This window comes from Limanda limanda, chromosome 14 (genome assembly GCF_963576545.1).
Source record: "Limanda limanda chromosome 14, fLimLim1.1, whole genome shotgun sequence".
Classification (NCBI taxonomy): Eukaryota; Metazoa; Chordata; class Actinopteri; order Pleuronectiformes; family Pleuronectidae; genus Limanda; species Limanda limanda.
Window position 1 is genome coordinate 22,092,033 of NC_083649.1, and position 513,465 is coordinate 22,605,497.

A 513,465-nucleotide genomic window follows, 5' to 3' on the forward strand; every position below is an offset into this window, starting at 1 on the left:
ATTGTATACGTTTTTGCAAATGGGCCACATGCTGAAAATACTTTTTGGTTTCAAAAATATCTTTGAAGAATTTAGTTATACTCTGCAATAGAGGATTATATATTTATTCCACATGAACTTTCCCTTTATATTATCATAATTTTATGAAAAAAACTGGTTATTCCAACCGACACAAACCAGTTGCACCACCATACAATATTGCTGCAGTCAAAGGCTATTAGTTTTATTTGGGTAATTCAATTTGAAACTGAAGACCCATAACAGAGACTGCAACATACACTGCCTCTTTTGATTGTCAAATCTCTCAACTTTAAATAAGTGCCAGAATAAATCGCTGGAATACCCTTTTAAAGTCACATTATCTGTACATGGCTGGTTAGCTTCAAATCCTTTCATATAACACTACTGTAATACAATTTCAGGATTACAAATTCAAATTCAATTCATGCAATGTGTATTTTTTTTATCAGGAAAAGTTCAATGTGGGTTTGTCTTTTAAAATGGGAGTTGAAAAAGTGTTTTTATATGTTTCTGGAACGGTTGATGTTTTCCAACACACAAGCGACCACAGTCCTCTAAAGTAAACCGGAAAAATCTTTGGAGACCTCCCAGTGCGTTTGTGGACTCTAGGATTAGGCCTGTTTCTCTGGCTGAAGGCTTCTCTCCCTGTAGAGTGAGACAAAAGGAATCTTCCTCTCTCAGTTTGCTAATGATGACCTTTTTTGAGCCATTCACTGTCGTTAAGTGAAGAGCCTGTAGCCAGGGCCTTAAAACCTATTACAAGTTCTGATTGTTTCATATATTTCACTAATTGAAAGCCATCCCTTAGCCACTTTTCATCAGCGAAGAGCCTGTGCTGCTTAACTGATTTGGATATAATTTGCTCAACGAGAGCTTCAATCACAAGAGACAAACATTTTCCCTCTCATTAAGGAGCACATTAAAGATTATCTTCTCTAGTTGCCACAGTGACTCTATCTAATATGATTTGCAGGATGTGTGCAGAGAACAATTTCCCTGTGTGATCCAGCGAGACTTTTCTCTCGTCTCTCCTCTCGCCTCCTCTCTCGTCTGCAGTAAGTGAGTCTAAAGAGACCTCTTTGATCTTGTCTCATTGCTCTCAATACCCCAGTCTGAATTAAAATCACAAGGCCGACTATTTCAAGAACAAAGCTGCCGTCGTGCTGAACAAGGGAAAAGAGGCGCTCACTTTTATTTCTCCCGCTATCCTGTCAGAATCAAATTTGCTCGACAGTAGGAGAACCTGTGCTTAGAAGGTGTCGTTTGAATTAATCTCTTGATCATTTGAAAAATGAGGCCCCTTATTGTTAGCTGTGATGACTGTGATTCATTTTACATGTGCGCTCGAGACCAACTGCTTAGACATATACCGCTGTAATGCTTTGACTTTCAACTAATTCAGGGCTGCTAATGAATAATTTATGACCAGCTCTCGTCAACTAAGACAAGCCTCTTCATTTTTATGATCGTTCTTCTTTGGTGAATTTATCACTATGAGCGCATATAATTTGTATCTAAAAGTGCTTAAGTGGTCAGTGGTTATTTTATATTAAAATATTTTAAAAGCATTATTTTGAAGAAGACCTTGAAAACTTTTGACAAAGGTTTACTTACTCCATTCTAATCTATGCCAATGGGATGGTTTACTTGCTGCTGTCCAAAAATGCTCAATGCTTGGATTACTGTACTTTAAGGAATTTACTAGTGTAGCCTATCCTAAATGCATGTATGCTTTTCAAATGCATGGCCCAGATTTAAACTGCTATAGCCCTGTGGCAATGTTGGCAGTATTCTCCACAGACTCTACTACAGAGCTTATTACTGCCAGGGGAGAACCTATTCTGTGACTATTCACTGTGAATGTTTCCTCTAGTCTAGCCCAAAAGAGTTTGCAGACATTTTCTCAGACTAAGAAGTAAAAATCTGAAGATAAAAACATTAAAGGAAAGGTGGTAAACATTAAAAAAAGCATCAGATGGGGCAGCAATATTGGGATGTTCATGATTAACGTCTAACCGTAATGGACATTAAGAATTTGGACCGATTGATACGATCAGTTAAACAGTAAAAAATGTATATGTTTAATGTGCTTCCTGAGGCTGGTCACTCTGACAGGGTATGACCTCTAAATTCCTTTATATTGGTATTCTCTGCTGCTGGTCTCACAGTAAACAGATTGCACCAGACACAGCATGTTGAATAAAATAGCAGCAGACAAGCTGCTATTTCTAAATAGGGTTGATTATTATGATTGCCCACTGAACATTTCAAACATTGGCAGCACTTCAAAGCCTTTTCAAGGCTCGATTCAATTTTTCTAGGTTTCCTTTTTCAAAAAGCCAGGAACCATGCCGTGAGAAATGTCCGTGGGATTTGAATAACATTCATTATGGAGATATTCACAGGCTCTCTTCTGCTTTTCCCAAACATCCCAAAAAAGACTTCCATTTACTCCTTTCTACAGGTAGAATAACAGTTGATGGTCTAGCTGTACAGTAAAGTGCTAGTGCTGACTCTGGCCCTGACAGACTCTTGGCACCTCTATTGCTTTTATTTTGCTGACTGACATTGAGTTTACTGGCAGGGGGATCCTCGCTGTAAACAAGAAAGGGAAGTGTCAAAGGTTGGAGGGAGAGGGATTTAAGCTTGACAAGGGATCAAGGCTGGAAGCCACATAAAGCCGTACTCATAAAAGGGCAAAGCTTCCCATAGCAGGTGTCAAACAAGGAAGATGCACGTTAGGCTCTTTGCTGACAGACAGACACAGGGCTGCCATGGGAGAATAGGAAAGGACGGGTTACAACATACACCGGACTCATCTAGATCCTCTCACATGGGGGCAGTGTTGGACCACCTGTCACACTGCCTTCCTCCTCTCCCTCTTCCTCTTCCTCCTCCTCCACTTGTTGATGTGTTCTTCATCTACCTCAGCTATCAGCACTTTTGGCATCAAGGGGAAAGTGGCACTGGACCTCATACTTTGTACACAGATTAACATGTTATGCACTAAATTTTCTTCAGAATCATTATGTCTAACTGCTGATAGAGCAACAACTCTCACTCGAAGAGTGATGACATTTAATATTTAAAGACGTACACTTGTGAAGTAATAACCGCAGCGCTCACCTTGCTCAAAACTGATTGTGCTATTAACTTAGTGTTTTAATCGATTTTTAGGTTGAGGTTAAAGTTTTTATCACAGGCTCAGGATGATCACAATTGTCTTTTGCACACCCATTGCCACATGTACTGATGTTAATTGTTTATCAAGGAGAGAGGTGTGTACTATTTGAGTTAATCATTCTGTTATCGCCAGAATTGATTATTATAGCAACAGAAAACTACAGTTCTCCGGATGATATCTATATACATTTTTGGTATTTGTACTGCGATACAGTCATGCCATGTTTAAAAATAATGAGTGGCCACCATTCATTTTGTCAAGGTGCTTCAGCAAAGAACATGCAAACCATAGGAGAAATAAGCTGTACCTCATTTCACCTCTTTCTTCTTTTTTTCTCAAGCTACAGCTGTTTTTGAGGCCAAATTGACAACCTGAAACAGCCCCATCTAAATCACACACTCTCCTTTAAGTCTCCTTTTTCACAAATCTGGTCCACAGGTGGTAGACAGCGTACCCGGTCTGGTTCAGTGTGTATCACAGCGGGTGGCTTCCCCCCCCCCCCCCCCCGTTTCACAATAACTATTGATTTGTGAGACGGTGCTGCGCCGGTCCCCCGGCAGGTATCTCTCTTCCGTCTGTGTTTGCTTAGCTCCGGACTGGCAGCAGTCATCTAAGGACAAGTGCAGCGTGAGAAGACGGCAGTACATCACCAGTGGGTGGACTGCTGTGTTTTCATTAAACATGACCCTAGTTCACCCCGGGAGCGGCAGTGCATACGGACAGCATGTACATTTATCTTGTCTGTGCTGGAGGGAAAGAGACGCAAACAAATGGATTTTGAAAAAGCCTTAATGGTTGTGCATATGGATCCTAATGAGAAACTGGATGTTTGGAAAATGTGCTCAGCAGGAAATATTTCTTATAAAATATTCCTTGGAAGTCATATCTGGTCGGGAATTCCTTTTACATCACATGTTTATTCATTACATGTAACTCAAAAAAACAGTTTTATAATAATACAGACTACTTCCAGTCATCTCAAATAAATCTTACATTGAAATTAAATGTTTCATATTCATACTTAACAGACATTTTCTGAGCTGTGTATTTTCCTCCTGCTGCCCGTCTTTCCTCTCTTTTGTTCATTCTCTCTCTCAGCCTCTGACTGTACAGGCTGGCACAAACTCTAGGATCTTCAGAGTGGATGGAGGGATTTTAGAGATAGGCCGACTCTAGGAAAGCCAAGATCAGGAAGCGGGGGATAAAATGAGGGTTTGGTATAAAGGCTGTATATCTGACAAGGAGTGAGACACTGATAAGTTGAGCCTCTTGCTCCTTTTCCATTTCCTCTCATCTCTGTCTTCCTGCCACCAGTTTTCAATTCCTCTTCCCGGGAACCCCAACATTCCTGTGGTGAGAAGTCAGTGGTGGATCCCATTTCCTGCAATTCTCTGCTCAGGGCACATAGAGACAAACACACATGGATATTGTTAACCAGTCAAAAGGCCATGTAATCCAACCGGCTTTCTGTACGACCTTGCCTCTTTTCCTCCCTCACCATTTATGTCAATACAGGTTCAGTCTAAACACCGCAATGATTTATGTAAACTAGAGGAAGCACACTTGTGTTTAGAACCAGCTAAGTGATCACAACCTTTGCTATCCTGAAAACCCTTGACATCATAGGTTGAGTATGGAGGTGTCAGTCATTCAGAACCAGAGTAGAAGCCTGAACAGTTTTCCTCATGGGATTTACTTGACAATAATGATGGACAGATGAATCTCATTAGAGCGCAGAGGGCAGAGCAGAGCAGACTGGAAAAGAGGATAAACTCTGAATCTTTCTTTGGTTTTATTCAACAAATAAAAATCATGATTTCCAAGAAGCCATCCCATTCTCAAGTCCTTGTAGATTCTCTCACAGTATTGTTTGTAATGTATGTTGCTTTTGCATGTACAGTAATGCATACATTTATGTAATTATCTACAGTTTATTAGTAGATATGTCAACATGTACACGAATAATCCAATACTTACCAGTCTGATGAAGACGGTCATGTGACCACCATTTTCAGATCACATTGACAAGAAAAAGGTAATATCCTGTAGACATGTTTAATGTCTATTACATTTATTGTGTTTTATTGGGGTTTTCACAGTATTTTGCGACTTTGACATACAGAAGTTCCCAATTGCTTAACAAAGCATGCCCTGGGTTTGAGTGTAAACAAGATGGAAAAATAAGCTACAAAATAAGAAAGTATACTCAACACTCAAATGGGTTTACAAAAGGATCGTACATTAAACCGTGTCTGCGTTGGATTTTGAAAGGCTGTAGGGATGGTGTGAGTCATTATCAGACTATTATCTGTAACATATAAATTGGAAAACTAATGGACTAATCTACAGTTACCCACAAAGTGGATAATGGATCCAAATAGATAACACTTTATTTCTAATGTTTTGTATTACTATATTTAGCAGGGTGTTCACCATGTAATAGTAGAGCTATGTTATTAAAGAACTAGTCAGCACAATTTTTTGAGAGTGTGGAGACAGGTCGAAACAATATAATTTAAATATGGGTATAATGGTTTACAATTTAATAAAAATGGCGTAAATTGTAGTGTAATGTGCTTTAAACAGAAGTTACAGTCCTGCTCACATTCTCAGCACCACACCGCTGTTCTATCAGTGTCTTGTTTGATTTTTCAAACATTTTTTATTTAAGTATTAAGAACTACAGCCCTCTCCTTTTAAACACTAGTTTTAGATATAGACTGTATTGTCTTAGAATAAAAAACATATTTTGGCCAATTGTCAATGGGCTTGAAACAGAAATGGTAGATCAACAGTACATGAATGAAGTACATTCTTTGGCCGGACTGGAGCATTTCTACAAACATCCCTAATTGGCTTCAGTCTTTATTGTACACGTTGCAAGAACAAGGTGCATAATGAGAAGCTGGTCAATGTGTGGGAAACAGATCTCACTTCAATGCTCTGTATGCAAATATATAAGAGCGTCAGTTTTTGTTCACGAAGACATAATAATGTTGTTCTTACCTAATCAGAGTTTACACATGTGTCTCTTGAGGGTATGTGTGGGTGTTTGCATCAGGGGTGTGAATCTCTAGGCACCTCACAATTCCATTCCGATTCAGAGGGCTAAGATTTGGTTATGAAACTAATATTGTTGCATCAAATGATTTTATTACTGAAGATGATATATTTTTATATCACTGTATGACTACTAAATATGTGCACAGTTACTGTTATTGTGTGCTGTAATTTACTAAATCAGCCAATCACTGATATGAAGCTACATTTGTCCGAACCTCCAACCCTAACACCATCCTGTTTGTTGTTGAAAACAGCCAGAACGACAGTCAGAACGAGAAGTCAAATGTAGTGACACAATTTCTGTGGGGTGTGAGGCTTTGACACAATTTTGACCTAAAATGTGAAGTTATTTACTCTTGACACAAGTGATCATTTTGAGGAAGTGGCAGCCTTGGTATGTTGTACTGGACAGTAAACAATGCTGAAGTTTCAGAAAACATATTTAAAGGTTCAGTGTGTAGAATTTAGTGATATCTAGTGGTATAGTTGCATGGTGCAGCTGAATTCCCCCCACCTCATCCAAACATGAAAGAGAACCTGTGGTAGCCTTCAGGATTATTTTTGTATTCAATTCATGCCAATAGATCCCTTTCTCCTAAATCTTACACACTGAACCTTTAAGCAACTGAGGAAAAACTCTAGCACTGATAGTCTGGTATTGGCTTTGTTTTTGAAAAATGTTATATTAAGAAACTAACCTAACTAAGTATAGCAGTTAAAGTTAGTTCCTCCAAGGCTTTTATTCAACTTCTTCTTCTATATATTGTGTTGAGTGTTTTGAAAATGACTCTTTCATCGATAAGATGTTACAGCTTTTAAAAAAGAGTGCTTTAGTTCCTGGCGCTTATTGACTAAATGGTGCAGACAAAAAAATGTATCTGTTCTTATATCATTTGTACACATATGACAGGTATTCTAACTTTATTCAGTCATATATTGACATACTCTATACAAAGTGGGATTTCATGCAGTATTACCTAGAACTCCAGTGAAAGAATCTTTACATTGAGTGCCTCTATCTAATGAGTGTGGCCATTATTACCCTATTGTTTGATCACCCACTCGGGTCACTTACTGCCCACTTAATCCTCTCTATTTAAAGTCTAAGAGGGTGGAATGAAAACTAACAGGCCTCTTACTCCTTCAGGACAAGAAAAGTCCATCTGTTCCATAAAACTCCCCCCATATAAAAACAGAAAAAACCCTTCGCGCCTCTGAAGCGCTGCAGCCCAGAGACTTCTCAGAGATTATTATCCCTCTCCTTTCCCCCCTGTAATATAAAACAGCTGTTGTTTTGAAATCTCATATTTGGTGTGGGGCTCTGTAATTAGAAATAATAGCATTGTTGTGTCGTACACACTGTTGTGCTTTAACCCACACTGTGCATGTGCATGAAGAGTATGTACAGGTGTGAAGTGTTGACTGCAGGTGTGTCTGCATGTGAAGATTAGATGGATGTCACGTAGCTGGAGGTTGTGGAGGTGAGTGTGGAGGCTTTTAAATTGTAAACTGCAGATGATTGCGCAGCACATTTCTCCAATATTATCATGCATAGCATTCCTCTCTTTTTCACTTATAGCTCAGGCTTTGCAAGAAGTTGACATTGTATTAAATAGTCATTTATTCTCACATCAGCTCTCTTTAATTCAATCAATTCTTAAATGAGTGAAGCAGAATTTGCCAATGGAGTGTCATAATTACATTTATCTCCACTGCAGTGCAAGTTACTCTTGAATTAAGGCTGTTTTCAGATGAATATCACTTGACCCAAAAATATTCTTGAAAAGAGTTGATTTGCTTTGGAGTGAAGTGGAGTTATTGGACCTTGTTAAAGTGTCCTACTTCATGGAAAATCAGATTTGAGAACCCAACCCCTTCGGAAAATAAATCGTTATGGGCATTTTCTGCAGTGTGAACAAACAGAATTGTTTGTCTCTTTTTCTCTGCCTTACTCTCAGGATATTTTTTCTTGAGCTTAATGCTTCCTATCTCTCTCTGCACAGTGTTTTGTTCAGAGAGACAATTTTCTCCAGGATACATTGGCCTCAGGAGACCAAAGGAAACCTTTCCCCAACCTAATCCCTCACACTTCCAGGGACCCTGAGTTTACAAGAAGCACCTCAATCTGATAAACTCCCTGCAGGCTCTTGTTGTATCTCCAAGGCAACACAACACACACCTGCATATCTCTGTGCATTTCAAAGTGTCATGGATTGAGCTCTATTAACTTTCTCGGTAATGTGAGGAGGGGAGATAGAGAAGTTTTCCAGAAAAATAAATACACAGTTTGTTGAACTATTATGTCGCTCACTATGAGCACCTTAGTGCAGAGTCAAGGACTAATGAGATAATCTACCAACTAATTCCACAACCATCTGTCTGTCTGATTGTGGAATGCATATCTCGAAAACTGTTCATCTTATCGGCTTCAAACTTGGCATGTGTATTTTAAAATTGCCTCAGGAGGTGATGGATTTTCTGGGATTTGGACACGTGATACATTCAATATTGATACAATTATTTGAATAAACAGGTGACCAGCAGTCAGTGAGGTCGCGGCAGTGTCCTGTGCACCGAGTTAAATCTTATCATTTTGATAATTTGTGGCCCTCCAACAAGGCAGCAACATTCATGAAATCAGTTTCTCTTTAGCAAGTTGTCTACAAAGTAAAAGCACAATGTTTGTTTTGTTTGCTTTACAATTAACTGAGTTGCAGAGGTTTTATTTTAATAAGTTGTGAACCTGGGGACTGAAGATTGTGTTTATTTCTTGTTTCAAATATGTTTATTGAGAAACCAATCACATAACAGAAAAATTAACAGTCGACAGTTTTGTTTCCTTTATTTTTAAAGAAGGTGAAAAAGTAATCCCTGACAAAAAAGACTAATGACAAAAAAGAACAGTTAGTAAACAAGCAATGCCCTGCATCAACAAAACAGATGAAACAAAAAGGACAGGACAAAAAAGAAAAGAAAAAAGACAACAGTTTGTACTCTCCCATCACCCCCCCCCCCCAATGCAACATAGATTGACTGTTATATTTATCGTCCTTTTTTTTTAATTGCTGTAAAACCTATTTAGACTAATTTGGTGCTGTTAAGTACTTAACAAACCTAATCTGGCAGCAGATCACTTATGGGTTCAGAGCTGGCTGAAGTTCAGTGCTGTTACCCGAACATCTTTTCAGAACATTCCGTCTCCTTAGAAGTGAGTTTTGAATAGAGGGTTATGGTCACATTTGGAAAATATGTATTACAATGTTCTGTAACATTGAAAATAAGTTTGACTAATAATAATAATTAGCACCTTGTGTTATACAGTAACAGTTGAAATGAGTGGTATGTGAATTATTGATTAGTGCACATTTGATGTGTTCATTTACAGCATATAGACAATTTACTGACCCTAGGTTTAATAAAGAAGCTTGCCTTAACCAGACTGATCAAGAACCAAGTTATTTTTTAGACAATATAAATAAGCAAAAAAAAAGCCATGTGGCAATTGACGATGCCACCGTGTTCCCTCGACAGCAGCCAGAGACAAACCACTCTCTCACAGCATTCTTATAAGAGACCGGGTGCAAACATTATTTAAGTACAAACATAAATCCACCATTTCTGCTGGTGTCGTGGCACCTCGGCTCAGCTGTGTGTGCCTGCGTCTTTTTCAGTTTCTCCTGGTGTCTCTCCTAATGTTTCTCCTCATGTCTCTCCATGTGTCTCTCTCCTCATTTCTCTCCACGTGTTTCTCCTCATGTTTCTCCTCATGTCACTCCATGTGTCTCTCTCCTCATGTCTCTCCATGTGTTTCTCTCCTAATGTCTCTCCATGTGTCTCTCTCCTCATGTTTCTCTCCATGTGTCTCTCTCCTCATGGCTCTTCTCATTTCTGTCCTCGTGTCTCTCCTCATTTCTCTCCATGTGTCTTTCTCCTCATGTGTTTCTCTCCATGTGTTTCTCTCATCATGTCTCTCCCCTCATGTGTCTCTCCTCATGTCTCTCATTGTCTCTTTTTGTGTCTCTCCTTATGTCTGTCCTTGTGTCTCTCCTCTCATGTCTCTCTCTCCTCATGTCTCTCCTTGTGTCCCTCTCCTCATGGCTCTCCTTGTCTCTCTCTCCTCATGTCTCTTATTTTGTGGAGGGATGGGTGAAGTGTGTGAGTCCAAAAAACACTTTAGGGGTCTCACAGTATGAATTTCGGGGCTTGCTTTGATGGCACCACAGGAGCAGTATGGAGGCATGTTGTGTTTTTTGTACCTCTGAAAAAGGGATTCCATTACCTTCAATTGTATTGGATTTGGCTGCAACACTGTTTACCCCTGAAAAGTGTTTTGTGAACTCAAACACTTCACCCACCCCTCCATCGGCATAGATAATGAGTGAATTTTCATATTTCTGTGAACTATCCCTTAAAGGAAGGATTTTTTTTCAAGCTTTGTGCCGTGGAGACACACAAGATGCATTTATTTTACAAATCTAGTCGTCAGCCAGTGTAACACAATTGGACTTCAATTAAACTGTGGTTAGTAAATTATCATGTAAAATTTTGTCTGCTCTGTAATGGTTGTGCTTCAGCTTAATGACGTGCCAGTTGAGAAAGAGAGAGGGAGGGAAAGAAACGATAATATGGGAGTCTTACAATAATCATTAGATTAATGTCCTCCACATCAACTGCAGGTCAATATGTGTGAAATTAAACTTGACGTTTCTTTAAGCAGCCATTAAACAGTCAATCCAATTAGCCGATTGGACAGGGAAATGTCTCATTCTTTAATTTGATCGATTCTAAATCAATCTAATTATAGATGTGTGAACAAATGTGTGGATTAGGCAATAACTGCAGCTGTGTTATCATCGCAGCAATAATGATTTGGCATTTCCGTCACTGTGGACTGTTATATATGAGCTTGTCTGTTGTGTGTGAGTGGACGTGTCTCTGTAAATAAACACACAGAGTCTCCAGGTGTAGACAGCAGACACAGATACAGAGATCTCCTTCTTGTGAAAAACCTGTCAAAGCAATCATCCCCTGCTCTTTATCAATCTGTACATACAGTAGGTTTTCCATCTCCTGTCTCTCATTTCACGTCTGCTTCCCTGTCATGTAGCAGAACACCCATCACTCCACAAGCTAGTTTGACGAATGTCACATCTAATTAGTATCACTGCTCAAATCAATGTCATAAATTAAAGCTCCTTACCTCATTACACAGTCATTTGTGAATTCATTACATCGTTGTAACACAGAAGGATTCAATGTGTATGGGGTAATTTACTGTCAGTGTGATATACATGGGGAGTGGAAGGAAAATATACAGTTATAGGTGTAATTCAGTGGTAATGACTAGTTCATCAGTTCCATCCATTAACTCTTGCTGTGGTGGTTGGATGCATATTGAGGTAATGATGGTATTGCATTTGATGATGAGACGGAATTGTCACTTTATCAGCATTTGTTTTATGAATCCACTTCCTGCGGATTCTTCAGAAGTCATCTGATTTACGAAAATTTGTAAGTAGCACAAAAAAGATTCAGAAAGTAACCTGATATCAAGTTGAGTTAGCAAGGTGTTTCAGTGTGAAGGCAACATTGAGATTCCTACACTGAAGTGAACTGATTCTCTTCTGTCTAAATGGATATGAATCTTAGTTTGACATCGGGGTAATTGTGGTCTGAATACTTGTCCCCATACAGTATATCTTGTAGCAAATATAAAAGTAAAACAACTCATTTCCATCCACTTACATGTAAGTGTTTCTAGAAGAGGGAAATGTCAGAGACTTTCATTTACACTTGCTGAGTGGGGTCAGAAGTCAAACAGTTTATATGCTAAGTCAACAGGTGCTGCCATCTGTCTCTTCATTAGCATTGACTTTTAGTTGTTTAAGTGGGGTCACACTGAGGAGCAGAATAAGAGCATGCTGTTCAAAGTAAAGCGACACATAATGGTCTGCCTTCTGTTGTGTGGGAGTTTAACAAAGGACAAATATTTCATTATTCTGTTATAGTTCATTCCAATCATTACATTTGGATACCAAGGAATTTTTACGTGGTAATTTCAAAGTATTCTCATGTTGCAGGTTTTTGTTTGTTCGAAATGGGGACCTCATTTCAACTGTAAATTAATGAATGAATGAATATGTAAACTATACATCCAACTATGCATCTCCTTCCGACCTTGTTTTGCTTGATAAACTGTTTCTTGACTTTGTGCATAAACAGTATGGTGAAGGAGCAAGTGCAGAGTCTTTGCTTGAGGAGTGTATTGGAGGCCAGTTGACACATAACCGTCTACTGACAGCATACGGTGTGTGTGGTCCTGCACAAAAACACACATCTGCACACACATCATGTAGTGATAGTGCAATGTTGGACCTACCTATTATCAATCCTCTAATACCCGGTAGTCGGACAACACACCAGATAGCTGTAACAGCCGCAACAAGATGAGGATTTACTGCTGATACAGCGGAGTGAGGGGAGGAGGGCAGATTGAGGAGTTTGCCCAGTGTAATGGCCTTCACCTCTCCACCTGGTCTGATTTTACGGAGTCATGCGAAGGTGAGAGAGAAGGCAAGAGAGCGAAAGGGAATGAGCAAGTGATATTTCCCATCCTGGCCAGACATGAGTGATGGGAGATGAAGATAGTGCTGATAGAGGGTAATGATTGTGATCTTTTTTTTCTCTCTGTCTCACCAAGCTTGTGTCTGGGTTAATGGGAGTCAGGTCAGGGGGTCCAGTGTGATGGCCGTCTGGTTATCTGCTCCGACTCTTAGTGGAAGGAATGCATTCTGATACTGCGGTCACCCACATACAGGGTGGATAGATTTTAGAAATGAGATTTGGGTCAAGTTTGGTCACATCGGTAGAACAATCGAGAGCAATCATTTGACGCCTGAACCATTTATTAGAATGAGTATATTCTACTTGACTTGGTGCTTTAATGTGGTATATTTTTACTGATCATTATTCTGAGGCAAAAATGTTCGTTTATTAATATCGACTGATCATATAGAATCATCATAGATTATACGGTGTGGGCATTGGGAAAATGTGCATTTTCACATCTGACTGCTATGACCTTAAGTAATCCTTCAAATTTTGGTGAGTGATCACACTGTGCACCGTACAACATTTACAACATTTGCTTATCAAGCTTTTTGTGAATGGATTTAAAAAGCAATTTTCTTATCCTCGTAGCCATCTGTAAATGTAACAGCATTTTGCTCCTTCCCAAAATCTTTGTTCAGTTGCACAGCTCACTGAGGTCACTAGTCTGCTGACTGAGTTCCTGTGGCATGTCGATCCATCTCTCACTCTCATCCCTCTCCCATAACAATTTCCTCTGACATTTAACATTCTTCCTGCTTCAGTCTTTTTGAGCTCATAATCTGTGACCAATGGCTTGACAGATCTTTTTCAGTTTCATCTCTGCAGTGAAGATGTTGGGGGATGTTAGGAACTCGTTTCCATTCGTCTAGAATACATTTCCTCCGTTGGAGAGGCTTCACTAACCAAAAATCTTTGCAGCAGAAATGATACCGTCACCATCTTGGTTTAGTGTGTTAGCATGCTAATGTAAGCTTACTAACACCGAAATGCTGAGTACAGCTGAGGTTGAGGAGAATGCCATTAGTTTTACAATTATTTTCCATAAACTAAACTTTTGGACTAACTCAAATTTTGACCTGATGATGGTGATTAGAGAAAGCAATATATCTTATGGGAACCATATATATCTTTACCAATTTTCATCGTAATCAATCCAATAGTTGTAGAGATATTTCAGGTCACCCTCACAGTGGCGCTAGAGTAGATATCAGGGAACCAACAATGACAGTATGTGTTCCCTCTTCTGTGACCGTCCCCTGGAAGAAAAAAATGTAGTAAAAATGTAACAGATAATTTGTCCTTTGGTTGTATGGACCATTATAAAGAAGGACTTTTCTATCACTAGAACCATACCTCTAGCATTACTAATAAGGTCTTGTTAAATTTATGAATGTTTTGAGAATTTGAATAACGTTGAATGAAAATGTAAGTGAACTGTCAGTTTTAGATCACAGGTATTTACATGTCAAAAGTTAGCCCATGAATTGTATTCTTTCTAAGAGCACGGCCAAATAACCACAGCTTATAATGATCTTTACTTCATGAGACGTATGGGTATGTGTCATGTGGTGTCAAATAACCCAAATGCATGATTTTCATCATGACCTCCAGACATAACTGGCTGAAACATTTGCAAAGTCTTACTCTATAATATATTATATTACCTACAGATCAGACCATGTGGGTAATGAATTTGAATAAATGAGAGATGTTGAGCCCTGAGCTCTTCAGAGAGAATAAATATGATGAGGGTAATGGATTAATTTACCTGTCATCCATTATGTCTATAGATTTAGTTAGAGAGCAGATAATATAATATGATACAACAGAAGAAACACATATATCACACTGAATTCATATATATTTCTCTGCAATTGTATTGTCAGGAAATAAAGCTGTCTTCATAAGCTGAGGGAGCATAGGTGTAAATGCATTTAGCTCCTGGTTGCACTGGTACCCAACCAGAAAATCAGATTTCATTCTCATAAGCTCAGACACATAAGCTCAGAGGTTGTGATACTTTTACATTTTCTCCATGCCAGAATGTTGAGCCTATCTCTCCTGTCTTATGCCATTATGAAAACAATTACTCTTCCCTCCATACCTCAACTGGGCCGACGGGCAGCAGTCACAGCCACCACATGGTGTCACTGAACACTGTACAGTATATCACAGACACACCAATGTTAACAGAACAATAGCGGCCAAACTGAAGTTGTGATGCTGATGGTTAGCTTTGTTTAACAACACAATATTTGACTGAATTTTGGTTGGAACATGTTAGAAGCTAATGTTAGCTAATTTGGGTTAGCCATGCTTCCCCGTTATTCAGCCGATAACATGCAATAGTATTAATTAAATATTAATTATCGTTAACATTGATGTTAGCCATCACACCCCGAATGCGCCTTCCCTTGAGGATTGTTTGCAGTATTAATTGAGGTCAAAACTCCACCAAAACTTTCCATGAAAGGACAACTCAGAAGAAGGCCACAAGTCCAAAAGTGTGTGAAAGTGTTGCAGGAGCTTCGGCCCCTTTAGACTTTTTATTGATTCTCCTTGTAACTTAGATAAGGTTGTGCCAGAAACCTCTTTGTAGTTTTAATTTTGCTGATTTTGCTCGCTAAATAGCATTTTACTCTGTGTTAACTAATGGTAGCTTGCCTGTTTCCGCTATTACGATGGCTGCACTGCTTTTATGAATTGTACTTGAGCACTTTGGTTTGGACTGTATTTGCAAAACAATAACATTTACATAGTGGGTATAGGCAGTGGTTCCCCAACTTTGCATGCCCCCCCTTTCCCTCGAGTGCAGACCAACTGGGACATTTAAGCCTCTTACTGTAATTTAACTACATGGAACGTCTTCAAAAGAAAGGAAACACTGAATGTTCTGGCCAAGTTCAGTCAGTATGCAAGGAAGGCCTCCACTTTAAATGTATCACATGTCGGACTTCCCAGAATTGACTTCAGAAATTGTAACGGCCTTATCAGAGGTCCTCAGACTAGGGATAGACGACACTGATGCTGAAAATACTAGCAGTACTGTTGACAGTGTAGCTGTAGAGATGGGGCATCCTAGTACAATCTAAAGGAATTGGAGATTAATCTATCGGTGGACTTCATTGCAAAATGACTGTGTGTCTCAGTGAGAGGAGTTAATATACTGATACAGGATTTCTGTCTCTCTGCCAGGTGGAGCTACAGCAATGCTACTGTCACACTATAATCAATATGCTGTTGTGTCCAACACATAAAAAATGAAATGCCCACAGCAGCAGCACAGCAGTCAAAGGGAGGATGAAATCCATCGGAATCCATGTCTTCTAGAGGAGAGTGACTTAACACACAAATCAACCTGGATTCATTCCAGACAGATGCTCTGTCAAGGGGCCTCGTCACTTCATGTGGTCAGGTCAGCACTATTGTTCAGATGAATTACTTTTTTGTTGAATATTATATCAAACATTATGATCCAAATAGGAATAGCAGTCTGTTACCACAGCATTTTTATCCATGAGGAAACTAGCAAAGTAGCTACATCATAGTGTTTCTCATGCAGCGGGTGGCTCCTCCAAGAAGGACAGATTTAATTAAACTGATGATGAGTTGACATTCTCTGTGGAAGGAAATATGCTAGCGGGTGGACACTGAATAAAATCCATGCTGCATACAGATGGTTGACAAATTAAAGGAAACACTAAAGCACTCGTGGACAGTGGCGGTTCGTCATACAGGGCGCTGGGGCGCCGCCCACCCTACAATTTTGAGATGGAAAAAAAAAAAAAAAAAAAATGACATGTCAAAAAACATTATATATCAAATAATTTAATAAGAAATGTACTGTTTTAAAGCGTTAAATGTGTGCCGGAGACCGTAAACCCCTGTCAAAACCACTTAATATATTATATTTGGTAATATATTTGCCATTCATTATCACTGAGAGAGAAGCCACTCCTCCCTGTGGGCGCCGGGCAAGTGGAAGTCTATGGAAGCCAACAAAAGGGGCAGGAACATTTGAGCAAGGACAGCTTCTCAATGGCGGATGACAGTTCGAGCCATGGGCGCACTTCACTTGCGCCTACAGCCAATGAAAGGGTTTCTTATACATCATGCTGACAGGACTGTCCAATCAGAGACCTTATCACTGATCTACAGGAGCTGCATAGTTAGCAGATACTTTTAATCTGCACGGAGGTGCAGCTCCGGTCCCGGAGCACTGAGTGAGACAGGTAGAGGACAGACAGTGGACAGATAGAAGCATTGTTGTTTACTGTGTCGTGTGTGTAGTTTTATCGATCAGTAATAATCAGCTGAAATTTTTAACCACATGTTAACGTGCATGGGGACGTGCTCCTCCGGGACCGTCCCCGGGGACGTCCCGGTCTCGGTCCCCGGGGACCGGAGCACCTCCCGGAGCACCGGAGCACCTCCCCGGGGAGGTCCGGGACCGGGCCGGGACCGTCCCCGGGGATGTCCCGGCGACCGGAGCACCTCCCGGAGCAGGGAGGTGCACCCGGGGAGCACCTCCCCGGGGAGGTGCTCCCCGGGTGCACCTCCCTCCGGTGCTCTGGAGACCGGGACGTCCCCGGGGACCGGAGCACCTCCCGGGGGACCGGGGGACCGGAGCACCTCCCGGAGCACCGGAGCACCTCCCGGAGCACCGGAGCACCTCCCCGGGGACCGGGACGTCCCCGGGGACGGACCGGGACCGGACCGGGTCCCGGACCGGACCGGACCGGAGGTCCCCGGAGCGGACCGGAGGTCCCCAGAGCACCCCGGAGTTTTTTTTTTCTCATTGCGGTGGGCTATTTTAACCGCGCCGCCCAAGTGCGCCCCCCCCAAAAAAATGTCACCAGCCGCCACTGCTCCTGGAGGTTTGACAGCCAGGTTTTTCATTCTGTGTTCACATGTTAGCATGGGAGAAAATATCATTGAAAGGCTGTTATCACCTGATAGCTACCTGTAACGATTTTAAACAGCCAAACCAAGAGGATCTTGGGAGGTTAAGTGTAGGGGATGTAAGGGTTCTGCACAAGAATCAAAAATGAGATAACAAAGACTATGTGCTCAATAGTGGGAGTCACAGTCATGCTCTGAATTAACCGTTATCTTGAACACCTCTCTGTCGAATTCAATCAATGAACATGTGTCTGACCTGAGAGCCACTGGAGGAGGCTCTGGACTGACAACACGCCTCCCTCTGCCAGTTGTTCACACAGCTGCCAGGTAACTGTGACCTACAGGACTCCTTTTCTTTGAGGCAAATACAAAGAACAAATTACCAACATGTCTGCTGGCGCAATACCTTTCCAAAGTTTCCAAAGAGTGATTAAGAAAGAATCAATAGTTTTTACAATGTATATCATCAAACATTTTTACAGAAAACACATCTGCATATGAAGCTTAAAGCCAATTCAACTCTAATGCAGAGACAAAATGTCCATATTTCAAGGGTTTTCCTGCACATTGTCCTGAGAATTGCCAGGCGACTACCTCTGTCCAATTTCATTCTGCCTCTCTACAAAATTCTAGGACGGTGATCACGTTTGCCCTGGGGCCAAATTTATTACTATGAGCAGCTGATTACTAAAGCTGAATTGCGTAGCTTCTATATTAAAGTCCAAGAACTTTAGGGAAATGTTCAGCGATTTTTAAGATAAGGGCGATTTTGCATATGCTCGAGCACACACACACACTCACCTCTCTCTCTCTCTCTCTCTCTCTCTCTCTCTCTCTCTCTTTCTCTGTCTCACACACATTTGTTTGAAATAACTGACACAATATCAACACTGATCACCACAATGATTAAAACTTATATTAAGTGGGTAAAAAATTTCCTTAAAGCTGGCCGCATTCATTCATTAATTCGGCTCGTCTCACACACACACACACACACACACACACACACACACACACACAGTTTCAACGTACACATTTTTAAACTTGGACTGGGTAAAAACAACATGTGTAACAATGTGTAAACTTGGCAATGAATGCAGAGGAAATGTTGGTGTGATATGCTCAGTTTGGCTTGATTCAGTTGGCAGTGCGCAGTGCGAATGATAGAGACACAGAGTGAAGCAACAGTAAAGATTGTAAAACAGTAAAATTTGGAGGTCAAAACATGTATGAAAACACCCAAAATGAACATGAAACTATAACCAAATTATTAGGGCAAGTTAACTCGTTTTAATCGAGTTGACTCATCACTTATGTAACTCAGACAATTATTTTATCTCGCATTAACTCAGGTTTGATTATTTATTGTTTTATTGTGAAAGTCAGGCTTTTATTTTGTGAAAGTCTGTTGCTGACTGCTGCGGAACCGGAATAATTGGCGGATAAACAACCATGGATAAGGGTACGGAGCTTTTACATGGCCATTTTCATTTTAAAGTTCTTCCAGACAGCGGAGTCGACAGAACCAAAATTATTTGTAACCACTGCCAAGGTGAATTTTCTTATCACCGGAGTACTTCCAGTCTAAAATATCACCTAAATGCAAAACACACAGTTGATATCAGCAAATCACTCAACAAAACAGCGAGCGGAGCGAGGCTTCGGCAGACTATGTTAGACGCAGGGAGGAGTATACATTTTTGATAACGAAGACGATAACATTAATGCCCTGGCAGTGGCATTGAGCTTTAATTTTGTATTTGCTTTGATAACATTGTTAAGTTGAGATTTACACTGAATATTTTATTTAACTGCTACTGTATTAAATGCTGATGTTAAAAGTGTTTGCACAACAAATGTTATGGCACTTTCGTTCATATGGCAGAACATTGAAAATAAAATTGCGCTATACACTACTTTTTAATTCATTATTGGCTTTTGCGTACACAAATGCGATTAATCGTGATTAATCAGGGAAATCATGCGATTAATCGCGATTAAAACTTTTAATCGTTGCCCAGCCCTACAAATTATTTAACCTTCATTTGTATTGGAACGATTCTGTCCCAAGCTTTTTGATCAACGTAGATGGTTGATATATCTGTGATGTGTTCATCCACCTAAAATAGGGACACAGCTGAATCCTTTGGTTTGGATGTTGTTCAATCCTTTGAACAACATCCAAACCTAGCTTTGTCTAGTTGTGCAAAAGCCCTTAAGGATGCCTCTGCAAGTACAGAGTCCTGCTTTGTTACGGTCACCTACTTGGTGACTGTGTAGTTCTCTGTCCTTGAACTTAATTTACAATGTATTTAGCATAATGAATTCATCAACATTCTGTAATTACTGTGGTGCTGTAGGTGTACGATAATGACAGCAACACTCATCAAACTGCACTTATGTTGTCTGTTGCGGGCAAACTTGTAAAGATGGCAATCCAATCTTTTTTTATTGAACATTTAAATACCATTAAATGCTCAGAGGAGTACCGTAATCCTTCTATTTTTGTTGCATAATTAGTTAAGCTTGAGTAAGTAAGACATGAATCAAAATGAGATCTCTTAATCACAAAATTGTTTAAGCAATACTGTGATCTTTATGTTAGCTAATTACTAAAGGTATATGCAAAGGATCCCCACAGACAATTAAACTATTTAAGTTTGTAATTAATGTTCTTCACAACCTTTTGAAATAACTGCCATGAAAGTAGATTTGAGTAGTTTTTAATTGACACAAGATATCGTACCAAAAAACTTTGTTGTGGCTTTTTCTAGTCTTAAAATCAAACATTTTACCATGATTTCTTGACATACGTGAGTAAAGTAATTGAAACCTAATTAATGTCTTATTTTGAAAACCTGGAACTTCACCAAAAGTACTGCAATTCTGTTTCAAGCAAGAAAAGCATTGTAATAAGACTTCAATGATGATTTAACAGTTATGTGAATGCATCAAAAAGTATGGTTTCAATTATATGACATTGCCTTCTAGCTATTACCCATGCAGGACTTGCCCCCCACCAAGAAGATACAAGCTTAAAAGAAGCATTGTACTATCTTTAATTTATTATTGACTTATGGTTATGATAAGATGTAACCTTTAACAAAACCCACATCCTCTGTTTGTGACAGCAGATTTGTGGGGTTGTGAGTTCACATCGTATCGCTCTGCACCATCCAAACAATTTGATACCCTGGAGAAACCAGAACTGTCATTGTCATGTGTCACTATGATTGACAGTTTATTTCCAGAGAAGTAATATACATATCTTCATTCACCACATTCTCTGATCAATGTTAATGGTAATGGGAGCTGAAGGTAAAGTCGAAGGTCTATGAACGTGCAATATAATTAGCATTTACAGTCATGTTGACCATTTAATACTGATCATATGATCAAGATATTGGTCTTGGTGATCGGTCAGAAAGGGTCACTATTTCAATTTTTTCATGTGTTTACCGTAGTACAATATCATTACCAATATTAGTGTATGTCCTGTCAAAATGTTTGCTAAAACAGTATCTCATGCAATGTGTTCACTATTACACATTTTCCATTTTCCATGAAATTACCTAATTGTTATTTTACAAGGTGATTAGTTGTTGATGTTTGATTCATAAAATACATATTGCTTTGTAAATGAATCCGCATCCAGACCAAAGTAAATGTAAGATGGGTCAGTGATCACTGGCTATTGATAACTTATGTTTTGAAAAATATCTTGCATCATTGTATCGTTCAAAATCTGTATATTTAGTAACTTAGTAATACTTAGGCAAAGCACAGTAAGCTAGTTGAGTTAGACAGTTATGAGCTTGCTAGTTATCTTGACTCAAATCAGATTTGGCTGCTTAATGTTAATATCCAATTTGTTCCTTTTGTTCATTACGCAGTTCATTACTGACCTGCCAGAAAGAGTTTTGCAAGAGGTTCAGTGTGAGAGTGACATTTATAGAGAAAGCCAATATTTGCTTACTATGCTCATGATATTTTGAAAATGTTAAACAACACTAGATACCTGCTAGATATCAAACAAAGCGTTATTTTTTATTGAGTTCCCAGGGGGAACCTCAGATTCCCCCTGGGTTTGGGGGCAAACTTTCTTACACCCAACAGTTTCATCAAGCAGACAGGACTGCTTGACGTAGTGGAATGATTTGACCCTGAAGAGGAGCATGAATGTGAGGAGGGATTACTCTGCAGGTATGTCTGCAGAGTCCACACTAACTGAAAGAAACAAAACAAGAACTTGAACAAAATGGGACGACCATATATGGTCAATGCCAGCATTCATTCAGACATTAATTCACAATTTAAAACTCTGTGTTTATATCCATATCCACATAGGTCTCCAGTTTAGATTTTTTCACAGGACTTACAAAATGTATTGTCTAAATGTTGTTCGTTTCTCTCCCTTGCTCATTGACTTCTTCCTAATTATCATCACTGGGTAAAAAACACATTAAATGTTGATTGTTCGTCTAATAATGGCAACATAAAGCTTTTGTGTATGACGCAGCATTGTAGACCGGAAGACATCATCCCCTAGGAGCGTTAGCAGGGATCTTTCTATTGACAACCAAGGGATCAGAGCACTCCAGCTGGGCTAAGCAGCCCACCAGCTCCCCTGTGACCGGAGCCATAATAGCGCTGTCAGTTGACTCTCTCTCCTGGTTGGATCGTCTGGTCCCATCAGGTTTGTTCCAATGGGAGAGGATGGTAGGGAGAGAGTCTGAGAGCAAGGGAATTTAGTAGTTTCTGAGTCACTGCAGACCAGACCTCCTCTCATCTTGGGGTCTGGAGAAATGTTTCTGATTAGTGGGGAATATAGCTGGCTCTCTCTGGGTTGCAGTATGTGTTTCTTATGCAGGGGGGGCTGGAATATGGCAAGCCGATTGAGCATTTATTCAAAATCCTTGATATCAAATTTCAGTCCCCTCCACTAGTTCGGTCTTTGTCTGCACTAGTTGGACGTTTGGTCGCACTAGTTCAGCATCTTACTGAACAAGTTGAAAAAAAAATCTAACTAGTCACTCTTTTTCAGCAACTAGTGGCACTTTTGGTCAACTAGTTACAACAGAAACCTTACTAGTAACACTGTGCGCTGCACTAGTAGAGCCAAAGTCTCCACTAGGGGGCTTTTTGCTGTACTAGTGGCCCTCTGGACCGAACTAGTAAGGCTGAAAGTGTTACTAGCTAACAAGTGAGCTGCAAAAGCTCTGACATGTAAGCTAGTCAAACATGGATTCAGCTCACTTGTTAACTAGTGGCCTCCAATTTGCTGCAGTAGTTAACTAGTGGGAGCCCAAATGCACACTTGCAAACTAGTGCAGCCAAAATCTTCACTAGTTAACAAGTTAACACCTTTTTTGCACCTTGCTAGCTAACTAGTGAGGTGCAAAATGTTTACTAGTAAGCTAGTGGGCTTGAAATGTGCAGTAGTTTGCTAGTTGCAGTGTTTTTTGACTGTACGAGCTAACTAGTGAGGCTGTAAGGGCTTACTAGTATGCAAGTGGCAGCCAAAATGCCTACTAGCTCACTTGTTACACTCCTGGACACACATGCAAATGAGGGGATTAAAATCGAAGCTTCCTATTGGCTCTCCAGCAAGAGCTCCACCCAGCAGAAATTTAACCCTATAAAGCCTGATGAGGTTTCACTGCTGTGAACGGCCAGCTCCTTGGTTACTATCCAAACAGAATAAAGCACGTACATGTGTGTGTGCGTCAGATTCATTATTTTTTTTGAACAACAATGAAACAAAGGTGAAAATGTTTTAGCACTTATTCTTATTTTGAACAGATTCCTAATAGATGTACAGAAAAGTCAAATCTCAGCTCTAGATGAACATTATTAACAGCTTAATCAAAATATCCAATAAATCGTGGTACTTTACAGAAAACACTTCAAGTCATAATCTATATTCAATCTAATAAGTGACAGGGATTTCAGTCCGTGAATCCAATAGTTTTCCCTCCTGCCTCTTTGAAAATCCCACATCAGTAAAGTCCATTTCAATTATATTCTGCTGGCATTACAGGCGCCTGTACTGCCTGCAGAATATAATTGAAACGGATACAAAAAAATTATCTGAAGGTGCAGAAATTATCCAAATACAGGAATATTCCATTGTAGGCCCACTGAAGGTATAATGCTATTATATTATGAACAACTAATCTGATTTTATTTGGAGGTCAGTGTATGTTGATCTGCTGCAGTATTTGCTATCGCCAGTAGATGGCAGAGTAGATTTTCTTTACTACTTTTCAATTGAAAACTTGTATTATACAAATGAATAAGGAAATGACTAAACTAGTGATAATAAAATACTGTGTTCATAGGAATTACACATCTGTTAACATCCAGAACGCTATTTCATATATCTTAGGATGTCAACCATTAACTGTATCATAAAACATGAGCACACATGAGCACTGCTTCCATTTTTAACCTAAGGAGTAGTATAACCCCCCACCAAAAGGGGGCGCACTATGCGTTTTAGCAAATGGAACCCCCCACGAACAAGAAGCCCTTTTCTCCTAGGATTTCTTCATGATACCTGAAGGTCCCGGATTTCGGTATGAGATAACATTAAACACTCGAAATATTAACATAGTCTACCTGTTATTATACTAATAAGGTTATTTTTCAACTAGACGTCCAACTTGAGAGTGTCAACGGAAGTGATTCCATAGTTATCTGCTACTGAAAACTCAGGTGAGTGAGGACACAAGTAGTCACTGCTAGTCACGATTAGCATCATGCTAGCGAACTATTAGCATCATGCTAGCGAACGTGGGCAAGAACTAATACTGCTGTTAAGATGCTATTTGAAAGATTACCTCTTTAAAACCAATCGGAGTAATAATATAGTGATTATTAATGTTACAACGAACTTTAGGCAGCCTGTTAAAATAGTATGCCACTAAGTGTTTAAGGTTCAGCCACGCAGCTTATGTTAAATAGCAAATAGATATGGTTTAATATGCAAGTGCACTGCAGGTGCATATAATTTGAAAAGCCAATTCATATGTGAATGAAGTTCAAGTTATACTGTGAACTATTGTCATGTTTAGTTTCAAGTATAGTGACATGATATTGTAATGATGTTATCATATAACATATTAATGAAAAAGGATAAGCCCTTTGTTTAGTGATGTGCAATACTTTATTGTTTTGATTTGTATATTATTATTCAGTGAAGCACAAGTTGTAATGTTATACTAGTGGTAACTGTGATGTTGTTTTATCATCTCAAGGTAATCTGAGTGCACCCAGGTAATGGTTACACATAAAGACAAGAAGTGAATGAGATCTCATGTTAGAAGTAGAATAAGAGAACAGACACTGATTATTCTGCACTGTGTGCTGATTGTTTTTTTATTTACACTAGAAGAACCTGAATCTGAATGATGAGATGGCGCACTTACCCCAGATCGTGGATACGGTGTGGCCAACCGTGTAATCCAGATCGAACCTGATTCGTGTATCGAGAAGACATCATACCCCAGTCCTGCCCGTCGCGTAGACGGGTAGTACTGAGTATAGAGACCTAAAGACCCGGACCAGAACGGAACCATTGAATCCTCAAGCACACACACTATTCAAGGACTGTACGGACGATATCCAGGGAACTGTACATATACACACTGACAGGACTGAATTATTGACAAGATTTATATAATATTTACTGTTTCTATTTTGTGCTGTTTAATACTGTTTTATACTTTATATTGTGATTGTTCGGTGACTGTTTGTGAAACAATAAACTGGTCATTTGTTAAACTTGTTCTTTGAAATAAGCCTACCTCTCCTTCGAACCTAGGAAGATATTTAGTACTTTTTCTAACACTAGCCCAGACAAGTGCTACACATGGAATGCAAGCTCTGTCAGAATTTGAAAATGACAAATGAAAGGTTATTAATCAGCTGTCACGCTTCCTAAACAAGCTTTCTTATCTCTTACACATTTTATTGTTCTTATGTGTTTCTACGTTTCATTTCTATCTTTTGCCTGTGTTATTTGTGTTAGTATACCTGCTCTTGCTACTTGCTGCCTCTTTCGTTAATTATAAATTGTATTGCTTCGTTTTATCTTGCACTATTTGCTTTGTTTTAATAAGTTTTTTTATTTTTAGTTGTTTCTTCACTTTATTGTAAAACACTTTGAGCTATTAATGAACCCTAATGAATCAACATTTAATCAATACAACGTTTTAGGCATGGCTGCTAAATAACTCACATGCCATAAAAGAATGTTGCTAAAAGGTTTAGATCATCACAATTCAGAGCTGGCACTTTAAGGCTTTGAAACACAGTTTGAACACTGACCAATCAAAATCCTTGTCCCGCCTGCCTCATTTGCTTACAGTCCACTTGTTAACTAGTGGACATTTGCGCCCCACTAGCTCAGTAGTGGCTGCATTGGCAGTTTCCATGTTAACTAGTGAGGCACAATTGTCCACTAGTCAAACTAGTGAGGTTTTTTTATACCTTACTAGTTAACTGATGAGGCTCTAAATGGCTCACTTGCATACTAGTGAAGCCTAAAAGTCCACTAGTGAGCTTGTTGGGGTCTTTTTTTGCCGTACCAGTGAGCTAGTTACAGTCACATTATTTCACTTGTTAACTAGTAAGGTCCAAAAAGAGCCACTAGTTAACGAGTGACACTGATGTTTCCCTGACTAGGTGACTAGTGAAAGACATTTTGTCTCACTAGTTCGACTCTGAACAGAACATGTAGGGACTTTGACCGAACATGTTGAACATTTTTCTTACATGTTGGGCATTTTCTTCAACTAGTTGAGCTTTTCTCAGAACTAGTGAACGACTGTACGCAACTAGTAAGACATTTGATCGACATGTTGGGCTATTTGTCCAACTTGTTGACATTTTGGGCACACTAGTAGCCGTTATCATCTTACTAGTTTGACAAAACTCCTCACTAGTCGACATGTGCACGCAACTAGTTAACTAGTGATGTGATTAAAGGTTCACTAGATAACATGTAGGACAATACAGAATTTCACTAGTCAACTAGTTGCGTACACATGTCGACTAGTGAGCAGTTTTGTCAAACTAGTAAGATGATAAACTCAACTAGTGTGCCCAAAATGTCAACAAGTTGGACAAATAGCCCAACATGTCGATCAAATGTCTTACTAGTTGCGTACAGTCGTTCACTAGTTCTGAGAAAAGCTCAACTAGTTGAAGAAAATGCCCAACATGTAAGAAAAATGTTCAACATGTTCGGTCAAAGTCCCTACATGTTCTGTTCAGAGTCGAACTAGTGAGACAAAATGTCTTTCACTAGTCACCTAGTCAGGGAAACATCAGTGTCACTCGTTAACTAGTGGCTCTTTTTGGACCTTACTAGTTAACAAGTGAAATAATGTGACTGTAACTAGCTCACTGGTACGGCAAAAAAAGACCCCAACAAGCTCACTAGTGGACTTTTAGGCTTCACTAGTATGCAAGTGAGCCATTTAGAGCCTCATCAGTTAACTAGTAAGGTATAAAAAAACCTCACTAGTTTGACTAGTGGACAATTGTGCCTCACTAGTTAACATGGAAACTGCCAATGCAGCCACTACTGAGCTAGTGGGGCGCAAATGTCCACTAGTTAACAAGTGGACTGTAAGCAAATGAGGCAGGCGGGACAAGGATTTTGATTGGTCAGTGTTCAAACTGTGTTTCAAAGCCTTAAAGTGCCAGCTCTGAATTGTGATGATCTAAACCTTTTAGCAACATTCTTTTATGGCATGTGAGTTATTTAGCAGCCATGCCTAAAACGTTGTATTGATTAAATGTTGATTCATTAGGGTTCATTAATAGCTCAAAGTGTTTTACAATAAAGTGAAGAAACAACTAAAAATAAAAAAACTTATTAAAACAAAGCAAATAGTGCAAGATAAAACGAAGCAATACAATTTATAATTAACGAAAGAGGCAGCAAGTAGCAAGAGCAGGTATACTAACACAAATAACACAGGCAAAAGATAGAAATGAAACGTAGAAACACATAAGAACAATAAAATGTGTAAGAGATAAGAAAGCTTGTTTAGGAAGCGTGACAGCTGATTAATAACCTTTCATTTGTCATTTTCAAATTCTGACAGAGCTTGCATTCCATGTGTAGCACTTGTCTGGGCTAGTGTTAGAAAAAGTACTAAATATCTTCCTAGGTTCGAAGGAGAGGTAGGCTTATTTCAAAGAACAAGTTTAACAAATGACCAGTTTATTGTTTCACAAACAGTCACCGAACAATCACAATATAAAGTATAAAACAGTATTAAACAGCACAAAATAGAAACAGTAAATATTATATAAATCTTGTCAATAATTCAGTCCTGTCAGTGTGTATATGTACAGTTCCCTGGATATCGTCCGTACAGTCCTTGAATAGTGTGTGTGCTTGAGGATTCAATGGTTCCGTTCTGGTCCGGGTCTTTAGGTCTCTATACTCAGTACTACCCGTCTACGCGACGGGCAGGACTGGGGTATGATGTCTTCTCGATACACGAATCAGGTTCGATCTGGATTACACGGTTGGCCACACCGTATCCACGATCTGGGGTAAGTGCGCCATCTCATCATTCAGATTCAGGTTCTTCTAGTGTAAATAAAAAAACAATCAGCACACAGTGCAGAATAATCAGTGTCTGTTCTCTTATTCTACTTCTAACATGAGATCTCATTCACTTCTTGTCTTTATGTGTAACCATTACCTGGGTGCACTCAGATTACCTTGAGATGATAAAACAACATCACAGTTACCACTAGTATAACATTACAACTTGTGCTTCACTGAATAATAATATACAAATCAAAACAATAAAGTATTGCACATCACTAAACAAAGGGCTTATCCTTTTTCATTAATATGTTATATGATAACATCATTACAATATCATGTCACTATACTTGAAACTAAACATGACAATAGTTCACAGTATAACTTGAACTTCATTCACATATGAATTGGCTTTTCAAATTATATGCACCTGCAGTGCACTTGCATATTAAACCATATCTATTTGCTATTTAACATAAGCTGCGTGGCTGAACCTTAAACACTTAGTGGCATACTATTTTAACAGGCTGCCTAAAGTTCGTTGTAACATTAATAATCACTATATTATTACTCCGATTGGTTTTAAAGAGGTAATCTTTCAAATAGCATCTTAACAGCAGTATTAGTTCTTGCCCACGTTCGCTAGCATGATGCTAATAGTTCGCTAGCATGATGCTAATCGTGACTAGCAGTGACTACTTGTGTCCTCACTCACCTGAGTTTTCAGTAGCAGATAACTATGGAATCACTTCCGTTGACACTCTCAAGTTGGACGTCTAGTTGAAAAATAACCTTATTAGTATAATAACAGGTAGACTATGTTAATATTTCGAGTGTTTAATGTTATCTCATACCGAAATCCGGGACCTTCAGGTATCATGAAGAAATCCTAGGAGAAAAGGGCTTCTTGTTCGTGGGGGGTTCCATTTGCTAAAACGCATAGTGCGCCCCCTTTTGGTGGGGGGTTATACTACTCCTTAGGTTAAAAATGGAAGCAGTGCTCATGTGTGCTCATGTTTTATGATACAGTTAATGGTTGACATCCTAAGATATATGAAATAGCGTTCTGGATGTTAACAGATGTGTAATTCCTATGAACACAGTATTTTATTATCACTAGTTTAGTCATTTCCTTATTCATTTGTATAATACAAGTTTTCAATTGAAAAGTAGTAAAGAAAATCTACTCTGCCATCTACTGGCGATAGCAAATACTGCAGCAGATCAACATACACTGACCTCCAAATAAAATCAGATTAGTTGTTCATAATATAATAGCATTATACCTTCAGTGGGCCTACAATGGAATATTCCTGTATTTGGATAATTTCTGCACCTTCAGATAATTTTTTTGTATCCGTTTCAATTATATTCTGCAGGCAGTACAGGCGCCTGTAATGCCAGCAGAATATAATTGAAATGGACTTTACTGATGTGGGATTTTCAAAGAGGCAGGAGGGAAAACTATTGGATTCACGGACTGAAATCCCTGTCACTTATTAGATTGAATATAGATTATGACTTGAAGTGTTTTCTGTAAAGTACCACGATTTATTGGATATTTTGATTAAGCTGTTAATAATGTTCATCTAGAGCTGAGATTTGACTTTTCTGTACATCTATTAGGAATCTGTTCAAAATAAGAATAAGTGCTAAAACATTTTCACCTTTGTTTCATTGTTGTTCAAAAAAAATAATGAATCTGACGCACACACACATGTACGTGCTTTATTCTGTTTGGATAGTAACCAAGGAGCTGGCCGTTCACAGCAGTGAAACCTCATCAGGCTTTATAGGGTTAAATTTCTGCTGGGTGGAGCTCTTGCTGGAGAGCCAATAGGAAGCTTCGATTTTAATCCCCTCATTTGCATGTGTGTCCAGGAGTGTAACAAGTGAGCTAGTAGGCATTTTGGCTGCCACTTGCATACTAGTAAGCCCTTACAGCCTCACTAGTTAGCTCGTACAGTCAAAAAACACTGCAACTAGCAAACTACTGCACATTTCAAGCCCACTAGCTTACTAGTAAACATTTTGCACCTCACTAGTTAGCTAGCAAGGTGCAAAAAAGGTGTTAACTTGTTAACTAGTGAAGATTTTGGCTGCACTAGTTTGCAAGTGTGCATTTGGGCTCCCACTAGTTAACTACTGCAGCAAATTGGAGGCCACTAGTTAACAAGTGAGCTGAATCCATGTTTGACTAGCTTACATGTCAGAGCTTTTGCAGCTCACTTGTTAGCTAGTAACACTTTCAGCCTTACTAGTTCGGTCCAGAGGGCCACTAGTACAGCAAAAAGCCCCCTAGTGGAGACTTTGGCTCTACTAGTGCAGCGCACAGTGTTACTAGTAAGGTTTCTGTTGTAACTAGTTGACCAAAAGTGCCACTAGTTGCTGAAAAAGAGTGACTAGTTAGATTTTTTTTTCAACTTGTTCAGTAAGATGCTGAACTAGTGCGACCAAACGTCCAACTAGTGCAGACAAAGACCGAACTAGTGGAGGGGACTGAAATTTGATATCAAGGATTTTGAATAAATGCTCAATCGGCTTGCCATACTGGCAGCCCATTGAACTCGTACTTACACATGGCTGGCCTTGAGCTCACTGCTGGATCTTGGAGTTCTCTTTAACTGTGGTAGTTAATGAGTGTTTCTGCTGCCCGTGCTAATGCTCTGACCCAGGAGCAAAGCTGGTGGTAATTGGATGACTCTGAAGTGCTTGCTTGCAAAATAGAATTAGAATCACAAATGTGCCTTTTGAAATCAGTTTGTTTACAGAATTGCACAAATTAAACCTAATGAATGTTTTCTTAGTTTCTTGAACTAACTAACTTTATTTGTAAAATGGGTCCAAATGAGGTGTACACATGAAGCAAGTACCATTAGCTGTGATAAAACTGTACCATTCCCACTTAGCTTGTGCTGAGTTCTCAATAATTCAATTCCCACAGCACAAATGAAATATTTAGAAATGCTTTCAACTCAATAATGGGAAGCAGGAAACGGTATCCCACTAGATTTTTGTAGCGTGATTCCTTTCAGACCTTAAGCTCTACCATCAGGTCCACTGACGAGAGCCATATCAACTTGTTCTTGCTTCATTTTGACGGTAATGCCGGTCAGCCCTAGTGTCGGCTTGTCTGCCTTTCACACTGGGTTGACTCTGACCACCAAGCTGAGAAGAGCTCTCCCTGTGGGGCACTGTAGAGAGAGAGCCTCAACTCTTATCCCCCAAAGGCTCATCGGATATGAAGTGGGTAAAGCCTCCAGAGAGGCTCTCCCTAGAGGAAAGGGATCAGTTTCTTTGTGCACCTTCTTGTGTTTTACCTTCTTCCCCTCTCTTTATCTTTCATTCTCTTTTGCTCTTCCTCTATTTGTCTTTCTCCAGCTGCCTGAGAACAAACCCTCCCCAGTGTCTTTGACGTAAGGAAATCTCAGAAGTTCAGAGTATAAAGATGTGATTAATTGATTGATTAGTGGTCAGTGATGTTAGCTTGATTAGAAATTGTTCTGAAGCACTTCACAGAAGGAGTAGTTTCTGCGCATCATACCAATACAATTCTCTTAGTGCTGAACACCTGGTGGACTTGGTGAGCATGTGTTAGAGTGTATAGAGACACTTGCTATTTTACTGCAGAACTGAATACCAGATACATCCTGTACAAGCTTTTATTTTAGCTTTGACAGTCATCACCACACCAGCATCATGCTATTATGCTGTGTTCTATATTTCCAGTGTTTTTTAGTTTCTCTACCTTATGCAATAGCTCAAGAGAGAGTTGCATCACACACCAGTTTTGCTGTTAAATCTATCCTCGGAATTTGCCTGGTAATTATTTTGATATCAAAAGTGTATTCAACAACTAGGAAGATACCATCTGACTGCTTGGAAAGATGGCAAACATGGAGAAATGAACCCCAATGGGACATCATGGGCTGACAATTCAAGGCAGCTGATTTGCTACACGAGCACTGATACAATTACACAGGGAACAAGAATAGCCTTCAAGGCTGCAACAGCAGTGGTGAAAGATGACTCACAGCGAGAACATGTCGAGCCAGACAACAGCGTGGCCACGATAACAAATGGGATGAGCACAGACCAGGGAAGCCAGCAGATAGGGGAGGAGAAAGTATTTACTGCAAAGGAGCTAAAAATACATGTTAAAAAGGCCAACAACCTTTTAATTAATTATGTGTTAATTCAAGTAATAGCAGGACTATTGTATTGTATTTAATAGAGTGACCTTATCAGAACTGCCGTACTTCTTGTAAAAGTCAGTGTATCAAAAGTTTCTTGAGAGTACTGGGGTTGCACTGAGTTGAACATTTGTGCTACTGAAACGAGGATATGCAGCATCAACAACTGAAAGCAGGTGTTATCAGCATTTTATATTTTTCATTTGAGAATACATTTATCAAAAGGCAAACATTGTATTGACACAAGGATATGCTGAAAAGGTTCAATAGGACTTAGGATCAAAGTGTGAAAGAAGGCAAAGGAATTAGGTCAGGTACAGGTGAGGTGATAACAAGTATGAGAGTCTTCAGAGAGCAGAAACAATCAATGGATTTAAAATATGGTGCCTAGAACATCACAGAGAGCACAAAGAATTATTTCAATGAGAGGAAAACAGTCAGAGGTCAAGCTGGGTTCAGACGAGGCTAATTATAGCAGAAATATAACAATACATTTAAGTAATTAATTAATGACTACACAATTAAACTCAAGTATACTGTGTTTCTGTGGTAACTTGAAATAATACATGAATATAATCACAAACCAGATCAGAAAATATTTTTTGATGTTTGGAAACTCAAATATGTTTTTTGTGATGTAATTATTAAGAGGTTATAACATGTTTTAAGTGAGAATTACTCAAGTGAATGCACAAAATGTGTACAAATAGTGTAGTGCTGTATTTTCTTTGAAGTAGTTGTGGCACACTTTTTCATACAGAAACAAAATGTGCATAAAGTTTCATTCTAGACGCTGGAGAGAGTCTTAACAGACGAGTGGCCAACTAAAGCCGGCTGGGAGACTTGGTGTCAGAGCAACCTGGGAGTCTTTCCTCCATCTGTTCAGATCAGTCTCATTAAGTCGAACAAGCGGCCCACTGCTCCTCCACTCAGCGCACTCTCCTTATCTCTCATAGCCTACTGCTGTCCTGGGGCAATGATTACATGAAGCCTAACCTTGTAGAAAATGACATTAGAGAATGCAAAACTATGGTAATGGCTCAGCCACACGGTCCACTGGCTGTCAGTTAACCCTGGCCTGTATGAAGGCAAATGCTAATGTGAACATCTAATGGAAAGGATGTAATAGTTTTCCCCAATTTTTATTTTGTCATTGTTTGATTATGCATAAATTGTCATGTTTTATGCTTGTGTATATTTGCCTGGTTGAAAAGTAAATGGACATGTAACTCATTTCAAATAAGCTTTGTATGGAAATCAGAATGGCTTTCTGAATTAAATTCAGTTTCAATGTTGTTTTGGGGACGGAAAGTGATCCCTTCTTGTAATATACAGAAGAAGCATAAGGTGGCCATGGTTGTATGGGTGGTGTACGAAGCACTGGATTGTGATCCTGGAGTCCAGGGCTAGCATCCAATATTGTTGGCTATGGGTATTATAATGCCCATGAATGTTTTGCACATATGTTATACTCTTTTGTGACTTGGCAAAGAGATTCTTTAAAAAACATTTTTGTTGAAGAAAAAATCTTTTCTGATGGAAGCGGCTACTGAGAGCGACAGTGAAGCACCAGCACAAAAGCTCTTATTGTAATGAGAGCAGTGAATTAGAGCAGTGGGGTTCATTCTAAAAATGGACAGACAAAGCTTGTCGTTGTAATTTCTGTGCCAATATGTTATTTGTATAATGTATAAGCTGTTGTAAATTTGGATATTATGTAATTTTATGGAGACAGACGTGCTAGTAGATAAAAAATAACTGACTAAAGATAGAGGTCTTTGTAAAGCAGGAAGGCAGGTTAACAGAGAGTAGGAACAGATGTTTGATGAAAGACAAAGTCAGGCTTCGGATCAGGCTGTCGGTGTGTGATGAAGAGACTGTTTGAAGAGGTGGATGACATGACCCCTCAGGGAATTCCTTATTGAACTCTGAATAACAGTAAAGGAGAAGTGGAGAGTAAGGAATGGCAACATGAGTTTGATTTTTACATGAGGTGTTTTTTGCCTGATATACTATTCAAGGACACTCCAGGAGAAAGGATGATTGCAGTCATAGAGGATTGGAACCCTTCCTCTCGATATGTCCCCCACCTGCTTCCCCTTTTGGAACTGTTTCAATGATCTCCAAACTGTATTCAGTTTCAACAGAATGCTGTGTGGTGCAGGAATGACAATGGGGAAAACTGACTTTCTTCACAGTAGAGTCAGAGGAACTATTCTGAGCTCAAGTGTCTTCTTTATTCCACTTTATTCAGCATCTCAGCGGGGGTTGAGAGTAAAGTACGGACTCTTTCAGAATACTCAGTCATGAAGAACAGAGGAAGGTTGGTCACTTATATATCAGGACTGAATACAGCTCCTCGAGTTTCAAAACAAGCACAACTGATATACCTTTTACAACAAAACAATGTACAATAGGGAATGTTTTTTTTGTGAGATCACAACCACATGGAAAAACCTGGAATTTAGTGAGAATACAATTGATTAATGTGGCTTTGAACACAGCATAGATGTGTACTGTGTTTGATGTGAAGATGCCTGACTTATCCCTCTTTCATCTCTTAACCCACGTTTTCTAGATTCCATGAAAACACCATAAGAAGGCTCTTGAAGACTTCACACAAAAGGCTCTTCCTGCACAGTATGTAGTCTGAGCCCTGATAGCTCTTTAATGTGAGCACTGCTTCAGATATGCATCATGCCTAAAGATCAAAGAGTAGACTTGAGATTTTAGAAGGAAACTTCAGAAGTGCACAAAGGTCCATTTAGTTTCCCAACATCTATGTTCCCACAGTATAACGTTTTATTATCAAGGCTGAGAACATGTTCTATCAACATAAGAGTTAATACATTCTATTTGTCTAATACTGCTCAGAATCTTTAGGTTTGATTTGTGAAGCTTTAGTTGCAGTGAGGGGATTGAGCTGATTCTTGTTGACACACAGAAATGCATCCGAGCACCAATTTGTTTGGCAAGTTCTTTATGTAAACCTTTTTGCTTTTTGAAGAATTTGATCCCATATCTGTAAACCACGTGTGTTTGTAGGTGAGAATCCAGATCTGGTATTTCAATAACAAGCTATTTTCTCATGACTGTAGCAGCCCACTTCTCACGACATAAACAATCTTTAAAAAGTATTGCGCTTTTGTTTCATTTTAGATTGTACAGTGCTCTGCGTGTAACACCACTAGCACCAACTACCACGGCAACCCTACTATTAAGTGTCTTTTATTTGCTGTATAAGCTGTGGAAAAGGCAATGTTGATCTTAGGTGTGGGGTGCAGGTAAATTTATGATATTGTTAATGCCTCAGTATTAACAATAAACAAAACAACTTTTGTTGTGATTGAGCAGACTGACTGTGGACAAGTTCACTGCAGTTGTGTTTTGTGGAAGTTTGCAGCCACAGTGTACTATGGCAACACCCCCTGCACACACCAGCGGAACTGCAGCCACCCACTGCCCCTGCCTGACACTTCCTTCTCATGCCATGTGTGCAGCAGAGCAATTTTCTAATCAAGGTTTAATCAGAGAGGTAAATCTTGGCATCTCCCCTATTAATGATTAAAAAAAGAAAAACAGCTACACATCTTAAATATCAAAATCATCTTAAATTGAATTATTAATCCTATATTTCATTTTTGCCAATAGATCCCTTTCGCCTAAATCTTTCACACTGGACCTTAAATTACCGACTGAATCATCAACTATGTAGCAACGCAATGCAGCCAATGAACCAACAGCATTTAAATAAGGGTCATGAATCTCGTCTCTGAAGCAATTACAAAAGCTGTTGGAGTTTCTCTAACCATTTATCCTCATAAAAGCAACACAACCCACCTAATTGTGATTTAATCTGACTTTGTGTTTCATAGCCATCTAAACGTCAGTGCAACGTGAAGAGGAAGTTCAGAGAAGACAGTTTATAGATAGAGGGACGGGACTCGGCAATCATTTGCTTTTTGCTCGAGGAGCCACATGAAACAATGTGACAGATGTGCTTGGAGTGGGGCTAATACCCGCTGAATGCCATTGCACTTTGGGTAATGCAAAGTAGCTTGACATTTAAGGAGCAGAGGCTGCGTGTAATTGGAGCTTTGGCCTTTCGGCAGCTCTTCTCCTCCCACTCTGTCAGAACAAAGCCAACAGAGCACCTCTCTGAAAAATGCAGAGCCCGCTAAATGAACAACTGAGAGCCAAGTCAGGGCAAATTGGTCACATCCATTATGTTTTTAATGAAATGTGGAGCAGCAGATTCTGCGGCTCAACAGAGGAGAACAAGTTACAATGACTGCTCTATTTTAAATAAGGTACATGGTTTAAACATCTGCTTTATACTGATGAGGAATTTGTGAAGTTCATGGATTTTAAATGAGTTAAAGCCAGGGCAGACATGTAGCAAGAACGCAATGCTGATCGTTAACCCTGCTAAAGACCTCTGTCTTAAGACCTTACTCAGCTCTTTCCTGTTTAATTTGTCATCAAAGAGTGTCACAAAAAATTAAATTTCAAAGGCAAAGTGCAATAAGCTGCTATAAAATAGCATATTCATATGTGGTCCTGGTCGTAAAATGATGTAGATTAATTGCCCCTCTCTCTGTGATGAAAGGGCATGGGGTAAGAGAGGATTTACTGCCTTAATGAGTAAAGTGACATAACACTGTCTGTCTGCAGGCTACTGCTGTCCGTATGCCATCCCTGGAAAGTTATAGCTCAGCCAAGTGAGCAAATCAAGGACAGTGATTACGATCGTAGTGAAAGTTATTATTTCGAAGAAGATATAGGTCTGTGAACGCCAGTGGCTTATTAACCATTTCAATCTTCCTGCTTATTGTGGATGAATATTAATGCCATATTTGAAAAGCCTGCATACGTTTTTCTCTTGAATTTCATAGTCACAGTAAAACTAATAACTTATAGCTAAAATATTAATGGAATTGTGATTGGTGTGTCTGTTTAAGTATTGGATTGATAAGCAGTATTGGTAAGAGTTGTCATATTCTAAGTAGTTATATAAGCCTTTGAGCTATATATACTTTATATACTAATTCCAGAGATCTGTCTGTCTGTTGAAAAATTGTGAACTTGGGTCCGAAGAGTGTGTCAATTAGCTAACACACCTGTGAAATATAGTAGTCAAGTAAGTATTTTATTAATTTATGAAAAATTCACATCAGTTAAGTCACGTCAATCATTCAAACAAAACAATTAAGTGGAAAGTAATGAAGCTAATTCTGTTTCATTTTATTAAAAACATTAACTATGAAATTTTCATTGCAGATAAACGAGGTGAAGTTTGAAATCTTCACTCTGGACCATAGACTGCTCTGCAGACAATGTTCAGCACACAAACCATAAAAAGTGACAGTATAATAAAGGTTATATAATAGTTTCAGGAGGACTCACTAATGAAAAGGATTAATTCTGAAGTAGCTGGTACTGGCAGGTTTAGAGTGGGCACTGTACTAGTTTTTTAAAGAACCCACAAAAATGAAATGCTCTCAACAAGGTTTCAAGCTTTTCCATTAAAAGGTTCATTAGCAGTGGGTCAAAGACACATTATATATGAATAGATGTAAATACATATATTAAATCATTAGTTTTTGCTCTGCAGTGTCAGTTTATTAAATAGTTTTTCATTCCTGATGGTATTCAGTCTGACAAGGTTATGTACATGCACATTTCAGACACAAAAACCTTGGAGCCTTTATTGGTTTCATCCTTCTGCTGCCAGTAAGCAGTTATCCCAGCACCATGATACAATAATAATTTCTATTCTCATGTAAAGCAGTCAACAGAAAGTTTATGAAATACCTATTTAGCACACTTACTCGTCCTTTTAGAGCTTTTACAGTTTGTTTCCAATCAATGTTGTTTTCTAGCTTAGTCACAGTGGAGACCTTGTACCTCAATAATGTAAACCTATGGCCTGCATGCTTTTCATCAGAAAGGTTCAGTTGCTGTAAATGCACAGAAGCAGCTCTGCTCTCTGATACGTTATGAATCCACTCTGTAAAATACACAACTGATGAGTTAAAGGCTGTTAGAGTGCATGACCCTATAATTTCCCCTCTGACTCTTGGAGCAGCCCATCCAATTACACTTTTACTGACTGCTCCAGACTCCTGTTGCTTGGCTCAATTTCCCCGTCTGTCAATATGAATTGAGATTTTGTGCAGATGGCCCCATTGTGGCTGTCAAAATGATATATTATATTCAACAACTGTCATATCAAATTACCTGCAAGACAACAGCTTATGGAGCATGCCAATAAAACGTAGACTGTGCCCAAAGGCTGTCACTGCAGCGAGAGTACAAAGAGAGGCAGGTAGAGGGATAGTATTCCTCTGAGGACCATAATGAGATGTTCCTTGTATAGACTGTAATGATCACTGCTCTTTGAAGCTCTCACATTATTACACCTCCTCACTATCAAATAAAACTGCTGCTGGCTAATATATTAAAACAACACGGGGTCTGGCCCCCCCCTCCAACCTCATGCCCAAATCAATAGTGTCCCCACTTGGCTGACAGCTTAATCGCCTGTACAGCCTGAACCAACAAAATAAAAGCCCATTGTGCTGGCCTGGCACTTTTTCTCCTCTCTCCCACTCTGACCTTGCTAAAGCCAATAAACTCCTCTCCTCTTCCTCTCTGTCCCCCAGTGGTGTCTTACTCAGAGGTCGCAGACCAGATGACATGTAATAAGTGTGTCCATTCTCTTTATCGATGGGAGTGCTGATCCAAAGTAGGTGTTAATAAAGAACCAGGGCTTGACTGAGGCGAGACAATGATTTAGCTTGATACAGATATCGATAAGAAATTCAATTGAGGCCGTTGTCAGTAAAAGTCGGGCCCTGGATTGGTCCATTGTATGCCCAAGATCCTCTTCGGCTGATAGCAAGACAGAAGTGACCCCAGTACAGAATCAATGCAGCTGCTGTGTTCTGAGAGCAATGCTGTTTTTTCACTTGACTGCCTTTTTGGAAAACACAAACCAATCTGTCTTCATTGGCTTCACAGTAATAATAATAATAATAATTCATTTTATTTGTAAGGCACTCTTCATCCGAGGATCTCAGAGTGCCACAAGTACATAGTTAAAAACAAAGTCCTAAAAAAAATTTAAAAAAAAAAAAAAAAAAAAGTAAGTGTAGAGGAGATTACTGCTGATCTCATCTTTTGGTTAGTGGAGCACAAACCTTAGATTTAAAGAGGAAATCAATACCTTTCCTCCAACTACAGTAAAAATGTGTATAGGGCTGCCTAATTTTTATTAATCTTCATTTTTGTTGGTGTACCATGAAAATGACATTTACAGATCAGGTGAAACAAACACCAGATGAAATTGTGGAGCAGGCCTCATCTGTGCCCTTTTAACTCACAACCACACATCCTCAACAGCAGGTCTCCGACACTAGTTCACCCACAGACGGAAAGTATTATTTTGGTTTGTTGTTTGAAGATTATTTCAGTGAACAATTGTTTTCAGATTATAAGACTCATTGTCCAATCTACTGTAAATTTAAGTTAAGTAAATCCAGTGAACACATTGAGATAACATAATTAAACAGTACAAACAAAATATTAAAAGTGATGATATAAGATAGTCTAGCAACACAATGAACTTTCCCACAATCTTAAACCATACACACTTTCGGTGTTTGAGACACACTCATGTTACATTTTAAACAAAAACGTCATAATGTTTGTATGTGTCATGTTTTTCTCCCTCATTTGTTTGAGGTTTGACTGGGGCTCTTTTAACTGACCTCCAGTGGTCTCTTTTCTATGCACCTTAATTCTCTTTTTATGTTTGTATGACCCAAATGTTAACACATAATTAGCCATCATGTTGTTTATCATTTCAGAGGACGTCTCCTTCACACAGCACAGGGCTGATGTTACATCTCAGGGAGCATCTACTGTACAACACTGTTGTTGTACTGTTCAACACCACAGCAGGTTTTCTTCCTGTCCTCACACAGATTGATATACTGAAGACCGATGACACATTATACACCTGTCTCACCTGTTGGCCAGGGATGTGCTGTGTTGTTTGCCTCCAGATATTGGGGATTTTCAAACCCTTGTGATGTTTTCAGTAGAGAATTGCCAACGTAGCAAAAGGCGTCCACTGAAATGAGACACTGGTTCTAGTTCCCAGTTGTTTGATTGGACAATACTTCCCATGGGGGGATTCTGATTGATTACCATGTGCTCCTTAGCCCACAGATACTAGTGCAGTCAGAGAAAGGATACTCTCATCTTTCTTCCTCACATTCTTTCAACGTTTTTTGCTCCAATTAATACCCTGCTAATTCTATAAATATAACGGCGGCTTTAATAAGGCCTGCTTGTAATCTCAGCTCCATTAAACAGATTGCAACAGTTTAAGAACCACTCCGTAGAAATGACACTACATTCTGCCACGGGAGGAGGGGACGCTAGGAAATGAAATAGAGCAATAAAATTGAAATGTGATCTCAGCGGAAATCAGCATGCTAAAATGAGTCTGAAAATATTTACGGTCCCATCACAGCTGTTTGTTTGTTCTTTTTTTTGGTTGCTTTTTAATTACCGCCACTGCGGACAATTCTTCATGCAGGAGACCATTTCATGTGTACAAACACTCAGACTGACTGATGCTCACCAAGGTGTATGTATATTTACATTGAGTCGTGTTAATCATTGGTATTTAAGGAGCCAGCACTCTGACAACAACCACTAACAAGCCTCTACAAGCTACTTACAAGCTGAGACTCTGATTTAATACTGAAAAGCAAAGCAATTCATCACTTTGTGTGATTTGCAGGTCAGCACTAAATTAGAGTCAAAGCATTTTCTAATCTGCATATGTTTCAACTCCTTACAGAAGGAGAACCACAGATGTTATTCATACCGGCAACAATGGTTCTGTTCTATTCAAACACTCCAGCAAGTCAGGGCAGTGTGACAGCATGAGACCAAAAGAGCCAAATGGACTTCAGCCATCATTCATGTGATGCTTTACACTTGCATTCCCCTAAAGCAAAAACGAAGAACACTTTTGATTTACTCTACTTTTTTCTGTGCGTTGACTTTTATTTATTGTCATTTTGTGTGTGCTCACTTACAGTTAGACCGCAAAAATACAGTGGCTGCTATTGGGATGCCCCTCACAATCTATTGGCTTGTTAAAGTTATACATTACAGTTGTTATGTTTCCTGCAGATTTATCTTAGGCTCATTGTTTCTCTTTTCATAGAAAAAAGAAAAAAAAGAGATGTCATCTTCATTCTTCCAGTAAAGAGTTCACTATCATGTATCATAGCAACACAAGACTGTGAGAAATATTCACACTTTTCAACCGCAAATGGAGTCATTAGAAGAGATGACTGTAATTAACATATAGTAATCAGCACAGAGGAAGACACTGAGACCTCGTACACACCTGGTATTAACATGTGGTTTTTGTGATCTGATCCCAACCAAGCTTGGAGGTGGTCTTGGCCACATGTGTCCACCGCAGTGTGAACCGATTTGCGTTCACACTGCTTGTTAACACAGGGTGTGTACAGGGCCTGGCAGTTGCTTTTAAATAATTAAGAAGCTGCTTACTTATATATGCATTATATATTATCTAATTTCAGCTGAGTGTAAGTTATTTTCCTTCTGTTTTGGGTTGGTATTTTCTTTAATCTGATAACTGAAGTTAACAGTTACTCCTTATGAGTCCTGGAACCATCTGGACTGGCTTCAACGTTTAATTGCTGTTTACTTTTTGAATCTGTGAATAATTCAACACTCTGCCTTTCTGCATAATGACTACATTTAGTTTTGACTCTCATAAAGGTTTAATTCCTGTCCATTCAAACAATTAATACATGCTTACGGAATATTTTCTGTGGTATTTATGCAGAAATATTTAGACAAAACATATATTTGTGAGCTAGAGTTTATGACCTATCAGTTGCGTAGAACCAGTTGATTTTAGTCCTTTTTGCTGCCCTCCTTTTGAATATATTTTGGTGTGCATTCTGAGATTTAGTTTAAGAGTTTTAAACATTTCAATTTAGAGTATGGACTTTTTATCCATTCCTCGAAGCAGATATTTAGGTAAGTTAAAAAATAGTGTATTTACATATTTTATTTTAGTGTATTAAAATATGTCAAATATAGGAAATCCTTGCCCAAGATTCTTTTGTAAAATGTGATTTATAATGAAGAAAAAGTTTTGTAAAATGAATGTCTTGAGACTAAAAAACCTTGAAGCACAACCTTGTGGCTGTAAACGTGGATACGTGGTCAACGACATGAAAGGTGCTGAATGAGGTAAACAAGGTGAACAGTTAGCCTGGGAGCAAATATGGATGAAGAGTTTTCAACCATTTATATTTAATTGAAAGACATAAAATTCCCTCGTGACTCTGGCTTTTTGCCTTTCAGAGTCAACTTAATTGACTCCTGTTTCATTACCATTGGTCCGTCAGACATACACAATGCATGTCTCGTATTGTCTCTGGCAGAGTCTCCCATGTGTTGCTGCCCATAGATTTTCTCAGAAACTGCGCATTGAATATTCATCGCTTAGAATTTGCCTTCATCTCCCAGGAATATCTGCAGAATAAAATGCACTCTCTGCCTGTCTCCCTCCAGCTGTGCTGCTCAGTCTTGCATTGGCTAAAAACACAAAAAGGATTTTTAATGTGCCGAACGCAGTGCCCCCTGCTCTCTCCATGTTAATTTGCCAAGGTCAGAAAGAGTCCGCAGCTTGGGCTATTTTGATCCCACATTTTAACCAGAATGGCCGTCCTTATTAGGCTCTGGTGATCATGTGCTGGTTAATATTCATAAGGATGGGGAAAGGAAGGGCCTCTGACTGCTATCGTAGCTGATCCTACATGGGTTTTATGTAAATGCTTCCACTGCTCTGTATACATTATTGAGATCAACATGGAAAGTTAGAGGACATATGCTCACCCACAGATGTTGTTAGGACTTAATGGAGACAGTGCTTACGTTCTTTGCTGTCACATTAGTTTTGCCTGCATGTAACAAGCTCTTCATATCCTGCAGTCCCTGGCACAATAACCTTTAAGTGATATTTTACTGGTGAGCCTGTGTGCTGCTATTAAGTATTTGTTCAACACCAACACTTTAATCTCTTCGCCACTGCTTCTCTTTCAGAGCATGCACTGAATGAAAAGCATTGGTTTCAGAACAATGTTAGTATTCTGGCATCATTCACTCCGAAATAGTTATGGCTGCTGGTATAAAACACTGGTAAAAGGGAGCCTGAATATAAATGGTGATGACACACTGCTGCTGTCAAAGGTGAAACTGCTCTCAAAAGTGAGGTTTGTTTGTAACCAAAGACAGAACATATATAACATGTGTATAGTATATGTAGCTTTGTAGTGCAATATAAATCATCACAGGAGTACGTATGGGCAGAAGTATATGATAAACACAGAAGTTGACTAACAAATTGAAGATGTGACGGGCAGACACACACACCAGAACAGCTTCAGTGGCTTTGATTCTACAAGTCTCTGAACTCTAAGTATTCAGTATCCTGTACAGTTATCATATCATGTACATGTGTGCCGCACATGCAGGAGCTCACTGGTGGAGAATATGAGAGCCATATCTTCAAATCACTGGACCTTCAAATGTACTGACATCTTTGTAACGAGGGGTTTATCCACCGCTGCCTTATTATAATATCCCTCTCATTTGTGGTGTGTTTAAATCAAGGGGCGGCATCCTTCATCAGCTGAATTCGCAGACCAATTGCGTCCCAGCAGGGAGACTCGACGGTCCCAATTCAGAGGCTCCATTAGAAGGATCCTTCCCGGCCCAACATATCCCCTGATTCATTGCCCTTAATTGACAAACCGTTTTTCAAAGAGGTTATGGTGGTAAAAAGCAAGGAGAAATTGTTGGGAGAATTTATTTTTATATGTATGTACTCAACCAAATAGCTAACTGTACATATGTTAAATAATCATGTTTTTTCAACATTTTTAATTAAGCAAAGAACATTTAAGTGCCTAGCTTTGTTGCTAGGCGATGGCCGTAATGGTGGGACAAGCTGGTGACACAATAGGAAGACCAGGCAGTCTCATTTTAGTTTGGCAGACGGAGTGTATGCGGCCATTGGTGGATGCAGCCAATGTCGCTGAATTGAGACACAGCTAATGTGATTGTCAACAGACAAACATGTTTTGCTGACACTGTTAGGTCCTGCATTGTCACCTAAAGACATACCTATACTGCATATCTGAACTTTGTTAACATGGGAGAGTGGTGATTATTCAGATGGGCCCTACGACGTCTCCCAGCAAGCTACTCGACTCCAGCGTCAGCGTCACCCGGAAACAGGCTGACTCCGGTTCGGCGTCACCTGAGCTAACAGGCTACATCGTTAGTGGACACCACCCGGGTCTGTGGAGAGGTTCACTCACATCAGATGAATAATACATTTTGAAGTTCTGCTTGTTCTCCTGGCAGAGAGGCTAAAGACGTGTGAGCTCCCGTTTCTGAGGTTAGTCAAGTTTAGTATTGTATTTATCTGTAAGTTTTGATTCAAAGGGACGTGTATCTGGTGGTTAGCTTAGCTCGGCGGCTAGCCCGCAGGCAGGCTACATGATCCGGTCCACCCAGCAGAGAGAAGCGTTAGTTTATGAGGATGAGTGTGTTTGGAGAACAAGCTATGCAATACTAATAATGTGGAAGAACGCCATACAGTACATGCATTGTCTTGGTAGTGCACAGTTAAATCCAAAACCATATTCAAAATCAGTAGTTGAATATCCACAGAAAATAAAGATACACACTTTGTGTAACACTTCCTCTACAATAATGCCATATTTTATGTTTCGAATGTAGCAGGATGCGCCTTTAATTAGTGCTGCAGTACCGGCCTACCACGGTTGGTTGCGCTGTCTATAAAGGTGAGTGGTTGTGCACTGGGAGCCCTCTTGCCTTGGGGCTACAGACTGCCCCGCCTCCTGTTATCACCGCACCTGGCCGCCTCTCCTGATCGCCTTTTCAACTGAGTCGTGCAGCTCGCCGTTGTTTGGTATGTAGTAGTTGTTTGCGTCTGTGTACCTTCTAAACTTTGCACAAGTCCTCAACATTGGCTTCTATCCCTCAGGCAGTTCATTGGCCGGGTCTTCCTTCTCCCGTATCGGCCCCAATTGTAGGGCATGCGAGTGTTTTCCTCCTCTGCCGGTTGCAGCGGGGAGTGATCAGCTGATCGATCGAGTGCACGTAATTGTGCTGCTCGACGCAAGTGATCCCCTTCCTCTTCTTTGATGTTCATTCAACTCCTGACGGTATGTGGATAAGATGACGCTAACTCAAGTTACCACAGTTGTTGTTCAGCCTCTAGAATAAATGTATTTTTCTATGGCAGGGTTGACGTGTGTGTGTGCGGTTTCTGCCAGCACGTTTCCCCCCCCCCCCCTCTTCACGCTGCTGTTGGCCGGCTGCTGTTTTGCCCACTGGCTTATACAGTATAGCCAACACATCCATCCTACTCTGCATCTCCTACTGTGCTGTACATGCTTTGCATGTTTTTGACCGACTTCTAACTGATCTTATTGATGATATTATTTGTGTGTTGTGGTTTGCTTTGCATGTTTTTGGTTTAATTCGTTTTCTTAGTTATTTTGGTTTGGCTAAATGGCTTTACTTAATTATTTGGATTTATCAGTTTGGATAAATCTCCATTACTTTTGATTTAATTTCTGTTTTTGGTTTAATTCGTTTTCTTAGTTATTTTGGTTTGGCTAAATTGCTTTACTTATTTGGATTTATCAGTTTGGATAAATCTCCATTACTTTTGATTTAATTTCTGTTTTTGGTTTAATTTGTGTTCTTAGTTATTTTGGTTTGGCTAAATTGCTTTACTTAATTATTTGGATTTATCAGTTTGGATAAATCTATTACTTTTGATTTAATTTCTCTGTTAGTTTTCTTTTGTTTGCATTTACTGAGTTTGTTTAAGTTGAACATATGTTATTGTGAAGTCATGTTTAAAGATTATATATATATTAATTAAAAGGAATTGAAATTGTACGCTGGACCCAGTCTCAAGCTTTCATTAGTAGTGAACTTGTGTGCTTTAACTTTAAGGTTAATCTAACTCTCCAGGTGAAATTCCTGGGGTGGCGTTGCTGGCAACTTGTCACTAGTTCAACTAAAACTTCATCTTATTGGTCCCTCAAAACGTCGAATGCCACATTATCATTTTATTAGGAACGGACGAGCCTGAGGGACACAGCTGTGCTGACCGTTTTCTGTCTCTTATTGGAAAGAAGAAAAATAAAACACTAGGTTCTTATCTAAAGTGTATCAAATCAGGAAGCATTTTACTTTAATGCTCGACTATAGGCAACATCTTTGTGTCGGGCTGAGCGCTAAAGCCTGTGAAATGTATTTAAATAGGATTTCTGCTCCCTGCTGGCACTCAAACTGCAGCCCATGGTATATCTCACTGGTCTATATAGGCCTACTGCTTATAATAATCAGCTACCTCTATTTTTGTGACGGTGACATGACGTCATACAAAATTGCCCCACCAGAAATTTCAGGCTAAAATCGCCACTGATATTATCAGTCACTGTTCTCTTTACTCACTGGCCAGTTGAGCATCCTGTGGCTGAAGCCAACTGGCCATCTGTTCCCCAACAAGACCCCTCTTTCAAAGTCACTTAGATCTTCATCTTCATATAAAGTCGGAATCAACTGGGCCAGCTGAGCAGTTTTATACACAACACAGAGCATGATAGGATGTTAATTGCCTAATTGTACCATGCAGTGCACCTGTGTTAAAGCATCTGCATTCGTTATGTTTCTCATTTCATTCCGATTTTCCGTGAATGAATGAGATGCGCGCACACACAAATATATTTATATTACGATGAAATTAAAGGATGTAGTACATATAGCATGTGCATACATTTCTGCAAAGTGCTTACAATTTCACCTGTTCCTGGATTTGTGCACTCTACATATGCCTGACTTTTTATGATGATATCTGCATAATTTGTTGAGAAATTGAAAAACTCCATATCTTGCAATACAACAAAAATGGAAATTAAACTTTCCAAATCCACACCCTTAATCCTTACTCAACCCTTCCACCACGTTTCAAGAAAATTGCTAAGTAAGACTATTAACAGACAGGGGACACATTACCTGCTTGGCTGATAAAGGAATCATGGAATCTTAAATTGACGTATCGAGTTGCCGAAACACACTTGTGAAGTTCTTTCTACAATTAAAATGAAACATTGCTTGTAAAGTTAATCTTAAAACTGATATAAAAATGTCCATGAATGTGTTGCACTTTTTGTCTTTCACCTTCTTTCCAGTTCATCCCTGACCATCTCCATGGAGTTTTAGACTAGAGACCTGACTGCTCTTCATCATATGAAGCCTCTGTGTGGTCCTTATTTTGTTTCATCATCTGGCTTTAAAATGCATTCTCATAACTATGATAGGAATATTCCTTATATCATTTAAATCGAGATCCAATGAGGATCTGACTGAATGTTTCAGTGTTTGACACAGTATTACAGGAAAAAATAACTATCTGGGCTCGACACAAGTTGTAAAGTTTTTATTAAAATATTTAAGACCTTAATTTAAATGAAATAGAAATCTTGCTTTATCACATGATACATTTACATATTATAAAGGTAGTGAAGTATTTTATTCGGGAGAATCCGAGATGTCAACAGTTGTGAACACGCTGCTGATGAGGCTTGGTGAGGCCGTTGGTGCGGTCCCTTGGTTGCTGTCGGTATACCTGGAATCTCTTTGGGACTTCACCTTTTGTTTCCTTAGAGAAAGCACACAACTCTCAGTCAGCTCAGTTCAAAAGATCAAATTGCAGCTACACTCTCCGAGGGGCCAAAACTTAATCAGCTACAATAACTGTGAGAAATCTGAGACCCACTGTCATGAGAGGCCTCTGATTTTCAGGTTTCTGTTCAAATGGTGAGAAACCTTGAGTCCAGACGCAAGAGGGCAGAAATGAAAAAGCTTGTGTAATGGAAATTGACTTACTAACTTCTTAGTTTATGCTGACAAAAGACATTTCAATCTAGGGTACAGCTCAAACTTTATGGTGCACCCACTGTCTAGCATGTGAGCCCATTGTCTACTCATGTCTTACAGAAGTTGATGTGACTGACAACACCCTAACTATACATGATACTATTTCCTCTCCAATACATTCAGTCACACCTTATCAGACGATAAGTTCCAGACACAGAACAATGCATTCATACAACCCCCTCTGCATGTTTTGGGGTCAGGAGGTCCCCCACACAGAGACACCTAAATATGAGCACAGTCACTTCACATTTCCTCTCACTTGCAGCCTCCACCTTGCCTGTGTGATACTTTCTGCAGAAAGCTTTTTACAATAAAATTTACAAAGACAACTTGTCTCTGAACCTCGTTTGTCGACCACAATTTTTGCCACACATGGTATTTTTTAGGCAGCCCGTTCTTCACTTCCCTCCACACTGTCCATTGATACATTACACCGTGCAGCATTGACCCAAGCCAACTGATGCTTCTTACAGCAGAACATGAATCACCTAAACTGTGAAGCGATCCTGAAAACCCTGAAGAGCAGTTGTACTGGTTTCAGACGGTACGTTTTTTATTGATGGGATGTCCCTAAATGACTGTATCCAATATTGACCTACTGTTTGGCAGTGTTCAATGTGCTGGCGCTTTGAGAATGGGCTTCAGAGTCGCTTTAACCAGTTTGCTTGTGTTCATTTATTGCCTAAACTGCCACAGCAATGAATTTCAATATTGTTACTGAGTGGTTCCTTCCCTTGCTTGTACAGACCACACAGCTCCGCACACAGGATACCTGCAGACAGGCACGGCGTAAACCAGAGGCGGGGGAACAAAAATGGTCCAATTCAGATTTTATAGAGCAGCTTATGTTTTGTATTGTATTCCATTATCGGGGGGCTTGCTATAGTGGTTCAGTGACCACTGATTTTCTGCCAGAGCCCATCACATTCAATATAGGCCACGGCTTCCCTCCCCCCTCCAGATAACGACAGAAAGCATTTCTCAGGGCTTTTAAACACTTCTTGGAGACTTATCTATAGCCCTGATGGCCTGTCCACATTAATCTATTTCAGCTCTGCACCTCCCTTACCTTCTTATTGATAAAGTGGTAGTATTTTATTAGACTAGAAGCTGGCAGAACATCTCTTATGGGAAATATCTTTGTTTTTTTTTGTTTTATTTGAAATGGGTTTAGAGAGCACGGAAAAGCCATTTGAATTATATGAGCTTTTATTTCATAAACTCAATTTCCTCCTCTCTAGCTTCCTAATGTCAGTCAAGGCATATAGCATTTTAATAGTCCCTAATAAAATTCTTGTTCAAGTTAATGTATCATTAAATTGAAATAGAATGGTTTATACAGTGTAATTTTCTCTGTTGTGCTTGAGGAGCTGTTGTGCTGTCAGATCCTGTGTGTGTGCGTGTGTGTGTGCCTGTGTGTGTGTGTTTATTGACACTTAGCCAGAGAAGAATAATTGAAGCTCTGAAGAGAAATGAGAGAAAGGCAGAGAGATAGAGAGTAAATGCAGGGATGAGAGGGAGATAGAGGGTCTAATCTATGTGGTGTCAGCCCAATGCCAGATGAAATCCACCACTGCTTTGATAAGGAAAGGCCTTGAGGTGCAGATCTAATAGGAGGGATTGGGAGAGGGATGGCTCCAATCTACAGGTCAATCCTGCTCAGATTTCTCCACCACTGAAAGCACAGAGGGGTTATCAGAGCTGCAGGCGCAGGAGAACCTTTTGGGCTATCCACACATTATGTGTCTGGGTGACTTTAAGGTGATTTTGAAAATTCATATCACCGAGGCAACAATTAATTACCAACATGCCATCTATTTGTCACATGAGTAAGGTCATGGCAAGAGGAAGGATGGACGATGGAGAGCTTGTCCGGGGCCTGCAGCTGGCTGCGTCTTGAAGGAGCTAATGCTGTTATCTCAAGGAGTGTACCTGTCACTAATCTGATTGTGGTCCCTTTATTCTCTCCATGGCAGATTGATGGTGAATAATGAAAGGCGGTGGTGCCCAGACAAAGCACAGGGCCACAGGGATTAGTTCCTATCCAGGAGCCATTGATTTGGTTTTAATGCCCGCAAATATTGATGGACTGCAGAGTTGAAGGGCCCAAATACTTGACTGGGTTTCTCTCACAGCCAAGGCTCTCCATTTCCCCCTCTAGAATCTGTCGCTCGGACATTAAAGAGGAAAACTAACCGGAGCTGTGAATCCAAAAAGTGTGTTATTACAGTTCCACTCAGACCTACGTCCACTGTGTGTCTTGCTGTTTCTAATGCCTGCAGACTGTGGGTGGCCCTGCTGGGGCTCCAGAGGAGTTGGTCTGCTGCCATGTTTGCACACTAACTGGCAGTTGAGAAGGCACACAGGGGCCAAAGATCTTTGATGATCAGCTGAGCAAAAAAGAGAGAAAGCCCTCTGGAGGAATGGCTTTCATCCGTTCTCTCTCTCTGTCTCTCAATCTCCAGCAATCTCTCTCGTTATGATGATGCGTAGCAACCGGCAACACAGAATGCACTGAATCATTGAAGAGAGCTCTTAACTCTATTGCATGTCGTACAAAGAGGTTTTGTGCTCACTGCGTATGAGCAAGCTGCACATCAAAAGACCTCATTCAGCTCATTCATTCACAATCTACCCACAAGCCATGCCTCGTTGTGCTTGTTTATGCTCCACCTGTCTGTGAGGCAGCTTGTGTGTGTGTAAGTCTGTGTTTGTGAGGGATGCTGTATCTGTCTGCCCTGGGAAACTGGTGAGACATCAAGCATGGGAGCAATGCAGGTCACTCCATGGGAAAAATGGATGGCTTAATGGAATCAGGCTGCCCTGTCCTTGAATCTTGACATTCGTCTCTCGTTCTCTTACTCATCCCCAGAGACAGTTCAAGCCAGTTATCACAAACTACATCTGGGAATGACATGCCAAAAAGCAAAGGAAATTGTTTATTACAACAGATTTACCTTCCGTTCTTTTCATGGACGTATAATGTTATTACACTGCAAGTCTGGGCCTCTGTGGCTATCCTTCTCAGAACTACCAGTCTATGTCCTGTGGCGTCATCGCTCAGCTGCAGTGATGAACTGATCAGTTGTAGCTGTAATGGAAGATGCCTGTCAGTCTCACGGGTTGGGATAAGCTCTTCAGTCGACCTTGAGGAATTGTAAGAGTTCCCATTTGTATCCACCCACAAAACAAAAGAGCCATTATAACTCAAAGTGAGAGCTGAGAAATGAGTCCTTCACTCGCACAGAAGATTGACCGCTAGCTCCATTAGCTCCAAGATTGACCACTAGCTCCATTTGCTCCATTTGACCAAAGGGTTTGAGCTGTGCAGACTGAGGTCGGTTGTACTGAGCAGGACAGGCTGAGGAGCTCATCTCCAGGTATTGAACCTGAACGATGAAGTTTCGGTTCAGGATTCAGACCAGACTGACAGACAGTGCAGGGGTTCGGAGACAGTTAGATGCAGGAGTTTCCAAACATGCATACATGATTGGCACAGGCAAACAAGCAGGTGCAGTTGTCAAGTTTTATCACTGTAGGTGAGTGAATAAGCAGATTGCTACCAGACAGTGTACACAAATTAGAATACACATATTTAAATATTTATAGTTATAACTATACAGAACATTTAAAAAATGGTTGACGGCATGTTTGAGTCCAGACCAAAATGTCACTGCCATTTCGAGAGCCATCAAAGTCACCTTAATATAAAAAACAAACCCAAGAATAGCTGATTGTCAACATTTCTGTCCTTGAAAACCACACAGATTAACTTCAAAGTCTTGGTCAGTATTTATGCATCTTTGCATGTGTGTGTGTTGTGTCTCGGTCTGGATATACTAGCTCTTCAAGACACTAATTACACTTTTCATATTTCGATTTCTTGTCTTCAAAGTATTGAATTACTCTTTGTCAAGACCTTGTTGACTTTGACGTACAATATTCTCCATGCCGAGTGTGGCTGCATCAACATTTTAAAATGCAGCGCATGGAGAAAGTTTTTCTGCCTGAAAGCTTAAAGTTAACCAAGTAGTTTTGTTGCTTAAACTTGAGCAAAGTGTAACTGCAAACTAAAGCCAGAAAGGCTTTGTGGAAGTAAGCCCTCAAGGCAAATTTCTTTCAACAGCCCAAAAACTAGTGCCTCCAATGGGACCTTGTGGTTCAACCTGACAAAAATCTTGAGTTAAGTAGTGGGTCTCCTGTCATCTCTGTGCCGAGGAGGCCTTTGTAATAATGAAAGCTTTATCTGACATCTAGGAGAAGAAAGAGCTCTAGCGGTACTGAGACCAAATCTGTTTCAAGATAAAGCTTCCCTCAGGACCTCGAATGTGTAGAAAAGAGAAACCTCTTTTCATTCGGGTTCAAAATGTTTTATGTCTTCTCCCCCTTCTTTGGCAGCCCCTGTCCATTTGGTAACAAAAAGATAAGAGGGTCATTCATCTTTAGTCTTTGTAAAGTAATAAAATGATTAAGTCAATTAAAAACTAGCCAATTTTATCTGTTTGGAAGAGCTTCTGTGGCACTTAATTATGAAGCCCTGGTGCTCTATCTTTACTCTTACTCTCTCTCTCACACACTCAAGCACACATTTTTGTTCATTCATCTGTATTTATTTGTATTTTTAATACACATGAAAAAGTTGTACTTCACTTTGGCACAGGGGGGAGAGAGGATCGTCCACTAAACAGAATGTAGGTGTTTCAATCCCCGGATCCTCGATCTTTTTAACATTACAATTGCAACTTTCAGACATGAACTGCGGAGAAAGTCAGTACCCAATTCTTTGGATATGCCTTTCACACATGAACAAGGCAGCAGGAGATTCTCCAGTCAACACACACATTTCCGGAGTGTTTTGGTGAGGGGTGGCGCAGAAGGCGGAGGCAGGAGTCACTTTATTTCCACTGAGAGACTGTATTTTTGTTTACAGCACGTTGACACTGGCGTCGGCCCTTATCCCTTAAATCACTTAAAATCTTCGTCTTCGTGTATGGCATCGTGTGTGTGTGTGTGTGTGTGTGTGTGTGTGTGTGTGTGTGTGTGTGTGTGTGTGACATGTTAGACACACATCAACACACAAACTTGCTCACGGTTATTCTCCTGCTGTATTCTCACATGGGGACATTATCCGGAGAAGGCTGGGCGGAGAAAGTCTGGAAACCCTCACTGAGACATCTGCATACTTCTCTCCCTCCAGAGAATCTCTAGTTCATTTCCCGTCTGACAGCAGCTTATATAACTTTCAATGTTAAGCAGTTATGTGAGGTCGATAAAACTGGTGTAACACGATATAAGTTCATTTTTAATTTGACCGTACATTAATCATCACTCCATTGTAATAGTTAAGCTGTCAAAGAGTGATTTTCTCAAATAAAAGATTGGCCAAAAATATCTACCCCTGTTTCATTAACACAAAACTGCATTGATGTTATTGATTAAGTAATGACTACAAACCTGGGAGGAGCACCAAAGCAGCCTCACCAACCTGACACCGGTGAAACAAATAGGTACATACTCAACAAGAATGTTTTAATTTGCAAAGGTCATCGTCAGTCTTTGACTACGTAAAGGTCCCCCCACCCTGTTTGTCTGTCTCTCTGTCTGTCTTCTTTGGTTCGGTGACAGAGACTTGGCTGGAAGACATTAGTCCAGATGACAACAAAAACCATCTGTCCCAGTGCTCATCATTAACCCTGCTGGCTGTGTCTCAGCCACTGTGCTGACACAGAGGGAGCAAAGATATGGACGGGACTCACAGCTGAAATAACTGGCAAAAGGTTGACATATCACGGCACAGACGAACGATTGCATCATAGCCTTTTTTTTTTTGTGCTTACTGCCTGTCAGGAATGTCATCATGCTGGAGCTGACATGGATATTTCTTTTAGGAAGGATGAGGATTCCTATCTCTAGTATGTATTGTTAAACCAGCTCTACACAATCCAGTCACTGACAGGTTTTAGTACCATATACCGCAATTTTTTCATCATCCTTAACACCACAAAACAGAATTTTATCTAAATACAGATGTTTGTATGTGTTATTTAAGCTTGCAACTAAACAACACACTTGTGATATGCAGTCAAAATGAGCCTGACTACTGTCCTCCGATGCCTTGTGTGAAGTGTTCACTTTTCATAGTGTCATGGTGGTGACGCATCACGAAACCCACATTCAAACATTAAACAATGTGATATTTTTAATAAAAATCACACTTGTCCCTCCAGTGTGATTTCAGGCATCTTTGCCTACAGTGCATATGAGCATGGCAATGGTGCTGTTGTACATATCAAATAAAAAACAACAAATGTATTGCTTGATTAAGCAAAGCAATCTGATGCCTGACACTATGACAGTGCAAGATGCAGAATACTCAAGAAAATTTATAAAAGAAGAAGATGAGATACAGTTTATTTAGATTTGTGTTGGTATTTATTCATCTGAAGATATCGGCCATTTCAGATATGCTAGTACGCTTCTTTTGTCCCTCTGGAAAATGCTGATGCATAAATATTTATACAGTAGTTGATAATATTTAGAAATTATTCATAACTCTTATCTTTTGTCAGAGGCAGTAATGTGATATTCATGATAAAAACGCTCCACGAGAAATGTGGCTTTATCCTTTAGAAGAGGATCCAGTGCCTGAGAAGAGTAAAGCTTTTAACTGACCATTTCAACTTTCTGAATCTATGCACAGAGGATTTGCCACATGCAAAGTTTCTATTTGACACAAACCTTAAATCGAGTTTTAGTCTATCAAACAAAATGTAACAATATAAAACGCTGAGGATTTCACAGCCATTGAGGCAGCTGTAAGAGAAAATGCCCTTGAAAAGAAAAGGCCTCGGTGTGACATACGATCAGCCATTGAACACATATTTCTTTCAAAAAGCTCTGCTGAAACTCTACAATTAATGTCATGATAGCATAGCAGCAGTCATTTAAGACACCCAACATGTTGCCACAGCCACAGATATATGTCCACGCGTTGCCATCAAGCCCCATGTGAACAGACCCTACTACTCTCAATACAGAAAAACCTCTGAATGGGTCATGATGTGTAAAGTCAGAGGTTAAAATCTCTCAATAGACAGTAGGACACAGCCTGATGTTTCAGACCTAACACATATTGCTTGTATTAATCTACTGACACAGTTTTTCAATATCTTTTTTTTGCAGGGCAGACAGGCACACACATTATTAAAAAAAATACCTTTTTGACTTATGACTCAATCTCTAATACACATACAGATTCGAGGAAAGTATTTATGTTTTATTTGTATTTACTTGAGCTGTTGTACGGAGAAGCAGCAAAATGATCAACTGACTTTGAAAGGCCACCAACGCTGTGAACCACCAGTGAAGCTTTCTCATCATGTTTGTCATTGTTCTTTTTGCATGTATTGCATTGCACCAGATTGGCATCATGTCTGATTAAATGGAGCAACATCTGTGATATTTTAGACATATTTACATATACAGGTTGATTTGTGAATATGGTAATGCAATAAAGTCCACATACAGATGTGATTGTGGTGTATGAATGGGTTAAACTTTCACACAGGATTCTGGGCTTCAAATTATTATAATATTTATCTGCTGTGTAAACAACGAATCAAATATTTTACAAATAGATTAATCCAATATTTTTTTTTTTGTTGGCTTTGAAAAGGCTGTAAGCTGAGCTCAAAGCCAACGTGCACACACACACACACACACACACACACACACACACACACACACACACACACACACACACACACACACACACACACACACACACACACACACACACACACACACACACACACACACACACACACACACACACACACACACACACACACACACACACACACACACACACACACACACACACACACACACACACACACAGCGAACACACACCGAACACACACACACACACACACACACACACACACAGTATATAGTTGAAATATAGTGCCTCTCGACATGTTCATCTAATGTTATGTTAGAAAGCCAATTACCAGAGTTATTAGATCTTATTACATGCATGTTCCATGCTTATCAGCTCACTGACACTAATAAGATTTAGTTCATGGATAGAACACTGTCATATTAGAATAGAATAGAAAGAGAACAGAGAGCTAGCTGTGAAGGGGAGTGGGGGAGGACATGCCGCAAAGGGCCACGGGTCGGAATTGAACCTGTGCGGCAGCTCTACCAGGTGAGCTATACGCCGCCCCGAGGTGAGGAGGTCATCTAGACTTCAGCCACAGAAACTACCTGTTTGGCCAATACTTTCTACGAATACAAACTGGGCAAAGGGGACCGCAGGTGTGTAGGGCATTTCAAAACAAAATGACATTGCTTATTTCCTGGAATAAGCCCAAGTGTTGTAGTTCACTGCTTTAATCCTTACAATAAAATAAGAGTCATTTCAATGCAACAGACACTCCTAGATGGACCCACTTCATCAGGTCAAAACAAACTGTTGTTTGTCTTTAGGTGTGGTTTTTATTCAACAATCAGGAAATAATATAATAATAAATATTAATTTTGTTTTATGGTGTATGTTCCATTTTAAGTGCCCTGCATGGCAACGCCAAGCGGGGAGGCATGATTAATGGAAGCAAGAGCTGGAACAACACCATATTACATCCTGAAGTGCTTGGGGAATGTGGAGTGTGTGTGCGCGTGTGTGCATGTGTGCGTGTGTGTGTGTGTGTATGCGTGCTATATATGATAGCATTTCATATATTGGAGATTTCATTCTCCATCAGTCCCATTTCAAAGTTCATGTCTACCTTGGGTGGTTCAGTGATCGTTCCAGTAGAAATTAAAGCACAGTAAATTCAATGTAGTGGTTTCAATGTGATGCTCAAAACAAACAGAGTCACATCTTGTATTGAGAATAATCCTTGTGATCCTTTATTTGACTGAACTAACCAGATTTTCTCTAGCTTAATGCTTATTTAGCAAATTTACAACTATTGGCTTTGGATTAGAACTGGACAATAATTGAGTACTACCGACTATCAAATTATTGTTTACAAGCACATTTTAATAATACACAAAACAAAATCAACAGTGGGACATAGTTAATTATTTTGACTATTTTGTAAATTATTTTGCAGATAATATTGTGATATTGATCTGTGAATATTGTACCTATTAGATATATAATATTGATTTCAGGTGTTTCACCCAGGTTAACTGAAAACACAGGACTCAACTTATCTGTGCACGAGAGGATTTCTTTCAGGGAATTATCTACCAGACCCTGGATGGTTCAAACATCATATGTAATCAACATATGCATATTGATTATAAGGCAGATATTGGTGATAAAAAACTCAGATGTGCATGACTCTAATTGGTCAAATTAATTGATGAATCAATAAGTAGTTTGTCTCCCTGTGTTAAATGTGTAGAGTTGAAAGGCATGTGTATTTGTAACAGATGTATTTTGTGTCATTGTTGCAGAGACAAAGTAACCCCCTTGCTCCCAATGGTAATGTAATGATTGAAGCAAATAATGGCTTTCCTCCGTCTGAACCTTCCCAAGTGCACACTGGAGAATGTCAATCATCCCCAGAATGTACAAAATATGATTCACTGCTATTGAGACTGAATAAAAACTCAAATATTTCCCAGAGAAATAGGATCAAATGAATAACTGGAAAGGCTCCTTAAAAGGATTGCATTATAAACACAGCCATTTCCGTCAGCAAGAGAAATCTTATAGTGAGCCAGAGTTGCATAATAAGGCAAACAGACTGCAGGCTACATATTTACACAAACTGGGGTCATAAAACCATCTCTCCTGAGTCATTTGTGCTCAGGGCAGAGTGCTCTCAAGGAGAGAGATTTATTTGGCTTCATTATGTTTGCATGGCGAGGCTGGTGCAGCCATCATTTCTATTAGACACTTTTCTGGCCCATTAAACCTCATTACATATTGATCCTGTTCCCCAGGATGATAATGTACCATTTATTTCCATTGGTTCCACTTCCGCCTCTTTATGCTTTCATTATTCATAAAGTGTAATTTAGTGCCAGTGGAGATACACACAGCCATGTTTGGATTACATGACTCTTTGGCCTCCTAGGTGGAGTTTAGAGCAATACACACATTGGAATCATGTAAGTAAAGATCTGCAGAGAGTTTTCGACCCATCTCAATGTGTCCTTGTTGACTTTAACTTATTAAACAGTCATCTCCAAACAACTATGATATTGAATCAATGGATTGAACCGATTGAGATTGTGGGTACAGTGTTTGAGTCCACAAAATACTGCTGGAGTTTCAGGGGCAAACAGCATTGCAGCAAAATCCAATACAATTGAAGTAAAAGGAACTCCTTCTTCTGATGTCAAAAAACAAAAGGAAAAAACAAGCCTTGTGCCTCCATACTGCTCATGTGGTGTCATCCAAGTGTCCGCAAGCCTCAACATTCATACTCGACTTAAAACTAAAGGAAGGATATAGTAGAGGCTGCCTGCTCAGCTCAGTGTGGACTAGTTTCATTTACAAAAATGTAATTCTGCATTAAGTTAAGGGTAGTAGGTATATAGTTAAGATTAAAATGAAGGCCAAGTTTAAAGTTGGGTGTGACATGACAGAAAATGACTGAGTACTAATGTAATAATGTGGTAATAACCACAGCATATGCATGGGTTGGAACATCAACATGTTGACAAGCATTGCAGCTGGTGTGTTGTCTTTGCTGAACATATCAGCACATTCAGCTCATATGTGCTCCCATCTGTGACATGTTAATATTCATCCGTCTTCATGCAATTTGCATGTTTACATTTGCACCCTGCTGATTAAACAATAAACATCCTTCCACTTGTAAAACTCTTGATACATAAATATTTATTTTACTTTATTTATTGTGTTGCTATCTGCATCCCACTCCGTGCTTCTTGCCATCACTGTCTACTCCCGGTCTTTGATTTATCTGATGTCCTGTTTTCTGCACTTCTGCTGCTGCTGCTGCTGCTGCAACGATGCAATTTCCCTGTGGGGATCATTAAAGTTTCATTTCATCCCCCTCTTACATAAACCTGTTTTACTCCCCCCACCCTTTTTAAATTGCCCTCTGGTTGTCCCTCACGAAGCACTGAATCATCGATGTCCTCTAGAAACCTACCAGAAGTAAACTTTTTAGGAAATCAGAACAGCCAAACAAACTAGCATCAATTCACATTTTCAGTGGATATGGACAATTTTAAACTTTAAAAACAAAATGTGATTCTTTTCCTACTTGGTTGACTCATGTGGAAAGTATCATTGTCCAAACCCTGCTATGCTGTAAAGTGTGTTCAAGTCTAAAAATACAATACTTACACTTCAGTATCTGTGTAGTTTCACCTTCTTTATTTCAACCACGTTCACAGATCATCCTGAAACCCCTCTGATTTGTTCAAATAGAGTTCTACAGCTCCTAGATTCGACAGAAGGAAAAAAGACTTTACAGCTGCTTCTAGGTTTCTGTTGCATGTGCTCTGCACCGGTTGTACCAGCTGAATAGTTTGCTTCCGGGCTGTCAAGTCACTTCACCCCCAGCCTTTGTTGTTTGTCCGCTGCGTGATCAGCTGCCTGCAAAACAGCATGCGGTGATGTTTGTGTGCATGGCAGGGACAGGAACACGGTGACAGCCCCTCAGTGGTCGTTCTCACTGTCACCGGGGTGAGGTCTCTGTCTGAGGCCACCTGGCTTCCCTCGGAGGACATAATTTATGATGCTAATGAAATGTGAGCATGCCTAGCCCATCAGAAGGCAGGTGATGAATCTGCTGCGGCGAGCTCGTCATCCATCACCGAGGTCCCCCCCGCCTGTAGAACCCTACAGGAAGCCTGAGCCTGTTCCTCTCTGATTAATGTTGAGACTGATGCACCTCCAAGATTATCTCCTCTGATCGTGTCATCTCTTTGTTATTGCTGCTGCAGGCTTTCTCGATTAGATCATGGACTCGGGGCTCTATTTTAATACAAAGTCATTGTGAGAAATGTTTGACTTTGCCTAAAGATGAACTAAATCATCAAGGAGAATAACACATGTACTGCTGCACTGCGAGGCTGCTCTGTGGAGTTGAAGTTAGAGTAGATTTTCCTTTTTGCTTTCCCCTAATTTAACCTTGCTTATTTTCCCATTGGAGAAAAGTTTAGTTACATGCAAGTTATGCCAGATAAACCTATTGTTTAAATGCAGATTGGATCCATTTATTTTCACTCAAAGACAGAACTTTTGAACAGGCAGTGGGGGAATTTGCAATTACATTTATCTGAGAATGTTCGTTGCTTTGTACACTGAAAAGTAATTTTGTCCAGTGGAGATTTGCAATCACTGCTACGGCTGCTGAATTTAAAGTCTTTTAGGCATGTTTATTAAAGCCCGGCAGTGTTTATCTGTGGGAAAGTTTTCACCCTCCACAACGGCTGCCTTAATAAAGGTGCTTCAAATATATGCAAATATATACCCCTCCCCCTCTCTGTCCTCACCTATCTGTCTATGGACAAATTTCATTTTCCATTCAACAAAGGATGGAAGCGAAGATTCCAGATAGCTCAGTGGGGCAGTGTGGCTCTAATATTTCAGTTGCAACTGTTATGTTCATTGCAGGGCTACAATAAAACATTACTCATTATAATGTTATCAACAAATCCTTTATCTGTTTAAAAGAAGTTAATTGCGGAAATACTCTGAGCCTAAGGTGAGACTTCTAGGGAGGCTTCAGATTTTATGCCACGCTACAGGCACAGCATGACACTGGACCAGACTGAAATATTTCAACCAGTTGCATGGATTGTCAAGATATTTGCTCCAGACATTCATGTCGTTATTTGATGACAGCCATCTTCAGGTCAAAATCTGAAAACCCTCTGATGACAGCAGGATTATTGTAGGGTGAAGGTTTAATCTTGTGTTATTGCGCTGTATCTACCAATATCTATATGAAGGTAACAAGCAATAAGATGATAGTGTATGGAATGAGGGGAAAGTAATTCAAGATTATACAAATAATTTACACAAATCGAAAATGTATTTAAACATGTGTTATTTTTTTCAAATTCTCATCTCATCTCATCGTCATCCGCTTATCCGGGGTCGGGTCGCGGGGGGAGCAGCTCAAGCAGGGGGCCCCAGACTTCCCTTTCCCGGGCCACATTGACCAGCTCTGACGGGGGGATCCCGAGGCGTTCCCAGGCCAGTGTTGAGATATAATCTCTCCACCTAGTCCTGGGTCTTCCCCGAGGTCTCCTCCCCACTGGACGTGCCTGAAACACCTCCCAAGGGAGGCGCCCAGTGGGCATCCTTACCAGATGCCCGAACCACCTCAGCTGACTCCTTTCTAAGTAAAGGAGCAGCGGCTCTAATCCGGGAGACGCCAGCCACCCTTCTGAGAAAACTCATCTCGGCCGCTTGTACCCCGCGATCTCGTCCTTTCGGTCATCACCCAGCCCTCATGACCATAGGTGAGGATAGGAACGAAGATCGACCGGTAGATCGAGAGCTTTGCCTTGCGGCTCAGCTCTCTTTTCGTTACAACGGTGCGGTAAAGCGAACGCAATACCGCCCCCGCTGCTCCGATTCTCCGGCCAATCTCACGCTCCATAGTACCCTCACTCGCGAACAAGACCCCGAGGTACTTGAACTCCTTCACTTGGGCTAAGGACTCATTTCCTACCCGGAGTAAGCAATCCATTGGTTTCTTGCTAAGAGTCATGGCCTCAGATTTAGCGGTGCTGATCCTCATCCCAGCCGCTTCACACTCGGCCGCCAGCCGATCCAGTGAGTGCTGAAGGTCACAAGCCGATGATCCAATGAGGACCACATCATCCGCAAAAAGCAGTGACGAGATCCTCAGACCACCGAACTGCAACCCCTCCCCACCACGACTACGCCTCGATATCCTGTCCATGTATATCACAAACAGGATTGGTGACAAGGCGCAGCCCTGGCGGAGACCAGCACCCACTGAGAACGAAACTGACTGGCTGCCGAGGACCCGAACACAGCTCTCGCTTTGGGAGTACAGGGATTGGATGGCCCTGAGGAGAGACCCCCTTACCCCATACTCCCGCAGCACCTCCCACAGTTTCTCCCGGGGGACCCGGTCATACGCCTTCTCCAGATCCACAAAACACAAGTGGACCAGATGGGCATACTCCCAGGCCCCCTCCAGGATCCTTGCGAGAGTGAAGAGCTGGTCCGTAGTTCCACGTCCGGGGCGAAAACCGCATTGTTCCTCTTCAATCTGAGGTTCGACGATCGGCCGAACTCTCCTTTCCAGCACCTTGGAGTAGACTTTACCAGGGAGGCTGAGAAGTGTGATACCCCGATAATTGGTACACACTCTCTGGTCCCCCTTTTTGAACAGGGGAACCACCACCCCGGTTTGCCACTCCTTTGGCACTGTACCCGACTCCCACGCGATGTTGAATAGGCGTGTCAACCATGACAGCCCCTCAACACCCAGAGCCTTTAGCATTTCTGGCTGGATCTCATCAATCCCTGGGGCTTTGCCACTGCGGAGATGTTTGACTACCTCAGTGACCTCCACCAGGGAAATTGACGACGGAACACCATCAACCTCGAGCTCTGCCTCCAACATAGAGGGCGTGTTATTCGGATTCAGGAGTTCCTCAAAGTGTTCCTTCCAACGTCCGACGACCTCCTCAGTTGAGGTCAACAGAGTCCCATCCTTACTGTACACAGCTTGGATGGTTCCCCGTTTCCCCCTCCTGAGGTGCCGGATAGTCTTCCAGAAACACTTTGGTGCCGACCGAAAGTCCCTATCCATGACCTCTCCGAACTTCTCCCACACCCGCTGCTTAGCCTCCGACACGGCAGCAGCTGCAGCCCTTCGGGCCTGTCGGTACCCTGCAACCGAGTCAGGAGTCCTCCAGGATATCATATCCCGGAAGGCCTCCTTCTTCAATCGGACGGCTTCCCTGACCACCGGTGTCCACCACGGTGTCCGAGGGTTACCGCCCCTTGAGGAACCTAAGACCCTGAGGCCACAGCTAGCCGCCGCAGCTTCAGCAATGGAGGCTTTGAACACCGCCCACTCCGGCTCAATGTCCCCAACCTCCACAGGAATGCCAGAAAAACTCCGCCGGAGGTGTGAGTTGAAGATACCTAGGACGGGGGCCTCCTCCAGACGTTCCCAGTTCACCCGCACTACTCGTTTGGGCTTACCAGGTCTATCCGGAAATTTCCCCCATTCCCTGATCCAACTCACAACCAGATGGTGGTCGGTTGACAGTTCCGCCCCTCTCTTTACCCGAGTGTCCAAAACATGCGGCCTCAGATCAGATGACACGATCACAAAATCGATCATTGATCTTCGGCCTAGGGTACTCTGGTACCAGGTACACTTATGAGCACCCTTATGTTCGAACATGGTGTTTGTTATGGATAATCCATGACTAGCACAGAAGTCCAATAACAAACGACCGCTCGGGTTCAGATCAGGGAGGCCGTTCCTCCCCACCACGCCTCTCCAGGTATCTCCATCGTTGCCCACGTGGGCGTTGAAGTCACCCAGCAGAACTACGGAGTCCCCTACTGGAGCCCCATGCAGGACTCCATTCAGGGTCTCCAAGAAGGCCGAGTACTCTGAGCTGCTGTTTGGTGCATACGCACAAACAACAGTCAGAGTTTTCCCCCCTACAACCCTTAGGCGCAGGGAGGCGACCCTCTCGTCTACCGGGGTAAACTCCAACACCGCGGCGCTCAGCTGGGGATTTATGAGTATCCCCACAGCCGCCCGGCGCCTCACGCCCTTGGCAACTCCGGAGAAGAATAGAGTCCAACCCTTATCCAGGAGTACGGTACCAGAGCCGAGACTGTGCGTGGAGGGTTAACCCTAACCCTAACCCTAAGCCCCACCAGATCTAACTGGTAGCGCTCCACCTTCCTCACAAGCTCCGGTTCCTTTCCCCACAGCGAGGTGACGTTCCACGTCCCCAGAGCCAGCTTCTGCCGCCCGGGTCTGGTCCGTCGAGACCCCTGACCTTCGCTGCCACCCATGTGGCTGCGCACCCCACCCCAACGGGTCTTCCCACAGGTGGTGGGCCCATGAGATGAAGAGAGGGGGGGTGCCACGTAGTTTGTTCGGGCTGTGCCCGACCGGGCTCCGTGGCAAACCCGGCCACCAGGCGCTCGCCATCGAGCCCTCCGTCTGGGCCTAGCTCCAGACGGGGGCCCCGGGCTTCCTCCGGGCTGGGTCCCATCTCCTCTTGTATCGATATTCATTGAGGGTTTTTGAACCATTCTTAGTCTGGCCCCTCACCTGAGACCACTCTGCCATGAGAGACCCTACCAGGAGCACAAGGCTCCAGACAACACAGCCCTCAGGTTCACAGGGACACGCAAACCTCTCCACCACGATAAGGTGACGGTTCCAGGAGAGGTTTTTTCAAATTCAAAATGTACAATCTACAGTCGAAGGGCTTTAGTTCATCTTAAGTACTTTGCCTTGTGATTCAACAGAGGGCGATCACTATCTGCTTGACCTATGACATTGCCTCTCGACCAGTCAGTGACATAGGCCAGTAGTGATACGTTGTTCTGTCTATCAGCCTCTGTAAAATGTCTCTGCTGTTGTTCACCTGTAGTAGCTATTAACTGGATGCTCCTTTATGGCTATGTGGCTCCACCTGCCATGGGCAGACAGAGTTCACCAACCCCTTGATGTCATCCACTTGTTTTGGTATAAATCACTTGACCGTTTTGATGTTGTTAAAATGTTGCAAGTGCTCTCCCTGGAAATTGTGTTGGACCAGCATCACAGCTCCTCCAGGTCCCAGATTACAATTTTACAGCTCTGTGCACCACCTCTTTTTCTTCCCAGGAAATAGATACAAATATATAGCTCAGTAAGGTATGAATCACAACACATATATAAGGCTAATGTACTTTCCGGACTGGAAATTTGATTAGTTGTATGCCTCTGCTATGTTGCTCGTTTGTTTCTCAGTTGGCGGATTACACAAAACTCTTTTGATTCTCTCAAACCCTTTGTTACATTTAGTTACAGTGTAACCGCATATAATTATTTGACCTGAAATATTTAGCATGTTAGTTCCTATTTTCACAATGAAAGAGAACATGCAGAGCATACAGAGCACTCTACATTTAAACATTACAGAAAATTACATAACAAAATAAAAAAAATACACACATAGATGAAATAAAACCATTTAAATAAATAAAGGAAATAATTCCCCCCACCTAAAGAGAAGAAAAAATAAGGCTGCCAGATTTTCAAAAATAACTTATATTTCTTTCTGAGACTTTATGTAATCTTTTCAAGAGGAAAACAACTGTTCATTTCCACAGACCATCGGTCTATGAGAGTCGAGGAATCAGACTTCCAATTTGTCACAGGGTAAATACAGTTTGACAACCACAAATTCATGTCCAGTTTACATCTGCAATGTATTATTAACAATAAAAATCAACCTAGAATATAAAATAAACATTAGACTTCACAAGTTTATTCCAAATAACTTTTGTGAACTAAGAGTGACATGAACATGGAAAAACAATATATTTGCCAAATATCCATATATGTATCAGTGGTTTTGGGAAAACTTTAAAATGTTTTAGCTATGGTATTATGTAATGGCTAAAATAATTATTTGGCAACTTAAACCCATTACTTTAAAAAAGGAAAACATATTTGAGTGAGAGAAAGCACAAACACATGAGCAGAGAAGTTTTTGATATAAAATGAACAGAGTATATTTTTCACTAAAAGCTTTTACAATTTTAAATCACATTAGAGTAATGTTGTGTCCTTTTTATATAATAATGTGTTTTAATTTAGCTCTAGCACATGATCAGTTGACGACATTGAAATGACACACAGATAAAATCAAAGGCTAAGAAGCGACAGTGTCTCAAGCGTGACTTAATTAAGACGGTCAACATTTGCATTTGTGTCTGCACGTTCGCTGTATCAGGATCCATGACTGCATAATTAAATAGTGAAGTACTTCAACTGGTGTTAGTCGCGTTCTCTAGATATCGGTGGTTACGCTCCTCTGAGCCGCTCTGTCCCAGTTCTCCCAGCATGCACTGGTCTCTGTGGTGAGTCTACATGAAACAACCGAGCGAGGACCCCCTGCTCCTCCACCCCCGTCCTTCCACGCTGCCGTCATCTCCAATAGCTTTCCTCCTTGCCATGATGAAGTGTCGGGCTCTGCCCCCGTTGCTCTCCTCTCTCACATGGAGACTGGTACGCCAGCACAGGAGAGAAAACAGGCCCAGCTGGTGTGAGACATGAGGCAACACTTTGTGCAAACCACTATGGATGATATGTTACTGGGCTGCACAGCATGAAAAGAAAACCACTTCTAAATTAATTAGCTGCAGTCTGAAAGGCAATTAGTTTGAAAGTGTCAGGGATTTACTTTGTGTGAGACTTTCTTTCTGTGAAGGAACAGAGTTAAAAGAAAAGCAGTATTTGACAAGTACCGTGCTTATGCCTTAAGGCTCTTATATACTTCTACGTATCCGTTTCTCGGAGAGGTCTCAGCGAGGGACAAAGAGTCTTTTTGATTTTTACTTCTCCGACGACTATCCGTCTAAAAACAATTCCCCGCCAAACCCATAGGTGGCGCAACGGAAGACGAGCTCAGAGAAGCCTACCCCATTTGGGAAGAAGAAGTCCACGTGTCTCTGTTAGCTTGCGTCCCACACACTGAACCATGGCAACTAACAGAACTAAATAAAGTGACACCCAGCGGGTCAAGATGCTGATGTAATCGTTTCTTAGCAGCGGTTCCCCGGTCTTGTTTCCGAACTGTGTTGCTGATTCCACAGCTTGAATCTGCTTGAGGCTACATGTAGCTAGAAGCTACCCGGAGCTAGCTCCCCCCCAGCTTCCACACACAGTCAGCAGGGACTACCGGCACTAACAACTACTATCCAGTGTTTGCTTCTAACCTGACGGTATTATAGAAACAGTGTCATGATAGAAGTGGAATTAAAGTCGTGACGGCGGGTTCTTGCACTGTTACCACCGCAGTTAGCATGGTGGCTAGCCTAGCCTGCTAGCGCCGTTTTGAAAGCTCGTTATAACCGTATGTGACCGTGCACACATGCCCTCAGTGCTCGAACGAGCCACCGTCAGCCGGACAACTCCGCTGGCTTAACACACACGTCACATTAATCGTAGAATCATAGTTATGTTCATATCTGTGGTTGTGTTCGTGTTTGTGGCTACAAGTAAACAGGAAGTTTGAGGTCCGGAAATACGGAAATGACGTCATACGGAAATTATGTCGTTCGCGGACCAATCACAGCCAAGAGCGGTCCGTCGGGTCTCCAACATGAAGACGGATAGTTAGAAAAAACGGAGAGGCATAAATTGGCCTTTATAGTTCTCTCTGATTTATGTTTGTCTTTTAAAAAAAATCTGCTGTTATCATGTCTCATAGCAAAGCTTTGGCAAATCACAGCTTCCATTTCTCATACACCCTTGAATACTTTGTACTTGTTTACCTATGCTGATAATGTTTCTGAAGATATAACAACCTTGAGGCTGACACCAATTAAAGAGTGCGAGAAGAAACCAAAACACCCGCTCCTTTGTAAACAGATTTTAATGAATTCTTGTGGAAATGAGATGCGAAGGGGAAAAAAAACCTCATCATTAAATACTCTAGGTTTTCTTTTTCTCTAAGCATCTTGTTTGTCGATAATGTAAGCACGTGTTTTGTTAGCGAACACCACAGAGTCGGATAAGTAAATAATTGATCGTGGGGGTTTAGAGTTTGTTTGCTCTTGCTGAAATCAAAGAGGAAAATTAACACAAGAATCAGCCACATTGTAAAAATAATTCTGGTTTTGAACCCTGGGCTCTCCAGAGTGAGCACACATAAATAACCACGTTTTTTTGGTTGTGGCTTGACATAACACCTACACATACGCAATACATGGAATCAAATGCCATGTTGACCTTTAGATTCTTGTTAGATGTGTTATTTCATCTTTGTCTCAGCAGCATTGCATTTACCTGCATTATTCCCACACAACTGCCTCCAGAGAGGGGCTTATGCCGTCTGTCAGGCTAATGTAAATTTCTGCTGGCCGCTTACATCGTGATTTTATTCACAATGGCTTGTGGCATAACTCCATTTTACAGCAGTCAACCCCAGTCTGTCACCTTGTACAGAAGGAAATTGTAAATGTGAAAAATAGGCTCCTTGCTGACATCTTTAACTCCACTTCAGATTTGAATAGCCGTTCCGAAACACACAATTTAACAGCCACTATACAGCTCACACTGACAGCTTAATTCTTATTCACCCTGTCGCCCGTGTCTGTATTTCTTACTGCTGCCAAAAGCTGCAGTGATCACTGTAGTTATTTCAAGTAGGCCTCTGTTAGGAGTTCTGATGAAAATGAAAGTGCTATCACCTCAAAATACAGTAGTACATCTGATCTGTATAGGAGGGGCTGTGGATCATGGGGACTTAGACACATCTATTCTGGGACTGCCCAAAGCTCCTGGATTTCTGGAGGAACAGTCCAAAAGAGATTAAACTGATTTTTGGTATTTACTTCGCTCTAGATCCTGAACTTATATATTAGGAATACTACTCAATAATGTGACGGACAGGGACTTGGTATCTCTATTGAGAACTATGCTCTTTTAAATGATAACAGTTTCCTGGTTGAAGCTGCAGTGCCCCAACATATCACAATGGAGAGGCAGACCTGTAAAACAAGTCTTTTTCATGGAGAAAATCACAGTAAGATGACATCTGAAAACATGCTAATCTTTTTCTTTTTTCTTTTCTTTCTCTGTTATTTTCATTTCTTAATTTAAGTTATTTCTCAGGGATAAGCCATAAAATTCAGATCAATAATTTCATGAAAATGCTACGCACAGACAAAGTTGGCTGTTGGCTAAAAGCAGTAGCCAGGCTGATAACGATAGCCAGGCTAGTGGCATTCGTCAAGCTGATGTTGACAGGTTGTGATTGTAAGTAATCTTTTTCCACCGTGGACTGTATATAAAGACTGACGACACAAATGCTCCCTAAAAGTGAGGCCAAAGTGTCATCATTGCCGCCCGGTGGCTGGCTGCTGCCTCCACCATGTTAGTTAATGGGACATTGACCAGATCAAAAAGTCAGGTCTTTATTATCACAGTATGTCCAAGTATACATTTTCCTGCTAAGTGCAGGTTTAATAATGAGTGATTTAATGATGTCATGATTGAAAGTTAAGACTCATGATTGATGAAGCCTGTGTGGTGGTGGGTCCTCCACTTCTGCACCTCCATTCCTCAATCGCCACTGAACAGTGTCCACATGCACAAGATGGCAGGGTTCATGTCCAGCATATGTTGGCTTCATTTCTGGATAGTGGAAGGTAGTGATGACTCATCATCCAATCTTTATATTCAGTGTATGGTTTCCAATTAAAACTTGCTGAAGTTGTTCTAAACTAGAGTGATCTGACCTAATTTCATTCCTTTGTTAGCCAATCAGGCTTCTGTGTTAGACTAATACACTTTGTCTAAACTACACTTACTCACAAAACGTTATGCCGGCCTTACACTACATCTGCAAACAGCATCAATAAACTTTATAATATTTGACTTAGAGCTCTCATTTTGCCAGTGTGAAACCAAACAGAGTGCAGCTGGCATGTCACAGTGGGCCAACACCTACCAGTGGCCTGCAAACAAGCCATCACATCACAATTAATAACATTGCCGTAGCACACAGCTTACAACATGTCAAAATATTATTCTTCACAGCTTGTGTGGAGCAAATGTATTTTGTCATGCTCGGCATCCTGCGGTATACAGATCTGACGGGTGGAGGGGAAACACAGACTGTGTAAAAGGAAACAGATCTTTGTTCAGGCTCAGCCGACAAGGCTTTGGAGCTGTAATGCCCCACTGCAGAGTACCTGTGTCCAGAAATCCACTCAAAGCTAAGCAGCTAGCCCTCATGTGGTCAACGTGATTAGACTAATACGATTATCTCTTGCTTTCATATCCTGTCTGGATTAGGATATCGGATAGCTGAGTAGAGAGAAACATATTTTAGACCTTAGCGATTTAAGAGATTACGAGCTCCAGTGGGACTGCAACGTCCTCAACGCCCACATCCACACTGATTGTGGAACACATGTAGACCTGTATAATACACTTAGGGCCTGATCTACTGAGATCCCCAAAAAAGACTGCTCAATGTCATGTGCATTGAAACAGATTGCATATTTGGTTGGTGGGCGTTTTATGGGTGATCAAGTGGAAGAGATGCCTCTGACCAATATGGCTCAACAGCAGCAACAGTTTATTTTCTGTGGCACGAGCGCTCAGGCACGACACTCGGGCCATTGCAGCGCACAAGGAGCACACACCAGGCAGCTGGTCAGCCTGTATCTGGTGTGTCGATCAGTGCCCTGACAAGAGAGGGATTATTTTAATATTTTTGCTTCTGTCAATCCAAACATGCAAACACAAGCAGGAAAAACCCTGTTCTGTCCGTCTTCTTCCTGCCATCTCCTCCTCAACAACTGCAGCCATCTGTGCGTATCTCTGTGCCAATTAGCACCTACCTTGGAAATGTACTAATTATAGACAGTCACAACCGCTGCAATTATTTTCAGGTTTGGTAAATTACATAGCCTGTTATAAATTAAAGTATTCGCATGTACTTCTTTGAATATTTTGCACACTTGGGTAGAAACACCCGATGTTGCATATTAATTAAGGCAAACGTACTCAAAAGACAGCCTGTGTTATTCTGCACGCAATCCTCAGTGTGATCAGGTCCTTACTATGCTTCCCTAGTGGTTGACTGAGGATAGGGGCCTCATATCGCTCCATCAGTACCTTATGCTTCTTGTCAAGGAGGATTTGGAGCTACGTATGCCCGCATACGGGGAGATATGTGCAAGATTCTTGCTTTTGCATTGCCTTGCCTGATAAGCAGTTTAGTAGCGACATCCCTCCACAGATTTTTGTCATGCCATCGATTTTATATTTGATTCTGTTTTATCGTTGTGGTTTTCTTTTCATTTTTTTCAAGCATATCCCGTTGACCTTAAATCAACTATATATATATATATATATATATATATATATATATATATATATATATATATATATATATATATATATATGTGTATATTGTTAGGGCTGCAAGAAACACTTATTTTAATTTGGTCAAGGGTCTTTAAATTTGATGTATCAATTATATTTAGCTATTGATTTAAAGATTCAGCTCTATCAATGCTCACTTATAAAAAAAAAAAAAGCTTAGTTTGAGGACATCTTGTATATTGGATCCTGTTTTGCTGTACATTATCCCATCTTTTATGCTTTCTCTACACATTTGGTAACCAGACACACACTTCACCAGTGTAGCTCTCACTTATCACGACTGCTGCCTCAAACCTGCTATGTACAAACCTGCTGATTATTGACTTGGGTTGCGGCTAAGAGAAAGTGACTGTGCAATGGCTTCTAAACACCATGCAGCATCTAGGGTAATGTCTATATTTGCGGCCCAGCGGGCTGACACATAACAGTTCCCATTTAATAAGCAACAGCCTGCAGGGAGCCCTGGGTTTATTCATCCTCCAGTAGCTCCGTGCTGGATGCAGGAGCAGAGCCGGCGGCTGTGAACTTCCACTGGACACAGACACAGTATCAGCACTGGACTGGCTGGAGAGTCATTGATGAGGCTCATAGTGTGTCTTCTTGTGTAGTACACAAGACTGACTCATGTTTACTTTTGTCATAAATACCCACGTGAATACATTTATACACATAGACTGTCCTGTCTTTTAAGAAGCAGGGGTTAAGCTCTTAACATGTTGACCTCTGACCTCATGTTCACATGAATAAATCAACAGAATATGATATGTTGTCTACTCATGTGTCCTCCCCCCTCTGCAGCGTTTGACTTACCCTGAATCATGGTGTCTAGTGTGATGCAGCGTAAGGCCAGTGTTGACTCCTTGAATGCTTTTCAAATACCTTTTAGCTGAGTTACTTGCAACCAACCTTTCTGACTACCTGACTACTGGCATAAATGTGACAAATCAAATGTTTACCTTAATGTACAGTTGTATGCTAAGATTTCAATCAATGTAATATTATATTTTCTAAAAAAGACAGACAGGTCTCCGTGCATATTTCTATTTTTGCAATTTTTTTTATAAATATCTGTATGTCAGAGACTCTAGATTTGTGTTAAATGTGTGTCGTGATCCATGGGTTTCCAGCTTTAGTTAAAATGTTCTGTCCAATTGTAGCCTGTTAATTCTGAATAATAAGATGACTCTCTGACTCTGACACAAATATTTGTTTCCAAGTTTTCATCACACTGTCCATGACACAATTGTGTCTTGTAGAGTTTTTCTTGTTTTCCCAGAATACAGACACGAGCAGTGTAGGAGGCTCTGACTCAATCTGTAGCATTGAGATGCTTTTGTAAACCCTCCACACTTCAGGATTATTTGGGCAGATAATCGGCACAGTGACCTCCTGTCGGAACGGGCAAATCAGGTCAAAAATCACTGTGATTATCCTTCAGTGTGCAGCAGCCTTAAGGGGAGCTCACCTCACTGAAAAGGATATGAGCTCCCGTGAAAGCCTAATCTGAGATATTTAGAGCGAGCTCTGAAACACTGTGGTTTTATGTTAAGAATAACTGATGTTCAAATTTGATGTACAATGAGGATCCTGAAAGAAATAGGAGCTGCCCATGCAAATCACACATGTCGCGGCATTCATTTGTTGTGTATTGGTTGCACAGTGAGAGCCACGCAGAGAGAGACACACATTCATTCACTTTTTTATACCCTACTAGTGACCACTGCCACACACTTTCATGTGTGTGTATATGTCACTGAAAGTCACTGTGTAATATAAAAACACTGCTAAATGTAATTTTCATAACATTGATGTAAGAAAAAAGCCACATTAAATTGTTCTGTGTTGTTTCCACTTGCTGTAGAGGTGATAAATTGTGGGCTATTTTTGGAAACTATGGGTTTTCTTCATAACAACCCCAACATGTTTCCTTGATTAGGCTGCCAGATGAGGCTCAGTTTTTGCCAGGATTCATCACAGAAGAGTCACCCTGGGATTCTCTTTTAGCCAACCACCCTCTTTTCTGCAGTGATGTCTCATCTCTCCTGCTGTCGTTTCTTGATGCCCCCTGCCTCTTCTCTTCTGTCCTCTGTTCTTTTGCCCTGGGCAACATCTCTCTCCTGTAAGACAGAGATGTGATGGGTGGTGCAGATTGATGTAGTACTAGCGACACAGCAGACATAGAGTAAAAGCAGCTTATCAGACCAGGTAACCCCCCCCACCCTCTAACAGATTTGCTATCACAAGCTTTCGTCTTCACATCTGAATGAGAGATGGCGCTGTTCAAACATCCACAAACCTTTAGGATTATATTCTCTCCTTTACATTGATGATATCACAAGAAATACAATTTCATGGCATAATTGTCATCATCTGCTTCAGAACTACATGTGTTTTACAACATGCTGACAGAGCACAGTTTACCCCGTCATTCCCTTTATCCAGGCATTTATCCTCCTCTTCTTTCTTCATTAAACTGCACAGGTAGATACATGCTGTTTTGTTCCAACTAGGCTGAAACTTGTTATGTAAAAGCTGTTCTTTTTCACTCTCCCACAAGGCCCATTTCCTCGTCTTTTCTGAGGCTATAAGCAAGGATAAAGCACTTGTAGAAAAAATGCTGCACAACTATGACTCAAGGGCCATATTCTCTCTCTCTTATATAACGACAAGGCATCCCAAACTACACAAAGTGTATTCCTCTCTGCACAAACACAACCTACAAGTACAAGGAATACGGAGCTGAATTTCCTAATGGCTCTTATCCTCAGTTCAGGTTCTTTCTTTATCGACAGACTCTGGTATGCCATCCTATTACATTTGTTGCTAGAATTAGATTAACTTCTTATCCTGTGAAGCCTAAGTCCTGCTAAGTTTCACCTTCCACGTATATGTTGTCTGGGTTGGAGCACATCTTACTGCTGCTAAAGCATGCCAGAGAAGGATTTGGCTGGTCTATCATTGGAGGTAAAAATCAACCCAGGAGAGCATTTTATACAGGCTTTACTGACCTTTACCTACAAGTCTGGTATTCAGTAATAAGAACGGCTGAGTCCCATACCGATGAAACAATGTCATATAAACACTTCTCTCAGGTTTGAGTAACTCAGGCTGAGAGATTCAGGGTTTTTAAAGGTCTCGCTGCAGTTTTTTCTCATGTAGCCATGGATCACTGCCAAAAGCCGCCAGAGCTGAGAGAGACTGGAGCTGAAAAGAGGTATTGTCTGGACAGAGACAGATATTATATAGTCATTGACTATTAAATTCAAAGACACACTGAAAAGACTTGAAAGGTGAAAAACAGACCGGATTCTGTACAGCCCCATTTTGATTTGATGGATGAATAATCTTTTAAACAGCAATGACATTCTTCACTTCCCAGTACACTTCATACACTCTGACAACTGCTACTGTCACTGAACTTCCCTAAAGGTCTGTGTTGTGCAACAGGGTGAAATCCTATCAGAGTGAGCCTGGATGACACACATAGGAAGCTTTGTTTGGATTAGACGACCACACAGCTTCTCAGCCTTGATGACATCACTTGGTTTGTTTACACCTTGTCCTTGGCTTAATGGTCCTTTTCCCATTGTTGGTAGCCAATGGCAACACGATGACCAACTAAGATAACAAAATATCCATTCAATTCGTTGTTGGGGTTCTGCAATCTGTGTCCAGCTTCACCAAACTGAAAGAAAAGCTGTAACCAGCATTACAACAAGCAGCCCAATCCAAACAGGCAAGTGTAGAGGGGACAGTGTACTTATATAGAAATCTTCTTCAGAGCAACAGGAACAACTCCATGGTGGTTTTTATGGTAATCTGTGTGATGATTGACACAAACATATAAAATTGGTGCATTGCCCTTTCAACACATTTATCACATGTTGCCTACATTGGAGGATTTAGCTCAATAACAATGGAGCTGACATTTTCAGACTTGTATTTCAGGTGTCTTTAGTGCCTGCTCAGCACAGATCATGTAAATATAACACTTTTTGACTGTGAGTCAGTCATGGGAACCTATTTACGTGGAAAATAAAAGCCTGCACCTGCCATGCTTTTGTCTAAATAGTTTTTTATGCAACTCAAGCCCTTTTCCTTGCAGAGTATACACGAATAGATAAGTGTTAGCAGCTGATCTGCATACATACATTTTTATTCATAGCACTGTGCTTAACTTATGCTGCTGCTGTCAGAGGAAAATGTAATACTTGTAATATTATACAGCAAATTGTTGCCTTAGAAATAGCCTTCGGGTTTGGCACAAAGCCTAGAATTGCTACAGTATGTGTGACTTTATAACACTCCAATAAATTATACTTGGTCATAGCCAAAAATAGGAAAAGAGCTTTAAAAACAAAAAAACCTGTCTATGTCTCAGACACAATTATTTTAGTAAATTTATTTGTATTGTCTTTTTTGTGTCACGACTAGAGACAGAAATGAACCTCAAAGCACGACAGCAGACAAACTCAAGTGCCAAGAAAAAGGTGTTTTATTAATCGGAGGTCAAAAAGACAGGCAGGAGGGTCAAAACCAGGATATCCGCACTGAACACGTTTTTTTGTTCTGCCACTAATGTTAGTTTTGTACGATGTAATGTCTTTGTCTGTAGTCTTTATAGTTGACTGCAAAGCTGAAGTGTCCCCACACAGCAGACTTAATTGATGAGGAAGGGCCTTCAAACTCCAGTTTGTCTGTTGTAGCCATGACTACGAGCCAACAGCAAATGGTCCTTCGCTAAAGTTGTCCCTCTAAAGGCCTGTACCAAAAGTTTTTGGTTCTGAGACATGTACCGTTACATTCCAGCTAATGTTTAAATGCATGCTTGACAACATGCAAGTGGATATCTGAATTAAAGCTGGGGTAGGTAATTCCTGAAAAGCTAGCAAGAGCAGGCTTATATTGCCGATACTTCAAACCCCCCTTACTTCGACCCTCTAGTCAAAGCTACGCCCCAACACAGAAATGTACAGCTACTATAAGCTAAATTCTGGCTATCGTATCTGCTTTAGTGGTGTATGTCTCACAGCCTGAAAACTCTAGTTATGCAAAGTGAGACCACGGGCAGGCTGAGAAGATTTCAACAAATGTTACCTCCTTTGAGTCTGCAGATTGGGGGAACCAAATCTCAAAGACCTTAGATTAATGGAGTGGGTCATGAACAAAGTTTAGAGACAGTAAGATAAAATAAAAACCTGCAGGCAAAGCGGCACACTTATGAGCACATGCATGCAGACACACACAAACACACACGTCCATGCCCTCGGTAGCTGATTAATAAGAGCACAGCCCAAGGCATTTACCACCACTCCATTATTCAGTTTGATTATCTGGAGGAAATGATAGAGTATTAGAGCTTTTAATGACTTTGGCATCCCCTCGTGTATTACTTGCTGATGAGGACGGTTTTAATCATTGTGCTGTGCGAACTGGGTCCAGAATCGCAGCAGCATATTAATGCAGTGTGCTGCAAGCTACACACAAACACAGGTTAACAGGCCTCATAAGCAGAAAAATGGCAACATGGGGATGCAAGCAAATTAAAATACATGATTAATATGCCTATTCTTTGGAGGAGCTGGGAATTTGTTCTATTGGACCTCTGGCACTACTGGCTGGGAAAATTATCCCACCTGCAGATGTAAATAAGATAACAAATGCTGACAGTGGATGCACACATCATTTCCAATTCCCAAGGTCTGACAATTTATAGGTTACCCAAGAGTGCGAATAAATAACATGGCAGTCTGATAGAAGCGCCAGGAAAACAAACTGAAACTTTGCCTTCTGTCAAAGCATCAGAGTTGATTTGAAAAGGGAAATAAAATCAATAGTTTTTACAGCAGCTGGACATTAAAGTAACAAAAGTGTCACGTTATTTCTTACTCGTAATGGTGTTATAAAAGCTATTATGAGCTCTTCTGTTTGCTGGACCAAAAAAAAAGCTGCTTGCTGTAAAATTCTGGTCAGGGGCCAGATCTGCAGAAAGAGACTTGTCGCCAGAAGAATTACCACTAATGGATTCAGGGTCACAAGGCCTAGTGTAAAACAAGTTGGAGGGGATGTACGCAAACTTGAATTCTCCATTTAGCTCACTTATAACCGGAACGTTTCACTCCATCACATCAGTCTGGTCTCTGTGGGAATAAGAAATTATGCTTTTACTAATGTGAAAAGATTGCAGTACAGTACTGCATGTGCACTTTACACAACCACTGATCAATACGCATATTTTTCAAAAGGTTCTAGGAGTGCTTGCAAGTTTTGCTCAAATATCCGGTGAGAGCTCAATACTTTAGCTAATTAAGAACACTAAAGCAAATTGACAAAATATAAGCAAAGGAAAAACCATCTCTGACAAACATTTGACAACACATGCACAGATTTAAATCCATTCATCAATCAATCAACAAATCTGTACCAAGGAGAAAAAGGTGGAAAGATAATCGACAATTCATCCAAATAAGTCTATAACAAACAAAAAGAAAAACTGTACTCAAGCTGACACAGCCATAGTGATGGATGAAATAGCTTACAACTTCAGTTCTAATGTAATGGGAGATTTTTGCTACAGAGCAGATTTATAACAAACATACTGCCTTGTACAGTATATTTCCAGACTTGCAACCCGTCTATAGCCTGTATCATTAAAACGTTCAAGTTACAAATCTCAGCAGTACTTAGTGATAATCTGTTGTCTGAATTTGGCTTTGATGTATTCATTTGTGAAAATCTGCGGTTTTGGTTTGCTCCATATGTGTTGTCAAATAGGGTAAGAAGATATTTTTTCACTTGATTTTGATTTAGTTGTGTTGAGCTCTAAGGGACACTTTACAACATTCAAATTTCATTCAGGTTTTTGCGAACTGCTCCCTGTCCACACGGGGGTGTACTCATACTTTAAAAATTAGAGTCGTCCTTTGACAATGTCGACTACTGTTTCTTCAATTAGTGATTTGAAGGATTTGGGCTTCAGTGATGTGGCTCAGGATCAACAAATAAAGATATCGTTAGGCTAATTATGACAACATTTCCGAGAAATTTCTTGCAGGATAAAATAATGATAATATTTTATAGCCAAATAGTCAACTCCACTGCATTATCATCATGTTTTCTGGCCATTATTCAACACCAAAACTGCAAAGTAGATGGGGGAGATTGTAGAAGCATTTCCTGTAACTTAATTAGTTGGCGCAGGTATACAACCATGAAATTGTAATTTTAGTTTTATGTTTATAAAATGTTTTCTATATTTTTACCATAAAGCATTTTTGAAAGGCACTATACAAGTAGTTATTTTTGGTGATTTCCTCTGTTCCCTGTGTTTTCTTGGGGGTCATGAATACTGAGTTGGCCTGCATCCTCTAACAGCAATTACCCACTTGGAAGACACAACTCACTTTTTTGTGTTTGGTTTAATCCAGATACAGTTTATAAATGCAATCAAAGCAGACACACTGTTTTATACACTTGAACATGAAATAACTGCTCTTTAGTTCTACTGTAACTAGGAGAGAGGCTCCAGCACATAAAACACACTCACCATGGAGGTGGCATCACCTCAGGCATGTCTGCCATCATCATAAACATATCTGAGCAGGAGCCGAATGATAATGTAGCCTGGTTCTGTAGTGACATACTGCAAATCATTCACTTTGCCTCAGGCTGTAAAGATCAGTTTGATCTCGGACTATAACAGTGATGGAAACCTCATATAATTGACTGATGGATGATTTGATTGCTTAAATGTGACATTCATTTACACAGCCAAAGCGATATAGAAGGTAATTTTCACAGTTCAGTCAGGTGGATGCTGTCAGCCCACTGACAGCAGAGCCGTTAGAGGTTAATCTCAGCTTCACTCACTGGGACAGTGGGGCAGGAATTAATGTGACACGTAAATGACAGTAGTATCCTAAAAAGGGCTGAGAATCAATTTTCCTTGTGTATCAACCTGGTCGTACCCACACGGGCAGGCAACACCCCTCCCCCCCCGCTGCTCCCAGCAGAGTGTGTTAAATCCAGTCCAAGCATGGGGCTTGAATAAATCTACATTCAATTAACGGATTAGCCACTGTTTAAACATGGCTTCCTCTCTTTACCACTAATCCGCCCAAGTGGGTGTCTGTGAATTACACAATGCAGCATTTCAATATGTTTGTATATAAAATGGTTGGTAGGTGATTTTCCCGTGTGTGAGGCGGCAGGACGGCAAGATATTCAGCTGTAATATAATCAGGAATAAAATTATATAATCTTTTAGATATTCTGTCAGGTAATGAAGGTAATGTTTAGAAATTACAGGTAATAAATCATTTTGGACAGCTTGGATGTTGAAACGTAAAAGAGCTGCCCGACGCGGAAGGTTATAAATAAGGATGTCAGAGTCATTTTGGATTGTTTTAAAGCTGTGTCCTCATTATTTCTTCACGCTGACATATTTTCTCCAAATTCTCCAACACTTGAGCCATTTTTGGCCGTGCAAACGTCAATCCTATTTCAAGCTCCGGGTGTGATGACATTTCCTCAGGACATTAGTACACTATTATAAATCCCTGTTCAGAGCTCATCTATCCTTACCTCTGACCTCATCTCATTGGATCTCTACCCTTGCATCAACTCAGCTTTTCTTTGGGCTCACATTCATTCATCAGCCTCTCTCTCTTCCTGCTTCCTCTTGAGTGAATATAACAGTGAGCCTTGACATCATCCATCCTCCTTTTCAAGGAAAGCATTGTAAAAGACATTACGAAAAAAAAAGAATTGTCATTTGAAGTAAATGAAAATGATAGGTGAGCGAGAGAGTTCTTTGTATTGGTATTTGCAATGGAATAAATAAATGTCTGCTTCCTCTCGGATTCAATACCCACTGTGAGTGGTGGGAATCTCAGACCGGAATCTGAGACAACAAGACATTCTAAGATTCTCTTTCAGCAACACTGTCGCTGTGAATGGCCGTGTCTGTGAGCTGAGCCGTCACTCCACCACTTTTGTCCTGAGTGATATGTTTTGTTGTATTTTCTTTTGCTCAATGTTGATCCCTAGCCATGGGGACCACTGATGCATCATTTCTTATCTCTGCTAGTGCATAAAGGCAAAATGCTAAAAAAGATCTTTCTTGAAAAAGACTGCTTGCATTTATGTCAAAGTGTCAAAGCTGTGCTGTGTCCAAAGCTGGATTTATGGTGGGGGTGGGGTTGGGGTTCAAAGATAAATCCAGCCTTATGGTTTATTTAAATTAAGGTCCTCAGTCGCAGTTGAAATAGGATCACACTGTATAGTTTTTTTTTTAGACATGAACTCAGAGTTGGGTCCGGACTTTCTCCTGTGTTTGCATTTCACACAACCCAACGCAGCAGGAGATTCTTTACTCAGATGAATTCATGATAACACAGACATCTCCAGAGCCTTCAGGTTTAGGGTGGTACAGCATACAGGAGGGAGGATGTAACGTATAATTTGGCATTAACCCTTGTCAGCAAGAGCTCTCTTGACATCTTCGTGGGTATCTTACTTTGTATGTCTCTACTTTTTCATTTTTGCGCCTTTTTTGCGTTAGAGACGTCAACAACATAACCACTTGCTCGGCGTGAACCCTACAGCGGATCTCCTGGTGTGTTTTCACCTCGTTCATTCGGACATTCTTCTGTCTCGGTGTGCAAAGTGGAGAAACCCAACAGAAAGTCAGCAGAGGCTGAGGCAGAAATTTGCCTTCTCACATACAGCCCTTCCAGAGATGGGAGATTCCAAGAGATCATCCAGAGTTTATGTTATAAGCAGTTTATAGTATGCGTCTTAACCCGTAGGGCATCACTACCCAGTTTGACTTGTGTTTGTTCTTTTTCGAATCCCCTGCCGTGACAAATATACACACAGTGTCAGAGGTTATTCTGCTGAAAAACCTTACAGTGTTTAGAAAGACGAAGCCCAGTGTAGCATCAGACGTAACTAAATGTGATGGATTTTATAGCTCAGATAAAACAATGCTGTGAGAGTGTTTGTAAAGGTGTAATGGAAGAGACTGGGATGTTGGAATCCTTTAATCACCATGCCAATATTAATGAAGCCTGCTGCTTCAGGCCCACTCTACATCGGCACTTCAGCTTTCCAATAACAGCTAATTAATAGAGCACCTATCTGCACACCAGGATGGAGTTAAAAGTGTGTCACACTCAATTTATTTCTTCAGTACAACAGTCAATAGTGTGAGGAATGGAGCCAACATGCACACATTTACATGGACAAGTATCTATTCACACATCCTAACAAATCCGTTCTTTTACACAGGGACACACTCTCATGCGTGCCTTTTTGACAGCGTGCTTCAAACAACCACTGAAACATACAGTATATGGGCACGCACACACACACACACACAGACACACTGTGCCCGTCCTCATTGAGAAGACAGATCTCTTGAGCTGTAACCGACATCATGTACTTAGCGTGTCATACAGATGTCACAGTGATGCTGCTCAGACTGCCAGAGAGTGCAGTCAAGTATGAATGGCAGAGCCTGCAATGAATTCCTACGTCTGCCACAGTCAGTGGACCGTCTCACACCCCCGCAACCCCCCGGTGAATTACTGAGATAAGTGGCTTTCGCAGGCGTTGCACGCTGAGTTTATGTGTGTGCGTGTGTGTGTTGGGGGGGGGGGGGGTGACACACATCTGACGATAAAAGATGACATATCCTCCATTGTATACAAGCATGGAAAACAAGCGGAACCTGTCAGCTTACCTACTGTATGTGCTTCATATATTAATGTGTGTGGGAGACAGAATAACAGAGAGCGAGGCAGGAAATAGATTAAGTTACAAAGTACCTTGAACATATCTTGAGCACTGGAATTCACCACAGAAATGCATCTGTATTCAGGTGAACTTTCTCAACGTATTAACTTATTCATGCTGTGGAGCTGCCATGAAGCTCACTCTAGTTTCCCAGGTATTTGCCGTTCTGCTTCTTTAAAAAACTCTCTTTTTCCAACTCTGATAAACGATTACCCAAACAGTGCCAGACAAATTGCTCTCGGATGACTCAGAGCAACAGCAAAATAATAACACAAATAATCCCCTTGAGTCACTTAAGGAGTAAAAAGAATGTTTCTTGGAGTAAGAGGGAGGCTGAAGGCAGGAAAAACACTTCCTTCCCTGCCATAGATCTTGACATATAGACAAGTGCAGTGCAGTGACACTGTAATAGGAGCTAATGAACCATTCATCAAGGGAGATGATTTGCTGCCTTGGTGTGGTGGTAATATTGATAGCAGAGGCGAAGGTAGCCACAACACATCCGACCACCCATAACATCTCGCTGCCCCCAGAGGGAGGAAGTGACCAATTAATTACTGACTGTTTGTTCAATGGCAATTAGTGAGCTTGTAAACTGGTATCTACTTTACTCCATGCCACTGGTTTCTTCCCCTTAGTGCCTCTACACCAACCTCCTAGGGGGAACATGATCCAAGCTGAACTTGAATGAACCTTGTGGAAAAATCAAGTAAGCATGTTCTGAAATTCAATAACAGAAAACAGGAAGCTAGCGAGAGAGAGAAAAAAAACAATGTGCACGGACATATGGATTCCCAAAAGAAAGCTCTTTAGTCATCCCTTGGCAGAGTAACAGTGGAAATGATGTCGTGGAAATTTGTTGTCACATTTAGGTTCATCACAGAGAAATGTCTGTGGTAAAATATAAATAGATCCGAATGTTGTCGACTTTTGTTGTGGGCTATAAAATCCATTCTGTGTTTATGTGCGAGATTACAGAGTTTCACAGCCTTGGCTTCCAGAAGCAGAGACAAAGCAGCAGCTCAAACAGCTGTGTCTTTTGTCAACAGGAACCCAGACTTGTCCCACCTTAACCTCAGCCAAGTCTGTGGTAATGAGACAAAACACCCATAGCTGCTCGCTGACGCTGCACTTTGGCGCTTTGCATTATTGCTCATGTCATCTGGCCAACAGTGACAACGATATGATGCTCGTTCTGATACGGTAAAGCCATTGATAATGTTTACCATCTTTGTCTTTTTAGTTAGCATGTTTACATTTGCTAATTGGCACTAAGATAAGTGCACCTGTAGCAAATTTCATGGCAATCAGTACATTGGTTGTTGAGCGTGAGAATGTTTAGTTGACTGGCACCGACTCCGGGGTAAATTAACTTTCATGCACATTAAGTAACCTTAATTCAGAAGGGGTGTTCATCATTCCTCCTTCCTGGCTGGTGGTGGAGACAAGGATCCGGATTGGAGCAGCATCAACCTCAAGCCTCCAATCATCGTGAAGAATCACCATGGGATGGCAGTATACATTCTGTCCAGATGTGTCAGTCGAGGCAGCTGTATAGTGCGTGTGTGACCAGCTCGCCAAACTAGCTCTATTGATACTACCTCTGTTATTGAGATACTTTTTGCTGGTGTCTGATAGTCAGAACAGAATTGTGTATTTGAGAATTTATGTTTAAAACATTAGGAGCCGAGTGCTACAAATTGCCAACCAGTTGTTTTGTTTAATAATGATTTATTTTCATTTTGGTTTGCATTAGATCTGTGCAGCTCTTGTTAAGAGTCCTCTTTTTGTTATCTTTGTTTCTTTGATTTGAAATCGCTCCCTCTGGCTTGTTTTCTGTTAGTTCTAGTTACCTGTGTTGTCATTTCAATCAAAGTCTCAAAATAACAACTTTATTTACCAAAATCAATTGTTTTTTATGTTACCTCCTCTTCCCTAGCTAGCAGGGTCATAACACGCCCCTTGATTATGTGACCCTATGGGGCAACCAACATTTAAAATCACAGATACAAACTGTTGAACCAACACACACACAAATCCCAGGAGCACATATGGGAGCTGAGAGACAGAAAGAGACTGAGCCAGCCGGGTTGTTACGCAATACACACAATGTTAAACTCCCAGGCTGAGGCCCAGCAGAACCAGCAGTCCCCAAACTGAAAGCCACTCTTCTGATCCTGACACAGGAGTTTTTAAAGAACCTAATTTCATTGGCCAGTTGCACCTCAGACTGATCAGTTTACTCAAGGTGGAGCTAGAGGAAAGACAAGAGAAACAAATGGACACAGAACAGGGACACATACAGAAAGGATGAATTATCAGCCTCCCATCTCTTCGTGAGTCTTACATCACAGTCGTGTTACAATGCAAAAATGATCTTGGTTTCCTTAACTCAGTGCTGTGTGAATATATCTGAAATAGCGTGCAAGATGTTTTTGTGGACACTAATGGTAAATTGACTGTATTTATCCAGTGCTTTACCTCTCTCATCGACCATACAAGTGACTTTCACACATTCATAAACACATTCATACAGCAGTTCTTTATGCAGCATTTTTTTTGTATCACACCATTAATACATTACATTACACAAAATGTTTGAGCAGTGTCCACAGAATATTTTCATCCCCATTATTGGAATACAAGAAGTTATGTGCATAGAATAAATTGATATTTGTGCGAGATGTTCAGATTTTGTCCAAATCAGGGTGAGGTAGACGAAATACTCTATGACTAAGAAAACCAATAAGCCACACATGTATTTACTTTGTTTGTCCTTTGTCATTTGTTTTGTCCTATTTCCTTTCTGCAGACAGATAATGGGACAAAACAATATTTCGATTTACTTGCTGCACCTGCCTCCACTCCCGAGGGCAGCGTGGTAACATCGCAAGTTACATTTGAACATGCTGCGGTTTAGGTGATTGCTTTCTGGAGACAATATTGACAGTGTGCGTGGGGTCTCAGTGGGGTTATTGATGATATGAATTGTACTGCAGAAAGGAGTAAATGGGAGCTGAATTCGCAAACTTGCATTTTTCATGGTATTGGCATTGTTGTAACAGTTGATTCCATTCGATTGTCTGAGCTATTGTTAATGCGATACTGACCCTCATCTCCAGTGTGTTAATATGGATTACTTTTTATGTCTGTGCATTACACCAGTAGCCACTAGTAGTGCAGATGCTTTCAAATCTGCAGCCGTTCTGTCTGTGATGACTGAGCCACAAACCTGTTTGATCCTTCTCTCCCATGGATGCAGTCTTCTCTTTGAAGCTCCTTCAGCCCAGCCTCTTATCATCTGGGTGAGTCAGAGCAAGAAAGACTTCATTAATCCTCCACCATGATCTTCCAGGTGTTGGTTTCAACAGGAGGAGGTGAAACGCAGCCTGTTTCTGGCAAAGAGCGAAGAGCCCTGTCACAGGTGTCCAGAGAGCAAAGCGTTGAAAATGTACAGTAATGAATCATAAATTAAAGTAGACCTCCCGCTTAAATAAGATTACTCTCCAGATACTGTATCACAGGACTTCACATATAGCTCATCCTTTTTAAGGTCATCTAAATCTTTTATAGTAACTGGCTGTTCATTCACATTGTGTGTTGCACACACCAAGTTAGAGATCTCTTATGTTGTAATGAGTGTGAAACACTTTTGCCTCATTATGAAACTTTGGCAGGACAGAGTAGAATATGACCGGTCGCCACAGTCAGATAATTAATGGGAAACACTTGAATTGTGTGTTTTGTGTCTGTCATCGAAGAAGGGGTTTTAAAGAGAATTCTTTAAATGTGTGTGTGTCTGCTTTCTTTGTAGAATTTCTCCTTTAACTCTCAACAAATGTTAGACCTCCCAGTGTCTCACTGATAGAGAAGGTGTGTGACTGAGAGGAATCTTCACAGATAAAGTCAGATTTTCACTTGGTCAGCTGAGACATTATGTATACTTCTACTTTACTGCCACCCAATTAATTCAGAGGGAGATATTTCATTTCATATCAGTACAATTAATGGAGGATATATGCTGACTGGTCATTCAGAAAGTTTTAATCGTGTAGAGGATGACGAAGGAGAAATTGAAAAAGAGTTTTGGATTATTTCAGACTGGATTCTGCTATTTCAAAGAGAATAAGGTAACGAGTGCCAGCTAAAGAGAAACCATTCTGTATTGATATCATGTCTACACTTTATGCACACTTGATTTATATGATCTGTAATGTTTGGCTTCTTAAATAAAAGCAGGAGAGTCTAATTATTAAATGAATAACCTAGTGTGTATGGATGTGTAAAGTGTTTTTCGGTTTTCCAGCACGTGCACCTCACTCGCTGTGTGTCTGTGGGTTTTCGACCTGCGAGCCAGTGCACTAATGTGAGGCGTCTAAGCTGAGTGCCATCATGATGTATCTGGGCCGACCACCTGTCTGTGCAGCTGACAGGGGCGTGTTCTAATCTGACAGGTAATCTGCCCAGTAGACACGGTGACAAACGAGTCCCGGTGGCACCCCCGCCCTCTCCTCGTCTCCTCTGCAGGCTCGAGACTAAATCAGTCACACAGTCAAATCAGCTCCCAGGTAGAAACTAACAGACACTTGATGCTGTATCGAAGAAGCATGTGTGTTGAGTACAGCCTCTGAAGTCCTGTTTACTGTGTAGATAAATACCTCTCCTGATAATACCCTTATTAATAGAAGCAGGTAGATCCAATATGATTATGTATGTTTATGTAAGTTCATTTATTATCCTCAGGTCTTTATAAGAGAGGGTGGAAAGAGAGAGAAGGAAAATATTCTCTCGAGACATTTGATGTGATCTCTAATTGGATATTTACAGGCTGTCATATCAAAAAGAGTAGCTCAAGAGGAGAAGTTAATCTCAGTGTTCTCTTTAAATCCATCCTAATGAGGTCACCACGGCTAGCTGCACAGGCTTTACTCTCATTTCTCATCGTTTATTGAGAAACAATGATCTACCTTCGCTGTGTGACTGATGGCCGAGACCTTAAGAGATAAAAAAAACAAAAAAAAAAACATACCCTTGAAGCGAATGACTGAATACTCGTGAATAGCATTAGTGGGACTCCTTGGGGAGAGAAGGGAAGCTATCTCGTGTAAAGCAAATTGAACACGGGGACTGGCGTTTCTAAATTTACTCAGCAAAGGTAAATTACCCAAGGGGCGAGCACTACCACAAGTTCATTCTTCCAATTATGAAGTGAATCACCAACAAAAGCCTGCAATTTTTTAGTTAAAAATTGCTTGAGGTGGCGTTGGAGTGTTTTAAAGAATCTGCTAAATATTGTGGTTTTCCTGCAAGCCCTAGGGATAAACCTAGACTTTGATTAATAACTAATATCGAGGTTGGCTGTAAGAGTATCTTCTATTATATAGTCCACTGCACTTGTATAATGAACAAGATGTAAAGGATACTATGGAAGACAAGAGATGTTTTCTAATCCAGCAACTGCTCTGAACAGCTGGAAATTATTATCGTCACGATGCAGCAAAGCAACACAAGATAATACAAAAAGTAGCGATTAGAAATGTATTTCAAAGATGTAAAAAAAGGATAAAAATAAAATGAAAAAAATAATGACAATTGCAAGAATAAAAGTAACAGTGCAGTGTAACAAATGAGTCATTGTTTGATATAATAAAAGGTCTTGGCAAACAGGAAAGTTTTACGCATTGATTTTACAGAACTGAGAGTTGCAGCCGACCTTCAGGTCTCCGGGAGCTTGTTCCAGATATTTGATGTTATAAAAACTACACGACCCTTCTGAATGTTTTGCTTTGACTCTGGAGACAGGAAGCAGACTCCCCCCAGACGACCTGAGGGGTCTAGGTGATTCATAACGTAGCATTGGATGAAATATGCAGTTTGGCCCTGAACCCACAGTACTTTATACACCAACTGTTGGATTTTCAATTGGATTAACTGAAAGCCTGTGTAAGGATCTTGGACTGATATTATCATCTTTCTCAGTATGTTAGTGAGGAATCAGGCAGCAGCGTTTTCTAGCTGTCTGATCGAGTTTTTACAGAGACGTGTAAACACAACATTACAGCAGTCGAGTCGACTAAAGGCAGACACATTGGCAAGTTTTTCCGAATCCTGCTGTGATATGTCAGTGAGAAATGATTATTTGTGAAAGGAACATGAGTGTATGTAAAAGGAGAACATATGTATGTAACAGGCTCAGAATATATTATATCCTGTACAGCCTTTCATGTTTTAAGCCCAATGCTGTTTATTTTGATCCAACTAACTTCACTGTCAGTTCACCTTGTTTGCTCCTTATAATCGCTGTAGAAACATGACTATGGGTTGTAACAGTCGGCTTGTGCAGATGACATTTTGGACCGGTTAGTAGAGGAGGACATTCTCCTCATGTGACCTTATCACATTTGTGGTCTACTTGCTGTACTGTTGCCAAGTACAGGCAGCTACAGACATGGTTTACCCTTGGATTAGTGTTCTTGAATCGTGTAGTTTCTGATGTATGTGTTGGTTGAAGTAAAGTCCTTTTTTCCATTTCCCCCAGTCACTTTGCAATAACAGCCTTTTATGTAAGCCAACTAATCAACCTGCACTTCTAGTGATTGTATAACTACATTTGAAACATCATGCACAAGATGGGTGGATTGCCTAACCTGGGCGGTAGTACATTTCTCTTTTTCCCTCTGCGAGCTGACAAAAATTCTCTGCTACTTGCGTGCCAGCACTAATTTGATCAGTTCTCCTGAACAGCACTGAGGTCAGCTGGTTGTGTTACAGATATAGTGGTCATGGTAATTAGTGAGAATGTGTTTGTGTGTTCAGCATGTTCATACATACAGTAAGTATTTATAGTTACACGCCTTTCACTCTTTGAGCTCTGTGCTTCAGCACATGCAGTTTAAAAAATTGATAGTGAAATAAAGTGCCAAGTCTCTTTAGGCTCAGTTTACATCAATACTTAAAGAAGACCACAAATCTTGGGGGTTCAAAAGGAATTGCTGTGATCTCTTTAGCTCCAGTTCCATTGGAGTCATACATAGCCAAGAAATAACTGAACCGCTGCCGTGTTAGTCAGAGGAGGTGGTGGCTTTGGATAAGAGCTTTTCTACACATTTTTCTCATGTTTTTTTTTTGGTTCTTTTTAGATGGTAAACACTCACACTAAAACATTCCTGCATTTTTTTGCTGCTAGGATCATTGCATACATAATTGTTAATGGAGGCAATATCCGGAAAGCAGCTGCAGCGCTGGGAAGACATAATGTTACTATATTGATGTGGTCGGTGAGAAAACATTGTACAAGCAGAAACCGCAGTGAGAAATGAAACCTGAAAAGCAATTTCCATGCTGTAATGCAGCAGGCAGAATAGCAGTCCACAGTGTCACAGTCTCTTTTGTTATGCTTCCCCCTCCTGCTGCTGTCATATGTGTTATGTAAAGCAGCTGCCTGGACAGACGGTTATAATCCAGTAAGTTAAATTATGAACCAGCGATTAGCCTGCAGCATCCTGGTGACTTTCTTCCCTCAGTCTTTAGGTTCTCTCTGTTTTCAGGGTGCGTTGCTCAGACATTGTCTCACATATGCTGCACGATGCGACCGCCTGATCTAATGTAGCAATGCTGCAGGTCTGAATTAGCGAACCATTATTATAAGCACAGAATTCCCAGTGTTACAAGTGTTTGGTCAGGATCAGCCCCGTCGTCTGAAGAAGGAGCAGCCTTATATATTCCTCCCTCGTCTATTGGCTGTCTGAGATTGGTTATTTTCATTAACATATATGGCGAGAATATGCAAGCAAATGAGGCAGGGAAATTAGAAAAAAGGAAGCCAAAGTGGTTCCAGGTGGCGCACTGTGATTTTAACAGGGGTGGAATAATTGGATGTATTATGAAATCATAAAAGATTCATTATAGCCGCTGTGCAGGAAATGGAATGAGAGTCAGGCTGTTTGTTCTGTGCGGTGTGGATGTGCAAATCAGGAGGCACAGACGGGAGGATGTGCATCTCAATGGAGGATCGCTAAGTGGCTATGTGACAGTTTATTTTGAGCGGAGTTGGTAAATAAACTTCTCATCTGGCTCCAATATATCTGCCATTGCCAATACTGATTTGTGTTGTTTAGTGTGTTCATCTTTAGAGATAGGTATGGAACTGATTCTGTCTAGACAGCCAAATTTATTTATTTTTAATAATATAATAAACGCCTTCTTTGTGTGAGATAAACCAGTTCAGCTGCATTTGAAACAACAATGTTGTCCAAAGCCAAACAGTCGACATCAACCGGAGCTCTCTATGTGCCAGCGAGTCAGGAGTTTTTTTTATTTTACTTTGCTAGACGGAAAGCTTGTCAGAGTCGTAAAAAGCTGAAGTACTCGTCTGTGTGGGGTCAATGCCAGGGCCATCTTTATTGGGTATCTGGCTGCCTCACTTGTCAAAATCCCTGCGATGCGTATACATCGGATGCCAGCTTTCTGTCATTATTGAAGTATTTTGACAGGGGATGGAGAAAGAAAAACGAGAAAACACAAGTTCCTCCTGCTTTCGGAAAGACTTTTCTCGTCAAAGTGTAAAGGGAAGAATCAGATCCAGCTAAACCGAAACCACTCTGTGTGCAGCATGATCGGAGAGAAAGCTTTTGTACTTAGATTTTGATAGATTCACCAAACCTTCCTCTCTCTGACAGCTCCCAGTTGTTTAACACACACTGAACAAGATCGGGCTAATGTAAAAATATCCAGCATCTGCGGATTGTGAAGAATTTATGAAACCTAATTAAGTCTTTTCAGTTTAATGGGCATGGGGTACGTTCATCATTAGGAGCCTCATCACATATTAATTTCTGACCTAATTGTGTGTCTTCCTTCCAGCTTAGGTCCAAAAAAAAGCCTCTGTATAAAAAACTGCAATGCTTTCATCTATACAGTCGTGTGTTTAGGTTGCGTGCAGAAATGACTGTTGTTATAATAGTGTTCTGTAACCTCAGGCTTTGTACATCGAGATCTGCTCTGTTCCTGCTGACTGCGGCATCCAATCCTAGGCACACGCCTCTCTGAATCATTAAGTGCCATCGTACACACACAGGAAATGAAAGGAAGGATTCTGTTACATGCTATCAAACTAAGTGTCCTCTGCTTTTAATAAAACCACATGAACAGCAATTACAGTACTTTGTATTTTGTACATGTCGAAATATATCATGAGGCTACCATTGTTTAATTTTTTTCATGTGAAGTTGTCTGTTTTTACAGCCATTTTATTTGAGAACCTTTTATATTATTACAACTCCTGTATAAACACAATGGAGCACACATCCCCATTATGTTCACAGTATTAAAAGTGACAGCAGGCCAATAGCTGTGCTGTTTCCGTGGGCTGAAACAAACAAATGGTTATGAATAAAACTGCTGATCCCTGAAGAGGTGGGGGGTTGATGTGGGATATTGCTCATGTGAAACAACCTTTGGATCTTGCCTCGAAGGCTGGTTAAAGCTCTACACATGCAGGGCCCCAACTCCCCTGTGGATTATGGATTTCCCAGGTTCCCTTGAGCTACGCTGTATTAAAAACACCTCTTTAACATGCTGGTAAATGATAAAACATGAATCTACTTCCTGTAATCGCAATGCACTGTGCGTTACCCAGCACTATGTTGTTATTTTTCTAACCTCACTGCAGAGTGTGCTCACGTAGAGAGTCAAAATGTCCTTTTTAAAATGATTACATTATATGTTTCTTTAAGGATGAATGACTTTGTCAAGCACCATTAGTGTAATAATATTACACTTCTGTCAAGGTGCATAGCCTTGATTTCTCTTTATTCACCCTTTACTGAGAGCTGACAAAGAATAAGTCTGAACAAAGATCACATGGCTGTCGCACGCAATTCAAGACATCCACTCAGAGAAAACTGAACCATGTGAAGAATAAGTCTTCACTCAAGAGACGACACTGAGACAGACTCAGTGTCTTTCTTTCTTGTTCCTCCTGTTTATGTCCTCCAGACTGTCTCCTGTCTGTGTACCTGTCTCAATATGGAATGAATATCAAAATTAATCATTGAGTCTTTTCCAACTGAGGAAAATGCTTGAGACACATTAAAAATATCGCTACAAGCCACCCACCCTAACTGCAGCTACACATACTTGCTCCACAACTGTCTGTCTGTCCTTCTGTCTGTCAGAACATTCAAAAATCACTTCCTGTTTTTATCAATTTGTCTTCAAAGGATAAGCACAATTTGTTGTTGCTGCAATGCTTTATACTGAGAGTTCTTACAGAGTTTTTACTTTGAAAAGTTGTGAACTTGGGTCTGATGATTGTGTCATTTGCTCAACAGACAACATGCAATATGAAAAAAAACACCAGTTAATTAAATCATTCAAACTTATATATAAACCACACAAGTGAACAGTCATTTAAAATATGTGGTTTAATTTTATAAAAAACACGTTGACAATAAAATATCTATTGTAGTTAAAGCAGGTAAACCTCACTCTGCAGTGTTTGAGCAGGACTCACTAATGACAATGAATAATTCTGAATGAGCTTTGGAGCATTAACACAGGACAAGACAACACCCCATTCCTTCTGTATACAAAGACATGAAAAATATGTATTTACCCTGGAGTTGTGGCATACTACAGCATGTTGAACCCTCTTTGCTTCTGTTTTACTCTGTATCATAAACACACAGTATTAGAAGATCTTGACTGAAAGCAAAATTCTCAAAGCAATGTGGCTGTAAAATCTGTGATAACACGACGACGATTTAATTTAATTACCACCCCTATTATCCACCCGGATTGTCGCTGTCAAACTTAAGCACCAGGAATTAAGTGGGTGAAAATTTCCACACATCGCAAGCTCTCTCTCTCCCGACCAAACTTCAACAGAGCGCTCCATATTCATGACACCTTTTAGTATTTACAGATTGCTCGCCGCACACAGACAAGCATTTAACATATGAAAGAAGCAGCTGTTGTTTTCATGGAGATGTGTACAAATCTTTTTCATTTAGTGGCTGTTGATGTTGTCATGTTGCTGCGTATCAAAGTAGCAGGGGGGGGATCCTTCCTGCAGCACCGGGGCTGTGTAAATGCGCTGATGTTGTATTCGACTGATATTCACACGACATTTGTTTTCTTCGCCTCCATGTGCTGGTGTTGCATGAGGACAATACATGAACCTTTATCTTCAGCTCGACCGCACGCTGTAGGATTGTACAGCCTAATGTAAACAATAACTTTGATGTGGCGGTGGAAGTATAAATAATGCATTTTATGAACGAATGCGCAGGGGATTGGTAAAGGTCAGGGAGAGTTTGCACAGCAATATGTGGCAGATGGAGGGCAAAAACCAAGAGTGAATTATTTAAAAGGGGAACAGGCAGTGTAGCGACAGGAGGACAATTCAGAATGAATCCAGGACGCCAACCTCGTCCGACCAACGTAATTCGCACGTCAAGGACCTGGGAGCAAAACTCCATTCGATTTAACCTTCTGTCAAGTTTGTTCATTTTCAATGTAGCTCCATATATCAGACACACAGCTGCGAATGTTGTGGATTGGCAAGACACGGAGCACTGAGAGAAAATGCGACATCAATAGCTGTAAACGTAATAATTGAACCGGCCTGTCATTTAGCTGGCAAGCAGTTATCAGACAAGCAAAAATCCCCATTTGATGGCAGAATTGTGACACCACATTCTCCATTGATTTCAACTGACGTGCTGCGCAGGCTGTGGTACTAGAGAGAACAAGCTGTCTGTCATGCGATTAAATCTATAGCAGCTCATCGATTCTCTCTACCAGCAGAGAGGCTGCCCAGGAATAACCGACTGTGCTTTCTTTTCTTTTTTCATACATACAGCAGAATAACAAAAACCCCAGCAATACATTCAATATGCCAGACTCCTAATGGGAGCTGCTAGTGGTGCGTTCCTTCAGGCGCCATGTAAGGGAAAGTTTGTTTGTGCGTTGACATGAGGTCGCACCCGCGTTTGTCCTTGTCTGCTTCAGGCTGCGACTGCGCACCTGTAACTCTGTTGAAGGATTCTGGACACATGTCGAGTCTTTTCATGTTTTATGAGGGTGCCGGCCGAGGGCTTGTTCGCAGTGTGAGCTAAAGGCATAACAAGGGCACCTGTCACTCGATAACACACCTATTGTGCTCTCCTTTCTCCCAGCCATGTTTCAAAGAGAAGCCCTTAAGAGATGGAGGAGAAGGGAGGTGGGAGAGGAGGAGGAGGAGAAGCCGGGAGGATGGGGTGGAGGAAGAGAAGAGGTAAAGAGATAAAGGCTCTTCTTTTATCTCTTCCCTCCGCTCGCTACTACTTCCATAATTGCCAGAGCTAATAATTGACAGTTAAAGCTTAACAGAGTAAATGGTGGATTAATTGAGATCCACAGTGTCTCAGGCAAGCTGGGAAGAGATTTGATGTTCATTGTTAAGATCTCTTGAAGAAAGCCTCCTTCTATATCATTGTTTAAAGTGGATGGAGACACTTTATATTTTGACTGCTCAATTTGTTACAGTGAGCTATTATTTTAAATCAGTGAGTGTAAAATTGGATTTGAGAACCACATTCTGTGTCCACCAAGGAAAGCTTTCTTTCAGCAATATTTGCCTAATTCCTGCTGTTGATTCATAGCTGCATTTATATGTCTGGATGTCTGGAGTAAAGGATTCAACAGAGAATGTCGAATGATCCGTGTTTAGATACTTTTCCAACATGAGGATGTGTGAATCTGCCATTTAATTTGACAGTGATAATTAGAAAAGCACATTCACATTTTCAGCTCATTTAGCAGGTTAGAATCATGCAGTTTTGATTGAGTGCCTTATTAGCTTCACTCAGAATAAATGGCAGGTTACCAAACTTCAGCTTGTGAATTTGTGAAAGCTGCTGTTCTGATGCAAGTTAGCACTTCAGACGCTCAGTGATTTTGGGAAACCAAAATCAGTCTAGGATTGTTCAAGTTGAACACTGAGCTATGCTAATGTCCCTCAAATCGGATGTAACCTTGAGTTAATGGTGATGGACATGGTTAAGGTGGAAACAGGTCATAATTCCAACAAACTGTAACAGTAATATAATATCAAGAGCAATATTTAGCTTATGTTTGTTAAAATGACTGAACGTTTAGAGCCATAAGCCACTGATCATACATAAGCAAATAACAAATAAGGAAGTAAGGAACCCCCCCCCCCGTTTGTTCAATTAGGCAGTGGTGCATTTGATCTAATAATAGTAATAAAAACACTTTAGGACATGACACTGAAAGATGCATTGCACAGAGGGAAGATACAACATAATTTAAAGCTAATTAAATCAGACATTAAAAGCAGGTATCATAGGGTCTTTTAAACAGGTATGATATCAACCATGTTTACCATCATAGTTTATTGTGTTAGTATGTTGATAATTAGTAATTTGCACTAAACTAGCAGCTGTGCCTGATGAGTATTAGTTTGTAGGTATTCAGTCTCATCTATTGGACACATGAGAACTTTGACTTGATGATGGAGCTGGATGAAAATATGTCTCATAGCCAGAGACCCAGAAATGTGAACCTCTAGAGGAGACGTCGGTGGATCACCAAAGCCAGTTGTCAAAACATATTATTAAAGCCAAACATGTGAACCTGCTGTTTAACATTTTGGGGGAATAAAATCCATCCAACAGTTATTGAAAAAGATGTAATTCTGGACCAAAGAGATGGACTGACTGGCATTACCATCCCATGAACCATGACACTGGCATGGCTAAAGCTCTCTGTGAGAGAGGCTGCCTGTGTCATGCACAGTGTTGCCACAGTTACTTTGAAAAAGCAACTTAGTTACTTTACAGACTACTTGATTTTAAAAGTAACTAAGTTGGATTACTAGTTACTTTCTTAGTTACATTCCGCAGCTGCCGACAACACCCCCGCCGGCTCAACATAAAAATGACAACCGGTTTTGCCAACAGTCACTTTATTAGTGGATTTTTAACAGTAATGTACACAACAACAATGTACAATGTAACTTAAAAAACGAATTCTTGAAAAAATACATGTTTTTATAAAAATAAAAGTCTTCCTTGAATTAACTTAACTTAAATACTTCTTTTTTTTTACGGACACCACCCCTCGGTCCAAGAGAAAGGAAGCCCCCGCACCAGAGACGCCGTGGGGGGCCGCGGATGAGAACCCCCCCCCCCAAAAAATACGTCGCGGCGGGTCGCACACCGAGCCTCCGGCTGTGTGGAGCGGAGGGCGGCTGCTCCCCCATCCGCGGCACGAAATCAAATATATATTTTACTATTAATGACAAAATAGTAACGCACAGTGACTTGGACAAGTAACTTTAATCTGATTACTGGTTTGGAAATAGTAACGCGTTAGATTACTCGTTACTGAAAAAAGTAGTCAGATTAGAGTAACGCGTTACTAAGTAGCGCGTTACCGGCATCACTGGTCATGCAGTACATCGTCACCAGCCTAGTGAGGATGTGTCTCAGAGAAACTCAGAAAGCCCTAAAATCAGTATCAGACTAGTTAAAGTGGAATTAGTAAATGACATCTCATTCTGATATTCAAACAAAAAAAGACACAAGACAAGCAGAGGCCAGGAAAACCCTCTGAGTCTGACCTGAGGGCAGCGGTACAACATGCTGCACTTCTGTTTCGGCACATGCTTCCAGAGCCTGTGACAATGAACCGATCAACTCCTCTCCTCCAATTGCGTGGGAGAGTGAAAGCTCCTCAGGCAAAGACTTGAACGCTCATTAGGAAATGAAGAAGATGACATTGATGGGACTTTTTTAAGAAGCACTCCAGGGAACCTTTAAACTCCCTTGACATGTGTTCTTGTTAGTGCATTGAACACTAACAGCTCTGTGTTATCTAGTTAGCCAGAGAGCAACTGTGATGGTGCAAGCTCATTTGCACGCTTTTCCAACCTAACAGCACATTACAGGCACTGAAATACAATATGCAGGCGATCCAGCCGGCTCTTGTTTCTGCTGTGAACACATCTCTCTCCCAATTGTAATTTAATCCCGAGTGCTTTAAAGTCGTTATTACAAATCATCCACTTTGCTATTAGGGCCGGCCTGTAACTGTGGCGTTTATGGTTCATAAACAGTGTTTTGCTTTCATACATTAATGATCATTATACACCGTTAAAACAAAGTGTCAGAGCATGTCTTGGCACTGAATATATGCAACAATAAACAGTTTTTTCGGTTGCATAGAGCAAAGTTGAATGACTGTCTTAGGACTAAACAAGATGATACACAAGAGCCACTTTATGTGTTATGTCTCCACATTATGATCTTCGATTGGTTTGTTGTTGTTCGTATGCTTGAGAGGTTTGTGCTGCTTCACAGCCAAGCGCATCTTTTAATTCAGTTGCTCAAAAGCAAGAGATTTTCTACCGATGAATAGACTGAACGGATTGAATAGATAGAAGGTATTTCACTTCAGTTGTTTTTCAAATATATTATTTCTTTCACATGAAAAAGAAGCATCCACAGACGTGCGTTAAATGATAAGCAGCTTTTTCCCTCTAATCCTTTGTGATATAACAGCAGCACTTGAGTTTGCTCAGTTGTTGCGGTGTTGAAATGTGTTTTTCATCTTATAGTTACATAGACAATAGTTGTCTTTATGAAGAAATCTGTTAAACACTTCACTCTCACAGAAACCATCACTCACCTACTTCAAACTGTGGAGCTTAAATCATCCTAAACCCAGCTGTCTGTCAGTCTGACAGGCACGATGTACTTCTGTATTAGATCCATGACAGCTGTGACACTGACACATGGCTTCATGCCCAACACAATGGGTGAAATACAGTAGAAAGCATTGTTGGATTCTCTGCACGTCCCTGACACATGAGCACATGATGTCAAAACGCAACTTTGAGAAGGCAAATGGGCTCTTTGCTTCCTCTTTCAACCTGTGAAGAAGAATTACCTCCAGTGACAGCAGCATGTTTGTTCCCCTCTCTTTCTGTCTCGCTCTCTCATTTTCTCTCAGCTGTTCGTCGACTCAGTGCTGCATTGTGGGGAAAGCCCAGCGGCTCTGTGAGGCTACACAGGCATCGACGGGGAGCTCTGAGTGATCTCCTGGAAGAAGATTTAAACTCTGAGCTCTTTAATGTGTTTCTGGGGAGGCAGGCAGGCAGGTGGGTACACAGGCCCTATCGTCTCCCCTCGGAGATGGCGTGGATGGTGCCTGAATTGTGAATAAATTAGGAGGAGATAGAGGCGCTGTGTTGATGCTCCAGGAGATAACCTGGGAAAGTGGTGAGAGATTCTTTTGCAAATAGTTCCCCAAGGTGGAAGCCATGCGATGAAAGGCAAACTATTCATCTTTGCACATTTAAGCGAGGCATGCTTGTGGTCTCAGCCTAGGGCGCTGCGATGGTGATTTGTTTTCATCTTCTTTGCTTTGAGTTATTTCTCACTCACCCTTTTACTCTTTTTCTTCCAGGTAAATTACATCTGGCTTATTGGCGCCGCCCCGACCATGTTCTGTGTCAATTACAGAGACTATGAAATTAATGAAATTAAATCAAAGTTCCGAGATGCTGAAAGAAAAGATTGACACATCATCCATCCACCAGGATCAAAGACCAAATATCTCATTAAATAACAAGGGGGGATGCAAATGACCCGGAGGCATGAGACCATATCAATAATTCATGAGGTATTCCCATAAGCAACAACAAATCAATACTCTTCCCCAGCCACAGTTTGATCTCAGGGAGCTGTATGTTTCTACAGGATGGTTAAACAAACACAACTTCATTTTAAAGTAACAATAAGTGAATGTGCACAAATAGACAATGAATCTTCTTCTCCTAATGAGAAAAGAAAAGATGCCTAAAAAAAAAGTACAGAATACAGAATATGTTATGTTTTTTAAATGGTTTAGTTTAAAAATTCAAAACACCATCAGCACATCTCTCATAACCTTTCTGCACTGCAATTGTACTGTTCTTTCCAGTGTCATCCTCACCCCCAGCATCCTCTCCTCAAAGTCAGAAGCGTTTCGATTGGGATCAGCTCGCCCAGCAGTAACACTGCCGCCCTACATTAACAGGGCAATGCCGTCAGAACCATATGCTTCAGATGCCTCACCTCTAGTCGCACAGATGTTTAGTATGCATGGGCTCGCGGTGGAAGAGTGATAGCCGTCTGCCTCAGGCCTTTTAGCTTTTACTGCCTCTTCCTCTTCAGTGTGTCCCTATCATCCCTAATGATTCACTCAGGACCTGATCTGAAAATCAAATCCCAATGCAAGGTTTGGAATATGTCATTAAACAAGCAACAACACATTAGGCCCAGGGTCAGTCAAAGCCATTAGCAGAATTGGATCAGTTTTTGGGTTCATTACCTCTGTGTGTATTGGATGGCCTCACTGGAACACCGTGCTCTGCAGACTGCTCCTGTGTCGACCAGCCAGCACAGGTGCTTTAACCTAATAAATATATATATATATTACACTGCACCAATTATTTACTCCTAGCCAGATAATTAATTGTTATAATGATGTTTGTCTTTACTTTTCCATGGCGTAAGAAGCCCTTCCATAATGAGAAGCCTTCTCACAACCACTGTACTAAAAAGGTTATTAGGTATGGACATTAAGTCTAAAAAGCAGAAAAGCAAAACAATAAATTGCAATTATTTTGAATGACTAAGACACTAAAAAGGGATCTTCATCCCAGCTAGATTGAGATGTCTAGAATTTAGTGGACATCTATATACGTTCTTGTATTTAAATAATTACAATTAGTAAAATTACAGTAGGCAGCCATGTTGAACAGACACCTCTTTCAGAGACATAGTGTATCACAAATTGGTGATGCAATTTGCTGAGCATTAGAAAATAAGTATTTAAAAAAATCAATCGACATATTATTATTTTTATTCCATTTTTTTCTACCTCATCAAATCCTGTAATTTACATGATCCAGTGCATTGCAGCATTACCCAATGCAACTCGATTGTGTTCTGCTATAAGCAGCTCGTGTAGCTTTGGGCTGGTAGCCTCAAGCAGAGATGAGGTTTGGGCTGAAGATGTCTGGTAAACTGTCACTAGGGCTGTAAAGGAAGTCACATTGGAAACATCCGTTCTGAGGAAAAGCTGCAGTGCAGGCAGAGGTCAAACTTTTGTAAAAGACGAGACTATAAAAACGTAGCTGTCATTTCCATCAATTATTGTGACTGCAGCAGAAGTTGTCCAAGTTTATTAAGCTGGCTTTATCATGTTTCTTTATAAAAGCACGGCAAATCATAACTGATACTAACAAAAATGTATCATTAGTTAGGTAGAAAACCAAGGTTATGGAATGTGAGTAGACACTGTGACCCCATGAATACAGCACACCTTAAATGTCAATATGACAAACCTGACAAATTCATGTGTTTTTATTTTTCTATAGCATGACATAATCATGACTGATGATTCTTTTTCTTAAAGTTAAAACGTGAATATGGATTTCAGTTTGAGTGCAGCACTACACCTACTCTTCTACCATTTTCCCTTCCGCCACAGAACCCATTACAATATTCTCTGAATTTCTCTCACCAATAAAAGGTTATAACTATCAAGTCGATAAAGGCAATTTCACATTCTCCACAGTGGTTCATAAAGTAGCTGTCAAGAGTGTAACTCACACTGACAAAAACTGAAAATGGTATTGCCTGAAGAGAAGTACTAATGTTATGAGTGCGCGAGTCTGGAGGATTTAATATCCATCTTTTCCTGACATGTTCTCGTGTTAACCACGATCACAGTGGAGCTGGATTGTTGCTGTCCTGGGTTTTTCCGTTTTCCAAATCTATCGACATCTTCGTCTATATCGACTGGAATTTATATAGCCCCCATAAACAAAATGCATCATGCTGAAAATACCTGCCTAAGTCAGCATACGTCAATGTCTCACCAAGTATTCTGCAAAACACATTTAATGATGATAAGATGTAATAGTGATATGCTCCAACAAAGCAATATCTCAAAAAAGAATCATGTAACTGCAAGAAATATAAAAAAAACACAGAGTGCAAACCTTTCCCGGCCATATTCACACACATTGTTGCACCATTAGGTTTCTCAGTCTTCTTGTTTCAGGCACATTGCATCATACAAGCTATATATCACCCAGATAGTGTTGTTTCCTTTGTGCACACTGTGCCGTAGATCTGTGCAGCTAGAGGAAACTGGTGAGAAAGCTGTAAAGGCAGCCAAGAGTAAAACATCACACCGCTGAAGAAGAATGATTGGTTCCCAACTTTCAAACAAGATTAAGATGCTCCTCTGCAGCAGTTTGCACTCAACAAACACCCTAATGAGATCCACTTAAATTGTATCTTGAGGAAGGTTTCGTTTTATTTTGGAAATCCCAAAGGTCTTTCTGTCTTTTTCTGGAATATTGAGAGTAGGAGCGGAGACTGGGCCCAGCGACACTGTATTACTGTTTCATCACAGCAAATATATGCAAAGCTATTCATGCACTGCAGCTCCACTGATCCACACAGATGCACAGGCACTTACAGACGCACCAGTCTGGAAATACCAAATCGCCACGCTTGCATTGCATGAGATGTGCATCGATTGCACTTGAGGAGGGGGGGATGATTACTTTCCAAAGTGATAATTTTATTAGATGTGCCATCGAGGGGGGAAACCAATGCATTCTGGGTTTATTTGGCGGTCTGAGAGTGTTCACGGATTCGTCTGAACTCAAGTAGAAAAAATATTGATTTAGATGTTTGGAAAATGACATAAAAGAAGGTCTAGTGGATTGTGATCACAGCAGGAAATGCTCCAGACAGATTAGCAACATGGGTACTGTTAGGGTGTAGCTCGACATGGATAACAATTGATTCTGAGTTTATGTAATGAGATGTCTTTTGTTATTCTTCACATGGGAATAATTCAATTTATCTTAGTCAGAAAAAAAGATTACATTAGGCTTTGATTTTTTTACTGAATCAATTTAAAGCATAGTAAACATTAGTTTCCTGGTGGGATTATCTTTATTGTTCCATCTGTTCTTTCAGCAGTGTGGTCGTCGGTTCTCTGACAGATTTTGCTGTGATGTTGCCCACTGTCCTTGTACTTCCTTTGTTGCACATATGTGGAAATGTAAGTAATCACGTGGTATTAATTACTTATAAATATGGTTGATGTTTTCACTTTTAGAAGTGTGGCTCCAGGGATGCAGCCGTTGCCATTTGGTGTATTGGCATGGAATTTGGGTTTCAAGTGTAATGTGTCAATATGAATTATTATCCCTATGGTGTCCTCTTAACTTTTTTAAAATGATTCCTCTCACAATAAAATATGAAATATATAGACAAATATTTGATTTACTATATGTCACCCTGTTAGCATTGTCATTGTTGGTATGTTAGCATGTTTCTTTCGATAGCCTTTGTGTAGATAGTGTGTTAACCATACATTCACTGTCCACTCTTTTGTCATGATTGGGTTTGTTGAAGTGTTATCGGACACCAGGAAGTCTCATGGCCTGCATTTGAATGCAGCAACTGTTACAGCAGAGGCACACCCCCCCAGCAGTCTTCTCAGTAGGACTTTTATTAAAACTCAAATTTTATTAATGTCGGGAAATGTGCTGTGTCAACACATTTTCTTTACACTTCATTAAAGCAGTAATCGCTTTGAATGACATTACCGAAAGAAATTGCTCACATTCATGCTAAATAAATAGCTGCATGAACACCGACACTTTGTCTGTATGAAGTCAATAAATATCAAGTGTCAAGACCGTTGAAATGTCAAGCAAATCAAATCCATTTTAATACCTAGTTGATTTTGTTGCTTTGAGTCCACTTCTCTTTTCCCATCTCCTGTAACCAGTCTGTGTTGAACAGTGTGGTGACACTCTGACATTCTCCTGTGGTTTGCTGCTCTGCAGGAGGCCTGAAAGAATGCTTCCATAACACGATGTAATGAGTTATTGTGGGTGGATGTGAGTGTTGCTCGGCTCTTATCATTTATTTAGCTTTCAGCTTATTAGATCGCTGACATTTTCATTTTTTTTCTGTAGTTCTCACAGCTTCATTCCCTTTCTTCAATGACTTCCTCGGGATTCTGCAATGATGGGCAAAAGGATGTTGTCAGTTTCACCCTATCCAAGGAGAGGTCTCTACGCAGAATGGACGAGGGCAGCAGCTACGTGGACATCTTCATTCAGCTCCCAGCATATTGGAGAAGTGAATCAGCACATGAGCTCATCATGACTGGAAACATAGATAATTCAGCAGGAATGTACACAGTGGTGATTCTTTTCTCTTACTGCTCAAAAATTATGTCAATGTTTGTAATGAAACTTAATCCAGGCATCGCTGCTTGAGGACCTAAACAAGGGGTTATATAAACACCTTTCCCTATCAAGTGTGTAATGGTAAAAGCTTGCATGTGTGAGGTGCCGAACAGATTTTTTAAATGAAAGCCTTAACCTTAACAAAGCTCTGGTTTTGACAGCTGTAAAGATACTCTTCTTTTGTTCCAACGTGTTGCAACATCTATCACCATAGGCACGAGCTTTGTTGTGCTGACAAACCTGGCCTCCCTCCTGCTGCTTTGTTTCCTCCTGTGTCACTCCTCCCACCATTTTCTCTCTGCCGCTATCTTTCCCTGACAAAGCTCATTACATTAGCATGGCCGGGTTGTTAACATGCACGTACACACACACGCACACACCTGACTCGTTGGACTATAGCTGGGGCGCCGTCACGCACAACAGGGGGGCGGGCGGGTGGGTGGGTGGGTGGGTGAGGTGGGTAAAGGTTTGACAGGAGACAGCGGGCTGTAGCTTAACAGACAAGCGGTAAAATGCACGGCGTTGTAATTGGAATGAAGGAATAATTTGACAGCCGCTTGGTTATGAAAGCTTGCGATTCTCTCATTCTCCCTGACACACACACACACACACGCACGAACACACACATACCGAAGAGAGGATGCAGATGCCAAACCTGTAACAGCGTTCCCCCTGCTCTTACAGACTTTCTTTCTGGTAAAGACCAGTCATTTTTCCTGTTTATTTTATGATCCTTCGTGTTTAGATGTACCGTACAGAATCAGCATCATGACATTTCAATAAACTTATTTCCTCCATGCTATATTGTTTTTTCAGAGAAGTTCCAGTTTCAGTTCTCATTTCGTCGCCGCTGACAACGCAATTCATCACTCGCAGGTCTGCGTGAATGCCTTCTTTAAACAATGCCAGTGCATCATTGCTCAAAGACCAAAGGAATGAGCACTGCATACCAACCAAAACTATCTACATTTCATCTTGTCCTTCTCCTTCTCTCTCACTCTCTCTCTCTCTCAAGCAAAATGAAGCCGTCTCGCTTGTGGTCCTGTCTGCCCATGCCCCTGCTCTGCTCAAGGACATGAATGAAACTGAATAAAACATGACTGGCATCTTGTCATCTCAGAGAAGACGGGCTGAGAATGGGAAGGGAAATATAAAATCACACCTCTGTTTATTTGTCTGTATAGATATAACGGGGGGAGAAAATTGTGTATCCACACATGGAGGATGCCTGAGCCTTTTCTTTAGGCTATGAGAAAGGATTTGGAAGTGCTTGATGTAACATCGGGTAGAAAGAGTTCATTACACGTGTTTGCCAGCGACCAACCTTCTTTTATCGCACCGATCAGTGGTTACTTAAGCTTTTACATTAAATCTGTGGATCCTTTGATTGCCCAGCCAATTGCTCTGCCTTGTCAGGGCTCTGTTAATAGTGAAGCTTGATGTCTTGGTAATCACACGGTAATCTTCTGATCTTAATTCAACACTGATCTTTTCCCTCGTTGATCATTCTCTCCCTTTTATCCCCAACTCCTCCATCACTAATTTCTTCAGGCTTTTTGCTCTGACTCTTCACTCACTGTTAGGGTTTTTTTTTCTTCTTCCTGATACATCAGACAGACAATTTCTTATACACTCCATCCCTGCAACCACCCTCTGAGCTGTGGAGCATGAGCTATGGTTTTACACTGGGTCTTGTGGCCCCATTCCCATCACTGAGGTCAGTATATGGACGATGCTGGCAAGCTGCACACACATGTGCTGGAGTGGATACACACACACACACACACACACACACACACACACACACACACACACACACACACACACACACACACACACACACACACATACACGCACATGCAAGTGGACCTTATTTGAGCTGCAAAGATTCACCCTTTGTGTATAGTTTAATTAGACCATCTGTGTTTCAAAGGACATTTTCAAAAAGCTTTTTCCTGTTAAATCACATTTGTCTGTAAAATCGAATTATATGCTGTTCCTGCTATCATGATGATAATCAACAATCAAGCAGCAGCTGATTTTGAATTTGAGATTCCCATGCACACAGAGAGAACAATTTTCTACATCCATTACCAAGCGCTGTCTAATTCAATTGGCAAATGATACATTTAATGATCATTCTACATGTATTTATCATTGCCTTAATCCATGTAGACTGCATACATGTGATATTTAACATAATTACACAGTGAAAGCAACTCCTGCTTCATCATTTCAGGCAACTTGCTTCATAAAAAATGATCATTGAATCTAGTCTCCTATCCCCAATCTCCAGTCTCTGTCGGTTTTGATGGAACATTTGCATGTGAGGAGGTGATCAGTGTTATGAAACGGCCAAAAACTGGAAGAGAGAATGTCCCACATACTGAGCCCTGAGTCCTGCAGCGGCAACAAGGTCACAAGCCTGTTTCCGACCCGTTCCTTTGCTGCATGTCCTTCATCACTCTCTCTCTCCCTCTATTTCAAGCTTACGCTGTCCTATCAATACAGGCTAAATGCCCCCAAATATCTTAAAATCAAAAAGAAAATTACATAAAAACAGCAAAAGACATAAGGTGTAAGGTTTAAGGGATAATTCACCAAAAACCAAAAGTCACTCATTATCTGTTCACTACTGTGGAGGGGTGGGTGCGTTTGAGTCCACAAAACCCTTCTGGAGTCTCAGAGGTAAACAGTGTTGCAGCCAAATTCAATACAATCAGTCGTGACCTTTTCTTCAGACGTAATAAAACCACAGAAAACACATAGCCTGCTTGTGTGGTGTCTTCCAAGTGTCCCTAAGCCCTAACATTTATATTCAACTTTAAACAGTGTCATTTACACCATGTTTTCAGCCTGAACTATCCCTTTAAATTATGTTTTTTAGCTGTATGTGGCTCTTATTAGAACAAAAGTGGAACAGATCAGTGTATTGTCCAAGTTAACGTCAGACTAATATGATGTGGCAAATATAAATTGACTCATGTTTTTATATGCTTTAATCAACGTAATCAATGTACACAATTCTGTTCAACAAATATCTTCACAGCTAAAAGTCGGCACTTATTGCTTCAATCGGTCCAAACAAGATGAAAGGGAAACAAATCACTCCTCCGCTCGTTCAATTCTTGTCTGATTTAAAGAAATTTCCACACAACGTTCCAGCCATGACTCAATGTTGCTTTTCCCTTGAAGCAGGCCAATGATAGTTCAGTTACGTGAACTTGAGTGTTTATCATTGTAACCGTGACGATGGAGGTCCCCTAACATTGTAGTTCTTTTGACTCAATCCACATGTTTGCTTTGACCTAATCAAAGTTTACCACATGTCAGTTACTCCATGAATCACTTTCCAGCAGTGTAGTGGATTTGGAAGACACAGATAGATCAGGTGATGGGGCAACAGATCAGAAAACCAGTTTGTGTTATTATATGTGTTATATATTGTTATATGTGCTAAAGTCCCGTTTTTTTACATTTCATATAGGCCAAAAGCTGGAAGAGATGCCTGTATCATGCTTTTATTATGAGTGGAGAATAGACGTCATTTTGATCGGAAATCCACCTTCAGTGTGTATCACGGCTTAAAGCAAAACAAACTAGGGATCATGTGTAATCATTCCTCTTAATCTTATGTGATATGTTTGGCTTTATATTGTATCAGAGTGTTGTATTTCGTGTCTGATTTTTATAATGTATTTTAATCATGGTTTATTTATAGTGTACTGTTTAATCATGGGTTTGTTGTAGGTCTTTCTATTTAAAGTTGCCTTGTAAAAATTGGCAATGGATGCAAATTATTTTAAAAAGCTTTCTGTGGCTCATTTAAAGTATTTAGTCTGTTGATTAATGAGCACTGCCCCTATCAAATGAATAAACAAATAAAACAACAAAAACAGGCAGTTTCTTAGCATAAGCCACCCTCATCAATATTGTTCTTTTCACTTCTGGAGGTAGTGGCTGCCGTGTAAAAATGTTCTTGTTTCTGCACATGCTCAGTGGAGCCTTGGTGCTAATGCTGCTCTAAAAATAAACAAAATTTGCTGCTCATATTTCTATCTTCACGAGTCTGTACACTTGGTATGTTGTTATTAAATTACATACATCTCGAAGTAAATTACAAAATCATCCGCTCCCCCGACTGCTTGCCTCTGAAATGGGATTTGCTCAAGTCACTTAAACTCTCTGCAGCAGCTGTGCCGCTGATCTTACAAGTGAGTTGGAGGGGTCTCTGCGACCACAGCAATTAAAAGGACAGCGGGATATAGATTTCCGTTGGCTCCGATAAATGTGGTTGGGAGAATTATAATCTGTGTGACTAATGGTATGCTCACGGTATTTAAGCATGGCTCTCATTAATATGCTAAGCAACTCGCGCCGGCTTTGTCTTCAACCCTCCTCCTGAGATCCACTGTTCAATGGTGAGCTCAAATGATTTGCCCTCCCTTTTGTACATATGGGTGGACATACCCTTTGAGACTTTGCACAGTTCAAATGACTTTTACAAGGTGTTACAGGATATCAAATGGATCCAGAACAGCCTCTTGGGCTGCAGGGTGTTTTACATTTTGCTGGTTGATACTCACTCCAGTCACAGAGGCGAGACAGCTACATGTGGAACTGTAGGAGACTGTAAGAGATGGAATACAATTATCCCAAACATCATTCCTCAAAATATATAAAGAGCTACAGATAGATGACTCATTGCTAATGTTACAGAGGGCCATTCATTCTCATCAGGGCAGAGCTCGCTTAAAGACCTAAACTGCACCTTGAGTCTGGCAGCCAAAAGACAACCTGCAGTATATCTGGTCTATTTGCCAGATTGGACCACTTTGTTATCCATCTGTCACAAGCAGTCTATCAGTTTGTTTTGTGGGCTGTCATTCAGAGCGCTGTGCTGTTTCCTGCACTGCTGTCAAATAGATTGTGTATAGTGGGCCCGCAATCAATGCTCCCGTCCTCCTCAATGTATTCATTACACCATACGAGCCCACGGAAGCCCTGTGATCTGTACCATTACCTATGGGCCTGAGATGCCTGCATGTCTTTACAAGCTGTGTGTGATCACATCCTGCCACCTCAGAGATAAAGAGCACTGAATGCTTGACATAACATCTGAGGCTGATCGCCATGGCAATCCTCAATATGTGTTTAAGGAGGCAAAATTCCCGAATAGAGCTTAATTTACTTCGACAACATAATACTCTAATTTTACCCTCTTCAGTTTTGGAGAGCCAGGGCTTCTGCTGAATAGTAAAAAAATGAATTAGAATCACTAATAAAAATGATTTCAGCCCAGGTTTTCATGTGAAACTCATTTCTTCTTCAATGATGCTTCATAGGCACAAATATTTTCTACCATAATACACCACGGAAATGATAATCTCCTCTAACTGATTTTAATCAAGAGATATCAAACACTTCATATCACAACAATTTAATTAATCATGTCAAGATAACATTTGCTTTGTTTTTATCACAGCTTTATTGAACCTGTGACTGGCAAAACTAAAATTAAATCCCTTAATTACAACTCACTGTTCGTACAATTCTCTCACATTGTCTCTTTCAGAGTATTTTCAATATCATTTAAATCATTTCATTGCACCTAGTAGGGAACAAGACCAGCTTTATCAGAACTAATAATGATGATGATTTAATCAGGTTTACAATTATTGGATTGTCTGATAAAGAGGCACAAAAACCTGCATCGATGTCACAATGAAGTACATTACAGGTAATGGAAAATTTTATTTTAAAAATAAATAAAAGGGTGTGAGTGTCCATTTTAATTCTTTATATTTTCTATCTACATCCACTCAAACGCTGCCTCCCAAACACATTTTCCAGGTTGTAAAAGAGCACTGTTCATTCTGCAGCCAAAGAATAAATGAACCAAAACAACAAACAGTGCAAGTTGACTCACGGTTTACTCACTGCAACGAAGCATCAGTAAGTTTTACACATTTAGCAGCAGATGCCTGGAGGACCTGTCTTTCTGTTCGGGCAGTTTCTCAGCACCCCTCTTGTATTCGTCTCATCCATTTGGCACTGTTCTTTTGTGCTGTTTAGTGAAAGCACTGAGCCCAAAGGATTTAAAGATGTGATTGGGTCAGTTCAAATAGTAAAACAGGACTATTGGCCATTACATAAAATGAGATGTCATGTCATGTAGCTGACACTTTTATCCAAAGCGACTTCCAACTAGTGCATTCAACATCTATGAGAGGCCATTCAGGGTTCAGCATCTTGCCCAAGGACACTTTGGCATGGGCTGGATTTGACTTCTGGTTGGAGGAAGACCGCTCTACCACTCAGCCACAGCTGCCCAAAACCTAATAAATGCCTGGACTGGGTATGGCTAATGGATGTAGTGGAAATCTGTCATGGAACCATTGTAAGCAGTCACTTACAGTGAAAAGGTGATTTATCATTGAGGTGTGTTTGCAGATACACTAGTGTCAGCTGGGTTCAGCCGTTTATCTATTTCCATCTTCCCTGCTTAATGTGCTTACATATAGAGTATTTAAATACAGACACCCCCCATAAAGCTGTTCTGATTTAAGTGTTTTTCCTATTCTGAAATACTACCTGAATTGTGGCCCATTAACACAACATGTTAACCGTCACATGTATATTTACATTTAAAATGATCACTCAGAAAGAGAGAGCGAGAAAGAGGCAGCTGCTGCTCCTCTCTGCCACACAGGGAACGGAAAAAGTAGCTGAGATTTGTCGGAAAGTTCGAATTATGTCTCTACGTGCAGGGGTTGGAAAAGTTGATAAACCGACTGACGAGTGTATAAAGAACACTGCCTGTGAATGCCCCCTGATGATGTTGTGGAAAACAGTCAATCAGGGACATTTGCATTTATAGGGTTTGCCTCTCTCTTGCAATAGCATAAATCCGGTTTTATGGGCCGGTTGCTATAAGAAAAGAAAATGCTCAGATTGCCAGTCTGCCCTATCTGTTGGTTTCATGCATACATGAACACTCTTAATTTCTTAGGGGTTTCTTATTCTGATTGCACAGGAGGAGGAAGTGAGGCAGGGATCCACCCAAAACTGCTTTCTAAATAATTTATGTCATCCACCCATTCATTCATTAGCTATAGCGCTTATCTTTTGCAAGCAGGTTGGCCGTGTGAGACAAGCTGGCATACAGAGACAAACAACCATTCATGCTCACAATCCCTCCTGTGGGCAATTTGTAGTCACCAGTTAAGCTAACATGCGAGTGACAGTGCTAATTGCTGCACCACCGCGCAGCATAATTCATGTCATGTGCCGTGTTATTTTGATCTTTTGCCAGCGACATTCTCCATGTAACCAGGAGCTGTCAGATCATGTCTTTAATTGTTCAGGGTTAGGGTTACTGTACTATTAGCAAAATAATGTGGAAAAATAAAACTCACATATCACATTCAGAGTAGTGTCAGAAACAGGTCCTCTTTATTCCTGGTCGTGTGCAGAATTGCTTTGCTCAGATGTCCTGTCCTTCAGTTTGACACCTTCTCCTCTAGCTCGGGCTCCTTCTTTGTATTAGTGAAGCCTCTCTCTTTCTGGGACTTTTGTGAATTGGTTTAATTCGTGCAGTTGTATATTACAATACATTTCATTTAGAAGACACTTTTATCCGAAGCGACACACAATAAGTTCAGGCATCTGCAGCTGAATTAGCAGATTTGGCATTGGAGCTCATGTACTGAATGTGCCGCTACTTATTGCTGGTGTTCCACTTGACTTGTGGAGCATGGCAATGTCCAGCTAGCCAGCAGAAACAGAACCTGTGAACCGTGCACTACATCACTCAGACAGTCAGCAAGGTCAAAGACACTTGACTCTCCTACAGTGAAACTCAGAGGTGCCGCACTTTCAGAATAAACAACTCCTTTATGCCGTGATGGATAAAAAAACAGGTGTTCTTTTCCAACTCTTTTCAGTCCGTTCACATAGTTAATTTTGATTTAACATGAATGCTACAATTCATAAGTTCATATTTGTCACTTCTTTATTTTGATCTAATCATGACCACTTCTTGTTTCTCCCACACAGCATGCTGTAGATGTCGCCTACTCACCATGGATGTTACAGCATTTAAAACAACAGCAAATGTCCAGGAGGCTCAGGAGTGGGAGAGTAGATGTTTGCTCGTGTACTATGTTTCTAACATGTTCCATATGCTGTGCAATTTAATCTATGCACAACAATACAATCATTGTGTTGTCCTCCTTCATTATTATTTATTTTTCATATGATCATCATTATTCTGTATCTTAATTAGATGATGAGCTTAGAGTATGTCTTGAAAACAAGAGCCTCCCTCTTAACACTCTCCTCTTGAAATGGTAGATGGAACCTTTTCACTCTCATGTGACCTCCATCCCACGCAGCCCAAATGTAATTTGAGTTGAAAACATGTCACGTCAGACATTTTAATGACATTAAAAAAACTTAATTCAAATTAATTTGCCCTGCAGACAACCACAAATTAAACCGTGTCTCCTGGCTGACAGCCGCTGGCATCCTGCAGCATCAGGAGGGAGCTGAAGTTGTAAATACATCACAGAGTTGTCATTTATCTCAATAAAAAAAAGAACATGTGCCTTGAGAGCAGCTCATCTAAACTGCAACACAGCAAACTGGCTCTGTGGAGACGGAGATATTTTCAGCAGCTGGCATATGGGTGAGATCAGGCTGAGACAGGCTGAGCCAGGATACATGGAGCTTCTTGTTGTTCACCAACAGCATGTGCAATCTGCACAGCCCCATGGGAATCTGAGGGGAGATGGATGGCGTGGTGTGTAATAAAAGTTTCATTGGAACCGAAGAACAAACCAGTCACCCTCTGTAATCCGCTTTTAATTGTGAAAGCTGTAGTTACAGTGTTCGGTTGTTAAATTGATTTTCATTTATTTTGATGAGTCATTAGAGGCAAGGAGTGATGCCATTTTGTTGTCAAATTGTCAGAATGCCACTATGGAGAGAGAGAGAGACAAAGAAGGAATACTGTGTCCACTTTAATGTGCTCTCGGGCTGCAGGGGGATGGTTAGCCCTGTCGCCTTAAAGCAAGAAGGCTTGCATTTTCTCCCTGTGTCTGTGTTTTCTCTGCTAGGTTACTCTATAATAACCGTGAGACTTGTCCAGGGAGTATCTCACTTCTCTCCCAACGTCAGGTGGGACTAGCTCCAGTATCCCCTGCGACCATCAAAGGATAAGTGGCTCAAGTTATCCTCCTGTGACCTGACACAACATGGCGTTGTGTTAACAGGTAAGCTCAATGAGCAGTGTCCACTCATACTGTACAGCAGTGGTTCCATCTTTTGTTGTCTCACGTACATTCGCAGCCTGATCAGATAAACTCAAGTTACATACATTCAATTAAAGTTTCCAACTTGTTATTCATCATTCTAACAATGTTAACCGTTTAACATTTATCTTTTGGCTCAGGTTGACGGACCTCTGTAAATTTACCTCAGAGATTAACCCAATTTGTAATCCACTTAGGCTGTTTATTTTTCTTCTTAAGAGAGAGGCAGGACATTGTTATGTAGGATCTGCCCCTACTGTCCCCGTGACACACATATTAAGATTTATTTAATCAAATCAGTTTCTGTTTTCTGGTTGAATTTGTTGAGATGCGGGAAATTGGTTGTGTTCATCGACTACAGCTGCATGTCTATGGAATCACAGTTATACAGTAGAGCATCATATTCACAATATACAGTTTATAAAGGGAATGCAAGATTATTCTTAGCAAATATGTTGTACAAGCTGCATTATAAAAGATTCAGTGAATATGAGCTGATGGATGCTGATCAGATTGCACTGTCCCCAATGGCACGCTGTTTTATCATTGTTTCATATTTTTTCTGTTGAGAAGGCAATATGAAAATGTGTGTATTCTTTTGTTTTTATGATTGTTTTTCTGTGCCTCTGTGATTTATTTTCGTTCTTGTTTCTTCTTTTTGACATTTGGTGTCCTTTTTGACAACATACTTTATTTTTCTGGCACCAAATAAAATCCTCTAAAGGAAAGTATACTGAAAACAGATCATCCTTCAGATTCTCATAATCTGTCAATTTCCAAATCCTCAGGACGAATGTTTCTCCACAATGGAAAATATAAAACACAAGAGTTCCAAGTTTTATCTTCAGGGTTTCACTGCTACTCCACATTATTCATTGAACCAACTGTTCCCTACACCACTTTTATATTAGTATTTATAAGTTTATTTATTTTATTACTGCTAACAGTTTCCATATTTATACTACATTGTGTGTTTATTGCCACCTCATCAAACCCATGTTGTAAAAGCACAGTTGCCCCTGAGGGTTCATTGTGGTGACGCCGGCTCCCTTCATAATGGACTTCCTCAGTAGGTGGGCCTGTAAATTAACGACTGTAAAACGACTCATCTCCAATAATGCAAGCAAGCAACTCATTGCAGTGGGAGGGAAATGAGAACCAAATGGAGACATGGTATATCCGCCTCCCTCCCACTCCTTCCTTTGCTGTCACTTCACCACCTTTGCTCATCAATTGCTCTCCGAGGGAACCCCCACCTCAAAAAGTCTCTCATGTCATTTTGTCTTTTACAATCCACTTCATTTGGAGGCTTACAAATTCTATTAGGCTGAACCTGTGTGCATTGCCCCGTTGCTGCAGGGGAGCAAGAGGTGGAGGCTGCCTGGGTGAGGGGTTGGGGGGGACAAGCCCCTAATACTAATAAAGCAGCTCGACTTTGCCTCCCGCCCTGCAAGATGGGAGGGAAAGGAGGGGGCAGAGTAATTGGAAAATATCTCTCACGCACACACACACACACACACAAACACACACCTCAATCCCTTTTACACTGCAGCCCAGCACTTTTGCTCTTTCACCATGAAATATACTGTTCCCATTTTTGTAAAAAAAAAAAAAAAGAGAAAACAACACAATTTCTCTAATTTCCCAAATCCGCCCTGACTGCAGAGGATCGGGGGAGGCGACTCCAAGGTTGACAAAAGGACAGGATATACAATATGAGGCTCTCTCATGCAATCTGCAGAGTGGGATTGGGGAAGAAGCTTACAAGCCCAGGAGTACTTTAATGAAAAATCAGTGAGAGCCCAACACAAATCTAAAATTAGGTGGAAATGAAGGATCAAGGGAGTTATCACCTTCCTGCTAGTGATGATGTCAATTGAAATAAATGAGCGTGTCGTTCACATTTTAGACGTGAGCCATGTCCGAGGAATAAGCTATGCACCAGGCTTCAGTTAGACTCCAGCTTTAGGTTGAAGCCTACATTATTCATGAATTTGACTTTGCAATAGCAAAAAACCCTACAACACCGCCCCTGACCTCAGAGGCCCCCCGAAGAACCTCCATGACTTTATTAGGTCCAAGTTGAAGCCACATGTGTCTGTCAGGCCTTGGTCGTATAAGCAGGCTGGAAGCATTTTCTTTTAACTCTAGTGTCTGAACTTGATGTTGAACGTGTTGTCGTCTCATGAATCAGTTACAGAGATTTTCTCTGTGATTTCCGTCTTGGTCAGGTTGGTGACGCCTGCAGTCACTGGATATAACAGAAAATGTCAACTAAGATGTCTGGAATTAGTTGATGAATCAGTAGATACTTGCTAAATCTTTGAGACACTTTAAAGGAAAACGATTCTGTAATTGAGCTGTTCTCTTCAAATGAAAATGAGGTGTGAACATATCTGACAAATTGATAGTTTAAGCTACACTTTTCCTTGCTGTCACTCGAGGAACCTATCAGCAGCATTTTATTTTGGTTCCACCGTGCACAGGTAAACATAGAAGCAAGTCAACCTTGTGTTTGTTTCTGTTTCCCATCTTCTGTTTGTATCTTCTCCATGATCTTCTATTTGGAAGTGATTCTGGTTTAGATGACAGATATGTAAAATTGCAGTACTTGTCTGAGCTGAAGGGACAAAAGAAAAATAACTCAACTCAAAAAAAAGAAAAATGCTGAAGTGCTTAAAGTCATCTACTGAAGTAAAAATACATCAGCAAATGATCTGCACTCAGGGCTGAAACATGCAGCGAAAGGTCATCCCTGACATTTCAAATGAGGGGGAGATAATAGAGAGACCTTCAGAACGGCTGACATCAAACCCAGACATGTGTTTAAAACTGAACAATTCAGACAATTCAGCTCTTGAACCGAGTACATTAAACATCTTGTTCATTCTGAAACTCAGGACACCTCATGAGAGCTGACTGGGAGATATGTGTTTGTTTACTACCCCAACAAACCTTTTTTTCAGCAGATATTCACCAGATATTTCCTATGTGTGATACATTTGAAAGTGTCCCAGTAAGCTGTGACACTGAGCCAACATGAACAAAGCCAGGACCCTCATACCCAGGCAGCTAAATAATAATTGATTTGATTATTTACTCCGGTGCTTTTTCTAGAGGTATCAATACAACCAAACGTATTTTTAAGAAAATGACTTGTTTTACAGAAAACTAGCTGATTGTAGTTCATTTAAAGTGCTTTATATGCAGTAAGGGGTTCAGTTAATTAGTTTAACAACTTGGGGTCAGGCCCCCTCTAGTGGGTCAGAAGATGCATCTGAGGTTTCATGGGTTGATTATTGTGGTCAGCGCTTAAAAAAAAACTATTAACTACACTATGACACCCACAAACACACATCCATCTACATATACCCTTGCACACAGGAATCCAAATTAAACAAGAGCTTACTCAAACGTATACAAATATCTCTTCAAAGCAAACCAAACTTAATTAAACATAAACATCACATATGATCTGTAAATGCGTTGAGGTCAATGTCCTTTCCTCATTTCTCTGACGGTGAGAGTTGATCTTATCTTGTGCACAAAAACTCAACAGTGATTGATCGTGTGCGCCGCCTCAACAACCACGAGCAAGACAATTTTGACAGGCCCCATATATTAAGGCCAGAGAGGTTTTTTCAGTCCATGCTGTCATTATTACAGGTTCATGCCTCAGCCATATTGATCCTGTATAATCAATCACTCTTATTCTCATTTCTGATTTACGGGCAGTTTCATCATTCTCCTGAAATCTATCCCCACATTATTCTGTTGTTGCTGTCTTTGCTGCTTCCTTCTTAATATTGACAGCAGCCAAACGTTGACACTGTTCATAATTTAGGTCAGCTTTTGAACACAGGGTCATGTGCCTCAGTTCAACGGTAGCTTTGCCACGCACTTGTCATGTATTAACATACAAGTCCTTAATGATGAATATGAACCCTCCCAGAAGTGTTTGTTAGAGCCACTGGAGAACCCAGTATATCCTTTGATGAATAGCGTCAACAAATTTGCCAAGAGAATATAAAAGGAGAGAACAAAGTGGGACGGCTAGATAGCACTGTATCTAACTCTGTGCAGATACAGAGGGGAATATCCAAGTAAGGAGTACGGTTCTGCGCTCACAGTGCAAGTAATAAGGGCTATTAAAGGGCTTGCAGGCAGACTTGTGGGGGGAGGAAAACGAGCTCATTCTCGTATTGCGATTCTCTTTGTTGCTTTAAGTACGCAGCAATTCAGCTTGCATTACGCTCATAGTATCATTACATTCCACTCGAGTCTGCTTCCCGACAAGCGGAGATAATAACGATGGAGCTGAACACAAATGAGATAAATGTAAATGAAAGTAAGAGGCAGGTGTGAGATAATATGTGGATGTCTACATTTCTATTTTGTGAATCGGATTCTCTAATTACCACCATCTGCTGCCTGAGTGAAACGCTGAAGAGGCGATTAAAGACAAATAAGAATTGTAACAGGACACGCACATTGTGTTTCTTTCCAGTGACTGTAGCTGTTTGGAAAGGTTACATTTGGGGCCGACCAGTTTGTTTTGTTTAGAGCTTTGGGAGCTGGAAGCCATGACCAATGGCCCTGTTACTCTGTCCACTTATGGACATAATGACCTGCTTCATGCAGCCAAAAACAGGTTTGAAATCATATATTTCTCCTGGCGCCAGCAAATACCATTTGTTCCCATTTTCACAGAAATCCCCAGGTGCAGAGGGCTGTGTGACAATGACTGAAGGTGTGGAGGCAGAGAAAGTTAGGGCGAAGGTGTAATTAAAGCTGATTATGGCGAGGCAGAGGGGAGGGGAGCGCAGCACATTTGTCTTCCCGGCGTAATGAGCGGAGGCCGGGAGAGCAGAATTAGCTGCCTCGCTGTCGTCTCTCCCCCACCATGCCACATTGTCACGAGGACACTCCTCCTGGAAGACGAGACAGGGTCAAGTGTGTGCGTGTCCCCTGGCATTATTCTTAAAGGCCGCTGGGGTCCCTGGTCCACCGGGCACTGGGAATTGAGGCACTTTAGCTCAGAGCCACACCACTCAGCCTCTGCATCATTAAACCGGTCTAAAAATACACAGTCCGCCCATGGTCCTCTGTTCTCAGTAGACCAGCTGGTTGCCACCCTGGAACAATCACTGAGTCCTGTTCATGAGAGGTGTGACACCATCATTTTTCACTTTCTCTTTAAATGTGATCTGTGTTGTGAGGTTACGGCTACACAGTAACACCGTGCCCCTTAGCTTTATTAAGTGCTCTTATCCTTTACATACTTATTATATGATCGTTATTGAAACCACGACCACCATTCGATTTAACACTGTTGTGTCTCACACTGCTATTAATGCTCATCCCATGAACATAGAAATCAATACATGTCGGCGCAAGACGGAGTGATATCTGCTTCAAGGCATCCACTCGCTCACAATGTATACACTGTGACATGCAAGTATTGTTATCTTATATCAATTCGTTATATCAATTCATTTTTCAACAATTGGGTTATGTATAAAATATCAGGACACAATCGGATATCAGAAGAATCCGAAATTAGCTTTATTGGCCAAGTATGTGAACACTGACAAGGGGTTTTACATTGTCAGTGTACTTACATATAAATAGACACACAGCCGAGGAGGAGGACAAAAAAACCTAACAAATAAGTAAAGAATTGCATAAATATACCATATATAGTGGTGGATAGTCCGCACTGTACTGGACAATAGAAATGTCCTGAAGCCAATGCGGACACCCTCAAACACACACAGCCTAAAACCCGATTAATCAAATATGAAAAGTGTTGGTAATTTTCTTTTGATTAAGTAATTAATGTTGTAATGGCTCATCAACGAAAATGAGTCACTCAATCAAAGTTATTACTTGAAGTCCTTTTCATTAACACAGACTCAATTGACTCTCTGTAGTCACTATTTGCTCAAGCTTGTTTTTATTCTCACTCGGATGTCGGACCAATTTCCTTTTAGCTCCACTGCAGGGTGTGAATGTTTTCCTGGCACATGATGCATGTTATAGATTTTTGATATCTGCACTCTTACGTGAATGTGTCTCCTCTCAAGGGCAGTGCAATAACAATACGATAAAGCGTGCAGGAGACACTGGTGGAGTACCACATTAACTTTTCTACTTGGGTAAAAGTACCAACTTGCTTTTAAATATAGTCAATGAATAAAGTACTTGCCAAGTGAAGCGTGTTTTCTAATACAATTACCCCACCAGTTACTGTATATCAAAAGTAATTAGTTACTAGGGAAAGTAACTTTTAAGTTACCTTTATGTCTGCTTTTTAAATGTAATGAATATGAACAGTACTGAACAGTCAAACACAATACATATATTTTTTAGACCTATTTATTGTAATCAACAGGGCAACAGGCCCATTTGTGGGTCATTTGGTACCGGGCCGCACAGAAAGAATAAATATTTTACATGTTTTCTGTTTTATCTATTATCCGGTAGTTTTTCAAAATAAAACCGTTTTATTTTGAAAAATTACCGGATCCTCTGCGTTATGACTCATGCTTTATGCATGTCAAGACGCTCGTCTCGGTCACGTCACTTTTTCGCTGACCACAAACCAGCACGGTATTTGTCGGACCCATTTGTCAACAAACCAGGTGAATCCAGCAGGTCTGTTTAAGAAAAAGATCAGCTGCCCGAGATCGCAAATGACGGCGGCCCTTAAAGTATGTTTGAGAAAACAACTCTGCCTGTGTCCTGGATTAAAGTCACGGCAGAATACCCTGAGATCGCCACAACAGCACTTACAACACTGTTGCCATTTCCGACATCATATCTGTAATGACATGATAGATCGTTTGAAATATATCAATTTTCAGTGTGTTTTCCGGCCCGATTTGCTCGCAGCGAGCGAAAAAAATAGAACAGACCCCGGAACCCTCGCTGCAGATCGCGAGCCGGCCGCGGCGCTGCCCGCAGCTTCCCGGCACAACGCTGCCGGTGCGAACAGCCCAATTATTTAACATGGGCGCGGAAAGGAAGCGGACAGCTTTCGTGGCGCCTCGCTGCGCTTCTATCTCCGGTGCGTCCCCGGGTTTAGAAGATGATGTTGTGATGTGAATGTTTTGGTTTATATTGTATGTGTCACGTCATGATAAATCAGTCCCTTGTGCCGCCCTCTCGGCATTTTGCGCCCTAGGCAACCGCCTACTTCGCCTATGCCAGGAGCCGCCCCTGACCTGAATAAATGTCTTAAGTTAAGTTAAGTGTATTTCAGTACATCCGACCATTGGCAGCTGAACTATTACTTTATGGTTTATTTAATTGTGTTATATTGTATAGCGCCAAATCACATACATTATCTCAAGGCATTTTACATATTGAGATTGAGAACCCAACAGTTCCCACAATGATCAAGCACTTTGGTGACTGTGGAATGCAAAACTCCCTCATCAGCAGGAACAAACCTCTGGTAGAACCAGACTAAATCTGGGCAGACATCTGTTTCGACCGGATGGGGGGAGCGGAGAAAAGATGGGGAAGAGAGAGACCAGTACCTCTGTCACATTTAAGCTCTGGCACACTGACTACTATAATGAGCATGATTAAAATTATATTTAGAGATGTAATACTGTTATTAATGATAGCAGCGCACAATCTATACTAGCATAATAACTTAATAATAATGAGTGAGAGAGAGAGAGAGAGAGAGAGAGAGAGAGAGAGAGAGAGAGACACTATGGTAGGGAGAAAAAAAGTTAGTGACATGTAGTAAAATAAATGGAGGACAGAGAGTTCTCCCATCAGTCACTGAGCAGCTCTTATGTTAAACACTGTTAAATAAATCTCTGTAATCTGCAGGAACATCTTGTATTTTTATGATTTCTCTACAGTTCCTTAATAAATGGTGCAGTGTAAAAGTGACAGGTGGGACTGTGGCTCCACAGGTGATCCTCTGATATTAGGGACTGATAGGGAATGACTCTGTGCAGACACTCAGCCGTTCAGGGTAAATAAAGCTCTGTCTTCTAATGTAGAACAGATATACGCTGTGAGTAGCACTGTTTATTATAGTGTCTTATTAATCAGTCACTGTAAAGCTAAGTCGTCTGTGTTTGTTGAATGGAGAGATGACTTATTTGGCCCCGGGTGTCCCTGAGGACACTAGCTTATCGCTGCTGTCATTAGTCAGTGATTACGTAACACCTGAGTTAGCTCCTATATATACACACACACACACATTTTATATATATATATATATATATATATATATAACCTGTGCAGCAGTCATATAAGCTTATACATGATTTTAGATTAATATCAGGCTATCGTGATAGAATTAACTTCATCACTTCATATTCACTGTGAGAATGAGGGAGGCTTACAATGAATATAAGAGAGCAGAAGATTAAGCTTGGTTATTAGCATTAAATGTATAAATTCACTGTTTGCAGTAAAGCTGAATGACCACCACCTACCTCCAAGTACCTTTATACACAATTATTTATTTTGATACACACAACTGTCACTTCATGTACTTGTATTCAGAGTTTTTTTTCTGCCATAAGATGAATGAGAGCATGAGGTAAAGCTTGATTATGAGCATTAACTTGATCCAATTCTCTGGTAGTGTCAGTGGTGAAGCTGAATATATTCTCACGTTATGACCTCCAACTACCTCCGAGTACTTCAATTATCACTTCATGTACTTGTATTTAGAGTTTTGCCATACCACAAATATAAGAGAGCAGAAGATTAAGCTTGGTTATTAGCACGAAATGTATAAATTCACTGTTTGTGGTAAAGCTGAATGACCACCACCTACCTCCAAGTACTTTTATACACAAATATTTATTTTGATACACACAACTGTCACTTCCTATACTTGTATTCAGAGTTTTTTTTCTGCCATAAGATGAATGGCAGCAGGAGGTAAAGCTTGATTATGAGCATTAACTTGATCCATTTCACTGGCAGTGTCATATATGACCTCAAACTACCTCCGAGTACTTCCATCAATCAATCAAGTCAATCAAGTTTTATTTGTATAGCCCACATTCACAAATAACAATTCGTCTCATGGGGCTTTAACATTGTGTGACATCCTCTGTCCTTAACCCTCAACAAGAGTAAGGAAAAACTACTAAAAACCCTTTTCACAGGTAAAAATATGTAGAAACCTCAGAGAGAGCCACATGTGAGGGATCCCTCTCTCAGGACGGACAGAAGTGCAATAGATGTCAGCTGTAAGAAAACATCATCAGGATTTTTAGCAGCATCCATTAGGCTAAACATTTTTCAATACTATGTGTCAGGCAGTCCCGCTGCAATCACAGTCTCTGGCCAGCAGCAAGACCACGATCCAGCATCAGGATGGATCCACTATAATCCACAGTCATTGTCCACCGCCGCCAGTTAGAATCCATTATCAGCTGCCGCCTCGGTCGTGGTCCCTCATCATCTGATGCCAACGCGACAAAGGATCCTCCATTACAACGACGATCAGCTGGCACGATACAGAATCCACCGAACTGGATCCACCATTGCGACCTCCGACACGCGATCCACAATCATAATCCATGGTGCGGCCACAGCTGTGGCCCTGCATCCGCGGGCGCTAAGGCACAGAAACTCCGGGAAAAGGGGTCAAGTTAGTAACATGTACTGATCAGATAAGAATTATCTTGATGTGATAAATATGGAGAAAAAGGAAGGAGAAGCAGGAAAGAGAAGCTCCGTGTGTCTTGTGTCATAAATTCCCTGTGCGTCTTAGCATCATCAGGGGTTTTTGCCATTTAATCAAATTTGGAACATCGCACTAATTAGCTCTAACTATAAGCTTTATAAAAAAGGAAGGTTTTGACTCTACTTTTAAACGAACAGAGCGTGTCTGCTTCCCTAACTGAAAGTGAGAGATTATTCCACAGCAGTGGGGCTTGATGGCTAAAAGCTCTGGCTCCTACTCTACTTTTAGAGACTTTAGGGACAACAAGTAAACCTGAGTTCTGGGATCGGAGTGCTCTAGTAGGTTGATATGGTACTAACATCTCTTTAAGGTAAAGAGGTGCCATATCATTAAGGGCCTTGAAGGTGAGGAGGAGAATTTTAAATTCTATTCTAGATTTAACAGGAAGCCAGTGTAGCGATGCTATACTGGAGAAATGTGCTCTCTTTTCTTAGTTCTCGTCAGGACACGTGCTGCGGCATTTTGGACCAGCTGCAGAGTCTTTAACGACTTGCTGCTGGAGCCTGATAATAATGAATTACAATAGTCCAGCCTCGATGTAACAAAGGCGTGGACTAGTTTTTCTGCATCTTTTTGCGAAAGGACATGTCTGATTTTTGAGATATTACGCAAGTGGAAAAAAGCGGTCCTAGAAATTACTTTTAAGTGACTATTAAAGGACAAATCAGGATCGAAGATCACTCCCAAGTTCCTGACTGTGTCATTGGAAGCAAGGGCAATGTCATCTAGCGCAGCTATATCATTAGATAATGTATCTCTAAGGTGTTTAGGGCCGAGTATTATAACCTCTGTTTTATCTGAGTTTAATAAGAGAAAATTGCAGGTCATCCAGGTTTTTATGTCCTTGAGACATGCTCGAAGTTTAGTTAATTGATTACTTTGATCAGGTTTTATTGACAAATATAACTGGGTGTCATCCGCATAACAGTGAAAATTTACCGAGTGTGTCCTGATAATGTTTCCTAGTGGAAGCATATATAATGAGAATAAAATTGGGCCGAGCACAGACCCCTGTGGGACACCATGGTTAACTTTGGTGCGCACCGATGACTCATCATTGATTTGAACGAATTGGGAGCGATCAGCAAAATAAGATTTAAACCAGTTTAAGGCCGTTCCTTTAATGTTAATTAACTGTTTTAGTCTCTCTAATAAAATTTGATGGTCAATTGTGTCGAATGCTGCACTGAGATCTAACAGAACGAGGACAGACACAAGTCCCTGATCTGAAGCTATTAGAAGGTCGTTAGTGACTTTTGCCAGGGCTGTCTCTGTGCTATGATTGGTTCTAAACCCAGACTGAAAGTCTTCATATATATTATTTTCCTGGAGAAACTCACACAGCTGATTGGCTACAACTTTTTCTAAGATTTTAGATAGGAAGGGGAGATTAGATTTTGGCCTGTAATTTGCTAAAACCTCTGGGTCTAGGGTGGGTTTTTAGAGTAGGGGTTTGATTACATGATCACATTAGCCCTTTTTATATACTATCACTTCATGTACTTGTGTTTTCAGCCATGCAGACATCACAAAGAGAGAAGCAGCGGGGAGGTTTATCCGGAGGAGAACATGTGTGTGACGCTGCTTTTGCATGGCTGCCATTCACACGTGTTGGCGGTTACATACAGTCTGAATAAACTGTCTCCAAAATACCGAGACGCAGCACTACTTGCGCCGAGGAGGAAGCGTGCAGCGTGTAAAGCGGCACTGCGGCATCGCTCGTATCCCTGCGCCCGGTCTCTCTCCCCCCCCCCCCCCCCATACACACACCCCCCTCACCGCCCCCCCCCCCCCCCTGTTCTCCGGGATCCTGAAGCTCGGATCTGGGCAGGAGGAGGCAGCAGGAGGAGGAGGAGAAAACCCTTCTGCTGTGTTTTCAGTTTTTCTTTCACCTTTGCGGGATTTTTTTCCCCTCAGCTTCCAGGACCTGCTCGAGCTCGATCTGTTTTTTTGGGAATAGTGACCGGAGGCCTGCTGCAACTTGTCCGGACGGTCTTCTCTCCCTCCACTCGCAAGGGTTTGCATTTCTTGGTTCTGCATGACGTGTCTTGGAGCAAAAAAAAAAAAAAAAAAGGAAAAACAGAGAAAGAGGCTTGCTTTGCTTTTGTTGCGTGTGTTGTGGTGGTGGTGGTGGGGGGGATCGGAGCTTGGGAAGCAGGAGGCAGAGTGTCAGTCCGCTGCTGCTGCTCCTGCTGCTGTGGGCTGGACTGGATCACAGAGCTGAGATCTCCACTGACAGCACAGGCAGACTAAAAGAGACTGGGAGGAAAGAGACTGGGAGAAAAGAGACTGGGAGAAAAGAGACTGGGAGCGAGGACAAGGGGAAAGAGTCTCGCACAGCCACAGGAGCCGGGGCGAGTACCACTCAGTTTCTCTCTCTCTCTCTCTCTCTCCGGATGCTGGAAGCGATCCGTGCAGTGCGTGTGTGTCATTAGATGAGTGCATGGCACGGGGCATCAGGTTCAAGGCATATAGGTACTGGGAGGGGGGGGGGAACAAGCTCCAGGACATTTACAGTAGAGCAGTGGGTTTTTCCCTCTTTTTTGGGGGTAACATCTGCATGGAAGGAGGATTTGTGAATGGTTGCTGCATTCTTGGATGTGCCTTTGTTATGTGTCCATTTGTTTTTTTTCCTAGCACATGGTTCTGATTGTTCATGTTTAAAAACATGTTTCACTTCACTTGGCATGGTGTGGCAGAGCGTGTGTGTGTGTGGGGGGGGGGGTGGGGGGTGGGTGGTGGGGGGGGGGGGACTGCATGTCTGCTTCAGAATCCAGATGAGCTCCACTGCATGACAACCTGTGTCCAAGCAGACAATGCAAAGTTGAAGATGGTGGTGTCTCTTTTTTAGTTTGTGTGGTTGATGCAGACAAGGTGTGATTTATGTTGTGTTGAGGAATGTCCACTTACAGAGAGGCTTCAGGAAAGGGCTGCAGTTGGTTGATTCAGTTTTTCCTCCACCCAGAAATCCCCCCTTTTTTTCCTGTGATGTAATGGATGACAATTGATATTCTGGACACACGTAGAAGCTATATATGTTTTTAGACTACAATGCCCGGGCGACTTTCCGTGGCTCTAGGCCGACACTGTAAACCATGCCTGGAGAATGATCCAGAAAAAGACTGCAAGCTGTTGAATGTTGCTTCCTAATATAAAGCAGACACATGCCTTCACTGTCAGACGGAGAAGGCATGGCCCCCTGAGCACCACAGTTAAGGGCAGGACAGCCGTATCACAGGCTCTTTGGCATTTGTCATTTTCTTTCTGTTCCATGAGAACCGCTTTTAATGTAGAGAGAGAAATAATCTCATTTCAGGTGCATGGTGATATTTTTTGGAGGGGAAATGACCTATTAATTGAAAGGGACTGTCACGGTTCATATTAAGTAATTTGGACTGAAATGAATGTTTATCAATGGACGGCTCTAAGTCAGAATTGTTTTATTCTGTAATAGCTTTAAAATCACTAATTATCATCAAATACTGTAGGTAGACACATTGATAGTGGAGGCTGTACCCAATGTATAATCATTTAAACTTAGGTCATGATGGATTTCGTATATGTGTGTCAGTGAATTCAATAGGTTATGTAAATTACTGTTATTACCAATCACATAAGAGCAGCAGAAGTGGGAGAGTAGATTGTGTGACAGCTTACTATTAAAACAGCATTTGATTAAAATGATTGAATGATTGAATGAAGCTTTATTTTGGACTCAAGACCAGTCAGTGTAGTAATAGTCGTGGGCCCAGTGTACTGGATGCTACTGACACTGTCCCACTACAGATCAGACACATTCCCTGTACCTGTGTTACCTAAAATCAGCTTCGGCCAAGACAAAAATAACAGCAGTCATCATATTGACATGCTCAAGACAGCAAGTAGCAAAGTGAAAAAAAATGTCTGCTGCGTAATTAATTAAAGGCATTTAATCGTTAGAAACACAGTTTAGGTTACAAGCTTTGGCAAAAGCTTTAGACACCAGTAAAAGAGCACTTACAACACATAATCATCCCATCTTGGGGCTTAACGGCCTGGCGGTGTAAGGAAACACAGTATACCCGGCTGATGAGACCTTATAAAACACTCATCTTGCTTTGTGTGGAATGGCAGGAGCCTTCTGTGTAGTCTGCAGTCCCTTTTTTGAAAATGGCCCATTGACTAAATGCACAGTTGAACTTGCTGAGTGAACATGTTGCAAATGCGGGCTCTCCCTCTCCCGTCTTTGTCTTGCAGGAGGCCGAGTTTGCTGACCTTGGGTAAGAGGAGCAGGTTCCCGGAGAAGAAAGATGTGGCGTCACCTGCCTCGCTCTCCGTGGAGGGACGTGTTCATCGAGCAGACATTCGCTTTAACTTGAAAAGCTTTTCCTCTGCTGGAATCGACCACTTGGTGATATCGTGTTTAATAGATCATTTTACACCTCCGTCGTAGGATTTGATGGACTGCCTTGGGGGATCTGTGCTCGGAACCTAGCTTGGTTCAGTGACTCACTGCAGTTTTTTGCATTACCTGTAAAAGGCTTTATCTTGTGGATATTACGTGGTTGCCCTGGATCTAACACATTGATAACATTCGCTTGGATATTGCGGAGTTAGTCTTGTAGGGTTTTTCACACAAGTGGAGGTCAAGCAGTGCCATCGTTTGGTTTGACGAGTTTGATTCTCTGCAAGAGGAGCGCTTGTTTGGAGTTTACCTATGAAGGACATGGATGGCCCTCGGTCTAGTGGCCTCCGCAAGAAGAGGAAGTCAAGGTCAGAGCGGGGTCTGGGCCGGAGACCACACGGGATAAGGAGCAACCATATTAAGGGTTCAGTCTTTCCCTTCTCCTCCGACTCGGAGCGGGAGGGCGAGCGGAAGCCCTCCTCATCCCGCCCTCGACCCCCGCGAAGAAAGCGTAAGGAGTCTACTTCGGATGAAGAGGACATCATCGATGGCTTCTCCATTACCGGGTTCGTGACCCTGGAGGCGCTGGAGGTAAGTGCTGAACCAGAGGGGGTGGCCTTTTCTGTGTATGAGTGTTGCCTTTCGCATGAGAATCCCAGTTGAAAATGACTGAACGCTGTGAAAGATGTATTTATTGTGTGCAGCTTCGAGCCTCTCTGGGCCGGCCAAGTGTTTTGGCTCCCGCCTGCATACTTGGCTGTTGTGTGAGCTGGAGTTCAACAGATGTAGCTTTAAATGTAGTACTGCGGCCAGAGATTACTATCTGTGTCAGCGAGAGACTGTTGTTGTTGTGTGCACTGCTCGGGATTTGTTTCCACAAGAGTTTTTCAGCAAAGCTTTCGACCAGATGAGAGATGTTCAGCTGCGGGTATAGTGGCTGGTGTGTCTTTTGTACGCTTAGGAGTAGGAGTGAAAAAGCAATTTGATCCATGTTACACCAGTTTATTCAGAGTGGGAGTAATTTATTGCGCACTGGCTGTCCATTTTCCTTGGAATGCAAAGCGGGCACAGGCTGCTTTCCAACTATATGGTTCTGAATTATGACTTTCATGAGCAAGCATTTTTTCACACACAGACCAACTGCTTCATTTCTCGATGATAATAATTTACAGAGGGCGACAGAGGAAAATCTAAGTAAAACAGCTTCGGGCCATTTTTTCCCGACTTGTTGTTTTAATGATGGTGAAGGTACAGCTCACACCTCCCTCCAAAATCTCCTCTAGGATTAGATTAGATAAGATTCACATTATTTTGGTTATGTCAACCAGTCAGTGACCCCTGCATCCTGTATGGAAGCGTCTATTATGTTTCCCCACTCATTAGTCTTAATGTTTCTTTTCATTTTATAGCTCTCTCTCTCTCTGTCAGCTTTAGCAGTTCATTAATTTGACAGGAAACAATACTTGTTCCTCGCTGTTTGTTTTGCATGGCATATCCCGGCATAAATTTTACAGCTTGTTTATTATAGCATAGACTTTGCTCTAATCGCCTTAGAGGGTTATGTGAAAATGGTTTCACAAGGTCAGACTGGGAGATGTCCTGGGATAAAAGAGTGTGACTTGCACTTTCTGATTTATGCAGCGTGATACCAATCTCTTGTTCACGGCTGTGACCCATCTCAAGGATACGCACAGTAGCACTTGTTCTCACTGTATCCCTTTGTTTGTTAGATCAATTCTTTTCACAGCTCAAGAGGGTCTTACCCTCCCGTTGTTTTTTTATTTCTATTCAAAATGACTCTATTCGGTGATGGACTCTTCTTGTGGCTGCATATCGTTTCGTTTCCCTCCTTGTTTTCTTTGACCTTATCTCCGTTCTTGCCAGTGTTGTTATCTACAACAGCCTGTTAAAGCAGTGCTATACTGTATATTGCTGCTAGGTGCCAGTTTTTCAAGTAGAAGTCTGATACCGATCAGTCAATATTTATATATTTTTACACACTCACACTCAAACGTTTGTTCGTTTACCTGCATGTTTAAGTGCCAAGCATCCAATTTTTTTTTTAAATTGGACGCTGTTCATACCTGTCGTTAACTTGTGTATTGGTGATCTGAGTACGTGTGTAAAGGACACATTGAGATCTGAGCCTTCAGACTACATGCGCAGGTGGTCTAGGCCCCATTCAGACACATTTCTTTAAATAATCTCACTAATAAAGTATGTGCTCATGTATACTCAGTTAAATTGGCTCTTAGATTGTTTAAGCTGGCATAGTAAATTACTATTTGGACATTTCAAAAGACCTTAGTCATATCTAATGAGTACTTCAAACAAGTTGGTTGTTGTAGTTTGTGGAGGACAGACAGTACCAGTCCGTTTAGATTTGTTCCCCCTCAGGTTCTGGTAGACTAAGCACAGGAAGTGCATTACAACCTCCTGATGGTAGAAAAACATCAGCAATGTAATTGGTCTTCACAGACATTAATGATGTATGCGTTTGTATGCATTTGTAGCAGGGAAGTAAGATCTGATCACAAGTGGTCTCTCGAGTCGTATGTGGAGATGCATTCTAATGTCTTGTGTCAACTGAAGTACTTTGCGGTATCCACTCGGGATCATATCATCCACTCAGATGATTGGCAGCTATGAATACATGTATGTAATGGCAGATATAAACGTGGGCCATAAACACCTATGCTTATCTGTAAAATACTACTACTGGTCGATAAAATTGATAACTCCTATTCCCAGATAATGTGTAAGTGCTCGAATAAGGAGGGCCAATAATCAAAAGACTTACATGTTTCCATTAGGCCTGGGCAATGAAACACTTTCAGTTATTATCCCTTATAATAATTTAATAACAACATATCTTTGGGTCACCCCTCATCTGCACAATCACCCAGATTGCAGCAACAGGCTCAAATAGGTGACATGTCTCAGGCCAAATACTAAACCTTAACGTGAGTGACAATGTGGAGAATCAAACATCTGCAAATTAACAAAAATTACAGCTAAGAAGAAGTCACACAAAATTTGAGATTTTGAAAGGCTTTGTATTTTCAAAGCTGGATCAAAAACATAACATTGTCCATTGTAAGATATGCAGGATATCTGTTCTGACAAAGAGGGAAACACAGCAAACATTTTCCTCCATTTGAAAATGTACCATCCCACTGAGGATACAGAAATCCAAAGTCTATGTTCGTAAGCTGCAGCAGTAGAATTTGTAAACACCCCCCTCCCTCAGCAGCAGTTACTTGTGTCTTTTTAGTCATTACTTCATATAAGAGGTCTTATTTTTTATAGTGAAAGACATGATACCAGTTAAAATTGAGTAGAAAAAAATGTGTTTCAACAGGCAAATGAAAGTGATTCACTCCAGGTATAAAGTCCCCAGACAATAACAGTGCTGCTGCAGATATAGGCATAATTAAATGTAGAAGGAGCAGCTTTACACACTTTCCACCCCTCCTGTCATATCTCTGCAGAGCCTTCCACGAGCCGAGTAAGTGTAAACATCACAGCGTGTTGGTGGTGCAGAGTATCAAGCTGTTAAGAGCCATAAGTAACCTTATGATTCACTTAGGATTCATTCTTAAACTCAATTATTACCCCTTGAAGGCGCCCCGTGGAGTTAATTTTAAAACAAACAAGTCATGTTCACGTTCAATGTTACTCTGCAAAATGGATGCATCGTTGTGTTTTAACAAAAGCAAGGAGCATTCTTGTAAACTGTGTAAACTGGGATAATGGGAATATCCTGGCTAGTCATGTTAAATCAGACTAAAAATGCTGCTTTAGAAGGCGCGGTTGTACCAGATATGCATTTCAATGTATATTAGTAGACATTATTTTGACATTTTAATACATTTTTCTGCATTCAAGTAAAGTGAAAAACAGACCAATAATCAAATTATATTGCAGAATCAAATAAGATTATTATCAAATCAGCAGTGATTTAGAAAGTAAAGCTTTATGGTGACTATGGTCTATGGAGTAATGAAAGCAGAGTTCAAGAAAAGGCAGGAGGAAAAACAAATTATACTTTATTTTGTGTGTCAATGTAAGTATGCACACCGACCTGACATTGTTTTTTGTGAGAATGTGAAGGGCCTATTCATACATCATATTAACACATCATCTCACAGGGAGATGAAAGGTTTTGGCAATATTGATTTATAGTAGCTTACATCTTTCAGTTCTATGGGAGCTTTATAAGAAAGTTTGTTGCACAGATGTATTGACACTGATTAAACCCGAGGTGTGTAAATATCAATATTCCTGGTTACACAGTCTTCAAATATAAGATCTGGCCTATTGCCCTGATTGTTGTTAAGTCCAGTGCCCTGCATTTTAATACATATTTTACCTTTTGTTCAATCTGATTGGCTTATTGATTCTTAATCCTTTCATATCCCTTATCAAATCTTAGTAGTAATTTGTGTTCTTTGGAGTGAAGACACAACTCACCTTCCTGTTTAATGTTGGATGGTAGATAGAATACTTGTTCCCCTGAGCTCTTTATAGTAAAGTAAAAAGAAAACATAATATATGAGATTCATTAATATACTCAATGAATATATTAATACTTTGATTATGAAATATTTTTTTCCTTGCTCATTAATCATTTATCAGTGAACTAATGGATTACCGGATCTGCTCATAACAACCTGCCTCAGTGCAGGGAAATAACACCAGAGAATCCTAAATGTTGAATCAGGTTTGAGTGGTTCAAACATCAGGATCAGTCTTTTAAACTTATGCCTGCACTGAGAATGAGAATAACTACCTCTGCAGTCACTTTTATTATAGCTGTTCAAAGGCCAGTGATGGAAGACATGTTTTATTTGAATGTGATAACATTGTGACCGAGGTTGAATCGGGGAGTTTCTTTAACAGATTCAAATCTCTAAAGATGAAATGAACTAAAAGATTGTCTTGTTCCTTGCTTCCCTCTAATGACTCAGGATATTGAAATGCATTTTTAAACTGATAAGTAATGAATCAGAAAGACTTCAAAATTACATCCACTCGGTCAGATTTCTAATTAAATTAAGGGAGATACTTTTCTTCTTTTTGATCGTCAATTATGAACAGACTTGTTAAAGTTTGTCTTCCATTACACTGCATCCATAGCTTAAATCATTTGATTTGTGTTTATTCAGCATTGACAATAACACTTCAGTTTCCTCACTCTTGTGTGCGCTGTTGTGATTATCTCTTGCTTCATTCATTCTAATACGTTTATGTCCAATGGTTGAACATTTTTTTGCAATTATGTGATATTCATGTATTAGTTTCAACCACACCATGTTTGAAGGTATGTAGATGTAACTGTGCACAAGTGTACCACTGCACCATTGGCGGAGTCTTTTTCTGTCTGGGTATTAAGTTAAATTCTGATGAGGTCAGAACCCTGGAGGTAAAGTGCTAGTTCTCTCCATCTGTCACCACAGTGCTGGAGCAACACTGCTCCCAGGCATGCGTTTCATGTGCATCCTGATATCTTAGCATTTCTCTTCTGCAGGCGCAGGGCTCAAGCCTCCATGATGAGGCTCTTGAGATAGTTGCTTTCGGTAGATATTGTACAACAGGGCTTTGTGATGTGGATCATTTCATATTATGCTATTGTGTATTTCATTGTTCAAACCACACTCTTACTCTTGCTGTTGATGTAAAAATCTCTAAATTAATGGTTTCGTTCAGAACTTGACTATTCAGCCAGGGTTTGTTTATTGGGGGAGTGGCTCCACAATCTTCTGTTATTATCCATCTAGCTTATTAAACTAAACTTCAACCTCAGGATGAATCACACTGGTGTAATGTGTAAAATATACAGCTAATACTTCCTAACTTTGTATAAAGTCATTATTTGAAATATATGTATACAAGTGCAGAGTATCATCCTCCATCTTCCTGCTTGTTATTCCTCTTCATGGCATGAACAATCAAACATGGAGGAGAGTGAGCATAACACAGAAGGTGGTACTTTCAACCAACCAACCAAGACAGGACAAGGGGCTCCTTTTGTTCAGGAGTAGCAGATTTAATGTGTTGAAACAGAGCAGATGGTTATTATTTACGAGCTTATTTAGTGTAATAACCACTGAACCTTAGTTCACTTGTTGTTTCTCTTTAATGTCAGACATATTGAATATTAGGTCACTGCACAGAGATTAAAGTACACAGCAGCAGTTTTGTTGTCTTTTTGAAGGAGGTGGTTTGGAGACAGATTTTCTTTTTATTAAGAGGCCTAAGAAGCAACTGCTACAGCACTTGATGAAACTAGTAAATTATTGAGAAGATTCTCCTCTTAATCCTTTGCTGTGATAAACCCATTTTACTTAGTTTACTCTGAGGGCTGTATCTTTGAACGACTCACACATAGACAACATGTGAGCCGGATCAAGCTTCTGTCTAATCACACACTCTGCTTTTCCAGCCCTCCTTTTACCGGGGTTTAACGACAACGCATTGTTTTTCAACTGCGATAACAACGTCTCATCTTCTTGCTCAGCGGGTTAACAGCAGTCTATTACATGATTGACTGCCCGTGTTAATACGATGAACAGCACAAAAGCGCTACTGTGTAAATTAGTACATTTGCAATGTCTTTTTGACTCTGATTTCACATTTTAAAGGTCTGGAAAGACTTCTTAATTTACAATGCCCCACAGAGTTCCTGCAGGTTTTGTTATTCCCTCTAAATAATTCCCCCACCCTAACTGCGTTTGTTACACACCATAAAAAACAGAAAACAATAGATTCACCAAACAGTGTACAGAATGGAATTGGGCACATTGCTGCATAACACAGCATATGGGCAACACTGGGAGAGTAGCCTGGTATTTGGATGGACAAGCAGAGCTGATTCCAGGAGCTTGCAGCCTGCAGTGTAAAGTGATGCTTTTTCATTACTTAGTAAACAATTGAAACCAACAAACTTTGAATATTTAAATCTTATTTCAGGTGTTTTTGAGTCTTGCAAATGCTCAGTGATGTGTTTGGGTTTTTTGTAGTTTGGATTTACTCCCTAATATATTTGTCATTATTACCATGATGTGATTGGCTGTAGTTCAGTTTGCTGTGTAAGTTATGTTTAACTATTTTGTCATTTGGTGACTCTGTTGTTCAACTGCTTGTTTCCTTGGTTGGTCTTTGCTTGGTGTCTCTGGATGTTCCTTGATTTCACATGTACTCTAAGTGATGATACACATTTGGCTATATAGCTTTTACCGTTGGAAGCTGTCCATTTGTCGGGATTTTGATTAAATTATTGCCTAGATTTTACACGTTTTTGATTTAAGCGAGAGATGTAGTTACTAAGATGAGCCGGTTCTCCTTGAGCAGTGTCCAGTGAAATTCCTTCTTTTTTTTTTTTTTTTTTTGCAGTGTACAGTGTCTTGAGGGTAAAAAAAGAACCAAACCAGCTAAACCAGTTTTGGGCTCTTGTAATGCGTATTACATCAGGCTGTGCAGCAGCAGTGGATTTGTCACGTCATGGCTAACTGCACCAAACAGCAGTCTTCTCACTGCTGGCCAGCACAGAGCAGGTGGAGAGTCAATCGATTACAATCAGCTTTAAAACCTTTCACTTCGGGCTTCACATCACACTGACAAAAAGTCCATGAGAGGGATATGTATAAAACATGTGTCCGCTGGAGAAGAAATGTTTTCATAAGAGCTGTAAAAATCCAGCCTGTGCTTCTCCTGCCCTTTACATTTACTTTCAGCGCCACTGACGCACCACCAGGACCTTGTTGGTTCCAATTAAGTGCCAGTTTCTATTTATGATTTCTGCTGCTCCCGTCGGTTATTTAATTTAAGGCACCAGCTTCACACCCATCTGTCACACCCACACTGGCTGCGGAGATGTGACATAATAAAACTGGGCCACGGGGGAGCATCATGGCTCATGGATTTAGTTGAGTCAGAGCACGTGGGTGGAAGGTGGATGTGGTACAGAGTGCGGAGTTCAAAAGAACTATTATAGGTTCATTGACGAGTTGCCAGACCTTCAAATAACAACTAGTGGCTGACTAATGAATGGCTATTGACATTTAAAGTGGAGCTAGAGTTACAGGACAGGTCTCCGCCTTCGCTGACAGGATCAACTGTGCCAATTAAGTCAACAAAGGATGTTCCTCTCACACGGCCAAATGATGACGATGGATTGCAGTTCAACACATGGCATTTTGCTCTCGCATGCTGCTCGTGGGTTGATGCTGTCGCCTTTCCAGCATTTAGAAACAATTGATTTTTTCTTCGGCACAGCCCACAGAGGTCTGCCTGAAAGAGGAATTCTAAGTGCAGGCAGAGAAGAGCACATTGATTGGTGCTGGATTGTAAGAAAGAGGCTAATGTGAAATCAAACATATTGACAGCTTGATTCCAAAAGAATGTAATAAAATGGCATTTCAAACGGATAAGACTCATAAGGATCAAGCCAGGTTTTCTTAAAGCTTTGTTCCTGAGAGAATGCAGGTTGATGAACAGGGAGGTCTTCCCCTTGAGCTAAGTTTCCTTGATGGATATTTTTGATTACCAGTTTTTTAACCCTTCTAAACACATTTTCAACCCTCCACACATGTATCTATTCCAGTCTGGCAGATATTAATTTAGCTGCATTTTGGAAGTGTCAGAGTGATGCATTGTGTGTTTTTATATGACAGCCCAGTGACTGACACATTAATCAAGTAAGCTGTCTCTGGGTGTTTTGGGGGTAAAGGTTTTCTGGATGGTAGATCCTCTGTGTGCGAGCAGCTATTTTAGCTGTGGAGGTCTTTATTGGGATATGAACCAAGCCAGGAATCTATTTAAAACCTCAATGATCTTCCACCTGTGTTCATTCAGTATCTTGGTCTCATTGACAACTCAAGCACCCTTTACAAGCACTTACACTGAATATTTTTGCCGGAGATGCAGAATAATTTGTTAAAATTTGTCTGCTGTTATCTCTCGCTGCAGATTCATGACTTTCCTACCTCAGTACTTTAAAAACCTTTCCATATGTCCTGAACATATGTCCTTGGTGACTCAACTGTAACTCCCAAAAATCCAGGTGTAAATCCACCTTTAACATCGGATGAACCAAAGAAGGAGTCTACAGGTTAATTCAGGAGATTAACAAGCAATTCATATTCACGTTGAATGTTTCATCTGAAGAAGAAAAATTAAGTAAGGTAGTTTATATGAGAAAAAGGAAGTCTAATGTCAACATTATATTGTAAACCGAGTTTGTCACCCATATCACATTGTATCTGGAAACAACTTGCATACGAAATGGGAAGCACAAGCGCTCTGATCGATGTCCTGACATGAGGTTGATAAGTGCTCGACTCACTTGCTGGAGCAGAAACTGACACTGATATATTTGTATGAACTCAGGCAAAACAAATGGCACGGCAGCAGAGAAAATGTTCTACAAGCAGCATCGGTGTTTGGAGCTAGTGCACAGGCGGAAGGAATTGGGCTCTGGGATGTTGGAGCTGGGCAGATCAGTTTGTAAAAAATCATTCAAACTCTACACAGACGCTTATCGTGCATCGGTCTCTGTTACTTTATCCACCTTGTGAGTAGGGATGGGTATCGTTTGGTTTTTATCCGATACCGGTTCCTAACCGATACTTTTAAAACGATACCGGTGCCTAAACGGTGCCTGAACCGATACTTTTTTCAAAAAAGTGCACAAAACGATGCTTGACTAAGAAAGGCTTTTTTTATTGCCAAATATATTAACTGTTTAAAGTAGATTATAAATATAAATAAATACAAAACCCTTTTTAACTCAAAACTATGAATAACATACGAACTGTTAACAAAAGTTTACACTAAACTTAAATAAATAAAAATAAATACAAGACACACACACTCTGACTCGTGACTCTGCCTTCGGTGCCTGAGCCAAATGAAGACTGAGGGTCGCTTTTCCATCACTCAGAGACCCCCGTGTCTCCGCGGCTGGGGCTGTCGCAGGCAGGCTTCGGCCCGCCTTCGTCCCCCTAAAATGCGGTCACTTTTATGAAACATTTCTCGGCGTGGTCTTCGTCCCGGAGCCCGGTCCCGGAGCCCGGTCCCGGTCCCGGAGCCCGGTCCCGGAGCCCGGTCGCGGCGCACCGCCACGGAGGAAATGCGCACGGCGGGGGCCAGCCAGCGCCGGGGAGAGGTCTCACGAGGAGATCCTCCCCCCCCTCCACACACCTGCACGGGAGCTCTGACGCACGCGGGGTGCGGGCAGCGCGGGGACAAGAGTCTGTCCACCGGCAGCCGCGTGGCCCGGCGGGAGCCGCCGCTTCCCGTGAAGGAAGGAGCGGAAGTGTGAGGAGGCAGGACGAGCGGAGACCTCAGTCTTCCATTGGCTCAGGCACCGAAATGAGGCACCGAAATCTCCGTTGCGTTTCGGTCCGGGTAGGTACCGGTTGTATTGGAACCGGTTCCATATTGGAACCGGTTCTCGGTACCCAACCCTACTTTTGAGGCTGTGGCGATCTGCGTTGCATTGTGGGATGTGTTGAGAATCTAGAATATGTTTTTGTAATATTGAATTAAAAAAAACTTTGAACCGAAGGTTGTGCATATATTTTTTGTTGAATTCTTAAAATCTAAAGAACGCTACATAAAAATGCAGTTTCCATCTTAACACACAGTTTCTATTAGTGTCTGTATTTCCAACGAGATGCTTCAGTAAACATTCCCCCCCCCCACATGATCACCAGTGTTACCGATTGCACCGGACATTTTACGTGTAAAGTGTCGGCTCAGTATCTGCAGAGCGTTGGCTTTGATCTTTATCAGCCTCACTCTTGTGGCGGACTTGAAGCTGTGTAAATGAAAAGTTTCACATCCAGATGCTGCCACCGTCATCAGACAAAGTGGGATTGCTCCATTAATGTTATCAGCTGCCTTTTGGCATCAGAAGTACAACCACCTTCCCAGCCCCACTCACAAATTGTAGTTTTGTTATTTGATTAACGTTGCCACTTATTTTCAAAAACAAATCAAATGTTTTATATGTATCAAAAACATTGAAATAAAGGGCAGGGCTGGTGGGCAAGTTCTGTAATCGTGTCTGATTGAACGTATAAAACCAGCAACACTGACGACTGCGGCATCGTCTGATATGAACATAAACGAGCAGTTAAAATGACAATGTTTGATTTGTTCTTTAATAGACAAAGTGGCCGTGGTCAGAAACGAGGAAGGTATTTGTTTAAATTGCAAAGACTGAATGCTGTTGTTGCTGAGTTTTATGAAGGTCAACCGATTTACACACAAGTCTTCCATTAGTTTTTGTCTTCATTAACAGCTAATTTGTGGCAAATGGTACTCAGAAAGTGGCTTTGGCTGAAGAACATTGGATTAATGGTTCCACTTCCTTAAGATCTAACACCTCTCCGACACTTGTCAACGCAGCATTCAGCTCTGAGAGCACATCACTGTGTAACTTCATCCAACCATTAGCGCACAGGCAAATCACATCGGCGACTTAAATATAATTGACTTACCTCAGTTGAGCAGTATAAATGTCCCTGTTCTGCGTCCAGCTTCCTTGCTGAGCCCAGGCCATTTTCTTTTTCCATTTCATCCTCGTCTTTATTCTGTCAGGTTCCGGTGACAGATGTGAAGGGAGAAAAGATAAATGTTTGTAGTGGCTGATTGTATAATGTCATCTCTGAAGTAGAGCCGTGGCCGTAGTCCCTCTCTATTTTGTGTGTAATGGCCCCCATGATGATGCATTTCTTTTTTTTCTACTCGAGAGGAAGCCCTTCTCATGCTTAACAGCACAGTGCATACTAATGTAATGCAGTTAGGAAAGCGTTAATGTGTGTGAGTGTGTGTATTTGCAGCACAGGGCCTGTGGACTTGCAGACAGAGAGCCCTGTTGAGATCACTACCTGCAGCTCTGAACCTTTGATCCCCCCCCACCCTCTCTTCTTTCAAACCGAGCCAGCCCGCCACTGTTTCCATTTCCATCTGCTTCCATTCCTGCACTCTCAGATAAGCTCTGCTCAGAAAATACCCGGCCTGCCTTCTTTTTTTAAAGAATTGTTTACACTAACCTGGATTCAGAACTATAATCCATAACCACATGCTTTTTTTTTATCAATATTTAGAAAATTGGTATAAATCACAGCAGCTCACACAGACAGTTTTTTTTTCTTGCTCACAGCACATATCCCCGAGGCTTGGTTCTGTTGCACAGGATGCCGTCACATTTTTCCAGGTCAAATGATATTGAAATATTGATTAATAGCCTCATGGATGTGTCTCAGTATGAAGTCCCCCCCCCCCCCCCCCGCCCTCGCCTGTGGAGCTAACTGTTTCAGATGCTCAGTAGGTGGGTTTATATGGACTAAAATGGCTTAAGCGGAGTGTTGGATCTATTTGATCCAAAGTTTCAGATAGCTGTGTCATATCCTCCTTCAGTATCCATTGTGAAAATAGTTGTAGGCTAATTATTTAGTTTGAAGCAGACGGAAACATTGTTGTTTGGAGATGGCATTAGATAGTTTGCCCAGTGGAAGTCTAGGTAAACAACTTACATACAGCAACTACATCCTGTTTAATATGGTTTTAGCTGTTTCATCTGCGGCCCCCAACCTGTTTGGTCTCTCTTACCCTCACTTCCCTGTCATATGTACTCATCACACCTTTGACCCTGTGTGCCATTTTCTGGTACATTTAGCTACATTTGAACTATTCATTATTCTGGTTGCTTATTTTGATATTCCAGTCACACTGTGGTTATACTGTCTAATCTCCCACACAGACAGTCAGACCTCATATTTTCAGCTGGAGTTGTAGCATGCAATGCAGTTCTCTCTCTCTCTCTCTCTTTCCAGAACTTATCTTTCACTCTTAAGTCTGTGTACCTGTCACTCGGGATCTATGTCGCTGCCCCCCCCCCCCTTCCCCGCCTTCTCGCTTGCTACTTTATTTTTCACTCACCCTGAGTTGCAAAATGTAGTGGACGTAATAGAATATGTGTAGTGTAATGTCTAAATTACGCAAAGTTGGTTCTTTCATAAAAAAATTGACAATTGAAAGGATCCATAGTAAAAACTAAATATGAAGATGTCCATTACAAGTCTATAAGATCCATATTCCTGTAAGGATATTAAGTCGGAAATAGGTGATTTGCTCTAAAGTGATATTCAATGCACTGATGTAGAAATACATGTTCAGTCCTACAACAGCTTCAGTTACTGCTGGCAATGACTAGTTTTAATCTTTACATGGCTGGAATATTAAGCATGAAAGTCCGGGCTCAGGAGGAAGACATGAGGATGACAGTAATACCGTATTTGAAAGATGAAACCTGTGACAAATACTATTGCTGGAAATTCCGGACTGGGTTTGGTGGGATAGTGCAGGGCTGTCTGGAGCGGTGTGTTCATGCTGTGTATGTGAGTGGGGAAATTCTTTTAGCTAATGGTTCAGGCCTGCCATCCATCACCTTGTTACTCGCCATATGTGATTGTTGCTATTTATGTCATCACTAAGGACGAATCCATAAATGCTGCCAGACTCAGAGTGAATAATACATTAACATTTCGTTTTATTTCCCTGACTATTCTTTTAATTGATGCCTGGAGAGAAAGCAAAGTGTGTGTTTGTGTGTGTGTGTTGTAAATATTTGAGAACCTCAACCTCTGCCAGTATTATAGCAAGGTTTATTTTTCACATGTGCCAAACGTATACAGTTTTTAACAGAAAGAGGCTTTTGGTCTCTTTTTGTTAGTAAAGCATTTTGACAATGAAGTGTGCCAAGTGTGTACAACTCTTATATTCTGGCACTGATTATCTACATCATCCGAATCAATTTTAAACTGTGGGATGTTAGTTATTAATCAATTATAATTATTTTGAATAAATAAAGAAGAAGATGAGGAACATAATAGATGTACAGGTGTGTGTGTGCGTGTGTGTGCATGCGCGTGCACTGACCTTTAGGGTTGTGGCTGAAGTTGGTGTTACTGGTGTTCGACAGTGTTCAGGATGATGCCACTGTCAGACCACAGTAATTCATTGGAAACACTGTACCCTTTTTCAAGTGTACGTCAAGAGTCTTGGCAGTAAGTAAACACTCCAAACCTCTGTTTGTCAAACAGGGATCATGTCTTGCTGCGGAGCCGCTTCTGCCAGCCCTGTGGCCCTATGTTTTTATTCTCATGCTAGTGTAGTAGTATCAGCCTTCGCAGATCCAGCTAACCTTGGGTCAAACAGGCTGAGGAGCTTTGTTTTAGCTGTGGAGAGCACTGCTTGTCCTGAACATTATCATAGCAGCAGTGCAAAAAATATATGTGAACTTTCTAAACCACTGGCCTTGGTCTTGGGCAAAGATCTACAAGTGGAAGTGAAATATTTAAATATATCCTTTGCTGGTATATATAAAGGGAGTTGATTGTTCTCTCCAGAGTGACCAAGTGCATGCTCCTTGTGGGAACTGTTGGGTTTCTCTATACTGTTGTGAGGTCTCGACCTCACTATGTAAAGTACCTTGAGATAGGGTATGCTGTGATTTGCCGCTATACAAATATAATTGAATAGTTGGCTCATCTGTATTCAAGAAACATCTGTCTCACCTGAACAGCTGTTTACAGCAGCTGGACAACTCAATGTTACACTGAACAAACAGCCCTTAATTTACTAGAATCATGTAGCTAAGATATAATTATTGTCATAACTTAAATCAGTAAGGGTAACGTCTGGGATTTGCTTTGTTGATATAGGGTTAGGGTTATTTTCTATTATTTTATCATAATAGTTATTTTATAGGGTCAGCAAAGTTAGCTCGTTGTGCTGACATCATTATTTTATGATTACTTTAATATTTTTGAATTGCAACATACCTATCCATTAATTTGTGATGCTTTGTTTCTTTCCCCCAGTGATCACAAAATGCTTTAAATTCAAAAAATATGTTCTGATGATCATAGAATGATTACACTTTGCCCATAGAAATTAAGCAGAATCTGTTCAGTCTTCTATTTGTGTAAGAACTTTTGAAATCTAACTAAATCCTGTCATCCAGTTAATCAGCACTGAATGTATTCAAAAACAGAGCCACAGTGGAGTCATGAACACATTTTTGCATTTCTATGAATTATCATCGTTGTGAACAGCGTGCCACTGGCAAAAAGGAAATGTATATCCTCAATAACTAATCCAGGGCTATTTAGTAAACATGAACAAGCAGTCTGCCTATTCACTGATACTTCCCTGATTGTGTGAGTCTTTGAGTAAATTAACATTTTAGCTGATTTACTGTTGAAACTTTGTAAATCAGCATGAGTTCCACACACATGCAGGAACTCCCTGCATGTGCGTAGCAGGGAGTTCCTCTGGTCTTTCTGCTGCACTGCTTTGGAAACACCACTGAGCCTTGCCTGTGCCTCCTAACATTTCTCATTACAGCTGAGGCAGGTCAGGGTAGCCGGGGCTATTGATGGACTGTCTGTGTGACCCCTCAGGTCTCTGCTGTATCCCTCACCTGAACCAACACATACTTCCTCCTAGATGGCTCCGGTCCCTTCGTACTGTGCTTTCATGCAATTTGTGCTGGAAGGAGGTTTACACTGAAACAAAATGTGCTCTTATGTAAAAGCCAGTATGGTCATTGTCAATTTAGTACAGCCCATGTGAAACACGCTGGCAGACATTAGCAAACACACATGGCGTCTCTTTTGCACGGCAGGATGTGAGGTTGGATTGAGTTTTGCCAGTTAATAGCAAGGTATCAGCTGTACAGTGCACCCAGTGAGTGGAAGCAGCCTGAAGGCTATCCACACAGGCCCTATCACTCAGCCAGCAGACCCCATGATAAGGTATTATGTTTTTCACAATGGTCTGCTCTGCTGTGTTTTCTCCTGTGTTTGTGTGTTGTTTCCCCGCAGTGCATTATGTAATAACCAAAGGCTGCCAATTACACAGACTGAGAGTGTTAGTGCTGCTTAAGCCTCTTCTGTCATATCCACTGGGTTTGAAATGCCGGGGATGATTCAGCCGCCTGAGTGACAGTGAGTGACTTCCAGAAGCCGGACGTCTGAGCCCTCTGCTGTTCCATTTACGAGATTTCCACCCTCTGTGATTTTTTACGAGCAGTTATCCTGCACCGTCATTTATCTGCAGGATCATTCCACGTTCAGCTCTTTCATCCTTTGTGTTTATTTAAAGGTAGATGTCTTCTCAGTCATATCGATTTATTTCATTCAGAGTTGTGGCTTCACCAGTATCTTGAAAAAATTTATATCGTAATTATTTTATCTCGCTTCTGTGTTTACTGGCACCACTGGAGCCCTTCTTAAGAGTGTTTCTACTGTATTATTTAATGTGTATAGTCACTGAACAAAATAAACATTCCTGACTAAGTAAAATTGAAGAATAATGGCCAGTCTTACACAAACACGTCAGAGTTGTCAACCTTCTCTTTTTCATTTTCAGCACATTTCAACAATACCGATAATTAATAATTGTGGTAACTATTATTCACGCTTTTTCATCTCTACTAGTGTCATAAAGTAAACACTTGAGCTTCAGAGCAGTGTTTTTCCTGCTTTGCTTTCATCTCAGCATTGAGATGACAGCTTCTGGATGGCAGCTACCACCGTTAAAAATTAGCTTCCGGAAATATGTTGTCAGTTTTGTTGTGTGAGGCAAAATAAACAAATATCAGTCTGTGTGTTTTGTGTCATTTACCTACTGTAGCTTATTTGAGTGATTTTTATTATTACAAAAACATTATTTACATTATTTGTAGCCTTTGAGTTAGGGGGTAAATATCGAAGTAGAGAAAACCCTTTGATCTGATTGTAAGTAAACTGATGCAGTGAGGTAAATTACTTCTTCTCTGGCAAGTAACCTGATTGTTATGTGACTCAGCCTAATGCCAGGGTCTTTACAAAGAAAGGAACATGTTGTTCATCAAGCTCTTTACAAGCTCCTGTCAAGTGGAAACTAGAAATGTCTGCTTTTCTGCCATTACCCAACTTTGACTCATGTCTGTACATAATTCACTTCGTATGTCAGTATTTATTATTCAACCATGAATATTTCAACCATAAGCTTCCTTCGAGATTTACGGCAGACGTGCGTTATGTTAAATATTTGACATCTTTAACAGAAATGTAATCTGTGTCCATGTTAGATTATGTCCCCCACCGTGTGGAGAGTGTTTGGTTCCGTGCCCTCGAGGCACTTGACATTAGATAAGGCAGCTGGCACAGCTCCACGTGCAGTGAAAGTAATTTACTGCTGGCTCTGCAGCCTGTTTAAAAAGAATCACTGGTGTGCACATATAGAGAACAGTGTCTGCATAAATGCACTGTCGCTCATCACAGCTCCTGCAGTCAGTACATTAGACTACAGTGTATATCGGGGGGGTTTCTCTGTGGTGGCCCTGTTGGTAGAGCGGCTCAAATGCTCGTCTAACTGCAGCACTGGGAACAGGGCTATGGTGGAGAAGGGCGGTGGTGGTGGGAGCTCCCGGTTGCCAACAGCCCGTCTGTGTTTGCGGAGCTGTCGTCATTCCGATTCTCCCACAGGGCTCAGGCTTCACTCCGACACTGGAGACTCGTGCTGTCTCTCTTCGCGGCTGTCGATCTCGCTGCCACTCAACCATCTCTCTTCCTCCTCCTCTGAGGCACTTCTCCCCCAGAAGGACTCCTGTGAAATGAAGCATTGATTGCCCCTGTGCAGACGGGGGATAAAAACCTAATGCTATTGCTCTGCACAAACCCCCACCCTCTTTCAAAGGTTAGACAAACCAAAATAGGTTATTTGGCAAATATTAGGCTGTTAGATTAGTTTTGAAAATAACATTTGGATTCCTTGATTATATACAATCTGAGGTCTGTTCTCAAACTGTTCCCCAGCTGGCTACCTGGCAACCTGCCCGATCATGAGCAAGTCGGAGCAAAACAATAGCTGTGGCTCAGGAGTGCTTGTGATTGGCTGGCTGCAACTGCGGTGCCCCCCTTTCCACTGGCCCCAGTAAAGTGTTGCATGCTTTGTTTGCACATGTGGTGTGTTGAACTATGGTGGTACTGTGGCCTAACAGCAGGGGATAATCATACTGACCCAGAATATTATGCATTGGAAAATATTCAAACTGTATGGTGATGCACTGGCTCTTGACAGATCAACCAAAATATACTTTTCTGACAGTGGGTAGTGAGGATCTGGAGGAAGAAAGGAATCCAAACACATTTAGTAGTGTTGGACTGTCTCCATTCGGCTCTGCTCTGATGGTTCCGTCACTGATTAGAAAACTCCTGCCGCTGCTAATAAATTATTGAACGTCTCTGTGTCCTGGTGTAGTTTTAACCCCAGGCAAGCACTGACAGATATTAAACCTGTGTGAGGTTTGTGAAGGGGAAACCGAGCATCATTATTACTGGAACTACTGCAATTTCCTACGTTTTTCATTAGTTCTTTTTTTTTTTATTTAGTTTCCTGTTTCATACTCTCATTTGAGGCAATTACTAACTTCCTGGGCTTAATTTCTTCCACATATTTGGTAGATAGCTGAGTCTGATATAAAAAAGGCATCAAAGGGGAGAAATTATGGAATGCACTGATTAAAAATTAATTTTAAAAACGTTATGGGACCAAAAGTATTCTATACCAGGATGAATTGGTGGTTACATTTTTTATAACAGTTGCTTTTTTTAGCCTGTAATGAACTGTGAACAGTTGTGTCATTTGTGTTGTTGTAATTAATCAGATTAAGACTGGGGGATAGTGCCATCCAACAAGATAATGAACCTAATTATTGTATTTGCATCAAATTGTTATTATGGTTCCATTTACTTTTCTGTTCATTAGAGGTGATAGACAGCATGCTGCTGAACGCCAGCCAGCACTTTGGCTGCATAGCTTCATCTAGAGTGGTCCAGTGAGAGAGGATATAGCTCCCCAGGGATGTCTGGGAAATGTATTAATGATATGCAGAGTAGAAAGTAACACCCATACACCAACACATACTCACACAGTGTTCATTGCACTGCAAGCCAACAGTCTAGATATGAAAATTTAATTATAACAATACAAATGTGTCTCTTTTCAGACCCACTAAGCACAGCACAAATAGATAAGAAATTGAAGTACAACATTATTCGACAGCACCAATTAATGGAACAAGTGATTTAAATTTGTTCTCATTCCGTCCTGGTTTGTGAGAACATGAGGTTCCTTTTACATCGTGGTTGCATTGATTAGACTCAGGTCAATATGTTGTATATGCATAGTGTACATGATTATATGTTCATACACTCTGTTTGAAATTATTTGGAAAGCCTAAGCCAAATCCTTTGTTTTTGATGTACACTGATGTCATCTGGATTTGAGATCCAAAGATGAATATGGGACAAAAGTTGAGAATTTAATCTTTTATTTCCTTGTATGTATGTAGATGTGTCCAAACTAAATACTGACACATGCCTGACAAGTTTTAATTGTTGCCCTGGTGTCGTCTTCTAGTTTGACTGTTAACGCATTGATTAACACTGTGTGTCTTCCTGGTTTAAGCCTTGGGTTTTATATGTGAAGACAGTGTCTGTGGTGTAAAAGGAACATGATGACCAGAGTGAAGTCTAATGGAGAGATGTCAGACATGTTGAAGCTGAGAAAAGATTGTAAATAAGAGCCAAACACCGTGCATAGCTAATACCAATTTGAATTGTCTGGAAATAAAAAAAGAAACCACTGATTTACTGAGCATCAGACTTCTGCAGTTCGACCAGGACAAACAGCAGATGACAGAAACATTGTGAGAGCATCAGGCATGTATGTGATGCTTGGTTGTTTTAGTGGGGAGAGAAACAATGTCCTGCCATGGAAACCATTACGCACCATCATTTGCACATGGTAGCCAACCGAACAGAGACTCTAAACAGCTCCACCGAATATTTTAAGCCTTTAGTTGTTGATCTGGACATAATTCTTCTCTCAGTAATCATTTTGTCTTTTGTCTTTTTAGCAGAACGCCCATTGTCTCCATTTCTGGACAATTTTACTCACCACTGTGAGTCTGTTGGTGGGAAGAGCAGGTTTAGAGCCTTGGCTACAGTGGTGGAGGGATAACGGCAATGAAAGTCAACCATGCTCGTCCAGAGGCTGTGTAGCAGTAGCGTGCTGATTTGGAGCATTATATCAAAGTTTTATAACTCTCAGCCAAAGAAGTCGCAGCCTGCCTTGAGTAGGTGCTGTGCAAGGATTTCTTTTCCTTGGGAGCTTTTTGCTGTGACCACATTATACTTCTGGTTTGTGAGTGAATGAAAGTGATGATAGAATGGTTAAGAGAAGTAGGCCTATTATGAAAACATAGTCTAACATGGGTACAGCCATAAGCACCGTGTCATTACTCTCTTTCCTTGCTGTCTTTAAAGCAAATCCAGTGATATATAATCTTTTTGGGGGGGGGGGGGGTTAGTACCAACATCGATCAAGGAAAGCTCTCAGCAGGGTTCTCTTCACTATTTGTAAACTCCAGAATAGAAAGATATCAAAAAGGTGCAAATATTTTTTCCCCCCTGGTATTTTGAAGTGTTATAATCCCATAAAAACAGTATGGAAATACATGGAATGCATGTATTACTGTTGCTACGTAGACCGCTGGTTGCAAATGTTGCTTTTGGAGCATCTTACTGTCTTGGCAGGATTAGATTCAAAGTGAGCTGCCATAATACTCTTGCCAAGGAAATGTCATCTGCTCTCCCGTCATCTCTCTCTCCATTACGTGATGTCTGGTAAAGCACAATTGGCTTTACAGCACAATTTAACAAAAGCACTTTTTGACACAAACTGTCCTGTTGTGTCAAAAAACCTGCTGAGAGAAACTTTAGATCTTCCTGTCTGCTTGGCAAACTCCTCGACTATCACACATGAACTGCTAAGCATTAGCTCACCCTTGTCTTTGTCTGAAACTTAAGCCTGTAGTCCTGCTGCCTGCTGAGACCATGGTTTTTACATTTGCATTCTGATTAGAACTGGAAGCGACTGAGACTGACGGAGGTGCACGTGTCTGAGTATGTGTGTGTGTGTGTGTGTGTGTGTGTGTGTGTGTGTGTGTGTGTGTGTGTGTAGGGGCATTGTAACTCTGTGCAAGTGTTGGCCAGATTAAAAGCCCCACTGAGCAATTAGTTCAGCAGTGAGTGGTGCTGGTAGACAGTTTGTATTAGCAGTCAGTGAGAGAGTGCTATCAAAGTGTTCTTCTATGTGACTGACAGTCAGTTATGAACTACATAGCACACAATTTATTTGAAGTTGAAAAAAATATACCTGTGAAAGACAAAGAACAGGAAATTCAAGTGTCAAAATGTGTTGATCCAATACAAGAGATGAGATCTCATAAAGTCAACAGAGCTTTTTGATGAGGCATTTTGTTGACAAATGAACGCAAATAAAGCACATTTCGTCTTTCAATGCAGCAACAGTCAGAGGCTCACTCAGCATCGATATCTATGACTTTCATTAATGGTGAATGATCACGGCAAGTCTCCTCCATAGCTGGTTTCTACTAGGGATGGCACAATACCAAAAAATCGAATGGTTGATACAGATGCTATGACATTTCCATGATTCTCCATAACCAATTCGATACCACGGCAACAAACTAAGAATAAATTTACTTCGACACACACTTCTCTTTTAAATAATATTTTAATTATACAAAAATCTACAGTGGCTAGGAAGACCTCAAGTAATAAATAAAAATAAAAGACTATTATAACATTATAAAACAGAACTCAATGACTAAGAAAACAGCAGAGGCTGCACCCGCAATGTACTCAAACACACACACACATACACACACACACCTACATACTCAGATTACAATAATTAAGGAATTAACTGCAAATACTGTACATATTTAAATACTCATAAATCACTTCAAAGCAATTTGTGTACCGACATCTGACAATTGTAGCAAGAAAAAGTTAAAGGAAGTGTAGTTTCCGAGACATTAAAGTTGTACATGTTATTTTAGTTGTAAAAACATGCAATAGTGGCCCCTGGTCTCCATCTTCCCTCAATCCACTGCCTTGTCAGTCTGCTCCCCAGCCCTCTCGCATTGCGGTAAAGCCTTCCTCCAAAGTCAAGCTATTCCTTGCTGGCTTCAGTGCGTTTCCCAAAGTGGAGGCTGGCTTTACCTCAGTTCATTCTGCTGCCTGCTGGCCATCCACCCGCGCTCAACACTCGTCATTCCTTTCCAGCTCCATTGTGCAAACTGCCACTTTTCCCTGAGCCTTCGCCTGCTAGAACCTCCCCCCCAATTCATTTTTTGCACTTGTAGTTTTGTTCTGCCATTAAGATTCACCCAGTCTAGCAGAATTGATTCTGGGCTTAAACCACAAATCTTTTTTTATTGCTAAATTCCATTGCAAAGTACACTAATTTGATTTGGTCGTCATCTGCAGGTGGTCATATGACAAAAAGTGATTATGACAATTCAAAATTTAGTTTTCTACATAGTCCAGATTAAAATACAGATTCAGTTCAAGTTTTTTGTGCCCATATCTTGACTTAAACATTAATGTAATTCAAGTATATTTGAGTATTTTCATTTATAAAGAAATATTCATATTTTGGTATACACCAAAATCAAGTTCATACTTGTTGCACGTAAAGGTAGAAAATTGCCAATGTTACTATCTGAAGTGTTACTGCAAATAACTGTCTCCCGAATCTCACATTTCATAGCTGCCCGTCAGTTTGCACTGACATCAACAACAGTACGGGAGCTCTCACTGTAGCTTAAAGCCGAGAGCAAAGTGGTGCTGAGTGACATGAGCAGAGTGTTTCATATTTGAAGAGTCCTACTGAGTGATAAGTCTCAAATGATTATGCTCAGCACAGCTTTGCGTGAGAGGGTGAACTGTACACACTTGACACTCCACTTGCAAGCTGAGGGGATCAATTCATAGCAAAGCTTTTTTTCCCCAAACCTATATGTATTCATTTATGGGACACATTGTGAGCCCTTGTGAGACATTTATTTATAAAGACATATCTTTTTGTAAGTTGTGTGTGCCAGTGTCTCTCGTGCTGCTTGCAAATTTGTCTGCATAGTGAAGAGCTCTATATGTATGTACACACTTTTAGTTGACGCTGTGCGAATGTCAAATCCAGCAAAGCTGCAGCCTGAAAGCGTGTGTTGTTGAGTATGTCTCTTGTCATTGCCTTGTCTTTCATCTCTGGGTGTCAGGAAAAAGCTGCTTTTCAGGGGAAATTGGGTTTTGGCTGACGGATCTGTAAAATATAATCAGAGCAGCCAGAGTTGGAACTAGTTAGCTTGCCTACAGTCTGCCAGCTCCCATTCTGCATGCTGTCACCATCATAAATATTTTGTACACCTCACACAATAGTAAAGAAAGCAGTTGACATATGCTGTTGTCATTTGCAGTGGCAATTGTAATGTAACAGTAAAGGAAAAATAATGGCACATGGTTTAACAACTATTACTTTGTAATGAAATAATATTAATGACAATTTTGCTGAGGTTTATTGAAGAGCTAGTTTGATAAGTGAAATTATGTATATGTATGTATATATATAAATATATTATATGTAAACTCACAGACTGAAAAACAACATTTTAAGTCTGGTGGAAACACTGCTACAAGAGGCTCAGATCTAGTTTCTTGGATTCACTCTATATTTAAACAATCTGCTGCAGAGAGCTTTGTTGCTGCTTTAGCTTCTATTGCTGCTTCTTAGGAAGGCTAATGCTAGTTCATCACGGTTAATGCCTTCATTCATCAAACCTCTAGAGACTCTACCACTGTTATGATGTAGAGGACTGTGGAGCCTGTGCCTAAATTAGTCTGGTGGTCTGCGGTATAGTGAAAAACCCTTCTATGCATGCCCTAGATAGGTTCACCCATTAGAAAGGGAATGTACTACAACCACCTCAGCTGTCATATTGCTAGCCTCTTATTGTGGCACTATTCGTTTCAATGTTAGTTGTTTGTAAACTAACTTTGGCAAACAGAAAAATCTGCATTAGACTTAAACTGTCACAATCACTCGTAATGCTGTTATTCGTATTGTGGATGGAATAGTGTCCAAATAAGTATGGGGCCAAAAAACTGAAATCTTTGTTAATTGTGACACAATCAGTCTGTGCAGCCCGACAGTGGGATGATTTGGCACGGACTAACCTCCAGTTCAGAGACAATTTTCCGTTTTGCATTTAATTTAATGCAAATACTATGCAGTCTGTATTTAAAATTAAATTTGCCCTAAAGGCACTACATTGTCTTATCCTTGCCCTCCTGTGTTGGAACATTTTTAGAAAATGTTTGAGTATTTCCTTTTGAAACTACTCGATGTTGTCTTTAGTTTTTTAGTGAGCTCATGAGACTTTTCTTCCTCTAAAAATGTGAGGGCCATAAGCAGCGGAGTAATCCTGTCCTCATCAAATTAACTTCAAGTGTTTTTTAGTTTCAGTGGTACATTCATCTATTATCAGCTCTGAGTAAAAATAAAGACTTTGTGTGTTTAACAATTCTCTGAAACCTTGTTGTTTTTTTGAAGTTTTTAATAGTCTGAATAAGATAGATATGTGTTCATTACAATTCTTCCTCCTTAATACTGGAATTCCAATTAGTTTAAGCTGTTTGCACTTACTGATCCTGAGACCTGAATTAAAACCTAAAAATGATAGAGAAGTATGTATGCACACAGAAAAATGTTGTTTACCCTTATTGGTAATACCTCTATCATTACAATTGTCATTACTGCTCCCGTCATCTCTGTCAGACATTTTCTTACATGTCCTCTCTGAGGTTTCTGTGTTTTTTTCCCGATAGTGTTTCCTCATGTTTGCAGGGTTTTGGGGCAGAGGATGTTGCACCTTTTTACCTTGTTAAGCCCTATGAGACAAATTGTGATATGGAAATACAGTTTGATTGACACATGATTAATAAATGGTCAGACATATTAAAATACTGCTTTTAGTTAATGCACTATTGGAATTCTTCATTGAATACACATCCCAGCCACTTTGTCTTAGCTTTTTAAATTTGAGTCTCTTTCTATTTCCGTCTAAATCCTAAGATGAATTTTCACTCATCTTTCATCAGTCATATAATGCTGTCCGGTCATATAAGACCGGACAGCATATTTTCACCAGCCTGCGTCCCATTTCGACTGGAGGCAACCAGTCAAGACTGTTGTTGTGTAATTACATTGCTTAGAGAGCACGGTTGTAAGCTGTCTGGCAGATCTTTTCTTCCCTTCCCTAAATACATCTTTTAGCAACAGTAATTGATATTGATGCCTGCTGCAGGAAGTGCTTGTAAATCACAGCCAGACTTGGGGGACGGCTGTGGGTTTAGCAGTTCCAAATAGTGTGAGTTATGTGTGACTAAGAACCCGCCGTCTTTAATGATGTGTTGTTGCCTCATGCTCCTACTGGGGAGCTCCGACAGGCCTGATGGATGAAGTGGTCTTGATGTGCTGTTCTGCAATCAGCCCTGTGTGGTTTCAATCTATAGTTCATTAGAAATTCTGATCACTCTCCAGCAGTGGAGGAATTCCATTTATTTATTTGAGATAGTTTTGTTTAGCTAACAGCGCGTGTTTGTTAAACAGTGAATATACAATCGGTCAGTTTAACAATTATTTAACACGTTTTCTGTTTAATCACCTGAAACATTGGCTCAGTTGGCATTGGTTCTTTGTCCAATAAAGTATTGGTGTTATAAATCTCCTGTATCCCTGGGCATTTAATGTATGCTGCTGTCAGTGCTTATGCTAAGAGGGTTCTCTACATTACCGTATCACTCACAGTGAAGCATAGTGTTATGATTTAGCTGTTTTGTAAACATGGATTTTAAAGTACAGTATGTGTTAATCAGTCTGCTCAGCGCCTGTACTAAACAACACCTCCCCTTTCGATTTGCCCTCCATTTGAGTGAAAAGGCAAATTAATCTGTGCTCTCTGCAGCTTACCGTATTGACTTGTTTCCAATTTAGCCTGCTGATCATTGGTGGTGGGTGGGTGGGGGGTTAGGAACCAGGACTTAGGCTTCCCCGCCAGATCCATCCTGTCTGGAAAGGTGATCAACAGGAGGATGAGTGAAGAACATTCACTGTAGTTCTGCCCAGAGGGTAAAGGGTTCATATATCTGTTATAGGCAAATCGCCTTTCCATGTTATGTTGTTTAACCAACGGGAACCAACAAGGAATCCGTTTATACAGTGGTCTGTGGTCGGAATATCCATTTTATCCCTAACTTGCCAGAAATATTTTGTTATCTCATCTGTCCTGCTGTAATATACATTTAACAATAGCCAGGAAAGAGCAAATACGACTCTGGCTGCATTTTAAATAAGGAAAAAAATATTTACATTAGAATGCTAGCAGCATTGGCATCATGTCACCTGTTTGGTCCAGATTGAAATATCCCTAAAAGTGAATGAATTTCTATTAAACTGTGTACACTTGATGATATTTGTAATTAAAAGTTGTTAAACCTTGATGACTTCTCACTATGCCTGAAGGGCCACCATGAGGTTGAAATTTGTGGTTCAGGGTGAAATGTTAAAGAAATAGGGATATCATGAGAACTGATACTTCGGTAACAAGCTGATGCCAAAATTGAGACGAGCAGACACACACACACACACACACACACACTCCTCTTCACACAGATTGTGACGCAACGCAGTCTTTTAACTTCTTTGCTGCAGAAGTAGCAATAACGCTTTTATCCAGGAACATGAATGTGAGTTCAACGGTTATTGTGGATATCAGGTCTGGGTGTGGCTGATTGGAGAGGAGCAGAGGAGGAGAATCACTTGTTGACTGGCGCTGGGAAGGTGCAGGGTGTGAGCTCAGCCTCGACTGTTTTCTTAGTCATTGAGCTACCTGATAACAGTAATCTTCCCATTTTCCTACATGTTTTATAATGTGAATAATCCTTTCTTTTTATTTATTAGTTGAAGGGTACATTGCCACTGTTTTTTTATGTATGTTCAAATATTTGTATCCTTTTTTATAAAGGAGGTTGTGTGTTGAAGAGTTATCATTAGTGTTTTGCCGCGGTATTGATTTGGGCATCGAGAATCGTGGAAACTTCAACAGCCTTCTTGAAGACTTGTTGTCACACTTTTAACCGCTTGTCTCCGCTCTATCATTAGCGGCGTTTGTCTCTGCCATTTTTTAAACGTTTACTCATGAGAGGGGATGGCGTCGTCACGTGAGCTACACAAGGCACGGGATTGGCTGGTTTACTGCCCTCACCTCAGGAGACGCTGCCACAGTGTGTGCGTTATATCAGACCAGAATAATCCCTGACTTAATTAGTTGCCAACTATTTTTATCTATTATAATTGATTAATTCGATTAATTGTTGCAGCCCTAAAGTACAGCCCCTTAAAGCTTCTAGCATGGCTGTAGTCACCTAGTCCTGCTTCTTGTCTGTTTCTGCACAGCCGAACAAAACCTCACCTACTGAGTAAATAGGTCAGTCCATCGCCTGATTTATTGAAAAAAATCTAACTTAGACCCATATTGTGTTTTGGATAAGAATAATTTCTCATGATAGTGTAGCAGCACAGAGGGTGTTCTCCATCGTGTGAGATGTTAATAACATTAGTAACAGCATGGTGGACCACTTACATTTGTTCATACTGGAGAAGATGGAGACCAATTTCTATTTCTACAGATTTGTAGCCAGGTGGTCAGGAAATTACACGTTAATTCTATTCTTTATTGGGATAGGATCCTGTAAATGGTGCACTAATTTCTATTCATTCACTCGAGAAAGGAAATTGAGCTTAATTGTGATATCAGGCAAGAATCAGGATCAAATTGTAGAGTTCGAGCACCGCTTTTAACTCCAGCTTGAATCGCAAGTTACTGTATATAGATTGTTTTGTACATGTGGCAAAAGTGTGCAACATGTTCCTTTGGTATTTTATATAATTCAATCAAGTGTATATAGAGTAAGTATATTGTATATTATATAGAGACATTACTATATATTCTTTTATATGTAACATGAAATAAATCCTGAGGAAATACCTGCATTTACAGCATCATCAATCATTTGAGATGTAAGTTTTTTGTGGCAAGTAGTTGCTCAGAAACCAAAGCAGTGTTCTCACACTAATAGGCTGAGGTTAATTAAATCACCTCTTTGTCTGCCCGCAGCTGCTAATCTGCTCTTAACTCGACGGATTGTGGCAAATCAGGGGAAACGTGCCCCTTGAGCTCTGAATTACACAATCCTTCCTAATTGTGATTGGGCTTAACAGAGTCATTGAACTCCCGTAGCCTGCCCAGCAACAGTGCAGAGAGAGAGAAGAAAACGCTTGATGAGATATAAAGATAAAATACAGTGTTTGAAATGCTCCACTTCCTCTTTAGGTCTACAGTTTGCTAGTTGTCATGCTGACTCAAGGCCGGCGCATGCTTCTGCGTCGTCAGGGGCCCGCAGGCACGCAGCTGTAACGCAGGACTCGTTGTCATTCATGGTTCTCCAACCGCTGCGCGTGTTGCCATGCAATTCCCCGCCAGAACACTAGGCGCAGTAATGTTTTTTGTCGAAGTCGGCTCTTCTTCGTGTGTTGCACGAAGAAGAGCGATTTATTTACATTGCCACGGCGGCTCCTCAGAGCCTTTTTCTGGCGGAAAAATCCGCCGGTTAGTGACGGGTTATACTAGTGGACATAGTGTCGGATCTCTTCTGCCAAGTGCTCTTCTATCTGGTCCATATTCGTTCTTCTAAATCTTCCGTGGTTTCCGGGCATGAACCGGAAATGCGACTCCGGAAATTATGTAGTCAGCAGACCAATCGCAGCCCTCGCGGCCGGGTGACGCTTGCGGGGCTTTGCCGTCTAGTTAGAAAAATTGGCCGACGCACGTAAGGACGTAGGAAGGGCCGTGAGGGGCCCGGAAGGGCTCTTGCGTCTCCGTTCCCGTGAAAACGCAGAAGCATGCGCCGGCCTTTAAGGTTTGTTGTGGTTTGAGGAGATTGTAGGGCGGTGTTTGACATGATACAGGGGGAGGAGAGGAAGGAAGGGATGGAGGAGGAGTGGTGTTGCTGCAGTAGCTCATGACATTATTTGCTCTGTGGAAGGAGGCTCCCAGGGACACTCAGAGAGAGGAGGAAAAAACAATGTTTGTTTTCCTAAGAGGCTCCACTCCGTGTGTGGCAGAGGAGGCCCAGTCAGCAGGGAGGAGGAGATGGCAGAGTGGGTGGCCGACAAACACACACACACACACACAGACACTCACATACACACACACACACACACACACACACACTCACATATACAGACTGACTGACTGAAGCACTGGTGAATGGACAAGAGGAGATAGCAGGAGATTGCAGCAGTTGATTGACAAGCAGACATACAGAGAGAGAAAGGCAGACAAACTAACCGACACTCCAGACAGTGAGTGGAGCTGCGGGTGCATCTCAGCTTGCTCAGCCTCTGCTGGTGAAGATGGACAGATCCTTCCTCTCCACACTGTGTCAACATATCTGGGTCGAGACAAACCCGGTCGGTGATTTTCATCTTATTTGCAGACGAATCAATGAAGCATGTAGGCACACAGCAAATCTCATTTCAAAGTCACATGATGCATTTCTTTTGGCTGAGATGCAACTAACACTTGCTGCTTAGTTTAGCTGCCAAACATTAGCGTCGCTGTCAGTTTAGATATCTGCCATTTCTCTTTTAGTAACATTACAAGTGTTTGATTGGGTGAAGTGTCATGTGCCATGGTATTCTTGATTTAAATTAGAAACCCCAGTTACACTCAGTCATTGACATAATTTTCCGTTACACACAACCTTACACCTCCGCCCATCCACTCCGCTCTGCATCTGCCAATCGGCTTGCTGCTCCCTCACTGCGAGCTAGCCACTCAACATAATCACGGCTGTTTTTCTCACGACTTGATTCTGGTTGTTCTGTTGAACCCTCATGGTTGAATGTACTAATTGTAGGTCGCTTTGGATAAAATCGTCAGCTAAATGAGATGTAATGTAAAGTGAAATGAAGAGGATTTAAACTAGAGGAATTTTAACTTTTATTCTCATCATTCCTCATTGAATTTTTAACTACTAGTCCACAAACGTCTTAGTGTTATTGAACCAGATACCAAGAGCATATATTATATACTGCAAGCATGTATCTATACTGAGCTAAATTGATGAAAAATTGTGCTTAACTTCAGTTACGATAAAAGCAATCTCATATCAATCACATTAATGTATGATGCCTAAAGAGGCAATACGTTTTTTATCACGCCCCTGCAGCAGCAGCATTTATTATAGTCCTTTGGTCTTGCATTGGAGTTTTTAAATTTTCTATTAAAGGAGTTTAGATCTAATTTTATGTATTTTCTTTTTGAGTTCCTTTTTTCTTTTGAAAATTTACGCTGTTTGACTGTTTTCAAAATGTATGAATCATTAATCAGACTGGCTGAATATAAAATTTCTAAATTGCCTACATTTGCTAAATTGAGCATTTTTTTAAACATCAAATTACCACATGTTTGGAAAGACCCAGTCCCCATTGTGGAGGCAAACATGTATGACTACGCACACACACACACGCCGAACACGCACGCACGCACGCACGCACACACACACACACACACACACAGAGTACATGCAGTGCTTTTATAGGTAGAGAGGTGACAGTCCTCTGCAGTGGAGGCTCCCATGCCTTTCTGGGTAATTGCAGTATCCGTTTCAAGTGAGGGGTAGGGATATCCGAGAGATGTGAATTGTGTGTGTGTGTGTGTGTGTGTGTGTGTGTGTGTGTGTGTGTGTGTGTGTGTGTGTGTGTGTGTGTGTGTGTGTGTGTGTGTGTGTGTGTGTGTGTTTGTGTTTGTGGGGGTCCGTGTGTATGCCCAAGTGCAGTTTATCTTGTAAGGTTGACAGGAACCAAGCAGCACTGCGAGTGTTACTGTCTCTGTCCCGCCGAGCATAATGATTAGCATTTCAGATGTGTGATTCGTTGCTTTCATCACTCGGTGTCCTACCATCCATCGGAGAGGCGTCCCTTCTCTCCCACCTCCTGCCCCCATGAGACCATCTCCCTCATATGGCTCCTATCATCACTGGTGGAGGAGAGGAGGAGAGGAGGAGAGGGAGGAGGAGAGCAGAGGGACAACTTTGGCGTACAAGTTTTGTTTTGTTGTGATTACACAGGAATCAGGCCACATATGGTTTTACTGTAATGATGTCTCATACACTAACAGATAGTTTATAACATTCTTAATGCCAGTATATGTGTGTAGTCAGGTTCTCCAATTTTAAATGGGTGTTTTTTTCTCTCATTAGACCTCCATAGGGAATAGGACAAAAATTTGCTCGACATATTTCCTGTTTGATTCCTTTTATGAAAATAGGTCAGAAAAGTTTTAAAGTCATTAGATAAGCCAGGTTTCATTCATACTAAGTATCATCCTGTTTCTTCCAGAGAGAATCCTTCAAGGAAAAGAGCTGAAGCTCATTCATGTGTGAACATAATAACACTGCTTTGCTTTGCTGACCTCCCGTCTTTATATCATTAAATTAAACATGGCCTATTCTAAACATGCCTATTTGAAATGGGCTGTTTTCTTGGCCTGTGTTAGTGTTGGTTTCAGTTTTCTTTCTGAAAGCAGCAAGTAGAGACTGCCTGCAGGACTCAGTCCACAGAACCCTGAAGCCTCTGCTGCCTTTTATTCAAGGTTCAGAGAAACCTGACTCAGTACGCACAACCACGAACTACAGAATCATCAGTCGTTGCCATTTGTCATGAACTTACGTGTTGTCCTGAACACACTGTTGTTGTTGACTTTCTGGAGCCCCACTGCAACATCTCTCTTACTCGAACACACATCCATTATCTTATTTGTTTGTCCTGTTGTTTTCACTAAATGAAAATTTTCACTCATTTGTTAGATAATAAATGGTACCCTGACAAAACTAATAAGTCTACCAATTTAGAGCGAGTTTGGCAGCAATGGCTTTACACGATTTACATAATCTGTGGTTTTCCTGGAATAAAGCCACTGCACAACAAACAACCCAGCACTGTCAGTGGCCCATGAACACAAGTGGCCGGGAGTGGGGCAGACTAACTGCTCCTGACGTGGTCTGTCTCTCTCTCCGTCTAACCTTCATCTTCAATGATGGAAAAATAAAATGTTAAACAAAGTAGGACTGGTCTTGAGTTTAAATGCCATGGTTTTCTTTACTTGAGGTTCTGAGCGGTGCTGCTGGGACTGTCAACTTCTTAGAGGAAAAGAACTGAACATATTCTATTCCGCTTGTCTTCATAATATTACCCCTTGGAACCACAGGGAAGAATGAGCAATACAGCATGGGACAAATCCCATCTGATGCTTTTCTGTTAAGAACTTGAATATTTTGGTCCAGTTGTATAATCTCATGACATTATCTTCCATGCCATCAGCCCTACAGTTTGGGATAGTTTGTGTGAAGGATATTAGGCTTTAATATCGGACACTATAGCAGGTATCTGTGTTTTGGTCCTCTTTTAGTTCTGACCCTATGACACCTTTTTTGGATTTAATTGCTTTATCCAAGGTTTGAGTAAAAGATACTTTCTTGTCAGTATTGTGTAATACTTTTGAGATTTCTATCTATGATTCCCTTCATATCAAATTATTCTTATTGTTGTATCTGTCATCTGTGATCTTTAATGGTCAGACAAGTTGCTCAGATCAAATTCAATGTAATTTACGTCTATACAATCGAAGCATATGTGGGAGAGAAGCTTGTGAACTCTATCAAAGACACAAAACAATACTAATCTGCAGAGAATACTTTTCTGTTTTACAGATGTATGGCATCACCTTCAAATATGTAAAATATTCCGTGGCCAAAAAACAGGTCATGGTATTTAAACATATTTTCAAAAATGAGGACATGGCAAATTTAAGAAAACTACAGTGGCGAAACACTCCTAATGGAGCCAAGCCCACCAAGGATAACCTCACGAATGGTTATTTGCTTAACCCCACAAAAATGTTGGCCTTAAAAGTTACATCAATGGGAAAAGAGTTCTCTCTAGATCTTTTGCATTTTGTTAATATTTGCAACATTCTGTGACGTAAACGTGTACAACTGGTCCGACCTTCATCGTCAAAAAGTGGAAATACATGAGTGGTAAGTGTCATTTATTGATGGTATCAAATTATTTTCAGATCTGTGTTATAATACTTGAATCTTGGGCTGAGCTATGCTTCTTAGTAAGCCTTATAGTGGAGAATACAGTACAGGCATTTTGACTGATCTTTGACTGGAATCACATTCGGCCTCCTTCAGTGTCAATCATGTTCTCCACCTCAGAGATCCCTCCAGGGGGACACACACCACATCACTTGTGATGTGAATTACACAGTTGGACACAGAGCAATAGCCATATAAGCAGACAGTGATTTTTATTCCAAACACTGTGGTAATGCAACATTCCCCTGTCACAGTAAGCTCACCCATGAGTTAAACACAGACAGAGACTCTGCAGACCCAATATGCACAAGCTACTCTGGGTAAATTAAGCTTTCATCTTTAATGTAATGTTGCAACCATGTATTGCTGTAGTTGAGTCAACATCTACTGTGATTGATCAATGTGCTGTTTTATCTGTCTCCCAATAATCATTTTTACAGTTTGTCTCATGCCAGTGATGCGCACACGCTCCTGTATAAGAACATAATGCATGACTTTGTTTTAGGTGAGAGGTCTGGATAGCATAATACTTACAAAGAGCAACTCAAAAATACACGACAGGTATTCCTTTTCTGCAATAAAAGAAAATAACAAAATGTAGTTGAATAACAACAGAGGCGTCCCTTCTGGCTGTAACAAACATCACTGCGACAAGAGGACATGAAAAGAGAGGTGAAATCTAGATGTGAAATCGCCCCCTCTCCAGGAAAGATGGACAAAAGATAAAGACAATTCATGGTGACTAGTTTGTGGAGGACATGCTCACAGTGAAGAAAAAGGACAACCTCAAGTGTGACTACTGCCGGAAGCATTCAGCTTATCTGGCTGAGTTGTGAGGACAAATGGTCTCAGACAAAGTTATTGCTCATCAGAGGTGGAGTTTGGTGACAAACATGCAGCTTTCACAGGACCACATTCCTACAGAAAGAATGTCATACAAGGTTTGTGGTGATCGAGGTGATCGAGGTGATAAGCAAATGAAGGGGAATAAGTAAAGGAGCCTTGTTGCTGCTGTGGAGCTGCTAGAAACAGATATGGTAATATTGTCCAAGCTGTGAGTTTATCATATATAGCTGTCACAGAGCTGATTCCTGATATGATCCGATATTGAACACAAGAAATCTCCAATTCTTGCGTTCGACTTGAATTGAAACAACCAACATGATAGATACCTTGCAACAAGTCTTTTGCAGCGTGCACATCCAAGGTACTACCAAAGGTATGGATTACTTTGAGCATGTTGCTATGACCTGCTGTGTATCATCATCTTCATTAGACACCAGATACATCACAGCACAGAAGGAGTTCCAGGTAAGAGTGATATGTGTTCAATAATTTAGTAAGGCTCTCACAGGACGTAATTAAAATTCAAATGGCTCTTGACGAGAAGAGGGTTCCCTACTCTTGGTGTATATGAGACAGAAAAACACAAACGTGGCAATTACTGGCTAAAGACATATTGTAAATATCCACATTTCCCGAGATAAGTCAGACTCTGCTCCTTCAATGATGTAATTTTAGTGAGTGATAGGATCAAGACTGAAGCAGAGTTATAAATAAATTCATCTTTCTGTGAGATTCAGTGTTTTTACTGCTAAAATCAAGTAAATATGACAACCTGTTATTGCAGTAGTAGTTCAAGTAAAGGAAGAATAAATTCTCCATTTAGAAGCTGCAGGGGCTAAAAAGGTCAGTTTCCTAAAAACATTTCCATCCTCTGTGGCATGAGGCTAAATATTCTGTGCACACCAGTGTTTATCAGACAAATTGGCTTTGTTACTGTTGTTTCTTATTCATATTCCTTTCAGAGTATCAAATAAACCATTTGTGTATTTTAACTTTCAGGATCATAGTAGTTATTATATGGTAATCTTTGTGAAGCAGTTTTCACTTTTCAAGCTTTTTTGAACTACACTATGTGCCTGAACAAGGAACTTTTTCCAATGATGTTTGGCTTTGCTCAAATCTTTAGAGCTGACAATTAACAAGCAATGACTTACATATGACATATAGTTGGCCCCTCTGTGTGAACTGTGGTGCCTTTATGGCCCCTGATTTAGAAAGATCCACCACCGTTGAGAAATGATTAGCCACCCTGTCATATATCTTGAATTCCTCCATGGGCCCAGGATATTTTTGCCATCTTTTAGCACATTGCTATATTTATGTTGGATCAAGATGAGTGAACTGATCAAAGTTGACATGTAGCAGCCGCGCCAGTGTCTAACGTTACTCTGCTTCTCTGCGCTAATTATCTCTCTCTCTCTCTCTCTCCAAGCTGTGCTTGCTGCGACTCCACTCAGTGTTGTCAACACGAAACAGTCTTGTGACCTGAAGTGTTGACGCATCTGTAATTGCAGATGAATAATAATTAATAGCTGGATTAAGAGTCTGTTTACTTTGACACTGGTAATTGTTATATTAACAACTTATATTTAATCAATTGTCAGACCAACATGCAAAAATATTTCATCACCCTGCACCTAAAGTTGGAATTTCTTTTTTAACGGATTTCCTTTAGTAGGGAAACATGCACCTTTGCCAACACAGACACACTCAGAAACTCTCTCCAGTCATTTTTGGAATATCTCGGCTGCTGCAGGTCCATTCAGATGAAGAAAGGCTTTGACTTCACTGTGTGTGGCTGCTGTGCTCAGCCAGAGGGGGACCGGTAGTGCCAGCCAGTCAGCAGCTTACCACACTGTCCTTACTCTGTATTCAGTTCACATGCTCTCAAGGACAGTGCTGCCTTGCCACCAGTACTAAGCTTTGACTTTTCCTTTCCACTTTTCTGACTTATCTCCTTCCTTCTGCCTTTCACTGTGTCCCCTCTCTCTTCCTGTTTCAGGCAGGTATCACTCTTCCAGCATCGGCATTGTGCTGGCAGTGCAAACGAGCCACTAAGATTATATTGCATTCATTGGCGGAACTGTGCTCATTAAAAGCTCATAATCCTTGAGTAAGTATTGCTTTTTATGATGAGCATTTGGTTGGCTTCATTACATTGCTGCTGTGTTTTCCATTCTGCACTGATGTTAAGGTTTGTGTGTGTTTCGTCGTGTGTGTGTATGTGAGTGAGTGTGTGGGTGTCTTTGGTCGCCAAGTGGTGATTCTCAGTAGTTAATGACTATGCCTGCAAAGAGCAGCACTTGATGGGGCCATCTTAACTCTCTAACCATTGCTCATTTTACCCTTTATGTTGAAAAGATGACTGCATTCATACTGCAGCTGCATTTTGCATTCACTGTTCTTTAGAAGAGCTAAGATGCTGTAACTGTGTTGAAAGTGGTTCCAAACTGCTGTGACCACAGTCGGAAGTTGGTGACAGAACTGCAGATGCTGAGGAATTTTTCCAAATACACCCAGTGCAATCCCATTGTCCACTTGCTCTTCTTCTCTTAAGAAGATTAAGAAGACATTTTCCTCTCTCTAAGTTCGATTACATTCAGTGTTAGAGTGTCAGTAAGTACATTTACTCACTGATTATGTTTTCTACTCTCTATCAGAGGGAATGTACTGTACCTTTTACAGCACTTAAGATTTTTGATCTATAAGACAAATGATAAGATTATAAATGAATTGCAGTGTTAAAGATCGAACCAGTGAATTCATCTTTCATTTAAACTACTCACACATTTTCACAAGTTTAAATTATTCAATATTTCATGAAAAACAGTAAAAGTCAGAGAAAAGTCCAAAACATGACAGAGGAGAACGCTTTCTCTTTGCTTTCACATTAATCATCTCACAGCCCTCTCACAACATTTTAGTTACAGGAGCGAATGCAGAGGCAGAACTGTATCCAGTGACTATACAGAACCTACTGCATCTTACATGTATATGGATAAGATCAAAAATACTTTATTGATCCCAGGGGGGAATTGTATAAAGATTACGGATGGGCATAATTAATCGACGATCGATTAATTGATCATTATGAATTTCCTCGATTAAATAATTTTTTCATCGATTAATTCAGTAATTACACATTTGACCACGGGGGGCAGTGTTTGAAAAAAACGCCACAGACCTACTCAGTTACCTGCGAGTTACCGTGTTACCATTTCCAAAGTAAACACGAAGAAGTCACGGCGAAGTTTAGCTTGGGACCATTTAGAATTAAAAAATGACTTGGTTCACTGCAAACACTGCGAAGCTGTGTTTAAGTACAACTCTGCCACGACTCAAATGATGTACCACTTGAAGAACGCACATCCGCCCTGGTTCATGGCGGCGCATCCTGCTCTCGGTCTCACTCTCAACCTAGCATCAACTCGGTGTTAGCACGGAGGAGCTGCGATGCACACCGAGCAGAGAATAGGGTTCCCCAGGCTAGCCAAGTTAGCACGGAGCTACCTGTGTATCACGCATAGACTGTATGGTATCACGGCGACGTCAGTCCTCTCAGAGCGAGTTGTTTCAGCAGCTGGACCGACGGTCACCAGGCTGCGTTCACGTCTGTCCCCAGAGCATGTTTACATGTCATCTTTCTCAACACAAGTCAGTAGGCTGGTGCTGAAGTTGTATGTGAGTTACTAGTTATTTTTATGAAGCTTTCTCGACTCGGTGCCTTGTTTGATAGTCTTAGTTACATGTGGCAAAACCTGTCAGACCTAAGTATTATATATTTGTGGTTAAGTTATTGTTTAACATGATTGTTTTTTATATTATTCGTGTTTAGTAGCACCGGCTTCTGGCTGTCGGCTCCGCTGCTTGAGATTACGGCAGCGCATATTTTGTTCATCTTGTAATAAAGATCTGAATGAGGAAACACGCTTGTTTTTTTTTATTTTCACTGCATTTTTATATAGCCTATAAATAGTGAATTTTTGAATATAAAAATATTAATGATTAATCGAAGATTCGTCATTAATTCTCCCGACGATCGATTAAGACAATTTAATCGAATGCCCATCCCTAATAAAGATGCATGTGATGGTTTTTCTTAGATGAACTTATCAGGTTGTGGTGTACACATTTCTTAATATCATCCCATAGACTGGCCAACAGAGAAAAGATTCAAAGGCACAAGCCTAAAAGGACTGATGGTATATGAACACCTCCACATTTATTTAAGTTTTACCTTATATTAAAAAATGTATTCGCATAGAATGATCCCAATGGGTTTTGTGTTTAGGCAAATTAATGTAAGTCTTGCCTTCTTAGAGAGCACTAACATGAACCACATTAATTTTAAAAAATACATTTAATTGGAGGTAAAATGTAGTTCTACCGAGGCCTACCATGATAAACGTTAGGGACAATATTTAATAAAGCTTGATCTTGTAGTTCAAAGCATGTAGTGGGAAACCAAATACTGTTCCCACACTGACTCAGCCTGTGTATTCTGTTTTAATGACTATGTTTTGGGATAAGGGCCTTCCAGCTGAAGTAGCCATCAAGCTGCTGTACCTTTCTTTTTCCTTCATGTGCTGGATGTATTCCTCATGGCAGCTGTGTTCCCTCTTATCTGTGACAAAGGGTCATCCTGTTATGATGAAAACAGCTCAGCGGCGTGAGTCTCCTGTTTCTGTCTCACCCGGGGCTCTGTAACTCTTCTAAAGACACAAACAGCTCTTTTGCCTCATGGGGACATTTTAATGGCTGCAAACCACACATCCATCTCCTCCTACATGTCACCTTCAAATAGGCTCGGAGATGGCCGGGGATGGGGGAGATATGAAGGGGGGAGCTCTCATGCTGTCGTGCACATGCGTGTGAGTGTGTGTGTGTGCACGTGCGTGTGCTTATGAGGGAAAACGGGGGCAGCCGGGGTGGATTTTTCATTCCTGAGCCCTTCACCCCTGGCAGTCACAACAGAGCGTTTCATCTTCCTCTTCATTCATCTTGGATACATAGAGCCACAAAGAAGAGGAAAGCATAAATAATGCACTTTATACCACTGGGCCTCCAGACACTAACAATGCACATGGGCCGTACAACACATTCAGTTGATGAAGCATTGCTTTGGGTTATGGCTGACCAGTAACACATTGCTATATCGTATAAGGATACAAGATAAAGCCCACAGAGTGCAGTGATGGCTGTTTTAGAAGTGGGCTACTGTGTAAAAGCAGCGATGTGATGTGCAATGTTCGGCTTTGTAGGACAAGCAAAGAGCTCTTTATTGGAACATGAGGCTGTACTGACCTGGGTTCAAATTTCCTCACAATTGGTTAAATTGCATTCTAGCTAATGTGCCTGTGTTTCTTTTTTACTTTTTTACTTAGAGTCCACACTGTTAACATGAAATGAAAACCCCTCTGTGTCAAATATGAGAGTCTGGATGTAAGCACAGCTGGAGTGAATCCAGAGATGAGAGAGGGATCAGTCGATGACGGCTTTTGCTGAGTGGGAATCAATCAAGGTCCTAGTTGCTCATCTGACGGCTTTATTTAGCAGAGTTGAGATCTGCTCAGATTACAGTAATAGAGACAGACAAAGACAAAATATGGCATTATAATGAGTGAGGGGGTGGAGGAGACACCATATTTGTGCTCATTCGCGTATATTTTTACTTGATTTGTTTAATCCATGGCCCCCTATAACCTGAGCTGACAGAATAACCAATGTTTAAAAAAAAGTTAAATTTCTCAGCCTGAAGCAGACAGACATTAAATCAATAAAAACATTTAATAGGCTTAACATTTGTATTTCACTATTAATCATTGCTGTTCTCCTGAACTCTGTGAACATTATTAAAAATTCCTACAAATCTGGCCCCCTTTTCTTCCTCCTCGTCCTCCTCTTCCTCCTCAAACATGTCTCTGAATGACAGAGCCTTGGCCAGCAGGTCAGCAGAAACATCATCTGCTTCTGAATCTTCTTCATTGTTGTTTTTATGGTTATTTCCATCATTTAAACTCTGCGGAAATCTTGGATTGTCAGCCATTTTCTGAAATGCTACTCTTAAAAGTTTTGCAGGCCAAGAGCGCTAACAAACAAACTACATTTCTCATAATGCATTTAGCCTTTCTTGCAAGTATTTCATCAAATTATGATGCATTTCATCCGTAACATGTCTTGTGATGATGGCATCGTTTTCATCTCGGGAGAAGCACCCAAACGTTACATCCAGTCTTAATGTGTTAAATAATAATCTTGTGCTCAAGTTAAGAACATAAGTCAACAAAGTATACAACAGAAATAGTTTACATGTAGTTTCACCTCTGAGCTGTGTGGCCAAAAAATAGTTTTTGAATTCCTGACCAAATCATTTGACATTAAATCATCCTTAGAGGTGATCTATCAGCCTCCAATGATACAACATAGAAGTTGTTGTACTATCTGTATTCATCCATCACTGCATTATTTTGTCCAAACTGGGACCTAAATCTTTATCTACATTTCCTTTCAACATGTTCCCAAGCCAGTTTGTGCGTCATGTCAACCTCACCATGTGTTCATACTGTTGGCTATGATCAACTCATAAGCAGGAAAGCGTTACTTTCCTTAACAGCTTGTCGGTGAGGAAAAAATTACCAAAGCTCGGCAGACTCTGATTCTACTGCTTTATTTCCGCTGTATGTCTGGTTTCTTTGATAGTAACTCTGCCTGTCAGCCAAAATCTAATCAGTTTAGAAAAACATTTTCTTTACAGCTATTGCTTAGAAGATCAAAGCCTGAGATGTAAATGTATGATGATGATGTAGAACATCAGTGTACATAATCACACCACTAACACCGTTTTCACTGACAGCTGCGTTGCTCTAAACAGGCTGTGAACAATAACTGGTGTAAAATCTACATCGGCGCTCATGCTTTGTTACAGTTTCTTGTGTTTGTTTGTTTTGTCAAACGTAGCGACGTAGCTCAGACCTGCTGGATGGCGGACATTGTTCTGTGGAGGCAAGTGTTTGTGTTTACCTTGGCAGACACCTCTCCACTGCAGTCTGATGGGACCTGACTTCCTGGATTTGGAGGGGGGGGGGGGGGGGGGGCTCCATTTGTCTTCATCAGGGGCTGAGCTCAGATAAGGAGAAGGGATTGCTGCTGCAGAAGTGATTAGTTGAATTAAAAGGGCAATATCGCTTAATTAGAGAATTCACTGGCTAATGGACAGTCCAATATTAGTTTGAACACAACAAGTAACCATATAAAGCTAAAACATCCAAATCCAGTTATTAAATGTTTTATACTAAGATAAGTTTACCTAATTAGTATTGACAGTAATAAACCATGGCCACTGATTCCTATGGAGAAGTGTTTTCATCCCATTTTCTTCCTTCATTAATTCCTTTCACCGTTTAATCTAGTTTCATCACCTCCGGATTCATAACTGTATAATTTCCTCTCCGCACCTGTGGAAATGTAAACCTGCCATTGTGGGATTATGTTAATGTGAAATGACTGTTCAGATCTGGAACATTATCACGTTGATTAGCAGATTGGGAGTTGTATTTTTACGTCCCATGCGAGGGATCTCCTATCCATTCTAATCAAATCTCTGCGGAGTGGTTCATTAGCGTGGCATCTCAGAAAACAGACCCCACTCTCATTACTGCTCAAATCTTTGGTAAACAGCTGGAGAAGCAAGTGTCTGAGAGTCCGGGGGAACGGAATGAGGACATTTAAAGATTCAATTCTGTGGCAACTTTCTTAAGTAAAGAAAAACAAAAGCAAGAAAATCAAAGCAGATCGAACAACACGCTGAATGTTAATCTGATTGCTACCTCAAACACTATGTTAAGAAACCTCTTTATTCAGGATGGTTGTTTGTTTTTAAACCAAGTCATCCAACCAAGATTTTCTTATCTTAAATGTCTCCACAGGCAGTTTGACTTTGAATCAGTCTGAAGAAAAAAAGAAAATCACCTTAAAGATGGCAAATCCTTCTGCAGTGTCTAAATAAGCAGTATAACTGGACTAGAGCTACAACTGTCAATCCTAAAGGCCGATTTATGCTACTCCGTTTTTTTCGGATACGGACAGATAGGACCGTCCTCTCCGCCGTGGAACACCCTCTCCGAGCGCCTCAGAGAGCTTTTCGTGCACCTCTGATTTTTCTAACTATCCCTGGATATTTCGGATAGCCTCCGGACAGCCATTGGCTGTGATTGGTCCGCTTACGACATCATTTCCGTACGACATCATTTCCGTACGACGTCATTTCCGTACGACGTCATTTCCGGATTTCACATTTCCGGACCTCAAACTTCCTGCTTCCTTCCCTGTATCACAATAAACACAAACACAACTACGATTCTACGATTAATGTGACGTGTGTCTTAAGCCAGCGGAGTTGTCCGGCTGACAGTGGCTCGTTAGAGCACTGACGGCATGTGTGCACGGTCACATACGGTTATAACGAGCTTTCAAAACGGTGCTAGCGGGCTAGGTTAGCGGGCTAGCAACCATGCTAACTGCGGTGGTAACAGTGCAAAAACCCGCCGTCACGACTTTAATTCCACTTCTATCATGACACTGTTTCTACAATACCGTCAGGTTAGAAGCAAACACTGGGTAGTAGTAGTTAGTGTCGGGAGTCCCTGCTGACTGTGTGTGGAAGCTGGGGTTGAAGCTAGCTGGGGGGGAAGCTAGCTAGCTCCGTGTAGCTTCAAGCTGTGGAATTAGCAACACAGGTCGGAAACAAGACGGGGAACCGCTGCGCTAAGAAACGATTACATCAGCATTTTGACCTGCTGGGTGTCACTTTATTTTATTTAGTTGCCATCGTAGCCTACACTGTGTCTGAGGGAAGTGGGGAGTAAGTAAATAAACAGCGTGGACTTCTGATTACTCGTGAGGTAGGCTTCTCCCAGCTTGTCTTCCGTTGCGCCACCTACTGTTTGGCGGTGAATTGTTGTCAGACGGACGGTCGTCAGAAAAGCATAAATCAAAAAGAGTCTGTGGTCTCCGTGCGTCCCTCTCCGCGACACAGATACGTAGAAGCATAATGGAGCCTTAAAAGTCCACTCCAGGAAGTAGATATGATAGCAGACATAGCGAGTGAACTTGCACCCTGCACGTTCCCTTGGGCGCTTTGACGGTGAGTCATCTCTCTCTGTATATGGTTGTACATGTTGTTGCAGTAGTGTGGTGTTTCCTTGTGGAAGCATTAGCACAAATGCTTGAGAGCCCATCAGCATACCAAACACCATCGTCCTGACGCTAAGGTCAAGACCCGCAGACAACGTGGAGACTTAAAAGAAAATCCCGGCTGCTGAAGGTGTGCATTTGCTATCCTGCTTTATCCGTCTGAGAGCTGCTGCCGATGTTACTCCTCGCCGTTAAAACGTCCTCCATTGTGTTTCTGCCGGCTCTGGCTGGTGAACAATCCCCTGTTCAGGTTCGAGTGATTTTACGGGCCTGGCTGGATGTAAATTGTGCTCCGTTCCAAGACAAACACAAGTAATGAGATAGATCCCGCTGAAAGTAGAGACACGGTCTGTGTCGCCGCTCCCACCCACTGCTCCATGTGAGAGCTTTCTGTGTCTGTCATTGTGTTTGAATGGGCTCAGCTGATGGGAGGTTCTCCAGTTAATCCACCCTTAAGCCATCAACGAGTCCATCACACAAATTATTACAGATGAAAATGGCTGCTGGCTACATCTCTCCCCGTTCTCTCTTCCTCATTATTCTCTGTTCCCTCTGGAAAGTTTTTTTCTGCAGTAGAATCAGTGATGCATTGTTGAGCCAGCACATTCACTGATTGATTTCTCCCTCTGTCTTCAATCTGTCTGTCAGCCAAGCTTAGCGTTGGCTGCTCCCCAATCCATAAACTTGTTAAATTCCCAGTCTTTGCCAGCTTATGTGGCCATTTCCTTCTTGTGCAGGAAATACGCTTGTGGCAATGGAGCAATATTCAAATGCTTCAAAACTTTGTATCAACATTAGCTCTACAAAAAGAACAAGAGACTTTGAAAGACTGAACAGTTTGGTTTGTGGCAACCTGTTGGCGGGTTCGCTTGAAGCTTATTATTTTTTCTTTTTATGTAAAGTGATATTTTGAGAAGAAAGCTGTTAAAAATCAAACGTTGAAAGAAATCAATAATGGTAAAACATCATGGCTTAACGGTTTACTTTATCCAGAGAAGCACATGTGTATAGCTGTCATATCATAATAAACAATGGTTTTTCCTTGGTCCATAAATAAAGGGCTATTAGGAGCCATTTAGGCAAAAGTATTTAATGTATTTGAAGAACAGCTGGTTTAAAACCATATATAAGGTGCTCCTCTGCAAATATAAATCCCTAGTACTTTGTGAAAATAACTGAACAATAAACACCTCAGTCAATCTCACCTGTTAGTTCTGACCTCGCTGGCTTTTTTCTCCTCCTCCACATCTCTCTCCTCATTAGCGACAGATAGTTCTTCCCGACTCCCTCTTGCTGCCGCAGAAAAGATTTCAAACAAATTAATTGGACAATGTAATCACTCATTGTTTACACAGCTCAGTGTTCTTAAGTCTTAAGTCTTCAAGCGAGTGTTTTACTTCTGGTTCAGACTTTCCCTGTGTCTCCTCAGGACGAGCACTTTTGAGCCGTTGTAAATATTTTTCAATATTCGTGAGAGAACATCCAGAGTTAACATCAATGTTATCCACTTGCAAAAGCAGTCGATGTTGACTAGAAGCTATGCCAGCTGTCTTCTCTGCAGGGGAAAATTAACTACACTCTTTCATTCCGCACATGATCGTGTTCTGATTTAGTGATTAAGGAGTGTGCACAGAGAGGGACGGCTGTTCAGACAGTCTGTTGTTAATGTTTTTTGTGAGAGAAAGAGATGATGACAGAGAGGGGCTGAGAGGCTGAGTGGATCAATGTGCTGTGTGCCATGAAATTATTCTACCTATTAAAAAATGTCAAATAAAAAAGCAAATCAATACGTGGCTGTCAATGTTGATATTGTGGCACAACAAATATATAAATTTACCGGAAACAATAGAGGGGCCGTTATCCTTTGACAAGCTGTTCATGCTATTTGTCAGATAATATTGGTTTGCCACAGACAACGTGTCATCCGTGTGTTTGCCAAACTTTTTGTTGAAAATCAAATAACAGAGGCTGCTTGGGCTGAATTCTCTACTTCTCTGTCTCATATTTGTTCTCCTAAATACATTTTACAGTTAGCACACATCTATTTTTAGCCACAGGCGCCAGTGAAATGCTTTCTGCTGTCAAGGCCCTTCAGAAAATAAAAGTACCACTTGAACTGCACAGCTTTTGTAGTTTCAGTATTGATTGTTGTTGTTTTAATCACTTCAAGTGGTGTTCTGCTCTGCAGCAGTTCTTTATAGTTTTCTCTGACAAGTATATTTTGAGCTGTCCTCTCCTCGCCACAGAAGAACCCTGTGTACTGTCAGCGGCTGTGAACTGTATCTTCAAGCCTCCTTAGTGGAGTCTGCATGTTCTCCCTGCTTCTGTAGGTTTCTTCTGGATGCTATGGCTTCTTATTAATCCCAACACAGGGTTATGATAGGATCGAGACAATCTGGATTTGCCATAAGTTTAATGTGTGAGTAAATAAAAGGTTGAGTTTCTCATAAACAAAATCAATAGATTGAAATGTTTTTGTTGATACCCATTTATTCACATAATCATATAATCAGTTATTTCTGATACATTTGTCATCATCATGTTCTGCTTTTAAATTTGCTTTTTTTTCAATAACTGATTTAAAAAGGTGTGCAGTTGAAAGTATCACTAAGTGTTTATAAGTGCTATTACTGTCAGTGTTGTCGGCATTAATAGTTAGCAACAGCAGGGATCAGTGGGGAGTTAAAGTCTCAACCAGGATAAAAAACAAACTTGCATATAATCTGTCCACACACCACAGAGGCTTCAGGATGGTCCGAAGATACAAATGCAAGACAGACACAAAACCATCCAATTCACTAACACTGCAGCAAAGTCAGAGTACAAATGTGTCCTTGATGCCCTTTAAGACTGTAGAGTCGCCTGTGTCTCAGAAAGTGGATATAAGACAAGACCCCAACAATGACCCTTCCCCACCAGTCTTGACTCAAGTAATATAAAATGTGGAAATTTGTGGTAATGAACAAAGAGGAGATCTTATAGATTCTCGAGTGCAGTTTGCTCTGGTGGAAGCTGATGTGGCTGGGTTTTGACTTGAGCTTCAACCTAAACACATTTCAAAAACAATTTGGATATCAATGATGCGGTGTAGTAATGGCACTGGTTAGTATTATCCATTGATCTTTCTTTTACAAGGATATTTACAATCAAATATAATTTTTTCTGACATTTATGAAGGTTTTTATTTGTTCATGCAGGAGACAAAAGCTGTAATCCCCAGCTGTAATCATTCATTCAGCCACTCTCACATCAAGGCGGTCCATTTAGACATGACGCCTGAAAACACATATTAAACAACTATCGGGACAAAAATGTGTTTCCCTGCGAGAAGAGGTGACTTTTCAGGGTTAAGGATTAGAATAAGGTTTAGATAAATGTTGATGGTTAAGGTTTGGTTTAGAGGCTAGGGAATGGAATATGCCTATGAGTGTAACCCATGGGGATAGCGTGCGTTTGTGTGTGTTTGTGTGTTTTGTCAGACCCGTCCACTTGATCTTACTGTGCAATACAGATGTGTGCACAAAAACACACGCAAGAAGGGAACTCAATGTGCCAGGCACTGTAAAACTGCAGAGCCTTAGTTGGGACAGAGATGACAGAGTATGTGTGTTTTTCCACCTACTAGTGTGCATCCTGCTACGTCTGATGTATAGGGACAATGTTTCGTCTTCTTTTTTTCCTTCATGAAACACTGAGGGACTCAGCTTTTAAGTTTGTGCGTGTTCCAGGAACGAGCTTCATCCCGTTTGTCTCCTTTCCAGTGTTCTGTGCCTTCATAGTCCCTTCACTAGCTTTGATCCTCACATGACAGCGCTGTTCTGCGTGGGTGTGCTGCTTGAAAGGCTCCATCATTCATCTGTCGACGAAGCTACGGCAGCAAACATCTGGCTATGTTCAAAACGGTTACTGTAAATTCTCTGGCCTGCTTACTTACAAATAAATTTTGTGTTCTGCCATCGAAGTGATGCTGTTGAGAAATGCTGGCTGACTACTTAGTCATTTGAATTACGACACTGGTGATGTTCGGTGTTGTTTCCTCAATCCTCACCGTGGGTGGAGAATTGTATTTGCAGTTGTGACTCGTGCGGCCATTTTAATGTCGGCACTGCAGGAAGTGATTCATACATCTCATAACAGTGTCGCTGTGTCCTCCACAGAGGTTATAATTCATCCTGTTGGAAGTTATTTACTAAACTTTGTGGCCTCGCACTCCAATAGTTGTCAAGATATTTCACTCAAGGTGGCGCTCGAGAAAAAATCATGGAATCAATAATGCATGTTTTTAGTTTTTAGTTCTACTAAATGCAGTTGATGATGACATTTTTATCAGCACTGATTAATTGGGCACCATGGATATCTGTATCTAATTTGATAGCAATTCCTTAGTAGTTGTTGAGGTAATGAAAAAGCAAAAATGTCCACCAATTTGCGGCACTAGAAAAAAGTCCGGTGATCACCTCAGTTAGTAGGTGAAATCCTCAGGGGATCATGATTCTTGAAATTCTTGTACATATTTCTTACAGTTGTTCCGCTTTTGATCTGGCAAAGTCTGTAACTGTCTTCATTTTAATTCCAGCTTGGACTTAAGAATGAACTGATTTTGGTGGTCAAAGCTCAAGGTTATTCTGAATTCACTTTACAGGTTTTTGGTCATTATTCATATGCACATTCCAAAAAGTATTTTGCTCTTTAATAAAATAGGCTACTGCACCAGTTGAATGATTCTAGAGGGTTGCACTTAGTCTGATAATTAATCATGGGTTTGTTTTGGGCATCATGCAAAAACAAACAAATCAGCTACCGTCTCCCATCCCTTTTAGAACCAGGTGCACTTGCACCTCGGCACATTGCATTATAATGATGCACTTGCCAGTTCTGTGCTGCGGTAAGGGATCTGCACAGCGTGAGAGCATGCAAACATACCATCTGTGAGTAACAAGCAGAGGGCAGATGTTCTGTGCACTAAACTGCAGTTTGTCTTGCTCTCCTGATAATGGGCCCCTAAAATAATAGAGAAATACTGTTCCATTGACTCCAGACTTGGTTTTTGCCATTTGCCTTCCACTGCCTGAGGATAAAGTAATGTGCCGAAACCACACCTGAGCACACTTTATTTTAAGACAAACACCCATGGGCACTCAGATGGGTGCAAGTGGTTTGGCTATTTAATCACATGGAGCAAGATGAGGAAATTACATCTGTGTCCGTCTGAAACCGGTAAAGATACTTGCTCTTAACCCTTTTGTGCTGCTTTGAAATTTGCATATTTTTTGACAGAAAATATGACATGCCACTTTAATGTGTCATATTTTCACAAGTGTAGTCAAAAAAAAAACAGCACTTACCAAGCAGTTGATGTGATCCAGACACGCTTTGCACTTTCATCTGTTGCTTATCTCATTCCTTTGTCCATGAAATGTCAAGTGTCTGGAGAAGCACTGTTTACTTCTCAGACAAATATTCTGTTCATCCTGCAGACTAACTCTTTCTCTTACATCAATTATTTCCCTCATCTATTATATTTCTTAGTCTGTTTTTTGCTACAAACAATGTTCATTCTCTTTAGAGCTGTGTTCTTGTAGTGTAAGAAACAGTTGGAAAACATTATTTTCTGACCTCCTTTATGCTGTCTTAATCTATCGCTATCAAAGTGCTGCTTGGTGAAACTAGAGGAAGCAGCATGTGCTTGGTTCCACTCCGAAGACCTTTGTTGAACTGCGATAGTTCAGTGATTATCACTTGCCTCCCCGGCTCCGCTTCTCCATCTTCCTCTTACACACTATCCTAGGCCTGTCTCCTAGCTTTTACTTATCTCTCACCTTTCCTTGACAGTTTCCTCCTCTCACTGCATCCTTTCCTCTCACACTTGCTGAACACACAAACTCTCCGTGACTTCTCTGTGCAACGGGCGTCTGACAGGTGACAGGTGGCACGGATTTCACCATGACACGGTGTCAGTGCTGGAAAGTGCTGTGTCTTCTGGCTGACGAATGGGGGGGGGAAACCAGCGCCCTGACGAGCCATTAGTTATGCTCAGATACGAAACCCTGACATCATCAGCTGCATGCAATTGCTTTGATAATTTGATAACCTAACTGTAGTGGAGGCAGGTTTCTCCCAAGGCTGACACACTGTGGCTCACTGATGGTGAAAGCTGTCATCTCTGTTTAGCAATCAGCCCGGGGAAGCTTGACAGATAGGTGGAGGGGCAGAGTGGGCTGTCATCGAGGTCACCGAGCCTTTTGGCCGTACCGCCGATCCTCCCACAGGACATCCCACCACAGAGAGATGCTGGAGGACAGTCTCCAATGAGCAAGCGGCACAGAGTGACAGCTCCTTAAAATGTCCCCGATTCCACTTCCCTGCAGACACAGAGGAAAATCCCACAGGATATTGCTTGTAAAAAAAATGAAAATTGCAAAACCCATATTTTCTGCCAGTGTCCCTTCTCTCAGGCCTGTAGTGCATTTCCAAGCAGTTTCTTGCACGCTGTAAATGCCGTCATTTCATTGGCCCTCTGCTCAGCTCGCTTTATCCTGTGAGCTCACTCTCATGAACATTAGTGCTCTGAGCTAAATCAAGCACGCAGACATGCATGGTAGAGCCTGAGGGAGCACGCAGCACTTTGAGTGGTTTGTGAGTACTGGTCTCCCCCCTCAATAATTCTCAGTGGTCTACTCAAGATAAAGATAAAGCCAATCTGAGACCACTGAAGATAAACGCGTGTGTGTTGCTTTTTTTCTTTTAATTTCTGCTGTTTGCTCCAGACAGCCACTAAGCGGATGTTTCATGTTCCCTTTGAGAATGTTGTGTGGTCCGCTCCGTGATGTACTGAAACTTTTGAAATGACAGTACGGTTAAGGAATGTGATTTCTTCCACAGTATGACCATGAGGGTATGAGAAGTGGCCACTAAGGCAATTACTTAAATCCAATAAACTCTCACATTGTGTGTATAGGTCTGTGGGAGATAAGCTGAAGTGCATCTTTAATCCTCACTGATCCTTATTGTCACTTTATTTCAAAATGAATTTGAAAACCGGAGTTTTTTATTTAGTTGTAATACTATATGCTATGTTAAGCTTCAAATCGCCTTGAGAGAAAAAAAGGATATTATTCCTCTTAGTCTAATGTCGCCGGGCTGTCTCACTCTTTGTTCTTTTTGTCATCTTTTCATCTCTCTCCCACAAACACTCTCTCTCCCTGTATCTCTAGATGTTTTCAGACTGTCAGTGGAGATATAAATACACCACACATTCCTGACTCTGCAAACCTTGTCAAAATAACTGATTAAGCTCATTAATGGTAGAGAAAAGCGGGGGAGGGGGGGTGGGGGAGTGTGTGTCATAACTAGTGTCGTGACACACCTCAGTTTTAAGGTCACGGTCACGGTTTGGTACGTTTTCGGTACAGTAGAAACAAGGAACAGGAAAACAGTAAACTGAGTTGTTATTTATTTGTATTCAACCCTGGTTAACTCTGGCTGTGTGTTTCTGACCTAAGTAAATTTTACAACAGCAAAATAACTAAATAAACATTCTCTTAAATAAATAAAAAGTACTTGTACTTTGATGCCCTGTAATTCTCCGCTGTGGAGAACTCTCTCACTCTAGGGACAGAGGTTTATAAAGGCCTGGTGTGACTCGCTGGCTGAAATGCGAACGAGAGGGAACTTCGTAACGGGGGTCGATTACTTTCAGTGTGTGTTTGAACCGCGTGTTCTCAACAACAGAGAACTGTCGCACCTATGACTCTAGTTTTTGCTGTGACATGGTCTTAATTATTTGCAAGGGACAGCCTTAATGCCGCGGGGAGGTGCGTTTGCACTGAACTCGTTTTTTTCTTGTCCCACTTGTTAGTGGGACATCACTCTGGTGATGCAGCTCCAAACAAGTCGGCATGTTGGATGTGCTAACAGCTACATATCCGATTGTAGTTGCGCAATGTCTGATTTGTACGATCCACTTGTCCTCCTCATGACAGGTGACTGTGAAACTGAAGTGTTCCCACACAGCAGACCTAAATGACGAGGGAGGGTCTCCACACTCCTGTTTGTCTGCGGTCGCTATGACCACGAACTGACAACACATCCCCTCCTTCGCTAAAGTTGTCCCTCGGAGTTTGAGACTTACATGCACACAAATAAGTTTTGCAAGTGGACTCGCTTCATTCGTCCGGGACACGTGCTTACCGAGAGCAAAAGGCCTGTACCGAAAATGTTCGGTTCAGAGTCATGGACCGTTACACCACTAGTCATAACAATATTTTCTCATGCTAATTAAAAAAACTTGTGTAACTGTTGTCTGTGACTATTAACAAACATGTATTTCAGCTTTTATTAAATCAGTGTGTTTTGATTTCCAGTTAATGAGTGCTAATATGGAACTGATTAAGCAGTAATTTGCCGCATATGTCTGTTTTGCTAAGAAAGACACATGACAAGTCAATCCATTAGTAGATGTTCGCCAGATGCATCTTGTGCTTCGGTGGTTGCACTCTGTTGGATCGTCATGCTGCTGGGGAAAAAAAGGCTCAGCCTGAACGCAGTCCCCAGGGCCTAGGGCACAATGACTGGCTGAGATAACATAATTATACAGACTATTGACTAATGTTCACATCTGCTAACCTTAGGAGGGCTTATGTCAGAGTGAGGGGGCAAACCGAGCTATAAGGAAGACTTGAGAGCAGCTTTATGTGAGCTTTGAAGGCACAAAGGGTTTTTAAATATTACCTCAAGGAGTGAAAAACTGATTTTATGCTTCATTTCATGTTGTGTAAAACCATGATACATCATATTCAGGATGTCTTACAAGCAGGATTTTTTTGCATTTGACTGAATATAGAGGCTTTATGGTGGCCCCATATCTCTCAAAACACGTCATGCCGTTTCTCATGCTTGGCATCATATGGAGAAAAAGCTTATCTTGCTTTTAGGGTTAGAATGTTGTCAAACGTAGGCCTCCCTATATGAGTCAGGAAGTGGAAAGTGAGCAAATAGACATGTCCCATCCAGGCTCCCTTCAGGGATACATTCCCTTTATGGATGCCATTCATTTTGACACATTCACATCATTGTGTTAAAAGGTAGGGGTTGTATCAGATTTTCGACAGCTCCCAACAAACTGTTGTCAGAATGGCCGAAGACATCTGCTGGCAGCTGCTTTCAGAGCCACTGAAGACAACATTGAACAGTTTACACAGGTTGAGTTGTAATTCTCATCACAAGGAGGCAGATTGCTTTATGTAAAACCAGAAGTTCCTCTTTAACAAACAATACTGAAGTGATTACAGTGCACAGCTGCTGCTGTCAGGTCAGTTCAAAGTGAGTGAGTTAGAAAATATGTTTGCAGAAGTAGACGGATGCTGAAAACCCCTGGATGAATCTTTTGTCAGTTGCACACTAAGGTTAGGACAATCTTATGTGACCGGCCTTTTGATGTACAACTTTATTTGTTTACCTATTCTCACTAAAAAAGTATCTCCATTAGAAGGGAATTAGGCGGACAGACCTTTATGTTCTTAACTCTAATCGTATGTAATGATGACAGTGGGATGAATCAAGAGCAGTATTAAACTCAACGATGAATGTGCCTTTAGAGTTCACTGATTAAAAACTCAAAAGATGTTGCCTTACATGAACAACCTCAATTTGTTTCGGATGTCCTCTTTATAATCACTTTTGTTACCTTGGAAAGTTCCATTTATTTGGATTCATTTTGGAGGGAGTAGGGCCGAATGAGAAAGTGTAGGTGGTGAATACCAAGCAGTTAGACTTGATCACCATTGTAATTTGCAAGCATAGTGTGAATGCATTTTATATTCATATCCCTCTTGTAAGCCTTGGTGAACAGCTGCTGTGCAGTGATCCTGCTGAACTATTTTCAAACACCTTATGGTCATCGATTAAACTTTATTTAAACAATAAAATGCTGGTAATTGTGTAATTAAATGTTGTGGGCCAGTGGGTTTTTCTTTTCACTTTGCTTTTTGTAGGGCAACTGCAGCTGTGTTCCAGATGATTCAGATGGCTTTCACACACCTCTGGTTTTTGCTTAATGCTCTCAAACAAACAACCTTAATCACCTGGGCACAGTGGACACGAAACGGCTGTGACGCTTTTCTCCTGAGTGCCGTACGGTATGTAGGCGGTTCAATCGGTAACGTCTACTGCCAGGTCTGCTGCTCTGTCATGTTTTCTCATATGGTTTGCCTTGAAAATGGCCATAGATAACAGAAATTTTACTATCGTGTCACTTTACATCAACATTTTGTTTCTATCCTTGTAGAGTGGTCCGACATGAGAAGAGGTTTTATACCTGTTGCTCATCATTCATGTGGTTTTGTGTGAGCGTGTGTGTGTGTGTGAGAGAGAGAGAGAGAGAGAGAGAGAGAGACAGAGACAGAGAAAGCCTACTGCTCATCACCTCAAGTTCTTAACATTAACTTTTAGTATAACTACAGCCCTTGTGAGGTTTCTGGTATAATCATTGTATTTTAAAAAGTAGTCCTATGTGCACAAATAAATACTGGTACTATAGAGTATGAAACCACTACTGCAAATATTTCACAATAAATAAAGAAAAATTCTTTTAAATTTAAATTAACTTCTTTAAACTGAATGTGGGTTTTTGGTGTGACCTAAAAGTTTATAGTCTATAACCATCACGAGGGGGAAAAAGTTAACTTAACTTTTGGCCTTTGGGGTTTTCAATTATAATATAGAGCACTGTTGACCTTGAGCCAAGAGAGAGACTGGTAGAAGTCACTGTGTCTTTCTCACTCACACATGTTGATATCGGGGCCGTTCTCAGCCATCAGGAGCACCAGGAGAAATCATGCTGGGTTTCCCAGCAGACTCTGCTCAGCAGGCAGGCAGAACTTGGCATAACTCCCGCATTTCCAATTAAACTCTGGGAATGCTACTCCATTAAAAAGAATTTGGATAGGCTATACTAAAATGTCATGCTGTTTTAGCGTTTTAAATCATTTGAACTGTGTCAGAAACAATCTCCATCTTTTCTAACTCACTAAAACGAAGTCACATGCCCTCCCACACGTACACACGTCTTGCATCACGAACATCAACTAGTCATCCCAGTATCATCTCTTCTATTTGGTTATATTGGTGCTTGGTAAACAGTCTTTGGGAGCATAGCTACAACCCATTGATCTTCTGGACATCAAACTCTACTACTCATACACATAGTTAGTTTTATGATGTGTTGCAGGATTACGTTTCATATAGTTGATTAAGTAAAGATGGAGGAAGCCTTAAGGAATACAGCAGGATGATCATGTAAAAGACTTTAAAGCAGCCAGTCTAGTATGGAGTTTATTTAAGGTAACTGAAAGGTTAATCGAGGGAATAGAAAAGTACTTCTGGCAAATGTCACTGAGTTCAGGTGCACTTAATGTGTTCTCTCAGTTGTTTTATTGCCAGACATGAGCTATAGTCTGGTGTCTGTGGATCCCAAAACCAGACATAAACAAGTGTCAAGCAGTTTGATTTAGAAAGAATCTGTTCACACAGTTGTAAGATTGCATGCAGGTATATATGTGTATTAAAAAAGACTACACCATTATTTATGTATATACAAAGAATTTGTCTCTAAGCCTTGGATCAGCACCCTGTTGTCCCTTTGGCTGGAGAGCTCTGTAGAATCAGCTGACTTCCTGCCTGTAGCACACATGCTGATGTGTCATTATAATATCATTCACCCACTGAAGACAGACCTGATAATCTACCAATTCTCATTTGCCCCAAACACATTCTCCTCATTCAGGATAGAAATTGTTATATCCTGGAAACCAGTCTTTGTTCAGTTCAACCATTGTCTGCTCCTCTATTTATACTGAAGGCATGTTGTATGGTGGAATAAAACGTGATTGTGTGTTTTCTGTCATGAAATTGGGGATTGATTGGCGTGAGAGGGATCACAGACCAGATTTTTTTAAATCACACTTTGAATTTTAAACAAGGCGGAAATGACAGTATAAATCGTTTTCAACCCAGCATCCCATTCTTCACACCCTATTTGGCCTCAGCTCACCCCCTTTACAAATGTATAAAATGCATCTGAAATCGCAGCCCTTACCCTTTGCTCCTATAGTTATTTCACGACCACTGACACCATAGCTCTGTCAGATTGCCAACACATAGCAACCATTTTGATTTGAATGCTAATGTATACATCATCCAGCCTACACTGTCATTTGAACTACTAGCTTGGAGGTTAGCTAGTAGTTAAGGGGCTTGTTGGTCAAGTCAAGACTAATTTGTAAGAAAATGTCAGAGTTTTCCAAGATTTAGCAGGTCAAGTGGACAGATTTGCTGATTTTCTTTACAAGAAAATAAAAGAGGAATTATTTTGTAATTTAGATGGGGCCTAAAATGTGTCTGTACACATAATTTACCAACTCAAAAATGTGAATTTGTTGCTCCTGAAAAAGAAGTCCTGAACCCTTACCGTCTGCAGCATCACCTCTGCTGACAAATCTTTCACCCGACCTGTGTCCTAATAGTAGCAGTTTTCAGCAATGTACTGTGTCAACTCCATCTATATGGTCTTCATTTGTTTTCCTTTTGTTTTGTAAGCTGTCATAGTGTATGCATATTGCTGTTATTGCCTATTCTTGATGCATTGCTTACAGTACCTGATAGACAGTTGAGAACTGGAATGGATTTCTGCATGGAGACAGAGAACATTACACAAGCTTTGCTGCAACATGGCAACAGTTCTAGAGCCAAAAAAGTGCCTTGGATTTCACTTGACTCATGAGAGATGCATGATGTGAAACTATAGCTGAGGAGTCCTGGAAGGGTTTTCTGGCTCATTCTCTCCCTCGCACTGTCTTTGTCTAGCTGTGGAGTCGGTGAGCTTTCACTGGGCTTCTCATTACCAGTGGAGGATCAGGTCTGTGGTCTCTTGTTACACTGTTAACTTCAATGTCCGTGTGCTATAAATAGTCCAGGTGTGGACTCTCTGGTGAGTAGCGGTCTGGACTCAGTCTGTATACAGGTGGAAGTAAACCTCAGTTGCACAAACACATCATGCTCCATTGGTTTGACTTGATGTCAACTGTTTTCCATCATAACCGTTATACAAAAATCTCCATTTTCATCCTGGAAGGAAGTGAGAGATAGTAAAAAAGACATTTTCAACTCAGATGGCCTCAACTGTAAGCTTGACATGTGCTCTACAGTTAATTGCAGAAAGTAAAATAAAATGTTTGAACTGCTGTGAAATGAAAGATTCATAAAATGTGGTGTTTTGCTGCCCTCTTATTGCCCACAAATCCTGGATGACGTTTTTAAAGACCCAAGGAACCATCACTACATTCTGCGCTGCACTTTTGAGACACCCGAGTTCATCTGAGGAAAGATTTGTATTCACTGCTGGTTGGAGCAACAAGTTCTCCGATACATAACGTAGGACTGAGTGAACATCAGAGAAATTTAATGATCTTCTTTCTGTACCCAGTTGCTAAGCAACCTGCACCGCTCTGTCTGAAGCCCCGGTGTCCCAAAAGGAACATCACGTCATTGGTCTGGAGAGCACAGGAATGATCGCACAGAATGCGAGCCATAGGATTTAAACTGTATTTCAGCATGTTGACTCTCTCAGGGTTCCCACATGCTCAGTTTTCAATAGCAGCTCTCTATGGATTACAGCAAATGTTTGAATGTAACCTAAGGTGTGATCATTTGTAGAGTTTATCGTCAGAGCATGAAGACCCGAGTGTTACGCTAGTTAAGACTGGTGCCTATTGTGTAAGCCTGCTGGACTAATCTAACAACCCTTTCCTGGCGGGAGAGCACATGAAGGGGGGTTCTTTCTTCAGAGGTTATTAACTGAGCACCAGTGTAGTGCAGGGATAAAGAAAGTATCAAATTAAACCAACTGCTTTAAGTTTCTATTTCTAAGAAGCATTGCTTGAGTGCCCGACAGCGCTCTGGTTTTGGCAGCGAGCAGGAGAGAAGCTTATTGAGGACAGGAAGACTTGAGCATCGCCTGCTATTCACTCCCTCCCTGAGTCAATTTTCTGCTATGAATCATAGAGGTGGAGGGGAAAAGAGAGAAATAAGAGGGAGTGAGAGCTGCTGCTGCAAGGCCACAGCCTGAGCGAAATCAAGCGTTTCTGTTTCCCTTCTCCCCAAGTCCCTGGAGAGGCCTGTTTTTCAGACTGCTGTGGTTATTCTGACTCCACTGCTCACATAAACACAGGAAAAAATATGTTTTTTTAAAGAGCAGTGGACAGCAAATAGTCTGGGTAAACACCAGAGAGGATAGAAATAAAAATCAGACCTTTTACCCACCTTTATGAGACTGTTATCTATTCTGTATATGACATTAGCTTTTATATGTTGGCAGGTAAAGTAGTTGTTTCCGAAACCATTTAGTTTTCTTTGTTCTTCTTATTAGGTGTACACTTAATTAATATTAAGTACATCCAACTAAAACGGTCTAAGCAATCTAATCTAAAGGTCTTGGAATGAATTCTTCATTCATCAGGCTTACACTGTGTTATGTCGTCTTTAGAGAGATGTCAGCACAACTTCAGGTTCATCTTGCAGGTACAATTTGTGGTGATTTTGAATTGTATCATTAAATATCCACTTGTTTCTTTTATTTTGTCTATCGCATTATTTTGGGATGCTATAACAGAAAGAAGATTAGATGCTGTTGGCCCAGTTGAGTTTGAGAACTCCATGGTTGTGTTCTAGAAACTGAAATTTTTGGAAACGATGTTGTCAACACTCAACCGCTTGTGTTTGGGTCTCTTCGGTAATGAAGGAAGAACATCTGACATCAGCCTCGGCTACCAGTGTAGAACGTAATATATATAATGAATTACAAGTATTGCTGACCCTGTTGTCTTTGTTAACAGCTGTTGTGATGTTAACAAAGATAATTTCAAAATTTTACAATTACACAACTGTTGACACCAGATGCTATTCGTCAGAGGCCTAGCTCTTTCTTCAACTGTGGTAACATCATATGCATTTTCAGGTGTGTTAGTATGGACAGGGATTGAAACTGATTCAGATCCAGAATGATTGTGTGGGCATTGATCGTTTTAGTTTTCAAACTAAATATAGTAGTATGGATGCAGCCTCAGACTGCATTGTTTTAAGTCAGGTGTACCTAGTGCAATGCTTACTGAAATGGAGTCTGCTCTGTTCAGTGTTGTTTAAATGACACTATACTGTTCTTTTCAACAGGCAGAATAATTCAACATTGTTTATTTGCTGCAATAAATCTTCATGGTGCATTCTTTGTTTACTATCATGCCAGTGTTGCTGTCTGCTTTTTATTTCAGCCTGAGCAGACACAGTGAGCCCTGTAGTGGCTGTGCTCCTTCTGCCAGTGTAAACGCTTTCCTTTGAGTCAGCTACACAAACTGTCACTACGTTTACATGATGGCAGAAACCCGATTTCGGCCGAAATCGGGTTTCTTTATCCATGGGGGGTTAACTGCTCTATCTCAGGGTACATGGCAGTGAGAAATCCGACTCTTGTCCGAAAGCATTTCATACCCCGCTACGATAGGTGGCGCTGTTTTCATTACAGCTAGTTGTGATCCTGCCATTTCCGCTTGACCTCGTCACCACTAGCAACACAAAAACAACAACAGCCTTCAACTCAGCATGCGAGAAAGATGACGAACGGAGAGCAAGGTGAAGCTACGTCCCTCTACATGATGTTGTGCATGTTTACTCTAGGAGTACTGCGAATGCGAACGGCGCATTTGATTAGAATGGTAATGGCGAGTGCCGGCCGGCACCGGGCAGCGACATTTTATCTACGTGTCGACTTCCGGGTCACGGCCAGGGAGGGAGGGAGGGAGGAGGGGGGGCAGGATCTCAAGCATGCGCAAAGACGTCTTCTCCAGTTGTTGTCTAGCTTCCAGAGTTACATGCGTGCGTTGTCCGATATACAGCCAAATCCGATCTACTTATCTGGGGGTGGTTATCCGACTTCAGTCGGACACAAGAAATCTAGATTTGTGGAGTTACATGACATGGATCTTCGATTGAAACCCGACAACGCCAGAAATTGGGTTTCAATCGGACACATGTAACCACAGTGACTGATGACCACCTCTAGTCCGACCCCCGATCATTTCCCCACTCTGGCAATAACACCTTCTCAGTATGCTTCAACAAGGCTGTCACCTGGTCTGAGTCCATGGCAATGAAGAAGGCTTTGTGCCTTTCCTGGTTTTTGTTATGATTCCCTAGCACTCAAGAAAATAAATCTTTCTTACATTTTTTATAGATTGATCAAGTGGCTCTAGTGGCTCAGACATTCAAATGGAACGGTTCAGTGGAGAAACTCAGCCGTTGTGTAATTTGTCATTATCCTGACAAAAAGTTTGTCTTGTGTTTTCATAAAGTTGTGAGTAATGTCTGAGCATCTCCACCTGCTGACAAAAGCTCTCAGTAACAAGCATGTAAGGGGACCTTTAGTAAAGAGTTTCTTGTCAGTTCAAGGTTATCAGGCTTTATGAAAGTCCCATTTAGATTTAACATTCAAAAGTGCAGTTCATAGTATGAATTCTCCTTTTACTGACGAGGATGATGACTCTGACCCGACATCTCGACCCTTGTTTAAAGCATAATCACTCCAGGTAACAGAAGTACCATTTATCTCAGTATACTACTACTATAGCTTTCACTACATGCCCCCCTGACTCGGTCATGAATGCTTGATTCCTACTTGTTTCCTGCTCTCAGCTCTTTGTTATCTTCCTTCCCGCTCTTAAGACCTTTGGCTTCCCTCTTTAAAGCCTTTGCTGGAGTTTTCAAGAGAATCACTCTCCACACTGTTTTTGCTGTCACTGTGTGGAGAGCTTGTCGATTGGTAGTGAGCTGAAAACAAGCAGTGTAGTGAGTAGTAGTTCCTCTCTGCTGTGTGCGTTTGGCATACATGTGAGGGAGCCAGTGCTCCTGGCTGTCTTCTCAATCTGGTTTGCGAAACCTGGCACGGCAGGCTTATTTCTTGAACATGGTTGGTTGGACAGAGCACATTGTAGGAAGAAAATTGGCCGTGCGGGATTTGTTGTACTCAATTACTAAATTTTCATTGGTGATGCATCAGACATGGCGCTCTCACTGGGAGATGTGTGTTTATAACGGGGCCAGCCAATGCTGAGTGCATTAGTAAGACATGTTAACAACTACAGGTCATTGATAAAGTTTCATTTGAAGTTAGTTATGTAAAAATATATGTGTTGCCATCACCAAAACTAAATTGGCAATGATTCCTAAGATGTCGTTATTGAACCTTAACGACATAATCATTTAATTTATATTTCACAGTATATCATCAATTTATTAAAAATGAAAAAAATAAGGAAAAAAAATAGAACTGGAATTACAAAATTTAGTTTTTTTGTTTACATAAAAGTTCAAAAATGCACATATTTTTATGCATTGTTTATTCTGTAAAATAAAAGTTTTCAGATCGGCATATCTACCGGCAAACATGAACGCATATATTGATATGTCTGTGAAAGGCTCATATCAGCTGATTTATTTTTAATCAGCCTGCCGATATGGTTGGTAATAATTGAAATGTTTATATATTGAGGTGCATTGTTTTGCTAATCATGAACAACTCAATTTGCCCAGTCATAAAAAATATTTTTTTTTAATAATGATTTATTTGTTGGTTAGACCACTAAATCAATAGGCTCATTCTGCAGAGAGTACATTTTCTTCAAAAATACTGAGCAACAGAATTCAATAACAGTTCTGACCCAATATCTAACCCGTTACCTGTAAACAATCCCTCTGCCTGGTGGAGCTAATGATTAATTTGCCTTTACATCTGTCAGCAATTAAGTGTAATTTATTTAAGGCAGCTTCAAAGGTTGGAATCTGTCCCACTATGCTGCTCGGGTTGGGATAATTTTCAGCCCATTGTTGTCCTCCGTGTTGTTTTCATCATTTGATCAGGACCGTCTGCACTTTATCTAGTTTCACAGTATGATTTGCTTATTCAGGTTGTCACCACATGGCCAGTGTGCATGCTATCAGGCTTTTGTGTGCTTTCCACTGAAACCCTTTTATTCCTATTCTTCTCAACACAACAGATGACCTGCCAGCTGTTGCCTGTGTATGAAGTTTCACATAAATACGGTGCTCTCATTTAGTAACAGAGCAACTCAAACTCTGTTGGTTTACTTCTTTCCACAGCCATAAAGGGCCACTCTGCTTACTCTGTGATTACCACGAAAAAAGCCAGGCTGACAGGCTGTATCTCTGTTCCTCATGTTTATTTGATCAGGGTAAATGTTTTGGTTTCTTGTGGCTCATGCTGAATTTGTTTGCTTTTCATTAAATCTTGTATTCTGCTGGCATCTATGCAGAACGCAGAGAGCCTGATTCCCCTCCAGTGTCACAAATGCAAACACTTGATAAATGAAAGTTTGGTGCTAAGTAAGATGTTATAAGATATTTTCCACAACAGTATTTTTCCTCACTGTGATGTCACTCTGGACATATTTAATATTCTAAGATTGTTGTTGCCACAATGCAGCGATTTGATTGTGTCTTTTATACAATATGTGTGGGCCACACTGCTTTGTTTTATTTGGGCAAATCAGTTGCTTTGTCTCTCCCAGGATTCCTGATAAGAATTAAAGATACAAAGGGAACCCTGTGGCTGAGATCTCCCATTACCCCAGCTGTCTTCAGGCCCGTCGGCTATTCCCAGGTAGAAAATCTGTGTTTGTTGAATAGCCAGACACAACTAGGACATCGGATCGTCACACACAGGATGTCCCCTTGTCTGTTTCCATGCACCTGACTGACTCGAACGGGTTGAAAACTCTGAGATTATTGTCAGGAAATTGGCTAGTGGTCTTTGACTGTCTCTACGTGAGGTGTCTGTGTGTGTGTGTGCGCGTGCTTACGTTTTTAAGGGGGAAATACTTTGTCAGGCCCCACTACTGTTGGAAACGACACTAAAACACATCTTGTGGTTGGTTATATCTGTCAGGGGAATAATTTACTACCTACCTGAAATGCTTTATTACCCCCATCTCTCCACTGTGAAATTGACGAAACTCAAATCCACACCTGAAAATGCTCAGCAGGTGTTTTTATGTCTTTGTACTTTTGTGTGAACTCTGGAATCTATTCTAAGACACAGCATGAGGTAGACTGAATGTTGGAATATGGTTTTAGGAAGGAAGAACTGATCTGAAGAACTGATAGTTTCCTGCTTCATGTTTACAGTCTGTCTGGTAATGTATAGTTTAGAATTGTTGTTAGACATTATGAGATAAATATGACTTCTCCACATGACACTGCAGTCCTCTCACTGACTCACCCTCCATTAGTTTAATGGTTTTATGGTTGAGGGGATTTTGGGAATTCTCTGCAAGCCATTCCTGGTGGCTTGGCCAAAGCGAGACACTATTATCTCTGAGTAAAGCCCCTTATTAAGAGACCGTGTTGTAAAGTACATCCTTTGTTATGCTGCCTTAGCTTGTACAAAAACAATTCGGCATAATGCCGCCCTGTGTAACACAGCAGTGTCTGAGTGATGGTGGAGTATAGCGGTGGTGCCAACGTTCCTCTGATGCAATCACTCGACCAATCACTAGTCTGTTTCAGTCTTCAAACATGACATTTATACCAAACTTGTCAGGAACACAGTGTGATGATTACTTGATATGACAGGAACAATAAGTCAGCAGCCAGCCACCAAGAGGTGAACAACTCCTTTTGGCTTCACTTTTGGGAGCTGTCATGTCAACCATCTTTATACAGTCTGTGGCTCACAAGGACAATATAAGGATTTAAAACCTTCTTATTTGAAGTGTTTTAGACTAGTGTTGCTAATTCTGAAAGAGTAATTGTTTTATTTTGTCATAAAAAGCCCCAAAAGTATTTATTGTTTACTCTGCCCATGAACAGTGGCATGTCTCAGGCCAGCAGATAACAGCTGTTGTCGGGTTGATGTTGTATCTTTACATTATTGTAATGCAATGTGTATTTGTGGGGTATGTGAACTTCAAGGACTCGGGTAAAGGGATGATGGTTTTTGTGTGACACACATTATTTGTGGCTGTCAGTTTTTCAGCTATATTGTGTTTGTGCAGCACAAGCAAAGACACTTCCTAAGAATTGTGAGTTTAGACCTTTCTAAAAAAATTTGTTCCTTTGTGTCTATACTCAAGAACTGGTGTTTCTGTCTTTTTCTCTTGCTTGCTTGAGGAGGAAACACTTAACTTGAGTTCTATAAACAAAAGGTTCAGTGCTGAAGTGCACATGTATATTCATGTGTTTGAGGGATTGTTAAATTCCTGACATGGACTCAATTCAAGAGTGTTATGGGGTTTTTTCAACATTGTTTTCCACAGTCACATCAGGCAGCTTGTTTTCCAGGTTGGTTTGTTGTATTGTAGAGGCCAACACTAATGCTTAGAAGCTTGAGCCACTTTAACACAGCTCTGTAGGCAGATACAAGTGGCTCCTGCTGTTGCACCGTCTGTTCTACAAAGAAAAATAGAAAGAAAGTTGTGTTTCAGAATTGCTCTGTTTAACTACAAGTTGAAATTGGATTTATCATTTTCCTACTAGTTGTTGAATCCATAAAGTAGTGCTACAGTTCAGTAATTCTTCAGAAGTTTCTGCTACGGTTGGTCAAATAGTACTTTTCCATATCTAAACTCAGTGCTGAGTTTTTATTCCAGCCTTATCTTGAAAAATATTGAGTAGAATGCCACCTGGAACACAAGCTGACAGTGAGTGGTTTGTTTATCGTAACAAACAAATGTAATTCATCTTTGTAACATTTTTGTAAAAATGGGGTTAGTCTATTTATTATATTAAATTCCATACAGATAACTTACACTGTCTGCAATAGTGTCCAGCATGGGAATTATGTCCATAAAAAAAAATGATAGTAGGACTGTTATAACATTGTTGTGTCCCTGAATACCATCTAACTTGGTTAAAGGTGACTAGAGCAGCAACCACAATATGAACAAAATATGATTTCAGACTAAATGGATTTTTAAAAATCCTCTGTGCCGGTGACAGCCAGTGGCCGGAGGTATTATGTTTTCGGGTTGTCCGTCCATCTGTTCATTCTCGTGAACGCAATATCTCCAGAATGCCTTGAAGATCAAGAATTTATCTCAAGATCAAGAATTTTGTGGAATTTGGTCTAACATTAATTAAGAATAAAAAATTGATTGATTTTGGTGGTTGAAAGTCACGGTCACAGTGACTTCACGTTCATTTGAAGGTGATATATTAGGATTGCCCATTTTCATCAAATCTGGTACAGTTCAATTGGACTCACTGATTTAATGATTTAGATTTCTGTGGTCAAAGGTCACAGTGGCCTCAAAAAACTTTGTTTGCCTCTTGAATGTGATATCTCAAGACTACTTCAGGGAATATTCAGTGGTCAGAATATATGTACACGGAAACTTTACAGGTTGGCTGAGGCATTAAACCGAAATGCGCCAATTATAGTTTTCTTATTAAGAGATTTTAAATGCTCACTTTATTTGTTTCCACTGTCATCAACATCCCTTATCTTCCTCTTTTCTGAGTTACATGCACAATATTATTTCCATGTAATTTACAGTCCTCTACAGTCACCATTTCTAATTAAATTAAAGAATCAGTGTTTTTCCCCAAAGGCACATTTGCTTGTACAAACAAAAGAGCTCTGAGGATAATCACAATAATAGATGTGTCTAGTGTTGTCTATTAAAATAATAATGATGAAGAAATTGGTGTTCAGACATTTACAGGGAACATACAGTATGAAGTACCACATACAAATTTACAGAAGGTTCAGGTGTTTTAATTCGATTTTTGTTAAATGCAAAGTGTATCGCTCTTATTATAGCCTAAAATGTTATTATAAAGTAATGTACATATTCAGTATCTTATGATCACTCTTATAATGCCCCCTTCATGTTCCTGAGGTTTGCAGAAGGAACCGACTGAGTGACTGTCTCACCTTGGCTTGAAATTTCAACTGTAATTGGTTACATCACCACAAACAGCAGCAGTGGATTACCCTGCAATTTGTCACAGCAGACACTTAAGGCTTTTTCACACTTACTGAAAAAGTGATAATCAGGTCGAGGAATCTCTAAAGAATGACAATTCACTGTTCAACCTAACTAAGTGGATGAAGCAAATATAGGCTGTTGTCCTAGAGTAGCCCGCGAGGAGAGATTGTACCGTCTTTATTAGCATCCATTAGATCTCCAATTATTGTTCAGTCTATCTGAACACTGTAGAGATTTGTGTGTGTGTGTATGTGTGTGAGAGAGAGAGAGTGCAGCTGTACTTTGAGCCGGGTGCTGACTGCAGTTATATCACGTAGAAACGTATTCATGGAACTCCTGGTATGATGCAGTGTTCCTCCCTCTTCTTCTAAGTCTGTCATCATCACTCTTTTCCTGTTTTCTGCTGTCATACATCCATCTCTCTATTTTCTTCTGGAGAAAGTTCAGTTTTTGTCAAATCAACTCTTTGAGTAAGTCAGCCTTTCTCTGGCTCACCTGTTATGTGACTCTACGGTCAAAAGGCTGCAAGGGACTATAGAGAAGGTCCTGCTTGTTAAATCTTCTGCAGTAGACATAGGAATATTGTTCTGTTATTGGCTCTTCTAATTAAAGTTTCAAACACAAAGTGGTTGGCATTGCTGTTGCAGGATTAAACTGCCAGTGTATGAACTTACAGAGCTGGATCAACATCTGTTTATATAGGGGAGCTGTCATGGCGGAATAGGCGCCACTGATGTTGTGTTACATCACACCTCTGATTACTGAACATTGTCATTCTATCTGAACTCACACACAGGGGTGGCTGTATTATATATTTTCTTTGGTTCACTGTAGACAATCACAGCGAGCGTACCAAGGTCCCTTTAACAGCGAAAGAGCAGGATCTCTGTTAAAGACTGAGGCTTATAAGTACACAGTGCTCGGCACATAACTGGGAGGTAAGGGAGATTTTTTACAGGGTGGTTTTCAAACACAAGACAAAGCAAAATGATTAGACAATGAGGATAAAATGTGTATAAACACTCTATGAAGAATGAAAACGAGGTGATGGTTGTCCAAAGGAGTCAGCTAAAAGCAACATCAAATATATCCTAAGAAAGAACTAAATTAAGTTATTGTGAAATTGTACTGATTAATTCACTCAAAGCATGTGTTTTTACCACTCGAAGAGCATAAAAACACAGAAGACAAATGTTTGATTGGATAAGATGTATCCCATTACCTCCACTGATGCAGGGATTATCTAACCCCTCCTGGAATCATCCATTGGCCTCACTCTGTCTCTTCAAGTCACCATCTTTATGCTTTGACTTATTTTATATTTTATTTTTTGAAGAGCAGTTATGTTTTTGGCAAGCAGAGTTTCCCATTGTTTCATGCAGTCTCTCCCTCATTGTGATATAGTTTTAAGGTGAGCACAGAGAAACTTGACACCCTCCACAGATGAAAATGAAAAGAGCCTTGTCGTGTTAAACTTTGCACAAACACCATGCTGCACAGTGAAGATCAAACATCTAAGTGAAGTAACAATAGCCTGAACATGTTTTGGGGAAGTGGGACTTTAATTTAAGACCATACTTCACGCTTAAATGTGTTTTTTGAGCAGGAATCTAAATTATGATTATACTTTGATGAAATACATTAAAGCTGGTTTTAATATCACATTTATTAACATAAATATATATATATATATAAACTGGGTGAACATTTCAGGACCAGCACTTATGTACAGTCAACCTTTTAGGACTTTATCACGTCATGACATTTATTTCTATATTTTTAAAAAGCGGTCACCCTCTAATCAAAGTTGGGTAGCCACCGCAACCAGTGACCGCTTATGAATTGGAATCTGGAAAGATGTGCTAATTTTCTAAACTATGTTAAAACTAAACCCTTAAACCAGCACATCATCATAGCCCTGCCTCCCAACACTGCGTTCTGCAGGAGAGATACTTCAGCCCAAGCTAATGTGTGAAGTTACCCTTAAGTCAGTAAATCATTTTTGTCTGAAACATAACATTTATATTGATTTCAAACTAGCTTAAGGTTTGAAAGTATCATGGTTTTATCTTAAATTGGATGTGATACATTGTACGATTTTTGTGAAAATAAAACAAGTTAAAAAATAGGTATGCCCGATAATACCTCAACAGAAAAGGTAATGAAAGCCAGCAGAGAGTGAGTCATATTGATAAATGTCTTGCCTTTCAGTATCGTCAGGTGCTAAAATGAGGAATTTTCCTGGTATTGTTCAGTGAGCAGACAAAATATATTGTGCATGATTTATTCCGAGCAATCAGTTGGTTTGGAGGCTTAGAAGCACGAGGGGGGGGCAGACACAATGGAGCCTCTCTCAGCCCCATCATAACTTTGTCACTTATTCTGTGCACTGACAATGCATGTCATGTTGTATTATTTGCCTTGGATGAGGGTGTGTGGAAAAGGCAAATGAGATTAGTTGATGCATGCACTAGTTTTTTCCCTGTGTGAATGGGGACCTTTAGAAATGGTTTGGTGAGTCAGTGTCAGTTGCACACTCATTAAACTCATCCTCCTGACAGCAGCGCATATCTGTAACACTGGTAAAGTCATTCTCGACAGGCCTACTGAGGTCGCTTCAAGGTCGTCCATCAACGACGAACCCTCTGGTGCTTGAGATATGGTGGATTTTCTTCTCTGTTAATATTATTACCACTATTATTATGGAAAACTGTGTAGACGTTATTCCTTTCGTGTACTGCACACCAGCTCTGAGGAACACAGTGGTTTCTGTGGGCTCTGGGCTGTGGGATGAATTTGACTGAGGCACAATTTTTGCCTAGTCTAACTCAACTACTGCTGAACACTCGGGCTGTAACAGTTCTCCATTTGTTTGTTTGTTTGTTTTGGAAATTTGGAAGTGTGTATCGCGTCTGGATGGCGACTTCTGTTTTGGTTCGAGGATCGTTTAGTTCCTACTGAACCCATATAAACCACTCCTGAAGGTTTTCCCTCACGCTGAAGTAAAAGAGTAGATGTGTACTTTCTTGATTCTGGTTGCTCTGGTTTGTACCCTCATGGTTTAATGCACTTATTGTAAGTTGCTTTGGATAAAAGCGTCAGCTAAATGAAATGTCTAAAGTGTGGCTGGATGCAGAAGGTGTAATCAGGTATTTTACTTAGGTAAAATTAGCAATTTCCACAACGTAAATTTACTTCACTACAAGTAAAAGTCCTGCGTTCAGCCATGGACAAGAGATTGGGTGAGGAAACTCTGAGAAAATCACAAATTGGAGAGTCAGGTTAAAGAAGATGAAATAACTGATTTCTTGTTCCCAGGGTTCAGGACATAACCTGTGAATTAATAATACAAGATCACAGAGACTTGAAGAAGCTCGTTCTTTATCTTGGGACCAGTGATATCCCCATGGCTTTATTATTCATCTACAGTTTAAAGTCCAGTATGAAGAGTATATCTTTACGGTTGCTGGCGGTTTGGGTCACTTCAGCTAGCTGCTGAGTGAATACACCTCAGAGCCCTGGTGACCCCAATTTTCCATATTACATTCAACTACCCTGAACCCAATCTTGTGGGTCTCTGCCATTTTCTTCACATTTCACCAAATCTTGCTGGAATTCTTTACTGATCAATTCTGACACTGGAGACTTTGTCCTGAGGTGTCATTTATACCAGCACATTATACGGTAAGGCTGCCTGGAACAAAGTCTGTTAAACCTTGAGGATCACCAAGGTTCTTTCCATGCTTACTCATGTCAGTTATTACTCTAGTGTGAGTATCAGAGCTCGATCAATCTTAAACAATTTAATTATTGTCAATAATCTGTAAATCGCTTTTATGAATGAATGTCTTCAATGGTTGTTATCTTTAATATTCCTTGCCAGGCACTATCTTTGTAATCAACCTCCTATCAACCAGCTGGGAATGTCTGTTACATGTATCAGACTTCTTAGTCACTTGACCCCCTCGACCCCCAGATCCATTAGATGAACTTGCCTTGGGATTTATGCAGCAGTTCGCTGCAACACTCAACACTAAAGCTTCTCTTGAAATTGCCCAGGGTTGCTTGGATAAAACGTTGCCCTTGATTACTGACCAAATACATACATTTCGAAAAGAGTGGAGGCGTATAGTCCTTCAAGATGAATTACTAAATAGAGAGTTCATTCTGAGCCTTTGAAAGATTTATTATAAACTGCTTAATAGCACTGTAAAAGACGGAATGAATACTTGACACTGCTCATCCTCAGGAACCTTTTTAGAACCATAACATCTGTTCTCATTCAGCAGCCTCCCCATTCAGGTGAGGGCTGTTATTCAGAAAATATCTGAGATTTATAAGAGATTTTCAGTTTATTTTATTATGCAGTAAGGACCATCAGGTTATTTATTAACTGAATACAATTTTCTCTCAATGACCTTTTTAAAAGCATTTTTAAAAGATATTTCAACTTTTTTTGTATCCAGCGTTCAATCAATAATTAGAACTGGTTTGTGGCATTCTGATGCCCTACTGGTCAAAGACCAGGTTATTGCTTCCTCACTGTTTTGAAATCCTGTTATGGTCTCATTTCACTCTCATTTTTGACAAAGACTATCTTGTGATACCAGTCTGTATCTTGCTAGTCTATTTACAATTATTTTTTGAACCCCTGAGCTTGTTCATGGTCAGCTCTTGTCAGGTATTGACACTTATTGAAACAATTATTTGATTATCGATTGTATGGTTGCAGAGTCCTTGAATGTTTCCAAGTGTTTGTTTTGGTTCTAATCAAAGCTTTCTCATGTGCTTTTTCCTCTTTAGAAAACACTGAAGCCTGAGGAGTGTAGTGACACCCAGGCAGGGCCCCTGCATAAGAAAAAGCCTGCCAGGGTCCCCAACGGCCGGAGCCTGGAGACCTGCAAGAGCAATCGCCATCACCACAAGCTTTCAGACCAGGAGAACAACCCCCGCCTGGCACACACACAAGGCAAGAGGAAGAAGAAACACCTGAACAAGAAGCAGTCAGTGGTGAGTTCAAGATATCTTATCTTTCTATCGCTTATTGAGAAATGAAGCGAATCCTGCAAACTGGTTCAACTCGAGCTGCGCTTCTCCGATCATGTGAAATACATCATGTGACATACCTCACTCTCCGACATACCTCACTCTCCGAACCATCTATAATACACACTCAGCTTATTAGGGGGTGTAGTTAAGCAGAGAGACATTTTCCATCACCCTCTTTGCTTGTACTTACCAGTTGCTTCAGCCCCTCCACCACCCCAGCATCCACCTGTAGGCTCCGGCCTAGTATTTGCTCATCACTCCCATCATTCCTGTGTAATCATATGGGGGTGTGATTAAGTTGGAGCCTAGACGCCAAACACTAAACAGTTTACAGGCACTGGATGTGAGCTGCCTGCAGATGTTTGGTAATAAAAATGTAGCAGCTCGTTCTTAGTCGATCTGTTAAATATGCATCTCGGAAGTTAAATATTTGGAGCCTTTTCATTGCTCCATATGCTGCTGTTTCTTTCCCATTTACTTGATTGAGAAATTGTCTCAGAGTTTCATCACATTTACATATGTGTTATATAATGTTAAGTTTGCATTTTGTCTCTGTTCTGGCATTTGCAGTAACTTACATGATAACTAACATTATGGTTTACAGCTTTTATGTTGGTGGGATATAAGCTCTTGGTCCCACTTTGGGCTTTTAGGAGTGACTCACTGTAATATTTTCAAGTATTCTCTAAAGTTTTGATACATGGTCACATTTGATGTAGAAGCTGTATTATTGTTATTACAAACAAGCATAAGGGGAAAGCATAGTACAGAAACAAAAACGAAGAAATATTCATCTGGATGGCATTTCTGTATTTCATTAAGTAGGAATTTAAGCAACTGAGAAGATGACATCATGATATGTGATCTTCGCTAAAGAGATAATGTTATGGAATTTTCTACAGATGGTTTACGTCAAAACATAGTTGGAACAAAAGTTGTATCAACTAAAAATAACCAGAACACATCTTTACACTTTCCTGCTCTGTGGTTGTAAAGGCACCAGTTTCAGCTAAATGTCAATGCATTGAAATTACCTCACAAATTTAAAAAAAATCTAGTTGTAACTGAAACAAACAGTGTGGCTACAGTAAAGTTAAAATGCTCTTGTCAGTGTGAAATATAGCTTCAAGGGTATGTGAGTGTATATCAGCGTATGTCTGCGTATATTTTTGTCTGTCGCAAGGTGACAAGACCACTAATGAATATTTATGGTACACTGATGCAGTGGTGTATCTCCACCAGCAAGGACTATTTCTAACAGCAGCACCTAGAGTTTTTACAAACACGTCCACAGCTCTGAGCTCCTGCGCATCCTTTTCTCCGATAGAGGGTCGGTCTTCTTGAGCTGCATACTGAAGGACATATTTGTGTGGGTCACAGCAGGGGCAGTAGGGAAACACAAAGGCACAGGCACACCATTCGGTTAAATATTCACTGTTGAATCCACAGGGGTTTTATCTGAGCAGTATGTGTGGTGGTATTTGTTGATTTTATTTTAGCTTTTGTGATGTTAGTCACAAATTTGTAGGTTGTAGCACAACAACTATCCAATTAGATTACTTGGTTTCTTGCTTTTTCTAAATTTGGCTGGATATATGATTGTTGTTTAGAGACATTTTGTTCAAAATCTGCTATAATCTATGGATTATATTCAAATAAATTATTTCAAAAAACTGTGATACCTAAACATTACATTATATGTTGGTGGAGGCAATATTGATCAAGGCATCTTTGTTCTTGTTGTGGCTGTTCAAGATGAATAGAAAATCCTTCAGCCCATGGTCATTAGTTATGTGAATTGTTGTCCCAACTGCTTTTAAAGATTCCTATATTTAACAAGTCACTTGACAGAGAATAAACAGTGTTCGTGTGAATGCAGCGAACAGTAGCCTGAAGCCTTTGCAGCAGCCCTCTGTCGAGAAGGTCACCACTACTGCCTGCATGTTATGTCTGTCCCTGCACTGACTAATGGACAGATGGTGCTACCTGCCAGTTTCAAGGTTATCTTTCTACTGGTGCGATGGCTACAGTTACAGACCAGGTTGCAAAGAGGCATGTACTTCATACTTGAGATTAATAATGCATCAATAATAACAAAAGCATCAGCATCTTTTATTAAAATAAGCTTTGTGCTGTTAAATGTGTGTGTCGGTGTGTGTCGGTGTGTGTGTGTGTGTGTGTGTCTGTGTGATCCCCTGAGTGGGGGTGCGCACGCAAACATCACCAACACATTCTCACCAACCCTCTTTGTCACCTCCCTCACCTACTCACCCACATCAGGTGGTGACACACAAACAATATATCATCATAAACCTCCACACACATCAGGTGGTGTTGACATGACAGCAACAACACCCATGGCTTAAGTATAAGGAGGTTTAGCTTAGTCACTAGTGAGAGCTTAACTACCATGATTACCTTAACCCCTTGGCCTCACTATTGTGGATATTTTGCAAAACAAACTTCCCCACTGCTTTGGGCGAGAAGTCTTTTTTTGGTCGTCCACACGCAAACATTGCTTTGTCACAAAAATAGCAATTTTTGCATATCTCTTGCAAAGTGCAGACTTTCAAAAACTCTGTACATATATAATAGAGTGTTTGAGAAACAAAGACATCACAACTTACTACATGAAACTTACATGAAAAATCTATTATTGTTGTCTTGTAGTGCAACTGATGCTCAGACTGTGATGGTTACCTTTCTGGGGAAAAAAAAAGATTTTTCTGTTCCCTACAAGATGCCGATAGACATTGGTGCTCTATAATGCCCCAATCTGTCACGCTTCATGACATGGGCATAATTGAAAAGATAATCATCTGTGCCCTACACTGCCCCTTTTTGTCCTCTCTGATGAGAAACAAGTGGCAGAGTTATGTAAGACAACTATTATCTTTTCTTTAGCTTAACTATAAATTAATGTGAAGCACTGTCCTCCCACAAGGTTACGGTTAAAATGTCAGAGGTCTTGTCTTGGGGTTTAATTCTCCATTCAGAAATGCTGCAGTCTGGAGCGAGTATTCTGTTATCAGCACTTTTGTTTTAGCTTAGTCTTTATCTGAATGAGGGAGGAAGAAGGAAAGAGCATTTGGTCATAAAAAAAAAGCAAGAGGTTATTTTTCTTCCCCCCCGTCTTTTTCCTCATCCTCCAGCCAACCTAGCAAATGTTTTCGATCCCTGGCACTGACCCAATGTACTGAACTATGAGATATTGTTAGCTCAAGGGGGAAAATAGAGAAATGTTTATGACATATCGGCGAACAGTGAAAATAGGGTTTAGATAGAGAGAGCTTCAATGGAGATGGATGACAGTATAGTAGCAAGCCTTAAGGTTATATGACTCTATAACTCCCATCCTTTTCAAGTTTTTATACATCGGTGTGTGTTAAATTACTGAACCAGATTGATTTATTCCATCTATTGTTTATTTCCCCATAGTGGGACTAATAAAAGACTGTCTACAGTTATCTGTCCTATCTTATTTATTGGCATACAGTAGGTGTGAAGGAGAATAATTTAGTGTTATATTTTGTGTATTCGATTTCTTTGTGTGCATGGTTGTAAAACTCAACAGTGACTAAAAACAGATGGCATTTAATACAGGATTGTTGTGTGTTTATATGAACCTTTGTCAAACAGACATAGAAGAGAATATCAGGGAATATATTGCATTTCCTTGCAAAAGACACAAAGTGTTACTTTAGGTCTCTTGTCGGAATACAGCAGAGCGTATGAACACTCACACAATCATTGCATCAGACTGCAGTTTAAAATTGTTTTCAGAAGCTTAAAAGGAATGTAAAAACAACAGACTCCACCAAGTAAAGTAATCATCTACTCAATGTGATGGAAAAGCATTTGATGTCTTTTGCCTATTCATGAGTTTCAAGTGAGATATCTGTGAACAGATTTGAAACATAAGGAAATCATCATACCATTTAGATATTAATACACTGTTATTGAACTGGATTCAAAATGACATATACAGTGTGGAGGTTCACATGTCTGCTGTCTGGCAGTACTGTAGAGAACATGGAGGTTTTCAGCACCGGTGTGTGTTTTGTGGTAAAGCTCTGGTCTGCTCACTGATGTTGGAGTGGTGGCCTGTGGTGTGTGTGGCTTTGTACGATGGCTCTGGTGAACAGAGGGGCGTGCTGTGAGGCCCATCTGCTCCCTGGCACTGGGGGAGTTGGGAGACGAGGAGCGTGTGGGGACAAGCGAGGAGCGCTCAGGTCGGCCCCACCCTCAAATCCAAGTCCAACCACCTGCCTTTCTGTCTGTTGGTCCGTCTGGCTGCTGGCTGGCTGTCAGTCTCACCCTGTCTGTTTCTCAGATATGTGGGTGCAGTGGTGTTTTTACGTCTTGAGTCACTTTATAAGGTATTGTAGTATGTCTGTGTGGAAAAACTGCCACTGAAAGAAACAGCTTATTCTAAAACGCAGGGTCATTATTACTTTTTTAATTGTTAGAGCTGCACATTCAAATTTAGTAAGATTTCACATCAACTCATGAGTCAATACAATCTTCCTTTTTGACTATGTTTGCATCAGTGGGGGGTGGGGGTCCTCTTAGAAAGATCACCAGCGAAGATACAACATTGTCTGTGGGTCAAAGACTTGAGGAAGGAAAGATTGCAGCTGTGGAAAGGATTGTTCACAGAATTGTAAATAAGATTTCGTTTGATTTCATTTTATCTGTCCAATTATTTTTGAACCCTGAAACTCTGGTCACTATGTGTCTATATTTACCACATGCAGAAAGTTAAAGCTGAGACTTGGCACTCAAGAATCAACTTGAGATTAAATGGAATGTGTTAAAGTCCAGGGCCTGAAGAACAAAACTCCTTACAGAGAAGTACAGTTCATATTTATATGGAACGGATGAAGGCCGTAAATATTTCATAGGAAATGAGAGCTTTTACAGGAAAAAGTTTACAAGTGAAAAGGAAAATATTAAACTTGCACAGTGCAGATTTAGTTTATTTGCTGGTAATACTTAAGATTTATTATTGTGTTTCTTAGCCTTTGTGCTCTCTGTGTCTCTCTCTGTAACGTCGACTTTTAAATGGTCTTGCAAATGTCACAAATACAAGAATGTGTATTTAGTTTATTGTAAGTACTTTGCATGGTGATATCTCTATTTAAACCTCTACAGTTTATTAAATGAACATTCCACAAAATGTGATCTTAGCATCACATGCAGTCAGCAGGTTGTGTTGTTGTCTTGGCTCACATTAAGGCAGCGTACTGTAATGGGCATTGGGATGCATGGGATGCATTGTGTCATCTACACTGGTCTCACACGTATCCTTTGCGTTAAGGCATTACAGGAACACGCAACAAAACAAGCGTTCAAGCCTTGCTAGCTATCAATACAATCCACAACCGCATGAACACACACACCTTTTATCAATATCCTTTGGAAATAATATTAATAAGCTTTTGTTCTCTTTTAACACTGCGATAGTTTTTGTTGTTTGTATTTTGCATAATGATATAGACACAGCCCATGTGAATGCGTATGGTTTGGTTTCAGTCTTGTTGAATATCTGCTGCACTTGCATGACAGTATTCTTTACAGATCATCCATGTGAAAACAAGTGAAAGCCTGCCACCAGCTCACAGCTGTCCCCATTCATCAGTCACACATAAAACATGGGAGGAAAAGACAGTGGTGTTTGGTCTTAGTCCTAGTGCTGAGGAGTAATTGCTGTGGAGACTACTGAGTGGTGTCTAGCCCCCGGGTTTAAAAACACTTCCTTGAAAAGCTCTAACCAGGCCAGCCTGTCAACCGCAGGGCTCTGGCCTGTGGCTCTCTGAATCATCTCACTGGGTAGAGTCTCGCTCCACCTGCCCCGGTGGAGAATCCTGCCCCAGGCCGGCCACAGGCTCTATTATCATTCAGCATCAGTGTCTTACCTAAACTAAACTCTTTACGTCAACATGCGGACGGCCACATGTAATGAGATTAACCTAAAAGCACTTATACCAGATCTCCACTGCTGCTTATGTTGTGTGTGTAAATATTTGGTATGAAACCCTGTTTTGTCAGAATGGAAGATACCTTACATGCTTTTCAATCTGCAGTGAAAATGTAATATAACGTTCAGCTCCTTCAGCTCTGCGGGTCACCCTTAATAGGCTTATCCACTAAGCCAATAAGAGATTCGAAGAAAAGCAATGTCCTGATTGTCAGATAAGATGCTAAATCCATTGTGGTGGGGGCCTCAGCTGTGGGGATGATAATTGTCGCTGTCACAGCGGTGGGTTTATAGCTCTGGATCAAATCAAATCCAATCGTGATGCCTTGTTCTGTGGTCTTTGTGTCGGTTAACATTTTAACGTATGTGGCGGCATGACAAGGCTGTGTGTAATTAGTGTGTATATGTGTTTTTAAAAGCACTGTTTAGTATATTCATGTTAACAGCAAAACTGAGTGGCATAATTACTACAGCAACACGAATGGGTCAGTCTCCTACATCTCTGCATAGCTTCACTAGGCTATTTATACTTGTGTGCTTGTGTGTGTGTGTGTGTGAGAGAGAGAGAGAGAGAGAGAGAGAGAGAGAGAGAGAGAGAGAGAGAGAGAGAGAGAGAGAGAGAGAGAGAGAGAGAGAGATCTCAAATTGTATTTATAAAGCCCATTTTCACAATGACCTGTTGAAGGCCCTCTGCTCAAAAAGTCCTTCAAAAATAAAATGCCACATTTCATGGTCTTCTATTACATATACAGTATATATATATATATATATAAATACATACATAAATATCTTACATCTACAACCAATTTTGAAAATAAGACCCCTACAATCTGTACTTAAAATGATGTATAAAGTAAGGCTGGGACATAACATTATTATTATCAACAGCAGTAAAAAGCAAAATACAGATATAATGCTTATGCATTGTGAAGATACAGTTTAGGAGGTACAACATATACTTGATATTTACAGATGTTTAAATGTTCTGTTGGTTATCTAGTGGTTGTCATACTCATATAGAAGAGTTTCACACCCCTGCCATTCTAACCACACGCATCCACCCGCCCCTGTCTTCATCTGCTTCTTACGACAGTTTACCATGTTCCCTCCTACAACTGCTTGTCTTGAGCAGAAGTCCCTGATACTGTATAACAAGCCTAGGCAAATGTGTCTTTGAAAACACACTCTCTGCTTCCTCTACACTGAGAAACCCTTTCTTTAGAAGTGTCATTGTTCTCCATGGGAGGACAGGAGGAGGGCAGGGGGTTGGACGACCGGCCTGCATGGCAGTTAAACTCATTCCTCTGCAGTCTCTGCTTGAGGCCGGCAAATGAAAGACAGACAGCATCCTCTCTGTCGAGCCTGATGCTGGCTCTTACTCTTGACAACACTCACAGTCAATTCGTGAGAAATTAAGCGACTGCACTTCAGACCCCAGTGTTGTCACTTAAAGCCGGGGCCCACCTCAGCTGTCAGTCAGGGCTGGTCAGGGGGCCCAAGGTGTTTGAAGAAGCTTTTATCGTAGCTGTACAACCACTGTGACAGGCAGACCACTCCAGTCAGACCAGTCTAATCACACACAGACCATCAGATGAACGTTAGATAGTTCAAGTTCATCTGGATATATAAATTGTATCCCTCTCACCCGAAATAACATAGCACAGTGTGGCTGGGTGTAATTCGTGGAGTGTTGTCTCCTCCACCTCCCCTTCTTCAGTCTTTCCTTTTTTATTATAGTTTCCACATGATGAACGAGACCTGTTTTTCTTCAGTTTTAATGCATGTGTGTCGTGTGGGGTTGTGAAAGAGTCAAAAAACCTAATTTATTGGTAGTGTGGTACATGCACACACCCTAACCTCTGTCCTAACTGCTACAACTATCCCACTTCGGCAATTGAGTCCTGTCAACTCACACCAACTTTACCTTTACCCCAAATAGTTTACTGGAGCATTACAGGGTAACTGGTCCTTAATCAACTTACAATCAGCTTCAAAACTAATCGTGATGTAAATCAAATAAAGGGTTATAACTGAGAAAAGCAATTTGTAGAATAGTGTGACTTCACTCCAACCTGCTCAGGTCCAGTGCTGAATGGAAGTGAAGGCTTGCATCAGATCTTCACTTCTGCTGCCATTCAGTGTTTTCCAAAAAGGCAGAAGTAAGTCAGTCCAAGCTGTTGACTCAGACTCATTATTTAGTACAGTCCTGATTTGTATACTTGCATTGATATTGTAGATTTCAAGCAAAGTGTGGTTGTTGTTGTTTTTTTACGACAGATATTTTACCTGGAATGTTTGTTCAGGTGTTTTCAGTTTACTCTCCTTCTGTGTGTTTGTGTGTGTGTGTGTGTGTGTGTGTGTGTGTGTGTGTGTGTGTGTGTGTGTGTGTGTGAGAGGGAGATAAATTATTGTCTATATTTACAGTTCAATGACAACCCAATGTCTAAACAATGACTTAGTCCTAAATGCCTTTAACTTTACCTTTCTCTGTAGTTCTAAAATATGACAGGCACTGAACACTCTCTTGGTCACCTGAGGATAAATCTGCCTTGATTTAAAGAGCAATATGTGACCTTTCCCCTGTAGCCTTCATCTACTGGGACATTTACAGTTTTGAACTTCCAGTTGTTAAAATGTTAGAATTGCAAAGCTTGCTGTGATTTATGCTTCTAGCACAGACACTAACAGTTGTTTTCACTATTTATAAATCATTTAGACCTAAGGATGTCAAAGTCAAAACTGTGAAACAAGTCCCGCTCAGTTTCCCAGATCCCAGAGTGATGTTTTCACATGTCTTATTTTGAACCCCAGAGACATTTGTTTACTATCCTCACATTTTAGGAGCTGGAAGCAGCAAATGTTTTGCATTTGGGCTAAAATAAACGAAAAAAAATAATGATTGCAGATTTTTAAACTAAATTTTGCAGCTATAGATTTATGCTATAAAAAGCTTTGTCTGCTGTTCGTTGTGATTATTTCTGATTGCTTTAGATCTCATCTGCTGAAGTCAAAGTACAAATTCTCGACGTATTGGACCACAAGGGACAGAATATACGAATACATATACTAACTTATTTAAACATACTCTCCCATCCTCTACATTACAGCACACTAATGGGATTTAATGTCATGTATAATTGTCCTATAACATGCTTCTCCTGCTGCTGCTGATGCAGCTTGCACACTGTAAATATTAATAAGACACATCCTGGAGTTCATGTAGGCCTAGATGTAGTTTATCACACATTTGTCTGTACTTTGTGGGGGCCAGGAAGAGGCTCTGCAGATATGCATGCTGGAGTCCTCCCTTTCGTGCTTTTGTTATACTGTGTTACTCCCTGTAAAAGAAGAGGTCAGGGAGCAGGTGCAGGCTGTGAAAGTGGAGTACTTACGGGAGCACCAAAGGTTCATGAAGTGAAATATTCCCATGTGGGGGTAACCTTGACCGCTAAAGTACATCCAGCTTAAGAAAAGGACATAGTGAGGGCTGGTATTTACCTTGCATGTTGCCCACACAACCACAATGTTCCAGCACAGCTTCCTCTCCCCCCCACTATCTTTGCCCGAGTGTTGACAGATGTGTGTCTCAGGCTAACAAACCCAGCGCTTTTCTCTAGCCTTTTTGTGTGTTTCAATAAATCCAGAGGGAGTTCCTCAGTCATTTTTTTCATCTTAACAGACTCTCAGGTGGGATTTTGGCGAGTTGAGGTGAGATTTTGAAGGTTGGGGTAGTCTCCTGCACTGCTTGACCCCATCGGGATCGCAGTCAGGAAACACGTGTTTTTGATTTGTAGCTTGTGTTTCTACCAGTTTCACCAAAAATTACTAATGACTTCTGTCAAGTTAGGGTGTCAAGAAAAGTAAACAGTTGATGTAAAAGAAAACTTGTTATCCTGCAGCTTTCGACTCAAAATCACTCAAAACTGAACAGAGTAAGAGCGAAAAGCAATTTAATCATCTTAAAATACTTAATGTTAAGAGTAATTAAAACCAGCAGACGGTTCAACATTAATATTATGCCACTTGGATCATACCCAGATATTATTAGTTGAAATTTAATGAGTGGATTTTGGGGTAAGATACAGTCTAAAGCATAAGAACAATCTGGTCTGCTATTATTTTCCCATTATTATCTGGGAACCTTTTATATGTATTCTGTCCCAGTTTTGCTCACTGCTGATGCTTGTGCCTTTTCAATGAACTCATAATGGGCTGAATCTTGCTTTTGTTGTTCTCTGCAGATACAAACCACAGTTATCAATTACTAATTGCCCTATCTACCTGAGGGAGACTATAACGTGCCTCGTGGTAGTAATATTATACCTACTTCGTTTTTTTCCGGTTGGAGATTGTCACAGTCTGCTCATCTCCTGTCTGCTGGTATTTTTCCACTCCTCTGTCTCTGCTCCACTCTACCTGTTAGCCACGCCCCCTCATCAGGCCAACTCTCCACACCTGTGACAGCCCTGGCTGCATATAAGCCTGCTCCTGTCTCTGCTTCAGTGCCAGATTGTCTTGCGTAAATGCCTGACCTCCAGCATTTCTCTCTCCGGCCTGCTACCTGTTATCTGCCTGCTACCTGCCTGCTACCTGCTCCGGCCTGCTACCTGCTATCTACCTGCTATCTGCCTGCTACCTGCTTGCTACCTGCTTGCTACCTGCTCCGGCCTGCTACACAGCTCACCACTGAACCTGTCTGCATCTAGGTAATCCTCCTGCTGTGGACCTTGCCTCCACTCAGCAACACCAGACTCACTCCTTGCCAGATCTCGCTGAAGATCACTGGGAACAAAGACTTTTCACCCTGCCACTGTTAAGAACTGTTTAAGACTGCAGTGAAAAATAAAGTTCATTACCAATTAAGATCTCGTCTGCCTGTGCTGCATTTGGGTCCTCACCATACCCGTGACAGTACAATCTGGCCAGACATGGACCCAGCGCACACACCGATGGATCGCCTGGAGAAGGTAGAGGCGATGCTCCAGCAACACGAGGCGCTGCTGCTTTCGAACTCAGCAGATGTTCAACTGGCGGTGACTAAGCAGGAGCAGGCGGTTACCTTGCTAGCCTCGCAGGTCCAACAACTCGCCGCAGCTTTTGCTCAAGTTGTCCCTCTGCCTCCAGAACCAGTCCAGCCTCTACCAGTCCCGGCTGCCTCTGCTTCCGCCTCGGAGCCTCGTGTGGGGGTTCCTGAACGCTACGCCGGGGACGCGGAGGGCTGCCGCCCGTTCCTCACGAACTGTTCCATCCTGTTTGCCCTCCAGCCCCACACCTTCGCTTCGGAAGACGCCAGGGTGGCGTTCACCGTGAATCATCTGACTGGGCGCGCTCGGCTGTGGGGAACAGCCGAGTGGGAGCGTCGCACTCCAGCGTGCTCCACTTTCCAAGCCTTCGCCGCTGAGCTCCGCAAAGTGTTCGGAGAAGCTTCCCGAGGTCCGGACGCTTCTGGAGGGCTTCTAGGTCTGAAGCAAGGGTCTCGTTCAGTGGCCGATTACTCCATCCACTTCCGCACCCAGGCTAGCTCCAGTGAGTGGAACCAGGCTGCCCAGTGCGACGCATTCCTGATGGGGCTCGCTGACTACATTAAAGACGAACTGATTTCGTACGATCTTCCCACCACTGTCGACGGCATCATCGAGCTGGCGTCCCGCATCGACCGTCGCATTCAAGCGAGACAGCGGGAGAGACATCAGGGGCTCGCAGGACGACGCCAGCCCGCCCCTTCACCAGCGGCTTCCGACGTATCGATGCTTTCTGGCTGCCGGTATTCAGGGGAGCCTGAACCCATGCAGGTGGGTCGGGCCAGTCTAACTCCAGAAGAGAGGAGGAGACGCCGCGAGGGGAGCCTCTGCCTGTATTGTGGCCAAGCGGGACACTTTATTTCCAGGTGCCCGCTAAAAGGTCGGGCTCATCAGGAAGGAAGGAGTTCCTGGTGAGTCATACATCTAGCTCCTCCTCCAGCCCACGATCCCTGTGCCAGGTCCGCCTGCTACTGCCTGAGGGATCCCAGACCCTCGCCACCCTCATTGACTCTGGCTCTGATGCCAACATTATGGACTCTAACCTAGCTCTGCAGCTGGGTGTCGGTCAGATTCCCCTGCCAGTTCCAGTTTCCACCAACGCTCTGGATGGCCGACTTCTGGGAACTGTGACCCACCTGACAGTGCCTATACGGATGTTAATTTCCGGGAACCACCATGAAACACTCCAGTTTCACATCCTGCACTCTCCTCGTCATCCTCTCCTTCTGGGGTTCCCATGGCTCCGACGTCACAATCCACACCTTGATTGGACCACAGGGGCGATCCTGGGGTGGAGTTCATCGTGTCACCAGGTCTGCCTCAAGCAAGCCGCCACACCACGACCTTCTGCCACGACCAGTTCTTCTACCGATGTGCTGGGGGTCCCGGCTGAGTATCTGGACTTCAGGGAGGTCTTCAGTAAGGCCAAGGCAACCTCCCTGCCCCCACATCGGCTCTATGACTGCGCCATCAACCTCCAGCCCGGTGCCACGCCCCCCAGAGGACGCCTGTATTCCCTGTCCGTTCCTGAGAGGGGGGCGATGGAGACATATATCAATGACGGTCTAGCGGCAGGCATCATCCGCCCTTCCTCGTCTCCGGCTGGAGCAGGTTTCTTCTTCGTGGAGAAGAAAGACAAGACACTCCGCCCCTGCATTGATTATCGTGGATTGAATGACATTACCATCAAGAACCGGTACCCCCTGCCTCTCATCTCCTCAGCTTTCGAGCTCCTAGAGGGGGCCACCATATTCACCAAGCTTGACCTGCGCAACGCCTACCACCTGGTCCGGATCCGCGAGGGGGACGAGTGGAAGACGGCGTTCAATACCCCCACTGGTCACTACGAGTACCTGGTGATGCCCTTCGGCCTCACCAACGCTCCTGCTGTCTTCCAGGCTCTGGTCAACGACGTGCTCAGGGACATGCTCAACAAGGTCGTCTTCGTGTACCTTGATGACATTCTGATCTTCTCCCGCTCCAGAGAGGAACATGTACATCACGTCCAGAAGGTCCTCCAACGTCTGCTGGAAAACTCCCTGTTCATCAAGGCCGAGAAGTGTGAGTTTCACGTCTCGTCTGTCTCCTTCTTGGGGTACGTCGTAGGGAGAGGGACCGTGGAGATGGACTCAGCCAAGGTTTCTGCCGTCACCACTTGGCCCGCCCCTGATTCCCGCAAGCAGCTGCAACGTTTCCTGGGCTTCGCCAACTTCTACCGGAAGTTCATCAGGGGCTACAGTTCGGTGGCGGCCCCCCTCACAGCTCTTACCTCCTCCAAGGTTCCGTTTCTCTGGTCCACGGCCGCCAATGACTCTTTTCTGGCCCTGAAGACACGATTCACCTCGGCCCCCATCCTCCAAATACCGGACCCTGAACGGCAGTTCGTGGTCGAGGTGGACGCTTCCGACTCGGGAGTGGGGGCTGTCTTGTCCCAGAGAGCAGCCTCCGACCAGAGGTTGCACCCCTGCGCATTCTATTCCCGACGTTTGACCCCGGCAGAGAGGAATTATGACATTGGAAACCGAGAGCTCCTCGCCGTCAAGTTGGCTTTAGAAGAGTGGCGACACTGGCTCGAGGGGACTAAACTGCCGTTTCTGGTATGGACTGACCATAAAAACCTTGAGTACCTCCAGTCCGCCAAAAGACTGAACTCCCGCCAGGCTCGATGGGCACTCTTCCTGACCCGCTTCAACTTTTCCCTCTCCTATCGACCGGGGTCCCGCAACGTCAAGCCCGATGCCCTGTCCCGTCAGTTCTCGGAAAAGGAGGGGGACAGGACCGACCCAGACACTATCCTGCCTTCTTCCCGTCTGGTGGCCACACTCACCTGGGAGATAGAGGAGAAGGTCAGGGTCGCCGCCCAAGACCAGCCCGGACCTAGTGCTTGCCCTCCCAACTGTCTGTTCGTCCCGCCTGACCTCCGGTCCGAGGTTCTACAATGGGCCCACAGCACTCAACTTACCTGTCATCCAGGGATCCAACGGACCAAGGACGTGGTGCGGCGCCGGTTCTGGTGGACGTCACTGGATGAGGACATTCGGGGGTTCGTCAATGCCTGTCCCACCTGCAACCAGCACAAGCCGGCTCATCATGCCCCTGCCGGTCTTCTACATCCTCTGCCTGTGCCTCATCGTCCCTGGTCGCACATTTCTTTGGACTTTGTCACCGGTCTACCACCATCCAGCGGCAACACTACTATCCTGACGGTGGTAGATAGGTTCAGCAAGATGGCACATTTCGTGCCCCTGCCCAAACTCCCATCTGCCAAAGAGACGGCTAAACTACTCCTCCTCCACGTCGTCCGTCTCCATGGCATCCCAGTGGACGTGGTCTCTGATCGGGGTCCCCAGTTCGCCTCAGTATTCTGGAGGGAGTTCTGCTCGCTCCTGGGAGCCACCGTCAGCCTGTCCTCGGGGTACCACCCCCAGTCCAACGGCCAGACCGAACGCAAGAATCAGGAGATGGAAACGGCACTACGTTGCATGACGTCTCAAGACCCTACTTCTTGGTCCGAACAGCTCCTATGGGTAGAATACGCCCACAACACCTTGACCAGCTCCGCCACCGGTCTCTCCCCCTTTGAGTGCACCTATGGGTTCCAACCACCGCTTTTTCCGGCACTTGAGAAAGAAACATCCTGCCCCTCTGTCCAGGACTTCATCCGCCGTTGTCGCAGGACTTGGACCCGAGCCAGGGCGGCTCTACTCCGGGCCGCTGACCGCTACACCGCGGCCGCCAATCGCCACCGCTCCAAGGCCCCAGACTACCAGCCGGGTCAGAAAGTTTGGCTTTCCACCCGTGATCTTCCCCTCCGGGTGGAATCCAAAAAACTGGCTCCTCGCTTCATCGGCCCGTTCGAGATCCAGGAGATCGTCAACCCAGTGGCAGTGAGGCTCAAACTCCCTAGATCCATGCGGGTTCATCCCACGTTTCATGTCTCCAAGGTTAAACCGGTCCAAGAGAGCGCCCTGGTTCCTGCCACACCACCTCCACCACCTCCTCGCCTCATCGATGGAGGTCCCGCCTACACTGTCCGTCGTATCCTGCAGTCTCGCCGGCGTGGGAGGGGATTCCAGTACTTGGTGGACTGGGAGGGTTACGGCCCTGAAGAAAGGTTCTGGGTTCCTGGGAGGAACATCTTGGACCGCACCATCATCAGGGATTTCCATCGACGCAACCCCACCCAGACGTCCAGAACCAGGCCACCTCCCAGACCACATCCTCCGTCGGAGTCCCCAAACGACAGCGACGACAGTCTCCCCGGGACCAGGGTCTTGGAGATGGACGCTGGGCTCTCGGACGAGTATTAGCCCTCCTCCAGGCCCCCGCCTCCCACCCGGTTTGGTCCATTCGTCTTGGGACGTCGAGAGCCGTCCCTTGAGGGGGGGGTTCTGTCACAGTCTGCTCATCTCCTGTCTGCTGGTATTTTTCCACTCCTCTGTCTCTGCTCCACTCTACCTGTTAGCCACGCCCCCTCATCAGGCCAACTCTCCACACCTGTGACAGCCCTGGCTGCATATAAGCCTGCTCCTGTCTCTGCTTCAGTGCCAGATTGTCTTGCGTAAATGCCTGACCTCCAGCATTTCTCTCTCCGGCCTGCTACCTGTTATCTGCCTGCTACCTGCCTGCTACCTGCTCCGGCCTGCTACCTGCTATCTACCTGCTATCTGCCTGCTACCTGCTTGCTACCTGCTTGCTACCTGCTCCGGCCTGCTACACAGCTCACCACTGAACCTGTCTGCATCTAGGTAATCCTCCTGCTGTGGACCTTGCCTCCACTCAGCAACACCAGACTCACTCCTTGCCAGATCTCGCTGAAGATCACTGGGAACAAAGACTTTTCACCCTGCCACTGTTAAGAACTGTTTAAGACTGCAGTGAAAAATAAAGTTCATTACCAATTAAGATCTCGTCTGCCTGTGCTGCATTTGGGTCCTCACCATACCCGTGACAGAGATAAGGTTTTAAAATGCACTATTTTTGAAACGTTACCTAGTGCACATTTGGAAGCCCTGTTGGTTCTGAAGGAGTTGTGGCAAACCTTTATCATGTCAGAGGTATGACAGTGTGACAGGTGGATATCTGTTTTTTTTTTTAAAAACCAGCAGATCTGCTTAATTTTCAGCAAACTGATTACTAATCTTCATCTTCACATCATCATTACACGTATACCTCAAGGCCAGGACAGGGATATATATATTGGCTGATATAGGATGACAAGACGATCAATGATTCATCATCTTGTCTTGATTGAGGAAGCATTGATCTAATGCCTGAGTAAAAAACATCTGTTGACATGTTCCTGTATTGAATCTGCATGGCCTCTGTGATAAACTGAAAGAAACAGACTTAAAGTTACTGCAGTACATACATACGAACATACAGTGGAGATATGAACTTGATGGTTTATATTTTGGTCTTTAATCAGTGAAGACTTCTTGCTATCTTTCACACAAGGACGTGGTGCTCTCTGCTCTCTGCATTAAATTTCAAGGAAAAGAAAGCATTGAAGCTGTGCTAACAGCTCTGACTAGATTTAATTTAGTCATAAAATTATCAGTAATTAACTCTGTCTAACCTGTCCCCTTTTGTTCAAGAAGTAATTTATTTTCATTTTCATCATAAATTACATAATGAAAACATATTTTAAAATATATTTTTCTTCTCCTGCTGCTGCTCTACCAATTACTACTTTAAAAACACAAATCTTTCCATTTTCTTCATTAAATGTGTGACAAGTGCTATTTGTGTCTCTCGTACTTGTACATGTAAACCCTAGCTGGCAGAAATAGTTTTCTTTATAACACTGGAAATGAGAGGAAGGCTTAACTGATTATGGTGAGTAATGGCAGCAGGGGGGAGAAAACCTGAAAGCTCATATTTGCATGTGTTTTAGTCATTGCTGGAGAGTCCTTATCTCTTCTTGCTTTTCATCAGATCATCATTCCCTGATGGGGCAAAAAGAAAATCCATTTTGCTCCTTCCCCTTCCGCCTCATTTCCCTGCTTTTGATAACACGGTCATCCTTCTTCTCTCAGTAATTTGTCCGTACTGGAGTTCAGCTCTTTCCACTGAATTGTCTCAGTTCAGTGCTGATGTAACTAAACGTAGTTCAATGAAATTGAGTGTAATAATGCAGGATAATGTTTGTAGGATATCTTCCATGCTACGCCAGATAAGGGCACGATGATGATTGTATAATTGCTACATGCCATCTCCCAGCTAATTGTCTGTAGTGTCATCCTTTGTTACCCTATCATCTGACAAGAGTTCATGTAGCAACGCAAAACCATATGGCAGAGAGCAAAAATGAGGCATTTTGCACTCAGATAATTCCAGACTAAAATCATATCAGTCTTTGTTTGTTTATACTAAGTCAGGGGTTAATTTTTTAGCCTCACAACAAATGCTTTAAGACCTGCAGTTACCTGGTGGTTCAGCTGCTTTCATTTAGATATAACCAGTATTTACCATCACACATTGTGCTTGAAGTCTAATCAGATTTCAGGTTATTGTTTATCATATAACCTCAGTTAATATAACTCTCAGACACATACATATGTTACCCTGCACATTATGAGGAAAATCTGTCTCTGAGTGTCTCCATGTTAATAGGAATGAAAATAAATACATTTTGAATTATCTGTGTGTACAGTTCACATGTCATTATCAGCCATTGTGCGAGTTAACCTCACAGTGACCACCTAAGAGACATCAGCTAATTGAAGAGGAGCTGATGGTTGGCTGTGGCTTCATCTGATTTGACGAAGGGTTTTTAATCCATCTGATTGGTCAAATGCCCAGTTGTATGTATGAGTGCTGCGTTTTCCCAAGTTTCTGGAGGATTAATGTTGAGGAAGGTGTGAAGAGGCAGTGGAGGTTCTTTAATATAGTCATGTTATGTTTATCTTATCTTATCAATACAATGCAGTTTAACCAGTCTTTATTGATACTTTAATGGACTCTTATCTTATTTTTAGAGAGTACAGTTTAGAACAGGAGTAAATTGGTTGAGCAACAACAACAATATGTACATCAGCAAACAATTTCCAGTGTATGAACTCAATATATCTAAAAATAAATGTTTGGATATCAATATTCTTATATCATATTTCTTACATGGAAACATTGAGTAAAGCTCAATCATTAAAATAGACTTCCGTTACTATATCAGTCATCTTCTCTGCCCTCCTCCCTCTGCGGCTGATGTGGATCCATTTGCTTACAGGTTAGAACCGATAGAGAGATTCAAAAAAATTAAACATTTGAGAAATATGTGGCAAATGAAGCCAGAAGTAAACCTTCAAAAAGCTTTCATTTAAGCTTGTTCATAAAATTGTACCATCATCTTAGCAAGTGTGATTGTGTAAAGCAAGTTGTTTCGGATGGGAACCGTGTAAAATATTCCTTTTTATCCCTCCAGCTTCACATTGACATAACTAGATCTCATAAGGGAAACACACACTCACACATGTGTGCACAAACACAGCCCTTATAAATAGATAAATAGGGGTGAAGAGAAAGCAAACATCCGTGTAAGAGAGATGTCTGGTTCACTCTGCAGCCGATGCTTCAAATTTAGATATCAACTCTGGAACAGTAGTTGCAAATAGCAGGGAGAGAATTGTTATGCATAAAGTTTGTATGAGAAAACAGAAGTGTGAGTGATACACATCTTGTTCTTAGTCTGAGAAAAAGTAAAATACAAGACATTACACCTGATAAAATAAATAATACAATGCGATAAGGAGTCACAAGCTATGCAAGAAGCAGCAGCAGTTCTCGGATAGATCGGCTTGAGCAACAAACATTGTTGTATGCAACAGGCCTAATTTAGTCCAAACGTCAACAAAGCTAAGATGAGAACTCTGTAGAACCAACAGTTTTTCCTCTGGTTGAAAATGTTGTATTTTCATTATGAAACATAGAGTTGGTAATTTAGATAAATCGTATTTGTACAAATCCTCTTTACCACCCACTAGCCATCAATAAATAATGTCATCAGGAAAAACAGAAACAAAGCTTGTGTTTGTACTCTGTGACCCTTAGATGACTTTAATAAAAACAATCTATCATTTCATACAGAGCGAATGTGGGATGCTTCAGTTTAACCCCGTTAATACACTGCCAAACCAACATGTTGTCTTCACAGCAGTTCTGTATAACCAAGCATGTTGTAGTGGTAGATACTCGGTGTTGCTTCAAGAGGACTGGTCTGGAATAAATTCATATGTCCTCCTCATGTAAGATTTGATGGATATCTCTTTCAAACATGATTTGTAAATCTAGAATTTGAGAATAATCTGTAGGTGTAGCTATGGAAGAGGTGAAGATGAAGCTAATTCTAGCCTGAGTAAACCACTCTGCTCGTTCTTCCCAATCCTCGCTCTGCTCCATTCGGTCCCACTCAGCCCAACGTCTCTGATGTGAACACTGACTCAGTAATGCAGGAATCAGGATTTGCTTGCCTGTGAGTCAGGCATAATAACTTCTGCCAGCAGGTAATCTAGCCTGAAGCCTCTGTGTGGGAGGAGTTTGATCATGGATTGACAGACAGTGGTGAGCTCCCACTCCTGAATTTGACTTCTCTGATTGACAGCCCCTCTTTACATTTTTAACTAAAAACATCAGGAAAATACAGCGTTTTAGAGCATGAAGATGAGTTTGTGAAATGAGGGGAGTTCACATATCTGCAGGGGAACTTAAATGTACCCAGACATATTGACTAGCTGTCCTGTATTCCCTTCCTGAGCGATCACCATGACACCATGGCAACAGCAGCTGGAAAAAGAGAAGATGGACAAAGAACCGGATCCGGTTGTTTCCTCTGTCTACTGCTCAGTTTTCTTGGAGGGCTTGAACAAACCGTTCGTATGCAGAGAGTTGTGAGAGCACGACATCTGCCAGATGAAGTCACGGGGCATTCTTTTCATTTGGTGCATTACATCGAGTCCAAATGCAGCCCCCTAGACAAGTTACAACTTTGTTTTTTTTCCTACCTCACCACCATCTCTGTGAACTCAGCACAACACCTTCCACTTGAACTCGGACAGATCTCAAGAGGGAATGTGATAAAGAGTTACTGTCTCCTGACCTTGAGCTCAGCCTCGCCTGCACTCAGCTGCTCTTTCATCAGACGAAGCCTTCGCCTTAACCAGATCTGTTTGAACACTCCTCTTAACCTGGGACATGGGCGAGGATCCAGGGCATAAAAGGTGTATTGATCTATTAATCGTACAGGCCACTGGATAGGAGGCAGGAGAACTGCAGAAGAAGGTTATGATGTACTGTCAGAAAAACTAGATGTACTTTAGAAAAGGGGGAAAAAACACCTCTGGGTCTCACACTGCCAAACACAATCAATTTCTGATGTTTAGCGAATTGGATGAGTTGCCGGTAAAGTGTTGTACAAACACTGAATGCAAATGTGAAGATATCCTGTTATCAAAAAAAAACAACACAGGCCATATCCCTGATGCATACTCACATTCACATATAGTGGAGCGCAAAAGGAAATTGGGAAATCTGTTTACTGTCAGATTTGCCCCAGATGAGCAGATGGAGATGGTTTCTCTGAGGAACCCGCAGGGAAGGCCAGACTTCATTCTCTTCTTTCCTCTCCCTGTCGTCTTGACAGTGCCAGGTCTTTGCCTCCGTGGGCTGAGAAGGTGGCAGTCTCTGCCTGGTTTTCCTGTCGCCCCAGGGCACGAAGAGAGAAATGGCCATCTGTGATTTACCCAGACTTCAGGATTCATCTGCTACTGGCAGAGGGAGAGAACATAAATGTTAAATGTTCCTGAAGAAATCAATACATCCACACAAGTGCATTCTACACGTCTGCAAAAACAAGACTTTCACAAATGCATCTACTCGATCCTCTCATACTCAAATTTATGAAGGACACAGCCAGTCTGACTTTCTTTTTTTTAAGCTGAACATAAAGTTCCAACTAAACTAGAAACCCTTGCTAGCAGAATTACAATATTAAGTCACTATGTGAAACGTCATTATATGGCTTCCTGGAATAAACACATGTCTAGACCATGCTGTCTCCCAGCGACAGCCGTGAGTAGTTGCCAGGAAAGCTGGAATAATTGAAACCTGAGCAGAAATGGAAAATGCACATTGACAGCACACCAACAATGGTCCAGTCTCTGTCTGTCTTTCTTTGTCTGGTATTTTCAGAGGAGTAAACTTGACTTGGATTTGTGTAGAATATGTCATGCTGGAGCATTTTGTGATGTGCTGGCACCCTCTGCTGCTTGCATAAGAGAATGTCTGAAACTCAGTTTCTTCAGGAATCTTGCTGGTTTTAACCACTAGAGCTCTCCTCTTACCACCACTGTTCGCAGTTGCATTGTAAAATCTTGTGTAATTTTCTTTTCCTGCTCCTTGTCTGCAGTGTAGCCTTGCAAGGATGATTTTTTTGCCATTTTCTAGTTCTGCAGGGCAAAGGCAGCGAGGGCAGTGTGAATGATTAGTTGGTGAGTAGCTATTATATAGAAAGGGAAAATTGCAATGCACAGTAATTTACCACTAGTACCTACCACCCTCCACTTTTAAAGGCCACACTCAGAACAGAGCAACATTTTCATTAAAACACACACCTCTGGGTTTTACCCCACCAGATAATGTTAGTTTTCTTTGTGCTTCACTTAATATAGGCACAGTGGCACAAACAAGCTGATGCACACACCTACACACATTCTGTGTCTCATTCTCTTTTATTACTGTGTATCTTGGAGCCAATTTGCTGTGATGCAGGTGAACTGTTCGACCATAATGAAGTAAGAATAAGTAGAGCTTATTATTCAGTGGAACATTGGAACTATGCAGGGCTCGCCACACAAACCTATAATAAGGCATTATTCCAACGAAAATATGCCACTCTGCAGTGATCGACTTGTGGGGACACAGCCTTGTTAGTGTGGAAGGCGTGTGTGTTGCCGATGCTGTCTCAAGCCTATATCTCATGTCTGTGAATGTCACACTTCAGAGCTAACTGTGTATAATGAGCAAAAAAAAAGTTTTGGGGTTGTCAGTTGCTGAGGTCTTGGAGGTGACACAGTGTAGTGCAGTGTGCAGTCTGAATAGATCAAACGAAATATGCAGATTCTTCATTGCTGAGCCCTCACCTGCTTTCAGCACATTACATCTGAGCAGTAGCTCTTCATTTGTGAAGAGAACGTGTCAGTTCTCTTGTGATTTCCAATAACAATTAGTGTTCAGTGACGGAAATGCCTCTGGATGCAATTGGATAGAGCTAATCACCAATTAGAGCAACAAAATGTGTGCTTAAGGTGGGCAGGCACATCTATGAGTGGATATAAACATGAGCCCACTGATTTCCTATCTGGAGGCCATAATGATGTTCACGTCAGTGTTTGTTTTCTGTACTTCCTGCAGGAGGTAATGATAAGATAAATAATCCAATGCAAACAAACAATTGCTTCAGCTTTTGTTGACGACTATAAACTCTGTCTGTATAAAGGCAGTACTGTACCAAACAGTTTTACTACACCTTCGGATGCATTAGTAAGCAACAGTTGCACAGTGTCCTGACCTAAACTCCATGGAGCTGGTCTGGGATGAACTGGGCAGATTGAGAAAACAAAGCAACAAGTGCAACACATTAGTGGGAATTTCTGCTAAAGAAAGGTGTGTCCAGCTGCTTAATTAGTTACAACTTTAGATTAAATTACGGATGTTAATTTCATGATAAATGATAATAATTTATTTGTTCAAGAACAAATTATTTTAGGTTATTAAGTTATTTGTCAAATTGTTTTGACAAATGTTATTTTAAGTAATTGAACAAAGATAATCCTTGTTCAATGACAGAAATACTTTTTTATACTACGATGTATTTTGACATTTTCTGAAACTTCTGACTCAATTTCAATTCAATCACAAAGCACATTAACACATCATGAAATGTGGAAAGAATAGTGGAGTGAAACCTTTTGACCTGTTGATGATGTTCAGTTTAGAATAAATATATCAAATCTTAAAACATTTAGAATAAGGGTCTTAAATGGTTATTAGACAGCTATTTTATCAGTGTCTATGTCAATGTGAATTAATTAATTAAATAACATAGATTTAATGTGTTTTCTTTGCAACAGCATGTAGCATCTGATGATGAACTAAACTTGAAAACATAGTGCGTCATTATATTTTGTTAAGAAAATTGATTTTAAAAAACCACCTCCATTCTAATGCTGCAGCTTGCAGTCTTACCTCTGATATTTGAGCCAGAGAACCACTTCATGCAGTCCATATGTTTGAATACAGTGTTCGACTTCCAGTGGGTCTCCAGCTCCACTTTGTGCCTGAACCATGATAAAATGTGATGCAATACAATTGCACACTGTTCTCATATTCTGAAGGGTTAAGAGCAACCATCATTATTTTTGAAATACAGATTCGCCTTTGCACAAAGGATAAGGTTCACACAGATAAATATGGCAGTTCTAATAGGATCTACCTTTATTCCTTTTAACTGTGCTTTAGATCACTGTGATAGCCCTCCTCTCCGAGCTGCCGTTAACCGTGATTGAAGTGTCTTTGGCTCTCTGCTCTCTCTTTGACTTGACCCGCTAAGAGCTGGGGTGGAGATGGCTGCTTTGATGCCTTTATGCTGTATCGGCTGCTTCACCGACTTGCCTGCAGCTATACAATACACTTACACACAACACTCAGAAGAAATGGTGGAGAGAAACAAGCCAAGCAGCAGGGAGGGTGTAATGTGTGTCAGGGAGCGTGAGTGATGCAACAACGATCTAAGTCAGAGGCCACATATGACTTATCTCTCTCTTGCTCTCCCTGTACACCCTCATCCCCTGATGTATTTCCCCTGTCAACTCTACACATGTAGTTCATGGGTTAATCAATACTTTTTACTCTCAACCCTTCTCAAAGAGATGTGGCCCAACATCCACCAGACCACAGTAATGGCTGCTGCAACGGAGCATGGATAATGGGATGCAGTCTATTCTTCAGGCATGCTTCTAAAATTTTTGATGGGGGCGCTCCCACCCAAGAGCCCCTGTGAGGATTGTGGTCTGTGGAATGAGCAGGTGTCTTCTCCATACTCTGGAGTCATGAGTGTAACAGCTTAAAGGTCGTTATCCCATGCTGACTTATCCTGTGCCAGGAAAAAAAGACAAAGAGGCTCACAAAATCGACTTTATTGCCTGTACTTAAAAAAGCAAGAGAGCGATGACATGCTCAAGCAATTACTACCCTGTGCACCGACAAATACGTGTGGTAGAGTGAGCACCCGCGCGTGTGTGTGAGTGTGTGACATCATGAATACATTTAAATGAAATCACAGAATAACGTCATTCATAGTTAAAAAAAATATCTCTGGAACCTATGGGACCATAGACACAACCTAAAGCTTATACATAAAAAATGATTAATGATCATATGGTAGGAATGACCTCCTCATGACATCAGCCTCGGACAAAAAGACATCAGAGTGTAGTAATGCTCTAACTTTGCAACCTTCACAATTCTAGATCAACAGTTTTTTACCTGTTTCATAGGCCAGTGTCCAAATATTTAATGCTTTAGGCTAAAAAATCATTACAATAAATGTAAAACCTGTGGGCAGAGACGCCTGTGAGCTAGTTCAGGCAACCAACTATCTGCGCTGCTCCAATCATGTGACTTACATCATGTGACATACCTCACTCATCACAACCATCTATAATACACACCCACCTTTTGAGGCGGTCTAGTTAAGCAGAGAGATATTTCCCATCATCCCCTTGGCTCGCACTGCTGCTGCAGTATTGTTACCAGTTGCTTCAGCCCCTCCACCACCCCAGCATCCACCTGTAGGCTTCGATGGGGGGGGGGGCCAAGTATTTGCTCATCACTCCCATCATATCTTTGTAATCATATAGGGGAGTGACTGAGTCGGAACCTAGATGCCGATCACTTACCTGTTCTACTGCTGCAATAAACGTTTGGATGGAAGTTGTCTGACTGAACTTTAAGTGAAGGCAACAAACGTGCCTTTATTTCAAAGAAAACATTTTTTTTCACTTTGTGTTTTTGTTTTCCCAATTATTGCTTGTTGCACTGCATAATTCAGTATTGATTTCTATTAGATGCACATTTTTAACTTAGGTCTGTTTGCCAAGGATGGGGACTAAAATTGCAAAAACAGTTCCATAATAATCAGTGTGTAAGCAGTAGTTAAATTGACAGCAATTATCATGTTGACAGACAAATGAAAAATAATCATTTGTTATGTTTTGACAGACTGAGCAGTCATGTTAACATGAGGCTTTGTGGAGGTTCTGTCAGTTGTTAAATACAAAGTACATTTTTAGTCGTCTGATAAAAGTCCAGTGGATTATTTATCCTCACTGATTTTAGCTGTTGTTTCATGTGGACATATGTAGTGGTTGAGCTGCAGCTCACCCAGGACCACACTCTCCATGTCCTGTCTCCACTCAGCTTGTCACAACTGGCTAAACACACCAGACAACACACATGTGGCTTAGTTTATGCTGTCCTCCCACCAGAGATCACTGTGGATGATTTTAGCTGGAAAAGGTATCTGTCCGTGTGTGTAGAGCTGAACTGTATTTGTGTTCTCTGGAATGCACATTGCTAAAGGAAAACCTCATGGGCCCTTGAAAGTTTGCTCCACATGATCCAAGACAAGTAAAATCAGTAATGTCATGGCTGAGCATGTTGTTGCTAGGCCTGTTACAGTTTTTACATACTTGCCTGATTGCCATTATTGGACTGCAATACTTTTGCATCTCTACAACAGACTGAGGGAATCTAACCAAATTGTTCCATCACAATTTCCATGTTGTTTCCCTTCTTCTGCTGTGGTCTATGGAAAACGAGTGGATTTATAGTATCACCAACTGTTAATAAGATAAGATCTCTTACATTCATGTATTTAACTGACCTCATTTCAATTTTGTATCTGTTTATATCAAAATCACATATTTATCTGCAAAGCCAAACAGAAAATACACATTTTTTATTTGCATTCATTTGTAGGACAATTTAACTTGTTTACCTTTACTATCTCCACTTAAATAATTGTTGAGAACACAGAGGCACACTGTCAAAATGAATATTTAGCTCTAGACAATTCATGAATTACCAATACAGTTGTCATACAGGACCTCATCTAGTTGCAGCATTTGCCTTGAATAGTTCCATTCTGACAGAGGGAAACCTTTCAACCCTTAGGTCAGTTTAAAAAGGGCACATGCCTACCAACAGATCAACTTCTGGGTCTGCACCCATCCTCTTGAACTCAGTCATACAGGTGTGTGCTACTTCTTGACCTGTCTGTTCCTCAAAGGAACATCATCTGGTGTTTTCTTCCCTGCACACAAGGCGGTCACAGTTCAAACTGTTCTGGTATTCTGATTGTAGAACAAGCTGCCAAACGCTTTCAGAGCAGGGGCAGCACTTTATTTTTTATTAGATCTGGATGACTACAATGGATATAGGGCTTTAAGCTTTTTTTTGGGTGAAGTATGCTTCATTTTCTGTTAATGAGATAGACAAGCTGTCATGTATGCAATCATTTCTCCCATAAATTGATTTAGTATATGTACTGTGGCATTCACTATTCTTTATCCGTCCTGGTTAGAGCTATTTTGCTAAGTTGTGAGGGTTCTGAAGCTACAGAGGAAGGAGAACGTTAACTTGAAATCCATGTTGTGATTTAAAAACTTTGTGTGCTGTTTCTCTGGCTGCCAGAAGGTTCTATCCGCTCTTTCTCATGACTCTTGATTTTCATCTGTTCCTCATCCTTTTAATCTCCTCATTAAATCATCAGGGTTTTTTTTCTGGTAATGATTTGGAAGTGTTGTTGTCCACTTGTCTGTGCACATGCAAAAGATTTCTGGGCCCTGGCTAGGATCAGTCGACACAGCAGCATACAAGCTCACAGTGTACTCCCAGCCATCCTGTTTCTGAACCTTTGCTTAACAAGTAACAGCCCCCCACCACAGCCACCACCGCTCACCCATCCAAAGTCTCTGTGAGCAATTAGTCTCTGTTTATCTCTGTTTCCTGCTTTCATCTCATCTGTCTACCAACCAATGGCTGGGACAGCTGGGTCTGTGGCCTGCTCGCCTCGTAGAAGGGAGGAGAGGGCGAATGCGTGCGAAGGCATTCAGACAGGAGGAGGTGAACTCAGACATCATGGAGTTGGCATTGGTTCATGCATCTGAAAGTCATTGGAACACAAAATCATTTCCCCTCCTGTTTCTCTTGCCTGTTCCCTCTGGAGCTTATTTGTCTCCTGCTCAACCCGATCCCTGGCCAAACGGCCTGCTGACTTATGTAGTGAGGACAACCCAGCTTTTACAGTTCCTCAAAGAGGTGGGATGAATTGACAAGAAACAATATATATAGTGGCATGCATGGTTTTTAGTTCTTTCTTGGCACACTGTAATAAAACTATAAAAGACCAACATGTAACCGATAACTACAAACAACCCTGTCAGAAATTAGTGCATTCAACTAGGATTGGCTGTGGGAAAGACAATGGATACCTCCTGTCTCTACCTGTAGTTAGCAGGATAAATGGTATATTGATGGATGTTCGCGACTTGGCTACTTGCCTTTATCTTGAATATTGGGGATGCAATTATTCCCTAAAATGTCTTCATATCGATCATATTTTACATTTTACAGTTCTCAAATTAAATTTGTTATATTCCTATAAAGTCTTGAATCATCTTTTATGTTATTGAGTTCAGTGATATTACAAGAAAGTGAAGAATTAAATTCTCAAAATGTTGTTGAATACGTAACCTCAAATCAATCAATCAAATTGTATTTGTATAGCCCATATTCACAAATCACAATTTGTCTTCTTCCTGCCGTCTCCTCCTCACCACAACAACTGCAGCCATCTGTGTGTAACGCAGTGGTGATTAGCACCTACCTTTCAAACGTACTAAATATAGATGCAGTCACAACCACCGTAAGTATTTTTGAAGGCTTTGTAAATCTGATTGCGTGTGCTAAATTAAAGTGTTTGCATCTACTCCTCACAATATTTGATGCACTCGGGTAGAAACGCCCAATGATGCATATTCATTAAGGCAAGCGTACTAAATGGAGAGCGCGTGTTATTCTGCACGCAATCCTCAGTGCGCACCGTTAGTAGATCAGCTTGCATGTTCTTTTGCAGGTGGAATCAATTTTGAACACGTTTTTAAAAGCATTAGTAGATCAGGCCAATAGATTGCTCCCAAATGCACCCTTACATTCATACTGACTACAGACACTCATTCATACTGCTGCCACACTTAGACTATATTACATTAGTCCGATTGTGTATATTTGTCCTACTTGTGGTATCATCTTAAGATGGTGTTTTCAGAAAAAGAGACAGATATTCACTTGTCAATAATGATGACAAACATGTGAAACATTGCAGTGTGCTTTGGTTGGTTTGCAGAGAGCATATAATGTGATGCTTGTTTCTGCTGCATTTGTTGCAGAATAGCAGGCTTTTTTTAGCCGTGCTGCCGTTATGACTCTAGGGATAATACTGTCAGCTGGTCGACTACTTTGGTCCAGACTGACATTTTTCTACAGCTATCAGTTTGACATGCGACTTTGTACAGACAAGCATATAGTTCCCAAACTGACACAACTGACTCAGGTGATCCTCTGACTTTCCCTGCAGCACCACTTAAAGGTTGATATTATAAGCTTGTACATATATTTTTTATTGTTAAAAGCAGCCAATACAATTATCTATTTTTTTCCATGTAAGCAACTGTGAAAGAAGTGGATTATTTCATAAAGCTATTATTAAATCACACTACACAAGTTTTTGTTAACAATAATAAATGTCTTTTACATTTCCTCTGCTGCCAGTCGGTACACAGCCCTCCCAAAAGAAGAAGTTGAGGTTATTGCTGCACCTCATGGACCTTAATACCAGTTCTCTCACTGTGTTACAGCTGAAATAATTTGTGCCGAAACAGTCTTGTGCAATAATCCCCGGTATTAGCAGGAGGAGGGAGCAGACTAACGTGGTTTCCTGGCTGTGGCCTATATGGGACTTGGGCCTGTATTATCTTCCCATCAGAGACACTAGACTTCAACTCTAATATCTGTGTGTAGGGAGCAGGAAATGGTCTTTGTGTTGCTGGCCAATACAGCCTGCGGAGAGGAAGAGAGGAAACATGCACTCTGTCATGCCATGTCGGGCCGCTGCCTCTCAGAGGAGGAGAAAGAGTTCCTAAGACCATCTGCCAGGTAGTTGTCGTAACTCCTTCCCTCACTCACTCGTCCTAGAGGACACCTAGGTGAGATAAACTCGGAAATTATACTCTCCATTCTTTCCTCTTGTCTTTCCTTTTGTTTCTTCTCATACATTTGATTATATAAGGAGTCAGCATTGCATTTAACAGTACAAAGCTGTGTTAACCCCCAAGAGCTTAATAGATTAAAGTTACTTCCAAGAGCGTTTAAGGAAGTAGAGAGGTCGTTTTTTGCATGAGGGTTTTGTGTTTTTTTCTCGCTCCTTATTTCGTGCCAGTGGGTTTCATGGAAAATTGGTGCAGGGTTGAGGTGTTGTAGCTCAGAGGGGTTGAACATCTGGGCAGCAGTAGCTGGAAGAGAGAGGGGTGGGGTGGGGAGAGGAGTCTGCTGCTTGCGAGCTCACACACAAACAAATACAAACAGAAATTTACTAGGTTTCACGTTCCCCTGAGTCACGCACAAGGATACACCTGGATGAGCATGTGCAGCCACAGATGTCAAGTGCGCAGACACAGACATATCCGTACTACACACACTCATACTCACGTCTGTGTAAACCCCCAGGAGAAACCGTGCCTCCGGCAGGAGGATGTGTGTGTGCGGGCAGCTCCAGGGCCTCTGTAGGCTTTCCAAGCTGCTTCTCTGTTTGGCCCCTGTTGGAAGGAGGAATTCACCAAGGGAGAAATCAAAAGGAAACATATAATCAAACCACATGCACCTATAAGACATATCATTGCATTCGATAGTTGTCCAGAAACTGGAGCATGAAAAACTATTTCTTCCTCCCTCTGAACCCACTGCCTGCTGATTAAGCCATGTGGAAACTATACTCCTTAACCTTGCATTATTTCACTCTGCTGCCCCTGAAGTTAATTGTTTTGATATAATCTCACGCTATGTTTAATTGTCTAACTAGACAATCAAAAGGATTTCATGCTAACCTTATAATCTCCAGCAAGTTGTGAAATGAGACCCTGAGCTACTAGTTCCTGTTTTGTTGGATCTCAGCCCCCGAGCTCCTGCAGTTCTGTTATCCAGGCGCTGCGATGGCCAAGGGGGACACGGCCTAGCGGAGGCATGTGTGTGGGAAGTGAGCAGGCAGGCAGGCTGTCACTTAGCATTATAGCACTGCAGGCTCCCTGTGGGTGACATGAGGAGAGTGGAAAGTGAGAAGACGAGAGAAAGAGAAGAGTTAGGAGCAGAAAGAGTGGAGCCAACAACATACAGCAGCCCACACACCAAAACACAACCAGCCTGAAGCAAGGCCCAACAAGGAAACCTGCTGTTTGTTTGTCTTTTGATTAGACTAACTGCTGGAGATAAGCCCTCCTGACAAAACTTCACTGTCGGTCTCTGAGAAAAGAATCCAAAGTGAAGGATGCTAAAAGGTAGAGGGAAGGGTTAATGACTCATGGGGGGAGAAGACAACAATAATCAGTACATGACTTTTGTCTGGTGGGTTCTAGATCTGACAATGAGGACTTTTTTTTTTTCATAAAAAACAAAATCTCGGTGTACTTTTATTGAAGTTGTATCTTTTATGTTTATAAGATACTTACAAGGTGTCTCTTTCTTTATAAATGATCTTGGTGATCACTTCATGTCAATCTCATAAGTTGTTGGCAGGAAACTGACAGACAGTTGATGGACAGAGATGTTTAACAGCAGAGCTGGTTCAATGACATCCTAGTCAGACGTGACTCATCTACAAATGGTAGCTATTATAACTAATTCTCTAGTGGTTTGAAATACAATAATAAAAATCAACTTCCATTATTTTATCGAGACCTCTGTATCCAATGCTGACAGCAGATAAGCTTTTAATATCACAAAGACACAAAGCTAAAAATATCAGATAAAGAAATTGTTTTTACATCATGGACATCCTTTTCATGAAATTAAAGACGGTTTACACCACAAACTGCCTCTCATCTACAAACTGTTTTAAGGCCAAGGTGTTTACACCAGAGATCACTTTATACAGATCCTAAACAATTGCATGGATCATGAAAAAGATGCAGTCAACCAAGAACACAAATCTTTCATATTGTGAAAGCATCAAAGCTGCTTGACATTGTCTGGCTTTTTATTTTCTTCTATTTGTACATAACTATGTCCCAGAGTAAAGGCCTTGCTATGTTTCCATGGATGCTAATACATTTATTGGCACTAGTGAGTCTGATTGCTTTTGTTTGTAATCCTCTGCTGTCCTATGATAGAGAGGTTCCCTTAGTTTTATTCAGGAGCTGCCAAATTAGGCTAAATCCTGTGGGATACAGAAGCACATTCTAAGTTGGCAGATATCTCAAGCCATAGTCAAAGGTGACAGGATTATATACACAGCAGTGTTGTGTGTATGGGATCAGGGCCCTGTGCACCGAGGGGAGGGGCAGAATGTAAACATTGGCTGGGTGGCCCAGGCTCTGCTCTGGCTGATGTGGCCTTTTTAGTCCTTAAGCCTTCACAGAAGGTGACTGGCTTTTTAAGGTTCCAGTTCATAAGAACATTATTTGATAAGATAAGATTTGATTAGAACAAGTTTGCTGCGCCCGGCTGGGACCCTGTGTTCATACTAATATATGTTGTTTATATTTTGATTTAATTGATGAACATGTTGTACTAACCTCACATTTCCTATTCTCTTAAGCTACCCTGTATGGATTTTTGGGGATATATTTCAAGTGACAAGTCATAGTCACATGATATAATATCACAAGATTCGCAAATGAAACACAACCCCCATGCCCTGAGTAAGATACCAGGGAACGTTCTTAGGTGATGTTCAAATGCTGCAATATTTGCTTTGACAGCTCTGACTGTTAAACCCTGCATCTTTATAAAGCTCTGAGTGTGAAAATGCTTTGTTTGTTTGTTTTTAATATGGCTTTATTACATAAGCTTAGTCAATCAAAATAGATTTTCACCATCTGTAGCACTGGAGAACCATCATCAAGAAGCTCCTATCCAGCAATCCCCTGTTTTCAACATCTACCCTTTACAATGAGTGACATGAATACAGTTCTTAGACAAACTTGACAAAGGTTTTTCACCAGAGATTACTTTGTTTTCGTCTGTGGTCGTGTCCCCATGGTTTTTATTTGTTAAGGCTTTGCTGAAGATGATTTCCCTGCTCCTATGTACTTGAATCAAAATCCGATAATATCTGTCAGTTGTGTATTGTTACCAGACCACAGTGAGTCATTTTTATGATACCACCACCTAGGACTGGGTCATAAAACAATATGAAATATTACCGCAACGCAATGCCCTCAACTCATTTCACCTCACTCTGGTTGTTGCTTATTCAGTCATAAATATTCAAGGTTCTCAGGAAAGCAAATTTGGGTAAAGCTGTGCACCCAAAATTGCTGCTCTGATTCATACTTTAATTATAACAATGTAACCAATGTGTGTAGTGCCAAATCCACAGAGAATAGTTACCCAACTCTTGCATCATTCAAAACCAACTCAGCACCAAACAGAAAGATAAAGTTGGCAACAAGTTGGTAAACACAGTGGAGCAGTTGGTAACTGAGGAGTCATGTCAGAGGCTGAGAATAGTTACCCAACTCTTGCATCATTCAAAACCAACTCAGCACCAAAGAGAAAGATAAAGTTGGCAACAAGTTGGTAAACACAGTGGAGCAGTTGGTAACTGAGGAGTCATGTCAGAGGATGGTAGAGACCCAGACAGAGCTGAAAGAGAGTGAACACTGGACTTCAGAGAATTTTAACTCCTGCAAATTAATGCCTATATTTCCCTATGACTGCTCAGTTTGTAGAAAAGTCACGGTTGGCCAACATTTTCACCACATCACTTTAGTCCAATAATAATGTTACAGCCTGTTGCGCTGCCGACAATAGAGAGGTGCAGGTACATGGGCGGTTGCAGGAAAAAGTCCTTATAAAACAAATCACACTTCATTTAAATTCATCTTTAATGGTTAACAGGAACCTTTTGTTTAAAAACACAACTTTTGATAATGAGTTATAATTTTGGTTATTTTAAGAACACCAAGAATGCATCAAACAGATTCAAATTCATAATAACGCCATAATATATAAAACTCATACACAAACATGTCGTATTAATAGTAGCCTTGAGTTCTATTCAATCTGAACTAGGTATGACTGCACTTGAGCATTTTGGAGGCACATTTGTCCAGCTGTCAGTGTTTATTTGGCTCATGAGAACGCTGTGCCTCCGGGGTCAGGCTAAGATCAGGGGCTGTTGTCTGCAGAAATAATAACACAGGCAATGTTACTTTACAGAGGGCACTGAGAGGCAAGATTGAAATAGATACCCAAGGAGGTTAAACAAGGTCTGACTCAAAGAGCTCAACGGAGCACAAAAAGAGCAATGGGCAGCACTGGGGGGAGACATCGAGTGAATAAAGGGCTAGAAAAGGGGGAAATGAAAGGAACAAGAGAAGGGAGCAAGGAGGACAGACAGGGAATAGAAAGGAGTGGAGATGGAGAGGGCAGTGAGGGAGGCTGGCACTTCAGGTTTTAGACTTTACCCACTCAGAGGGGAAACATTCTCTCTGCTGGCATCTGCCACCACCGCTGAACACAGCTGAAGCCCATCTGAGGAGCTCTTCTGTCAGCCTTCCAAACCCGCCAAGCCTCTCACACACACACACAGGCTGCACACATTCACACACACACACTGCACACTGCACACTGCAGACCACACTACACAGCGAAGACGAGGGAGTGAAAGAAACGGTAGCAGGCTCAGAGGCTTGAAGTCACAGGCAGAACGGGAAAGAACAGCCACAGAGAGCGTCAGGATAAAGTAGCAGAAGCAGTGTAGTGTCACAGCGCTGCACAGTCAACATCACTCTGCGGAGGAAACGTAGACTTTCTCTCAGCACGCTGAATCAGTCAGGAAGAGAGGAGGGAAGGATGATCAAGTCCAGTTGGTTCTATGTCAAGTTCAAGTACAATGAGAAGGTAAGTCCATATGTAGATCTTTTTTTTTCCCTCCGTGGCATGACTTGTGTACTAAGTATCTTGCATTGCAAATATCAAACATATGATATTGATGGCCCAGGAAAACATATAAATTGTTTAGCAGTGCATGGAAACTCTTTCCAGACGTTCTTTATCTTGCTTTCAGTGGTTGTTTTAAATTCATAGTGGAACTTGTGTCTGCAGGCCTGTGGTAAAGTAGAGTTTAAATTTGAATGTTCTCTGTGCAATTTAGCCCTGGGGAATATTGACTACTGGCTGCTGACAGAGATTTTCGTGTAAACACAGAATATCATTGAAAAAAGAGACTAGTACACATGCACACAGCCTATATCTCAGGGTGTTAGACAGTTTTGTGCAAACACTTACACTTCGCTTAAGTGTTTGCCTGTTACAGTGAGAACATGCTTGCAAATGTGTCTTAAGCCATTAATCTACAAAATATGTGTTTTATATATGCTTTTGTGTCCAGTGAACTTGTTGTCTGTATTATAGTGAGACACTGTAGTCTCCAAAACATTGTATACATATTTTTTTCCTATACATGTTAATTAGACACTTTCAACCTGTAGAATACCAGTAGGACTTAAGCCAATGTCCAAATTCACTGGTTGGTTGTTGACTTATGCTTCGGTTCATATGGATTGGCTTGGACTTGCTTCGACACTGTTTACTGGACTCATCTTGAGTCGATTATATATTGTCCTGCAACACACGAAGTCAAAAGCAAAATAAAATGCAAACGACCCTAATACTCTAACTTTTATAGAATGTCAAACAATTCAATGTCAATTAATTCAATAGATTAAAATAGTTTTGTGATTGACATGTGTTGCAGTGTTAGTTTTGAAATGAAAGTATTGTTTTGATACATCAATAAAGTAATCAGATCAACAGGCTACACAGTATTGTGATACAGAAGCTGGATGATTGTAATCTGCCTGGTTCGTATAAAGATAATGTGAAAGAAGATACATTATATTCATTAATTTGGCTTTGATTGGATAATATTTGGTATGTATACTTAAAGCTTGTCTATTGTTGTATGATGAGGGCAGGACTCTGTGCTGTGATGAAGCACGGTACTGAAGCTTTAATGCAGTTGGTGATGTCACTGTCTGTTAATGTGACTGAATCTGATAGGACACGCGTCCTCAGTGTCACTCCTCTGTGTGGATGGTACTCTACTGTGGAATCCAAGCTTTACGCCAGCCTGTGGCACCTTCCCAAAAATGTTGCTACTGTGCTAACATCAACAGCTACAGTTGCAATTACCTCCAGTCAGTTAAACAGTTATTCAGCCAGTGAGACAGTCAATAAGCCAGATGTCAGCCACCAGCGACCAGCTAGTCATTCAGCCGGCCGGCCGCTAAACAGGGCTGTTGTTCATGCCTCGTCTCTCTTTGTGTCACGACTCACGGTCTGCTGGTGACCCCGTACACTGATCAAGTTCTTCTGTTAGCGTCAGGTGTCGGCCCCGTAGGATTGATAAAGCTATCTCATTACATAAAACACAGCGAAGCAGAGCTCTGTTTACTGTTCATGCTTTACTTCACACTTTAGTCCAAACATTTGGCTTTAAAAAACAGTGTGCATGTGTTTGATTGGCTTTGCCTTAATCAGGCTTTTAATGGTGGGTATGTGAGTGTGCGCCAAGTGGCCTCTCGGGAGCATCTGTCGGTGCCTGAGGTGCTCCGTTTCCATCTGGTCTTCCATTTTGTACTTGAGCCATCTTGAGGTTGAAAAGTGGGAAGATGGCGGCTCTCTTTGTCCTTTAGAATCAACTAGATTTTCTCTTTACAGATCAACAAATACTATTTCACAACCATGTGTCTTCAGGTTGGCTGAATTAAGAGCTGACTTATGACGATAGACACAAATATACTGCTATTAAGGTTTGTATCATCTTTTAAAATAGCATGTGTCCATAAGAAGGACATCTATGTATTTCTGAAAAGCTCTAATTTGTTTGCATTGTTGGTGATAACTGGAACCACTAGTGTAATCACCAATCACCAGATGAGCCTTCAAAGAAAAAGAAAAGTTAAACTTAGACACAGCCGTTGAGACAAGTTAAAGCAACCATGACAACAGCACGGGTGTTCGCTAGCAGTGTCTGGTGTCAAAGTAGAAGAAGGAGTTCCATACCATCCATGCTCCTTTCTCCTCCATTCACTTCTGGTCCCATTACATTTGCTTAGAGTTAAGTGAGAACATTTCCTCTTCACATTACATCAAAAACACGCAGGAGGATAATAGTAGGAAGTCAAAAGGAAAAAGACTGAAGATGGCCGGCTGATTTCCTTTCAGTGATCTCTGAGAGAGGGAGTGAATAAATAAAGCCATATAGGTCAAGCCGAGTCGTTACAAGCCCCATTGAATCAGAAAATATCTCTGATTTTCACTACTTGGAACAGTTGTGGAGGCAGAGAGTACGTATGGTTCAAAAATATGAAAAATTCAACAGTGAGATCAGCTGGTGCCTCAAGTCCAGCTACACAGATCCTCACTCCAAGGTGGCTTGGGTTTTCTATTTTTTATTTTCCTCGCTTGCCTGTTTGGTCAGTTCACAGTACACACACAAGCAGGATGTGTGTGTCAGTGCTCAAAGGGGTGCGGGGTGAAAGCTGAGTTTGTTTTGGAGGAGAAGAAGGGCTTATGCAGCCGTCTGCTTTTCCTGCTCCCGGCTGTCTCGCCTCAGGGGCAGCCAGCCTCCGTGTGATTACATGTGATTGACAGCCACACTCTCGGCAGCATGCGGATAGAGAGTGACCTTAAACAAGCTCTGCCATCTTTGAGTGAGTGGCTGTCTCTTTCCTTTCTCCCCCAACCTGCGACGATCTCGGAAGGGAGAGGGTGAGAAGGACATGGGGTCATTCAAGTCTGGAGAAATGGTAATTGCTACCCCTGTGTGTGGGCTCATGTCCTCAAGTGAGAGGGTACGAGAGGGAGGGAGGTCGAGACTAGAGGGGGAGGTTGGAGGTGGGTTACATTCCTCCGTGTGGAAAGAGAACACAACCCTGAAGTCCCGCTCAGTGTCTGCTCGCAGCTTTATGTTCTCTAAGCTAGTGCCAGGACCCCCCCAGTGACCCAGCTCTAGGGCACCGGACTAACAGAGAGCAAACGGCGACCTGACTCACACTGGACTAATTCAGTCCAACAAGGACTAAGTGCCCTGTGATTGGTCCGGTGACCCTGGACTCTTTCTCTGTACTCAGAGAGATACAGTTACATTTTAGGCCATTGACCTTTGCTTTTTATGAGGATACAATGAGGAAGCAATTGTGCAAAGTAACTAATTATTATTGCACAAATGTAAGATTGGGGTTACATCTGTACTATTCTTATTTCATAGTCTGATGTTCAATGTGATCCATGCAGTATGGTGACAGTTGATCAATTGACAGTTAAAATATTAGCTGAATCCATTACATGAGTAGCTTCCAGTTTAACAATGTAAAAATGCTCCCCTAAAAAAGTACTAAGTGACTGATAAACCAGAACAAAAATACAGAGAACATCAAAGATACAAGTAATAATGTTGCAGGAATACTTGCCTCGTAGTAGTTCAAGTACACACACACACACACACACACACACACACACACACACACACACAAAATAGTGAGGCATGGTGAGATAACATAGTCAAAATATTTTTATTACATAAATATGTATTTATATTTGTTTGGTCGGATTTTATTACCTCTTTTGGCCTCAAACAGGTATGGAAATAAAATCCTCTGAGTGGTTTAGAGGAGAAATCCATAACCCTAACCCATGCTGTTTAACAATATAAAATCTGAATCTGAAAAGTAACTAGTAAGTACATCAGTTATATATACTTTGTGGTGTAAAACTGCAATATTGCCCTCTGAAATGTAGTCCAGTTCCACTGATGTTAACCAACAGTTTATATTACATACAGTATATGTATAGTATTGGCAGATAGGTCTCATCCACACCCTCGAAGCTTCAGTTTACTTTAGGAAGGTTATATCACTAAGCCGGATCATACTTGGCCGTACTGATGCTGGTTGACATCTGTTTATTTATGGTGTTGGGTATGTGTACAGTAAATTGATGAAAGGCCTTCTATGGTGTAGACACAGTGTGTCCATGTGGTTGGTCGTTTTTTGTGATTTCTACACTTTCCTACACAAAGCACTATATTTATCTGTAAGTTGTTTAGTTTGGATACAATTTCATAATTCAGACTGTGTTTCATACAAAATGACACACTCTAGGCTTTTCAAGACAATTCAATCCATCAAACAGATATTGGATTTCCTTGTACAAATTTGTGCAATGACAATAATGCTTTCTAATTCTAATAATATATTGACATTCTAAAAAGACTTGTCTGTAACAATACAAATTTGAATTGCAATTATAATGTATCATTTTCATATAATTGGCTGAAACCCAGACGTTACACTGTTGAGATTTGTTCAAACTAAGATTTAGCCCCCTTCTCCAACCCCCCACTTAGAGGGAAGGCTGGAGATGGACCCTGTATTTACTGTTCCTGTGAGCCAGCCTTGGTTTGTTGAATAGTAGGAGGTAATGACTATAATCACTGTAAAGACCAGAGAGTGGGGTTTGGGTTATCATTAAGGGATGCTCATTGAAGTCCCCGGTGATACCACAGTATGTTACATGAGAGACACATGGTGTGGAAACCTCTCTTGGGTGGCATCGCTCGTTTCAAACATAAACGCGAGGCAACCGTTGAAACCAACGCTAAACAATCTTGTGGACTGATCTGCTCTGGGAATTTCCTGAATAATATAATGCTCTATTAGAAGTCTATCGGGACACTGTTGCCGGCTGGCTTCCTTTTAGGTTTGTTGCTTGCGTATAATTGTGTTCCCTGCTTCAGAAGATTCCTCCAGTGGAATGATCCCAATGGTAAAAGCGGTTCCCTTCTTGGCAAATAATGAACGAGTTGATCTGAAGGAAACCTTTTTACCTTTGCCCTCCCATCCTCGCTTGGGGGACTTTAATGAGAGTTTATTGAAGCCATTTTAGCCAAGCCGGTTCAATTTATTTATGCTTTCAAGCTGGAGCGGTAAGAGGCTTACGGTGCTGACCCTGGAGATGCTTGTTGCAAAGCAGGTCCTGTCCTTTTTTTTTTTTCTTCTTTTTTCAGAAAAGCTTCCTTACTTTACAGACACATTGAAATTCTCAGCGAGTGCTCCACAGCTTGCCGAGGGGATTACTGCTAAATCCCTGCAAACTCCAGATGTTTTCCCAGGCAGCACGCAGTGAGGAAACATCGCCCATCCCCTGTAAACATCTGTCAGACAAAAGCCGTCGTCACAGAGGAGACAACAGAAGCTTAGACGGAGTAAAGTAGCTTGACTAGTCAGATTTTCACTCTGTTGGATATGTTTGTTCATGAAGAGCTAAGTGGTTTTGCGGGGCGTCTCGTGCGCCTGCTTATGTTAAGCTTCAAAGTGGACGAGTGTAAAATGTGACACAAAATCTGGCAGCCAAAAACAGGAAGTGGCCGTCAGAGCAGGATGATAATCTCACCCATTTTAAGTATCTTTAAACCCAGAGCTTTCATCCAAGGGCCACCAACAGGGACATCCTCAGACTGTTTTAATTAAGTTTTTTACTGTAGCATCTTTAAAGGACACATTCAAATTAATAGCTCCTTATAAATTATTGTAGCCATCCAGTATAATAAGTGTGGTGACAGGCTCCACTGCACTTGTCTGAGAGGTAGAGCCATGATATCGCCAGTGAGGCACAGGAGCTCGGTGTGTGTGTGTTGTGTGTCTGTGTGTGATGTAAGTGACAGTTGCTGCTGGGTTCAGGCCCCAGGCAGGATCTCATATCCCCCTGCCATGTTTGTGTTAATTTGTTGGATGTAAATACGGTAAGTGAGCTGCAACAAGGCAGTGCCTGCCTCTGTGTCTCCGGTCTCCAGCCTCCTCCGTGGAAGACAGAACGGAGAGAGGGAGCGGATGACCAGTGTCTGGATCACTGAGCAATTGCAGTCTATAGCGAGAGAGAGAGTGGGAGAGAGAGAGCAAGCCCTCAGTGTAGCCACTAGGGACAGGCCTGACAGATGGATGGAGCGAGTGACTGGATGCCCAGCCAACTGGAAAGACAACTTTCACCCACACAGGCTGGGTGCTTTTGTCTGTCTCCCTTTATCTCCATCTCCTATACAAAATCTTAAGGAAACAATGATCTGTGTATATCCATAACATCCATATACTGTTTCTGGAATGGTGGATGCTTTTATTTCAGTTTCTACACCATGGTTCTCAAACTCAAAGAGGTTAATGGTGGCACTTGAGTAAAATCACATAATGCTTTTTCTAACAACAATTCTAAAAGATAGTTTACAGCTATTCAAGTTTTTCATTGTATCATTTCCATTTCCCCCCCTTTTTCTTTGTACTTTGTCAGAGTGTTGTTTCTCAAGGCCATTTATAGTATTTGTATACTGTAATAATCTCTATTTAATAGTGTGCATGGCATGTTGTTGCTTCCAGCAAAGAAACCCCCTCAAAGCTTGTTCACTGCCTCTGTAGTCAAATCATGACACAGTTGTATTAAAGCATTTGCTGCTACCAAAATAAACGGTGTCACTCACTCACAGAACTAAAATCCATAATTTGGACAATCGCTTGAAAGAATAGTTTAACGACCTGGGAAATCCATGTATTTGCTTATGGTGGAGAATAAGATGAGATAATTATTACCACTCCATCTTGATATAAGAGCCAAATAGTCAGTTTTGTAAAAGCCCAATAAAATAGCGAAACTGGTGGTTAACGTATTAGTTTATCTTTGTTTAACGGACCAGAAATAACATGTTAATCATGCAGCTATAGAAATGTTCTGGCAGATGTTATTACTGTTGGGTAGAGCCAGGCACCTGTGTCCCTTTGTTTCCAGTATTTGTGCTAAATTAGTAGACTGGCTGGCTTCACCTTCTTATTTAATGGACAAATATTAGGATGGTATTTATTTGTGGAGCGTTAGACACTCAACAAGTTTATCTCCCAAATCTACTGAACTTTCCTTGTAAAGTTGCCAAAATTGTATCCTTGTGCTTGGAGGTCAATGCGAATATATTCTGGGTAGTTCAGGCCATGAACTTGAATACTGTTCCTGTGAATTTGATAGCACTGATGTGTTTGTGGAGCTGCACAGCAAATGTGTGCTTGATGTTCTCCTCAGAGGAGTCCTCCCAGAGTTCATTACTCAGTTAAATTCCCACTGGAATGCCGGGTCCTGCCTGCCGTCTGCTGCCCGCTCCGGAAGCTCTGGTTTCAGCCTGCTGGATGACTGGGCACAGGGATGGTTCCCATAGTTGAGCTACCTAAGCTGCATGGGCAGACCCTGGTACCCTGGCTCAAAGAGCCCTCTGTTGTCCCATGTGTGCGCTCACATGCAAGGAAGGGTCGCTTCACACAAATCCACGCATACACAGAGAGACAGCCTGGCAGAGTAGGCTGTGGGAATGTCACAGATTTATGGAAGGATGGATCACATGTTCGCAGATGGCTAGAGAGCAAAGCCCAACAATTGCTTCTTGTCTGAATATATACTTGTGTAACTGTCTGGCAGTAGCAGGCTACATTGTTGTGGGCCAAAGAAACAATCCTATGCTTCTTTCCGCAGCCTCCCCCAGAGCGAGGCCTGGCTTAAAATCTGCCTAACTTGGCCAGCACTGTGAAACAGATCTACATACACACGTGGACCCGCTCCCACATTCAAATTCATAATGTCAGAAGATCTGAATTTGCCATCAGGACGTAGGGGAACATTGTTTATTATACACAAATGGCCAACGATTTCTCAGCGTGACTAATTAGCTCTCTCTCCATATAGGAAATGTCACTGTGTTCCATACTCCAGGTTTGCTTTCCCCTAAAACTTTTACCCAGTGTGGGGGTGTGAGGGAGAGCAGACCGGAGGAGAGTACATATCAAAGAGAAGCAGCCATCTGTCAGCACAGGCAGCAAACAGCTGCTGGAGGAGATGCAAGATGTCTGAACAAAGACTGACAAGATGGAAGATGACAGGAAACAGATTTCCTTCCTTTTTTTACCCCTCCTGCAAGAGAAGAGGTTGACCATCGGTGCTGTGATGTTTCGCAGTCTCCAGATGCTCGCCTCTCCTCTCCTCCTCACTTCTCTCATCTCCTCTCCTCTCATCTTCTCGCCTTCTCTCCCTTTCGCTCTCCTCTTCTCTTCTCTCAGCAGAGTGGTAGTTCGTCACCTCTCTGTTGGACTTGCAAGGTTTCATTTTTTCACGACTTGTTACCGGACCAGATTCTTCAGTCTGTTCCCTCACTGCTTACTTTGTTCGTTTGCATAACACACAATGTCTCTCTGCCTCTCGCAAGAAGGCAAATGCAGAATTAAACCCTTTCTACTGGAATTCTCATGTAATAATTAATACATGATGTGCTTTAATTATACTAATTATGATAGCATTTACTTAGTGCTGGAGTTGTGTTTTAAAATAGGATTTTGTGGGACCTAAATATTACGTTGCGTGAATTATTTAGCTGTAGTAATTGACCTGCTGCAGCTTAAGTAGATGCACATCTCTCTGCTCGTTTGCTTAGATAAATGAAGCAGTGTGAGTTGTGTTAAGTACATTTTTAGGAAATGAGCACAGAGCCTTGTGTTAATTAGTTTTGCAGCATAAGCCTTGTTACATCAGGTCTTCTCCTCTCTCTACTTAGCATGGTCTATTCCCCTTTGTGCCTTTTCCCCCCCGCACTGTTAATTTGAACAGAAAATGCAGTCTCTTTCTAAATAGGGCAGCGGTGCACACTAGCCGCAATCATTAAGCCCATTTTCTGCCAGCTTAGAGCTGCTGAAATGCCTGTAATTGAGGAAAAGTGAGAGAGTTTTTTGTCTACCCTCACAGTGTTATGTGTGACGTGTGACATTGGGCAGTGTAATACTGTAATGGCTCTAATTGTCTAATCACTCTAATGTGTGGCCGCTGCTCTTGGACTTGACAAGGGCAAAGTGAGCTAATAAACAGTGATTACTGTCACTTGAAATCAGCACACGGAAGAGGGGGAAATGTTAGCTGCAGGGGGAAGAGTGTTGTTTTTTTTCTCTCCTTTTCTCTGCTCTTGCCTGTGTTGTGCTTGACAGACAGGGGAAGGGCGGTGGTGGTGAAAGGTCAGCTTATGGTTACACACAAGTGATGGAATGACAGAGAGAGGGACGGAGAGAGATGAGAAAGAGCTGTCATCTGTAGATCTTGTCCCTTCGGTGGGTTGGATTGACAAGCTGTCAGCCCGGCCAGCTCGTACTCAGTGGAACAAAGAGGAGACGAGGCAGAGCTTTCACTTTCCCCAGCCATCTGGCTCTCTCCTCCTCTCTCCCTGCCTCTGTCTGGCTCTCTTCAGTACACTCAGATACAATTCAATACATAAGCACAGAGGCCGTTGAAAACTATTACAGTGGGTGCAAATGCAGGGAGTGTATACTCGCTACAACTGGAGTTTCATCTGTCAGTACCATGGGGGGCGGAGGTCAGTCAAGAGATTCTTTCAGACCAAAGATGTTTGAGGTGTTGCTGCTTTAGTTTATAAGAGAGAGGATATGATTTGGATACAGCAGCGGCATCTTTTATACCGTCTAACAAAACAAAAAGAGACTTCATAATGTTAGTAAAGGAAATGTTGCTGTTTTCTATTAACAGAATTTTTTTGTGAATGTGTTGTCATTCACCACATGTCGACCATGTTCAATGAGAATTATTAGTCCCAAAACGTAAGCATCTTCTTTTTGGTATCCAGGTGTATTCAATACTTTATAGATGTTTGACTTAAAGATATGATAGTTTCTGAATATCTGTTCATGGGTTTTTTGATTATATTTGTGCCACCACTAATGTGCTTCAAAGGTCCCTTAGAAAAAGAGTGTGCATGAATTAAGAAGATTATCTGTGATTAGATCTTTATGTATAGAAAGCTACAGTTACCACATTACTGCATGTGTATGGGGCATTGTGAATGAACCTGTAGCTGCACCAAGTAGAAACAACAATAGATTTGGTGGATTCTTGTCTATTAATTCAACAAGTTGCCTCAAATATGTCCATCTCGTAAAAGTCAAAATTATTCCATTCATGAATGATGGAAATAACAAAAACCCTGAATCCCCATAAAAACTAAGACTCGACATTACGTATTGAGATGGTGAAAGTGCAAAATTGGGATCGGTTGTGAAAAGACTTTCACATCAGAGTTCTGGTTTTAGTCACAACACACCGCATAGCATATAGGAAGAAGCTAGTTAAAATGTTCAATTCCACCAGCTTTGGACAGGAGGTCTAAGGCAGGAGTGAGCCAGCAACATTCACAGACAAATCTCTATATGCTCTGTTTGTGCATTGTGATATGAACGTGTTTGTGTCTGCGTGTGAGGAGCTGATATTTTATGCACTGTCTCCAGGCTATGAAGCCCTAATTTCACAGCTCCCCAGAGACCAGTTAACCCCTCATTTCCTCCCCAGAGCATCCCGTGGACCACAGCCGTGGTTCGTGTGTGTGTGTGTGTGTGTTTGTGTGTGTGTGTGTGTGTGTGTGTGTGTGTGTGTGTGTGTGTGTGTGTGCGTGTGCGTGTGTATGTGTGTGTCTGTGTGTGTGTGTGTGTGTGTGTATCTATCCTTGCCTGGAACAGACTTTCTCTACAGTAGTTGGGCGCTCTGATAGCCTCCATTCATTATTCAGTTCTACTCCAGCTGCACTACACCCCCAAGCAGCACAGAAATGAAACAAGGTTAAGAATTGGCATGAAATGTGCCTCAGCGGATCAAGTGGTGGTGGAGGGCGGGGTGGAGGTTTCGGAGACGGGGGAGGTATGGGCCTTTATCTGCGGCGCCATATTTTATTAATTGCCCTGGTGCTTGGATTGCGAGTTTCTCCATAATCATTAATGCATGCACGGAATAACGTATTTACATGTTCTCATGCATTATGCATGGGCAGGGAGGAGGCTACAGTGTTGTGAAGGACCCTCTGCCCACAGGTCCTGTATTTTCTTTGTGTGTGTGTGTATGAGCTGATTTTGCATTCAGCCAGGCTGTAAAAATCCACTCGCTACCAGAACCCTGTGAGCTTACAGAAACGCAAGCGAGTATCAGACAACAAACAACATTTCCAGTGCTTAAACACAGGCCGCTGAGGGTTTTGAGTGTCTGACACAGCCTGACAGAGCCTGACAGGTCTGGGTGTCACCAAGAAGCTGTAACCAGAACAGTTAGCTGAGGGAGGATGGGTTGCAGGTGTAGTGACGCATTTAGTTTCCCTCCTTACTCATTTCCTCATCGGTATTGCTGCCTGGTCACATGAGCTCTGTGGACGTGTGGATGTCTGTCCTGTGCTGATGGACAGTCACTGGAAAGTCAAAGTCCTATTGGTGGTCTGCAAAAAGAAGAAGTCTGAATCAAGCGTCTTTGTTTGTGTTCCTTAAGACGTGGGCATGATCCCTCTCCTGCAGGTTGCTGATTGATCAAGTGAAAGCACACAGGTCCGCACTGGCCTACTCACCTCCATGATCGATCGATCACTGGCTCAGTCACACCCGTAGTTCTTGTATTTCCAGAGCACTTTTTTATGTATTTCCTTGTTCTTCCCCTCTTACCTCTATTATCATAAGTACAAACTCAGCAGAAGGCCCTGATATCGATCAGCGGCTGGCCCCGGTGCTACCTTCCAGTGGCTGTTACTGAGCACCGGGTGTGTCATTTTTTGTGCTGATTGCTGTGAGTTGTAATTGTATGAGATAAATGCTGGTGTGGTTGTAGTCGTTGTTCTGCCCACTGCCATACATCAGAACCGAGCCTGCTGGATAATTGGAATTGATTAAGTTACAAATTAATTAATCACACTCTTAAATCTCTGCTGCCTACTGCAGACGTACACTGTTAGCTGTCTCTGTGCTTAAGAGAGAGTGTGTGTGTGTGTGTGTGTGTGTCTTCAGGGTTTTTAGAGGGCAGAAAAAAGGAAACATTTACTGAAATGAACAGAGCTGAATTAAACAACCAACATCTATCTAATCAATTTATAAATTAACTCTTATCAACACAAATTTGTTCCACTGAACAAATGAAAATAGCAGAACAGAAACCCGATATGAGAAACAATATCCGATCGTTCAGAACAATTAAGTATGATTTCCTTAAGATAAAGAAACTGATTTTACTCGAGGGATTCTCGCAACAGAATAATCAGGAGCATGCGTTGTAACTGGAACAAATGGAGTTAGCATTTGCAAGGTTTGACAGATGCTATGTGTACTGTAGTATTAAATTAATTTGAAATGGGAATGATCAGAGTTATGGATCTTTGTTTTGTGTTTATGGAGTGTAAAGATTTAAAGGTCCCTTAGGTAAGAATGTGTCCGTTCCATGTTGGAAGTTCTACTTGAACATTCAGTTCAATTTGTAGATCCAGTACTTCCACTGTCAGGCCACTGTGACTTTCAGCTTTCCAATAGTTGACATTTGTCTCAAATAGTACAACACAAATACAAAAATATTCAAAATGATGTTACCAGTGTCGACAGCAGAGGAATTCAAAATTCAGTTTTTTGAGCTTAATGACGCCTCTTGACATATATGCCTTGAATGTAAATAAAACATGGCGCTTTTGTGTATGTGTGAGTTGTAGCAGTTGTTGCTGTGTTGTGACTGTGCGGGTGCCTCCTTGAATAGCCACTCAGCCGCGTGTGTGCACTGCTGCGGGAAGCTCAGACAAGGATGAAAACCGCCGCTGTTGTTTTTCTCCTCAGGTTTATTTATCCTGAAGAGCGTTGGGCTGTGTTGTTGCACGTGCGCTCTCCTCTCCTCCTTCACAGTGCCGGAGAAAACAAAGGCATCATCGCTCTTGCAAGCCATGATTGCAGTCATTAGGATGCACAGGCGCTCCCGGTGTGACGGGGCCTCTCCTCGAGGGGATTCAGCTTGCAAAGTGCCGCCGCTTGCCTGTTTTTAATAACAATCATCTAAAATCGCAGCAATTAGCCTGCAGCTACAAGGAGATGGAGAGCAGGGAAGATGTGGAGAGGGCGGGGGGGAGGGAGGGAGGGAGGGAGGAAGGGCTACAAGCTCGGATTCAGTGAACCTTTCGAATGTCAGCTCCTCTTTCACATGGAAAATTCAAGAGGGCCTTTGTGCTCATCAATTATTAGCCATGAAAGTTAAAAAGATCCATTGTGTATTTTTAATCAGAGTTATATGGGGAGTCTTTGAACTGATTCCCAGTCTTGCCCGGGGCTACAAGCAGAGGTAGTCTCAGCCCCCCCACACATCCCCTCAGCACAGTGAGTGTAGCTCAGTGCTGTGTTACAGCTGCGGAGGCCAGACAAACAATTCCAACCAGAGGAGCTGCTGCAGTTATAGATCAGTGGTTGGGCGAGCGCTGACTCCTCTCTTAAGTGTAGGTGTGAACAAAAGAGGTTTCTATAGTTTCTGCAATCGTAGGATATGATGTGAGCGTAGCTTAACATTTCAGTCAGTTGTCAAACAAGATGTGAAGTAATAAACCTTTAATTTAGAGTGTGTTGTTTGGAGTGATGTCCTTGATGCGCTGTGACTTTGTCAGAAGCAAAACTGTATGCACCATGTGGCAGAGCTTAATTTACTGGCAACCAAATTCACTCTAAAAATGCTTAATTTAGCATTTCTCCTTAATTCCTATTTTTATTGTTTCATATCCAGATTCAATGTATATATACAGTATATATATATATATATGAATTGATTCTTTATAATAATTATTTTAAAGTTATTATTATTATTTTAAATTATTATAATAATTCTGCTAGTGTATGTGTTTCTTTCCAGTCATCGCTGCTGTCCTTAGCCCACTCCTCCTCCTGATGATGTGTTGTCATGTAGCACCACCCACAGGTCAACAGGAGGTTGACATGCTGGGGTGCTGCAGGTTTCAGTGAAGACAGTCTGACTGAAGCAGCAGCGGCAGCTCTGGTTGTGGTTTGAAAATAAACTGTGAAAGCTCAAAACAAAGCAGAGAAATTCTCAGTCACGAACAGAGAGAGAAGTGCCCGACTCATTGTTCCCTCTTGTGGGACGGGGAAAGAAAGTGCAGCATACACGGGAGAACCAAGAGCTCTCTCTCTCTCTCTCAGATTCAGTCTTTGTTCAGGCGGTGCTAAATTATTTACCCGTGTGTTTAAAAGACAGCTCGGGGGAATTTCGACATTAGCTGTTTGGGGCCTGCACAGAAAGTCTTCTATTCCTTTCATGGAGTGCCGTAAACACTACTTTTTTACAATCATAAATGAAAAGTTATCAGGACAAAAACGATGAAAAAAAGGCTTGATAAAAGGAATTGTTGGAACAGTACTTCAGTGGCTGCTTGTTTTTAGTATTGTTCTCTGGCTCACATTGTGCTCTCCTGTGAGCCTGCAGGCAAGTAAAAGCACTTCTCACCCAAACCTTCTCTGCTTCTCTTATCTGTCTTAAAAATAAGCCTTGCATAATTCTCATTTGCATCCGCCGAGCTTCTCCATCATTTAAAATACGTAAGTACCTGAACACTGTTTGAAACTGTGATGCTCCCAGAGGTTAGAGGCAATAGCTGGTTGTTTTCGTAACTTAATTAATGCTACTGAAATTGAACTTTTTGTACTCAAAGCTGTTTCAGGAATGAGATGTTTGGAGGTGCACAAATCCATCAGGAATCATTTATTATGGCTAAATAGTTCACAGCCTTGCCCGAGTGTTATTTTGTGCTCGGCAGAAAATACCATTCGGATTATGTGGAGAATGCACTGATGTGCCGACTCTGAGAGATTTTTCAGGGTTTTGTTTTGGGTAATTGTTTCATTGTTGTGTCTTTCTCAGAGTCTGACATGGAGAAACGGTAGATTACCTCACAATGTTACATCACTGGTATCACAGAGGCAGGTCAGCGGCTGAGTCGCCCTGACACAAATATTAGATGACCCCAACAAAATTCCAAACTCTTATCAGTGAAACGCTGCAGCACACCTGCTCACATCCCTATCCAAACAGCAAGTAACTTTGCTCTGAAGTCGTACTGAATTTGTTCAGCTGCTACGATAGACAAGGACTTGTGATGCAGGTTATCCCCCTTTCTATTGCTCATGAACCACAATTATGTGAGAGCCGCCGCCGCTTTGGCCTGTTCTTTTGGCAGGATAATTGATTGTGGCTGAGGAATATGTGTGCAGCAGCCAGCAACAGCAAATCTCCACTGATGAGTCTATGATCCCTTGTTCCTGTTTTGTTTATGCAGTTCTCATGCCTCTGTAGTTCAAAGCCATTTGACACAAAAGCTGTCACAGTGGAAAGCCGCAGAAATGCAAAGTATTACTCCCGCATTAGTTCCTTCGGTACCTCTTTGATTAGACCTCACTGTATTCCTCTGCTGTTTATACAAGGCCATCATCTCTTACTGGCCTGTTTGAGATGATTACGCCAGTTTGGTTCCAGAAAATGCCTGATGTTTAAAGCAATAAACCTCAGGCTGAGAACCCAATTTTCCCCCAAAACCTCAGACATCCACAGGCACACTCCCTATCCTGCAGAGCCTAGCTTTTAAATTGTGTTTTATTCACTGTTTTTTGTGTCCTTTCCACTAAAATTGATACACTTGAGGGTTACAGAAATAATTTTCGGTGTTTCCTCAGGGGGTGAGGGAAAGCTGCATTCTCTATTTTTTTATGCTGCAGCATGACCGGGGCGAACACAAAAGGGAGACAAGCGGCTCAGTATCAGCCCTGATTTCCTGAATAGCCCAGTGGGAGCGCGGAAAGTCAGGGTGCGTGCAGCAGATCGGCATCGCCCTGAAACAGCAGCCATGCTGTGAGGGAGATGGCTTTTCTCTGCGACAGTCAGACTGTAAGCCACGGGTCTGCAAATGAAACAGGCAGAGGAGGGGACGCCGCCTTTACAGATTGAGGGCCCCTGTTCCCTCACTGGGAATGTCTGCTGCTGTGGCCAGGCGGAGGGAAAAAAGGCAGAAATGGATAAACAGACAAAGAGCTGCAGATAATTCTGTTGAAAATACAAGGGGGAGTATTTCCCGCTGTTTGTGAATTCATCAAGCCTCATGCTGTGGCACTAGTGATTTCCAAATATATGCAGCTCATCTGATGTAGATGTATAAACTGTGTGTAGGGTTATGGATGGCTGTGCAGACAGATTGTTTGCTCTGGGTTCTCTCTGGTCCTGGTGGGTGGGATCTGCCAGCTCCATCTTACGTTGTTTTCCACATGTCCTTTATTGAGTTCCCAATTACAATGCTGGTCCTCCTCTCCCGGTCTCACTGCTGCTGCTGAATTGACCTTGCGTTTTTGCGAGAGAGCGCTGTTGTGTATTCAGGCCAGCAGGCCTGTTAGGCAGGCAGACAGCGAGGCAGACTTTCTCTCAGGCCCTGCTCCTGCAAGACCCTGCTTAACAGGCATCAGACTTTCACACTTAATACTTAGCAGGGGAGAGGGGGCTTAGCTCTTAGCTCTCATTGCAGCTGACATTGTATCAGGCAGCCAGACAAGGCCAGACTGCTGCAGCCTTATTAGCCGTGTCTGGATTGGCCTTCCCTCAGTCTGACACTAATGTTCAATGAGAGAGGTTACTTTGGAATTTAATGGAATGATTAGAAATGAGCTGCACGGTGTATGTGGACAGCAGTCTCCTGCTGCTATTTTTCCCAGAGCTCATCCGTCTGTCTGAGCGGCGGAGGAAGGGGCACAGAGGAAGCACTTGCAGTAGGTGGAGCTCTTGTGTTGGATTTTGATGTAGGAGCTTGATTCACATGCTCATGAAAGACGTGGCAGCTGCCTGTGTGTGTGTGTGCGTGTGCGTTTCCGTGCATGGATATGTGTGTGTGTGTGTGTATGTGTGTGTGTATGCACGTGTGTGCACATCTCTCTGTATGTGCCATCCCTTTCAGATGGCATTCATGCAAAATGCAGAGATAGCGCATGTACAAGTCCTGTGAATACACACGTAGGCCCTGTCACATAAACACTGTAGAGCTAATTGATAGCTTTTGATGGGTGGTTCAACACTGCCAACTGTTGGTGTTTACATTACATCTGATTACAAATTGTAATGGATGTTAGTTTTCCGCTGGTAATAGTTAATGTGAACGCACTGTATTTTCTCACTCTGCCTTTCTCCCGCCGCTCTCTATCACCTGTGTGCACTGGAACAAATGTGAACGTATCCTCACAACTCCCCCCTTGCTATATCTGTTTTCCCTCCCTCCCTTTCTACCCCCCCCCCCCTCCCACTCTCCCTATCTCTCCCTCTTTCTTTCTCTCCCTTGCGCCAACCTCCTCCCCGCAATCTACCGCAGGCCCTCCATCTCTCCGGCCTGTCAGCGTGCTTTTTCATTTGGCTTGTTGCTACAGGGGGCTCGATGCTGGCAGATTACAACTCGGCAGCCAGTCATTTTCGATTTATCAGCGCCCCCCCCCCCCCTCCCTCCGTGCCCCCACCCCCGTCTGCCACACTCACTACCCTCGCCAGTATCAATCCAGAGACGTAGCAATTCCTCATCGCCTCGCCACCCAACACACCTCCCCTGTTCCCTCCCGCCTTCCATATCTTCCTCTTTCCATCAGCGCAGAAAATTTAGCTCACAAGCCCCGAGACAAAAAAAAAAGAAATATTGTTGCAATGGAAGCATTTCAGTTAGAGAGGCAGCTAGAGCTGTATTATTACTTAGGCCTCTGTCACTGGTGATGACCCAGGAGAGAGGAGAATATCGATCGCGTGTCACTCAAGGCATTCAGCGGATTGCATTGACAAAGCTTGTCGGGGCCTTTAATAGCAAGGTTAGCAGCCTTGGCTGGGACCCAGGAGAAAACTCTAACTGTGCCCTATTTCATGGTGGCTTTTAACCATTTCCGGGGTCCAGAGAGTGGATTGATAACAGTAAGGAAGTCATTTTACTCTCATAATTGCCTTCCTGTGGTTGACATTTGTGGCTCTCCGTGCCCGTAAAAGCGCCTCTCCAAGAACATGAGAAAGAGGACCAGCATTGTCTGACTGCTTTTTGTCACAGAAAATGGGTTTAGTCCAACAAAGATGTGATAAACTAAACAAACATGGTGCAGGAAAAATGAGGGGGGAAAAGGAAGGAAAAAAAATCAGAAGGAGTGTGCAAGTGTGATTTATTGGTTAAAGGAAGTCCATTACTCAGTAGAGGAAACCCAGACCAAAACACAAACAGAGTGAGGGCACGGTTCGCAAAGAGAGTAATTCTTTTGCCCTGCCAAGATCGCTGATAGCTGCTGAAAACTCTACTCGTCAAAGGAGGAAAACACTGACAGGATTTGGATCTCACTGTAATTCTCAACATGAATAGGAGGACGAAACCACCTAAACACTCTCTCTTTAAGCCAAGTGAAGTGGAACTAGGCTGAAATATAACAGGTCCCCTGTGTGTTGTAATTTGCCGTACGCGCGTGGGGAAACTGTTTCTACAAGAAACGCAGTGGTCGCTGTGTGCTGTGAGCTCTTGTGTGGCAGATCGCTGCTCTCAGTGCTGCGTAGGCCTCAATCCTAAAGCTAGAACATTTGACTTCTTTAGTTTCCACAGGAAAATCTGTGTTTATTTTCCATGGCCCTACATTATGACAGGTTTAACACTGAGCTCAGGCTTTGGTTAAACCACTGGGCTACTAGTACATGCCACTGTTGTACAGACACTTTTTAAATAGCAAACCTGAATTTCCAAAGTTGTTCCAACTTTTAACTGGCACTGCCTGGTTGGGGCAAATCGATAGTTGTTATCTAATTGTGAAATGTTGAGTAAGTAAGTGAAGCAAGTACTTTGCTAAATATTGCTCTATGCACCTCAAAGCACACATCAGCATATGGATGTTAAAGTAGTTTAGCAAAGCTTATGTATATTCCCCCTATATTCCCTCAAAATTCAAAATAACATGTTCTCCTTCCTCTTCCGCAAAGAGGGAGACTTTTGAATGTTGTCGTTTTTTTGCTTGCCTCCTTTTTAGAAAACCTATAATGACCGTTGAGACATTAAAATTGTTTTTCATTGAATTGCCAGCGCTGATTGTAGCATTTAAGTGTATGTGTCACCTTTACAGATGTGACTTCTGGCCAGCTTTGTTGTTTTAATGGGGAGGAAATCCATTACAGCACCTGTGCTACTGAAGAATCCATCTCAGTGCTGCACAATAATGACAAAGTACATGGAAAGAACAAACAGTACGGTAAGAGTATGGGCCTAGCAGCCCGTTAATGGGCACATTCACGCTGCCTTTTTACGACCAGTCAGATGAAAAGGAATCAGGTATACAGCAGTGCGGTTATACTATAATGTTAATGGCCACTGTTGTGGCTTGATGCACCATCTTGCATCAGAAAAGTACAGTGTGTTGTGCATTACACTTGAGTTATTTCCTGTTTCTGTGGTTATTATTTCAATTACAATCATGTTGTTTGGCTGTATTTCTGTTGCCATTGGCTTTTTGCTGTGTCCCATTACCAGTCTGCTAAAGCAGCCAGAGCAGATGTTTGCTGACCTGCTTGTCACGATGCAGGCAAACTCAGGCTGCTATTAATACAGTGGGACCATAGCACTGCCTTGTTTTATGACTTGATAACGACAGATATGAATTTCAAAAGGGTGACTAAATGAGGACATTTACTGCAGGGATTAGTTATACCAGCGCTAGCCACAGGCAGGCACCCTGGGTCAGCCAAATAGGAAATGTATATCCTGCCATCAGATTTTATAGCCCCCTCTAATCCCCCCAACAGCAGTGCAGATGGAGCCAAGCGCAGGTAAGGTGAGACGCTATCATTCTTGTTGGTTTATACCAGCATGTAAGCTTCAGAATGGAGCTTGATAGGCAGGGCTACTTACTCAGTGAGCGGCAATATCCACCTGCTGACCAGACATCAGCTCATGAACCTGTGACCTTCATTTTAACAGCTGCTGGGTTATTGGATACTTTAATTGGATGAGAACTTGCTGCAGATGTGCAAACAGGTCATCACAGAGGGCTTGGATTTATGAGCATTGGCATTAACTGGTAAGGTCATTGATATGAGGGAATGATTTGTTTTTCAAAATAAAATTAAAGGATTTGAGCTCATCTTACACTTCAATGTTAACGTGTGTCGGCTTTGTGATTCAGTAAGTGCAGCCTGTGTCCTTTGCACTAATGAATGTGAACTCACAGTCATGAGTGTTGTTAGTGTAGGTGTACATTAATTACATTTACATGTTTATTGAGTGGCCATCTCTCAAGGATTTGAATGGAATATCTTGTAATTAATGTCAATTAGCTGAGATATTTTCTTCCCCTTTATTCCACACATTCCAGTCAGGAGTTCTTTCACACTTAATGGTTTAGCTTAATGACACAGTATTGACCTATTTAGGTTGTGTCTCTTGTGTCTTGGCCACAGCGCTCTACCATTTGAAGTGTTGGTTGTACCAGGGCTGGACTGGCCACTTTCCAGATGGGACAAAGTGCCCATTGGGCCGATGCATTTTTTTTGTCTGAGCGGCCCATAAAACAGGTAAATGGGCCCATTGTTTTTTTTCCTAATTGACCCTGGGCTGATCTAATCACATCTTTAAACACCTCCCCCTTGGGCCCTGTGCTGGCGTCATTCACGGCAAAGAGAGGAGGAGAGGGAGCGAGATGAGGGAGGGCATGTAGAGCAATAAGAAGAAGTTATGGACTGGCTGCATGGCTCAACAATATGTCGTGAGAGACCACAGGCATCCTTTTTGATTGGGTGATCATCACTGATCATCTGACTCTCTCTGACTTTATCATATAGACTCTCTCACATACATAGGATGCCCTCGCTAGGTTTTTGAGGATTCAGTCAAGACAGGGGATTTCGCTGGATGGACAGGGGGGTCATAGTGAAATAATAGGCATTGAAAGCACTTATGGTAATTACAGATGCAAAATAAAGTGTTTTTGAGTTTTGAAAGACCGAACCCCCCTGTCATTTGCCTCAAAGTGTTTTGGTTTTGGTTGCTCTCTCTCTCTCTCTGTCTCTCTCTCTCTCTCTCTCTGTCTCTCTCTCTCTCTCTCTCTCTCTCTCTCTCTCTCTCTCTCTCTCTCTCTCTCTCTCTCTCTCTCTCTCTCTCTCTCTCAGTGGGGGCTGACCTTCGCAGCTTTAGAGGATGTGCATTCATTCTATCACTCGATAAAATAAAACAAATTCACATTCAATCAGACCGCATCCTGTTTCTTTTACCTCACAGTTGAATCCTACATCTAACCCGGTCCACCTTGGTATGTGAAGCTACGTGTGCTACAGCACATGTTAGGCAGTGTAGTCACACTTTAAATGTTGATAACTAAGGGAATTCTCAACTGATGCCTTTTGATTTCAGATGTTGACATTAAAAATGCAGCTTTTCGTTCCAAATACTAAAATCTTTTGTTTCATTATTTAAATAATATAACTATTCAAACATGCTGGTAACCATCATGCAACCCATCATTTATTGGCAGGGCTGTTTGGATAGGTGGGGCTTGTTAGGGCCAAAATGCCAGTGCTGATTTGTTGTCCCAGTTCAGCCCTGGGTTGTACATATCGCAGCATTGTGTGTCACAGCCAGCACTGCGCTGCTATTCCTGTAACATAAAAAAAAAAACTCTTTCCCTAAACTCTAAGCGTTTGTCTATCATATTACCACCACACGTGAGCCGCACACAAGGCTTGACCCAGTGTTAAGTGTCTGCGCTAAATTTCATTGCCTCCATCTACTGGAAGGCCTGCCAATATACTGGCAGTGAATTCCTGGAGGAAAATAAATGGCAATAAAAAAGAGAAATGATAGCCTCTGCAAGCCGATAGGAGAGGGCTTTTTCTCTGCTGTCTTTTTTCCATTCCACTCTTTATTGAAGTTGTCTAGCTCGGGGAGCTGTGATTTGGCACACTGGTGGTAGCTTTAGTTGGATGGGTCTCAGAAAGCCAATACTAAAGTAACGACTCAGTAGCACAGATTGAAGGGATTGGGAAATCATATAATTAATTGCACACCGATGTGTTTGATGAGAAGGTATGAGGTGATGAGTGCTCAACTGGGCAGTTAGAAGTCTTAACCCCCCCCACCCAGCACCACAGTGTCCTCTTGGTCTGAGCGCAGCCTGCTGTACAAGGAGAGTCCTGGAGATCAGGGAATTGTTCGTAAAGTGGGTAGGAAGGTTATTTTACTGCCACACAGGGCTACTACTACAAGATGTTCTGATATGATCTGAGAGGGTAGAGGTCTCCCACTGCTCTTATGAGGTAGATAGCTCATTGCGTCCCCCACCCCTAACCCACACACACACACTTTTTCTCCACTTGCTCAGTTCATTATTAAATCTGGGAATTGTCCCCATAACTCAATCCTCTAGACTAAAGCATTATATGACCATTTGTGAGCAGGGAGAAGGGTGATTGCGACGTAGGGCAGTGGATGGATGTTAAAAGCATATTGATTCGTCTGTAATGTCGTCATAGATCTGAGATTTATGGCAAAATATAAATGCAGTCACAAGCGCTAGTAGCCTCCAGCCTGTGGTAGAGGAAATGGAGTCTTTAGTATGACTGATGAGATCAAGACAGTGCTCTCAACCACGTTTACCCCCACCCACCCACCCACCCACCCACCTCGAGCCTCCATTTCCCACTCCTCCTCCTCCTCCACCTCTAAGGATACTCTCAGCCTGTGGCTGCTATGACTAGTCCTCAGTGGCTCCATATCTTTGCTTTGGCTGCACATTCCAGCACAGAGGCTAGAAAAGCCTTCCTCTGTGGCCTGAGACTGACCAAAGTGGGTGCATCTGGCCTCACTGATCTCTCCCCTGCAAGAAAAATGATGTCTGACAAGTTCGCCAGAGATCACTGCCACACAGTGATGCTGGCAAATTGAAAGGAAATGGAGCTTCACCATGGTTACATGCCTATGTAATAATAAAAAAACGCCTCACTGGCTGACACTGACATCTTAACCAGAGGCAAACACTAGGCTTTGGGATAAACATGCCAAGAATTTTCATTATGTCATCTAGTCACAGTGATGAAAGAACAGATGATATCCAGGTTACAGAGATACAAAGAGGTTTTAAGGTTTATTTTCAGAATACACGCCTGTGACCTCTTTGCCCCACGAGGATCTAAACAGTAAACATTCTGGGGCAATGGAAGCCCAGCGCTGATGTTCAGTGACAGGCTGTGAGCGAGGGTGGCAGAGGGGGTTATGGGTGACGAGAAGGCCAGGCGGGCTGCTGTCTGTGGCAGTTAAAGCAGCTGGGCCTCAGAGCCAAGCACAGGGTCAGAGCCAGGCCACACTGGTGGGCTCTCCCACATAGCCACTGTCAGATAGATGACGTAGGGTCTGTCCAAAGCCCTCTCTCTCAGGCCCTGAGGAACCCCCAGACCTTCCTTTTTTTACTTGACAGTCTCTTCAGATAAAGCCGGCAGCACAATAAACAGGCCCAGCAGTTTCCAACTGCTGTTGTCGACCAGCCCAGGGTGGTTTCACTTGATAGGCTCACTGTGAGGCCTTTGGGGTGTAGAAATTGGCAGTGACATAATTAGCGATGCTTAATGTGGTCTAATGTTTGGTAATGGAGTCACCGAAGGCTATTCAAGAGTGTCTGTATTAAGTTGACGGAAATTCTTCAAGTTGTTCATTTTAACAGCTGAGTCTTGAAACTCTCTAGCACTTTAATAGCCCTGGTATATATAGACCTCTGAAGGTAGCATAAAGAAGATATTCAAAGTGTAGTCAGTGGAAACCAAGGGCATTTGACAGAGCTGCAGGAAATAGACAATTTATTATCAGTAACACAGCCTAGGTAGTGGATTATCTATAAAACTTTCATGGTTCTCCCTCAGTGGCAAGCAGCCATAAAACTTCCCAAATGAGGGACTTGTTAATTTACTTGTTAAAGCAAATTAAAAATTTATAAGCGCTTTTAGGTAAATGAGATCCTCTTTCATTGCTGCCCTGGTGGGATTCTCTCTGCCAGATCCTGAGAGGACAGGTTAGCTGTTCTGAAAGCCACAGACGCACAATAAAAGCTGTTAAATTGTTCCAGGTTTTATTACCGCCGAGCTCCGCAGCTGCTGTTGTGCGTAACTAAGGGAAACCAGGAGCTGATGGCTACAGAATCCTTCCGAGGCTAGTACAGAAAAGTGAGGCCAGTTTTCTCTCCATTTCTTTTTCTTTTTTTGTAAGATGAGGGATGGGTGTTGGGAGTGGAGTTTCTGGGCCAGGCTGCTTGTGCATGGCTCTGTTTAAAAAGGCCTTTGTGGTTAGAAATGTTAGCAGGCCTACTTTTGTGCTTGATTGCTTTGAGTCTGTCGAGCAGCCCTTGAGAATAGGTCAGTGCACTTGTAAAATTCCACTATTGCGATGGTGAGCATTTTTCAGTAAGTGAGAAAATAATTGACTCGATGTAGAAGACAATGTTGTAATAGCCGTTTTAATGGAGGGGGACAGTGTGAGATTAGATGCATTATCATTTACACTCCGATCAAGGAATGTAGTCACAATTTTGTCAAATGCTATTACTTCCACTAACGCTGAAAGGACAACACTCTATATTGATTTTGTTCTCCTTTAATTAAATCTACTCTATTGTGAAAACAAGCATCTTGTGCCTCTGTAGAAACCTGAAGACAAGAATTTATGAAGCATACGAGACATTCAACAGCATTTCTTGTGTTGCAACGCCAATTTGACCTTGGACAGAGATGTTGAAAGGCAAGGTTCAAGAGCTTTTCCTCGTGTACTTTATGTTGCAATTAAATGAATCAGAGTTTGGACAGTGTAAACAGTGAATGGGTTCACACAAACAGATCATTTGCTTGGATATTATCATTTTAAAGAGAGTTAGCCATCTTCTCTGTTTATCAATAAATTAATTTGGATACCATCTGTCATTCAGGTTACTATTCTTCGCAGATTACTAATGTAAGCCAGTAATATGACTGAACAAAAGTACACTGTTATAGAGTAAAAATAGTAGATTAAATTAACTACATTGGGAAGACCGAAAACAACTTTTGTACAGATTTGCAGATGTCTTTGATTAACCACTGCCCTTATACTGGTCTGTTTGTGAACCCTTAGCTTGGGCTATCTGATCACACATTTGTCAATTAAAACCAATGTGATTCATGACTGATTATTTTGCAATCTAGTTCTTATTACACCAAAGCATATGTCCGTTTCAGCTGCCCTCCTCCACAGCATCACTCTGACTGCAGATTGGAAACAGTTGTTGGTTCAGTAAATTCAGACTTGTAAGAGAGACTAGGAAGAGGAGAAAAAAATCCCCTAACACAGAACAGATTGCAGGAAAACAAGACCTCACTGTGTGGAAATGAATGTCAGATGCACTTACTGGTAGTTTAAATGTTTCATTAGATGCTAATGTCTCGCTGTGTCTTTAAATGTTGTGAAATTAGCCTCTGGAATATTAAAAGCATGTGGTTGTTATCTTCCTACAGGGCCAGTTCTTAGCCAGACTGTGCAGATATAGTGAGGTCATTAAGTGAATGCATCTGTTTGCCTCAACCTGCATCTTAATTAATGTCTGTATGTTATTGCATCAGTACAACACACTGCGCACACGTGTCATTTGCCCTCTTAGATTCCAATGCACTGGTGTTCATTACGCAAATAAAACTGAAGCTTTTTGTTTAAAAGGCTATAAAAACACAGAGAATGACTCACCACTGCAACAAATGGGAGTGATCAGATCAGCACCATTATAGAGGAGGTCACAGGGACGGTCACGGCACCCACAAACATGGGCTTCCCATTTGGATTTATCTTCAGACGGCAGGACATTAAATTTCAACCTCACTTTTTGGTGGCTCAGACTACCAGCATTCCCTCCATTTGCTTAAGAAATACATTAATCACATCATAAAAAGAAATGAATCCATCATCTGAGCCTCGGCAACTGAGAGCGGATAAAAAAAAAGAGGCAATTCTCTGAAGTAATTTAAAGGAGCTCAGGGGGAAATTAAAGGGAACAAGCTGAGGGATACATTTTCAAATAGCTGTGTAATCAGGTCCCAAGCTATGTAATAGGCCTGAAAGATGAACCGCTCTTTATTGCAATGTCTTTATTAGACATGTTCTTCAGACATTACACACAGTTAAATGTGAGCAAGAATTCGGATTTCATGGAGTATGTTCCCCCGGATAAGCCAGAATACAGTCGGTGTGATTATGCAGTTTCACCGCAGCAGAATCAGTTTGATATCACGTAGATTAATAACAGACAAATCTCTACATCTGTCCCACACTTGCTTGGTGATAATCTTTGTAAGCTAACCATATATTAGTTTGGTTCTGGGCGGTGGAGATTTGGTGCAGTGAAGTCTGCGTGCACATTTTTGTATGTGCACATTCATACATGCATGAGTATGCTGGCGTGCACTGACCGGAGTTGTCAGCAGGGGCACTGGCTGGTTGATAAATATTATAGGTCAACATGTTTTGATGCAGGCGCCACAGAGCAGGGCGTAAATAGCATCCCTTGCCCTTTCTTCAAGGATCAGTTCACAGGCCACTGTGGATGAGATACTATTCCCCCTTTTCTCTCTAAAAAATATGTAAACTCCCTTCAGACAAACTGGCATTTACAAGAGAAAGAGAGAAAATATGCTCTGGTTTTTGTGGGAATATAATGTGTTGGAGGTAATTAGTGCTATCACAGTGCAGGGTATTGGTGTGCATGTGCTGGTGCATGTGCCACATTTGGCTGGTGTGTCTTCTCCCTCTACCTTGTCTCAGCGCCGTGTGACTACATAGACATACAGTCACGCACATACACACTAACACACAAATACAGGCACGTGCAGAGACTCATTCAAAAGGGCCCATCGGGCATTCCCAGAGCTCATACTCTCTTATCACGTTCAGCACTCTGGCGAATCCGTCCGCCTTCCACCCATCATGCAATTCTCCCAAGGAATAGGATTCCTTTCACACCGCTAATGGCTACAGAAGAGGAACATTTTAATTTGTATTATCTGCTCAACTCAAGGGTTCATCTGGTATTCCCTCACCTTGTGCCCTTTCATCGCTCTAAATGATGGCCGATACCTGAAAGGAGAATACTAAAGGGGAGGTTTAAGGAAAAAAAAACACACTGTAGCTTTGTGCCCTCCCTTTAGAATAGGAGAGAGAGAGAGGGGGAGTGGAAAATGTGCCATCATCTAAGTCCAAGTTCTTTGTATGTGCAGCACCATGCTCTGCTCTTCCTATTAGGTGGCAGGGCAGCCGTTTACTGCACTGTCCCATAAAGGCAGCTTTTTATGTGCTTTGAAATGAAACCTGCAGCGTTCGTCTGGTCTGGGAGGAGCAGCATGGGAGCTTCCGAGGACATCAATTACACACGCGGACGGGGAGGATAGACCCCATCTCCTTCCACTCAGCGCCGCACTCTTTTTATTGTTCTCCAGATTTTGACGGGACTCAGATGCTCACGAATTGGCACGTCCCACTCTTTATACGTGTCTTTTAGCTGCATCTCGAACAAAGAGTCTAGGGGATGACATTTGCTGAGCTCCTGCTGCCTCAGCATGTGGTGTCTGCTTGGAGAGGATAGTGGCTCCATTTGAAGGCTCTGGTGGGGTCTTTGTCCCTGTTCTCTGTTTCATGGGCTGTGAGGAGTTTCATACTGCGAGATCAGATGGCGTCTGTCATTGGCAAGCAGAGTCATTGGCGCTGAGTAGACTCAGAGACATGACAGATTTACAGAGACGGCGCTGAAGCTCCTGCCAGTTCTCACGTATTCCTGAACCGATTTCTCCGGGATGCCTTTCCGAGGCAGCTCTATCCGAGTGGTGCTCTAAACTGCTGTGTTAACAGTTTTATCTACACGTTATTGACTGTTTTTCTCCTTGTGTGTTGTTTTCTGCAGCTGAAGCCGGGGCCGAACAACTGTAAAGGCAGCGACAGTGAGAGTGTGAGCGGAGAATCCAAGCCTTCGTTCAGGAGCAGCTCCAGAGACAGGCTGACGGATGTGAGTACATTTACAAACAGGCTCCCAGCTTCAGGGGTACTTCATTCAACACCTGATCATAGTCATCCCCTACAAATCATTTCTAACAATCAGAACTTCAGGTCATCAGATTATGAGTCATAGATTCCTCTTTGTATTTCGCGTAATTAGCAGATCGATTCAGCATTTCATAGACAGACACCAAAAAAGAAACCTCCCATGATGATTTTTTGTTTATGAAGTCTGAAAGGTAAGTCCTATACATGTTGAATTCACCACCAAGTAACTAACAAACATTTGTGATGTGTCAAGACTCTTGATTCTATAGTCTACAGGAAATATAATAAATTCTTAAGAAAATGAATCGTCTTAAATAATTCGTCGGATCACTTCTGAGCACAAATGTTTTCATTCTGCTGCTGTACCTTAAACTGGAAGTCATTTTGTGTGAAGGGTCTTGCACCTACATTATGAGGCATCGACAAAAGGTACGTTTTTAATGTGATCAAATGAATTTAGTCAAGACCTCCTTTGGTCTTAAACGTATACAAATCAGCCTAAGCAGAGCACTTAGTGGTAAATCTTTAACATCCTAAGTGGCTCTTGGAGTTCTTCACGTCAAGAGCGCTATTTACATCCTACACACACTCTCTCTCTCTCTGTCTCGCTCTGTGTCTCTCAATGTTTTTTTTCTTTTTTAATGAATGACACAAAAAAGGCTCGACTTGCCCCGCTCCTCATTCCTTGTGGAGCTGAAGGCGAGCATTAACTGACTGAAGAAAGAGCGGCTATGTGTCCCTGCGCCCTTTGACAATATTTCAAGATGTAAAGCGATCAGGCTCTAGGGACCTCGCTGCCAGACACCCACCCCTGCTCTTTGATTTGTGTGGAGAATCCACGGCGAAGCGATCAGATATCTGGCCATAATTAAAGCTGTCAGCTGGGAGGCGAGCTAGTCTTTGAGAAAGACATGGCCGAACAACTGAAGCAAAACTGATTCTGCGTGTAGCTTTGCGATGCTTGACCGGGCATGAAATGAAATAAGTAATTTGATGTTGACAACAGAAAGTGAAATGATACTCGCTGATTTCTGTCAGACTGCACTCTGGTGACTGTGCAGCGGCTCACCAGGGCAAATTTGGCTCAGAAAATGGAACACCTATGGATGACTTATAAGCTTAACTGTGATTCATTGCGATTCACAATAAAGGCATTTACTATTTAATAAATATTCCTACTACAACACAATAAGCAACAACCTATAATTAAAAAATGATTCATGCGTGATGACAGATAGGTTTTATTGTTTGGAAGTATACATTTTCCTTCATTCAGTTGTTTTAATCCCATATGGCTCCATATCATATTTATTCCTAATAACTGCATTGATTACCATGAGGTGATTGACACAACGAACATTGAGTGTGTTTTCAATAAACCAAATGCATTTGGGTGCTACATTTAACCAATCATCATTATTAAAGGGAAAAACAAGAATCCATTTCAAATACTGTGTGTAACTATTGTAATGTGTTGGAGGAGCCGGTCCTTTATATCATTCAGATAATCACCTTTCGAAATTTTATTGGCAACAATGTAATCTGACTTGGCCTCGTTGGACCACCACTTACCTCCGTTTAGACCACATGGGTGTGATGATGTGTACTTTGACTCATAACACACTAATGAAATATGTTACATCATCTTTGTCTGCCCTCATTACTGAGTCACATCCATGTTCCTAACACGGATACACTCATACCATAGCTTCCCTTTCAGCTTATTTAATGTGTATACCGTCAGAAGTCATGCTATAAAATAATTCTGCAACTGTCTGTGTTGACTTCATTTCATTTGAAAATCTATCTTGGATCTATAATTGCTTTTGGAAATGCCAGTATTCACAAGCAGAATGCACTTCCCCCTCTCCTGACTTGTTCTGAGGAAGCATCTTTGTCCCTCCCTGTGATAACTTCCACCTGAGCTGTCATTTCAGCCACTCAGTACACTCTGGAGAAGAGGGAGCCACGGCCCCGATTGCCCCTGCTATGTCTGGTCAAGACACCCCACAGGAGACTCGGCGTGTCTTCTGGCAGATGGGCAGCACAAAGACAGACTTTTAGACCCCCATGTCAGTTTAGATGGTCAAACTGCGTCAGGCTTCATCTTCGGTCCCCACAGGCTTCTGAACAAGTCGCCTCCAGTCATGCTGTAAAAACCCACTTCACAAGCTGCAAGAGGTACAAGCCAAAGCTCCTGTAGCACAACTCTGCTCCCTAGACTGAAACACAGAGGAAAAGGAAAATGACGGGGAACATATTCCATTTTACATAGTTTAGTTTGCCGCAGAGATTCTTTGGGATTTGTTTATTTTGTTCTGGTTATACAGGAAATCACAGCATAAATCCTGTAAAAATAGTATTTTTATAGTTGAAGGCAGATGGCAGAGTATGTCCAGGTGCCTGTGGTGTATTCTATATCCACGGCAGTCCATGTTCTTGTTTTACTGAAATGTTAAAACTATGTTGGTTGCCACACTGCACAATGCAACTGGACTTCTAATTGGGTTCAGCTACACAGAGATGCTCCCTCGCAGCGCAAAAACAAAGAGGAGGCATCTAAGTCACTCGTTAGTTCCAGGGAGCAGTGTGAGGCAGGAGCTAGCTTTGACCCCAACTGTTCATTAGACCAACAGTTGGCTAATGGTATTTGCTGTAGCACTACCTTCCCCTCATAGAGCGACTGCGGCCCAATGAAGCAGATGAACTGAGTTTGCCGACCTGGCACTGGCTGGCGGCGAGATGGAGGCCAGAGGAGGTCAGGCCTGGCAGCCTTCTTTTCTCCCGCTCTCCTTCCCTCCTCACTCCATCCTGCCAGCTCATTAAGGCCTACAAATGGCACATCAGCTCGCCTGTGTCTGCCTCAACCCCAAACCCTCGCTAAATTGGCAGGCTTAGCTGTATTTGCTCTGAAGCACCGGGTTCCCTTTTGGGTTTGTTTGAAGCTGACATGGCAGCCACCCCCCCCACACACACACACACATCCCCCCCACCACAACCCACCCCTTCAGTCTGGGTGGCAGAAATTCGGGCAGGCTGCAGTCGTGAGCAGAGGGAGTCTGCTGGATCAGGGAGGGCAGGGAGCTTGGGATGATTCACTCCCGTTTAGTCTCTGCGGCAAGGGGTGAAATGCCATCATTACCCGGCTGCCTATCAAATAAATTGGCAATTACGGGCCTGGGATTGCGAGTAAACAGCTTGTTACTCCTTTTTTCCATCCAAGGCTCTTGATGAGAGGCGGGTGCAATAGAGAGAAGCTCCGAAGTAGTGGGTCAGAGCCGGCCAGTTGGTGTTAGCCAGCCTGATGAGAGGCACAAGAGGACGACGTAATGAATGCACCCCTACATTTCAGATGCCATTGTTTTGGTCAGCAAAAGGTTTCCTGTTGTGTCCTGCTTCTAACTGTAACACTGACAAAATTCTGCCTGTAAAATCAAAACACATATAATGCTATATCATGTTTTTGATATCAATTTTATATAGTACATGGTGTGGAATCCCTGCTGCAACATGGACTAATGACTGGTGTCTTGGCCAGGGGTGGGCTGTAACACTATTATTTATACTAGCACTTTATTGGTGTTACTCAAGACAATTTTTCATGCTGGTTTTTCCGACTGAAATAAAAAATGTGAAAATTGAGGGGTTCCTGAAATCCATACTCGTGTGTCCTGGCTCCTCGCACGAGAAGGTTTTTCTTGCCGGGAAAGTCTTTGAAAGTTGTTTTGTAATGAAACATCTGGAAGTGATACTGTTTAAAGTCAAGCACATCGTCTACCCATGCTTTTGAAGCGGTTTCAGCCCAAACACAGCTAAAGTCTCTCTAATGGCTAGTAAGACTGAACTCCGTTATTACTGGCTTTCCGATGAAAACATGACAGCCCTGTTCAGAATCCTGTGTGCATGCGGTGAAACCATTTCAAATACTCAAATTACTGCTTTTGGAAACTGATTAATGTCATGAGGAATATTTGTTGTGGTACAGATCTCTATTATGATTAGATTTGCTGGAGCATACCAAGACTGCACATAATGTTTTGTCCTTGACCTTGGAGTACAATCTTTTCCGTAAGCTTCTTGTCTGAACTGAATCACGCTGTCCACGCGAACTGCTTATGTAATGTGACCAGAGCTGGTCTGCATTACACTACGCCCATCCCACCTCCTCAGTACATTCTCCAATTATTTCCTGACACTCTGATGTAAATGAGGTCACAGTCCCCCTACATGTCCAGATATGCTGGCCAATTTGCTTTGACACAGAACTTGTAATTGCTTGCATCAATTATCCGTCTCTTTCTCTCTCTGCTTCTTAATAATTTGAAATGTTTCCTATTAGAGACAAGCATTTAGATATGGGGGTAGGAATGTTGTACCTATAATTAGCTCATTATCACAGGATCGTACTCTTTGCTAAAGCCCTAGTGTGTGACATAGTGACAGTGTGAAATAAGCAGCAGATGCAGTGCAGGGATTACCTGACAGTCTTTTAGGCTGTTCTCTGACTTCTCAGCAGTGATGTAAATAAGTCACTGGTCAGGCAGATTACAGACATATATACAATGTAAATAATATACAGACATACTGTTTTGTATTATGTCCTATTATTCAGACAGATGAGATAAGTCTTGAGAGATAAAAAATATTTTCCTACATGAACTCTGGAAAATGTCCGCTCAACTTTAATCAGGACATTTGTCTTTTCCTTTTACACATAAAGAACGCAACAAGAGATTCTCCGATCAGACAAGTATGTGAAACATGGTCATTTACGACAAGGTTTAAGCCTAAAAGTTCACTAGGTATGCTAGCAGACGTAGCCACATGAACACACACCCCGCGCTTGCCTTTGGGCGAGAGTTTGTGCGATGTTTCGTGTGCCCGAGGGTCCCTGAACATTTCTCAGAGGACATTTTGGCTCAAAACATGCCTACATTTTACCCTTTCAAGTCGAATATGAATGTCGGGGCTTGCGGACAGTTTGAAGATACCACACTAGCCATATGGATGCATGTTATGTTTTTTCTGTTGTTTTATTACATCTGAAGAAGAGGATTCGGTTGCAACGCTGTTTACCCCTGAGACTCCTAAAGTGTGTTGTGGACTCAGACACTTCACCCGCCCCTCCATCTGCACAGTGTTGAGTAGATAATGAGTGAATTTTCATTTTTAGGTGAACTATCCCTTTAATATTTCAGGTTCGTCCCATGCTATGATAAAATAAGAAATAACCTAATGCACAAGGTTTTGACAGAATTACTCATTTTTTGATTGATGCCATCTGGGGTTTCTATTAATTCATAATGAACACCTGGGACAGATTGTGGAAAATTTTTGCCCGACTGTATTTCTTTCTTTCTAAAACCTGTGTGCCGGTGAAGGATCTTGTCCACAATCAGAGCTTTCAACCTTATTTCCCTGGTTCTTTATGCCAGCTTGTGTCGCTGACTCCACAGCCTACTTGCCATTTGACGATCAAGACACAAGATCACTTGAACTGCCTTACACCTTTGACTCTAAATCAACCTGATGAATAGGCTGTGTCCCAGGAAGTATTCAGACATTCTCATAACAACCCCTGGCACTCCGAATCAAGCCTCCTTTTCTCTCCTCTCCCTCTCTTTTATTTCTCTTCCCTATTTTCTCTCTCATCGCCTGCAGTCAAATTGTCAGGAACAGATTGTGACACTTTGTGACATGGCAGTCGGGCAAAATTATGCAGCGCCTCCATCACCCTGCCAGTGGCCCAACAGCCGGATGTCCGTCAGGGGCCTGCGAGAGGTCCCGCTGCATGGCGTGTCTCTGCAAGTGCTAGGGGCACGCCTGCATCCCTACCTACGTTCACAAGCGTTTAACTCAGACTTGGCTGCATCTACTGTGCGTGTCTGTATAATTAGAATTAGGGGAGCACAGTGTGATCGTGTGTGGTAACCTTAGTACAACCCTCACGTTGATAAAACATTCCTCTAATTTATTGCTGCTAATTATTCACCGCACCTTGAGGCCTTCAATACAGAAAAAAACATGCAGAATCAGAAGAACATGACCTTTACTGTTGTTACCAGATACCCAACAAAATAAGGCTCTTTAATTGCTGAAATTGATACAGAGTGAGGGTGGTGTGATAAATATTGTTCAGGCTGATGCTGACTGAGCGCTGTGGATGATAAATCTATTCTCATGGAAGATTAATGGACTGGAGGAGTGGTGTTGAATGTCATTGTTGAAGGTTGAAAGTATTGAGCGCCTGAATCCTATCCATATGTTTTCAGGAATGACATAAATAGGCTCAGCCGGAATCCATTTTGACTTATCAAGCTTAAACCAGTGCCAGAGCCGCGTAGCACTTGCCAAGTATTCAGGCTCTGAGGCTTCCACTGAAATTGGCCATGGCCATGCGCTACCACCCTATTTTTGCGTTTGCCATGCGTCCCACAGCTCTTGGCTACACATTACTTCCGCATTCCCTGTAACCCGACCCTGTTGCCCCAGTATTTGATGTCATACCAGGCCCTGGCGAGGGAGTCTCTCCTCTCTTTGTTCCAGCCTTTTCAGTGTGGAAGCTGTTCCGGTGGGGTAAGTTGAATAAGTGGAGCCCGGAGGAATCTCTACAAAGGTCTCACTCTGATTGGATGCATGCAGAGCCCAAGGAGAGAATGCCGGTTGCCATAGCAATGAGAGCAATGTGGGAACTGGCTGCATGAAGTAGAAAGGGGAAGTGGTGCTTTCTTTTGCGATGGGAGGTCTTCATCGACTGACATCCCTCTTTTATGAGTACACACTGGCCAACATACACGTAAACACGAGTACTTAAAGGCACACAAACAGTATTACATGCACCTTTTTACCCCCCAAGGAGAAGCCGAGCTAGAGTGCATACTTCAATCACAATGGCCTGGTAGGGGTGTACTATGACCAAGCTGGAAGCCAGAGAAAACACAATCAGACACACCAGGAGTCCAGAACCATCTCCCCCTCATAAACATGATTACTGGCCATTCAGTGCTACATATTGCTTACATCTCCTGAGCCAACAAATCATCCGTACCCTCTCTCCTGGCTCAACACAGCCACTATAAATGAAGAAATGATAAAAAAAACATCTCTCCACCATCCTCTACATTGCTTTTTTTGTTGCCTGCATCCCCATCTGACTCAGAGTCGATTTTTTTAATTCCTCAACCCATAATATTCAGGCTACATGAATATCCAAGGAGTGATGCAGAGCTCCCTAAGGAGCATATGTTTGAGTTCACGTGTATGTTTTATATATGTGAATCCCCGGTGTTTGTATGTTTGTGTCAGAGACTTTAGCTGCGGGGTATAGGAGATGTGTGGGAGGATTAAGTTTTATGTTTGTGTTGTTTGTTTGAGGGGCACAAGGGGCTACGAATCCTGTATGGGGATTACAAATGAAGGCCTGCTGGGTCATGAACCTGGTACAGTCTTCACTCATGCATGTGATCCTGCTGCACTTGAGGGCTGAATTGTAATCAAAAGGAATCATAAGGTACCTAGAGCATCCCACAAACCCGCTGCTCCTACAATATCCTTTCTTGTAAATCCTCACATGTGTGTCATAAAGCAACATGCCATGCAACATGAGTCATCTACAGACAATTTCCAAAAATGTCACAAGAATTATAATTCTCCATTTTGCAAATTGCAATAATAAACAATCAATTTAATATTAAACAGATATTTGAAATGACCAATATTACAACCAAGAGAAGTGTACATAATTGGGAAATTTGCTATATATATATATGCCAGATGGTATGAGTCCCCAAAAACTCATAGCATTTAATTGTTCTTATTAAATCATCTCCTATCAAATTATGCATTTAATTACCTTGTTTTTAATTATTAGTTTTAGAACCAACGAGCCCTGTTTTTTGGTGATGGATATAAATACAATGTGACAAAACTCTTATCTCTTAAACCTTTGTCATGTGCTCAATAAAATGTGATTTTCATCTGATTCACATGCTAAAATACATAAATCACTGGTTTTACTTTTGTGTTCTGCTTTGTGCACAATAAAAAAATGGGGAAGAAGTAAAGTACATTGCAGTTGATGGTTAATCATAGTGTTCAATCATACCACTGTTCAGTTAGAATATCAGAGTATCTTGCTAATGTATGTTTTGCATGTACTTTGACTTGAGCCCATGTTTTTCTTTTTTGACCAGCACACTGTACAGTTGTGCTTAAAAATTGAACTTTAGTTGGAAAAGGGCATGCTTGTGCATGAGGCAGGATTGCTGTGAGGTACTGGGTGTCACTTCACTTCTATTTCAGAAGCCAGTGCAATTTCCCTTAAACCTCAAAGCCACAGTGCCAACAATAAATAAATACATAGATAGATACTGTAGATGAAAAGACAGACATACAGACACATAGATATACCAAAAAAGAAAGAGATAGTGCCCCTGGAATTACAGTTGCAGAAGATTATTCCAGAGACATTATTTCCCTCAAGTCAAGGGCTTAAGTCAAATTTGGAAGAGAAATGAAATGGCCAGCAGTGAAAACCCAGACTAGGTAGGAGTTCATGAGTAGAGAAATAACATTTTCATTTGTTTCTGCCCCAGCGGGAGACCAGCAGCCTTTCAGTAAATAGAGACAGCTATGAGAAATGATTTTTTTCTGGTCGGTGGGATATTGTTTTAACGTGCACTTATCCATCTGCAATCTAGATGTCAGGCCCCAGGAATCCACAGGACGGCCATTCTACGTTTGTCTTTATGACACACAAGTGTTGGTCTTATCTCGCCGCCAATTGTCTCTGTTAGTCTCCCATTTCCACCAGATTTTCAGTCTTATGTGACCTTTTTTTTCAAATTCCCTTTGTTAAGAGCAACCAGCTGATGCTCCTCTTTGGAATTCAGGCTTTTTATATTCAGCTTTGCTGTGAACTGAAATGAAAAATTCAGTCCTGGCTTCTGAGATTGTCATCTCCCCATGCGCAACCTGGAGACTGTGAGTAGAGGCAAACCATACAGTATTATTTGTTCCACTGCAATAATAATAAATCAAGTATGGTGCATTTTAGCAGAGATTGGCAGCAGGTATCAGCTTTAGTAGTTGCTATTTTGCCAGTGTTGTTTTTGTGTTTCTTTGTTTGTGTCTTGTGTCTCCGGGTTTGTTGCCCAGTTTTCCCAAGGTAACAATGTGTCACTATGCACTTGTGGTTAGTTTGTGCATGTGAATGCATGTGACAGGTTTTTCCTAAATTGCCACATGCATTGCACAACTTGTCTTAATCTTGACGTTGATTTTATATGTTGCACTGCACCGTTCATTTCCAACAACATTGAACTCGCCTTAGATGAAGGCCATTCTGTATCATCAGAGTTAAGTGTTCTGGTGTCAAAGAGATATTCAAAGGATTATTTTGGGTTAACTTACTCTTCCAAAAAACTGCAGCTGTTGAGAAATCTGTTCATACACTGACTCTGTATTGAAGTTATTTATACGGTGCATTAGAATTCATGATTAATCTGCCGGAGCAAAGCTTTAAGTTAGGAGCTGTCAGTGGTGATGTTCTCCCAGGTGATTACTTCTCCTTCCTGTCATCCACTATCAGACAACAGACAAAACACTTGTCACACGGCCCATTCTGATTGTGTTTGATATTGACACCAGAATTGAATAAATGTACACAATAAGAAGATTAGTGTTTCCCAAGAGGCATGCACCCCCCTGCTGCATTCAGCCCTGATGACGCACGCTGAGCCTTTTGACAGACATTCATATACTCAAATCCCATCTAAGACGTCAACATGTGCTAGTTGAAAAGACAGATGAAATTGATCAGCTGACCATCCTAAATTAAATTGGTGTGCGTTTACAGTGACACTGGGAAACAATTGCATTTGGCCATTTGTTGGAAAATGTTGTATATGCTTTATAACCCCAATTCAGACCGCTTTGCATTGCATATTAATAGACCCAGGCATGGCAGTACAGAGCAGGAGTTTTACTGGAATAAAGTGACGTGCCTTCCACATCATCTCCCATGTGTAGTTGAAATAGAGGAAATAGTGAATAGAGATGGAACTTTTATGAAGTATGAGTATGAGAATGAGTTATTTTACAGTGATACAATAGTTCATTGATCAATATAATTTGTTTCAGTTTTGCTTAAACTACTTTCCCTCATTTGTCCTTCGTCTTCATAATCCCGCCTGTATATTTGACAGTATAATCTGTTTAAGTGCGTGTAAAGTGTCCGTTAAACTAATTAGACGATTGATCGTGACCTGTTCAAAGGGAATCTCATCAGCTGTGTTTGGTTAGCTGTGAGAGGTCAGAGGTCGGGGGCCACATAGAACAGGGGATCGGATGAGATTAACCTTGACCTGCTCCTTTGGCCCCGAGCCTAGACGGCCCAGGAAGTGCAGGCAGAGCCATCTGATTCCAAGCGCTCATCCAATTACTGCCTTATCTCCTGGCAAAATGAGATCAATGCATGGAGGGCAGGGGAACCTGGCAGGCTGGCCAAGGTGCGATAATCAGCAGTAGGGAGCACGGCACTTAACTCCCCCGTGTCCCCTGATAGAGCCAGAGCATGTGTTAGGAGCACCACTCACTGCCATTAGCTCTCGGTGCCTGCTGGAGCCTGACCCGCACTCTGCATGAGGACTAGCTGGCATAGTGCATTTAGGCATCTTAGTGTGTTGTGTTCAAGTGCTGCACTTAGGAAGGTGAATTATCGGCATAATTACAGTTTTACCTCTTATCCCCCACCCAGCAGAGAACAGGTAGAAAGGGAGAAAAACTTCGTAATTGCTTTTTATATGTATTGCATATGAAAAGCACTTTTAAGCATTTTACAGTGGTTAGGAACAACCCTGCAGAGCTAATATAGTCCACTGTTAATTCTCCTGTCAATTAGGGGGGGAAAAACAAATGTTTGACGTTTGGAGCTGTAATTATGAAAATAATTAACCTCTGAGTGAGCCATTAAAGCAGACAATTTTGCTCTCTACCTGCACTTCTTGAAATAGAGTCGCATTTGCCTTAATTAGATTCTGATGTTAAAAGGACCTTGGTTAAATGGAATATTTTTTCTTAATGTACAATTATGTTTTATCTTGTTCTTATTCGTCCTCCCTCAATTTAACAGACGTTATTAACTTACAACTACAGTAGAATAAGAAGCTGTTAAACCTGGAAAGTGGGGATTCATTTTGCGTCATCAAAATGGAAGTTTTAATAGAAAAGTCTTTACTGGCTGAGGCTTTATATGATATAAAGTTGTTCATATTTATTCCTGATACTTCTGCCATGCCAGTGATTGTATTGCACCACTGGTGTTTCCCTTAGCCATCTGGAGGACCATTCTGTGCCCACAATATGGCTGGAGAGGGACCCATTCTGGAGAATTTATGTTTGGCTATTTCTTCTCATGCTTGTGTTCTGGGCACAAGTATCCATTGGAGAGCAATAGGTAGCCTTGAAAGAGTGGCTGTCCTCAGCTGTGGCCTTCCGATTGTACATCCACCACTACCCCGCAGTCCTCCTCCTTCCACCTGTCCCTGGCTGCTGCTCTTCTCCACAGCCCATTTAGATTAAAGTCCTCTTAAATTCACCACAGCAGGCCGGCCGCACAGGGAGAACTGGCATCACAGGGGCCCTCTGACAATCAGCACCGGGCTAGAAAGCACTAATGAGCGCTGGGAGGGGAGGAGAGGGTGTTGGCCGCTTGCACAGAGACAGCAGCAGTGGTGGATAGGATTCGAGGGGGTTGTTAGGAAGGCAGGACAGCCAGACCGACATATTAGTCAGCCAGATTCATTGGCCAAATTACAAGTATTGGCATATATGCTTTCTAATATACACTGATGAGCCTTTTCTTTTATAGAACAGAATGCAGAAAAAAGATGCAAGGGGTAATGTACAAATAAATTAATCTCAAACAAAGAGAACAGATGCTTTGTACCAAACTTAGCCTCGAGCTGTTTTCACTTTATCCCCTGCACAGGTGAAACTATAGAGCTATAAAAACACTGAGCAAAAACTATCATCTCTATTACAAATGACCAACCATCTCTTCAACCACAATATACATACAAAGGAAGTAAAGAATATCAACCAATGTGTAAATATCTGCGTTTTACATCTAAAATATATTAATATATATCTCATATTATATATCCAACATCGTTATCGGCATCAGCTTCAGAGATCCAGTATCGTTCGGGTCTCATAAGGGAAGAAGTGGGCTGGCATGTTGCTGGGCTGGGTCCAGTGCAGCACTGACTAGATTAGCTTCCAGGGGCAGGGCTGCAGTCAGTTTGGGAAAATATCACAGCCCATTAGTTAGGAGCAATGAAATGGAGTCAACTTCTGGGACTCCATTAGGCACGCTGCGCTTAGGCAGACAGCGTCCCTCGGTGTGATGTTGCTATTCTGGAAGGATTGAGCACAGAGATATAATTGGACTGGGGAAATCAAGCAAGTTTCAGTGGTCCTGGTGGGGCTCTCAGACAGAAAATGAGAACAGAGGCCTTTGTATTTTCTCTCCCTCTCCCTGTTAGCTTTACAGCTTTTTGAAAAACAGAAATGAAAAAGCAGCCAGTGTGCTCGGGTTTTTCTTTTCATTTTTATTCCTCCACTCTCTCTCACTCTGTAGCTCTGTCTCTCGGTCTGCCCCCTCCCTCTGTTTTTCTTATTGGATTTTGCCATCTGCTTTAAATTCTTTTTTTTCTTTCATTTGCGGCTCCAGCTCTGGCTAACCCTAAGCAAAACAATATGCATTTATTCATCCGTGCCTTTCTCTTAGCATTGATGAGACTGAGGATTGTGCTTGATAATAAACATGGCTTAGTATAACACAGGCTGCTTGCTAAGCCTCGCAAAGCTCTTTACTGCCTTACTGTTAGTGCCAGCTAACTCCCCTAGTTTGAAATATACAACCATCCATGACGGCAACGCCCAAGTGAAGTATAAAGTAGAGTATCATTGTCTGTATACGTATGTAAGTATTTTTATTTATGGATGAATATGTAACTATTCTTTATATTCTATATTCTTTTAGTTGTCACTGGGTGTCTATTCAATCAATTATCAATCAGATTTTATTTGTGGAGCTCACTCACAAATCACAATTTGGCTCATTGGGCTTAACAAGGTTCTTTAACCCTCAACAAGAGGAAGGAAGAACTACCCCAAAAAAACCTATGAACATTAATATAATATTATTGTTTTTAGTAATACGAATAATTGCAAGGATATGAAAGTATATAAATGTAAAAGTAAGGTATACTATATCGTTCATCTTCGCTTGAAATGCCCTTTCTCCAACTACGATGTCTGGATAGCCAGCTGACGTTTATGTCCTTATAGGCGGAACTGTAGATGTAGATAGAGCGGACAGGCCTCAGTGCTTCAGGTAATTGATGTGCAGTTTTTAGCACCATCATGGGACGTCTCTATCCCTCCAATTTCCAGCAGGCATGCCTCACTTGGTTTGCCTAAAACGCTTCATGTACTCTGTCCTAAATAAAGGACATTTTGCCAGTTCTCTGAGTTAATATACTTCACAGCAGCAGTCCATCATGTTCTTATCGTGCCTTCAGTTTAATGGCTGGTGAATAATTAGATTGAGTCTCGGATTGTTTATTGCCAGAGGTGTCTTCACCGCTGCCTTATCAAGCAAGGAGTCGCTGACATCCCGCCATATTATAATGGTAGCGGTTAAGAAATCTGTTGTGGCACGAATATAGAATATCACTGGTCGTTAAGCCATTTATCAGGTATTTACTTACCATCGCTTTTTCAAGGGATTGGTAAGAGATCAGTCAGGGTCTATCCATTTAGAGTAATTGGCTTTGTTGGGGATTGATGAGAGTAAGTATATTAGAAGGTCAAAGAGGTTTTTCATTGAGACGAGGAGACAGACAGTAAGCTCACTCCAAATACCTGTGTTTTTCTGCCCAATAGGTAGAAGAGAAATCATGGTTGATGTGTCAGGGGCCTGAAACCTGCTAAAATATGATTCACTGTTTAACAAAAGGCGAGGACTGCATCTCTCTTGCTTGAGCTCTTTGTCCTTTCTATTAATAGAATGATATGCTCATAACAAAAGAGTGTTGACATTTGTGCACCTCTTGGGAACACGTCCACATGAATGCTATCAGCACCTTAAGGACAGCCCGGTAGGTGTTCTCAGCCCCTGACTCAAAGGGCACGCTGCAACTCAACCTTGCACCCCTGACCTGTCTGCCAGTCTAAGAAAGAGACCCTGACAGCTGCTTTGATGGCAGGACGAGGGGGTGGCTTGTAAAGAAATCGGTGAAATGGAGGGTAAAAAGGGGGCCAACCATTTGAAATGCCTGCACTGAGATCTAATCAGGGTGCAGTGGCTCTGTGCCCCCTTTTAAAAGTAGCACCACGGCATAAGCCATCAGCCTCTCCCGGGCCCAGGCCTCACAGGGCGTTTCATGTCAGTCCCCCACCCCCTTCTTCCCCGAGTAACCCTCTGAAACACATCATCTACCTCAGTCCCCAGCTCTGGATTTATTCCCCCCCTAAAGCCGCCTTGACAGGTTTGTTATCTATTCACCCGGTCAGCGAGCCCTGGAGAGTCGCAGCACTGGCAGTTAGGAAGGGGAATGCTACAGGAGAAGCGGGGCAAGTAAATGTCAAGTGAACCGCCAAGGATGGATATTATAGCTTCTGGGGACCACAGACAGAGGGAGAGGGGGGGTCGGTCTCTCCAGTCTGTTTTACAGCCCACAGCTCAAGATGGCAGTCTTTGCTGAATTCTATCAAATACATCTCCGGAGCATCAAAGCTTCTTTTATGTGCAGGTTACAATTATATGGTTTTCAAAACGGACTGTCATAGCCTCCAGGTAACTGCCAGTAACAGGCCAGTATCAAGTGATGATTATCACAAAAGGGTTAGAGTATATGGTGTTTTTTTTTATAATTCATAGTCTGCCATCGATAGTTGTATCTAGTAAACTGAAAAAAACGAAATAATATTCAACTCTTTTGGTTGTTTAACTCATGCATCTCCATAGATGGGCTACCTTTATGTTAAAGCTTGCTTGCTAACAACCATTGGTGTCTGGAAGGAGTGAAGGGAATTATTTCCATTCGCAGACTTGCAGTAAACAACCATGTAAAGAGAAAGATGTTTTTTATCATAACCAGGCACCAACATTAAATATATTTATGTACTTCACGGACAGTTTCAACATTCAATTTGGAATCTGTGAGCACTTTTGTGCACCACATGTGAAGTTTCCTATTCGGCCCCTCAACTTTCAATGTTCAGTGGGTATCACTACTTAAATATACAACATACCTGTAATAACAATGTGCATAACATTCACTCACACAGATGATGTTATACTGCAGAAGTTTTCATGTGCTAATATGATTAAAATTAAATATATTGTTCGTATTACTAACATCTTCTTGAAATACCTCAAAAAGAGTTCATAATAATAAACAGAACCCATTATCTTATGTGGATCTGCTGAAAATAGTCTCACAGTGCCAGACTACATTTATACTTTGCATGCGACGAACAGACAGCCGACTTATTTCATGAGTTGCTTTGAATGTGAACTCCAGCCAGGACTTTCTGTTTCTCATGTGTCACAGGGCTTTGCATGTTGTTCTGTATCCTCATGAAGTCTTCACTTGACCGTTGATGAGGAAACATGTCCACCTGAATGTAGGGCTGTGTATTTTTTCAAACGCAAAGTTTGAATGAATCTGGCCCCGTTCTATGTTGTGATTATCCCATTAGCACGACTTTGCTCACTAATGTCCTCCTCCATTCTTACTAATAAGCTTACTGTGCTGACCGGTCAATAGGACATGCAACAGGTCAAGCTTAAAGTGAACTTAAAGAGTGTACTCTGCTAGGCCATGAGGCAAAAGACTTGGGACCCTCTGATGCCTTTTCAGATTGCTGTCCCCACTAATCCAGAGTTGTAGAGCCATTAAAACAGAGAAGTTTGGAAACGCTGATGTCACAGGTTTAGTTTGAAACACCGTTGAGATCTTAAATAAACCAATGCTATTGCTTGCAGTTCCTCAAGTGACAAACCTAATATATCCTAATAACATCCATGCTAATGCAGGTGAATCAATGTCATTCATCTAATGGAAATTGCAAAGCTTGCATGCTCGACATTATTTCATGTACACTGCTTCAGGCTGCTAGCAGTGGTCTAGCCCTGTTGGGATGCATTGTTATTAGAGGAGCAGTTAGGTTCAGTAACATCGCTGCTATACAATGGTTTAATCAAGTAAATCGTGTATATTCAAAGTGGGGGGGATGCAACATGATTATCATGAAGAAAAAAAAACGCGAGCATGCTAACATAAGGATGTCCTGGCTGTTGTGAAAAATATTACCATAATACATCAAACGGTGATATTAAACTAAGATATTTCAATCATTATCCTAATTTGTCAATCCTTCTTATGGAGAAAATACTACTTTTGTTGGTCTCTCTTCAATTTTGCCAGTGATTCGCAAGGCATTCTGGGAAATTTGCATAGCTTTGAAGCGTGGCTCTTAAACATCTCAGTTTCTAACACTGGCTCAGGACACACTACACCTACACTCGTACGCACAAAACGGAGGGGAAGGGCTAACGGGTAGGTAAAATGGGATTGGGCCTTGGTCTACATTGTCTCACATTGTCCCCCTCCACAAGAAAAAAAGTCATTAGCCCTGGTTACCAGAGTAGAACGCAACATTGATCATCAATTACAAGCATTGCTGACCAAATGCTTTCTGTGTACCCTGTGCATGCCCAGTGTACTTGAGCGATCACTTGAAATGCGTTCTCATGTCTGTTACTATGGTATTAAAACTGATGCAGAGCCAACACTGTTTCTCAAATGAAAACATGGTTGTATGCGTGTATCCTCAGTCAACTCTGAGTCCCATGTTAGCTCTTTTGTGCTGAACTAATGTTGAAACAACACAAATATGTCCTCTTAACATTTAGTGTCTTAGCGTTAAATTACATCAGAACCCCCAAAACTTTTGCCCTATGCGATAAAAGGACTATACCCACCATACAGGTATTTTAGTGTTGATGTACACTTGCTTGAATTAAAGCTGATACTTCACAAATAGCTGTAACAGGAAGCCTGAAGAACATATATGTGGGACTGTCCAAATATAGTCTGGACTTCATTTGTAAAGATAGTTTGGACAAACCACATGAGTTATTTTACAGCTCTGTTATCTACTGTATCATTGCAGTGCCTAACCCTCTTTCTTTTACTCTCAATGTTTCCCCCAAGATTTATAATGTTATGCTGAATAGTTCATCTACAATATAGCACTCGGCTGTAATTTTATTCTTCTAAAATGCTGTGCCATATAGTAAGCTGAAGTGAATATTGCCATTCAGTGAAGTTTGAAGTAACGCCATATTGCAGTGCTCACAGCAGTGTTATTTAACCTGTCTGTCTCATTCCTTCACATCCTCATTCTGACCACATAATCTTGTAGAGAGGAATTCTCAGTTGTATTCTGGGAATTAGTTTTCTGTACAACAGGGAATTTGTGTGTTTTTTTTCTATTGATGAACTGTCTCACAAATAAGGTTTGTCACAACAGTTTTCACCCTCTGGCCTTTTGTTCCCTTATTGCAGCAACATATTACCTCAGCCAATTTAAAGCCTTAACCTTGTATGTTTGCGACTTGCATGTATATGATAAGTTTGTTTGTTTTCACATATTTCCACAATAAATCTTTCACCTGTTAGTCCCCTGATCCTCTTCCCATGCTCTCGGTGGAGAATAGGATCTAAATTGTGTGATCATTTCTCCGGCCCTAATTGCATGGCTCCAGTGAAAGCTTTGCTGCTCTCTCTCAATCCTTTTTGGAACTACTTAAACGTTCCGCTTGGGTGTGGATTAGCGGATAATGGGCCCAGCAGCAGGCCAGGTACAAGCTATTGAAGTGTTCCTGAGATAGCCTTGGCGGACCCTAGGGGTAGGGGGAGGGTTCATTGTCGGTGTGACAGTTTGGCTGAGTGGATTACATGCAGTTTAGGGGACTGGATTGGATTGGGGCTGTGCCCAATTATCCTCTTGGATTGGATTGCAAGTGAGCTACCTCCTATCCCAATTTCCAGTGCACCAGGTGAAGCCTATGGATCCTGCTGCTAGGCGTTCCAAGAAACTATTAAGCCACTGAACCCAACGCTGAAGAGTCAAATACACAGCATGGTGTGATAGCAAACATTTTTATTTTACTACTTTATTTTCACCCCAACTGCAAACTTCTTTGGGAGCTACAGTATCTCAACAGGTCATCGGGTCTAAAACCCTGCAATGACTACAGAACATCACTAGTCAAAGTCACAGTTGTATGATGTCTTGTGTAGTTTTTGAGCTAGGTTTCTATAGACTTGCAGGGTAAGTAACTCCGGTTGATATCATCTGGGAAATGACACGTTGGGTTATAATATTTACCTGCTGAGATAATTCCTCCTGACCATACTAGCAAAACGGAATTCCTTTCCATTACACTTCCAATGTATGTTATGGGGGATACAATCCACAGACCTTGTTTTCTGTGAGCTTTGCTGTCTTATTAAATTAAAGCTTCCATAGTTTGTATCTAAATTCTAAAATGAGTAAGTTCTTACTGACCAGAGGTGGATGGATTGTAACAAAAGAGGGAGTTATAGCATAAATACTGTAACTCTGAAATACTCATATTAGCACCATATCAGCATTTGAAGGAATGATTAATGTAAGATAATAATAATAATGTAAAACATTGTTTTTAGAGTGGGACCCGCTACTTGTTTCATAATATAGGGAGGAAGGAAGGCACTTGAATGGATTGGGTCAAATTAGCGGACAGTTGGTGAGTGTCAATGTCACACATGCAGAGGCAAAAGAACAAACACATTGTATGGGAGTGGCTCTTCATCAAGCTGATGAGTATGGAAAGGTTATAGTGGAGTAATTATTTGAATTCTTTGAATTTATTGCTAATATTGATTATCTTATATTTAAAGCGGTTTGACACTTATGTTAGGATTGTGGAAATTATCGAATAAACCCAATGTCTGCCCTCAAGTGTCTTCAAAACTTTCTAAATGTTTTGATGCATCCAATGTGTCTATTAGAAGCATATGGACCCATGATGCTTTAACCATCACCCACATAGAAAAACAATGGAATGAAAAATGAAATTGAACTCCATTCTGCCCAGTCTCTCTGTTTGTGGAGCATTGCTGGGATTCCATCCAGTTATCATGATTTAGAGAATCTTAAAAGCTGTTCTTGAAGAAGTGCACTCCCTCCCCTTCTGCACAAATCTCAGCTGGGGTAGTGGGTATCTCCTTTTTTACAATCAAATCATGAGTTATGCAGTAATTTGAACCACTCCATGTGTCGCTGTTTTCGTGTATGAATGTATTAAAGAATATTCGCCATTTCTTCATTATCCTTCTCTGCAACATATGCTCACAGGGACTCGCTCTTTATTGTTCCTTCTCTTTCCAGATTTGGCTTAAAATATGTGAAAACGCCCTTTGGTAAAATAAGGGTTTACATATGTGTGATTTAATAAACGTTTCTCATTTATTACATTGTTCTTCACCTAAAATGGAGTTCAGGTTTATTTGAATTTAAAACATGTTGCAGTTCTTACGTTCTTTGTGGATTTGTGCACCCTATGCACAGCTATATTTTACTACTACTGCAGTTTTAATTAATGTAACCAATTATTCTTGACAACAAAGTAGAAGTGTCCAAGTTAAGCCCCCCTTTCCCCAACCCCACCTGACGTTGATTCTCATATGGGGAGCTGTCAGAGTCTGCTGTCACATTTTCCCCGCTTCTTTTTTACTTTTTTCGCTGGAGACTTGCAAGTGGATAACAATGAGTCCCCTGGCTGTGCTCATCTGATTCCATCAGGAAGAGGAGAAAAGCACCACGGTGCCTTGGGAATATTGTGCCTGAAAATGGTAATTTGCCAGCTTGAGCAAATCCTAGGAGAGCCTGCAAGATGAAGAGTAGACAGATTTCAATTGCTTTATTTATTAAATTTGATAACCGGTACAGGCCTCCAGAGGGGCAAAAACATTCTGCTACGTGTCATTTGGAAGGAGGTAGAGAATATGGTAGAGATCCATCAAAGACATCCTCCCAGTCATTCAGTCAGTCTGATGTTAGGCGTCCCTATAGGTCTACAACCACTGTCATTTATGTTTTTGACTCCCTGTTATATTGCCTTCTTTATTTAAATAGTGCAGAGATGTTACTGCTGAACTCTATTAGCTTGACCTTTCAATGCAGGATGGTTGAAATATGTAGAAGCAAGTCAATAATCTGAACTGATATGTGTAGATCAAAAACACATTTCCCACATCTGATAGCAGTGAGGGACAGTACGTGGTTACTGGGCCTCCCCTGGGCCGTCCTTATGGTCAAGAGGAAGTAAGCTAATTGATTAGCTGACAGGCACTGTTTGGTGTCAGGCAAGCAAAGAGGCTACCTCAAATCTCAGCTCCCCTAGGCTATTATTTAATACAACTGTTGTTCTTAGTTTCCTCCCTTTGTCCAGGAAAGGCTCCCTGCCCTCACAGTCCTCTGAGGGCTCCTCAGGGACACTTCACACAACTCAGAAAGAAGGGGGAAGAGAGAAACATCGCCACAAAGCCATACTTGAGAGGTATCACTTTGCAATCTGCCCGTCTCCCAGCTCTGGCGTCTCATTTGTTCTGTGTGCTGATGTGCGTCAAGGCTTCAGGGCAAGGTGATAGTCTCCAGGGACGAGTTGCAAAGGAAAGTTACCTGAGGAGATAAAATGGGAGGGGGGGGGATCCCTTTTTTGTGTGGTCGATCTTTGTGTTTCTGCAAATCCCAGCAGCAGCAGTTCAGCAGTAACCCTGCAGAAACTTGACTGCAGAGCCAGAGGTCCTTGAATGGGTTGCCTTTGAATGTCTGGGGTCTTTTGAATGTGCTCCGCTTGAATAAGAGGTCTTTGACAAGTGAGGGCTTTGTGATTCTCCCGTGCACCTGCGGTGTTATCAGCGCGGCTGGAGGAGTAACAGCTCCCATTGCTAGTATTCTCTGATGGCACTCATCTTAATACCCCTCATGTATGAAATACTCATTCGGTAGTTATATACCTGAAGACCATTTGGTATCCCAGTCAAAATTACCTTATATAATGTAAAAAATGAAAAATCTCTAACATTAAATAACGTAAAATTGTGTGCTGTATATTAAGGAGAGGACTGTCACATTTGTTAGCAGTGTACGTGATTTGTTAGCAGAGTAGTTGACTGACATTCACGCACCTACAGACAGTTGTAATATTTAAGCCCTCCTGCTGAATCCCTGAGCCTCCTAATTCCTCAGAATATAGGAGCTCATATAGTTTTTGTAATTAACAAATCACAATTTAATCGACAGTGCATGACAATTCAATTTGTTGATTGCCCCCCTCCCCTCCACCCTCCGCTCTTCATCTATTTAGGAGCAAAAGGGAAAGAAAAATAATCTCGTTGAATATATTAATTCAACATGATGAATCCTGTATTCAAGTCAGTGGAGTGAATAATTAAAATTAGCTGATAAAACTTTCAGCAGAATTACTTTGCCGAAATTGCTGAACAGATGTGTCATTTTAATGAAAATCCACAGCCAAGCCCTTTTCCCCTTCCCCTCTGTCGGATAAAAATATTATTCCCACGGCACATTCTTAATTTGGTGGTAAATACACTCGCAGCCATCTCCGGAAGGGTGGGTGGGAGCGGGTGGAGAGAGAGGAAGAGCAACTTGTCACAGTTAGTAACTTGATTTCTCCCCCTGCATGCAGTAACAGCTATCTACAGTAATTCACAGCACTCCATTGTTGCAGCAAGTCCCAAGGAGCACTTATTAAAATGCAATAATCCCTGTTTAAACAGAAACAATAACCATTAGAATTCCCGCAGATCTAAAACAGAGCGTAAGCCCCCATCTGCTGTGAATGATTAGAGTCTTGACGAGGGAATTTAATTTGCAACATTCAAAGATGGGAATCTGAGCAGATCTTTCCTCCGAGGCTCTCACCCTCATACTCATTTGCCTCTCACTTTATTTGTCTTTTTAATTATTTATCTAGCTGCCACTAACATGGCTCTAAAGAAAGGCCATTGGACGCGTTTAGACAAGACAACAGCATGCTCCCAGAGCCGCAGCCTTGGAAAGCCACCAGTCATTGTTTCGGTATAACATGTTGTGATTGCGACTCTACATTGTCATACACTCTGATGTAAATATGCCACATGGAGCCGCCAGAGCACTAGAAACTCATGTGTTGTTAGACTGTAGTTTAATATTGTATTTGCAAATTGTCACTTATACGTGCTGCATTATACACTTTACCACAGCAAAGTGCTCAATCATCTTGGATTCCAATGTGTTCAAGCTGTTGGTTGAAATCACATCATCCCACCTGACTTTTCGTCTGTGCAGCACACTGGTCAAAAGCAAGACATCTTAGCAACTGTGGGTCAGATTGACATTTGGGAGAAATTTCTGGGTCCCCAGAGGAGCCCATAATGGTAGGTCTTTTGTTGTAATTTCTGGGTTTTTGTGAACACTGCAGTGGACGTTCAAATGTATTTCAAAATAACCTGCTCAGTTTAGTGTTGAGTATTAAGGTTGTATTAGTGCACTAGGATTTTTGGTTCCTCCAAAAGGAATAGGAAGAAAGGACTTTGGTTTCTAAAAGTCTAAGCTCTGTGAGGCTGGTGATACATACAGCAATGCTACCTACAGCCTAAAATCAACATGTTCACACTGACAATGTTTGCATGCTGATATTTGCTAACCGACATTTAGTCATATCAATTTTGGACAAAATTCAAAATGTTGATGAGCCATCTGAGTATCAGAGTCTATCATAGTTGAATGAGCCATTAGTAGAAGAGTGAAGACATATTTTCCATCAAGAAATGCAATGAAGAATGCTCTCCAGTTTTTATATGAACCTTCAGTATCTTCCCTCACATCTATAGGAGATGCCAATGTTGTTAACAAAAGGCTCTTGTTATACCTGTACATGACTATGATTGGTCTGATCCACTGTAGTTCAATTAAATTCAGTTTTATTTGTGTAGCGCCAAATCATAACATACATTATCTCAAAGCACTTTACATTTTAAGTCAGAGACCTTGGAATTATAGAGAAACCCAGTTCCCATAATGAGCAAGCGTTTTGGCAACTGTGGAGAGAAACATCTCACTCATTAACATATAATTCAACCATAAATGTATATTTTGGAGCCTGGCAGGATGGATTCTCGCTTGTGAGAAATACAGCTGCTTTGCAAGGGTACTTGGTACCTACTGAAGATGTATTTCTAAAGTGATTAGGATTAATCGTCTGGGAACCATGAATAACTGTAACTAATGTTCTGGCAATCCATCGTTTAGATGTTGAGATATTTAACCTGATGAAATCTAAAGTTAGGGGGTCAGCAAATTAAGCAGGATTCATCCTCTGGGCACCATGAATGTCTGAGCAACAGGCTAGTTTGGATAAAAAATGCAAATCCAAGACAGCAACTAAGCACTAAAATTATAATAGCTGCAGTAATAGTGACAATTTATTTGACCCAAGTCCCGTAAGAGCAAGGATGAAGAGACATTAATGCCCAGTTAGTAATGTCAGATGTTTCTACCCTTCAAAGTTGAGTCTGCTTTGTTTTATCAACCATTTTTTACCTGTACATTCAAACAAGGAGATGTTGTATGAACCTGAACATGTTTCCTTCAGAAACCAGTCTGAATGGCAGTTTTGTTTGTAAGATTATTCAGAGTATGCAAGGTGAAGTTCTGCCCAATTGATTAGCTTTAATTTCTGCTCTGTAACATTGGTGTTTGTTAGGATCCATTAAGACAGCAGGGGGGAGGAAAGTAATGCCATCGCAAGATGAATTAAACAACTGATGTTGGAATAATGGGAGACTGCATTTTAACCCTGTTTGAGGTCTTCCCTGCCAATTCCCCGTGGTGGTAGGGTTTTATATTACATTTAGTAGTCAGGCTCTGGCTAAAGGAGATAATGCATTACTTCACTCAGTGACTTCAAAACCTCACCTCCATCATCCTTAAGCCAATTCTTGCCTTGGCTGTACTGTGAGGAAATTTATTCTGTACTACTCTTTAGTTATATTGTAGCTCACATCCTTGCTTATAGTTATTTTGTAAAAAGGAACTCCATAATATCTGGGCAGCGATAGTCTCCAACCATAAGGTGATCACCTTTTTAAAACATTACAATTCATATATCTCTCTATAAGCAATTTGCAGAGTGTGAGCACCCGATCTTTGTGCGAACTGGAACGTAACTCTCCAATTGTGATGAATCTCACACAGGTGCACAGCTTCCTGGAGGTACCGTGCTTTATCAGTTCCTTTCTGGATGGCGATAGCATCAACCCCACAGAGGCACAGCGGTTCTTCATCATTTCGAATTACGACCGAAAAGCAGAGCTGCACCCTCGTTACGGCACCTCAGCAGGCTAAAGCGTAGCAGGTGCATTGCTAAATAATATATATTAAAAAGTGTCTTACTCTGCAGGTTGCTATATTCCCGTGGGCTCTTCACGCCACTGATCCTCTCTGCCTGGAATCATCCATTTCTGGTTGTGATTGTTCACAGCGAATCCTAATTCCTGTCTCTGGTTAGCAGTGTGCCCCAGAGACTTCTAGTAATGAGCTCGGAGGTTAAAAAAATGGAGTGCCAGTCCCAGAAGGTGTTGTTGAGTTATGGATGGGGGAAAGATCCATGGAGCCTCCAGAGACCCAGTTAGGGCCAAACCTTTGGCGGAAGGCATATTATTCCCCAATTTGAAAGGAAAGCTGTGCCATTTTGAATCGCAACTAATTGGCACTCAGCGGAGGAGGACTTCAGAGGGAACCTTTATTTTTTCATATATTAGCTGCAGCAAAGTTCCTGTAATGTGATGTCAGATATAAAATATGTCCTTAACTTGGTTTATGTTGTCAACTCACATTAATATGAAAAATCTTAAAAAAATGTGTTATTGATGATATTTAACAGGCGCTGATCTATAGGCTTACCCCAAATGTTTTTTCGTTATTAAACATATATACAGTTACTATTAAATGCTCCATGTTATATTAAAATTATATTAAAGACTATTAAAACTTTTCACCAAAGAATCCAAACTTGAAATAAGTACGTTGACCCAGTGAGTTTATTGATGATAAAATGTCAGTTCACATATATATTGTAGAGTTTTAGCTGCAGTTTCCTGAACTGATAATTTATCATGGGTCCATTCAGTTTAATACAGATGATTGGGTTACTATAATCTAATATATTGAAAATGTGTAACAATATGTTCTATTGTGGCATGAATACTTCCCCAAAATTGTGTTATCTCGTTTCCCAATTTACCCTGTAGTTAAGCTGCAGATGGTGATTTAATTTAGCAGAGCTGAGCAGCTACTTTGTCAACATAAGTTGTCTCATTACATGTTGGTCTGAGGCGTGACACAACTGTGAATCCACTGTGTCACAGTCCAACCCTCTGATTCTGTGTGACTTCCAGTGTGTGTCAAAATAATGGAAAATAGAAGGGAGGAAGGCCCTGGAACAGAAAACCACACATTAAGCACGCTGGACACTATTCATCAGGGTTACTGATACTATTTGTGTGATGACCAGGGTTAACCTGTGTCAAGGTTAAAGCTGTAATGTCTCATAGGTGAGTTATTGTGCCACAGTGAAGAAAATTAGTTAAAACTTGCAGTAAGGACTGTTTTAACAGGTGTTGCAGCAACTAAGGATTGAGCTTGGGAGCATTTTGCCGATCTAGCATTCTTCTTTATTGTCAAGTACAGTATTGTGGAAAACAAATGTAAACCCAAATGCAAACAGTGTTGTTGCATGTATCTGCCGTATCTTGTGTTAATTACATTTAATGTTTTTGAACCCCCATCAGCTGCATCAACTTTTTGGTGTCATGTAAAATGACGTATATGAATATGATATGTTGTCATGCTAGTTTATTATTTACCTTTGGACAGTCAGGTTTTACTCTAAGAGAAGCTAAATGTTGAAATGCGGATTTGTTCTAATCTGCTGCATTTTTCATTGCACTGTCTGTGTGAAAGTTTTACAAAATGTGGTTTCCTAAATATTACCCAGCATTCCTTGATGAATAATTCCTCTTGAATAGCGTCTTCTCCTTTAATGTTGCCTTTTCATATTTTACACATCCTTTCTCTGTCAAGATGAGCAAGAACAACAGCCTCCAAATCCAATAGTTGCCATTATAGATGGAGTGAATGTAGCGAGTGCACCTCACACCTTTCACTCCTCAGCTACTAAACAGTTTCACTCTGTTGACTTACCTCAGGTTTGGATATGGTTAATGAATGAAGGAAGAGAATTGGTTACGATTTCTGTAAAGGTAATGTAGTGAAGCCCTTTGGCAGCTCTGCTTAATGAGGCTAATTATCCATTGTGGATGTCCAATCTCGACAGGACTTTTTTGATTGCTTTGATTAATTACAACACACTGAGTGCTGCTCTCACAGCCTATTAGAATGGCAGGAAATGAAAAGCACCACAGCTAACTAGTGAAGTGGCAAAGGACTTGCAACCAGGAGACTACTGACGGACTACAGCAGAACACTCTGCATCAGCTCCTCTGTCTCAAGTAAAGAACCATGAAGTAGAGCGAGCTAATAAATGAGGTGCTTAGCAAAACCTCAGAAATTATGTTTGCATTTAAGGTTTGGGCTTTTACATATGGCTGACAAACAATAGGATAACTTCATTTTAGGTAGAAAAAAACTCATTAATTAGACATTTGGAAATATTTCTGCATAAGTGGCATAGTTTTTATTAACATCACTTTACTTGATTGTGTCTTGACAGGCTGCCATGCATGTTCATGTTGTGTGTATGTTTGAGTAGCACGATGAGATGAAATATGTCATAGTTTTCTTTTGAAGCTGAGGGTTTTCCACCTCACCCAGAAGGTCTTACTAGATGCCTGTGTCATTACTTCTGTTGGTGCTACTCTCATCACTTGCAGCAAGCGAACATATTTCAATTAGGAGAGACTTGATTTCCAATTTACAATATTTATTTTGCAAACACACAAGAATATGAATGTTTACAGTCTGTGGCATTTTAGACCCCTGTGAGATGTCATCAGGATTAGAAGGGGGTGGAGCAGAGCAACGAACAGGAATACCCCCCGGGGTCTAGACACTGGTGGTGGTTCATCAGTCAAATGATAGTTTTGGATATTCGTGAGAATTGTCCTATTGGACTTTGCCAATTGTGACATCCTCTGCCCTTAACCCTCAACAAAAGTAAGGAAAAACTACAAAACCTTCTTAAAGGAAAAACGCAGAAACCTCAGGAAGAGCCGCATGCGAGGGATCCCTCTTCCAGGACGGACAGAAGTGCAACGGATGCCACGAGTAATAGGTATATTGTCAGGCAGGTTGTTGCTTTTTTAGCCCGCGATCAGCTCCCAGCGTGATCGGGTGCCGCCGTAATCACGATCCACTGACACTTTTGGGATCTGTCATCAAGGTCCATGATCGCTGCCAGCATGATGTGAGATTAGCATATAATCAGTTGAGGTTGATGAATATTCTACTGGAGACTGGAGGGGATTGGGGTGGAGGAGGGGCTATGCGCGTCACTGAAGGACGCCTGACTGCGGAAGAGAAGAGAAGGGATTTTTAAAGTTTGACAGGTGCTGAATGATTGGCTGAAGAGCCCGCGCCAGACCTGATTGGACATTTAGGAACACCCACAATCAGCTGATCACTTTGCAGGTTAAGTGCTCCGTACGATCAGCTGAACGTCTGCAGCTTAAGTCTTCCTCACTGAACTTGCGCTAAGCTTCATTTCAGCTTGAATCTTATTGATCTGTGCTTTCTTAAACCAGTTTTTTGACGTGAACATTTTTCCGACGTGAACTCTCAGATGCATTCACAGTTCGCGGGAATCTCTGGGGCATTCAGGTGAGGTGCAGAGGCAGGATATAACTTATTATTTCAGAGAACACATGTTTTAATTAACAGCACATCAACATCTGTGGTGGCCCTTTTCACCAAAAGCTATTTTGACATCTTCGTAGGTTACTCCTACGTGTGTGTCACCGGTTTTTCTGAGATTTTCTTTTTTGCATCTGTCTCGTGTGAGAAATGTCATCAATAGCCCGCTCGCTTGTGGCGAATCCTTTGGAGGATCTTCTGCTGTGTTGGTACACCGGCTAATTTGGACATTATCCAGAGTTTATTCAGTGGGACTGGCTGGAGGAACTCCGGGGCCTCTCGCTCAGACACTTGCATTCTCATATACAGCCCCTCCGTTGAATGGGAGATATAGTGCTTGGCCTCTCTTTTCAGTTTTAGAAAAAAACTGTTTGGCGCACCCAGTACAAGTATCCAGCTCTTAAATATAATTATAATTTAAAGCTGCCTTTTATTTCATTGAGATAAAGGATGCAAGTCAGCATCAGATTTTCAGTTATTTATTACAGCTGTTTTGTAAATAAGTGAAGCTTAACTTCCTGTTCCCATATCTGGTATTGAAAGAAATGATAGAGGACGGTGCTATTGCAAATCATAGACTAGTTTATCTATCAATTACATATTTTCCTTATAGCCAGTTACTTGAATGGCTTTAAAGGGACCTGTGCGTGCATAAAGCATAAATGTATCAGAACGTAGTGGAAAATCTGTCAAGATTTATGCTCTTCAGCAGTGTCTCCAAAAGCCATTTGGCTGCAGCACAGTATGGAAAATCTTAATGAGGAGAGGCAAGAGAGGGGAAAGATTCTGGACCGGAATTCTGTTGGTTTGGTGACAATGAGAAAGATAAGTGGTTGTGACAGTTGTGAATGATGTGCTGCTACGAGCCTGTGAGCTCTCCTGTGGCTAAATTGTCGCCGTTGTCAAACACGCTGTTCACGATGCCCAAACCTCCCCTGAACCATCTAATGCAGTAAATGGAAACCCTAATTATTCATGAATTCAAGGGAAAAAGGAGATTTGGTCATGTAATCTTCTCTTCACTGGCTGTTTTAAAGATTCCAATAACCAAGCATTTACAGTTCACTGAGCCCGAATGGCTCGTCTCCGCCCGCGCTAACCCGCCCGTCCTCTGCCCCCTCTCCTCCACTTTTTACAACATCGACACGCCAGCTGTGAAACCTAGTGATGCTTATAGCCAGACTTATTGCCATGGTTATCTTTAATGACTTTGAAATGTATTGGCCTCATTAATAAGCGGTGAGGTTATCAATTCTTCTAATTAGGCGGCATACTCCCCGAAGAAATTTCACATTAAAGAGGCAAAAGATGAGTCGGAGGCGAGGCACGCTCTGTGGCGAGAGGTGGGGGGGTTACACAGTGGGGTGGGAGGTGGTGTTGTCTGGAGCTAAAATTCAAAGTCCTACCCCGTCTGGGAGGATTAGCATTAAATCACTGTACCCCCACCACCACCCCTCAGCTCCCATTCTAATACAACACTCCCACCCCAGCCCTCGCCACCATCGCCGCGGCGTCTTCCTCTCCCCTTGAAAATGACTGTTTCACCTACACATTATAGCTATCAGCGGATGTGTGTGTATGCACGGGGGGGTAATCACAGCCGGGCAGGGCTGGGTGGCGGTAATGGGACATGAGCACTGCTGAGGTGTGTAATACGATCAGGAGTTACTGTCACAGAGCACTGATGTGCATATCTCAGGCTGACATGTTGAGGCCGCAGCGAGGCCATTTGGGTAAGCTTTATGTGGCGTTCCAGGGGAGCTTCAGTCAGCTGCCAGAAAGGAATATTGGCTTTTTAGATGAAATGGATGCCTGCCTTCTGTCTTTGTCACTTCTCGGAGTCTGTGTGCTTGGCAGCTCTGAAATAGTCAGATGTACAGAGTATATGCACGGCTTGGATTGTCAGAGCCAGTTATTTATGTAAGAAGTATGCAAAACAAAGCACAATGTGTCATTAGTAAGCATTTTTCAAGTAAACCAAATGCAAGTATTTACAAAGCAAATATGAACAGTTTCACATCCATCTGGCAATGACTTATTACTTATGTCCAAACATATGACAGAATTGTACATCCTGCAATTACAATTAGACTATTCAAATAAAGCCAACGTTATACTAATTTACTTGCTGCAACATTATTTGGAAAATGTCAACATTTTTATTCTGAACTACTGCACATTATGTATTCAAGTGCATTTTCAATATATGCAGTCTGTGGTACATATGTGTCACAGTCTGCATGCATGTGAAAGTAGAGATTAGCTATAAATGGCTCTGATTTATTTGTGCCCCGACCCCAGCAGCCAGACAGAGCCGCCTGCAAATTTATAGCCAGACGTCACTTTTACATGATGGGTTTGTAACAAATATCTGCTGCATATTGTTAAATTAATCTTCCATTTAAAATTGATGGAGTTAGACTCCCCAGGTTCAATGTAATTTGGTGTTCACGGGCAGCAAGTAACGCAGTGTGAATACAGAATGAGTTGAGGCCAAACGGCCTAATCTTCCATCACCTTGAACCTGAGAGGAGAGGACGCCTCATCCAGCAGTGGCTAATGAGATTGTGCTCACCTCCCGGGAGAAAGAGAGACAGGGAGGGAGGAAGGGTTCGGTGGGAGGGATGGAGGGCGAGTAAGAAAGATGGAGGAAAAGAGAATGGATGTGTTGAGGCACGCCACGGCGGAAAAAGGCGAACAGGATATGAGGTGAGAGAATGATGGTCAGAGTCCTGGAAAATGGATGTAAAAAAGGTGGTTGCGAGATATATAGAGCGGGTGCCTGATAGCAGCTTGTTGTTATCCAACACGTCTCATGACTTGTATTTTTTTCCCTCAACTCCTGCTGTATGGCGTGTCTGATGTATGTATGAGACAGCCGGGGCAAGTTGAGATGAAATGAATTCTATATCATTATTTCAGAATCCTCACCTGGCCATGACAAAGACGGAGGACATATTTCACAGTTAAGGATGCACCACTCAGCAGGAGTGTCTGTCTCTCCATAATTCATAAAATGAGAAAAGGTTCCCCCGTGCAAGCCAGGCCATATTATTGTCAAATAAACCACAGGGGATAGCTCTGCTACTGCACACACTGTTCTTACATGTCTTCTGTTACCTTTAGGTTCACATTCCTGTTACTGTAGAATAGGGCCTGCTCTGATGTCTGTGCTACTGATATTTAAGGAACAATGAATTTGATATTATATTATATTCAAGTATACCACCAGAATCATTCACACACATACTGGAGCTTTCTAATTCCTATATCTGCTGTGGATTCTGCGTTATTGACCGTCTTTGCAGCGCATTTCCCTCCAGCAGATGGTGGCAGCAGTGTAAGCCAGCCTCGACCCGAGCTCTGCCAGCGTTTAGGGCTCATATGGTTGGTTTTGGATGGGGATGTCACTATCCTGGCCAACTAGGTGGATTAGCAGCTCTGTCCTGTACAGTGCAGCGCTCCATCCCACGATCGTCCCACTGTAAACACCATGACATTCATAACAGAGACATCACTTCCATATGCACTAGTGTGGAGAGTGAAATCTAGAAATCTTAAGTCAGTGTATAGATCAGACAAAGACGTGTTTTTAAACCTCCAAATATGTGGCATAAATATTTACATGGACTATTTGCTTACTTATATTAATATACATAATATGTAATATTGAAATAAGTAAATAATGTGACACACACATTGTTACTTTTAATCTCTATTTTGTACCTATTGCTTGGGCCACACTGGATGCATGTGCAAAAACTTCAATATCTATATTCACAAGCATAAATATTTGCAAACCTTCCTGAACCTGTTTCAAAGTAAAAGCACGTAGTCAGCGTTTCTGCTGACTGAATCCATTCATTCCTTTTAATGAGGTTTTTAATTGTTATTGTAGGACTAGAGGATGCACGCCTTCATAACTGGCACTTAGTTCAGTACATACGCTAATTTTATTTAAGGAAATATAGTTGTCATACCAGAAACCTCATGTAGCAGCTATGCAGCAAACACTGAACAATAGACATGGAGATGCAGCAGATCAGCGATGTAGCCAACACGCACCCAGGGTAGCCGATTTGAACTCTGCAAGCAGTGAGAACGAACTGGACTCAAATCTTATCCATTAAACCCCCTGTGACTGTAAGATCCTAACGTGCCTTTTTAGAATACAAACAATTTCTCATCCACAAATGGAAAGTACAACAAAGAGTTCAAATATACAGTAAAACCAAGTGCTTATTATATGTAGGTGTATTACTAGTTATGTGAAAACATTTATGTTGTATTTCTGCATTTTGCTGTTTACAATTAATGGGGACACTGATCCGCTCAACCTTTCATACATTGATTGACATGAGATTCTGTCGATTCAATTTGTTCTGGACCAATGCCTTTGCTGTCTACCTGCTTCTGCCCCCGTCTCGGTTAATGATATACTAATAATATTATTAATCTCTGTTCAGCTCTACATGCCTTCCCTCACTTGTCCCTCATACATTTTCATGAGATCATTGATTAACTCTTTCTCTTAATCACCTACTCATTTCATCACACCCTCAGCACTTTGTCCTTTCCTTCCCTTGGCTTGTTTCTAATTTGTCTTGTCCCGCGCGTACTAATTTACACCTTACACACTCCTTTGTTTGTCCATTCGTTCATTGATTCAATTGATCCACTCCATTGATCCTGTGCTCTCGTTCCTCTAATGCCTATGTATAATCAATGCACCTCTGTGTTTAGCACATGCCTTTATTATGTCGGGTTACCTCGGTTAGTATTCCTGCACAGTCCTTTTTTCACGGCAGCTAATGAAACACAAGATGGCTATTACTGGTTGCTGTCTAACTCGCCAGTGTGTTGTGATGATCCTTTCCGCCTCTGAACAGCCTCTTGGCTCGAATACAGTACCTGTTCTATTGCTCAATGCCTATCTCTCCTCTGAGCTAACATCTCGATGGCAGCTTTCTGCCGGCGAGGATTGATCAGCAAATAAGTTGCTGTCGGCCAGCTTTGACAAAAGATAGAGGATTTACACTTGTCTGTATAAATGGATGCACCCGCCTCACTCTGATAATCACAGCCCCCATGCCCACTTTTGCTCTTGGCTCCCTGGGCCAAAATGTATTGAGTGGGCTGTGGGGCTATAAAGTTCCAGCTGGCAACATTTATTTAATTACTTAAATCCATTCGATTAAAGCTTTTCAAGCAATTATGTCAGTGCTTTCAAGGCCCTAACACAGCGTTAAATGGATTAATTCAGCTGGACTCACACAGCGCTAACATTCCCCTCTGCGGGGTCAGACGGGGGTCAGGAACAAGTGAGCTTTGTGCGGGGGTGGTGTATGGAATTTACTAGTAAAAGTGCATCGTGAACAAAGACCGTGCAAGAGTCCCAAGTATTAAAACGAGATGGAAATGTATCTTACTGATTGGCTAGTGACTATGACTATGACTAAGTTATGTTACATATTTTAAATAGTAAAGATTTACTTTTTTTGTGGAATACGTTGTTTTTGAACCTCCTGTAGGGATTGATTGTTTTTTTTTACATGTATAGTGTATTTTATCTTGTTCTGTTTATGGCACTAAAACAACACCATGTGCCTATATATCTGCTCCTCACCCACCACCTAGTTTGGAAGATGTATATCATATGGTATATAATGTTTTTGTTTAATTTATTGTAATGTACATCATTTTAATAGCATGTATTTTGGCATTCACCAAGTTGAAAATATCACTTTGTTAGTTCCAATTCCAATCAATTTGCACTTTATATTGCTATTACCTCTTTATACATTCTTATAAAGTTACTGACTACTGAGTAGTATTTATGAGATATTTTTTTCATTCTGACTCAAGTACTTACTTTTATGTGTACTTTTTCATTATAATTGGGGCTACCTATAGTTTTAAGGCCTAAAAGCCACAGAGGCTACTGTGAGAAGTTCTTTTTGATGACTGCTAGAAATAAATTTGGTAGCATCTGAGCTCTGGCTACAATCCATGTCTCTTCAGCCAAAGTGTACTGGAAGTTTCATCAGAGGATCAAATGAATCATAATTCAGTTTAATCAGTTTGGTAAGGTGGTCTTATCACAGAATATCATGCTAAAAGCCTTCAGTCCTAGGGTTTTTCTCATCGTATCTGAGTTGTCATCTCTCAGCTTCTGGTTTTTGTAATGAATGCTTTAATTATCTCGAAAACTTTCAGTAGATGTGTTGGGACTCTCCTTGTAAGTCTACCAAGATTATTCAAGTTCTTTCATTCAGGTTCATAAATATCTCTTTGGATGGGTAGATCCTCACTTAGCACGTAGCAGTGTGAGTTGGCATGTTGTGTCCAAACTATCAGGTTGATTGATTATAATTCACTAACATGTCCACATTTCTCACCTTTCTCATGAAAACCTGTCCACAGTCAACTACTTTGTCATAAAATCTTCTCAGTGCTGTTGTTTTAATTTGAAGAGTAAAATTTTACAGCGGAGCATCATGAGGCAGCTGTAAACACGGCCCTGCTGCCATAGCACAGACAATTAATTTTCAGCTGTTTTTCAAGAGACAGATGTTTGCTTTAAACTTTACAGTTAAAAACATATGACTCGGGGTGCAAACCTAAACAAGTGGTGCTGTAATTCTTTTTAACAACTATTATGTCTACACAAACGCTTCAAATCATTCAATATGTACAGTTAGTGAGGCTTGATGCTGTATTACAGTATACAGTAAACCAAACTATGTATATATATTGTATACAGTTTAAAATGTGTACCTTTGTATGCAGGGTGTGAACATTGTTTTATTTTATTATAATTCAGTAGTACTGCACTAACACCCCAGTAATAATAATCTTGGCAATTTGGTAGACTTGCATTGTTGTGCTATAGTTGCGACATGGTAATGAGGTAATGTCAAAGGGCATGAATGAACCAAAAAACTAGGTGAACAGTAAAAATCATGGGACTATGGAGTACGTCTTTAACATGAGCCTGGATTTGGGGAGAGTACCACAGCTCTGGAAGACTTCCTGCCTGGTACCAGTGCCAAAGACCTAACACCCGAAAGACCTCCGGCTACAGGCCGGTGGCATTAATATCCCACCTGATGACACTGGAGCAGCTTGTCCTCAACCATCTCCACCCCCTGGTGAGACCATCGATGTAACCGCTTGAGTTTGCCCATCAGCCTGGCATCTCACCTGGAGAAGCCTGGGAGCACTGTGAGGATCAGGTTCTTTGATTTCTCCTGTTATTTCAACACCGTATGACCGCCACCTATGAGGGACAAACTGGAGCAATCTTGGAGTGGACCTCTACCTTACACCGTGGTTATTGGACCACCTGACCAACCGACCCCAGTATCTGAGGATCTAGAACTGTGTGTCGGATACAACTGTCTGCAGTACGGGGAACCTACAGAGAACAGTTTTCCATTCCTCTTCCCTCTCTACATTGCAGACTTCATCTATAACTCACCTACCTGTCAACTGCAGAAGTTCGGACTACTGTGTGATTGTCGACCTAATCACAGATGAGGAAGACAGAGAATACAGAGGACTGATGCAGGACTTTGTGGACTGGTGCCAGATCAAACAGGGAAAACCAAATAACTGGTGGTAGATTTCCGCAGACACTTATGTGTCATGGTGTATTGCTGTGTTGTTTGGTGGTAGTTGTTGTTCCTTGTTTGACTGGCAAAACTTTGAAATATGAGTGTGTCAGGTTATTCTGAAAAAAATGTTTTAAGTGCCCTTTGAAATATTCAAAGACCGCTTCAGAGTTCAAGCTCAGAGCTGCGAAATAGCTCGGAGAAGCTTAGTTCACGCAGCGCTCTTGATTCTTCTGAGAATAAAGTGCACATTAGGTATTGTTTTCAGGTTGCTCATGAAAACTGTAGGCAGGGAATAGTCCACGTATTTTATAGGATTCTTGCTGGAGGCTTTTATCATTTAAAAGTCATTCAAAAAATGGTGGCCTCGCTATCTTTTTGCTAACCTCTTCCATGGAGACATAACTTTTTGTCATCTCCTATACAATTTTGGAAACCTTTGTGGGTGATGTGATCAGATGGAGCTGTTATCCACAAGCCCTCAGTCTTTCGCCACAAAATCCAGAGCTTCACCTTTGACTTCTTGTCCGTGTCTCATCTATGAAGCCTGAGGCTGCTTTCAAGAGCCATGAAAGCAGCGTGTAGCCCAAGTCGATACTCTTCAATATGTCTGTCTTGGACATTTTTAGTTAAGTGACATGTGTGTTTTTTCAATCTTAACTAGATACCATGCAATTGTACATTCACTTACTAAATTTACTTTGTTCATTTTTCTCATTTACTTACTTCATCTCTTTCTTTTTCTCATGCAAGCCTCACAAGTTTTGATTTAATGACAAGCTTAATGATCGGCTCTTGAGGGAGTTTCCAAAGACTAAGTGCAGATTCTCTTTTTAAAATGCAGGCTTAGCAGTGGAAATCTCCGCTGCCAAGAATGGATTTTCCCTGGTGCCCTGATGGTGAAGTAGTTAAGCTCCTCGTTGTAGACCTTCCAAGTCTATATGCTCTGTTTTGTATTTATCTTACTCATTCGGTCTCTGTAATAAATATGCCAAGAGAGGAATAACCAAGCTTTGTGTCCAGCCCTGTCATAGATGAAGACATGATTACTCTGATTATCATAATTTCTATCTTTCCTTTAAATTCATGGGATTGGGGAAGACTTTAAATTGTATTGATCATAAGAATAATCGCTATCAAATGTATTTTGCCTTATTAAAACCAGCAGCCCCCCTGGAGAAGTGATGAGAAAGTGTAAATGAGCAGGGTCTTGTTTCTCCCTCTCCTCATAGATGAACTATGGATTGCATTGCATAGTATGAGGATTTCTCCTCAGCTTACACTGGGATCAAAAGGAGATGGCCGAAGGGGTCTTGAAACATTCATGACTTGTGACGGATCTGACCTCGGGGAAAACATCCTCGATCTGATCGTAGTAGTTTGAGTGGATCTGCTTGGTCCCAAGATACTGCGAAAAGGCTACGATTAGACCAGAAGCCTCAATGTTTTTCTAATTTATACCCCTTGTTGCTGACGCATACTCCTGTCCCGTGCAAAATACTGCAGCCTCCCCCAGTAAATAGCTTGCGGGTGACAAATAGCTCCTGCTTTACACTCCATTTGGTTTCAGGCAGCTCACACCCTCCTCCCTGTCTTCCCCGCTTCCATCCTTGAGCCTCCGTCATACCCTGCCCCTCCTGTTTCCTCTCCAGGCACTGACCTTTCAGATGATGCCTTTCCCGGCCTCCCTGGCCAGTAGCTCCCTTGGGAGCTATAATGGACTCTGTGTTAATTGCCTGTTGAAGGACAGAGGCAGTTCTGCACAGCCTGATTGCAGACTCCCTTGAGAGTACAGCTGTCTGTTTGTGTGATTGTTGCTCTAATGCAGCACGGCTGGAAAATTTGGTTAGCATGTGCCTACACATATGTACACAGACACTCATAACACATAATATACAGAGATTACTTGCAATTAGTCTTGGTTTGCGGGGGGGGGGGGGTCAGGATATCAATTTTAAATTGTCTTGAGGTTTCTAGATATGAGAAAAAACAATAAACTGTTCTGGTGTAGTATCAATCTCTTTGGATATTTATTTTCATTTAATTTGGGTTGATATTAAGACACAGTTTTTTGCTGCATCCCACATATGCCCACAGAACTTGACACTGGATGTGGTTCCCTTCAGTATGGCCTTCCCTTGTGGCCTAGGTGTCAGTCTAATTCATAACAAAAGACAAGAGCCAAAAAGAGGAGATTTATCACCCAATCCCTGGATTTTTCTTTTTTTATCTTTTGTTCTGGGGAATTGAGCTTGATGTAAGGTTACCCTCTGATTCATGAGTGTCATTGAATAATACTTGTCTACTGTACAACCATTTCCATGGATATATGCCCTTGTGTACTGCAGCCCTCACAGTAGAATAGATAAAATACTATGTTAGAGAAATGAGCCTTAAAAATAGGACAGTTTTAAGACATTGAAGGATTTAATTTCCATATTTCTTTGTTGATTAACATACCTGTAAATATCCCCAATTTGTACGGTATGACCTTTGACTTGAGTACTGCCTTCAAAAGGAGATTGCAGGGTCTGTGGTGAGCATGTCGCAAGGAAAACGTCAGGAGGAGCAACCAGGTGAAAACTCACCACTCCTCACCCCAACACCTAAACATCAGCCTCTATGTGCATGGCCCATGGCTGGACCTTGATCTTTGTGGTTTGAAGTTGAAAGTAGGTCCCATGGCCCTGGCGGCCAGAGAGTGATTCCTGCTAGATAAGAACACCCTTTCATCCCCTGTTCATCTGCGAGCTGTGCTGTCACGGTGAAGCTGATTCGCATGAGCAGCCTGCCTTGTGGGCAGAGCGGGCCAGGAGACGTCCATGTTGGGGATTTATTTTGACATGCTGCAGAATTCCTGTTAGCCATCAAGGTGGACTCTCTCAAGAATTCTGAAAACTGAATATTAACCATGGCAGCCATAAACGTTTTTTTTACAGCTGTGAAGCAAATGCTTTGGCTTTGACACATTATATAGTTCTAATTTTGACAGATATCCCTAAGAGCTGGAGATGTATTAGTTAGTATGTATTTCTGTGTGTAGTGCCTATGTAACATACACTAACATCTACTTGGGTTTGGGTAGTGAAATGCTTTGAACACCCAACGAGAGGAGCTGACAGCTTTATTGCCTTATATAATAACCGGACACAAACATTGCTGCAAAAAAAGGAAATTCAAATAAACAGGTTTAAAATACATCGTATAGAAGAACCTAACCCTTTAAGTTTAAACATGCAACTCAAGTGTTCCTTTAATTAAGGAGTTTGAGATACAAAGCGTTCAGTGAGTGAGTGTGAGTGAGTGGAGCTGACACTATCTACATGTTCTTTTCTGCTGTCCAAAAGAATGGTTGAGCTATATTCAGATATATTCTCACACAAGACTTTTCTTCATTAAGAATTCCTTATAATATTATATAATAAATAAAAAAAAATCAGAAAAGATCTCAAGGGAAAGTGTGGTAAAGACCACCCTCTGTAGCACTTTAATTGTGCACAGAGAATTGCGCCCCCTTTTGGGAATATATAAGATAAACTATGTGTGTGTGTGTGTGTCTGTGTGTGGGGAGAGAGAAATAATCTTCCTTACAACACGTACTTTGATGGAATATCTGGTGATCTTATGTTTATGTTTAATTCTGCGAATTGACCAAATTTCTCGATTTGATTGTTGTTCTTGTGTTGAGTCGTGCTAAGTGCTTAAAAACAAGCTTGAGTCAAACGAAGATACTTAGTGTTTTCAAAATCCGTTATGGTTAAGTGGAAATGATAAATCATTTCCATTACACACATGACTAATTTTTTTTAATTTAGCCGGGGATTCAATTAGCTGTTGTCTGATGGGAGGACTGAGGGAGGACGAAAAGTCCACCATGCTACACACAGCAGCATAATCATGTTAAAAGGCCATGAAGGGGGCTCTTGTTGAGGCCAAGAAATTGCCTTTAGTTAGGAAAAGAATAATTGGTAACATTATAGACCTCATGGATAAACTCAGCCACAAGGCCGAAGCCCTGCATAGACTTAAAGCTTGTCGGTTCATAATATGTTATCGTAAATTATTTCCTTAAACATGGGGAATACTCTTTTATTTTTTAAGGGATTAAGGAATATTGTTTTCCACATGACGCCCATCTGCATGCCGAAGTGTCCTTGGGCAAATTACTGAACCCTGAAGGGCCCCTCATATGAAAAGAGTGCTGCCCATAGATGCACTGTATGAATGTGTGTGTGAATGGCAAAAACTGTACTGTAAAGCGCTTTGAGTGGTCATCAAGACTAGAAAAGTGCTATATAAATACAGACCATTTACCATTCGACAGAGGAGCATCAATGAAAGACAAAGAGGAAAGAGTGGAGAAATGTCCCAAAGTGAGGACGGCTGCATAACAGGGTTATGACCTACTCACAGTCACTAATACGCAATCCTTCATGCAGGATGAAGGACACACACCACAGTGACTCTCCATCACCTCTTGAGGTACAAAGTAGTATTTCAAGATGGATCAGGGCTTTCTGGTTCGCATGCTTGTACATCAATAGTTATCTCTATACATAGGCTTTGGCTCAGGAGATATAGCAGGTCGTCCATTAAACAAAAGGTCAGTAGTTTAATCCCCGGCTCCTCGTGCCAAAGTGTCCTTGGGCAAGACACCAAATCTCCAATTGCCCCTGAAGGCTGTGCTGATACTGTACGATTGATGTGTGATAGAGAAAGTGCTGCACAAAGATCCACTATTTATATCTTTGACACTACATAACAAAATATTTGTATCATTCTGTTGATGATTTTAGTGTTTGATAGTGTAAAGTAAAAGAATACATATTGCCTCTTTAAATGTATTATCCACTTGCCTTTGAAGAACATCCTTTGTGCGAGATGTCTATCTAGGAATTAACATTGTGGTGCTAGCGAAAGACAGATTTGAAAGGAAAATGTGATTTGTTCCACAGTGACTGAATGCTTTGGTTTCTTGCATTTCTCTCCCTTCTGCTCTCAAGGCAAATTGCGGTAACGGTTGTCGATCAGGAGAAAGCGGAGCAGAGGTTGGGGAGGGTGACGGGTATTTGTCTTCAATCAGCATTACCACGCCTGTTTAGTTTTTTGTTAAAGCGATGGAATCCATCAGAAACCTCTCACACGAACTGTAAGAAAGCTAATAGCAGGTGGCGGTAGGTGTGAAATGGGCCTTTAGATGGGGCAGCCAAGGAGAGGATAATGCAGCCATTCAGGCTTTCTCTAGCAGGGGCCCCCTTTGTGCCCTGGGCTGACATGCTACTTCACTGGGGCTCCTGAAAGGGTCCATTTTGTTCAATTTGTCTAAAAGCCGCTGACTTATGTGACAATTCAAAGACTTTGGATGTTAAAGTTTCCTTAACCCACCAACTGCTGAATGGCTTTTTTGTCCTTCCCTGTGATCCGTCTGTCATTCTCACATGATCATACGAGCAAGAAGAGGACGGAGAAAAACAGTTTGGAGGTGCAGAGAGGGCACCCTGGTGTGAGCTCCTCACAGATGACCAGGGCACTCAGAGGAGGCCCAGAAAACTTTGAGTCTGTAGAAAGCGTGAGAACTAGGGGAGGACAGAAGGTTGGATTAGGTTCCCATTTAGTGCCGGCTAAAATGTGTCCATTTCCACACAAGGTATGCATTATTCAGCACAGTTCGGCCAGACTGACTTCCTGAGCAAACCAAAAGTGACTCTTGGCGTCTGTGGTGTTTTTGTAGTTTACTGGAAAGCATGGTCCGTTCCCTGACAAGGCTGACAAGTGTCTCATGGCCCTAGATTACATGTGTGTACTTGTTGCTTTAACAGAAGGATATGTAATGATTATACTAAGGAGGACAATCACAGTGTGACCTTACTCCAAAGTTATTTAAATAATAAACAATGACAGAGGTCCCACAGGTGGCATCGTTCTATTATTCATGTGCCAAAGCATTGACATTGATATTAGTCCTCTCTCCCTCGTCCTCCAGAGTTAACAATCGTCAGCATCACTTTTTGAGGAGCATTGATGTGCAGTCATGCATCTTGACACCTAAACAGGAGCCAGACACATGAAATGTGGATTGTCTCCAAAGAGCCTTGTCCCTCTCTGGGGCTCTTGATTAATTATAGCTGGCTAACCATAGAACTGTCCCTGCTGCACATGCAGAACAACAGCCGCACAACAGAGGTGCAGTGAACTCTGAAAAGATATTATGTCGTTGTAATCAAATGGACATGAAGTCAAGGTGAGGAAAATAATAACAGGAGTTCAAGGTTTAAAAAGTAAAGAACACACTGTTCACAACAACGAGGGATCCATAGATGGAACAGTTTCTCATTCAAGGATTTATTTTATTATTTTTTATCTTATAGGGCACATTGTTAAAGGTACTTTATAAAGGTTGCATCTTCAATGCGTAAAACAACTGTATGAACAATAATTTATCTTTTTTCATTTAGGTAACTTTTGAACAGCAACAGATTTATTCAGCAAGTTGGTCAGGTGGAGTCAGATCAACTTTTTGATCAGATCACAAAATATACTTAGTGATATACACTAGGCAGCAATATATGCTAAAATATAATATTGTACATAACAAACTCAATGAAGGAAGCATGTGATGTGTCAGTAAGTAAATTAAAAACATCTGCTGAAACAAGAAAAAGCATTCCTCCAAATGTATAAAAACAACCTATTATTGCAAGTTGAAAAGAGCATGAAGCGAGTGTTATTTCAGATTGTAGTGTCTGACTCAAGGAGACATCAACATGGACCCATAACAATAAATGTGCTGCAGGCCAGAGATTAAGTTATCAACTAATAATAATCAACTTTGTACATATACTCTCCACTATTGACAATTTACTTTATCGTGCTTTTCCACCTAAGGAACGACAACATCTCCCTAAAAAAGTGCTTTTGAATAGTGTTTGTCTTTTCCAATCAACTGCATAACAACAGTCTGTGTACCTGTAACTTGGGATCTGTTGCATATAACAATGACCTACGTACTCATGCGCATGCACGTGCACTCCCACTACCATCAGAGATTTAATTAATTATGTGGGAAACACTGATGTGCAGTGCTGGTTAGCATCACTTATAATTACTTAAAGGTTTTCGATTCATTCCTTTGCTACTTTGAGGAAACTAATGTCTGTGTATGTGTGGAGTTGGACCTGAAAGGGTTAATTGGCAGACACAGACCTTGCTTGCTCTCTGAATGTCGCGATTCATCTCAGTGGCTGAATATTTCATGTGGTAAGTAAAATGTGTAGGTCAAGTCTCCTATGACACAGGGAGAAAGCAGCGATGAGTCTCACCCAGCCAAGATTTAAAGGATGAAGGTTGACATTTTACCCCGTTTTGTAAGTTAATGCAATTGATCTGTCTAACGAGTACAAAGTTAGATTTCCAAGTACTGCATGATAAAGAGATTAAGCCTTTAAATGGCTTTCTAAAGGCAATTTTTATTGCTAGCCCTAAAGTAAGGGCATTGAACTTTCAATTAGAATTTCTAATGGGCTATTGACTGGAATGAATTAAATGTTGCTACACAGCTATAGATCCTGAGAGAGGGTTTTTCTCGATCCAGGGTACATGGCCCCAGAATCCCTTAGAAAGAGATACACAAACATTCACCACAGTCAGCTGATGTGTGGGGGCTCAGTCGAGCATGTTTTTCTCTCTGTAAATTCACATCGCACACTGTAATAATTAGATGTGAAGGTGTTTACTTTAAATGGCATTACATTGGCCAACTTGTAATATATGGGGAATTCATTTGCGGTCGGCTTAGGTCATTATTTTTAATCAAGCTTTGAAGTAAAACCAAAGACCTTTTTGTTAGTCTTAATTCCCGGGGTTCTTTGTATCCAAGCACATGAGCTGTTTCTAATTTTCTGTGATTGATCTACCGGACTAAATCTGATTTAATTGCCTTTAATGCCGTATTAAGTGTTGTCAAAATATTTTTACATGTCATCCTAATTCAACTCGCTACTCTTAGAACAGCATGGTCAAGGAATGTTACATCTGTTTTTCATTGTCTCTGCATCCTGCTCCTCTGTGCCTCTCACGTTTTCCATCTCCATCATTTGTATCTGTCTTTGTTACTCCTAGCCTCTCTTTTTCTCTGTGGCGCACACATTGGAGCTGTCGGTGATTATAAGCTTCGAGAAAGCTACATCAGGATACAATTTGTCAGGGCCTGAAAGCCCACTCCGTTCTGAGGGGTTAACATTTTGTTTGTGTTACAGTGCATTCAAACTCTAATTAAAACAACATTACATTCCCCATCTGCCAATCTCCCATAATCTTCTTTAATTGCCGTAATTAAACTATATTTACATGTGCAAAATACTTGTAATTTAGCAAATTGCACTCCACACTCTGCACATTTAATCAGTGGCGCTGCAGTGGAATGGAGTGATTTCAGTGTTTTGATTTCGGCAGTGGGCTGGTTCTGATGGGGTAAGTAGACCTTTGCCTCAGGTCTTGCTGAGGTTAGGAAAACAAGCCATTGGAGAAGTATTGTCATTGGGCGCTGATTGCAGCTCGTGTGGCTAATTACAGTATAAGACTGGGTGTTTTGGCCATGCAGGCAGAGTTTAGGCACAGGTGTGTGTGTGTGTGTGTGTGTGTGAAGGGGGGGGGGTGTGTGTGTGTGAAGGGGGGGGAGGTGCTCTGTGGCCTAGTGTGCTGCATTCTTAGCTCACTGCCTCTTCATGATTGACATCAACAATCCCCTTTCATTTATTCAAAATGCAAAGTGAATTTGCCGATGTGTGTATGCCACCCAAATGGAGACAACCGAGATGAGGCGGTTAATACCTGGGAATTAAACCTGCAGCTGGCTAAGCAACTGCTGTTGTAATGAAAACGTCAAGGACTGGCTCTGGGTGAAGAGGAACAGACTGCTTGTTTTCAGATTAATGGTATTAGATAAGGATTAATCTCGGAGAGGGAATTTGTCAAGCTGTAGCTTTATATTAGCATCGCTAATAAGCTAGCTTCACGATGGCACCATATTTCAAAGACTTCCCATGCACTCGTGGTTTATTCAGTCATTACCACAAAAGACTGAGACCACAAGCTGTCACTTAGACGAGCGGAATTTCATCTCATGTTGAATTGTTTACAGTCTTGTCATTCAGGTTAGTTGAGCAATTCTCACATATGAACATACATACAATTGCATCCAGAGTATGAATTAATTCTGCTGCAGGGTTCACTTGTTTTGGTTTTTAAGCACATTAACACAACTGTCAGCCCTTATCACCCAAAGCTCCCCTGACATCTTCATCCGTGTCTTCTATGTGTATGGCACACTGAGATATTTGTATTCTTTATGGTTTTTTTTTCAGTTTTGCATCTGTTGCCTGCTAGAAACGTTGTTTGCATCCTCATATCCAACCTCTCAGGAGGCTGTCAGGAGATCATCTGGAGTTCAGTGCATCTTGAAGATCCCTGGCTTTCCATCTTGACTGATGATGAGTAGCTAGCATTAGCGCTGTCCTCTTGGCCTAATTATATTCCTCTCTACCTGCATGAGAAAAGCCCCATGCTAGCCAGATGGAACCAGATGGAACAGCTCAGCAGTGTAGAGTCAGGGGTCCTGCCAGAGAGGACCTCCCCCTCCTATCTTCATACCTTGTCAGGTGAAGGCAAACCTGGCAGGAAGAACCGCTGCTACTGCCGCGGGTGAGGTAATTGGTGTGGCTTTGCAAGAATTTCCTTATCCTGCAAGTGCTGCTTATTAGCGTCATGCCAGCAGTGTGCACATCATTAGGACAGACCACAGAGAAAAGCAGTGGAACTAAAAGGAGCTTTTGCAGAAGGGAACTATCTGTCCCCCAACACAGTGCTTAGATTCAATTCTCTCTTGATTTCAGTAAAAGCTCTTCTCTGGGTAGTTGTCATAATAGACGTTCCCCCGACGTTCCTCTGTTCTTCAAACTGAAGTTTTAATTGCTCATCCTATTATTGCTCGTTTGAGACTGATGCTCAAATGCTGGTATCATCTGCTGGGTTTTGAATATAAAAGGCGTCTGTCGCTATGTGAGTTAGAGAAGATGTTTTAAAGGAAAGTAGAAGTTGCTGGCTGGGAGTGCAGTGCAAATGATGTTATAAGATGGACACAGCCCCAAATCCTCATTAGCTGACACGTAGTTCCTCTTAATTAGTTTCCATTCACTGTAATTAGCATGGATGAGGCTAATCATCCGATGTGAAAGCAATCTAACGCTTGGGATACAACGTCCTTGGCTTCACTTTCATGTCAGGTTCACAGTCATTTATTTCTTCAGGTACACTTGCTATTTTATAAGCTTTTTCTGAATAAAAGGCGGCATTTGCCTACTTTTAATAAAAGTGCCATTTTCCATCTCTACCAATACAATACTATTTAAGGCTAATTAAAACAGGAAGCAGGCTGCAGTTTCCCGTTATCGTGAATCCATTCCACAACCCGAAATTCCATTTTAAAACAAGTTACCTTTGTAACAGGATTGAGAGAATGCCAATCTATTTTTGATGGAGCTCTTTATGGCTGTGACATTTTCGGGGCCTTGCATGAATAAGAGAAGAAATGGGGGATATGGCGCTGACAGTGTTGTGATATTTGAGGCTGTTGTCCCAGATCAAAACAAATGTGTGTGGTGTAACACAATGGAGCAAGAACACAAGTAGAACAAAAAGGAGTGATTGAGGCCTGCATTGTTGGGAGCACCTTCTGTAGCCGAATGATTGATAATCTCTCTCTGCCTGTCAAACCCATGAGACAGTGATTCCTCCCACTAACGCTGCGTCTGCTGCCAATCATCCTTTGTCTTCCAGTGGCTGCTGAGTTCCAAGTGTTCACTTCTAACATTGTCTCCCAACGTGTCTCGGTTTTAAAAAGAAACTTGACTTCTTGTTTTAATTATACAAACTCTTAGACAACTGAATAGAGGATCATGCAGTTGATGCCTAACTGTTATGCTTGGTGGGGCTACACAGGATATTAGCTTTTTATTTGATTTTCTGCTTTGTGGATTCTAGTCTTCTGCTATCTGTGTCTTTATTGAGACCAAATCCCGCCAGTGATCTCCTCAGATCTTAAATGTGTATCTTTACCACAAAATGTTCTTGCACCTAATCTCTTGGCCGCAGACAAAAGGATGTGAGCCATGGCCAATCCAGAGTAGTCTGATTTATCCAGAGTGCCAAGGGTATGTTCTTCCTCTCCCGGCCCCTTGCAGCTGTAGATTCTGCCCTGATCTAAAGCAGAACCCTGTTTATCCCTTTCACTCAGGGTTATTGTGACTGGGAATATTTAAGACTGAGAATAGGTGGTTGGGCCCACAGTAAATTAGATCTGCATGGACCAAAACAGTATCACATTTCTGGCATTTTAACATCTTTCTGTCAGTCTATAATTCCTGTGTCTTATTATTTCTTTCCTAATATGCTTTTGCTTTTCTGCAGGCTGGACTGTTTTTGTGAAATGGAGTGTTAGGCATGAACTTTTGCCATATGCCTGTAGATTTGCCAAAAAGTATTCAGAGCAGCTTTTTTCTTGCGCCAAGTATTTGGCCATCTGCTTAAGTCTTTAACCAGCAGCATCCAGGGACTTCATCAAGCTCGAACTGTGAAGTCAAATGGTTTTCTTCAGCTCCCAAATCAAGATAGGCACTGCTGTGCAGATTTACTGCACTGGCAATTCCAAGCAATCACACGTATATTTTATTATGCAGTACATAGTCACATTTATGGGATTTGCACTTAATGACAGCCAGGTTTTCCCAGAGCTGTTTTTATGTCGTTAAAATTACAATATAGTTAAATTAGACAAAGTAGTCTCTTTTCAGTCCTCATAAATCACTTTAAGATCTAATAGTTTGCGGACAGAAAATCTATTTGTGTTAGTTTGATGGTAAGTGTTAAGTATCTGCAAATGAGGGCACACACAAATAGCGGAAACAGCTGCTGTAGTCATTTCCCAAGGATGTCTTCACTGGTCATGAGTCTACCTCCTGAGTTTATACAGGCCACACTGCTACTTGCAGACTAAGGATTTTAAAGCAGGACACTGCTGAAGAGTGTGATGCTCGTCAAAGCGGCAGAGAAGAGTAGATCGCCTTTATATGGGGGTGGGGTTCATTATGTGGTGCACAGGACACCATTATTAGCCCCATTACACACACTGACAGCCGCACATTCATTCTCCTATACCTGCTTTTTAAAGCCACCCATAAATAATGAGAGCTGCAGCTAGCCTCGTCTTGGAGGAAGGAAAAAAGGTCATTATAGAGCCGGCCTCCATTTGTCAGAATTATTTCATAATCTCAGGTCACAAGGAGGGTTTTTACTTAAGTTAATTGTAGTTTGGACCACTGAACATAAATTTAAATTAGCAATCAATGTGTTACTCTCTGCAGATTGTGACCCTGTCTGCTCTTTATAGGGACCATCACTGACAGATATAAACAGCTAGAGACACTATTCAATGGGGATAAAGACTAAAGACTTAGTTTTTTGACTTCACTCGTTAAAATAGTGTGAATTAAAGCAGATTAATTACAAAGATAAATAGCTTTATGAAACCTTTTACATCTAGCTAAAATCATATAGATTTTCCATATACATTGATTTTTATATTGATGCTCTAAGACTGAGGCTATGTTGCGTATTTTCTGCCACTACATTGTGCGGTAGAGGTCACAGTGCCGTCCCGGTTAAATGTGCTCTGACTGGTAATCGGTTGTGCTGTGCAGTATAATTACCCCAGCTTTTATCACAATGACCTCTCTGACGAACTTCCCTGGTGGAAGGAGACACCTGAGAGCTTCCACACTTCCTATCTGCCCTTGTTTTATCGAAAAGGGCCCGTCTGAATGGATAATAAAGCCCCTGTTCTCCCAACAGACGCATAATGGAGGGTGGAGTGGTCCTCTCTGGCAGACTACTGTGCTTCTCTGCACTAGAGAAACCAATACCAGGCCTATCGGCTGATATATGACACTAATGCACAGGCTGACTGGGGCTCTAAACAGAAAAGAGGGATTGTTCCGACTTTCGACTGGCTGTAAGATCCATGACTCACAGGTACCACACTGTCTGGCCCCTGAGACCGCTCTAATTGCTTTACATCTGTACAAAGGTTTCTTGTAATCGGGCCTTCTGCCTCCATTTGTCTTCCTTTCAGTCTCCTAGTGAAGGCCTTAATTGGTCTTAGTGGGGCTTTTTTTTCCAGTTAGCTCCCGGGCCTGAGCTAGTGGAAGACTTTACCTTCGGGGGCAGTGGGGTTTGCTGGCTGCTAGTGGTCGGGGAGGTTGCAGAGGAGAGGAAGTCAATACTTCTTGTACCTTTAACACTTTAATTAATGTTCTCCTGACAAGCAGTTTTTTTTATCTCCCATAGCTTCACATGGGGGGTTTGAGCTCTTGGGATCCTCACAAGAATCAAGACTTGTACAGCTTTGTGAGAAAACCTCCCATGTAGTCTCCAGTGGACAATCGACATTTTCAGTCAGATTCTTTTATTACTGCACATTTCCAGTGTCGGTGCCGGTGTCTCTGACTGATGGCCTGTGCCTGCAAATCTCTCTCTGTTGTCTTTTACAAGTAAACACTGTTGGTTGAACTGCACTTTTTTCATCAGTATTGCTTTAATGCTCAAAAGTATAGTTTGATGAGTGTGAATATTCAGATTAGGGCAATGTTGTGAAATAACCATTTTCCCAGTAAAGCTTAAATTTATTGCTGAATCTGTACACGCTGCAGAAACCAGATGTTACTGGTGTCAGTAATTAAGATAAAACAAATTACCCATAGAAAATTAAAATTCTGAAGGAACCCAAAGAATTTACTCACGATTTACTCACATAAATCTGTATGAGTTTTATTCATGCCACAATGATAGAAACGATTGCAATACAGGACTTTTTCCAACAAATCATGCATCTAAATGGCTCTGAAATAACATGGTAACGGTTCTTACTGATGCTGTAAAGAACAGCATTACCTAACACTGAGAGTGAGGGAATTATTAGATTTTGTTTAGAGGAAGTCTGTCAGTGATCAAGCTCCACTTGTCTATATTTGCTTTCATTAAACTACTTGAGCGTGTTTACATTTAGCAAAGTGCTGCCGTAAGCTGAGGCAGATTCCCAGAGTGTAATGTGACCTACCTCACTTATCTGACTAGACCCTGTTCACACTTGTCTTGCCCAGTGATAACATCTCATGTACACAGCGCCACAAACCACATTTCACAACTTTAATTTAAGATAACATGACATGTTCCTGGCTCTGCACTTGTTTTCTCCTCTTCCCACAAGTCAAAGTGCAATATATATCCCTTAAGATATATAACCTCCACATTTTAATGAACTATACAAAACTGCCACATTTTAATGCCAAGTTCTATAAACATTCACAGTTTCTTCCTATATAACCTTATAACCTAAGTTTCAGTAAATTTAATTGGGAATTTTTGTACAATACACAAAAGCAATTTTTGCCAACAAATCTTCCTATCTAACGTGATTTATACCTGATATATCCACTGCTTTTTTCTTCGGCTTATTTCTGCATTTTACCACTCTAAGTGAATAAAGGACAGAACAAACTCTGTTTTGAAATGTGGAGCAGGACCTCTCCTTCCCTAGGTTCTGCACTGCTGTGCTCCCTGCATTTCCTGCTGACTGACTGATATGGAGCTCTACTGCCAGGGCTTAAATAGCAGCTGTAAGCGTCCAGCTGCTCCCTGCCACGCTCCACTTCTCCCCAGATGGCTCTGAGACGTTCCAGCAGCCCTCCGGAGGAGCGCTCATGAGGAAAGTGTTATGGAGTGGCTCTCTGAAACACCAGGGAGCATCCCTCACTGCACCACAGCCACCCTCCTCCCTCTCCAACCCCCGGGCGGAATGCCCAAATCCGGGGAGGGCTGCTTGTGCAGCGTCGCTTGCCAACTTACCAATAGGAGGCAGCACAGATGGCCGTGTCCGCAGCGTAGGCCAGCATGCAGCAGGGCCTAAGGGGGTGGTCCTGGAGAGAGCACATGCCATGCCTGGCCTGGGATGCCACTGATATCCCTCAGGAGGAGAGCGCGCTGGCCCTCAGCAGATGACCAGCACAAGTCTGGCAAGCTCTGATCAGCTCAGACATGGTGTGTAGTGAAATGTTTTTCTTTACCCACATGGGTGTCTTTGATAAGTGGGTTGTTTCAGAGCATTGCTAACCCAAGAGAGAATGTGTTGGGTGAAAACGAGCACATTCAAAGTCATAGTAAATTTCCTCGAACAGTAATATATTATGCCAGCTATAATGCTTCAGGGCAAGTCTTTGACCTTGGCTGTGTGTTAAAGTGATGAATGGTCCATCAACCTCACACCACGGAATCAAACCACAGGGTCGACTTCAACCATGACACCTCCCACAGAGATAGTGTCATGTTCAACATCCTGCACTATCACTGTTCGGAAAATACACGTTGTTGTTTTTTGATTTTGATGACCAGTGGAATTGGGTTAAAGAGAAGGGTAAAACTAAAGCAGTCTTCGAATAATAGAGGAGAAGACCACCACAGTATTAATAACAGATTTAAAAATATAAACAAGGTTGGTTTGGGAACGCTTTCAACATATGCTACATCCATAAGGGTACAAGCAAATACATAATATATATTTGCAAAAGAAACGCAACAGACACCTCTAAATTTCTGAGCTGGTGATAAGCTGAAAAAGGCAGCCGCACAAAGTAGAACTGAGTGGAACATATTTTACCTTTTCAGTGAAACTAAGGACACCCATAATGCTTTTTTTATATGCATTTAATTTGTCAGTCAAAATGTCTCTTATAACTTGTAATACAAAAGAGAACTGTCAGTTGTGAGCTATAGTAAAAAGCAGAGTTTATGCCCTCCATAAGATCTTTCTTGGTATTTATATCACAACTACTTTTGTCCACAATACATCCAATTTTGTGTGAGTCACAGCATTTGTGCTATTGCTGCTATTGCTCCTGGGTGGAGGCGGGGGGCTTGGTCTGGTGACCTCACTGTTATCCTTGTCGTGACAGGAAACATAGATCATAGAGGGGCCTCTAATGCGAAACACATTCTGCCACAACTTGATCAAAGCCAGGCTGCCTGGACAACAAAGTGCCCTGTAATGTCATATTTTGACCATATAATTGGAGAGTAATTATGGCTGACAAAACACTCGTTCTCCCTCCCTCGCCCTCCCAGTGTCTGTGGACTGTAAGAAAGCCCAGAGAAGGCTTGTCATAAAATATAGGATATTGTGTGCTGAGTTGGCTGGAAAGCTCTTGAGTGGAGCCGAGCGTAGGTCCGTTTTTATTGGAGCACGATCGCTTATTCAGAGACACTATAACAACACACAAGGGTAATAGTAACCAGGGGCCTAGAAAAACACTGGTGCACCACATGACAGCGGATCCTAACTCACTAACAAGACACCAGTCTCCCAACTAACTGTGACCGAACTCTTTGGCTTTTAGACGGACTGAGTATTTTATCTTGTGTGTAATAAACACAGTCTACATTACTGCAGAAAGCTGAGTTTTCAGGCTCCATTTCAGCTTTACCAGTTATTCACTAATCGCAGCTGTTTGTGAAACTGACCCTGAAATCTTCACAACAGAGCAAAGTTTTTAACAAAAGAAACAAAGAAAAAAACCTTGGCAAAGACTGCTTTTACAGTCAGATATAGTTTTGCGTGTTGGCAGTGTTGTACACAAGTTGGAAATTGTTTCAGCGAAAGAATAGAAGAAGAACCTTTGACAAAGTCATATTTGAGAATTTGATGCAGATGTGTGGTGTTTTGTTGTGCTCACATTGCAGCGGTTGTCCCAGATTGCTGGGCAAACATTTTTAACCATGGGTAGCCTTTCATTCTGATGTTCTCCCTCCTGCTGGGCCAGTCAACATGAACATGGAGCCGAGGGGCCTGAGCTCTGTGGTATCCTGCTCTATAGCAATCAAACAGAAAACACATGAAACACTGTGAAACATTACAGTTTGACAAGTTGTGAAAAGTTTGGAAACTCTGTTCCAGCGCAGCTCCGAAATCAAAGTCCCACATCACCTCTCTCAGTTTGACCTAATGTTTGTATGCTGTTAATAGTTTCAAGGAGCAAAACAAGTCATCACAAGTTAAAAACCCTCAACATCACAGTCCGTTAATGGCTCCTCTGTCTAAAAGCTGTGCTTCATATGATGAGCTGGGCCACAAGTCGAGCTGTTAATCGGCAATAATGTCATGAAAGCATGTTGACAGACTTTTTGCCACTGTAAGTGAAAAAACCTGGAGTTACTACAACTAAGATTAGCCATTTTACTTGTAATTGTCTCAATAAAAGATGTTCAGATTTGTAATGTTTTATGAGTGCTAAAGTAAACCTCCTGTTTCAGTTAGCGCCTCTGTGCCTTCGTCAAGAAGGTTAAATTAGGCTTTGTGGGACAGAAGGGGGCTTGAACCTTAACTGTAAAACTCGTATAGTGGGAGGTGGTCGATGTCAGATGGCTGGTCTGTGGCTTTCAGCCTGCTATCACGCTGTACCACTTAGCATGCTAATTAATCCCAACCAAAGGGCCGTGTCAGTCACCCCACGCTCCACCAGGGACGCTCCCACTGGGCTCATCCTGCTTTAATTGAGCACGTTTTTCAGGAGCCTGCTGTCCCTGGGATTACATTAGATCCCTCTAATTCACCCAGCCTGCCACAAAGTGAACGCGAGAGGGAGGGAGCTAGATGAGATGAAGAACTGGGAGATGTATAAATAAACCAAACAAACAAACAAAAAACCAGACTGAGTGTTTATTAACACCCCTGGGATGTAAAAGGAGGTGAGAGCAGGAAATCATTAGCGCAGGAGAGTCAAACTAGGCTCGTTTGATCTCACTGATGGAAGAGCAAATGTAATTTAGCGCGCTGCGAGTAATTTGTTTTAGCAGTTAGCATGGGTTCCTTTTAATTTCATTTTGCCTTGCATCAGTCTTTCAAATTAAATATTTTTATTTTGTACAAAGTGGATTTTTGTGAGCCTCGTGGCTCCAAGACCAGCCCTCAACAACAACTAATGTTTATTCATCTTTGCTTGTTTGCATGTGCGGTAGACAGAATCTTGACAGGATTGTGCAGTGTCGGCTTTTATTTGACTACTTACTGTATAATGAGGCAACTCAGATGTACACTGTGACAGCTAGCAAATCATGGCAGGGAAATAACAAAGTGTTTTTGTCACCGCTGCTCTAATTATTTGGAAGACGGTGCTGAAGTGGCTGCATCTGTTTTGGTGTCACACCTTGTGTCCTCATTCTACTGAAAGGTATTAACCATGCAGTCTGTTTGTGAAAACATGACAACATTTTGGAACCCAGGTAACTTAACAGTTCCTACATTATAACATAAAACATATCGTTTATAGAGTAACTTGTCAGAGTAAATTCTATGAATAAATCACAAATGGCTGCAGGGTGAACGAGGTATAAGACCTAAAGGGGGAAGTTTATCTCAGCCTGTCAGGGTGTTGCCACTTAATTTCGACCACCACCCATGACACCAAGGAGACCTTCAGCTGCTTTGGGACCAGCTAGTCTCAGCTCAGGTGAGACGGGAAGAGAGAGGAGTCTTATCTGTGGGAGATGCAGGGGACACTGTTTCTGTGAAGCACCTTATCAGGCCTGTGTTCCGACGCGTGGAGCCTCGGCACCTGCTATCCCTGGCAGCCGAGATGTGAGATACCCTCCTCTGGCGATGAAGAAGCAGGGACAAAAACAGGGTGAACCGCTTCGAGGCTCAGCAGCAATCTGTGGAAACATAGGTAGCCATTTTGGATGGGAGGAGAGCGATTACTCCTGATACTTAACTCTAATGTCTCTGATTTTGTAGATGTATGAGAATCTGCTGGAAAATACCTTCAAAATATTTCAAATGTATTACTAAATATGTTGTGCTGAGTTAAAGTATCTGATATTCACATTATATAGTATTTGTTTGAAAAGGAATAAATATGTGTCCAACATTTAAGATATGCATAATTTTGTGCACGATTTCAGACCATTTGTATTCCTAGCTGCCACTACAGACTGATAAACAGCATGTGCTCTAATGTGAGAGCGCTGTAGGGGCTGCGTATCTCAGTTGTGTCCCTGGCAGAGCCTGCAGGGGTTGTTAGCGTTGACAGTGCCGGTCTTCATGCATGAGACTTCCAAGCAGATTGTTGGCAGAGCTGGGCAGCCTCTCTCAGATGAGTGTCAGCTGGCTGCGAGCCTCAGAATCCTCTCCTCCTCCCACTCCTCGCCCATGTCTCCCCATCAAGGCAGACCCGGAGAAGGCGCTTTATGGAGCTCCCATAATGATATGTGGCGAATGTGCGGCACTGGGCTGATTGTTAACAGTGGCAGCTGTGCAGATAGCCTGGATGATGGAAAATCAGTGGGACCTCATTTTGGTTTGCCAGTATGAATATTAATGGCTCGTTTCCAGGCCATGGCTAATGATGAGGAAAATTCCCTAATAAAAACTTGATGTGATGGGCAACGACCCGCGGGGTCACTGGAGACAGTCAAAGTTAATAGTGTGCCATCAGGTGTGAGGAGTTAAGTGATTAGAGGCACGGAACCTAATCCTGATGTTTTTCTCCCCCTCAGCAATGAGTCAGGGTGGAGGGAGGGAGGGAGGGAGGGAGGTGGGAGGAGAGGGGAGCGGAGGAGGGTTGCAACATACGTCCGACTGCATGTAATCCATGAACGTTGCAATTATAGGTGGCAGGCAAAGATTATTTTCCAGATAACTGCTCCATTATGTATAATATCATCACATTTCACAAGGGATTTGTGTCATACGGAGTCGTTTGATGCTGCAGCTGATAGGAATCAATGCAGGATGACAGTGGCAGTACTGATTTAAACAGTTTTTGATGTCTCACTGTAATGAATATCAACTTTAAGAACAAAAGACAGTCCTGTCTGAAATTAAACAAAGCCGGATTTGTGTGGATTTAAATCAGTTACTGTTCAAAGAAGAAGAGCATGAATGTTTTTGTTTTCGATTGTCAGTTCTAAAGACACATTTCAGGCTTAACTATAAAGAATTGTGAAGTGGTACCCAATCGAAAGTGTCATGGAGCTGCTTTCAGACATGCATTGAAGTCTGATGATTTTCCTAAAAAAGATCGGATGAGAGCTTTTGGTGATAAGGGCCAACACCGGTGTTGCTGTGCTGTATATAAAAACATTGTGCTTTACTCTGGGGAATTTATGTTGTGTCCTAACTTCTACACGCTTTACCCAGACACTGAACAGCCTCACTTGAACAGAAACGTTCCTGTTGTTGTGAATGTGTCTGACCAGGACAATCTCCTGCTGTGTTCTTCAGAAGTGAGGAGAAAACTCTGCCAGACCCAATTTCCCTGACATTTTCCAGAGTTGATGTCTGAAAAACTGCTTATTAAGGGAAAGTAAGAAAAGGGCAGAAGTGTTTAATTCCATCTGCTCATCTTCACAAAGCTCCCCCATCATTGCACTTGCCCACTTCCTGTTCACAGATTCAAGATTCAAGATTCAAGATTCAAGATTCAAGATTCAAGATTTTTATTATCAAATGCACAACAATAACATTAAGCAGTCGCTGGCGATGAAATGCTTGTGTCACAGGCTCTCTTATAGCAATTCTCAAGTAATTACAACCAAAAAAAATAAAATAGAAATAGTATAAAATAGAAAGTAAAATATATATATCTAAATATATATATATATATATATACAGCTGAAGAGAAAAATCAAACAACAATAGTGCAATTACGTGCAATAGTGCAAATATGCCACGGAGCTGGTTTGGTGGAGTTATTGAAGTTCAGAGGAGTTTAAAAGTCTTATGGCCTGGGGGATGAAACTGTCTCTGAGCCTGGTGGTGCGGGCCCGGATGCTGCTTTACTTTCGGCCAGACGGCAGCAGGCAAAAATGTTTATGGCTGGGGTGAAAGGGGTCTTTAATAATCCGGTTACTCTTCTTCCTACACCGCTGGGTGTAGAGGTCCTCCGCCGTCCTGGTGATGTGCTGGGCAGACTTCACCACCCTCTGTAAAGCCCCTGCTTCTTTGAGAGCAGTCCACAAATAGTGTAAAATTGATTGTTTGTGTGTGGCCAGATTGCTGTAATGAAGATGCCAAATCACATCATTGTTAATGTCTAGCATGTGGGGTAATTAAAATACATACAAAGTGGACTCCTCTCAGGGGAGTCACCATAACGGCACAAACAATACAGTTTGATTTATGCAATTATCTCAAAATCCTTGATTAATCCAGCATCTGCTTTGGGCCTTGGTCCCCTCTAGGCTCATGGGGACAGTGCAGAGTTTGGGTGTGGCAAGTTGTGTTTTTGTTGGTGTACTGAACACTTGTGTGCCGCAATTGTGTCATATGTCTTTTCATTGCTGTGAGATAGGTAGTAAATGCTTCCCACCTCCGGGTGCCCTGGAGCCTCGCCTGTAGCCGGTAGAGCCACGTTGAGATGACTCTAGAGGGAGAGATACTGACCTTGGTGCTTTTGTAACAAATGGAGCAAAGTGGTGCACTTCTCAGTTCCTTCCTTCTTACACTGGTTGTCAGGTGTGTGTGTGTGCATACGTGTGTGTGTGTGTGTGTGTGTGTGTGTGTGTGTGTGTGTGTGTGTGTGTGTGTGTGTGTGTGTGTGTGTGTGTGTGTGTGTTTGTGTGTGTTTGTGTGTGTTTGTGTGTACATTTGGTTGGTGGATTGTGCTGATCAACAGAGATGTTTACCCTACGGCAAAATCAGTTTTTGCCGAGTATCACTACATCACCTTACAGTTGAGTCGACTGTCCTTCCAGTCTTTACAATCAAACACAAAGCAACATACACATACATCACTCACATTCCTCCTGAACAACCCTTTTCATCCCTGGCTTTCACTCCGTGTGAATTTGCCCACATGACTGCCTTTCACACAGGGCTCCTTCTTACTTCTCTGGTCAGCCCTCAACATGGAGTCCTTCTGCACTCGTTTCTGAGCCAACTCTCACATTATTGGTGCTGTTATAATGTAAATCACCAGGGATTTAACAATATGGGCTTAATAATTATGTGGAATTAATATAAAAGATTCAGGTTTAAAAGATTGTCTCAAACATTATTTCAGTATGTTTGGGCACAGTCCAGTGAGATAAAACGTAAAAATAATGCACTCCAGAGTATTGAAACCAGAGGTCACAGAATATAAAGTTTTTATTATTGAATGGAAGGATTTATTTTCTGACCCTCTCCCCCATCGTTCTTCCTTGAGCTCCCCTGTCCTAGAGTTTGCGGTCCAGTTGGGTATTTTCAGGATAAAGTTTTACATTTGATGGGGAAATTGCATTCAGATGTTGCATTTGGCTGGTGCTGCACATCAGACCTGGTTAGATGAGTCCAGACAGAGGTCTGGTCCTCCCTGACGAAACATTCTTGGCTGCTGAAAGAGGTGTTTGCCTTATTTAACTATATAGACTGTCTCAAGCACTTAAGCTGTCCTGTTTTCTTTTCCTTGTGATTTCTTCTGTGGTCTCCTCTTTCCTACCATATTTTTATATGACAGTTCAACATCAAGCAGACGCTGTGGAAATTAGATGTTCAATGTCGTCGCCACAGATCCCGCTTATTTTAATGATCTGTCCCAGTCAGGCATGACATGTCGAATTTCCTTCCACTCGCTGAACTTTAAGGTGTATTTACAAAGCTGTCTTCTATGGAAACCCATTCATGGAATGTACGCCTGCTGGACCTATTTTTATAGTAAATAAATCCCAGAGTTTATTTGAGGTTCACTCAAGTGTAAAGGTACAGTCTAGATTCGGTTTTAATTTAATTATGATGAAACAAACATCCAATTAGTCTGTAGCATAGCCCTGTTTAACACTAACTTACTAAAGGAGGCTTTTAAACAGAAGGTCTATCCAGGGCAGATAATCATTAAAACCATAAGTCACAGCAGGTGACAGCGCCACATGCAGCTGATGATTGAGCATATTGAACTGGACCACATCTCCATCTCCAGTCAGCAAGATGTATCGACCTCTCTCCTGCTGCCAAGTTTAAAATTATCCCCCATTTTTTATGAAAAACTCTAAATTTGATGTAGCTGAGTCAGTTTCTTTTTTTCATTTCTACTATAGGAATCTAATTTGTGAGCGTATTGTGACTTGGCCTGCTGCTCCGGCTTTGTGTGCCAAAGCAGGTGCTGTGTAGCAAACCCTGAGCTCATCAGTCTCCTCCTGCCCGGCTCTATTTGTTGTTTCTCAATTCACAGTGGCAGGACTGGCAGACGTGTGTAATGGTGAGAAAGAGAGAGGGAGTTGGAGAAAGAGAGATGGATGTGCGATGTGTGAGTTGGGATTTAAGAATAAGCATGGCACAGATCCTCATTTCAACATCCTGGTCTTCCTTTATTCCCCAAGTGTACTGTGGCACAGCCTCAGCCCCAGCAGTAGGCCAGGCGTGCAGCCGTATCATGCCATTGTGGAGGGTGAGCTGTCCAGCTTGGCAAGTCTGGGCTCATCCACATTCTAGCCCCACATACCCCCCATCCCCAACCTGCAGAGAGGAGCACTCGGCTCCAAGATGGCAATCAAGGCTTGATTTGCCAACACATTTCCAATGATTAAAATGTAATTAGCACAAGCGAGCACCTCCTCCCCAGCTAATTTCCACACACGCTGTGACCGGCAGGCGGTCGGCGGCACCGAGGCCCCAGCAGCAGATGGAGGAGGATGCAGCGGGAGGGGGAAAAAACATTTTGCCATGTGACTGTTTGCATCAGAAAACCATCAGGATGCGCAGCTATATCAGGAAGGAGCTGTTAGGAAAAGGGAATGAGGAGCCCTTGACGACAGCACATCAAATTGGCACTGTCGGAGCTGACCCTGGCAATGGCTGCCATCTTTCATGCTGTCTTTCCAGCTCCCGGGCATGGAGGCAAGTTGGCTTCTTTCCTGGGCTTTAACCCCTTCAGCCATCCTCCAGGACAACCTGGCACAGACTGATAAACAGACACCATCCTCTGTGTAGCGGGGCGCTTTAATGAAGCCCACATCAACCACTATTAATTTTAAGGTCATGGATAGCAACCAGCATAACCTGAGGCTAATGTTACTCATGGGAGCGGCAATATGAATCTATCATGGATCCAGACTTAGGAAGGTGCCATTTAAGAAAATGCTAGATTAGAGGCAACACTGGAAACAGCCGATCAGAAATTATAATAAGCCTGTTAAACATACTCTGTTTGCCTTCAGAATTATCGTTTAAGCATGTAATCTTTTTCTTGATTGACTGAACATCTGTTAGTGTTTGTAGACCAGTGGATTTCCAGGAAGTTATGTTGGAAAAGGGAACATGGCATACTTGCCTTGCACGCATCCTCCTGTGATGTGGTTACCTCTTTAGTACAGACGTTTTTCTGCGGGTAGCTCTGGCAGGAGTCTTTGGTGATCCCTGCTGCTACAGAGGAAAGCATAGCTGTATCATTTAGCATTCAGCCGTGGCTTCTTATGCTCCCCTTCTATTGGGCCAGTACAACACTCAGCTGGAGAGGATTTAGGACAAGAATAATTTACTCCTACTTTCAGACCAATATAAACAAAAGCCTCGTTGCTTGGACAGAGTGTAGGGAAATTTGTAAGAGCACTCAGCCAAAAGAGAGGCCCGGGTGAGAGCAGGGGGGCAATCAGAAGTGCTCCGGATACAAGCCAACATCAACAGCTCTTAGAGCTGAAGCTAATGTTTGACATTCCTGTGTTACTTAAACTAAACACTAGGGTCTAGCTGTACAGTATAATGCTGGCCCTGTGTAAAAAGCAGCAGCCTGTGTAAAGTATCGTTTTTCTTTGTCAATCCCCTCCCAAGACTAATGGTTTCCTTACTGTACATGACTGTAAATAAGACCAATTTCCTACCTCCGCCTGTTGGAGACCTAACTCCACTAATCTCAATAGCTCCATTGTTGGGCATTTTTCACTCTTCAGTATAATATATTCATTTTAACTCTCTTATATACAGTTTTCATTTTCATTAGACATGTCCTCCCTGGCTTGATATAAAGTGTTTTTGATATTACAGTTAATCATAGCTGTGCAGACTTATTTATTCCCACCTGACAGCACGTATTCATGTTATCCAGAATCATGGCAATAACCGATTTTTCTTAGCTCACACTTACCTCCAAAAAACAATACCGTACCTCAGTTATTATTGATGAGGTCTAGCGATCATTTATGACATTTCCAACTGCCGAGTACAAAGCTGAGACTTTCTAGCTTTCTGTCTGTTTCTAATGTAGGAGTAGAAATTCAAGGAGCAAAACAAAATCCAGATATGCAGGGATTCTGTTCCCCCTGCCTCAGGTTGCTTTATGCATGAGGCAACGCATTAGTTCACTATGATAACTTATCTGTGAGTGACAGCCCTGACTTGTTTGTATGCCTGAGATGTGTTTTCATGTCTTCAGAGATATTATTATTATTTGTTACTTTTGACTTTGTGCTTGAGCAGCGATTTTGAGGGAGCTTTGGTGTCTGCGCTGTAAGGACAACCAGATTGCCTGCCCTTGCCTGTCAGGCCTGATCTCAAGATTTTTTTACCTTGCTCATTATAAAGGTATTTCAATTTTATTAAGTTCTCCCTTTTTTCCATCCTTTGACGCTCTGGGAAATTTGCATACCTCTATTCCTGGGGTAAAAAAAAGTAATGACAGCAATTCCTTTTCTTTTCTCTCCCCCACCAGCCGTGTGAGTGCTTCGTTTAGTGGCACCTGTGAAAGCGACAGGCGCTCGGATGAGAAGTGAAAGAGAGCAGTTGATTAAATCATCATCAAGTCGTAGCACAGAAAGTCAATTCTGCTTGCCGTCTACAATGATATCCTTTTATCTTAAAGTAATGAGCTATGGCACTTTTGCATCGGGTAATACGATGAGTTCCATTAGCATGTTCCATTTGCTTCACAAGCAAGGGCAAGTCATTCCAGCCAGCTTCTATCTTGGCAATCAAAGCAATTGGCTGCACAGTCAGGGAAGAGGGGGAAAGGAGAGAGAGCGGAACAAGGGAACATGAGAAAGAAAGGCTGGTAGTGGTTTATGGATCACAACACAGTGGAAAATCTAAAATGATGTCCATTATTTGAACCCCTTGCGTGCCTGTGTTCCCTGGTATGTAGTGTGCACATGCAGAGAAGCAACTAATGAGCTCCTGGTTGCATTTCTGTTGTCACTTTCTGAGCGGCGGAATACATGGAAGCGGTAGAGACGGCTGGTACTGCTCATCAGATCCTGTCTGCTGCTACATTAGTCAGTCCTGTGTGGGAGGCCACAAGAGAGAGTGGTACACGGGTGACACGCCCATTTATTCAGAAGCGAGAAATAGATGCACTCACTGTGTTGCTTTTTGTCTAACACAGCCATTCACCTGTAATTCCAAATCTGCACTTGTCTTTCACTTCCCTTATTTATTCTTCCAGCTCACAGTCTATATGGCTGCTGACTCTCTGCACACTGTATTAAAAATGGGGGGTGGAATGTTGTGGGCGGTGGAGAAAGAGAGTGAGAGAGAAATGGAGAGCGAGAGAGAACGTCTGAGGACTGTTTGCCCAGTGCGTTTATTGCCTCTGCATAATTTATGAGCTGCTGGAGCTGACCATCATGGCAGTGTGCCGCGGGCGGCCCCTGGGGCCAAGTGGGACAGGCCTGTAAATTGGATGCTATGCTCCTGCTGAGCTCGCAAGGCCCCATTTACCATCCAACTTGAGAAGCAGAGCAACAACGAGCTCAGTCAGGTACCTTTGAGCTCTGCAGGGCAGCAGGAAAAAAATAGTAAAAAATGAGATGGAGGCAAAATAAAAGAAGAGAGTAAGAAGAAATGTCTGCGCCTTCTGTCGCTAACTCCCTGTGCTGTCAGTCATTGTACCACCTTCCTTCACCCCCTCCCTCCTTTAATCGACACCCACCAACCCCTCCCTGCACTCCAGATCCCCCCGCCTACACACACACACACACACACCATGCCAACCGCTGCCCATATCCCCCCCAGTGCCTTCTTCATTACTGACTCCAGTGCTTCTCTGCACCTCAGCCATATGCACGACGTTGAGGGCCGCCAGTCACCCAGCATTACACTAATTAGTTGATAAAGAATTAAGTGGACCTTGAAATTGAAATTGGAAAGAAAAAATGAAATCTAACCACTTTTTCCTCCCTCCATTACAAAGTTCCCTTCCTCCTCTTGTCATTTCACCATCCCCAGCCTCAAGCAGGAACACATATCATGGAATTATAATTCTGGTGGAGGTTAGTGTTTTGAGATCCCTGCTCCGTCTGAATTTCATATATAGGTTTCGATGAGGGCATGGCAATATTCTTTGTTTCACATGCCGGAGCCTGTGTAGCAAGTTAATGACGTGATCTGATGATATTCACACACTGAATATGAGTTTGTGATGAGTTTGTTATTAAAGATCTGATTTGAAAGGTAAATTGGATTATGGCAGTCCTTTGTGGTGGAATTGAATACAGTCCGAGCATGAACAGTTAGAAAACAGGGATGCAGACAAATTATTCCGAACTTCACTGTTGCCTTTCTTCTTTCTTGCAGGGTGACACAGAGAGTGACCAGGACGACAAGGTAAGCCTGACACTTTTCTAACATACTATTGACAAGGACACGGTAAGTTTGTCATTTACTGTTGTTTTTCCCACTGTATCATTTAAGGTATTTCACCAAATCAGTCACATCATAAGGGTTTAATTATTCAACTTTTTAAAGGCTGCAAATTTAATGTAATTAGAATTCAACATCCTGTTAATAACTGAGATATCCTTAATTAGCTCTGCATTAATTATAAATGACTTAATGATGTGCTAAATCTTAATCGAACTGTTCTGGGTTTTTAGGATTTGTATGACATTTAAATAATAGTGCTGTGACAGCCGGGGCTGAGGGTGCAGGCTTTGTTTTATTTAAAGCCGATAGCACTGACAATATATAGTGCAGGGCTTATATCTGCATACCATGTATAGCTGTCAATCGCTTTTTGTGAATTAGAAATAGCAGAAATTTATAGAGATAATTACCCAGTTATACAACTACCGAGGAAAACAGTGTTCAATGGAAATAGACGGAATAATTTTTGAGAAATCCTCAGGGGTGTAGCCTGATGGTGCAGGTACAATCTCTTGGAATTACTCAATTTAGAGTTTTTTCTCTGTCTGGAGCAGAGTCTGTCCACAATGTACTGTGTCTATAGCAATTGGCTAGGAGGTGCAATATGGATATCTATATAAAAGGTGGGCCGATGGTTGACTCTTGTATAAATGTCCTAGTATCACCACTGTTGCTGTGTCTTGTCCTGGGACTGTAAGAGCGCTCACCAGATTATATACCCGTCATTTCTCATAAGCAAAAAAAACACAAATGCTAGAATCTGTGCAGATGATTGGCAGGTTAATAATCTAAAGAAGCTCTGGAAGACGTGTATGTTAACGTACCACAATGTGCAGGATCTCTGTCTGTTCATCTGGGCAAATTCAACTCAGTGACTGAGGTCTGGAGATGGTTCGGAGAATCTAACTGTTGCATGCTCTTTAATGTGACCTCTCTCCTAGAGATGCCAGTAAGTCGGGTCAAATTCATTCCAGATTTTTTGCTCAGTTATGATGGTAAAAAATGTGTGGACAAAATTCTGTGGGAAAGCTCAAATTCTCAAACTAAACAGCAATGGAAATATATTTTCTTTTCTCAAAACAAACACATAAAACATAATTGCCTACTGTGTACCTACGTTTGGCATTGGTCTTAGAAATAGAAGCTGTCCAATTGTGGTCTTATCTATTGCAATATCCTATTGCATGTAAGTGTCTGCAAGTTTGTTTTAAGCCTTCTGTGCAGTACTCAGTGCAGCACCAGTTATTATCTCCAGGTATTCTGAGCGTAACTCATAGATTCTAAGAGCAGCCATATTACCGGGTGGCTTCTAACTAGAGATCTAGATCCACTCTAATGATTTAGTAATGCCATTTGCTTGTGGTGTTTAGACTGTGCAGCAAATTGAGTCATTACTCAGTGTTGTCGATTTAAATTGCTCCTGTCTCGGTGGCAATTCCTTTTTGTTTCAGGAAGAGAGAGAGAGAGCATGGTGAGCTGTAATCCCCCCCAGTGACAGTATTAATTCACCCTGGCTCATGTTATGCTCCTGATGAACAGCACTGACTACACCTTCCTGTCATTGATTAATTGTGTGTTAAAGTAACAGAGGAGTGAATTAGTAAATAGGTTACCCCTATGACGGCTGACTTACGCATTCTTCCTTGATGTGAGGGACTAATTGACGCTCCCGCTCCCCCCCCCCCCCCCCAGTCCAGATCACCTCTGCTACTATCTGCTCCTGCCAGGCACCGGGCACGCTACGCCCACTGCCACTGTTGTCATTTGTATTCCGTGGGCGCCGCAGTCTACTTTACAGCGCCGCAGCAGGGAAGGACGCAGGAGAGCAGAGTCGTTTTAATGGGTCAAATGTATTCAGATGAGGACAAACGTGACTTATTTCGTTTCCCTTCAAAAGCAGGAAATGGAAAAAGTGTTCCCAGGAGAAATCATGTTCTGCCTGGTGTAGGAGACCTCTGCCGTGTCGGCGGGAGCTGCCAGGCTCTGATAAGAGACAGCTATTCGCATCTCAGAGAATGTGTGCACACAATCCTGCTCGTGTGTTTGTGAGGTGGTGCCTGAAAACTGTCGGAGCATTAGCTCATTACAAAGTGACCTGTAGGAAGGCCCAGCTCCAACATTGGGTACATGCTAATGGCCTGCTGGGAGACAGGTAGGAGTTCAAGTCACTATAGCTACTCGTCACACAACACTGGGATCATTAGCACCATATATGTTATATTTAGCATCTCAGCCACGGCCCCCAGAACCACCAGTCTCACTCTTTCTCTGGCAGTTGTCCTATGGTGCATTCAGAGCTCAGATAATTAGAAGGGCAAGGTGAATACCTTAAAGCTTCATGTTGTATATGAGAAATGTGAAAGAAACAAATCCTCAGAAACTGAAGTAAACATGTATAGGTAATTTCATTCATAATGTAAAACAAGATGGTTTGCCTTCTTTTCAACCGATACTACACAGTGGGTCACTTGAGTGCTGGCCCTAGCGAATCTCTTCACCTTTGTCTGTCAATAACATGGAGTTCCCGAAACTCTCATCCTCTCCACAGTGTACCCTTTTAAAGGATCCAAGCAGGATCAGGGAAGTCATTTCCTTAGGTTAAACTGGCCTGCTCATTTGGAGCCAGCTACAGTGTACTGCTTCACTGGTGTTTTTCAGGTGAATCCAACAAAGCCCCAGTAACTGGACCTTGTTTCATGGTGAAGTTAACACCAACAGGTTGTCCACTATCTGAGACCTTTTGAGGGGGCAGTGAAAGCCTCACTCTGAATGATCCAGAGCTTTGGAAATCCTCTCTAAATCCTTTGGGAAAATTAGAACACGTAATATAAATTCCAAAAAACCTTGCAAAATGTATGCACCATAGAAATTAACTCAATGTGGATTTTTTTTGTATTAGAATCTGACAGCTTCAAATTTCTGCAGTCTTTGTGATATTGTCAAGAGCGCTCAGGCACTTGCTCCGTCTGGACTTGCTAATGCTTAAGTGATTTCTGCTAGGAAGTGGCACCTTGAAACTGCCACTCACACTTTTGAGTGTGAATATCAGCTCATGGGTTCCTCAGCTTAACTGTTGTCCTGTTGTGTTACTTTTTGGGCAAGACTTTATCACTCTGCAGCTTTTTTATTTCTCTCTCTCATGCCTCTGGGCTTTTTTATAGGGACCACACCTTTACTAAGTGTTATTTACTTGCTTTATCAGCAGCCTCAAGCTGTGTATGCCATTTAAAAAAAAAATGCTTTGTGTCTTATTAATGGCTATGCAACAGAGTGCTGTAATTTGCTGTGCTTTGCTCTTATTGGAGACAAGGGATCTAAGTGGGTGCTTAAGAGCAGCTGAGAGAACCTGTTTGTCCTTGACATAAAATAAAGATCTGAACAGGTAATATATTTGCTGTTTCTGCTCCTTTATTGTTTTGCTGTGTTTGCCCTCAGGCAATTACAGCACAAGAGTCGTGTTTCTCAATCACTCGACAGCACTGTACATAAAACCATTTTACACCCCCCCCCCTCCAACCCTTCCTCTTTCCACTGCAGTGGGAAGGATGAGTAATAAAAGGAGAGAGCAACATGTCAGCGTTAAAAGATTATGTGTTTTGCCCCCTCCAAGGGAAGAGAGTAGTGTTTACAGGCTTGAGTGGGTGCTCGCTAGGCCGAGGCTGAGGCTGATTGCACTAGAGTACCCTGTCAGCCAGTGATTTGTCATGTACTTTATCATCCTTGTCACTCTGCTGAGCGTTGTCATAGGTAACGTTTCCGCCTGCCCCTTCCCCCTTCCGTGCTTTGTACCCAGTCAGTGTAGGAAATTTGTATTTACTTTGGGGGAGTGTAATTTGTTCCTCATGGATAATATGACCCTTAGCGGAGCCGGATCACGGGTTAGTTGAAGTGATATTTTCCGGTAATGGTAGTCGTACATCATGGCTGTCAGGCCGGGTTAGGAGGCGAGCACATTACAGCTCCATTTTAGCACTGCAGGCATCTGGGATTATTTTCCATAACCAAGTATGACATGACCGCTCTGCGGAGTGCATTAAATTTTTACTAGCTTTTTTCCCTCCCCTGGCAACTTCTGTGGCTTTTCCCCCGGTCTGGGTCTCGGGGCTGCCACTGTGATAGATACCCACGGAGTCCCAGCAGCCCTGGCTAAGGTTAGCTGGTGTCGCAGACCTACACCACTCCCCTCCATCCAATAACCGACAAATCCCTGCTTCCTCTGAGGCGCATGCACACAAGCCCACAGCTCACCAGAAAACACAGTGGCACTCTGGGGCTGTCGATTGCTTTCTTTACCTTTTCTATCCTTTCCTACTCTTCTCCTATTTCCCCCATTTTGTATACTCTTCTTTCCTTGGTAGCAAGGTCAGCAGTGTCAATGCCACCTCTTGCCATTGACAAATGGTCGTCCCCTGTCTGATAATCAGTTGGGTCTCGGAGGAAGATGAGCAGGCGGAGCTCATTAGGGCGCCACAGATGAGAAATTAATGTGGAGATTCCAGACCTGGCATAGAGCCGCACTGGTTTGTGTGTGTGTGTGTGTGTGTGTGAGAGTGTGTGTGTTGGTGGGGGGGCTGCCTGATGGATGACCAGGTCAGCAGGCAGCAGCACTCCCCAGATAGTCGCACACATACTCAAACACACACCCACTGTGTCCTCCCCCTGTAACCTCCCCTTTCCCTTAGTGTCTCCCATCCACCGTTGTGGTCCAGCCCGTCTGCCCAGCAGCGCAGTAATGACACTGCGGAGCATAAGGACATGGGACAGAAGGACAGAGTAGAGACATTTCACCACTTGACTGTCACACTGGTGATTAAACGGAAGTAGCCTAACTGACACAAATTTCCACATCCTTTTGATTGGTCTGAAATAAGATGGTTACCCAAGGTTTTGTATATGTTGTACATTCCCATGCCAAGAGATTGCATATTGTTTCCCTTAAATTCACATGATGGCAACATGTAGCTGTTCTTACTTACTTACTTTTCTTGAATATCCATCACCATAACTATCTTGAATTTACCATCGCTCTAAATGTTTTGAAGCATACAGCACACGCACAACACATTCTGCATGCACCGATCTCCTGATAATCTCCTGACATTCTCCAGAGAGGCTGTATGGGAGAACACAAACGTCTGAGTGAGAAGCGTTGGACTTTATCCGAAGTACATCATGCCAGCCCCCTTATAAAAGATCTGGATTCTCTGTGAGGAAGTGGGCGCTTGATGAAGTTATTAATACAGATGAAAAATGGAAAAGAATGAAAAGAATACAAATCTATCAGAATGAAAAACAGGAGTCATACAAGACAGGCCCAATCCCATTTCACCCCTTGGCCCCACACCTACCTCTCGTTTTTTAGGGTTATCTTGCCCCTTGAAACAGAGTCACAAGGGTTAGTGGTTTAAATTTCCCCCTACAGATTGGGACAGCCTTTCGGGAAGCTGTCACATCATCAGTAGTCATCGATGTAAACAGACGAGACAGTTTTGCCGGGGATGTCATTGTAATAACATTGTTGAGATGATAAATAAACCGATTTTATTGTTTGCAGTTACTAAAGTGACAAACAAATAATATCCCCATAACATCTATGCTAATGCAGGTGAATCAATCACATTTGAAATTGAAAAGCTTGGCTGCTCTGCATTATTTCACGTATAAATCTAAAGCTCACAGCTTCAGGCTGCTAGCAGGGGTCTGTATGCAACCCTGCCAGGATGCTTTGTTATTAGAGGAGCAGTTAAGTTCAGTTACATAAGGTTGTTTTGAAAAAAGTTACCTATAATACATTGAAAACTAAGATATTATTATTATTATCTTAATTGTTAAATCCTTATTAAAGGAGGGGGGTGAGAGAGATCAGGAACACCCCACTTGAACTCTATGAGACTGATGGTTGTAATGAAAATAATTACAATTTGCATGTTAAAAATGCTTTCCTGTAAAAAAAAGTTTTGAGCAGTGATTTAAAGATCGGTAGTGGGTTAGATAGCCTAATCTAATCAGGCAGGGAGTTCCAGAGCCTCGGGCCCTGAAAGAGGAAGCCTGGTGACCTTAAGTAGCCAGCCTTGACCTAGGGACAGCCAACAGGGACAGGCTGGCTGATCTCAGGTGATGACCAGGATTATAGGGAGTCTAAATGTATGTGTGGGCCAGCCCATGTTGAGCTTTAAAAGTCATTAAAAGAATCTTAAGATCAATCTTAAATTTATCTGTCTACCAGTGAAGGGAGCAAAAATTGGCGTGATAAGAGCCCTGCCCCTTGGCCCTTCCCCTCTGTCCCAACAAGTATTGGAAACAGCCTATACGACTACACGTGAATGTGCAAAACGAAGGGGAAGGGCTAAGGGGTGAAATGGGAGTGGGCCGAAGACACCGGCAAAGATCTCAACTTCGAAAGATAAGGGCAGACCCTGGTGTAGAAGTACTGTAACAGAAACATGTGAACTCCAGAGCCGAATCCAGGCAGCTCCAGAACTTTACCGGCACCTGATTGTTCGAGAAGATTAATTCTCATTTTGTCACAGCACATCTCTACCTGCAAACACTCAAATCCCAGATGTTGGCAATTATCAACATGTTGTAAATAATCCATCTCAGTTTAAGCCTTTATAGTTAACATCATTTCAAAATGAAGAATGGAACCTTCCATATGTCTAGACTGATAAGCCAACAAATAATAAAAAGTTTTTGAGGGTTTCAGGTGTTATTCAAAATTCGGCCTTGAAAGCTTTTTTTTAATTAAATCGGTCAGCAGCCATTGGAAATGTAATAAATGACCGGAGTCATTATGTTTTCCTATTCTCTTGAATGCGATATCTCAAGAATGCCTTGTGGGAATTTCCTCACCTTTGGTAAAAATATTCACTTGGACTCAAGGACTTGTCAACTGACTGATTGGAATTGGCGGCCAAAGGTCAGAGGTAAAGGGTCATGGTGGGCTGGCAAAGTATGTTTTAATTGAATGTGATACCATAAAGATCATGTTGAGGGAATGTCATCCAATTTTGTACAAACATCCCTTTGTACTTAAAGATTAACTGATTTCTCACTAATTTTGGTGGTTAAATGTCAAAAGGTCAAGGTCACGTGGCCCTGGTTGATTTTAACTCAATAAATCAGGAATCCCGAAAGGAAATTTCATCACATCTGGCACAAACATTCGCTCTTACCCAAGGACGACCTGAATAGAATTTGGTGGCCAAAGGTAAAAGGTCAAGGTCAGTGTGGCTGTTTTTGGCCTCTTGAGTGATATGTCAACACTTCTTGAGGGAATTTCTTCAACATTTGATCAGTTGTCACTTGCACTCAAAGATGAAGTAATTATGTTCAGTTGTCAAAGTTAAAGGGTACAGTGACCTTTATATGAATCTGGAATAAAGTATGTAGAAATATATACACAGAAAGGGCACTTCTTGGCGGAGGCAGACAACCGCAGTGCGGTAATTCTAGTTCAGTATGTTTGCAGAAAGTGTTAAAGTCTGAAACTGTGTCTACAGTTTAAAAATGCCTCTTGTTGCTGATTTTATAAAACTTTAAATTCATTTGAAACCAGGTCCTTCAGAAATATGTGAGCTCCAACTCTGGTATGCAGCTATTAAATATTTGTCAAAAGGAAGATATTTTGAGCACAAAAGTGTTTTGACCACTTCGGATAACCCAATACCATGATTATTTTTTATAAAAGTGCAGACCCTCAAATGCACCTGTATTCAAGTAGGATGCAATCAACTTGCTTTGTATTCCATAAAATCCAATCCAATGCTTTTTATAATACCTCCTGATTTTATTCAATATATCTGGGCAGTTGTGATGTTTAAACATATAATTGTAGAAGGTTTGACTTTTACATTGAGACGTGATATTATACAAGGCCTTATGCGTTATTCCTGCCTCTTCAGTGCTTAACCTCGGCATTCATACATAGCCAACAATAAAAGGTAATAATGCACACAATAGAATAGGACACGGTTGCCAAGTCCTTGAAATAGAATGGGGGGGCAGTTGCAGCAGTGAATCGTGTTTCAAAGGCAATGAATCATTTCCCAGCACAAGCTGAGAACATGGGGAATAGAAAATAAATCAATCAGCAACAAAAATCCTAAATATGTTGTTTGACTGAGATGTTCACCTGCAAATAGAAAAGGCCATTTCCATCCTTCCTGACCTGAAAAAGAAAAAAGTCTCAAATTGTGTACATATATCACAGTCTAGTATAGTATAATGTAGTATAATACATTCTTTTCCACTGTTTAAGTTGTGCACACGTGATATAAGAATCAGTCTCCTTTCAACAAATCTTCTTTATCATTAACATTTAGAAGCCATGGCATATTATTATTGATAATTCAATTATTTTCATAGCCATCTGTTAAGCATATAATTAAATCTCCTTATATGTCTAATCATATCACTATTGTTGTTTTAGCAGCACTCCTAAAAATGCCCTAAGCCAAAAATAACATCCATCCACGCTGCGGAACATGTTGAGTTAGACTAAACTTTTAACATCACTGACCTGCACAGTAATGTACTTACCGCCATATGCCGCCATTTGTCAGGAGCAGTGACAGTAACAAAACAGAGGGCCGCTGGGTAAAAGAGTGCTGCGGCGCGCTGTGTTTGTAGAACCTTCTGGGTCATGTTAGGCTGGTGGATTTGTGGCTGATCAAGAGTGAGCAGCGCCCTGGCTCCTCAGGTGTCTGTCCTCATCTCTATTTATGAGGCAGTGTTGCCAGTTACCGGTCTTTAATAATGCATGGAGTAAGACCTTGGGTTCAAACCAGAGTCTCTGGAAACGGGCCGCTTATGGAAAAAAAAAAATTGGTTGTTGTTATGCAGGAAGCCCTTTGCAGAGCCTATCTCTTTTCTCTCTCACACTTTCTCTCCATCCCTCACTGTCTCACTGTCTGCCCTCTCTCCCTGCTGAGAGTGAGTTCTCTGACACGCCAAGGTTAAACTTTCTCGCTGCGCTCTGCGAATGTCAGTCAAGGCCTGGCTCACCTGCACATAATCCCCCCCAAGCAACTGGGCCAGTGACTCTCACGCGAACCCCGTGCCCCCTCATTGCCCTTTTGTCAAGCCAATGATTTCTGCAGGCATCCTGCTTCAGAATTGACTGGCTGCTGGCTCTCTGTCTCTCCACTATCCACAGCAACCTCAGCTCACCCACAGAACATGGCTTTATCCCTGAAGCTGAGGAAGGATTTCTCCGTCTGCTACTTGGCAATTGACAAAAGCAAACTCAGTGCACTCAACGTGAAGAGTGTGAATTAAACTAAATTAACAGAGTTTACAGACTGTTAGTCAATCTATGGCAGAGATAATGTTGATATAAATGATTAGAACAAATCTCTCTCTCAAAGGTTTTGTGAACATGCTTTTCCCAACAGGCTCTTGCAGTGCTCTCACAGAGCATCACTGTACCTTTAACTTTTGATTGATAGGTCAGTAACAAGTCAGTAATAGTCATCATATTTGAACGATGTGGCTAACATGTTGTAGTTGCGCATCAGGTATTTCCAGGGAACTATGTACTGAACAATATCTGAAAATAATGTGTGAAATAATCATCTGACTGACTGTGGACAAACTGTCAAATGGTCTGGCCAGTATCATTTGGCTTGTGGTTAGTGTAATCATTGACATATGAATGATTATAAAACACTGTAGAAATCTCAGGCAGAAGTCTCACAAGCAAATCACAGCTGTAAAGGACCATGTCCCTAGTCTCCTGCGGTCGAAGCCACCAGAGACAGAGAGTAACTTCAGAGGAGGTTCCTAAATGAGGTAAATGGAGAGCAGGCCTGTCCGAATGACGACGCTGTCCCAGCATGCACGGCAGCAGCCACAAACAGTCCTAATGACATCAGGGGCTCTGAGGAGGAGGAGCGGCACACCGTTCGTTTCTTGGGCTCAGTCCGGTCCCCCCACCCCCCACGTGCTTCTCTTACAACCGCCATCACCATCACACTGCTTGTTAGAGGCGGTGTAATTAGGTGGCTGAGCTTGTTGCAAGTAGCCCAGGTCACAGAGGCATGTCCAACCCTTGTCCTGATTGCTCCTCTGGGAATTATTGACAAAACACAAGGATCATTGCATGTTGGGCTCTAATTATGTGTACAAGACATAGATGGCCCTGGGGAAATTAAATGAAATTCCCCAGCTTGATGGGTCCTCTGCACTCATGGGATCCATTCTGTTTCTTATTAAGCTCAGCCATTGTCTGCCTTTACGAGGCTGCTGTGTGGAGCTAGGCACCAGCTAAATGCTTTTAAGTGTCCCTCTTTTTACAGTGGCAATACATCAGTGACTCATGGTGGAAAATTGCCTGTCGATTGTCATCTGTACTAAAAAGAGCGCAAGCAATAAAGCAGCAAATATATTTAACTAATGCCTGCTAATATTGTAAATATAGGGTGTGAAATGGAACACCTGCATGGCGTTTCAATGTGTAATCACTTTCTTGTCACTGCAGCTCGGTGTGGACACATCCAAACACCTCGGCTCTAATTTGCCTGGCCCAGATACAAGACAGGAATTGATAGTCTCCTGCTTGTGCAAATGAAGTGATAAGGGGTCTCACCCAGATTACACAAAGACTAAGTGGCGCTGAGAAAGCTTATGGAGATGAATGAATTCATGAGGCTGCCTGACCAATTCTTAAGAAGCAGTGTAATAAGGGATAGATCAAACAGCTACCATTTTGCTTCTGAATGATTTCAAATTAAAGCCGCAGGAGACGGCAGACCTCTCAGAAGAAGGTGAACTTGAGTATAGAATGTGGCTGACCCTTATGTATATTTCTCCATCATTAGAACTAATGGCCAAAAAAAAAAGCTGCATAAGCAGTAAATAGTCCATTCTTTTTGATTTAGCACAGTGGGATGTTAGCTGGCTTTGAATTACCAGACTGTGGGGGCAGACCCAGTCCCTAAGCTCTCCCCCTGATCATACTTACCTCCGTTAATAATTGAACATGTGTTGTGTGTGAGGTGGTGAATTATCCACGACTGCTTTGGTAAAACCTATAATCTGAAGGTTTCATAACTGTAGCTGTTCCTCACTCGTAGTTGCGTAAAGTGTAGTGAGCTTGTTACTCAACATTAAATGAACCTTCACTGCATTGAACCTCCCCCCAGATAAATGTACTAACCTAAGCTACACCACCATTGTAAAAGAAGTGCTACATCATACATATGCAGGCCCAGAAAAACTGATCAATGATCCATAAGAATTGAACTACTAAAAAAACTTTTCATGCTGAAAACCACATTACTTAAAAGTGTAGTTTAATTAATAACACTGCCACTTACTACCCAGTACTGCTCTTTCATAGAAAATGTTTCACTCAGTCTGGAAGCCAGTTACAAAATAACATTGACAAGAAAAAAAGTGGATACCTTACAGGCTACCAATAACCAAGCATCATTATATGGCTCTGTACATGGCTTCAGCAGACACAATTAGGGCAGATATGCTTCTACAATACTCTGGAAACCAGTGTTGCCCACAGTGATTATCCTCCATTGATTGTTCACATAAAAGTTTCTCCAAGCAGACACCGGCTTTTATGAAATCTGAATGATACATGAAAATGTCAGGTCACCTCATTGATATGACCCACATCACAACAGCACACGGCTCTCTGCTCAATTAAGCATGGGATGAGGGAGCACTGTTTCAGCCCATTCCTTAGCAGCCCCACATGCCCCATGGCGATGCACACAGCCAGCTCACTAGCACAGCGAGCACAGACACACTCTCTGAAAGTGATACCGAGACCAGCAGTCAGAGAATAATTGGCAAAAGATGCAGATGTGCTGGCTGCTGCGCTGCGATGCCAGAGAAAGGACTGCAATGTGTTTTGAATGGCAAGTGGAGGTGAGTCATACTGACACTAGTGGCTGTAATGATAATTCTGCTTGGCAAAGTTACACAACCAGGGGAGGGAGAGGGGAGAAACTAATGTGGGGATGGAATTCGGTGTTAGCTGTCATACGCCGGCTTGATTTATGTGATTTAACATCCACAATCACAGCCATGGCATCAATTTCACTATGTTAATAATTGCCTGGCATCCTCTCACCCATCTCTGTTCTCGCTTCCCTAAATCCGCCCCCTCATCTTCATACATTGAAACATGAGATTGCACGCAAACACACGATCACAGGCATGTGTCAGCTCACAAAGTCGTAGGCATACAGTTCTAAATAACAAACCCAAAGACATGTGCCCTTTGGGTGGGGAGATAGCTCATTACCTATGAGCGACCTTCCATCTGCACTCATGGCTGCTCTGGGAGCCATTATGATTATGATGGAAATCTCACAAGCCATTACTGGGAGACAGCACAGAGCTCATTGCAGACACACTAATGGACTCATTTGTAATTGGGAGAGAGGGAAATGACTGTGAGCTAGCAGTGGCTTTGTTTGATGGAGTATGGAGGAGCGCGTAGTAGATTTGACAAATGAAACAGACTCGGTTTGCTCTGGGAACTCAACTCCTGCGCTTGTGTGATCACTGCACACACGCACACACGCACACAAACACACCATCCTCCCTCTCATGTGTCCAGCAGTGACTGAACTCCCTGGAGCCATGTTCCTTTTTGACGGGGAGGATTGAGACGTAGGGCTTGATGGCGCCTCCTTGGGTCCCACAGGAGGTGTAGGATGAGTTATTAAAGCGCATGCATTTCTCCGAGGCGATAATAGTGTGGAAATTGACTGGTTGGGGTTGGGTGGGGGAAATGTCACCTCCTAAATCTTGGGATTAATGGTAAAACCTGTGCTGATCCCTCATCAAGTAGTTCAGTCATGAGCACAAGTGGTGGCCTCGGAAAGATTTAGGTGTAAGGCTTCATTGGTGTCTTGTTGGTTGTGCTTGTTTCGGTAATTCATCTGCTGTACATGAAATCTCTATCGATCCACTCTCACTGTTTACAGAAACAGAGCACCCTTCACTCCATAACTTATCTCCTTCCCCCTGAGTTTATTTTAGCAACATCTGGGATGTAAGCTGCCGAGGTTTATTTTCCTATTTCTCATTATTTTTAATTAGCCGAGATTCCTTGTTTTCTGTTTGCATTGTCCCCACAGTGTAGCTCCACACGTTGGTTTTGATTTGCTTGTTATGCCCCAATTCCAGGAGGATTAGAATAACCAAGTGCCATTGTGGTAAAACATAGGCTCAGCATGTGTTTACAGCGAGAATAATAAATGCTTTAAAAACTGAGCAAATGTCTTTCTTTGCAGATTATACCAAGAAAGAATTATTTTAGCCCAACATTTAGAAATCATAAAACACCATCCCCTTATTTCTTTCTCTGGGAGAGGACACTTTGCATGGAACTTCCTCTGAGTTGTTAGTCCACAACCTATTAAACCAACAGGACATTTAACTACATGTTTATATAAGGAAGCTCCCTCAGCATGAACCTGACAGGGAGGAATCAGACAAAGGGATGGGGAGGAGGATGTAATGTGTGTGTGTGTGTGTGTGTGTGGGGTGTGTGTGTGTGTGTGGGTCTAATAAGACTCCCCTGACCTGGGTGATTTATAGATTCATTTGTGTGCTTGTTTAGGAACCTGATCTGCATTATTCATGTCCACCGAGGAGCAGCACTGTGGACATTAGCTGGTTAACCCCTGCTCAGGTTAGCCCACATTATTTTAATGCCCATTGCGAGGGCAGCCCTCTCGGCCCCATTGTCAGGGGGAGAGAGGGAGAGGAGGAGGGAGGACGAGGGAGAGAACACATCATTTATTCCGACCAAATAGCCATCTCCCCCACACAGTGAACAGGTGGGACCAGGGCATTATTATTCAATTGCGTCTGTTTACAGTAAACAATGCACGGCGCTTTAATGCTCACAAGAGAAGGATAATTGGTAACCCAACGCCGGGCGACTTTTGACTGCGACACGTTCCTTTATTTATAATGTCGCACGCCACCTGTCATGCATATGATGCGACCATAGTGTCCCATGTTTTTCTGCGCATGTAATTACTATTCATCCCTGTAATGATCGTGGCATGTAGCCATAAAATAAATAGCAGCAGCTCTGACACGAGGCCACTCACTACACACCAGTCTCCTCACATGAAGCTGCCACAGGAACACATGCCTTGCGTTTTTTTTAATTTCTTGGCTTCATGTTTTGAACAAAGTTTCTTATTTTTAAACCATCATTATTCTAAAAAGGGAACACTTAGTTTGTGCCAGTAAGATCTCTACAATAATGAGTTATTTTATCTGTGGGTGACTTTATAATTACCTTGTTGCACTTAATGATGCTGCTGATTCAGTCATACAGCCATAAGGGACATATAGGTGCCTGTGCCGTGATACTTGTGAAAAATCCTTCTCCTATGAATCGTAGGATCTCTTTACTGTGATGACTGACACACTCAACCCACCCCAGTTTAAGGAAGGAGGAGATGTGATAGTTTCTCTTCCATCTTCCTGGCGAGGATGATCCACCTCTTTCTCTGCTTTTTCTACCCTCTCTCTGGGGAGAATGCCATCGAGCATTGAAGAAGACACAGAGAGCAGCAGCAGCATATGTCTGCGGCGCTGACAGGCCGGGCTTATCGTCTCTGCAGCTCTTCAGTACAAGCGTGATTACTGCTGACAGCTCCGACTGCTGATAAAAGTGGGAACATTAAAGAAAACAGAAGAGCTGCGCAGTCAACGCACCAGTGTTTCTTCTCATCAGGCCCCCACCCGCCCCTTCCCCGACCCAACCACCACCACCTCCTCCTCCAGCTCTCCAGCAGCTCCTTCTATTCCTCATTTTCCCGGTACCCCACGCCAGGGTGTCAGAGCTGTCGAGAGCGGGAAGTGACATCACAAGAATTTGCCAGCAGTCTTGAGGCTCATCATGTCAGCGGCAGCCTGTCTTGTGTCAGGCTTCCCCCAGGCAAGCTGTGATCCAGCCCTCGTCTCCGCACATCAAGACTTCGAGCCTAGGAGGGGAGGGAAGGAGGGAGAGACAAAATTAACAGAATGTTTTTCCATCTTGTTAACTGACAGCATCGTTTGTTAGAGCGCTGTCTCAGCGAGCGAAGTGTGTGGAAGGGTTTCAGATTGGCAGAGGGGAGAATTGGCAAGGGAGAGCATGGTGAATTATTCCGTTTGGATGAGGTGTCAGAGCCACTGCGTTGCTCTGCGTGGGTTTACAGAAAGCATCCGAGGTGTGATGGGAGAACGAGCGTGGAGGAGTTCTTAATTAAAAAGCTGTGAAAATCGTGGCGCGTCGTTTTTCTCGGGCTGGTCAGAATATTTGTGTTTGTATGTGCAAGTACTATATATAATTACTTTGAGCCTACGTGTTCATGAAAAATAGTACAAATGCTGCGCCTTGTTTCTTCCAGAACTACTTTGTAGTCTGCCAGAGTGAGAGAGTGCTTCAGGAGTCATGGAAAATCTGCTCTATCTCCTGGGTAAATCTCCATCTCACAGATCTGGCCCTCTGTCAGCTCATTTGGACAGAGAGCGGAGCTGCCTCTGCAAAGAATGCTTTTGATTCTCTTTTCATTTATTTGAACTGATCTGCTGTGATTAAGAGCTCCGTGTCTCATTATTCTCTTTTGGAGAGGAGCGGTCGCATTGCCTTTTGCCAAAATATTTGAATGATTAGGGCCCAGGCACGGGCCATGCCAAAGCAACGGGAAGCATTCACTCTGCTTATTAGATTCACTTAAATGCTGTTGTAAATCATCGCTGCCAGTGCACGCTGCCAGGCCCAGGCTCGAGTTCGAGAAGCTTCCCCTGCTAATGCCAGAGAGCAGTGTAGAGCCATTAGAGGCAGCTGAGGCTGTTGGTTTGTGCTGCTGTTTGTTTTAGCTCGACCTCTTTGTACAGGAAAACCGTTGTTTGACCAGTTTTGGATTTGTTTCCCAACATGAATGAATAAATTCAATTTGTTAAAGGGGGGGTGGTGACTTTGACAAAGCTGATCCTGTTGAATAAAGGTTGAAACCACAAGACAGCAGCTGGAGATGATTTCCGTCTCAAAGCTGTAATGTCTTCAGACACGAGTTACGATGACTTCAACTTCAAGGCACGGAAACATTTATTTATACCAGGACGCTGTTGTTTAGCCAATCCAGATCTGTCACTTAACAGCAATTGAAGTTTCAAAATGTGAATGTGGCAGATCATCAGCGGCATGATTGTGGCCCTGAAACTGAACGAAAATGATTAGCACCACTGCACTAGAAAAGTGTTATTCTATTGTTCTGTCAACTTTAAGATTGCAGAATGAAAGAAAAGAGGGAAAAGGCAGCACGCCGAGCACTCAAGAAAAAATACTAGCTTCGGTCTTTCAAAATAACCCTGGAAGCTCAATCAGGCCTTCAATTCTGGCACATTCTCAAGAGGTGCATCAAACAAATCAGAACATATTGTTCCTCAGGGAATGTAATAAGAGCCTTTGAACCATGAGCTCCACTGCTCTGCACAAACCCTCTTAATGACAACTCCATCATTTTCTTATTCATATTATCCCCAGTCAGCATTTTGTCACAAGAGGCCATCTGTGGTCATATGGCATCCTTGTTTGTCATTTGATGGCTTCCTTCACAAAGAGCATGAGCAATCTGTCTGCTGAGGTGAAGGACAGTGTGTTGGGACGGGAGAAACACGGGAGAGGGATTTTCTCAGTCCTCAGTCACGTATAAACACTCCCGACTGGCTTCGGCTTCGGCGCAGCGTCTTGCTTCTCAATAAATGCTGTGGTGCAAAAGAGGACGGATGAGGATCATGAGGTGTGACTGGGGCTGAGGAGGTGGGGGTAGAGGAGAAGGCAGCGGAGGAAAGGCGACAGGCAATTTAACAGCGGCTGTGACTCGGGTGGAGTGGGGAGATGTATGGCACCCAGCCAGCAGAGCAGTGGAAAACAGTGGTCCGAACTAATGATCCACAGCCTGATCGTTATGGCCCTCACAGAAAGGATGGGCACAAGGCACAGTTCCCTGGAAATCAATTCCCAGGAAGCGCATGAGTACCAGTTGTAAATCATGGTGCCATGGAAGGATGGATGGAAGGCGGAAAGGAGAAGGTGGTCGCGGAAGAGCCGAATGGGTGGAGGGGGAGCTTTCTGGGGTTTAATAGATAGAGCATGAAGGGGGAACTCTTTCGATCATAAACCCTGAAGGCAAAATTACTTGTGCCCCCTCCCCACCCACACCCTGGCCCAGCAAAAGCAAACCAATGATGTGGCTGTTCCAGCCTTTTGCCCCTTAGCCACCCCTCTGCTTGATGGCTCCATTGCAGGTTGAGGCTTAGGTTAAGAAAAGTGTTCTCAAATTGATTTATGTCCCTCAGAAGAGCTCCATTAATCCTAATATGAAACTAATGAAATCATGGGGTGTTGAGGGGAGCCATGTAGGCATGCGTGCAGGCATTTGTGCTTGTGTGGGTGTATGTGTATCGCGGTGGTGGTGGGAGGGGTGGAGGGGGTAGAAGTCACTTGAGAAACGTATCATGACAAAGAAGGCACTGATCAAGGAGAGTGATATGAAGATAAATGTAACAGTCTGAAGCAACAGTAATGTTATTCAGTGTTATCAGACAGCGTGTCCTCAAGGCTGCATTGGAAAAGACGGGACATCTCGTGTGGCTTTGACGTCACCAGTAGAAAGGTTTCTGATTAATTTGTATTCATAATTTTGTCACATTTCTGTCATTTCATCATATTCATATATTTTCAAGGACCATACACTTGCTTTTGCATATTTTGTGTCCATAAGCCATAACTTGTATGTTTTATAAATAACCCTCCTCACTGGAGGTAGCTGCAGGGCTTGATATTGTGCCAGATGTTGCTTTTTCCACAATTGCACACATAAAGTAGCTACTTAAAGGTAAGGTTACACTTTGTATCTTTGTTCAAATCCACGTCCTGATAGCCATCAATAACAATTTGTCTGAAAAATAGGGTAAAAATTGGTGTCTGTGGCTCTCACAGGACTGTAATAAACAGGAATAATCATTTAATTTGGTCAGAACTAAATGATTACCTGGTGTACCTCTCTGTCACTAACTGACCTATATGTGCCTTTCTGTGCTCTTACTGCATTCAACCGGAGTGTTCGAGTCACCGAAACATCGGCTTCTGGCAGTTTCCAGGCAGTGCGCGTCCATATGTGCGAAGCTTGGACAAGAAGGCTGATGGAGGGTGGGATGTATTGGTTGCACTATTTAAATATGTAGCTACCTTTTCTTAGACTCCTAACCAAACATGATATCAGAACACTTTGTCATGATTTACCCATTTATTGCACAAATGGGGATACAGTTGTGCTTGGCATGGATGGCTCCATTCTTAGCATGTTCCCTGGATTAGCCAAGCAGCATGCTAAGATAAAACAGGGAACACGTGAAAAATCCCCCCAGGTGGGGTAGCAGGCAAGATGCATTTTTTCAAGATGAATACCACTTACCACAACCATGTTTGGACTCAGTAAGGTGGATGCTGGGGCGGTGGAGGCTAGTTGCCGGCAGCATGGTGTGGGTGGCAGTGGAGCTGAGCAGGGTCCATGAGGAGGAGGTCGTATTTAAAGGGACCGCTTCGGTGTAAGAATGGGCGGTGACTAGTGAGAGACTGAGGAGCACCCATAGACCTATCATGGTTGATGGCATATGACAGCTGAGTACATGACTCCTTGTCCTGCATGAACTAACACAATGCTTCATATATTCACTGTTGCAGGTATATTTTATTCATCCATCAAGGATCAGCTTTTAGTCAAGCGAGCCCACAAACTTATGTTTAAAATTGAAAAGCAATCTAGAAATGCAAATATGTCAATCTGGAAAGGGTTAAAATACACATGACCATTCCAACAGCACAAGGACACCATGGTGAATGTAGGCACCAAATTACTGATGCAAGTCTCTATTACATCAAGTAAAGACCCATCACTCGTTTACACATTACAGGAAGGAAAAAACGGCTTATATATGTTGATCTGATAATTAATCCGTCTGCAACCTAATGTTTCATCTCCTCCTGCCTACGAGCTGAGGCCCCTGCTGCTTCTCAGACTGTGCAGGAGCCGTATCAGTTTCAGCAATAACAAATTAAACCAACCCCCCCCCCGCTTTCCTATTTTTCCCTCTCTCACCGTCATTCTCTTCACTTCATTATGCAGGCAGCCTGACGCTATTTGACAGAATGTGCTATCTGCAACCCCCAGCTGCAGTCGCCCTCTCGCTATCGTTGAATCGCTGGCAGCTTAACCTCGCTGCTGCCTGCCACAGTGAAGCAGGGAGGAAATGATGATGCTGCTGAGAGAGTGAGAGGGAAAGAGCAGGCCCTGAAGCACCTATGTGGTTGTCAGTGGTTTTTGCATCACAAGTATTATGCTATGTGGCAGGACTTTGCCACAGCAGCCTTACAGTCTTCAGAGTGAACTTTTGCTCTTTTACTATTAGGTGTAAATGAGTTGAAATTAATTGCTTAAGCTTAGTGCTAGGTTTGATCATTTTACATGAATTTGAGAAAGAAAATGTCTGCATTAGATTCTGCAGATGTTCTCTGGTCTTTCTCATGCCAGCCCCCCATAGCCCCCATTTGAGAAAACAGCAGGATATTATCAGGAGGACTCACCTCGAGCGGGTGTGTTGATGATATTTCTAGGGACGCAAAAGAGAAAAAAACATAATGTACCTGAACCCACATTAACAACACACAAATACAGGCCAGCTTTCAGCGGCCAACAAGGAGCAGAGGCAAAGCCCAGGTATTGAAATCAAAGGCCTTACACGCCTCTACTTCACTCTAATCTCCTTGCCCTCTCTTTTTCACGACTCAGCATTAACCTCCGACTACTTCCTGCATTGGCAATACACATTAACTTGGACATAAAACATTCACTGCAGAACCCTCTAACATAAATATAATTCCATGTGAGTTAGGGCTGTGGTTTGCTCAGAATATACAGTATGCACAGCTGAGTGTATGTAGGCTAAGTGCATCAGCACTTTTTTCCCCCTCACAAACAAATACTGGCAACAAGACAGCACTGCGATCAGCCTCCAGAGAGCTGTAAATGAGCTTAATGAAGAAACAAACAAATGTTTCGAAGGCTGAGCCTCAGAAAGCTGCAGGAGGAGCGTACCATATCTAATTTGTAGGTTAACGTGGGTACAGGCTTACTTATCTGGGTTATCCTCCGCTCCAGATAATTAGATGTGCACGTGTAGCTTTCAGGACAATGTCAACAAAGGTCTTACTTATGTCTGGAATGTGTAGCTTTTATCGTCTCTGTCTTTTAATGTCACGGGAGAATTATTTTAGAGTTGCTTTCAGTCTTTTAACACTGGGCTAAGGGTTAGATAGAGATTGCCGTTGTCATTTATTATCATTTCATTTGTTGACATTGCAGTTGAATGTTGTAACTGATAAGACGAGAATCTAACAAAGGGTTTGTGCCGCAAATCCCAAAAATGTAGCCACTGTATTTCCTTATCATTTGGAAGCTGCTATGACTAATGATGCACGATGTTGTATCACAGGAATTGGGCTAGGTAGAGGCATAATGAGTGTGGTGTGAGATTTGCCAGTGACAGGTCCTCATTCCCTGGACTTGGTTCTGGTCTGTCTCTCCCAATGTGTGTTAACTGTCAGGTGTTGAGAGCCAGACGGCCGTTGAAGCTTCTTTTTTTTCTGTTGCTATGCCGTCTGCTTTTGATTTTCTTTTCCCAGAGGTGTTTAAAAAAGCAGCTCAATTGTTAGTGACAATCAGCCGCTCTGGCCCTTTTGAACAGAAGGTTTGATTTAATCGTGAGGTTGTCATTTATTATTCTGCAGCGCCAGCCGCCCCTGTGAGGCCTGGGCCTGATCAAGCGCCTCAGAGCTGTCCCCAAGATTTCACTCCTTTCCCTTTTCCCCCGTTATGTCTAAATCCTCAATACAAATCGCAATGTTTCAGCTCTCCCAGTGGGGCCTATTACTGCCTGTGGGGCATTAAAGATCATTAATAGTGCTGTCAGAGAAGGAGAGCGAGAAAGGGAGCGACGAGCGGGGAGAACAGGGAGCGGCAGTGAGTTGCTTAGCTGCTCATAAATGGGAAATTAATACATCTGCTTCATTAATGCTGCCTCGTGTTTGATGTTTGTTAGCTGGCAACTTTAATGATGTAGGTTTGAGCCGACAGGGCGCTTGACTAAATTTGATTCCTCCAATTAAGTAGTCAGGCTTCTTCCCTTTTGGGAAAATGGTTAGAAAGGAAAACCTGCTGCCTAATTATGGAATCCAAACCTTCACTTTTTTTGGCTTCTGCTCCTTTTTTTTCTTCCCTCCCTCTGTTTTTTTGTCTCCACTTCTCTCACTCCTCCTTTGTCAGCAAGTGATTGCTGTGACACATTCATCAGCAGTGGTTTGCACTAAGTTGTTTACCGATCACTCATCAACAGAGAATATTTTAATCAGCACCTACAACTTTCTTAATCATTAACATGAGCAAATGGTGTATGCTAATTGATGTATAGTGCAAGGTTGTGTTAGTCAGTCTGTGGAGCAAATGACGAAATTACCACGATCAAGGTTCTTGACAGGAGCAACAGCATCTTAATCGCAGCCTTGGTAATCAAACATGCAGGAAACATAAAAGCCTATGAAATCCTTTTTTCTTAAGCATTAATTCCATGCCACTGTACATAAAACAAAAAACACTTAGAGCCCATGAAAAAAAAGACAGTTTAAAGCAGAAGGAAGTGAGATGAGATGATTCTCTCATATGTTTGTACAATACTCAAAAAGGAGTTGGGCGGAAGAACGCAGCTCAGTTTTATAAAAATGAGAATGAAAAACATAGTTCTGTGCATTGCCCGCAAATTGCCATTTTAAACCATGCTTTATATGAAGGAGATTACCAAACCATTGAATTGCATGATGAGCAGGCCATGATTCAGATGATGAGAAAATTAATTGTCCAGTTGTTGTTCATTAGCTGTGGTATCACCCACAGACAAAACAACACACTATCCTTCATCACAGCCAATGAATAGATTATATTTCCATGTGATTTAAACATGGCCTCTATCTGCTCGGTCATTAGTGGATAACACTGTGTTTTACCTAACAGCTTCCCTTTATGCAGTCAGTCCCCTCCGTTTTATGTCTGGTCAATACTTAGGAGGAATGAATTGGTTAATCTTCACTTCTGCCACTAAGCACAGATGAAACGATATGTGCAAACATGCACTGTGTTCATCAGCATCACTTAAATGGAATCAGAAAATCACCTCAGTTCACTTTTAAATTACCGTCAAAAGAGCCTTATTTCACGCATGCTTGAGCCCAAAATTGAAAATCATGCAGAGGCATAAGATGAGGAGTTCTGTGGTTGGTCCCCCTTTCATCTGCCCTAGATGATAGCTAAGCCCTAAAGAAAAGGAAATAATGATGTAAACATTTACTATATGAGGGAATATACGCTTTAATTTTCATAGTATTTATAATATTCTTCATTAATAGTTTTTGCATTACTGTATTCACAGGTAACAGTTAACTTATAATATACCAATAATATATGTATATATTAATGATCGTACAATGCAGCATTTCTATACCTATCTCCAAAGTCCTCTAAGTAAATAGATAATATAATTAACATTTATAAACAAGAAGAAACAAGATACAGATATGTTAATGTGTAACTTCCAAACATTTATCTACACACAAGCATGCATGCATGCCGACCTGCATAGTAATGTACACATGTGCAAATATATCTATATATTAACAGTTTTGTGAATATATATGATAATACGATACCAAAAAAAAGCTTGGTCAAAGTGTAGCCGTTACTGCAACAAAGATTGTGACTAAATACCTTAAGACATTATAGAATGATGTATCATCTGAAGAAAAATAAATTAAAACAAAGTACAAAGAGTTGAAAGTAGCAGTGTTTGTCACAGCAGTTTGACGTGTAAATCTTCATACTAACAGGATCCAACAGTTCCATCATTCAAAATATGTCCATTGCTACAGCACAGGTGAAAAAAACTGTTTCATCATCATCATGAATCCATACTCCAGAATGAACCATGAGGATGGCTCTGAAAAAGGGAAGCATAAGAAAAAGTTGTGATGTCATGCATCATATCACTGTTGGAGTAGCACAGTGTTCTTTAGAAAAATGCTTAAATTATATAAGTTATCAACTATGTTCAAACATTGTGTAAGTAGGCATAGTTCTTTTCTTTTTTTATCTACTGCTATTTTATCTTCTGGATGTGCTGTTACAATTTCAACTGCAGAGTTATGATGCACTCATGTTAAGATACGATCTGTGCATTTCAACATCTGATTCCTTCTGAATAATTGGAGGTCAAAAGAAGTCGTACCCTGTGCTCTATAGGATTGTTTTGGCTTAGGGTAAGGTATACTATGCAGGCTGACAAGCAGGGACGAGCATTAGAGGACTGGGCCTCAGCCTCTGCAGACCAGGGACTCATGATAATAGTCACCCTTGAACAACTGGCCAACTAAGCACTTTATTCTCTCTTCCCCCCTTTTTCCTCTGATCATTTTACATACCTGGCCTAGCGTCTGCTTTGGATAACAAAGGTGAAATGTAGTTGAATCAAAAAAATATGCAAATGAACTCGAGCTCTAAGCATTGAGTCCTATTATATAAATGTAATCTGCTCTAGGGTTAATGAAACTGCAAGGAATGTAAAATATGTGGTATTTTTATGAATCCTGTATTGGTTCTAAAACAAATTCACCCTCATGAACCAATGATGGTCAGTAAATGTATCAGTGAGCTTCAAAGAAAACTGCCACAGTGACCATTAACATGCATTGGCTGAGATTATATGTAACCTGATGACAAATTCATCATCCCTTCATTTAACATATATCTTGTCCCTTGTATGCTCATTACATATAATATGTGTATTAGTAGTTTTGGCGGTTCCCTATCTGACACTGAATGAGAAATGGTAGCTGATACTGTAGTTTAAACTGTAATTTCTTGCTGGGGGATAACCAACATTTATTATCAATGTAAATGAGCTGCCAACTTTCCTATTTAAATGGGAACAAAGTTGTAAGTGCGCTCGCAGGCATGCTGAGGGGAGAGGAAGGGAGCAAAGGGGGAAACGAGAGCTGCGCACAAACGAGCCATTATTAAACACATTTCTTCTTTAAGCTGCTTTCCGAAAAAGCATCGAGCCTAGAGCACTTTAACTTGCCAAAAACAAGCTCTCTTTTTTGTGCTTTGAAATCAGGAGGTAAGATCAACGTGGGATAAAAAGCTCAGCGCAGAAGAAAGCAGAAGGATGCTTTATTTGTTTACCGCGCGGCAGGCCGAGGGCGATAGTCAGTCTTTTCATCCAGAGCTCCTGCGTGACGGCGGCTCCGATGCAGCACATTGCCTCCCACCAGCCTCGCGAACGCTGCCATCTGCTAGGACCTGTTGGCTTGTTTGTTTTCCAGAGCAAACAGCAAATCACTTCTTTCCTGTTCCTGGTTTTTTACCATATGCCACCGCATGTGTATCAGAGCGAGGCATGTATATTAATGAAGTTAATCAAAGACGTGCACACAACCACATCTGCCAGGGAAATTTTCAAATGATCGCACCCGCAGGTTGATTCATCACGTCGCTTCCTGCGCCTGTCACTGTGGCTAACCTTTCGACGTAGGTGACACAGTAATTATATCATCTTTGGAAAATGCTCAGACCGAATCAAACATTATCAACATTATCACTGTATTAATTATTCATGCACAAATAATCTAAAATGTAGTTTATATGCTATAAATCCATCCAAGTGATCTCTGTTATGTCTTCAGAATCAGCCACTTCACATACTGTAGGTAGAGGCTGAACCAATAAGCATTCTGTATTTAAACTGAAAATGCAGCTGCATATCTAACACATGGTCACACCTTGAACTGAGGAGTCAAATCCACTTATCTGGCAACTGATGTAATGACGCCTGGCGTGACGCCTCTCCGCAGCCTAATGACATTACAGCTCCGCCATCTGAAATTGTTGTAGCAGCTGTGAACCCGCTTCTGATAGTATAATAACACGTCGCCGGCGAAATGGAAGGTCGTGGTCAGAAGGAAAGGAAAGGTGGAGCAGAGAGGGAGAGAATTTAGAAGAGAAAAGCTCATATGGAGCTAAATACTGCAAAATCAGGGACATGTTCACCAGGAAGGGACCGGGTCAGACAAGGGACAATGTGCAGCAGGACTGCAGTCAGACCAGTCTCCACTCCCAACCACAGGGTCAAACTAGCACCCATTCATTTTATGTTGCACATTGTTTCTGAGCATTAAGGTACGAGCGTGTTCAAAATAATAAGCCACATTCCTGTGATTATGAGGTCACATTTGTTTTCTGTGTTAATGCATGAATAAATTAATGAGATAACAAATTAATTAATTAATTCAATTAAATACACAAATTGAATTGAACTTAATGAATTATTGATAAATAATAAATTAAATTACTGATGAAAAAATTACGCCTGCGTTTTAGGAGAAAATTGACACTTAAAACTAAACGACTTCTCATTGCCACTGTGTGAATAATTAGTCAAACTTTATAATAATAAAATAAAATTCATGCAACAAAATAGCAGAACTACCTGTTTCTACAGACTAATTTCACTTCACAATGATAGAGTCTCACTCTATGTCAGGACAATCTGATGTAGCATTTCAAAGTAAAACCTCTTAGAAATATCATATTTTCACTGTTTTGGTTTTGGCAACAGAGAAGGAGATTCTAGCGGCACTTGACTGGACTTACTGCACCGCCTATTGCTTGCTAGTCTGGTAACGGTTACAATGATAGAGTCTCACTCTATGTCAGGACAATCTGATGTAGCATTTCAAAGTAAAACCTCTTAGAAATATCATATTTTCACTGTTTTGGTTTTGGCAACAGAGAAGGAGATTCTAGCGGCACTTGACTGGACTTACTGCAGCGCCTATTGCTTGCTAGTCTGGTAACGGTTACAACAACAACTATAGGGTTAGCCTACAGAATTACAGGTCAGGTGCTTTGCGTGAACAAGGTGGCTTGGAAAAGTCTGAATTATTGTGCCAGTCTGCCCGTTTCCTGATGTATAGTTAAACCTGTAGATCCCAGTGTCATTGCAATTAGTGGCTGTGTTAAACAGCAGGAGCAACACAGCTCAACATTAGCATCCCTGTGCAGATGGCACATTATCCCGCTGACTTGCCTCTGAAACCCCCTGAGTCTGTGGTGTATACACTGTGGGCTGTTGTTTCAAAAGCAATAACCTAAACATTTTGTAAAGTGAGAGATTACCTTCACCTCTCTTGAGGTTGTTATCGCCCATTCATTGACATAAAAACAGTCACTTCCGATGGGGTGCGTTCTACAAAATGCCATACAGAATAGTTGCTTCACTGTTCTTGAATCGCTGTCTCTAAATTTTAAATAAATTTACATATAACATTGCATAGTCAAATGCCTCATCCAATTGTGTTTGCCTTAGGTTGGGGCCAGACAAGGTGGATGTCATAAAGACCCACTTCCTGTGCAGGGTTAACACTCCCACTCACCACTGCAGAGTCCTAAGGTTTTGTTTGCTTTTGAGTTTAAGGTTACACAACTCAAAGAATATGTGTTGATGATGTGATTATCTTAATCTGTCAGATAAAGACATTTTTCATGTTCACACTAAATAGCCACAAATACAGATGAGATGTGACAAAATTAGAAATCAAAGCGCCCTTAAAATGGAAATGCCACTCTCCAGTCACAATAGAAGCCAGAGCCGTGTTCTTTTCATATTACATTTTGAAGTGTTTTTAATAATCATTCTTATTCATGAAAAGACACTGACTAAATTACTAGTTGAAAATGACAGTGGAAGACAACTGCTGCTATCACAGTCTATTAAGTTCTATTCACTTTCACTTCACAAAGTATGTCAGATTGACTGTAAGTGTGATTTTTCCCTACCTAATGCATAATTATGCATGTGGATGTGCTGAGAGGAATGTGATTGTTCCACTTGTCACTCAGTGAGAAAAAAAGGCAAATATAAAATGACGTGTTCAAGGTTTTTGGTTATTTGCTTGGTTGGAAATAAGTGAGGATATATTTTCTAAAATTCTTCATTGTTGCTTTCGGTTTCTTACCTTTCACACTTCTCTGCCACAATCTTACTGTGATTTGTCTTTGATACATATCTTTGTGAGTTGTACTATCTGTTTTGGTCTGTGTTTGTGTTCATAAGCAATCTGTTTTTCCCTCTTGTGTCTGACAAGGCTTTCCTGTTTTGTCCTGTCTAGAAAGTCTGCTCAAATAAAGACTTGGATTGTGGGCCAGTGCTGGACCCTCGTGTCTATACCTCAGGCTGTGTCATGCATGGCTGCTTTCATGATGCTTACAGGATTTTGGAAAGAGAGGGCATCAAAACGCACTACGCCGATCTGGAAAGGCTTAACCCCATGCCTAGTTAGATCTGAAGCATGAGGGGAAGAATTCTGTCTGTCTGTCTGTGTTGAGGTCTCCTCCTGGGTCCTGGCTGATGAGTCAGTCGAAGGGTTGGCAGGTTTTCAAGAGCCAATTTTACCACCCCTAAAGCCCCCCAAAACACAAACTGATCCCCTCCCACTGCCAAGGTTGGCTCTGGGCAGCAGTCTAGCTCAAGGTAATACCCCATTATGAAACCTGGTGAGGGATAGTATACCCTGGTTATACAGATATACTGTAGACTGTACTCTGCAGACTGGGAGCCACTGGCTGTTGTGTTGACTGAGGCTTATATTTTCCTGACACAATATGCTTGCTGACAGCTCCATCAAAAATACTCGGAAATGTGTTTATCACTGCTTAGAGTTACTTATAATTACCGACTGTTTATAATACATTAAAATTACTTTTTCAAAGGGACAGTAACACACATGTTCACACCTGGTAGTAACATCTATATTCTATATATACCTACTTAGCTTATGTTTGTGACCGGCTCCATTTTATAATAATAACGCTATATACGCTTCTCTGTGTTCATATGTTGATTTGTTTGTAGCCACCACCACAATATTAACACCGATCACCACATAATTATTAGTTTCTTAAATTGGTAAAAACATCTCTATTCATAGCTGCACATATTCATTCATTCAGTCCCTCCTTTGACAGTCAGTCCAGCCTTCTATTTACACCCAGCCTTTTAATGGAATCGGACATCCCAGATCTGATATAAAATGGAAAAGCGATATAAGCAATTTGTAAAGACAAGCTGATTCACAACATCCACTCACAGTTATACACACTGTGTGCAGTGCAGCTTGGGTTAAATCACACTCCCCTGCAGTCTGACCTGGCACTTGGTAGAAAGCCCGTAGGCTGTCAGAGGGAGATAGATAACACCCCCCCCTCACCCTTGACCTTGTGTCATCACCCCAGTGCTGACCTCCGCCTCCACTGCCAGCATCTCAGCCTGTCTGCTGCTGCTGCTGCACACTGCTGCAGGCAAGGCCACTTAGAACCTGAGGCCCCAGGTCACTATGAGCCAGTCCAGTAGACATTTATGATACCCCCCCCCCCCACACACACACACACACACACAAACAGAAAAACTGAATGCTCGATAGTTTTCCTCCTTTCTTTCAGCCAGTCCTCCAAACACACACAATATATTTGTCATTTTTAATTGTTATTGATTTCAGCAGCTTCCGTCGTTTTCATAAAGTGAAAAGCAGATGTCAGTCTAACTCATGAGAGTGAGTCACAGTTTAAATGTAATTTGCACAGTAGTCATCCTTGCTGACTGATGTTGATGTAATCTATGTGTTATTATATTGTGAAATTTTGACTGATGCTCAGTGCTGTTGGTTTATAACCTGCTCTAGTCTTTTATAAGCATATTGTTTCAGGAAATTAACTCGAGGCTCTTTTAAGCACTGTGGTGAAGGCTCATTAAACAACCCAGATGGTGCTTTCTAGTGTCATTCTAATAATAACACAGTGTTTTACTTACGATCACCCCCGAAGGCCTCTGCCTCTTCTCCACATCGTCCCTCTGTCACACACACTGATGCTCACACCCTCTGCTCCTGCTTTGACAGGCTTAGCGGAACAATAACCACGCGCCAGCTGATGCATGATCCATGGGTTTGACCCGCTGACCCCAAAACACATTGTTGCAGCCTGTTTACATTGTGCCAATTGACAAATGTTTTCATGAGGCCTTTTAACTGGCTCCCGGCGTGTCTCTGACATGCCCGCTTCATCGTTTTCCTCTCTGTCTCTCACCTCCCCTGTGACTAGTTCATCCTTTCTTAAGATATGATGTGAGCTGAAGAGCAGCAGATGAGGACAAGGAGAAAATGTAGGCGTTAGAAGGAGTACATTGGTATTCTGCCCATGTTCTTAGACATTAGGAGGGCATCAAGGTGCAAATATGAGTCAGACAGCTCTCATAATGAAAGAATCGAGACACATTATGAAATAAGTGGAAGTGACCAATGAAGAGTGACGCGGCACTAGCTGCTTTGAATTCCAATTACAGAGAGCGATAGAGAGCTAGGTGCCTTTTAAATGTCTCTTGAGGTGTTATGGGGCTCGGATATGGAGACCGAACCTCACATAAAGGTCAGTGTGGCAGAGGCTGGCAGGTCACAGGAAATAGACTCAAGGCTCTTCACTACATAAAAATGGGTAGATAAACCTGCCACTCCTCAAATAGATGAATACATATCTATTCAACTATTCCCCTTTCCTTCTCAGGCCTAAGATACCCACAGTATCCCCACAGAGGGTGGCAGGGGTGAAAGGGAGTGGCGAGGACCACTATTGAGAAGAGTGGATTATCTCATGAAGGGAAATCAATTAGAACGTTACGGTGGACTGTGAACATTTATCCATTTAGCTTGACCACTATTGAATTTCCATGATGGGCTTTGACTGTTCAGAGGGAGAGATCAGAGTTAATGGCGATTGTTCTGCACTCCTCCAAATGTATTATCTGCCTTATTCAATGAGAGACACTTCATCAAACCGGAGAGCCCTGCGGCCTATTGATAGATGGGCTTTGTGTGGGGTTTAAAGAAAAAGATGAGGCATTGGGGGCCTGAAGGCTGAGGGGAGAAATGGGAGGGGAGCATGGGGTTGGGGGTTGTGTGGTCGGTGTGTGGGGGGGGGGTTGTCACAGATGTCCAGCCCTTTGAAAGAAAATTAAACAAGTACCTCATTAGCCAATGCTCCAGTGCTCCCTGGAGGTGGCCACTGAGCCGGGCTTTTTAATGAGCTGGGAACTTAAACGCTGCCAAAGTTTACCCCGGCCTTGCCTTTCTCTGTTAGGCCACAGGGAAGAGCCGTGTCCCGCCCCCCCCTCGGCCCTGGTCCCCTCTACCCCCCACCTCACCCCGGCCCTCCTCTACCATTTAGGGCCGCTCATGCAGAGGAGAGAGAGGCACCACGCTGATTCCCTGCCTTTCAGCTCCGGAGAGAGGGATAATGCTGTTTTTGTACCACGCATCCAGAGGAATTATGTGCGCTAATTTGATTAGGGGAAGATTTGATTAACTGGAAAATGAGGGCTTTGCTTAGACTTTCACACGCTTAATTTATCCCCTGCAAAGCAGACGCAACATTGTGTCATGAAACTCAGAAGGCATATGAGAAGACCATTCACCAGCTAGATGGCCCTTTCAGACTCAACAATATCTAGGACTGCCACGGTTCAAATTGGGATAATCAGTTTAGAGCTTTTTGCCTGGACTCAGAATACAAATTGCATTTGGCATGAACAGTGAAAAGGTTCAAAGGATAATGAGATTAATGTAGCAGGGAATTGAGCTAAGGCAGAACAATTTCAGAAGAAAATGCAAAACTAGGGCCATTGTTGCATAAGGTGGATATGAGGAATTTTTTCCTTGTATGATTTATGTTTGTGTGATTGCTGCCATGGTTGTTTGGAGATTATGATAATAAGCAGCAAATGTCAATCATAGAGACAGCGTGTCACACATTGTCTAAAAATTCTATAAATTGCAGTTGCATTTACCAAACAGTATATACTGCATGTACATATCTGTTCAAAGTGAAACAGACGTTATTCTACGATGCTGTGAATTAATTTAGTGGTTTTCACTTGTCTCTCTGATCCCTTTGTATACTCTGGGATGGCCACAGGGACAGAAAGAGCTGAATGCTTTGCTTTAGCTCCTTTAAACATGCAGCCATGAAGGTCATATTACTGCGTGGTGATGATTACATTTGAATGAAAAGCGACTTCTTCTGGGAGAGAGAAGAAAAAAGAGCCACAGGCAGGCTTGATCTTTTTTCTCATCTAAAACCCTACACTGAGTGACCTTCCCTTCTGTGTGGCGAGATCTGCAGAGCGCGGTTCTCTATTTTAAACAAATAGCTCTTTTATTTTACTCAGGGATTGCTTAGATTACCTTTTAATAAGGGCTTAGCCACTCTCCAGCACAACATCCCAGGCCCAGTGTGGGGCTGGCCTGCCGTAGCCCAGCCCGTAATTATCTACAGCAAACTAAAGGCCTGTGTTCCTTCAAGAGCCCAAGTGAGTGTGTGCCTGATTTTTCATCCCCTTGTTTTTGTCGTCTGCTCTTGTGGCCAAGAATTTGTCTTTTAAAAAAAAGTTTAAAAAAAAAAAGTTGAGAGATGGAGGGAGGTGGATGGGGGACAAATAGAGGGAATGGAGAGGGAAATGTGGAAACCCGGACAGATGAGCTGTTTCCTGTTGGACTTCGCTCCATCTTCCCCATCTGTTCAGCCCAGTTTTAATTAAATCTACTGAGATCAGGATTTTTTCCCTCTCGTGCCACCTATCTCAGGCTTTTTCCCTTATCCCGGCCTTGCTCCCATGCTGTACTTGAGTGCAGGTGGGAAGATGCCAACATCCACTCATCTCTCCACCTCACTGCCAGCTGCTAATGAGAGAGAGCCAGGGTGGCACAAGGACGTTGCCAGCCATTATGAGCTGTTAATGAGGAGCATTTGAGAAAGGCCCTGGCCTAGGACATCAGCTTCTGCAGCCTTTATCTCCTGTACACAGGCACACATACTGTCCATACACAAACATGCACTCTAATTTTATTACAGATGCATACATTCCATCTACTAAAAATGAAATATTTTATTGACTCCCTTGGCGACATTATTTACAAACCTCACAACATCGCGCGCACTAGGCAGCATGTTATATTTCCCAGGTGATGGGCTCTTGTTGGTTGGCTAACCTCACACAGCCTCATGCAGGAGTCTTCTCTTCTTTGCTATTGACACATCCCTGGCCGAATACTCACCTATTACCATAACGGCCTTCATCTCTAGTTCACTTCTCTGGGCCAACCCTCTGTCAGCCATCGCTGTGCGCTTCACCTGCTCTTGGCCAGCAAAGAGGTTTCTGCTGGACCTGTTGTTGGCCAAGTGACAGACAGGGCAGGTTGCCGCCATGCTGTAAGCACATTCTCTCATTCACAGTTGGCACCGACGCCTGAAGCATCCGTCCGCCCTCGTGGCTAACTGGAAAGCGAGACCATTACTTCCAGGGGCTACTTCTTATTGAAAGACAATGTTGTAAGGGGGCTAAGGGACACAGTTAGAGTGACCTTCTTCTTATATGACTTAGTTCCTTCTGCACACAGTAATTTCACCAAGGCAAATCTAACTTTAGACCACAAGGTTGTAGCTCGACATTTTGTTCCTGATGATTTCATAAAGCATTGCTTTAATTCAATAAAGGGTGTGTCCCCTTCAACCACTCCCAAAGTCCACTTCTTTCTTTCCTCTTGGTAGTTTACTATTTTTGTCTGTTGCCTCACCGTTTACTGAATACTTCTGAAATGCAATCTACTGTGGAGAGGCTAATGCTCATTCTGTACTGGAGTTGCTATCGCTTCAGTTGCATCTTGCAAAATGTGGCAAAAATTAAAGATCCAAAATGATTTAACAGCATGAAGTTTGCAATGCAGTTAAGAGAGGGGCCAGAGTTTTAGCAGCACCTTGGGTTAAGATCAGTCAGGTCATACCCAATTTTGGAAAAGGTTGACAGCAGAAGAAAGAAAATTGCCCTTGGGCTGATGTAAGTTTTTGTAAACAACTGTCAACAAAAATAAAGAATATGAAAAAAAAAAAAAGAACAGTCAGGTCAAACATGACGATCTGAGGCCACACTTAGTGTAATACACTGGTTGCGAAAGCAAACCCTTCTACATTATGCAGTGGAGCGTCCTCTGATGAAACGTTGCATATTTCATGACGGACTTTGTTTCCAAACTGATGCATCGAATTTGTCATACAGTGTGCCATCTCTTAAACCGGTTGTTTAAGAGATCTCGTATGATTTTTTATTATTTTAAATTGTTAGAAAAGATCCTCATTATTGGGGCACCCCGGTCACATCCAGTTGCAGAACGTTGCTATCATTTCTCTCTTCCCTCATTTTCTGTCATGTCTCTACAGTCTGTAATCTGACAAAGGCATACAATCCTCCATAAGATTAAAATAAATATCAGCATATCGATCGCTTAACCTTCTATGATACTGTATGTAAATGTATCCCCCATTATTAAATCAGTTAAGTTAATTGTAGGTGGTAAACTTTGTGCATTCATAGAGTGTTTTTTTCATAGATCCTGTGAATTATTTCCATGTGTTCCATGAGATTAGCATGACACACAAAATTGGTATCTTTAGATCCATTTAGATATGTGGCAAAATGCAAACAATGTTCCTGAATGGTTACGAAGACCTCTGGCACCATATGAGTTTTTCTCAATGAAACGGCTGAAAGTGTCTGTGTTATTAAAATAAAATGGATTTTAAAAGTAGGAGGATTCGAAACAGATGATAAAGTAATGAATGCCTGTCTGTGCGAATCTTGTACAGGCTGCATGCATAATTCTGACACAGATGTTCTTTCAGTTGGTGGCAAAGCTGATTTTACCATGGTGGTGATTAATATACATTTCGACACAGCAAGGGGGTGACAGTAAAACAAGTGTTTGCATCATTCCACAGACAGACACCCAGAGCCAGACAGCTTGCACATCACATGATCACAACAGCCACAGCTCTCTCACTAAACTTCACACTTGAGCAAAGTGTTGTAGCTTGTAGCATATAATTAGGAGATTACAGAATAAGTACTTGTCTTGTTAGTTTCAGTCATGCACTGAAGAGAGGGCAACAAAAACATGAAGGAAACACTTAATCGTCACAGTATAACATATAATAAAGAAGTCCGTTAAACTTCATTGACATCAATCTGTCCAAGTACAAGCGATGGGGAATCAGATTCACCTGCTTTGGTGCAAATGAAAGTGACAACAGGTGCGAGAAGCAAAATCCAGACAACTCCCAAAAAGGGAATGGTTGTACATGTAATGGCCACAGACAGCTGCTCTGTTTATCCTTGCTTGTGTTCTGCTAGTGTCCTCGTCACTATACATACATGTGGTCTCAGGAAGGTTTGCTGTGTCTCCAAGCACAATCTCAAGAGCATGGAGGAGATACCAGGAGACCGGCAGCTACACAACGAGAGCTGGACAGGGCCGTAGAAGGGCATCAACCCAGCAGCAGGACCAGTATCTGCTCCTTTGTGCGAGGAGGAACATGAGCTCCAGCAGGCTGATGGTGTGCATGTGTATGACCAAACTGTCATAAACAGACTCCATGAAGGCGGCATGAGGGCCCGACGTCCTCTAGTGATACCTGTGCTCACAGCCCAGCACGGTACAGCTCGGTTAGTATTCACCAGAGAACACTAGAATTGGCAAGTCTGCCACTGTCTCTTCACAGACGAGAGAGGTTTCACACTGAGCACTGAGTGTCAGGCGTGAAAGCATCTGGAGATGTCGTGGTGAACGTTATGCTGCCTGTAACATCATCCAGCATAACCGGTCTGGTGGTGGGTCAGTGATGGTCTGGGAAGGCATATCCTTCTGAACGCACAGATCTCCATGCCATTGCCAAAGGTACCTTGACTGCTGTTAGGTACCGGGATGAAATCCTGAGCGATTATCAGACCTTATGCTGGTGCAGTGGTTCCTGGGTTCCTCCTGGTGCAGGACTATGGCCGGCCTCATGTGGCCAGAGTGTGTAGGCGGTTCCTGGATTACCAAGGCATTGATGCCATTGACTGACCCTCACGTTCCCTTTACCTAAATCCAATTGAGCACCAATGGGACGTTATGTATTGCTGTATCCGAAGCCACCAAGTACCACCACAAACTGTTAAGGAGCTCACTGATGATCTGAGGAGATCCCCCAGGACACCATCAGGAGCATGCCCAGACGTTGTCAGGAGTGCATACAGGCACGCGGGAGCCATACACTCTATTGAGTCACATTATGAGTTGGATCAGACTGCTTTTCATTGTGGTTTTGAATCCAGCCCTCACTGGGTGGATGATTTTGTTTTCCATTGACTGTTCATTGCAATTTTATTATACAATGAACATCAGTAAAGAAGTTCAACTTGGATAATTCCTGTTCCCTTAATATTTGTGAGCAGTGTATTTCCTCTCTTTTTTTATTTCAGGGTATTTCAGATCACTTTTTTTGCAGGGTATTGGAAATGGAGGAATGTTAAGAAGATGAAATTGGCAATAACGCAGTGTTTGGAATTCTGGGGAAATAAAAGACAAGTGCACTAGTGTGGCAATATTATCCCGGCGCACTTATCACTGGCTCTTTGATTCATCTGGAGGGCAGGATCTGTGTGTTCAAACACTGAGCTGCGCAGGCACTTTGCTTTGGCTGAAAAGAAAGTTAAAGCCAACTATGTGTTTTTCATATAAAGAGAAAAGCTGCATGTTTACAGCTACTGGATTGTCAAGGCCTTTCCACTTTACTTTCTCATGGACACTGTTAAGAGCTTTTTCTGAGAATAAAGGCAACAACATTCTCGAATATAAATATAAGTTGGCTTTTGTTGAATGATTTTTTTTTCCTCAAGAGGATTTTCTTATTTACCTCTGGGGTATGTTCATGAGGTAAAGAGAAAGTGAGAGAATGCAAATACAAATGTAAAATGTAATAGTTAGCAATCAAACAGCAAGTGTGGAAATCAAAATATTGTAAACAGTATTTGAGTGTGGACACATTCTGTATAATCGCAGCACATCTGACTTGATGTGTTTGGTTTCAATACAGTTACAGATCGTTTTAACTCTGACATTATTTAACTCCACTGTTCATACTTCCCATAAGTCTTCTTCTCACTTTGGGGTAGCTTCTGGTTTTTTTCTCTGGGGTCCTTTTGATAGTGGATAATTGACAATAACAGTAGCATGAATCCAAACCAAGGCCTGTTCCAGCTTCAAAGCTTCCTCACGTCCAAAAGAGCTCAGACTGAAAGCCCTTGCGCTGCGTCTAGGCAGCCTCAATTCCTTTCACACACGTTGGGAATCATTGATACTTTAGTCAATTGTTCTAGCCTAGTCGTTGGAAAAAGCCCTCCCTGTTCCATCGGTGGTGTGTGCAGCTGTGCGCGTATGTGTGTGTTCCTCTGTGTAAATGAGTTCCAGCTAGATTTAGTGGAGGGGTTTATTTCTAGGCAAGGCTGAGCCATGGCACAGCCAGAGCAGGTTGAGTTTCAAAGGGGCTTATCAGGGGAATTAGGCAAGCCTTTGGAGTTTGAGCAGAGCCTAATTCCTGGTGACCTTTCCCTGGCTCTGGTTTGACTTTTTGTGGTGATCAGCAAGTGTTCTAACAAGCTTTTCCGTCTGTGTGGCTGGGGATTACTGTGGAACAGCCGTGCCCTCCCCTGCACTCACAAGAAGCCATCTGTGGTGGAGAGAGAGTAGGTGAGAGAGAGAGAGAGAGAGAGAGAGAGAGAGAGAGAGAGAGAGAGAGAGAGAGAGAGAGAGAGAGAGAGAGAGAGAGAGAGAGAGAGAGAGAGAGAGAGAGAGAGAGAGAGAGAGAGAGAGAGAGACTGAGAGAGACTGAGAGAGAGACTGAGAGAGAGACTGAGAGAGAGAGAGAGAGAGAGAGCGCAGAAGTGCGCAATAGCCTGAAGGGGCATTGTCATGCCTGTCTGTCTGTGTGTTGGTGTGGATTCTGCACTTGTCAGAGTCTCCTTTTGTGACAAATCGGTGTGTTTTGTTCTGCCATTTTAAACTGCCAAGCACTGGCAACCCTTTCAGCCCATTAGTCAAGCTTTCATGGACATTTGAATTATTTTTCTTTTTTTTCAAACGGGAGTCCCTTACCTTTTTTTGTTGTTTTGTTTTGTTTTGGTCTGGAATATCGACATTATGTTCATTCCTCCCTCTCTGCAGCACAGAGGCTAGGATTATTCCTTCTTGAAAGGGCTTAGTGGGGTCTGAGGTAAGTCTTCAGTTTGTTTCATCACTGTTTAGAATCATCTTTCACTGGACCCGATAGAAACACTGTGGCTCATATGAAGCGAGCATCAGGTGCAGAAACTTCCCTGATGGATTTGTAATTCCAATGTTTATGAACACTCAGCTCCATATGCAGCAACATTTTGATGTCAATTTATTACCAAGCACAGGACTAAACGCACAGAAGAATATAGTTTTATCAGGCTTTTTATTTTCCTCGTTTTTCAATGCAACAATATGCAAATGATATGTTATGTCATCTGATTGCAGTCATTATACTTCCACAGATGATCTTTGTTCAGAACCCCCCGCTGTGTTAACAATTGAATTGATTGCATTTAATCAGAGCACTTCTGAATTAATTATGGAAGCAGAGAATGTCACATCACTTGTAATTAAACAGTAGATAGCTTGTTGACTAAATGAAAACGTTAGCAATGGTTGTTTTACTCATTATACTAGTATGTGAAATAATCAAGTAGTTCGGTACTTGTCTGTAGAATGTGTGTTGTGGTGATTATAGAGAAGACAGTTCATAATTCTCTGAAAACAGTGACTGTTTTAATTAACCTTTTTAAAGACGTATTGCACTATACTCACAAAACATATGCTTCTAAATACTATATACACACATTTATTTTCAAGCTGATTTAAGTTTTATATTTATCAACATGCAACTAACATATTCATACACACATTTCAATGAAGAAAATAGCAAGATATTAGAAAAAGTCTTTAACTTTATGAGTTTATGGAATTTAAAGGGATAGTTCACCCAAAAGGGAAAATTAACTCATTATCTGCTCACCACTATGCCGATGGAGGGGTGGGTGAAGTGTTTGAGTTCACAAAACACTTTTGGAGTTTCAGGGGTAAACAGCATTGCAGCCAAATCCAATACAATTGAAGTAAATGGAGGCCGCTTCTTCAAACATAAAAAAACAACAACAAAAAACATAAAATGCCTCCATACTGATCCCGTGGTTTCATCCAAGTGTCCGTAAGCCCAGACATTCAAAATCGACTTGAAACAGCATCATTTACACCAATTTTTTAGCCTAATTGTCTTAAGTTATGCTCCTCCAGAGCTGGAGCGAGTGGATCACAGCGGACATTGAGGCTAAAAACATGGCGTAAATGACCTTGTTTCAAGTGCCAAGTCGAAGCTTTAATTTGAGCAGGTTTCTGCAAGAGGCTTAATAGTTAGAATCTATCAGAGATAATGTCACTGGTACTTTGTTTCCTCAAATCAAAGTTGGGTATCATTCTTGAAAATCTGGTGTGTGCATTGAAATAAAGGAGAAATATGGAGGAGCATAAGTATTTTGGATCATGGAAAAACATCTGCTTAGTGTAAAAACCCTTTATGACCGGGGTGTGAATGGCCCTCAGTGGAACTGGAACACTGGCATTTATTGTTGATTTCACTACTCACGGGAACAACGGGATGAATGCGGATGTTTACAGGAAGATTCTGTGTCCAGATTCATTAAAATGTCAAAAAAACTAATTGGATGTCATTTCATCATACAGCAGGGCAATGAATTAATGTAGGGATACAATGTCATATTTACCCTTTAGTTTTGGCAGAGAGTTGTGACACCTTGCCTAAACAGCAAGGTCACAGCCTAAAGTTTTGATCATACTCAAGAAGGAATGTAAACACTGGCAACTTCCACATTGACAGTGGGCACGCACTTGCCTATGTACATATGAGTATGAATACACAGTTATATTCCACACATCAGTAATAGGGAACATTATGGGGAACTGCTGACAGAATGAAGAGCTCCTTTGTTGTTTTAGGCTCAACAACAAGGAAATTTAAAAAGAGAAAACAGCTTTTTACATTTTGGGCTGCATGTTCAAATCCATACAGTGGTCTGCACAGTTGATGCCAATTTGTGTCAGATGAAGGGCAGCCTAGGAGCAACAAATGGATTTAATTAATGTTTATTACATCCTTTAAAAAGTGTTTGATCTAAATATAGCTTATTGTGTTTTGTGTTGGTTCATTACATCTTAATGGATCAACATTTAGGCAGGTTGGCTCATCACCGGTGTACTATATGCAAGTAGCACCTAAGTCAAACCAGGACACACAGCTGAAGCAGTCTTGGGTCATTGTAATATCCCTTTAAGAAACCTCCATGGGTACAATGGTGGGGAAAGAAGAGTCTCATCATCATCATCATGCAGGTGTCATCTGTGTAGCCTCTCCTCCCTCTCTACTGCATTATCATAAAAAGTGATTTAGGACTGATTGATGCAAATGGCCCTCTGTTCTTTTCTATCATTAACGGGGCCTTCGCTGTGGCCACAGGCGGTGATTAAAGCTGTCATTTCCAGCTACTCATTAAAGGAGAGCGCCGGGCCATGGGAGGGATTCAGAGAGGGCTGAAGAGTAAAAGATGGAGGGAGGGAAAGAGGGAGACACATAGGAAACATGGAGGAGGAATGCAGCTATTTCCTTCTTGAGGAAGTGCTGTCTGGTGAAACTACCTTTCTAATAAAAAAAAAAGAGAGAAAAAATAGGATAGTATGGCTTAGATAGAGGGGAAACAGATCTGTGGCCAAAATCCATTATAATAGCATCTTTTATGATTCCCCAAATGCTTTTTTAGTTTAGGCTGCCAGTGGGGTTGCTTATGAAAAAAACAGCAAGCAATAACAAGCGACAGTAGGGTTCAAATCGAAGTCACTTTACAGTTTGTATTAATTTTCACATTTTGTGTGGAACCAGGAAAAAGTCATGACGCACATGGACAGTAAAAAAAAATCAATACAACTGTGTTTTATATTTCTGTTTTGCTGCCGGCGATAAATCACAAACAGTGCTCTCAAAGAAAGTGAAATTGTTGACAAAACAACCACAACAAGCCCGGATCCTGAAGTGTGTCTGCAGCCGCCCCGTGACTCCTGGCATTACTTTGGGTGGCTTGTGCATTCACTTGAAAGTGAATGTGAGTGTGTGTGTCCTACTTGCCGATGGGAACCTTATCTACTCTCAAATGGGGGGGTGAGGGGTGGGTGGCTGTTAGGCAGTGAGATGTGAAGCTCCAGCTGAGCTCTCCTCTGCAGGGGCCTACAATACCGCTGTGCCCAGCAGGTCTACCCCCCGTGCACATACACATTATACACAACCCCAGGCGCCCTCCCCTCCCAAACCCACGTCTCCTTAATCTTTTAGTATGACTCAGTCTCCCTCAGATAACATGCTGGGATTCTGGTCAGGGATGTGCATGGTTTATAAGAGAGGGTGGGAGGAGGGGGTGTTGTGGACAGAGAGGATCGGGGAAGACAATAGGAGGAGTAAGATAAGTTGTCTTTGTGGCAAGGCACCAACATTCTGGGTTTCCTGGCCCAAGATGCAAAACTCTCAGGCTACATCCAAACAACTAATGGTTCTAGTTGTCCACACTACTCCAAAGTGGTAGAGCTGCTTCAACGTAGCGTTTTAGCTTGAGAAGTCCGGGTACATGTTTCTGTATGGACGGAGGGAAATGGAGATGTTTGGAAGCAATGAGGTGGACACTTACAACGGGTTGCTGATTGGGTCTTTTTGGTCACGACGTAGCTTTCACTGATTGGTCAGGTTCTTATCTCATGACCTCCTTTACGTAAAACAACCAGCATCAGCCTCGGCTATCAGTTTAAGAAGTTTAACCCCTCTTTCTGGCTGCTGGCTGATCTCCACTAAATTGCCCTTCTCTATTGCTCCAGTCCCAACATATGCCAGTGTTCTTAATGCACTGTATCCAAAATGGCCAAATGCACAATAGAAAACAGCCAGGAATTATTAGTGTGGAATCCTCTTAAAACAGCACAAGCTAGTGGTGGCTGGGTGGGTGGTTGGGGGGTATAACATTGGATCTTGCTGTCTTCTTACCTTTGACCTGCTCGATTATGTTTCCATCTGGGCAGAGCAGTTTCAGTATTGTGCAGGGGGCCTTGCAGACCTTCGGCTCCCATGTGTAGATCTCTTGTGAGATATATTAGTAGTAATTAGTCATCAGATGAAAGCCAATTAATTACTTGCCAGAGGCAAACAAGTACAATTACGTGAGGTGAAATTACAGGCAACGTAAAGTCTTTCACAAGCCAATCTGCTGACTTCCTTGTCAGGCACATGTTGGCTTGTCTTTACATGACATCTTGTTCAAGAACAATTGCTTAAAAGCACATAATGCAGCTCCTTTCTTTTTCTTCCCCTGTAGAGTTTTTACTCAGTACTGCTCTCAGACAAAACCATGATCAAAGACACAAAAGCCCACACAAGGCTTAACTGGGGAAAGAAAATCTGTTTATTGCCCATTAAATCAATCTTTATTTTTATGAAAATTGTGCCATAATTGCCTTTTTAAGAGCAATGTGTAGGCACACGTGCATCTGTGAAGGAAAACCACACCAGTATTGTCTATTGGGGGCCTAATGGTGCAATTAATTTAGTTCTGTCTGTTCTGGAGACTTTCAAGGAAAATTGATTTCTTTTTTTTACTCGCCACTTCCTCTCTAAACTGGTTTTAATGAAGAAGATAAAGTGGTTGCTGGGTGTCTCATAGGCTCCCAGCAGTCAGTTTATTTTGACATTATTCTAATGCAGCTGAATGAAGGTAGCAGCCTGCCTCCTCCTTGGCGCGATGTTGACAAGCCTGCAGCTCCCTTCTAGGGCTGCTGTAATGAGGAACTATATCTCCCTCCCAGGTTGAGGACCTAGGACCATGTTGGTGCCATTACACAGACAGCAACAAAAGGAAATGGAATGGCAGAGCCAGGCATCCATCTTCCATTTGCAGCTTTAACCCCACCTTAACATGGATTATGTCATGTGTCAAGTCATGCCACACCGCTGTTCCTACCCTATCTGCAGCGGTCTTAAGCCCTCAAGGTGCCCAGACAGCTGACAGAGGCATTATTACTCTCTAGAATATGCCTGCAGGGCTCACCTCTCCAGGGAGGCTCTTCCTGCAGACTGCTGTGCCCACTGATGGGAGGGGCTGACAGGGTCTTTATGACTAGACAATGTCCCTGGGGACCACTCAGGAATAAATTAGCATGGCCACAACCCTTCTGGCATAATGTGATTGGACATTAGGGAGGTGGCCCCACCCCTCATGTCTCCCACAGGACAAGTATACTCAGCGCGCAACCTCATCTTTGCTGAGCATTAAAATACATGATTGTACCTCCGGGGCATGCACAAAACCTCTCCTTTGTGTGCTTTCATCTCGCTATCCACCCAGTAATCATAGATCATAAACTCTGCAGCTGAACCATTCCAAAGCAAGATATTGTTTGTAAGTTAATAAACATACTAGTTGATCTTGTAAAAGTAGTTTTATTGTCCCCCGAGCAATTTTTCTCCCATTTGTTTGGTGGCTGAATGTTATCCAAGGGAGAAAGGGAGGAATGGAACAAAAGAGCAAGATGGAGAGTGGCTTAGTGTAAGACTTTCAATCCCAGCTAAAATACTTTGCCCTCAGGTGATGCAGCTTCTCAACCTCAGCCTGCTTGGTCTGATAAGAATATGTCTTTGTTATTGGGTGGAGAGAAATGCAGACCAGCTAAAGGCTATTTAACTGAGCTTTGCCTGAGTATTGTTAATCAGGATTATTCATAACCCTTGTTCGGGATGAATAACAGAAACAAAGTCTCTTTGGGCTTCAATACTTGTGTTCAGCAATAAAACTGACCACTGGAAAATGTTCTGGTTGTGTACCCATTACAATAGAACATCCCACTATAGCTACCTATACTTCAATGCAAATCCCCTCCCAGGATGACACTGTCTGTGACCTCCACCCAGTATTAAAGGAATTGTTTCACAGGAATTGCCATGGCGCATTCCAGCTGTTTTTATGTAAGTCAGACACCCAGCTGCCAATGATTACTGCCGTGGACCGTGCTCTGAGCTTTGCCGACGGTCCCCTTTTGATTAGCCATTACCCCCCCCCCCCCCCCAAAAAAAAAAGGCGAGGGGAAACTCAGACACTCAGGAGAACATGGTTCCAACCTGTTTTTCCATTGAGTAAAGTTCTTTGAGGGCAGACAAAGGTTGCTGTGGTTCACTGGGGTCCACAGCACCACTTGGCTTTGATTCTCCCTTGCTGCCCAGATGTTGGGAGCTGGCTCCGCACTGCCCCATATGGTTCCACTTACTCTCCAGGGGAGGAAGATAAATGGTTTGTTTTTCTATTGTGGTCTCACCCATTATACACTTATAAAACAGGCTTTTGAAGATTAGAAACTTGTGCCTGCGTTGAGCCAGATATAAGCTGGCATGTTATCATGGAATGTGTGGCTTTTCCTTTTAAGCTCATAGTGTTTTCCTGGTTTCCCTGTTATACAAACAGGAACGCAGATTATTATTGGTCTAGTCCATCATCCATTCCTTTTGAGTGTAGTTTTAGCTGGGTCTGGTTTGCTTTGAGTGTGCCCATTATTTGGACACCGATTCACTAAACCTAAGAATATGTCAAAGCCTCAAGCCTATATGCTGAGGTGACAGAAAAAAGGGGAAATCATGGCGGACCAGATACTGTTGAGGGATGTGATTATCTAACCTAGCTTCAGGAGCTAATGTAGGTCAACAAGCTACCAGTTCATAAGAAATACAGCTTTTGGTTGCATTCATTCATGAAGTTCTACATTAACATAGGAGCTTCAAAAATATTTGCCTCCCCACTTTTCCCCTCCAACATAAATAGTCACTGCACGGTAAGATTGGAAAAGCTGCTGGAAGCCCATCAGACCATGGCCTGCTCAGTTAACCCCCATGACCCCACACAATGTTATCTCCTGCTGGCTTGGTGAAGGAATTTCCATCTCTTTGCTTTCCTTCCAAACTGCTGCTTTCAACTTCTTTTGATTGACAACAACTTTGTTTTGCTCACCGGTGCCCCTGCCCATCCACAATAACTTGATCCATGCTCCCAGGGTTCTTCCGAGTATTTGGGGAAGTATTAGTTCTGTTTGGTAGCAGGTGTTCCCTGTCTCGCCTGCCCTGACCTTTCAAGGGTTAGTCGTCTATCAGTGGGTGTCAGGCCTATAAGTAAGACTCAGGTCGCTCTTCTTACCGAGGGGTCACACACCATACATACTATGAAAGGAAGAGAGGGGCTAAAGATGAGAGAGAGAGAGAGGCTGACTTGAAAAGCCGTCTCCTCAGATAGAGACCCTCTTCAGATTTTTTTACCTAGGACTTTTTTTTAGCTCTTGAACAATGAGAGCACATCTGGCCAACCTTCTCTTTGGTCTTGTCACAGTTGTCCTTCACTCTTGAAGGATATCGCCTGGGAGAAAAATAGGGGAAAGACAGCCAGTGTTATTCTTCACTTACCCTGGCTGCTCTCAAAGGAGAAGTCTTCGGAATGTGGATATTTCCTTGAGTACTGCTGGAGGCAAAGTTGTGTGGATCAATAAAACCTTCCATCAGCACAAACATAAGGATGTTTAAATCGATAACTTGCCATTGGACACAAACGACAAGACAAAAGCAGGGTGTCAAGAACTTCTTTTTAACTGTATAAAATATAATATTTTAAGACAGCACTTCTGTTCGTTAGACTTCTTTCAGCCAACTTGCCAATCCCTTTTCAAATTAGAGCACCTTGTCAAAAGCACAGAGAGGCGGACAGCGGTAGCCTATCTTCATTAAACTTTATTTAATTGGCTTTGTACGAAGTCATCTTCCCATCTCTCTGAGCTCCTTGGTTGGCAGACAGGCTCCACACCAGCAGTGCTCATCTGTCAAAACGACAGCTGGATCCCAGGAATGAAAGCGACACATGCCAGCAAGTTGTTCCACACTGTGTACAAACACTCTGGATCACACTCTAGTAGAAAGACCTGTCATAATCCTATTTCAAGGAAATTAGAGTTTAGGTAAACACAACTGTCATGTGCAGTGTTCCTTGGAATTTTTTTTTCTTCCCTGGCCTTGTTATCTTGAAGGACCCTGAGCTCTGAATATAGCCACTTTTCCATTCATCACTTGGTTTATCGCCTTTTGTTGGTGAAATACTGACAGTATTCACAAAGTTTGAAGGCCCTGGAGCGCTCGCGTTGTCAAATTGAAATGGGAGAGGCAAAATTGCTGCCCACCTGCATAGCTCAAACAGTGCTCCAGGGTCTTACCTTGATGTGTGATAGAAGCGAGGTACCATCGAAGCAAACAAAACATGCAGTGTTCCCTCTTCTGATGAGCAGACAGCAGTGTGATCTTCCATGTCCTAACTGAGGCTTTTTGCAGTGACAAGCACACTCTGAGGCCCCAGTAAAATAACAAGGAGCGACTTGCCAGCGTGTCCGTCTATTTGCTCCATTTCCTGTCTGACAGCCTTCTCCTCCTCTCTAGGCCACACTGTATCCTGGAGCTTAATAGACTATAGAGGACTCAATTGAAAATGCGAATGTGCCCATCAGAATGTGTAACCTTGTTTGCCCCAGGTATTTAACACAGGACATCTGGAGGTGATGGCTTGACCAAGGCATGTCAGGGACAAATGAAATGCTATTACTGGAGACATGCCTTTGTGTGTATGTGTGCATATGTGTGTTTTTGTGACTCCCAGCCGTCCCTCCGATTCCCTCAATTTCCAGCCACTGCATCAGTCCAAGCAGGAGTGACATGCGATGGCATTCTTTGTTTATCTACTCCCAGGGCCACGCTCCCCTTGTCTCTTTGTGTCGCTGTCACCAGAGCAGTAAGCACTGGAGGAGGGAAGGAAACACAGTAATAACAGCAGAGCCGTGTTTGTTTGTCAAGACAGCACTGGATAGGCGAGGGCATTGCTGGGTTCATGAAACATGACAGCTGTTTAGATATGGAGAGAATCGGCCGTCAACAACATCACTTAAGAACTTGACACTTACTAGTCCATACACTCTAAAATGCCATTTAAGTGTAATATGTGTATATCATTATATCTGATTGCTCAACACCTGCCTCACAATGGTCAGCAATGGGTGAAATACAGGGCCTTTTTTGTTTTTTCATTTTTGTCAATTCCATCACTTGCTCGTATTAACACAAGCTGACTTGGACATTCTCCAATGTTTTAACTAACGGGCCTGCAGGAAAAACTCAGGAGAAAGACTTCAGCAACTGACTCTCTCGCACACAGCCCCTCTGGATAATCTCCGGAAAATTATACAGAGTTCAATACATGATTTAAAAGCAGCTACAGCGTGCTGTGAAGCTGAAGAGATAGTACTTCATCCCACAACTGTTGAAATAACAGACATTTCTGCTGCAAGTAGGGATAAGAGAGTACTCGTTCTCCTTATTACAAGTCAGTGGACCATCAAAAATGATTTTGTCTTATTTCTTCTTTGGTAAAATAGTTGTTTACTGTTGTTTTAACAAAAACAAGTAAAACATGAATCAAATATTTAGTGTCAGTCAGTAGAAGGGAATGAGTCAGGGTAAAAACTGTGTCTACCAGTGAAGACATAGTTGGAGTCCAGACCAGCTTGCTGGCATAATACCATCATCCAGTATTGCAGACATCATTAGCAGTTTATGTGAATGTCAACAAATGTGATGATCTCACAAGGCCCCTGGATATGTTCTAATTAAACAAAATGAATATGGACTGACTTTCAAAATGACATTACACAGTGGCTGTGCATGTCGGTGTGGCTCCTGGTGGTGGATGTCTCCACAGCTCTCTACCTGTACAGTCACGCAGGGGGAGAGAGGCCGCACCAGGGACTTTGCTTTTAATGAGGATAGCACTGAACACATGCGTTCCCTTGTCATTGTGCTAAAGAGCTTGATTGCAGATGCTGATGCTTCCGATGACAAAAACAACATCTGTGAACATCTGCTTTGGAAATTGAAGCTGGCCTTGGAACGGAACATTGACTTTGTTTTCCATCTTCATGGACCAATTAGGGCTAACAGATTTACACAGCCGGATCAATCTGAAAACAATAACGGCATCACTGTTATTTCTCGTGCTTGATAGCAGCGTGGCTCCACTGTGCACATTAGCACTACAGAGCAGCAAGCACCCCGACCTTCACAACATCTTTGCTCCATCTCACATACATCCCTAGAGATGCTTTTTCCTTTTAATCTTGAGAGCATGCAAGGCCGTGTGTGTCTCAGTGAGTGTGTGTGCTCTCCCTCCCTTCCTTCCTCTTCTCCGGCATCCTCGCTGTAGTTAATTAACAGTTATTAGTGTAAGCAGGGAGCACCGGATAAGATGTCACAAATCATCAAGTCTCTAGGTGCAGTTGCGGCAATTAAGAGCTCTGTCGCACCTTCTCTCTCCACAGTCATCTGGTACGCATCCAGATTCCCTCTTAGACCTGAAAGCACTAATCAAATCAGTTATTTTCAGATTTTGTCATCATTATTTAAAGTCCTAACGATGTGAGACTCCCAACTCGGCACCTCCCCAGGCCCCAACTTCTGATTGCAAAACAATGCAAAGCTACACTTTTTAATGGGGAACAATAGTTGGAACTTTCTTGAAAGCCAAGGTTCTGTTTATACCCTTGAGGCTTTACTATACCCAGACGTACACATGTGCAGCTACAGTAGTGGAGATGTTCAGCTGTGTTAAGTAGATTTTAATGCAGACTTTGACTTTTCTGTTCCAATTTGTTGACCCTCTAAATGGAACCTTAATTACTTCCATCTGCAAGTATAAGGACCTTACGCTTTGCTTCTTAGTCTTCCTTTGTTTTTTTATTTGCTGTCGCTCTTGTGGCCCTGGCCTCTTGATGGTTTTGGCCATGAAGTGTAGTGCAGTGAAGTGGTACTCAGCGGTACAGGAGAATCCTGTTGAATCAACAGAAGTTGCTTCTCAGGACTTCTGTGAATACTGATGCATTTATGGGATGGAGCTGTGTAGACTGACACCCTTGTTTAACCCCCCCTGAGCCTGACCGTTTAGTCTTTTTTCTAAATATGAATCAAGAGGATTTTGAGCAGACTTTCTAAGGTCTGAAAAATATTGAAGAATTCACCGAACTCATCACCTGAAACAAGGCATGCCTGGACACATTTTTAACATTGAACAAAGTAGTCGTAGGTTGTAGTATAGCATGAGAACATTTACTTGCAGTATAGAGTTTATATAGCTGCTTTCAGACTGAACTCTGGGATCCTCTGGATTTTCTTGCAGGGGCTGTAGGTGTGAAGGCAAATGTATTCACACATGAGCTCACTTGGAGATTCTCCACAGTTTTTACCAGGGGGCTGATAGGAGAAACTTCAGCAACTGACTCTCTCACATTCACCCCCTGTGAAAGCAGCAGTGTGCCGTGATGCAGATCGTACTTAATCCCACTTACTGTTGCGAGTCTGCGGACTCTCTCAGTCCAGCCTCTTGATATTTAGTCCGCAGAAAATCCAGAGGAGCCGATGTGAGAACAAAGCAGGAGATTCTCCACAGGATTCACCGTCACTTCAGTCATGAAACACTGTTAAAAAGAGATATTATTTCCGAATAATTTCCATTGTCATACTGGTTTATTTATTAATCCCTTTACACAATTTCATATTGTAGTTTATGTATATATTTTTTTTTGTTTAGTTGTAAAGTGGTAAAATATAGAATCTCGTTAAAAAAGGTGTGACAAAATACTTGAGGAAAGGGTGTGAAACCAAAAGGGAATTTAAATAATTCATCCCAAAACAAAACACACAAACATGGCAATAGAGATTAACACTGCAAGCTAAAAAAAACTGATGTAAAATCATAAAATCACGGCAGCCAGTGGTAGTGATCAAACGTTATATTGTGTTGGCGGTATACTATCTTTGTTTCCGTCCTCTCATGTTGGAGGCAGCCGACCTCCTCCATGCACTTCTATGTTCAAATTCCTCGTCCATGCAGCTGCCTCATGTCAGTAAGCTTGCATACTAGCAATGACAAGTGAAACACACTGTCTGTGTCCAAACACAATAGAAGGAACAATTCTATCTGTGATGGCTGTTACACTGCTGACTGAAATGTGTTTTAAAGAATGATTATTCAGTGATGTCACATGACTGAGAAACAAAAGTCAGATGTATTGCTTTTCCTTCCTGCCACACTTAGATCTACACTGTCTGACATTTTTAAGTGTGACAGCAGTTTAAATATTTCTACTCAAAGTTTGCATGCTCCTATAGCCCCTCTGTTAGCACACCAACAAACACTGATACCATATAATACCATATGAGGATAAATATAAAAGAGTATATAAACAATTTCTGCATTCAGAACAATAAGTTTATTATACAGTATAAATTATCAGTCTGTCAAAAGTATGCTCCCTAAATCATTATTGAAATTGTATTCATTATACGCAAATGAACACAATTAACAAATTCTGATTCTTGAGTATGTGTAGCTCTTAATACTCACTCTGAAACTCACAAATTAACACGTGTCCCACCTGCACTTATAAAGCACTTTAATGTGTTTGATAAAGACTGTGCACAAACACCCATAGGTGGTGCCACAAGTCCAAAAAAAGCTGTTTGGGCTCATGGCTGAAGATGGATGAGTTCATTTTAAGGGCTCTTTCTCTGTCTGTCTGTCGTTCTCCCTCTCCGTGATAAAGGTCTCATCAGAGGGTTAGTCAGACACTGAGGGAATGGTTTCATTTCCCCCTCATTACAGCAGACGCTGGAGAATCACTGAGCTTCAAAGCTGCCTGATTGCATTATCAGGCATTTGGTGTAACACAGGCGTAATCTATGCCATGTGACAGGAGCCGGGCCAGCATTACAGCACTGGGCTAGATGGAGGGAACGTGGACCTGTGCATCAGGACTTGTGTCAATTCATTTTCTGTTCACATTCTTAGGAAATTCACTAAACTCTGGCTCAGGGGGATCAGCAGGATGTCCTCTGAAAGAGGTGTGATGGGTTGACTCCAGTCTCCCCCATTCTGTATAGTTTGGTATTATGCTACATATAGATGAACTGTATGAATGTGTGTTTGAATGTGTGAATGGCAAAAAACTGTTCTGTAAAGTGCTTTGTGCTCATCAAGGCTACAAAAGTTCTGTGTAAATACAGACCATTTACTACCTCAGATTCTGTTGTTCTTACTCAGTTTTTTGTACCTATTGACCGTTTATTTCCTCTATTGGAATATTTATTGATTCAAAACATGATGTACTTGAAAAAAATAACAAAACTTCAGAGAATCATCAACTGACTCTGTAGTTCCCCTTAGGTTTATGGGGCCTTGGAACATCTTCCAGCTTACTGGTTGGGTTTTCGGCCCACAGCTGCAGTCTCACTGATCTCATAACAATGTTTCCACCAACAGGCAGATATTTTGAGTGAAGAATATCTAATAAACCCGGTGAACACTCCATGGGCAGTACCACGAGCACAGTTAGAATCTAATTGGATAATATATTAATAGAGTATTTAGCAGCCAAAAAGAGAGATGATTCCTTCGGGAGGTGGTGGAGACCAAAACTGAACTAAAGGGAGATTAATTATTGGACATTAATTTATTAGGTTACCAAACATGCAGGTACAGTAGGTCTAATCTTCTGTATTTGTCCATACAACAAATTTATGGACATCCATCAGTAAATAACCTTTCTCTCTGTTAAGGATAATGGTTAGAAGTAATCTAAAGATGCTTGTCTAGCCCTGGAGTGCTGTATTTGTTATGTTGGTGCCTCCAAAGGTCAAACACTGACTGATTGAAGTGTTTGACCTCCAACAATCGTTATCAAGATCAGCTGTGGATAAAGAGCTATAAAAGAATTGTAATTATCACCATTTTAGAAACGGTAATTATGGGCATCATTAGCATCCATCATTACGTTTAAGTGGGGCCACGGTCCAGGAAATGAGCGTTCATCCTGCTCTTTTTATCTGCTCGCATCCATCGCTTTCTCAGTGTAGTCAGAGGAAACATTAGAGGACATTTTGGAATCAGTGCCAACTGAAACAGGGTTGTCTAGTCTGCTTTTTCCCCACAAGCCCACAGCTCCCTTATTCATTTTTAACCAGATCTCACAAAAGGTTTTACCCTGCTGTGGTTCAAAACAGTCTGCAACGAGATCACTGATGTTCCCATTAGAATGAGTGGTTTTCTTCTTCTGTCAGCACAGCATAAAAGTATGGACGGTATGTAAATTTGTAGAATGAGGGTTGAAGGACAGTTCACAGCTTGTCTGAGGGAAGAGAAGAAGCTGGGCTTAACTGAAATGAGAGGAGCTGATGGAAGTAGGTTAGATTTAACAATCTCTGCTGATAGACGTCCACCTGCTATTCAGACTTTTTACAAGACAAAGCACGGCTTCAGCTGCAAAACAGCTAAAGTTTATTTTCAACAGTGTAACGGTGGAGTTGTTCACAGCCACAGCTTTCCCCTAGATGAATTAGTAATGCTAAAAGATTCCATTTCGTCTATCTAAATGTTGTGTGCAGCGTTCCGTCTGGTTAATATAAGGAGCCACTCAATTTTTCATGCCCACGCCAAGTGTAGCCTTCAATTTAACATGCGCTTTTAATCCTGGGAGTGCTAAATTGCTTTTTAATGTCGAGGAACATGGTGTTTTCGGAGTAACTCGTGAAAAATGCATCAGCGATATGCAGAGCAAATCAGGTCTAATGTTTTGTTGTTGTTTTTTTTAGGCTAAACTGAACAAAGCAACACCACAGCAAAGAGGAGTGAAACCAATATGTTGTTTTGACACATCTGTCACCTCAGGGGTCTCAGGAGGACACCTCCCGCAGGCGCTGACGGTGTGTGTGTTTGTGTGCAGCCAATGGTGTGATTAATTGCATGTCTCCTTTCACCCATGCTTGTTGTGTATACTCTCAGTGCGGCACACATGCAGATCACTATTTTATGGCTCTACATAGGACATGCTGCTTGGTATGATGCAAGATGGAACAAAAATGAGGGCAACCATGATCAATGTTAAGCTATTACAAATCCTGTCCATTTAATGCAATTGTATTTGTTTTAAGCCCGAGAATAATGAGGTTAATTCATTTGACAAACTAAATCCATGTTTCAGAACCAACTGGAACAGATGTAAGTGCACAACCCAGTGAGATTCCACTCTTCTTGATGACAGATTTGATCCTTCAGGGAATGGATGATACCAGTCTTGTACAGATCCAGAGACAATGTGAGAAAACCGCAGGAGATTATCCAGCTCATTGATGAGGCGCCCACTTAAAGCTCCCGCGATGTCAGTGTTGTTGTGAACGCATCTGACCGGTCGATCAACCACTGCATTGTTGTATTGAATAGAAAACTACGGAGAAAGAACCAACCCAATTGTGTGGACATCCTTTGCAGTTCAGGTCCTAAAAGGGTTAATGGTTTCTTACCTCAGGCAGTTCCCCACCATGTGAAGCCATGTTGGATCAGACACAATCCAGGCCACAAGTTCACAGGATATTTGTTATTTTATAACTTTATTTATGCAATAATTCAAAGGTGAAAGCACCTCTCATATCTCACAGCTAAACTGACTTTTGTTGCCGTACTTATACCTACTTTGGTTACAGCTGTACTTTGGGACACATATTTAATTCTAATTAATTGCTTTGATTATACATGGGATCAAATATTCCACACTTTACCCTTAAGAATTCTACAGTTTAAAATATGGGACGTTGACATAGTTTGGAATTATTTTAGATTTTAGATTTTTTGCACATGGGTGTACTCACTCACTATATGTGTGCCCCTCCATGAGTGAATTCATGACAAGTGTCAGGTGTTATTGTGCCTGGAGCGTTAGTGGATGGCAGGTGTTTGCAGGCGTCCCTGGCTCGGTTTGATTCCCCTACACACCAGAGGCTTTAGTGGACTCAGAGTCTGGACTCCATTGAACATGACTGAAATATGTTCCTGTAATATCCCTGGTCAGAGAATTTGTGAACCCAAACCAAATGACTTCCTCAGGGCCGGCCAACCAACCACCCTCTATTATCACGTTACAATGTGGCCATCGGACCAGACTAATCAGTAGACAGTGGCAGTGGAAAACATAGCCAATGCTGCCTCTAACAATTCCATATTGAGCTATATTGTCTCAGCTTTCAAACTAGCTTTAAAGAAAAACACAAATCATCTCAGACTAGACTGAGTAAGTATAGCTTCATATAGTGTAGTGACGTTTGTGTACGTACACAATAATATTCTTCATTTATTCACGAGTGGGATTACAAGTGAGAAAAGTCCTGTGTTTTATTGTTGAGTTTAGCTTCTGTGTTAAAATTATTATTATAGCACTTTTGTTCATTCAGCCTTTCACCAAACTGAATTATAAACGTCATCTACACAACAAATCATTTATCCCTGTGTCAGTGGCCCCAGCAAATCCAGAGGTGTGTGTGTGTGTGTGTGTGTGTGTGTGTGTGTGTGTGTGTGTGTGTGTGTGTGTGTGTGTGTGTGTGTGTGTGTGTGTGTGTGTGTGTGTGTGTGTGTGTGTGTGTGTGTGTGTGTGTGTGTGTGTGTGTGTGTGTGTGTGTTACCTGTGCATCCAGGCATGTGAGTTAGGGTCAAGCTGTGTGTGGTGGTTCAGCTTTCCCTGTGGATAAGCAACGCAGCCGGTCCCTGTTGACAGTGCAAATCCTCTTGTGTGTGTGTGTGTGTGTGTGTGTCAGAGAGAGAGTGAGCAGGCTGTCCCAGATCATCCTGTTGAAGCCTGGTGTTGGTAAACACAGTTCGTGGTAAGCTCAGCTGACACAGGCACTGATGATCGGGCTTAGCGCTGGCTGTTGCCTGGGTGGCCCTTGGCACTGACTGGTCCCGTGTTGTGCCCCCCCCCCCCCGGACACCAGGCTCCAAACACTGACAGAAAACAAAATATCCAAGTTACAAACTCTGGCACATACTTTGGTTTTTCCCGGTATCACTTTAATAGCAAAACCAAACTCTAAGGTGAATCGTTTAACACAATTAACTAAACACAAACAACACACAAAGTATCACAAACACTTTCAGAGGCAGAACACACTATATCTGTGCCCTGGGAGCCTGGGCCCACTCAAATAACCCCTGGGTGAATGTGCTGCTGTCAGGCCAGCAGGGCAGCCTCACAATGTGCACATTTAGGACCCTGAGCCTGACGGCGGTCCAGAGTTTGTGGAGGAAAGCGTGGAATGTGTCCCACAGGCAGATGCAGGCGCTCTCAAAGGCATCTCTATTACAGGCAGACAAGCAAGGCCTTATGTCGTGGTCACCAGCCTCAGAGACATTTCCAGACTGGGGCCCTGCGCCATGACAGCACGCGCCCTCGTGGAAATCTACTAGCCCACGATGTGCTCCACTTCCCTGCTGCAAACACACAATGTTCATGTGTGCAGATCTGATAACCGGGATTGTTTACTGCAAGCGCGGTGTAATAAGAGCTTCAGTGAGATCCTCAAAGTGATTCTGTTTGATGCGTTTGACGATTACGAACAGAAGTGGCGAGTGTGGCGAGTTCTGAAGTTCTTTCCTTTTGATGTCGTTGTACAGTTCTTGTGACATTTCTGTAAAGGCTACTGTCAAACCCAGTTTGCCTTAACTGGAGCTGAGCACCAGCAGCATGAGCTGGTGTCAGACATGACAGCAACGCTCAGGTCTGTCTGCAGCCGGTGGCCTTTTATCAATGATGACAGATTAAGAGCCCTGTGATCTTGTGAGGCACCAGGCACCAGCGTTGATTACCATCACTGCTGATAATGCTGCATGCTAATCATTGTAAACATCATGTTGTGGCTTTGACACACTTAGGCTTATCTGTAATTGGTGTAATTGTTACTAGCGTTTAACGAGATCTTCTTCCAGATACGCTCAGTGCCAAAAGGACTCGGGTTAGAGAGAGGCTCCCTCACATACGCCTCGCTGATGGGGGCATTAGATCAACACTAACTCGTCTCACTGTGCTATTAATGAAAAGCAGCCACGAGCCAGCGCGTTAATCCGATAAAAGGGGCTGTAGATGAGGGGGTCATGAAATATTTAAATATACAGGGCTTCAAAGCGGAAGAGGCCTCCCGTTCCTATCAACAGACAGACCCCCTGCAGTCCAGTCCTGGCCCCAGTCTGTGGCCCGCAACCAGCTCCACATGTAGGTCACAAACCACCAGCTCACTTTTCCTCTGTAGGGACGCCACCAGGGAAAGGAGCCGGTTCACAGATGAAACTGCTCCCATCTCCAAACACACACTCGCACATAGACACTCACACCAACAGTCTTCCTCTTGTTCAGCCGGTCTCCTGTGTTCTAGTGTTACACAGAGCGGGAGATGACGACGGGGTCAGGGAGGATATCTAAGCAGTGTCTCAGTGGACTCTGACATGTTAAAACACCCTGTCACATGATAGAGGCTCAGATCCTCGCACACTCACACACATAGAGCCGTCTAAACCACAGCCAAAAGGCCTCTTTCATACACAGAAACTGTGTTTACGAACTGAAACGACCTCCGTCTTCACAAGCATTTTGGCTCCGTATTAGTTTTAACACACCTGAAAATGCTTATCATGTGACCACTCGCATACATTGTAGGATAAGATACATTTATTCATCCCAAACACATGCACAGACACACTCATGCAATTGAGGGAAATTTGTACTCTGCTTTTTAACCCATCTGGTGCAGGACACACAGAGCAGTGGGCGCAGTAGGCAGCCATGTAGATGTTGGGGAAGTGAGGTGCCTTGCTCAGGGGCACTATACAGGGTAGGGAGAATCCTCTTTCATTTTTTAGACAGATCCAAGTGTTGTCCATCCAGGTTCGTCTTTTTGTTGTTTTTCCGTCCAGGTACGTTTTTTTTGTTGTTACTCCGTGGAGTCGAACCATAATCGAACCAGAGACCTTTCCTGCCCATAGTCCAAGTTTCTGCCACTTGTCCACCGCCTCTTGTGCATACGTGTCTCTTCAAACGAAGGATTTGTTTGTTAGTATCAGAAAGAGCTAGATTGCTTGACTAAAATCTCCTCTCCTACACATGCGAACAGTTGTTTCATTGTAGAATGCAGAATTTAACTGCACAACAGCTGTTAGCAAAGACAACAAGGACAGCATTGCTTGTAATTGATTATCCATGTTGTGTTATACTGATAGCCGTGGGTAATGTCGGTTGTGTTCTTCCGAAAGGGATTCATGTGATAGGAGTCTGACGAATCAGTGAAGGCTACATCTCGAACTAAAAGACCAAATCTGAAAGCTGTTGTAAGTGTTTACATCTTCGTTTCAAAACCTCTACGTTTTTGGCCCGTCTAGACCAAAACACAGCCCTGGAGTTCGCAAACTAAAACTGGGCCAGCGGGGATTCCAGACTCCCCAGTTTGGGTAGAGTGGAAGCCAGATGCACCCGTAGCAGAGTTGATGCTTTTTCAAAGTGAAACGTATTGTAGATGTAGCCTGTGATTCTTCTCTGGAGTGAACATCACCTGGGGCAACTGTCAACTACTGAAAGACCAGAACTATAAAAGAAACAATCAGCATTCTGGCCACATTTTCATTTTGACAGGTCACAGCTCATCTCTCCCGTCAGGTATCTTGTTCCATCTGTTTTTTTGTATCTCAAAGGGGCCTGAACTTCCCATGTCTCTCCTTCCCATCATTCAGCCCCCTGTGCAAGGGGCGGCTACTGTGGACAGAACAATGACCTTATTTAGCTCCGGACTTGCAAAATGCAATTAGAAACCTCTCAATGGCCAGCGGGGGCCGGGGGATAAGATGGAGGGAGCAAGAAAGACAGCTAGAGGCCCCAGCTCCGGCGCTGTGGAGCACCGAGAGAGGCTTGGAGAGGCTTGTTGAAGTGGAGCGCCGGGGTGTGTGTGTGTGTGTTTGTGTGTGTTTGGTTGGGGTGGGGGGGCGGGGTGGATGTGACTGGGGCTGTCTCTGTTGGTGCCTGACAGAATGGTCTTGACGGAGCGTGTCAGAGGTCTAATCCCTCAGACCATACTCCTCCAGCTGGGTGAATCACTCGGGGGGGTCTGCTAAGGGTCAGACAGGTTTTAATACAAGGCCTTAGTAGTGATTTCCTCAGTGCTTTCCTCTAGTCGTTCCTTTTTTAAGACACAGCAGGCGCTCTCCCCTCCTCCTTCACCCAGCTACCTCCCCATTCTTTCTCTCTCGTCCCCTCCTCCTTCACCCGGCTACCTCCCCGTTCTTTCTCTTTCGTCCCCTCCATCTTTTCTGTCTCTCCCCATCTCATCCTGTTTCATGTTCTACTCTGCTCTCTTCCTCTCTAGTTCCTCCTCCCTTAATCTCTCTGCCTCCCCTTGTTTCCTCGCTCCCACTGCGACGCCGAGAAGAAAGAAAGAAACAAAAAAGGGAAAATAATATCCCTGCCAGCGCAGTTGCTCTTGGTTAGTATTAAGTTGAGGCCTTGTGGGGGGCTCCAGCGCCACAGCTCTTTGGTTTTAGACGTCTGCTGGGTCTCTACAAATATAAAGGCATGCAGACTAGGGAGGAAAATGAAAGCTGGGGGTTCACCGTGCAGCGGGTTATCAGTGGTAGTTCTGTCTGGGATGTATTTCCACTGTAGAGCTTCAAAACAGGGGTGAAATTAAAAGAGGCTTATAGTTCTCCTTCTATTGCCAGTCGGATCAAATGACTCTACAGCTTCTTGATGTTATTCTGTGTTAATCAATGAATTTGACAAGCTGCACAGAATTGTGTTCACGGTGGTGCTTCTAAGTAGCCATTACAATGCAGCGCTGCAGAAATACATTCAAAGAAATGTACATGTTGTAGAGATGAAAGTGAAAATATTCAACTTGCAGTACAGAATTTTTGTTTCCCCCTCTGGCAGAGTCAGTAATTACACAAACCCTGCCAAATAGATAACCATAATGTGTTAGTACGGAGAAGTAAATGTAATTACTGCTTTTTTTTCAAATATTTTGAAGAAAACCCTTCCCTTCTTTCAGCGCACTCTGAGGCAAAGCCACAGCGGGTTGTCCTAGCTATCGATCACTTCTGTTTTGTAATTTTGCGTTTTAAAACTAAGTTTATTTTTTTGTCTGGAGTGACAGAAACTTTTCTTTACTTCCAATGTTTATCGCCAACAGTTGCTGTAGACTACTTCCTTTCCCGACCTACAGTTGCTGCCATGACGTAAAACGCATTGCCACATTGGTTGTGCATCACGAAAAAAGTCACCACAGACACCAGATTTATATCTGTGGTATACTATGAAATGCAGAGATTTACCTGACACTGATGGGCTTGATCAGCAATATGTGATCTTGTTTGGTGAGGGCTTGAATGTAACAGGCTCATTTATATGTTAAAGCCCTGTACTTCAGCTTTAAAATACAGCACATTAAAATTCAGATTCCACTCGTACATGCCTAATCTTTGTTCTCAAAGCTTTGACGATTCCATTTTTCCGGTTCATTAAATCTCTACATAAACAGTTAGTGACAGCTCTATAAATATGGATGCAGATTTGGCCTTTAAAATAATTTGGCTTGGGTTTGAGAATTAGTCCACTGACATTACATGAAAATGTGAAAGGTAAATCAAGCTAATATATATGATGGTCTGCTCAGTATACTCTGTGTGTGTGTGTGTGTGTGTGTGCGTGTGTGTGTGTGTGTGTGTGCATGCATTGGTGTTTTGAAGTGGGCAGCACGTATGTTTCTTTCTGTTAGAAAGGGAGGGAGTGACTGACTGGTCTGAAATTATCCACAGCGTCGCGGCCCACAGCCCACATTCCACGGCAATGTCTGTAATTTAGGCAAAAGGGTCTCTTATTTCTCTTGTGACTGAGCAGCGGTATGGTAAGCGTGTGTGTGTGTGTGTGTGTGTGTGTGTTGGGGAGGGGCTGCATTAGGGATGTAACTAAGGCTTTTGAAGCCCGGAAGGTTAAACCAATTTTCTTTTTCTGCATTGTTTTTTCCAAAGTGCTACCCACGGCAGTGACATTACACTGATGGCCAGCGGAGTAGGTTTTTTTTCTCCTGCTGACAGGCCCGCTCTTTCTGCGCCCACAATGTCAACTGGATCTGATTATTGCCTACCAGATGAAGATAATGTCTGCCATTGATCAGGCCATTTATCTTGAACTCTGCTGGCCCTGGCCTGCTTTCAGAGACCGCTGGGAGATAAGCGGATACAGATAAGCAGATAATGTAGTCTCTACAGGCTTTTAACAACCAGAAGAAATACTTTTTCTCCGCTGCTTCCCCAGCTGACATATGACGTAAGCTTCATATCTCTCTAGGCTCAGGAAGTTTTATTGTATCACAAAGATCTACAAAGGTATCGTTCATCGGATCAGATAGACTCTTTCATCCCTGCGTCCATAAATCTTCCTAAATGTTCCCTGAATGCCAATCAGGAAAAACAATACAACGCTGAGATTCATTTTTGGCATTGTTATTTACAGGTTTAATACTGAAAAGCTTGACTGTGCCAATGCAGATGGAATGTCTGAGGTCTTTAAATCTTCCATTCTCTCTGTCAGGATGTGTGATTGATGCAGTTCATAAGAAAAGACTGTCAGCTTTTCCAAAGGCTTTTTCCACTATGGTGTCCCAGTTTGTGTAGCGGCTCTTAATGCTGGGCACATTTGTCTTTGTCTCTGAGTGTGTGTTTGCATGCATAGCCGTGTGTCATCCCCACATTAATGTTAGCAATGAGTGACAGATTAATTTATGCCTGGCTACATGTCTGAGGAATTGGGAAGAAAGGGCCTGTCAGTGCTTTCTTGTCGAGGGGGGGTGTACAGATTAGAGCCAGTTGTCATTGACAACCCAGTGCAGGGTGCTGGGAGATATGGTCGGATGTATTGTCTGTAGGAATTTTTTTTAGAAAACTTAAAAAAAGACAAAACATCCTCACGTTGCTCTCGAAAGGCTTTTACTTATGTATAATTCTTACTTAAATGTATAACGTACATACTTTCTAGTGTTGAGGCAATGTGGGTTTGTCCAGACTGAAAACTCTCATGAAACACAAACCTTCATATCCTCCAGTTTCATATGGCAGCAGACTCATCATATTCTTTTTACTTATCTTCTACTCCTTTGTCTGTCTCAGGAATTACTGTATCTCTCTCTGACAGAGCTTTCAATATGAGGTGAATCTGTTTCCACAACACCCCCCACCTGAGATGACTGCTGTGCCGAGGTGGTAACAATAGTGTTGAGGATCATGAAGAAAAGTCTTCACAGCAGTCCTAGTTTGAATACATGAAACAGTTTTAGCCCCGGCCCTGTGAGGCAAAGACAGAGGCTGGAGTCAGCCTACAAGCATAATAAGAGCTTTTAACATATTCCACTTCCAGCACTCATGTTACAGTTATCAGTAATATTTTAAACGAGGGTAGATTTGTTGTAATGGCAGGAAGGCTCATAAAGGCGAGCCGGTCCCCTGGGATTGTAATCCAGAAGAGAGTTCCTGTAAAATTAAACCACGGTTGTGTTGGGGGGAGACAAACATGCCTCTGGTTTCTTTGAAGTGGAGATTCAGTCTCCAAAAAAAAGAATAAAAGATGACAAAATGTCAGTGTGAAGCTGATGGTCTAAAGACAGACCTTACGTGCCCAGACAGCAATTACTGAGATACATAGCATACACCCAGACATTGTGTTTGATCTCAGTGCTTCGTTCTCGAGCAAGGATGATGTTTTTCCGCAGTGAAACTGTGCAGGGTTCTCATTTTGTATGTGCATGTTAATCTCTGTCAGCATTTCATTTGAATTAAAAGTAATGTGTGGTGAGAGATCCGGACGCTGATTTATTTGGCAGCGTGACTGTAATCACAGACTTGTGGTCGCTCTCAAATCTGATAATGGCCATTTAAAAGAGAGAGAGCAGCGACTCGCTCACTGCTGCTGCCGCTGCAGCTGCACAGGCCCGGGAAAAGGACTGGTAGCCATTTTCTGACGGTGGGAGTCGTATAAATACATATCTTGAAGCCCGCCATGTCATGCGTTTGAAGCCAAACCAGGACTTGCTCTTGATGTTTCATCACTTCAAACATAAAACTCCTTGTGATCTAATTAGTTACCACAGTTAGTACATTTGCAACTCATTTTAGACAAGATGTACTGTTTCTGCATTACTCTGTTCTGTGGCATTGTAAAGATAAATCATTTCACAGTTGTTATCAGAGATGTTTTCCCACAGCCAGGAAGGCTCATAAAGGCGAGCCGGTCCCGGTAAGGCAGAGGTTAATTATTTCATTAGTTGAAGAGGTTCGGTGCACAATGCATACATCTGTGAATCACGTATGGATGCAGAGCAGGAGCCTGTAACTTGATGAGCACATGGTCCTGTAGGCTGCTCTTTCTCCCAGGCCCTTTGTGACCAAAGCCTTTATCCTCTGCAGCTCGACCAAGTGGCTGGACTTCAACCAGCAATCAGAGGCCAATCCTTCCCACCCCCTGATGGTACTTCACATTCTGAGTTCTGTATGCCATCAGTGGGTCTATGGACAGCCTTTCAACATATATGGACAATAATGTGTTTAATGTTAAAAGTGAACTTCTCACTGCAGCTTGGGGAAAGTGCACTTGTGTCAACTCTCATGTTTGAGCATATCCCATTTTCCATGACTCCATGTCTGCACGGCCGGTCCCAGGCAGCCAACTGAGCCCCGGTCCCTTCGTTACCGAGGGACAGATTAGCATCGCAGCTATGAGCTAAGTCTGTTTTCTGCTCCGTGGTTGCTTGGGCTGAGCTGGCAAGGAAATACTTTGCAATGTGACTCCATTGTAGATCTATTGACCTCCCAGCCAGTGGGTTAATGCTCATTAGACAAGCTATAGAATGCGAGGGTTTGCAGCTTTAGGAGGATTCTCCAGCAATGTCCAGCGTTATACGTCTTTTACACCAAAATTAGTGAGTTAATGTTTTTTTTTTAAACATGGCTGAATCCATCGAACAAAGGCAATTGACTCCTTTATGATTGCCAGGAATTTGTTTATCTGTTTTCCACAGTCTTATCTATGTTGGATGCCGCAAATGCACCAAAATTTGAGATGCTCTCTCATCTCAATCTTGCCAAATTAGCCGGTTTACCCAAATTTCTCATTTCCATCACTGTGGATCAGAGCCAGTGCAGATAAAAACGTGTGTCTACTGCAAAGTCAGTGGAAATACTCCCATTGCAGACAAAAGCCAAATGTTTGAAGGTGTTAGTGGGTAGTTGGACCAGTGGAAAATTCCCTTTAGATGAGGGACACAAGCAGGGAATGATAACTGCTGTTGCCTCTCAGGTAAATAGTACATTCAGGCTCACAGTGTGAATCTTAACAGGAAAGTGTCCCGACTTAATAAATCTGTGTGATCCTCGGCCCCAAACACTGGAAGGTTGCCTTGTGGAGCAAGAAGCTGAAATCTGACAGTTTCAGTGGGGCTGTTGAGTTGCCTTGGCAGACGTGCAACATGTCATGAGGGAAATCCTTCTAGGTCTTGGAAAAGTTATCCCATAATAATAAGCTTGGTCGTTGTGATTTATGTGAGTGGTGTGAGGCCGGAAGCTCGTTAAGTTCTCGGTCCGTCAGGGTGGGCCATGGAGAGCTCCCAGCTCGCACCGAAGGCTGAATGACTGTAAGTGCTTTTTATATGACTAGCTGACCTCCCTTCAGGCCAGTGCGGTGGGAGTTGATCCATCAGGAACACAGGAGGGGGGTGCATGCTGTTTATAAAGGAGCGTTTTGTTTTTCCTCCCTTCACGGTAGCGGCACCCTACTGGGAAATTCATTAGCGGCTGACATCACCTCACTCAGTACAGAGTGAAAGAAAGAATATCTTTCTGCCTCAGCTCTCCCCTCCCTACTCTCCCTCCTCTCCCTCCCTCACTCCTCTCCCTCTCTCTCTCCGTGGCTCCTTATCCTGCTCTGGTGCGCTGCTCTCTTCCCTTTTGCGCGCCTTTTACGCAAAAGGTACGCGCGCCGAGGTGCGCACCTGTGACCTCAAAGCTTTCCAGGGGGCCGAAAGCGCGAGTGTTTGTCTTGCGGAGGAGCAGCCGAGGTTGAATGATCCAAGTCCGCCTGTAAATCAGGAAGTGGGAGGACCCAGGCGTGGAGGCAGCAGCGCCAGCGCGCAGCCAGTCAGTCGCTGGATGAATGGGAGCTTGTCTGCTGCCCAGGAGCGGATGGGGAGAGGCTCTCGAGTGCCAACGACCGGGATCCGTCTCAGAGAGAAGGGCACACTGGCTCTGCAGCTGAACTCACAGCGGGCTCTCACCTGGTGAATCTCCAGTCACTGTCCCTGGCTCCACTGGGAGAACTGGCCGTGCGCTTTGGTGGATTGGTTTCCCTCCGTCGGACGCAGCGCTCTCTCTCTCTCTCTGCGCACCGATACGCACACACACACCCTCCCGGATCCTGCTGGTTTCCACTCACGGATATTTCCCGACAGGAGAATATATACGTGTCAAAACACCGCTGTGTTCCGGACAAGGAGAGGAAGGTGCACCGGGGGGTTTGGCTCTCGGCGCCTCGCTGCGGTCACAGGAGCTCTCCGTGGCCAGACGCATGGTTCCCTTTGTCCAGAAGGCGCAGTAGCTTTGTGAGCGGCTTTGGATTTTTTTTTTCTTTTTTTCTTGGAAAGGCTTCTCGTCTCTCCGCATGGCTGTGCTCGATTTAAACAGGAGTTGACTTCGCCGCCTCTTATGTGGATTACATGATTTGAAACGCAGAATGGGAAACGAGGCCACGTTTACCAGACCGAGAAAGTAATATCCTGACTTATTTGCCTTCTCGCTATCCGTGCCACATCTGAGGTATGCGCGCTGGTTTCCGATCCGTCCTAAAATCTAGCATGTATTTAACAGTGTGCGTAAGTGTGCTCGTGTGTGTGTATGTGTGTGGCACAACGCTCTTGAATGGGATTTTTTAAAACAGAAACCACTGGACCACCTCTCCTGCTGTCATTTATTCTGCTGCTTTCATTGTTTACATACTGTCAGCGCCGTGTTGATACCCGATCAATTACAATATTTCACCAATAAATCAGCCCTGGTGTAGAATAGCTGTTTAACTAGACTCTCCTGTCCTTGTTTCTTTCTCCTGCAGCCCAAATAACAGCCAGGCGACTATATACAAACACGAGCGTGCAGATACCCAGGCTGTCAGTGCACGCAGATTTTGAATATCCCTGTCATTAAGCTTCTATAAATCACAAGAAAACGTGTGAAAGCATAATGCCTTCACGTCATATGCGGCCCACAATTTAAAATTATGGAAATCCGAGACCAGTGAATCCACAAAGCCACTTATCAGAAATTCATTTTATTCAGAGAAACCTGCATCTGTCTCCCTCCCAGCTTTACGGGTGTTGTTCTGTCTCAGCAACTTGTACTTATTTGTTAATTCATTATAATTCTGCTAAATTTTATAACATACGCGGGTGATTTTTTCACCCGCGTATGTGTTTTATTATTTGTCAGATTCAGGTTTTTATTTCTAACACAGTGCTGCTGTCCGTGCTCCAGGAGAAAGGATGGGACTGATTTGTCACGGAGCAACAGTGCCATCAAGTGGCCTGAATATTAAGAGACACTTGTTTTTGCTTGAGTCTTCGTGCCCAGTGTTGGTTTTGTTGATGATGCTCAGGTGCCCCAGAGTTATTGTAGACATAATGTGTATGTGACAGGATGCAGACAGTGGATATGTCTTGGTCCTAAAAGAGATTAAATTTGATCTTGTCTTAGTAAAAAACAGAGACCCTCTGTTAAATACACACACTGTCAAAGATAATCACATCTAATACACCTTATCGGGGGGAGTTCAGGTATTTACTTTACAACGACAGCTTGGTGATTAAGGCATAATAGTCATTTAACATAACCAAGTAATGCCTGCTCAGTCGGCATTCTGAGACATGAAATGTTACCTAGGGCTCGGTGTGGACATTTTGGAGGGAAATTGGATTATATTCAGCTGTTGCAATTTGTGTGATATTTTGGCTCATTCCATTTTCCTCTCTTCCAGGTCTCCAATGCCGGCTCCGAGAAGTTTTTCAGCACAGCCGCAGTTAAAGGTACAGATATTATTTTATATATTCACCATTTACTGTGCTGCAGTGTGGACAGTATGATTCAAATTGCTGTGCATCCGCCAAGTTCACTTATTGTAATGTACGCCCATGCGATGCATCACCTCCACATATTCATTCAAGACGCACACATATGAAACACTGCTCTGCTGGTTTTCCACATCTACTCATAAAACAGAATAAAATGTCTTAGTGCCAGCAGTCATCAGATTGAATCATAGAAGCATGCTCAGTGCAGGCTTCTACATGTATGTGACATGTAATGGTTTGGAAACAATGTGGCGTTTGTTGGAAATGTGCCGTAATGCGCTGCAGCCAGAGGAGGAGGATGCACTGATGCTGTAGAGGAATGAAGTGCGGACAGGATAGGCATCTGCTCCCGGCCTGTGTGTGCCAACACCACATGTGACCTCATTATTAAGTCACTAATTTGCTTTTAAAAGCAGCCCCATTTTCTCTGGCTCAGGGATAATGGAGGTGCCCCGTGTGAATGGACATTCCTCCGTAATGGAGGGGGGGGGGGGTTAGTATGCAGGGCCTGTAGGCTCGGAGATGAGGGTTATGACCCCTCCGGGACTGTGGCAGAAACAAGGCCGACTGCTGATGACAGGTCCCTGAACCTCCCCTCGGCTCTCCGCCCGCGGACCTCCAAACACATTTCCCACATTCTGGCCTTTGATTCCCTCCAGGGCTTGATTTGCGGCGTCCATTGGGAAGGCTCAATGGCCGCGCTTGACAGGAAGATTTCCTTTTGAACGTGCTCCTCTGTGGACTTATTTGGTTCCCTTGAAAGGATTAAGGCCCCCTTTGTGTGGCCTAAATCAACACAAGGCCGCCCTCTCTCCCCCTCCATGAAAGGACCCGACTGGGGAAACAGTACACAAAAATACGCTTTCTCTCTGCTCCATGATAGTCCACTCTCTTGGCCCCTATTTCCATTTAAATATCCCTTCTTTTCTTCCCTTTTACCATCTCTTTCCCCTCCCCTTCTCCTGCCATATGCTAATGCTGAATCCTGCTGCTTTTGCAAAAGGCGAGTAAAAAAATCCAGGTGCAGGGAGAGCAAGGACCACTGGTATTTTTTATGGAGGCTGGTGTTGAGATTAAAGAGTCAGGTGGGTTTTTGTTGGAGGGGATTACCAGCGCTGTAATGCAACCAAACCTCTGGACGGGCAACAGCGCCAACAAAAACAGCGGAACAGGCTCGTCTGAATGTCAATATTTGCCCAAAGGCAGGTGCAAAAAGTCTCTATTTGTGTGACGGTTTGTGCACCTTCCTGTTGGTGCACATACAAATGATTATTTGGCTCTAGGCTTCTAACAGATTCATAACAGGGCATGCAAAAACAACTGCCAAACAAAGCAAAGCTGGAAACCTTATTCTTGATGTTGCACACGAGTCATTAAATTGCAAGTGTGGAAATCTACAGTCGTCTTAAGAACCCAGCTTCACTTACAATTGGGAAACAGGTCAGGGGAAGATGTAAACATTTTACACATCATATGCTGAAAACATTGTCTGTGGTGAATACCCCCGGCTTCAAAAGATTCATAGTATCAGAAAATATTTAAACAGTGCTCCGATGTTTCTGTGAAAGTGTGTATTATTCAAAGCTGGGTGCCAGTTGTACTGATCATATTGTGACTGAATGGAACAAAGGTAAGATGCACTGAATATATGAGGAGTAAATTGTAATTCAGCAGCTGACGTGCAGCAGTGCTAATGACTGACTGCCGGCTGTTTTCACTGCAGCAGGACCAGAAATCCGCCCAGGGCAACGTCAGATCTCTTTGAAGACTTGCTGCTGGTCCCTCATCTTTTAATCTCGTTGCTTTCTCACCTGCTCAATAATTACTGTATTACTGTGTATATTTTTCACGCTCCCTCAAAAGCCTGAGAGCTTTTTCACCCGGGGCCTACGCTGCATTTTAAAATAGGACAATCCAACTGCTGTGAATGCGGCTTTTTTAGTTTTCTGACGTCTGTCAGCGTCAGCTCGGGGCCGTCGGTGTTAACAGTTCGTGTGTAATGTGGAGCTGAGAGTCACTATCACTATCTCTCCTGCTTTCCCTCTCTGTTTTACTCCCTCAGTCCTGCTCACTCCGGGCTCAGTTTGCTCAGGAATGGATTTCATTAACTTGGACTCATTAAATGTTCGCTCCAATTACCGTGGTTGCTGATGTGCCTGCAGGTGTCAGCTACCTATCCCAATTCATTTGCTCTGCAGGAGGGCGGGAACGTCCATTGGCCGCCAGTGAAATACACAACTTCACCAAAGTCTCAGCTGCTTCCAAGGCGCTGTAGGTGGAAATCAGGAGCCAAGCCTTATTAACGCTGTGACTGTTGTCTGGGGAGTCCATTGAAGTGCCGGGTTGATACAGATATCTGTAATGACAAACCAGCGCAGTGTGACATCACAGAGCCCTGCAGGCAGATCTATCAAATGATTAAAGCTGTGCCCAAGGCCAGTAATATCTTGTCGCCCAGATACAATCCAATCCTTCACGATATTGTCATGACAACTGTCCTGGAGACTCACATACCTAAGTCACTGAGCAGCGCAGACTGGGCTCAACGTGCATTGTTTGTCGAGCCGAGCATCAGCAGCAAGATTAAGATAATGCCGGATGACATTTAAAAAGCTCTGCAGTGCCATTTATCAAGAGTAGACGTAAAAATGTTCTCATCAGTGAACTGCTGAGTCTGGTGTGTGCCCTGTAGATGGAATCTATTTCAAATGGACTGGAGGCTTTTAGGGAGCTGAGGATCGGCCTCTGCAGTGACCATTTTACATCCGCTACTTTAAGAAACTTTCACTGGAGACAACTGGGATTCACAGACAATGGGCTGATGTGAAAGCTGTCAATCAAACCTGGGTGCAGAGCAAACTGCTGAAGCGAGTTAAAGGGGAAATGTGTGGTGTCTTTGTCCTCAACAGAGACGCCTCTAGCCTTTCATAATAAAGAATACTACATTTTTTTCCGTGATACCGAAACTTAATTTTGTACACATGCTTTACACAGACTCGAATTACCTTTTACCCGTGGATACATTATCATAAGTCATATTTAAACTGTGGTCATTATTAGAAATATCCTCATTTCTATTCAAAGGGAGTAGGGAGAATGCACATGAGAGTTCATCTGGTGGATGTATTAAAGCAGCCAGTCCATGGTGAGACACTAGCAGCTGTGTCTGCGATGTGAGAGCGGGTTCAGTGTAGGGGTGAATTGAAGTGCACAGTGTAGTGATTCTCAGTTTCCTGATTTCACCATGCTTTGCTGGAGTTAATGTGAAAATGAAGCGGTGCTACAGCGAGACCCGGGGCTGACGCCAGCGTGAAGAGCGCCGCTGGTGAAGTGTGTCGGGCTTGAGTGCGTCTGTCACCGGGGGAGGGAGAACACTGTGCGATGTGAGAGGTGTAATTTGCGGCGCTGATGACATTGTTTAAAAAATTGTGGAAAAAGGGAAAAGCGGAGGTGAACTTTTGTGGCAGATATCAGAGCTGAAGAGCTCCCTGGATTGTCATAGAGAGCTCTGCCGGCAGCGAAATTGCCTGTGAGCGTATGACTGTGTGGGAGGGGGCTGAGAACTTGTTTTTCTCTCTCTCTCTCTCTGTCTCGTTCTCTCTGGGCTTCCTGAGAGGAGGACTGGCGTTGGAGCTGTGTGTGCACTTGCAGGCTGTGGGGCCGCCACCTGCTGTAATCTCAAGTGATATAGGGAGCAACATTCACGCCACAAATCACCCGGGCAGCTCCTTAACTCATTCAGTGGACTGGAAAGAGAAGGTTGGCCTTTCACAGCACCAGTGTTGGTTTACTGCCCCCGGGCTCCCGGCTCTGCCCTCACGCTGACCTCTGCCGTCTGTGTGGGTTGGTATGTCAAGAAATCAGGGGCTGCCCGTGAAACTTGACCTGATGCGCAGTGGAAAGATGACCTGACTACCATTGGCCTTTTGTGCGTCCCGAGGAACGGCTGCAGTCAAGGACGGTCTCTTTTTTTTTTCCCTCCCCAGGGCTGTGAGGTCACAGAGAGGCTGCTGCACCCTCCCTCCAGACACTACTGCTGGAACAAAGCATTGTTGATGTTTTGGCTGAGCCACACGCTTAATACGACTCATACCGCTCTTTTGATATTTAATAAATGTGAATGTTTTGAGAAATAAGACGGGGATCTGGAGGACTTAACTCTGAATGATACATCACTGGAGCAGATTCCAAGCGTTTTCCCGAGTGCTCTTGGCTTCTATTGGTTATTTATCCCCCACAAGGAGCATTTAATGTATCTCTAAAGGGTAAAGGAAGCTCAATATCCTGTACTGCACAGAGGGAAGCCCCCCCCCCCCTTTCCTCTTCATGCTTGCAACCACAGAGGGAGAGGCTGTATTTCATGAGCATGAAAGGGGCCGCTCCAGCCCATGCCTCTTGTGCTGACACAGCCAAACAAAGGTTAACAAATCAAGGGGAGCGCTGGCTGATTTACTGCCAAAGCTCTTGCAAACAATGGCCCAGACCCCATGTCTACATCTCACATTACCTTGTCCATCTGACAGACGGACAAATATGGCTACTGTATTTCACAAAATCAATATTTTTGTTGATCAGAGCTCATTAGTTCTGATCTCAGTTGAAGGGAATTCTCTCCCAGTGAGTCTTATTGTGTATTTAACATTGGTTTACTCTATGCAATAAGTCAGAATTATAGATATTGAAAACTGAGACGGGTTTGTTTCAAAATGGTGCACAAACAGACCACTATGTATCCCATCATTATCAGAATCAATATTCTGTTTTCCTTATATCTGACCTGCTAAAGTCACAACATATTCAGATTTCCTGGCAGGGAACTCAATATTTTTTTAAATACGGTATGTGAGACCATGGGTAGTTGTTGTCTACTTGGTTGAAGCTTGTTGATTGAGGATCAGTTTAAGGATGTTGTGAATGGGTCTGTTGGTGCTGAGGAAACATCCACACAGCAGCAGTGTGGCGCGGCCTCCCTCCATCGCCTCCGGCAACACAAAGAGGTCATTCAGAGTTTGTTCCCCAAATCCCAAGGTTAAAGACTAAGTAAATCCATCCATCTTAATGCACTTATTTCAGCACCAGGAGAGCTGGAGGGAGACTGTGTAAACACTCCTATATCCGACATACCACGCTAAACCCAAAGAGCCTGGAACCCATCAGGCCAAAATTAAAGGTCTACATCTCAAACACAAACATTTAAATGGGCTGCAGTCCAGAGATCAAAGCGAGAGGCCTTAGTTTTCCTGCTGGCCCCTCTGTGTCTGCCACACTCAGATCTGTGGTGCTTTAGCAGCCAGTCAGGCCTGAGTGGGGAGCAACTGTACATGTCTGTTAATGCTCTGAGGCATTTTTGTGTTGGTCTAGGTGAAGCTGAAGTACTTAACCGATTAGCTGTTCTTATGGCGGCGGTCGTGGTTACTTCACTTTTCACAACTCTTAAATCTATTTTTATTTTTTAATGAAGGGGTTTAGGCAAAAGCTGCCGCTACCTTTCGTGTACTATCCTTCAGAATGGATATCCTTTTTTATAGTGCGATTTTTTTTCTGTTGCTGTCTGTGTCTTGATGTTTTTTGACGGCGGATCTGCCACAGGATAGTGTTGATGGATGGAGGTGTTGAAAGCACCGATCTGGTGTTCCCAGGAGAAGTCCTCCCCCCATCATCATCATCAGCATCCACTGATCCAATGTGACATGAGCCACTCTCCTGCCAACTGTGCAGCATTAACAGGGTCAAAGTAACTCTCTCTCTCTCACACACACACCCACACAAACACAGAGACACACACACACACAACCACTTATCAAGACCCAGCTATTCCCAGTGCACTGTTGGTTGTGTTCGGGCCAATTATGCCTGTGTCCGTCTTTGGTCCCTGCAGCAGAGGTGACTTTGCCAAAGATGGACAGAGAGGATAGAGCGCTAATGAGGCCTCGTGGTGGCTTCGAGGTGTGAATGTGTGTGTGTGTGTGTGTTTGTGTGTGTGTGTGTGTGTGTGTGTTAGCGCATGTGTGCATGCATAACGGCAGGAGTGCTGATCTGGAATGATCTGGCCCTTCTATCGTCATCCACCACGTGTCTGACAGTTTGTGCTCCTCTCTAGCTCCTCTCCCTTCAGCCACTTTCCCACCACTGCCTCTCTAAATCAGTGTTTTAAGCAGCAGCCGCATCATGATGTCATTCTATCAAATAGATTCTGATTCTGGTGAATGACCTGAGGGCTCTGTAACAGACACGCAGCTTTGCAGACACGTGTATTAAAAAGAAGATGGGATTAACAGCGTGGATAAGATGATACTGTTCCCTCCAACAGGGTTGGTGGTGCTTTGAGAAGCATGAAGTCGGATTTGGTCTCACTTATTTAAAAAACATCCTGCTGATGAAAAGGATGGATAAGAACACAGAGCTAATGGAACCACCCTTTTGAATTATGTATTCATGGAGAGTTAGTCAGATAAAACAATGCCAGGGGGCCACCCAGAGTAAAATTGTGTGAACCGCTTAGGATTGGATTCCTCAGACACCACAGGGTGTTGACATCGTGTTCAAGCTTTTTTCTTGCATCAAATAAATGACCATTGCTTTAATCTCTTTAATCCTTACCTGTCACTGCAGGAATCCAGGAAATAAACGCCTAAAGTCAGACTTTGAGGTCCAATGCCGTCTACTGCCGTCTTGCAGCTTTGGGATCTTTTTTTTCTAAAAAAGGAGAAGATGTTATGGGTTTTCTTCTGTTTCCCAGGACCAGAGTAGGGTCATTTCTGTGGAAGTGAAAGTGTAAATACAGCCTTGTAAGAGGCACAAAAGCCTGTGAGAGAGCAAGAGGACTCTGATCAGGATTGATGAAAGAAAGGCTTTAATTTCTCCCACAAGAGAGGAGGTTATCTTATTTTCCTTTCTCACCCTCTCTGATTCTCATAAATATGCAGAGCAGAAATAAAGCCCTGATGAGCCGCGGGGCAGATTAGAGAGGACTACAGAGCAGGATCCTGGTTTGTTAGCAGCGGTCCATAGATCCCTTGCATGTGTTTCTGCTTTACACACACACTCCCTGGCTTTCATTGTCTCCAACTGCATTTCATTATAATTCCACAGGCTACTGACTGCATAAGGTCAGGTACAAGCAGTGTTAGGAAACTGAGATGGGGATGTCACTTTTAGGACAATATCGCCCCCTTGTGTTTGGTGTCATCTCAATACCCAATGTGTCTGAGTGGGTGGAGAGGACATGGTTAATTTGTGCTTGGTGGTGTGCATGTGTGTGTGGGTATTCTCGAAAGGCAACTTTTAAAGCATGTGCATTTGATATAAACAGAGTGTAATGAGCTGCACAGTGTTCCATTTTATCACCATCGTGTGGTTCATCATCTCTGGCTTTTGGCCACTGTTCTTAGAGGCCTGCCCAAACCCATCAGCGTCCATCAGACTGTCACCATCTGTTGCAGATTAAGCTGCTCCAGGGGGGGCGCTATTTGATTTCGGGGTTCCAACATTCCCTCTTTATTCCATGTGTCAGGTTTTACTGTAAATACTGTTGTACAAAAACCAAAATCCCAGAAGGGATTACTTTTTCAGGCCCTTCAAGCCAAGAGCAAACGGGCCATTGCACCGGTACGGGCTGCACGTCTGGTTTAGCTCTCAGAGCGCCGAGACAGGGGCTCTGCTGGGCCATTTACAGGCAAAGCTGGGAAGCTGTGTTTGGAAGCTTTCCCCCTAAACCCTGCGCTCAGTCTGTGTGCAGTGTGGTGTTGTGATGTATGAATCCCCTGGCCATGCCTGACACTAGCGAGCCTGTCTGAGCCCATGTCTTCACATAGTAGGAGGCCGTGGACAGAGGCCGCATTGTTCCCATAAAGTAACCCAAGCTCCGGGCAGCCGCTGCCAGAAGGGGGGGTATCAAGTTGTACTCTCCCCACTAACACCACAATCCTAGCTTAAGCTCCGAAGCTTGACGAGGGAGCAGAGGTGCAGCTGACTGTTTGGATGAGAGTGTAGTTCAAATAAACAGCTTAAATCCCAAACAGCCTCCCCGACTCGAACCCTCCCTCGCCAAGTATCACAGTCCCCCGGCCGTAGCTCACCACTGTGAAGTTTGCCAGCAGCCCTCAGCTAATTTGTGGTGTTATTTTGAAACGCATGTTGATGTGAGAAAGAGGGGAAGCCAGAAGAGAGGAAGAACTTGGGCCTGGTTACACCTCCCAGCTTCCCCTGTTGTGAGCGACGGGTAGGTTCACCACCTCATCAGCAGACCACACAGCATTTCCTGGCCAGAGGGAAGGAGGGATAGTCCGAGCGGACAGGAGAGGAGAGATGGCCATTAACGGCTTTGACTCTGCCTCGGGTGTTCCGCTAATCCAACGGCAGTGAAACCTGAGCAAGGGCATAATGAGACAGCACTTGAATGGCTTGCATGCATGTAGACACGTAGGCAGCTTCTGTAACGCCGACGAAGACTTAAACTAGAAACGGCTACATGAAAATTGACACTTTTCCAGGTTTTCAGACATTTGATCTACGCATTTAAGTTGTAACCCCTGTGGAATGAGTTTTAACACACGGCACAGGCTGCATTTAATCTGATCTCTGCGAGCAGCAGGAATGCGCACTGTGGATGTGTGTAAAACCAGTTGGCCCCATTTGAAAAAGAGTGAAAGAGGCCCAGACTGATGACTCTCTGGGGACAGATTTCTCTTTCCAGCCCTCCATGTCTATCTCCCTGGTGAAATCACAGTGGTGTCAGTGTGTCAGCTCGAGCTGTCACTCTCCTTATTGCTGCGAGCCAGTTACTCTACTACTCAGCCTCCTAGCTGAAGGGAGGGAGGAGGAAAGGAAAGAGCAGGAACAACAGAGAATGAAAGAGAGCTTTTTACACTTGACACAATGGATGAGCAGAGTGTCAACACCCCTCGATGCAGTTGGAGAGTCTTGAAAGAGGGGAGAGAGCCGAGGCTGTCCATCACCTCAGAGGAGCCAACTGTACAGTGAGCTGACACCCCCCATGGGCTGGCTTGGTACAGTCCACTTGGCTTCGCTGACAGACTGAAAGGGCTTCATGGAGAACAGGCCAACACAGAGCAGATGCAACCAGCGGACATAGAGCTGCAGTACTGATCTCAACCAGGGTGGCATTGGACCAGTTGACTGGTAGAGTTGTGTGTAAGTGTGTGTGTGTGTGTGTGTGTGCGCGTGTGTGTGAGTCAGAGAGAAAGTTGAAGGTGTTTATGAGCGGGTGTGGGTTTTTTATGAGCATGTGACTGTAATTGAGATTTAAGCATGTGTGCGTTTGTACTCTGTTGGTTCAAGAGGCGATTGTCTATTGTTTCCCTAAGCTGCCACAGTGACTGACAAGAAACACATGCTGCAGTGCCAGGCAGTGTTGTTTGAAAGGCTTGAGTTTCGCTGACACTCTTTTTTCTGAGATGTTGCTGCTGTTCTTTGGCGTATTTATCTTTGCTATGACCTAAACTCTTCCCCAACTGTAATTTGTCACTTTCGTCTTCAGACGCTGTTTTGAAAAGGATCTGTCAGCCGCGGGGGTTGTAAATGTTTTATGATGACAGAAATACTATGACAGAAGATACACACCTTTTATTTGACAAACACAAAATTTAAACATAACTTTTGTTTTTCACAAGGGAACTCTTGAAAGCCACCTTTATTTTTTTTTACATGTGTGTAAAAAGTCCCATGATGTGCTGCTGACACTTCGTAGGCCAGAGTGACAAACTGTAACTGTAGCTCTCACAGCACAGTGATAAAAGCTGCTTTCAGACACTGCAGATTATCTTCTGACATTCTCTAGAGTTTCTCCTGCTAGCTCCCTAGTAAAAAGTCTGAATAATGTCTGAGTGAGCCGTGTGAGAACACAGAAGGAAATTGGCAACGAGGTGGCATGTTGATGATGTTTCTAAGATGCGACCGACAAAACAAACCAAGACAAAACCAAATGAATACAAATGTATCAAAATGAAAAAGCAGAGCCAACGCTGATATCAGGAGAGCTTTTGGTGTTAAGTGATGACATCAGTGTTGATCCCATATCTGAAAATGGCTTGTGTGTAACACTGTAAAGACTCCGGCACATAGTGTTTTCCCCCCAGTCCTCCACTTATTATCTAAATCAATAGTGGTATGTGCATACATGCTGACTTCTGTGAGGCTGAACTGGCAGAGAAGGTTCATGGCTGGGTGAGGAGGAGAGACGGTGAGATGTACAATGTCCACTGCTCTCCAGGGAACCACATGAACACAAACCATCTACATTGGCCACGGACCATCTCTCACTCCTCACCAGTAGAGATATCAAGGCCTGTGAGGAGTCACATCAGCTGGCTCATGTACATGTGACAGGTTTGAGGTCAAACGGTTTGGCTCGGTCCCACAGCTGCCTTGTCTCTGAGTTTAGCTTCACACCACTGTGACGGTGTGTGCTGACCAATGCTGTGGACTGGACGGCTGCTCGTTACACGCTGCTGTTATTTCAAAGCCTCAGTGAGCCTTGGCATGACAGCCAAACCTGCAGAGGATCTGTCAGCCGCGGGCAACAAGTGTCCCCCCCGAGGGCTGCCCTGCACAGGACCCGAGCTGTGAAAGTCTGGCCCTTTAGCCGGCTTTCTACCAGGCCCTTCTCGCGGTCACCTGTGCCAGCATGCCTGTCGTCAAGTCCCCTGAACCAGCTCTTCTCCCGTTACGGACCCTCCAGCCTGACCTCACACCCTCAGGGATATATAAAGATTTGTTCTCTAAAGGAGAGCTGGAAATGAGACTCTCTGCTACCACTGGCCCCACTGCTACATCCTCATGTGCACATAAAGATGGTGATGGTGTTTTCGCTGTCTAAGCAGCAAGGCAGCAGATTTTTTCCACATGCTGGTGGAGTGAGAAGGGAGCAGTAGGAGTGAGATGCAGAAGCAGTTAAGAGCAAATAGGAGTAACCAGAGCTACTGTGGGTGGAAGAGTGTTGTCGCTGCAGCTCTCTGATAGTAAATGGTTTCGTTATGACATGAGAGAAAGAGAAGACGGAAGACCTTGGCCCTACCAGACAGAGAATGAAAGGAGCGCAAATGGATACTAAGAAAGGTAGGACAGACAGGACAGAGCGAGTTTTTCTCCCTTTGTGCTCTATTCTGTCACTCTTGTTTGTCCTTCGTTTCTTTCTTGCACTCGTCCTGTAAACATGTGTAAGTGCTTGTACTCTGTGGTCCGGCAGCCGCACTTCATGGCCTTGCATCTGTCAATAGAGCTCAGAACATTCAGTGGCTCACTCAACCCAATTACCCCAGATTGCTACCATTTCACAGAAGATCACAGCCACAGACAGTCTATCGTATAATAGGAGTCAGGGCTTCATGTGGGCTGTGTGTGCGTGGAGAGCTGCACACACCGTGCAGCATGACATCGCTGCACACACACACTATATTTACATACGCACTAACTTTGGCTTTACAAGTTGTAATGCAAAATTCATAAACCAAAGGAGACAGGCATGAAATATAGATGTTAAGAGAGGCGGCTTAACAACTCTCCCCCTCCCGCCGGCCTGCTTCTGGCCTCTTGCTCAATCAGTGCTTGTTAAATCTGCGGTTTGTGTTACTGTGAGGTGATATCAGCACACTGTGGTATTCTCACTGAAAGACTACACATGTCATGCTCTCACAGCCAGAATAGTTGGCCTGCTCACCCGAACCCCCTCCTTTAATTGTGTTTAGCTTCCCTCTCCCCTTCCCCAGCCACCCCTGGGAGTCTAGCACTAATAAAACAGCTCCAGTCCAAGACCCTCCACACAGTAGGATGTCCAGGCTGTGTAACACAACACCCCCGCTGGCTGTAGCTTTCGAAGAGTTGCTGACATGACGGAGAGTCTGGGAGGACCAGCAGGGAGGCGTCAATCATTGTCAGGCCCCCTGAGCCTTGAGCTCCCATCTGGGGCCCGTCCAACATGCATGCCTGTGTGCTGTGAACTCATTGCTGCGAGGTGCTCCGACACTCCGGGGACGTAAAAGGGGGTATCACAGTGTTACTGATCTGAGAGCAGCTAATGCTGTTAAATTCTTCAGAGCTGAAGAAGGGAGCGATGAGGAGCTAATGGACTGGAGATTCTCTGGAGGCTTTGGCTATGAGATCAGGGCAAAATCTTCCTGGAAGGTTTCTGAGCTAATATCACAAGTCCTAGCTTTTCAATTCAATGTTACATTTTTAAACATTTGGAGACCCTGTATCGTTTAGTATAGCAGGAAAAAGATGGATTGTGTAAAGCATCTGTTGAGGTGCATTGTGGGGTTGTGTGTCTGCAGATGAAGAAACACATCCCTTGGTTAATGTGCAGACTTAGGCCTCATGGACTGTAACCACTGTGGACACTTGTATTCGAACATTAGGGATCTGAAAACCGTCCACTCCTGCAGACATGGGAGTTAAGCTCAGATGTCATCCACTAATATGAACCCCAGGGTATTTCACTGAGGAAGACAGACTCTCCTGTGTGTGAACATTGTTAGTTTCACACGCTTTTTTTATTCACTGGAGGGCTGTTGTTCTGGACTGCATTATAATGTATATCTTTACCTAATAAAATGGCCAGTTTTTTGTAAAGGCACAAAAACATGGAGAGAAAAAGGAAAGATGCTGATGCATCGGCCTGATGGGTCTCAGAGTTCAGACTGTGGCTTTCATGAACATTCAAAATTGATGATACCACAGAGAGGAAGCCGACAGAAACTAGCAGTCTCCTGTTTAATGTTCTCCTCGGTGTGGGAAGGAGATCTTTTAAAAGATGTGCACCATTAATGTGGCTGCAGTCTTCATTAAGAACAAAAAAACAGCCCGGTCCCTCTCCAAAGAGCTCTTTGGGGAACACATGGTGCTTAAACCACTCCTGAGGTCAGACCACTGTCATCACTTGCTATTCAATTACTACTCTAATTTTGTTGTCAAACTAAATATGTAGAGTATGAATTGTTTATCTTTATTTATTTATCTTTTTCAGGGACTAAATAGTTTCCAGGCTGACGCTCTAGGCAAAAATATCCCTTAAAACATTCTCCACAACAGGGGACAAGAAAGAGAGACTCTCATTGTTATTAATGTTTACTGAGTCATACCAATGATAGAAATAGAAATTCCAATGAGGAAAACAAGTCCTTGTTCAGCACACTAAGTATTTTAAAAGGAGCTATATGTTGCTTTAGCTACAGGCATTGTTAGCAATAATAGATGTGTAGTGGAGACATTCAGACTTAATTCCACTAAGAGCTTTTGAGGTTTTGCCTTGATTGCCATCACTTCTACTTCTATTGACTTTAGCATGCTAACCTGCTAGCCCCAGTCTCACCCGATGAGTATAGTGATATGTCAACACCACCATTAGATGGATTACCAGGAAATCCGATACAGATATCAACGGTATCCATAGGATGAATATTAATGACTTCTTTCAGCAGTACTACGTGCTGACATTTGATGAATTCTCATGACATGTGTTAGAATTATGTTCCCACATAAGATGAATTGCAATAACTGTTAAAAATCACATTTCGTCATCAGGTCAATTTTTGGGGCCAGTACTTCATGACCAAATAGCTGCAAAGTGAATGGTCATTCTCAGCTGTACTTTGTGTTCCGTGCTTGTTAACAAATTTGAGCAAGCAATCGTGCTCAAATAAAATGGTGAACATGGTTAAAAAATACACCTGCTAAACATCTAGATGATGGTGGTCGTAGGTCTCACTGCTGCAAGACACTGGCACAGGACAGACCTGCAATCAGCACCCACAGGTTGCTGGTCATTGCATCATCGCGTGGCCCCAAGTACACAGGCCGTCTGCCCTCCCTCCAGACCTGCCCCTCCCTTGTTCCCTACCTCCCTCACCATTAGCACCTGATTCCTAGAAGCTCTCAACAGTTCCACAGCTGTCACAGCCTCACAGCCTCCAGTCCAGTGACTCTGAACCTGCTCGGGTTCGTCTGGCTGCTGTAAATAGAGATGTTAATGACTGTCGATGTAGGAATTATCTCTTACTTACTTTGGTACTGATTTGTCTTCAGGCGAAGGTCACAAGCGCTGATGTGTTGCTATAAAAAGATTGGAGGACATCACCTTAAGTTGGCCACCGTTCAGTAATGATTATCGGTATCCATGTGTCATTGTTGACCTTTTGCTTTCGAGTCAGTTTGGAATCCCACCTGTTGTATTGCTTCTTTCCAAAATGTTGCATGCAGTGTTTCCCATTAATTATCTCATCGGTGGCGGCCCGCCATATTCTAGTTATTTACGCCACAGTTTCATAATGAACCAAAAATACTTTTACACTTCTCATAATAACAGAAGATATCTCTACCTTGGTGTGTGCAGCGTTATTTGCGGCACTATATACACGCTACCGTACTGCATACATCAGTCAGCATGAAACATGAGTGAATTAACAGGAAATAAAGGATCTGTACGTTGGCCGTTTGCAGCCTCATCTCTTCAGAACCATAATCAGCATGACAGGTTCAACCCTCCCTGTATTTCACCTCTGCTCAGTCCATAACTGTGACATACGCACTGTGGCCTTAGCTCAGCTGTCAGTCTCATGGCTGCTGCTATGTGTTAGCTTGTTGGTTTTGTGTGATTGGAGCTATGTGACCCCTGCCTGGATGAAATCCCATAAATGAGTGTGAGGGTTTAGAATGTGTTGAGGTGCTATTTTGAGGAGGACAGGACAGAAGGGTTGACAGCAAGGGACAGAAGCCCGGGATGTCAGAGAGGCCTGTTGACCCGATAGCAATTTGTCACCAAGCACAGATGTAGTCATAACCACGCACTCACATGACGGAGGAGGAAAAATAGAGAGATTAGCAAAATAGTTTGGCTGGACTAGGGCACTAATGTATTTTGAAAAGGACAGGTGCTGAGCTGCCAGTTGTGCTTTTTAAAGATTGTGATTTTGTTGTTGCTCACTTGTTAATCATTTATATTCCCCAGGTCTTATCTAGCGATGTTAATGAAACACAATATGCTAAATTAATCCCCCAACGTGCTGCAGTAATGAGCAAACACCATATTACACCTAATGACACACGTCTCCTGTCACTAAAAAGATTGTTTCAAAGACCTCAACATGGGTCCCTTGACTGAGTTTTATTGTTTTTTTTTATAAAAAATGTATGTTTGAGATTTCATCATGTTCAGTCAGGTCAGAGTTGGAGTCTATCTAATGATTACATGCTGCAGTCTAGCTATAACCATGAGTGTGGAGTGTGCAGCTAATAAATACACTGTGAACTGTAGGAGATGGCTCACCATGGGATAATGAGTGATCCCCCTAAGCTTCCACTGGGTCCCCTGACAACCAGCCTTAATAATTGGCTTTCCAGCATACACAACACACACACACACACACACACATGGCTGACCCTCAAAAAACCCTCCCATACCCCATTTACCTCTGAAATCTGGCCTCTCGCTTTTGCCTCAGCTAACCCACACACCCACAGGCCTCATCCTCTTCTGTAACGCTTCACCAGGCAGTGTGTGCTAGTTAGAAGCCACACGATGCTCCTGAAGCAGAAGGGCTCCACATTTTTAGGAAACCAAGAGGGAATTTGCGCTTATTTGTTTCCAGGGATGAAGAAGACTGACAAATGAACCCTCACGGGAGGGAAGCTGGTGTATACTCCTCTTCTCTTCTTTCCCCGCTCCGCCCGGCCCTGGAGTCTTCATTATGACCAGAATAGACACTTTCTTTTTAGCGCGTTAGCACATTCTCAAAACAAGCCGTGGACCTCAGAGACTCAGAGGTGCAGCGGAAGACTTGAGAATTGGGATTTCTTCTCTCCTGTCTGCTGCGGTGGAGTTGTTTGCCAGCAGCAGTCTCTCTTGACCGGTAATAGCATTTGTAAGTGGAGAAGACTGACATGGAGGAGGCAGATGGATCGGAGGGCTGCTGGGCTTTCTTGTTCATTGATGCACGTGAGAGCTGGACAGGGACGTGTCTCGTGTGCAGGCGGCCAGAGACGAGATTAGAGTTTTTATGTAAGGGTTAGTTAGCTCTGAAGGCTGATGCCTATTTGCATGTTACTGCGACTTCTCATCATTGTTCTTGGCCAAAGGCGGAAAAGAGACTGTTACAAAAACCCTTCAACCTGGAAAAGCGAATCTTCTTTCCTGTCCTGATGGGCTGGCACATTTCCCTGTGAGCTCACCCACACAGAGCAGAAGTCAATAGCTGATGATAGTTGATATTGATTGTGATCTTGCATCAGGAATTACCCTCCTCTGACCCCTCATGTACAATATCACATGCACCTGCGGCTGCTAATACCTCACTTAGCATTTTAATGATAATGGGCTGAGGTTGTCCTTGAGCCCTTTAGCCCAGCCTGCTCTCACAGGAGCTGGTCCAGAGGGAGAACGTGTGTCAGTGAGATGGAAGTCAGTGTGACAGGCTGCAGCTCTGCAGAGCAGGTGTCTGTCTGAGCCCAGGGGAACTGGGCCCCATCTACACCTCTTTGGCAGGTGAAGGATTTAGCCGGCTTGGCTGAGGGGAGGAGGATCCGTCGCTCTCGCCCCTGAACCCCCCTGCGGCCAATGGGAGAGTTAATTACAGTCTATGTATGCACTGTCATCCCCCATGAGCCTCTCTGCCTCTGGAGCAGGCAGGCTTATTAGGTATTGTTCTGTGTGACTTCAACATGGTACAGCAACCGTTTTTCATTCTTTTCGTTAATTTACACTTTTGGACATAATGGAGTCCACTAAGGGCTTCTAATGGCAGGTCATTTCTTATTTGGTAATTATTCAAAGTCCATAAAATTAATACTCACCTTATCAGACAGCAAGCTAATTCTGCAGCCGTCCTTCACGCTACATGCAAAAGGGACTTAATGAGTCCTGAAATAAGTGCTAACATTCATCAATCGGAAGCTAGTTAGCATGAGGAATAGAAACACTAGTGGTGAGAATCAAATGTTCGCAGCAATAGATAGTCTGATGGGTGTCATCACGATGCTGAGCCCAACATTGTAAACACAATGTCTCATTAAGCATCTGACCAGACTGCATTGAATTTGTGTAAAAAGTGAAGGTTCTGTCATCCAAGGAAAAACACACTTAACCTCGAGAATGGACCCTGTGTACGATACAAACTGATTTAGACGGAACAAGAAAAACACATTTCAGTTTCTCCCCGGGGATGGTGCTAAAGGCTCAGGGAGGGACTGATGCTCGTGCCAGCAACTCTGCAAACCCCAGCACGGTTTGTCATTGTGAGAAGGAAGAGTAAGAAAAGAATGTGTGTGTGTGCCAGTTTGCAGAGGAGGAGGTAGAGAGAAAGACAAGAGTCCACAGCAGACCGGCAGCTCACGTTCATGTGTGCTTATTCACTCAGCTGATGTATGAATGTCTATAGAAAGCCATGACTGGACGGGTGTCAAGTGTAAAATGTGTTTATCTTTCTATCTGTGTTAATTTTAACATTGAGTTTGAAAACTAAGAATTGTTGCTGGAGAGGCTGTTTATGTTGACACTGTTTTTCTCTTTGTTTTCCACAGTTCCAGATTTTGGCGTTGATGTGCTCTCCACCAATGGCAGCCAGGAGCCTAACGGCCCCGGCCTCCTCCAGGTGTCAGGCCTAGAGCGCAGTCAAGAGCGGAGCCAGGAGAACTGCAGGGACCCCCCCCCACCCCCTGCAGCCAGCACCCCCAATCAGCCTCTGCCCCCCCAAGACACCCCCCTGACTCAGCCCCAGCCCTCCACCCCCCTGCCCCTGTCCCCCCACTGGAGCCGGGCGAAAAGCCCACCCCAGGCCCCGGCCGCAGCCCCCCCGCCCCCACGCTCAGAGGCTCTTCCCAGGCCTCGGACGCCCGCAGCCCTGCCTCTCGCCCAGGGCCAAGAGCCCTCGCTGCCCCCCCCTCCCCGGCCCCAGCACCAGCCTGAACTGCTGTCTCACCCCCGGCCATCACCAACGCCCAGCCTTCACCCACATCCACCATCGCCTGCCCTCCCATCTCACCACCCTCACCAGCAGCACCCCAGTCAGGCCGGGCCCCACCGCCCCCCCTCCCGCTGCCACTCCCGCCCCCTGTCTGTCTACAACGGCCCCAACCTCAACGGTCACAGGTAAGACTCAAATCCCACCGGCTCACACAGCTCTGGGATAATGATCCGTTCATTACTAACAATTGTCTTGTTTCATTATACATGGCGATGCAGTACAGACTAAACTTCCACATTCATATAGACATGAAAACACTAGAATATCTCTCGAGCAGGATTTCCACACGATGCCCATTAGCATGTAAATTGCTATCAGGCAGAGCTGGAAGTCCCTGAGCCAAACTGTAGCACTGTTTAATAACAGGGAAATAAAAAGGCCCTCACTGCTCCCGGAGTGCCACTGATTTATTAGCCACCCTCATTGTCGTCAGTGCAGCTTCCAGCCCCCATCGGTTATACTGGAATCATATGCAATAGTTTAGTATAACCTTGAATCAGAAGCATACTCATACACATATTTTATTTGTGCAGAACAGGAGGAAAATGGTAGCCTGACGTTGTCATACTCATAATTCTAGTCAGAATATGAGTCTGAGACCGCTCCATTATGCTGTGATTATGGGGTGTGTTTCAACCGTACCAGGGAAAAAAATGAGAGCAACGTAGTATGTGACGTATGAATCCCGTAGGAAGAACGGCAAAAACATCTTTTCGATCTACAAATGCCTTGATCGCGTTTCTCTGTTCCTCTTTCAAAATGAATGTGCTGTCGATGTCTACTAAAACAGACTCAATGGCAGCATCTACACATCTCAGCTCTCCAGCGGCAGGCATGTTTGTGGAAAACAAAGTCAACCCAAGCGCTCTTTGATGAAGTAGTTGATTACGTAACTGTTGATCATCGGTCCTTCATCGTACAAAGCCCGCCCTGACAATTTGATTGGTCCGAACAGCTTCTGTTCGGAGATAATTTCTCGCCAACGGAGCGACTCCAGACCAAACTTCCCGACCAAAAAAATGTGTGGGCGGGGCTAAGTTCGTCTGGCACCCAGGCTAGGAAAATGGGCTCATATAGCCGTGTTCATTTGACTAGATAGAATTCAGTTCTGCAGAGAGATGGTCATTTTGTCCATTATAAAGAATCTGCAGCAGAACTCCTCTTGGTGCATTCAACTACATTCACAACAACCACATTTTTCATTTGATTAAAAAATTAAAAATAACAACAGCTAGTTCAAGGCCAATTTGAATCTGTTGTGTTCTGTATCTGTGGAAAAAGCACTGAGACCTATGAGATGCTTCATTAATTAACGACTCCAGGACTCCAACATGGCTCCTTCAGAACCCACTCAGTCCCAACAACAGCTCTTCACAGGCTCTCAGGACTTGGCTTTGCCTCCCACTCTCTGTGCCAGCGCTGGCAGCCTGGCAGAACCCCAACAGGCCCTGGCACCCCCGCTGAGAGTAATCGCGGGTGCCGGGGCCCACAGCAAAGAGCGAGCGCTGCAAATGAGCGTTCAGGCTTAGTGCGGCGAGCTGTGGAGACGCAGGCTCTGTGGCGGCCCCTGGGGAAAACCCACACACACACTACAAAAGACTGTTTGCTTACACATGCACACACGCCCTCTCTCCCTCGATTCCCATTTCCGATGCACATGTTTCGCTACCTGGCTCTGGAGGAAGTGCCTTAACAGAAGCTCTTCAAAGACAGATGCTCGTTCTCTTGTGCTTGCCACTGGTGTTTTACTTGCATCTGAGGGTGCTGCGGATGTGGTGTTTTCACAAATCATGTTTGTCCCGAATTCTGTGAAGCACAAGCGAGGAGACAGTTGAGCTGTGAAAACACTGTGCAGGGAATTGCACGTCGCAGCAGATGGAGATTAGGGGGTGTGGAGGAACAAGTGTTAATTTTGACATATCGCGCCTCACTTAACATGGCTTCCTTCTCCCGATCTCTCCCGTTTCTTTTCACACTCTCTTTACAGCAGCAGCAGAAGCAGCACCCCAGGCTCCAAGCCCCACGGGCCCCCTGGTCCCTCCTTCCACCTCCCCCACCACCCGCCCCCTCCCGCGGCAGCGGCAGCCTCTTCCTTTCCCCTGCCCTTGGCTGCCAACCAGAGCACCCCCCACGGCTTCCCCCCTGCCTTGCAGTCCTCGCCACACCCACACCACCCCAATATGTTCGCTCCTCCAGCAGCCTTACCTCCACCACCACCATTGACGTCTAGCAGCCAGCCAGCACCTGGACATCCTGCAGCTGGGAGCGCCTATTCAGGTAAACACCTCCCGCTGCCGGCAAATGTCTCCACACCGCCCCCAAGTGGTGTAGCAGAGGATTGTACATTGACTGACACTTATCTGAGTCAGTCGCTGCAATAGGACTGTTGCTGGGGACAGTCGAGACACAGGCAGCATTTGATAATAAAGCGTTTGAGATGAGGAGACAGATGGACAGACAGAATGTTACTCTGGTCATTATTTAAAGAAGGGGTCTTCAACGTTTTTCAGGCCAAGGACCCCCAAACTGGTGGAGAGATGGAGCAGGGACCCCATACTATATATAGTGTATATAATTGTGTTTTATATTGAATTTGGCCTTGTGCCATGTATAAACATAGCTACCCTGTTATTGTGCATTCAATACTTAACTATTCAAATATTACACAGTTTCATATATTCATGTTTTCAATGTAAACATGTGCAAGGTACAGGGTGGCCAAGCCACTGACTTTTATAAAAGTCTTGCATACAACACTGAGCTATTACAATATTTCACAGATTCATGTTTTTATTTTAAACATACATGTAGAAGAGACAGTGAATCCTCATCTGTGGATGGCACACATACTCCCACATTAGTGAGATGTCGGACCCTGATGGGTAGCACACAACTTATCTAATCTTTGACGGATGGAGGTTGTCAGGCAGAGGGTGAAATCAGCCTCACAATATGTTGGATGCATGTTAATGTATATTTTAAGATATTTAGATTTGTGGGAAAAAAACTGGTTTGAATTTTTTTTTGAATTATTAAAAAAAAAAAAAAAAAAATGTTTCAACCAAAAATTTCGCAACCCCCCTGCAGTCCCTCCACGGACCCCCTAGGGGTCGCGGACCCCCTGTTGAAGACCTCTGATGTAGAGAATCAAGCCACTGAGTCCACAATGATCTGCATGTGCTCCCTGCCTGGCGCTTGGTGTGTTTATAGTGGCGTGGACAGTTCAAGTTCAGTCTGCCGTGCTCTGATTGATCGATTCTCACACACCAGTAATATCCAGCGGCAGGTCAGGCCACATAGCAAAAGTGATTCCAGACCCTGTGCACATTTCCATGCAGCGCTGCTACGCTAAATGTCAGGGTCAGTGTGGGAGGAGGAGGAGGAGGCGACATTCCAAGAACTTCCATTTTAACCTCGAATGGGGCTCATGTGTGAGAAATCATTTTGGTCAATACGGAACACAGCGAGCTGGATTCTATTCAAAAGATACTAATGAAATTTTTATGAAGAGAAAATTCCACCTCCACTCCCAGACCAATAAAGCTGGAAATGAAATGCAGGAAATATTGTAGTGAGTCACTGTGGAATAGGAAGGATAAGGTTACACTGGAGGAGACATAATCTCTCAAGCCCGGCTCTGTTGAATTTAGAAGAAAAGCCAGCGATTACTTGAAATCCATTCTCTCTCCACAGGCTGCGCAGAGGTTATTAGAACAACAGATGTCGTTCTCTCCGAGGGGCTGAGGCGTATCAAATCACAACATTTGACAGTTCCAGCAGTCAGTCAGTTTTAATCATGTCGAGCCGCGTTGAGATTTAAAATGACATGCTAATAATCACACTCATTTACTGCTTGTCTCTCCTTTTATGTATATATATATATATATATATATATATATATATATCATTACTGCTCCCTCATCTCTGTCAGACAGTTTCTTATGTGTACATATTTTAAGTATTGCGCTAAAACAGTTTCTTCTTATCAATGCTGTAAATATAGTATTTTTGTTGATGTTCTCACGTGGAATCTATTGCACTCTGTCCATCCTGGGATCCCCTATGTGATTCTCTCTAGTTTTCCCCTGTTAAAAGGTTTATTTGGTAGTTTTTCCTTCCTCTTGTTGAGGGTTAAGGACAGAGGATGTCACACTTTGTTAAGCCTTATGAGACAAATTTTTATATTCACCCTACACAAAATGCAATAGAAAAACAATCCACAGCAACACAATTCTAACCACCTCGAGGTCCCGGGGATACAACCTTACATCACGGGTTCTTAGGTCACTGAGTGTATATTCAGAGTCTGTTGTGTAAAAATGTGTGCACTGTCCCCTCATTAACAAATCCGGTTCTAATCCCGTCCTCTTTAATTCTACTTCAGAGCAAGAACTTCTGCGCCAGGAGCTCAACACCCGTTTCCTGGCCTCCCAAAACTCCGACCGCGGCGCCTCGCTGGGCCCCCCCCCCTACCTGCGCACCGAGTTCCACCAGCACCAGCATCAGCACCAGCATCAGCACCAACACACCCACCAGCACACCCACCAGCACACCTTCACGCCCTTCCCCCACGCCATCATGCCCACCCCAGCACCGCCCATGGTGCGTACCCCTACCAGAAATGTGAGGATAAGTAGAAACACTACTGTATTGGGGTGGAAGGGGGGGGTGATGTCATATAAACATTACCACAACCAAAGAGTTTCTTCTGATAATGACTTAAACGTGTGGAGGAGTTGGCGGGCACGGCCCTGAAAGTGTTTTCTCTCTGTGGGAGGGAGAGTGAAGATTTCACACAGTTTGACGTGTGTGTGTGTGAGCAGCACACTGTGAGTTTGTGTGGCGGCCTCTCGCTGACGACCATGTGGTCCGTCCGCACCACAATAATGCCTTTATTCTCCCACAAAGCCTTTCTAGTGTTTTCTCTGGCATCGTCTCGAGATTTCGAATGCAGTTATTTTCTAAATTGGCAATAACTCGCCCAAAGCATGTTAACTTCAGAGCCAGCTTTCGGAACATAATACACTTAATTCATTCTGAATTTAATGACATCATTTGGGCCCATTTGGGGGTTTTATTACTGGCAAATACCTTGTGTTAAGAGCCCTGCTGTTTGTTGGGGGAGACCACAGGCAGTGGGTGGCTGGTCCTCAGGCTCCCACAAACACACACACACACACACACACACACACACACACACACACACTGCCTGGCTGCCTGGCTCTGACGATACCTCAAAGGCAGCATGGCCAGGCCTCTGACAGCTAATGAGGCCATAAAAAGCCTCTTTACGGCTGCAGTGTTTAGTCTTGACTGGGGAAATATTCACTCCGAGCCGGTGCTGCACTAAAACCAGACCAAATGAGACACAGAGCCCACGCTCGTTTACAAGGTCTTGAGATGATCACGGAAAGAGGAGGATGAAAACGGTCGGGCTTAGGAAGTGTTTAAAGTTTGATCTCGGAGATCGTGGACCTTTTTATCTTAATCTCAATCTGTAAGCATGTTCTAAGATATAAAACACAGTTAATGATGTAGTATGTGTTGGCCTGAAATGACCCTAAACCCTGTGACAGTAAACATGTGCAGGTTTTCATGTCTTCCTTACACATTTGTTTCCTTTCTCCTACAGTTTGACAAATACCCAACGAAAGTCGACCCCTTCTACAGACACAGCGTGAGTTTTCCTGCTGCCTGTCTGTTGCTTGACCGCCCCAGCCCGTTGTTGTTGTTCTAGCTGTGTGTGTGTATGTGTGTTATATTCCATGAAACTGTTGTTCTGCATCTTAATAGACACTGTAAGCATCTGAGCTGCATCATTTCCCCCCCGCAGCCTCAGTCTCAGCAAATGTTGTGATTAATGAAACTTTGCTGTTTTCTTAGGCCTCGTAGCACAAGATTTATTGTGCATGTATCTAACGATGAAATGATTGTGCATAGAAATGAGTACAGACTCTGGCTGCATAACAGAGCAGACTGGGTTATTGCCAGAGGAATACTACATCTTGGTCCTGCTTACTACTCTTCATTTGCATTTGTCTGCAACAGCAGTGGATGGCTCATTATTATTTACTAAAGGCGACTTCCATCGGTCCCCACTCTCCTGCCATGTTTGAAGCTTCCACACACCTGCTGTGTGTTTCTGCATAAGAAAGCTTCTTCCTCAAACTGTCCATCAGAGCTGAGATAAATGTATATGCATCTCAACCCTGGGTCACACAGATGTTACACAGCGCTGCTAGTTTGTTTCTAAGCACTTCATTTGTGATTCTCTGTATTCCCTCGCTCTTATTATGGCAGCAGCAAATACCCTGAAGCTTTTCCCTCTCTATGAACATAGTGGTGTCTTAAAACATGAAGCTCAGGGAATGTTGTATTTTAAACTTCCACCACGGCCTCCAGAGATTCTTACAACTCCTCCTGGCTTTATATAATTTTACTGCAGCATCCATGAATAAAGACACGGAAGTTAGGAATGAAAAACATTCTCTATTCCCACTAAGGTTAATGTGACAGACAGGAGCAATTAAACCGAGGAGTTTATTACATTTCTGCTTTTCCTCGGGATGAAATTATGGAAGCCTTGAGCACTTGTTTGGTTTACATGCATTTTGCTTGTATTACAACATTCTAGTTTTCATATCAAAGGATGGTTTCCCTTAGTTAAATCCAATGGGAATGAACTTGAAATATTTTATTAACCGCAGCTTGTGAAACATGTAGGCAATCATTTGTAACTCTAACCCATTCGAAAAGTCAGATTGAATGTTGCTCATCCGTCATTAGAACTTGTTTTTTGTTGCATTTCCTCCTCCTCATTGAGCTGTTGCATGGAATTCACCGTCAGACTGAACCATCCTCACGCCTCCTCTCCCTCTTCTCTCCCTCAGCTCTTTCACTCATACCCACCGGCCATGTCTGGCCTCCCCCCCGTCATCCCTCCGACCGGGCCCTTCGGCTCGCTGCAGGGCGCCTTTCAGCCCAAGGTAAAGCACACACCCACATCCTCCCAACTCAAGATAGACAAACTCAAAATAGAAGCTATTTACTGACAATCTTGTTTCCATCTGTGCCTGGTGATCTGTAGACCTCTAATCCACTGGATGTGTCCACAAGACCAGGAGCCGTCCCACACACATTCTTACAGAAGGACCCCAGGGTAAGAGCACATGCACACTAACACACAACACTCCCAACGCAGAGGTAACCCCAACTCTGTATGTGTTGCATAAGTGTTGGAGTCATCAGGCGAATGTTGTCAACATCAACTTATGCTACGATAAAGGACTCACCTGCACTTAGTCTGTAGTCAACACAGACCGTTTGTGTTCCTGCCTCCTCAGCTGCTATGTTCTTAATTGTATTCAGAAAAAAACACGTTTTACTCTGTTTTTTAAAAGGACGTTTTTTTCAGGAATAAATAAAAATGTAATGTTTTGTTCATAATTAATACTAGGACTACAATAATCAACCTCTTTTTCTCCCCCTCTCTCCTGTAGCTAACGGATCCATTTCGGCCCATCCACAGGGTGAGTGCTCACTCAACCAAACACACACACACAATATATCCATGGTGCCCTAAAGGGTTTTTACTAATGCAGTAAATAGTGTCTTTAATGAAATGAGCGCTGCACTTGGAGGCTGAGTACTAGTTTATTTATCGTCTGCATACAGGAGCGCAGTCAGGCCTTATTCACAGCAGACATTTTGACATTGGTGTTGTGCACTGAACAGAGGCATCACTCATGTCATCAGATAAAAACCTACCGGTATTCTCCTATGACATGTCAAAAAAGGCTGATTGTTACATTTAAACGGTGCTTGACTGTCTCTCCACAGCTACAGGTTCTACACCACTGTCACATGTCACATCACCATCACAGACCTTATGTCTAAATAATGTGATCAAAGGTGCTACATGGTGCTGTATTATCAGAATCAGTGTATTATCAGATAACTTTACTGTGAAATGAGAGGGTTATGTTGTGTTTATATCATCCGGCCATTCAAGATGATGGGTGTAAAAAAGTTAAGTTAATTGACAATATTTACTTTAATTGTTGATTTAAAATACTTTGAACATCAGGAACTCATCTCATCTTTTCACACACGTTTCATTTTGTTCCAAGCTGAATACTTTAGAGAAAATATGTTTTATGACGACATGTTTTTTGTCTTGTGTTTGCAGAAACCAGGGAAGTGGTGCGCCATGCATGTCCACACTGCCTGGCAGATATACCACCACCAGCAGAAAGTGAAGGTGAGGACTCATCTGACTCCTCTTTCTTTGTATTGTACTCAATCTAAACTTAGATGTGTTGCATTATTATTCTACACACTAACTTAAAGTCATAGAGAGGCTATTTGAGGCCTGGTTTGAAACTTCAGGGGAAATTTAAAGAAAAACTTCCAGGATCCAAATCATGTCCAAAAACCTTTATTGATCAAAATCAGTTTGCACAATTGGCACAAAATCCTAATCCAAATACTCACAGCAGTTGGAAAGAAGTGGTGACTCACTCACCTTGCATATGTTCTTAGTGTGCACACGGATTTTCCATTTGTACATTATACACACTAAAACTGTCTTTGAAACAGTGAAGTATGGATTTTAAACACAGCTAGACCCCATCAACTGGAAAAATCTTGAGAACTATAATTCTGAATAATTGCTTCCTATTGTAAAGACAGAAGCTGGCCTACTCTCTGATAGTAATCCTACTGTTTCACAATCGCTTCTTTGAATAATTAAAATGATAACTAATTTAATGTCTGGTTTCTGTAGTCGTAACCATAATCATAATGAGGTTATATTGGTGGGTCTATTAAGGAACCTGGCTGCCAGACGACTCCTGTATGTGTCCTTGAGCCCAGCTTCCCTAGTAGTCATTTACTGTAATGTGTTTCCCATTAGATTCACATTTCTTTGCACTGTTAATAACTAATAATAGGTTTCCAGCAGTGTTTTACGTTTTTCTCTGTGTTGCTCTGGCGTCTTCCAGCAGCAGATGCAGGTCGACCCTCACAAGCTTGACTTTGGCCTCAAACATGAGTTCCTGAGTCGACCTCCAGGCCCAGGCCTGTTCGGCGCCATCCATCACCCCAACGACCTGGCACGCCCAGCGACGCTTTTCTCCGCTGCAGGTGAGTGGGTCTGATCTCCGGGTTGAAAGATTGATTGATGCTTTACTACAGAAGCCGTCCATCATTTCATGGTGTTCAGACTGAAACTGTCTGTTCACATGATTGTCTGTCACCAATGCAACAGAATTTATCTACAACATCAAAACAATAGTGACAATGTCTGTTTAATGCATCTCCCTTCAGTCATTGTGGCCAAAACTATTTTAACTTTAAACTCAAGTAGTAGCTTGCAGGATTTTCTGGAGCTTTCAACTGCATCTTGTGGTTATCCTCAAACAAGCTAGTATTTCACATATGTCTGATAGAATAGCCAATGCTCTTAATTTAGAATACTAGCATTTGCTTTGCAATTAAGCCACAGACAAATAAAAGATTTGACCTGCTGGTGGCACTAGATTAACAGTCAGGGAACAACAAAAGTCAGTGGACTTCATCGCCTTTGGACCTTGAATGCACTTCAGTAGACATGGACTGTCACAGTCAGACAGGTCATCAGCTGCACTGGGATCAGTCCAAAGATTGTTACTTCCTCTGCAGACAGACAGACAGACAGACCTCAGCATCTTATTGTGTTTTAGTTATGGACTTTGCCATGATGGGCATACAGTCACTCCAGTGCACATCAGTGTCGACTGTGTGCATGTTTGCTGGACAATAATCAACTCTGTAACAGGTCTATATCAGTCCTCAGCCTAGTGGACAGTGTGTCTGCTAGTTTTTATTCAGAAATAACACGTTGACGAGCTCTGAGGCAAGTCTGTTGAAAGACTGTGAGACCTGTGGCATAGAATATCCACTTAGTTGGACAGGGAAGTGAGTCTGATTAAATTAGTATTAATTGTTCAAAAAGAAATACTGTCGGTTAATGGTTAAACAGTTAATTATATATGTCCCTAATAAAAACAACCTGAAATGACAGTCTTTCATCCCATCTGCTTATATGGAGAGGGTATAATTTATGACATTTACTGCAGTCAGCCACAAGAGGGCACTCAAGATGTTTTGGATTTAGTGTTGAGGAGCAGTCATGTCATCTTTATGCAGTGATTGGTAACGATACGTTACAGATGAAAATCCGACATGTCACTGCCCTCTACAGGGCAAACTGTGAAATGGGTTGTTTATTAGAAAAAGGCACACGAATAAATTTTAATGAGAATTCAACAAATATCTATGTTAATATCACACTCAACATGGATGTTGTCATGATACCCTTCTCTCTGCCTCCTCAGGTCCCAACCACCCATCTGCAGGTCCCTTCGGCCATCCAGCCCACCATCCTGGAAACTTCCTCGCCCCAGCATCTCACTTAGGTAAGACCACTCAGTTCAGTTCTTCTGTCTCATTCTGAAAGATGAAAATGAAGATACTGATTGTATCAGTTGTGTCTCCCACTAGAACCTTTCCCCAGACCACCATCCTTTGGAGGACTGGGAACTCTCAGTTCATCTGCTTTCGGAGGACTGGGAAATCCAGCATTAAGTGAGTTTGGGCTTCATGAACTATTGTTGTTAATCATACTTTTTTCCTTAAGCTGCTTTCAGACATGCACTGAACTCTGCAGATCCTCCGCAGTTTCTACCGACTTTGTTCACCTGGCCTCCTAGTATAGAGTCTGTAGGGTTTGATGGTGCCTCTCAGTGATGGACGCAATAATAAAAAAAGAGACTTTGTGGTGATAAGAACTGTTGATGGTGTAGGGGGCTGTCTCTGGGTAAACTCTTGGTAAACTCGGTAGCCAATTCAAAGGATTTCACCCAGAGGTCATGTCTGAAAACAGCTTTACTGTTAGTGTAATGGTTGTTTCTAAAATGATATAAGTTTCAGTAAATGTTATTCAAATCACCAGAAGAATAGAATAACGATGTAGACACACCAGAATAAGATGTGGTGATACGCTTTTAACTTGTGTCCTTTTTTTTCCACTTGTAGAATCCCTAGCAGCGGCCAACTCGGTGTTCGGCCATAAAGACGGCCCCAACGCACAGCAGCACTTCAACAGCAGCAGTAACAGTAGCCACCAGGAGCCGTGGAACCGTCTCCACCGTACCCCACCCTCCTTCCCAACACCGCCACCCTGGCTGAAACCCGGAGACTCGGAGAGGAGCGCCTCAGTCAGCTCCCACGAGAGAGACCGAGACTCTGACAAGAGAGACTCGGTCAGTAAGGACGACAAGGACAGGTGAGTCAAGAGCAGTAGAACGTAGCTGTCAAAAGAGATCATACCACCATTACTCATGTTTATTTCACTTCAAAAACACAGATTCAATGGACCATACTCTGGATTTGTTTGCTTCTCATTTCTCTGATGCAATGCAATGATTTGTAGTTTTTATTTGGAATAAAAATTGAAAGAGTTGATTTGTTTTTTCTGAACAAAAGCTACAGGTACTGATAGTGGAACTTTGTTTATATTTCTAGGGACTCTGTAGAGAAGCGTCAGCTGAGCCATCCATCACCGGTCCCTGTCAACTCCATTAACCTCCTTGGCCACAATCGGCCTCCTGAGCACCACAGGAACCATCTGCCCCCTTCTTCTGGAGAACCTCAGAGGGAAAAAGAGAACAAGGCAAAAGACAGGGAGAGGGACCACTCAGAGCCCTGGAAAGACAATGGCACTGATGACCACAAGCTCAAAGACAGCCAGCACAGTGACAAGGACACACCTGTCATCCTTGACAGCCGAGGTTCAGAGGACAAAGTGCCCAGCAGGGGGACACCGTCACCCTACATCCGGCAGACCAGCCTAGAACGTCCCAACAGCGTCCTGAGCAGAGAGGTCCTCGAGAAGAAGATAGAGCTGCCGTATGAGCACCAGAAGAAAAACATTGAAGTGAAAGTGAAGGAGGAGAGGAAGGAGGAACAGGATGGAGCTACAGAGAGGCCAAGTGAGCACCCGGTACAGGCACCCAACACACAAAACCTCCACCCCCCCTCCTCCATGCCCATGCCCATGCACATGGGCATGGCTGGTGTCCATCCCATGAACAGCATCAGCAGTCTGGACAGAACTCGAATGGTGGCACCCTTCATGGGTATTAGTCCCATCCCAGGGGCAGACAGGTTCCCCTACCCTGCCTTCCACTGGGACCCAATGCGGGACCCCTACAGGGGCCTGGACATTCACAGACGGGACCCTTTGGCCAGAGAACTGCTGCTAAGAAACGACCCTCTGCACCGCCTAGCAGGGCCACGTCTCTACGAGGCCGAGCGCTCCTACAGGGACCGTGAGCCCCACGACTTTAATCGTGAGCACATCCACCCTCTGGCCCTGGAGCAGAGGAGGGAGCATGAGCGCGCACATCTGGAGGAGCGCGAGCGCCTCAACATGCTCAGAGAGGACTACGAGCATGGTCGCCTCCACCACGCAATGCACCATCCTGCCCTCGAGGGTCACCTCCCCCACCCGGCCCATGGCCTCATGGCCCCTGGACTTCCAGGCATGCACTTCTCCAGAGTCAGCCCCTCAGCTGCAGCAGCAGCAGCAGCGACCGCCCATCACAATGGTATCCTCAACAAAACACCACCCACGGCCTCGCTGAGTGCCCCGCCCCCACTCATCCCCACATTGGGTGCCAGGCCTGGCTCACCCAGACGGACTACTCCCCTGGCCATAGATATCAGAGACAGGCCACCTCACAAAGACATTGAGGCTCGGTGAGCTGAGCTTCAGCAGACTCAGACCCCTTCAGCCCTGTGCCTCATTAACACTGAACTCACACCAAGCACTTAGCTTTGGGCAAAGCAAGACTGTAATATAGCTGTGAATAACTTATGTGGGCAGAGACACGCCCACACGATGAATTGTTTTTGTATAAAACTACAAAGAGACAATATTCATGGGACAAAAAAATACATTTTTAAGATTTTTCCTCAGTTTGCTCCAGCTTTTTGTGTCACTTCTTGTGCTGCGGAGTAAGAATGAACAAATTTGGAATGTACAGGTACTTTAGCACTGACAGCAAAGTGTGTAGATAATATGTACAGTCGCTGTGCTCACTGTATGGATTAAAAATCATGGTACAAATATGCAAAAGGGTGTTTTGAAAGCTTTACTTTGATCAAATGTACACAGAGGAGTATTAAGGCAGTGATTCAGAATGTGCTTTTTGCCATGTCTTTAGTTTTTTTTGGTTGACGCAGCTGATTAGCATTGTACCAGAGACCCCATATTCAACTATGCAACTAATGTCCGGGCTCCCTTCCTGAAAGCCGGCCTTCTCACCACTACAGACTGTGCACCAATGACTGACCAAGAGCTGTATTCTCTCAACAACTCAGACTCAAACACTGGGTCGCTGCAGCCAGAGATGAGCTTTAACTGATCCACACAATTTGGAAAAGGTTATGTTTCGAAAAAATACTGTCACGACTATGATGAATTGTGTTGACAATCCTAGAAACAGGTAGGGGAAGAATTGCATTTCAAATGATTTCTAACGTTAAAAGCCAGCAGCACAAATGTTAAGGTACTTTTTTATCCTACTCTTCTCTACGTCAGTTACCACCAGTCTTGTTCTGGGGAGAATGCAGCACATTAAACACCATGACAGCACATGAGCCCTATCGACGGAGTGTAAAGTACATGTTTTGGAAATAGGTTCTGTTGGTCAAACAGTGTATTCAAGTGCTTTCCTAAGTTGTTGTACCTACAAAATCAAAAGACAAAAAAGCAAGTCTGACAAAGGACAGGTTGTTTCTAATGAGCAGAGATCTATTTTAGTAGTCCACTGAAGGTTTAGTTGTGCGCTTCAAACTCTGTGATATCATGTTGTGCAGTGTTTTTTAATCCAACATAAAAATGTCCACCGGAGCCATAGTGGTTAGTTGATGCGTATTTCAAAAAGATTGTTAAATGAGAACATTTTTTTGCTGTTTACCATGTACAGGGGGAAAAAATGAAGTCTTTCTAGATCATGTACAAAAATGAGAAAAAATGAAGCGACTGAATCTTCAGCATGCTCCTCATTTAAACTTGTGTTATGTAAATTGTGCCATGTTATTAAAAAATGTGTACTTATCCTGTCTGTGCTTTTATTGCTCCACCTACATGCACTGAACTGAGTAAACAGGCTATATTTCTTTCTGACTCTGCACGATTACACACTTAATGACTTTCAGCATTACACTCCCATGGAGGATAAACTACCTCGAGTACAACTCACACCAGCCTCATAAATATTTTAAGTGCTATTGATTGTGCAGTTATAAAGTAGCTTTAAAGATTTTGCCACTTGATACAGTCTGAGCAGGTCATCAATCGCCCAAAGAGCCAGAAGATGAAAAATCTGCTTTGGCAGCAGGTGCTGATTTACAACAAGATTACTTTGTAACAGTAAAAAACTGCAGAAACATCACCTCAGCTGGAGACTGACACACATGAGGGCTGCTCCTTGGTTTACTAACAGTGCTTTACACAGAAGCCCCTCGCTGCTAAATCACAGTATGGTGCTTGTGTATTCATCAGAGGATGTAAGAGTATTGACATTTCCATTAAACTGAATAGCCACAGCATTCAGACACCCCTCTCTGATTGATGTTAACACCGAAGCACCCAGGTCACACATCAATCACACGTTGACTCAATATGTTGCCAGTGGGAAATGTGGGTTGTCCGTGTTGCCTCATGCTCCTGACACAAACAGTAATTCTCCCAGACCTGCGTACAGGAAGCGCTGTGAAAAGAGCATGTGGTTGTTTGGGCTTTAGACCAGCAGAGGGCGCCAGACTAATTGAAACGCATAACAAAGACCATTGAATCTAAAGTTGAAGAGCTCAATCGAACCAACCCTTGCAAATAATTGTTTTCAGTGCAGCTGGAACAATAAGCCAATTCATCAATAAGAATAAAAAAAATTTGGAGACAATTTGCAGAAGGATTATTTTTTCCAGCTTCTCAAATATGAATCATTTCTGGTATTTCTAGTCTTGTCCTGTGATAATACATTTTATTTTTTAGCTTATTTCATGTCTTATATCACTAAATTTAATCTTCAGATTCTGGACTGTTGATTAGACAACTTATCCAGTTTATCAATTGAAAAATGATTCAATACATTAAATCATTTTTTTAATTAATTTAACTTTTGATAATGTATTTACTGAGTTAGTCAATAAAATCTCAAAATAGTCACAATTTGAAATTTCCCTATGTCTAACTAACAACTTGTGTTTTCATTTCTTATCTCACATCTCTGACCAAGTTAAAACTCCAGCCCGGTCAGCAGTTGAGATCAAAACATAAGGAGATAAAAATATAAGGATGCATGTCGTCTCGCTGAGTCATGAAATCTACTTCCACTGACTCGTGTTCTCTCTTCATCCCGAGCTCCTGACTGCGTCCATCAGCTATTTCTGAAACAGCCCATTCTAAGCACTGACCCAACAAAATCCTAAACTCCCTGAGTAAACTGCTTTAAGTTGTTGGGACAAATCCTTCTTCAGCCGTACAGAACCTGGCATTCAGCTTCCACTGCAGATTTGATGTATCTAAGCTTCTTCCCTCGATTTGCCTGATCTGCCACATCCTGCTAGAGACACTGCCTAAGTTTACACGGACACCAATATTCAGATATGAACCTGCTTAAGACAATAGTCTGAATGAGACACTTCAATGTCAACAGTATATTCGGATTACCTTAACCTGAATAAGCGCATACTCAGAATAACAACTGGGTTAAGACAAGTGGAATATTCTGACCCTAGAGTTATGCTATCAATAATCAGAGGAAGGTACTACTGCCTGAAAGGAACAACTAAACTATGAGTCTGTTAATAGGGACACAGTCCGCTGTGGTGATAGACAGAAGATGTAAATAAATGAGGTCTGACAATGTGGTGTCTAATAGGTCTTCAGTGAAAATGGGATCCTGTAAATGCAACTTCTTTATCAAACAACAAAGAAACAAATGACCACATTGACAGAGAGGAATGATGGGACCATAACACGACTACACCTTTCTGCAGCTTTGGTGTTCAACAGATCAGTGAGGGATGGATGTTTTCACTCTCTGCTTAACATTGTGAAATCGTAGTGATCCCATTTTACTCGTAACTTGTAATCATTGTTATTATTGATTTACCTGCCAGTTACTTTCTCAATAAATCAGCCCTCCTCTCCCTGGAACCTAATGCAGTTATATAAAGATAGAGATTATAATAATGGGGCTCAGTGAATTCAGGTCACAGCCGCAGAGAGGTGTATGTCTCTCTTCTGACAGCTGAAGTCATTTTTTGGATTGCTTTTATTTCTATAAAAGCAATCCAATCCTGAGACTGTAGGTTGTTTTTTGGGTGAAGTGTCTTGTATCACAGATTCATTCAGGAGTCATACTGAACATAGCACTGATTTGTGGTGTATCCAGGGCTGTTGGATGGATGATTAACCATCGGGCTGAGCACAGATTCTTCTCCATCAATAAAACAAGTCACTGACACTAACCTACAATGATGTGTGTTGGTGGGTGTGAGAGAAAGAGAGTCAGTCTTCCAAGTTTAATCTGTCAGGTCTTGACTGATATTATCAACTGAGCAGGTAGCCTAAATATTTTTAGAATAGAAACCGTAATAATAATTAATATACAGTATTAAAAAAGACTTGGTAGTAAAACCTTCCTTTTTAGCTGTTCCACACGAGGACAAGTGGAGGCTAACTAAGCTCTGATTGCTTACAGTTTAACTGAATACAGTGCTGAGTGTAGCTGTGCAAAGGTTATGCTCCGCTCATGTAATGTTCACATAACTTGGAACTGAAGTTTAATATCAGAGATTTATACTTGGCTAACCATGAGAGGATGTTTGGGATACAACACTTCATTCAGTGAAGGTACAAAATGACAACACTGCAGTCTTGACCTTTCATTTTAATCTCATGGAGGTTTTGCAGGCTTATATTTAATTGTTTGGTCTATAAACTCAGAAAATAGTAAAAACTGCACATATTTCAGCACTGTCATAAGACATGTCATTTTGAATGTACACACATTCTAAATAGCTTGAGGGGGATCCTTAAGTCAACAGGATTTATTTGTTTGGATAAATAATTTCAACATTATCCTTTTAAACATGAACCAACTACTAAACCCTGCAACCATTCCCTCGAGTCATGTAGTTTAGCTGTGTGTACACAAGATGGCACTAGTGTACACTCCAACAGGGCAAGGCGAGGGAAAAGAGGTAACAAAGAGTTTCAGAGGAGGATGCTGAGCCTGTATAGAGGGGAGTACACAATGACAACATACAGTCATCTCTTCCAACCTGACAGAGTAGAACCTGTTTGGCAGGTTGACCTCCTCTGAGCAGCATCATTTGCTTGGTATTTGCCTGTAATTAAATGAACAGCATCAGCAAACATGCTGTCAAACTGGACGAGTCGCATGGCACACCAAGATGTTCCTTGTGTATCTAGTTGTGTTTGAGCTCAGCTTAAAAGCAAACAAAGCCACGGTGTTCGCCTGTCAGCGGTCTGAAACATGAAGCCTGGAATTTATCCCAATACTGAAAGTCATCTGTCTCATAACTAGTGGCACACCTCTCTCTACCTCTGAGCTCACATGATGTCGACAAACAAGAACATCTAACACCTCAGTGTCATTGTAAACAAACCTGTCTGTTGAGGAGGATCAGAACATCCGGGTGAAACCTGAAAATATTCAACATTCCCTCCTAATCTCATGTTCTGTACCTCCATCACCTTAATATCATGTACAGTGCATTGGCTCTGGCTACTGCACAACCCTTTTTTACAAGAAAAAAAACAGCTATTACACAGGAATGCTTATATACCTTTGTCCCTGCTGACAGTTCTAATCACAACCTAACAAACGCACTTGGGCGCTACTAAAAATACTTTCCGGTTTATAAATGGGAAGGCATCCCATTCTCAGAGGTAACATTCCCCTGGCGTTTCCATTCTCCGGCGTAAAAGCCAACAAACACAGGTCTACCAGTACTGTTGTTGGTTCTGCTACCGTTTTAAGACGATTCTCAGGCCAAACTGAGTTCATTCACTCATCATTACCCAAATCGTTTAAAAGAGGGTAACACATCCATGTGGTGGATGGAGGCTTATGTTACATTTCTGCAAAGGACAGGATCAATAGGGTAAAAGTCAGCCTCAAATATGAAACTGTGTATTAGTGCACGGCGGATCCAGCCCTCCAGTGAACCTAAGGACATTAGCATAATACTTTAGATGTATGTATCGTATATCATTTCACACCGTTTGCTCACAGTGGTCAGAATAAGACTAGCTGGTGTGGCTGAGGCTTTAGCTATCCTATGGATTTGAACACAACGTAAACATATTCTGACACTAGGTTCTGTACGCCCTTACAAAAATAGAAAATTGTTTTTTTGACTTTAATAGATTCATTTGATCCTCCCACACCACTGTTCAAACTGCATGAGTTTTATTTGAGGTAATTGAGAGGATGACTGAAGCTTTTGTCCTAGTGAACGGTGGCAGACTGAGTTATATATCATGACACTTGCTATAGTAACCAGCTGAAAATAAGTTAAAGAAGCTGTGCGTCAACATACTTTCAGCCGATGGGAAAAAAACACTTGAGCGCTGCCTTTCAGGCAGGAGTGGTGACAAGAATGTTCTCACACAGCAATGACCTTCAAAGATAAACACATGATACAAAAGAGCTGAACATTGATCAAAATACTATCAAAATTACTATAAGGCCAAATCACAGAAACTGTAATTTTTTTCATACAGGTAAATTAGTAATTCCAAGTCAGATAAAAGTTTTGTTTCGCACTGTCACTGGTCTTTGAAATCTTCATTCTGATCTGGTCACGTGAGAATCCTACTGCACAAATATGTCATGTCTCGGATCCTACTGTTTGGGGGAGCTCTGTGACTTACACCCTTCTTCCCACAAGGACAATATCTGTCATTGTGTAGCGGTCTCATCTTTTGCAAACCTTTCAACCCTACAGGGCAATTCAATAAAGCAAAAGAACAAGCGTGTTTAACACAATAAAACAAATAGTCCTCCTACATCGCTATGTCCTTCAGACATGTTGCATTACTGCTGCTACTTGTTATGCGTTCTTTCTTCTCAAATAAGATACTGAAGGTTCATCAGGCTGACCCAAATATTAACAGACCATGAAAACAATGCACCTTAATCCTACAAGTCTTTTCATTAATTTCCAGCACAATGCTTTCAGACGACCTTTATACACCTTGTGCAGCAGGGCCTCATTAGCTGTGAGATTTAGCTCCAGCAGTGCAGACGGATGAACTTTAATTATTCCAGGAGCTGCTTCCTGCACCCGAACATTTCAGTCTGCCAGCTCACATGGAACGCAATATTAGTACATTCAGAAAGTATTCTGGCCCCTTCTATTTCCCCGAATGTTCTTATCATGCAGCCTTGCACCAACACCTAAAATCCTTCATCCGTCATGTTGAGATATCTATGTTTTACCTATATCCTATGAATAATATCAGCTGTATAGTCCATATAATCAATAGTGCATAATACAAAGTAGAAACTGTCACTGTAGCCTGTGTAACTGAAACAACATGTTTATGACAGTTGGTTTCTCAAACAAACTGTGAGCCAGAGAGGTGGAAACAGGAACTTGATACCCAGACAATACTTTGAATAAGCTTATGCTACAACTGTTTGTTTCTTAGAATGATGTCTAGACTGTTGACTCAGACGCATGGTCAGGCACAGGGCACAACCACAGAAGGAGTGACAAAACAGGAACCAGACCTAGCAACTGACTAGTAACTAAACCAAGAACATGTGACAATCTGATAGTAAAATACAGTTTGAAGCTGTACATTGAGGAAACAGCATAGATTAGACCAATAATGGGGTCTCCTCAAAGAAGAAACTCCTCTGTGCCGCACCCTGGGTCTGATTATATATACTGTGGACTTAGGAAGAAACAGGGCTTTTTCTCGACATGATCCAGAGAACCTGGTGACGTGTCCGGCAGAACCCCAGAGACTCTGTTGGTATTGATATTGTTCTTATACAATAAACTTATTACTGTGAAACTTTTGAACATGGAACTTTATTACCTTTCCCACTTGAACCCCGAATTCACGAACACGACGCTGTCCGGTCCGGACGGGACCGGGCTCGACAGCCTACACTCAACGTCCCCTAATGAGAGAGCAAAACCAGAATTTATTAAAAACTATTTTTTATCAAAAGTGAATAATGTAAATATCTGGAAAAATGTAAGTATTCAGACAAATTGCTATGACATGACATTTAGCTCATGTTAATTTCTCTTCATTATCTTTAAGATGTGATTGGAGATCATTTGAAAGTCACACTCCACCTGTCTGTCAGAGAAAAAAGCAAGGCTGCATGGTAATAAATTGAAGGGATCTGACTTCTTCCTGAATGTACTGTACGTAAAGACTTGTCATTTCGTATTCTAGAATGCGACCTTCTCAGTACAAAACAGAAGCGAAGCACCAACATTATGGGTAAGGTGTGTATCTCAGTCCTTGGAAGCACACACGACCATGTCAAACAGAGCAGAGATTGGGAAGGGACAGTTGACGATTTCCCCACAAACAACACGATGAATTAAGCACACATCACCCTCCATTGTGTGGAATCTATAATGTTTAAGCCAATGGAATAGGCCAACTCACTGCTTATTAACCCTGTATCTATCTGATGTGACCTGCCCAGAGATCACCTGTGGTATGGCTACAGAAACAAACTACAATGTAAAATCATCAGAGGGTATACCAGTTTGAATGTAATAAACCAGCAGATGTATCCATCTCTAATGTTCCCTCAACCATATTATCAACCATATGATCACGTTGAAGAAGTAAAGTCAACATATAAAAACAAAGCAAATATACTGGATGAAATTATATTACTGCTTTTATACAATTTTACAATAATGCAAATAATCTCACAAGAGATTGAGAAATAATTTCATGTTTAGTTTGCGTGGGTTGGTATGTGGGGGTGAGGTAAGCTGTGACCATGGTAACACGACCAAAGAGCTTCATTAACTGCATCAGGTTGCGCGGTTCAACTCAATTACTGCTCTCTCTGACTGAGGTTGAGAAGCACTCTATTAGAGATAAGAACCAGTTCAATGGTAAACTATGCACTTGCTCAGGGTTCACCAAAGGGCCCCGAAGAGGGCTTGAAATGTCCAAAAGGACATGCGCCTAATCATGTTGTGTAAGGCCCCTGCAAATAACACAAGGGCAACTCCTTCCCCTGATTTCAAATGAGATGTCATAACTTCAATGAGTGGATGAAGCAGAACTATCATCTTGTTAGAAAAAACCCCCACAATGAGTTAATTGTGTGAACAGCTCTCAAGTAAACTCATTCTCCAAGTTTGATGTCAGCAAATAACAGTAATGTCAGGTTGATGAGCATATCTCTCTGTAGTTTGTCAGTCTCAATATCTAAGTTAAACTGCAATGCACAACTGCATGCCTTTAACTGTGCATTCACAAATTTAAACTCACATTTTCCAGCAGTCTCTGTGGGGACCAGTCCATACAGTCTCCTCCTCACAGTCACATTATTTCAAAACAAGACCATGATTATCGAGTCCCTCACTCAAGGTTTTAGTTACAACTCTGGACAGACGTAAGATCGAAAGGAATCGATTGAAAGTGACTTGATTGAATGTTGGATTTAAAATGTTGATTAGCTGGGCAAAGCCATACTGTATGTCATTATATATTTGAAAATGGATTACAAGACTCAGAGGTCATGGGGCAGGGTCCCTTCACAGCATTTTGCTTAGGGCCCCAGGGTGGACAGGAGGACCGGCCGTACATACACAATACTAGAGACCTGGACATAGCTTAGTTAAATATTGGATGTAGATATTTTACGTGTTATTGATAACATTAATGCTTTTCCTGCTGTGATAAACCCCTGTTCAACTCTGTGATGTGCAGTCCACTTGACTCATGTTGCATCCATAAAGCAGATACCAGGCTAACAGTGGGTCGACAAGCACCTTGTGAACAAAGTCACAACATTTTACCCATAAATCTCATCATCATGAGAACATGTATTCAACCAGTTATCAAGACAGCAAGACAGCAAGACAGCAAGACAGCATTGAGATGTTGTCCAACATCAGAGAATACAGTCTCAAACACTTCATTCACAGTGGACACAATTAGACTAGTGACAGCAGGGGGTCAGCCCTATGTTCCCACATTTCTAAGGATTTTTTTTTCACTGACAATTTTGAAAATTAGTACCTATGGAACATTGGGCTGTGGGAACATAGGGCTGAGGGAACATAGGGCTGTGGGAACATAGACATGCTCCCGACAGCAGGTAGCATAGCATAGCATCAGAATCTAACAGCAGGGCATGGCATAGTAGTCGAAGCCAACAGCATAGCATAGTATCAGAAGGTAAAATCATGGCTACATTGTAAAGTAGAAAAAGCCTACATCAGAAGCTAACAAGATGGCATTGCATAGTATGATAAAATAACAGCCAGGCATAGTATAGTAGAATAAGCTAACAGCTTAGCATAGCAGCAGAAGCTAACATCATGGCGGCATAGTGTAGTAGAAGAAGCTAACAGCTTTAGCATAGCAGCAGAAGCTAACATCATGGCGGCATAGTGTAGTAGAAGAAGCTAACAGCTTTAGCATAGCAGCAGAAACTAACATCATGGTGTGTCGTGTGTTAGCGGGCCCCAGCTGAAGCACCTGGAGGAACAGAGCCCTCACCGTGACCTCGCAGTGACGTCACATAGGCTAACTGTTAGCTTAGCATCCTGGTTCGTAATAAGTTACAAGAACATTTGCAACAAATTAAGAGATTTTTTACTCAACCCGTGTGCCACTCGAAATATGACTTTGAATACACAGAACTAGCCAAGCTCCTTGTGCTGACCTGTTCGGGAAGAACTGTGCCACTGAGATAAGGTTATTATTGTTTACATTATAGTTATTTACATTAAAAATAGTAGACATATAATTAAAATCTGGTTTAATGTGCACTAAATGAACAGGAATGTCTCATAGTCGCTCTATAAGCAAATTGTTAAGCTTATCATAATTCATATTACAGATATAATTATGGTCCTTTGTAGGACTGTGGGTTCTGGTGTAGTTGTATTGAATTACATTGTATTGTAAGGTTTTGCTGTTATTTGGTGCATCTCTCACAGTAAACCCCATCAACACCATTCCAGATACCTCACCGGCTGATGTGGGGATCTATATTATATCTGAAACTGCAATCTGGCACAATTTTAATATATTCCATTTATCCCACCACACGGATATTCCTTTCTGTAATACTTTTGCTCCATGAAGACATTGCCCACAGGAATCCAGATTGATGATTTTCCATGGGGACTGCACAGCCATTTACACCGGTGCTCCACCCCTTCCAGAGCCTCAGTCTCATTTAGCACCTGTGACGGCTGGAGCTGCTGCACGGAGAGGAGGCTGCAGTCTGTGAAGGTGGCCTGGAGTACGTGTCCAGCATGGAGAAGAGACATTGTCTAATTGCTTGGCTGGAAATAGCCTGCAGCGGGGAGGGTTTGCTCCGCTGGTGCAGAAGGAAAGGGGGGGATCGCCCCATCCTGTTAAATCATCACCCTGACCTCTGCCCCCACTGTGGCCACCCTGGCTGATGCAACTGCACATGGATACACATGTCCAGGACTAATAGGTATGAACATACACATGAACAGACAACGAGAGGCGCACACACTCACACACAATACATCACTGACAGTGCTGTGGCAATAACAGAGATGACCCCAATCAGAAAAAAGGGAAACCGAGCCCTATTCCCGCACCAAGGCTACATTTTATTGCTAGCCTCCGTTGTGCCCTCCTGATGACATGGCATTGGAGGTTGATCACCTGTAATAGAGTCCAGCTGAGGTGCAGATTAAAAGTACAAATCACATTGCGAACGACTGAGCTGAGCTGCACCCTGTAACCTCCATCCAGGTCTGGGGGGTGTACACCACTGTGCTCCCCTGGTTCCAATCTCGCAGCTTGACTCGAGGAAGATAAGAGATAACAAAGCACAGTGTTGGGACAAAGCGTCAAAGGAAACTGTGCAAGAGTGAATCTGCAGTGTGACAGTAAGAGAGGATATTAAACCAGGTGTCCTACCCCTGAGCGCAGGCTGCTGGATCTAAACCTTCTTTTATTGTCTCCCTTCATTTTTCAGCCGTTACCATATGGAAGCAGGTTGAGAAGCAACTACAATTATGTTAATTTCCACACACGCGGGGGTCTCAGAGGATGAGAAGGAAAGTGCTGCTGTCTTTCTGTTGCCACACGCAATGCTCCCACCAGTGAGTAAAATGTCACGTCTGCTGATGAGCATCACCTCACTGATCCATGAAGCTCACCAGACAAAGTCCCCCAGAGAGACGGGGATCTTGAAATAACATGATGTTGTTGGACTGAGTATAATCTCAGCATGCATCCACCGCTGCTTCCCACTTCTCCCTGGAGCACAGAGGGGAAGGTCATTCATCAAAAGTCACATATTAGTCATCTGAATGTGAGCGGCATGGGGTCAAAGTAGGGACCTAAGATGATGCTGAGATGCAACGGGCTTAGAGGTCGGCCCTTAACAGATGACTCCGTATCGACCGAATTGGAAGGTTGAAGGAAGGGGGGGGTGGCTGTCAGATGGTGTACCACCGCTCTCCTCCTCCCGGACTGGAAGCTGAGGAAGACTGACAAATGAGTGCACAGCAGCTGGGTAAGCCTCATGAGGAATCTGGGCTGTCTGCAGGCGTAGCAGACAGAGTGGGATGATTGGCTCAGGTTTGGACTCAACTCCCTCTCCACAGAGGATCTGCCGTCTTCAGCCATAACGTGCAGGTTGTTCAAGGCGACATACGGTTGAGTGCCGTGAGTGTTTGCATGGTGACACACTGATGTTGCGGCGTTTTTTTTCCAATTCCTTTTCATTTGACATGGCACAATGACTGTGCATTTAAAGTTCAGACTGTCAGATTTAATTTGAGGGTAGCCCCAGATGGACCAGTTGCGTCAACGAGGTACAGTCATATATTTACTTACCCAAATCCCGTGTTTGATATTAATATTATGATCTTTTAAGTATGAATGAAGGATGATGAATTGAAAACATGAAGCAACTAAAATTACTGTCTCGTGGTTAGGGTTGCAAAATTCCGGGAATATTCAAACTTGGAAACTTTCCATGGGAATTAACGGGAATTAACAGGAATTAACAGGAATATACGGGAATTAACGGGAATTAAATGGAAATGTTGTAGGTCATTTATTCTAACTGTATTTACCTTGTCATATACAGATATAAATATAAACATTTTATTTCGTCATTTTGGCTGATTTGAGCCCTGAGGAAACATTGGGCACTTGACTATATGCTTCTGCATCGTTGTGTCATTCTTAACATAGGTCTTTGCACAGTATTTGCTAATGTACACAGCCTTTCCTTCTACATTGGCTGGGGTGAAATGTCTCCACATTAAGATAGTGCACGTGGCATTGTTCTGTAGAATAAGATGAGAAAAAAGTTTGTAAAAAAACACTAATGCAATGCCAGAGATATAAAAAGTTAGCCAAACAATTGGAATCGTCTGTAAAAATATTTTACAATTGATGGATAAATTAATGGAAATAGGCTAGATGAACAGATGAACAATCCTCAATCAGCATGCTAATATATTTTCCCCAGTAATATCATCGAAACTTACCGGAAACTTTACGCCCCTTTGCAACCCTACTCGTGGTTGTAAGCCTCTGTCAACGAGTCAAGTTGCAAGAAACGTGACAACAATTTGAAGAGTTATGGAGTTGATTAATGGCCAGAGATGAGTTTGTGCTCTACAATGTCACAATGAAACAGAACGTCATCATTTCATAATTTCATCCTATCACATATTTGTGTTGGATTTTGTTACAATTAGCAGATTGATTCCTGAATTAAGATCACAGTGACCTTTAACCACAAAAATCCAAACACTTGAGTCTAGGTGACACTGTGTTCCAAATATGAAGAAATTCCCTGACAGTGTTCCTGTGATATTGCATTTACGAGAGTGGGACGGGCAACCCCAAAACATACTGCCTCAGGCAAAAGGCTGTCATCGGCTCAGAGGCATAAAAAGGCTCCAAGGAAAATGCAACACCCAAATGTAGAACTTCAAATGTCTTTTTATAGATATTTGGAAATTGCTCTGCGAAGTAGAATCATTTGAATATATTCTGTATCCATCTCATTCCTACAGAGACCAAAATCTCAAGAGGGGCCATGTCTGAAATGGATGTAGCTCCTCAGTCATTCATCCGTCATGGCAGTAAAAGCTTACGTTCCCATCATAATCTCCGCCATTTTACATCCAGAGTGCTACGAGCACTGAGCCAAAAATGTTAATGTACTAATGTGCCATTGGAGCTGATGGGACTCCTCTATATACATATATGCATATTCCACTGTCTTACCTAGAATTCCCTCTGCCAGCCTCTCCCAAACTGACTCAGATTTCTAAAAACAGTAAGAGCTTAATGTGTGTGACAGCAGGCGTCCGACTGGAGGAGAGCGACATTGATGAGCCCGGTGCTTTTAGAGGACTCTTTTGTGAGGAGGGAGCAATTCATACTTTACAAGATAAATCATCCCGCTAGCAGCCAGCTTAGACTGTGTACAACCAGATATGGTTGCCAAGGAAACCCTCCTGGAAAACCTGTGAGGTTTTTTTTGCCATACCAGCCTCCTTGATCTGTGCAAACAATTGATACCTTACCCAGGCAGGAGGGAGGGAGCAGAGGGAAGTGGGAGGAATAAGGCACAAATCCACACGTGCCTAGCACAGCACCACTCTCAGCTATGTGAATGAGGACATCAGGTATAAAAAAAATATATCACAAAGGGATATTCTGGATGTAATGGAGGACACTGATTGATGATGTATGACTCATTGTACATTAATTTAATGAGAGAACAGCGTTTAGTCCATAAATCTAATCTGCACACGTGCAGTAGCACACATCACTAATGTGCTTTTAATGAATGTTTTGAATGCACTGCCATAAACGTGCCATTATATCTCTCCACATCCATTTGCGGGACGGCTGTGATTGCATTGGTACCACTACAGCTGAACAAACCCACAGAGGCCCTGACATGCAGAGCTGCTGGGGAGCCATTAGGATCCATGAGTGACTTCGACGAGCCCCAGATCAATGCTCCAGGGACCTATCTATTACTGACATCCAATTATAGCAATGGCCGTCCGCTTAGCGCTGCTACTAAGTGCTCTAGTCTTTTTATTGACTAGCTGTCAACGGCCTGAACACAGCGGAGGTATTGGCTAATAATCAGCTATTGATCTATCCACATGTCAAGATCACCAGCATGTTGCTCAGTGTATAAAGAGAGTGAGGAGGGCGACAGTTGTAACAACAGAAAGACACGACATTAACTCGTGTCCCTAAACCATTAAAAAGGCATTTCACATCATTCACATCAGCAAAGTTAATTAAACAGCTAGTTTTTAACCATTTTGATTAGCGCTGGGTTGCAATATAAAGTCATTACCCACCACATTAAGTAAATGAGGAAACTGGCTGTAATCAAAAACATGCTGGAAAAAGTCGACTCGTTGCCAGGGACAATAGAGTGGAGAGAGGGAAATGATAAGCACATCAGGCCTACAGGATGATGAGGGTGGCTTAACCGTGCTGGGAGGCGTGCCAGGTCACAAACCCCTGTATGTTTATACTGGAGCCCAACGGCAACTATTGGCGGTGGCAGGGGCTGATTGTGTCTGCCTGCTTCATTGATTTATTACAGTCATTAAGTGGTTAGAAAGTCCCCTCACCTGGTGTAAGGGGTGGAATTCAGTGGCTGATTAAAATTAATCACAGTCAAAAAGCTGCAGGAGGCCACGTCCCTGGGGAGCACGCTCCACCAGAGGAGGGAAATGAAGCTTTATTCAACCTCAAGTCAATGGCTGCTCCTGCTTCTGTAAACAAACAAATAAACAAACACTATGGCCTATTCTTTTGTTCATGAACTTTTATTATTCAAAAATACAGCACAAAAAAAACACACAGAAAGAAAAAACACACCGTGTGCAAACCTCAAAGGAGATCTTCATACAATATTAGTACGCAAATTTAAACGCTACAGTCATTATTGTTAGTAGTAGTTGTAATTTATGTTCTGAGCACATAGAGTGACAGTAAATGGATTACCTCCCTAAGAGCTCTGTACTGCCTGTCAGCAGGTGAAAGTCTCACTAGAAATCTACAGGGGCCCATTCTGACAGTAAACACCCTTCACGTACTACTCACTCACTTGCTCATCACACCCACACAGTAGTGTTTTAAATTGAACCAGGATGTAATCTATTACTCGAAGCAGGCTCAGGTCTCACTTTCCTTGGTGACAGAAAACTGGTTAAACATGAAACCTGCCAAATTTGTTTCTATAACAGTCATGTCCCCTATGATGCTAGAATCCACAAACACTCACTCACGCTCTCTCTCACACGCACACACGCTGCCAGAAATTCCCAATCACACCAGGGAGCATCTACATTGTACTGAAAGGCCCCTCCTCTTCTGTTTCAGCACGGCAGAGCATCACATATACATACAAACATCATCTGTGTATCATTGGACTGTGTTGCGATTAGATAGGGTTACTTCGCAGGATATTTATACATACAGCGAGAAGCATTTATGTTATTTTTAAAAAAGTGTATCAATGACAGAAGTTAAAATAAAGTTTAAAAAAGGAACATGAAGTCATGTTTTGAATACAAAATAAAAGCTTTTACGACAAGTACTTTTGGGTTGTGGGTGAATTTGCAGGAGTTGAGCAGGTGTGGGGACATCCTAGACTTGACCTGAATGAGGCAACAGGACCCAATAGGCTCACGCATCGATGTTGTTTTGGTGGCTGTGGGCTACGTCGTCGATTCAGGATGATGCTACTGCACATAACACAGTGCACACTGACGTGCTACGGCCAAACTCATCTGGGGACAACAAGGCACAATTGAAGTCAGTATAATCCAGCAGAGGTGAGCTGATGGGAGATGTGTAAGGCAAAAATAAGGAATATAATAAGGCGTCGAAGCAAAAAGAAAATTTGCCCATTCCAGGTATTCTTAGTGCTTTTTTAAAGTAGAAGACAGGATGAGATGTTCGATTTCTAGACGTTTTTCCCAACAACAAGAACTTGCATGAACTGGCCTATTGCAACTCACACTGGCCGCCTCAATGAAAATTATCACATTAGTTCCTCTTTGGGGAACTTTCTTACTGTACATCCTTCATGAAAATGCCAATTAGCACTACAGGAGCAATGACAGGCTTCATATTGACCACAGAGAGAAGGTTAAATCAAGATATCGGCTCCTTGTACTGCCACAGCAAAAAAAAGAAAGAAAAAAGGAGCATTACATATGCAGCACCTCGGAGGGGGCTGACTGCTACTATATATGATAAATCAAAGAGCTGTTGCTCTTGTGCAGCTAATAAGGTGTGTGCGTCAACTTGTTTTTCTATTTTTGTGTTTTCGTGGTCGTTGAGGTTAGGGGCCTATTGACAGTCAAACACAATTAAAGCAGATTGCTCAGTGAACCTTGTTGTGCACCACCTCCTCTGAGATCTCTGGGGGAGGGCTGGACACTGGTCTTTTATTGTTTTTTAAGCTTGGTCAAGGAGCAATAATCCAGCCAATCACAAGATGTGGTGGCTTCAACCCCCTCTTCCCCAGCAGCCAATCTGGTCCGTGTAAGCCCCCCACCTAAACCCTGACTGGACGATTCAAACAGTTCAAACGCTTCAAGAGGAAACGGCTGACCTACATAGACTGTTTTCAAATCAGAAGGAAGATTAATTCAAATGAGTGAATTTTTTTAAAAATTGGCCAAGGCTTGGTCCATCTCAATTTACATATGGAATTAAAAACTAGTAAAGACTGGGTCACCTGACAAATTATACTGTTAAAACAATTAATGAGTTATATATTTCCCTAACTCCCATTCATATACATAAACTTATTTTCACGCACACATACTGCTGCAATTTTACACATACATGCATGCATACAGCTGGCCATTTAGGGGCCTGTATCTGATTTCTACAGAAAGGGCAATCTATATATATATATAAAAAAGACATGCATTCACTTATGTACAATATAATTTGTATATTGACCATTCAGCTTTATACCCACACTAATTATTTTTTTCTTTGAGAAAGCCCAGGAAGTAAATTTCATATTTTTTTTGTGTATTTATATTTGATAAAAAGTAAATGTGCTCTGTCATGATTCCAGTACAACTCCATTTTTCTTCTCAGCACCACAGCAGAGCCAGGTCTTCATACGAGGCGTATACTCCCATGTGTGTTATGAAGAGTTACAAGTCGGGTGAGTCAGCCCATCCCAGCTCTTGCTCCATCTTCATTGTCTTGTGTCCTACTACGATCCTCTGTTCCCTCCCCTTGTTGCACGGCCCCTTCACCTGAAGAGGACATGCTAGACAATTGAGCCGTCCCTGTTCTGGGCAGGGATCATGACAGCAATGCCTCCCATGCGACTGAGGTTGGGGCCGGCCATCCTGGCAGCGGTGGGGGGTGGCAGAGGGACCTGGCTCGGTGGCCTCTCGAACTCTTCTGATGAGGGAATCTTGTCGTACTGGGGCTTCAGGGCGTACTCGTGCAGGTTGGAAGGCGACATGGAGCCCAGGGAGGAGCGCTGGCTGCCCACGGTGAAGCTGCGTGCTGTGGAAACACGGCTCTTAGGAGGAGGCACGTCCTCTCTGAGATCAAACACAAAGACAGCAGCACATTTAGACAATAAAGGAAGACAGCTACCTCACTCATGAGCATCAACTCAAATATATTGCATATGGAAAAATCTTTTCTGAGGTGCAATGAAGCATAATGAAGTTTGATTGCGTGCAAGCGTAAAAATATGGAATGTCTGGCACTTGCTGCCCACAGTGAGGACAACAATGAATACTTAAAGAGTCTGTATGAATCATTTCAAAGGTGAAACATGATTTGACTAAATAAAAAGGGACAACTAATTGGAGTTGATTGGTTGGGGCTTTGTCTGTGCTGCTCAGCCACTCTTACACACTTGCAGCCTATAGACATGGCGCCGAGCAACCGAATACAGCTATGCCCCGTTCTCCCTCTGCCACCACATTAACAACTAATAAGCAGCAATAATCCAGTTAAATGCTCAATCAAACTGAGCCTGGGGGGCCAGAGCTTGCTCAGTCCGCAGCATCATGCTGTGGTGTTTCAGCAAATGTGTGTCTCTGTGTATACGAGACGGGGCCAGTGGTCTAATCCTCTTTGTCCTACAGCGTGAGCAGTGTCACATTGTGGTCTTTAGACAGATTCAGCCAGCAGCACAGTGCTAGTAAGCCCGGGGGTTGTATAGAGCCGGTGGGCCGGATGCAGAGTTAGATGGCGAGGGAGCTGGGTGTTTAGGGTCGGTGGCTGTGGAGGGGGGGTGCGGCGGGGCAACCAGCAGCAGACATGACAGAGCAAACAAAGCTTTCAAACTGATTACCACAGCTGTTTATTTGAGTAGGGGAAAAAAAGAAAAAGAAAACCGCTGATGGAGAAAAACACTTTCATGGTTGTTGGGACTGTGGGTGATGTGTGTGTGTGTGTGTGTCTCAGATGACCACAGGTCGAATTGAGTGCTCAGATTAATGGTCACATGTACCCTCTTGCATTTACTACGCTTACCTTTAATCCAGCATTATACAACCTGAGACCTGTTTCTCATTATACTGTATGGCAGAGTCAACACAGTATTACAGAAGAGGGAGCTTTGAGTATCTGTGAGCCAAATCTCATTGATGTTTTAGTGAGTGTACCTTATCTCGTTGCAGATCTCCTTCTCGTACTTCTTCCTGTTACGAGCACGGCAACAGCAGAAGAGGATGATGGCAATAATGATGAGGATCAGGAGTACAGCAATTATGGCTCCTGCAATGATGCCTGCGGTGTTGGGGGCTAGACAACAACAGAGAGAATAGGGTTGGAAAGGTTGGTGAAGGTGGCAATGATTCGACTGCAACTACCCGTCTGTTTTCTACAAAGACTTCAAATTATAGTGCTGGGTTATTTCCTGAACAACAGTGGTGCTCTTAGTGGTGCACCTGTTCTCATATAATCAAAGCTGGAAGGAGCTAAGCATTTCTCAAGTGCAACAGTCACCATTGTCACTCTAGCAATTGTCCAACCACTAAAGTGTAAATTATATTTTTGGTCCCTGAGACAGAAACAGAGGGGGATCACAGAGTCTGGGCAGGATTGGCATATAGCAGTATGTGTAGCGCATACTGCAGTACTGTAGCTTTATAGCACAACAACAAAACTGTGGTCCTGAGCTGCAAAAACAATACTCTGTGACAAAACCAAAACAATGACATGTATAAGAAAAGTGCAACAACACCAAAATGTCCATGTTATGATGATCGCAGCATCATGTTCCAGCACTCAGCTACGGCGGCCCCATGCTGCAGCGCATGAGTTTGACAGCGCTCTCACAGCATGTGGTACCGGAGCTTCCATTAGCCAAGAAGCTAAACAGTAGACATGTGGCCTAAAATCTCCAAAACACGTCCATGAGACCTTTTAATCCAAATTTTATATGCAATGGAATCTTCAGAAGCTTTTTCACGTCAGTTGTGGTAGAACTGAGAAACAGACTTTTTTAGGATGTAACCGCTCAGCTTGTCCATTAATTTTCTATGTTTAGCTGTGATAAACTGGAAGATATTTATTGCAATCATCGACATCATCTATTGCTTGGTAAGTAAATAATGATAACTGAGCATTTGCTGTATGCATGCAAGCACTCATAAATATACTATTCCTATGTCTGCACTGGTAATACATTTCTATCTTAAAAAATACTTCACAAATGTATCGTAACATGATCATAATAACACTTAATGCTAACAATGTACCAATCAGTTTCTGAAAAAAGGACAATATTTATTAATTTGCATGAATAGGTACTAAAGTAGCACCCAGATTTGGAGCAAAGCTGTTGCATGGATGAATTGATACAGCAGTGATGATGAATCACCTAAAACTTTGGTCCAGACTAAAATATCTCACTGAGAGTTCAAGCTTCTAGAATAAGAATATTTGATAGTAGACTGAATATTTTTAGGTTTTGCGATGAAATAAGTTCATCATGTTTGCTTAAGATATTGTGTTGTCCATTTAACATAGGTTTCTGTTGTAAACCAATTAACTAATTTAGAGAGTATGTGGCACATTGATAAATTATGGAAATAATCTTTAGTTGTCCCCTTACTTTATGTCGTAATTTGACAACACATTCATATCCCCTGAAGATGAACTGTGACCCCTCCACGAAGGAGGTTACTTTTTGATCCGTGTTTGTTTGTCAGTCTGTTAGTTACTAGGACTACACAAAAAGCTACTAGAAAGATTAACAAAAATTTGAAAGGATGTGGTTTCTGTCTGGGAAAAAAAATACATTTTTGGTGTGGATTGGGATCAGGGGATGGATGCAGGAATTCACTGTCACTTTCTTTAACATTGTAACAAGGGCGTTTTTCAACATTTCCATTGATTTCTCTGAGAAAAATAAATGGATCTTGATGAAATAAAAATCTGGCATGTTTAGGGGACTAATATATATGATATATGACAATATGGTGCAGATTTGAATTAAAAGAGCAACAATTCTAAATATGAAATAAGCTGATTACAGGTTCATCAACATATAGTCAGCTGGGTACTCACGAGGTGTTATATTGAGATGTATTATACATTCCTCTGTGCCAACAGGATTGGTGGCAGTGCAGCGGTAGGTGCCTGATGCGCTGGCAGATGCGTTCCTCACATTAACGGTACCTCCCACAGGGTCTGTAGTGAGGACGAAGCACACATCATTACAGAGACGTCCGTGTTAAACAGAAAGCAGACCTGTGTGAAGCACTTCATCACCATTTTGTATTTGTATGAGAGTGATTGTGAACAGGTCTATTACCCAGGACAGAGGCAGCAGGCAGCAGCTTGCCATCACTGATCTTTTCCCAGCTGTATTGCAGGGGGTTGCTGCCCTCGCCAGATTTGCACCTCAGCGTAATGTCTTTGCCTTCCTGTGTGGGGCCTTCGGAGTAGCACCTGGGCTTGGACGGCTTTACTGTGAAGTAGAGGGAAGGGATTCAGCAAAGTGTAAAACAGCAGACACATCCAGGGGGTCACATAAGCCAACGACACGCACCTCCTGTCAACAAGCCTGATATTTTTCAGTATTGTATGTTATGCGTCATACATTAGGTAAGTTTATTTCCTCCCCTGCTCAAAGCAGCAGTTATCGGTGTAATGAGAGCTGTAATCAGAGTAATTGATCCAGCTGCTGTCGTTATGAGGGCTGCCACTCAGGATAATCACAAAGAAGATGAATGTCGTATGCCTTTGGACACACAAACACACAAATATACAAAGAGGTAAGAATGGAGTCAACGCCTTCTGTCTTAAAAAAAAAAGGGTGCAGAGTAAAACAGTCAGAGTGTTAACAACAAATATGATGAGAAAACAAACAGAGCTTAAAATTAAAAGCAGATGGACAGATAGTCAACCAGGTGATGAGATCCAGGAGATACATTTTAGACTGCTAAAAAGCCTGGAGTTGGGGTCCCCAGATCTGATTTATGTGTCAGGTAGGAGGGGGGAGCTAAGCAGGCGTAACCATAAGTATTAACAGTAGCCTGACCGTACTGAGAGCCTCCACTAATCTAATAAAACACACATGGTGTTAGAATGGAGGGGGGGCAGAGCGTGAGAGAAAAATTAAGCAGGTGGTGATGGACAGATGAGAGTGTGATGGGGGTCAAGGCTGTGTAACTCCTAACTCACTGGTCTGCTCTTTGAGTGTGTTACACCTACACACACATCCATGCGCCACACAGTAAATGTCAGAGAGCTATGACATTTTGAATGCATCTTCTAGAGGTGAAAGTCAACTCGAAATGTCTGTTGGCTGTAACACACTGCTCCTGGTATTAGCACGGCTGTCCGATGAGCAGATTTACTTGTTTGAAAGATGAGGTCAGAGAAGAAGGTGACAGAGGCTGGAGGAGCACAGACAGATAGAGGGCAGGGTAATGCAGCCAACCTGGCTCTGTTAAATGAACAATGTATGGAAATGTATTAGTTGCAAAAGGCTATGTTGTGGAAGAGATAAGCAGAACTCTGGTGCTAAATTGTGGAATTTAGTACAAGGCGCACAACTTCAAACAGTGTCAACTGATCGCTGAACGGTAACCTAAAAAATAAGCGACTAGCAGTCACTGAAACAGGGTAGAGAGACTTTACAGTGAGATCCTGAATGTGATGCGGATTGTCTAAACTTGAAGCAGGCAGAGCTGAGTGACTGGCGGCTCAGAGTGAAGGTTGGGTCTCGTCAGAAACAGTTGTGAGAGCTTCTGACATGCACTGCTGTACTAAAAGTCGCTACTCTCCTTCTGTTATCTTCAATGTCCTGATGCAACCAGAGAAGGATACACAACATGGGATGTTACACCCTGTCCAGCACCTGGACACCATGTACAGTCGCTGCAGGGGTCAGCATGTGTGTATACCTGCATGTTGCAGTGTTTGTGCCAAGCTACAGTTATACCCTCTGTAAAAAATGAGGTATGTTTGTGTTTGCGTACACATAAGCATGTGTGTCGTCCCCTGTTCTGAGGACCATCCACCATGTAACAAGATCAACCTGCAGGTAAAATGCAGAGCAGGCAAGATGTCCTCACCTCTTCTTGTCAGTGTGTCTCTGCTCAGAACACCACTGCCCCTTGGGTCAACAGCTAGCAGCCTGTCAGCTCTTGTAGCCTCCAGCCCTTTATCTCTCTCTACTGAAAGAGACTCAGCAATAGCTGATGCTCTTATAGTAGAGAAAGAGAAACCACTACCATCCCGACAGTCGATACAACAAAGTAGTAACAGCAAAGCTACAGTAGCATTAACCGGCCTGGCATGATCATATATGATACAAATGTTTTTAAAAATACTCTTTCGGAGACACTCAACGGGGCCTGAACAACATCAACAAGAGGAATTTAAATATGGCAGATTGTTATTAGGCCGATGCACATAATTGGTATTTGAACTTGCAAATCATTCCATTGTTACTGAGCAGTGATCTCAAAAAATACTACTCTCTATCTACTACAAATCCGATACAATTCAAGAAAATGGCGTCCACTTCTTCAAACGCAATTTTTTTTTTAGAAAAAAAGCATACTGCCTTTATACTGGTCCTGTGGTGTCATCCAAGTGTCCATAAGTGACCCACATTAAAATTAATGTTTTAAGTCTGTTAATTCCTCCTGGTTACTGCTGCAGTTCGGGAGAACTTGTGAGAATCGAGAGAACTGCAGTAACTACGACGCTTGGATGACACCACAGGAGCAGTATGGAGGCATTTCATGTTTTTTACGTTTGAAATAGTGGTCGCCATTTACTTCATGTATTGGATTTGGCTGCAATGTTGTTTAACCCTGAAACTTCGAAATTTGTTGAGGACTCAAGCAGTTCACCCACCCCTATATCAGCATAGTGGTGAGTATAATGAATGCATTTTCATTTTTGGGTGAACTATCCCTTTAAGCAGTGATTTATTTTTGTAGTTGCTTCTGATCAGATCAATATTTTATGTAAACTAGCCTCCCCCAAGGCCTTAGTCAGTGGTTATTGGCTCAGCTGTAGTTGCAGTCTATAGTTAATGATTATCTGTGGCCATTCATTGCTTTTATTATGTTGCTGCTTGGTGGCATCGTAACTCTACATCAGAGAAACCTGCTTGTTTTCAAATGGCTCATATATTTCTGGTTGAACCAGTTGGTGCAGTGCAGTTACTTTTGTACACACGATAACATGTAAACAAGCACCGCGGCCATTTTCTGAGGCCTGTCCTGTCTTTAGAAAGGAGGAAGTATCCTGATAACAGGGCTGTGATAGCAGCACAATGTAGAGCTTATACCACAACACACACTTGAGTATGTGGGTTGTTTTCCCCATATGCAAATACCAGACGGGTTTCGGTAGGCGATTTACTTTCGAGTCAGTTGTCTGATCAGCAAGGCCAATCTGTGAGTGTGTGTTTGCCTAGGGAGTGAATCATATGACTTATACAACTCTGATGTGTCACCCATTTCACCCTGTGCAAGCCATCTGAGTGCATAGACTCCATTTATAATGTTTGTTCACATTGGTGAAAAGGAAAGATTTTTTTTTTTTGCTTTGATGGTGATCTGTCATATACCTGTTTTTTAATGGTTACATAGGTCTATAGTGTACTAATGAGTAGATTAAGACTTTAAAATGAATAATCTGTTATTATATTTTATCATTATTAAACACTGAAAAAAGACATTAAGGAGCAAAAACCTATTATTTTTTTCCAGACTAATAGTGAAAACTAATAAATCATGACCACTATAAATAAAAAATAAAAGTCAGACATGATCAGAGAGCATCTAGGGTGAATATAAAATTGTATCAAGGGGGCAATGCTCTACAGCCACTGGGAAGGTTATGCACTCGATTTTAGAAGGGATTACATCAAAACCGCCAAGGAGGGCAAAGGGCGTGTGATCTAATGCATTTCCACTGTGTGGAGAGAAAGAATTTACCCTGTGAGGGGGAAAAGGACTGCTACCCTAACGCCAGTTGTTTTTCCTGCTGTAGTGTAGGGCTGCAACTAACGACTATTCTGATAGTCGATTAATCTATCGATTAACTGAAACGATTAATCGACTAATTGGATTACGAATGACACAAACTCTCAATTGCTCTTATTTAGCCGATAGATTTTAAATTTAGCTTAAAGTTGTTTGCGGCATGTGATGACTGAAAATAAAGACAATAACGATTGATACTTCACTCAAAAATGTTTTTTAATGAACTTTGCTGCATATTAGGGTACTATTGATAAAAAAATAAAGAAAAATCTAGTTTTTGTCCATTTAAAACCAAGGACAGGAAAAGTGCTAATATAAAAAATAATTGAAAAATCAAGGAACCATTTTTTTATGTTAACAAAAGGACAGGGAAAGTATCAGCAATAAAAACTATCAAACGAAACTAAAGTTTTCTTCGGACTGAGTAATTGTGACTAAAAAAGACGTTTGTCAGGCAATAGGATAAAATTATGCTTTTAAACTCGTAAAAAAAGGTAGGTTTATATAGCAAGCTAGATAACAGGCTATCTTACCGAGGCGAGTCTGCATCGTCTTACGATGTCAAACGTGCCTCCTCTTCAAATACTCGTGCACAACGGACATGCTCCCATGGAAAGCAAGGTCCTCCTTACAAATATTGCAGGTAGTTTTTTTCTGGGCGATGTTAATTGTGAAGTTCTCCCATATTTTTGACTTTCTGGTACGCGATGCTGTTGCAAAAGACACCGCCATTGCTCCATGTTTTGTCGCTATTGCACATGAGCGACTTTCAGAAATAGCAAGGGAGCGAGATGGCTCACTCTTCAGCTACTTCCATTTGCACCACCGGTAAATCTACGTTTAGTTGAGCTGCACGGCACGAAAAACACGTGCTATGAAGTAACCAACATCGACGGTTAAATTCGGTTACTATTTTTGTGATCGATTTTTGTCGACTACGTCGATTAATTGATGCACCCCTACTTTAGTGACTGTTCCACTCACCCATGACGATCAGCGTCATTTTCCTGCTGCGGATACCGGGAGCCTTCTTCACCTTACACTGGTAGGTGCCCGAGTCTGTTGATTTCAGCCCCGTCAGGTTGATGGAGCCGTCACCGTTTTTGGGGTCGGCTGAGTTGAAGTGGACTCGGCCTTTCATGGGTGGAAAGTAGTCCTCGTAGGACCTGTCGCCTGAGTACAGGATAACCTGGTGGAGAAAAGGGAGTGCAGGCAAGAGTTAGGAACTCAGACCTACTTAGAATAATGTCCTGTATTTGACTGATCGGTTAATGGAAATTGAAGTCCTTCCATAAAACAAATAAAGCCAAGGCCTTGAAATATCTGTAAAAAAAAGCCTAGCTTACTGAACCAACCAAAAACTATGGAAGACAGACAGCGCCCTTTCTTTTATCTCTGCAATGCCCTTCAGCCTGTGCTGCTCTGCCCTTTCGATGCTGTGGAAGAACGAAGGTGGAACAAACAAAGCCCCCACTGTGGAGTCAAATCAACACCTGCTGTGTCAACAAAGAGCAGTAACCCCTAATGATGTCCAATTGCCCCCCCCTAAAAAACCCCACAGAGTCTGGGTCTTTAAAGCAGCAAGGAAATGCCTAGAAATAATAGCAGGGTGGAGCAAACATGTCTCATAACAAGTAGCAGGGGAGATAGTGATGGGGAAAAAAACTAAACACAGGGACACAAAAAGAGAACAAGGAGAAAAATAGAAATGCAAACTTTGAAAAAAATTCGCATTCTCCTTTATAGACACTGGCATACTCTTCCACATTTCCATGGAGACAGTCATCAACAGGCTTTTCTGTGCCACGATCAACACCAGGCATACGCACAGCAATACCCCTGGGTGGAGAGGAGGAGGGAAGAAAAACTAAACATTGCAGCAGGAGAGGAAGAATAATGAACCCATCAGAGGAGGCAGAGCACTCAAAGGAAGCATGAGAGGAGAAAAACAAAGTGAAGTAGACTCAGTGAGGTTCTAGTGCATCTACACCAAGTTGCTCCATTTCCAACTGGAAGACTAGTTTCTGGAGCTGTAAAAGGAGGGTGTTCACATTGAATGTTGTGTTCATCTTGTACACATTAGCCATATAAACAGGTAACCCTGTTAACATTCCACTTGGATCTCACGGGAGGGAAACTTATCTCTCCAACCTCACTGGGGATCAGAAAATCAGCAGTAATAACAGTGATATGTGAGATGAGACCATGGCGGAGAGGAAATTAAATTGCCTCAAGCTAAACCAGACAAAAACGTGGGCTCATATGTTTACACACATGCACACCTTTAGCAGCAAAAAATCTTAAACTCACAATAACCTTGAGTATCACGATCCAATGTAAAAACAAAAAAGCCCATAAAAAGCCCAGGGAATGAAAATGAAAAGGGCAAATGACTAGACAAGCTGGCAGGGGCCGCAAAGGACAGAAGAGCACCACAGTGTGTGCTGCGTTTCATTAGAGATCAGGTCACTCAATGATACAACCGCCACCTGGCCGGGCCCTTCTCAGTAGAAGGATCATGCTGCAGAGGTAAAAGATCTCTACTGGCCAGGCTTAGTTTCATCAGACACATGTAAAGATGAGGTCATTGTCACATGATGATGTTGCTCCGGGAGGGAAGAGGAAGAGGTGCAGATCATTTGAGAGGCAAAGCAGAGGGCTGTGATACCTGTGTACAGTAAATCTGCAGACTTGAGTGTGTTGTGTCTTTACGCTCCCACAGAGCCTTTTAATGCAAGGAACTCCAAACACTGCTGCCACATGCTTTTACTGCAACAGTTCTGCCCCAAGCTGTTTGCAAGGTTAAAGCGGAGTCACTACCTGAAAATGGAATTAGCATCCTTCATTATTCAGGCTACACAGAATCTAACAAACCGTGGCCACAAGCATGCACATTCCTCACTGATACACAAACATTCATATTTTTTCACAAATCATGCCATGCCTTTAAATCCAAATCCTTGGGAACAAACAAACATTCCTGGCACAATAACTTGAATAAATAAAAAGCTCTGCTGCTGCTGTGCTCAAGGACAAAAGAGGCAGTTTGTATGACATGGGGATTTTGATGTATTTTTCTAAATACTTCTATTCACTCTGATTTTATTTCGTAGTTGTGGTAAAGACACAGGGCACAGCCTTCTTTCAGCTAATCTGTAGCCAGGGAATGAGGGACACATGCAAATGACTGTTACTATAGGCATGCCTGGCATCTCTCATTCAAGCCCAACAAAGCAACATGTATTAGCAATGCTTCACCACCCACTAAAAGAGCCTGATGATATGCGGGATATTCCAGATGAAGGGGGGCATCGTTACCCAACAGATACCGGACTGAATAGATAATAATGTGGCATTACTTAAGATTGCATCAATGCAACAAATACTGCTTTGAATCCTCTGTATGGTTAATTAATATGATTTGAATTAAGGGTTACTTACACATGCCAGACACACCACATAACAGCTTTGACTCCCCAATTCATGAGATCCCACGGACTGATCCATTCCTCTACTTTCAAGTTTTATCTGATAGTAGCTGTTCCTTTAAGAACACCCTGGTTTTTCTAATCTCAAACCAGTGAGCAAAGGTTTTCCATGGTTCCTGAGCATCTGAGAGCCTCTGGCTATAAAGTTTAGCCTTCATTCATGTCTCCTTGTCTGACCGGGTATAGCTTTTGAGCAAGCAGATCGGCCTAATTCCATTGAACACTGTCACATATATTAAAAGCAGCCTCTTGGAATTAATATGCTGTTAATTACAATGAACCTACTCTGTGCATGACTTCATGCTGGTTAAAGGCTATATGAATATGAAAGTGTGTATGTAGTGAGCAAAATCGGATAAGTCAAGGATAATAAATACCCTCAGAGAGAGATGTCTAGCCTGTTTAAATTACAACAAAGGTTTGGCGACGCTAATGGTTGCTAAGCAAACTGGCACCTAATAAAGAAAATAACACATGCTATTAGGGAACATTTCTGGGAACATATTTCTACAGTTACATTCAGAAAAAAATTATGTGGTGCTACTCCAGACAGTGTGGAAAGCAGTGACAAGTAGCAGGGGGGCATACTCCTTCCTGGGTGAGAGCAGAACTGGTTGGGTCAGTGGACAAATCTACTGGTGAGCCTGTGACCTATTTGTAACATTCTGGGGTAAAAGAACCCAAAACAAAAGCAACAAAAACTAAAGCCAAAGGACACAGGTGAAAAAAAGAGGAGAGGGATGGGAAAGCTTTGTGACAGGTGGGAGATAGCGGGAGCAGCGAGCCAAGGGGGGAGGGCCGCACCACTGGACTGATCTGTACAAAGAATCTGTCTCAATGGCTTTGAAAGCCTGAGGCTCTTTGGAATCCATGCAGAGTTGTGTAGTCTTCCCTTTTCATGGCTGAGGGCCATGCTGGAAAGGAAAGACACAGCCTGGGATAAAGCAGGCTCCCATCGCTCCCACTATGTGTCTGTGAGAGAACTGCAGAGAACAAACGCCCAACAAAAATACACCAGGCTCAAATTACATTTGTATTACATACTGTATGCTTCCTGTATAACACTGCAGAACTCCGAGAAAATACACACCTAACATGGAAAACGTATTGTATTTCACCGCTTGCACAACATACAAAGCCTCCTCAGTGCTAAACACAAACACTGATGAAATGTAGCCTTCCATAGGAGAGAATAAAACAAATTCTAAAGCTTCATACAGGAGATCAGTTTGCAAGAAAACATAGCAGCAACAAACCAGCAACAGAACAAAGCTTGACGTCACTCTAATGTGTTAAATAAAAGCCAGTCAGAGAACAGATAACTTCCATTTGCAGCAACACTGTTTGTAGGGAACATGTACACGTACCACTTTGTCCTCTTTCTGGTTGTCGGAAGACAGTAAGCTCCATTCAATATCCAGCGGTCCAGAGTCTAAAGCGGCCAGAGTAAACTGGCAGTCCAGCTTCACAGTCTCACCACTGGCCCTCTCTATGGAAGTGGACTGTGTAGACGTGATTTCTAGACCCGAGATCAAACCTGGACAGAGACAGAAAGAGCGGAAGTTAATATCAACATGTATGATAATGAAAATAACTAGAAATGTTTGTATGTATTGAGTCCAAGTATCACGAAGCAACTCTGGGTTCCTGCAGTGTTTTACTTTGAGGCATTCAAAGACCTTCTTGACTCTGCACCTATTTCATGGTCATACCAATAAAAGAATGCAAGAAACCAAGGGGTAATTATACATTAATTTATGAACATTGATATTTATGTCAACACTTCCCAGCTGGATATAATTGCATGTAATATAATTAATCAGTTAACCTGGACCCAGATAGTTGACAGGAAAGCGATTGATGGAATAGACAATTAAAAGTGATAGTTCTATTAAGTTCATTCATTTTGTTTGCTAAAAGCCACACTGAATTATGAACTGATGAATGTCCAACTTAATGTGGTGACAGTGTGCACTAAAAGTCTGATGATGATTGAAATTCCACAGGATTGAACAGTGTTAAGGTTAAGGGTGCATTCCACCAGAGCTCCAGATACAGGAAATTAAAGAGAAAAGCACAGGTAACCGATTTTTTTAAGAACTTGCTGACGATTAAATGTTCCACATTATGTAATTTGGAAGCTGTTGTCAAAGTCTTACAGAGGATTGGACATTTAGTTGCTTAGAGACTGCTCATCGTTTGTGAAGAAACATTGAACTGCTGTTTTAAGTATGTGACGCCGCTCAATGTTGCACATGTGTGACAAATCGATAATGCTTTGTAGTTTAGTGCAGGCCTTTAGCAGCGCTGCCTTTATGTAGAACTGTTAGACCCTGCCATCAAGACTTTCCACTGGTCATAACCTTGCTATGAAATAGACCAGTAGAAGGTGGCAGTCCTTGCTGTAGTACTTGTGAATGGTAAAATTATACGAACCAATAGAAATGGGGCTGTACTGACACTTGGCCTACGATTCTAAGCAGTGCCCAGATTGACACTTGCATTCAATTTTTTAATCCACCAGAACCAGTTAACAGCCTCCTCTTAAATCCACTACTGAAATGTCTCACTTTTTTTATAAGTGTGTGTAAGACCTGCCATCAGTCCACAATCAATCCAATACAAGAGACAGACAAACATCTAAAAACAAAGAGAACTTAGAGCATTGCTGCTGACTAAGGTTAAAATAGGTGGTGGGATACATGTACTCATTAGCAGATGCTGACTACTTCAGACAATGCAAGCTTTTAGAATCTATATAACCTTTATTTAGTCAGTTAATTTAATGTTGTTACAAGCTTTACACCCTGAACTGTCAAGTCTGCATGAACCAAAACCCTTTTCAATAGAATTGTTTTTATCTCAGTAGGTTTTTATCTACATAAATCAGGAAAGCATGAGGTGACATTCACAATATGAACATCAAAGTACTCTACTCAGCATAATGACCCACTTTACTCCTTTTATACTGATGATTAATCGACAGTGTTTTATATTTACTGCAACATTTCAGCCAGAAGGCAGAATTTGTGATCTATCTATCTAGGTTTGCTTCTCCAGCTTTGGCAGCAGTCTTTCTTTAAATTGTTATTACGTGTATGGTTTATAAAGTTTTGTTCATCTAGAGACCAAATGAGGTGCACTGACGGACACGACCAGATCACAGCCCTAACATTCTGTCTTGTAACACCTCAGATTAATAATTGCTCACATGGTTTTAACCTGCTTTGATGCATGACCGTGTTCATTTTAAGCAGTGTAGAAAATAACTTGCAGAGACCAAAGGCTGTAAATCCAAAAGGAGTGTTGGTGATGAAAAGTTCTTTAGCCTGCTACTAATTGTGCCGTTAGGATGCAAAACAGACGAAAATAGTTTGAAGAGACTTGATTTATAGAAGCATTTTCTGTCAGCTGTTTAGAGTTCTTATTCTGGGAATGTGTCAGTGATAAAGTCAACATGGCTCCATCTTGTCTGAGAAACAAATTTTTCTCTTAAAATATGCATAACTTAAATCATACAGTGGGTAAAAAGGGACTAGCATAGCTTAGCAAAAGAAATGGTGGTGATGATAAAGAAAATCTGTGGCCTGTCACCAAACTGGAACGGACTCTTAAGCGTTTTATTCTTAGAACGACTAAACATAATTTCCTGGTGACATCAACTGGGTTAAGATTCTCCATTCAATAAGAGATTTAAGCCCCAGCAAGGAACACAGTCCATAGAGAATGGAGTTGTCACATGCTGCCTGAACACATTAAAACCCTTTCGACAGCCTGCCACCTTCCAGTCAGTGGGGGAGGGGGAAGAATAGCTTTAACACACACAAAAAATTACCACAACATGTTGCTGCTAAAAGACAAGCATTTATCACATCGCACAGATGACACCCAACACATGTAAATAAAATACAAAGGTGATATAAGGAGAATTTCGACCTTTTCAAAAACTACAGCATTTTCTTAATCTGCCTCTGGATCTCATTTAGTTGCATTTACACTGACGGAGGGAGAGCTGCCTCAAATGTGAAAGATAACAAACGAAAAAGGAGTAAACCCTGGCATCTGTACTCACTTTGTCAATAGGAAAATTAACCTCTTACATCTCTCTATGGAAAGTTTGGCTGCAAAAGTTTCCTTGAAAGACAAACAAATGAGAGCATGTGCATCTATTCAAACCAAAGGCAAATGTTCAAAGTGCAGTTTGTAGTGTAGAACGTTTGTACTGGAGACACAGTGTCTTTTAGCTTTGTATGTGCAAAGGAAAGCTCTGACAACTAGGGTTGGGCATCTTTTAATTAGTCTTTCCCCACCTATATATTTTATTCCAATGCTAAATCAATACGTAAAAACTGTTCCAGTGCATAGATGGTGCCACAACCGATACTTTGTTTCTTGAACAAGGCACAAAATAACAGTTGACAATACAAGCACGTTTTATCGCCACGGCAAAACTCATTTACAGAATTAAAAAAAAAATCACATTTTATATCAAAACTAACTACAATAATTTAACACAAAATAGCAGTTTCCATGTTTAATACAGCAAAAAACTCTAGCTCCAAACTTGTAATCAATTGTTTCCCCACCGCCAGGGTCAGGGATGCTCACACATTTGATGCACGTCCCGGGGTCAGAATCCTTTCACATGAAATACAGCCACACTTTCTAAGACTAATGATACGAGCTGCCAGACTCTCGTAGAGAATGTGTTGGCACCGGAGTAAAGCACGTGTTCTGATGTTTGTTGCCTATAAGGCCTGGTGCACACTAGATGATTTTCAACTCTAAACCAATTGTAAAACTCCCATAATTAGATTAGACCGATTTGTTTATATTATAAACGTCAGAAAGCACACGTTAAACAATTTGGCCATTACGCAAGAACACATTCTTGCCGTTTGTATGAAACCATTTCACAGTGGCGATCCCTTGTGATCTCACAGAAACAACATTGATGTTTTTAGTCGCCGCTATAAAAGTACGCAACATCCAGTAATCTCGTTGTTTATTGTGGGTTGATGCTCAGTATTCCATCAGAGCCGTGTCGAATCAGGTCTAAAATCTCCAATGCCTAGGATGGACAACTATTTTCAGTATAGCTTAGACACCGAAATCTGCGCTGTGATTTGGTCAGGAAGGTACAGGCTATTTAGGAATCGATGCCGAACGATGGACAAATGTCCGAACTTTGTTTTACCAATCTCACAACCTATGTTGGGCTGCACTGCTGCTTTTTCAAATCGATGTAGAGTCTGAGCAAGGTCAAGGTGATAAGCAGGATGTCGACGTAACCAAAAAATAAAATAATCCCTCTTGTTGTGGTTGTGGTTTTGTGTGATTGTGCTGAAGTCTTTAGATCCTGGCCCTCAGGGTGTGGAGGATGTAAGCTACATGTTGAGGTCCCTGCCTCATTTCATGTCTGTTTCAGCCTGAAACCACACTCTGAGCCCTGAGCGATGGTGGACAACTGAATGAAAATACACCACACAAGTGTATACACAGAGACATGACAGTCTCAGTCACACCGACTACTGTTGAAGCTCAGAGGCTGGCATTTGGTATGGTTGCAAAAGCATAGTTTCACTGCCTGGCCACCTCCCCCGGTGCTGCAGCTGGTCGTTTCGGCCCACAGATTATGACAGATGCCCTTGATGGGAGCGATCCATTCCCTTCAGCAGGAGCAAGAGAAACACGGCGCAATATAGAGAAAAATGAGATATGTCTATCACTGTCAAAACGGATACACAGCTTGGCATCTGCATGACAGAGAGCTGTGCCGATTCATCGAGCACTTAAAGAAGCTGGGGTATTTTCAAAGTTGCATAGAAAGAGGGGGAAATTGCATTCAAGGGAAAAAGGAAGGTACTGTGTTCTGTGACAGGTGATAAGGGACACTGTGTGATGTACCTCTTAAATCAATGACAGACCTGTCAGGCTTTAGGCAGCAATCGTTTAAATTACAGTTCGGCTAGAGGCTTGTTTCCTTGAGTTCCGGACTAATGCAAAAAAAAAAGTGTCTTTTCATAAAATCATCCCGCACTAGCAAACAGATTTATTTGCTTACGCTTATGAACGTGTCTGGCTGAGGGCTCAGGTGACAGCAGTGTCAGATAAGACGTTTATAAACAGCACAAGTGTACTGTAAGGTTTAAAACGCATTTAATCAACAGACAGGAATATATAATTCTGCTTAATACAGCTAATGGAAGTATAAACTCTAGTAGAGGAACTGTGGTAAATGCAAATCAGATCATTTGAGCAGTTTATTATAAGCCTAAGTAAATCTGCATCTATAGCAATACAGGGTAACAATGTTAAACGCCATGTGTTCTCAGACATCTTCTTAATGTGGGCAGCTGGATCTGACAGGAAACCACGTTTTTAAATGTTTTCTGTCCTCACTGGTTTTATAGGGTGGGGCTCCTTTGGAAAAAGACTAATCAAACGTTCAACATTTGGGTTAAAATGTTTTTAACTGTTCAACTCATAATAAATAGTAACTAAGCAAAAAGAATGTTTCTTATAGTCATGGATATTTATATTATAGAGAAACGTGTAAAAGATTTTGAGTTACTTTAAAAGTCCAGACCATTGTATACCATTCTACCAATGTCATATAAGACATTTCCTGGCCCTCGTCATCCTCACCAATAAAATAATTGTGTCACGTTTTATATGCTTCATGCACAAGCACCCAGATGGCCATCCTATCAGTAAAATGCAAATCACTATAATGGAGATCAGTAAAAAAAAAGAATCTCTTTAATCATTTTAATAAATAGTCCATTACATGAGGCCTGTAAACAGTGCAGCAAAAAGGAAACAAGTCCTCAAAGATTATTTGACCCCTTAAGCCACTTTCAGATATGCACTGAACTCCACAGATCCTGAGTATTTCTCCTGAGTAGGTGCAATTCTCCAGAATTAACCGCAGGTCATGTCTGAAAACGGCTATGTAACGATGTAGAACTTTAGTCATTTAATCGATAAACAAAAAATATATGTGCAAGTAATGTATTATTACTTATTATTAAGTGTTTAATAGTTCAAAACTCACCAACATCAAATATCATCAGATTTTCATAGATGAAAAAAATCGTGATTATTAAATGGAAATACATGAATCCGCCTACTTTAGATCAGTGAATAAAAATACAGGATCATACTGTTTAAACTTTGTCTGTTAGTCCAGCAGGAGCAGTAACATTTATAATCACTTAGAAAACAAGAGCGGTTCGATGACTGTTGCTTGGAGCAAACACTCTGATGGAGGATTTTAACGCAACTCGCTGGGAAAAAATCATTCCCTTCCACTAGCTTCTCGTAGTGGAATAACACAAACAACTCGGTTAGCATGCTCAAAAAGGCAGCTCACAGTGTTAATCAGTAACTATCAGCACATATTGTACATGAAGTGTGTGAACAATGGAGCATGTGACACAGAGCAGAAATGATCTCACCGGGCTCAATGGTGAGAGAGCACTCTGTATGATCACTGGCTTAGATTGGGTGAGCATCAGTCTGTATTTTGAGTAATGGCACCAGAACAAAAGTAAACTGTCTCTATTCCTCAAAGGTAATAATCATTGGCTGAAAAGAGAGACCACCATTCCAGTCCAAAGAAAACTATGAAAAAATGAATGCTGGAAATTGCAGCCATAAATGTACAGCAGAAATAATGTGTCTTCTGGTGTAGTAGGAACATGTGTGCTACTGTGAAAGACTGTATGTTCACGTAGTAGTCACACGTGGACACACATATACACAGTGGGGGAGGGCACGATGGCTAATTAGAAAGTGTGTCTTAATAACTATTCATGACTGCCAGTGTCTCGTCCCCGTCGGTCTCCATCATACTGTCTGACACAGCACATCCCAGTGGGGTTACTGGGAGACAAGGAATGAGCTAGAGGAATTTCAGGTGTCAGCGCCCTCTATCCTATAGCCCCACTGCTATTCACTCACCCACCCACCAAAACCTCCATGTCCCCTCTGACTGTCCCCCACTCTCTAACACACCCATGATTGTGGAGTGCAAGCCCCCCCATGCCTCCAATTCTCTCCGGTCCTGCTGATTGTAACACCACCACCCATCCCCTCAACCTTTGTTGCATACAATGGGGAGCGAATCCTGTCTCCTGGCAACCAATCCCTTCGGAGGTTGCTGTGGTGCTTAAGAGACAACATGAGCGAGAGAGGTTTGTGGAAGTGAACAAACTCAAGCCTGAATCAATTATGATAAGGTATCTGTACAACAGTCAATGGCACATTTAGTCTACAACAAAAATAAAACAAGGTAGAAATGTATTTATTTTTTGGGGATATTGCAAGATATTAAAGTGTTATTACTAATGTTTATTCCTGGTACTGCATGTAAGGCTGGAATCATTATGCATATCCTAAAAATACACGTTATCTCACACTGCTATGGCTTGTCAGAACCAGCTATAATTCACTGATCAACTGTTGTGGCTTCACCTCTTAACCAGAGGAGATGCCTCAAGCACAAACCAAGGGATCAGCTCACAGTTCAGTCTTTTTTCACCCTGTTCTCAGATGAGACCATTACATTTCTTGTGAGTTGAGCCAGCTAGCCATCTGTAGTGAGGCCTGGAGTCACGGCCGTCCAGTGAGTTGCGGCAGGTGTTCAAATAGTGCAAATTATCTCCATACGAGACTGTCATGCTTCAGCTTATATCCCCTCACACAATGTGTTTATATATGTGTTTGTGTTTAAAAAGACAAACATTTTACTCAATACATATTACATTACACATACATGTAATATAATCCCCTGGCCCCATTTTCAAATGAATAATACTTTTTTGTTTGTTTTGTGATGGGCCTGGGAGGGCCTTATGTGACCTCGCTTTTCGGTCTGATAACATGCATTTCTATGAACAACTATCAAAACAAAAAAAATGAAAAACCTCTATAGCACAAATTATAATCAAGGGACAAAAATCACATTGAAAACATAAACCAAGCATCTCAATGCCAATCCCTGGGGGTTTTATAAACTAATTTTGACACAGATACAGAGAGATTGAAAAATGTGTAGCTTATCAATTTACCTCAAATCTAATGAGCAAATACATATTAACGGACCTGTATACTAACCGGTATATCTACAATAAGCATCAACTGATCACCTGTGTCCATATTCTACAACCCGAAAAGATTTGATTTTTAATGACACGTACGTAGATTCCTAAGCATTCCCACAGAAGCAATTTGTCATGTCTTAAAGATAGACCAGACATGAGGTTAAGCTGTGGTGTAAGGAGCAGCGTCACAATAAACCCTGAAACCAGGAGACAGACTGACAAGCTCCTGACCCTTGTGCTAGCCAAATTAAAGACCCTGAGAGATTGGCGGTGGTCATAGTGGATCATAAGCTTCTTTCTCCACCATTTGACCTTAAAGAGAATCATTGGAGTAAAGTCTGAGAAGCAAAGTCTTTCCATGGGGAGATAAAGGCAGGAGCTATTTCAAGCTCACAAGGCAACAACAGTGACAGGAAAAAGCTTGGCTAGGTGAAAGACATTGCACTGGGATTTACCTCCATTACATTCTTTAAAAGGTTTGTGTGTCTGTAACACTTGGTTTGTTATTGGTCTGATGTTTGCCTCAGTGGCAGTGGAAGCATTGCTTTAGTCTAGTTTTAGGTAAATTCAAACAAATACATATGATCAAAGAAAACTGAAAGTGAGTGTTTGTGGAACGGAAAATTAAGGTGAAAAACACAAGGTATATATTTGCACGTTTCTCATTAACATCAGTTAAGTGCTCCTAAAATAAACATTCACACCCAATATGATAATTAGGAGAGAAAAAATGATTATCAACCAAGTAGAAAGAAAGCACTTTTCTCATGAGCAAAAACTGACAGAGCTTGTGAAGACTGCACATTTTCTTGAATGTGCAATGATGGTGCGATTCATTATAGTAAAAATGCAGTCGGAGGGCTTTGGAATGAGCAAATTAAAAAGCACAGACACTCTCCCCATTATAAACAGGCATGCAAAACCCCTGTGACCACGCTGAGGAACATCAATTATTTCAGGCACAGCAGAGGATAACTTTATAACTTGGTTGCTGCTAAAAAAGGAGGCTCTGGATGCTCGCCCCAGTGCCCCTGCTGAAACTATTCAATTTGAAGCAATGTGGGTGCCCTGAGAGTGAGCTTGGCGTGGTTTATTTAGTGTTGGGGAGGGATGGCAACTGTTGAACCATACTGATTGTGCTGTAACACAGCATGAAAGCTCCACTTGCCACACAGCGCAGCCATCAATTCCCAGTGCAGATGACCTAAAGGCTGTTTTGACATAATTGAACATTAAATGATGACGGGGTGACGAATGACAGGCACTTTACTCGGCGGCCTGAGCATTTGACAGCCTAGACGAGCCTGTGGGGGATGTAGTTACTGCCATAGCTGTGAATGTCTACAGAAAACCATTCGCTGCACGAACCGTAGACATAAACAGTTACAGTGTCAATAACTCTGATGTAATTACTTAATTATGAAAGCCTGGTCTTACCAGTAATCTTGGTATTTTATATAAAACAATCATTGCCTCCCTGCTGCTACAATATGCTTAAATAATTATTAATCATGTTTTCTATCAACTCAAATTGGATTTTTAATTCCATCATCAGTTAAAAACTAGTAAAAAGTCATGTCTCAAGGGGATAAACAACAGAAAGGACAGGGGGGAGAGAAGAGAAGGAGATACGAAGGACAAAATCATACTGGCTTAATCGTTTATCAAAAGTTTGAGTCCTCATCACAAAAACTCTCAAATCATGGCCAAGGGGTTTTGTACTTCTTATTTGCATTATGCATTACCATTTTACAAGGTTGTAGTTAAGAATCAACCGGCTGTTTGTCTAACCTCTCTGCTACCATGAACGGTTTGAAAGCGAGACAGAAACTACTAAAAATAACCCTGGCCAACCGTCCGGCATCCCTTTCTCCCTCTGTCCCCTCGTCCATGTGAGAAGAGGCAAATTTATCTAGAGCACACTGAGGAGTCAGATAAGAATGCCTAGTGTCTCAGAGACCTGTGGAAACACACACACACACAGACGCACACACTCACACAATATACATATAAAAGGCTTGTGCCCTTGAGGATTCATTGAAGCCCAGGGACAGTGAGCTGGAAACAACAATAAGGGAACTGGTTGTGCTGTAAAGCTGATAGGAAGGGTGCCAGGCCAGGGAGCAGCGGACAGATAACGCTGATAAACACTCTCATGGGAAACAACATCAAATATGCTAATACAGTCATGTGATAAAGGAGTATGAAGGGGCTGAAATTGAGATGTGTCCGAGATTCATGGGTGTCTCTTGTTCAAAAAGACGCCTGTCTTTGGGAGCGGGTGTAATTCAGAGGACTGTTTACTTCCGTGAGAGACGGCAGTAATTACAAAACCATGTCCTTCTCACTTTGGAGGAGAAACAAAAAATCCAGTAATCCCTGCAAGCAATTCCTGAACACGTGAAAGCAATTTGCAGGATTTGAGAAACAGGGCAACGTAGGAATATGCTTCACAAACACACACACGTATTGTTTGTGTGTCTTTGTTGTCCCTTAATTCTCATTGTAGGAGTTGGTGTGGTGGTGGCGAAGGGAGATGTTTTAAATCAATCATCAGCCACAGTTAAAGGAGATAGTGTGACACAGCAGTTAAGTATTTGTTGGCAAAACATTATCCCGGGTACATTTGCTATCAGCACATTGTGTGCACATTGGATCGAAATATGACTCAGTTTTTCACTTTTGAACTTGCAATTTAAACTTGTTAGTCAAACTGACCAAGCAGAATGTTTTGCTTGACGCTGCCCACAAAAAGTGTTGATATGCATTATCTGCATAGGCAACTGGGATGGCCTTGTTGACAGGCATCTGGGACAGAGATTGGTTGGGAAATGAAAGTACTGTGGCTGTCTAATTTTCTTTTACATCTATTTAGCTTCCAGTTACGGCATGATCCAGAGAACACACGCAAAAACATAGTAGGGCTGTTGGAAGAAATACTGTTCATTAAAAGGTAGGTATTTGTGTTCTACGCTTCCAGCAGGTTACTATGAACCAAACAAATTGAAGCCAGATGTCTCAGTGGGGTGCAGTCATGGGGCGACACAGGGGTTTTTGTGCACTGAGGGGGAGGCAGCCGTGCGGCAGCCTATCCTATTCCCCATCCCCCCAAACAAATAAAGTGTCTGATACAGACCAGGCCCCTGCCGGCTCCCCAGCCCAGCCTTTGTCCGGGCCCCAGGGCACAATGCCAACACTGATCAGGAGGCATCATCGCTGATCAAACACTGAGACACAAGTGCAGCAGAGTGCAGCTACTTCATTCAGACTGTTGATGGACTCTCACAGACTGGTTTTCATTTGGGTTTTACAGAACATACATTCTCACATGCATGTTTGTGATAGAGAAGTATAGTATACAGGAGAAAATAACGGTTTCTTACAACTGGGCTTAATCATGTCGGAGGGTGAACAAACAATAAATCAGCTTAAAGTGTATACCCCTTGAAACACAGGGCTAAATTAGGGATTAGAGGTCCTTTCTGGAGCTCTGAACATAGAAGGAATTGTATACAAATTCACGAAGGGAGACAATTTTACATTTCCAAAGCTCAGAAATCTTATCTGCTCAGTCTGAGGTGGGACTGGATGTTTCACGTTAGCACATTATCTGAAATAACTGGGAGCCGTGAGAATGAACAATTCAATTTAGGCAGATTTGCTTCTCTCAGCAAAAAGAAACTACTTCCTCATACCATCTGAAACAAATCACTGACACTTACAACTCAGGCAAGTTGTGCTCAGTCAACTGCTAAATATATACTTTAAAAAGTGCTGAGGTAAATCTGATCACATATACAAAAAATGTATGTATTAAGTAAACACCTATGAAGAGGTAAAGACTCATATGGCTTTCAGCCAAACCACTAAAAGGATTAAGGTGTGAGGCCAGACTGCAGACACAGGCATGTATAAAATATCAGGAATTCAAACACAGATGCCTCCCAATGAATTCCTGAGTTCCTCCCTTCTTTTTTCAGACAGAATGTTATAAACCTTAAAGCCTGACCACTGTTGAAATAACTAGCAGTCTGTTTGCTGGTAAAAACTAGGCAAAGAGGAGATTTAGTTACCTCTGATACAGATGATTTTCTCAGGCTTTGTGTGGGTTGCAGAGGACCAACTCCTGCAGATTAAGGTATTACCTCTGCCTATGTTAGGTTAACACAGTATTTTCCAAGTAGTACAGAGGGGTGTAATGCTGTTGGCTGGACTGGGAGGCAGTCAATTAGTCTGCCTTGCTAATGCTGTTTTCTCTAGATTCTCATCTAAAATTAGCTCCCCTGCCTAGAGGATAATGCATGATGGTGGTCTTCTTGACATCGCAAGAGAATACATAGACCTATATGTGTTGAGTGATCTGTGAAAGGCCACAGGACTAACACAGTTCATTTCACTGAAAACATTGGTGCTGAAAGCTGCCTGAGGCAGAAATGGGCATTGACAAGTACTCTGTAATAACTGCAAATACGTCAATTTCTTTTCAAATGCATTTATAACATCCCTTCTAGCTAAACCCTCTCATCCCGTCCAAAGGACTCTCCAACAGCCAGAATGCAGTCTTTGTGAAAGTGTAACAACACAGACAGTCTCTTCCTGTCCTCTGTGTGGGGGAGTCACTACAGCAGGACATCAAGATAACGATGCTGTTAAAAGATAAGATGGATAATCCTTTTTCTTCCCCTCTTTTTTCTCTGTACAGGCAGTGAAACAGGTCTTATGTTTCAAGGCTGGAGTCTCTTCTTCACTCAGAGGTTCTTTGAGGCAGGTGTAGTAAAAGCACCTGAGTGCTGAGCCCTGTAGGAAGCTGCAGGCAAAGACTGTCAGTTGTTGTTACAGCTTAACCGAGACCGCTGGGTTTGTTCATGCCTCTAGCTCACATTCGCAGCCTCGACATGAGGAGAGAGCTCAAAACGACCACTCTAGTCAACATACACCGTTAAGTGACAGGACACGTTTGGGAATGTTAAAAATAACTCCACTGCACTAGTTTAGCTATCCTGCAGTGCTACAATTTTGCTCCTGACATATTATGATAGTATTTTTCTTCATGTTGTGTTCTTAAACTGTGCATGAGATGAAGCTTGTCATACTCACAAAGAGGAGCATAGCGTCTGGACAGTGGAGATAAATGCACCATTAAACGGGAAGATTTGAAGGGATTCCAGCTTCTCGCAAATGTGCACCGCAGCGAGTGAGCGGTTTTAACCCTGATAGTCTCAAAGGCTAATTAGATCCATCTCCACAACATAAATAAAAATAGTCTTCAAGACCTGATTACTGCAAACTCCTCAAGAAGAATTAAACACAGTGCACATCAACTTACAAGTTATCCCCACATTAATTTGAACTCCAAAGCGTGAAATTGCCACAGACTCAAAGAGCAGCTACTGTACTACTTTGTAACACAGCAGAGTAAAGCCGTTAGTGGAGATGCAATAAGGAGCCCATCCACTCAAGTTAAAAGCAGTTGCACACGCAACATCTTTCATCATTTATTTCAGTTTCTAATGACAGCTTCAAGAAACAAGTAAGCATGAAGCTTCTTTTCAACTGAGGTTGTACTACGTTTGTAATAGCCTGTAATATTTTCCACTTGCTAAAGTTGAATCAGAACACATTCCAGATGTGCTTACATTTTTCTGTTATGCTAACGGTGACATTTGTGGTTGATCTGGTGTATGTTCTTATACTACAGTCAACACTTGAGCTCCATTCTCACAAATGTTTCAGATATAAAACACATCACTTCTACATTTATGCCTGGAATGCACATTACTCCAAAGTTTGAGAGCCCTAAAACTGAGACTTCTGCAAGTGATCGAGCAGACACCTAGTCAGGCTTCCTGATTGGGCCTGATCAGTCATAACATATTCTTACCTGATCTGTCACTCTCCTATCACAAACCCATTTCTGAAGAAAACAAATGGTATCAGCCCTGACTACCAGCGATGACTGCAACAAAATAAAAGGTTATAAGCGTTGCTAACACTATTTTTAGACATGAACTCCAGAGGACGACTTCATAATTGCGTCTGGACTTTCTCTGGATGTTGCCTTTAACACATGAACAATGCAGCAGGAGTTTCTCCATCCAAATGCATTTACCACAACAAAGAACTCATTTTGCATCTGTTGTGTGTTAGAATCGTCATCACCACCCCCACTCGCTCGCAGTGAATCCTCCAGAGGATCTGCTTTGTACTCACACAAGCTTATTTGGACATCCTCCAGAGTTTTTACCAACAGGCTGGCAGGAAATACTCCAGAGAAAGTCTGGAGCTGCTCACTTTGACAAATCGGGCTTGTGTTGAAGTAGCTGCAATGAGCAGATACTATGTCAGAAAACGACACAAGAGCAGCTGCTGTTCCCATTACCAGGTCAAACTCACTTAACAAACACTTAAACAAAGAAATCACTTAATAATTGGACTCTGCCATCTGATGGTATGCTGCTCTAGAAGAAAAGTTGTTCATCTTGGAGGGTAAGTGTGTGAAGCCTGTCGCCTACATCTCTTCATCTAACAGTTCACAGGGCTGCTCCTGATTTGTCCCATTATTCCACCACTGATGGGGAAAAAAGTGCAGAAAAATAATCAATATTAACCTTACTGACATCAGCAATGCACTTCCTATGGATGTAAATATAGTACTTTGCAGGTTAAATGCGTTTCTTGTGAAACACCAGCAGAAGTATGTTCTGTTTGCATTGGCAGTAAATTGGCACACACAGCACACAATGGGAGAGAGTCAGCTATAAACAGTAAGGCTGATAACAATGAAATGCATTGGATTACCTGCTGCATCAGTCTGAATACTACTCAAGCCTTACCAATAAAAACTATAATTATAATAATTTTGATTATTGAATGGCAAATTCACATAACATCCTGACCATAAATTATATTAAATTATAATTGTAAAATTTTCCTCACAAATGGAAAAGAAATTATATCAGGATGAACAAAAAAAGTAAAATTCAAAATGTTTTGTCACAACAAGCCTTAACTCATTAAATAAATATTCCTCTAATTATCAGGAGTACGACTTCACCATCTACACGTGAAGCATCGACTTTAGTCCATCCTGACAATATCTTGTTAAAACATATGTGGCAAAAATAATAAATCATTGCAACATATTAACAATCCAACACCAAAAGAAGATTCTGCTAGGTCGTCTGGTTGTTGAGTGTAGGGTGAATGTAGCAAAGTGCTTCTGCCTGCCTTTCCAGCCTGGATCAGGCTGACAGTACATAATCTCGGTGAAAGTGAATAGGCAACTGCACAACGCTGACTGTTCACTCTATCACCTGGTCATGAAAATATGAAGCAACAACTACAAAGTCTTGAATCAGACAACCTGAGAGTAAATGTGTTGTGATGAGGTTTATGGTTTGTCAAACTAATATATTTCACACATATTTTACGGCAGATGGATTATCACAGACATGTGATGTCCACAAGTCACATCTTTTTAACAAAGTCTTTAAAGCTCTCGGGGTGTTACAGCTCTGTTTATGGCCCCTTAATAAGAGTTGGAGTTAAGAGACTTTTTAGGAGATAAAATGCCAGGTGACATTGCAGGCAGCCACAGGCTCTTTTTATGTGTCCATGGGTCATTAATCTACTAACTCTAGCCACTGAGTTGTGTTACAGCACTTACTGTCTGATAAATCATCTCCATGCTCATATCAGATAGATATCCTGGATTAAATGTCGAGCTGATGTTCCTCCACGTTGTGAGCAGAGCTGCCGGTATGACTGAGATGGAATGATGGGGGGGGGGTACCTTGCTCCTCCCAATTATCAGCCACCAGAGAAAGTCAGCCAGCCAGCCAGCCAGCCAGCCACACTGCTGTATGTGTGGATATGAATTATACATGTGCTCCATTAAGACACTTAACAGCTGGTTCTTTTGGAACTTACCAGCAACAACTGCAGCCTGGTGGCCCCTGTGCGCTGCTTATTAAAACAGCAGCACTAGTGATTAAGGTTGTGCAGTAATGTGCGCTCTGACCATCATAAACCAGCCAGTCACTGAGCTATTTTCAGTTCAATCTCATCTCTCTGGAGGGCGACTGGGCCAGCTGCCGATTCCCTCACATGGTGGCGAGATGCACTACAGTAATTAAATGTGTGTTGTGGCTTGCTGACCTTGCCGTGGTTCAGGCGATGAGCCTTTTCTATGCCCAACTGTGACAGATGTGCTGATCATCAAACATATACATCCAGCACTGGAGCCGCGTTTTTTCTGTTGCATTTGTGTTCTGGGGGCTCTGGGGCTTTTGGTTTTGCCTCAATTTTTATTTGCAGTGTGTTAGCTGTTTATGCCTACCGAATGTTTTTTTTCATTTGTAGCACTTTCCAATTGTTGCATTTTTTGTATATTTTATACACTTCTTAATTAGCTTTTCATGTTTCTCCTAATGGAAATGCCATTCCAGTGCGCTTGATGGCCGTCGTATATTTACACTGCTCTCTTGGAATACACTGACTTTCGGTGTGTCTGGCTGACTAGTTTGAAAATTAGAACAATGTAGGTAGAATATCACAGATCATTTAGGTATAATAATAATATTCACATACAAAGGTTCATTTTTACAATTTTGCATATTCAAGAAACTAAGAATGGAGTAGTGTGTTTTTGTATTCTCTCTCACTGCGATCAGGGCGGTCTATCATTATTTTTTCACAGTACCTTATCCAAATGAGAAGAAAGAAAACATCACTTTGACAGTTCTCTATCATGTCTTGTTGGCAATTAATGGGCATGCTTGATTCTGTGTCCTCTCCCCTACCTGTAAAATGAGAGCTATCTGAATACCTAAAGCCTGTTTCTTAATTAGCCATGGATCTTAGAAGTAGAAAACGTTTCAAGTGTCTGAGACAAACTGAGCCGGTCAGTGGATCACAGCAGCGGGAGGAGGATGGACTGATATTGACTAATGTCTCTTCCTCAGTCTTTCTAAACTTCATTCTGTATTTTGACGTCAAGAGTAGTGCTTCTTTGACTGATATTTTAGATTTGTCACCAGGACATACTGTGTAAAAAGTACCTTTGCTGATCAAACTTTTCTACTCTGGAAACATTATTTAGTTATATTTTATAAATAATTAAATTATAATTCCTGAACTGGAATCAAATCATAAGTTGCTTCACAAATGAATAAATAAATAAAATGTTCTATTATTATTATTTGGAACTCCACAAACCACCACCCCCAGACAACATCCACACCCAGTGAAAACCATGACTGCAATGACCTGATTCCCTGTGGGGAAAGGTTTCATCTAATCTCATGTAATGCCTTTTTCATGAAAATAAGTGTTTACTTGCATTAATTTTTCAAAAGAGATTAGAGCCACTTTGTAAATATGCTACAGCCGCCATGTGCAGAAGTCACTTTCTTTCACATCTTACCGCACCTAAAAACACACGACAAAGTATTTTATGATTCAACTCTGTAATTCATCCACAGAATTCTGAGATTGACTACAACCCCACTGTATACAACCCCATTTGATATACAGTGGGGTCTACATATAGTATAGTCTACATTTAATATTTGTACAGAGTCACAGACTCCAACCTGTGTGTAGGTCCACTGCAGACTCTTCAATTTAGCTTGATGACGCAAGAAATGTTACAAAAAACAGGATTTTATGGTTCTAATTCTATATTGCATGGTATTAACACTCATGAAACAAAATTCTGCCTGCATCTTGAAATGTTGCTGCCCAACAGCATTCATATAATCCTTAAAACTACAATACAAGCAATCCCACTCTCATAAAACCAATTCTGAGTTGGATTTTGTGCACGGCAACGGGCATTTCTTTTTACAAAAAAATCCCTTTTCTTATAGGGACAAGCATTATTAACAGAAACTTTGACATGATGATTAAACATTAAACTAAGACAGAAAGAGACTGTCTTCGATATCAGTTAGTCGGGGAGAAAATTCGAGTCAGACTGAATCAAGAGAGGAGCTTTTTTACAGACATTTGTTTGCCTTTCCCACCGTACCCACACTCGACAATGTGTAATGTTTTTCAATGAGATAGGTGCTTAAAATGGCTCGTTCAACAACTGCTTTACCCCCTCCTTCTTCCAAACATTCACCCCACCTTCTGCTTATGTCGCTCATTTTCTAAGCCATAATATTTTTCAAGATTAGACACACAATTAACTCTAATGTTCTTAGCGGAGAGAGTGGGGGCTTACTGCTGGGGGACAAAATATAATCATCTTCCCACAACTCAGCTCTGTGTAAGACAACGCCTGGACATAAGCTGATAATAATGTGACATGCACAATACAATATAAAGTGGTTATCACCAAAATGATGCATCCGCTGGTGGTCGGACCGCTCAACAAAGGATTAATTATCAGAGTAAATTGACAGGTGTGTTTTACACAATATAGCAATTCTTGTCCTCATATATATTTATATATAGGCTCCTACTAAGCTACATTCTTCAACGATGCACAATCTATGATCTTCCAGTGGTTAAAGCATGTGTAGAGCGGAGCTGACACCTAGCTAGCAAGTACACAGAAACAGACTGCACAGAGGCACCTGCAGGTGCAGCACCCTGGGGACCTGCCTGCCACAATAGGTATCATCACAGTGAGAGGGCCAGCTCTGATGCCGTGAGAATATTATGAAAATAACCAGAATACATAAAGTGCAGGGAAAATGAACAAGTGAAGCCAGGTTCAAAGAAGTGGAAGAACCACCAGACGTAGAAGCGTACTTTAAAGACCTGAATGCTAACTGTGTAATATTTTGTAATTCCATTCCACAATCAAAACATATAGTATTCTCATGTATAAAGTATATGTCTCAGAATCGAGATGTTGTAGCAAAATAAATGAATAGATTTGCTTCTTTGTTTTGTGCCACTACGACTAAATTTACGAGTAAATAAATGCCCCAATACTAAAACTGTGACAAAGGGAATACCAAATCAAAAATGCATGCAGATTTTATCATTGAGTCTGAGCCTTCATTAAAACCATGACATGCTTATAATATGGCACAGACTTCATTTTAAATATTTAATGATTTCCAGTCACAGTTTTCCAAAAATATTCATAAAGCAGGTTGTAACAAAATCCTTCACATCTCCTTACCTGGTGTGTGCATATTCTCTGCTTCTCTGCTTTTTATCGTCAGAAAAATGGAATTCTGCCGATCATTTGAGATTTGTGAAAATCCTTATCCTCATTATCATCACAATGAACAGCTTATTTCATAGAGCACATAATTCCTCATTAGGAGCAGAGGTCGTTATGGGTGCTGCAAAGCTGGGCATCAAGTCGCTAAATGATAAATGCACTTTGGGCTGTTTATTGTCCTGCCACTGAGATACAGTTATTATGACCGATTGGACTCAAGAGAGCGGGGGGAAAAAGAAATCAGTGAGTGCAGTGACCTTGTTTTAAATAATAGGTTACACAGGTAGCAGAGGGAAAACCTCTCCTGCATTACAATCCCTGATGTTTTTTGTATTTCAAGCATTTCGGAGATGCCAGCAGACGTATAGTCCATTCTGTACTGTGTCTCCAAAGGACATTGAAATATTGTATGTTTAAATAATGGATGATGAAACAATACCAAAAAAGGTCTATCGTTCCTATAGGCTCCAATATTGATAATATTATGTTTTCATAATCAATTAGAGGTAGTGTGATGTTATGACATGCAAAACAATTAGCCTGTGCTGTTGTAGGCTACAAGCCAGATGGATAATGACACAATTCTTATTGTTTCTAAATGTGAGTCCTAATGTTTAACTGCCACATATTGTATCCAAATCCCGAAAATTTGCAACACAGATTTTTAAACGAAATGCAAAAGGCAATTGACTCTTTTCCCATCGCCAGAATAGGCCTCAATTTTTTTTACTTGGTTGATCATATTCAATTTCACCAATGCCGCACTCTCCCACCTCGCTGTCTTGCCAAATTGTGTCACCTTCCCTCACTGCAGATCGAAGCTGGAGCCGATTAAAACTCAAGTCTACTGAAGATTCATCTGACCCAGGAATGAATGCAGATTGTATCCATTACCATTGCAGATAAAAGCCATTTATGCATTAGTGTGTTTTTTTTGACCAGTTGAAAAGGGACTTTTGTGACCCACATGCACAGATGAACAACAAGACGCCACACACAGCACACACACACTGTAAGGAAGTAAACAAGGAGAAGTCGGTCATAAACATGGACGTCACTGATCAGAGCGTTATTTTTCTCTTGATCTGCTTTCAAACACAGAGCGGTTACGATACGACAAGTTTTGCTTGTACAGATATGTCCCTTCCAAGTACTTGTGAGGTCTAAAACCTTCCTGTCCCTCCAGTGACTACCTCCGACGCACCTTTTCGCCGGATACCTCCCACCCGCCCCTTCGCCTGCACAAAGTTATGAGGAATGTTGATCTAGAGTGACGTAAAAGTCACATTGAATTCCGATACGGGTCACATGGCTGTTCAGACTGAGGTTGCATTTCCAAAAATCTGACCTGTATCTGATTTAGTACCACGTATAAATGTGGACAAAATCAGATTGAAAAGATCAGATTCTATGTGATTTGTGCTGTTCACACGGTCATTAAACAATCAGTTCCGGGTCACTTAGGGAGGGAAAAAAACAAAAATCTGATTCGGGCCACTTCGGCCCACTGTGTGACCAGAGAGTAACAGCACTTTACAGTGATAACAGTGGAAACTTTACCACTTTAACTTGTAGTTATTAGGTTTTTAAACTGTGGGTCATGTGAACACTTAAATAAAAACTGGCAACTGTAAACTGTCTGTGAACTAAATATGCTAGAATTAGTTCTACGAGCTGTCTCCATCTCCCTTATTAAATTTGTCTCACCAACATGTTTCGTGATCCATGTAGTCGCCATGGAAGCAGCAAAGTAGAGCTAGTCTGGTATTTCAAATAAGTGTAAAATTTACAATCAAACTGTAGCACTTTAGGCTCTTGAGCTAAACATATTGGGCAATGTTTCACATAACTAGGCTGCCTCTAGGAAGCCTGGTGCTGTCAGCAGGACAACACTGTGGCCAAAGTATTATTAGTTTATTAATAATTTAGAAGACATTCAAACTTTAGATATCTGTCAATATAATATTGACCTTACTAATGAAAGGCTCAAGCAGTTCTTCCCACAAGAATGTCTGGCAGCTGACCAGAAGGCAGTTTTATTCCCTATCTGTGAAAAGGAATGAGCTCTGAATACAGAGAAGCTGCACAGCCATTAAAAGCGCTCAGAAACAAGCGCCACTATTAATCATCTTCACTGATTCTTCAGCAGACAGCAACTTGTTCATTCAGTAATTCAGACATGAAATGGACGAGGGGAAAGCTAGGGTAATGTGGCGAGGTAAAGGCATGATCAGCGTTTCACACTCCTATAAAAAGGTGAACAGGAGTTGGCACAGGGCTTGTACAGGACCAGCATGTTAAAATATTAACGTCCAGGGCTGTGAATATTCAAGCACCGTTGTCCCCATCATGAGATTGTGGAGGACAACGCAGTGTCCCTGGAGGGTAATCTGATTCTATGTGTTCCTCCTTCATTTCCAAGGACAGGAGGCTCGAGGCAGGGCGGATACCTGCTTGGTTAGAGGTGAAGCTGCGGCCGCAACATGTTGCAGCCGACAGGAGCCAAGTAGTGACATCGGACTGCTGGGTCATGACACGTTAACGTGACCTCCTGTTCTTATTATGGACTTAAATTAAGATGTAATGTGGTGTTCAAAATAAATATTTTTTAACAAATGCAAATCTTTAATACATGTACAAATAAGAACTACTCAGTCAGATTTATTTTAGATTTAGAAGTGTCGATTTACAACTACAAACCTATTTGGTTATTTGTGAAAAACACTTTACAAGCTCATCTTTTTTACCCTTATTTGAGCCCATGCTTTACTGACTCTATGGGACCATGTTCATGACTCTGAACCTCTGTGTGGTTTTAACTATTTCGTCATGGTCCCGATCACTTTACAAGGCACACAGAGCTGTAAAAGTGAGAAGAGTAGTTCTGCCAATAACAGCTTCCCATAAAATCCCTGTTGTATCAAGATATTCAATACATCTGCAACAGCTTTTGTGTGGTAAAACAGCACCTAATACATACATGAAAGCAAGGGGGAGGGTAGCTATCTAGAACAACCCACGCACACACACGCACAAACCCTGGATATGCGTGTCTGTTTTCAAAAGGTAACCAAGCAACCGGTTCCTGCCAGGACCTTTGGTTGTAGGCTTATCAGGTAACTGCTTTCTGCGCCTGCTCACTGTTTCACCAGGTTTCTGTTTATCATAGGTTAGTGGCTTCACTCTTCAAGGGGAGGGAGGGGGGAGGGGAGATGACAGTGGCAGGGAACATGACAGTTCAGGTCCCATGCAAGGAATCAAACAGGCATAAAGCTCAGGCTGCTGAATGGAAATCAGGACGAGTTAGATGAGATAGGGAAGAGGTGAACAGACATGACACACAGTGCTAACCACAATCGCTTATGATGGACAACTAATGAAGATAGAGTGAATGAGATGCCCGTGATCAGTCAACAGCCTTTAGGACCAGTGCTTCAGACTAAATACTTGATTATTTATCTATTGTTGACATCTCACGTGACTTCATGATGACCTGGTAAAACAATCCCCTTTCAAATAATGACTGCTTGACAAACCAAATGATGAGCTGATTTAATTCAATTTCATAAAGTGAAGGCTGGAGTAATATCATCTGCAGTTTTATAGACCCTAAATCCTCAGCACTCATCATATTTCAAGGACTTTACTTCTCCCACTTGAATTGTATTACTTTTACCAATATTTCACATTGAATGCAGAGCAACGTGGACAAATGGAGCACAAGGACACGACTTGTTATGTTGCCATTTAATAGAGGTTAGCACATCACTGTGTGTTTCTAAGCAGTGCTAAAAGAATGCTACGAGTCTGGCAGATAGTGTTCCTGTCTGCTGAAGTGGAACAGCGCCCAAATGACGAGGCCGCGATGCCATTAGGATGGTAATGAGCCCAACTAGTGTACACAACAATGTGAGTCATGAGACAAAAGAGGACTAACAACACACTATCTAACCTTAGATTACACTGCGTGCCCCAACATTTACATGGAGAGATGGAGAGCCTAAACAAAGCTCTTCTTCATTACATGTGTTTTCTCAAAGTGCAGTAGACTGGAACCTCATTGGAGCTCGTTGGCTTCCCATGAAAATCTCAGAAAACATTTCAGTAACTATACGACAAATTTCACTTACTGAAGTCGAGACACAATCCTGAAGCAAAAGTTTCACAAACTATTGTTTCAAGTGGGAGGAGTGATCTTTTGGTTTCAGTCTAAATTCCAGGACATTGAACAGCCACACCCAAATAAGGTAGAAAATTTAAATCAGGCCTCTGACCTAATTAACATAAAGGTTGAGTTAAAGCTAATACACAATTAGAAGGAAGACTCTTTATAAACAATATTATTATAGTTTTGATCAATGATGTTGCTGCATTTATTTCTGATGACTACTACAACAAGGAAATGGATGAAAAAAATGTTGCAGCAGCATTTATATTTTAACAATGCTTCTGACGAATATGCCAGACAAAATAATTAGTGGTTCAACTTTCAACTGCTCAGATCAAAGTTTACACTACCATTTACACATCTGTAGTATCAACAACCAGACTCTGAGGTCACTGGGTCGACACTTGCATCACATGTTGTCATGTAGAAACGTTTGAATAAGGAAATGACACCAGCATGTAATGTTAAGTATGTGGTTAAGTCAGATGTGATAACCTGGGATTTCACACCGGGGGTGTGTGTGTGGGGGGGGTGTGTGTGTGGGGGGGGGGGGGGGGGGGGGGGGGTCAGCAGCACTGCTGGCAGATGGCAGACAAAAAAAAGCCTTTACTTTGAAGTCCTGTCGCCACAGGTTTAAATGCGGATCAGACCATTGTGTTAACCAGCAGATTCCAAACCAAGAAGACCACAGGGAGAAAAACCCGAATTTAAAACACACACACATCATCTACCTAGTATTTCTTCAACCCGAGTAGAAGATCCAGAATCACGACTGGTATGATGACAAATAAACCAGTCTCGTAATGGGGTTGAGATAAATGTGTACAAAAGCACATGCGACACTGAAAACTTTGCCTTATTTCATATACTAACCCCTTTTTCTTTATTCTTTACGTTTCTCGCTCGTTCTCGTTATACAGAAGCAACTGCTAAAAAAAACCCACATCGATAAATACCTACACTGAAACATTCGACCTGTTTTAGTTTAACTGTTACATTTGAAATTCGCTTTAGCCGGAGTGTGTCTGGTGCTAGCTCACCAAACTGACCTTGGGTCAGTTTCTCCCTGTTGGCTAATTTCAGTAAAGTGTGTTCAGCTGCGGTTAGTAACTTCTGTTCACATCCCACCGACGCTCCGGCGGCTCAAGTTAAAGTCTCTATCACGGAAGAAGAAGGTCAGTCTCGCCGGTGTGGACGCTGCTGACCACTCGCTGTCGATCCACAGACAAAAAGAATCCCGTGGAAAACGTGTCGGCGGTAGGAAGGAAACTTACCTGCGGACAGACTCAGCAGGACGAAGCCCAAGCGGGCCACACGCAGCTCCATCACGGTTCCGGCTAATCCACGACTTGCTCACTGAAACTTCGTCAAACTACTTGGAGCTCGAGTGAAACGCGGCAGCTCTGCTCGACCGAGGTATCCACACTCCTCCTCCTCCTCCTCTTCCTCCTCTTCCCGCTCCTCCTCCTCCTCTTCTCTGCAGGTGCACAGCGGAGCGCGCCCCAGGCTGTCACGTGACACCCGCCTTGCCCAAACAGCATCACTCTGACGCCCCCTGCTGGTGAGACCAGGACGCTGACACCGTGTTTATCCATGGAGGGAGACGTGAGGTCTGATCATCCACGACAGGTAACAACCCCAGCTTTGAGCTCCTAAAAATGTCCCCTCTCACAGTTTATACCCCAAACTGTTACAACAGTTATTTGTGTGTATACTTTTTTAGATAAGCCCTTAAAAGCAATAAGTAAACATGCAAGAAAACATAAATAGAATATATATAGTATTAAGGCTTCCAAGAGTTGGATTGCAGTTAAATGAGTTTAAACTGAGTTTTAGAATGCTGTCCCGGAATTGGTGTCTGTGGTCTAAAGGGAGCAGGCCTGGTTGTACAGTTAATAATTTAAAACTGCTCAGTCTATATTATTTCTATTCCATTCATATTTTCATACTTGCATGTTCCAAAGTTCCACATTGTGGGACAAATAAGATTTTCTTCATATCTCATGTAATCAAGATTTTATTTTCAGAAACAAGGACAATGGAGCAAAACTAGATATACAGCACTGTGCAAACGTTCTAGGCACTTCACATCACACCATGTGCCAGGTGATCTATCCTGTCCTAAATTCATTCTGCAACATGAAAAGTAATTTCATAGACAGGAACAGAGTCCTGCACTAAATAGCATGGTTCCCAAAATTCACCAACATTCTCAACATCAGGGGGGGATGATAAAGCCCCTTACTTATGTTGTGAATTATCATTAAATGAACCCTCTAAACTTTTATTTACCCGATTTGTTATCCCAAAAAAAAAAAGAGTCCAAAACCAATATTACACAACCACCATACTTGGAGGATACTTTAGAAACCAAGACAAAAAAAACAAGATCATCATGCTTGGAACGTGTTTAATAAAACATCATAAATTTAGGCCTATACATCTGAGAATTCTACACTATGAATAAATACATTTTATTACAAAGGACTGCAGTAAGTGGCAAACATGAACGTCTCCCTTCGTAAAAGTACTCCAAGATAACATGTGTAGTATTCCTATTTCAATATCCAATTGAATACAATTTATCGTGATTTATTCAAACTTTAACAAATGGTCTAAAGTGCAAAAAAAGTCAAAACAATCAACATTTACGCTATAAAATTCTTGTTTTTTTTAAAAAGTGTTCAGTCGTCTTAAGGTCGCGTCACCTTCAGATTTGTTGTCCAGTGTGAACAATATGGACCATTATTCCTACATGTAAGGGTGTGCCAGGTGTGTGTCCCAGTAACCAGGTCCTGTTCTGTAGCTTGGGGGAACCCACAGTTTCTGCCTTGAAATGTGTGTGATGGGGGCTCTGCTGCAAGGCGTGAATCCATGGGGAGGAAGGACGACACTTTTGCCAGTTACCGTTTTTTTCGGATGCCAGGCAGGAGCATTTGGGTTTATTCCCTTGAAAAAGATAAAACACATTAGAAGAAAAACACTTCATCTTGCCACAATTTTACAACCAGTGGGCGTCAAACTAAATAAAGCAGTGTTATAATTCACAAGCATGAGAAACAGATAATAGGATGACGAAATGTTATACAATACCTGGTAAGAACAGCGACTGTAGTCAAACGTAAGGGGGGAAGTGCGTGTGCTCTCCTCGTCGGAAGATGAACCTGAGTGATAGTCTGATGTCACCCTCTCCAAAGCGCTGGTCACCTTCTTTGCAACCTCTTTTTCCTCTTCCTCATCTCTCGGGAAAGTGGCCACTGAGAAGAAAGGATTTTGTTCTGCATACCTAATAATGGGAGATGAGGAGGAAAACAATATGGAAAAAATTTACCTGTTAAGCGCCACAGATCTGAATACTACAACTATACATAATACTGAAGTGCGCATGATTATAAATGACAGCTGAACTCTCAAACCCACCTGCAGCAGACCTCTCCGGGGTCCACCCACAATGTGAGTTCACTGGGCAGGCCCAGGTCACTGTACTGAAGCCCACTCTCCCGGCACGCCTGAAGGAACTCTGGCTCCTGCCTGTGCAGCCTGTTGATGCGGATGCACCTGGAAAGCAAACAAAGCATTACAATCAAATCCAAAGTCTGACGACATTCATTAAGAAAATGTAATACCGTGGAAAGGTTGCTATTCCAATGAGATTACATTTTCACAAGCATTAATTGAAAATGTCAACAGATGGAGAGCAGCACCTGTATGCATGTCCTTTGCTGGGGTTTGCCGGGTACCAGTGCCCCTTGAACTTCTCCTGCAGTGCCACAGCCAGCCTCTCAACAAAGAGCGCGACTTGGTGAGACTCCAGCTGAGCTCCTGTTTTCAAAAGCCTCTTCAGGAAGAACACCAAAGCTGCAATTTCCCTCCTCATGTTTCACCAATGTCTCATTACACGTGGACAGACTCTGCAAGGGAAATGATTGGACATGAGCGACATTCAAATCACAACAGTTTGAAATGAAAACGTGATATGAACCTTTCTAGCTTTTTTTTTTTTAATTTGAAAACCTATTGCTCGATGGAAGAATAAGAAACATTCTCTCATCTTCATAACACTGTGCTCCACAAAAGCATCCAGCAACGTAACAACTCTCCTTTCTTACCGTGGGGAGGCCACTTCAAAGAAGACGTGCAGAATGATGACACGTAGAAACCGTTAGTTTCAAACCCTTAATTTGACACATATCCGTGTCGTTTTCCGTCGGATCCGTTGACTTTACGGCACAAATCCCAGAAAGGCGGGCTATGACGCACGAATTCCCGCAATCCACGCCTCCCCTCAATCAATAACATGGAGTTTACTCCACGTAGCGAGCTGCTAGCGATACGAACACCATGTTGTGTTGACCGCGACGAAATGCATCAGAAACGTCTTATGAATATAGCAGTTATGGTTTCACATCAACAAATACCTCATACATAAAAGTATATAGGGAGAGGTGGGACTCCACAGCCAAAGCGCCACGTTGGAGCAAACAGCATCTTGTTGCTAACCATCACGTCAGCTGTGCAGAAAGTATCATTTGAACTTGTCCCACAAAGCGGTGACACGTCGAGGTAGCGGCCACGTTGAGGATCATTAATCTAAACCCTGAGAGACGAGAACATGGACGGCTCCACTTACTGTCTCCTGCAGCATGTGGTCGAGGGACGAGTGGAGGAAACGATGGAGACTCACAAGAAGAAGTGAAGCTGCTCATTAGCCCCGCCCCTGCGTCGTGCTCATTGGCTGCGCGCAGAGCAGTGTAGCGCAGTGATTGGTGGACAACATTCTCGTCAGTTAGTCATTATGACTCATATTGATCAGTATGTGGCTTTTGTTTGTTGCCCCCTGGATACATTGTTTACATTCGGATCTGGAATAATTCAAATATTTTAATTTCCATAATTTAAACAAGTATGCAATTCCAGTTATTTTGAAGCATTAGCAGTTCACTAATAAGGCAATTCCCTCTGGTCTACTGAGAGAAGTGCAAGGAAAATACCTGACTGGCAGTTTAAATGTAACCTTATGAGAGATGTAAATGTGCTTTCAATGTATCCATTAAAACAGATTATTTTTCTAGAATTAGACACAATGTTGATGGTAATTGAGATTCGCAGAAAAAAAGCTTAGCGCATTTGTCATCTATTTTATGAATGACTATGGATTAAATTGTTTCGGATACATGTGGAATATTTCTTAAAAGCTATCACTGGTTTGATGAGGCTTTTTGAAAAGACGCATTATATTGTTATGATACGAATGACCCTGATACTGAAAGTGTCTTTATTCAGAATATCTTTATTCATATGGAAAATACTACATTCCTTAACCAAATGGAATAAAAAGCAACCACAGATGCAAGAATTTAAATAGAATTAACTATATAAAATTGTTACATGGATTTAAGAAAATTAAAGTAAAGAATAGGTACAAACGAGTTACGTTTTTGTATTCTTCTTTATTGCCTTTATTGCTTGTTGCATGTACTTAGGTTGTCTTGTCATTTTGTCAATCAGGTATTTTGAAAAATGATGTTGGACTTATTCAGGTCCAACATGAACATGTTGTTATAAAGATTAAAGAATGGTTGCAGCTGTTGAGGTCATCTTATCACATAAACTCATCTCCAGATAGTAATTATTGTTATCCATTAGTGTAAAGGTTGTGGGACGGTTATATCAAAGGCTATGCCATTCATGTAATAAATTAACTAGTTTAACTTTTGGTTACCGTGGGGAAATTGTCAGCTGGGTGCCGCCTTTCTAACTATAATTCATCTAACACAAACATTATAATATCTTGTTGATTTGGTACACATATGTAGACCATTCTATGAAATTTCAAATTTTTTAGTCATAATGTCATATTTAATTTTCTCAGGAGATTGTCAAAAGCTGTTTAATCCATGTGAAGTTTAGCCTTGTATTTTAATTGTTATTAAAACCCTTACCACATCCATTAGTTTACCACACAACAAAACCACAGGATAATTTGCTGTTAAACTTGTAAACCCTTTTTGACCACAGGGAGGCACTAAACCTCTATGCCACATTACAGCAACCAAACGCCATCATCGATGTAATTTCTATTGTAAAAAAAAAACTAAAGTCAACCTTTGAGTCATTATCAGAAGAAATGATAGTGAAACCTAATGTTTCCTGAATATCTGCAGTCATTTTATGTTGACACTGTTTTCAGTAATTATAGTAATAATGTAACTTAGATCTTTAAGTCTACAGGGCTGTGTGGGGCCAATACCACACAATGTGGCTGATCTGTAAACATTATATTCCATCTTCGTGAACAGTGGATATTAAATACTGTGTAGTCAATTACATTACATACATTAAATTAGCATCCATTAGGGGACGTTTTCGGTCACATTTTTTTGCTAGGAATCCGTGGGCTGAAGTAGAATCTTTCTTTTTCCATTCCACTATTGGGAAAATACCATCATATCTGAGCAGGTTGTAAAAATAATTTCACTTTATTGGAATATCTTTACAAAAAATACAAAGTCGCTAAAGCACAAATCACACAGCCTGTGTGATGTCCAAGAACACACACAATAAATAGAATATAAAACATCACACAACACAAATTAAAAAAGCCTTGTTCAACATTAGAAAAACAAAAGATCAAAAAAAGTCAAGTGAGTCCAAAAAGAAGGAGGTGGAAGCCATACAGGTATGTTTACACCTCCAGTAAAAGATGATGAAAAAAAAGAGGCACAGGCCCAGGCATGTAACCACAGTAAAAGAGAAAACACACAGCATTCATATTCAAAGCACAAACAGAAAACACACAACTGAAGACTTCTCATCACACCAATTACAACAGTTATCAAAATGAAACCAAAACTGAAAAATTTAAATTGAGCAAAAATGTTTAACTTCAAACCCTAAAGGGCTCAAATACATTAAATCTCTTACAAAGAGAGCGCAAAGAGATATACTGACATAGCTGAGTTCTTCTATTTATCAACCTGTTTATAATCTTGTTTTACCTCCAGCTTATTATACACCGGTAGCTCTGACCTCCTCTGAGGAAAACTCAGATATCCAATATTCTTTATCATAGTTTCTACTTAATAAGGCGTCTGATTTACTTGTGTCTTTCTTGCATAGGATTCCTGAATAATAAACTACTTTAAGCAGAACTCCAGGTTGTTAAAACCATCCCTACGTCCTTTTTTGTCTCCTTTTATTAAAAAATAATAGACTTGCGGAGGCACAGGAGACCAAACTGCCCTTTCTGTATTGCTGTGACCTCAGCTGGGATCCTTTAATGAAGAAGAGAGGGCAACAAATGAGAACACTGAATATGAAAAAACTCAAGATTAATAAATCAAATCATAAAATGCACACATTGTGTTCGGGAGAACAAATCGTTTCCACATCCACACCTTTTAGACTAAAACCTAAAGTTCATTATCACACAGTTTGGTATTTCATCTTTCTCTTATAATATGATCAATTATTCAAAGCTTAAAATTCACACGCGAAACACCACAAATACAGACTTTGGTTTGTCAGCTGGGTTTCTCTCTCAATAGCTTCTTCTTTCACTAGTGCTTTTTCAGTGTAAAGCCAGAAATGACTTGTGCTTAACAGCTATACCACGGACAACAAGCAGCTCTGCACTAAATGTCAAGTAAATATCACCAGCAATAATAGGTTTGAATAAAAAAATACCTCCTATCTTTGAGATTTGGGGAGGGTATGTTAACTGATATTTCTATGTGCTGCTTGACAGTATTAGTTCATGGACACTCCCAAAATAGTGAATAAACCCACAGTCAGAAACCTGCTCAGCTAGTAAAGTTAACATGTCTCTGATGTGTTGTTGTTGCACTGAGGCTTTAGGGTACCTTTGGATGTTGTCTAATTCCTGCTCTTTTCCAAATGTAACTTGATTTCAGTTGCCAACATCTTTGTCTTGCAATTTTTTTTAGAATATTTCTATAATTCAAAAGAAAGACATTTCATCTTTCTTAGTATGTATCATTATGTGCATTTTCTCCAGCAGATGAAGTTCTCTACCATTGAACCTACCTGATCTATATAACATTTCAGAGGACCACTTTTCATAAAGTATCATGAAAACTTTGGCAGTTAGAAGAGAACTCGTGTTTTCAGCCATGATATTGCTAAATTTTGCTTTACAAAAGACTAGTAATTAAACACTAGAGCTGGCAGTGGCTGATGGTTAATGTGATGGAAACCATCGACATAATGTGCTTCAGTATTCAAGTGTTCACCCACGCCTCGTTACAAAATACTGTAGCTCACTTCTGCAGAAAGCCACCAGATAACATTTGAAGGAGTGTTTAACAGTGCTGACTTTAAATGAAAACTGAAATGGTTGACATCCAACTCATCAGAAGAAAGTAAAAGCAACATAAAATGTTGATGTAAAATTATGCAGACAAACCTTTTTGTTTGTTTGATAAGATAAAAACCTTGAAAGTTATTCTTTAAAGACCATGTAAGTACATTTTCTGACCATGTGCTGTAGCCTGGACTCTGAGCCCCACCTGGTGTCAACATACATCAAAGGTACTCTTAGTTAGGTGATGTTCAGCTATAAGTCCAGCAGCAAACTGCACCCCACCATTAATCCTTGTATTATCACTGCAACCATGAAAAAACATAGGCCTTGTCAACCCAGCCCTTAATGTTGCTCTAGTGCAGAGCTCACAGCTCAGTGTCACCAAAGTGTCATAGCAGTCACTCAGTATAGATAACGGAAATTTCCGCCTCACTGCAACCAGCATGCTGACGTCTCTGTCGGCTTCCTCCTAGCAGCAGAAAAGTATCAGGTTTTCCACCTCACTCCACGGGGCCGCTGCTGCTGCTGCTGCTGGCTTTGACCCCGGCTCTGCTAATTTGCAGCCAGGGCAGTTTGGCACAGTTCTTAAAGAGCTGCTCGATGGCAATGTGCCGCACGTGCAGCTCTGACGCCAGCGAGTCTTTCTCTTGCACGGCCACGGTCAGCCCCTCGAAGACCTCTGTGGGGAGACAGAGAGGCGGAAAATGTGAGTCAGCGTTTTCCTTCTCACATAAGGTCAACTTATACACAGCCAAACAAATGGTGCGAACTGGAGACACACTTAAGAGAAACAAACATGACAAAGAAAAATCAATACTAGTGATTACTGAAGGAGCAGAGGGCAAAGACAACACAACGGGAACAGAGCGCTCCCACAAAAAAGAAAAAAAGAAATCTGACAGCTTTACTCAAGGTCTTATGCATCTTATAAATCTTAATTTATACAAGTTTATGGTCCTGGAAAAACCACCAGTATAACAAGCACAATCTTCGGCTTGTCTGGTCCACACTAAATTATGTTTAATGAGAAACAACCTCCCCATATGTTCTGGATAAAGTAATACAAATATGTAAAACTGACATCTCCTGAAGGCTGAATGAGAATGCTGCAGACCAGGCACCCAGTAGACACTGGTCTGATTTCTCTCTTGATACTGGCCAGAATGACCATTTGACTCATCTGATCACTCGCACTGAAAGCCTCAAATGACTGGGACTTCGTGTGCCAACCCTCTGAGAACAACATTCCATGATGGAAATAGTACATGAGCTACCCAATACCTTAGTGAGATAAAAATAAAACTTCTGTTGATTAAAATAAAATGTTTCTATTATAGCTGTTGTATGTTGTTGTATGTAGCAAATAGGGCTGCACCTATCGATTATTCTTTTTTCGTTTAATCTCACAATTGCTATTCGTTTAATCGACCAATCTAATGATTATTTGTATTACTCGATTTAAAAAAAATCTAAAATAAAATTCATATTTATTTAATCATCTTAAATACAAATATGACAAAAACAAAGTATGCACTGCAAGTCATTATTCCACAACAAAAAATAGCCCAGTCAGAACGGCTATTTGGCCTTTAACAGTCCCATACAAAATCTCTCCAAAACAAAATTCGTTCCATTAAAGTACCTAATCATCTTAGGGTAAAATTAGTGCAATTTCACAGAAACTTTGAACTGAAGTTACACTGAACTCTTTAACAGGAACAGGAACTTCATCTTTTCCTTAATATATATAACTACATTACACATATAAACAATCTAAGCAAATATTAAGTACTAAACAGCTTTAACTTTTATCTTTCTTCCCACTTTCTCTCAATGAGAGATGTAAACTCTGACATGAACTGCCAGGATTTACAATCGTAAAGACGAGAAAAGCAGCGCAGGTTAAAATTAGATTACTGTAAATGTGAGAAAAGTTGTGTTGTATATAAAACGTATATATACCTAATAGATGATGTTGATTACGTTTTACCAGCCCTAGTTGCAAACAATGGGCTTGACTGATGAATAATGGAGTCAGCAGACAGGTAGGGTGTGCATGAGCAAGCACACTACACAATCCAACACAGCTAATCACATGGAAGGAGATAATGTGTTGACGAGAAGACTTCCAGTGTGAATGTGTCCCTGCATCATGGAGTCTGATGTTCTGAGTCTGTGAGCTCACACTCAGACTCTGTGTGGTGAGTTAAACACTCTTCACTAATGCAGCTTTCATTTGGAGATTTAATAGAGATGACACTTCCAGAACACAGCAATTACATTTTTTTTAAATGAGAATATTTATATTTGAATGTGTTGGACTCGTTAAGACAGTGTGATGAATGCCAGTATAATTGACTTACTTTGAATCTGCATCAGTAGTTGGGAATTCAGCTGATGGAGTTCGTCTACACTCATTCTGGTCACTAGAAGAAGGGGAGAAAAAATGCTTTTTGTATTTGCATGAGAGGTAAAGACTGTATAGTGAGGATTGGCCACAAGTTACTTATCAATTAAAATTACAAGGGTTACAGTCAACTCGTGTAACTTCTTCATGTCTCATCTGTATAATATGGAACAACTTCGGGACTATTGCCTTGAATTTGTTCACAACCTTTTAAAATTTGAGAATACAGGAATATTGTGAGACATGTGTTATTGCACGGAGGAGCTCCAAGAGAATTTCGAAGCGTTTACGAGCAGAACAGCATCATCACAGACTGGCACGGACTCTAACCAGCTATTAGCAAAGCAATAAGAAACCTGATGATGACATACTCATCAAAACATCTAAAATGATTGACTCATGTATATGTGCAGGTTTAAGATGTTCAGAGCAGTGCACGCTGTTGGTTTATGACAAGCTAAAGGTGATTTACACACAAATGCATGCAAACTGCATACCTGTGAGATGCCTGTCATCTTTTATTTTGATAGCAAAGAATTTATAAGTATAGTTTGGAAGGCTCTCTCACATTCCTGCAGGATCTGTAGCCCTAAGCAGCTTTAGTAGTGATGAGACATGAGACAGCCGAGGACATATCTCAAGGTTATAGGAAAATGTACTTCTCTCTGGAGATACCGCAAAAGGAAGATAAAGGAAGGACCAGGTAAAATGTTTCTCCTGGTGATGTGTAACTGGTTTGTCTGCTGCCTTTTAATGAGCAACTGCTCTCAGGCTTTAGAGATCTCAGAAGAGATCAGACAGAGTAGTTATCCATTTCTGTGGTTGTATTCTGCATACCAGGGATATTCAATTAAAATTCAGAGAGATCCAGATAGAGAAAATGTGCTCAAGCAAAAGGTCCAGAACATCATAATGTTCAACTACTGTTATGATCCAGGGTCAATATATATTGAAATATTACAGGCATGTTAAAATTTTGTGAATAGTTTGTAATGTGTTTAAAGTTACCTTTTTACTTAACTTATTTTCACTAAACTATATCCAACCACTGGTTTCTGTCCGTCTTCACTGTCCCTATCAAGCGAAAAGACAATTCATCTTAAATGTGCTCACGTTCAGCTCTGCTGGGGCCCTGGTGGCCCCCTCCTGATGGCTGGTTGCGCCCATGCTGGCCTCGCCTGCTGTCACTGGTCCAAACCTTAGGTTGTGACTCCTGTAAGAGCCCAAGCTCCTCCACTGTGTGGCACTCCAACATCCCCATGGTGTAATCAGGCAGCCCTGTTGCTTTGCCCATGTCCCAGCAAGGCGTGTAGCGAGGGACCTGGGCATCGGACTGTGGCAGCAGCTTACAGTCACTCTGCTGGCTGTAACAAAGAAGCTTGGTCCCTCGTCTGCTGAGGCCATTGGTGGAGACAGAGTCTTTGTTCTGGGCATACTGGATGATGCGGTTCAGTTTCTGGCTGAGGGCCAGCTTCATGCCCTCGTAGGCACTTCGGGAGACCTTGGAACGTGACAGCTTCTGGTTGGCGATGAGATGACATTTCTCAAAGCAGTCTCTGTGGCCACGTAGGGACTTTAAATGTAACAAGGTGGCAGAGGAGACACCTGCAGTCACACAGACAAAAAGCAGTACGTCAATATTGTCAAAGGCAAAAGAGCAAACATACAGTAGATTCAAAGATCCAGGATTCCTAATCCATATAAAAGTACCTAAAATAGATGACAGAAAATTAAGCAGTGATCTCAAAAGCTGACCAATTGATCTTGCCACAGCAAATAAATGTAAATTAGAATGAAAGCTCAGTAAAACTGGCAGATTGACTTATCACAATCTCTCTGTGAAAGCTGCTTAGTGTGCAGTGGATTAGCCAGTAGTGTTGAGACAGTGGGTGGATAATACATCATCCCAGTCTCAACACAAACACATAAATCATATTTTTACTGAGCAACAAGGGGAGAAGGTGCACAGAGTTGTCTCTGTTCACATTTATATCAATTGTTATAATTTCTAATTAACCTGTACTACTCAAACTACATGATAAGCACAGTTTGTAAAAAAATGTCCACTTTGTCTTTTGTTTATCTACTATAAGCACAGACACAGGATACAAGTATTCCCAATTCAACAGAGGATGAATCTTGGTCCCAAAAACAAAACAAACCTTCTCATTTAAAAGGGGAAACTGAAAAATCATCTCCAGTACTTGGGCTGATGTTATATAATTATGACATTCCTTGGAAGTCGAGATGCTTCCTGGATCCAGTCAAAACTGGTCACACTGTGACCAATTTAGCCTGGACAGACAAAATGAACACAGAGCAGGTGGACCAATTTAAAACAAGCTAAAGTGGGTCAGAGCTTGATAAACAAAGGGAAGCTGAAGGTGAAAAGCCGATGAGAGTAAAAAGTGTGTATGACTGACAGTAAATAGCCCTAAAGTGAGAGTGTGCTGAACAGGGGTTTAGGTTTGACGGCAGACATTTCTCATCAGACGGACGTACTTGTTGGAACCTGAGGTGAAGAGATTAGTCACCGTTGTTCATCTACATACAAGAGCTCACTTAGGTAGGTTTACCTCAAACGCCTCTTTCAGCACATTACCAGAAGACAACATGGTCTGGTCCTAATGTCATCCACCCAACACCACCTGACCACAGTACATACACAAAGCCTAACAATTAGTGTGGTCTACAGGATATACTTAAGCTTACAGACACACCACACAAAGGGAAGTTCTGCCGATTTCTTTGAAGTAGTATTTCTTTTTACTTCTGCAGGCATCACTAAAACAAAATTGCTCAAGGGAGAGTTAAAGAGTTATTTCCTTTATCTAAATTGGGATGTTAGAAAAGAGGATGTTGTATGTTGATTGTAAAGCCTGTTCGTGCAAACTCATTTTTTTTAGCTAAATAATTAAAATTGCCTCGGTATGTCATGTCTGTTCTCAGTTCAACTTTGCTGTATGACTTCTGTGTGTGCATACTGCCTAATGAATAGCCAATGAAATGCCTGTCTAGTAGCTGCAGGAGCTTTCTGCTTGTCGTTCTATAATCTGATCAGTCTCTGTCTTTAGACCACCAAAAAAACACTGGCTACCACTTGCCTAGCAGGAAAATCATTGGCCCACAACCAGGGCAGTGCATGGCCAGCCAAAGACCTCCCTCACAGCTAAGCAGCTTAGCACTACTGCCTTTCATGGCTGCACACATACGTAAGTGCAGGCACACGCACTATTCACTGGTGGAGAATCCACATTGTTCAGCAGTCGCAATGAGAGACATTGAGCCCAGCAACGCTGACAACCAGTGAGCTTGTTCTTTCCTGCCCTTTCTAAGGAGGCAGTCCCGGAGTAGGATCCTGCCAGTGGAGGAATCACAGATTTTTTTTTTACATATTCTTGAGAGCAATGAATAATTATACATCAATAGAAACAGGAACCCCAGATCCTCAGTCAAACCAGAACAAAGTAGGCTGAATGAACTGAAACAAGAAATAATACTCCTGATGCTATGTTCAAACTATGCTTATAAAAACCTGAAATCTAACCAGGATCAGTCAAATCAAAAAGGTGTGGAAGAGCCAACCAAATCACAAGTTGTAGTCCCAAAGGAAATCCGAGAATCTAGGCTCAGAAATCTTAAGAACTAGAGGAGCAGCATAACTCAGAGACACATTCATGACCTTTAGGTTAGATAATTATTTATGGTAACACAATACAGACGCCATACAAATCCACAGGATGAGACAAGACATATCTCTGTTCCAACTAAACTTGCTCTCTATTTAGTGGTCGCGGTTTTCCAGTTTTTACTCAAACATCCTCTTTGCCAACTTGGTTTTGTCATCACGGAAAAAGCTCTGCCTAAAGTTTAAAATTTGATTTATGCTACCAGATCATAATACACACACTGCTCTGCTTTACTATAAAGTGAACAAAGTAAAATGTTTTTATCATGCCTTGTGCAGCCATCTGCAGACTTGTGGTTTTGCTCTGAACAGCATGCGAGTGTCAGGACTGTTTGTTGCACACTTCTGAGTTGACAGTTGAGAAATGGTACCAGTGTCAAGGGGGACAGAGGTCATCGCTGGTAAGGTGTCCAACCGATCAGCATGATAAAGCTTAGAGCAATATGTTGTTGGCAGCTGCACATGGTCAACTCAGCAAGAAGTCAATTCAAAACCAGCCGTTGAACTCTGCAGACCCTCCACAACCTTCAGATTAGCTGTCATTACAGAGTTGAAAAGTACAACAACACAGTTACTATCTGCTACAGTCTGGAAGAATTACACTATTCACTTTTCCTTTGTTAAAGTAAAGAACCTGACGGCACTGGCACAGTAGAGACACAGCCAACACAGATGAAAAACTCCTGAGATTCATTTAGTAAATTCTCACATCAGCGACGGACCCATGCAGTTGCAGGTAATTCTGAAACATGATTAGAATAATAAAAGGAGGAATGAGCAACTGGAAGAAGGAAAGAGAATCCTACACCACTCACAGGAGAAAAATACTGTCAATAAAATAGGCAACGATCTTTGATAGCCATGTAGAGTCTGCCTGTTATATAAATATCATTCTCTAATTTGCCTTCTCCAAATCATTCCAAAAAGAGTAACAAGTCAGTCATTTTATTATGACAGACAGTATAGGATAACTACTGTGTTTGCTCTTGATTATTGTCAATCTTAATATTGTGAAAAACATCATGAATAATTCTAATTACAATGATAATAATCTTTTATGGAGTTTAAGCATAACTACCCAGCCATTTATGAATATCTCTGCAGTGAAAAAAAACAATTTATTCTGCAATTTAAAACTGACAAGTAACAGTATGTGCTTGTTTTAGTGCGCTTACTTTGAAAATAATTGATATTCTGCAAAGCATTTCATGAGCTTGAATGTTTGGACAAAATATAATTTATAAATACAGCTATATTATCATTCCTTTTCCAGGAAGAAAATCTTTATTTTAACATTTTTGAAAGCAAACATGGTGTATCCTCCAGGGCAGGTATGTGTGGTATGGTGAACTGAACTGTAACAGAGCTATACTCCTCTCCTCTGCAGTCGGACATTACCACCCTGCATGTCACTCTGGTAAAAAAAGTAGTGGCTAACATTGGCCAGATATCACATTCAGTATTTCAGAGTACGTAGTTGAGTAAGTGTAGAACTTGATTAACTCCATGAGTTAACTTATTTATATATACTGGGCAACTGACAACTGTGAAAAAGAGGCTGTGACAGCTACACACAAAAAGGAGGGGGGGGCAGCGGTGTGGACCATACAGTAGGTACAGAAAATCTCAGGGATTTAACTGTGTTCAATTGAACAGCTACCGAGCCTTCCACACGCAGCAGCGTGATTGGGCCTCTCTATACATCCCAGGGTGGAGAGTTCACTGACAATGAACGAGCTGTTTACAATGGTCTCTGTAGAGCAACCACAATCAGCTGCAACTGCATCATTCCAGTCTCTGGCTGTAGGAACTTTCTGTTTTTTTTCACTCCAAACACAGCTGAGTACATTATCAAGCCTCAGCAAACATTCAGTCTGCATTATGTAACAGATAAAGAAGGATTTACTGAACCGTGCCGCTCAGCACACGTCTTGTCTGACAAGGAGACGGCCAAAAGACCACTGAGGGAACGTGTGAGAGGCTAAAGGTCACGGTACTTTCTTACTATAGCTCCACATCCCTTATGTGTTCAACAAAGCACAACTCATCACATCCAACGAGGCCAGTTCACCAACAGTTACAGTCCTGATAAAAAAATATTCTTCACTGAGTAGCAACATCCAAACATTTAAGTCTGATGAAATTAGACCCTTAATATTGATGAATAATATAATAAAATGTTGATGCTTTGAATACTGCAAAGAGACCAGGACCTAAATCTAACTGTACCAGCAAGTTTACTGTACGTTTCTGTAAACACACTGACATCATTGGTGTTTTGACTGACATGAGTATAGATAATAACCTAATTTTATGGGGGAGGGTCAATTCCTTTATAAGGCTTTTGCCTATCAGGTGTAGTAAGTACGACCAACTCTAATTTGAATCGCATATCCAACAAAATAAAGGATATAACATATAAATGTTGTGCATACACACACATACATTTTTGCCAGCAATACACTTTTTGGACTGCTGACATCTAGGGCTGCAACTAACGACTATTCTGATAGTCGATTAGTCACCGATTATTGAAACGATTAATCGACTAATCGGATTATGAATGACACAAATTCTCAATTGCTATTATTTAGCAAGCAGCTTTTCAATTTAGCTTGAGGTTGTTCAAGGCATGTGCTGATTGAAAATAAAGACAATAAAGATTGATACTTCATTAAAAAAAATGTCTTTTAATAAACTTTGCTGCATATAAGGGTACTGTTGACACAAAAGCAAAGAAAAATCAAGTTTTTGTCCATTGGACAGGCAAAGTGCTAATAAAAAATATTAATTTAAATTTAAGTTTCCCTTTTTACTGTGAACCAAGAACAGGCCAAGTGCTGGTACTAAAAATAAATTAAAATTCAAGTATCCATTTTTCGTGTTAACAAAAAAGGACAGGGAAAATAACATTATTAAAAACATACGAAACTACAGTCTTCTTCAGACTAAATCATTTTGATTAAAACAAGACGTTTGTCAGGCAATAGGATAATATTTCGCTTTTAAACTCGTTAAAAAAAAGTTTAAACCATATTTTTGTAATGGATGCTAGAATCCTGCGCGCAGGTATAAACGTTTATATATAACATCTGACAGAGGCGAGTCCGCGTCGTCTCCGTTACGAAGTCAAACGTGCCTCCTCCTCAAATGCGCGTGTCCTGCTGCCCTCGAGAGCAGGTCCGCTGTGCAGATACTGCAGATAGTTTTTTTCGGGCTGTTAAGAGTGAAGTTCTCCCGAACTTTTTACTTCCTGGTGCGCGACTGCGCGCGGCAGCGGACGCCGACATCGGTCCATGTTTTGTCGCTATTGCACATGCGCGACTTTCAGAGATAGGAAGGGAGCGAGATGGCTCACTCCTCAGCTACTTCCATCAGCACCTCCGGTAAAACGCCGTTTAGTTCCGCTGCGCGGCACGAGAAACACGCGCTATGACGTCACCAACGAATCATCGACTAGTAAATCCGTCGGCGACTATTTTGGTCATCGATTTTTGTCGACGACGTCGACTAATCGTTGCACCCCTACTGACATCCCAAGCCTTGTTTGGAAAGGAGGTCAAGTTCTCTTAGCTACTTTGCAGAATTATCTGCAGTAGTGTGACTGCAGTAGCGCCTCTTGTTATCTGCTGAACTGTTTTGGTGCTCAAGGCTGTATAACCAGCACAAAGCTCAGATGGTGTGGGAAGAAAAAGAAAGGAAAAGCAAGCTCTGAATGAGAGAAATCCCCTGTTAGGCAGATGTTGAGCAATATATAAACAGGCACATTTCTACAGTAGTTTCTGCTTTGTGAAGAAACCAGCACATACACAGGCCAAAGCAGTTTCCTCAGGAAACAACCACTTGGAGGGACAACAAAAGCTGCACATCCTGAATGTTTATCCTGTTTCAAAAAGCCGTCTCTTCTATTTCTGTTGGTACTGTGGGCTGAAACTACCACTCTGCACCCAGTCAACATGTACATCTGGCTCCAAGCACATATATAAGTATAATCTATGATATATGAAGGATATTTTATATTATTAGTTGAGCGTCTTGGTGTTTCAGTTGAGATATGTACAATAACTGCCTAACTTAGCACTGTGTAAGTAAGAACACCCCATGTAGACTTACAAACAGAGATTCGAAAAAAAAGAAAGACACTTTAAGGAAACTCCACTAATTCAAAATATGAACTATAGTTTACGCGTCATGATTATTATGTTTTGTTCAGTTATCACACCTCGTCCTGGCATTAACATTTGTTTTGGGGGATCAGATAGCAGTCTTATAGAGCTATATATATAAGTAAAGGCATGAATGCCCCTGAGATGCATTGAGGACAGATTGTGACTCAGTATACCAAAGTTCATTTGTGGTCAGGGACACACTGCGACAACACTGAACACAAGTGTCAATGCAAATGCATTGTCAATCCACCAGACCTCCTGTTATTCAGGACACCTGTGGGTGCAGTGAAGATGAGCACAACCAAAAAGCACGAAAACACAATAACAAAGCTTCGCAAATGGCGACCATCTTCTTCCATTCTCTTTGGAGAAACATTAATACCAGGTATGAATGCAATCAATTGAAAATCACATCTAGATACAATCTGTATATGAGACATGTGTTAATGCCAGCTGTAAAAAGAGTCAATGAAGCAGGATTTGGACAAACATCCTGATGTCATGAGGGATGAGTTCAGGTTGTGTTTGCAGAGGTGCAGACTGGAAGAGTGAAGTTTGAAAGAAGACTGCAATAAGTGGTGAGCTAGTCAAATAAAGCAACTATTGAGTTGCATTCGACTATAACAACTCTTTAACCTTGGAGCTTGTCCCACTCTCTAGATTAAAAACAGGCTAATTCAGCCATGTTTCCAAAACAGTAGGGAGCCATTTTATTGCAAAGGCATACAAGGTCACACATGAACATTTTGAATCAGTGATGACATTTCCTTAACAGTTTTAACCAATTTACTTGATCATTTAGTTTGAATTCAAATCATGCAGACCGAAAAAAGACAAAGGGTCATTATGCAAGACGCAGCCATAATATGTGCATTGCAATATATTCTCCTTGTTCAAAAAACAAGAAGCAATTCTACCACAATTGAAGCTGATAAATATTCAAAACCAGCATAGATCAAGAAGGCCATGAATATTCAGTGGCAGGAATTTACCTTTGAGAGAGCATGACATGGTTTAGAACAGAAAGACACTGGGAGGTTGTGTGTGTCTGTGGTGTGTGCAACAGGAGATCATCCTTCCACTATATGTTTGTTGTATTCTGCCTGTGTGGTGATTGGAATGCTTCTCTCTTCTCATATAATGGCGGATTGCAAAGATTGTATGAGGGTTTCAGCAATAGAGTCTGCATGAGCAGTCAGCCGCCACACGGCCTGGCCCGAGGCTCATCAAGCCTAATGGAGGCACATGCAGCTTAGCAGGCTCCCCTCCCACAAATGAAACGCTCAGCCGCATCAGCTACACATGCTTGTCTGCGACCACCCCCGCACCCTCTTTCCCCCCCAGACCCAACAGTTACATAACCTCCCCTTTATTGCCACATAAGATATATCAACCCCGAGAAGCACATGACTCTACTGATGCAGTATGAAGTCTTGTCTGAGAAAAGCTTTGGGGACCTTTACGTAAATGCCCAACGAGCTGATTGTGTCCTACCTGAACATAGCATCATGGCTGAAGCATTAAATGGAGCAACCACTGCCTTTGTGGCATGTCAATATTTTCCTCAAAATTTCAACTGAATATATAAATAGGATAGGAAAATATAGCAAAGGGAAAATTCTACATGGACCCAGAAAACTGTATGTGCAGCATCCGGCTGCTGGGGGACACAATGTGTAAACAAGTCAAACTAAGTCCTACTAAATGATACATTATTGTACAGATCAATGCTTTACTGAGGCTTTTATTTTTTAATGAGCAGGATGAGGTTATATTTAGGTTTGTTTTACAGTCTATGTACAACTCAGCAAATCAATGCTGCAGCTTTCTAACATCTACATGATAGTTTTTCAGCTGAAAGGATTAATGAGCCTGCATGCACTTACGCATATACAATTCATTAATAAGCAATGTTCTAACAATGCTTGTCTGACTGAGAGTAGGGCTCAAAACTCTTAACAAAGTTGTAAACAAATATATCCACCCACTCAGTACCTATAAACCATTATAGAATAAAACCTATGAGTTTTCATGCAAGTGCATTTTTTTCCTGCTGACAAACAAACGAGATACTCCTCTTGGAGATCTCACACACTCATACACCAATAGCATCTGCGCACACTCAAAGTCTACTGCAGAAAATGGCTTTTATATCTATGAGACAAGTGCTGGATAAGAGGTATATCCAGCCCCTTCTGAATTCCCATTCTTCTTCAAATAGGCCACCCATTAATTAAGGGATGAAAAGCTTCAAACACACGCTCTTGAGTTGGAGTGGAACATCAAACGGTCGAATCACAGCGGCCGGCTGCAGTGAGGGCTTTGGTCCGACAGGCCCATTACCCCTGCACATACATGTTTTAAGTTGGTACTGGAGAGGATAAAAGCCGTGTTTGTAGGCAGCAGTCGATTGAGACATCCACAAATCTGAACGGCTCCTGGGCTCTGTTACAGCTCCTGGTGAGAGCACAAATCTGCCATGATGGGAAGTGACGATCAAAAAGAAATGGATGTTTTTGCAGATGTGATTTACTCTGTGATCCAGATAAAAGTACTGATCTATCCACTGAGTATTGCTTTAATGTGAAGGTAATGAACTGCTGGGGGTGAAGACAGATTTTAACTCTGAATCCCAACAGACAGACATCAGTGAAGATGTGGAATGTGTGTGTCTGTGTGTGTGTGCATATTCAGGAGTTTAAAGCATGGCACGCTCATTCAGTAGTTAAAAAGAGCACGTTTTTTTCCTCCACACCACTTTTATCTTCACTCAAGTGAGCAAACGAACAACATGTACCCCAGACGCTGTTCCATACCTTCAATGCTGAGTTCAAAGCAGACATGGCAGAAAGATAAGGTTCCCGTCACTGTGTCTAGCTTGCAGACGCTGCAGATATTGTCATCGTTCAGATCGATATTCACAAACTGCTGCTCTTCATCCATGGTGCTTCAGGGGAAAAAGAGAACACGGCTAAACAACATGAGCATACACAACCACCAAGATCTGCTTTGCTAATTAGGTCATACTTTCAAATACACTTATTAAAAATGCAACTTTGGTGGTGCCAGTTGGGGGTAGGGGTTCATACTGTCTTTGGCACATAATACAGTCAATAAGAAATGGCAGTGTCCCATTTTTAGAGATTTATTTACATTTTTGACATTGTCTCCTTAACGGGAGGGAGAGATAGAGAAGAGGCAGACAGGAAACAAGGTGGGAGAGAGGTCACTGGCTCAAATTAAGATGTGGAAGTTGTGGGTATGAATTACCAGGATGCTCTGTCTGTGTCCTCTCTATGTTTTCAGTCAGTGATGTCATGGATAAATTACCCCATGAGCTGATGAAATAGTGCAGCTAACTGCAGATTGAACAGATAGACTGCTTCTTATCACTGTGGCAACAAGCCTATCAAGATTTTAAACAAGATCTGACATCATCTGAGTTTATAAGCAATAATCAAAGAATCAGCAAGAATAAAACGGGAAGAATATATGTTTCAAGAGTGGACTCACATTTAAAATTGGTGAATGCTAACTTTGGTTTATTTAAAATGACGCGAAGAGCCAGAAAGGATCCACTTCAAAACATTTAGAATGTCTATATTGTCATGCTGCCTCAACAACACATCAGCAGATAGTAACTCTTACTTGCTTTGTATATGTTTGCTTATTTTGAATGTGTCCTGTTTTTTCAGGTCTCTTTTGAAAATGAGATTAAAAATCGCAATGAGTAGGCCTGATTAACTGACGATTTAAAAGAACAGCTGTAGGAAAAAGCATTTGATCAACTGTTTAACATCCACACCAGACAGAGACTGCTCAGATGTGGCTTCCAACAGTAAACACTTAGTATGACAACGTCAAATCTGTATCATTCATCTTTTTCTATCACGAATCAGAATATGCCACACTGCATCTACAATGCTGTCAATTGCATTTGTGAAACAAGGGATCCTGAGGCCTCACTGTTTTCATCGGAAATGTAAGGTCCCCAAGTTCTGTCCTCCAACTTGAAGAGGTCAAAGTTAGTTGTAGAAGAAAAAGGTTATTTAAGGGGAACCAGGTTTCACAAACAAAACACCTTGACACGCTCCGCTGTGAATGGCACAGATGACAAAGGAAGGTTTCCTGCTGCTGCTGTTTTTGAGAAGGTGAAACCACGACAATAGAGGGAGTTTTTTAACTGTACGTAACTGGGTGTTATTGTCCTTACACGATATCTAAGAGATTAGAGTAAAGACACCATGATACAGGGTTGAGTATACTGTCAAAAACTAGACAGTGGCTCAAGAGAATAACCAGTGGGAATGAACCCAGAGGGGGGGAAACTTCCCTCTGGTGGATTCACAAGTGTAGTTAACCTTCACCACTGCGTATATTTCTCATTGTCCGCAGCTCGACTGCCTCCAGGCCTGTTGAATGCTGCTTCGCCTGTGAGCACTCTGAAGTACACCTACACCCACATACTTAACGCTAACTAACAAGTATACGTGCAGCCTTTGATACATACACTACTCAGCTGTATTCCGGTCAACAAACGCTTGCTAACAAGAAGTTAAGCTAGCAGGAGAGTGGCATCCTCCACCGACCGCTCGGGCTGATTCGTGACCGTTATTTGACGCTGACAAACCCCGAGGTGGGTGGCAGGAGGACGGCGCCTCCATGTTGGAGGACAGCACTTCTACCGGAGCTCACCTTGGGGGTCGAGAGTTCCGTGGACCAGCTTGTGGTGGAGCGCGGACTCCTCGGGTCTCCTTCGCCTCGGTGGGCGCACACACAGCGCTGCGCGTCCCTGTGAATCCACAGAGAAGCTACCGGAGGCTGTGAGCCGCTCAGCCGACTGAACCACTGCCGCATCCAAGGGGTGTTCACAACCAGCCGCGGTCTGAATGCTCACCACTCCGCCCCCGATTTAACACAATAAACAGGACACGTTATTTATTATATTTAAATACACTAAAATATTTCGTTTTAATTAGTTAATTTCGTGCAACAATCCACGTGTGATATTAGTACCCGCGTGAACACCCCTACATCAAACCGAAGTAAGTCCTCCTGACGTCATCAAAACAGTTCCACATCAGAAAGGAGAAAGGAAAGTTAATTGGGTATAACTAAATTAATATATAGTTACACAACAAAACAGCGGTAACAGTTTGTCTTTGGTTTACATAACACATGCAGCCACAGGCTTTCATTGTTGTAGTTCTACATAACATTGGAACCACACGTGGGGGGTTCCCGGTTAAGCCCTGATAGGAACCGCCATTAATAGCTTTAGGAGAAATTGAGGAAATCAACATTCAAAGTAAGATCTCTTCTTTGTCTCTCCAATATATAACTGAGCTAATTTTAGGATCATTCTGAGATTTGCTCATACTTCTTAGATTAAGCTCCTGAGAAATAGCCGTGGTCTTGTCTTATTTAAGATAATACAATGCTCCCTTGTCTGTCTCCCTCCACTCATCTTTATTTGTGTCAAATGATTAGATTCTTTAGATAAATGATCCAAAACAAAACTTGATTGGCTGAAAATGAGTCTATGCAATATCTGAAATGTGCCTCTATGATCAAATTCTATACTCTGAAGAAAACACGGAGAGGGCAATGAGCCCAGCAGAAAATATTCTAGTCATCTAGGAGTTTATTGGTCCATTTATAACTTAAGCAAAAGATAATTGTGCGCATCAAAATGTACTCAGGGGTGTCCAGAGTTTTGAAATGATTTAGCAGAAATTCTTAAAATAACTAAATGTAGTTAAACAACTTTAGTCTTGCAAATTCAATTTACTTTTACTAGTAGTGGTATTCGTAGGAGTGGGGTCGCAGATACAAATACACTGCACGCCATTATATTAATTAACAAAAATCAATCTATAATATTTGTAACGGCAATGACGGCTGGTGTCTGTGATCTTTTTAGATTAGATTAGATTTCTTTATTTATCCACACAACGGGGAAATTCACTTGTTACAGCAAAATAAGAGAAAAACAGAATTTAAATAACAGTGCCGAAGCACAATAAAAAAGATCCCAATATGTACACTACTAAACTACACATAATGAGAGTACAGAAACAAAAACAAAAACAACCTGCAAAACAGACACTGTGCAAAAGCAGGTACTATGGAGAAAGTGGAATGATGTAAGTGTTATTGCAATGAAAACAAAAATATTATAAGTAATATTGCAACAGTAGTGACCATGATACAGAAAATAATTAAAAATAATTAAAAAGTAAGTGACCATAATATAAATAATACTACAAGATAGCATAATGGAAAATATAAATATTGCAATGTAACCATTATAAGTGACCATGATATAAATATAGATGTAAAATGTTGAATATTATTGTGCATAGTAGTGATCTGAGTAAAAAATAAAAAATAAATAAGAAAAATAAAAATACAAATACAGCTATGGTGAGAGGTTGAGTGGAGATAGAGATAATAGACAGGGACTACAACATTATCAGGTGGTGCTGGTGTTGTAGAGCCTGACTGCAGCCGGGATGAAGGACCTGCGGAACCTCTCCTTCTTACACCGTGGGTGTAACAGTCTGCTGCTGAAGGAGCTGCTCAGGGACCCCACATTACAGCAAACAGCGGTCTCATCACTTGTGACCCTGCTGCAGGCCTATCTGTGCCTTCTGGGAACTGTTACTCTGTCACATGCTGGCCATCAGAGGTCTGTTATGCTAACACAGATAAACGTCAAAGCGGTTCATACACTTCACAAAGGCAGTACTACATGTGGGACATTGTCAGAGGTTGTCATCCATCCAATAAGGATTTAAGCTGACTCTCCTGGCTCGTGACAACACAAAGGGAACACAGGCTTCACATTTTTATTTTTACATGTTATATTTCCTGTATTATAAACTCAAAATGACATATTCTAATGATAAGTGAGAGGCGGTCTAGTTAGGCCATCCATATTATTTGAAAGTAAACGCATCTGTATGCACTCATCAAACAAGCTCCTTTCATGAATCTGTCAGTATTTAGCATTGAGGCCATTTTTGTCAGGCACTGTGCAAGTTATGCAAACCACTGAGCAACTGTCATGTAAATTGCATAGCCACAGTACAAGCTCGGGTATGGCTGTGGGCGTCATTACTAACAAGTCAGGTACAGGTACAATCAGGTACAGTTACATACAGTTGTGTTTATTCTGTGAATATTGTGTATGTTCTGTGTCATGTGCTGTTGTGTATTAGGGCAGTCTAACAGACAATAAGACCATTCTGCAACTGTGCTTTTTCAGTTTTTCTTGAATGTTTGGACATGCAAAGAGAAGTGGCTCCTCACATGATTTTACATAGTTTAATAACGTTTGTTGTTGTTCATTTACACAAAAAAAATGCAATTGATGATTGTTTTTTAATTTTGGTCTCTCATCATAGCACTCAGAGCTGTATGTAACTTGGTAACAGCAATCCCCTGGACAAACAATCAGCACTTACAAAGACTTTGCGCCATCTCCTGGCCAAATAGCAGTAGTACAACTGCTACCAAAACCGCTGTTATGTTTCATAACAATGATTATAGAACTAAAATAAAAAATTGTTTAAAGGTTTGTCACAAAGATAATTGGTTATCACCTCAACATGCTAACAACAATACATCCTTCTTTGAAAACATACACCATACTGCGATACCCCACAGGTTACACTCTCTAAATGGTGTGCACTCCATCTGCCTGCTGTACGTCCTGGAGCAGTGAGCACAAACCGAGATGCTTGTCGGACCTCGTGTCCACAATATGCCCAACAGGCCCTTTGCTTTGGCAGCTGTACAGCCTCTTTCATTGTGTGTTTTAATTGCTCAGTTACACAGAGGCCTTGTGTGTGCGGGCTGCCAGAATCAAGATGCTATCAAAACAGTTTGCAGCTAATAAATATGCTAATGGGTGTCTAACTGGACGTCTTAGCAGTAAAACGACACTCAGAAGTCGAACTGCCAACAGAACTCACAAAGAAATTACACCTCGGTACGAGTGCTTGTGCTAACTTGTGGCTATAAACCCGAACAACATCATATAACACAATGCTGCGTCAACAGATCAGCCTTCATTTGTAATCGCGATCACGTCAAATTATTTCAAAGGAATGGAATCAAGTTTGCCAAGAGTGATGTCACCTGAAAACAAATCCAGACATGTCCCCAAGCTGCTCCATTAACACACAGCAGGGACACATGTTGACACAGTGGCTGTACACACTGGTTATTGTCTGGTGACAGAGGCTTGGTTCTGCTGTACAGATACTTTTCTCTCACTGTGGATGTTAACCTCAACACATCCAGTTTTATTTCTCAGCCTTAAGACTTTCAGGAAACTACTTTTCCCTCTTCATGAACTTCGACCAAAGGGCAATTAGAAAAAATGCGATGAGTAATTGGTTATGGGCTGGGTAGACTCATATCTACATCTACAGTATAATAACAATGTCAAATGTTTTACTCTACTTAATCTTGCTGCTCTACATTTCGGTTCAATCATCTACTTTCTGTGACATGGCAAATGGTGTGTTCAGTTCACCTTCAGTTAACCATAAATCTTACAGGCTTCCTCGTGAATGTTGAGTGTGCCCACATACATATTTTAACCCCGAGGCCGTGCACATGTTGCTGCTTGCCTAATATTTTGAGAGACGCAGGCTCAGATCTTGTCCAGCAAGTTCTGCGAGGTTAACAACAGGGGAGAGGGAGAAAAGAGTGGGTAGAAAAACAGCACTCATGAGCATGAGCTCGATTCTCTCTACATCCAGTCACAGAGTGGAGAACAGATGTTACTGTGTGGCAGTTCGTTTCCCCTCAGATCATCAGCAAATGAAACCGAGATGAGTAAAGGGGGTTAGGGATGAAATGAAAAGGACACTTTTGCTCTGAAATATATATTTGGATTTTTCATTTTAGAGCTCAGAGCCACTGACAATCCTTCTGTATTTAATACTATACTGATCATCTTGATAAGGGCCTTGCATCAACTCTGTAAGTGTTCGCTGGTTGTGCTTTGTCATTGGCCTGACAGAGCAGTGAGCCATGACTCAGCCAAACTGAAAAGGCCCTAACATAATCAAACAAAGGGGAAACCAGACACATTGTCTGACAAGAAGGAAGGAAGAAATCTTTGAGACACTCATCGATCACTGATCTGTCCAGATAAACGGCCACGCTGACTGAGGAGTGGCGGAGTCTAGCAATGGACTATATAGCAACATGTTTGATGCTGCAGCATTGAGAAGAAAGCTCTAATGGTTATTAAGTCAGTTCAATTATTGCTTTTTTTTAGATTAAGATAATCTTACAGTTGACACCTCATCACTGCTCGACCCTTGGAAGAGTTTGTAGGAGAGAGTGACTCAACAATTATCATCAACTCTCTCTTATGAACTTCCATCTACCTATACATCCATCCATGCATCCATCCATCCATATCTGTATCACTTTGAGGGTCACAGAAGGAGCCATAGTCCAAACCCAGCTGACAGTGGATTTGAGGCTGGCTACACCCTGGACAGGTTGCCAGTTTCTTGCAACCTATTAAAATAGTTTTTTTACTACATTGTCATTTATTGTCTGTTTGTACACCAACATCCACTAATGGCTGCTCAAATTATACGATGAGTTACAGTAACAAAAAACACTTAAGTCTGCTTACAACTGCAGTATGTGTATGTTAATGAAATCTTAGCAATGGTTTTTTTTATTACTTTTCCCTAGAACTGGAATAATGTGTATAGAATTATGATGTAGATACTCCTTGAAAATGTATCCCATAAGAACTGCAATATTTCTGAAATGTAGTGGAGCATAAAATGGAAAAAACTCCAGTGAAATAAAAGGCACCTCAGAACTGTTCTGAAGTGCAGTGCCTCAGTGAACTCATCTACCTTCCTCCTCTGTAGATGTTACTGGAATAGTGAAGCAGGAGAACAAGAATTCCTAGTTTGAGATTGATTTAGAAAACATATTACTTCTCGTTGTCAAACTAGCTGACTTATAGTCTAACACTTATAGTCAGTGAGTTTATAGCCATCCCATATTACAAATGAAATTACCTTACCGGACTGTGATGGATATTAGAATCTTTGAATGTCAAATATGCCCCCAGAAAACTGAAAGACCTGTATTTTCTATTACAGACTGAAATAAACTCATTCATTTTGTAAGGAGTGAAAATTATCCTAACTACTACCACTCTACAGTTTACAGGCCGGAGGTTTGGATAGCAGGCTGTGTCCCATCCTGTCAGAGAAAGAAAACAGGCAATCAGAGCTTCATCTCAGAGCTGTTGGTGCCTCCTGTTGGGCTCCTCCTCAGGAGTCAGAGCCCCCCGGCTGGTTTCCTTCTCCTGAGCTCCTATGACTCGTGATGGTAGGGACTGCCTTCATCCATCATTTTAAACTGTGAGGTGCCAGTTGAACTCTGAATTCAAGAGAAGTCGAGAGGGGAGTAGAGGAAATGACTCATGTCTGTACAGTGCAGTGGTTAACTCTAGAGATACATGCACACCACAGGTTTACAGTGGGCTGAGATATCGTGGATATTTCTCAAAAAGAGCCATCGATTCAGTCAAAAAGAGGACTCGACACGATGTCACACAGCCACAAGACACTTATGAGAGGAAGAGATGAGAAACGAGTGAATGGTCAAACAAATTTGAAGCCAGTCTCTGCAAGCTGGCACATAAAATGAAAATAAGTTATCCATGTTGATGAAACTAGACATTGATTTCACAAGTTTAAACAAAGACACTGATACATTATAGTAGATACTGATGAAAACACTTCTGAACTTCCTGCCACTGATGGAGGAATCATTAACTGCAATAGTAAAGAATGCATAAACAAAGAGAGTATGTATTGATCTAAACACTGTCCAATGGCTCACTACCTAAAATATTAGAAAGATGTGTTAAAGAGGGCTCACATACTCTTGGTAAACTATCGGAAAGTAGATGTCAGTATTTTTAGATTTACAAACTGAAATGGGAGTTTTATTAACAGTACCTGTGAGGTTCCCCAGGACTTAGTCTTTGGCCCATTTATGTCATAAATTTAGCCTACACCAAAAGGTCTGTAGAAATAGTTTCTCTGCTGAGACATGAAGTACTGGTCGTGTTTGACGTTTTTCCACTTCGTTTGTGTAATTTTTGTCATGTTAACCAAACATGAACTAACCTGTGGGATAATCTTGTTTTTTTTGGTTTTTACTGTAGATACAGATCATCTTATGTGTTTGTTGTGTCAGAGTACAAAAACTGAAAATCTGATTGACTGAAATCTGGTGGTTTAAATGACTCAGGGATAAAGACAACTGTAGCCCAGAGGGAAGAAAAACTCACACACAATACTCAGTGTCACTGCAGAACATGAAGCTAACCCAACAGTCTTTCAAAGACAACAGCAGTCTTGACAGGGACATAGAAGCTGGGATTGGGCAACAAGCGCACATTATCTTCCCCGTAGCAAGAGCTGAGACAGATCACCTGGCAACATGCATGGATAGAGCCTTGTGTACACAAAACAGAGGCCTCAGATTACACACTTTTCACCACTCATTTTCCGGGTCTCAGCAAACATTGGCTATAAAAACAGGACAATTACAACAGCAGCCACCCGCACTATGTTTCTCAGGTTACGAGAAGCCGAGCCCTTGAGGCGTCAGGGTTGGCACGTTGGCTTTAGAAAGTGATGAAAACATTAAGTGGTCTGAGGAATTAGCCAACAGGCTGGAATTGTAGGTAGAACTTCAGCGCCCCTTCTCAATCATCCATCATCTCACAGCCTGCGATCCCCCTTAGGTGCAGTTCCCATGGTCTGTGCCAACCTGAGCACGCTCTGTGGGATCTGGGAGTAGAGACATAAAGATAATAACAGAACAGGTGAAGCTGCAGATGCAGACATGCCAAGTCTGGTCGACATCAAGGCCGATAAATCCTGCACACATGCACGTGGAGAAGAGACACTGACGACAAGAAAACACTCTCCCACAAGCCTGCCGCAACATGAGGTGGTGGAAGAAAAGTTGTGCTTACTTTGGACAAGTATAACTTTAGAAATTAAAGGAAGAAGACAAAACTAACAGTTCAGGCTTGTGGTGAGGTGGCTCTCAGTGTCAGGCTTGAACTCAAATCGTTTAAACATCTTCATGAAAGAGTTGGTTCCTTAAATAAAACAGGAATATAAAACCTGATGATAAAAGTTGATAAAATTGTTTAGATCTGAGAGCAATGAATACCTTGGAAAGGATTTGTACTGTGAACAAACTTTTCCACGTTTTTATGTCAGCTTTAAAACAACTGGGTGTGAGGTTTTATCTCACAAAACCCTTTCCTACATATTTGGGCCTTAAATAACATTTTGGTATTATGGTTATATTTTGAGATTTTATAGCTCAAACTTCCTCGTTTGTTGTTACTCTTTTACTCAAATATCTGGAAAGAAAACAACTTAAGTTTTTTAAGTTTTCATTTACGTTGCGAAAAAACCAACAAGGTCAAACAAAATAAAAGGTTTTATATGTTTTAATGGATGATGAAGCACCGATATGTAACAGGTACAGAACACTGAAGTCCAAAGTTTTTTTTTTTTTTTCTTATGCAAACGCTGTGATGATCTACAGCTTTCGTGACCAAAGCTTGTGTTCTGATAAACGGAAGTCACAGGGATAACCATCTGCAGAGCCGTGTAGAAAAAGCTTTCCTGATCATGTCTCTGATACACATGCTTGTTACATCAAATAGGCTTGTTATGTAAAAAAGTATACAAAAAAACTAAAGTCAAAACAAAGTATTTAAAGTCTATTTACAGTGTACATATTTACATTAAAGTTTGTAGGACAGTGCTCAAAGAGCCTTCAAATCCAAAAATCTCCCTTAAAATTGGAATAAAAATCTCTCCCTCACTCGGAGGCATCAGTGGAGAACAGAGATGACACATGAGACAGATGTGAGCGCAGATGTGACAGTGTCATTGCTCCGGTTAGCAGGATGCGGTCGCACACTGTGAGCTGGTGGATTGTGGACAGTCTTTATCGCTGTGTTCAGTCAGTTTGAGGATGACAACCTTTCTCTGGAGCAGCTTAGCATCCAGTGGGACAGGCTGCTCAGCTACGGGCAGCACTGTGCTCTCAGTAACTAAGTCCTGACAGTCCTGTGGTAACAGCATAGTAATGATATCCGAGTATCCGCCCTGCACGGCCAGGTGTAGCGGGCTGAGCCCCTGTTCGTCTGACAGAGCGCCACCATCAGGACAGTGAAGGAGCAGCTCTCTCAGGACTTCACAGTGTCCGTTCTCTGCTGCCAGGTGGCAAGGTGTGCGTAGGGCGCTGGTGGACCTGTAGGGGTCTGCCCCCTCTTCTATCAACATCTTGACAGTGGCCAGGTGGCCCTGCTGGGAGGCGAGATGGAGGGGAGTGTGTCCGTGGGCGTTCGGGGCGTGGATATCTGCCTTGTGTTTGATCAGGAGGCGAGAGGTGCTGGTGTGACCCGTCTCTGCCGCCACATGAAGCGGCGTGTTTGACCAATCGGCAAGAATGTGAACGTTTGCTCCTAATTCGATCAGGATCCGTGCCACTCGGTACTGCCCCCTTTTGGATGCCAGATGCAGCGGTGTGCGGCCGTCTGTGGTCTGCCCGTCCACCTCAGCAACGGCCTGCTTGACCAGCAGCTTGACGATACCCAGATGTCCTTGCCAGGCAGCCAGGTGTAGCGATGTCCAGTTGTCCTTGCCCTTGATTTGAACATCAGCACCTCGGCTCAGCAGCACTCGGATAACATTCTCCTGTCCATGTTGGCAAGCCACATGAGCCGGGGTGCGTCCCTGGCCATCGGTCTCGTTGATGGCCGCCCCCCGGTCCAGCAGCAGGCGTGTGATTGCCTCGTCCCCATTCTGGGCAGCCCAATGCAAAGCTGTGTACTGGTCTTCATCTTTGGCATTGATGTTGGTGCTGCGGCGCCCGAGCAGAAGCTCTGCCAGGGGCTTCAGGTGCTTCTCAGTGGCCAGGTGGAGGGGGGTGGAGCCACGGGCATTGGCGAGGTTGGGATTGGCATTGTTCATGAGGAGGAACTTGAGGGCCTCTTCATTGTTCATGGTGATGGAGTGGTGGAGGAGACTGCCTCCTCCGTCGAGGAGAAGGTCGACATCCTGAGGCTGGAGGATCTTCATCAGCTTGGCAGTGTCTTTTGTCCTGATGGCCTCACACAGCTTCCGCTTCTGGACCTCAGCAGAATCTGAACAGCGAGGAGGAAAGAAATTAGAACCATTCTCATTATTAGCTGTGGTTTTCTCTTGCGTTTATGCGATTGCCCAGCACTTTTATGTTTACTAATATAATATTTCCAGTTGTAGGTCTGTAATCAGCTCTTACCATATGTGCTTTCTTTCTCAAATGACAGCGTGATAGAGTCTTGAGAGGAGAAGGCTGAATCTGCAGATGAGATACCAGACAGTCTCTTGCAGGTGTTCTCTTTGCTGTGGCAGCCATCTTCCTTCACTCGATCGAAGCTCCTGGAGATCCCAGAATCCACCTGGCTCAGAAGCTCTGACAGGCTGTAATCTTTTTCCGGCAACATGGCAGACTTTGGACGCACTGGCTTGTTGTCTTTAACCTGCGGAGCAAAGAACCTGATTAGTTTATTTGAACAAGCTGTTCTTTGACACACATCACATTCCATGACAGTCACTCTCAGGTATGTGACCGCCTCTCACATCCGAAGCCACTTACTGTGTTATGTATAGTGTATGTTGACATTGTGATCATTTGCAACCTAGATTTGATCGAGCCCAGATGAACACATACAGAAGTTGAAAACAGCTGCGGTAGCTATCACCTCTCATAAGCGATTTGTTCCAGGTCACGTACGCAACAACGAACATCACGGATGTGACCAAGCAGAACACAAGTAAAACAATCCCATCAGTCCACATTCCTCATCTGTTGCGTAATTGTTGTTCAGGATAAAACATTTACACAACATATGACTTATAAAGTCAAGTCTAGAGATAAGCCTGTCATAGTCTGGGTGGGTCATTATACGTTAATGAGTAATGTTGCGTTGTCATCGTACCTGATCACTTGTGAGTACATTGTGGGAGTCAGACTCTGGCTCGGAGGTAGACAGGTTTGGGGTCCTCGGCTCCTCTTGAGGTTTGGAGCAGAGCTCCTCGGCTTCAGATGTGATTTCTGTAAGGACGACAGCTATGGGTCAGGTTTCAGTAATGACAGAGACGGGATAAGTGAATACAAAAGGGAAGAACAAGCAGCATTAATAGTAGGAGGGTAGGAGAAAACTTCAATTTAACAGACGGCTGCACTTTTTCTCTTAGAAGTGTGTGTTATCCAAGAGTGTGTAGTTAAAGGAATAGGTTCACTCGTGTAACATAGGGATTTACTTGATAAATGGTAAATGGATTTGTATTTATATAGCGCTTTTCTAGTCTGATGAAGACCACTCAAAGCGCTTTACAGTACAGTTTCACATTCACCCATTCACACACACATTCATACAGTGCATCTACTTGCAGCACTTTGTTATTCTATGGGGGGCTATTGAGGGTTCAGCATCTTGCCCAAGGACACTTCGGCATGCAGATGGTTCAGACTGGGGATCGAACCGCCGACCTTGAGGTTGGAGGACGACCACTCTACCCCTCAGCCACAGCCGCCCATGTGATCATGTGATCATGATAGTAGTTTAAGAGGCATATTTTAAAATTAAGAGAGAAATCCAACAGTTTCTCTCTTTGACAAAATTAATAATAACATGTGCATGTACTCTTTTTTTGGTGTGTGTGTTTTATTGGCACGCCCATATATTACTTCTGATTAAATGTGTTCCTTATGATAAAAGATAGTAAGAAGGAAATTAGCACTTTTGTCATTTGTTTAATTTATTTACTTCCGTGAGCACAGAACAACAACTCACCCTGGAAGCTGGGTCTGGACGCAGGGTTAATGGCCCAGCAGCTCTGCATGAGGCTCAGGAAACCTGCACAGGCCGTAGGTCGACAGCGTGGCACCGCAGCAAGGTCTGGACGCACCCCCTTAACCACCTTCACCATGATCTGCAGGATGTTATTGTCTCCTGGGGAAAAGAAAAATAGGTTCACACTTCAGTTTCATCAATAACAAGCCAGCTTTTATATTTAATCAACCTCGGATCTGATCTGATGTTCTAAAAAGAATATGTTTAAAGGCAAATACAACTCATTTAAATCATAACCTGACTTGTTGCAGAACATGACGACATAACCTATGGTGATAGTTGGCACCAGTACTTATACAGATAGTCATGCATGGTTTTATCGCCATCTTCCTGTGTGCTCAGATAAGGAAGCTGTTTCCCATGGGAGCAGAAAGGTAAAAGCTCTCTGACCTCTTTCTATCTGACTGTGGGATCAGCAGAGTCAATGAGTCAGAACAAACAGATAGAGGCTTAAATCACAAACACTTCCCCTCCTTTTGAAACCATAATACCCAGGTGGAGGTGGAGAATGGGAAGTGACGGCAACCAGGCTATTTCTCACTTTTTAATTATGCCCGGATCAACATGGGCAGAGCAAACCTGGCAACCCTCAGGCACTGGTCTTCAAAAGAGCCAAATTCCTTGAAGCAAATTACTACCTGATATGCCTGGGAATAAAAATATACTGTGGCCCAGTCCACCTGACTGCTCTGGAATTGAGTAAACACACAGTGCAGCTCTTGTAAACACACACAACTTGTGCAGATGGAGTGTTCACCTTAGTCTACTGGAAATTAGGAAAGCTGATTCCAGTAACTTATTTTGTTTATAGTCAAGTAGCAGAGTGGTCTGTATTACTATTGGATGGACTGGCATTATGTACTGTACATAATCCAGTGAAAAAATTCAGTGGTTAAACCATGAGACCTTCATAAATTATAATATTGCTTATATGGACTCATCATTTTGAAAGATCGCTGTGTTTTCACATTTAGCATTTGTTCCAAAGTTTTTACAACTTTATTTTCTTGTAGTTTCCCATAAACCTTAAAGGACACTATGTTTGGTTTCACACATGATTCCAGTGAGCACACGGGTCTTACCTTGGTAGGGTTTCTTCTGTGTGAGGACTCCCCAGATGACGATGGAGAAACTGGAATGGGGGCAAAATAAAATTTAAAGTTGTCAGTAAAAGAAAAATATCAAAGATTAGAGTTGTTGCAAATATGGCACCTGAAGAAGTGCTGATAGACAGAAGAATTCAATGGAAGTGAGCGGGTAAATCGATTCAACGGAAAATATTGAAATAACTCATATGCCAATTTCTTCAACACACAGTTAATCATTTATAATTCACCGCTGAGATTTTAATGGATTACAGTGAATGGTATGAGTCAGAGCTTAACTGATCATACAGGAGGAGTAGGAGAAATACAGCCAGACAGCAAACACCGATCCCAAACTATAACCTACATTCAATTAAAAAGCTTAAAGGCAAAATGGTGAAGAGTCCCACCTGTAGACGTCGTGCTTGGTGTCTGACACCCTGTCCTTCTCGATGATGCTCTCAGGTGGCAGGTAGGCGATGGTGCCGCAGAAGCCATCTCTGCTGATGTCATCAGCCCGTGACAGGCCGTTCCAGCGGGCCAGGCCAAAATCTGAAATCTGAGACAGAAAGTGATCAGATAAGACCCTCAAACAGAACAACCCCGCTGCCTTTCTCATGAAGCTCCCTGACTTTGATGACTAAGTTTACCCGCTGAATGTGACAGGCAGCTAAGCTCTTATTATGTGCACTCAGAGGTATGATGGGAGCAACATGGCCATGTCCCGGCCTGTAGGAGAGGAGAGGCCTATCCCGTTTGTGTTGAAGGAGTGCACACCCACACACTCATCGAGCACGCAGTCACAGAGGGAGGTTTTAAAAGGAGCAGAATTAATCCTGTAGGGACAGGCCCGGGTGAGGTGTTTACATCCAGGCATTAGACTCAGATATGACAGTTCTCACCAATTGCTCTCAGTACTGTTGAGCTGCTCAGAGGTTGGACAGTGGCTGAGAGACAGCTGTCTGCCCAGAGCGTGTGCAGGGCTTCATTTCAATATGAATGAAAAGCAGAGGCAAAGCACCTCACGGCTGACATGCCATTGAAACCCCTAAAACCGAGACTTTCCATAAAATGCAGCTGTGATCTGACTTGATTTGAAACGACATCAGTACACTCGATATGTGATCTCAATGGGATAATTGTTGATCATTTTTCTTAAATATTGTTACTGGCATAGAAAACCCTGACATTAGCCCAAAATTTATTTTATTACAACAGAAGCATTTACACCCTTTTTTAATAAAAGATACGAATTAACTAGCTGGAAATGATCATCAACTTATTCTGTTGTAACGAAATACATGTACTTAGTTTCAGTACATTTTTCATGTATCTGTACTTTACTTAAGTTTTTACTGCATACAGCAAATAGCTATACTTTCCACTCCATAACATTATGACAAAGCAACACATTGTTTAAAAAAAATATTTTAGAAGTAATCAATGATGAGATCTGGATCATGCAGCTAAAATTAGATCCCACATCCTGCAACCTGGTGAAGAAGATACACCTGACATGGATTCTGCCACCACCAGGACCAGTGCATTGGGGAATAGGCTACATTCAACAACTACTTTTACTTTAATACCTTAAGTTCATCGTAAAGCAAGAACTTACTGTTACTCAAGAAAAGTTAATGAATTTTTACCTGATGCATGTATGTATAATTATTTATTATATACTTGTACTTTTACTTAAGTGGAACGTTTGAGTGATTCCTCCACCACTGGTGTTCACACTATGAATTCTACAAAATAGACCCTCTACCTTGACGTGATAGTGGGCGTCCAGCAGGATGTTGGCTGGCTTCAGGTCCAGGTGGAGCAGTGGTGGATTCATGCAGTGGAGGAAGTTCATTCCCACTGCAGTCTCATGGATGATGCGGAAGCGGAGCTCCCAAGGCAGCGGCTCAGTGGCCAGCAGGGTCTCCAGGGAGCCGGTCTCCATGTACTCCATGACCAGGCCTTGAGGGTCCTCACAGATCCCATAGACAGGAAGAATGTACCGGAACTTGGCCGCCTCCATCTTCCTCGCCTCCTCCAGTAGCTCTGCACGCTCCCTATGTAAAATGTGAGGTAATTGATTACGTTATATTGTGACATATCATTGCGTATATGTTGCATTTTTTCTTGGCCTCATGAATCAGGCTTCTTTGCCAGAGCATCCAAGCAATTTTAAGTGCAGCTGAAACAAAACATCTTAAAAAAGGCATTCAGGTCATTATGTTTTAAGCAACCATTCCACATTCTATAGCGAGCAGATATTTATCAAACCTCTCCTCATTACAGATTGACCAAGCGCTACTGAGGACACGCTCTGCTCAGTGGGCTGTTACACTTGGCACACCGTTTGTCCTAACCCAAATTCCTGAACATTGCACATCGTCCTTACTGAGCTGCCAGCTACGCAGAACGTTCACTATTAACCATGGCCGCTGTGAAAATGTGACCTCTGAGGACGTCTATAATTAATTTACAAATCCAAGCATGTGGATGGCGCTCCTGTTACTGCCCGGCGGCTCATTTGGGGCCTTGAGGACATTCTGCTCGAGCCTGGAATGCTTATGGAGAGCTCTCGTCCTCAGTTGCTCAACCTTTGCACAGCTCCCTTTATCAGTGCGCCGGCCCTGCTGACATACCTCAAACACAACTGAGCAGGTCATTCATGACCTCAGTGCACAAGTCTCCTGCTTAAAAAAATGCAAACTCTATAATGAGGGCAAATGAGAGCAAGATGAATCACTAATGATTGAACTCATAAGGAATGTGCTTCAAAGGCAGCGTTAGGTGGGCACGACTGGGGATTCAGCGTTATCCACCATCAGTAAAAGGAAATTAGATGCACCTAAAGAGACTTCATGTGGCTCAGAGGGCACTATTATGTGCTCAGTGTATCAGGTTACTTAGAGAGCCATGTTCTGTTGGAAGGAGCCTGGCTATAATTATCCTTTATCATCTGTACAGGCGAAGGAGGTACAAGCCCCCCAAATCCACCTGGAGAGAATAATCGACGGTGATGTAAGAGAATGGGCAAGCACTTGTTTGCTAAATCCATCATCTCTAATCCAAAGTGCTCCTCGTCAGCTCCTCCGGACCAAACAATGTCCCTGCTTCAACAGAGAGGCCCTGTAGGACCGGTTTTACAGCTTGTCTGCAACCCGGCAGACAAAGGTGGCTTTGAGTTACTGCTGTGGATGCTATGCGCGGGTCAATGCAGACTTCAGTCAAATGACTGTTTACGCACTTTGCAGATGTTTGGAGGAGATAACATCTTTTGGTTCAGGTTCAGCAGATGCATTTTAGTTGCACTACGGGTTTTGGGGGAGGTTGCCATTCCTCTTTTTCTTGGGCAACGCTGAAGGGAAGTTAGTGTCTGATGATCAGTTTGTCGTGTTCTGGTGATGGTGACTCGGCGAGTTGTCATAATGTGATGTTAATCCAACACTGAAAGGAGAAGTCACCAATTACAAATTCAGAGCGCTGTCTCAATCTCTGGTAAGGCAGGTGCAGCTCTGCCGGTTACTTCATGTCATTTGGTGTTTTCTAAGGGTTGTTGTGAGGTAACATTTACAATGTCTCACTGATGAACCACAGTGTTTGTGTGTGTGTGCGTGTGTGTATAGACACAGACTCTACATGAGTGGAAACTTCCACTGACAGACAGGTGTTGGCAGGTAGAGCTTCCTCAGAGGTTGGCACCAGTCCCTCAAACAGCAGGGACACACTTGTCCACCCTCACACCACACAGAGCATAAATAAGATTCACTGATACACAACAGAGCTGTAGGGGTGTGTGTTCTAACACCTTGCTGTCCTCATCGAAATGGACATGTATTCACATCAGCCCCTCCCTGAGGCGTCTGCATAATAATGTCTGTGTCGATTGTCGATCATGTGTGGCCTGGTTGGAATATGTAAACAATTGGGTCCCTGAGCAATGTGGCTTTACTTTCGCCCCCAGGGATGAATTAGCATGTGAGTGCTGCCTGCAGTTCAACTTAACGGTGTCTAAAAACTGAAAGGTGGCCGGCCGTGTGCTGCTCAGGCTCCTTTCCAGCTGCTGTGTGAGTCCTGACTGGCAGCCGGTGAGTCACACTTCTCCTTGGTGCTCACCTTTAAAAAGAACTCTGAAGCACTGAGGGACTTTTTTTTTTTTTTATAAGACACAATCTGATGTCTCTCTATCTACTGTTTAGTCATCAACACAGTCATCACCATGATCAGGCTGAAAGACAAGAACTTTGATTATAAAGGAAGCCGACTCAGAGGTGAAGCAGCCTGTGAACTCAATCCTCTCACACTACTTGAAGTCAGTCTGGCTCCACATCTGTACAAAGATAACCCACGAGGCTTAACAGCTGTTACTTACTTTTCGTCCATATGAAGGCAGGGAGGGCACTTGATAGCCAGACATGTTTTCCACTGTACGTGCCGGACTTTGTATACTTGTCCAAATCCACCTGAGCCAATCTTCTCCCAGCTGCCAAACTCAGAGGAATCAAAGGTCCTCAACAGTCCCATATTCCAGTTGGGAGACTCCGGGACGTCCATATCCGTGCTGAGAAACCCACCACCTGGGCAAACTCCTCTTCTACTCGTCTCCAAGGCTCAGTGTGGGGAAGTGAACACACACAGCGACCTGCCTGCTTGTGAGCTCTTCCTTGTTTTTCCCCTGGTCTAGCTCAGTGTGGCCTCTCCCTCTCTTCAGGTGAAAAGAGGGGCTGGGCCTGGTTGCAGTGACATCACTTCCTGGTTTGGAAACTCAGGGAAGAGGTGGAAGAAGGTGGTGACATTATGCTTTTTTAGACAATCGTTTTGCAGATGCCCTGAAGTGTCCAGCTTTCTCATATTTCTGCCACAAAGAGCAGAGGATAATCTTCATCACGAGCCGGAGACCATGAGCCCAGGAATGTGTCGCTTCATAAACACACCTTTGTCCTACTGTAGACCATTATCCAACCGAGCCCCCTGGGGTAAGACTAGGGAAGACGTTGTAACAACAGTTAGGTTATGTGATATTGACTTAATGGTTTAGAAAACCGTGGACTCGTGTTTTCAGCACAAATCTATTCAGGAGAGGAGGACATCACACTCTCACATAGCTGAGAGCGGTCATAACCCCAATTACACAGTGACACACCTGTGTCTTCAAATTGTGTGTGTGTGTGTGTGTGTTTGTGTGTGTGTGGTAAAGTTGAAATTAGCCCAGTTGTTTACTTTACTTGGAGGATTTTATCAGTGCATTCGGCATTGTAACTTTTAGA

At 42.1% G+C, this 513,465-nt stretch overlaps 5 protein-coding genes and 2 long non-coding RNA genes across 10 annotated transcripts; 2 read left to right on the plus strand and 5 right to left on the minus strand.

Annotated features, from left to right (window-relative positions):
- Positions 1-23,022: 23,022 nt before the first annotated feature.
- LOC133019506 (uncharacterized) lies at positions 23,023-25,567 on the plus strand. 2 transcript variants are annotated; one of them, XR_009682881.1, is made up of 3 exons: positions 23,023-24,360; positions 24,439-24,499; positions 25,176-25,567. It is a non-coding gene; the product is annotated as an uncharacterized LOC133019506 (long non-coding RNA). The 2 variants fall into 2 exon arrangements; XR_009682880.1 differs by having other exon boundaries at positions 23,028-24,360; positions 25,179-25,567.
- Positions 25,568-28,002: 2,435 nt separating this feature from the next.
- On the minus strand, positions 28,003-30,547 carry LOC133019507 (uncharacterized). 2 transcript variants are annotated; one of them, XR_009682883.1, is made up of 3 exons: positions 29,210-30,547; positions 29,071-29,131; positions 28,003-28,394 (listed from the first exon to the last, which is right to left on the minus strand). It is a non-coding gene; the product is annotated as an uncharacterized LOC133019507 (long non-coding RNA). The 2 variants fall into 2 exon arrangements; XR_009682882.1 differs by having other exon boundaries at positions 28,003-28,391; positions 29,210-30,541.
- Positions 30,548-127,682: 97,135 nt separating this feature from the next.
- auts2a (activator of transcription and developmental regulator AUTS2 a) lies at positions 127,683-419,520 on the plus strand. The gene is made up of 19 exons (XM_061086071.1): positions 127,683-127,952; positions 197,464-197,663; positions 248,337-248,343; positions 259,896-259,997; positions 323,345-323,374; positions 388,650-388,698; positions 406,273-406,840; positions 408,703-408,992; positions 411,100-411,338; positions 412,348-412,392; positions 413,606-413,701; positions 413,803-413,874; positions 414,215-414,244; positions 414,904-414,975; positions 415,718-415,859; positions 417,092-417,172; positions 417,258-417,341; positions 417,804-418,041; positions 418,281-419,520. The coding sequence occupies exons 1-19, from the start codon at positions 127,683-127,685 to the stop codon at positions 419,518-419,520; spliced, it is 3,855 nt and encodes a 1,284-aa protein (XP_060942054.1).
- A 15,358-nt stretch (positions 419,521-434,878) lies between these two features.
- On the minus strand, positions 434,879-473,974 carry cxadr (CXADR Ig-like cell adhesion molecule). Its single transcript, XM_061085428.1, has 7 exons — positions 473,807-473,974; positions 449,440-449,609; positions 445,569-445,773; positions 440,888-441,043; positions 440,641-440,763; positions 438,732-438,870; positions 434,879-437,654 (listed from the first exon to the last, which is right to left on the minus strand). Exons 1-7 carry the CDS (start codon positions 473,856-473,858, stop codon positions 437,372-437,374), a joined length of 1,128 nt encoding a protein of 375 aa, XP_060941411.1. The 5' UTR covers positions 473,859-473,974; the 3' UTR covers positions 434,879-437,371.
- Positions 473,975-474,533: 559 nt separating this feature from the next.
- btg3 (B-cell translocation gene 3) lies at positions 474,534-477,225 on the minus strand. 2 transcript variants are annotated; one of them, XM_061085889.1, is made up of 5 exons: positions 477,163-477,225; positions 476,237-476,443; positions 475,953-476,090; positions 475,626-475,818; positions 474,534-475,481 (listed from the first exon to the last, which is right to left on the minus strand). In XM_061085889.1, exons 2-5 carry the CDS (start codon positions 476,407-476,409, stop codon positions 475,284-475,286), a joined length of 702 nt encoding a protein of 233 aa, XP_060941872.1. In that variant the 5' UTR covers positions 476,410-476,443; positions 477,163-477,225; the 3' UTR covers positions 474,534-475,283. The 2 variants fall into 2 exon arrangements, with proteins under 2 accessions (XP_060941872.1, XP_060941870.1); XM_061085887.1 differs by lacking the exon at positions 477,163-477,225 and adding an exon at positions 476,642-477,128.
- Positions 477,226-479,033: 1,808 nt separating this feature from the next.
- Positions 479,034-495,879, minus strand: c14h21orf91 (chromosome 14 C21orf91 homolog). Its single transcript, XM_061085841.1, has 5 exons — positions 495,815-495,879; positions 493,936-494,066; positions 484,376-484,867; positions 483,219-483,281; positions 479,034-481,534 (listed from the first exon to the last, which is right to left on the minus strand). Exons 2-5 carry the CDS (start codon positions 494,060-494,062, stop codon positions 481,356-481,358), a joined length of 861 nt encoding a protein of 286 aa, XP_060941824.1. The 5' UTR covers positions 494,063-494,066; positions 495,815-495,879; the 3' UTR covers positions 479,034-481,355.
- Positions 495,880-503,638: 7,759 nt separating this feature from the next.
- Positions 503,639-512,904, minus strand: ripk4 (receptor-interacting serine-threonine kinase 4). The gene is made up of 8 exons (XM_061086089.1): positions 512,571-512,904; positions 509,970-510,261; positions 508,612-508,760; positions 508,199-508,248; positions 507,057-507,215; positions 506,199-506,314; positions 505,499-505,739; positions 503,639-505,361 (listed from the first exon to the last, which is right to left on the minus strand). Exons 1-8 carry the CDS (start codon positions 512,750-512,752, stop codon positions 504,112-504,114), a joined length of 2,439 nt encoding a protein of 812 aa, XP_060942072.1. The 5' UTR covers positions 512,753-512,904; the 3' UTR covers positions 503,639-504,111.
- Positions 512,905-513,465: the final 561 nt, after the last annotated feature.

Coding starts and splice junctions, on each gene's coding strand:
- auts2a (XM_061086071.1), top strand. CDS start 127,683: ATGGATGGCCCTCGGTCTAGTGGCCTCCGCAAGAAGAGGAAGTCAAGG. Junction 414,976..415,717: donor ACCACCAGCAGAAAGTGAAG/GTGAGGACTCAT, acceptor GGCGTCTTCCAG/CAGCAGATGCAGGTCGACCC. Junction 417,173..417,257: donor CGCCCCAGCATCTCACTTAG/GTAAGACCACTC, acceptor GTCTCCCACTAG/AACCTTTCCCCAGACCACCA.
- cxadr (XM_061085428.1), bottom strand. CDS start 473,858: ATGGAGCTGCGTGTGGCCCGCTTGGGCTTCGTCCTGCTGAGTCTGTCC. Junction 445,774..449,439: donor ACCAGAAAGAGGACAAAGTG/GTACGTGTACAT, acceptor TTTCTCCACCAG/GTTATCCTGTACTCAGGCGA. Junction 438,871..440,640: donor ACATCTCAATATAACACCTC/GTGAGTACCCAG, acceptor GTTGTTGTCTAG/CCCCCAACACCGCAGGCATC.
- btg3 (XM_061085889.1), bottom strand. CDS start 476,409: ATGAGGAGGGAAATTGCAGCTTTGGTGTTCTTCCTGAAGAGGCTTTTG. Junction 476,091..476,236: donor AGCAAAGGACATGCATACAG/GTGCTGCTCTCC, acceptor TTTGCTTTCCAG/GTGCATCCGCATCAACAGGC. Junction 475,819..475,952: donor CCCGGAGAGGTCTGCTGCAG/GTGGGTTTGAGA, acceptor TCCCATTATTAG/GTATGCAGAACAAAATCCTT.
- c14h21orf91 (XM_061085841.1), bottom strand. CDS start 494,062: ATGGATGAAGAGCAGCAGTTTGTGAATATCGATCTGAACGATGACAAT. Junction 483,282..484,375: donor GGGCCCCAGCAGAGCTGAAC/GTGAGCACATTT, acceptor CCCTTCTTCTAG/TGACCAGAATGAGTGTAGAC. Junction 481,535..483,218: donor ACTACTGATGCAGATTCAAA/GTAAGTCAATTA, acceptor GTCTCCCCACAG/AGGTCTTCGAGGGGCTGACC.
- ripk4 (XM_061086089.1), bottom strand. CDS start 512,752: ATGGACGTCCCGGAGTCTCCCAACTGGAATATGGGACTGTTGAGGACC. Junction 510,262..512,570: donor TGCCTTCATATGGACGAAAA/GTAAGTAACAGC, acceptor CATTTTACATAG/GGAGCGTGCAGAGCTACTGG. Junction 508,761..509,969: donor ACGCCCACTATCACGTCAAG/GTAGAGGGTCTA, acceptor TTTCTGTCTCAG/ATTTCAGATTTTGGCCTGGC.